At 38.0% G+C, this 576,716-nt stretch overlaps 7 protein-coding genes, 3 long non-coding RNA genes and 2 pseudogenes across 11 annotated transcripts; 8 read left to right on the top strand and 4 right to left on the bottom strand.

The window, feature by feature from the left end:
- Nucleotides 1-9,141: 9,141 nt before the first annotated feature.
- LOC124172509 lies at nt 9,142-9,978 on the bottom strand. Its single transcript, XM_046551949.1, has one exon. It carries the CDS (start codon nt 9,976-9,978, stop codon nt 9,142-9,144), a length of 837 nt encoding a protein of 278 aa, XP_046407905.1.
- Nucleotides 9,979-21,231: 11,253 nt separating this feature from the next.
- On the bottom strand, nt 21,232-43,071 carry LOC124172004 (gastrula zinc finger protein xFG20-1-like). The gene is made up of 8 exons (XM_046551401.1): nt 42,984-43,071; nt 42,627-42,893; nt 42,374-42,511; nt 40,042-40,209; nt 32,041-32,160; nt 31,754-31,879; nt 29,340-29,412; nt 21,232-24,001 (listed from the first exon to the last, which is right to left on the bottom strand). Exons 2-8 carry the CDS (start codon nt 42,792-42,794, stop codon nt 22,740-22,742), a joined length of 2,055 nt encoding a protein of 684 aa, XP_046407357.1. The 5' UTR covers nt 42,795-42,893; nt 42,984-43,071; the 3' UTR covers nt 21,232-22,739.
- A 671-nt stretch (nt 43,072-43,742) lies between these two features.
- Nucleotides 43,743-62,871, top strand: LOC124172003 (oocyte zinc finger protein XlCOF22-like). Its single transcript, XM_046551400.1, has 7 exons — nt 43,743-44,158; nt 44,268-44,405; nt 46,123-46,290; nt 47,483-47,602; nt 50,551-50,682; nt 51,927-51,999; nt 60,993-62,871. Exons 1-7 carry the CDS (start codon nt 44,018-44,020, stop codon nt 62,282-62,284), a joined length of 2,064 nt encoding a protein of 687 aa, XP_046407356.1. The 5' UTR covers nt 43,743-44,017; the 3' UTR covers nt 62,285-62,871.
- A 2,805-nt stretch (nt 62,872-65,676) lies between these two features.
- Nucleotides 65,677-67,873, top strand: LOC124172510. Its single transcript, XM_046551950.1, has 6 exons — nt 65,677-65,851; nt 65,979-66,200; nt 66,284-66,848; nt 67,140-67,371; nt 67,458-67,694; nt 67,770-67,873. The coding sequence occupies exons 1-6, from the start codon at nt 65,715-65,717 to the stop codon at nt 67,871-67,873; spliced, it is 1,497 nt and encodes a 498-aa protein (XP_046407906.1). The 5' UTR covers nt 65,677-65,714.
- Nucleotides 67,873-69,729, top strand: LOC124172009. 2 transcript variants are annotated; one of them, XM_046551406.1, is made up of 5 exons: nt 67,873-68,180; nt 68,315-68,839; nt 68,937-69,035; nt 69,348-69,550; nt 69,627-69,729. In XM_046551406.1, the coding sequence occupies exons 1-4, from the start codon at nt 67,931-67,933 to the stop codon at nt 69,386-69,388; spliced, it is 915 nt and encodes a 304-aa protein (XP_046407362.1). In that variant the 5' UTR covers nt 67,873-67,930; the 3' UTR covers nt 69,389-69,550; nt 69,627-69,729. The 2 variants fall into 2 exon arrangements, with proteins under 2 accessions (XP_046407362.1, XP_046407363.1); XM_046551407.1 differs by lacking the exon at nt 68,937-69,035.
- A 5,914-nt stretch (nt 69,730-75,643) lies between these two features.
- Nucleotides 75,644-76,801, bottom strand: LOC124172511. Its single transcript, XM_046551951.1, has one exon. The coding sequence runs from the start codon at nt 76,799-76,801 to the stop codon at nt 75,644-75,646; it is 1,158 nt and encodes a 385-aa protein (XP_046407907.1).
- Nucleotides 76,802-91,418: 14,617 nt separating this feature from the next.
- LOC124172007 lies at nt 91,419-451,593 on the bottom strand. The gene is made up of 10 exons (XM_046551405.1): nt 451,561-451,593; nt 451,304-451,441; nt 449,056-449,223; nt 104,190-104,309; nt 102,199-102,327; nt 100,332-100,463; nt 97,807-97,879; nt 94,417-94,646; nt 94,048-94,252; nt 91,419-93,955 (listed from the first exon to the last, which is right to left on the bottom strand). The coding sequence occupies exons 2-10, from the start codon at nt 451,409-451,411 to the stop codon at nt 93,771-93,773; spliced, it is 1,350 nt and encodes a 449-aa protein (XP_046407361.1). The 5' UTR covers nt 451,412-451,441; nt 451,561-451,593; the 3' UTR covers nt 91,419-93,770.
- Nucleotides 177,070-178,103, top strand: LOC124172010 (annotated as a pseudogene).
- LOC124172012 lies at nt 236,297-239,457 on the top strand. The gene is made up of 3 exons (XR_006868044.1): nt 236,297-236,695; nt 236,795-236,962; nt 239,368-239,457. It is a non-coding gene; the product is annotated as an uncharacterized LOC124172012 (long non-coding RNA).
- LOC124172011 lies at nt 251,116-260,503 on the top strand. The gene is made up of 4 exons (XR_006868043.1): nt 251,116-251,261; nt 257,737-257,868; nt 260,140-260,212; nt 260,424-260,503. It is a non-coding gene; the product is annotated as an uncharacterized LOC124172011 (long non-coding RNA).
- LOC124172005 lies at nt 332,062-350,397 on the top strand (annotated as a pseudogene).
- Nucleotides 451,594-537,915: 86,322 nt separating the features above from the next.
- On the top strand, nt 537,916-540,294 carry LOC124172417. Its single transcript, XR_006868157.1, has 2 exons — nt 537,916-540,136; nt 540,229-540,294. It is a non-coding gene; the product is annotated as an uncharacterized LOC124172417 (long non-coding RNA).
- The last annotated feature ends 36,422 nt before the right edge of the window (nt 540,295-576,716 follow it).

Here is a 576,716-nt window from a genome sequence, read left to right on the forward strand (position 1 = left end):
AATTACTGTATTAGTTTACTTCAACTTTTATCTTTCTTTTTGCCTTATTTTTACCTTTCAGCAAGATTTTCAGTCTCTTGCTTTAATAAATAAAAAATGCATGTGGGAAAAATCGAAGTTCAGAATTTTCGATACGATTTTTCTAGCTGGTTAATAGTTGGATAGCGGAATTTCGGTCATCTCTAATTGTGACCTCTGTGATAAGGATTATATCCTTAAAATTTTGTTTATCTCGCAAAAGAGATACTCAAATCGTATATAGAACGATTTGAGTATATCCCCATCTACTTTACATTGAAATTAATTATCGTCATAATACAAAATCTATGGTTGCCATGGAGCCCTTATTATAAGGAAACATTTATGTTGCCAATCAGGTACTACCCCGAAAATTTTGGACAGGTACGGTCGATAGCAAAGGGGAAAATGACTCCTATCAATATAAATTCATATCGATATATTTTCATTAGGAATCGTTGCCCATTAAAATTATTTACTTGTGTGCATAGAACTTTTCTTTCTAACCAAATTATTAAAAATTTTATTCTCGTAACAATATAAATAAGTCTCCAAAAGGGCTATGTCGAGTGAAAACTTGGATCGATAAAAACATCGGCTCTAATCATTCGATCTGCTTGATTTAACTATTGTCGGATAAAACACATTAGCAGCTTTAATATATGTGGCTTTCATATTCTTACCTTGATTTTCAACAAAGTTATTAGCGAATAAAGCGTTTCCATGGATATTGATATCAATATAACTCGCACGTGAATCAATCGAGTGAAATGGCCATCATTGCAAAAGTTGTCCATTTTGATAAAAGTAGTACCCTGAAAATTTCATTCGTCTAGCTTGAACGGTTGCTAAGATATTCAAGATCGTAAGTTGCACAAAAACATGGCGACAATGATTTTTCGCGTGCTGGATATTTTTCGGAATTTAATTATGAATTAACCAAGAGGATTACGGGGAAAGTAGGCCGAAACGTTAGGGTGCCAAGCACCCTAAACGGTTTTTCTAGGAGATTCCAAATTTTCATATGGCACATGTCTCAAGGCCGAAATCCGAGTTTAAAAATTCGCCCTTCACGACAATGTAAAATCGAAATTGTTTATTCCTCGGAATTGTTTCGACACATGAAAATTCCAAGATAGCCAAAAAATTAACCAAAAAATCCTACACCTTATATTTCAAGGAATTTGTCGTACGATTATTGAAAGTTGTTCAAAAAATTCCTAAACTTTTTCTGTAAGAAAAGCATAGACAACGTTCAAAAAATAATAAAAAATACTAAATATGAATTCGTCGCTATGGCAACCACACTAAAAAATCGACCAAAAAATCTAGTTTATGTCCAGTGTATATCATGTTCCTCAAACGTTGAAAAGCACATAAAAAAGCGAAAACGTTTTAGTCCCATAAGGCTCCCATGTTAATTCAAGTCGATATATCTCGAAAACTAATCGACTTTTTCAAGTTTTCAGAATTTTTCTCCCGATGAATTTTTTTTAACTTTTGCGTCCAATAAGCCAAATACCCACGCCTATCACAGTTTGGGCTGCGAATTTGTATCAATGAGTCAGTCAGTCAATCGATTTGCCATTTTATATTAGCTTAATGAACTATTATATATAATGTATGAAGATAGTCCCTCACCTTTCCTACTATTTGCAGGCCTGTTTAAATGTTGCTTTCCACATATTCCTCTAAAATGATATCAGTATGTTGCAATGTACTCCCTTACTATCACCATGCAACCATCTAATATATTTTAAAGGCAAAAAATGAATTGCCTAGGAAAATATGAAGGAACAACGTTTTGGGCTTAAAATTGGTTCCACTGAAAAAAGAAGGGAATTTCATTTTCAAATGAATTTCCAACAATGACAATGTAATTGTCTCCTATTGATTGGCAGTCAACCCTTTGGCTCATCTTATGGTAAATGGACCATAATTTTAAAGACAAATGCGTTATTTCACTTTCCTTAAGGAAGAACTACAATTGAACAAGGGCACTCACAATATTCCCGATTCTCCGCAGGGTTCTATCCTTAGAATAAGCGCATAATATATAAAACACTGGGCTAAAGTCAAATATGCGATCTCGTCAACTTTGAATAGAGACATCCTAAGATCGATTCATTAGAAAAATCGTCGCACTTAATTCTGTCTAATCTCATGTTTAGTGTCTGTAATTTCACTCTTTTGTCACTCGGAATACTTCACTTATTCAATTCGCGTAAAACTCCGACGTCTTTCACTGGTTGTCTCAGAAATGTCACTATGTACAGTGGCGAAAAAATGTCGTTTTCCGTTTTACTCTCTCATTCAACTGGAAATTATCGGGTAATTATTATGTAATAATTATATACATTAACAATTGTTATGGTTTCAGCTATTATTTTGCGTCATTAGCGTGAACCAAAGGACACGCAGGATAGCCGCAACGGAAAAAATGCCGATTGTATGGGGAACAATATTCGCCATTGAAATTCTGTCATTGCGGAGTGACGTCGGTTGAACAAGAGTTGTCCGAATAAGACACGTTTTCATGCACGCGTGTCAGCAGAAGCGACGCGAAAGCGAGATCGTCAGCCAATCAGAAGCCCAGATTTCCTGTGATTTCGCGAAAGTTCGCCTAGCTTCGTGTCACCCGAGGTGAAATATGTTCAACGTTCGACGCGTAGAATCTCAAATATGACCGACCAGCGAGGTTGCATGGATGGAGTAATTATTTCGGAAATTCAAGGTAATAAGTGTACATGCGTATGCAACTACTAATATTATAGCTCCCACGATAAAAATCTGAGAGAGAAGACGTGGAGGGAGATAGGACTTTCTGCTGGAGAGAAAGATAATTTTTACTTCCGATTATGATATGATACATGTATTACTGGTAACATATTGCATGTAAGTTCTCTGATACGGGATGAAAATATCTAATGGGGAGATTCTGTTGTTTTATTGTCATTATTGCTCATGAATGTTACAATCCAAATAACTTCTTACATAACATACCCTATATTTTCGGATTTATTCATTTTCCCCCAAGTACTTACTAATACGCCGGTATTCTAAGGTGATTTAACTCTTATATCCAACTTCGTACCTGCGTTGTATGCCCCATTGTTAGCTACTCATTTTGGTGCTTGACGATGTGTCGGGTAAACTACGCGGAAAAACCAAACCTTCCACTCTCACGATGATATAGCACGTGCATTCATACACTCCAGGTGTTGGGCGCTAATGGCATTTTCGCCGAATTTTTCGATGGCCCTCTACGATTCTTAGGAAAGAGATCCTCAATGTACTATTGAGATAGTTCTTTTATGGGTTTTCAGGCTTGCATTCCTTTTTCCCTACCCTTTTCCCTTCATCGCTGAATGCATCCTCAACTTCTAAGAAAATGTTATCACTAAAACCCATTTCTTAGTACTTATGCCTATCCATGCGAGAATGCATTCCCTCTCTAATTTCACTTTCACATCATCTTTGGCTCCCAAGCAAGCAGTGTTCTCTCAGTGCTCCAATATTTTGCTTCGGAGAAAGGAATTTTTTGATTCTCATTCACGTTTCCCTGTGTAGGGCGCTTGTGGTCGGTTTTCTGTCCCAATTGCATCTGTTTTAGACAAGGCATGTCTAAAAATTCTATAGTTGAGGACTCCATTTTGGAGTTGCTCACAAAAAGTGACAGCGAGGATGGAGATTTATATCCTGATTCAGAAGAGGAGACATCGGAATCTGAGCTAGAGACTTCGGTTGTAACGGCAACGTCAACGAGTAAGCAGGAACCATCGGGTGCATCGGATGATTCATCAGATGAAGGAAAAAGTGTCACTGCAAAAAAGAGAAAGATCATCCCAAGGTATTAAATAGTTTTCCGGCTATTTTTCTCCAATCATTCATGATTTTGACGCCACATCTTCCGGTTGTAAGGCTGCAGTAACTGAAAATTCCCCGATTAGATCATTTTTTAAACTTTTTTCTCCAACGACTTGGTTGTTGTGATTTCCGAAGAAACCAACCGTTTTTATAAGTACGCCATTGAACATTCTCCGGAAATTGTAGTGTCACGTCTGAAAAATTGGAACGACATCTGTTGAAGAAATATATACCTTTCTAGCAATTGATTGATTGAAACAGGAAAAAAGGACAGGATAACGGGTTAAATGGCAAGAAAGCCAAAGTGCGTTTCCGATTATAATTGCTACATGGGTGCTGTAGACAAAACAGACATGATGCTGAGTTCTATAGAGTCGGTTGGCAAATCTGTTAAATGGTACAAGAAGTTTTTCTTCCACATGATCGATCTTTGTCTGTTAACGCCCATTTGCTTTACAAACTGGTAAAAAAGGAGAAAATACCATTGGAAAAGTTCCACCTCGCTTTAGTTCGTGAGCTTCTGGAAACGTTCCACAAAAAATAATGCAAAAAAGTTGTGGAAGGAGATCAAATGAGAACATTATTAGATTAAGTGAAAAACATTTCCCTACTTCGGTCTCTGTCCATCATGTGACTAAAACATTGCTCTGTAGAAGATGTGTGGTGTGCAGTAAGAATGCAAAAAGACAAGGTACATTTGCTGAGAGTGCGATGTGGGACTTAATGTGGACCCATGCTTTAGGATTTTTCACACACAACAAAATTACTAGTTTAATTTATTGCAGATTAAAGAATATATATATATGTATCGAAACAAAAAAATTAAAAAAATAAATATAAATAAAAGCCAAAAAAACACTTTTAACTTCGCCACTGTCGGTCCAAAGCCCGATTTAAAAAGAAGGATGGGAAGTATTATATCTAGGTTTATTTACAGAATAATTTTGACACCTCACCTTCTGAAAAATAAAAAGGTGCTAACTAGGTTATTATCAACGCTAGAAACCCGTTTAAAATTTCACAATGCTTAAAAATATGTAAGTTATTATTATGTAAGTGTAAATTCTCTGAAATCGTAATCAATAATTATTTATAAAAAACATCGGTAAACATCGGTAAAATAATAAGTTGACCACGGACTCCCGCTAAAAGGGTTCGAGGGTCGGGTGAGAGGCAGGGATAATGGCCGGGCAGCAAAAACAGAAGCCCGCCAAGTATCCTCCTCGCAACCTATCCCACAAACTCATACACCCCAACCATCTATACCAGTCACGCCAACTACCTCACAACCCGCCAATACCCTTCCGCAACCATCAACCCTGCAACCAAGCCAGCCTAATCAGGCCCCACAAAATCAAATCGCCACCACGGTGTTGTGGAAAACTCAGCTGAAAGCCTGGCTAACAGGACTTATCTGGAAATTAATAAACCCTGCCGACGGCAAACCCAGGATGGACATCCTTATCGAGGAGGTCATTACAGGCGCCATGCTCCTCGTTTATGGATTCTAAAAACTCAAAGATACTAAAACACCTTAAATTGCTCTCCTGGAATGCGGGCAGCATCAAACCTGAAAAAGGCGAATTTCTACACATTCTTCATTCCCATCAACCAGACATAGCACTGTTCCAAGAAGTTGGCTGCGACATCATGACACATTCAGCATTCCCAATAACTCCCTATCAAGAAAAGACCGGAAAGACGGAAATGGCGGCGGAGTGAATTTTCTGTTCAAAAACATCTAATCGAAACCCCACTGAAAGCACCACCAACTGAATCACTGGAAATCATAAGATCAACATTTTGCCACTGTGAATAGTGATATTAAAGTTTGGAGCGCATACCTGCCTCCAAAAGGACACGGTATTAAGAAAAAAGACCTGGAAGCCTTCAAAACCATTCTCACCTCTACTGCGGTACTGAGCGGAGATCTAAACTACAAACACGTTGCTTGGGGCTGCAAAATAACCAACCCAAGAGGAAGAGACTTGCATCACGCTGAACTCACCTTCCCCTTTACAGTTCTACCACCACCCTCCCCTACTCACTATACAGCGAACCCTAATCACTCAGCCAATATCCTTGACCTATTCCTGACCGCTAATCTTTCCCCATTCCTCCTACCATCGACCTTGCCGCAAACAGCATCAGGCCATGTCCCAATGGTACTCAACCTCCCACTTTCATACCCAACCATTACACCACCTCCAGCAGTCAACTGGAAAAATTCAATGAAGCAGCCCCTTTAATCAGCCTCCCGGACCCACGCTCCAGCACAACTACCAAAGACATTGAAATGCAAGTCTCTTTACTCAACGCTAGTCCAAACCACTGCAAGAAGTAGGCATCATTTACTCCAAAACCTACGCTGCTAATAGACACATCACTCCCGGCGTCCATTCTTCCGCTTATTCAACGAAGAAACCAAGCTCTCAAACAGTGGCGCCGCACCCAAAACCCAACCATCCGGAACCTCTACAAAGCACTTAGAAATCGATTAACATCAGCCATACGTGCCCACCGGCAAAAATTACGGGATGAGAAAATCACTTCTTGATCCCATGAAGACAACTCAGTATGGCAACTAGCCAGATCACTCCGTTGCCGCAAAACTCCCCCCCCCCCCCTCTCCTCCGGTGGACTTTTACGACGCGCAGGCAAACACCGATGCTCAAAAAGCCAAAATGTTCGCCGAACAGCTGGCGGAGACTTTCCGCGACGCAGGAATATCCGACGCCGCTGAAGATTGCTAAGTCACGAACCAAGCCATCACCTTCTACCCAAGTCCATCATTCCCTTCAGTTTCCCCAACTGAACTCCAACCACTAATTCAACAGTTGCCCAAGAAGAAAGCCCCTGGACCGGACAACTTCACAAGCCACCTCACCAAACAGCTTCCTCCGAATTTCCTGCTATTCATACGGCATCTACTCAATACCTGTCTCAAGATGTCTTACTTCCCAAGGGATTGGAAGACTGCCAAAGTCATCCATATCCCGAATCCAGGAAAATCACAAACAGACCCCAAATAACTATTGACCAATCAGCCTTCTTTCCGTCTTTGGCAAACTACTAGAGGAAACCATTCTAAAGAGATAACTTCCAGAACTAGAAAAATTCCAACTTATCAGAGACGAGCAGTCTGGGTTCAGATCCAGTCACTCCACAACTCATCAGATCACAAGGCTCTTCGAGACCATACAGTTCAGCTTTAGCATCAACAAATCCGTCGTGGGTGTCTTCCTGGATCAGTCCAAGGTCTTCGACCGTGTCTGGCATCAAGGCCTCGTCCACAAACTCCACTCCCATTTCCATACACCTTATTAAAATCATTCAATCTTACCCATCTGACCGCACCTTCTATACCTCCGTCAATCAAGCACGATCCCCGTTTCATCCAATCACCTTTGGAGTCTCACAAGGCTCCATCGTATCCCCATTCCTTTTTAATGTATACATCAATGACCTACCTTCTCACCCGAACACCGAAACCTTCCTATACGCCGACGAACTCGCCATAATCTCTAAATAATTCGACACGGCCGCGGACCGGATCCAGGAGCACCTAGACGACAACTAAGACTGGATGTCAAAATGGAAATTAAAACTGAACCCGGCCAAAAGCCAGGTCATACAGTTTGCCAGGAAGACGAAAAAATCCCATATATTACGGAAAGAGCCGAATATCCAGAAAAAAACCACGAAATTCCTGGGCGTAATATTAGACGAGAAGCTGACATGGAGCGCAAACACGACAGCGGCGGTAGAAAAGGCGAAAAGTCCGTCTGCAGCCACTTTTCCCCACCTGGGACTACACACAGAAAATATTTTGTACACGGCCATGATACGGCCACTACGCACATATGGTTACCCGGCATGGGGATCCATAGCTATCACACGCCTACATAAACTCACAGTACTACAAAATAAAACACTAAGGACAATCACAGGAGCCCCCTTGTTTGTTCGTAACACTTACATACACGAAAACTTAAAAATAAAAACAATTACACAATACCTTAATGACAGCAAATTCATTCCAACATTCACTAAACAAAACCGAAAACACTGCTGACACCGCTATGGAACTACTCAGACCACCCACACTTCAAATACACAATATCCCAAAAAGCAATTACACGTCCAAAATAATAAAACAAAGTATAGCCGCGTAACACAATAACGCCACACACAACAAAAACGCCAATACGTCGATTACCAGCAACGGGTGAACATCGAATGAATAACTGTCAGCAGTTACCGAAACCAGCGTCAGCAGCCTTGTTTATGCATAGCCAGCATCAAGTCCACCACTGCAAGGAGCGGCCCTGACTACCACATGTGTAAACGTACAATTGTGATGTATTATTATTATTGCGTATTTTGCACCAAGTCCTTCACTGTTATTTCTAATCTCAACTTCCACATGCGCTCAAAAGTGAGATACTCTATTCATGTTGTGTGCTTTCACTCAGAAAAGTCACCTTTGCGCATGCAACATTTTCTCGCGGACAGGATAATTCATATAAATGTTACAAATATTCCAATTAGACCTCATGCAAAGCTGCACTGAGGACTGTAATAGTTAATTTTCGTCTGCACAACGAGAAACGAATGATGATATTATGTCAATAGGGATGATTGGCCATCTACATGGTTCTATGAAATGCGTGGCAAGTAATGTTCTTTTTGGATTTTCGTAATAAATATAAAAGGAGAGCAGTTGCAGAAAAGGGCACGCCCAAGCTATCAGGTTAGGATGAAGCAGCCTACACTACACATTTTTGATTAAAGACGTCCACAATATTCACTCCGTTTCACAATGTTTTTCGCTTAACCCTTCAGTGGGCGCACGGAATTTTGTTACACGTTTAGGCGCGCGGGCCACAATCGTGGCACAAAATGATTTTTTTTCGGTTTATTCAATATTTTTTTCCAACTAAATTTCAAGGTATTAATTTAATTTTACTGTTAATAATCTCTGATAAAAATGTTGTCTCGGAGTCTTCCGTGGCGTACAGAATTTGTGGATTTCTCCATTTTCCGGGTTTCCGCCGCGTTTTGTGGTCAGAGGCGCCGACAGTTTTGCCAGGATTCCACCAGGCGTCTTCAGGTCGAAGTGGTGCTTTCTGTGTTTTTGCCGCGAGTATATAGCTCTTCCTCCTGGCGGCCGCGGTGTTGTTGGCCGGTTACCCTTGCTGCTGCGCCGTGATTGGTTGAATTTCTAAACACTCTCTTCCGGGCGTTGGTTATATTTTATCCGTCTTCTCTATTGATTTTTTTGGGCGTTTTGATGATCTCTATTGGCTCCCTTATCCGCCTGGGGTAATACCTCTTTTCTTTTGCGATGATTTTCGCTTCGTCAAATATTATATTATGCCCAGGCTCACTCCATTCATGCTCGGCAACTGCTGAGAGGTCGAATTTCTTGTTCTGTGTGGCCCCCTTGTGCTCCTGCAGGCGGATCTTTATGGATCTGCATGTTTCACCGATGTATGATTTACCGCATGAGCATGGTATGCGGTATACCCCTTCGTTGAGATTATTTGGAATCTTGTGTTTCGGTTTTGGAATAATCTGGTTTATTTTAGTCACGCATTTGAATCTCGTGACGATGTTCTTCTTTAGGATTCTTGAGATCTTTTCACTTGTGGCGGCGACGTACGGGATGTGAGCGTATGTTTCTGGCTTCTCACTTGGCTGCTTCTCCTTGCCTCGTGTCCTGTGGCGTTTCTCTACTTGCGCAGTCCTTTTCAGGATCATTTTTCTGTTGTATCCATTCCTCTTGAGGGTCGTTATCAGGTGCTCCTTTTCTTTTGCCAGTGATTCTGCATCCAAGAGTTTGTAAGCGCGGTGCAATAGTGTTGCCACCAGTGAAGCCTTCTGGGATGGATGATGGCGTGAGTGAGCGATCAGATAGCGGTCAGTGTGGGTGGGCTTTCTGTATATTTCGTGGCCGAGACTCCCGTCGATCCTCCTGTTCACAATCACATCCAAAAATGGGATTCTCCGATCTTTTTCCATCTCCATTGTGAACTGTATTGTTGGATGCTGGGAGTTGATGTGCTTCAGGAAGCTGCAGTTCTTCGACATCAAGCGGCCAAATTACGAATGTATCGTCCACGTATCTTAGCCATAATTTGGGTTTCTTGTCGTAGGATCCGATCGCCATTTGTTCGAATCGAAAATGTAGATGTCTGCTATCACCGTGGATAGGGGGGACCCCATTGCCGCTCCTTCGCATTGTTCAAAGAAACTTCCATTCCAAAGGAAGTATGAGTTTCGTAGGAAGTGTTCTATCAGTTGGGACTAATCCTCAGTGATTCCGGAGGTTGTGAGTTTTTTTTATGATATCCAGTGATTCTTGAATTGGGACGTTGGTGAAAGCACAATGCAATATTTTGTAAAAATTCGCCCCTTACTTGAGTAGATTTTGTATTAGCCTAGAACACGTTCAGAGCATTGATAGCGGCTATGTTTAACAAATCATAAATAATTACCTTAGGCCACCGCCTTGTAATACGTGCGGCATTGTATTTTGCACAGAGTTGGTCAAGTAGATCTACACTTATTTTGGTTCTATTGTAAAACGTATTGATTTCTGGTTTCTTTTGATTGCCACTGTCTGGATCAATCGCATGATCATTGTGCATTGTTGATAGAAGCAAAACTGTTTTATCTTTTTCGGACAGTATGACACTAGGGTGCATCCTCATGAAAGCCAAAGAGTGAAGAATTCATAGGTGTTTTCTTGCTTGGCAGAAATTCCGTCGGAATCTCTGTCTTATTTTTTCAGGGTTACAACACAAGTAAAATTTTTTCTTTTATTAGTTTTTTAGCTAGAGAAACATTTGAAAACCAATTATCCGGAGTGATATTTCGATTCGTTCCCACTACCGGTTCAACAAATTGGACAACAATATCCTCCGCAGAATCGCTTTATCAGTATGGACCTACGGGCTGTGTACCGGCATAAATTTCAAGATTTAATGTATAGGCATTTTTACGTGTGCTAACGTAAACATCTTCACGCCATATTTCGCCGGTTTACTTTGGCAGGTACTGCCTGAGGCTACATCGCCCACGAAATGCCAGAAGTTGCTCATCCACGGTCAAAAACTCACTCGCACGGAAAATCCTCTTGAAGTTACGGACAAATAATTCAAGAACTTCGGGAAATACTGCAGTGTTGTCAATTTCTTTCCGCTGACTTCTGCATCGGACATCGTCAAATCTCAATCATCTCAACAAAAACCGAAATCTCTTCTCACTCATCGTAAGGTGGCAAGCTTCAATTCCACTTCCTTTTGAATTGTCCCATAACTGAGAAACGTTTTGCCTTGAGCTTCTCAAGACCCCTATCAAGTAAAACTACCCAAAAAGTGCTTTTATTTCAATGTCGTCAGTAGGTCATGCATCTCTGTCTCGTTGAAATGTATTAATGATTTTCTCAATGTATATATTTGTATATTTTGTGATGACCTGAATTACTTTATGGTCGAGAAAAAGCTGCATAGCCTCTAACTCTGACTTGACTGCACTAGCAATCCCAATTGGCCCAGAGGATTGAGTAATTATGTTGTGCTTACGACACCTGACTTTGAGGTTTGGTGCAGATTTATTCCATTTTGTAACTGCGTCCTTTACGAAATAATTTTTTTAACCCTATTCTCACCATCGCCTGCTCCTTCATCAGCGTGTGATTCTTCATTGGCCTCGTAGTCTTCTTATTGGATTGTTCTCCTTCGCTGGCTTCTTGCTCTGTGGAAGAGTCGTGTTCATTTTCGTGAATTTTGTCTTCTTTACATTCCTCGTCTGGGTCTTCTTCCCCTTCGGAATCCGATCCTAAATACTCTGACTTCTCATCAAGCCACCTCCGAATATCGTTATCAAGGCTATAGTGTAGCCGAAGTCTTCTCCTCGAGGACATTTCAGAATGCCGCTGGACGGGCAGAAGTAGTTGGTGACTTAACACGAAAAACAATTATTATTTTCCCAATTTTACACCACTGGACTTAACTCAAGCGAAAGTGGAAGACCATTCTTCTGAATCACAAAATGATCAGCAAAAAGAATTAAAATACGAAAAAAGTTCTATGGAACAATTGCTCACCTTGAACAAACTAAAATGCTTTTGATCAAAGCTATTCTTTCCAAGTCAAAAGAAAAAATGAGGGTGGAACACATCAACTCTCCGCGACTAACTTCACCTGCCTGTAAAAAGGACGAATAGAGCACACGTTGTAGATGGCAGATGCAGTCCACACACTCCAAGCTATCACACTCTAGGTTACTATCTGGAAATTTCTGCACGGCACTCACGAGGGCTTCCTAGCATAAGGTTATTTTAGGCTCTAAAATAACTCCAACAATCTAACAAAAGAGGGATTAGCTGGGAACACCTGGCTCTTTGGGCGATAGATGCCGGAGCAACATTGTTGCCGATCGTGGAATAAAGGCTGAGGCAGACGTGTACTTGCAAACCCCACCACTTCCATCCCCGGGCAGCAGGGGCGGGTGGAGGAGGGGTGGCAAGTAACACACACGATTCCTTTATTTCTTAGTCAGTAACAATGTTGCATCCCCACCTAAGAGCCCGGTATTCCCAGAGATAGCATTCATAGCGTCACTCACCACCCCTACTTCCCTCCACCCTGAAGTCCGGGTAAGGGAAAGGAGCTCTAGCGTGAATGGTCAAAATTTTGAACGGAGTGTCATGAAAATTGTTTGGCACGACCAGGCACACAAATTTAATACAAAGTTATGGGTATATGCTGGTGACACGAGCAGAAAATTATCAGCTCGCGCCATTGGGCGCGTGGGCCGCATATGTGGCCCACTGAGACCGGCTTCTAATTCTGTTAGTTTCGATTAGTATCGAACCGACGGCAATATTCAAAGTGTGCTTAGCTGAGGTGTTAGAGGACGAAAAAAGGTGAAGCTACTGGAAATCACGAGCATGAAAAGTAATATTATAAAAATTGGCGCGATAAAGAAACTCAATGTGCCACCGTTGTGGCCCGCGCGCCCATTGAAAGGTTGAAGTCCAATCTTAATTGCCATCTCCTAAATGGTTCTGAATTTTCCTGCAATTAAACATGTGTCCTTTGAATATTCTTTGTTGAAATAGTTAATATTGTGTCCGCATGTTGTAAATGATGTGATACTAGTGCATAATACAAGGCTTATGGCCGAGTTTGATAATTTAATGAATTCATTACGTTATTTATTTTCATTGTTGAAATTTGTGCAATTTTATTCCTATTCTCTCTCGCAGCTGAGCCATTCCTCACGATTTGTCGGAATGCACGGTTAATAGAACAGCAAGGATAATCGTGGACCATTTACCTCAGAACGGTGAAGTTGCGAGAAAAGGCAGTAATGGAACTGGAATGTATACTAACATTGGCAGAGTGAATGGGGATGTTATCGGAGGGTGGGAGAGTAAGCAGAGGATGGGGAGTGGATGCTAGGTGGCGCTGAGCGCACTTGCAGGGGTTGGCAATGAAAAAATGAGTCAGATGACACGTCTGACGCAACCAAAAGTAGTACTACGGAGTGAGTGAGCAAGGGATTCATTTATGCACTAACTTTGGCCGCAATCAGTTCAACCGTCTGGAAACACATAGCGGACAGTGAAACATATATTGAAGATTACATATAAAAAAGATTAAGCGTATCCTGACATTACCTTATCACCGAGGAATGTCATAAGTTCCTCCTCCATAGCTAGAATCACATTTTTATAGTTAGAATTTATGATACTTCCTATGCAAATATATCTGAGAAAAATAATATATCTGAGAAAAATAAAGGAAAAGTCTTGTCGATTTACACATTTCAATACCTTTTCAGAATGAAGATATGCATTTCAAGCTAATCAGAGGATTCCCCTTTCTTCACTCATATAGTTCATATAGTTACATCTGAGGGTGACCTTGCATAATTTGTCAACTCGAGTTGCCATTGGATGTTTATATTTATTTATTGCCAAGGAAAAAAATCTTTTTGTTATGCATACAATCCACCGTTAAATGAAATTAACTTAATTTTAAAATTAAACATATTATACTTACATAAAAATTTGTGGATAAAATATAACAGCAGCCATCATTAGATTAGCAACGAGAACTGACCCCCGTGCATTGCACCCGATAAATCGGACGACCAGTGTTATCAGTTAGTAATATCAGTGTCAGTAATGTTACTGATATCAGTGTTGGTAATAGATAAAGAATAGTAAAGAGCAACTTGAGAAAATAAGAAGGAGTTAAATCAACCTTACCGACAAAAACGAGATAAAGGTTATTAACATATTGAGAAAAATTCAATAAAAAATAATTTGATTACCCTGTGGGGCGACTGAAAATTCTTTGAATGCCATATCTTACATAAATCCTTCTCAAGTCGATACATTCAAGCAGTTAACTAAAATATTAGTAGAGAGCTAAAGACAGACATCCATGTCAACTTAATATAGTATTACTATGTAGCGCATGTAATTTGGAGCCCAGAAAAAATTATATATGCACGTCCAATGAGTCGGACGCTATGCACTAATGGGTTATCCCTTAGGCTGCGGAGACGTTTTTTAATAGTCTGCATGGTGAGCGCGGGGAGAACGTGTTTCAACATTTGACCAATTTTCCCGCCACTGGCAGCCTTATCTTAAGATTTTATTGCCGTCCTTTCGGCGGTGGCTTGAACTCGGCCAAACCTATACCCTTTTTCTGAACTGACGGCGGCTGACTGTGCGCTTGCTGGAAACCCACCCACTCTTCTAGCCAATTACAGAAGAGCGACAGTAGAAAGTGTGTAGGAGCCCGCAGTCTCTCTCCGAACTCCGTGCAGTGCTAATCACTCTCCAGCTCGCAGTGTTGCCAAATCGAATGTGTGGAAACCGCACAGCGTTCGTCCGAGAACCTCCCGCCGCGCCCGAAAGTACCGTTATTCCCAAGGCTGGTGTTGCAGATTTTTTTGATTTTCAAATGTGCGCCCTTGCGGGCTTTTTATTCCCTGCTCTCGCCGCTAGGGGAACACTACGGCGCAGCCTGTCCGCGCACCTGCTGTAGATGCGGTGAAGGCCTGTTCGCCTGCTCTCTCTCTCTCTCCTGAACCGTAGAGCAGAAAAGAAGACTTCTTCTCTCCCTAACTTTACTTTGTTCACCGCGACGTCTCGTCCGCCTTGCTTTACTATTTCCAGTATTAAATCTGTCTTAAAAGGAGCTAACGTGCCTTTATTTTTTGTAATACGCAACATTTTGGTCCTTCGGGCTGGATTGAGATCGCGGTTGGAGAGAAGTTTAACTTGTCGATTAATAATTTCTATTGAATTATTTCGCCAAACGAAAGTGAACTTTAATAACGTCGACTTTCAAGAGACCACGTGGTTCCTGATCCACCATTGCTGGATCCTGTCTTCTGCTTCCTGAATTTACGAAGAAAAGAAATCATCTTTCCTCCTCTTCAGCAGTGTGCCTGCCTTCATTTAGAGTGAAATTTTTCGGTAAGAACTTTCTTTTACGTGAACTTTAGTGAACTTTCATTAATAACTCAACGTGGATATTGCTCCCATTGAGTCACGTGTGAACTTTTGCGTCAAGTATTATTCTTTGAATTGAAGTGCTTCATTCTCAACACTAACTCTGAGTCACTTTTTTGGCGAAGGGAGTTGTGATACAAACGTCCACGGCCACTTTCATGCCGACCTTGAAAACTTGACTGAGAACATTTTCTGAACTCGATGACTGAATTGTGCCTTCCAATGGGACCTCATGTGCTTTCTATTCACTTCAGTCTTCTTCCTAAGTTCATTTCATATGAATGACCGTGTTCAATTTTGCTTAGCGCTATGTCTTAGGAACTTGAAAAACTTATTCAATCTCAACTAAAGAGTTAATTTCAAGATTTTGGTCCAATACTAAAAAACGTGGGCTAGATAATCTCTCGTGCATTGTCCTAGAAGAGCGAAAAATATTAATTACTTCGTACTGGGATGATTTTTTGTCAAAGCATTACGCACTGCTAGAGAAACCTGAGGTAGCCAAGACGAGCTACGTTTCTGAAGATATTTTCTCTAAAATAGAGGAGCATTACATTGACGCGCGTTCTAATATAGCCTCTTGTTTGAATTCCTTATGTGCTCCAACCAACGTCAAGCATGACGCATCGGGTGATATATCGCGTGTCAATATTCATTCGCAACTTCCGAAAATTGAACTGCCTACTTTTTCGGGTAATGTGTTGGAGTGGGAGTTTTCGCGATCAATTTAAAAAACAAGTGCATGAAGTGCCAGAACCTTCTCATGCGCACATATTACTTTATTTGAAAACTCATTTGCGTGGTAGCGCCGCAGAAGTGATTGAAAATACACCTGTTACCAGTGCTAATTATCAGGGCGCATGGAATGATCTTGAGCAACGCTATGGTAGTAAAAGGATTCTTTCTAATATTCATATGAAGAATTTATTCGAACTCTCACCTGTGCAAAAGCCTACCTCCGCTGAACTAAAAAGGGTGTTAGATGAGTTTCGTCAGACTGCAAGAGCTTTTCAAAATCTTGGCAAACCGGTTGAACAATGAAACGGATGGTTTGTGTTTCTTCTAACAAGAAAATTAGATTCGTCTACTCGTCTGATGTGGGAATTGTCACAGACAGACATGAATGCGGTTCCTAAATTCGAGGGATTTTCTAATTTTTTGGGGACTAGAATTCATGCCCTGGACGCGTCGAAGGAGTTGGACTCTGCAAGTACTTTTGCATCTCAGAGCGAAGCCAGACGTGATTTTTCTAGTAACCAAAGATCTAAAACACGATCGTTAGTTCATATGTCATCCACTAAGCGATCGCAAAAGAGCACCTTACGATGTCACTTATGCTCCAATGGGCATCCTTTGAGCTACTGCTCTGTGTTTAAAAGCACGAAGCCAAATGAACGCAAAGAACAGGTTCATAAACATTCACTTTGCTTTAACTGCCTATCTAAACAGCATGTGACAAGACTTTGCAAATCTGTTGGCCGATGTTTGGTGTGTAATCAGAAACATCAAACCTTACTTCATCAGTGCTTTCCCCCTAGGACACAAGAAACAACTCAATTTCCTACGAACAGTTATTTTGTTTCCGAGTCACCGGCCTTCGTTCCTCCAGCTTCCGTACCCACGGAACCAGCAGGAGCATGTAGTTGCTCGGTGGTTACAAAAAGAGTTATTCTTTTAGCCACAGTTCGCGTTAAAATTGAAGCCCCGTCTGGAAAATTGCTTACAGTTCGAGCTTTGATAGACACTGCTTCTGATTCCTCTTTTGTCTCCGAGTGGGTCGTTCAAACTTTACAGCTCAGAAAGACAAATATAAATGTTCCGGTTACGGGTGTTCAAGGGTGTGAAACTGGTGTTTCAACCAGTGCAGTGAACTTACGTATTCTTTCGAGTTTTGATCCTCGATATGAACTCAAAGTACAAGCTTTAGTTCTTAAAAAGTTAACCTCTTTGATTCCGTCTAATTATGTTCAACGTGAACATTGGCCTCACTTAACTGACATAACGCTTGCTGACCCTGACTTTGCAATCCCGTCAAAAATTGACCTCATACTGGGAGGAGATGTCTGCGGACCCCTATTTTTAGATGGTTTCCGCCAAGGGCCCGCTGGCTGTCCTTACGCTGGGCTAACACCGTTTGGATGGGTATTGTTAGGCCCAGCGGAATGCTCTTCTGAGGACTGTCTGGTGAAAAATTGGCAGGTGGAGGAGGTTCCTTCAGAATCTCCAATGTCAGAAGATGACATTCGCTGTGAAAATCATTTCAAGGAAACGCATACAAGAAATTCAGATGGACGTTATGTTGTGCGTTTTCCTCTAAAAGCGGATGCTTCTAATTTAGCTTCATCACGATCATCCGTATTAAGATTATTTCAAATGTCTGAGAGGCGCTTAGCAACTCAATCTTCAATCAAGCAGAATTGTATTGAATTTTTGTCCGAATACTTTGATATGAATCATGTGTGGTCATTAAGGATTAAAATGAAATGTAAAATAAGAATGTCATAGGGCCGTTAAAAGTTTGAAGGCAATGCACCGAGGGAAGTGAAAAAAAATTGATCAAATTTCTCGTATGGATTTCATTACATTTTATTGACATCTGATGCTAAAGTTACAGAAACTATTCTTTCGTAGTTAGCAGGATAACAAATGAATTTCATGGAGATAAAGGCAAACTTTCAGCAAATAAAAAGAAGTGGTAATTACAGGGGAAGAAATTATTCTGTAAAATATAGCAATTATAACTCACATCAGAGTCAAGATACATTCCCGGTCATTAGTAATATTAATTAGTTGGTTAACTTACCTACGGTATTCTTCCATTAAAATTAGCATTCACACTGTAGTTCATTTAATTAATTAAACAGTGTAATTTCAATTTCTTAGGCTTATTAGAATTAGCTAATTACGGTGATAGTTTAAATATAGGTAGATTGTCATTCGTTCACTCGTAGTAAGTCTCTTCTCAACCCTTTGGAGACGGCGGAGTTTTCGTCTTAGTATGACTGCTGTACTGAGCCCCAAGACACTTTTCTCGTGGTACGGAGCATTTTTGGAGGGCATTCGTTAAGAATCATCTCGCTGAACCTTTTTTGACCCCTCCATGCAGGGACTACGTATGATCTTGGACTGCGAGAGTAGTTGTGCTCCTTCCTTTCCGGGTTTACGACCATACCTGCAGCATTGGTTCGCGGTCAACTTATATGTATTAAGCACATGAATAATTGTTGCTTGCACGTCATTGCAGACTTTAAATTGAATTCTACATTTTTTCTGAACACTGTCTAATTTTAAACGAAGTTCTAAAGTCAATATTAACGCATTTAAAGTTAATATTTATCGTAGAATTTCGTTGAAAAATTGTAAACGCAGCTCAAAAGACAAAGAATTCAATTCTTAGTTGATATTTCTTGAGAAAAGAACAAATATTTGTTTCGAAAACTGGCTGGAGAAACAATTGCATGACCGCTATGGTCCCTCACCGCTAAGAGGGGCAATAAAAGACGAGGGGTGAGGGCATCTACTCCCGGATTCTGAGGGTAAATCCTAAACCCCGCCGTGTTGGGTCACGAAACAAAGACGTCGTACACCCGCGACCGTCTTAAAGGGGGGAGGTAGAAAACGTATATATACGGCTTTTGCTCTATTAGTCAGGAAATTCTCAGACGGAAGTATACGGCTTTCGAATCCCGGGTCAGGAAAAGTCCACACGTATATGCACGTCTTTAGTAGGGAAAAGCTTAATATCAGAATGAATGGCATGTGACATAAACAATTTATATTTGTACAGGAAGTATTTTCTGACATGGAAAATTTGTATTTTCACCCTTCAATGACAACGTAGTGCAGCCCTTCTCTGAATCTTGGAATCAACCTTGCCCCAAGATGGAGAGTCAATCGTCCCCTACCATTTGGTTCATACGTTGTAGTTGGAACTGCTTCTCCATGATATCAACGCATATGGATTTCAAATATCAACTTATTTATTCTCAAATAAAAGAACATTAAAAATGTGATCATTACAATTATTTTGATTAAAATGTATTTCATTTCATCACAGTGCTGACTGTTTGGTACATTTTTAAGATTCGTCACGAGGAAGTGGCTGCTCCTAATATAATGTAGCCCAAATAACTGGAAGACACTGTTAAGTAGACCTTTGCTTCAGGGTATTCATTCATACCAGAGGACCAATCATAACGCTAATTTGATGGTAAAGAATTTGTATCCTTTCTGGTCAAGAAATCAGTTAAAGCAGCCGATGTAACCGTTTCTAAACTTTACATCCCACACAGCACAAGAACTCGCGTACATAATGCATTTTACAAGGAAATTGATTTATACTATGCATCATGTATTTTGTAAATTATTAATGCTGTATTACAGCGCTATGGTGTAGGGATTTACATTATGTATATTGGTGAATCCATACCGGTATATTGCATTAACCTGTGCGCTCATATTAGCGACCAAAATATTAATTATAACGTGGAATAGTACACTGCCGAGGAAAATTATATTCGTGGATTTACATACACACTCAAAACTAACAATTGCCTAGTCGCGCATTATCGTTTTTAATGTATCCATTCATAAGATCATCTTTGAGCAAAGTAGTATTTCCTCTGAATCTGTGTTGTGGCGGCTGCCGTTGGAGACTACGTTATTTACGAGTGAATTACGTAATGTTCTACCACTTTTCAGGGAATTTTGTGGTGTAAGTTGGTGAAATTGAAGTTTCTGAGGATAGTGAATTTTCCTTTATTCTAAAATTTCGTTCGCTGGGCTTAAGAAACGTGTGTTTGTGAGGCATTTTTGTTAAAATGCCTTTCACATGTTCAGTGCCAGGATGCGAAGAAAACTCCAGGACTGGACCCAAACTTCAAGTTTTTAGCTTTCCAAAATATCATGAGATCGAGACCAAGTGGATTCTGGTGATGAGAAGAAACAATTTCACCTCCACGAAAAACAGATATGTACCCTTTCACGCTGTAATTATTTGGATGTAATTTCTAGCTAGATGTGGCTAGGGAATGTTGATGAATGTCTCCAATACTAGAAGTGGTGAAAATATTGTAGCGGCAATTCAATAGAAAATACTTTTACTTGAGTTGTCTTTTTTGTATTATTTCGTTCAGTAAACGTGTGGTTGAAGGAGCTACTTGATAAATTGCATGGAAAGCACTCAATGATGAGAAATTCATTGAGTCTCGTCAGAAACTTATATATGCTATTTGTGTATTAACTTCCGTGAATGGAAATATGCGTTTTTCTCTTACTATCGTGAGTGGAGCAATGAACCGGAATTTAACTGTTTCCAGCTTTCATCATCTCAAATTATCTTATGCTCTAGTTTTAAATAAAAATCATTGAGGAATATAATTATTCCGTTTTTTCCAGCCAAGTCATTAGATATATTTCTCGTGCAGAATTGATTTAAATTGGAAATAAAATGTCAAAGTAATTCATGTGGTATTTTTTTATTTATTAATTTTAGGTTTGTGAGCTTCACTTCTCATCGAGTGATGTCTAAAAAGAATGTGGCATTGCAAGAAAAGATTGGGAGATAATTCCTATTGAATTAAAGGTGCTCAGACTGGAGGGAGGTGCCATTTCTTCAGTTACCAAACTATCATCCAGGAGACAGAAAGACTTAGAGGTATAGGTGACATATAGAACTATGGTGGATGTGGATTTGTTTTTTTTTTAAGTGGATGATGTTACAATGGGCATTCGTTGGAGGAACTATTGAAGATAGTTGGTATGGCTTCTGCCAATGCACTTTGAAATAATTTTTCTTCAAAAGAGAATGACAGTATTTGTTTCACCGAAGTAGTTCATGGTAAGAAGAAAGAATTGCAGGTATTATTGTGATTGACTAATGAAAGTATAAAATATCTGTATTTTATTTGTTTTTTTTTTCTTTCCTGCCACTAAAATTCCTTGTAGTGATGTCTTCGTGCATGGTAAGAGCTGATATGTGATGTAAGAGATATCATGTTCTTTATGCTTATTTTTATGCTAGTGATTTGGCAGGACTTTCAAATGTTTATTAGATAGATACATCAATGAAGTGACATTGAAACCTTTGCTTATCCCAAACAATATATCAAATACCTAAGCGCCCGGGACGGGTACGTTTTAGTAGCTGAGGCTGGACTTTGCATAAATTTTGGCTCGCATTTAGATTAGTTCGAGCAGAATAATAGCAGATGTGTCAACGATCTTATATTTCACTGGCAATTATCACTGAAAATTCTTATTTAATCAGGCTCTAGGGTAAGATTTCCATAGCCCATCGGCTATGCAATGTCTAATTCAGTGTCAAAATAAAGAAGAATTTTCTCGTAATTAACAAAACCATTTGGGACTTTATGTGAACACCTTTTACCCTGCCAGAAATAAATTATCCTCCAAGGAAAATATATGGAATACAACCAGGTTTAATCAAATGCTTGACATCACCAAAATGTTATTGAATTTCGAGACGCTTTTGTGTTGAAGAATGAATTCTCTTTGGATGCAAAAATCCTTTTCTAGAAAGTTATTTCAGATTTTGTTTCTTGATTTTATTCCTGCTAAGTAATACTTCTAGATCACAACAATTTATGAGTCAGTTATAAAATATTTTTTTTTCTTGAGAGTGGCGAGTTAAATGGTACGTAGATTAGATGCAATATTAACGAATTGTTTCAGATTGAAAAATATTTATACTTATTTATGCCTATTTTCTCGGAACCCACTGACTGGTTTCTTATTGACTGAGTATATTATGTACCAATTATCAGTTCCCACGGCGGTTAAACCAGCATCGCAGACAGCACCACGACTACTTCAGTTCTGACATGCACCGGCGGTGGCACTACAATGAGTGACGTCTCTCTCCTACAAGCGTTCGATTGAATCCGATCAGAAAGCTGCTTGCAAGAAAAGAAATTTCGCATATTCTGCACGAATAAGGTTTCTCTCCCGAGTGGGTACGAAAATGAGTCACATATTCGAGTTAAAGTCGCACATTCTCGAGAAAGACATTTCACACTTGTTTAAGGTATCTCTCCCGTGTGCGAACGCTTGTGGGAAAGAAAGATGCCCCCCCAATTGAAGGATTTGCTTCCCGTGTAATTTCAGGTATATGGCTTCTCTCTTGTGTATGTTCGCATGTGGTTCTTTAGATAACATCTCTCAGTGAAATATTTTTTGCTGTTGCTGAAAAAGGCCTCCCTTGTATGTGTACGTGTGTGTGTGTTGAGGTGGTTTCTCCTAGACTCTTGGACTTGCTGCAGCTTCTCTCCCGTGTGCATGCGTACATGTTTAACTAAGTCGCTCTTCGTTGGGAAAGACTTTTCACACTCGTAGCATGAATAACGCCTCTCCCTTGTGTGTGTGTACGTGTATGGGAAACAAGGCTGGTCCTCCTAGTGAAGGACTTGCCACACACTTTGCAGATATGGGGCTTATCTCCCGTGTGTGTTTGTACGTGAAGATTGAGGGAACTCTTCCGAGTGAAATATTTTTTGCAGATTCTGCATGAAAAAGGTTTCTCTCCCGTGTGTGTTCGCATGTGACTGTCAAGATTACCACTCTGAGCGAAAGACTTCTCACACACGTTACAAGAATAAGGTCGCTCTCCTGTGTGTACACGGATGTGTCTCATGAGGTCACCATTCTGAGTGAAGCACTTAGCGCACACGCTACATGAATATGGTCTCCCTTTCTCTCTCATAGCCACGTGATTGCGCAGGTTTCTAACGCAAGATGACTTAGATGACAAACTATGCAAAGTTGATTTCTCGTCTGGAGTGAAACTTCTCAACACTCGTCTCATATTTTTCTTGTCCCCTTTTCCTCCACTGGTTTTCTTGAGAAGCCCATTTCTTTTTCGCCCTGGCTCCAGTCTTTTCCTCTGCAGCACACTTAAAGCCTTGGGGGTGGTAGGCTCGAAAGAACTGCTATTTCTGCATGATGGAAGGGTTTTGAGAGACACATCTCCGATTGATGATTCTGCTAAAGCATCAAAATTACGAGCAACAAAATGAATTTTCATGTGTTGGACTAGCTCATTTTTGTTGTTGAATCTGTCTCTGCAGTTGAAGCAATGATATGAATCTTCTTTAGATCTGTAACTATTCCCTGTATTTTTTATCAAGCAATTATCTATCTCAACATTGTCTCTCACGACGGTTTCATAGCCACTTCTGTAACTTTCACTGATTCTGATAAGCTTAAGGTAATCTGTGGTATTTGGTTCATCACAACATTTCTCCCGATCAACAGTCATTGCCGCTCCACCAGCGCTGCCTTTTAAAGATTCATTGTATTTTGTATTACATTGTCTATCGTCCGGAATTGAGCCACATGTCATCTTTTCAGTATGAAGAGCATCACATTTTTCCAAGACTTTATCCATCAGATTTCTTCCTATCCCTACATGAGATGCTCGATTCCTGGAACCAATTTCTGTCACCAACGATGTAGGACCAATGCATTCATCGATTGAATGATCGCTTACACTCTCTTCCGCAGGCAGATATGAAGTTGATGTTGTTTGAATGGTCATGCACTCGGCTGTCTGGATCCCTAGAAAAGAATTTCAAATTACAACTATCACAGTCCAACATGAAATCTTTGACTCTTTAACCTAACATTTGAAATTGAATGGATGGAAGAAGCCAGAAATCAGGGCCTAAAATGCGGCCTTACTTGAAATTGCACCCAAAAACTATCGATATAAATGAATGGCGGGGAAAATAAACTGTATAGAACACAACATAGAAACAACACGGACAAAAACGCTATAGTAGAATGTTAAGGACAGAAATCAATGGGTGAAATGGTATATTTATAACTACATAAGCATACATACGTACTATCGTTTTCAAAAGTATGTAGACACCCACGAGCCCCACTTAACTGATGTGGCAGGGTCGGTAAAAACTTGGAAGGTTGGCACATGAGGTAGCCTGCATCCCTCACCAGTACGCCGCAAGAGCCGACGAGGACGAACGCGGGGGCGACCGGGCTATCGAGACAGGAGTCAAAATATAGGCTCAAATGCCCTAGTAGATAGGAAACTCACGTCCACGCTCGTGTTGGGCTTTCGGTGCGTTTTCTTGCGAGCTCCGTGGCGAGGATTTCCTCTCTTCAGATTCATATTTGGACTCACCGTGAACACGGAATGTGCATGTGGCCACGTAGCTGAGTAGGATTACTTCACGCGCATTTGATGCACCGGTCATACATTTATAATTATTTATTGTTGTCCAATCGGTGCGGTCTGGTCAGGTTGGTTGGTCGGATATCTCCGAGGCCCCCGAGGTTATAGGGCCCCCACAACGCTCGCGTCTATCTCAAAGTGTATATGAAAGGTGTAATAAAAAACTGAGATTACTTGAACCAAATTATTTTTAACAATAATAAAATTCTAAGCTCTGATTATTTGATTTATTTACAGCTTAATCAGCATACAAAGTTTGTAAAAAATAATTAAATAAAGGTTTTAGAAGATAAAAGAGAACCTTATGCTTTTTGAAAGGGTTATTTGAAAGTTATTTTGGAGGGTTTTTAGATTTCAGTGCGGTTTTAAGGTAGGTACAAATATACTAAATAGATAATAGAACTGTCACACCCATCTAAATGTTTAAGCTATGAAATTTTAATTTTTCTTAGTTTTTTTATTTACGAAATTGCTACCTTTAATTAACTTTAATCTACATTTTAAGAGCCAAAATAGCGTCAAAATCCATTTCTGGGCATGCGATTTCCCAAAATTTTCCCAAGGGCCCCAGCCGAGGTCACACAATCACCCCAGGCCGCCCCTTCGTCCGTTTTTAAGGGTGAAAGATTTCATGTACCAATTTACTTCAACTGAATCCTTGGAGATATTTGTATTTCGCACTCCTATAGGAAGCAAAGAGTTGGTGCTTTTACTTACATAACTTCCAACACTGGTGAACAAAGATGTTGTCCTGGGGACGTCGTTGGATGATGTTAGACGTATTTTTTGCTGAATCGGAATCTGGGCTTAAATTATTTCCATCACGTCTAGTTTCATTGGGACAGCTGAATGTATGTTTTTTTTCTTTTACAAAAGTATTCATTTATTTCATTTGTATATCATAATAGCATGAACAGGTAAAAATAATAATTTCCTCTCATAAAATGTTGTCCTACGATGGTATGCCTTCCTATCCCAACAAAATATATCATTAAACTTGCTGTAACCTATCTTTTTTTCGATGGAATGCATAATCAGGTTCCACTCCAAATAAGTATGTGACTGTAAGCGCGTAAAGACGTGTGTTTTTCATCTGCTGGTGGTTTGAAAATTTTGTTGCTCACAGGAAATGTCAGCTTATTACATTGTAATCGTTGTGAAGTGTCTTAGCTTTCATCGTGGAGTTCAATCCATTTCAAATCACCGAGGTAATGTTGCTCAGTATTTTTAATTATCCAGAATTTTTTATCCTTGGTTCCCTACAAGTAGACAATCAGAAAACACGATTTGAAAAAATTTACAAGACATTCTTTTTTTGGCAGACGTTTTTAAAAGGGCGAATGGGCCTAAACAGAGCGTGAACTACCACGATGACTTCTGTTACGTGTGCGATGAAACTACTTTCAAGGCTAACAGGAGGAATATTACCTTTTTGAGACAGTGTTTTAGACTTTATTTTGACTGTCCGTTGGGAGACCTGGATATAGGATCGAAGTCTTTTGTGAAAGGCTTCTCACTGGTTGGACTGATGTAAAACGTCTTATGAATTTTTCCGTCCTCATGATTTGGCGGGAAGCTAAGGATCATATTTCTGACTACTATTTTTGTGAAACAGGAATTAAAGAAATAACACCGAAATCAAAACACACAGTAAAAGATCCAAACAGCCTAGAATCAGCCCCACACGTGAAAAATTTACCAGTAGTGGAACCACACAAAATGTTAATCTTAGCGAATATTCAGAACGTATCTGGGAATGATGGATTCAAAAACTCGAAAGACCCAATTTTCGGACCAAAAATACCTGATAGACCTCATTTTAGGAGATTTAAGAGGATTTAAGTGATTTATTGCGCAATTTAAATTTGTCTAAAAAGCAGAGTGAAGTCTTAGAATCACAGTTGAAGGGTTGGATTTTGCTAAATCGAAATACAAAAAAATCACAACTGTACATTTTCATGAAAACAATCTTAATTTTTGCAATGATGTTCTCTCTGTTATGGATACTCTTAGTTTTCATTACATCACAAATGACTAGGTTCATTGATTCCTTTAACGTCAGTTTAAAGGCTGTTTTCTAACATAATGGAATTGAACTCCCCTCGAAAGCATTAACCCATGGAACTGACATGAAAGAATCTTACCAGAATATGCAGTAAATTTTTCTCTACGAAAAATTTGTGGAAAATTAAAAGTAGCTGCATTTTTACTTGGCGTACAGTTGGTCAACACGAAATATTACTGCTTCTTCTGCGATTGGGATTGGATAGACAGAAAAAATCATTACTTGAAAAAAGATTGGCTATAACGTAAGCACTCGTTCCTGGATACCAAAATGTCCCTTTCAACTTTATTACGATTCGAACTAAAAATACGATACGATCTAAAAATATTATTTTGCCACCTCTAAGTATTAAATTAGGGGTTTTTAAAATTGTGTAAAACGTATGTGCAAAAATGGTGCAGGTTTTACTTATTTGAAACAAATGTCCTAAAAATCAATGAAAACAGATAATAGAAGCATTTTTTATTGGATCACAGATTTATTTAGAAAGCGCTTAAGAATTCGGAATTCTGAGAGCAATATTTCAACAAAAAAAGCGCAAGGAAGGCATTCAAAAATGCATTTGAATGTTTTCTAGGAAAGAGAATGGCTAAATATCATCACGATCTGGTGGTTAGTGTAATTAAATTGCACAAAAAATTGGCTGCTCTACGTATTCAAAAGAAATAACTTCATCGGCTCACACCTGGACTTTATTCCTACAAACCTTGGCGCCGTTAGTGATCAACACGATAGGTGTTTCCACCAGAATATTTTACTAATGCACGAACGGCACCAAGAAAAGTTCAGCAACATGTTATCAGATTAGTGGTGGTCACAGAAAAGGGATTCGTCAGAAGCTAAATATACGAGAGAATTCCGAGTGAGTACCATTTTTTCCCATTATTTTAACTAACAATTTATTTAGTTGAACTCCCTTGAATCCGATTGTCCTAAAAATACATTAACGTGATAGAAAACATCTGGTCCCAGATTCGGAATCAGCCCGAAAAATACCAGAGGATCACTCAAAAACATGGCTAGAACAGAAATAATTATTTTTTGGTTGATCAGTGTTATCGATTGAGTTGCAAACATTGTGATCTACGGCTATCATTTTGATTTCAACAACGAGTGTATCTGGCTATTTATTGAGTATTGTCCATAATATGAGTAGAGATTTTTATCAACGGAAATTTGAAAGCAGCAAGGATAATATACAACCTCTGCCACTTTCCCTGCTTATATCCACTCTTTGAATAAACTTGCTTTGAAATCAATGTGTTAAGGCAGATTGGGTCATATATATTAAAAAATTAGTCGCTGAAAAAATTCGGTGTTAACTTTTTTATCAAGTAAACTGTATCTATTATGTTGATGTTTTCAATTGACCTTTAAAAAAAATACAATTGGACCAGTTTCGAATCCCCCTCATAACTTCAGTGCATCAAATGCGCGTGAATTACACCTACTCAGCTTCGGGGCTACATACACATTCCGTGTACACGGTGAGTCCAAATATGAATCTGAAGAGAGGAAATCCTCGCCACGGAGCTCGCAAGAAAACACACCGAAAGCCCAACACGAGCGTGGACGTGAGTTTCCTATCTACTAGGGCATTCGAGCCTATATTTTGACTCCTGTCTCGCTAGCCCGGTCGCCCCCGCGTTCGTCCTCGTCGGCTCTTGCGGCGTACTGGTGAGGGATGCAGGCTACCTCATGTGCCAACCTTCCAAGTTTTTACCGACCCTACCACATCAGTTAAGTGGGGCTCGTGGGTGTCTACATACTTTTGAAAACGATAGTACATTCACCACAAATCTTGCTTACAATTGATGAAGAAGAATTAAATCAGGCCCCTTTAAGAATTACTCCTTTGCACGACAAAGTGTTTTAAACAATTTTGTTTTATCTTGCATTCTCCTAAACTTGATATTTTAAAAATAGCAAATAATTTTCTTTTCAATTGCAAATCTTATGACGCCCATATTTTGTGAATAAAAAAAGGTTTTTAACAATGACAATCGTAAACGTTGCGGCACTACAGATGAGTATCTAGATATATAGATTTTTAATGCATGTAAGCGTTTTTTAAACTAAACTACAAAAAATATGGGCGGACGACTAATTTAGGTTCTTCATCCTTTACAATCAGTTACAACAAAGGCCACTTTCAGAAATGATGCCTACAATGTTCCCTCCGCTGTTCACGGCACGGCACTGTGAAATCCAGAGAGCCATCTCGCCTGAAACTGGCCTCAATATAGCTATGCCTGTATTTCATGCTGTAGACAGTGCAGTGTCAGACAAGATTAAAATGGGCGCTGTGGACACTACGACACGATTTAAGTCATTTGAAGGCATCCATAAAGACCTATGGTTATTTGAAAGCAAGGTGCAGTGCTGAGGATGGTGGCTGGTGAAAAGTCGTCCCTTCTGAATGCAGCCTAAGCCTTATCTGTATACAGCTATTTGTAGCCCTTGAGGGTAGTTAGCCAATCCTTCAATTGTGGACTCATGAGCCATTGTCAAATTATCAACCATTTCTCTAGTCATAGTAAAAGTTAGCTAAATAAAATCATTAGAATGCACATTATCCACATTAGCATCAATTCCTCCATGCATAGAGTTCTTTATCAACCAACAAGAGTACTCACCAAATGCCCCTGTAGTGGACTCATGGGCTATAGTCGATCTGTCAATTGGGTCCCAATCCTCACCTGAAGTAGGCTGTAAGTAATCAAGGCGTAAATTATGCATGCACTGGGGATTCAGGACATTTTTTAAAGATTGACTAAAACTTATTCATAACCCACAATACTTCAAAATTTGGAATTCCTCACAAACATTTTTCTCATAAAATAAAAAAAAAATATTTTCCCATTTTTTCAACATGGATACGGTCTTTGATTCATGATACGCCTGCACTGTAATATTATTTTTATTAGATAACTCTGCTGTAGATGTCATGTAATTTTTTTCATGTGATATCATACATGTATTATGGTTTCTATGGCAATAAAAGAACTAAAATAACATAATTGAAACAAGGCATCCCTGTGAAAAAAGGGATAAAATCTGATGCTACTGCACTGCAAAAAATGATTTCCACACATTAAACTAAATTTTTCAGTGAAAAAAATGGAATAAAATGTTGATCTGTTCAGAGGAAATAAAAAACTCTCAGCGTTTTTTTTCTCCTCCAACATGTGCCAAGGGGTGAATCAAAAGGCTGTCCTCCGAAAAGAGTTTCCTCCCAAAAGAGCTAGAGCAGTACAAAAAGTATCTGCAGCACACATGGGAGAGCTCTAGACAGAGTGAGGCCTCTCATTAAGAGAATGAAAAAAGTTGAAAAAATTTCATGTCATAATTAAACAATTCAATTATGCTATTATTTCAGCCAATACCTCTACTTTACAGGATACATATCATACATATGTTGTAAACTTAGAAAAATCATACCTTATGGTTGTTAGTATCGGTGTAAAAATTATAATTGTTGCTAAACTGTTAACACATAAAAGATAATCAGAACCTATTTAAAGCACCACAACATACCTCATTTTCTATACTTTACACTGTAACACATTGTTCCTTTAAAAATGTTATAAATGTGGCTAATTATTTTTAAACTTAAGAAATTATTATGAACAATATAGAGTTCCACTAAACCATTCTTTTGTTGTAGGTTAACCTGATAAAAAATTAAGAAATTATGAGATATTGAAAATGTTTCAAATACTGTTGCTAACTTTGTTTAAACATAATTAATTATTATAAACATAATAGAGTAAGATTAAACTGTTCATTCCACGTTTCTCAACCGTATAAAATTCAGGAATTGTTAATTTATGTAAAAGTTTCTAAATTTGTTTAAACTTTAAAAATTGTTATAAACAATGTAGAGTCATACAAATTGCAAATAATTGAAAATTTCTTGTGAAGGGAAGATCTGAAAAAAACAGGTGAAATGCACGAATATTGTAATCCATTCCACTCGAGTGTTCAAAAATACCTTAGGCCATACGATTACATACTATCAGGCAAATAGAATAAGAATGTACTTTAACTTAGCAACATGATCTCAGACAATACTATTTCTGAAACGAGTAAAAGAAAACCATAGACCATCCCATTTCATAATAAAAACAAAGCTGGAGTAAACATGTATAGCATGTATCCATCTATCTACACATCTTCAAATCCAACAACCACATCCAGAGGCACAAAAAATGTACCAAACCACCGAATTGTACCAATAAATCGTCCAATGTATGCATTCAATGCAAAAAATATTTTGTGGAGAGGGCGCAGAAAAAATAAAAAACTGTCTAAGATTTCCAACAAAGTAATAATGTTTAAAAAATTATGCAAATTTTGTAAACCCGGTATACCTATTGTTTAAATATTAAATTATGCTCATGCAATATATGCTCAGCAGTCCAGCAACATTTTGTCCGGTAGTGTCCGAAAATATCCACATGGAAGAATGACACCTCGGTAGCTTAACTGGCTAAAGCACTCGCCCGGAAATCGGGGGATCCGGGTTCGAATCCAGGTCAAGGCAAATGATTTTTTCTCTGTGGATCTTACGCATGATTGTGCATTGCGGGTGACTCCTGTAAAAGTTATCACCGCGGCTAGTCCTGGTATACTTTAAATTAAATATTAAACACGAATTTTGTATTGAGTGCATGCATTTTCATTATTAGATTTGCAATCGACTACTAAATATGGTTTATTTCATGATTTTTTTAAATAATTGTTATCATCTTTTGACATTTGAAATAATATTTAATGAAGTTAAAAGGTGTTTTCAATGAACTGTTTCAAAAATTAATGTATTATAATACTGAAATTGGATGAAAATGATGTCTATTACTCCAAAATACATTTTTGGGGTCAATTGGCCTGGCCTTCTAGGTAGCATGGAACTCCCATCCTCCAAGTGTTAAAGCTGCGTAGAAAGCAAGATATACATACTACCATTTACATTGACTAACTTATAGATTTATACCTACTATCCCCTACATCAAAAAATTACATTCCATAACAAGGATTCTGTACATACATGGGCATCCTCCTCTGGTGATGGTTCCTTCTTTGCCCCCATCAGTGTCCACTCCAGGTCTGCCATGGTTGCTCCTGTGCTCTGAGCTTCCACCTTTTCACTTTGGGAAGCAGTTAAGGTTATGGGCTGCAACAGAATCCCCGATCATCAGTATTAACGATCGAGATACAGGAACAGAGAAATGCTTTTAACTAACATGAATGGGAACTGTGATATTGAATTATTCCATGGAGGACGGAATTTGTGTAGTAGCAAAACTATGCTTAACAAAGCAAACGTGAACTTACTAAGTCATCAGTTGCCAATGGGTCAAAAGTATTACTTGAAATTGCAGCTGGATCCGGTGTGTACATCTCAGGATAATTACCTTCACTGAGAGGGTCTTTGTTCTCTTCTTTCACAGTTACCTAGAAGATAATGCTGGGTGCCAATCAATGGGGGCAAAATAAAAATGTAAATAATAATAAATAATAACAACAAAACCTCCTCTTTCACCTGTGACCACTCAAGCTGGCTGAAATCATGTTTGCATAAGATTTTAGAGACAACCTAAAATGAAATGGTAGACATGACCAGTTTACTCTGCACACCTTGGTGTGGTATGCTTCTCAATGTGCTTGCCACAATAAAAGAGGGTAAATTCTTCTCCTTCCTACTCAGATGTTACAGGTTCGAATTCCAAATGGGTGGCATTCCCCCATCCAGGCCTTGGAATATTTGCATGTCCTCAGCTTGAATGTAGGAGAGGACTTCAAAGTCCTGAATTCCATCAATCAATAAAGATGAGCTATTATCATCATTTGTTCATATTAATTTACAATAAGGGCCATTTGTTTCATCCACATTGCAGGGCCACCTGACCCTTTGAACATCATAAGCCCCAGAATAAGCTAATCTTGCCCTACATGTGCATATTCAAGCCGAAAAATTGCCGTTTTTTTTATCTAAACAGCTCCTAAAGCTTGCATGCCTTACAACCTAAAAAAAACACGGTGGCTAGTTGTCATCTACTTATCATTTCAATTAAAGAATCTATGTTATACTGCATATAAAGAGAGAAAATCTCACATAAATTATATTAAAATGTACAGCAACACAGTAGAATAGTAATAATACAACAACATCATATTCATAAAGTAAAAAAAATAATAACATTGGTTGAAATAAAATGCATAAACAATAGTGGCATGCATGCTTCTTATTTAAGCTAATATATAACAATATTTACATATTTAGCACTAGGTAAGCTTTTGAGAAACCAGTATTTCCCACATTTTAAGTCACAGAAAACATATTTTTACAATAGTATTGGACAAGTAATTTCCTAAACAGCAGAAGGTAAAAGCAAAAAACCTTGAAAAATGACGAACTTTGTTTCTGCAACGTAAGTCCCTACGTCAATGATCGCATTTGCCTTGTGCCTACCACTAACTTGAACAGACCACTTTTGAAGTTATTATATACAATATGGCTCTACTTTAGGCTGTATATAAAAGTATTTGTGGCGATTAGTAATGTACCGACACAACCTGGCTGACAATAACAATTGTTTGTTTCACTGGAGTCATTGCCCTGACAACATGCCCACAAGTTATTAGATGTCATTCCTTAGTTTTATAGTTAGGTCCCATTATGCAACCAGGGCGGAAAATCAGCGCCGACCATCTTTTAAGTCATTCCAGAAAACTTGACAATAGAATCATCCCCACCAATCAAGTAGGTAGGACTGAGGTCATGTTATGAAATGACAAATGTGTACTATCAACTGAACGGTCAGTCATGTGACTGTTGAAAGCGGGCCTAAAAGATTTTTTTCATAATACCACATGCTAGGCAATAGCAGAGCGTTAATAGTTCTGTGACTACTGTTAACCAAGACATGTTCTGACATCTTTGTATACCTTAGATGCATTGCAGTCACATCATTTTCCACTTTTTTTTAAGATAAATAATTATAATGAAGAGGATAGCATAAGTGGCCAATTACATTGGTGCATGCATGCAGCCGGCTAGAATGGCCTCTGGTAAAAGAAAATTCTCAGGGGTACTTTCAGCTAGAGCAGCTATCATAGCTGTTAAGTTGCTGCTGTGGATGATGTAGCAGGCTGTATGCATGTTACAAACATAATAATGATCATATATTTTGACAGAACTTTTTTGCACACAAATATGCAGCACATAAAGACAATGTTGGTATACATAATGTAACGTACCGTTTGTATATTTCCATTTCTATTTACCTACTGGTTGTTATCCCCATGTATTGTTTTCGCCAATAAATTGTCGGAGAGACGACTCACTACTTTGTTTTTGAACTACCACCATTGTACTAGTGTATGTCATTTGTTAATGGATATGCTCGCGTAAAGGTGGCATTGGGGGTTTACTTCAGAAACCCATAAATACCGGTGTCACGGTAGTAAGCGCTCTCTCGTCTCTCTGCTATCTGACCGTGAGAAGGAAAGTTGTTGGAGAACGCTGTGACGACTGGAGAGGAAGGTCGGTGGGCATACCGACGGAACAACACGTAATTCAAAAGCAAGCGGCCGAACGACTTGGCGTACGGGGGCGTACACAGATATCAGCCATTGTGGAAACGAGTATCCTGCGCTGAGTGTTGGCATCTGTAACGACCCATCCGTGAAGCGAGGTCTACTAGTTGCCGAGCCGACGTGCATAAAAAAGAATTAAGTATTACGGCCACGTTCCCATTCCCTCCATCATCTCAATAGTAATCGTTGATTGTTTGTCTTCTGTCACATCTGCCCCGTCACAAATTAATCCATTTGTCTCCATCAAAAGGTGAAGTGATTTTGATTTCAAAGTAATCGTAATAATCGCCACCTGGTGTCGAGCAGGGCAGCGTGATTTCTCGTTCTCAATGCTCAAATCTAAGAGCAAATAACTTCTCACGAGTCGAAAGAAACTGAATCCTGTGATAGAAAATTCCGTCATGACATATTTCTTATGCGGAGTTCATACTCCCCATTGTATCACTAATCTCCCGTCATTTGTCCAGTTTAAAGACAGTTACTTTGAACGACGAGGAGCTAGTAAATAGTGTTTTTAAGGGTTAATATTTCTTTAATTGTTGTATTTTGTCTATAAGGGTTAATATTGCTTTAATTGTTGTGTTTTGTTTAAAAGGGTTATTACTTAGTGCTACATTTTTATTCATTTTTGACTCATGTATTATAAATCATTTCATCCCTCAGTAGTTTTTAGAAGGTTATTTTTGAATTGAGAAATATTCTTGCTACGTGTGTAAAATGTTATCCAATTTCTTTTTTATTTTTGTGAGTAAACTGTTCATGACATGTAAAGTAATTCAGAGTCTTCTCTCAATACGCCCTCCCCACTATTCAAAATTCAAATCCCGTTTATATGACCATCACCGCGAATGCAAAAAGTTCCTAAAGGTCCCTCCATTTGAAGATATTATCTCAGTAGTCTACACACTGGTAGCTAGGTCACGGTTTTGTGTTGGAGCCCTTAGTCGCTCTGATTATTCGGGGTGTGTCACTTTCCTTTCTCGTCTCTCTTTGTTCGGCATTATTTTTCTCGAGGTGGCCGTAAGGGAGCGGGGAGGAACATGGGGGTTGAGTCCCGGCCATAGGATCTGTTTTGCGAAGCAACCGAGGCGGCTATACACAGGTAAGCCGCACTCAACGCATACTGTCACAATACTTATTGGCAGCATGAATTCGCCATTAGAGTAGGAAGCATTCCTTTTTAAATACTGAGTCAGTTCACTTTTGAATTCATTGATTGATTCATATATCTTTATTACTTTCATTATTACTTGAATATTTGTACTTCCACTGCTCAGAATAACATCAGCTGAGGGTTAAAGCAGACAGAAATTAAGTTGAGTCAACTGCATTCTGGATTCCCACCAGGTGAACCTTTTCCTGCGCCTACAGTAGAAAAATGTTTTCGTGCTACGAGTAGCATAAAAATATGTTAAACCTCTCTGTACAGAGATCGTTTTTGGGGGTGAGTTGCCTGGGTATTTTCGTCCCTCATATTTGGAGCCCAGCTCAATGGGGCACCCGTCCCTTACCCGGAACACTGGACTTCACCCTCTAACCCTATCATAGCACGAATCCACGGTCAACTTATTGCGTTACCACTGTTTTTTTCAACCAAACATGGTAATTGATTTTAAATGATTTACTCTTCTAAAAGATTTACTAACGTTTTTTTAAGTGCTGTGGAATTTTAAATGGGTTTCTAGCGTTAATAACAACAAAGTTAGTAAATATAAGGTAATTAGACTACAAGTCGGAAATCCGTAATTTTTAATGCTAAAATTCCGTTAAAAATTGCTTGGGCACAAAACAAAACGAAGAATTCGTTGAAAAGCATGAAAACATAGTAGTATGCAATAAAAAATATCTCTGAAAAAAACTATTGAAAACGTTCCTACTATGCAACGGTTTCCTGCGGAGAGGACGGTCATAAATGAGTGGGAGGGTCGGGCTTTATAGCTTGGGAGTGGCCCTAAGGACTCGCTAAGCTGGGTCTCAGGCCGGACCTCAATCCATCGGACAATTGCTACCTCTCCGGTCACTTCCCTTCCCTCGCATCGGCCAGAGCCGACGTCCGGTCGACTGTGTTTAAAAATCCGTGAGAGCTATACCCGACAAAAGGTTATCTGCGTATTAAAATGCCCGTAGGCTCCACCCGACGTCTAGCGCGAAAGGGTTAATTTGTCCATGTTGGCCAACATTTCAGGCTTCGACTTGGGGCTTATCCTCAGGGATGCTGAATATTGTTTTATCACAAACAAATAACACAAACCTTTATCCCAGAGAATGAGCCCAATGTTGGAGCTTGAAACATAGACTAACATGGATAAATTATCCTGATTAGAGTCCTGAGAAGAGTTTGCCCACATTATCTTCTGGGAAAGCATGAAATGATATTTCCAAAAATTAAATTACTAACGTCAGTTTAATCCGTGTAATGGACAATAATTTTGGAATATGAAATGAGAAAAAAGACACATTATGTGTTCAAAGTGGAATGACTAGTAAAATACTTAAGAATAAGTATATAATGGATGACACTAGTAGCAAAATGCAATTCCATTAAAAAATAACAATTGGAAAATTTCTGGCTAAAACTTTGAATGCAATCGAAGTCTAAGCAGCATCATCTTCAAAAGCAGTGAAAATTTCCAGTTCCAGACTAGAGAGATCAACTGCAGATGACCACTGTGCAGACCAGTCTATATGTGTTCACTTCATTTACACTGGTATGAGTAAAACACTGAGCAATACAAAATCATAGAGCACATCTCCCATTAATTAAAATGGAAAAAACACACCCCAATTTTTAATGTTGATTTAGCCAAGTTCAGACCTTACTCTCCATATTGATAACAACAATGACCAGCATGGGTGCATGAATCTCATGCTAATTACCATCCAAAATTACTTTGATGCTTTATTTTTCAGTAAACTGGCTTTTTTGGACCAAGGTGATATTGAATGTGAGTCAGAATTTAAAATCTAATCAGTAAACATAAGTGCAACAAAAATATTATCATGATATGCATAATTATTTAAAAGTTTTTATTGAATGAAATAAGAAGCAAATTAAGTTATGTCATAGACCAAAAATTAAGTTATTCCCTAATTATAGGGTTTATTTCTTGCTCTTCATGAATTTGACAGATATTTCCGATTTTTTAAAAATGATGAATAAATTACGGCTCAATATGCCTTTCTGGAGGAAGGGGTAATAAGTGCAGAGCCTTTACTTTTTTCCCGAATTATGCAATAGGGTATTTAGGATCACAATAATTAGCATTAACATCGTTTGAATTACATGGATTTTATCACCCCATACACAATTTTCGATGAAATGCCTATTCATTGATCAATATCCAATGAAACTTGTGTTTGTCTACCATCACCGACCCGAGTAGAAAATTTTAAAAACCCTTGTCACACCCTTTGCATGAAGCGACGACATCTGGATTCTAACTAAGCATTCCCAAGTTTCTTGCTTTGTTAACGTGGACAGCTTTGTTTTCCCAGACACAAAACGTCATCATTGCCATCAAAAAGTGATGATTGCAATGCTATTACTAAAAATAGTAACTTCGATTTACCAAAGGCTACTGCCATGAAGGGAGTTGTAAGAACAAGGGAGGCATCAATAATGACCACTTAGAGCAAATACCAGGGCAGGTAGCTAGCAGGGTCTTTTTTATCACACGTAACCATTACATGTATGTAGTAAGCTGGAGAATTTATACATCAGTGAGCCTAGGAAGAAAAGTTTGCCATACTTTAAAATGATATAAAATGTATCATAATAATTTTAACTTTTGGCACCTCTGAGAGGTCATGGGAAGAGATACCCTTGAATGATTTATGGCATATAAATATATACACAGTAATAATGTCTGACCACAAACAAGTCACATAACAAATTACCATGCTATCATCGAGACACTAGATGTACTATCATTTGCAAAAGTCTTGCAACAAATTGAGGGGCACCACTGATGTCACCTGACCTATTCCACGGGTTATTTAATCTTACTTGAGACTAGAGTACTAGGAATTTTGATACTGTAGTCTTGGCTGATATTTGATGTTTCGATGCAGCTGTAAAAATTCCACTCAGCTACTGCACTTATGATTATGACAAACACTTTTTACACCAGAAAATGGGCATTAAACTTGAAAAATTATGCCTGAAATGAATTTTAAATTTCAGGCTGGAGAAAATTTTCATGAATAATTTATGCATAATTCCAGACACATAAAATTCAATCACAATTCCCGATTTTCCCAGTCGCTGGACACTCAGAATCACATGAATTCTAGATAATTTGGACTTGATATTCACTTGCTTCATTACGAACCATTTAAAGAACAAAGTCACTGCCTCTAATAAAATCCTCTCTGAATTCACACAATGAACAGAAATTTCTACCTCTAGCGGTCGTAGTCAAAGTGTTGAGCAAGTAAGGGTGAATCCTCACCTTCCCTCTTGCTCTTCGACTGTGTGCTATTCAGATCAGGACTGGAGTTCACTGGAATCGCACTCTGACGTCACTTCCCAAATGTGAGCATCAAAAAGTGCAGGTTAGAGCACAAGAGTGTATTCACAGTGGATTTGAACATGGCCTCAGCAAAAATTAAAAACTTAGCACTATCAAAAATGCAAAAAGTTGCTTGAAAAGTTAGATCCACAAACAAAAAACGAAACCACAGAGCTAATTAATTTCTTAAGTTCCAAATTATGAATTTGCAATTACGTTTCAAGTGTCCTGCTTTTCCTCCATGCATCCTTTCATTTTAACCCTTTCTCACCAGATGTCGGGCGGAGCCAACAGGCATTTTTATTCATATAACTCCTACCATTGGGTACAGTTGGGATGTTCATCTGGTATCGGGTTGGATTTTTTAAGAATGGGACATTTTGCTCCTAATTGAAAATCATGATTTTGTGTACAGTTAGTCTGTTACCAGCTACCTAGCTGGCTGAAAAATGCAAACATTGCTTGAGAAAATTATGTCCACAAAATATTACAAAATCATAGGTCTAATTAATTTACATTCTTCTAAATTGTGAAATTGCCATTATTTTTCAAGTTGCTGACTTCTTCTTATCTCATTTTTAACACATTCAGTGTGGAACATGTCAATTGACTTAGTACTGTCCAAGACAATATATGGAGCTAGTCAATACAAGTGCTCTGTCAGTAAGGCCAGGAGACCATTCTCCGCCTCCGTAAGTAACTAATATCCATTCCCAAGTTTTTCCATCCTGCGTATGACCTCCAGCAACCATTACCTCTTTCCAACTGTGTGCACCATTTGTAAATAGCAGTGTTTGAATGGAAAGTACATTGTGGAAAACACCCACTCTTTTTCTTTCTTATTTTATCAACGATTCTGACAACTTTAGTGAAAATCGCATCTGCATTGAATGTGTTAATAGGTAGCTAGCTTATACAAATACATAAATTGCTTAAGAAAAACATATAAAAACATACTGCAAATTAATTTTATTGTTTCAAACTATAAAATTGTCATTATTTTTCAATTGGCCTATTTTTCCTCTCATTGCTAATTTGACAGGGAGCTGTCCTGCATTTTTCACCTCATGGCATCTGGTCTCCCTATTCACACAAGCGAAGGTGACTTCCTGTAGAAAGGCATTCATTTACACTACACAATGCCCCTTAAGTTACCCCACCAATTAATGTCAACAACTAAGGGTCATTTAACTCAGGTTTCACTGTGGATGAGAATAAAACTTACCAACATATTAGATTGGAGTTGTTGGGAGTCTTCAACAGGAATGTATATTTCAGTCCTTTGGACTGAGGAAGTGAGATGTGGGGTGCCTTCAATCACATCTCTAATGCAGCCATTTGTCTCAGCAGGAGTCCCCAACTTGTCATCAGCTGCCTCCTCTCCTTGGATACTCTATGAAGAGAGTAACAGTGATTAAGAATCCATCCACTCGAAAGTCAACAAATGAAGCATACTCCTAATAATAATGAAATGGGATTTTCAATGTGATATCTAAGCTATTGTGTAAAAATTGAGATGTGTCTCTGAATCCATAACTCAAAAGCCAAATAGCTGCTGAAACCAAATTGAAAGAAAAAAAAACTTGGAATAATCAGGTCACATAGACAACATACTTTGGGCAATGACAGATAGAAAATAAATATTTTCAACATTAGTGTCTTATAATGTGAATCTTTGATGTGGAATGTTTTTTATTCATTTCTTGTAATTGAACTCCTGTTTCTATGTACCTAAATACCAACCCAGGGAGAGAATGGATAGATCTCATATTTTGGCCATTATCAGAGGCAGAAAGGTATGAAATCATCAGCCTGATATTGGATGGGAGACTTAAGAAATGCAGTAAAGAGGAGAAAAAATTGTTCTAGGTCACAAAACATAATAGAAGAGACAGCAATTAGAGACATATGGGACCAATTCCAATGGGCAAGACAGCAATGCCTGAACAGCCAATGCACTGAAGTGTACGGCATAGCAAAGAAGACAAACAAGAATCTAGGAAATTCTGACAATTCCACTTCAATAATCTGGTGGACGGAACCTTACTAATTTAGGGAGATTTTTATATTTTTAAATCTCATCACTTAGTAAAGTAAAAAGTAAATACAGCTAACAAGTTTTTTTCAGCTCTAGATCCAGGTGAAAAAGTTCTTCCCCAAAGAAACCTGTACACAGAGTAAAAAAATTCTAAAACAAGGAATTCATTAAACAAAATTTTCTTAGAAAAAGGAACAACAATCCATTCCCTGAACAGAGAATCACTAAAAAAAACTTTTCTGAAAAGTTAAATTTCTAACAAAATTGCTCATTTGAAAAAATATTGAAGTTAAAAAAAAACAGACCTCAAAATTTATCATAATTACCAAAATACCCAGAGTAATTTTAACACAAAAAAATTTCCTCAACAACCCCAAAAAATGGGGAATATCATAAGGCAAGTCACGATTGTGGAAACTGTTACATAGGTTAACCATATCAATTAATATAAAAAATGGTATTTCACCACATAAGCCATCTTCAAATTCAAATAAACAGAGCACGTGAGGTTCAGTGATCATCTTAAATGGTATTCATAGAAAAAAAACCTAAGAATTTTAAAACACCAAAATTTAAAATGCAGAATGCAATTTCAACTAATATATTATTCAAAGAAACTTTATTTTTTCTAAAAAACGATATTATTCGTGATAGCTGAAGTGACTTAGATTGTTCTAGCAAATATAATGTACTCTTATCAATGTACATTTTTGCAAAAATAAAAATGTTAACATTATCCTGTAACAAAGCAATTATCCAACAAACTAAACATATTGATACTTAAAAGATATATCACATCCATTTTCTCAACGTGTTTTATTTTACGTACATAGTTTAAAACGTTAGTTATGACATTTTTTGCAACTATCAACTTCAAAGCTTAGACTCTATTTGAAATACTGGGCCAGCTATGCATTTACTGTTCCTCTCATCTTTTCGCATAACAAGCCGTGAAAATTGAGGAAGCTTTTGAAATATCAGCAGGTATGTTTTCTTATAAATAAAGAAAACCTCAAGAATTCACATTATGTGTGTGTGCTCTTTAGACTATGATTGGACACTAACTTACAGCTCAATTTAAGTTCAAATTACAATTAGCAGGAACCAGTAGGAGATATTTTTGTTCGTTTTAACATGCTTCGGTTACCCAAGTGAGTAAATATATTAAAAGGTATTGTTTCATAGCGTAGTAAGTTCATTGCCTTTTATGAGTTGGCGAACTTGAATGCCCCACTTTGTTAGCTATGATTGTTTTACAAACACATATTTGAATGAGACAACAAAACCTAAATGCGGATCACCACTGAAACATCAACTGCAAGGTAAAAATCACTTTGCATGGAGATTGAGAAACAAAGCTTGCGGGAAACTGGGCTAGTTTCACTACTCCGTCAACCATGTACGACGGCCTTTAAAATTCTCCAAAATTATCAATTAACAAAAATAATGATTTATTTATTTTTATTCTCGAAACATACCATGCACCAGTCTTCAAAAGAGAATAAACGAAAGTACTCACCCTAAAGCATTTCACCGCAGAAAATTTTCTCAGCTTTGCGTCCGCTTCTAAACAAGTCATTTTGAAAACTCGGAATTCCTTGAGCATTTTCAAGCATAGTGGACACAGAGTGGTGGGCAAGCCATCTCCCACAGCAACCTAAGATAGCAATCAACACGATTTCCATTGAAAGAATCTGAATTTATACTCATAACACAGAATAAAGAAATGAATATGAAAAATAAATATCGATAAGATGTATCGTGCTACTTACTTCCAAACCGAGTAAACCATGCATGGCATCCTTCACAGTTACTCTGCAAGCTACGTTTGAAGTGAATATGTTGTAATAAAAATCGTAATTCTTCATGCATAGCCTGCACAAGGTACCCTCAGAATCCCTTTCTGATGAAGCGGTGCAAATCCCGGCGGTACGATTCATGTTTTAATTTCAATCACTCATTCAATCTTTAAATATGTTTAATCGTCGATGAAATCATCAACACAAAACAGAATGAGATCTCCAGATTCGTCGTGGGAACTACATATATTCCGATGATACAACATATATATTTTGAATGCTTACGGTGAAAGACCATTAAATATTAATATTTAAATAACTTATAATCACCTCAACAAAAAATGCACCACAGCAAAATGGATAATCTTGTTGACCTTGCAGTTCACTGTAATAATCAACGTTAGTAAATGATCATGCAATAAAGATTGACTTGCTTTCGCTGAGTGTTAGTTTTCACTTCTACCGCTAGAGGCCCATCTAATCAAGGCGCGTTTCGGCGGAAGTGAATTTAAGTAAGACTGAGTTTGCCAATAAAATGAATGTCGTATGTATTTTTATATTCTTGATATTTAAATTTTCCTACTTCTCTCTTAAAAAAAATTCCATTAAAAAACATCACTCATATAATTCAAATGAAAAATTGTTTTTTACGGCCTTCTTTCAAAGTTAATTTTGTGTCATTAACGTATTTTCTGAATATACAATATCTATCAATTTAAATATATTTATGATTTAAAGAGAAAGGTAGTCACCTTATCTACACCTTGGAGACCTGTTTTAATGCTAATTTACCTATATGCCTGTATAAATTTTATCATTGTATAGTCGTTTAATGTGTCTCACTATCACCGTTCAACATAGTGCTTTATTCCATTATCATTAATATTGCTTGCATAGTCTTAAATGAAACTTACGGTATATATACTCTTCGTCGACCTACACAATAGGAAGACGGCGGGGATCACAATTGAAATTAACACATTTTTTCTTCCGTTAGTAATCAGAACGCGCACTGATTGTAAGCCTGCTATGTGCTCGTGCCTCTAGCGGTATCAATTAAAACTAGCCGTCAGCGAATGCAAGCCAATCTTTGCTTGCATGATTTTATAATAATATTTTTCATGAATATTCTCGTTAAACTTCTCTATCCATTTTGCTGTGGCGTATTTATTTTCTTGAGGTTATTGTGAGTTATTTTAAGTTTAAAATTTAAACTAGTCTTTCTCCGTGAGCATTCAAAATATATACTGTATTCATGAAGGTGGTTTCCGCGACGAATTTGGAGATCTTCGTGTGTCATGTGTAGATGATTTCATCGAGGATTTAACTTATTTAAAGGTTGAACTAGTGATTGAAATTAGAACATGAATTGTACTGCCAGGATTGTCACGGACTTTTGCAGACTATGCATGAAGAATAATGATTATTATTACAACATATTCACTTCAAACGTAGCTTGCAGAGTAACTGTGAAGGATGCCATGCATGGTTTACTCGGTTTGGAAGTAAGTAGCAGGATACATCTTATCGACTTTTCATATTGATTTCTTTATTCTGTGTAATGAGCATAATTTCAGATTCTTTCAATGTATAGCGTGTTGATTGCTATCTTAGGTTGCTGTGGGAGATGGCCTGCCTACCACCCTGTGTCCATTATGTTTGAATAAGCTCACGGAATTCAGTGTTTTCAAAAAGATATGTTTAGAATCTGACGCAAACCTGAGAAAATTTTGTGGGAGTAATTACTCTAGGGTGAGTACCTACGTGTTTTCTTACTTGAAGAGTGGTGCATGTATTGTTTCCCAGAACGTAAAGTTGGAGTCTTTGCTTTGTGCCGACAGCAATGAGAAATCGAGGTAGATAATTATTTGCGGACTCATCTTATTATAGCAGTAATTTGATAAAACTCAAAATTGTGGTTGATTATTCCCTTGATGTCACTACTTGAGATATAGAATGTTGTATGACTGCTTGAAGGTAGTAAATTCGTCTTATTTTTAAAAATACTCGGATCAGAGATCAAAAGTAAATGGAGTATAATTTTTGTAAATTGATAATATTAGAGAATTTTAAAGGCCGTCGTACATGGTTGACGGAAGAGTGAATGTGGCCCAGTTCCCGGAACCTGTGTTTCTGAATCAGTGACTCTGTGCAAAGTGCATGTTAACATGTAGTTGGTGTTTCAGAAGTGATATGTGAAGTTATTTTGTTGTCTGATTAAACTAATTCTTTATAAAACAATCAGTGTATTGGGACATTCAATTTCGCAAATGACAAATTTTCCTGTTATGGAATTCCTAGGTCGTGTTTTTATGAGTGCTTGGCTAAGATGTGCACTGGACTGTTTTATTTCATTTAAAGATGGCTTATGTAATGAATTACTTTTTTTTATTAATTGAGATGGCTATCTTACATAACAGTCTTCACATCCTTGGCTTGCCATGAGATATGCTGCATTTTTTGGGGTTGATAACAAAAGTGTTTTGAGTAAAATTTGCACTGGGTATTTTCATTATAATTTTGATTTGTAAGTAATTCCATAGTGTGGGAAATGGAATGGTTTTGCATTTTTTAAATAAATTAAGATTATTCAATTTTGAGGTTTAGGTCAGAAATTGCCTTTTCTGGGAATTCGATGACATATTTATTTGAGATTTTTTTCTGAAATATTTTCAACTCTATACAGATTCTTTGGTAAAGTACTTTTTCACCAAAATTTAGAGAGCAAAAAGATAGCTGTATTATTAACTATTTATTTCACCAAGTGTTGAGGTTTAATAATTGAAAAATCTACTAAATGAAAAGGGTTTCATCCACCCGACTATTGATGTGGAGCTGACAGAATTTCTTAGGTTCTTATTTATCTCTTTTTGTCGTGCCGAACAATATCCACTGCATTGGCTGCTCAGGCAATACTCTCTTGACCATTGTAATTGGTCCCAAATATCTCTAACTGCTGCGCCATCTATGAAGTTTTGTGCCCATGGACATTTTTTTCTCCTCGTGGGCGTTTCCCTACAACTCTCTCTTCCAAGATCAGTCTGAGGATTTCATACTTTTCTGCCTTAGAAAGTGGCTAACATGTGAGATTTACCTCTTTTCTCCTAGATTTCATATTTGGGTACGTATAACCAAGAGGTCAATAACAATGGATATGAATCAAAAACATATTCTGCATCAAAAATTCATATTTTTGACACCACGGCTGAAAACATTTATTTTCTGATTCCATGGCCCCAAGGATGTTGTAATATGGCCAAGATGTGAGTCAGCATACCAAGTGTCATCCTTCATAATTTGGTTTCCGTACCTGTTTGGCTTTTGAGTTATTGATTAACAGACACCTCTCAATTTTTACGTAATAGTTTAAATGACACATTATAAATCCGGTGTTAACAAGATTAGAAATATGCTTCATTTTTTGACACTGAAGGAGGTGAGTTGTTTGTCACAGTTACTTTCCTCACAGAGTATCCAAGAGGAGGAGGCAGCTGATGACGAACTGGGGTCTTCCGCTGACACAAAAGACCTCATTCATGATGTGATACAAGGCAACTCACATCTCACTCGCTCAGTCCAAACGACTGAAATATACATTCCTGTGTCAGACCCCCATCAATCCAGAGCTAATATGTTGGTAAGTTATAATCTCATCTGCAGTGATAAATGAGTTAAATGAGCTTAATTTGTAGATATTTACTAGGTTGCATGACGAAATTGCTTTAGCCCAGTGTAACTGAATGCATTTCTATGGTAAGTCACCCTTGCTTGTGTGACTAGGGAGACCAGATTCCATGAGGTGAAAAAAGAGGACAGCACCCTATTAAAAAATATGTAAGAGTAAAAGTAGGACACTTGAAAAACAATGTCAATTTTATAAGTTGGATCAATAAATTTATTTCCTGTATGTATTTAGGTATATACTATTCTAGATATTTACTAGGTTATATGATGAAATATCTTTTGCCCAGTGTAACTGTAGTAATTTCTACGGAAAGTCACCATTAAATTACGAACTTTTGAGGGGGCCCGAGCCCCCTCAAAACTCCATTATGGGTGTGAGGAAAAATGTTTCAGGCTTGTCGATTTTCCCTGAGGTGCCCTGATATCGAGATTTAATATGACTCTTCAAAAATGCTTTAATTACTTTAAACTCACTACTCATAAAATTTCCTGGGGCAAGATCCCAGGTTCCCCCCCCCCCTCGCCCCGAATAATTTTTGTAAGTCTGCATCCCTAGTTGTAGGGGTTGGTTCCGGTATCCTAGAACATGTTGAGGCCATTTATTTCAAAATTTACCATGTGTACGGCTTGTTATAGCACATTTAGGGCGTGATTGATTTAACTTGGGGCTGATGAGGTATTGAAGGGTTGGTTGACCCTATGGTGTCGACTGAGCTAAGGGCCCTTATTCTAAGATAAACTTAAACACTGTTGAGAATGTTTCCATCTGTATTGATTGATAAAATTCAGCTTTTTTAAGTCCTCTCTTACGATCAAGTTGAAGGAGAGCCATATATCTGGAGCCTTATGCGAAACCTGGATGGGTAAAGCCACCCAGTTGGGATGCAAACCTGCAACCTCTGGGTTGGAAGGTGAAGACTTTAACTGCTTATACTGTGGCAGGCAAATGCAGAAGCATTGTACACCAATGTGAGCAGAATTAACTAGTCATTCAATGGTAGTAGTCACTAAAATCTCACACAAAAATTCTTTTGGCTTTCAAGTAAAAGGGAGGTTTTATTGTTATCACTTATAACCATTTGCATTATCATAGTAATGTGTTATTATTTTGCCTTTTTTGATTGACACTCAGCATTGTCTTCTAGTTTAATCTGAAAGAGGAGAGCGAAGACCCTCTCAGTGAAGGTAATTATTCTGTGATGCACACAAGAGATCCAGCCATAATTTCGACTGATGTCCCAGACCCATTGGCGATGGATGACTGGGTGAGTGCAATTTTCCTTTGTTCAGCGCAGTTTTGCTACTACATAACTTCAGTCTTCCGTTGTATATTCCAATATCGCTGAAGACTCATTCATAAGTTCATTATTTGTCATTTGCAAATTATCACTTCAGCGATCACTCTTGTTAGTTTAATCGAGTGATTACTCTGAATTTAGCATCAAGCGCAATTGTTTTTTACGATCACAAGGATGCTGAGGATTCCTATAGCTTTTTCCATCACTCGTCTGGTCACTTTTTCTGTTGCTGAAACCTCATATCAGCCGATCGGAATGCTTATTCGTATGGAGAGATTTCAGCACAGCATTTGACAATAATGGAAAGATCATAGAGCTGTGATATCGGAAATAATAGGAGAAGTGACAGTGGGAGGGACCGTGTGATTCAGAAAACTGATATTTCAAGCTGATACTTATCCGGTCCGGAAAAGCGATCACTCAAGTGATCAGAGAAGGACAAAACAAATGATACTATGATGCTTTACCAGAAAAACAAAAGCTTTATGCTTACTTTCGAAAATTTGAATGAGTAAACTTGAAGTGTGTCATAATTCTTCATTAGAACTTTCATTGGAACTTGTCATGTAAATTACAGAAAAAAATTTTGGGCTGTATTGCTATTCATATTTTGAAGTTTACTCGTACATTTCCAAACAGATTCCAACCACTTTTGTAAGGGAGATCAAGGGAATTGAATTCCCAAAGTTTTTTTATTTCTGACAAAAAAAGAGGTTTTTACGGGGCTCCCGCATAGCCATTAAATCCTTAACACCATAAATATGCCATTAATTTAGTCATTTAACCGGAAAAATTTCTGAAATATTATTGTAAAATTATGATTTGATGGACCAAAAAGAATCAATACGACTATCATATTTCAAGGTCAATCGCTCATTTATCTGCAAACATATGTACAAAGCGCATGTATTGGTTCGTGTTCCATGAAAACACATTGGCCATCAGACTTCACCAAATCTGGATAACCACTAACTTAGATGTTCATTAACCCTGGTGAAATTTCAGACACTACCTAACTTCCGTGCGACCCTTCTCCCTCTATTTTCCCACTCACAACCTAAAGCCAGCACTGAATTTTTCCAATCATACGTGAAGTCATAAGAGGTAGAACTTTTATTGCAGTGTTTGCATTTACTGAATATGTCATTCATTACATTTTTAATTGCTGTAAGGCCTGTGATTGTTACTTGATCAATGATTCATCGTAAAATGGTGTATCAGCTGACCATGAATTTGACAACATTATGACCATGAATGCCTGGAAAAAACTGTGAATTTTATTACTAGGTTAAAGTGGGAACCCTTTGTGTCGTTCTTGAAAAAAATCTTTCAAATTGAGTGACTCACTGCACTGAACAGGTTGGGGGCATACAGCTGCTATGATCACTCACCTTTTTCTTGCTGAGCAAGTGAGGGCTCTGACGTCACGGCACTTCCCACCTTTGTGAGCATAGATATATGTACTATGCTCACTTCTGATGGCCACAAAGCAGAAGGAAGGATCATCATCACTAGTAAACAATCGTAAGATTGGTTTGATGCAGCTCTCCTATCTGCTGGACATTTTTAGCCAACATATTTCATCTCTTTTACATCCTTAAAGACCTGTGCTATGAAACTTATTCAAGGCCGTTCCTTGCCCTTATTTCCTTCCACATGTCCATTTACAATTGTGCTCATTGCACCATCATGTCTCATAATGTGGTCAACTGCACAATTCCATATTCTGCTTAGGGTTTTTAGAAGACTTATCTTTTCTCCCACCCTTCTTAGCACTTCCTTGTTACCTACATGGTCGATACCCTTAATCTTCATCATTATTTGGTAGTACTACATTTGATATGCTTCCTCCTCTCGACATCTCTGCTGCTGTCAACGTCCAAGCCTCACTTCCATAAAGAGACATACTCCATTTGGAAGGAAAGCAAGTGAAATTCATTACATTCATTACACTCACACTCAGTATTGCATTTGGTACACTCACACTCAGTGATCGTGTTGTGATTATCAACCAATCACCAAGTATAGTGCGGCTGAATACACCAAATGATTTGAGTAATTCCTTGGTAAATCGTTGAGAATGAAAAAAAAATCATTTGTGATGAATGATAAATTTGAAATGAAATTGGGTTACATTGGTTGTGATTGGTTGCCTTTCCCCAAAATCAGTTGATGATGCAGTTTCTAGCCGTTCCTGCCAAAGAAAACTTGTTCCCAAAAAAGAATTTATGTAAGGCGTATTCTTACTATACCATATTTGGATATTTTGTGAACTGTAAAGGGGAAATTATGATGGGGACTCAGGATTTGTCGTTTACCATCGTGAGGTGATTTTGATGGAGTACACAACTCAAGCATGAGGGGAAATGAAAAACTTGTTATACCTCACCACCGAACAGTGACATTCAATAAATCAATCATCGTTGCTGCATGCTGCAAATGGAACAACGTTGACTTACCGTTATGTAAATCATCATCACTCACCTCCTTCACCTAGCAAATGTAATTTATAGAATACAACCACTTTTTGCATGAGCACAAGTCAAAATAAACAGTGACAACAGTATTTTGAAGAAATTCAAGTTAGACTCAAGTCTCAGTCACACATTCAAGCATTGGACAAATATTCATTCACACATTAGAAGTGATTTCTTACTTGATAATTATTCTACCTTTTCTTGAGAAAATTAATGTTTTTTTTTTCAAAAAGTATGATAGATTATTGTACAATTAAGTGCATATAATTGTGACGCACAAGCTGTTAACAAATTACACTGGTGAATTTTTTGGGGTGATGTGTACATATATAATAATGCTGTTAAGTATTGGGAATCATTTTTTTGCGAACTTACTATGCTATTTCTATATTTCCATATCCCTGTCTTTAATGATGCTGATTGTGGACTTGTATGCAGGCACAGGCGTCAATATCTACCCAAGGAGAAGAGTCGGATGTTAAATGCACAGGAGCCAATGTGATAGAACTTGGCTCTATGCTGGTTTTGGCCAAAAAAGAACTATCTCCCAATGAGACTGATGCCACTGAGGTATGTATGAAATTCAATTAAATTAATGGATAAAAGATATGTTTGGGGGTAATCTTGTGTTTGAAGTTCTGTAAACATGGGCTACTTGATCCCAGATTTTGAAACCTTCTTCATTATTTTCAAAATTGGGCACAAGGTATTGTAACTGATGCCACTTGGCATGGTTTATGGGTAACCTTATATTGGTGTTCACGAGAGAAAGGTAGCTGATGCAATATCGTGACTGAGTATGTTTGTGTGCATAGTGAAGCATGAATGGGCTCGATTGTAAAGTGTTTCACCCTCCCCCCACGATTAACCGCTTTTCTGATATTGTGGTTTTTCCATGTTGTGTATGACACCGGTAAAATGTCACCATTTTTTCCCACCCCTCCATCCAAACAGCACCTATGAGCAGGGAATAGAGGGTGACATAATTTTTAACCCCCTCTCTCTACAAAGTGAGGACATGCTTTGACAAACCCCCCTTCCCATAGTGGGGATTCTAAGAAAACTTGCTTCTTTCCGGGTTTCCCCCCACCTGCCCCAGAAAGCTAAGCCTCGGTGGGTGATAACATCTGGACGAATTTCAGCTCATGGTGACACAGTGACCCTGGCTTCATTTTATTGCCAAAGGCTATGCCGGTCAGCTGAAGGTGTCATGCCTGTCATGTGAAGGAGAGGTAGAGAGAGAAGAGAATCTTGGAGGATGGACTGAGACGTGAAGAGTGGTGAAGAAGAGGAAATAGGAGAACAGAATGGTAGATTACCCATGCCAAGAGGAATAACATAAACCCACGATGCCTCAAATTAAATATTTTCTCAGTTCACAATTAAGGAAAACACAACGACCCCGACAGCAGCCAGCCGAGGAGGTCATCTGCATCCATGACTGAGAATCAATAAATAAAACATCCCCCAATACATCCCCCCACGTTATGAAGATTCACAAAGAAGTCCTCTATATCCCCCAATCAAGAATGGAAGAACTAGCTGTGAAGAAGACCTGTTGCCCCATATTAATTGTCCCTTGCCTTTTTTTTTATTCTTTTGGTCTCCTGTTTTCCCCATGAAGGACTGTATATTTCAGTATTTAGGACAGAGTGTATTATTGGATAGTGTTTAGGTTAATTGTTGGTGTTGTCACCTCATTTGTGTTTGTATTTGTGCCAGAGATTCACTCGAAGTTAATATTGTTTCATTAAAAAAAATTATTATAGAGATATCACTTGTTTATGGTAAACTTGAAAAATGCTTACTTTCAGCCAACTGATAAGGGGAATGGAGAGCTGGTTCAGAATGGGACAATGGCCATGGAGTCTATGACAGAGGCTGTGGGTGAGTGCTCTTCAGTGCTTGAAATTGACTCTTCACAGAAAAGACTTGTATCTAATTCTGACAAGGGAATATTAAAACACCAAATTTCAGTATTCAATCAAATTTTGCCAACCTCCCATGAAATGTTTTCATACATTGTTCATACTGTCTATTTTACAGAGGAGTTCATCAATATTTCAATAAATTTCACCAATATTTTTTATGTTTGTCTCGACCCTAAATCCTTTGAGTGGCAACTGGGCACCTTAACCATTGCTCGTTTTCTGCAGAGTGACTCTTATGCTTGAATACAATTGACCTGTAAATGTTTATCTGCATTTCGGTTTAAACAATTTGGTTATATAACCCCAAATGGTGGCTGATTCAAGGACAGCTTCCATTGGACTATATATAACAGTAAAATGTGATTGAATTCTGAGATTCGGTTTTTGGACACTCCCCTTTGAAGGATGTAGCATCTGATTTGTCTTCCATATATACTCTCTTTAGTTTATGTTAATAGTTCTTCTGGAGAACAATATCAGGTCGGCAAATGTCTAGTAAAATTTTCATCATGCTTCGGTGATATAAACCAATATTTGCAGTCATGTGCATTCATACGGGGATTCCAGCATACTTTACTTAACAATTTTGCCATTAAGACTGGTTAATTGAAAATAATTCCCAATTAATTACTTGTGAAGAATACTTAGCATATGATTCCTGTTCCCATGTCAATTGCTGTGTCCATAGACAAAATTAACAGGGAACTTGTTGAAATTAGTGAAAATGGTTTGGTTTAGTTATGAGGTAATGGGAAAATTCTTCTTTGGTACACAACCCATCCAATTCACTATTTTGTGCTTTTGGCAAGTGTGCTTTATTAGGTGAAACAGGTAATCATGGAAGAAGTGAAATATGGAAAAATCTGATTTGTTATAACTGGGCTAAGCTTAATTTTATCACCTCACGGCTTCATCCAAATTTTTTAAAAGCAGTACAGGGAAGTACAGGGCATCACCCTCATTGAGGGTGAATATGAGAAGTTTGAATTATTAGGATGGTAATTTAACTTATTATTGCTAGGTTTATTTTTTTCACTGGGATTCTCTAGTGCATTTTGTTCATTGCTTCATATTTTAAGTACTTAAAGTTTTGTGATACAGTAAACTCTTGATTTTACGGAGTCAGTCGGACCGGAAAATTGGCACTTCGTAAAATCGAGTTTCGTAAATTCAAACCTTTTTCATAAGTCATGAAAAAAATGTTCGCTTTTGTTTCTTCCGCCGTTTTTTGTCTTTAGTGGTCTTATTTAAACGTTTTCGGTGGTTATTCTCGGTATAATTAATAGAAAAGGCTTTTTGCTATCGATTTATGATGTGAAAAATCGTTAAATAATTATACCACCATAAAATTCCCATTTCTTGTTCATACTTCAACATCAACGATCGCTTAAGAAATTCCCGACCAGTTTAGAAAACGTAGTCAAATAATGAATTGCAATGTTTATTATAAGAATTAACAGTAATAAATTTGTGGTTAGGAGCCAATAGCTACTATTAAGTATGCAAAAGATAGATATTTGTTTCTGACACCCACGGAATTTTAGCGGCAGCCGGCCTAACCGCCATTTATGTCGCCCTCTATCGCTCAGTGACGAGAAAAAAAGAAAAACAAAGGTCTTAGCCCGTTTCCAAAATAACCTTCGTAAGTTAATATTTCGAGTTACTTCGTATTTTCAGCAGAATGCGCTCTATTTTCACTGAGATTCAATTACGATCATAAATAACGTAGGATGTGATTATCTTCTGGCGAATATTTGAAGTAAATTCTGTTTGAGTTCTCCGTCCGACTACTGTGTTCCATCATCTTCGCAGACGTTGCCATAAAAGACTTAATTCTTCATCAGGACTGTATTCTTCATACCGGGTGTGAGGTGACCTGTTCATATAGTATGTTTCTCTCCTTTTATGCCGACAGGAGCAAGGTTCCAACCGGAAAACGATAGGAGAAACATCTTACAGTATCGGAGAAATATAGATAGAAACGTTATTATCCACATTGATTGTTTTCCTACTAGAGACGTTTTATCATTTCTCAACGTGGTTAAGTATTGGTTCGCTAGCGTGAATTCCCAAAAAATTACACGCAAAAACCTGTACCGTCACCTCATTTAGTTTTCGTGTTCCTTTCTCCGCCGTATTGAAAGTTAGGCAAAGGATCATTGACATAGAGAAAAGATTTTCTTAGTTTTATCACTAAAAAATAGTCGCGCCATAATCGTAAATAAATATAGTGTGGAAAGAGCAAAGAAATTAATTTCAATTGAAAAGTCAGCTGAGAAGAAGAGAGACAATTATAAGCGCGGCACCATTTTCCCGATAGTGGAAGATACTTCTTCCGCCTCTCTCCGGTTAATAACTTCCCCCCGTTGCAGGTAAAGATGAACCATGCCCTTCTCCACAATCGGAGAACGTTCCCAGTGGGTGGGGTGAATAAGAGTGGGATGGGGATTGCCTGAGGGAAGAAGTGTGGTCAGCACAAGGACTGGTGAAGGGGGCAGGACAAAGAAGGGTGGGGAAATGGCCTTCAGCTCTGCCTCAGTCTACTTTTGGGGGCCGTATTTTTTTTCGACGCACACAAGCTCAGTCTCCTTAGGGAGGGTGTGAATGGGAAATGCTGGGGAAGGAGGGGTTTGGGATGCGTAAGGGGGTGTCAGCAAGATCAGCCAAAGGCGGCAGGAGGGAAGGGACGGCTTTGGAAAGACAGAACCCCAGCATGGGAGAACGGGGAAGCGCGTGAGAAGAAAGTTCATGGTTAGACTTGGAAGTGCGTCTTCATTACGAGAAGCCTGAAATATAAATTGGCGGTAAATAGAGCCCAGTACTTAAGATATTTAAGTTGTTCATTCACAAAGGCCAATATACACAACCGTTACCTGTATATAACCGTTTGCTGGAAAATTTCTCGGGTCATCCAGCTGTTTTTATTTGCATGGTAAAAAACGGGGAGGGCTTCCAATTTTACATGTTTTAAGCACCGTGGCCTTTCAAATTTCCCAATGACAACGGGCTTATTTTGTCCGTGCCCGTTTGGTTGACGCACAGCCCCACAGTAACACGCACTTTACTCTTTTTCCCCCCATGGCACCTTTGCCCTTTGAAACCCAGGGTTGCGTCAGGTAATGCATTAAAAAATAGCCCAGTTTCAGGGGCCAGCGAGGGTGAGCTCGTCGAGGAAAGGGTCCCGGATTAGGGACCCTTCGAAGTTCTTCGGCGAAAAGTAGTCAATAGTCTTCGAAGTACGTTCACAGCAGTGCAAAGGGTTAATTAGGGGTGTACGAAATACTCCGCGCGACCTTCCTGACATGTTAAACTACGAATTATTGTCGATGAGCATGTTGTTTACGAACAGGCACGTAAATAGGGGCATAATGTCAGCCGCGATATTTTAACTTAACTCCTACTCCCCCTAAATTCCCACAGTGAGGATTTTGGCGACCCATTTCTCTCCAAAGTTGCATTATCATTTACGATTTCGCACTTTTGATGGACCACAGTTGGAAGCGCTGATTTTTTAGCTACTTACGCCGGCGTAACTAGTTTTGTTGACAAATTTTTCGCCGTAGTTCGTATAAACGAATGCCATTTGCTCCTAGGGACCGAGCCGAGGTTCGTAAATTCAAAAAATTTCGTATAATCGAAACTTCGTATAATCGAATAGCGCCATGTATTTAGCATAGGCTTTTCACTGGGACCGCAATATCACTTCGTATAATCGAAAACTTCGTAAAATCCTGCTTCGTAAAATCAAGAGTTTACTGTAATTCATTCTGGGCATATTCTAAATGAGAATAATATTGTGAATTGTGGTCATTGCTTCAGAAAATAGGTAAACTATAAGGTTCAAGTTAGGTATTTGCAAATTGGATGCATGTGGACAACCTGGGGTTCAGGTATCATTGCCATTTTTAGCTTTTTCAAATGAAGTCTACAAATCGACAAAATGATGAATTGAAATAGACATTAATATAGACTTACTCATGAACCAGGCTTAATGGCGATTGCTTACTAGACTTAATTTATGGAGAATTCAATCCTGAATGCAGGGTCCGCCCGTGAAACCGGACGATTTTCGGTGGCACTAAGATGGAGATGGGAAGTAGTGTGGGGGAAGGCTACTGAGGAGTTACGAGTTGTGTAGTCTGCCAATGCAGTTTGTCTTTGTATGCAAAGCCTTTTATTAAAATGGTGGATGCGTTGTGCATTATGTAATTTTAACATTCTGTGTAGCTGGTCTGTTCTGATTGCATTTAAAGCCAATCAATTGTAAACCATGCTTGCTCTCAAACAAATACTTGCTGAAAGAGATAGTGGTGGTACTACAAGGGCACATTCGATGAGAGAATCAGAACTCTTTCCCCTCTTCTCTTACGGGGTGTGCATTCAATGGAGCTACAATTTAAAATTTCAGATCCAGATCCAATGCCTTCTACGGCTTAAGATCCGATGAATCCGCTGAAGGGTAACATAGCCGGATATTTTGATATGAGGCATCCAATCTCACCATCCTTAATGTTAGCATAGGTATATGATCATTAATACACCATGCCTTTGTACTGAAAATTATGTTATAAATATTGCAAGGTAGAGTGGTTCCAAAAGTTTCATCTGGCATAGAGCGATCTGCCCCTCAGAGAAAGTGATCTTCACTTAATGCCATTGTTGTCCTTGGTTACCCACTACAAATACTTTTTTTTTAAATAAAGTAAAACCCCTTATTTACACTTTTCAAGGGACCCCAGGAAAAAATGCAAATTGCAGGAAAATGCAAATACAGATATTCTTATTCTTACTTATAAATTACTTACTAGACTTAATCTATGGAGAATTCAATCCTGAATACAGGGTCCGCCAGTGAAAGCGGACGATTTTAGGTGGAATTAAGATGGATTAGGGAAGTGGTGTTGGGGAAGGCTAGTTATGTGTTACAAATTTTACAGTCTGCCAATTCCGTTCGTCTTTGCATGCAAAGCCTTTTATTAAAATGGTGGAAGCATTATGCATTTCGTCATTTTAACATTCTGTGTAACTGGTCTGTTTTAATTGCTTTTGAAACGAATCCATCCTGAACCATCCATGCTCTCAAAAAGACTTGCAGAAAGTGATGGCGGCGGCACTGCAAGGGCACATTCAAAGAGAGAACCAGAACTCTTTCGACTCTTCTCTTATTCCTAATGCATTCACTGAAGCTATAATTTAAAAACTCGGATCTAGATCTAATGTCTTCTGTGGCTTTGGATCCCATGTATCTGCTAAAGGGCAATATCCGCGGATATTTTGATATGAGGCATCGGATCTGACCATCCTGAATGTTAACCTAGGTATGAGATCATTAACCCTTTCAAGGCGGCGGAGTTTTCGTCTTAGCCTGACTGCGGTACTGAGTCCCAAGAGACTCTTCTTTCTCATGGTAGGGAGCATTTTTGGAGGACATTCGTTAAGAAGGGTCTCGCAGAACCTTTTTCGACCCTTCCCCACTGGGACTTCACATTATCTCCGACTCCGAGGGTAGTTGTGATCCCTCCTTTCCGGGTTAACGACCATACCTGCGGCATTGGTTTGCGGTCAACTTATGTATTGCTTATTTGTATTTAGCACGTGGATAATTGTCGCCTGCACGTAAATTGCAGACTTTGAATTGAATTCCTCATTTTTTCTGAGCATTGTCAAAGGGTCTGGCAGGTTAAGATTGTGAAAAGTGTCCCCCAATATTTTGAGGAAATAAAAAATATACACTGACAGCGCATCCAAAATTATGCGTTTACCCAAAGTTTCAGGCCTCAACAATGGAAAACAATCCCAGAAAAAAATTGAAATACGATTTTTAGTTTTTTAACCACATATCTAGTTTTTATTTTGGTAAAATCGCTTTTTTGATTTAACAATGTGTATGCTATTATGGTCTACCATTCTTTTTTTTTTAATTTTGAACCGAAAACAACTTTTACATACGTTTGAAATTATGAAAATTAAATAAAAATTTGATATGTTATTTACAAAAACAGGAATAACTGCTTTCTGCCATTTGCATCTATGTATTCCAGAAGAATATTTGATTTTATTGTCGAGAGCAACGATTGTTGATCAATTTCTTATATTATTGATTAAGAAGTAACATGAAAAATGCCCAACACTCTTAGATTATTCGTAATTATTAGACCCTTTTAAACGAAGTTCTAAGGTCAATTTTAATGCATTTAATGGAGCGACAATTTCCATGTCGATTTTGATACAGAATTTGAGGTATATAAGTTGATATTTATCGTAGAATTTCATTTAAAAATTGTAAACGCTGCTCAAAAGACAAAGAATTCAATTCTTATTTTATATTTCTTGAGAAATGAACTAATATTTATTTCCATAACTGACTGTATAAACAATGGTATGACCGCTGTCCCTTACCGCTAATAGCTGTTATAAAACAGGAGGGGTCCGGGTAACTGCTCCCAGATACCGAGGGTAAATCCTAAACCCCGAAGCGTTGGGTCCCGAGACAAAGACGACGTAAACCCACGACCGTCCTAAAAGGGGAGAGCTAGAAAACGTATATATGCGGCTTCCGCTGTCGCGGCCAGGAAAATCTCACACGTAAGTATATGGCCGTCGTCTTCCGGGTAAGGAAAAGGTTAATAAAATATTTGGAGAAAGATAAATGGGCAATAATGAGGTAAATTTTAAGAAATTACCTTCTAGGACAGCAAATACAAAACAAAATATTTGTAGTGGGTAACCAAGGACAACAATAGCAGCAAGTGAGGATCACATTCCCTGAGAGCAGACCGCTCTATGTCAAGAAACTTTTGTAACCACTCTACCTTGCAATATTTTTTTAAATATTTCAAGTACAAGTATTAACCTTTTCCCTACTAAATACTTAAATGTACGTGTGGACGTTTCTTTTCCCGGGAGGCGGAAGTCGTGTATTTTTGTCTGAGATTTACGTGACCAAGACTACGAAAGCCGTATATATACACTGTCTACCTCTCTCCCTTTTATGACGGTCGCGGGTGTACGACGTCTTTGTTTCAAACCAAACACTGCGGGGTTTAGGCTGTACCCTCGGAATCCGGGAGCAGGTGCCCTCCTCTTTTATTCCTCTCAGGTCCTCTCCTCGTACGTTAAAAAGTTCATGCAATTGGTTATCCAGTCAGATTTTAAAATAAATATTTGTTCTTTTCTCAAGAAATAAAAACTAAGAATTGATTTTTTTGTATTTTGAGCAGCGTTTAAAATTTTCAAACGGAATTCTACGATAAATGTTAAGTAATATCTCGATTTCAGTGTAATTATCATATTACGATTGATAATGCTTACCCGAAATTGTTTATTAATATTTTTTGCATCATTTTGCACTGTTCCTTTTCCATTCATCTTCCTTTTCTTGGGAATATTTTCCTCCGCATCGGACGACGAATCGTCTGACGTAGCCGCGGAGAAGCGCAGCTCCCGCGATATCCTGGATGTCGAGGGCAGCGATATAGATGTCAATTCACCGTTCCCAGATCATCGTCCTCGGAATAGAAGCACAGGTCTCCATCCTCACTACCACTGCGGGTCAAAATTTTCAAAATCTGTTGATTCGTTTTCAATCTCTTCGCCGTGATTCCAGCCGCAGCAAAGAGAGATTTAAAAACATTGGCGGTACACTGCCAATTTCTCACGACGAATACAGTAAAGTTATCACTCGCAGAATGAGAACGTCAAACGTCTGAACCCAAGAACGACTGACACAGAAGTGAAGGGAAACTTAATAATCAAAAAGAATTGTGGATATTGTAATTGTAGAACGAGAATGAACTTATCCCATTCTGAGAAATACGTTTCTATACTGATGGATGCAATTCCAGAGAAGCTCCACAGGTGTTCTGAATGCCCATGTGGAACGTACTTTCCAAGGGATGGGTACCCAAGTTGACCTGTGACAGACAAAGAGCTTTTATTGCGAGGATTTTTTACCTAGAGTAATGGATTTCGAACGAATAGTTAATGAGATTTTTGGAAGGTTTTGAATTCGATATTAAAAATTTTAGGAGCATATATTTGGCATAGAAATGGTTGATGCATTAAATCCGTTAATATGGACCTTACAACTTCGTTTAAAATTTGAAAATGCTCAGAACTAAATGAGGAATTCAATTAAAAGTCTGCAATTTACGTGCAAGCAACAATTATCCATGTGCCAAATACATATGAGCAATCCATTAGTTGACCGCGAACCAATGCCACAGGTATGGTCGTAAACCCGGAAAGGAGGGAGCACATCAACCCTCGAAGTCTGAGATAATGCGGAGCCCCACTGCGAGGGGGCGAAAAAGGTTGGAGCTCAGAGGGTGTAATGATCCGCTAGACCCTTCTTAACGAATGCCCTCCAAAAATGCTCCATACCACGAGAAGGAAGAGTCTCTTGCGGCTCAGTACAGCAGTCATGCTAAGACGAAAATTCCGCCGTCTCGAAAGGGTTAACGCCTTAATTGGCTTATTATTGGATTGTGTTTGTGAGCTTTTATTACCTCCTTTCCCCCATAGTTCCTGTGTACTTGTATATTTCATATTTTAAGCCTTGCAAATCAAGGATGTATTTGTGCTGTAATAATAATGATAATTTTTCAATTCGATGGTATGTGTATAAATGCCATTGGTAAATATAGTTTATGATTACTTCTGTTCATGAAAAAGTGTACTGAGTAGTTTTCTGGAGTAGATACTTAGGGTTAGTATGCAATACTAGGCTCCATTTCTCGGAGGAGCAGTGCCACTCAATTTGTGAAAAAACATTTGGAAACCACAGTAAAAAATTAAATGACACCTTGTTTTGAGTGTACAGGTAGCATTTAAACGAAAGACAGATTGAAGTGGCTTTCTTGATATCTTTGTTATGGCAGTAAATTAGGGCAGCAAGTCGCAGATTTCATATCTTGCTTTACTAATCTTTAATGTGAAATTCTTTTCTAGAGCTCCCTGCTCCTGAAAGAGCCTCAGCCTCTTTTGCACTCCTTGAACCAAAGATTATAGAATCACATTCGAAGAAAGGAAAGAAGGTGAAAAAAGAAAATTTGTCAATTGGAAAAGATTTGTCCCTCAAAATTCTTGTTTCTAGAAGGGAAACTGTTAGATCTTTTCAGCCCTCCTCCTCCAACAGTTTAAATCAGCTGATATTTAAAAGACATGGGGCGAGGCAAAAGGGAAATGAGCTACTTAAGGAAAACTTTGAAGAAACAAGGGAGACGAGAAATGTGAGGCAAGCGAGGACAAGCTTCATTATAGATGGGAAATCATGCACAGGTAATCATCACACAGCAATGAAGCCCTATTCCTGCAAAGGATGTGAAAAGTCTTTCTCTCAAAAGAGCAACCTTTTCGATCACATTCGGACTCACACGAAGGAAAAACCTTATTCCTGCGGTGAATGTGAAAAATCTTTCTCTCAAAAGAGCAACCTTGTCGCTCACATTCGGACTCACACGAAGGAGAAACCTTATTCGTGCAATGAATGTGATAAGACTTTCTCTCTAAAGGGCAACCTTGTCCATCACATTCGGACTCATACGAATGAGAAACCTTATCCATGCATTGAATGTGATAAATCTTTCTCCCTAAAGGGCAGCCTTGTCCGTCACTTTCGGACTCATACGAAGGAAAAACCTTATTCGTGCAATGAATGTAATAAGACTTTCTCTAAAAAAAGTGACCTTGTCTATCACATTCGGACTCAAACGAAGGAAAAACCTTATTCTTGCAATGAATGTGACAAGTCTTTCTCTCAAAAGATCAACCTTGTCTATCACATTCGGACTCACACGAAGGAAAAACCTTATTCCTGCGATGAATGTGAAAAATCTTTCTCTCAAAAGAGCAACCTTGTCGCTCACATTCGGACTCACACGAAGGAGAAACCTTATTCGTGCAATGAATGTGATAAGACTTTCTCTCTAAAGGGCAACCTTGTCCATCACATTCGGACTCATACGAAGGAAAAACCTTTTCCATGCTATGAATGTGATAAATCTTTCTCCCAAAAGGGCAGCCTTGTCCGTCACACTCGGACTCATACGAACGAAAAACCCTTTCCATGCTATGAAGGTAATAAATCTTTCTCTCAAAAAAGTGACCTTGTCTATAACATTCGGACTCACCGGAAGGAAAAACCTTATTCTTGCAATGAATGTGATAAGTCTTATACTTCCAAACATAACCTTTTCTTACACATGCGGGTACACAGGAAAGAAGCCTTATTCTCACAATGAATTTAAAAAGACTTTCTCTCAATAGATCCACCTTTTATTTCATTGGTTAACACTGTGTTAGGTCTTAGTAGTCTTATTAATTGGTATTCAATAGTCTCCAAGGTAAATAATTCTTGTTACTAGGAATACTGCTTGTTTTAACGAAGAAAAAATTGTCTCATACTCTTAAAAATAATATAACTATGTTCAGTTGGGTCTGTGACCTTATTTCATAAATGTTCGAGTAAATTTACTTTACTGTATTGTCAAGGATTATATAATTAATTTATATATTTTTAAATGCAAATTTATTTTATTAGCAAATTGTTGGCACAAATGTAAGCCATACATTTCTATACTTTCGATAATAGTTTGTGGCAGTTTTTCCCAAGAATAAATTATTATATAATATCAATGCTAATTGTGTTGCTAATACAAAAGGTAATTTGTCTGATCCATGTTATTTGATGTAGTTCCTGTATGTAATTTATATGAAAATATTAAGTTGATGATAATGTACTATTGAAGAGAGAGTGGTACACTGAGTGTCTCATCTGTTTTAATTTTTGCTGTACCCACATTCCTATTAATCATTACATCAACATTGAGTTGTAGTTTGAATGCGTGCATCACAATCACTATGCAATTTTTTGTTCAAATGGTAATAAAATTCGTCCTCTAGAATACATTGCCATCCATGGTTAAGGCTCAAATGATGAATGCAGGGAATTTCTTTCTCAAATGAATCACCATAAATTTCCTGGTAACTGTATTCCTTTGATAGGCATCAACCAATTAACTTCCCAGCTGTGCATTTATAGATTATGTTTTTATATAGGATATTGGTCGTATTTCACGTGTGGTTTTGCGTGTCATGATACGGGAATTAAGTTGATTTTTTCATTGACAAAATATTTTACGTAAAAAGATTGAGCAATGAACATATTTTTATCGTAAGGAATTAAAAGCCCCGGTTTTCCAAGTCCGCAAAGGCGTTGCTATCCTGTAGATATTTTGGAAGCGAATTCATACAAATTGAATCATACAACTTTTCTCCGACTATTTAGTGTTACACATTCGTAAATTTATGTCAACTTTATTAAGATTGGAAAGATTTTCTTTGACATTTACAATCGCTGATCGACATATTCAAGAGCTCTGTTTACATATCTCATTACAGTCACTACATCTTTAAATAGATACTGATATGAGAACATGTATTCCGCATCAATACTTAAGTTTTATATAATATTTATAATTACTTACACTTACCCCTCACTCCGCAACATGAAAATATGAAACTTGAGTTAAGCTTGTCGAGCGTGAAGGACCTTCGCTTATGACTAATGCTTTGAAAAGCAATGGAATTATTGCAGGATGATGACACTGCCGCACTTCACTTCGCAGTATTCATCTTGCCTAAATTTTCGAAAAAGACTAAAATGAAATTTCAAGGAAATTGAATACGCCAACTTGAACTACTACAAGGTAGGTGGCAGTAACTGTTCGCTTCTTGAATGTACAACCCTGATATTGATTACCGTCGTCAATAAAAACTTGTATTGAGGAGAGGAGGCGAGGTAATCAGCAAAAAGAATCAAGTACCCAGTCCTCCAACCTCTCGCTCCCCTCCCCCCACCACCTGAGGCGGATACCTATATATATGAATTTAAATTACCATCTCTTCATAATCCCTCGAGAAAGCGACCAGCATCATTCGGGAAACGTTGGGGCCACCTAAGAATTGACGCGGCGATTAGCCCAAAAGCTTTTATTCAACATGACGAGTACCCGCGAAAGTTTTAACGAAGAATTACATAGGCACGTGTCCTATATTCTCCTCATACTATTTTAGAGGATGATTTCGCTGTCGCCATCAGATCTAAAACTGAATGCGTCATCTTCTGATGAAGGGTCTTTCAATCTTTTTGTTCCTTTGTCGGATTTTGGTCTAGGTTTTTTCATGGCGCCTTCACTTTCGCACCTTTTTCCTGACGGGTGCTGATTTCCACAGAGGCATTGGAAGAGAAGAAGTCGGGCACTCTTACACTTTATCCAGGTGACACTTGGAGTTCTTTTCTTCTAAGTAGGGTGAGGTGGAACAAACTCACCTCTCTTCTCTTTCAGTCATTGAAGAAATGCATTCTCAGTCATAGAAAATTCTGCATTTTCTCTAGATTTTTATTGATTTGACAAATGGCTCGTAATCTGAATTTCGTCTACAGGCACTACTCCAGCTTTCTTTAGGCCTGCCTATGGGTTGCTTTATATATTTGCACCAATTTGATCTAAAACAAAGGGAAACAGCGTCGGGAACTGATTCTTTGGAAGCTTACCAGCACCTTATTCTTTCCATCGGTCAAGAACGCCCTTCCACTTCATTTTGAGTGGCGAAAAATACACTACATCCAGTAGTTGAGTGAGGTAGGATGACTTAAGGGGGAGACAAACGAAGTATGCATCACAAAAATGAATAAAATTGATACTGAGGTGTGAAGTAAGATTGTATCCTGTTACCACCTTCTTCCCTTCCTGTTTCTTAAAGAAGCTGGTAATTGGTGGCACAGTTCTTAAACATTAAAAGAGTGACTAAATTGTTGTGGGGAACTTGAGCCCAAACTCTGTATACACTCAAGAGCAAGAAAAGTAGCAGTGGGTTAGCAGGCTGGGCTCAAGTAGCCCGAATTTTTCGAACATGTGTACTAGTTGTACTTAACAACATACTGTACAGTTAATAGCTATTCAGGATATAAAAAGGTCTCGATTTGCTTTAGCAATACACCTGGTATGAAATATAAGCACTTGTCTCCAGTTTTAGTTATTCCTAATGTCTATACAGACGAAAGTTTGCAGAGTGAAATAATTAAAAACACGAGTGTAAGTTATATAACCAGTACTGCTCTCGGTGGTGACTTCCCTAACCTCCTAGACTCGATGTATTGTCTACCTTCTGCCTAAACATACCAGCAAATCACTGAATTGCGGTGCTATACTGATGTTGAGAGCACGCAAAGAACCAAACTTCATTTTTCAGTTTTGGGCTCAAGTTAGCCCGCAGGGCTCAATTAGCCCGTTTTTACAGCATGCAAAGTTGCTTTCCACATCAATTCAATGCATGTAACAAAAATTTATCGATGATAAATTTTCGTATTATCAATAAATCAATGTAAAATTAACTATGCCCACCCAATCATCTGGTGTAAACAAAAACCGCTATATTTGTTCCGCGAAGGGGTCCCTCCGGTTTTTCACCCCACTTCATCTAACAAATATCTAATGTCTTCACTGACAGACTGACTTTTTGCTGGCCAAATGATCTTAATGATAGAAAAGCAATAAGAACATTGAAGAAATTCTGTGTTCCGAAAGGAGGATGAAAGAACAATTTAAAATGCAAAGAATAAAGGAAGACTATTTTTATGTATTTAGTGTGAGACTGACACCATTTCAAATGTTATTTATTGATTCTAGCTTGTGGCATGCTAATCATCGTAAAGTACAACAAGACAGAAATATTCCAAGAAACTGTCCTGTTCTGGCAAAGGACAGTGATGCTTCTGCTTCGGATTGTATTGAAATATCCACAAGGTAGGTTGAGAATATATATAGCGGTGGCCGGATGCGGCATTTATATCTCCTGTGAAAAGAATACTACTAGTAATTGCCATGTTAGGGCAACATGTTCTTATTTATTGAATATCGTTACATTTTTAAGCGTATCCAAGGATGAGGGACGAATAGAAACAGGAGGCAAGGGGTTAATTCAAGCAGAAGATACCATCTTTCTTGCGAAGGCAAACTGCACCCCACGCCGCAAGACGTTTGAAATGGGAGAAGCTTCCACTCCTCGTCTAGGGAGACAATCCAACGTCGACGAATATGATATGGGCATGCCGATGGACGTATCTCCTATCAAACCGTTTGAATCGCACCAAAGGTGATTATACTAGTACCATGAATAGTTGTTGGATACCTGCGTGAAGGAGGCGTTAACATTTTTTGTTTAAAATGTTTCTGCAGGTCTCAAGCGTCAATCATTGAGAGTGAAGAATCAGGGCTGAATCCTCTTCATGACAGGAGCCGTAGTATAGTCCAGCATTTCTATATGCTTTCCCAGATATTTTCAGATAAACACCAGTTAGGATGCTCATTTATGGACTGTGAATACGTAGGCGAATGGATGACTGGTCTCCTCTGTCACTGGAAGTTTAAGTGTAAAATGTGCGGGAAGGAGACAGTGATCCACAGTCAGGATGATTCTGGCACTGTGATGGACGTGAACGATGCTGCAGTAACAGGGACAATTGCTGGTGGCGGCGGCTACTCAAATCTAAGCCCCCTTTGTGCAGCACTCAACATGCATTGCATGACCGCCAAAACATATGCAAAATATGAAGATAAGCTGGGAGAAATAATATATAGTGTTGCATCGCAGGAGATGGCCACAGCAGGGCAGGAGGAAAGAAGAATTGCCTTAGAGGAGGGGTCATTTGACAAAGATGGTAGACCTGTAATCACGGTCATCGCTGATGGTATGTGGGGCAAGCGAAGTTATAAAACGAAGTATGACTCACTATCGGGGCAGGTAAGGAGTCAATATTAGGTACCTATAAATTATTTAATAAGTATGGGTTCTCAAATAGGTTAACCTATTTTTAATAAATTATAATTAGTTACGCCTCGTGCAATTTTTAATCACTATGAAAAATATTTCCGAGGTTGGCTACATAGCCAGATGATTTTCATGTTGCTTATAAATTAGTGCACTTACATTTTATATATAACGCGCAGGCAAAAATTCCCTGCTGGAAAAAAATTAATCAGTAGAAAAGAGTAATGGTATTAATATCATTTTAAGATGAATGTTTCATTTTAGGCAGCCATAGTTGGTGCACGAACAAAAAAGGTGTTATTTCTGGCAGTAAGGAATAAGTACTGCAGTTATTGCGCTTTGAGGGAGGCACGAAGCGAACCTATAGACCCAGCTCACAAGGTTAAATGTGCTAAAAATTGGGATGGAAGCTCGACCAGCATGGAAGCTGACATAATTGCAGAAGGTTTCGCAAAGAGTGAATCGATGCATAATCTTATATTCCACCAATTAGTAGGTTCGCTCCCTGTATTTGAATTCAATTGCTCAAAGGGAACGAGAGAATATTCCAAACAGTTCAAACACTTATCTTGTTTATAATAGGTGACGGAGACAGTAGTGTCCACAGACGCTTACTAGAGACCAGCCCATACGGAATTACAACGCCCGTGAAAAAAACTGAATGCATAAGCCACCTTCTACGAAAATTCTGCAACAATATGCGCAAAATTAAGGATGACACGCAATACCCAGCCCACCTTCGTCATAAACTGGATGCAAACGTCATGAAGATTCGCACAGCTATTTCCTGTGCTAGTATACACTGGAAAAATCAGAAAGGTATTAAAATTAGAGGTTATTCATGGCATATGAGACGAGAAAATTCGTGTGATTAACCTTAATTTATTTTAACAGGTATCACCATGCAAAACCGAATAATGGCACTTCGTAACGACATCATCAATTGTCCTAGCCATGTGTTCGGGCAGCATGATCGATGCGCCGATTTCTTTTGTTAAGGGCCAGACGGGAAGGAGGATGAGGTTAACTTAGTGCCAGACTTCATAGCTGCTAATATGTGGACTCCAATACAGAAATTAGTTGAGAAGATGGCAAATAATTCAAGAAGTTTGATTTTTCGCGCTACTAATAGTATGTGCGAAACCTTGAACAGCGTAGCTGCGAAATATCTGAACGGAAAACGCATTTACTATGCTAAAAGTAAATCATTTGGAACCCGGTGTCATTCTGCAGTCGTATCCCTGAATTCCTCTTGCCATTTTCAAGGAAAGATTCACAAGGCAACAACGGGTGGTTACAGTCCTGGTAAGTAATTATCATAACCATCAAAATAATTTATGAATAGAGAGGAATGAAGGCATAGAAAAGCAGATTTAATTTTTTTGGAATGTTGACTGGGGATTTATTGTGAAATAAGTGTCAAGACGTTTTTATCTCAGGAAAATACACCAAAACATTTGAAGATAACAATATGAGGCAGACCAAGAGAATGAGGGAACGAAGAGCGCAGGGGCTGCAAAGTAAAAAGAAATTGAAAACAGGAGCAAAAAGAGCTGGGCCTGATAAAGATTACGGGATGGTGGATGATGATGCACCAGAGTCACTAGAATTATTGGAACGCATGAAAGCCGATTTCATTGAAAAATTAAGCAGAATGACCGCAGAGGATAGATTTCAACTGCAGAAGTCTACAACGCTTCAAGTATACAGAAGTATTTGGATGACAGAGCGTCGGAAAAGATTGTCCGCTTCCAATCACGGGGAGGTTTGCCATATGCGACCATACACCTCCTGTAAAAGGCTTGTGCATTCCATTTTATACGGATCCGTATGCACTCCGGACATGGTGAATGGAAAAAACATGGAGGAGATAGCGAAAGACCACTTGCGAAGCATGGGATACAAGGTTGAACCCAGCGGCTTATATGTTGATGAGGAGTTTCCATATCTTTCGGCTAGTCCAGGTAATATCAATGCTGTCTGTAAATCATTCAGATAAACCTCTTATATTAAAATTTACCTAATGTAAACTCATTCTATCAATTTAATTTTCCCTATTAGACGGTCTGATTGGAAGCGATACTGTCTTAGAAGTGAAGTGTCCTGGTGTCACCGCTGCCTCCTTTCCAACATTTGAAGAAGCTTTTAATGCAAAAAAAGGTTATAAATAGTAGCATATGCAGCTAAATATATAAAATTTGGTCGTTTTTTCATTTATTAATTTAACTCATTTATGCATTTAACTAATTTCCATTTATAGATTTGTAATTTAACTCATATTTTTTTATTTAATACTAGTCTACTTGCTTACCTAAAACTTATTTCGAAGGCCCCTTAATTTTTCGATTTTCTGCTGTTGATACTGCCAAATTTATCGAGAAAATATCATAACACGACACAGCGTTTTGAATACAACCATGTCATATATGCAGTGAACAGATTCGCCCTAATTATTTATCATTATCATTACAGCTTCCCTATGTGCAGCTAAAAGATGGAAAATATATCCTTAAAGAGACGCACAATTATTTTTATCAGGTGCAAAGTCAACTAAGGATGACTAAAAGGGCCAGATGTTTATTTTTTGTGTATACGAAAGGTTGGAGCCACGAATTAGAAATAATTCCGCCCAACAATGAATGGTGGATGGAGGAAGTGGAGCCAAAGCTCACAAAGTAATTTTTTTAAACTTTTACTGAATATCCAATAGAATTGAAATGTGGAACAATTACCTCTAATTTTCTGTTATAGATTCTTCATGGAATGCTTGTTGCCGGAAATAGTCCTACCTAGGTACGGCAAAAGGCTTTGCATTGAAGATATAAGAGAAGCTGCTCATATCAGCAAGGCAATAGTGGAAGAGAGAGCGAAGATATAATTTCTCCAAAATGTAATTTAATAAAATATTTCACGCAGCTATTTACGTCGTAATATGTCTAATTATTTGGATTTCTGCTTCTCAATTTAAGATGTTTTATCCTATAGTATGTAAGAAAATATTTTTGAAAAGTTCCTCTTCTCAACTGTATTTCCTCACTTCACTCTTTCTAATTGTATCTCAACTTCCAAAATTAGTAAAAAAAAGAATTACTTAAATACTGTAATGTGAATAAAAGAGTAAGACAGTGAGTGCGAATCATGATAAAAAACGAAGTTTTGTATTTGATAAAGTATTTTAGGAAATAGATGGAGTGATAGACATTTCAATAGACTTACTTACTAAAAATCTACTTGCCATCCAGATGCATGAACACGCCAGGTAGTGTCAGTAGAGGAGAAGAAGTGGAGGAAATGTTCGATAAATAGAAAGTTTATCAAAGAACAAAAGATAGGGATGTGGCCATTTTGGGATGAGTCATTGAAATAAGTGAGCAGAATTAGTTTTCGGCGGCTTCCGAACGATGATAGATTTAGTGATTATGTGTTATTATTTGAAGATTAAGGAGAATTAAGAGCCATACCATGGTGAAGATGAGCTTTTAAGCTAAAGGTTTGACTAACAGTAAGTAGAAGTTGTAAATAAATGGAGACAGGAAATGAAAGATGTATTTACCGCATCAATGTGAACGGGCACTGGAAAAAAAAACAAAGGGAGACGCTGGGTATCGGAGTGGAAGACGAGAGAAGCAACCACGGATTTAACTAGACATGATGGCTAAAATGCGATGAAGAAGAAAATGTAACAAAATAAAAGAGAGAGAGAGAGGTAAAAAGACATGTAATAAACTAAACATTGAATTTTGAAGAGAAACGTATAAGACCAGGAAATAATGGTATGAGGGAATGTAAAAAATCGAGCGATTAAAACGTAGGAAAAGATGACTAAGTATTCTATAAATTTAAAAAATAGCCGGGATGGTTACAAATCACCTGAGTATTGTTTAGCCCTAATAGATAAAAAATTAAGAAGGCATTTGTGGGTTTTGTAGGTGTGGAGCAGATACTTATATTTCAGTTGGGAAGACGAGAGATATATTAAGCGATACTGCAGGGGTAAAACAGATGACTGATGAATACAACCAAAACAAGGAAGTAAAGCTGGCTGGAGCATGTGGAAATAACTGAGATAGAAAACGAAAGAAAAGGACGGTTGATTTAGAAGAGGAGACAATGGTAAGTGGGGATGAAGGGAATGCACAAGACAGGATTATCAGGAGGTTATTCAACGAAACCTGACCTGCTAAACAGCTAACTATTAGGTTGATAAGATTGTATCAGGGCCGCCCCTAGCAGGTGCGGGGCTAGGGGCGAACCCTCATGCGGGGCCCTTACAATACAGTAATAGTTGAAATTGCGTTTTCAAAACTATAGTATATTTTAATTTTTTCACGAACGCGGGCCCCAGGGCGGTCGCCCCGCCCTAAGGCCGGCCCTGGATTGTATAATGATAAATTATTGCCTATTTGAACAAATTCAGCAATTAATTAGCAGCATTTTCCACAAAAAAATGTTACCGTCTCTAAGCTTCATTTTTGTTAAGGAGAAAATTGTGCAGGGAATGAGGATGCAGAATAATACGGTGACTTACTTCCGTATTCCGATATTCCTTTTCTTTTTCCTGCGACGCTTATCCTTTCCTTTCGCCATATCTTCAGCTCCTTTCGCCATACCTTCAGCTCACTTTCAGACACACACAACCTCTGAAATAGCAGATATTCAACTGACAGACGCGACTGCTCTCTCTTACCGGGTCCTCACGATAGGTGGAGAAAAGCGAAGAGGCTGAGGAGTCACGGCAGTCAGACATAAAACATGGGTGGGAGGGCGGGCCAGACAGCCTCTCATGCAGAAGCAATTACACCCCACAAATCGAGAAAGGCCAAGCGAATTTCATTCGCTTCTCTTCGACCTCACCACCTCACCTTAAAACAATAGGTAACCTGATACTTGCTTCGTCTCCACGCGTCGGCGAGACGGGCGGAAGCGAGACCTTAGTCTGAGGGTATCACTCCCCATTCCACTTTCTGCGACGTTGCCGTTTTTGGGAGGGCGGAGCGGGGCGAGGGGAGGTAAGAAATTCGAATTGGCCCGAATCACGTCCTTCGTCACCGTTTTGGGCCTGCAGTACTCCACGGTGTACCCATTTTAGGCCACGCGAATTGACATAGAACTGTGGGTCTCATGGTGATTGTGGAAGAAAGGTGAAGCCACAGAATACTCGTTTTAGAAATTTCATGTTTTAGCTTGGAGTCCAGTTATAATTAGCCAAAGTCCAACTTGATTTTCTCGATCACCTGAGGACATATTACTATTTATTTCCTCCCTGTATGTGAATACACGTCTCCTTAATACAATAAAGAAAACAGCAAGTCTCTATATCTTCTAGTTTTTCCGCAATTGAGTGGTATGTGAACTCCGGCAGAGGAAAAAACGATCGGTATCGGTGGCCCAGAGCGGCTCCCAGCCGTCACTACCATAACGCCTTAAGTTCTTATTATCATCACCTGCAGTTATGGAAAGTGACCACAGGGGTTCCGCGTTTGAAAAGACCACATTAATTATCAGACGTTTTGAACGGGGGGGGCGGTAGACTAGTGGTTAGCGTGTTGGATTCCCACGCGGGGGTCCCGGGTTCGATTCCCGGCCGCGGCCGTCGGAAAAAATGCGAAAAATTAGGGCGTTAAGATTGGGTTCGTTAGAGTCAGGTCGATTAGAACGTATGTCGGTTAGGTAATCTCAGGTGCCTCCAGTGTTCAGTGGCCGGGTGCGAACCCGGGTCCCTGAGTTGACACCTTTTCCCCTCGGGGCCCCGGGTTCTCATCCCGGCCACTGAACACTGGAGGAGAGGAGGCTGGAGGCATTTTGTTGCATTTTTTTACGCAGGCTCGGTGGCAAAGAACGTACGTATCGATGAGCGACGATGCCACCACGGCATTACAAAGATCGCGGAAGTGACAAGTGACAGTGATTTTACGGGAAATTTCCTTTTCCTTTCCCTACGGCGCTTGATATTCGTAGGTCTCATTCATAGCGTGATCGTACTGGTACCGATGTCCCACCCAGTCTCGACTTTTTTTGCGATCCTAAATTCAGTCCTTCCAGGTCTGGACTTTGAAATTTACAATAAATACTTAATCAACCATCTTGAGTTCAAAAAGTATTTCTCGTCTGATTTTGGTCTAAATACTTTTAAACCGTTCGAAAAATATCCTAATAACTACTAAAGTAGAGTTTCTGTGTGATTAAATTTCAAGTTTCGAGAATATTTCATGATTTTTTTTCGCAATACACTCAGGACACACATTGAAAAAGATCCATCTTAAGTAAAGTAAATATTTCGCGTCGGATTTTAATCAGAATACTTTGAAAACGTTTGCAATATCCTAATAATTATTAAAGTAGGGTTTCAGTGCGATTAATTTTCAAGTTTCGAAAATATTTTATGATTTTTGTTTACCATACACCAAGGACACCCATTCAAAAAGAATCATCTTGAGTTTAAAAAGTATTTATCGTCGGATTTTGGTCAGAATACTTTTAAAACGTTTGCAATATTACAATAATTATTTAAGTAGAGTTTAAGTGTGATTCAGGTTCAAGTTTCGAAAATATTTCGTGATTTGTGGTTGCCATACACCCAGGACACACATTCAAAAGGAACCATCTTGAGTTAAAGAAGTATTTTCCCCTCGGATTTTGATCAGAATACTTTTAAAACATTTGCAGTATCCTAGTCATTATGTAAGAGGAGTTTCAATGTGATTTAATATTAAGTTTCGAAAATATTTCATGATTTGTTTTTACCATACACCCAGGACACATATTCAAAAAGAACCATCCTGCGAAAAAAAGGTATTTCCTGTTGGATTTTGATCAGAATGCTTTCAAAACGTACGAAATATCCTAATAATTATTTAAGTACAGTTTCATTGTGAATGATTTTCAAGTTTCAAGAAAATATGTCATGATTTGTTGTTGTCATGCACCCAAGATAGAATTCAAAATCAGCCAACCGGTGTTAAATATTATTTCTCAAGTATCAGTTCTCAAACCCCCATATGACCCTCGTGAGCTAATACCATTGCATGCTCCTGGAGAGCTTTTGGTAATACTATTCTTGTCCCCCTAATTAACATTTGATTTATTTCACACAATTCATGTTTGATAAGCTCATAAAATCTTAATTCTTTAGGCCAATTGTCGCTTTGAAGACAATTTTTTATCAGTTTCAATTCGCTGTCCTGTTCAGAAGCCTTTTGAATTTGTTGTAAGGACATAGCATTTGGGATTGATGCCTCTACTAAGCACATCACCACCCTTTCGTCACTATCTGTTTTAGACTTTGGCTCATCTCGTATGCGTAATAATCTTGACAAACAGTCAGCGATATTACTTTTTCCCGGCCTATATTTTACTTTGTAATTGTAAGCCTGTAGCCGCAAAACCCATCTTTCTATTCGGGCACTAAGTCTTGACTTTGGTCCATAAATAATTTCCAGGGGTCGGTGATCCGTTATTAGCTCAAACTCCCTACCATACAGATAGAGGTGAAGTTTTTCACATGCCCACACTATTGCAAGAGCTTCCTTCTCCGTTTAAGAGTACCTTCTCTCTACGTCTGTTAGCGCTCTACTTATATATTTGACCACTCTAGGGCCTTCTGGTTTCAATTGCACCATGACTGCTCCCAATCCCACTGGGCTAGCATCAACAATTACCTGCAAAGGTGCTGTCTTATCATAGAAGTCTAATACCAGATTGCCACTGATTAATTCTTTTAATTTTTCAAAAGCTTCAGCTTGTTCCTTTCCCCATGTGAAATAAACACCCTTTTTAGTGAGATATCGGAGAGGTTCTGTCACCGAAGAATAGTTATTAATGAACTTTGACACAAAATTTGTTAATCCTAAAAAGCTTCTTACTTCCGATACATTTTCAGGGGCTCTAAATTCTTTGACAGCTTGAACATTACTCTCTGTGGGGCTAAACCCATCTGCAGATATTTTATGTCCCAAAAATCTATTTCTTTTGCATTGAACTTGCATTTTCTTTTATTCAATGTCAATCCCTTTTCCTTAAAAGTTTGTAAAACCTTTTCTAGTCTGCAATCATGTTCAGCTTGAGATTTCCCAAATACTACCATATCATCTAAAAAATGACATACCCCTTCACATTTATGCAACACTTGTGACATAATTTTGTGGTACAATTCAGGAGCGCAATTCAGACCAAACATTAATCTTTTATATCTAAACAGACCAATACTGGTACAAAATGTAGTGATTGCCCGAGAGCTTTCATCTAGCATAATTTGGTGATATCCCCATGTGAGGTCCAACTTTGAAAAGACAACTCCTTCTCTTAACTCATTAAGTAATCCCTCAATCGTAGGCATTGGCTGACGTTCTCTTGTAATTGCCTCATTTACCCGGCGTATATCTACCACCAGGCGCCATTCATTTGATTTCTTCGGCACTATTTGGATTGGGGATACCCAAGGTGTGGGACCATCTACCTCTTCTATAATGTCCTTATCTAACAAATCTTGAATTAATTCCCTTTCGACTTCTCTCAGCTGATACGGCATTCTCCGTACCGGCTGCGCTACTGGGTTAACTTTAGTGTTTATTGGGATTTTAATGCTGTAATCTTTCAATTTCCCAATGCCCGTAAAGACACTTTCATCTTTTTTTCCAAAAAATGACCCCACTGACCTGACTTGGGCGTCTATTCCCACCTTCAAAAGTCCTAGATCAATAGAAGTATTTTTACTCAAAATTGAAACTGCTTTACCATCCATAACCAGGAATTCAACGTTAGGCACTATTCTATCCAGCACCAGCCTTAAAAGCACCCACCACAGTCACAGGTTTATCAGAACCATACACATACAATCTTTGATTAGTTAAATATGAAATACACTTTACTTTCTCAGATTTCAGTCTTTCCCATTCCTCTTTGTCAATCACATTAACAGTAGCTCCTGAATCAATTAGGACGTCAGATGGCACTGACCCAATTTTAACTTTTAACAAATCATGATTAACTTTAGAACCACCTTTAGCACTAAACGTATAACCACCCTTTACTCCACTACCAGAGCTTTCACAATCACTTTCGTTGTCACAACTTACATTCCTCACTTTTCTCTTTGAGGGACTCGCTGCCCTAGACTTTATTTTGCTTGCTTTTGTTTTGCAACACTTTGAGAAATGTCCAATAAGACCACATTTATTACATTCCTTTTCCTTCGCTGGACACTCTTTGTCACTTGCGTAATGTCCCGTCAAACCACAACGATAACACTCGCCTTTCTTTGGCGTTTTACGTTTACCTGAGTTGCGTGACCACTGTTTATTCGCCGTGTGCATTGCATTCACCGCCACTTCTGAAGACATTTGTCTCGATTGCCTAGTAGTCAGCTCCCACCGGCGTGCGATGTCCAATGCTTTGGTCAACGTCAAATCTGAGGCTTCCGTGAGAAGTTTAACCCGAAGTTCACTGGAACAACACTTTGCAACGAGCTTGTCCCGGACAGCTTCCTCTGCTTGCTTCCCCTGCCAACCCGTATTTTGTATCTGCTGTCTCAGCCTAATCACGAATTCATCTACTGTCTCAGTATCACCTTGGCTTATTTGAGCAAATTTGTAACGTTCGTAGGGCGTGTTTACTTCTGCATCAAAATGTCTGTTCAGGATTTTGACCGCTTTGGCATACTCATCCTCCGGTCTTCCCGGTGATGCAACCGTTCCCACGACACCGTCAGGAGAAGACTCGGCATAGTCCGCTGGGAGTGCAAAATAAATATCTTGCACCTCCGGTCCCGCATAATGTAACAGCATAGCCCGTTTTCTCGCCGCAGCGGAAACATTCTTCGACTCTGCCATCAGCTCGAATCCCCTTAACCACCTTCTCCAACGAACGCCTAATGTCGAAACGTCGCCGAAGGGATTAAACTTTTCGTATTCAGGGCCGCTGGCTGCCATTTCCAATCCGGACTCCCGTTGACGGAACGCGTGCTAAAGTTTTTGAATATCGCGACAAACCCACAGTTTACGCGAAACTAATAAGTCTTTCCATTGAACGGAAATTTATCCTCGTCGCCAAATGTACTGTCCTAACTTGGACAAAGAATCATTAAAACAAGCACGCCTTACTTATCGCCATCTTTATTGTCTCCCTCTCATACAACAACTCCGTACCCAGCAACCCAACAACTGACTAACATCATGGCTGCCAACCTTAGGACACTACAGTCCACTGATTCATAAAATATTTGTTGATCTCATTTCCAAGATTTACATCTACTTATGTTCACAGGTTTTCATAGTTCACTGATCACAACAAGAAGTTCTACCTGCAAGGGAAAGATGAATTAGTTCAAAATACCACTTATATGTGGTGTATTGGTATTTCGACAGTCTATTGTCTTTTGAGTGATGTGGCATCCCCTGGTGGGAGTGATGGGGAAGCGTAGTGTGGCCACATGGGCCGGTTGTATGTGATAGTGTGCTGTAGAATAAATAGTTAAATCCCGAGACATCTGAGTGTTTATTTTAATGCTCCCACCGTGGGTGGAAACGTAACAAGTGGCGACGAGCGATGAGTCATTAAACACCCAGTGCGTGTGTTGCGGAGTAATTACTGTGTATCGGATAAGATGGCGAACCCTCTGGTAAAAACTGCCCTAATCGGGCGCATGGACCCTTTTAGCCCGGACGAGGAAGATTTTGTATCATACGCTGAACGTTTTGAGCAGTATTTTCTGCTAAACGGGATAACGCAAGAGGAAGTGAAGGTCCCGATGTTTATTACGTTTTGTGGGGCATCAACATATACGCTGTTGAAAAACATGTTGTTCCCAAAAAAAGCCTACGGAACAGACATTTGCGGAATTGGTTGGTGTTCTTACGACGCATTATGCCCCAAAACGACTGACTATTGCGGAACGGTACAACTTTCATACCCGTTCAAAACAGACGGGTGAAAACGTGAAAGAGTTTATCATTGCCCTAAAGAAACTTGCAGAGTTTTGTGAGTTCGGAGATTTTTTGAACGATGCTTTGAGGGATAGGTTTGTTTGTGGTATAGAATCAGCGGTGATCAGACAGAGACTACTTCTGGAAAGTAAATTAACGTTTGAGCAGGCGTGCATCATCGCCACCGATTTGGAGTTGGCACAGAAGAATTCGATTATTGACGGGGTTACCAAGTTCTCGAATCTGGAAGTTGGGGCAGTTTATAGGAGAGCCCCAAACGCTAAGCAGAACTTCCACCGCCAACCAGATGCTGGTTCGAGCCGCAGGAGAGAGGACATTCCAGCACAACCGGGACAACGTCAAGAGAACGGACGACGGACCAATTGGCATCAGAGGAATGCTGTGTGTCAACGGTGCGGAAGATTCCACAGAGAGGATTCCTGCCCCGCCCGGGATTGGGAGTGCTTTAGGTGCCATGGAAGGGGGCACGCTTCCAGAATGTGTCGAAGCAGGGAAGTGCGTGAGGTGTACTCAGACGATTGGGAGATCGGTCCGTCAGATGACATTTCCCACTCGCAAAATACCCATCCCGTCAAACCAAGGTTAGAGTCGCAATGCATTTACTTGCCTGCTGTTAAATCGGTATCTGGTACTTCACCACTTTTTGTAAATATGTATGTGAATGGAGTTTTATTAGCTTTTGAGGTAGATAGTGGTGCTAGTGTGTCTTTAGTATCTGAGGAGACATATCACCGGTATCTCAACGGTGCAAAACTCCAAAAGTGTACCCTATCCTTGAAATCAGTCACTGGTGACCAAATTAAGGTCAAAGGAAAAATTGAAGTTGGGGTATCTTGGTCCAGTGGAAATGCTAGTAAGAGCCACACATTAGAATTAGTTGTTGTGTCTTCCACTGCGCGAGTAAGGCCTCTCATGGGTCGTCCCTGGTTGGATATTTTGTCCCCAGAATGGAGAAAGAGGCTACTTTCTTGTTGTGTTTCAAATGAGGGGTACCTTGATGTAGATGATAACAATATTTTCAAGTTTGAGTCAAACACAACGTTGGAAGACAATTGTTATAAATCGCTGTTGAAGGACAGCAAATTGCTATCCAGTTATGCCTGCAAATATCCAAATGTTTTCAGCAGGAAAAATTCAAACATGATCAAGCAGTTTAAGGCAAATCTTGTGATTAGGGAGAATGCTATCCCAATTTTTCATAGGCCATACTCAGTACCTTTTGCCTTAAAAGGAGAAGTTCGTAAGCAATTGGAAGAAATGGTAACCAGTGGGGTTCTAAGACCTGTGAGACACTCTGAATGGGCATCCCCAATAGTGTGTGTTCCAAAAGCAGACGGAGGTGTTAGGATTTGTGTGGACTTTAAGGTGACCTTAAATAGGGTTTTGGTCACAGATTTCTATCCCTTGCCCAAATTAGATGATGTGTTTGGATTATTGGCCGGGGGGACTGTATTTTGTACGCTAGACCTCCAAAATGCATATTTGCAGTTAGGTGTTGGACTAGAATCTCAGAAGTACCTTACCGTCAATACTGATGATGGACTTTATCAATTTACCCGCCTACCTTATGGCATCTCTAGTGCTCCAGGTATTTTTCAGTCTGTAATGCAGGAAATTGTCAAGGGTTTGCCCATGGTTACATGCTATTTGGATGACTTATTAACACTAGGAGGACGGGAGTTTCGCGCTACCTAGAAGGACGGCTAGGGGTCATTTGACCCCTAAAATGTATTTTGGAACAAAACGCCTAATTGTCAACCAATATTCAGTTTAATCGTATTAATTGTTGAATCAGTTCATTAAAAACACTATTTAACATTATTAAATATTATTTCCATCGTCAAAAGTTAATAGCAATTATTTTAAAGAATCATGAATTAAACCGTATGTAGTAGTCGATTGCAAATCAAATAATGAAAATACATACACTCAATACAAAAGTTTTGTTACATGTTTAAACAATAGGGGTACTGTGTTTACAAAATTTGCATTAAAATTTTTAAAACTTATTACTTTGTTGTAAATCTCAGACAGACAGTATTTTTTCAGCGCTGTTTCCACAAAATATTTTTCGCGCTGAATGCGTTCATTGAACGATTTATTCATCTACATCTATATCTACACACTTACCCGTAAGCCGCTTAAAAGCGAGTGGCAAGGGGTGTTAGGACACCAGCCATTTGCACATGAAAAGGAATTTGGAAAATGGAAAGGAAATTGGTGCAATGATTCAATTTGATGGTATTTGGCACCTTTTTCTTTTTTGTGCCCGTGGAGATATGGCTGTTGGATTTGAGAATGTGTAAATAAATTGATACATGCTATCCATCATATCTACTCCTGCTTTGTTTTTATTATGAAATAGGATGGTCACTCGTATTCTTTTATTCGTTTCGGAAATAGTGTCGTCTGAGATCACGCTGCTGAATGAAAGTACATTATTGTTCTAGTTTGCCTGAACCTACGTAAGAGTATGGCCTAAGGTATTTTTGAACACTCGCGTTGAATGCATTACATATCTATTTTAGGGGTCATGGATATTTGTGCTTCACGCCTGTTTTTTTCAGATCGTCCATGCAAGAGAAGTTTTCCATTTTTTAACACTTCCTGCCAGCTGGATGGATGGAAAATAATTGTTACAAGTTACATTTATTCCTGAATTCTTGTATGTTACGGTCGCTTTCGTAACTAATTATTTCCCCAACGCTTGATTTGATGGCCAATCATCATCTTTGCCACAATATGGAAATTCATTTAGGCTGTATTTTCATTTCACATCTGTCAAAACCCAGTACTTGATTCCAAATTTGTCTGGTTTATTTGGAATTTACCTCATAAAAGGACAGCTGCATTTTGTTGGATAGAGCTGTGCATTTGCTATCACGCCAAAGTCGCCATTGGATTCACTATCTTGGACTTTATCGCTTCCATCACACGCAGATGTTGATGGATTGGTCAGAATGTCCTTGACTAATGTTAACGTTTCACTTTCAGACTGATCTTCAATATTCCCTACAGCTATTTGAATCGCGACGATTCTCTTCTCTTGAAATATTTCTCGAATTCTTACTTTCTTCCTCAACTCGCTACTAATATGCATGCAAAAAAATCTACAAACGAAAGCGCATTATGGTAGAATCTTCTCTAGTTGCATTGAAGGTATAGAGAGGTGGAGAGCATTAGAAAGCCATACAAAAGGACAAAACTTTCAGAAGCAACGCTAATTGCCGTTCGAAAGGCAGGGACTCAAACGCCAACCGTATCCTGATTCGTATCTTCCAGGAACTTGCAGTAATGCTTCTTCTCCGACCTACGTGTGGATTCCAAGGGTAGGATTTACAGTAGAATTTAACAGTCCACCCAATTCATCCGCTCTCTCAAAAAGAGACAGGATTTTTCCCCAGGACGCAGTGTGCAGTCAACCCGCCCCAAACCCCGACGGGGTCAGGCGGCACTAATGCTGGACACACGGCAAAGGGACTAGGTCAAGTGACAGTGCCGTCAGGCCAGAAAAATTAAAGTTATTCGTAAACCTGATGAATCTATATTGAAAATAATGTCTCTAAGAGCTATGAATCTTGGACGACGGAAAACAATTCTTGGGATACGTGGCGATTTTCCGGTGTGGGTAATACAATAATCATCGAACAATAAAAAAAAAAAAAACAAAATTAAAATACCATAATTACATGAATTTACGCAAATCAAGGATTGAAAAGGTTTTATTTCCCTTTGCTGCCCAAAAAAAAAACGAAAGATTGTGCACAACAAGTCGCTATGCCTAGGTTTTCGAATACAGATAGGAGCCCTTGGGACGAAACTGGCATTGAACCGGGTACTTCCAGATTCAAAATGAAGCAAATAATTTACCACACTAGCCTCTTGCTGATTATATGATATACGTGGCACTAAAGTGTCCACGGGCAATAAAATAGCGCAAAAACCATTTGTGGGTCAAATGACCCCAAGCCGTCCTTCTAGGTATAACACGTCATAAAAATTTAAAACAAAACATAATTGTTGAATTTTCACTAATTCATCAAAATATAGACCAAAATGAACAAAGTCAAAAAGTTTCAATATTTAAAAAAATATTTTAATAAGAGAAAAATAAATTTGATTTCTGAAAATGGGTCAAATGACCCCTGCCGTCCTTCTAGTGTTAATTTCAGGGAAAGATTTAAAAGATTGCCAAGAAAGGGTGGAAATGGTGCTGAACAGGCTAAATGAATATAATGTGAGGGTTAATATGAATAAATGTAAATGGTTTTGTGAGTCTGTGGATTATTTAGGTCATACAATAAGTGCGAAAGGTGTTTGTCCAATATCACACAAAATGAAGGCCATACTGGAGGCTAAGGTTCCCCAAGATGTATCACAAGTGAGATCCTTTGTGGGAATGTTAAATTTTTATCATCGCTTCCTGCCTAACCTTTCAATCCTACTAAAACCTCTGTATGATCTTGTAAAAAAAGATGCAACTTGGGAGTGGACTTTTGAATGTAACCAAGCCTTTGGTAAATGTAAAGAGCTCTTATTGGGCCATCCATTGTTGGTGCATTACAACCCTAAGTATCCCATAGTGGTATCAGCTGATGCATCACCATATGGTGTTGGTGCCGTGCTGAGTCATCTGATTGATGGTGTTGAGAAACCAGTGATTTTTGCATCCAGTACATTATCCAGTGCTCAACAAAATTACTCCCAGTTAGACAGAGAGGCATTGGCATTGATTTTTGCTGTGAAGCGGTTCCATAAATATTTGTATGGGCAACACTTCACCCTAGTGAGTGACCACCAACCCCTACGGCACATTTTTGCACCAGACAAAGGGGTGCCTACTGTTGCTGCGGCTAGGTTGCAGAGATGGTTCATTGTACTATAAGCATATATGTATAAAACTCGCACGCTCCGCGCGCTCGTTAAGGGGCTACGCCCCTTAAAAACCCCGGTTCCGGCTTCGCCGTCTACATTTGTGGTCGTTCGAAAAATTTTAGTTCGAATAATCTCACCTCGGCTAGGGGCCGGCTTCGCCGGCCGGGGAGTAGAGAAGCGCGCCAATCATTCCTCGGAACGGCTTCGCCGTTCCTCGTTTGGGGTCGGCATAGCCGCCCAGAGGGCGAGGGCATTTCAGAACTGTTTCACCGTTATACCGTTCAAGGGGCGGCTTCGCCACCCAGGGGTGGGAGGAGCCCACAGCGGCTGCGCCGCTTGAACATCGGGGCGACTTCGCCGCCCGAGGGTTACTGAAGGTCCCCCTCGCCTGCGCCAGTTACTCCTCAGAACGTCATCGCCGTTACTCGATGTGGGGCGGCTACGCCACCATTGGCTTGAGAAGCCCCCCCGCGGCTGCTCCGCTTATACTTCATAAATGGTCTTCTCCACCGAAAGGGGTACTCAGGGCGATTTGGGGGTTCTAATGTGTGGCGGAATTCTGACGATTCTTTTACCCGGAGAGGCGATTTATAAGGAATTTTTTGGGGAGATTTCACGGGGTTATCGGGGGTTTTAATAAACAGTAGGGGCTAAATTGTGACGAAAAGTACTCGGAGAGGCGACTTAAATTTTTTAAATTTTTTTCGGCGAGGTTCCAGGAGGTCATCCGGGGTTTTCTTGTATTTTTTCCCGTATACTTTACGGTGGCCCGCCCTCGCCAAATATTCCGGGACGAGATGTGCGGCGTATTGTTTGCGAGAAGTTCCCAAATAGGAGACTTAAATACACATTTTACACTTGGGGGGGGTTCAGGGGGATACCGGGGGTTTATATGCTTGTACACCTGGCGGTTACCATCCGTTTACATAAATTTCATGGCAATGAGTCGTTGGGGGCGGTGAAATAGTCACGAAAAGTACCCAAAAAGTAGACTTATATGCAAACTTTTATTTTTTGGGGGGTATATGTGGGTTTACCGGGGGTTTATAGGTTTTTACTGCCAGGGGTCATCAATCGTCCACATCAATTCCGTAGCGATGAGTGATAAGGCTTGGGAAAGCGGCGGAATTGTGACGAAAAATACCCGAAAAGGCTACTTATATGCAAATTTTAATTTTTTAGGGGGTTTCGGGGGGTTTAAAGATGACGATACTATATGGTCACATTCATTTACTGTCATATCTAACAGAAATGTGCCCTATGACATCCATATTTCGAGAGTAATACAATAAAAAGCAAACCAGTCCCTTAAAAAAGTGAGTAGTGCCCGCCATTTTTATTTTTTCGCGGTTAAATCCATTAAATTATTTATCAAATGTTTATGTTTTCTGAAAGAAAATGCATAGTTGTATGTAACTACAAAGTTTGAAAGAAATCGGTTAGGTTGAAATAGACAAAATCTTGTGTTGATCTTTTAGAAATCGTAATTTTCGGTGATTTTCGGAATATTTTAATTTCTTTCTCAGTAACCAAGGACGATGAAAAAGAATTGTTACCATAATTTCGTTAACGATGTTATGAGCATATATAATAATCATTTTCGTTATCTTACACCTGAAATTCAGTCGAGGGGAGAGGAAGTTATGAAAATATTTTCGAAAAACCACTTTTTGGACGCCATTTTGGCTGCAATTTTCTTAAAATGAAACTATGGGCATTACACACTTACATGGCCACGTTTATCAGCTTTAAAAAAATGCATTAACGATTCATGTAACACGCATGGTTCGCGCGCAGTAAAATAAAAACAGAAAGAATGTCCCCGGAAAAGGCGCGATTTCGGCCATTTTGTCGTCCTAGCGACGACACGTGGCGGAAACTTCCGGTTTTCGGATTTTTCCTCCGGATCATTTCGGGTTCTCCGCACGCGTGCCAAATTTCAGCTCTCCAGCACTTCTGGAAGTGGTCGGGAATTTGTATCCATGAGTCAGTCACCACAAGGGCTGTATATAGATGGGATTAAATACCGTAAGTCAACCCTGTTATGTCCTGCAGATGCATTATCGCGATTGCCAGTACCTGAGGAGAATGTAGTGGAAAATGTATTTAGTGTTTTGAGTGTTTTGCCGGCAAATTTTCCCTTGACTTATGTGGAGGTGGCCAAGGAAACTGAAAAGGATGTGGTATTGTCTAAGGTAATGGATTATACAAAGCACGGATGGCCAAATTTTGTCAGAGAGCCAGCAATTGTCCCATTTTTCAGGCAAAGGTATGGTATCTCCCTGGAAAATGGATGTTTGTTAATGGGGTCAAAGGTGATCATACCTCTCAAATTGCAGAACGACATGCTGAATTTATTGCATGGGTCACACCCAGGAATTGTGAGAATGAAGTCCCTTGCTCGTTCATTATGCTGGTGGCCAAATGTTAACAGGGATATTGAGGAGAAGGTGAAAAATTGTGAAGCATGCCAAATTGTAAATTTTCAACCAGACTGTTCGCAAAAGGCATCATGGCCCAGGGTTGATAATTGGGGCAGATTGCATGTTGATTTTTTTGTTATGCAAAAGAAATATTTCCTGGTTATTGTTGATAGTGAGAGTAAGTGGATTAAAGTATACCCTATGGCAAATGGAACTGATGCTAGGAAAGTATGTGAAAACCTGAGTACATTATTTAGCACTTTTGGTTATCCATCACAGATAGTCTCTGATAATGGCCCCCCATTCAACTCAAAGCTGTTTGTTGATTTCTGCTCCCATAGAGGCATTGAGGTATTAAAGTCCCCAGCGTACCATCCCCAATCAAATGGTATTGCAGAGAGAGCTGTTCAAACCATTAAAAGGTTACTTGCCAAGGAGTTGAATACAACACCAGGTGCCCTTAGTGACAAAAACATTCACTCAGTCCTTGGCAAAATTTTACTTGCCTATCGTACTACACCTTTGGCAACAGGTGAGATAAGCCCTTCGGAAAAGATGTTCAAGTATAAACCTCGCACCCTCTTGTCATTAATTAAACCACCCCCTAATAGTCTCACCTTTCCAAGCTCTAGATACCCAGAATACAAGGTGGGGGAAGTTGTTTTGGTAAAAATTAGACCAGGCATGGTGCCTGTAAAAGGTGTAATTGGGAAGAGGGTCAGTGTGGTTACTCACAGGGTGTACATTGGAAGCCAATGTCGGTATGTGCACATGAACCAATTGAAACGCTTGCCACCTACAAAAATTATCCCTAAGCCAAAAGTTTTCCCTTTCCACTTGTTAGCAGATCCTGATGACTCGGCTGTGGATGCAGCACCTCTATGGTCAATGGTGCAGAATCCCTTGACCATTTCCCCTCGGTCCAGCCCATCCTATCCTGCCTCTGTCCCAACTGCTGAAATGGTGATACCCACTGCTAACCAATCCTCTAGGAATACAGGTCCAGAACTTCGCCGCTCCAACAGACCATCCAAGGCACCTCAGCGGCTTGACTTGTGATGCAAGAGGGATTTGGATTCTAGTAGGGGAGGAGATGTGGTGTATTGGTATTTCGACAGTCTATTGTCTTTTGAGTGATGTGGCATCCCCTGGTGGGAGTGATGGGGAAGCGTAGTGTGGCCACATGGGCCGGTTGTATGTGATAGTGTGCTGTAGAATAAATAGTTAAATCCCGAGACATCTGAGTGTTTATTTTAATGCTCCCACCGTGGGTGGAAACGTAACATTATATATTCCGTATCACTTAGTAGCAATTGATTTTCCAATGTACCTTCAGTAGTAGAAGGCGGCCAGATGTCAAATTAGCATGTATTTCGGAAATAATGATAAATATTATCATTTCATCAGCAGTCTTTTCCTGTTTCACTGATTCATACAATATTTCCTGATTTAATTTCTTAGAAGTACAACTCATCTACTTATTTTCACAGATTTTCATGGTTCACTGATCACAATAAGAAATTTTAAGAAGAGGAGAGGGCCTGAAACACTGTGGGAGTAGCACCAGGGGACAACTTTAGGCGATCTAACTTGTAACTTTTCACTTCAACGTTCTTATTCATGTAAGTTACACGGTGTAGGATATCCTGCTCAGCAAAATGCTTGACGCAAACTATTGCGCTTGAAGAAAGATTCCAATCCTTCCGAGGGATATTCCTCAGCCACTTCTGTCTACTGCGTTCATCTTTGGTGAACTGGAACACAGTCACATACCCCTTGTTCTTGGTGGATAGGTAGTTGCTTCTGCAATATGGCACACGATAACGTTTGGGCACCTTTAATGAAAACAATGGAAAGTTGCATGAATAAAAATAGTTTCGCTGATCACAGAAAAAAAGGAGTGCATTCATGATTATTTTGGAAAATATGAATGACATTAGTACCTAGAAACATTAATAGGGTTAATGAGTAGCCATTCTTCCTTCAATAATATACGACGTTATTATAGATACAGCTACACATAGTTATTCATTAGGCAAACAAATATAGCAATCACTGTTAACCCAAGAATAATAATATTATAAAAAACAACGCAGCATTTAAATACCCGACAAATACACTTCGTTTCATTTGTGTTCTCTTAACGTTCCTTCGTGGCCGGCCGCCAAGAGACGCAATGCTTTGGATGAAATACTGCTGAATATCCACTCACAATACACTGAGAATATCTTTTAACTATTTTACTTGCCGTCAGGCAAAACACACAGTACAGAAAAATTATTCTTTTTCCCCATTTAAAACCAGTATTGTTGCACTCTCAATTCCCCTCCATTAATGGCCGGCCGGCATGTGATCACAACACTTTTGAAGTAATAAACGTGATTTTCCTCCTTCAGCTCCCAAAAATTATCTTTAAAAAATTGTACGTACCTTTAGCCAATGGGATATCCACAAAATAAGTCCAGTTCTGCCTTTTTAACAAGAGATTTAATGCTTCTTTGGTCACACGGACACTCTTCTCGCATAAGTCGCCATGCTCTTAAGCAAACACAATCGCACCCCGGCACAGCGTTGCCAAAATTCCATGTTCCGGCCTGTATTTAAGGAGGCCATGCTTCAACAGATCTCCGTTGCATGAACAAATGAAACGCGAAATGCGTGGGCGTCCAAAATTTCGCGCCAGTGTTTACATCTTCTTACACAACGCTTTTCTGAAGTCTATGACGGTTATCGGTGCTCGTGTGCTTGCCATTACTTTGCCACATTTGCCTTTTTCATTTAAGTTGGGTTGGGAGTAGGTTTATCTAGTTAATTAATTAAAATTTCGTTCAATTATAGGGTAGTGATTGCATTATTTTATAGACTTTAGTAACGTATATATTTCGTTGTAATTGTTTGTACTCTAAGGTAGGAGTAAAGTTAATCTAGTTCTTTAATTAAAATTTCGTTCAATTATAGGGTAGTTAGTTATTGCATTATTTTATAGAATTTAGTAACGTAAATATTTCGTTGTGATTAGTTGTACGCTAAGGTAGGAGTAAGTTGGTGCATTATTTTACAGTATTTAGTAACGTAGAAATTCCGTCCTGGTTAGTTGTACGGTGAGGTAGGAGCAAGTTTATCTAGTTCATTATATTATAATTGTGTTCAGTTGGTAGCTGTTTCTTGTTATCTCCTATTAAATTTCTTAGCGAATAAATTAACGTAGTAATAATTATTTATAGTAGGTTCGTAGTATTCTAGATTAGTGTCCATACTTGCAATAGCTTAGTTATTACATTTATTCAAATTAGAGTAGTAGGTTATTGCATTTTTTTATTGAAGGGAAATGGATTACAAATGAGAGATGTAGCGTAGGCGCGTGGGGATTGTAGCGTTGCTTATGGAGGGACGGGAAGGCAGGAGGTTGAGGCGATGGTAGGTGCACCCTTTTGTGTTGGGAGCGGTCGCGCCAGGGAGACTATTGCAATCTCATTCGAGAGATGAGATTAGGTGACGAGGTGAAGTATCTCATCTTCCTGCGAATGCGACCGTGGATGTTCCAGCGGTTGCTGGAGAAGGTGGGGCCTTAGCCGCAGAAAGCAGTACTCCGAAGGGATTACCTTTCTCCTCCCCATCGCTTGGCTCCCACATTAAGGTAATACCCTTAATGTGGGAGTAAAAAAAATACTTCTAAAATAAGCTCCCACATAAATACTATAAATATAAAATAAACATAAATACATACACCAAGACTCACCTAAAATACTATCTTTATGAAGGCATCTTCATTTGTAGCCTCACAACACATATCATTCCTTTTTCCAGGTACCTTGCGTCAGGAGACTCAATGACGTCCATACACTATAGTTTCCGTGTAGGCCTGTCCACGGTGTCCAGTGTAATCTGGGAGACTTGCTTGGCATTATGGGAGGTCTGCAGAGGGGATTTCCTAGCTCCGACAGAGGATAATTGGAAGAGATTGGCCCGTGAGTTTGAGGAGAGGTGGAAGTTTCCCCACTGCATTGGGGCTATAGATGGATAGCATGTCATTATTCACGCAAATAATATGGACGTAGGAATAAGGGAAAACAATGCATCAATAAAAACTTCCTCATTTCTATTTCCAACCTACAGGCTTTCCAAAACTCAGGATCGGAGTACTTTAACTACAAAAGCCAGCATAGCTTAGTGCTCCTGAGAGTGTGTGATGCCCAGAATAGATTCACAATAGTTGATATAGGGGCACAAGGGCACCACAGCGATGGAGGCATCTTTGCAAACTCGATTATGGGGCAGAATTTTCAGGCGGGAAGAATGAATCTGCCGCCCCCTGATAAATTCCACCAAAACTATGAAGAATGCCCATATTTTATGGTGGGTGATGAGGCATTTGGCTTGTCAGAGTATTTGTCGAGGCCTTATCCGGGCAGAAAAAGGGGACCATTGACGTACAGGCAGCAGGGTTTTAATTATCGGTAAGTATCTATTCACACACTCAAGTGCCTCAAATTGAATTAAAGAAATGGATGTGTGATGAAACTTGTCATTCCAGGCTGTCATTGGCAAGAAAGGCCATAGAATGTACTTTCGGAATGCTGGCGCAGAGGTGGAGGATCCTTAGGAAGCCAATAATAGCAGCGGAAGAGGGAATTGTGAAGGCTGCAGTAGTATTGCATAATTTCCTGAGGGATTTAGAAGAGGAAAGGGGTGAGCAAAATTATCTAGCTGTCGGTGGTGAAGATGGGGAGGGATTGCCAGATGTGGCAAATGCAGGGACACCAGGAGGGCGGCAAAGGATAGGGATATTATGAAAAGTTACTTTTGCAATGAACGTGCAGTACCGTGGCAACCGCAATAAACTGCTTGGAAAGTTTACATTGAGTTTCCATGAATTCCTTTATTCCAGGTTAACTAACTATGATATAGTACTCGGAGTCTCATTCGGAGTTAAAACTCGTTTGTTAGCAAGGTGTATTCTTTCTTTATTGCAAATAATGTGATGAAATTAATGCATGGGCAATGCGTTTACATTGGTACGATCCTATAGTGACTACTGCACGTTCAAGAACATTAACATTGGCAATTCCATATAAATAGGAAATCTGTAGTTCCACTTGTACTATAAAATTTAAATGTTTCAAAGACAGTAATCAAAATAAAAGGCCAATGAAGTAATGTAATTACTCTAAGGGCATCACAGCACTTAATTAAGAATAGATATACATACAGTAAAACCCCGTATTTGCGTTATCGGAATCTTTAAAAAATACACAAAATTTGAATACGGTTATCATAGGAGGATCTAGAAGGGGCATGTGCCCCCCCAGACCCTTTAAAAATATGCAAGAATTTTAATAAGGTCCTGTTATCATTGCGTTCGTTTTGTCTTACATGGTATCCTTGTGCCCCCCCCCAGAACAAAATCCTGGATACGGCCTTGCTTGTGCCCCACCAGAAAGAAATCCCAGATCCACCCCTGACAGTCATCATTGTGTTCGCTTTGTTTTGTGTTTTACGGAGGCTCAATCATTTAAATCAATAATAATAACTTTGACATAAAAATAAAGAGATTTCGTGCAATCATAGTTGTATCTTGTTTTTAATCCCAATTAAGACAAGATCGTTTGCCTCTCAGGCCCTCTGTGCCCTTCCTAGAAAAAGTCCTGGATCTGCCCCTGCAAGCATTCGTACATGTCCCGATCTGGTCCACAAAAATCATTCATGCAAGCAGACATTAACTCGTATGTGTTGATGTATCATATAAACAGGCCCAAAGGCCCTTGAGAAAAAGTATTTTCTCACACGATTGGGAATCGAAGATTGCACGGTATCTATAATGGTTGGTTGGATAGATTAAAAAATAGGTACAGTCTTGTATACAAGACGGTAAATGGTGAAAGCAAAGATGTTAACATAGAGACAGCAGCTCAGTGGAAATAATCTGAATATATTAGACTTTTGGAAGTTACGACCCAAAAGATGTTTTCAATGCAGACAAAATAGGATTATTTTTTAATTTTTGCTGCCAGCAAAAAAACTGTGCTTCAGAGGGGAAGAATGTTATGGAATAATGCTTTGAACAATTACAAAATTAACATTTCCAAAGCCAGTATGTGAATAAAAGTGAAAATTCTCCATTTCCCACTATTTGCACTTTCCCGCAATTCACACTTTTTTTCTTGGGTCTCTAGAAAAGTGTAAATAAGGGGTTTTACTGTATTTACAGAAATTACAAAGTTATACACAGGAAAGCAATTCAAATAATTTTATAAGATCATCATCAAATTCAGATTTAAAAGGTAAGTGTATAAAATATCTAGGTGTTCAGAGGAGTTTTTATTTATTATAACATATTATGGTATCACATTGTTACTTTATTTAATGCGCATTTTTTAACTTGAGGAAAAAGAATGACAAAAATCAAAGTCAAAACACTAGAAGCTACAATCAGTTATTGTTCTATAAGTAATCACGTTTTTGGTGTAGTTAGGTGGCTGGTAAGGAAAATAGCAAGGGGTCGAATTTCTCGTACGGATGTTTAGAATTCAGAAATTTTTGTAAACTTAAAAGTTATTAAGGTCAATAAATCAGGGGATTTAACCTTATTATCTTACCTTATCATTAATGAAGAGCATTCCAATATGCCTTCTACGAATTGAAAGTGTACAAATGCAAATAATGTTCAGAAATATTGAGTCCTGTGGCATTTTCTTAAGATTTATGGTCAAGTAATTTAAGAAATTTCATGCTCTCACTTTCCAAAGCATGGATGTGGGTATCATAATATGGGTTCTAAATAACCGTACCATGGAAGGAGGACACCGTACCATATTCCAAAACGTATGTTACCAAGGTAGCATAGAGAAGTGATCAACAATTCAAACTTCTTTAATCTGCACATTCCCTTAATTAACCCCAACATTTTGTATGCTTTAATTGTAATTCATGATATTTATGAGTTCTTATGTGCTCACCTTCAACTTCCTTTCTCAGTTGAAGTCCAAGCGATAGATGAATGTAGCCAGGGTGTTCAGAGTTATCACTTCTTTTTCAATATAGCAGTCTGCTTTTTTCATTGGCAGTGACATATGCATGATACACTTTCTTTTACTTCAATCTGGTTCCTTTAAGTATGGCTTTTTAACTTTCCTATTAGTACATCTGTGGCCACTGCTGGGGCAAGGTGCCTCGGGATGCTATTGGCAACCATGAATGCTTCATGAATCACACCCATGTGGATCAATGGCAGGGAAGGATATATCGATCGGGAGAGAGTAAGTTTTGTCCTGATCAGGCATTAATATCATTTTTGTGATTGATTGCAAGGGTTCTTGAAAAGTAACTCATCAGCGGTACCTAATATCAGTCCTTTCTTTCAGTTATCATCACCGATCAAATATACACTGACCAAGTGTGGCACAAGGGCAATTTGGTAGAACCTGGTGAGTGACTATATTTACAAGTGTCTATAGTTTTCATACAAATGTTGGGTAACGTAGTTTGTAGCAGCTTAAGTTGAGAGTGAGCAGTGTCATTCCTTGCATTATCATTAGCTGGTATTAACTGTAAGTGAAACCTTTGGATATGTAGAGCCTTGATTCACATACAATGTCAAAATGGTGATGAGAGTATCAGTTTTCTAAAATAATGTAGTGTGAGTAATGTAAGAACACTCATAAACAAAATGTAAAATGCAAGTATTATTTTCTTAAGTATTGGTCCCTTTGTGTTCAACCTGGAAGTATTTCATATGGCTTTAAGTAAGAATTCTAGTCATTCTACAGTGCGGTTGGTTGCTGTGATGAATGGAAACAGCTTTCTTGTATTACTTGTAGGGCCCTCAACAAGCAGCAGTGGGGAGACTATTGGTGAGGTATTCCACTGAGAAACTATTTCCTCGCACATTATGTTTAAGTATGCAACAAATGACTATGTATCAATTCAATTTTCAGAGGACGACTGCCTCATTAAAGCCCTCATTATGGAGGTGTGGCAGCGACCACCACTACTCGACATTTGCCTTCCTCTCAAGGAGAGGACTCCGGAGAGGAAGGCAATGTTGTGGAGGGAGGTACACTTGGCCTTAGATGGTATGCATTGACAAACTTTCCCGAGTGTTTCTCTAGTTATTACTCTGCCAGCTTCAGTTAAAGTTCTATACATAACCAATCATTGCACGAAATATCCCGGAGGCAGAGCTCCCCTCGAAATTCAAAAGCCTGAGGGACAAGTATGTCAGGGAGAAGAATGTGCACCCACCCAGTGGATCAGAGGCAGTGAAGAGGAAGAAGTGGGTGCACTTCGACTCTCTGACATACCTTAACAGTTGTATAAAATACAAAAAGTAAGTGTCGTCTGTCCTTGGGTTTTTCATATGAGCTTCACGAATAATTACCTGAACATTTTATTGAGATGACTGATGATGTGCTTTAATTAATATCTGTTCTTATAGGACATCATGCAGCCTGAATGAGGGGAATGGAGCACGTTTCACTCCAACTGTTGGCTCGGGAGCAGTTCCTTTACCATCCCTAACCTCCAAGTCTTGTAAGTCTTGCCGCCATGGTCTTCTTTTGTTACTTTTCTTCCTACAATTTGCTCCTTAGAAATGTTGGAAGGCATGGTGGTATCACTTCATGCAAAAAAGCCACAGAAAACTCCGGGCGTTTCCGAGGTTAATATGTATCAAGGTTTGATTCATCAAGGATTTCAAAAATTGCCATGTCTTCATTCTGAGATGCTGCCACTGCTGCCTTGGAGCGCCCTCTCACCCTTGACAGGCGGAACCATTCCCCTATACTCCTCTTCACCACCACCATGTCTAATGGTACGCCGTTAACATTCTTCTGCTTCACAGCATCTGAAGGAGATATTAGAAATGTTGAGCAGATTATAATTAAAAATATGCAGTACACCCCAAGCGTCTCAACAGATGACAATGGCATTACATACCAAATATTAGGTCAATGATGTGAGGATACTCAGCCTCAAAAGGTATTTTTTGTGATGCTCGCCCTGTCATGCAAAATAAACGACTTAGGTCATTGCACATAATTGTGGCACACACAACGTTTACAGTTTTGTTTAGGGAAGTTGTAAATGTTTTCCCTGTACTTTGGAAGAGGGCATTGGAGCATCTGCTCTGCAAGTATTTCACCTGAAAGGAATAATTAACTTCATTAATGGTTCATACGATGTTACAGGTTATCATCAAGTCTCCCATGAAAAATGCCATGGACAGTAAATTCAGAGGAATATTGATGTAATGGTGATTGCAAAGAAATAATAGGTATTATGTGAATAATTAATAAAAACACACACCATAAATGCTCTGTACTTTGAATTGGAGCGAACTGTCTCCTGAAACTCAGTCAAATCCTCCAACTTCTTCAAGGGAAGGTCATGGAGAACCTGCACTTCCTCCTCATGTTCTTCCCCTGCAGGCAAACTATCCATTTTTAGTGACAGCGCCTGAATACTTTCTTTTATCTCCTTCAGCTCAGTCATTATCCTGGCTTCAAATATTTGGAAGTTGTAGTCATCACCCCCAACTGAAAGCAAGAGAAAGTAAATATGAAAGCAATAATTCAAGGGACAGTGAAGAGCTTCATTCATTTAGTAGGACCATTTCTGGACCACAAAGACATGCAAAGTGAGTAAATGGCTGTGACTTTAGCACTTTCACATTCATGAGGCATTACTTGCTTAGATTTTCCTGCATCACTTCTTGCATCACTACCCATGTCCTCAGAAAAACTTTGCAAGGTAGAGGAAAACTGTGTGTGTGTGTGTGTGTAAGGAAGTGTATGTAATGAAAATTGGTACATGGAAATGGGACATGTATTGGGAATGGCTGACTTCTGATACAGCAACTGTGAATCTATTCCTTTTTTGTCGATACCACTCCCCCATTTGGGGCACCCCACTGCTAGGTGTTGAGGGTGTTGGAGCTTCTATTGGGCTAACCCAAGGGTTTTTGGAAATTTGCATCTCTGGTAGCATATTTCCTTTTCCTGCCTTCTGGTTCAGCCCAGAGTTCTTGGTGACGGATGGCTTAGGTAGCATACTCCTTTTTCCTGCATTCAACAAATTTCTCCTTGATTGTTGAACTTTGAGTTGCCTCATTTAAAACCTCAACATCTTCACTTTCAGTTTCAACAGGGTTAACATGCTGCCTTTTTAACCTTTTCCCTACTGTACACACACACATATATATATATATATATATACATACATATGGACATTTCCTGACCCGGGAGACGACGGCCGTATATTTACATGTGATTTTCCTGGCCAGGATAATGAAAGCCGTATGTATACGTTTCCTAGCTCCCCCCTTTTAGGATAGTCGGGGGTTTACGTTGTCTTTGTCTCAGGATCCAACCCTGCCGGGTTTAGGATTTACCCTCCGAATCCGGGAGCAGGTATAACCACACTTAGCGGTAAGGGACAGCAGTCATACAATTGTTTATCCAGTCAGTTTTTGAAATAAATATTTGTTCATTTTTCATAAAAATAAATCAAGAACTGAATTATTTGTCTTTTGAGCAGCTTTTACAATTTTTAAACGAATTTCTACGATAAATATTAACTTGTATCTCGAGTTATGTATAGACATCAACATGGAAATTGCTGCTGCATTAAATGCATTTATAATGACCTTTGAACTTCGTTTTAAATTTGACAATGCTCTGAAAAAAATGTGAAATTCAATTCTAAGTCTGCAATTTAAGTACAAGCAACAATTATCCATTTGCTAATTACATATAAGCTATCCATAAGCTGACCGCAAACCGATGCTGCAGGTCTGGTCGTAAACTCAGAAAGGAGGGAGCACAACTACTCTCGGAGTCCGAGAAAATGCTGAGTCCCAGCGTAAAGGGGTCGAAAAAGGTTCAGCAAGACCCTTCTTAATGAATGTCTTCCAAAAATGCTCTGTACCACGAGAGGGAAGTCTCTCTTGGGGCTCAGTACAGCAGTCATGCTAAGACGAAAACTCCACCATCTCGAAAGGGTTTAAGTGCAATTTTGCTTTTCAATCCTATTGATCAGTTTTATTGTCATTTTTGATCTAAAGGGCTAATTAAAACTTCACAAAAATTATCCTCAAGTAATTATTACAAAACTAAAAAATGGGCTAAATTGCAAATTTATACATTTTTAATGATCTTGTGCAATCAGTAATAACAGTTAAAAACCATAAATATGCATATATTAATAAAAACCTATGCTATTTGTAAACTTTTTTGCTATAACGTTAAAAGATATTTATTTTATTTTTTTTACAATGAAAAAATTTTTTTTTTTCATTTTAGTCATTTTTTTAGGTGCTTTGCAGGATCCGAAGATGGCGTCTGATTTTAATAATCCTTTTTGTTTTCTTGTGCAAACGTATTGCAATTTTTCCGCGCTATAGCGGCACGAAATTTGTAACTTGAGTTTTTTCGCACCACTCTACTGGTCACCCGCTGTCATTACTCTGCAGAACTACAACTGCTGCACACAAGGTATTTAAATCGAGTTAAGCCTATTTTCAGCCAAAAAGATTTTTTTTCTAATCACACTTTATCCATATCTGTTAGGCCTATTTAAGCACAGTAGCCAAGAGCACAAAACAGTGAATTGATTGGGGTGTCTATCAAAGCAAAATTTTACCATCATTTCTAAACTGAAAAAAAAAACACTCGATCTCAAATCAACAAGTTCCATGTTCATTTTTTCTTATGATGCCACAACTGACATGGTACATAACTGGAATCTCATGCTTATTATTCTTAACAAGTTATTTAATTAGTTTTTTTACTATGATCCAGTAGTAAAGACAAAATTGTTACCCAAAGTACACTGGAATTCCCATATGAATACAATGAAATAAATCATCATTACACCCACAAGCAAACCGTAACTAAGGATATTTTTCAGAAACACATTTTCAAAGATCCACTACAAGAAATAATGGAATTGAGAATTGCTTAAGCATCATGGGACGATAGTCTGAAACTGGCAGAACAAGACTGCATATATTGCTGAATGTGAAGCATGTTGAAAATTTTACTAGACATTTGCCGACCTCATTACATTCTCAAGCAGAACTATAAATCATAAACTTAAGATGTATAGATGGATGACGAATATAAGTGCTACATCCTTCACAAGGGGGCTGTCCAAAAACCGGGTCTCACAATTCAATCAAATTTTCTTGTGTTATACATAGTCCATTGGGAGCTGTCCTTGAATCAGACCCCATATGGGGTTATATAACATAGTAGTTTAAACTGAAATGCATTTAAACATTTACATGTCAAATATATTCATGTACAAGAGCCACTCTGCAAAGGGTGAGCATCAGTCCAGTGGTTAAAGCGCCCAGTGGTCATGCCGAGGACTCTGGGTTGAGCCACATTTAAAAATAAAATTTTCAGTAGACGTAATGGAAATATTGACAAAAAACAAGCTTTTGTAAAATAAGAGTGTAGAAAGAAAGTATGAAAGAAACCTAATTCAATATTACATTGAATATGAGATCCACTTTTTGGACACCATCTAGTAGGAATTAGTTAAAATCTTTTCTCTGAAGAGTCATTTTCAAAGCACTGAAGAGTAAAATTCTTGTAAAAGCACTTTAAAGCTCTAAGTATTCTTGTAAAGCACTTTCTTGTAAAATCTCCAGCTATATACAAAAACAAATGAAGTGACAACGCCAACACTCACCCATAGCCTCCATGATAGACTCCATGGCCATTGTTCGATTATGAATCACCCCTCCATTCTCCATAATAGTAGGCTGAAAGCAACCAGATTTCAGATTTACAAATGACATCTTTAAAAAAATGAAACAAAAATTTTCCTTTCTTGTAAAATCTCCTGCTAAATACAAAAAAAATGAAGTGACAACACCAACACTTATCCTATACACTCTCCAATAATACACTGTCCTAAATACTAAAATATACACTCCTTTCTGGGGAAAAAGTGTGGGCCAGGAGAATAAACAAAAGGCAAGGTACAAATATTGTGGGGCAACCGGTCTTCTTCAGAGTTAGTTCTTCTATTCTTGCTTATATAGTGGTTTTATTCGTGAATCTTCATAAATCGGGGAATTCATGTGGGAACAGTTTTACTTATTGGCTCTTCGTCATGGATGGGGATGACCTCCTTGGCTGGCTCCTGCAGCGTCTTCATTCACCATGGGCTGAGAGAATATTTAATTCAAGGCGTCGTGGGTTGACCTTATTCCTCTTGGCACGGGAAATCTACCATTGTATTCTCCTGGTTCCTCATCTTCGCCACTCTTCACCTCACAGTCTAACCTCCATGATTCTCTTCTCTTTCTACCTCTTCTCCACCTGACATGCAAGACACTATCAGTTGTCGGGCATGACCTTTGGCTGCAACATGAAGCCATGGTGGATATGTCTCCCCAAGCTGAAATTTGCCCATATTTTATTAACAAGAGCGCGTTATTTTCTGAGGTTGGGGCAGCTGGGGGAAACTTAGGAAGCCGGTTTTCATAGAATCCTTACCACGGTGAGGGGAGATTGCCTAAACATGTTCTCCTTTTGTAGAGAAAAGGGGTACAGATTCTGTCACCCTACATTCGATGCTCACAGGTATTGTTTGGAGGGAGGGCATTGGGAAAAATGTGGACCTTCAACCGATCGCGTACCCATCACAGAAAAAGCACAAAATTGGGAAAGCAGGGAATCATGGGGGGAGGGGGAAACACTCAACACTCCATTCAATCATCACTCTACACCCTCACACATCTTTACACACGATATAGAAGCAGTTCTCATTACCTTGTGAATGGTGATTTAAAGTTACCAAAGAAAAATTTTAAGCGGCTATGGTTGCAATAAGTTGTGCCCATTTTTGAAAATATTGATAAAGATCTCACAATTTGGGCTCAAGTGCCCATGTTTGTAGTACTTAAAATTCAAAATTTCCCACAAACATCACTTTCATCCATTAATTTAACCCCTTAATCCCCAGCATTGCATAAACGCAATTTTATTGAATCGTAATTATTGGAAAAAACCTTTCCGCAGGATAATTTTTTCTCAGGTTTTCTGAATTTCTGAAATGTCTTTCTTTTTTATTCAGTTACTTTTGTAAAAATTTAAACTAAAATAATAATTTTAATCTTCAGAATTTGCCCATTTCGAAGCATTGAAATACCACAAATTGTAAATGATATTTTACAAATATTTACAGAGTAATGCCACTAAAAGTAATTTTTCCTCTACGTTCTAAGTTTCTTTATTGATCATGTTTATTTTTGTCACGAACTTTTCCCATTCCTGGTAGAAATATGGTTGTTCCAAATAGTGTTGCGTTCACACAACAATGAGAATTCTCTGGTAGAGCAGGGGGCTTTTCTAAAAGCATAACAAAACTTGTCAGTATGGCTTTTTATCAACAATGTAGTCTTTCGGAGGCAGGTCAGCTGCATTTTTTGGCACACACAGGTTGTGAGTTTAAGAAGTAAAGCGTGAATAGCATTTTGAATTCCAAGTTGGCCATCTGTATGAATTTCACATCAAACACTCTGGTACTTCTTAGAGTCTAACTGTTACAAGCACACATGGAACCGATACAGGGCAATGTCATTCCCATGTCATTGAGTGGAAGTATTTCTTTGTGGACATTGAATTCAGCTTAAGATGCATTCTGTTTCAGAGACGGTAGAATGAGAGGGTGAGAAACGTATTAGTTGAAGCAGGATTGTGATGGAAGGTGGAGTGTTCCTCTAGTCGCTCTCTGGAATTTTCTCCGTGCAATCCTGAGTTACCTCTCTTTTTCTATCGCTTAGGTGTTGTAAGGCTAATAGCTTCAATTTTAGCTAGATCTAGCTTCAGTAGGGTCCATATCAGTTAAATATTCCTCTGAAATGCATCTGTAACTCTCATCCGGTAGTTATATCAATAATACTGCAGTAGTTTATGCTCAGCCTTTAGCAAAACAATTCATCCAGGTGTTTCATTCAAATTAAAATAAGAAGAAGAAAATTTTACCTGTTATTTCTACGTCTCGTATACTTTAGAAGAAGCATCAAGGAGGTAAGTGAAGAATATAAATTAACAGGATAGGCGATGTATGATATTTTCTAAACTTTGGAACCACAATGGGGATTAATTAGGTCAAAAGAAACCGTATAATACAAAGTAACCAAAGGTAAAAGCCATACATGCAATTTGGGGAATAATGGGTTAATTGAATGTGGATTTCATGCATACCTCAGTGGCATCAGTCTCCTTGGGAGATAGTTCTTTCTTGGCTAAAACCTGCATAGAGTCAAGGTCTATCTCCATGGCTCCAGTACCTTTAGCATCCACCTCTTCACTTTGGGATGATGTTGACGCCTCTGCCTGCACATGAGTTCACAATCAGCATCATTAAAAACAGGGAGATGGAAACATAGAATGAGCTTGGTGAGTTTGCCAAAAAATAATGATTCTCATATACACAATTGATAAAAATCTATACACCACCCCAAAACATTCACTTGTTTATATTCACAGTTACAGCTTGTGTGTCACATTTATATGCACTAAATTGTACAATAACTATAATGTATCACAGTGCTCAAAAAGGGAAATAACTCCTGCTATCAAGAAAATGCAGGATTAGTATCAAGTAAGAAAAAAACTACTACATAATGTGCGAATGATTATTTGTCTAATGCTTGAATGAGTGACTGAGATTTGAGTTTAATTATTTAAATTTCTTGAAATATTGTTGCCCTAATAATTCTTTACTTTGACCTATCTTCCACACATGCTAAAAGCGTTTCTATTCTGTGGATTCTATCTGCTAGATGCTTTATATCATGATAAAAATTCTTATTAATCTTTCAAAATATAGATATAAAATTCAATTCTGGGCAAATCACTTACAAGAGCACGGAAAATATACAAAGCATGCTGTGTTGAGAGATACATGAGATGTGTTTACTCACTTGCCAAGAGTGCATCATATTGTTAGCTCATCCTACTGCAATGCCTGGACCTATTACCAACCTTTTAATCCCATGGTAGCCTTTACAAATTCTTCTGAGTTTTGAAAGTGATAATCATAGTCCCTGCTTTTTTTAAGCATTACCCTACCATTCTTTCCTCTACCAAGATTACTACGATGATCCGAGGGGTTGTAATTCCATGCGTCGGTATAGCACAGTTTTTTATTCTGTAGTGAGCCAGGCAATAAATAGCTAAGGAGTATAAAGGAGCAACTCATAGCTTGCAAATAATAATGCAGAGTTTTACTCATTCCACTGTCTATCTAACCTTAAGTCCAGAGGGTAAGTTACCTCCCTCTTTACATACAAGAAGTAAGCCCAAAACGATTGTTGGCATGCTATTATCACAACATTTTTTTAAGGGTGCTTCATAGGTAGAAACTGTATTCAATGTGTATTACTTTAAGCAAACGAATTTAACATTTAAGGTAAAAATCTGAACATGTATAAAAATTTTAAGGTTTACCAATGCATGTGACTCTACAGTTTATTCAACCAGCTCCACACTAACTGATCTCTGTAAAAATTTATGCACATTCCACAAAATTTCAGTTCTCCTTATTTGGGTGTAAAACTTGATAATGCAGTCTCCTTGGAGGAACATATTCAGAAGATCCGCAGAAAAATGACATCTACTTGTTTTTTTATTCTCTCAGATAAATTTTAGTTACTGATGCATTAATGCCATTTTATTATGGTGAATTCTACCTGAATATGATGTTTAGTATCCTCATCTGGGGCCGTAGACCCAATAATAAAATAATCTGCAAAATTCAAAAGAGGCTACTGCAACTCTCAGGTAAAATTTCTCCTGCAGCTCTTACGTACTCTCTCTCCATCCACAGCCAGTCACCCTCTACTTTAAAAGTTAACTATATTATATCAACCCTCTGTGTTCATGTATACTGCAATTGTTTGTGCAAAAAACTATATATGTACATAATTATGACAAATTTCTTCATAAAAAATTCATTCATTTCTTCATTAGTACTGTTTTTGCACCTTATATACTCTTTAACATGTCTTATGTTTGTCCAAAGAAATCACTGGACCAATTAAAATATTATTATTATTATTATTATTACCTGATCAGAGGCTTGGAACATGAGGTCATTTGTGGCCCCATTAGTGCTTGCATTGAGTGCACATCTTCCTACATCATCACTGAACTGATCTGCTTTTACAGAAGGAGACCCACATGTTCCCATGCCACTCTGAGGAAAAAGGGATTTAACACTTCATAAAGGTTTTCACCGATTGCTATTAGAAACAAAAAGATCACAACCTATACATTAAATGTATGGCATATGCATTACTGGAAAATTCCCTGATTAGCTATTCTGACCTAAGAGAGGAAGGCAGGATAAATTTATTGACTAACAAAATATGGTCCATTAAGTTAATCTGCCTTTTCAATTAGCCATAGGAAAACCTTCCTAAAAAGGAACAACAAATTTATCAGCAATAATTTGAGACATCATGGTCTCATGACATCATTATTGACAACCAAGAATCATTATCTACATGTGCAGATGTAGTACAAAAAAGTTGATTTAATCCATAATAGGTAATCATTATATTTTATTTCAATCAAAGTTGAATATATAACAGGTGCCATTAAAATCAGCTCACAGAAAGAAATTGATGCCTCTCAACAATCACCCTGGTTTGCCAACATCTAATACCCTTTCAAAATATGGTGAAAAACAAATCCTGAGTCCGCCACATAATTTACTCCATACAGTTCTCACCACATCCACATCTGCTACAGTTAGAATATGCCCTCTTTTTTTGGGAACAATTCATGTTTGGTAGATTTGACTAGAAACTGCATCACCTAATTACATGGCAATACAGCCAGCCAGAACCAACACAAAAGGATTTATCATTCACCATGAAAGGTGTTTCTCATTTGGAAGGATTTCACCAGGGAATCATGTATCAAATCATTAGGGGTAGCCAGCCACACTATGATCAGTGATCTGTTGATCATGATATCACAATAACTCAGGGTGAGAGTACACAGTGCTACAACAGGTAGCATGAATATCACCTGTTTTCCTTCCATATTGTTTGAACAATATCGAAGGAGGAGAATTTCAACTTGTCTCTTCATGAATGCAAGGCTTGGATGTTGACAGCAGCAGAGAACTGTAGACTAGAAGCATTTGAAACATGGTGCAGCCGAAGAATGATGAAGATAAAATGCATCGACCATGTAAGTAACAAGGACGTGCTCAGAAGAGAGGCAGAAAAGAGAATTCTTCTGAAAACCCTTAGCAGAAGGCAGAACTACTTAGTTGACCACACAATGAGACATGATGGCCTGATAAAAACAGTCGTTGAAGGACCGGTGGAAGAATAGTAAAGGTTACAAAATATGTAAAAGAGAAGAAATACGTCACAATGAAAAGATTAGCAGACAGGAGAGTTGCCTCTAAGATATCTTAGGACTTATGAAGATGATCCGTCCTTCTATTCTGTGGTGATTGGAAGAGAGCATGGTGTTTCTATGCCGACAAAAATGGGAAATTCCATGACGACAGTCCTCAATTGCTCAGTGATCAAAGGTGAGTGATCAGAGTAGCTCCAGCCCTCATTCTGTTGAGAACAATGAAACATTCATTTTGAATTAGAGCTATGCATCTCTACATTAGTTAAAAGAAACCTTTTGGGCCCATGGGCCTAAATTTTTGGGACTTTGATTCCCTTAATCTCCCTTGAAAAAGAAACCAGAATCGGTCGGGAACCATTAAGGCCACCCAAAAATTTACAAAGGCAACATAGCGCAGAAGCTTTTCTTTAACTAACATGGCTAACTGTGAAAGTTCTAATGAAGGCACATCTCAAGTTTACTTATTCACATTTGACGAAGTTAGGGAAAGGTGATGCTTTTCCAGCAATTGATACAGAAATATTACACGGAGGAAATATTCCTGTGAGCATATTCCTACTCCATATTTGATAAAGGAAGGAAAAAGGTATTGTTATTATGGTAAATGATATTGGAATAATACATGGAGGACTGAATTTGTGAAGTAGCAAAAATGTGCTAAAAAAGCAAACGTGAACTTACCAAGTCGTCAGTTTCCAATGGGTCTAAAGCATTACTTGGAATTCCAGCTGGATCTGGTGTGTTCATCTCAGGATAATTACCTTCACTGAGAGGGTCTTTGTTCTCGTCTTTCACAGTTACCTAGAAGATAATGCTGGGTGCCAATCAATGGGGGCAAAATAAAAATGTGAATAATTATAAATAATAACAATAAAACCTCCTCTTTCACCTGAGACCACTCAAGCTGGTTGAAATCAGTTTGCACAAGACTTTAGTGGCAACCAAAAACGAAATGGCAGACATGACCAGTTCACTCGGCACACCTTGGTGTAGAATGCATCTCAATGTGCTACCCACAGTAAAAGAGGGTAAATTCTTTACCTTCCAACTCAGACATTTTGCCATCCTATAGAACCTTCATTTATATTGCCATTTATAATTAATTATATGTTATAATTAAAATGTCCGCAGCATAACAATAGGGACAAAGGGATTAGTGTTTTCTCATTATTTGCAAAGCAGTGAAGTAAAACCCTCATTATCAGTGAATCCATTTCGAAACCGAATTTCAAGAAGTATATAATCACATTGTCTCCTTAATAGCTTACTAGCTGATACAAATACATAAATTGATTTAGAAAATTAGATCCACAGAAAAATATATCGGTAAATTCATACACCAAATAAATTTATTGATCCAAATTATAAAATTGATGTTATTTTCCAAGCAGCCTACTTTTCCTCTTATATCTTTTTTAATAGGGTGCTGTCCTGTTTTTTCACCTCATGGCATCTGGTCTCCCTAGTCACACAAGCAAGGGTGACTGCCCGTACAAATTCATTCAGTTACACAGGGCAAAAGCAATTTCGTCATGCAACCTAGTAAATACCTACAAATTAAGATCATATAACCAGGGTTTCACTTTGGATGAGGATAAAACTTACCAACATATTAGCTCTGGATTGATGGGGGTCTGGCACAGGAATGTATATTTCAGTCCTTTGGACTGAGCAAGTGAGATGTGAGGTGCTTTCTATCTCATCTTGAATACAGTCTTTTGTGTCAGCAGAAGACCCCCACTCATCATCAGCTACCTGATCTCCTTGGATACTCTATGGAGAAAATAACAGTGATAAACTCACCTCCTACAATGACAACAAATGAAGCATACTCCTTATATCGATAAAATAGGATTTTTAATGTGATATCCAAGCATTTATATAAAGATTGACATGTGTCTCTTAATCAATAACTCAAAAGCTAAATAGCTGCTGAAACCAAATTACGCAGGAAGATACTTGGTATTGAGTTCACATAGTGGCCGTATTACAGCATCATTGGGGCAACAGAAGCAGAACATAAATGTTTTCAACGATGTTGTCCTCAAATGTGAACCCTTCATGAAGTATATATTTTTGATTCAATTTTATTCTAATTGACATCTTGTTTATATGTACCTACTCAAATATGAACTCTGGGATAGAATAGGTATATCTCATACGTTGGCCACTTTCTGAGGAGGAAAAGTATGAAATTAGCAGCCTGATCCTGGATGGGAGAGTTTTAGAAAAGCGTTAAAGAGAAGGAAAAAATATTCGAAGTCAAAAAACATCATAGAAGAGAAGGAAGTAAGAGATATTTTGGACCAATTTTAACGGGTAAGAGAGCTATGCCTGAACAGTCTGTGCACGAAATAGTGAACGGCTTAACAAATATGATACACACGAATCTAAGAAATTCTGACAGCTACTCATCAATAGTCTGGTGGATGAAATGTTAATAATTTAGAACATTTCTTCAAATTTTCAAATCACATAACTCAGAAAAGTAAATAAGTTAGAATACTATTTGAGCTCTAGATTTATGTAAAAAAGTTCTTTGCCTAGGAATTCTTCATTTATTTGAAAGTAAAACTAAAAATTATAAAACATCAAATTCATTCCATTCAATGCTCAAAAGATAATTTCTGACTAAATATTAAAAATCCATTTTAAGAAATTTACTTAGAAAGTGGAATACCAATCCATTCTCTGTACAAAGAAACACTTAAAAAAACCTTTCCTGCAAAGGTAAACACCCAACAAAATTACTTATCTAAAAAAATATATAGGTTAAAAAAAAACAGACCTCAAAATGCATCATAATTATCAAAATACCCAGTATCACTTTTACACAAAAAAACTTCCCTGAACAACCCCTAAAAATGCAAGATATGATATGGCACGCCACGATTGCGAAGACTGTAACATAAATTTATCATCTCAATTAATAAAATATGGTATTTCACCACCTAAGCCATCTTTAAAATCAAATAAACAGGGAACATCACATTCAGTGCATATCTTAGCCGGTATCCATTAAAAAGAACCTAGCAATTTCATAACACCGAAATTTGAAACACAGATTGCAAATTTTAACTAACAGATTATACAAAGAAACATTACTTTTACTGAAAAACATAAGTTGTAAAAACGGAAGTGACATAAAATTCACTAATTCTTGGTTAACTTTGTGGTATTCCATTATTTCCTGGATATAGACAGTTACTTATACCACTTATTTTATAAGAGCACGACCCGGGTTTCAATGAGTAATCATCATCATCAGGCGCTAATTATAATTATTAAATTATAATTAGCGCTTGATAATGATGATTACTCATTGAAACCCGGGTCACGCTCTTATAAAATAAGTGGTATAAGTAACTGTCTATATCCAGAAAAAGGAAGTGACATACATTCTTCTAGCAAATATAACATACTCATATTAATAAAAATTCATGCAAAAATGAAAATGTAAATATAATCTTGTAACAATGTAACTAACATGCATACTAAACATATTGATACTTAAGAGATACATCACAACCATTTTCTCATAGTGTTTAATTTTATGTATATAGCTTAAAACGTTAGAAATGACATTTTTTGCAGCTATCATCTTCAAAGCTTAAACGTAATTTTAAATACTGGGCCTTTTATGCATGAAAACCCCAAGAATCCACATTTTGTGTGTGTGCAGTTGAGCCTATGATTGGACACTTAATAACAGCTCAATTTCAGTTCAAACTGACAATTACCAGGAAACGGCAGGAGATTTTTTGTTCATTTTTACATGCTTCGGTGAACCAAGTGAGTAAATATATTAAAAGGGATTGTTTCATAGCGTAATGGGTGCATCGCCTATAACGAGTTGCTCCACTATGTTAGCTATGATTGTTTTACAAACACATAATTAAATAAAACAACAAAACGTCTTTACTTACCACCACTGAAACATCAACTGCAAGGTAACAAGCACTTTTCATGGAGATTGAGAGAAATAGCTTGCGGAGAAACTGGGCGAGTTTCACTAATCCTTAAACCATGTACGACGGCCTTTAAAGTTCTCCAACATTATCAATTAACAAAAATAATGCTCTTTTTATTTTTAATCTCTCACCCAAGTACTTTTTGAAATAGAGTTGGATTTACCACCTTCAAAAAGTCATACAACAGCCTATTATACTTAAGTTGTGGCGTGAAGTGAATAATCAATCTAACTTTTGAGTTAATCCAATCAAATAACTGCTATAACTTGTTCAATCCACACATAATACTCTACCTGGATTTCTCATTGCTGTCGACACAAACCAAAGATTCTCACTTAACATTTTCCGAAACATACCATGTCTTTAAAAGATAATAAACGAAAGTACTCACCCTAAAGCAACTAATCCCAGAAAATTTTCTCAGCTGTACGTCCGATTCTAAACAAGTCCTTTTGAAAGCACTTAATTCCGTGAGCTTTTTCAAACATCGTGGACACAGGGTGGTGGGCAGGCCATCACCCACAGCAACCTAAGATAGCAATCAACACGCTATACATTGGAGAAGTGCGAAATGATGCTCATAACACGGAATAATGAAAGCAATATCAAAAGGATGAACCAAAAAAAAATGTAGGCAACGTGCCACTTACTACTAAACCGAGTAAACCATTTAGGGCATCCTTCACAGTTATTCTGCGAGCTACGTTGGAAGTGAATATGTTGTAATAATAATCATCATCCTTCATGCATAGTCTGCACAAGGTTTTCTCAGATTTCCTTTCTGATGAAGCGGTGAAAATCCCGGCGGTACTATTCATGTTTTAATTTCTATCACTCATTCAATCTTTAAATATGTTAAATCGTCGATGAAATCATCAACACATAACAGACTTCAGATCTCCAGATTGGTCACTGAAATTACATACATTTCGATGATACAACAATTATTTAGAATGCACACGGTGAAAGACAAGTTTAAATTTTTATATTAAATAACTTATAATCACCTCAACCAAAAAAATACACCACAGCAAAATATTACGGTTGACCTTGCAGTTCACAGTAACCAATGTTAATGTAAGATCAAGCAAGAAAGATTGGTTTGCTGTCGCTGAGTGTTAGTTTTCTTTTCTACTGCTAGAGGCTCAACTACATAGCAGGCCTTCAATCAACGCGCGTTCCGAAATTTACCGGCAGAAGTACTAACTGTTTGCTTTTAATTTAGCATAATGTCGCGTAGTAGGCCTACAATAGATAAATAAGGTATTTGCAACGATGAGTGATATTGTATTATTTTAAACATAAATATTGTAAAAAAATTTAATTCAACTTTCAAGATATTTTGGTAACGTTTTTCAGGACCGTAAATGAACTGTAACCGTGAGGAAGATGAAGGCGGGCTTAAATTCCGTTTCTGGCCTAAGTATTGAATAATATTCAACCATAAATTATTATACTACCATAAATTGAAAGAAGATTGACGAATCAAAATAAATGTCCCTTTATTTTGTCAAATGGAAAGAAAATAATCATCGAACGCGGATGTTTGCCCTGTTCTATAGGTGTGCTGTTTGCGGATAAAATGACAACTAGATATCTTCGATTCTATGTTGAGGCTTGATTGCATAGTCTTGCATTAACAAATAAGCGTGGCGGATCAGTGTTGTGTTCCTGGGATTAGCCGTAGCCTACGTAGGCTACGGATTAGCAATCGTCGTCATCGTGCATGTTTTCTTCGTGGGATTTACGATTGTGTTATAAATTGTTGAAAACATTCTCAGTCCATGCTATTGAGTCGCGATATGTCTCTCAGGCGATTGCTGTTTGTTGTTGGCGTTGTTGGTCCTTTCGTTGGGCATTATTAAGTACTTTAATTTTCAAACATCAACTTAGTTAATGTGCGTGTAGTTCCCTTGTGAGATTTTGTGATGTTTGTCACTGAGGAGATAATGTCTTCGACGATAGACCTGATTTAAATAGTGAATGAGATATTGAAGTGAAAACATGTGTCGCACCAGCGACTAGATATTCCAGATATTCACGGAATCCTTAGGAATTAATTGCAGACTTTGCAGGAAGAATTATGATTATTAATACAACATATTCACCTGGAATGTAGCATGCAATATAACTGTGAAGGATGCCATACGTGATTTAGTCGGCTTACATGGGAGTGGCGCATTAAATGCTATCAATTTTCTTTACATTGGTGCTTACTTCGTTTTGTTTTTTTCCAATATAATTACGACTTCTGTTGACGTGTAATTTGTTTATTAATATCTCAGATTGCTGTGGGAGATGGCCTGCCCACTACCATGTGCCCAATGTGTTTGAAGAAACTTACGGAATTCAATGTCTTCAAAAAGATTTGTTAAGAATCAGACGCAGTTCTTAGAAAAAGTTTGCAGAGTAATTGTTGCAGGGTGAGTACTTTTCCTTTTTTCTTATTTGATGACTGGCGTAGTATAGGTATGGCCGAGTTAAAGGTGACACTCTTCGGTTTTTGTCGACAATAGTAGGAATCTGAAGTATAAATTTTGCGGACGGAAATAGTTATGGTATAAAGTTGTGAGGATTAACACTGTTGTAATCGATTAATCTCTTGGTGACACAATTGGAGAAATATAATGTTGTAGAACTACCGGTGGCCATTAATGCGAATACTAACTAAAAAAGCACTTCGATTAACGGTCAAAAGATAATTTAGCATACATTTTGTTAATCTACAATAAAAGGGTACATGAAAGGCCCTCGTCCATGGTACACGGAAAAGTGCAATAAGTCCAACATCCCATAAACGGTTTTTCCGAATCGGTGAGCCCTTGGCAAGAAGCTAGCTATGTTGCAGTGGGTTTTTCAGCGGCAAAGGCTGAAGACATTTAGTCTTCTGGTAAAACTTAGTGTTTACTAGTCAATGATATTCAGGAAAGTATGGGATTCAAATTCACCATTTATCAACTTTAAAAAAATTCTTTTTCTGTGACCTCTCCTTTAGCTTTAACTATGACCTCATCAGGCTAAGATTATGTGTAACTAAAAACATCGAAGCGACATTTCGGAAATTGATTTTTTATTTTCAAGGCATCTTCGATGAATAGATGGTGAGTACAATGAAGGTGTAGCGATTTACTACGCTGAATAATACCTTTGTACGCTAAATAACACACTTGTGTCGTTTCTGTTATGAAGTGAATGTTCTTACATCGAAGTACAGATTCAACTGACTGAATCATTGTTGGCCGAGATCACTTGTTTATACAGTAACGGCGAACGCCGCGCTGGAAATTCCTGGAACGTTCCCGATTTTCTGTTCTGCGTTTTGTGGCGGATATTGTGCCACAATGGCAAGATTGGAAATGTATTAGAAATTAATTTTAGCGCGCAAAAATTACCCTAGAAAACATCTTCATGAAAAATGTAAAATAAGAAAAAATTAGGAATTTGGATGTGATATATCCTTTCTGTAGCTTTTCAGTTTATTTTTATATACTTTTTTTCAATATTTAAATATAATTTTAATATTAGCATCAATTTTGCTTAGTTAGATCACAAAATACATGGCTAAAATCATTCCTGATAGTGCCTTTTTTGAAATTGTTTGTGTTTGTAAAACTGTTTCTTTAAATAATCTTATAGATAAACACTCTTTTGTTTTAAAAAATGCATTATACAATTTTCTATGAATATTGTGATTAACAAGTTAAAATTATTAATTATATTGAAATACATTGTGGTTTAAGTTTAAACATGACCTTATTACAAATAAGTTACCTGTACCTTTATTGTTACCATTCTTGAGGAATACATTTTTTAAGTACTGACCCAGGTAAAAATATTTGTTCTGTAACTGAGCTGGAACAGGTCTGGAACAGGGGTGGAGCTAAAGGTCTGTAGCTGGTCTGGAACTGGGAAGAAATTGAAACATTGCTCCAGACCAGTTTGGTCTGCAACTGGTCTGGACAACGGGTGGGTAAACTGGTCTGGACCCAGGTCTGTACTGCTCTGGAACTGGTCTGTTCTCAGGGGGACTGTGGTCTGGAACTAATCTGTTCTAGTGACTAGTTGCTTTATACTACCTACTTAACCTGAGACTCAGGATAACTAAAAGATCAGTCAATCTCATTGATCTGACTGGTTCAGTTCAGCTAGTAAGGAAAAGGGAACAGCCTAAACAAATAAATCTGAGAAGCATACTGAAGGTATTTCCCAGCCAGCCAAATATGACAGAGATAAAGGCATACTGGATAGCAGTAATCTTCAATTGTTACAATAGCATTCTTACATAATCAATTTAATACATTGTAAAATTTGAAAAGCGACGATACATCTCTATGGATGTCTTCAGCAGTAAGGGGCAAGAAAGTTAAGTAATTCTTACTACAATCAAAAGCTCAGAGTTGATGTATCTCCAGAGTATACCAGTATGAGTGCAAATGGAATTCAGAATTTAACAAATGTCAACCCGATCGTAAGATATTCATTGTACTCACACATGGCAACTGCATTTCAGCTGTGAACTCCCATCTAAGTTCTAAGTTGATAAAACATGTTAGCATATGACTTTTGACAAACCATCAATAACATATCCCCTGCAACGGGAAATTTTGGATTCGTATGGAGGTGGATGATTTTCATGCAATAAAATAAATCCATACAGGCAATTTAACATTTATTGATGTACTCAAAACATTCTCTAATACTAGTAACACAGTTAACATGTATTGTAGTAGAGAAAACGTCTAGTGTCCATCGCCATCAATCCTGGAAAATGAGAATTGTAACATTTAATAACCAGCTAAGTAATAAGTACTTAAAGTAACTTAAAATTGTTCCACATATTCTCTAATATGGTTATTCAATTTCAAGAAAAACACTTCATGGACGAATGAATTTATAGTGAGACTAATTATACTTTTATGCCATGAAAAACTACTAACAATGTGGTTTCTAACGCGAGAACGCTAACTTGAAATATTTCAACTTAATCGATCTAAATGAATTGTATTTTAAAAATACAAGTTAAGCCAAAGATCAACCTAAATTGTAATCACAGTGAGAACGTAGTAATAAATAATCTTATATAACTATTGGGTTGAAAGAAGTAGTTCATTAATTGCATTAGTCCTAAAAATTGTTGATACTAAAGTTCGTTGATTTACTATCGATTGTAAAAATATGTTCCATGTACTTAAATTGAAATAGTCAGCGCAGCAGAGATGGGTTGATGCTGACAAGGTATCTTCTTCAAATCTCTATGTGCTGCAAGGAGCCACTTTTTCCGCAAACCCGGTGAATAAAAACTTTATCCGGCGTTGATTGCATTGTGATAGTATGCAATTGGCATGAAACAGTACTTTTTTCGATTCCTTTTTGGAGGTTTTCACTTAGAAAAACGTTATATTTTCCTCATCCATACGTTCTTAAACATACAGCTGCTTGTAAAATACTGTTTTAAGGCACAGATTAATTCACAAAGTCGGAAACTACTGTATCTACGAGTGTAAACATCATTCATGGTAAACATAATTCCAGTGCCAATGGCTGTTAGGTCACGTAGTATAGAAGATGGCCGCCAGTTGTTTTGGCGCAAGTTTCAAAATACGATTTTTAATACGTTATAAGTACGTTATACAATGGGAAAAAATTGTAACTCAAATTTTTAATTCGCAAAATATGTATTTACCGCAGTTACTACATTCTTTTACAGAACTAAATTTCTCTGGAGCAGGTGCACCTGCTTCTTAGAGGTGCGAGGTGTACCTTCTCGAAGGTACCTGGGGGACTTATCAGATATTTTCCTCTTCAACAAATGCTTTAATTTTAATGGGTTACTGAAATGATGCATTACGTTCACCTTATAACCATTTTATACACGGTGTTCTGAATTGAGATCCATTAGCATTTGAGGGGGCAAATAGATACATAAGTATATTATTTTATGCTTCCATAGCGCAAATAAAGTGTGTAAGCACTACTAGCTGGAAGATATTAAATTTTTCTTAAAATCAGCTCATTAACTGCACCCCTTCCCTACAGAAATGCAATGCAATTTTTTAAAGATGTAGGTATGATAGTATGTAACATGTAAGTGTAGATGTTTGGTGAGTGAAGGAGATCTAAGGAAAAGTAGTGCCATGGGTGGAAGTTGCGGGCAAAAAGTTTTGCCTGAAATTGGTAAATACATTGGAATTAGAATAAACCATTGCAAATTATTTTATTGGCTGCTAACTACTTTGAAAAACTCTATTTGATATTTCAACTTTCATTGCTTGTGCAATCATTTAGAAGTACTTATTATTTATTTTTACCTCGTATATTCATTTTTTACTATCTTACCAAGCTTACTTAAATGCTTAAAGTTTGTATCATAAATTGAGACTAATATCAGAAGTACTTCTGATATTAGTCTCAATTTATGATGCAAGTACTTCTGATATTAGTCTCAATTTATGATGCAGCCCTTTCTAATGCCATCCAAGTAACGCAACTCTCCACAAGCCATGATTGTGGGCAGTGGGTACCTTTGAACCCATGTGAAATTCATCTATGAAATAACAAATAAAAAATTGTAACCCTTCTTGAAAAAAAATTAATGGACATTAAAAATTGACCACTCCATAGCCCAGGATTCCTAATTCCATCAAGTATCAATGGCTGATAAACATTATAATAATTTCACTGTTACAAATAAATTTAAGAACAATTGCAGATGAGCAAATAAAATATCCGATCTCATGTCACATTAGAATCCAGACCAGTTGACTCACTTGGAATTTTTCCAGAATAGTTCCAGACCAGTTGAAACTCATAGAATATTTCAGCATAGTTACAGAATAGATCCAGACTAGATGCAGACCATCGAAAATTACAGTACAGTTACAGACCAGAATTCCAGACTAGTTACAGACCATTTTCCTTTGCCTCTCTGAAATCCAGACCAGTCCAGTTCTGTTACAGACCAGTTACAGAACAAAATTTAGCCTTTCAGACCAGTTACAGACCAGATCCAGATTAGTTACAGACCAAATATTTTTACCTGGGGAGTGCGTATCCTACATAACATCCTTCAAAATCTTGGCTAAGGATATATTATGCTGAAGGTTACCCAAGAATTACTCGGGGTCAGATTCTTCAACTTCATCTTGGCTGACGTTTCTATGTACCAGATGCCCTGATGACGATGGGCAACTTGAACATCGAAACTTCGGCTGATTGCGAGATGGAGTTGGAGGACCTGACCCAGTGGAATTCTTGATTGATCTTCCACAATTATGTATGCCTGGCTAACCTGTGATAATTCTTAATATTATATGCATGCCTGGCAAGGTTATTGCATTCTTAATTTTTTTGGGGCTACCTTCTCAAATTAGGTGTAATAATGCTTGTTCAGAGTATTTAAATTCCTAAAAGCTATTATTAGGTCTATTTTCTTAAAACCTTTTTTAATAACATTTTGGGTAGTAATTGCTTGAAATTTATTGCGTAATTGCATGACTGATGTTAAACGAGATTCCATGGGAGATGGCGTGATCAGCAACAGCACTAGTTCTTTTACCTAAAATAATTGAGGGTTACGGTTGATTGATTCTCTCTTTTATAAACTCTTACCAGCTGCATTGAAGACATTATGCATTGCATAACAGTACCAGTAGGTATTCAATTGAGCCATTGGTTTTAAAATTAGCAGATATTTGCATCGTTTAAACACCTTCTTCAACTTTCATCGTTTTTAAAATTTGTCACTCTCAAACAGTTGGGAATACTTTTAGTTTCCTTGCATCCAAACTGTGAGTCATTAAAATGAAAAATAAGGGATCAAAAGGCACTCAAACTTGGGGAACATATATAATCTCTTTAATATCTCTTAACAAGATAATAATGTCTCCACGGGTTTCAATTACAACATTGAGGCCATGTTTTTTTCTGTTGTGAATTTCTTTGATCTTAACATATATAATAATGTTTATTTTTTCAGGGTTTGTTCGCCTACTGATATTAAAACATCAGCCATGGACATTTAATGATACTCTTCCTGGGAAATGATGTACAGTTGTAGATGTTCATATTTTACATCGCAAGTTGATCGCATCGCAAGAGAGTTCTGTTGGATTCATTTGTAGTGACTTTATAAATTGTATTAGGATATCATGAGATATAAATGTAAATCATCATTACACACCAAAACTGTTAATGTGGTGGTGCGTCTGGGAAGACTTCCTGAATGGATCAGTGAACAAAAAACAGTGAAAGTGTGTATAAAATCTCAGGAATATGTAATTACCTCTCTACAATCTTCTCTACCATGGAAGGAGTATCGAATTATGAACAGCTTTTGTGGGAAAAACTTGTTGCCGTCACAAAACCAAGATTTGGTGAATGGTCAGAGGTTAACTCACTCTACTGGTGGGAATGTGACAGTGAATTTCATGGGCAAGTTACCTGATGAGATAAATTATTGCTGTAAAATAATAGGGGCTTGCATTAACCCTTTCCTTGGATTCGATTTGTGTCATCATGCAATCTACTTACTGAACAATGAGGCCTTCCAGTGTCTTAGAAAAGTACAGGACAACATGGATTTTGTGCTTAGTATGGTCATCACTGAAGCTCTGTGCTCTGATGAAAATTGCGAAGAATGTTCATTACCATTGGATGCACCGTGGCTAGCAGCATCGAGTCCTGGAGGCAGCCTGGTAAGTTGTTGAGAGCACCAGGGAAAAGGTGGGAGTGAAGTTAAGTGGAATACATGTGGTCAAGTTATTAAAGAGTGAGGAGACGTAATTTTGTTCTGGTAATGGTCCAATGAGTAGTAGGAAAGCAGAATTTGGTGAAGACTTTTGTGGTCTGGGATGCATAGTTTGCAGATAGATAGCTAAGAGGAAGTGTGTGCATTGTGGCCATGCTGATTGCATGTTTTCAAAGCCTTCTTTAACATGTTCTAATTTTACCTTAAGAGACCTCATTTTGTTGACTCATTTTAGTGCTGAGAGGTCATCTGAGGGAGAAGGGGTCAGTTTGATGGCAGTCAGTAGTGCACAGTATTGGGGAAACATTAAGATTCTTTTTAGCTAACCTATTTAGTGTTTGGGGAGAGTGTGTTGTTCTCCAATATTTATTCAGTTACCTGGTCAGTGGGAAGAGCGGGTTCGCATAAATGATGTTCAATATCTTTCTCTCTCCCAGTGTTTTAAATTTCCTTTGCTGCTTGCTAATTCATTGAAGAGACGTAGGTATTCAGCCAAAATGACTCTCCTCTGCTTCATGTCTCTCTTTTCCAGCAGTTATTTGGGGAGAATTAATTCTTAAATTTAAACCAAAGAATAAAATTTTAGCTGAATAATATACCTTAATGACCATACCTCTGTACGTGTACTATTGTCATCCTGAAATATCCTCACCAGTTTCTCATGGCAATGTTTTCCATGTCTTTTGTCCTTAAATTTAGATCAAGTGGAGTGGCTTAGCAATGTATGCTTGGCCCTTCAATCTCACAGAATCTTTTCTAGTATTAGAGTTAAAATTTCAATAATCCTGTTTCATTGCAACTAGGTGTGCCCCTAATTTGTTGACTTTGAAGGAGGTGAGTTGTTCATCTCATTGTTACTTTCACTGCAGGGTATCAAAGAAGAGGAGGCAGCTGACGACAATTTTGGGTCTTCTGCTGAGAGATACAACTGCTTGCAATTTGCCAACGAAGGCACTTCAGAGCTCCCATGTGCAGTCCAAACTACTGATTTATACATTCCTGTGTCAGACTGCCAAGAAACGAGACCAGATGCTTTGGTAAGTTTTATTCTCATCTACTGTAACACCTGACTTGGGTAAATTTCTTATATGTAGTATGAAAGTGGATGTGCATGGCATGAATAGATACAACTCTCAATTCTATTACTTTCAGTTGTACGATGCAACACATCAATGTCACTCAAATAGCCAAATCACGGATATCTATTTATATGTGTGGGAATTTTTGTTGTAGAACAGTATTAATCTAATGGCAGAAATTTTGCTTATCCCATGTAGTAGGGCTGAAATTGAGGTGGCTCAATTCTGTTTGCAAGGTAATAAATATTCTTATGTATAACACTGATTGGTCTCAAGGCTGTTCCCAGCTTGTTCAATCTTCCCCCTTCACCTTGCTTAAGATCTTGTCTGAACTCTCATATTACCCCTGTATAGGCTAAGGAAAAGCAAAGTAGAACACAGTTCTATTTATACCTGTAGCTATGAAGTAATTAGTTCCACAAAGGTCGATCATGATTTTAATTTAGCTAATCTTCAAGCTGAAATATCATGAATCCTCTGGAGAAGGTCTATTTGAAACTGTCTCAAGTCCACTTTCCAGCCAATAAATGTTCTTCCCAATAACACGACACTCTCAAGATTGATCAGTTGTGAGTCATCTTCCTGCTTTACCTCAACTACTGGCAAAAACTATCATGGAACTTCTTTTTAAGCAGGAAAAAGATAAGAAGAACTCAATTTAATATATTTATGAAGTGATGTGTGCTAAACATGTTATGATCACTTGGATTTGGAATAACTTTTCCGTAACAACTGTATTGATGGCTGTGGATGTGAAATAGCCCCTAGAAAAGCTAGCCAATTGCACAATAAATTTTAATCATACTGCTTGAACAAGACCTGTTTTATGAGTGGGGTGCCTGTATTTGGTACACTATGTAATTTGAAGCTATTTTTTTCATGGGTATCTCCTCATTTGCTCGTAAATGGAAAAAATAACATGCGAGTACATGTGTGTAAATTTTTCATTTACTATCACTGTAGATGACAGTTTCTTGGTAGATTGTTTGAAACTCGATTCATCAGCAGCTTCAAAAATGTGCACGGATAATTCATGGTTTCCTGTCCTTTGCAAATGATTAGAATGAAACGATCTTATGTAATTATTGCCATGCTGCACACATGTTGAAAACCCTTTATAATGCAACCTTAATGTTAACATAAATTAAGGTTTCACAGGATGGAATGGGGCCTTTCTTTATGCTTTCCTAATGACTATCTACGGAAAATTCTAGGTTTTTTCTTCCTCATTGGAAAATATTTCCTTCCTGTAGAAACAGCTAAGTATGGTTTTCCTTATAGTGGCCCTTATTGCCCTTAAGATGGGTTTCTTTCCACATCCCCTCCCTTCCATTCCTATCCTCTCCCTAGAGGCATTGTCATGCTCTTATCGAGGTGGCTCCTCCTATTCTTTTTCCTTCACTGGCCTGCTCCCGAGTTGGGCAGGTGAAAAGGAAAGACACACAGACCTGGCCTTTGGAGGAGTAACCACGCAAGCCTATCCTGGGTCCTCATTTCAATTGTCCGTATGTCCATCTTACTCTAAATCCCCCTTCATTGCTACCATCCAACCCTTAAAAATATTATTAAGCGTAAGGATAGAAGTATATGGCAGGTGACAATACTACCTTGATCCCAGCAAAACTGGAGCATCTCAATCGTAATGTTGTATTGTTTCACATGACATCTGTGAGATTAGCTAACAATACACTATTGGTGTGCTCTGTGAGTGGCAAGTATAATCATCTAAGGGAAGCTAAGTGGCCATTCATAAGTGATTTAAGTTAAAAATATTTTTAGTGCTAATATCAAGTAAAATATTTAATTCGTTGATTTTCATTTTGACATTTGCCTAATATTTCCTCCTGGGCTCAATGATGCTTACATATCTCACATCATGAGATGAATATGATCAGGAAATCTCTTTAACTCTTATATAGATTTACGAATTTAGTTACGTCGTTGGATTTACCGTGCTGCAGCAGCACTGCACTTTTTTGTTATTATAGTGTCTATCAAAGGTAACCTTAATTTATATGTTGTCTGATAGATAATGGTAGTTACATCTAATATTTTCATTTCTCACTTTGCTTTGCTAGCTAGATTTAAACTTGTATTGTGGTAGTTGTAGCAAAAAATCTTGAACACTGCATTCTCTTCCATATGCTGCCATAATGCTCTCTATTTTTGTTCCCTTTGTCTGGTATTTTCAAATGAAAGCCTTAATTTTGTGTGCAATTTTTGCTTGGAATACTTTTTCTGATACACAGTAGTGGAAAAACTCTGCTTTTTAATGTTTACTTTCTCTTATTTTTTATGCTAAAAAAGAGGACCGAATAAGTTTTAGGTGACCATGTGATATATAATTTTGCTTCACTGTGTCCCCTTATATGTTATATCTTTGCAGAGTACATAAAAGGCTAAGTTCTTAAACATTAATAATCGAACAGGTGTAGGTGAAATGAGGAAGAGACAAGTGTTACTTTTGTGATTTTTACAATGATTCTGGCAATCAAGACAAATCTTATGAATATTCTGGGAGCTTATATCCTGAAATTTAAAAAATAAAGTCTCATGGGTTTTCAAATGTAAAGAATATGGGATAATAAGCAACGTGTCAAAGAACCCTATGACGCTGTGGAGTGGAGCTAGCAGAGCCGGTATTTTTTTCCAACGGCGGAGCCCCTCACAAAGACGTTTCCTTAGAGATGGACTGGTAAATATGATGCGGTGGAGTGCGACAGATGAGGTTTCACTCCTGGACTGGGCTGAACATGTTCTAATTTTACCTTAAGAGACCTCATTTTGTTGACTCATTTTAGTGCTGAGAGGTCATCTGAGGGAGAAGGGGTCAATTTGATGGCAGTCAGTAGTGCACAGTATTGGGGAAATATTAAGATTCTTTTTAGCTAACCTATTAAGTGTTTGGGGAGAGTGTGTTGTTCTCCAATATTTATTCAGTTACCTGGTCAGTGGGAAGAGCGGGTTCGCATAAATGATGTTCAATATCTTTCTCTCTCCCAGTGTTTTAAATTTCCTTTGCTGCTTGCTTATTCATTGAAGAGACGCAGGTATTCAGCCAAAATGACTCTCCTCTGCTTCATTTCTCTCTTTTCCAGCAGTTATTTGGGGAGAATTAATTCTTAAATATAAACCAAAGAATAAAATGTTAGCTGAATAATACACCTTAATGACCATACCTCTGTAAGTGTACTATTGTCATCCTGAAATATCCTCACCAGTTTCTCATGGCAATGTTTTCCATGTCTTTTGTCCTTAAATTTAGATCAAGTGGAGTGGCTTAGCAATGTATGCTTGGCCCTTCAATCTCACAGAATATTTTCTAGTATTAGAGTTAAAATTTCAATAATCCTGTTTCATTGCAACTAGGTGTGCCCCTAATTTGTTGACTTTGAAGGAGGTGAGTTGTTCATCTCATTGTTACTTTCACTGCAGGGTATCAAAGAAGAGGAGGCAGCTGACGACAATTTTGGGTCTTCTGCTGAGAGATACAACTGCTTGCAATTTGCCAACGAAGGCACTTCAGAGCTCCCATGTGCAGTCCAAACTACTGATTTATACATTCCTGTGTCAGACTGCCAAGAAACGAGACCAGATGCTTTGGTAAATTTTTATTGGTTTTGATTGCAAATTGATGCAATAATTATCATTGAATATTAATGGTTATGGTCAAATATCTTAAAATTCCAATATCCTGGTTCCACAAAGTAGAGCAAGAGACTTGAGACTGAATTTGTCACACCTATCGCATACCATGAATGTTGATGAAACTCATTACCCTGAACAGTAAAAAGTATTTAATTGCTTTAAAAAATGTTGAATTTGGCACTTTTTCTGTTTTTCAAACAAATGAGCATATATATTTCCCAACCAATTGAAGTTTAAACTTCTTTAATATTATTTCCTGAAAGTAACAACAAATTGATCTCTTACAAGAAACTTTCAACATGATAATGTAACTATTGCAAAAATTATAAACATGTGAAAACTGACTGTTTTCCCTTGGATCAAAAAATAGGCCATGTTTAGAATTTTATTAAATGACCATTGTAAAATGATGACTTAGAATGATGAAAATTAGTATTATTTTTATTTGCCAAATTGCTGTTAATAAAATGAAGCATAACCCAAAATGCACGAAATCTCTAACTAAATTCTCTGATATAGAATATATTTGTTTTCTGTTGAAATGTTTTAATGCATTGGTACTGAAATCATATTCCAGGTACTCCCTGCAGATTAGTATTCATTACAGATAAGATGGTATCAGGAGGTTGACATCTCCAGAATATTGCTCTGAGGATCATTTTTTGGCTTTTTTTACAAATTTTGAAATGCAGAAAAGAGGCGTTATGAGTATGGCAAAAGATAATCAAATGGCAAACATACAAACCAATTTTCAAGCAGTTAAATTCCTTACATTTACTTCCTTGAGGCAGCTTGTATAGTAGACTGTAGATTTAGACAAACACTATACATAAAAATCAACCTCTAATTTTATTTCTGTGACAGATATAACAACGTGTTTCCTCATTTTTGTAACTCTCTCATTATTTGTGTACTCATTATATAATGTGGATTCTTGTGCAGCCTTTGGCCTCTACCCCTTCCCAAGGAGAAGGGTTGGAATGTATGGCTGAAAGCACAGGAGCCATCGTGACAGACTTTGACTTGAAGCTAGTTGGGGCTAAGGAAGAACCATCCCCAGAGGAGAAAGATGCTGCCAAGGTATGCAAGATATTCATATAATCTAATGATATTTAGGTGTAGGTGATACTTACAAGGAGACATGGTGAGTGATGTTCATTACCTGAATGCCAATCAGAGGTGATAACTTTTAAGGTAGTAAACCATAACGCACAAACTGTGCTAATATTTTCTCTGTGGATTTTTGCACAATTTTTGCATTCTGGGTGACTCCTGCTAAAGTTATTGCGGTGGCTAGTCCCAGTATACTTAAGCTTGGTCAAGAGCGAACACCTCTTTGTTCAAAGTTCGGGTTTTTCTCTCCAGCTTTGGTGCCATGTGCACAACTTGGAGTGCTTGTGGCATCATATGCTCAGCAGTCCATATCATCTTGTCCAGTATAGTTCACAAATTTCCACAGGGAAGGATGATGGCCTGGTAGATTCACTAGCTAAAACACTGGGGTGGAAATCGAGGGATTGGAGTTCGAATCCAGGTGTAGGCGAATGACTTTTTCCCTCTGTGGATTTTTTTGTGCAATTTACAACTTTCATTCAATTGAAAGCCAATTGTGGTGTTACAATCACTGTTAGAGGCTGTGCATTCTGATTGACTGAAAGCAAATGCAAAAGAGATGGGATTTCCATCCCTTGAGCTGTCGTCGAAAACAATCGTGTGAAACTGATTTTTCCCATTATTGTTGGAGCGATTGTTGGAGATTTCATTCGAAAGGGGTGGTAAAAATAATGCTGTGATTCAGGCTTCAAACTCACTATAGAATTTTGAGGGCAGACATAAACCATCAGTTGTATCCATTGTGAGTTGAAGCACCATTTCCTGCACATCCTCATCCCTGCCACTCCAGAGTTTAGACCCTAACTTTCCAACCCAGTGGCATAGCGAGTGGTGGGGTCTCTGTTCCCCCTGAAATGCAAAAACACCATTACTTTGCTCTACAAAAGGGACCAAAATATTGAAAAAATCATGAATTTACAAAATTTTGAATAATTAATCTTTTTGGATGATGAAAAGTGTAAAGATGAGTTGAACCTTTTCCCTGCTGGTGCCTACTTTTGGAAAAAAATATCCGTGCTACAAGTAGCATGAGAATATTTTTAACCTATTTACTATGTACGCCAACTCTGTTCCTTTTAGTCACCTTTGTAGAAAAAAGGCGTGGAGATTCAGTGTCCAACAACTGCAACGTGAGTAAACTCTCCATTGCCTCAGTGCATTCCATTTCAATTTCCGCCAAAAAATGACTCACTCCTCTGCAGACCTAAGTTTTCACAGGCGCGTCTGGAGGAAGGCGGGAAATGGGTGTATGGCATTTGCCGTGACGTCACACCTTAATCTGTAGCGCTCAGTAGCGAATAATGGACTGCTTGGGAACTAGTCAGTGGCACTCCAAAGCAATCGTAGCGCTCAAGGGACCGCACCCCTATGCCTCACCCTTCCTCTTACAGCTTCCTCTTACAGCCATCCTTTATTAGCAGCACATAGTTCTCAGCAGAACTGGGGTAAATATGATGCTCTTGAAAGTGCTGTCATAAATATAAAATTTATCTTGCAAAAATTAATTCCTTGGAGATATTACGAAGTCTTGTTAGTTTTATGTGGCATTCATTAGATTATTTGTCAATCTCATGAATTCTTGCCCCTTTTATTGTATTAGGGTGACAATGTGGCAAGAACCCAAAAAATGGAGATATCATCCAAATGTAAGGGCTTATTTAACTAATATTTATAACAAAGATGAGTCGGTTCTTAATTTTTTTTTTCTCTGTACTGGTCTGGTTCTTGCCCATCAGTTCTTGTTTATTGATTCTAAGGATGAACGCTTTTTGCCTGAATTAATGGCAAATTTATGAACAACCACAAGAACTGAATGAAAATAATTTCACCAAAGATGTATATTAGCCAGAAATCCATGTAAGAAAAACTTAAGATGGTCTCCATTACTATGTTTGCCAAGTTATAAGGAAGTTCAAATAACATGTAGTTAAGGAATACATGATCGACGAATACTTCAATTACATCAGGCAGCCACTGGTTCTGTCCTTCTGTTTTGATTTAAAAAATTCAGCATTTTTACCCCATCTAGGTCCAATCTGTTCTTTTTTGGCAGAAATATTACCTGCATCACTGAACAGACATTCACTGAAAACTGTAGTGGTCGATGTTGATTTAGAAGGGCACACTATAATGCGTTGGGCACAGTTAACTTAGTACTGCATGGAATCAGGATAAATATGAAACTCCCCTAAAATCTGACGACATCATCTGTCAATTTGTTGTAACTAGTGAGTCAGCTCAAAATACATTATGTATTCTGTAATATGGCTTAAATTGTTACTTAAATTGGCAACTCAGTCGCATGCTTCACTGTTACAGTTCTTATGACCTCAACTATAAACTGCTCAACACACTGGTACAGCGGCTCCATGGATAAACTGAGTGGCTGTGAGCTAAGGCAAAATTGTAATGCAGTGTTGCATTCTGCAGGATAGCGGCGCTTTTTGATGCCTCGCATAGGTTTATCAACTTATGAATTACTTATCGGTACTTATCATGCTCATATGTTGAAGAATTACTGTATATGCACATGATTCAATTGTAAGACCACGTTCTCACAAAGCGATTTTCCACCAGCTGCAGTTCACGGCACAGCACACAACATTACAGAGTCATCTCATCTGAAAGCCACCTGAATTTCAGGTGAAGGGCGCCCAGCAAATAGTCGTTCCTTCTGAAAGCAGTCTCAATGTAGCATTGAGTGTATTTCATGCCATAAACGGCCCATCGCGGGGCTGGTTTAAAATTGGTGACATGCCGTCAATGGTGTGATTTGAGTCGTTTGAAGACATACAAAGAGACCAATGGTAAGCCGAAATGGTGCTGTGCCATGAGTGGTGGCAGGTGAATATTCATCTCATTTGTAAGCCGCTACAGAAATGTTACAATGTAGGCGAGAGCGACAAACTGACAAGCCCTTAAATGTGAGTGTTAGCCAGCAACTCTCAAAAGAAAAAAAATACGATCTCAATGCAATCGGAAAGTTATGTACGCATCTAAATTTATATTCAACTTTGGGCACCAAATTTAAATCCTCGTGACTGTTCTGAGCTGATTCCAAAGTACCAACTTTGTGATATGTTCTCAACACCAGTTTCACAGGGCAAGAACCAGGTACCGGAACCGACTCATCTCTAATCAATAACTTCCACCACATCATCATCAGCTGGTTTTCTGTCTTCCATTGGCAGGTGTCCCAAACACCAAAGAGGTCTCCTCCTTATTCCATCGAAGGCCTCCGTTTTGGTTCCCCTTTTTCTTCATTCTAATCTCACCTTGTCCATCATCTTCGGTTCCTATTCTGCAGGCAGGGTACTCTGCTACTTGCTAGCATCCTGCATTGTAGAGGCATTCATAGTCTTGCACCAAGGTGGCCTCACAGAGCTGAGACGAGAATGACGTCGCACAGGCTTTTCTCAGCATTCATACTTAGCCGTCGCGATTTCGGGTGCTTGAAAATTTTTACTTTTCATTTAGTCACGAAAATTAAATATCGTCATTAAAAAATCTAAAGGAGTGTAATACATACTCCAGGAGTAAATAATCTTTTGATTTAAGCAATTTAAAAAATAGAAAACCACCCTTTTGTCAAAAAGCACCCCTAGCGATCTGCACACCAAAATGGAATTTATTTACAGGATATCCCTCGTATTTTATAAAAATTGCTATTTTCAATGTTTATTTTTTATTTCAAAACTTCTGTTACTATCTGGACAGTCCTTGTATGTATCTCATATGAGGCCCTTATGCCATTATTCCCTTCCACAAGGCCTTCAATGATAATTTTAACTCAATACTGTACATTGTTTACCTAGCATGTTTGGAACATAATATAATCACTTACTTCTTTATGCCCCCTTGAAGGAAGAGTATGCGAGGGAATTGGGTGCAGAGGGGCCGTTTGAAGGGGCGGTGGGTAAGGAAGAGTCCTATGACGAGCATTACGAAGGGGTTTATGTGGAAATGATGGAAGAGGACACTGCTGAGGAGGGCCAACTAGAGGAAGTAATAGATGTGAGAGCCGCTCCTGCAGATGGCGGTGCGGTTGCTGTTGCACTGGTGAGTTCCAAGCATAAAGCGTGAAGATATCAGTTATAAAATTAATACTACTGACAAGGGGAGACCACGAAAGTTGCTCCGCCTTTTTCAATGCCGTATTTTTTATGGCCTTCGGAATGGTGAACACATCCCTGAACTAGTAGTGGTTCCGTTGAATGGGCCTTAGTTTGGCTGTAATTAATTAATTTTCATGCGGTACTTTTCACAATCCGCATATAGTCCCATGATATCACGTACATCCAAAGAGGGTCGGGGTGGGTAGTGGTTAGCGTTTACGGCTGCCACCCGGGGGACCAGGGTTCAAGGCTCTGTGATGGCTTTTTATTTTCTTGCCTCCATTGTGATCATACGGCGTCAACTTTTTTATTAATTTTAATTGCGACAAGCATAGACATGATACTATTTTTTTATCACCATAATGACGTTTAGGTATTTAAGCAGTGTCATTTTCAACGCGGAGAAGTGAGGCTCCACTCTCTACTCAAAAACATAACGAAAGATTAACGGGGGGCTAAAACAGTGGCTTTTTTTTTGGTAGAAATGACATTTGTTGGTGCATATCTTGTTATTACATTAGAAGGGCTACGGAAGATTTTGGGAAGCGGCGAGCACAAGACACATTTGGTGTAATTGTTGCTTTTAACCCTCTAGCGGGCGCGATTGTTATTGCTTCACAACCGGGCGAATGGCGTACTTTGCCTATGTTATGTGCATATATGATAATACTCGATTTTTGTTAAAAATAATCTTTACTTGTAGAAATTAGTAAAATCTTGTACATTTATAGGTGATGCAGATATAAAGGTACAGAGGTGGTATACGGCCGGTCTCCCGGCGTAATTTATACTCCACGTGTGACGGGTTCCTCTTGCTGATCTAAAAAAAATTAGCTACAATACCTCGAACATTGAAAACTCACAATATAGACAGTCAAAGTTCATTGTAGGAATACACGAGACCATTGTAGCCCAGAATGTACGTACGATGTTGAAATCCTTGGCTTTCGAAGATTGACGTATTTTATACGCTACCACGTCCGGTCCAGGGTCATAAACTTTTATTTCATCCTATTTATTAATGGAAATTATATTTCGGAATGGTTATTTTAGCACATAGGTACTGTGTAAGTAAACTCCCTTTGGAGTAAAGTGAATTACAAGTGTTCGAGAAATACGGCATTTTATAATCGTTTTTTGTTCTTATTAATTATGTCTGTACGCATGTTGTTGGTCGCCGCGAGCCTTTAATGGCATGTGCTCTAGCAAGAGTGGTTTCCATTTTTAATGTGGAAGTTGATCAGTATAAGCAATGAAAAAATTAACAATTTGGCGCACACCAACACCATGCTAGTGTAGTCGTTGTATCTCCGTGTTTGAAATGACACTGCTTAAATACCTAAACGTCATTATGGTGATAAAAAAATAGTCTCATGTCTATGCTTGTCGCAATTAAAATTAATAAAAAAGTTGACGCCGTATGATCACAATGGAGGCAAGAAAATAAAAAGCCATCACAGAGCCTTGAACCCTGGTCCCCCGGGTGGCAGCCGTAAACGCTAACCACTACCCACCCCGACCCTCTTTGGATGTACGTAATATCATGGGACAATATGCGGATTGTGAAAAGTACCTCATGAAAATTAATTAATTACAGCCAAACTAAGGCCCATTCAACGGAACCACTACTAGTTCAGGGATGTGTTCACCATTCCGAAGGCCATAAAAAATACGGCATTGAAAAAGGCGGAGCAACTTTCGTGGTCTCCCCTTGTGAGTCAGATTTTGATTTAACCCCTCAACGCTGTCATGCGTACCCAGTATGCGCCCTTTAAATTTCGTATGCCGCTGTCATGCGTACCCAGTACGCTTCCTGACCTACTGTATATAATATTTTTTCTCCACCAGACATTGCATGTTAAATTAAAACTAATTTCTCTATCATTTGAAGAAATGTTTTTTCTCTCAAATAAAATATCCATAACGGCTTTATGCTTTCAAAATGTTTTTAAAATGCTTCGATAAAATTCCGTTTTAAACCAGCGCGTTGACAACTTCGGTCCAAAAACTCAACGCCTTCCTTAAACTGTCCTATCATGAAAACTTCCTCCTATTCTGCTTGAGAGACATCAACAAGGGTCAGCTACTTTAGCTTGAGATACGGTATCATCAGAACTGAATGCCTTCTCTCCATCTTTTGCTTGTTTGTCGTCACCTCGAGCCCCAAGTGTGTTTGGCCCGCCTCGTTAGTCCTTAGCGTCCTAGGCGAAGGGGCCATGTGCCTCGCTCTGCATTTATTTTTTAATATTTTTTCTGGACTGTAATCAACGAAGATAAGATTCCATCTAAACAGTCAGCATATACCAGGGCCCCTTCGAGATATTTTCTCGTCTCTTGAGGGAGCTTCTAAACCACGAGCTTCAGTCCACTAGAGTCAGTCATGCTGTGTGGTGTTCTTTTAGGCAGTGTGTTAAAATTCTCATCGGGTGTACTTACTATGAGTAGTATTTTTTTACAATTGGGGATTCTACGAAATGGGAATAGTATTGAAAGGCAAAAAAGAGACTCGGAAGTCTGTTAGTGTGTTAGGTTATAGTAAATTCATTGGTGGGGTAAATTTCAAGGACCTGTTATTGCATTCGTAACTAATGGAAAGAAAACGCCATTACAAGTGGTGTATGAAGTTATTTAGGAGACAATTGAATGCGGCAGTCCTAAATTCATATGTTGTTCATAGGAAAAACACGTATAAAAATTTGACTTATCATTTCGCGTGCCATTGGTCGAGGTAATATTTTTGAAATATCCGAAGTAATGCGAACTGTTTGGACATGGCTGTCACTCATTGAACAATTTAGTACCAAGACTCACAGAAAAACATTTCCTAAAGAAAATTCCTGCAGCTGGGAAGAAATCAAAGTTTCAAAGGAGGTGTGCAGTTTGTGCCTAATATGGGAAATGAAGAGACTGCGTGTACTGGTGTGAAAAATGTGCAGTGGGATATGTTTGGATTGCTTCAAATCATGTCACACAAAGCAGATTTTCTATGGTAAATCATTTGAATATTCACATATTGAGGTTTGAAACATTAGCACGTGATTACCTAAATGAAATGATACGGTAATAATGGAACAAAGTCAGAAGTGGGCGGAGTGGTAAATTTCAATTAGGCGGAACGGGTAATCCTATCGGAAGTATCCAATCTGTTATGACATTTTCAGCCCCAAATAACTAAATTACATCATGTAATTGTATTTTTTAATGCATGGAATGTTAGACATCTCGTAGCTTATTCGAAACCAAATTAAAATCTTTCGAAATAGAGTATGTGCACATTTTTGGGAAGTGATCTTAAAAAAGAATTTACACCTCAATTAGGCTAAATTCCGAGTCTGAGAATAGAGAGGCACTTTTTAAGCAAGATATTAATTATTAAAATTTGCAAAATTAATGATGCGCTGAAACACCAGTCGGCCATATTTTCAAGGCTGTGACGTCATTTTGTTCGACGTGTTCTCAGGCATTCCTTGTTCTTTAGGGTGAGCCCCTCTACAGCGAATACAGAGTTTTGAAAGAAGCCATGGAATGCCTTATGAACTAGATTTAAAGTGTGTACATGCCATCATCTACATCTTTTAATTCATTGGTTTCTCGGTTACGCTGATGACAAGACTCTTATCAACTTTTCTACCTCGAACTACCTAATCGTATTTCTTACTCCTCGGTTCTCGCATTTGCGTTCGTTTGAAGATTTATAGTGACATCGAAATTAAGAGACACTTAAACAGTGATGATCCTTGAAATAGTACGACTTAATTCGTGAAAACTAAGTCACTAATTAGTAACTAACTTAGTAACTGTACCCGTACAACTTTACAAGTTACTAACTAAAAAACGGGAATTTAATTTTCGATAAAAAGTGATAGTTTGGGTATTCAAAATGTTTGTAATTTAGTTCCAAACACAGTGATGCTAATATTTTCTAAATCGGGTGTGAAATAAGCTCATTATTACGTATCACAAGTCGGGACTACTTTTTGGAAATGCACCGCGCGCAGGGATTCCTCGCTTAATGGGTAGTCATAACAAGACACTTGTACCTTGAAAACCAATAAACTTATGCTGTGAAGAAATATAAAATGAACCAATTATTAAATTGTGCTAACAAATGCTTCGAGAAGCATATTGAAACCGAATGAATGAAAAGTAATCGTCGCATCTAACTATCAAACATTTGATTTCCAGCCCGAGAGATTTCCGTCATTCATCCGGACCAAGTTTTCAATAACCAATTTTTAGATATACCTCACAAATGCTATTCATAAACCTCAACCAAACAAATGTACATCTGACTGACATATCTATGTTAGCGAACTGAAAATAACTTGTAGAAACATTGAGATAATAAGAACTCTGCTTTTGAATACATTAATTCTACGAAAGAACAAATACGTCGACTAAAAGTGCGTTTTTTTTTTTAAGAAATTAAGATCAAATTACTGCTTAAACTGGACCAAAATGTAACTTCAGTTATTTGTGCTTACGTTTAAAACCTTAAAAAGCCCAGAAGAAGAAGAACCCAGCTCAGTAACGGCAATTTAATAATTAACTATGGATATTCATCCAGTCACCACGGGCCATAACTGAATATGAAAAATTATTTTTCGCGAGTCAGTAGGTTAAATAATAATAGAATAGAAAATAGTTAAATAGGTAAATTAAATTATGATCGGTATTTGAACTGACAATAATACAAATATCGATAGATATCTACCTACCGGCACTTTTACTTCCGTAAACCTTCGAATCGTGCTAACAAAGTTTTGGCCAATTACCTACTGTAAACAACCTTACTTAATTCACTTATGTTAGACCTAATTTCCGATGAGGTTTCCCGTCCATTTCTCTTTATTATGAATGAGACAAGACAACAAAAAAGCTCCAGTTCAACATTTTAACTTCGTGCCGAGGCATGTAGGTATAGTCCAACATAATCAGCACGGCCAATCATTGAAGCATCCACCTTCAGGATATTATCTGAAGAAACCCTCACGAAACCTGATTCCATGATAAGCACTTAAACGTATTTCCCTTTACACAGATCAGATCCACCAACGTTTTCCAATGCACACGTAGTTTATTGAATCATAAACACGATCATAACACGATAAACACATTGCACGCTGATGAGATAGACCAGAATGACGTCACATACCGAGGAGCCAATAGATGAGCGTTTTCGTCTGCCTAATATCGTTGCGAAAACAATGCATATTAAATAGGAATCGTTCCGAACGGAGGCTTGGTATACATGTGGACGTACATCAAAATTCAAGATGGCCGAAAGCGAAATATTATTGAAAAATGTAAACAAATGCGAATTTTAAGGCTCGAGGGGCAGAGAAAAGTACAAATCAATTGGAAACCGTTATTATATTAATATTTGATGTACAATTAGGCCCCGGGAGTGATTTTGGTTTCAGATCGTTTGGGTTAACATTTTTGGTGAACATCTTCACGTCGGTATTTATTGGGTTATTGGCCTTTTACATTATTTCGTGACTAGAATATGTCTCAAAATTATAATGTGGTTTGGTTTTGAAGTCATCTAGCTATGGGCAATCATGTTGGAAGATTGTATCACTGTAAATATTCGATGTGAACTTGTGGTAACATTTCTGATGAACATATTGCTTACGAGGCATTTATCTTTATTTTCATCATTGCGTAGTAAAAATTTAATAGTGAATAATAAATAGGTAAACATTTCTTGTTATTATACAACTAGAACGCTTATTTGACGCAAATTAAAGCAATGGGAGTTATTTTGGTTTCAGAGAGTTTGGGTTAACATTTTTGGTGAACATCTTCATGTCGATATTAATTGGCCTTTTACATCATTTAATGACGAGAATATGTACCAAAATGATAAAGTGGTTTGTATTTTATGTCATCTAACTATGTGTAAACATGATTGACGAATATATCAGTGTAAATATTTGATGAGAACTTGGGGTAACATTTCTGATGAACATTTTGCTTACGAGGCTTTGATTTATCTCTATTTTCATCATTGTGAGGTAAAAATTCAATAGTGAATAATAAATACGTAAACATTTCTTGTTGTAATTCAACTAGAACGCTGATTTGATGTAAATTTAAGCAATGGGAGTTATTTTGGTTTCATAAAGTTTGGGTTAACATTTTTGGTGAACATCTTCATGTCGATATTAATTGGCATTTTACATCATTAAATGGCTAGAATGTGTCTCGTAATGATAAAGTGGCTTAGTTTTGATGTCATCTAACGATGTGTAAACATGATTGAGGAATATATGAGTGTAAATATTTGATGAGAACTTGGGGTAACATTTCTGATGAACATTTTGCTTACGAGGCTTTGATTTATCTCTATTTTCATCATTGTGAGGTAAAAATTCAATAGTGAATAATAAATACGTAAACATTTCTTGTTGTAATTCAACTAGAACGCTGATTTGATGTAAATTTAAGCAATGGGAGTTATTTTGGTTTCATAAAGTTTGGGTTAACATTTTTGGTGTACATCCTCATGTCGGTACTTATTGGCATTTTACATCATTAAATGGCTAGAATGTGTCTCGTAATGATAAAGTGGCTTAGTTTTGATGTCATCTAAGGATGTGTTAACATGATTGAGGAATATATCAGTGTAAATATTTGATGAGAACTTGGGGTAACATTTCTGATGAACATTTTGCTTAGGAGGCATTTATCTCTATTTTCATCATTGTGGGGTAAAAATTCAATAGTGAATAATAAATACGTAAACATTTCTTGTTACATTTCAACTAGAACGCTGATTTGATGTAAATGAAAGCAATGGCAGTTATTTTGGTTTCATAAAGTTTGGGTTAACATTTTTGGTGTACATCCTCATGTCGGTACTTATTGGCATTTTACATCATTAAATGGCTAGAATGTGTCTCGTAATGATAAAGTGGCTTAGTTTTGATGTCATCTAAGGATGTGTAAACATGATTGAGGAATATATCAGTGTAAATATTTGATGAGAACTTGGGGTAACATTTCTGATGAACATTTTGCTTAGGAGGCATTTATCTCTATTTTCATCATTGTGGGGTAAAAATTCAATAGTGAATAATAAATAGGCAAAAATTAAGGGGACTGCCATCAATCATTCGGGCCAGGTGATGGACATATGTTTTTGCTGACAAAGAAATGTTTAGTTAAAAAGAATAATAGCTGTTTTTCTTTTGGCATTGAATTGAGGCAAGAATACTTTCACAGAATAATTTTCATTTCAAAAAATTATTTTCAGAGACACTTTCCAAAAATACATAGACTATTTTCAGAAAAAAATCTGTATGTACCTTAAATATTATTTATGTACATGAAAGTAACACTCAACAGCTATCCATTTTGGTATTGTTGATAAGACTGCTTTTGATATCACCTTTGCCGATTTATCTGGATTTTACTACCTTTAGTCTGGTTCCTACCCTTGTAAATTATTGGTGTGAATTTACATGACAGTGAGAAAAATGTATCATTTGCCAATATTGTGCAGATTTCACGGAACACACAAGCCCTTCCACCGCGACAAGGTAGTAGTCCTTGGAAAGGGACATGCAAACTGCTTATCTACATATTTACAATAAAGGTGTTACTATCACGTAAAAAATAATGTAACTGAAGATAAATAAATTCCTTGCACATTCTCTTCACATGCTGAGCCTTCAAGACTTAGGAAAATAGAAAGATATGTACATATGTTATTTATCAAGGATATTAAGAGCCAGTTGTTATTGAATGATTATAGACATGCTGCATATGATTAGAAATGGCTATGCAACTCAGCTTGACGTATTCATTTCTTAGCTTGCTGTTTACAAAACGACTGGACAAAAATTTGCTCTCTAAGCAAGCTGTAATGTACATGACATCAAATTTCAGGACAAAAAATATTGCACAGTTTTATAGAAAGCACCTTAGCACTTCCTTATAGATAAAGCTAAATAAATGTCATGACCTTGTGGAAGACTCAAGGTGTTATGTATGGCAATGACTAGAATAATCAAATAAAAATATGTATGCTATCTTGGCATACCTTCCAATACAAAAAATAAAATATGACTAGCACATAAAATGATACAAATGCTATAATTCTGAACTAGGAAGTATGCTCTATCAAATTTGATAAGATAGTAGGAAGAAGTAAGTAGAAGATGCATGTGATGCAAGTCATCTCAAGATCTGAAAAAATGTCATGCAAAATATTTAAGGCACACAGGAAAATGAAATAGGAAAGAAGAATGAAAAGGTGCAGCTATTGAAGACACAAACATTGCTTTAACCTCTGGCAATTGGGTAGCCTGTGAGCATGGTTTTCAGTGGCTTCTCCCAGTGATTGTGTTGAACATTAACTTCCTGTAGGCAACTGGATCGAAAGGATGATCGACTGGTTGTCCTTTCAGATCTTGCTCAGCAAACCTTGATATGTAAACCCCACAGTTAAGGCCATCAATTTGCAACAGATGCTTTGGGTGAAATGTCTTCCAGTCTGCAATCTCACCACTACATTTATGACCAAGGAATATAACCCACTGAGCAATACCGTATTTATACATAGGCTTAATGCTATCACTGGAAGGGTCATAAAAATCAATTTCTTTTTCATTAAGCCTAACTACTAGGAGAAGCCAATGTGAATTCAATGGATTAAATGGAATAATTAGCTTAGTTACATCTTTGAAGGTGATTTTCTGAAAAAGGGATAATACCTTCTCTAATTTCATATTGCTAACTACAAACTGCCGTATCTATAATTCTAGCAGTAGATATAGATGAGCTTACAATTGTTAGAAAAACTGCGATTACAGTATCGTACAGCCAGCCTCTTTGAAAATCTGGTGATACACACTAGGCTAATTGCTCAACTTCTAAATGACTTATAAAACAATCAAGTGATTTAGATGCACAGAATTGACTGTATATTGGCCACTCCTGCAAACAGTTTTCAGAAGATTACTGTTCGAAGAAATTCGATCTGTGAAAGAGCAACACTCATTATTCATTAATGAATCTTTAATGGACTCTAGTTGATCTCGGCTAGGGCTCTGGAAGTAGTGCTTGGTGGGTTTGCGATCCTTTGAGGTTTGGTGCAACCTGTACTGAGTTGCTTATAGTTTAGAGGTAGGGGGTACTCTTGCATGCTGCAGTTTAGGAGGTTCTGTGGTATGCTCAATTGCATCGAATTTCTCGAGCAGTAATTTTAAAGTGTTAAGAACATGGAGAAGGAGAGGCTGTGACTTTTTTGATTGATGAATGATTTTATTTGATTCAAACTCTTTTCTATAGAATGGAGTAACTGTTCTTTAGATTAATCATTATTGGAAAATGATGATGAGCAAAGGTCCAATTTTGCTGTACTTTCAACTTCAAAGGCAGGGGCTGATGAAGTATGATGATTTCGAACTTGAAAAGAGTGAACTTTATGAACGTGCTTCCATATTGAATGTTTGTCACTGTATGAGCAAATATACATGTGTGAACAAAGACCCGTACAAGATAACCTACAGCATTTTACGAAGCACATGTACTCTGGAAGGCTACAATCACCATTGGCCAACTTGACAAAGTACAAAGACGAAGGATCAGACTGGGCTCTGACATTCCAACACTAGCCTTTTGTCACTACCATTACATTTTCATCAAGGATTTTGATGCCTTTGTAATGGTGTAAACAATTTACGCTTGCAAATCCAAGAGGTGGCTATTCAATAATCCTATTGTACTTTAGAGACAGGTAAGCTGTTTTTTGCATTCTGAAAATAATTGTTACAAAATCATATAATATCCTGTTAACTTTCCAGTTAAGGTAATGGGTTTTCAGAGTGTTGTGAAATGTTTCCACGAACATATTGGTATTAGTGTTGGCATGCAGAATATTTCTAAAGCACATAGCCCATTTATTACACTTACTTGATAACTTTAACTTCAACTTACTCAATTGATCATAGGAAGTCATCAGTATGAGCTTTTTTTTACCATTTTACTAAATTTTCTATGCATAGAAAAATAAGTTTTTCTATAAATTCCTTGTATGGAATACAATTGTGGTTGGAGAACTGTGGTATATAACAGTAGACTCTCGTTAATACGAACAACGTTATTACGAAGTTCTCGCTTTTACGAAGCAAATCGTTGGTCCCGACGAAAAGCTATCCAAGAAACGAAAAAGAAACGTTATTACAAAATTTTCGTTTTTACGAAATTACGAACCTCAGTCCCGGTCCTGGTAGTTACAAAATGAACTTTATTACGAAGTTCCACGCATAAGCTATGGCATTTAGATGGATATTCACTACGCTTAGTTTTAATTCTCACGCCACGTTTAAGTTGTCCTCATGTACTGTGACCGAGAGCGTCAATTATGGTTATTTCTTCACCATTCGCGCAGCGTCATATAACGAACTTCATTCCTTGGGAATCACGGTGACAGACTCACAGCTCGTAAATTTGATGTACAGTTAGTTCTCTTCCTTCGCACATTCGATTTACGAACTTGCAGAGATGACAGCATTAAAAAATTTCGAATTTGGTGCCTTTTGATTTAGCCGTTGCTAAGCCGTGCGGCGTAGAGGAAATCGTACTCTGGGCATAATCTGAACAAAGTATCATTCATTCCGGTGTGAAGTTAGGAACTGTTCAACGTTTCGCCCGTTGTTCCTTGCCGCGGAGAGCGATTTTTTCGGCTGCGTTGCACGCCCAGCTAGATCAATTCGTCACAATCGTGAGTTAGCGCAGTGTTGCATTCTGCATCATAACCGTACTCCTCGATGCCTTGCATGCAGTACGACCGGTCCGATGACGGCAGAATAGGAGGTGCGGATAACCCTTCGCCAGCACGGATTGCAGGCAATCGCTGTCCCCCAAACGCACCTCACACATGCCTAGTCATACAACGTTGTCAAATGCATACAGAGCAGCGAAATAAGCCTGATAAACTAAAACATGCCCTTTCTTCGAATCCCCAAAACAAGTGGTTCTTCCACTGGGTCCTTCACGCTCGTCGTCCTTTCCGTCTCCATTCTTCACGGAGGCCCTTTTAGGCGTTTCACTTTCTCACCTGGCAACGCTGCCCCGACGTAGACTATCCTGCATGTCATCGGACAACTCTCGGCGGCCGGACCGTAGGTTTATCAACTTAGGAACAAGGTCTTGGAACGCATCTAGTTCGTAAATCGGACTTACTGTACTCGGGAGGATATCAAACCTCGATAACGTCATGCCGCATACCGAAACTGAAACGATTTTTCCTGTTTATATTTATTTCCGCGTAATTTAATCGCATTTATCACGTACGGTTTTTTCGACGATTCCCAAGAGAAACGTTCATACGAACTTCGTTATTACATACCTCCGGGCTATCGGTCCGATGAACTTCGTAATAACGAGAGTCTACTGTAACTGAATTTTTCCTGCTTCTAGGAAATTATATTGGTAGGTATCTGTTCTTGTTTATTTAGATCAGTAGAACACCAAGAAGTTAGGTGTTTGGGTTTCATGTTCACGTGGAAAGGTACATGATAGAGTAAATGTATTTCGGATGTATTTCAGGGCTTCAGTTCTTCCTATGCATATGACATTAGCAGAGCTCTCTGGTGTTCTTTCCATTTAGGTCAGACTTGGACCATTACTAATATCTCGAAACATTGCTTAAGAAACAATTCTACTTTAACATGCTATAAACAGTAAACCACCTCTTTCATAATAAATTAATCCATATTTAAATCTTTGCGACCCATTGTATTTAAATGAGTACCACTTGCTAGTTTAGTCAGTACATGAGAATTATTAGCCCATGCATAAAAAGAAAATGACTTCATATACAGTACACTCCCGATTATCCGGGCTAATGATGGGGAGAGACGGCACGAATAATCGTAAAACACGGATAACCTAAACTTTTACTTAAATGTCTGGTAATGTTCATAATTTACGTAAAAAACAATATAATATTATTTATTCAGGTATTCTGTTATTTAAGAGTGCTTCCCGGACTCAATGAGAGCTTTCTTCGCCAGTTCTCGATCTTTTTAGCGGCGATAAGATTGTTGTGCTTGTATTATTAATGCTCTGTATAAGGCCTGGTTTCGAAAACCACACATCCGTGGCTGTGTGATCACGGATGCAGTAAAGTGGTTTGAAAGAATGCTTCAAAACCACTACTCGACGTCGGAAATTACTTTCAGGCACCGCGCCATTTATGTTAGTTGCGTCTCGCACAAGTTGCCCAGATTGCAACTGCTGCGGGGCGTGTATCCCAAGGTCGGTAAAGGAGTATCCGTGATCACGGAGCGCGGTCGTGCATTGCGAGGCTTGGAAAATAGGAACACGGTGATCCCGTCAATGCAGCTAGCGCGCGATCGCTTCCGTTATACGTAGGGAATTTTAACGGAAATAATAAGCCTGGTGTATCCTCGCATTAATGCAGTAATTCCGATGATTTTGCGTCCGATTGTATTTTTTAAAAAATATATAGCAGAAAAAAAAGAGCAAGAGTGACAATCATGCACGGATAATCCGCAACCCAAATAAACCGTAGCCGGATAATCGGGAGTGTGCTGTACTAACAGTACAAATAAAGGTTTGCCCAGAAAAAGACTGGAACTCTTAAAAGCACATTGAAACACAGTATAATTCTATCAATGATGTCAGTGTATGAGGAAAATATTTGCCATTAAGCTTGTGGTATTTATCACACTGTTGTATGACTTTCAAAACTGATTTTATTGGTTTGAATTTACAAATTTTAAAATACTTGGGAATAGTTTTAGATGAAAAGTTTAGTTTTAAATACCATATTAGTCATGTATGCAATAAACTTAGGTGTATTTTGTTCCAGCTGTCGAGCCTAAAGTATTCTCTGCCTAACAATGTTAAAAGATTAATGTATGTAAGCTTAGCGGAGGCGGTAATACGATATGGCTTAACAATTTGGGGCTGCACGAATCTAACCTGGTTAAATAAAGTTATTAGTCTTCAAAATAAAATTGTTGCGCTGTTTATGGTCAAGGAAAAAAATGTGAGTGATGTTTACAAAAAACAAAATGTATTACCTTTACAAGAACTGTATAAATATGTGCTCATATGTGATCACTATTTTGTAAGCAAATACACAAAGAATCGCCAGGTTACTTCTGTGCTCCAACTACGAAAAAAAATAGGCTGTACGTACCAAGGTATTACAACCTCCATGGCAGAAGGTTATTGGCGCATGCAGTCCCTAGGTTATTGAACACATTGCCCATATCAATGTTGGAGCTTAAAAGCATGAATGTGCTAAAAAAATCTCTAAAAAATTGGTTGTTAGAGTAATATTATTAAGAAATTATATATTTGTCCGCAAAGTTGTACGGCATAATAATAAAATTAAACTAAGGCACCTGCTGACAAGCCGTTTGGCTTAGCAGGACCTAAACGGTATTATGTATGTATTGATGTATTAATTATTGATCCTCTTTTGGTATCTACTTTTCTGTTGTTTATAATTTTTTATATTATTTTTTTATATTTTGTTTGTATATCATTAAAAGGAATTTAATTTTGTTTCCATTACTTCTGATTGTGATAGCATAATGTATCTCATTATCTCATGTAATGTAATAATTATTATTTCAGTTATATTTACTGGTCCGACAATAAGATTTTATGAAACCAAAATCGCTATATGATGCTATGAATAGTTTTTATGCAGTACTTAAGATGCTGTTTGCATTTTCACTCCTGTAAATTTCTTTAGTAAGAGTAATTATCCTAAATGATTCATCCCTGCTCTCAAAATTTGGATCACTCAAAATAAAATTACCATTTAACCTTTAAAAAATGGTGATCGGACTGAGTACATGAAATTCAATCACCTCATCAAGAGATGTTAATAGGTGATCATTAGACCATTAGGTAATTCTTTTGGCCTCATGTTACCAGGGGTGTAGCTAGGACAGGCGCAGCAAGGAGGGGTTTTGGGGATAAACCCCTCCCCCAGATTTCAGAGAAATTTTTAAATTTAATCCATTTTACTTAATTGCATTAATATTACTAATAGAATAGTGTAAGGATTAATAAAAATATCCATCCGAAAGTGGTAAAACTCACCATTTATCTGAAAAATTTTCTAGGGGAGGGCCCCCGCACCTCCCTCTTATCCTAGTGGGTATTCCATACCCTCAGATCCCCCAGTGTTAGTTGCGCCTAAAACCTCCCCTTGCCTAATTCCTAGCTGCGCACCTGAGCTAGAATGGTGTTGGGGGTACAGTGGTGGAATCCTCTGGGGAGAATGTGAACATTTTTATCTGTAAAATTGACATGTTATGCTATTTTGCTTCACAAAAATAATAGCCAATATTAGTTTTGCTTCCTAGTATCGGTGGAATAGAATTAATTTGTTTTATAGGTTAATATTTTTCTGCTAAAACTAATGCTTTTGGGGGAGAGAGGGCAAGAGACCTTCCTGGCTATGCCACTGCATGTAACTCATGATAAAATTAGTATTATTCGTTCAAGAATGCAGTTGAATTTGTGTCCCCACTTCTTAACAAAACATTTAAAATAGCTCTCCATATTATCTTTAACAAGTCTCTAGATGCTGGCATAATTCCTAGCTCCTCCAAAAAAGCAATTGTGATACCTGTGTGTAAAAACGTTAACACTATTTAAAAAATGAAAAAGTGGAAAGTCACTGCACAATCAGACTTATGTACAAAGGCACAGTCAAAATTGTGTCCTGTAAAGCAGTGAATTCCTAGGACGCATTCGATAATGCATGGACACGAGATGACAAAATAGCCCCTCTTCTAATCCCAAGCTCACATTCTCGTAATTTTATGCCGTATTGAAAATTAATGCGTTCTAACCTGCGCAATTACATGCCCCATGTAAAGCAGCCTTTAGTGATTATAGACCATTATTCAGCCAGTTTTTGCCAAAGTGTTTGAAAACCTGATTACTGATTAAGGGCAAGGATTTAGGTGCGTTACTAGGTACAAACCTTTTTGCTTTTTCAGCCATTAGTAGCTACAGATCCTACTGATCATTTTCAGGTAGTGTATTGTGATTTTTCCAAATGCATTCAATTAAGTTTATCATTTTTCTATCAGCAGCAAAACTGAAAGCCAATGGAATATGTGGTCCCATGCTATAAGTCAAAGAGAGGACTAGCAAATAAAATCCAGAATGCAGAACCATCACAATTTTATGCAACATCTGCTGTTCCACAGGGCTCCCACCTGGGACCACTTCCTTTATTACTGTTTGTGAATGATAATTATCATGGATTTTCCCTAGAGTCCATTAATGGAGAATGGTCTTTAAATCTGAGAAAGCACTCAATCTCCGCTGTTGACTTTAAAATCTTCTATTCCATTGATTCACATACTGCAGTGTCAGCAGTAATACTACATGATGTCATTGACCTTCAGCAACGGTTAGCTTCTCTTTCTGCTTTGTAGTACAAGAATAATTTATTGCAGATAAGCATCATTAAAGGTAGTGTACTTACCTTTTGTAAATGGAAACCCTTTTTTTTAATATACTAATTATCTGAAAACATATTACATAGGTTCCACTAAATATAGGACCAATGTGTACTGTTGGACTACAAACTAACATTAGATACAGATATTGATTCAACCGTAAGCAAATAAATATTCGAGTCCCTTGGTTTCACATGAAAGCATTGTAAAGATTACAACAAAAATGCTCAGTTACCCTTTCCTGAATGTCAACATAGACAGATCTGCAAACTGAATACTTTACATTGGTATGAGGTCCTTGATATCTCAAATGTGTAGCCAATATTGAAAAGGTACTGAACAATTCTTAAAACAGTTGCATTAGTATAAATGATAAACAGCAAGAAATAATTATTTACTGGTTCAGATTTATTATCAGAAATATTACAAAGATGAAAATAAAGATAAATGCCTCGTGAGCAAAATGTTCATCAGGGATGTTACCCCAAGTTCACATGAAATATTTAAACTGATATATTCCTCAAACATGTTTACACATAGTCAAATAATATAAAAACCATACCACTTTATGATTTTGAGACATAATCTAGTCACGAAATAATGTAAAAAGTCAATAATTACCGACATGAAGATGTTCACCAAAAATGTTAACCCAAACGTTCTGAAACCAAAATACCTCCCAGTGCTTAGGTTTGCATCAAACAAGCATTCTACTTGTGATATAACAAGAAATGTTAACCTGCTTATTATTCAAAATTGAATTTTTTCCCTACAATGTTGAAAATCTAGATGACTGCCTTGTAAGGTTGGTTCAACAGAAATGTTACCCCAAGTTCACATAAAATATTTACACTGACATATTCCTCAAACATGTTTACACATAGTTAGGTAATATAAAAAACAAACCACTGTATGATTTAGAGACACATTCTACTAACGAAATAATGTAAAAGGTCAAAAATACCGGCATGAAGATGTTCATCAAAAATGTTAACCTAAACTTTCTGAAACCAAAATAACTCCCATTGCTTTAATTTGCATCAAATAAGCGTTCTAGTTGTATAATAACACGATATGTTTACCTATTTATTATTCACTATTGAATTTTTACTCCACAACGATGAAATTAAGGATAAATGCCGCATGAGAAAATTGTTCATCAGAAATGTTACCCCAAGTTCACATCGAATATTTACACTGAGAAGTTGCTCAAATATGTTTGCCGATAGTTAGATGACATCTAAACCACACCACGTTATCATTTTCGTACATATTCTAGTCATTAAATGATGTCAAATGCCAATAAATACCGACATGAGGATGTACACCAAAAATGTTAACCCAAACTTTCTGAAATAAAAATAACTCCCATTGCTTTAATTTGCATCAAATAAGCGTTCTAGTTGTATAATAACACGATATGTTCACCTATTTATTATTCACTATTGAATTTTTACTCCACAACGATGAAAATAAGGATAAATGCCGCACAAGAAAATTGTTCATCGGAAATGTTACCCCAAGTACACATCGAATATTTACACTGATACATTACTCAAACATGATTGCCAATAGTTAGATGACATCAAAACAAAACCACTGTATGATTTAGAGACACATTCTATTCACGAAATAATGTAAAAGGTCAAAAATACCGGCATGAAGATGTCCATCAAAAATGTTAACCAAAACTGTCTGAATCCAAAATCACTCCCAATGCTTTTATTTGCATCAAATAAGCGTTCTAGGTGCATAATAACACGACATGTTTACCTACTTATTATTCACTATTGAATTTTTACTCCACAACGATGAAATTAAGGATAAATGCCGCATGAGAAACTTGTTCATCAGAAATGTTACCCCAAGTTCACATCGAATATTTACACTGATATATTCCTCAAACATGATTGCCCATAGATATATGACATCAAAACAAAACCACGTTATCATTTTCGTACATATTCTAGTCATTAAATGATGTCAAATGCCAATAAATACCGACATGAGGATGTACACCAAAAATGTTAACCCAAACTTTCTTACCGCTTGTAGTTACTCATTTGTTTTTTGATTCCAAATATCGGCACAGGGGCGCTGTCTCCGATGTACGTGAAAAATGTATACCATACCTCCGTTCTCTAAAATTCATTAAATAGTAATTATTAAACAAACTAAGCAACAATTAATGCTGTTAATCGAAAGTAATGATATTTACGATACACTTTATCGAATAAACTGCATTTCAATCGTATTCCTCCCGAGTGCACATACTCTATTGAAAATTTATTCATTAGTTCATAAAAGGAGATACATAAAACGATAAATATTCTTTCAAATCACTCAAAAAATTATTATGTAGTAGCTTATTATATTACGCAAGTTTACTCAAATTTTCAACGATACTGATCGTATATTATGAAAGATTTAAATTATTGAATGATAGTATGCCAAAAAGGCGAAGTCATTTAAATCTCATCCGGCCGCTGAGATGGGATTTAATTAAATGCCCGCCGCGCTTGAGGGGTTAACATATTTCCTTTTTAAGGTTTTTTTTGCATTTAATACTTATTTTCTGTGGTCTTGATTCATTCCATTAAAGAACAATGTACAAATTATCCTCATTTAGCATTTCCGCATTGCACATTAATTACCGTAAAAATGTTTACCCCTTAAACAACCCACCATTTTGTTGTTTAAATGAATAAATTAAAATTAACAATGGTAGTGAGGGATCCAGAAAGAAAAATAAGGGAGTCGTGTATGGAGAGGAGGAAGAGATAGACGTGTTATAAAAAGATCGGGAGAAAAGCTAACGTAGTGTTGTATTGAGAGACCGGAGGAAGAGATACGGCAGAACTTAAGATCCCCACTGGTGCAGTTCATGGCAGTGGCTCAGTGAGTGGTAGTACAAAAGGGATTGTAATAGTCATGACAGGTGGATGTGTATTTTTTGCTCCCGAATTTTAAATTATAAAAGTTGTTTATAAAGTGTAGTTAAATTATTTGTTAAGTTAGAGAAGGAAAATTAATGACAACGTTACAAGCTCTAGTCTATTGAAAAAAGGAATTACATGTCATGAAAAAGTATTATATTTACCCAAAAAATTCAGTACAATCGAAAGGATGACTGTATCTGACTCTGTGACACAGATCCTATTTTCTGGTGACATATATATTATATACAGTTACATACAGTCATGTATGTTTTACCAATTCAGAAAGTACCTCACTCAAAAATTTTATAACAACATATTTAATTTCTAATTCTATTTACAACATACAATACTAAAATATACGATACCATTTATGCCTTATTATGAAAGGGAGAAAAGCACTCGGGACAGAGTGGAGGAGAATCCTAACAGCCAGTGTGGATATATGCTGTCTCTTTCCTACGCGGAAGAGTGCTTGCACCGCAATAGTGCAATAATTGCACCGTCAATACTTCTTTCTGCCACCTTCCTCTTGGATGAGTTCAGAGAAGTGAGATTGGGATATTGATAGTAAAAGCAGTTTGGAATAATGAATGTAGGATGCAAGGATAAAGGATCTAATAACAGAAAGACGGAATTAATGAAGGGAAATCTTTTCGCTGAGTTCACGATAAATGAAAAAGCGTGCGTAGCTTTTGGGAAGGATTTATTAGGAATCAATGGGGATGTAAAATGAACCTAAAAGGGATGGATTTTTTAGAGGAACTCTGGCACTGAATCGTTTGGGCTGGTTTTCGGTGAAAAATGAGGGCTTGAAGAATGCTACAGAATCAGTCATGCATTATATATTTCTGAAAGCAAGGCAGGTCAAACAAGATATCAATGCTCCATTAGTCGGATATATTGTTTAAAGGAATACTTCCCTTGTGAAATAAAAGGCCTATGAAGGTAAAAAAAAAACTCTTCATGCGTCAATTGTTTTAAATTCCTAACCTTTCCTTTCAAAGACAATAAGAAAGTATGTCTGTATACGAAAGAGGAGATGCAAAAACAAGTAGGTCGTTGGAAGGGGGTGGAGTGATGAGAGCTGGGTTTTCTATGAAAGTGAAAGGAGAAAGATGCTGCCAAGGTATGCAAGACTTTCATCTAATATAATGAAATTTAGGTGTATGTGATACTTACAAGGAGAAATGGTGAGTGAAGTTCATTACCTGAATGCCAATCAGAGGAACATTTCAGGTAGTAAGCCATAATGCACAAACTGTGCGAATATTTTCTCTGTGGATTTTTCGCACAATTTTTGCATTCTGGTTGACTCCTGCTTAGGTTATTGCGGTGGGTAGTCCCGGCATACTTAAATTTGGTCAAGAGCGAACACCTCTATGTGTTCAAAGTTCGGGCTTTGTTCTCTGGCTTTGGTGTCATGTGCACGACTTGGAGAGCTTGTGGCATAATATGCTCAGTAGTCCATATCACCTTGTCCAGTATAGTCCACAAATTTCCATAGGGGAGGATGACGGCCTGGTAGATTCACTAGCTAAAACACTCGGGTGGAAATTGAGGGATTGGGGAGACATTACTTTGCTCTACAAAAGGGACCAAAATATTGAAAAATCATGAATTTACAACATTTTGAATAATTAGTCTTTTTGGATGATGAAAAGTGTAAAGATGAGTTGAACCTTTTCCCTGCTGGTGCCTACTTTTGGAAAAAAAATTCCGTGCTACAAGTAGCATGAGAATATTTTTAACCTCTCTGTATCTGTATTTTCGTCCCTACAATTTGAGACCCAGCTCAATTTAGGTGCCTGTCTCTTATGCCAGCCATTGGACTACACCCTCAAACCCAATCATACCACAAATCCACGGTCACCTTATTGTGTTACCTGTGTTTTTTCAACCAAACATTGTATTTGATTTTTGATAATTTACTTTACTGAAAGAATTAGTGACTTTATTTGAGCATTGTGGAATTTTAAACTGATATCTAGAATTAAATACAACCAAGTTAGTAAATAAAAGGTTATGAGGCTATAGCTATGGAAGTCCGTTGTTTTCAATGCTGAAATTTCATTGAAAAAGTTGCTAATTCTCAAATCCAAAAGAAATATTAATTTCAAAGAATAAAAAAATGTAGTATGCAACAAAATACATAATTGAAAAAAGTATTGACTGTATTACTGCTTTGGAACATATTCCTGTGGTGGGGATGATCCTAAATGAGTGGGAGGGTCAGGGTTTATTGCTTGGGGAGTGGCCCTAAGGACTTGCTTGGCTGGGTCTCAGGCCGGGCCTGAATGCATTTGGCCTTAGGGTAGTTTCCTTCATCGAAGGAAATGAAAGGCATTGGTTGCGAATTATTACCCACCATTAGTGTATTCATAATAAAAAATTGTTTGGTTTCATAAATCCCAATTGATATAAATATTAATTGTAAATTTAACCTCATTTGAAAAAGGCCAGTGCGATGCCACTCCACGTTACGTCACAGGAACTTACATTCTTTGCTAGCAGTCATGAGTTTTACATTGTCTGAGATTACCAATGCATGTATGTGTCACAGAGCTTAGGGAAACCTCTCATAATAATCACCTATTAAAATTGCCTATGATCGGAAAGTTTCCTTTGTTTGATAACGTTTGGCCCTTGGCTTAAATAATACTTATAAGCCAAACACTACCTTTTAGCAGGGTACTCTACGCTACCTCCATGCTCGACAGCAAGCAGCCTGCATCGTAGCGGCGTTCATAGCCTCGCACCCAAATGGCCTTACACAGCAGCAGCCAAACACCAATGGGCTATTCCCAGCATTCATACTCAGCTATCACGTTTTTGCACGCTTTAAATTTTTCACTTTTCTATTTTTGAAAAAAGATATCGTCATTCAAAAACTAAAAGCATGAAATACAGACACCAGGAGTAATAATCTTTTGATTTTTTTAATAAAAAATAATAGAAAACCACTAATTTTATTACTAATAGTAAAAAAAGCAGGGACCATGATTATCACCTGCAAAACGCAGAAGAATTTGAAAAGGCTACCATGGGAATACAAGGTTCGTAATAAGTGCAGGCATTTCAGTAGGATGAGCTAACGATATGATGCACTGTTGGAAAGTGAGTGAAAACATCTCATCCATTTCACATCACAGCATGCTTTGCATTTTTCTGTACTCTAGTGAGTGATTTGCCCAAAATATAATCTTATATCTATATTTTCAAAAACTAATAAGTATTTTTAATCATGATATAAAACATCTAGCAGATAAAATTCATGGAATAAAACACTTTTTGCATGTGTGCAATATAATTCAAAGTGAAGAATAATGAGGGCATGAATATTTGGAAGCAATTCAAATTGAATCCAAGTCTCAGTCACACATTCAAGCATTAGAAAAATAATTATGCACGCATCAATAGTTTTTTGCTTGATACTAATCCTGCATTTTCTTGATGGGTTATTTCCTTTTTTGAGCACTGTGATACATAAAAATTATTGTACAATTTATTGCATATAAATGTGACACACAAGCTGTACATGTTATTATTACACAAATGAATGTTTTCGGGTGGTGTGTACATATATATCAATGCTATTAATAGGAATCATTATTTTTTTGTGAACTCACGAAGCTTTTTCTATATTTCTGTATCTCTGTATTTCACGATGCTGATTTTGGACTCGTATGCAGGCACAGGCCTCAATGTCTTCCCAAGGCGAAGAGGTGGATGCTGAAGGCACTGGAGCCATCGAAATAGACGTTGACTCTATGCTGGTTTTGGCCAAAGAAGAACCGTCTCCCAAGGAGACTGATACCACTGAGGTATGCATGAAATTCACAGTCAATTAACCCCTCAACGCTGTCATGTGTACCCAGTACGCGCCCTTTAAATTTCGTTTAAAAAGTTAATTCAAGTAATTTTCCACTGGGAAATAAGTGACAGATCTCAATTGGTGAGTGGCCTCCATGCTGAGTAATAATTGTTTCTAATGCTTTTTTTTGCACGCAGAAATTTGGGACTACTTCGGGAGTAGATTAAATATTTTCAAGTTTAGATGAACCTGTTTGTCCTGTGCCTCTTTTACTTGAACGATTTTTTTTAGATACTGCATGAGTAAACTGATTTGCCTTGCAGCACCTCCTGGAACCATTCATATTTGAAATACTGATAAGAGGTAATCCCCATTGTGGTTCCAAAGCTTAGAAAATATCATACATCGCCTATGCTGTTAATTTATATTCTTCAGTTACCTCCTTGATGCTTCTTCTAATGAATACGTTTGAGGCATAGGAATAGCAGGTAAATTGTTCTTCCTTTATTTAATTTGAATGAAACCACCAGATGAATGTTTTGCAAAAACGCTGAGTAAAAACTACTGCGGTGTTATTGATATAATTACTGGATGATGGATAGAAATGCATTTCAGAGGAATATTTAACTGATATGGACCCAACTGAAACTAGATTATTAGCCTCACAACACCTAAGCCATAGAAGAAAAGAGAGTTACTCAGGATTGCACGGAGAAATTCCAAAGAGTGACTAGAGGAACACTCCACCTTCCATCACAATCCTGCTTCAACTAATCCGTTTCTCACCCTCTCATTCTACCATCTCTGAAACAGAATGCATCTTAAGCTGAATTTAATGTCCACAAAGAAATACTTCCACTCAATGACATGGGAATGACATTGCCCTGTATCGGTTCCATGTGTGCTTGTAACAGACTCTACTAAGTACCAGTGTTTTTGTTATGTAAAATTCGTACAGATGGCCATCTTGGAATTCAAAATGCTATTCTCGCTTTACTTTATAAACTCACAACCTGTGAGTGCCAAAATTGTAGCTGAACTGCCTCCAAAAGACTACATTGTCGATTGAATGCCATACTGATAGGTTTTGTAATGGTTTGAGAACAGCCCTCTGGTCTGCCAGAGAATTCCCATTGTTGTATAAACGCAACACTATTAGCAACAACCATATTTATACCAGGAATGGCGAAATTTCGTGACAAAAATAAATATGATGAATTAAGAAACTTAGAACTTAGAAAAAAATACTTCTAGTGGGCTTACTCAATAACTCCTTGTAAAATATCATTTTTTGTAGTACTTCAAGGCTTCGGAAATGGGCGCATTTTGAAGTAAGATAAAAATTATTATTTTATTGAAAATTTTTACAAAATTAACTGAATAAAAACGAAATATATTTCATAAATTCAGAAAACCTGAGAACAAATCATCCTTCAGAAAGGTATTTTTCTAATAATTACGATTCAATAATATTGCGTTTATGCAATGCTGGGGATTAATGGATTAAATTAATGGATTAAAGTGATGTTTGGGGGAAATCCTGAATTTGAATGATTGTAAACACGGGCACTTCTAGCCCAAATTTTGAGATCTATATCATTATTTTTAAATATGTGCACGACATATTGTAACCGTTGCCGCTTGGCATTTTTTATGGGTAACTTTAAATCAGTGCTCACAACGAAAGGAGAACTGCTTCAATATCGTGCGTGAATGTGTGTGTATACAGTGAAAATTGAATGGAGTGTTGAGTGTTTCCCCCTCCCCCCAAGATTCACCACTTTCCCAATTTTGTGGTTTTTTCCATTATGTGTACGTAACCAGTGAAAGGTTCACATTTTTCCCAATCCCCTCCCTGAAAATACCTGTGAGCAGGAAATGGAGAGTGACGGATTCGGCACCCCTTCCTTCTACAAAATGAGAACATGCTTTGGCTATCCCCCTGCCCCATGGTGAGGATTCTATGAAGACCCGCTTTTTCCTGAGTTTCCTCCAGTTGTCCCTACCTCAGAAAATACCAATCTTTGTTAATTAAGTGTGGATGAATTCCAGCTTGAGGAAACATATCGACCCCAGCTTTGTGTTACAGCAAAAGGCTATGCCCGACAGGTGGAGGTGTGTAGCCTGTCAGTTGGAGGAGAGGCAGAATAAGCAGAGAATAGTGGAGGTTAGCCTGTGAGGTGAAGAGTGGCAAAGAAGAGGAAATAGGAGAACTGATCAGTGGATTTGCCGTGCCAAGAGGAATGAGGTCAACCCACGACACCTTGAATTAAATATTTTCTCAGCCCATGGTGAATGAAGATGCTGCTGGAGCCAGCTGAGGAGGTCATCCCCATCCATGATGGAGACCTGATAAGTAAAACTGTTATCCCGCTTGACTTCCCCTCAGTTAAGAAGATTCACAAAGAAATCCCCTATGTAATCAAGAATAGAAGAACTAACTCTGATGAAGACCTGTTGTCCCGCAATATTTGTACCTTCCCTTTTGTTTATTCTTTTGGCCCACCCTTTTTTGCTGGAAAAGAATTAATATTTTAGTATTTATGACAGCGTATTATTGGGGAGTGCTTAGGATTAGTTTTGGCCTTGTCACTTTCATTTCTTTTATATTTAGCAGAAGATTCACAAGAAGGGAAGATTCTTTTGTTTCTTGTGATTTTAGAGATGTCATTTGTATTTGATAAGTATGAAATCTGCTTACTTTTAGCCTACTGATACAGAGGATGGAGAACTGGTTCTGAATCCCACATTGGCCATAGAGTCTATGACAGAGACAGAGGGTGAGTGATCTTCAGTGTTTGAAAATGACGCTTTACTGAAATGACTTATAACTGAGTCCAACTAGGCGAATGTCCAAAAACTGAATTTCAAAATTCAATTAAATTTTGCAAACATTACATTAAATTTTTTAAATATAGTTTTTTTTTCTATTTTACAAATGAATTCGTCAATATGTCTCTCAGAATTCAATGGGGCCCACGATGCCCACGATGGGCAATGTATTACACAAGAAAATTTGATTGAATTGTGATACCCGGTTTTTGGACATTTCCCTTGTGATAGATGTAGCATCTATATTTTTAATCCATCTATACTTTCTATAGTGTATGATTTATAGTTCTGCTTGAGATTGTAATCAGGTCGGCAAATATCTAATAAAATTTTCGTCATGCTTCAGTGGCATTAACCAATATATGCAGTCATTTGCATTCATATGGGAATTTCGGTGTACTCTACCCAACAATTTAGTCTTTCAGACTTGGTAATAGAAAAAATACCAATGAATAACTTGTGAAGAATAATAAGCATGAGATTCCAATTATGTACCATGTCAACTGTGCCGTCCATAGACAAAATGAAATTTTTTGTGCTCTAGGCAACTGCTTTAATAGGCCTAACAGTTGTTCATGGATAAAGTGTGATGAGGTAAAAACTGATTTGGCTAAAAATAGGCTAAACTCAATTTCAAAACCTTGTGTGAAGCAGTTGTAGTTCTGCAGAGTAGTGACAGTGGGTAACCAGGCCCTGCTAACTTATTCTCGTTAGCTAAGATTTCAAGGCTATAGCTTCTTCCAAATTGTTAAAGGTGGTACAGCGATGTACAAGGCATCACCCTTTTTGAGGGTGGATATGAGAAGTTTGAATTAATTATTTAACTGCTGCTGCTAAGTTTATTTTTTATTAGGATGTTTCAGTGGTATTTTCTACATTGCTTCACATTTAAATACTTTGAGTTTTATGAAAATCACTCTGGACTTTTTCAAAATCGTAATATTAATGTGGTCATTGCTTCTGAAAATAGATAAATTATAAGGGAAGAGTTAGGGAATTGGAAAATGGATACATGTTCGCAACCTGTAAATCAGGTATCATTGCCAATTTTCAGCCTTTTCATGTGAAGTCTATGAGTCGACAAAGTGAGGAAATGAAATAGATATTCTTGAAGACTTACTCATGAATCAGGCTTCATGGTAGCTTGCTAGACTTAATCCATGATGAATTCAACCCTGAATACTGGGTCAGCAAGTGAAACCAGACGATTGTAGATTGCCCTAAGACGGAGTCAGGAAGTAGTATGTGGGAAGGCCTACTGATACATCACAAAATGTACTGTGTGCTTTTTCAGTGCGTCTTTGCATTCAAAGCCTTTTATCACAATGTTGGATGCATTTTGCAAACACGCAAGCTTTTTGCCATTTTAACATTCTGTGTTACTGGTCTGTTCTGATGGCTTTTGAAACTAATCCGTTCTGAACCATCCAGACTCAAACTAAAACTTTCAGAAAGACATATCAGAGGAACTGTGAGAGCATATTCAAAGAGATCGTTAGAACCCTTTCCACTCTTCTCATATGGGGTGTGCATTAGGGCGGATCGGAAAATCGATTTTTTCGAATCCATCTGGCCCAGTGAAAAAAGTTGTGGGACCGATTAAAAATAAGGCCTGAAAAATTTGAGACCTCTAGGTGAACCCCTGACCCTCGCTCAAATGCAATTTAGAGGGGGAGGGAAAAATTCTAAATATGTAATATTTTATGGTCATTCCCTATAGATTTTGCCGAGTTACTGCCCTTTTAGGGCAAGCGTTTCGTGCATTTTGACGTATCTGCCACCGTTTAGCCACAAAATGCCTAATTTGAGTCCGCGTCCGCGAAGAAAATAATCCAACGCCCACGCAGCGTCGCGGATACAAGAACGGCAGGCCGATCCCGTCCCCTCCCCGCTTGCTTCTTCCCCTCCCACGCCACAAATACTGCAAAATTCATCCCGTGTGTGCTGCTAGGAGGGCGTTTTCTTTGATAATATAAATCGGAGGATGGTAGAAGATAAAAAAGGATGCTTAGTGAGACGACCTGTCTCTTATTTGGCGCCTCGTTGGCGTTAAACAAATCGATGTTACCAACATTTACAGAAGTGATGAAATATTTTTCAATCCAAGAATGCAGGAAAGGAGTCTACGGTCTATGAAAAAGCCTCTGGAGTGGCTATAAAGGTGTGCGAACTTTGGATATGCGCTTCTGTTCTGGTATTGTCCGACAGCTGCGACTAAATGTATTTTGGTTGAAGGCCGCTCGCATCCTTCCCGCTCGCCTCTCCCAATGTTTATGTCGCAATTCTAAGTCAACTTTGTGCAATTAGAAAATATACCATTGCAAGGATGAAATATGATTTTATACTTTCCCCGCGAATGACGTGGGTAAACTCTTCTCGGGAGACAAAACATTTACCCCTGAGGATGAGCCCCAATTCGGAGCTTGAAACTTAGGTCATTATGGAAAAATTAACACGGTGGGAATCCCGAGAAGAGTTCACCCACGCTGCAAGGGATGTTGGAATTATGCTTGCAGCATAGGGATGATGCCTCCTTTTTAGGCGGTTTTCTCTTGGTACCATCGCATTCACATCCTTTTTAATTTTGTTTATCTACTTTTCACTCGGAAAGGATTCGAGAATCGCAGATTTTATAACTTTTGCTAATCCTCCGACGGGGGAGGCAAACCCCCAAAAGTGGTACCCTGTTTCTTCAAGTAACACCACACACTTGGATTGATAAGTCGTCTTGTCTTTTTTTATCAGACAAGAGTATAGTCTTTCATTCCATCAAAATGGAGCCCTTTGATAACATCCTTTGATACGCCTCTTTTCGTATTCTCGGTAATTAGCATCTTTTTCTGTCTAGTAATTCCGGTACACTACCTTGGATATATCTTGCAAAGTTATAATTTTTGCGTAAGCTAAAGTTGCGAGAGCGATCATTGCTGCTGATTGGTTTTTGCATATACCTCTATCACAGTTGGCAGACTTATTTTCCCCGCAGAAGTTCCAGTTTGACTTTAGTCCTTAACGTTTATTTCGTGAGGAACGTAGAGATATAAATCGGCAGATTTCTCGTCAGTTTAATTTTCTTCGGATGAATTGATAAAGAAAATTTTTGATGCTATTTTTCCGTTCAAGAATTGAGGATGTTAACTCAACGCTCTCTTTCGATTCCCTTTTTTCCTCAGTTGTCGCGTTTCTTTAGGATTCAATCCAGCAGCCATCGTCTTTCGTTTCGTCTGCTTGTCTCTAAAAATACTTCTTCATTAGGGGGAACCTTATGCTCCTTCTTGCACACACACGCAAAAAAATCGCATAATTTCTCATTTTCCTTTAAAATGTTTTCAGTTTTGTACTTCAATAAAACCCTAATTTTGGTCTACTCGCATTTTCCGTAAGTTTTAGCACTTCCTGTTGTACCGCTATATCCATTAAATCACACACATAATGGAAGAGAAGTGCGTCAGCATAGTTCGAACGCCTTTATAGCCACTCGAGAGGCCTTTTCATAGACCGTAGACTCCTTTCCTGCGTTCTCGGATTGAAAAATATTTCATCACTTCTGTAAATGTTGGTAACATCGATTTATTTAACGCCGACGAGGCGCCAAATAAGAGACAAGTCGTCTCACTAAGCATCCTTTTTTATCTTCTACCATCTTCCGATTTATATTATCAAAGATGAACGCCCTCCTAGCAGCACACACGGGATAAATTTTGCTGTATTTGTGGCGTGGGAGGGGAAGAAGCAAGCGGGGAGGGAACGGGATCGGCCTGCCGTTCTTGTATACGCGACGCTGCGTGGGCGTAGGATTATTTTCTTCGCGGACGCGGACTCAAATTAGGCATTTTGTGGCTAAACGATGGCAGATACGTCAAAATGCACGAAAATTTTGCCCTAAAAGGGCAGTAACTCGGCAAAAACTATAGGTAATGACCATCTATAGTTACATTTTTAGAATTTTTACCTACCGCTCTAAATTGCATTTGAGCGAGGGTCAGGGGTTCACCTAGGGGTCTCAAATTTTTCAGGCCTTATTTTTAATCGGTCCCACAACTTTTTTTCACTGGGCCAGATGGATTTGAAAAAAATCGATTTTTGCGATCCGCACTAATGTGCAATCCCTGAAGCCATAATATAAAATTCCGGATCCGATGCCCTCGCTACTATGGATCCAATGTATCTGGTGAAGGGCAATGAGCGGATATTGGGATATGATGCATCCCATCTGACCATCCCTATAAAATACATAATGACCTAAAGTATGAGATCATTCCCTGCGTTTATACTTGGAATAATTTTGTAAATAATGCAAGGTGTAGTGGCTATGAGAGTTTCGTTAGAAATAGAGAATAGTGCCCCTTACAGAAGGTGTTCTTCATTTACTGCTAATGTTGTTCTTACAAATATTTCTTTTTTTAATATATGTTGTCCTTGAAGGTAAGTTCTTAGGATATCATTATAGTAGTTCATATTATTACCCCTCCATCTTCCTCTCTATTATTAATTATGCTGACAATGATGGTTTTGTGAGCCATAATTTCCTTCTGGCCCCCATAGTTTATTGTCAATTTTTACTGCATACTTTAAGTCTTACATTACAAGAAAGTATTTGCATTTAATAATCCCTGACTTTACTTATTTTTATGTGAATTTCTTTTCTAGAGTCCCTATTTCCTGAAAGAGCCTCAGCCTTGTTTGCAGGGAATAATAATGTGAGGGAAGTGAGGAGACGCTTCATGGTAGATGGGAAATCGTGCACAGGTAGTCCTCACACAGCAAAGAAGCCTTACTCATGCGGTGAAAGTGATAAGTCTTTCTCTCGAAAGAGCAACCTTGTCCGTCACATTGGAACTCATACGAAGGAGAAACCTTATTCTTGCGATGAATGTGAAAAGTCTTTCTCTCAAGAGAGTCACCTAATCTATCACATTCGGACTCATACGAAGGAGAAACCTTATTCCTGCGGTGAATGTGAAAAGTCTTTCTCTCAAAAGAATAACCTTGTCCGTCACATTCGGACTCATACGAAGGAGAAACCTTTTTCTTGCTATGAATGTGATAAGTCCTTCTCTCAGAAGGGTACTCTTGTCAGTCACATTCGGACTCATACGAAGGAGAAACTTTATTCTTGCAATAAATGTGATAAGTCTTTCTCACAAAAGAGCATCCTTGTCCGTCACATTCGGACTCATACGAAGGAAAAACCTTATCCGTGCAATGAATGTGATAAGTCTTTCTCTCAAGAGAGTCACCTAATCTATCACATTCGGACTCATACGAAGGAGAAACCTTATTCCTGCGGTGAATGTGAAAAGTCTTTCTCTCAAAAGAATAACCTTGTCCGTCACATTCGGACTCATACGAAGGAGAAACCTTTTTCTTGCTATGAATGTGATAAGTCCTTCTCTCAGAAGGGTACTCTTGTCAGTCACATTCGGACTCATACGAAGGAGAAACTTTATTCTTGCAATAAATATGATAAGTCTTTCTCACAAAAGAGCATCCTTGTCCGTCACATTCGGACTCATACGAAGGAGAAACTTTATTCATGCAATGAATGTGGTAAGTCTTTTTCTGAAAGAAGCCGCCTTAACAGCCACATGCGGATTCATACCATTTAGAATCCTTATTCGTGCAATGAATGTGAAGTCTTATACTACCAAACAAAGCCTTGTCTTACACATGCGGGTACACCGGAAAGAAGATTATTCTAACAATGAATGTGAAAAGACTTTCTCCTGATAGATCCACCTTTTCTTACGTTTGGAAACACACAGGGTTATGTCTTGGTCGTCTTATTAATTCGTATTCATTAGCAATGAAGGTAAATAATTCTTAATATTATGAGTTCCGCATGAATGAAATAATAAAATGTACCATAATGTTTAAAAATGGTAAAAAATATTCAGTTACTCCTGTGACCGTATTTCATTTATGTTTAAGTATATTTATTCTTCTAAATGTTAAGGACTAAAAAATTTATTCCTTTATATGTAACTGCTACTTTTTTAATGATAGAAAATTATTTACATTTAAATGTAAGACGTGCGTAATTATTTTTTATTATTACGTGTACTGCTTGTATGAAATGAAATATATGTTTCATAATTTTGAAATTGATATAATAATATTTAGTTAGGCCTGTGACCTAATTTGATAGATGTTCAAGTAAATTTTATCTGCTATAATTTCAAGGATTAAATAATTTATGCCTGTTTCTTTATCCGGTTATTTATTTGCTGTTAGAAAACTATTTAGGTTTAAAGGTAAGTTATGCATTTCAACACCTTCGGTAAAAACTTGAGGCACTTTGTCTCAAGAGTAATTTTCAATGTAATGTCAATGTTTATTGTGTGATTAATCAATGTTTAATTTTCTAATGAATGTTAGTTCATGTAGTGCTTTTATGTAATTTATATGTTCAAATAACTATAGTATGTCCTCTTGAAAGCACATCTAGCCATGGTTAATGCTTAAATGATATATACCAGGTATTTTTTTCTCAGGTGAATGGCCATATATTTGATGGTAACTGTGTCCCGTTTATAGACATGAAACAAATAACTTCCGTGCTATGTACAAATGCATTTTTAGGTAGTTGGCTGTATTACACGCGTGGTTTTGCGTGTCGAGATATATCAATTGAGATGATTATATCATGGACAAAATATTTCACGTAAAAATGTGGTCAATATACGTATATTTATCGCAGGTAATGAAAAGCATGGTTTTCTAAGTCCGCAAAGGCATTGCTATAATGTATGTATTTATGGAGCGAAGTTTGTATGCGCTACATTGTGATACTGTATTATGTTCAAGTGATTGTCTGTATACACCGCTTTGCAAATGTCTTACCGCCGGCGTCAAAATGATTTGCCACTTTAATTTGCAAATTTATATCTGGATCTTTGTGAATGCAGTAATAATGAATAAAAGGATATTTTGAAGGAAATTTTATCATAAATCCTTATTTTTGTTATGAAAATTTCAAAATTGAAGACGCGAGTGCGAGTTTTGTTGTAAAATTACGAAAATATTTGCACACTATCAAGTCCTATATTACTTAACTCGCTGCGCTGCGCGCGCTCGATAAGGGGCTCCGCCCCTTAACAACCCCGGTTCCGGCTTCGCCGTCTACTTTTGAGGTCATTCGAAGACTTATGAAATTCGAATAATTACACCTCAGCTAGGGGCCGGCTTCGCCGGCCAGGGGGTAGGGATGCGCTCCACTCATTCCTCGGAACGGCTTCGCCGTTCCTCGTCTAAGGTCGCCATAGCCGCCCAGAGGGCGAAGGCATTTCGGAACTGTTTCACCGTTATTCGTTTGAGGGGCGGCTTCGCCGCCTAGAGATGGGGGAGTCCACAGCGGCTGCGCCGCTTGAACATCGGGGCGGCTTCGCCGCCCGAGGGTTACTGAAGCTCCTTCTCGCCTACGCCAGTTACTCCTCAGAACGCCTTCGCCGCCCGAGGGGTACTGAAGCTCCTCCTCGCCTACGCCAGTCACTCCTCGGAACGCCTTCGCCTTTCCTCATTCTGAGGCGGCTTCGCCGCCTTGGGATTGAGGAGCCCCCCGCGGCTGCTCCGCTTAGTCCTCCGTAATGCTCTTCTCCACCGAGAGGGGTGCCCTGGGGGATTCGTGGGTTTTAATGTGTTATGCATGCGGTCACCAATCGTCCACAGTGATCACGTAGCGATGATTGTAATGGGTACTGCAATGCGGAGTAATAGTGGCGACAAGTACCCATAAAAGAAGACTTAATGGCAAGTTTTTCATTTTTTTGCCGGGGGTTCCAACGGAATACCGGGGGTTTTATACTTGTGTTAAACCAGTGGTCACAAATCGTTCTCATAATTTCCGTGCCGATAAGTCCTAGGGGTTCGGAACAGTGGTCTGACGATTCTTTTACCGGAGAGGCGATTTATTAGCAAATGGTTTTGGAAGGTTTCACGGGCTTATCAGGGGTTTTAATAAGTGGTGGGGCACTGGTTAAATTGTGACGAAAACTACTCGGAAAGGCGACTTTAAATTTTCAATTTTTTTTGGCAATGTTCCAGGAGGTGATCGGGGGTTTTCTGGTATTTTTCCCGTATGGTTTACGGTGGCTCGCCTACACCAAATATTCCGGATCTAGAGCTCAGAGGGGACGGGAAGTGCGGCGTAACGTTTGTGAGAAGTTCCCAAATAGGAAACTTAATGGCACATTTTAAATTTGGGGGGTATTTCAGGGGGATTCCGGGGGTTTATATGTGTGTATTCCAGGTGGTCACCATCCGTTCAAATAATTTCCGTGGGGATGAGTCGTTGGGGGCGGTTGTATAGTCACGAAAAGTACCCAAAAAGTAGACTAATATGTAAAATTTTATTTTTACGGGGGTGTATGTGGGTTTACCGGGGGTTTATAGGTTTGTCCTACCAGGGGTCATCAGTCGTCCACATCAATACCGTAGTGATGAGTGGCAAGGCTTGGGAAAGTGGCAGAATCGTGACCAAAGCACCCGAAAATGCTAATTATATGCAACTTTTAATTTTTAGGGGGTTTGGGGGGGTTTAAAGATGACGATACCATATGGTCACATTCATTTACTGTCATATCTAACAGTAGTGTGCCCTATGACATCCATATTTCAGGAGTAATACAAAAAAAGGAAACCAGTCCCCGAAAAAAGTTAGTAGTGCCCGCCATTTTAATTTTTTGCGGTTATATCCATTATATCATTTATTAGATGTTTATGTTTTCTGAAAGAAAATGCATAGTTGTATGTAACTACAAAGTTTAAAAGAAATCAGTCGGGTTAAAATTGACTAAACCTTGTGTTAATCTTTTGGAAATCGTAATTTTCGGTGATTTTCGGAATACTTTATTTTTTTCTGAGTAACCAAGCACGATGAAAGAAAATTGTTACCTACATTTCGTATACGGTGTTATGAGCATATATAATAATCATTTTCGTTATCATACACCTTAAATTAAGTCGAGGGGAGCGGAAGCTATGAAATGTTTTTCGAAAAACAATTTTTGGACGCCATTTTGGCTGCACATTTCTTAAAAACAAACTAATAACATTACATTACTGCGTGCCCACGTTTACAGGCTTTCAAAAAATGCATTAAGCATCCAAGTTGCACGCACAGTTCGCGCGCAGTAAAATTAAAACCGAAAGACGGTCCCCGGAAAAAGCGCGATTTCTGCCATTTTGTCGTCCTAGCGACGACACGTGGCGGAAACTTCCGGTTTTCGGATTTTTCCTCCGGATCATTTCGGGTTCCCCGCACGCGTGCCAAATTTCAGCTCTCCAGCACTTCTATAAGTGGTCGGGAACTTGTATCCATGAGTCAGTCACCGCTTTGCAAATGTCTTACCGTCGGCGTCAAAATGATGTGCCACTTTAGTTTGCAAATTTATATCTGGATCTTTGTGAATGCCGTAATAATGAATAACAGGAAATTTTGAAGGAAATTTTATTATAAATCCTTATTTCTTTGTTATGGAAATTTCAAAATTGAAGACGCGAGTGCGAGTTTTGTTCTAAAATAACGAAAATATTTGCACACTATCTAGTCCTATTTTACTTAATTTGCATTTTGTTTTAATAATTGATGTATGAGTTCCCATGATCAAAAAAAAGAAAAATTAATTATATTTGTCGTTATCATTAAAGATACAAGTATTTCTTCTTAATATATTAACAAGTAATAAATATTTAAAATAGCAAAATCTTATAATCTAAAACGGTTGAAAAAAATTAACATTTCAAAAAGGGATGGTGTTTTAGGCAAAACATGCCCATTTTAACCCATGAGGCCGAGAAAATAAATACCTGAAGTACATAATTTTCTCTCTTTATTTTACTTAATAATATTCTAAACAATTTAAATTGAAAATATGAGCCTTCAAAAAAACTCCTTGTGGTAAAAAATAATTGTTGAGTTTTCGCAACTTGACGGAATTGATATCTGTAGGCAGTTGTGCAACCCGCTTTACCGTTTACTGCTCTTTCGTAGGAATATGCCTTTTTTATTGTCGGACATAATCCTACGCTATTTTATGCCACATATATGGCTTCTGTCGTCATATTTGATAATTAATATTCATATATATCATGTTTTCAATGAGATGTTGTATAGTTTAACCTAAAGTCTCTATAAAATAGGCATGCTTTACGGTTTGAAAGAAATGTGTCTTGGCGAATATTTTCTCAGGAGACCATGCATTTCACATTTTTTAATTGACATTAATTTTATCACTGCAGATTAAGCCATTGCAGATCAACTCTATGGAAAAATTAGTCCTTCCATACTTCACGAATCCGCGGAGAATTACATGACTTTTCAGTTTATGGGCGTAAATTGCATAGAGGTCCGTTATCTATTGACTCCTTCACTTCACTTTTTTAAATTAGTCCCTGCTAGATACCACTTGAAATTTATCAGTGACATCTACTTCTGTTGAAAAAGAAAACAAATTCCTGGTGGTAAAAAATAATTGTTGATTTGTGTACTTGTGAGTTATGTACTATTTCCCGGCGTAAGTGCAAAAGCTGTACAGTAAGGTGATTATCTAGGACCTTTTTTCCCTTAAATTCTTGTGCGGTAAAATGAATCCGCATTTCTTGTAGGTCCATACCTCCAAGGTTTTTACTATACTCCCAAAAACTCGAGGCTGCAGTAAGTATTTAATTTTTTACTTCAACGTTTCTTTGCGCACAATGGAAGCGCAGAACTTTTATTGCTGTGTACAGTAACAACCGAGTTATCATTCCATCGAAGAATACTAAGACTTATAGCTTCATCAAATGCTTATTTTATTTTCCTCTCGGTCTTATACCGAGTGTTTTACTTAATACTATCAGGCATTCTTCCGTTCTATTTTCACGGTGAATTCCATGTATCAGTGTGGAAATTAAATTTGCACTTGGACTCCCTTTCTGTTCCCGAAATGAAATACCATCAACGAAAATTTGAATTTTCTGCCTATAGAAAACTTCAAAAACATTTAGCGTTAATCAAACGTCTCATTTCCATACTTTTATTCTACCATGGATAGGAGGCCAGTTTTACAAGTGTTTCTCTATTGATAAGAAAAGTAGGTAATTGCTCGTGATGGTTAAGAAAGAAAGAAATGAGTTGGCATGGGATCATAGTATCCAACGCTCACGCGACCATCGAGTAGTCAGAAGAACATGCAATATAAGGTGAGTTCACCTGGAAAAGAATCCTTGCCACAAAGTCAGTATACATTAAGACGGACTTCCGACGTTGGGCTGACTGATGCACTCATATGCACTCACACCGATGTTTACGGTGAACGAGACGAGATACGATAAAGAGCCATTGAATCACTCCCCTCAAAACTCGACAGTAGACAATGGGAATATTGTCGCAACGCTTAAGCCTCAGACTGCGGGAAAAAAGGTTTAAGAAGTTTGATCATTGGTGGAATATAAACGTCAGTTTCCCATATTATTTATTGCCTCCCGGGTAGAGTGTATGAGTACTTTTCATCACTGTAGGGATCGCTAATGCGGCTTAAGCCGCTCCGGCCATCCCTCACTGCAATGGATGCTTCACGGTATTTCCTATTGCACTGCCAATTTCTTATTGTTTCTTTCTGGCTCCATGACGTTAATATGCCTGCAAATGAAGGTCTTTCGGTTATTTTTCATCCAAGAGGACAAAAAAAAACATGCAAAAAATCTCAATTTAGGTATAGCATCACTAAAATTACATAATATTTCCGTGTTATGGAAAGTGGAAACTAATGACATTTTCCCCTGTTAGGCAGTTAGTCCTAACCCATTATAATTTCCCATTGTAAGTCCATTTTCCAATCCATGTAGTATGCACTTCGTTCCCTTTCTCCCTTGCACCCTGCTCCCTTACTAATGCTCTACTGGCACCATAAAGTGTGAACGGAAATAATGCGAACTATTGAAAGTAACGAAATTTGAAGCGCAGGGTAATGTTAAGACATCTGGTAGTTGTTTTAAGAATCAATTTTACCCTGCTTTTCGGTTTGTTTACGTTTGTAATTTAGACTGCTGAGTATTTTGACTTTTCTGGCACCGATTGGACGTTCTCATTGCACGTAAACAAAATTACTTACAACTCCAGTTCAAGATTTCTGATTATTCCATTGCAGCCATTTCCACGTCCACTTCCTCCGAGGGCAGTTAAACGAGGGAGCATCCGCGTTCCCTTGCTCACTTACCCTTCGTTCCCTTGCGCGCTAACCGGTTGGATCCACCCTTGCTGTCGTCACAATCGTAAGTCAAGGAATGAAAAATGCACAGAGGGTGAATAATTGCAAATTGGTAAACGGCCAAAGTAATTATTCCCTCCTATTGCGCAAAAAGTGACATTAATTAATTTTTCATTTTATCGTTATTTTCCACTTTGCATTTCCAATTCTACTGTCCGTTTTGTATTATTTTCTTGCCACTCCACGCTGTTAATATGCCTAGGAAAAAGGCTCAAATGTAAGCCCATCTGTTGATGAGAAAGATGGAAGGGTTGCCCCGAATGATATGAGTCCACTCCTTGCGAGGCACTCGGCTGTGGATTTGAAGACGCCCGGCTAGAGGGAAGAATATTTCTTCTCTTCCGCACAGGCTGGTAGCTAAAATCATGAACTCCGGCAGCTGAAGGGTAAATTTTCTCTTTAATACATTGTTTCCATTGACTCTTGCGTAAAAGAAATAATGTGGTTTCCTTTTATATTTTTACTCCCTAAACCGAAAGCTTATTGCTCCTGGAGTACGCATTTCACGCTTTTACATTTTTACATGACGATATCTATTTTTCGCGATTAATTGAAAATTGAAAATTTCCACGCCCGCGAAAACGCGACGGCTAAGTATGAACGCTGGGAAATGCCAGTATGTCGTCATTCTAGCTCCTGCTGCCGCCATGTTAGGTGATCGTCGACCGAGAATATGTACGCCGCAGCGATGTAAGCTGTTAGCAGGTAGCGCTTGGCTTAAGGGTGTTCTATCCTAATTCAAAAATCCAAATTCAACCGTCGCCGGATTTTAGTTGCGAAGTCGGCCGCTACGGCCAGTGGAATGGGAAGCCTCCTTGGGTGGAGGGGTGTAGTCGCTGACCGAAGGAAAAAAAAGGAAAGGGCGTGGGTTCGAGCTTCGATCCGACCGAAAAAAACACCCGGCACTGTATCAAATTTCACTGCGGAGGTGCGATATTGAGAGTGGTCGGGATTCGGAGGTAGATTTTTGCTCTTTTGTGGCATTAGTCCCATCTCAGCCACTCGGTTGACGTTTCTTGGAAGAATCCAAATACGCACGCTATCGACGAGGCTGGGAAGTACGGCCGGCTTCTATGAAGAAAGGCGATTACTTGCATTGTTCTCTCCTTATTCGACTCTCCTCGAAGGGGAGAGCTAGTCAACGTTCACATCACAAAATTGTTAAGTGCTATTCAAAGCATGGTAAAAGTCAATTACGCTAACCGAAATGCGCGTACTTCGTGAAACTTTTTTTTAACGTACAGCTTTACATTTTTACGTTATTCCTCAGTATGAATGAAATAGTAATCACCCACGTCCATTTGAAAACGTGTATTCAATACATTTACTTTCCGAAACATGTTTATTCGGTAATCATAGCGCTACAGGGAGAACACTAATGAGAAATATGACAAATAATGAATGAACGAACATTGATTTTAAATCATCTTTAATATTTATTGATTTATATGGTAAGAAAATCATAAATTGCATATTGCATCAGACATCACATACAGCTTTAATAAACCAATAACCCAGAATATATTGCATCGGGTCATGTTGACTTTTTCTTCGATGTTTTTTAACAAAATGATGCCGTTCGAACTAGAGTTTTTCTGGTCTCTAATTTCATGTAATTCTGACTGAAGTAACGTTTAATATCCAAAGTGTTCCCTAGTTTTGCGGCAACCGACGTTTTGACCCGATGCGACCGAAAGTGTTACAATTTATTATCTCTTCAGACCATCGTGAAGACGATTAAAATTCATTCGCTCGCATTTGGCTTGATGAAATCGCCGTTGACTCATCTTCCTGGAATACACCCATGTGCAAAGTGTGTGTAATGAATCATCAGCATTTCGCCTCTTTTTGCGCAGAATTATTATATATAATTGTGAAAATCACAAATCTCTACTTTAATTCTGTTTCTGGAAATTATTCAAAGGATCGTGATACTAGGCAGTTGAGTGAAGATGAATAACTGGCTCTTATTAGTCTCCTTTTTCTCTCAGGTGCGTATAAAATTTCCCATTTTGATATTAGGGAGATTTGGAGCAAAGAAGTCCACCAATTTTTTTCCCGTACACTGAGCTATTAGATTTTTTCTACGGTCCATTAGTTTTTATGACCTCAGCACTACACTAGAAAGTAAGAAAAGTGACTAGTAAGCCGCAGTTACTGAGTTCATTTATAAAATATCCAACAAATTTGAATTTGCAAATACACCATCAGAGTACATCACGATCCTTGAGCAACTTATACCATTTCGAGGCCGATGTCCTTTAACGCAGTATCTATCCAAAAGCCAAAGAAATATGGTATAGAAGTCATTGCTGTAGTGGATGCTAGGAAATTTTACCTAAAAATTGACATTTATATGGTCACGTAGTCAAATCCCCTTTCAAAGAATCCAATTCACCTCATGAAATTGTCAAACGCTTAGCAGAGCACATTCAATGCAGAGGAAGAAATATTACCATTGACAGTTGGTGTACCAGCATGCCTTTAACAGTAGAACTTCTTCAAAAAAGATTGGCTATAGTAATGACGATGAGTAAGAATAAAGCAGACGTTCCTCCTGAATTTCCCCCAATAAAAATAGAACCTTACATCATGGACGAGGGGCAGGGGGGACAGCTGCCCCCCTCCAGAATCAAAAATCGCAAATGTCTTTAAGAAAAATCAGTACTGAATTAAAACGAAAGTATTCAACTTTTCTTTAAACCCATGGAAAATTATATGCATTAGCATAAGATATGTAATAAAAATAAAAATATTTTTTCTAGGAAATAATATCACAAACGAAAAAAGCACTGCTATAATTTTCTTAAAATATTTGTTTCTTTCACCTTTTCCATGCTAAAATGTCACAACTTGGCTTGCGCTCCCCTCTAGGAGTCTAGACCATGGCTTGCCCCCCTAGTTATGACCCTGGGTACGCCCTTGTCTTAAATCATTCTTTCCTTTTTTGGCTCTACTCCCGACACTTCCGCGTTGTAAGACCTACGTTTCAATAAAATCCATGAAGTACTTATTTCTACCATTATCCATGACGCAAGTATTACTGCCTCAAGTGGTAACAAAATGCCTCCTGACATTATATCATTTTACAATACTATCAAGGGGGTGTGGATTCAAATGATCAGCTTTGCTCAAATTACAGTGTCGGCCGAAGAACGAAAAGGTGTTCCTTTCTGTGGGATATTGTCTCCCTTTTATGACGCAAAGCGACCCTTCGCGTATTATGATTGATTTCTTTGCGATTTCCCTCAGCCTGTTGCAGTAGTTGCACAATAAATGATTTATGCACTCTAACTACTGGGCAGTTGATACCGTAGGGCAGTACTTCAAACAATTTCTTCGTAACGCTGCTGTTCGAACCCTTCGACTAATATATCAGCTTCCATTGCTGTCGAGGATTTGCTCCAATTTTTGTAGCATAGCCCTTTAACCTCTGATTTTGTATCCTTACTTCTCGCACAAATACAGCAGTAGATATCTGTTCCTCACTTCAATAAACAAGGCCTTTTGAGTTCGAAAGGCGACAATACAGACCTGTGAAATGAGAGAGAATTTTAATTGTAATGCTGTGAAATTGTAGTTTAAAATAAAAAATAATTACATGCAATATTGTCCTACAGAAGAATCCCCCTCTTACTCCAATAGTAGATATTAATGCCAATGTGTTGACAAAATTCATACTGCTACGTTTGGGCAATAGTAAACGTTGTTGGACTAGTATGCTTCTGAATATTTCTGCTCTTCTAGGTACCAAGGGATTATAGGAATGAAATCATAATTATTAGTCGACAATCCTAAGACTGATTTGACGCAGCTCTCCAATCTTCTCTCCTATCCGCTAGCCTCTTCATAGCGACATATTACTTCTCTTTTGCATCCTTTATAACCTGTCCAATGTAACTCATTCGGGACCGTCCCTTGCCATTCTTCCCTTCCACCTGTACTTCTAAGATGGTTTTCATCAGGCCATCATGTCTCATAATGTGGACAAGTAAGTTGTCCCGTCTTCTGCTCAAGGTTTTTAAAAGACTTATTTTTTCTCCCACTTTCTTAGCACTCCTTCATTACTTACACGTATGATCAATTTTATCTTCACCATTCTTCGGTAGAACCACATTTCGAATGCTTCCACTCTTTGACTTCTTTGCTGAGCATATGATGAATTTTTTCCTTACTTCTATTCTTGTAATCTCAGATGTAAGAACAGTCATCTTTTTGTAGTAAACCCTCTTCGCCAGCGCTATTCTATTGATTATTCCTTTCTTCCTTCGTCCATCGTTGGTGATTCGGCTTCCCAGGTAAGAAAACGCTTTCACCTCTTCTAGCATTTGATTTCCTAGCCTAATGTTTGTCCTAGCCTCCTCTCTTTTGCTGCATACTAATATCGTAGTCTTCCTTTTGTTAATTTTCAAACGATATCTGGCCAAATTCCTTTCTATATTCGTCAAAGCTTCTTAAAATTCTTCTCTCTCTCTCGGATATGACTGCTATGTCGTCAGAGAATAGTAGAATACTAATTTTTCTCCGTTTATATTGACACCCAAAGCCTTCTCCTTGATTCCAATCACCTAATATTATAAGGTTTTCTTCACCTCTTACCTATTTGATTACTGCTGTGATATCTTCGTAGACGCCTTTGACTTCTTCATCCTAGTAGTCCGTCATAGTTATGTACTTGTACCACTACGGTATCTACCGGCTTTGTCTCTAGCTTTACCATAATTATCCATTTATTTAGGGCGGAACCTTTTCCACTGTTTTTCAATCGTATGCTCCTTATCTTTTACATAATTAACGGAGGGAGGAATATTTCTCGCAGTTTTTCAAAGTAAATTAGTATAGGCATTAGAAATAATTTATCCCCTACGAAATTAAAGCGGGCCAAATGTTGGCAAAGTCGAATCCATTAGTTCGTAATCAGACATGGCTTAGTCCCAAGAAGATACATTGAATGAATTACACACCATTTGTACGCTGAAGATGTTGTTATAACATTGAAATCTAGGCCACAATAACTTTTCTTATAATCGTGGAAAATTGCAAGTGTTGATTTCAATATTGAAAAATTCCGCTCCATCACGTTCGAATCTTCGGATTTTATTTGTAAATTGAAGTAAGTATATGTTTTAATGTAGAGCGTTTGAAAACCATTAATCATTCTACCAAATAAAGTTGTTAAGCATGGAACGGCAACTAAATATTATCTTCCGTACAGTGGTTAGAGTTATTTATGAAAGAGGATATTCCAGCGTCACATGCAAAAGGTTTTGTGCTCTCACTCATACAAAGTACTGCATCGAACAAGCAGCTTTGTACGCAGTCACGCGCGCGATTGCATACTTAAATACACCAAGTATGATATTCGACATGAAAAAATCATTTGGCTAACCTGGGATTCGATCCCGGATATCCCCGATGGCCGGTCAAATATGCTAACAATTATACAGCGAAGCAACCTTTTTACTTGAATATGAGATTCTCTTTTTCCTTGTGTCTAAGATTCGCCTAGAAAAAAATTACTTGGTAATGTAACTGACCGGAAATCGGGAGGATCTTGCTTCGAATCCCGGCCTAGCGAAATGTTTTTTTCGTGGCAAATAACAGTCATGGTATATATGTATTCTCATTTATGTTTAATAATAGTGGAGTATAAGAACAAAAATTCCCTTCGAAATTAAAAAATGGGAAACAACAAGACCTAACTTCAGTGCAGGGTGCCATTCCGGAAGGGTCATACAGTGTACTGAGGGGTAGAGAAAAATTGATCTGGTAATGCTCGTGAGAAATTTTAGTTTCTTCCCAATGACTACAACCGCTCTGCGGTGATGTTAGTATCATTTTAAACTGAAGAATTTATAATGCAATTACATTTAGTTGCCATAAATTTCTAGACGTATTATTATGCCGAAGAATTTCAACAGTTAAATTAAATGAGTCTACCTAATCCGGCGCACTAGTATTTTACATGAAGTCTCGCATATTTATATCGCAATGTGGTCGTTTACTCTGACACGAAATCGTAATTTTAGTTAATAATTCGGTCGATGGATGGGTAAAAAAACTAACTATTTCGTTCAGTCATTCTCACAAAAATTAGAATTGAAAAATCGCGGAAGTTGCCGCCCACTTCCGAGAAATGTTGCATTCATCATCAGAGTTTCGGTTCATTACGACCTGTAGTGAGAACCATTCATTGAGAGAATCAGTCGCTCAGAAGAGTGTAAGCAGCACGTGAAACAGGTTGTTGGTGAGAAATATAACGCGAAGTTAGTTTGCATAACTTCACTCGGGCGAAATAAATATCCCACATTCGAGTTTTATCCGTGTGTATTGTTTGTTTTCTCGTCACTCCCGCTACACCAGTAAAATTATTGTCTTATACTTGTAAAACTGGTTCGCAGGTTTATTGGATCTCATGTATCTATTTTTGCTTACAAAAAGCATATTTACGCAAATAGGAGATAGTTTACGATTAAATTTGGTCATCTAGACGTCATCGCTGTATTACATCGACCAAATATCAACCCCTGCTTAGTGATACGTTGGTTCAAGTTTAAATTATTTCTTTTCGGCGACTCACGTAATAATTAATAATAGTAATTTTAATAATAAGAATATTTTTATAAGAAAATAACTTATCGAAGTTTTCTCCCCCGGTTGCAAGTTATCGAGAAACATATACGTCGGAAATGCGAGACAAATAAACCAACGTGATACTTGTCATATCGTGTTTTGATGACATAACGGTTACTTTTGAAAATATTTAGACACGAAATGAAGGTATGCACAATGGTGAAATATTTATTCTTGGTTAGCGTCGGCAAGAACTTAAAAGGTAGTGGTGTAACCTAGAACCTAACTGATAATGTGCAGTATATTTTCTATATTCATCTTATTTTCAATGCTTGGTTACAAAAAATTAATATATTATAGTCATAGCCAATACATTATTGAGAAGTAATTAATTTAAAGCAGTTTCTCCTTCTACTGTGTAAATAGCATCTTTTGTTGTAGGTTTGGAATGCCAGAAATAGTTCAAATAATTTGATAGACGATTTATTAGCTGCATCACGTTTCTACAGATTTTACGTGGATGAAAATACGTGTCTAAAGATATAAAAACTGTTAATAATGTAGCACACTTAAAAAGGATTATTCCTAGTACTCCTTTTCTACCTTCTCACAAATATATGCTTCCTCTTTCCTCCTCAATTGGTCTTCATATTCTTCTTCCTCTTAGATGTCCTTTCACTTTCCTTGCATGAGAACAGAAAACTTGAAAAACTCGCGCTCCCCCCGTTTCAAACGCACCGCTCGCAACACAACACAGGGCTTCGGATGATAAAAAAAAACTGTTGGCCTGCTGGGGTCCGACGATGGGTGAGAGAGGAGAAAGGAGGGGACACAAGAGACGTTGGAGGGGAAGTAGTGAGAGAGACTGCTGTGGGGTGGGAGGCTCTTTCCTCGAGATTGGGGGATCACACAGCAGCGCCATGGAAGAAAAGATAGTAAGCGCTTGACGTTGAGAAAACATTCTCTGGAATTTGAGCTACAGCGTTGTTATTACAAAGATGAGATTCATGAAACGTATCTTATTTCCAAGAAGAAGGATGAATGTTTTCATCTACCGAAAACAAATTCAAATCGCGTTGTAAACGTGGTAGAATTACATCCAGAAAACAGGCGTTTTATGGTGTTTTTGAGCGCCAAAAACTAAATAACAAATGCTTTTCAAAATTTTCTTTTTCACTAGCCGAGAACAATAATCTTAGATTAAACCATATCCAAAACAAGTTCTCTCGAGAGAGTATAATAAGCGAGCAAATGGCGAGCAAACTGAAGTCTGCAGAGCCGCTTTTCGCGGAGGTATAGAACACCCTTAAATAAGGATTTTTAACACCTTATCAAGCGAAGGAAACTTTCCGACCGTAGGCAGTTTTAATAGGAGATGATTAAGAGATATTCCCGTGATCTCTGTGCCTTATGCATGCATTGGTAATCACGGACGATGTAAAACTCCTATCTGCTAGTGTAGAAACTAGGTCCCTGTGACGTCACGTGGCGTGGAATCGCATGGGCGCCAATCTGGCCGTTTTCAAATGCGGTTAAAATTACCATTGCGATGCGTCGAAGCCAGGATTTCTTAAACTAAGTAATTTGTATATTATGAATACACTAATGGTGGGTAACGAATCGTAATCAATTCCTTTCGTTTCCTTGATGAAGGAAACCACTCCATTTGAGGTGTAAATAGTCTTTGCTTCGAATACGTCATTTTTGGAAGCTAGTCCACGTGATGATGTAACGGTTGTGCCGCGGGTTAACCCGAGGGTCTAGGTTCGTTTGAGTAATTGGGCGCCAGTACGGGGTGCTGAAAATACGAGGGATAAATGATTCCACTCGTGCTGGGAATTGAAGCAACTCCCCTATTGGAGAAAGTAATTCCCGTAGTAAGTTGGGAGGATCGCGCTAGCGACAAAAGCACTCCCTGTTCATCACCGGGAATGTGGTAAAGGAATTGGGATTAAAAAGTAATAATCTGGACTTACTTAACTAACAAAACTTCTGGCACTAAAAACAACGCTGGACACTAAACAAATAAACAACGCTGTCATAAATAAATATCTCGCTGTCTATGGCAGTCCTCGGCCTCACGGCTCCTCAGAACGACTCCTCTCACTTCTGCCTCACGGGCTAACCTTCCGTCCACCGTTCGATGCGCCCTCCGCGTTCGGGGGTGGGATCCAATGAGGACAAAAGAAAAGCGGCGAGCGCATTAGCGTTTGGACAGGCAGCCGTCACAATGTGTCGAGACCATTTTTTAAATTTTGCCTCATCCTAGTTAATTCTCTATTCATTAATTAATATCTCAACAACGACGGGAAATATTGTGTTCGGTCATGGGGACAACAGTAAGCCGTGCGCCTTTTTCATAGGAATCTGGAGGCGGAAGGAGGCACAGCCCCCTCGTCGAGTGTTAGAGAATCGCATTTTAACCCTCATCGAAATTCGCTTTCACCGTTACGAGAGACCCTCATTTTTCAACTGGCCTTCCAATTTTCATATTTTCTGGAGTTCTCCATTAGAATATATTTCTACCTCGCTCACTGCATGAATTACTAGTTAACTGGTGAAGTTGTGACACCAGAAATAGCTGTTCGCCTGTTAATGTTTTCAAAAACACTCTTCGGCCCCATTTGAATGCATATAATGGAAAAAAGTCGCAATTCCTAACTTATTGACGAAATTCTTAACAATACGGTTGCCTGAAACCGTATCATGAAAGAATCATTAAGTATTTATAATTTTCAAGCATTTTATGTCACTACTGCTCTTTAACTTGTAAGTCATTCTCTTATTTTCAACTTACAATTTTTTGCAGCGATGTAACTATGGGGGGAAGTGAGGGGAAGCATCCCCCCGAAAGCCTCAGAAAAATCAAAAATTTATTTAAATTTTTTGTTTGGATGCATACTAATTGGGTCAGCTTCAACTTAAATTTAAAGGGCAAAAATGATGTAAAAACATTTTCAGGCAAGTTATTTTTTAATTTTCCTTAAATCTCCATTTCCGCTTTTTGGTACTGATATATTGTAATTAATCACTAATCCCAGGAGTTTACAAACATTGTAAAACAGTTTCATCTGATATTAATTTAATTAAACCGGAAGCCCGATTGTTTGATGACCCAGTTTTTTCGGGTGGGTTATTTGAATCACTAATTAATTGTGTCTTTTGTTCACTTTGTTTGAATCAATCGCAAACGCTCCGTTATTAGTGTGAATTTGAAGCGACCCTTGTACCTATATCCCTTAGACCCTAATTGTAATAGTTCAACTTTTGTTATTATGTTGGGAGTAATTGAAGCGGCTTTTATCCCAACGATCAGTGTAGATCTATACTCATGGCTGGGATCGATTGATCCAATTATTCACATTTTATTTGCATGTAATACGACATTTTGCGTTAAATTCTGCAATTCAAGTCTATTTCGGATCGTGGTGCATTCATAGTTGAAATTCTACTCAAAATTGAAGTCCTCTTGATTATTCTATATTCCTCACCCTTAAGAATTTACGATTTCTATGGTTAAGTTAATAAAATCAAAACTCGCCTACAAAACGCTTCTCAGGAGCCTGATGTTTTAGATAGCTCGTATTCAAGTAAGTCATCGTTAGCTTGAAAGATTGTTAATCAATGGCGGATCCAGAATTTATTTCCATGGCGTGAGTTACGAGGGTTTTACAGGTAAGCGGTCTTCTCATACTTTATCTTAAAAACAATGTTTGTCCACTGCGGAATATACCACTTGTTTTAATACTAAAGTTTATTTTATGAAAACATTAGCACCTTAAATGTATGATAACGGCATTTTCCCCAAATTTTTCTATTACACAACTTATATTTATATTATTATTATCTCGTGATCAATGTCAACTAAACCGGTATGGATTACTTCTATCTTTTCATGTTATGCTCTTTATCGCCTAAAAGATTTTCTTAATTTCGCGTCTGACCATCTCCGTTCGCGGCCTTTTTTTCATTTTAATTCGGAATCAACTTTTTATCCCTGAATTTATGTGCGAAAGAAAAGCTTATGAAGTACCTCTGCCTGCAACTATGTTTGTGATAAACGAAGCATAACGAACTAAATTATAACGGAAACGAATTAAAGGTCTAATCATTTTTATCTCTTCGCGCCGGACGTGGGGTGAAGCCCTTTTTCCTTCTTTCCGCTCCATCAGTATCCTCAATTTCATCGTAAAAAGGCTGTCGTTCGTCAATTTCATAGCGATCAATGATATAATTTTCTCCATCACTTTCCGAACTTAGACTTTCATCTGAATCACTAGCAAGTAATTCTTCAATTATTTCTTCGTTACTTGGAATTGTTTTTGTACTACTTTAAATATAATAGGAATCCTTAATTGTAAATATAGCCACTCATTGGAACTACACACGAGGGGGAATTCTGACACACTGGTTGAAAGAACACCACGCAGCAAGAATGGTTCTATTGGACTGAAACGTGTGGTTTCGGAACACCTTCACGAGTTCAGAAAATATCGAAAGTAGTCCCAGTATATGCTGACTGTTCAGAGGTTCTCTTATCAGCGTTGATTGCTGAAATAATAAACAAAGAAACGCAGGGTGAAGCACCTGGCCTCTTCGCTTAGGACGGACGCGGTGGACCAAACACACTTGGGGCACGAGGTGTTGACACACAAGGAGAAGACAGATAGAAGGCAGTGAGCTATTTAGGAAGATACGAGCGTGTTGCGTCCGCTCCCCGCGGGCTTCCCCCGCTCTTTTCAATGCTGGTCCACAGAGGGATAGGCGCGTTTCTAATTTTAAAATGTAGAGAAAAGGCAGGGTCTTATGTACAAATTTAGTTGCAATTTACATGCAAATAAAATGTTCATGTACAAATTGAGGTCAGAGGACCTTTTTAAACACAACATTGGAAGTAATTACACTATAGAGCGTTCCACATTTAGTTGACAGTATGGGCTCTTATGGAGAATCGTTTCCCATGTTAATCTCCATTAGGCCAGGAGCGCGGTGTTGTCAATAACAGCACGAATGCGTTATTCACTGATGAAAAATTGCATTCTAATGTAGAAAGAGACGCTGCATTCATTGGTGCCAATAGTTTTTCGATAAAAATTATTACAAAAGCTATAAAAAACATCTCCGTAAATTTCCGTCAGAAACGTGTATTTTTTACTTTATGTTCTTCTCACAATTTCTGCCTACCGTTGTCTGTATTGAATTGGATCTTCTACAAAAAATTCTTCACACTATTTTTTCCTTGAAGGTCTTCACCAGTTGTACAAATATTAAGTTAAAATGTTGTTATGCCGACGTAACACCTTTTAGGACAAGAACATTTTGATTTTTCAAGGTAAAAAGTAGTCGCTTACTTAGGTTTCTTACGTCGTAGGTCTGTAACGCCGTCATATTTGTGTTTATTTATTTGATGTTATTGATAAAATTGTTGCTATATTTGTGTTTATTTACTTGATGTTATTGATAAAGTTGTTGCTACGGGGATGTTGGGAGGAGTGGTTGTTGACTGTAAAAAGAGAGAGATTGTGTGGCGTTAAAAGATATATGAAATAAAAGAGCGATATTAGCAAAGGTGGCGTTACAGACATTTAATTGGTGGCTTAACGGTGGGATACGACGTACCTTTTTTCGGCAAATCGGCATTAGAAGTCTCCTGAAGGAAAATCGGAACGGTGGAAGGAGATATACTTCGGCTGCAGGGAAGGAAAAACCGGAACGGTGGAAGGAGATATACTTCAGCTGCAGGGATTTAAAAAAAAATATAAAAAAAGAAGAGTCAAGACTGAAGTAACCACGCAGAATTTCAGAGGTAAGTGCCTGGGTTGGCAAAGTGTTTTATCTCAGTGACGAAAAAAAATTTTTTTCGGGCGTAGTGCTAGTCAGATATTGAAATATTACGATGAGCTATTTAGCTCGATATTTAAAGAAAGATTTGTTGTTGTTGGCGGAAGAGTTGGGAGAAACAGTTCCCGAAGATGCAAAGATTTTTTCCATAAAAAAATTGATAACTAATAGCTGCAATTATGAAGAAGAATTCTGTAAAGAATGGCTTCAATTTCGAGAAAGATTGCGCAAAGAAGAAATTGAAGAGCAGGAACGGTTACGAAAAGAAGAAATTGAAGAGCGGGAACGGTTACGAAAAGAAGAAATTGAAGAAAAAAGACGAAGAGAGGAGACGCAGTTTGAGTTAGAAAGGCTAAAAATTCAAAATAATGGACTACGCGATGGTGTGTCAGATCAAAACATGCCAGTTAGACCAAAGTTTAAATTATCAGATGTCATGCCATGCTTTGACTCCAAGGAAAATGACATTAGTCTGTATTTGGTCACTTTCGAAAGGCAGGCAAAAAGGGCGCAAGTTCCCGTAGAGGACTGGGTTGTGCATCTCATAGGGCTTATGCCGCGTGACATTGCGGAATTAATTGCCAGGGAACCAGAAGAAGCAGCGAACAATTTTGATTACGTAAAAACACTGTTGCTGGAGAGGTTCAACTTAAGTTCAGAAAAATTAAGACAGCTATTTTTCAACAATTTGAAGACAGCTGAAACATCGTGGAAGGAATTTACGTATAAGTTGAGGAATTATTGGAATGGTTGGATTTCTGGTTTGGGAATAAAGACATTCGAGCAACGTAGTGATTTAATGCTGACGGAACAAATAAAAAGGAAGGTTTCAGCAGAAGTGAGAGACTATTTCCTTGATGAATGGTCTTCGTTTAAAGACGCTGATATTTTGGCAAAGAAGCTGGATGATTATGCTTACGTACGTGAATTATTCAGCAGGAAGACAATTATAGAAGATCAGAAAGAAAAGTTTAAGTATAGTGAGAACCGCTGGTTTCCCCGACAGAAAGATAATTGGAATAGAGAAGATAACTCACCGAATATCAAAGAATACTCCAAAGAAATTGAAAATGCTTTTGAACAAAGAGCTCTTCATAAGTGTTATATCTGTCGGTCGACTGATCACCTAAAAGCTGAATGCCCTAAGCTAAGGCCCCCAACGCAGAGAACGAAAGAGGTGGTGGGACGCGTAATGACATTCGAAAGTGATGAGTTAATGAAAGATTTTATATCTGAAGGTTTGGTAAATGGATACAAAATGCCGATTTTACGAGATACTGGCTCGTCAATAGACATCATATCTCAAGATTTTGTAGCCCCGGAAATGCTGACTGGCGAGACAATATGTGAAATTGATCCGGAATTGGAAGCAATTAAAGCTCGAGCAAGAGAAATGGAGGAAGAAGCCAAAAAATTGAAGCAACTGCAGTCAGAAGTGGACAAGCAAATGAATCTGGGAAGCCCATCTGGCTTAACTAGTCCTTTGAATATGTCAATTGAGGAGAAAATGGAGGTAGACAATCGTTCAATTTATGTTGGAAATGTTGACTATGGAGCAAATGCTGAAGAACTAGAACAGCATTTTCATGGCTGTGGTTCAATAAATCGAGTAACCATTCTGTGTAATAAATATGATGGCCATCCAAAAGGTTTTGCTTACATAGAATTTGCTGATAGATAGTCTCTTCAAACTGCTATAGCTATGGATGAGTCTCTGTTTAGAGGACGTCAAATTAAGGTGATGCCCAAGTGAACTAACCGCCCTGGACTAAGCAAGACAGATGGGCACCCCGTGGAAGGTTTCGCACAAGGGCTCGTGGCTCATCCTACTTTGGTTATCGACCAACCGTTTGGAGGCCAAGCAGGATCCGCCGTTCTTCCTACTACCTGCCGTACTGATGGGGAACATCCTAACAAATCTTGGGTTTTCATCAAGTCGTCTCCTCAAAATGCTGATAGCTTAAGTAGATCTATTCAGAGAAACGTCACTGAGGTAGAGACGGTGTCGGGCTTGGGCACTTGCCTTTCAGATTAAATTAAACAGAACTTATTTGAAATAAGTTCGTTCTTAAGGGGGAAGAAGGCTGTAACGCCGTCATATTTGTGTTTATTTACTTGATGTTATTGATAAAATTGTTGCTATATTTGTGTTTATTTACTTGATGTTATTGATAAAGTTGTTGCTACGGGGATGTTGGAAGGAGTGGTTGTTGACTGTAAAAAGAGAGATTGTGTGGCGTTAAAAGATATATGAAATAAAAGAGTGATATTAGCAAAGGTGGCGTTACAGGTCCCTATATGCTGCGTTTCAAATCTGAAGAAAACTACAAGGTTATTTTTGGTGAAAAAATCATTAACTTAAATCAATTTTGAAGCGAGTTACAAGGTTTTGATCTTAAGAAAAAATATTACGGTGCCGCTGGACCGGGCTTCTTGCTTTTGTTGCGCGCAGAGGGAAAATTCTCGGGCGGAAAAGGTGTTTTTTGTCAATGCATACTATGAAATGTATTTATCTATTTGCTTGATATCCTAAAGAGAGAATACCTACCTATACGTCGTAACGGCAGTGTTTTTATCTGAACACATTGATACACGAAAGTAAGCAAGCGGCTTGGAAATAGGACGCTTTCGCCTTGGTTGTTTAGGTCCCATCGCGGAAACCAAGAAAAAGAATATCTCATAATCTGTACGAAGCACTACCCCATCCAGTTACGCATTTACAAAAGGGTGCTTGGTTTTTTCTGAGTTCCTTTCATAGGGTAATATAAAACCTGCCCCAAAAGCGACCCTAGCCGAAGGGGCCGTGGGAAGAATTTACGAAGGCGTTCAGTTTGTCATTGAATTTTTTTGGAGTAAACAAGTGTTGTATGGTCTGCTAAATTTGTGTAGTGAATTGTGAAGTGTGTTTTACAATTATCTACGCTGTAACACGCCCAATCAATATGTCCTATGCAAAGAAGAGGAGAAAAGGCGAGAAGCTCGTAAGCCGCGAAAGACAGTTCGTGCCCAAAGTCTTCTCGTACTTCAGGAAATCTCTCAGCATTAGTGAGGCCTGCCGAGAAAATTTGAAGGCTACTGGGTGCTCGGAGTCTACTGTTTACAGAGTGAGAAAGGAAAGCTCCCGTGGTCCATAGGTAACTCCTTCAAAAATTAATAAATTAGACTGTCTTACGAAAATTCGAGAGCAGTGATTTTCGACTATTTTTTGAGATCGGGTATTAGAAGGAAGGTACATGAATCCTTCGTGAAAAATATTCCTCCGACTTTAAAATCCATCTTAAATTCGGTAAATATGGATAGTATTCTCTCAGATTACAAGAGGACAACATTATATCGTCTTCTTTTGGACATAGGCTTCGTGTACGAACGCAGATATATAGTTAAGAGTCTAAGGAATGTCATAAGTCAGAATACATCTGTAGCTGAGAGTGGGACAATAAGGCTGCAGTGCAATGTGGATGGTCTTCCACTGGCCAAAAGTTCGGGTAGTCAGGTGTGGCCAATTTTAATGAGCCTGCAAGATTTTCCTACAGTAACCCCTTTTATTGTGGGTATATTTCATGGTAATCAGAAACCATTATCATGTTCGGAATACTTTGAAGAGTATGTTCAGGAAATGGTTCGTCTCGGAAGAAAAGGGCTGGTTTACAATGGGGTGCGGCTGGAAATTAAAGTAACTGGCAACATTTGTGATGCTCCAGCTCGTGCATTTGTCAAGCAGATCAAATCACAAAATGGATATTTTGGCTATGGAAAATGCACTGTGCAGGGCGAATACGTGAATGGTCGAGTAATTTTGGATGAAATCAGTGCTACAGTGAGAACTGATGGGGACTTCATTGCAAAAACTGATGAAGACCATCATGTGGGTAATTCTCCCCTAGTAACCATTCCAGGCATCAGAATGGTTACTGACTTTCCTTATGAATACATGCATTTAGTGTGCTTGGGGGTGATGAGGAAATTACTGGCTGCATGGATCAAAGGTAGCTTAAATGTGAGGTTAGAGGCTAGGAAAGTAGCTCTCCTTAATGAGCGTATTAAGCACATTGCCAGGTATGTGCCGTGGGAATTCGTGAGGAAGCCACGTAGCCTGCAGGAACTTCTTCGATGGAAGGCAACCGAATTTAGATTATTTCTATTGTATACTGGCCCCTACATCTTGAAGGGCATACTAACATTTTCACCTTATAAGCATTTTCTCTCACTCCACTATGCTATAAGAGTATTGGTAGCAGAAAATTATCTTGACAATATTAATTATGCAAATGCACTGCTTACGTATTTTGTCAAAAAATTTCCTGAACTCTATGGTAGGGATATGATGTCATATAATGTGCATGGTCTACTCCATTTGGTGCGTGACTGTGAGGTGCATGGCCCCCTGGACAAATTTAGTGCATTCAAATTTGAGGACAAATTGGGCCAAATTAAAAGAATTGTACGGAAACCTAATCTTCCACTCCCCCAGATTGTGAGGCGTGTCCATGAAATGGCTTATTTCCCACAGAAGAGGCAAACTGTACAAAAGGTCAGAGAGCACAAATTCCGTCACGCTCTGCCTTTCGATTTAGAAGAGCCGCATTATGCCACATACACAATTGGTTCGGTGAAAATTTCTGATAAACCCCCAAATAATTGCGTGGTAACCATCAGGGATGAAATTGTTCTTGTGGAAACTATTGCCTGCAGAGGTGGTGAGGTCTTTGTTGTAGGGAAAAGTTTTGAGAATGTGTCCCCTTTTTACGACAGTCCATCACTATCACAGAATGTTGGAATATGTGAAGCAAGTGATTTTTCAAATTTAAATGTATGGTCCATGAAAGATGTGAGGGGAAAGGCTTGCGCTATTCCATATGCTGGGTTGGACCAGAAGTTTAAATTTATGAGCTTCTTCACTGCCATTAAGCTGTGAGTAAGGTTATATAAATTACTGTTGGTCATAATTATCTTCATAAATGTTTATATTATCCAATGCTTGACCACATTCCTTTCATTCCAGAATGCCGTGGGTGGTTGCAGAGTTCCTGCCACACAGGGAGTTTGATGACGTTACTGTCCAAACGATTCCGTATAGATGGGTCAACAGAGTGGGGGGCAAGCTCTTCGCACTTTATCCTTCTGGCAACTGTAAGTCAACCGTTGTCAGGAGGATGATAGTGAAGCAGATGGAGCCTTGTGAGGAGTGGGACGTACTCCCATTGAGATACGTTACAACTCCATTTGGTAAGAAAACTTTGATACTCCATTTTGCCATTCTGGCATGTATTTGCATTTTTCTTGAGGTTGTTTAAGTTCAAACTGCTTAGATTCATTTCTTTTTTTTTTCAAGAAACATTGCATGCTGCCACTCAGCTGGAAATCGAAGTGGTGGGTTGCGAGGAGACGGACCTTGAGGCCTTCCTTTCCTCATCTGAGAGGCTTAGGAGGAAAAGGAAGGTGAAGGATCTGAGGTATCCGGGAGAGAGCAACTCTGACACTGAGTGCTCGGATATTGATTATTTGAGTGACCCACCAGCACCAGGTAATTTGCTTGCCATGTATCTTGGAAGTGTTTAAAGAAGAAATATATGTTGAATAGTAATTATTACAACTGCTCCTTTTAATTGATGAAATAACTAGGACTATCCAGTGGAAGTCATGGACCCTCTGTTGCTTCTACCAGCAAAACTGGGATGGTGTCCGTGACAGGTGAGTCCAGAGCAGGGTTGAAGAAGGCAGTGGAGAAGCGAATGGCATCCTCTAATGGCCTGCCCCAGAATGCAGGGAAAAGGAGTATGCTGCCTAATCCATCCGTCACCAAGAGCTCTGGGCTGAACGGGAAGGCAGGAAAAGGAAATATGCTGCCAGAGATGCGAATGTCCAAAAACCCTGGGGTTGACGCAGTAGAAGCTCCAATGCCCTCAACATGTAGCAGTGGGCTGCCCCGAATGAAAAAAAATGGGGGAGTGCTATTGACAAAGAAAAATATTATTCCCAGTTGCTGCATGAGAAGTCAGCCATGTCCCAATCTTCATTAAGTAAACTACAAACTTGTGCCAACGAGTTTTCCTCTACTATGAAAAGTTCTTCTGAGGAAATGGGTAGTGATGCAAGAAGGGATGCAGGAAAATGTAAGCAAGTAATACCTCATGAATGTGAAAGTGCTAACGTCACAGCCATTTACTCACTATGCATATCTTTGTGTACCAGAAATGGTCCTACTTAATGAATGAACTGTCCCTTGAATAATTGCTTTCATATTCACTTTCTCTTGCTCTCAGTTGGGCGTGATGACAACAACTTCAGAAGATTTGAAGCCAGGATGATGACAGAGCTGCAGGAATTTAAAGAAAGTATACAGGCGCTGTCCCTAAAAATGGATAGTTTGCCTGCAAGGGAAGATAAGGACGAGGAAGTGCAGCTTCTGCATGACCTTCCTTTACAGAGGTTGGAGGATTTGACGGAGTTTCAGGAGGCAGTTCGCTCCAATATTAAGTACAGATCATTTATGATATGTGTTTTATGCATTATTAACATAAAACCTATTATTTATTTGCAATCACCATTACATCAATATTCCTCTGAATTTTCTGTACATGGCATTTTTCATTGGAGACTTGACTATGAACTGTGATCGTGTATTAACCATTAATGAAGTCATTTATTCCTTTCAGGTGCAATACTTGCGTTGCAGATGCTCTAATGCCCTCTACCAAAGTACAGGGAAAACATTTGCGCCCTCCCTAAACAAAACTGTGAATGATGGGTGTGCATCCATTATGTGCAACGACTTAAGTCGTTTATTTTGCATGACAGGGAGGGCATCTCAAAAAATACCGTTTGAGACAGAGTATCCTCAAATCATTGACCTGATATTTGGTATGTAATGCCATTGTCATCTGTTGAGACCCTTGGGTTGTACTGCATATTTTTAATTATAATCTGCTCAACATTTCTAACATCTCCTTCAGATGCTGTGAGGCAGAAAAATGTTAACGGCGTACCGTTAGACATGGTGGTGGTGAAGAGGAGCATAGGTGAATGGTTCCGCCTATCAAGGGTGAGAGGGCGCTCCAAGGCAGCGGTAGCAGTATCTCTAAACGAGGACATAGCATTATTTGTAATCCTTGATGAATCGAACATTTATCCATGTTAACCCCGGAAGCGCCCTATACTAAGTGCATAAGGCCTTCATGAAAGAATAGGCCATTCTTTGTGTTCCCTCTCTAGTAACCTGCATAATGTCTCTGAATTGTTTGTTTGCATACCAAATTCTCTCTTGATATCTTGTGATGGTTTAATTACATCAAATTTCGTGCCTTCAGTAAATAATTCTGTGCCTTAGGGCAGATTTTCGTGATAATTGTCTGCTTTTATAATTAATCTCACCGATGATTATGTTTGGTAAACCGTCTATAGTTCTAGGAGGGTGAAATTGTATTCCCCCTCAAGTAACCTGTACAATATTTCTGATTTTTTGATTTGCATACCAAATTCTCTCTTAATATCTTATGATGGTTTCATTACTTCAAATGTGGTGCCTTCAGTAAATAAGTCTGTTCCTAAGGGCTGATTTTCGTTAGTAATTGTCCGCTCATATAATTTATATCTCTGATTATTGTTTGGTAAACCATCTGTAGTTCTAGGAGGGCTAAATTGTATTCCCTTTCTTGTAACCAGTAAAAAGTTGCCTGCCTTCTTGAATTGTATTTAAATTCTCTCTGGTTTTCATTTAATGGTACATGACTTCAAATTTTGTGCGTTGAGAATATAAACCTCTGTTGTGTATTAAAATTGTCTTCTCTAATGAAATTTTTACAAGTTAATGTGTGAAACGGTTGTTTAAAAAATGTATTTTTACACGTTTTTCATTAAATGAGATTGCAAAAATACATTTATTATCCTCACAGTAGTATGTTATGGTGTTGTATGTACATGAAGTATGTGAAAAGTATAGGTGAATAACATTATCAATTATTTATTCATTTTCTAGGTATTCACAGTGAGGTTAATGTATTTTTAAGTAAGTATTTTAATAAAATCCTGGATGTCAGCCTCAATGTAGCAGTCCAACACAGTCTAGTAGCTTAATTTTGTATATTGTCCAAGGATGAGTGATGCAGTTTATTACATTTCTTAGCCCATGAAGATCGTGGCCAACAATGACGACGTCCCCCAATAAGTGTATGATAAAGCGTATTAAGATTTGAATATGGTAAAAATTTAAATATCCCGGGCCAGCCGTACCGTGAGTTGTACAAGTAGTACGGATTCTGACCAATAGATGGCAGTACTCTAAATAAGTTTAGATTTTGGCCGTCAGGCGGCAGCACATCTCGGTGCATCCTCTCGGCATCTCTCTACAGGCGGTGGTCTTTCTCTTGCGCATTCTCTCGTCAGAGGTCCGGCGTGTGGATGGCACCTGTATGAAAGGATGCACTCATACTCTCTGAATCTGGATGACATCCAGCTGCCAAAAGGAAATTTGATGGTTTGTGCCGGCTGGGTATCCTTTTTAAAGGACCTCAAATGAGATTGAGGGTTTTAATTTTCAGTTGAGTAAATTCAAAAATTCTTGTTCATTGACTCATTTCACTCATAGAATTATATTTGTATGTAGAGTTGTAATTATGACGTTAGAAAATCACTTAGTTTCCTTTTTTCAATGATAGTATCATTGCGAATAGGATCATTTATGAGGAATATATTTTCTTTACGTTTCATTAACCCTTGAAAATTTAATTGGAACTTTTGAGGTTAAGGGAATTTATTAAAAAAACATTTCCCTACAGAAGTGGTCTGGCATTAAAAATTAAATTTGCAGCTCAAAAAATGTTCAACATAAAATTTTAAGAAATGAATTTACGAATTAAGAAACAAAATAGACAAAATAAGCCTGTAATAAATGAAATCTTACATTGCCTTTTTATGGTTGTTAATTTTCTTAGAGTTGCTTTTATGCTGAGATATGATTATATTTTCTATATTTCCCTCAATTCTGATTCACTAGATTACAATTAAGTTTTGCAAAACTATCCTTGTCAGAACATTATTAAAACTATTGTTTTTACATATAAGTCCTTTCTTTAAATAATGTTTTTGATACAATTTATGCTTTATCTCGAATTTTGGTTTTATCACAATCAAAAGGGTTTTTAATAACTTTTAGAAAACCTATAAAGGTTAAAGTGCTTCTGGTCTTTGTCGGAGCAATTTCTTGTTTTAAAATTTCTTTTATTTACCAATGACCAACATTATACAATTAGGAACCAAACATAAAACATCTTCCATGGCTTAAATATTTCCTAAAACAAAATATTTTTCAAATAACCCTGATATCATTATACTTAAAACTAACGACATCAACAACAGAACTCTAGTGCAAACATAATTATCATATGATAATTATTAATGGCTGCCAATATTTTATAGACCGTGCAGGTTTTTGTCATATGATTAAAACAGGTCACTGCACGGTGATGTTAAAGCACATTTAAACCTACAACATGATAATAATTGAGCTCTTTTAGGGAATCAAGGAGCAAACAACCACCATACAGATCAATTTATCCATTTGTTCTTCATATGTCAATCATATAAAGTTATGAAAATGATAGTGACAGAGAAATGAATTTATGAGGAACAGTGACAAAATGTTGAATGGAATAGTTAAAATAGATGTTTTTGGTTCATGTTTCAAATTTGATTAATGAATTGTAATGTTCTACAATTACAGAAAAGGGAATAGCTTTCACAAGTGAAAAAGTGCCAGAATGTATGGATTAGGTTATAAAACATTGTCATATTTGATATTTGCTTACACTAAAACATAATCAAAGCAAACATACGATTTAAAACAAAAAGTCCTCCAGCCAATAACGAGTAATGATCTTGAGGGCTAATTAGCACCTAAAAATTGAGGGTTAATTAGCACTTATTAATTAGACTGCCACGGGATAAAAATAACTCTGTTCACATTTGACTGTCAAAGCAAAATCTCAGAGAGAAAGCATGAAGCAAATGTACCATGAATAAGGTTGATTTCCTGTATTGTATGCCAGTTCCTGTCAAGGTTGGACTTCTCAGAGAGGAACTCGCAGCAAACATTGCAAGATTAAGGCTTTTCCCTGATATCTGTACGGTCGTGTTGGGTAATGTGAGCACTCTGATAAGAAGACTTACAGCAAATTCTGCATGAAACAGGCTGCAACATATTTTTCACAGTAAAAAGAAATTTATATTACATTTATGGCCGGTTATAATGTCTCATTAAGTTTTTTCGGAGCATTAAAATCAGAGTTAACGATATCTTCCACTTGAAGTAACCTGTTAAACTAACTGTTACCCTGAATTACTTTTCACTACTTCAACTCTGATATACCTATTAGTTAAGATATCGACAGTATTATGTTCCGGTTAATGCTAACTAGACATGATAAAACCGACCCTTAGAGTATTTCAAAGAATTTGAAAATTGGCTGACCAATATATCCGCTAATGTTGTGACTTTTTCGTAGAACTTAACTGGGTGCAAGCAAATTTAAACAATTTTTTGAGGTATATGGGATGTTTAGGTAACGATTGGGAGAGATTTATGAGGTATTTCTGTTAGACAAAAAGTTGACATCTTCGATTTGAAGTTGAGAGGACACGACAGAAAAGGTGAGGAATGGAAAGGGTAAAAAGGGATACTGTTTACAACATATTCATAATTGTATTTTTCAACGTTTATCATTTTCGCCATGGAAATTTTTAAATGCCCACGTTTTTCCCAGTTAAATCAGAAAAAAGACTGATTTTCAACATGAGATTCAAATTTCATTTTCCCACCATAATGTTTTCTAGCTTACCGAGGGTACTTGGTGATATCACGGTCCATTTACCTTACGTCATAACTGTAACACAGTTGACAAATGAACCCTCTCGGGCAGTCTCCTCCTGGAGATCAGAATTGTGGTCCAGCTCACCTCGGTCATGTTTTACCCGAGAGAATTCCATCATGCATGGTTAATTAAAGTTGGAGTTGCAGCGACTCCTCGGGACAATAATGTGGCGGCTTCCCATGCCTTCCATATAGCAGTACTACACAAGGGTTCCGACTTACAAAAGATATTGGGGGGGCCCAAACCGGGAACCTTGCCCCGGTAAATTTTATAAGTAGTGAATATTGAGTTTTTAAGCATTTTAGAAGAGTCATATCATCAACATTAGAACCCTGATCACTCGAATCTCGATATCTGAACACTCCGGGGAAAATCGAAAAGCCATACAAATTTCTTCCTCACATCAGTAACGAATTTTAGGGGGGCTTGGGCCTCCTCAGGCCTTATGTAGTCGGCGCCACTGGTACTACATTTGTTTGTGTACATGCTCTCATGCCTGCAGTGAAATGAGTGTCGCCGTGCAGACCACTGTGGTCTCCACTCTCACTCATACGAAGAATAGCTGCTGCACTCACCCCCAGGTGATGTATGGCACAATAAGGGGAAGCCTCCCATCGCCAAATCACGGCATCTTCACAGGCTTTATGTATCATTTAGATGGCCTATCTTGGCCGGGGATAGACTCAAATCAGCTCGGGGTAATACCGTCTTTTGTCCACAACTAATTATTCGACAATTTAACTTTCTTATATAGCCGCTAAACTTTATATCTTAAGTTTTGCCCAACATCCGCAGCACAGCAGATGTACTCGGTGGCTTACAGCTCAGCCTCGACCGAAAAAAAAACAAGTATGAATAAAATTGCGAGTATTTTATGAATTAAAATAAATAACATACTAAATTCATTAAATTAGCAAACTCGGACACGAGCCTACTTTTTATGAAATACTATCACACGATTTATAACATTTGGACACAATACTGATTATTTCAACCAAACATTATCAACGGACACATGATATATCACATGAAAATTCAGAACCAATTATGAAATGACTTTAGAGGCTGGGCTTTGAGCAATACACGTTGGAGTGAATATAAATGTCGTCTTCAATCAAAAATTTGGAATGCAGGCTGCTTTGTCCCAATCTGCCAGACTGGCTGTACCCTTTCCTGCAACTGCTTTCTTCCAATATTCACAGTGAAAATCTAAAAATACATTACTTGGTACAAACTTCATGCATTCAATAAATTTGCCAATAATCCCTGTTGGCACCAAAATATCATTCATTCCTCGATGTGCAGGCAAGAATTAACTATCTGGCTCTTAGGTGCATATTTGCATGAGATTGAATTAGAAACATTTGTAACATTTATATGAATCATCCTCTCCCCGAGCAAACATGTTGCATACAAAAAGGTTACTTATCTGAGTGAAATCATCAAAGCATACACAACATGAATAATGTCTCTCACTTTTGTACCAATGTGGCAGTAGAGGTTGAGAAAAAAATGAAATACATAGCACAAACTCAGCATGAATAACGTTTCAAATCTTTTCATGTACATATGTGGTGGTCAAGGCCTTTCCTTGCAGTGACGGATTGATGCAGGCAATGCATAAAAATACTTGCTCTCACATGTGAGCATGCATGTGACTGTGAGGTAAGCACTCACATCAAAATACATACAACAAATGTTAGATTGATAAGTTTTATCTTCTCTTTGTGTACGTAGGTGTAACTAGGTCGTACTAATGGGTGAAATGAATGCTGCAGCTGTTGCAGAAATAAATATCCTATTGGGTGTGCACACATTACATTTTAAAAGGCTCTTTGGCGCTGCACGAATAACGTTTCTCCTCCGTGTTGTTTCGCATGTGACTGTTGAGAGATCACCTCTGAGTGAAAGATGTTTTTGCAAATTCCGCATGAAGAAAGTCTCTCTCCTGCGTCCGCTCGAATGTGTCCGACCAGAAAGTTGCTTACAGGAAAACAATTATCGCACCTTCTGTACCAATAAGGATTCTCTCCAGGGTGTGTACGAAAAAATGTCGCTACGTCTCCCATTCTCGAGAAAGACTTTTCGCACTCGTTTCATGAAAAAGGTTTCTTTCCCGAATGCATACGTACATGTCTAACTAAGTGGCTCTTATTAGAGTAACATTTTTCACAATTGTTGCAAGAATAAGGTCTCTCTCCTGTGTGTGAACGGATATGTATATTGAGGCTTCTTCTCAGAGCAAAAGACTTGGAGCAAAAGCTACAAGAATGAGGTTTCTCTCCCGTGTGTGTACGAATATGCGCAACTAAGTTGTGCTTGTCCGAGAAAGACTTTTGACACTCGTTACATGAAAAAGGTCTCTCTCCCGTGTGTGTACGGATGTGTCTATTGAGGCTGCCACTATGAGTAAAATACTTGGAGCAAATGCTACAAGAATAAAGCTTCACTCCCGTGTGCATGCATACATGTTTAACCAAGGCGCTCTCATCTGAGATACACTTTTGACATTCCTTACATGAAAACTGTCTCTCTCCCCCGTGTGCACAGATGTGTGCATTGAGACTGCCTCTCTGAGTAAAAGACTTGGAACAAATTGTACAAGAATAAGGTTTCTCTCCCGTGTGTGTACGAATGTGTGTAACTAAGTTGTGCTTAGTCGAGAAAGACTTTTGACACTCGTTACATGAAAAAGGTCTCTCCCCCGTGTGTGTACGGATGTGTCTATTGAGGCTGCCTCTCTGAGTAAAAGACTTGGAGCAAATGCTACACGAATAAGGTTTCTCTCCCGTGTGGATACGTAGATGTTTAACTAAGTGGGACTTAAGCGAGAAATATTTTTCACACTCCTTACATGAAAACTGTTTCTCTCCCGCGTGTGTACGGATGTGTGCATTGAGGCTGCCTCTCTGAGTAAAGGACTTGGAGCAAATTGTACAAGAATAAGGTTTCTCTCCCATGTGCATGCGTAGATGTTTAACTAAGGCGGTATCATTCGAGAAACATTTTTCACACTCGTTACATGCAAAACGTCTCTCTCTCGCGTGTGTACGGATGTGTTTCTTGAGGTTGCCTCTCTGAGTAAAAGACTTGGAGCAAATGCTACAAGAATAAGGTTTCTCTCCCATGTGGGTGCGAATATGTGTAACTAAGTGGCTCTTATTCGAGAAAGACTTTTCACACTCGCTACAAGAATAAGGCTTCTCTACCGCATGTGTTCGCATGTGACAGTGAAGATTACCACTCTGAGTGAAAGACTTTTTACACACGTTACAAGAATAAGGTCTGTCTCCTGTATGTATACGCTTGTGTTTGATGAGGTCACCTTTCCGAGTGAAGCACTTACCGCACACGCTACATGAATATGGTCTCTCTTTCTCTCCCGCACCCACGTGATTGCATTGGTTCCCAAAGCAAGGTAACATTGAGGATAAACTTCGTGAAGTCGATTCCTCTTCTACAGTGAAACTTCTCGTCATTCGTCTCATATTTTTCTTGTCCCCTTTTCCTCCAGTGGTTTCCTTGATAGGCACATTTCCTTTCTGCGTCGGCTCTAATCTTGTCCTCTCCAACCCATATGGAGTACTGGAGGTGTTAAGCTCAAAAGAACTGCTATTTCCACACGACGGAAGGGTTTTGAGAGACACATCTGCGATTGATTCTGCTACAGCATCAAAATTATGAGCAAAAAAATGAATTTTCATGTGTTTGATTAGCTCATTTTTGTCGTTGAATGCGTCTCTGCAGTTGAAGCAGTGAAATAAATTTTGGTTTGATCTGTAACTGTTCCCAGGATTTTTGATTGAGCAATTAGGCATCTCCTTATTATTTCCCATGACGGTCTCACAGCCACTTCTTTCATCTCTCTTAATTCTGATATTCCTAAGGTTATTCGTAGTATTTGGTGCATCAAAACCACCTTTCTCCCCAAAATAAGTCTTTTCGCCTCCAGTTCCACTGATTTTATGTGATTTGTTGTTTCTCGCATTGCATTGTCTATCATCAGGAATTGAGCTATTTGTTTTCATATCAGTATCTGGAGCACCACATTTTTCCAAGTCTTCACCCATCAGGTTTCCTTCCGTCTTTACTAGGGATGCTCCAGCGTTGGAATCAATTTGTGTCACAAAAGCTGTGGGACCAGTGCATTCATCAATTGAATAATTCCTTACATTTCCTTCTGCAGGCAGATATGAAGTTGATGTTGTTTGAATGGGCATTCCATCGGCTGTTTGGACCCCTAGAAAAGAATTTCAAATGACAACTATCACAGTTAACCATAAAAACTAAGATTCCTAATCCTACTGCTCAAAAGCGATGTTAAGGAATTAAAGTTATTAAATGGATGAAAAAAGCCAAAATTCACGAGTTAATATGTAGCCTGGCTTACACTTGAACCTAGAAACCCAAGAAAAAATCAGGAAATCAATAGAGGAGAAAAGATTGGGAAAGAAACGCAAAACACAAAAACGTCTAGGGCAACAGGAACCATTATATCCCATCGTATAAATACATATGAGCCAACAGCCAAAACACATGCACAACACACATCTTACTTAAAATTAATGAAGATGAATGAAATCAGGCCACTTTAAGAATAGGTCCTTCCCATGGCAGACTGTGATTTAATCCTTTTTTCTTTATCATGAATTGTCCTAAGGTAGATATTTTTAAAAAATAAATTAATTTACTATTCTATTCAATATCTTATGATTGGCAAATATTTTGTAAATTAAAAAATCACTCAATCAACCAATTAAAAACTAAAAAAATTAAAATCGTAAATTTTGTGGAACTACACATGAACATTTTTATAATATGTTTTTAATTATTCCTGAATAAGTTTTCATAAAACTATTTAACATGTAAAGCTAAAAGCAATAAAATAACCATAATAACTATCTGGTGACCAAATATCCTTAACTGTTATGAGATAAACAATCGTTTGGAGGCGCATCGGGGTTACATATTCCAGGATTGCACACACGCTTCAGCTTTTATTTGCGTTGGGATAGTAGTGATTCCACTCTTTTTCATAGTTAGCGTATTTATTGATATCTATGCTGTCTTCTGCAGAAAATCACTTCACAATCACTGAGCCTTATTACATTTTGCACACAGTTGGTCCACTTGATTGATTTTTGATTGAATTTTAGTTCTGTTGTAGGATCTACCCACATCAGATTTCTTTTGGCTACCACTTTTAACATCAATGGCAGCATCGTGAAGCATTGTGAAAAGAACAAGAACTGATATATGGTCTTGGGGCAGTATGACATGAACATAAAATTCTTTTGGAAATTAAAGAGAGATGAATTTAATGCTCTGCTCTTGCTGGGTAAAAATCCTTTCTTAATTTACATTTAACTACTTTTGATCGTACCAACGTATGAAAGCCTTTTTCTTCAGCAAATATTTGGGCCAGGGAAACAATAGTGAACAAGTTATCACATGTACCTTTTGGCACCCAAAAATCGTTCAACCAATAGAATAACAATATCAACAGCTGAATTACTACTTCAATACGGTCCTTTAGGCTGTAAAAATATGTAAAATAAGTTCAGTAAAAGAAAGTTACCATAAAAAACTGTTGCAAAAACATGACGGCTAATTCACAGTTAATAAAAGAAAATGAACAGAAAACACTTCCTATTCAGTTGACTATTTAGCAATTCCGCTAAGAAGAAGATATCTAAACGTGACAGGGGAGTGACACCCACAATAAATACTCCCATATAAGCTAAGATAAGGGATAAAGAACCAAGAAGAAAGGTACCTTTAATAAATCGTACGGCTGCTAATCACTGCTTTGTATTCTAGGAGTGCAGATTTCTGTAACTCACTGCACGGAAAACGGTTAAACTTTGTCCCTTGTAAATCACCAGCTTAAGGTCGCTTGCACCCCCACTACCCTTCCCTGCAGAGGAGGCACTAAAGAAGGCCATTTGCCAAGGTACCCATAACAGTAACTTAGATGTGTGAAACACTGTGCCCTCGTCAATGCAGAGAAATATCATACAAAATTGTTGCATACTTATAATAATGCTGAAAAAAAATGTTACACTGGCATGAGGCAAAGTCATGTGGCCAAGTCACACCGGCATCCTTTCTTGCTCTATTTATGCTAACCATGTGCCAATTCCTAAAATACAACTGTGTGAGGCTTTTGAGGACTAAATGATGTACAGCTACTAATATCAGGTGCATAATATGCCATCATATTATAAATGGCACATGGATGAAACACAATCGCCCACCTTTGTGCCCCATGTGCCTACTGAAGAGTTAAATGATTGGGATGCAACATTATGGGCAGTCACAAGAACCCTCTCCTGCCAGCACCTACACTAGGAATACATTTTCCACACTAATAGCCGCATAAGAATGTTTGGAGTCTATCTGTGTGTAGCTTTATTTCAGAGTAGAGTCACACCGGTTTTTTCATTACTCAGATTTGGGAGACAACTCAACTGTGTGCCCTTCCTTTGCACCTGATAATGCACTTGAGCCTCTATCTCTACCTTAACACATGTCCATGGAAAACTTATTGTGTTACCATTATTTTTAAAATCAAATGTAGCACTTTTTTCTATAATTCAACCTTCTAAAATTACTAACCTCTTGAGCATTTTGGAATTTTAAACGGATTTGTAGTGCTAATGACAACAACGTTAGTGAACACAAGGTACTAAGAATATAACTTCAGAAATTCGTTATTTTTAATGCCACAATTTCGTTTTAAAAATTGCTTATGCACAGAGAAAAAATGGAGAATTCATTTCAAAGTATAAATATTTCAACAGTATGTAGTATGCAACAAAATATATCATCGCAAAACCATTGACAGTGAAACAACTTCACGACCGAGTACTGGGGTGAGGATATAAATGAGTGGGTGGGTCAGGCTGAACCCTTTTGTGCCAGACGTCGCCTGGAGGCAACGAACATTTTCATACGTAGAAAACCAGAACCCTTCCACTCATTTATGATCATCCTCACCGCAGGAATTCTTTTAAAAGAGTAAATTATTGAAAATAAAATACAATGTTTGGTTTAAAAACACTGGTAATGCAATAAGTTGGCTGTGGATTAATGCTATGACTGGGATAGTGACTGGGGTGAGGGATGGACACCCAGATGAGCTGGGTTCCAATTCTAAGGGACTAAAATAGCCACACAACTCGCCTCCAAAAAATAGCTCCGTACAGAAATGTTTAAAATGTCCTAATGCCTCTCATAGCACAAAAACATTTTCCAACCATACGTGCTGGCAGGAAAGGGTATAGGTGACAGCCCATAACTTTACACCCTAATACTAAATATATTTAAAACACAGAATATGGCCACTGAATGCACCCGACGATTTGTAACCAGGGGTATCTTCCCTTCCCTTGCGTTGGCAGGAGCAGATGTCTAATCGTTTGCGTTGAAAAATCCACGACAGCTATACCTGACGTTAGGTGTAAGACATGAAAATGCCCGTGGGCTCCGACCCATGTTCGGCGCTTAAGTGTAGAAAGGGGAAAGTGACTGCCCCTGAGTTTACATCCTGCAATGAGATGGATAAAACTTACAGCTAGAATCTACACCTTACTAACGAAAGTTAGCATGACACCCACTATCAATACTACACTGTTTTATAACACCAAAATCCTACAATTAAGGGATTGAAATAAAGTTTGGTTGTTCTTAGCTATACTGATTTCACTACTGGCGTATTACTATCGATTTTATATTATGTCAACAGTATTTTCTCCACCAAGGAAGCTTCATGCTTGGCTCTCCGTTTAACCTAAAAAGTACCATAGCCTATTATAGAGAAAGAAGGGCGAAAAGGAATGCACTCTTTTAAAATATTTTCCATAATTTTTCCACTAACTTAAAATGGGCCATAAGCAAAGATAATTTTTCCATTAACATAGCCAGTTCCTTTATTCACATTTTCTATTAAGACTTTTCGATACTCGAATCTCAGACCAAGTGCTTCTTACTGTTGATGTGTTACTATTTTTTCAATTGTCTGGTCTCAAAACATGGCTAGTTAAATATTAAAACTTTAATACAACTAACATTTTTGTAAGGCATTAAAAATTATACAGATAACCACAAAAAAGCAAGTAAATATAACTCTTCTCTCTTATCCATTTGGCACTAAAGAAAACAGAAAATATGGATGGATGACTAATCAGTCACAATAAGGCCACTTTCAGAAGAGCTGACTTCACAGTACCATCCACCATTCATGACATGGCATCATGAAATCTAGTAAGTCGTCTCATCTGAAATTGGCCTGAATTTTATGGCCCATTGATGGTGTCGATGGCACCGCTCAAGTCTGGAATGAAATGGGTGCTGCGGAGACCATGGTGTGATTAGACTCATCTGAAGGCATCCATAAAGACGTACGGTTATTTGAAAGCATGCCAGCACGCTGGGGATGGTGGCCTGTAAAAAGGCATCCCATCAGAAAGCAGCCTATATGCCTTATCTATATACCGCTATTTGTAGCCCTTGAGAGCAATAACCCACTGATTCTATTGCGGACTCATAGGCCACTGTCGTATTCTCAACTATGTCCCTTGTAACAGTAAAAGTTGGCTAAATAAAAGCATTAACTCCACATTATGGATCCACATCCTCCACATTAGCATCATTTCCTCCGTGTATAGAGTTAGTTTCAACCATTAAGAGTACTCACCAAATGCCTCAGTAGTGGACTTCTGTGCAATCGTCAAACTCTCCACTGGCTCCCCATCCTTGCCTAACGTAAGCTGTAAGTAATAATCAACATATGAATCATATATGCACAAAGGATTCAGGAATTTTTTAATGGATTGCCTAGAACTACTTCATACACCACATTGCATCAAAAGTTGGTATTCCTAACAAATATTTTCTACTCAATATAAATCCTTTTTCAACACTCTCAGCGAATGGAATAGTTTTGCATTTCTTTCAACATTAAAGCGGTCTTTGATTTATGTTACACCCGCATTGTAATATTATCTTTATTAGTTAACTCTGCAATGGATGTCATTTTATTTTCATAGGATAACATAAAAGAATGAAGGTTTCTTTGGTAATGACAGAACCAAAATAACATATTTGAAATTAGGCATCCATGTCAAAAAATGGGATATAACCTGACGCAGCCACATTGCAGAAGAAGATATCGACACTGAAAACTAAATTTTTCAGTGAAAATCATGAAAACAATGATGAACAGCTGGCATTTGTAAAATGAAAAGTAGAAACTAATTATGAAAAGAGCTTCATGCAAAAATTGTGCTTAGAAGTTCCAGGTAGTAGCCACACACCATAACCACCAGGCTATCGCTCCTACATGAAGGCAGACCATTTATAAGGGAGTAAAATATACCTGTAAATGTTGACCCACTTTTCTTGTTTTAACCATTGGTTATGTAAAACTACATTTGGGTGATTTGTGGATAGCTTCCGACATATTATATCACTAAAAAGTTTGATTTGAATGTAAGACCTGATATATTTAATGAGACGATTTATTACGACCAGCATTAACTTTCGCTAAATATAAGGAAAGCATACTATAACACATAAATAAAACATAAAGAGGAATTAAAACGGCTTCTTTTCAGATATGAATACTACTTTAGGAATAAGAAACTTTGAATCTAACCTTAACAGCTGTGCAGAAAGCAAAACATCCTACCATTGAGAATGATAAATGTTTACATTTTTAGCTACTACATACATATCGCCATCATCAATTAATTAAATTCCATAACAAGAATTCCTTACATACCTGGGCATTCTCTTCCAGAGATGGTTCCTTCTTTGCCCCAATCAGCGTCCACTCCAGGTCTTCTACCATGGCTCCTGTGCCCTGAGTTTCTACCTTTTCACCATGGGAAGCAGTTAAGGTTATGGGCTGCAACATAATGCCAAATCATCATCATACATGATTGAGATACAAAAAAAGAAATTTTGTTGAGAATTTGTCACGAATAAAATTAAAGTTCATTCAAGATGGATACATTCTTCATGCTACCCTGCAAGCATCCTCAAAGTAAATACTGTCAGAATTTTATAATGTTTATGCTTATGTTTATTAAATTTACCACTTTAATACAGACTTAAAACCTCTTTTTTGCATTGCAAAATCCCTTCTTAAGCCACATAATGATCCTCAGGGCAATGGTTTCTGGAAATGTAAAACTCCAGATGTAATCCTATTCTTATTAGAAACCTATTTTATGGGAGAAATTTCCATGAGAGTCCAAAGCACAAATGTAACAACACACATTCATGGAAAATCAATAGGGTCAATAAAGGAGTATAATTTATTGTGCTTTGCTTTATAAGTCAGTTTGTCACACATTTTGATTAATAAAAATAAGTTACTCAGTCCAGATATAACAGGAGGCAATTCCAAGTTGATGGAAAAAGTTATCCATGTGAACCTGAACTCCTTATAGGACAAGAGATGCTTAACTTTAATGGGAAAATATGAAGGTTTATTTTACCCTGCACAAACAATTGATGAGTGGTGTGTATTGAGCTGTTCTAGGGACTAAATAAAAATTTTATGATGTATATTGAAATGGAATGTCATTAGTTTTCACAGAAATAACTAAATCCTTAACAACTTATTTGCTCAAAAGGTATACGACTGCTTTCAAGGATGTGAAATTTTTTTCTGGTGTAAATGCAATATATCCGTGATAAATATAAACAACAAATGACAACTGGAAATGTATATCTTCACTACTGACCATGGTTTCATTACTATCTCAGTTTCACTTCACATAACCTTAAAAACTGACTGACATGTAATACTAATGGAAGCAGAATAACCAGTGATAGATGAAGTGGGCAAGAAATAGTAAGTAGAATAGCACAGGTACAGAGAGCATTCTACAAAAAAGAATATTCTACTCACAGCTGAGAATTAAAATACAGACGTCAGGAAACAATTCATCAAACACTACATATGGAACATATTTATAAATGGTATTAAGGTTTCAAAATTGACAGCTGCAGAAAAGTCAAAAGAAGAGTGGGAGATAAGATGTTTTCTAAAAATCTTAACTTAATCGGCTACATCATGAGATATGATGGCCTTGTAATGAGAAAATTGACAGACGAAGAGAAGGACAGGTGGACTGAAAGTAGAGAAAAAATGGCTCAATATGTTTTAACAAGTCAGATTATTAAGGATATACAAAAAGAAAAGCAATAACTTGGAAAGATAAGCAGATGTTAGTTAAGATTTGAGGACTCTATGAAATGAATTTAAGGAACGTGGGTGTATGATGGCAACATAGTTCATATGCAATTCAAGTTCAATGGAAAATAAATAGTTGATAAATAGTAATACCTGATTAGAAGAGTCTTGATGCACCTGATTGCTTGTGAAACCATCAGAGCAATCATTCACCACATTTTCTTCTTCATCATCGCTAATCTGATCATTTTTAACAGAAGAGCAGTCGTACGTTACCGGATCACTCTATTGGAAAGAGGAACACACTTTGATGAACATTTTAATCAATTGGGGCACAAGCAAAAGTGATCATGAACGAAGCTTCAATTACAGGGTGTCTGTAGTAAACAACTAATCCCTGATGAAGTATTCTGGCCTATTTGTAAAAAACAGAGTAACTTAATTGACTAACAAGATTCAGCCAGTTAACTTATTCTTCCTTCTCATACAATCTAATAAAAGCCTTGAGAAAAGGGAGGAACAACTTTATTGGGCACATCATGAGAATGAATAGATTTTAAAATTGTGGACTTCCCCTATCATTGTAGTTAACTTCCAAAAAGGAGCAAAGCAAAGAGCACTGAGCTTTAAAGAAGAATGTCATTATCTTGTACAAAAATAACTGAAACCTTTACATACTTATTTGCTCAAAAGCTATACAACAGTGCTTTCAACCGTATGAAATTGCTTCAGGTGTAAATGCAATTATCATCTATGATAAAATACAAACAACAAATGACAACTTCCACACTTTTACATAAATCTCCACTCCTGACCATGGTTTCAATACTATGTCATTTTCATGCCTCATAACCTTAAAAGCAGACAAGCTACATGAGGCCTAGTTATCAGTGATGGACGAAGCAAGAAAGAAATAGTGAATAGAATAGTTTTACCACAAAGAGAACTCAAAAGAAAACAGGAATCTTCATACAGCTGAGATTACTATTACATAAATATGGAAATAATACATCTGACACTACATTTTGAGCATATTTAAAAATAATAGCAAGGTTTTAATATCGATGGCTGCATAAAAGGCATAAGGGGAAGCGTTGGAAAAACATTGCCAGTGAAGAATATAGAAGATATAAGGGATCGAATGAGGAAGTTCCAATAAGTACAGAAAATAGATGGAGAAGTCTTCTAATAAACAAAACTTGATCGGCCACAGCATGAGATATGACGGACTTATAAAGACAATTGCCAAATAAAAGAAAAGGAGAGATGGATAGAAAGAAGAAGGGAAAAGATTGCTTCTAGATGTACATATATCATTAATTATATTAATAAGGATTTAAAACAGAAAAAGAAAGTAAATATTTAAAGATAAGAAAAATCAATTTTAGGAAGATGCTGATACAGTTTATATGTAACTCAAGGTCAACAGACAATACATAGTTCATAAATAGTATTACCTGACCAGAAATGTCTTGATGTATCAGTTTGCTTGAGGCACCATCAGTGCAATCATTGAGTCTATATCCATCTTCATCATCGCTGATATGATCTTCTTTAACAGAAGGGCACTTATAGGTTACCGGATTACTCTATTGGAAAGAGGAACCTCCATTGATACATATTATAATCAATTGGTACAAGAAGCAAAGCAAGTGATCATGAAGAATGATTTAATTACAGGATGTCAGTACAAAATAAATTATTCCCAATGAACGATTCTTGCCTCTAAGTAGAAATAGATTTACCTAATCAACCAGCAACATTTGGCCAATATAGTTCTTATTGTTTCAATATAATCTAATGAAATTCTTGGTAAGAAGAAGGAACCCCTTTATTGGGAAAATCTTGAGAGTAAATAGCTCTTAAAATTGTGGATTTCCCCTTGTTATATAATTAATTTTCAAAAATGAGCAAGACATAAGCACTGATTTCTAAGAAAATAATAAAAATCCAAGAATAAGCAAAATATTAATATTACATTAATAATGGAAGGTTTTCAAGACTATGAACAACAACAGCAGAAAATTGAGTCAAAGTAAATAAAAATCAGTTCACTTCACTAAAATTTCACGTCTTTTGGTAATCGATTTGCATTGCCAACGTGCAACACCTCATTCAAAAATGTTAAAGGACAAATCCCTAGTCCTTGTCATAAATTTCTGTTCACTTTCATCACAAAATCCATATCTGATCTGATTCCTGTGAATATCAATCTCTCATAAGGAACGAGCTATGCTGTTCGACCGGGCTTGCAGCTGCATCATGATGTCATGGTCATTCTTTAAACTGTTGCAAACTCAACAGTACTCATCTTAACTCTCAATTCCTAATCACCCTTCTACTACTCAGTCATGTGATTACAGTGCTCTCACTTGCTCAGTAAACAAATTTTAGCAGTCAGTTTTGCATTAAAAAAGCAAAAAAAAGGTTCATTACAATAAATAATTCATTCAAAATTATTCATTCATGAAATGTATTCTGTAGCTGGTCATTATTGATCAGGAGTAGGAGAATGCTTTACGTTTGTTCTAAGAGGTGTTGGGAATAATCCACTAAGGAATGATATTGTGCCGTAGAAAATTAGAACTATACAAGGCAAAAGTCAACTCACCAATTCATCAGTGGCCAATGGGTCTGACACATAAGTTGAAATTCCTGCTGGATCATATGTGTACAGCATAGGATGAATCCCTTCACTGAGGTTACCTTCATCCTCGTCTTTCACTTGAAACTGGAAGATAGTAATGGGCTTCACTCAATTAAAGAAAAAACAATACTAAGCCCATTCGATGATAAAAAATCCTCATTTCATTGAGATCACTCCAGCTGGCCAATGTACTCATGATATTTTTGCGACTCCCAGATCAAACTCCAGAATATCAATGTACAACTAGGGAGGGAGAGTTATGTCACAAAGGGCGTGTGATTTGAATGAGAGTTTTGGCCACTTACAGCAGAGGCAAAACAGTGGGAACGACAGATTGAGGTTCAAATGTACATAGAATTGTCCTAATATTTTCTTTACCCATGCTTGTAATGAGGTGTCAAAACAGTTATAGCTGGATCCTTCATTGAAATTAAGGAGAAAGATGGCTTAAAACAAAGAGAAGGCAATATTGAGACACAGCCCAGTTAAAGCCAAGACAAATGGCTCAAACAGACATTTCACATCGTTATCTACAAGCCTACTCCATCGGATAAAAGTAATTTCTATCAGAAGATTTCCAGTGTTGTAAAAGTGATATTGACTGAAAAATATTAGTGTGGTTCAGTTTTCTGCCTCATATGTTACAACTACAAAATCCCTAAACTGACGGTGGCATTACTTTGAGTGACTTCCCATAAATATACTTATATTTATGACAGACACACCGTCTTCCTTATTGCTACCGAGAAATTTGTATAACTGAAGGTGGTTCAAATCAGTTTTCCCTGTGTACTAGAACATAACTTACCAACTCATTGTCCCTGGGCAGTACCAAGTCTGGCACAGGAAGGTATATTTCAGTGGTTTGGGCTGAGCATGCGGGCTGTGAATTCTTTTCAATGACATCTTGAATGCAGCCCTTAGTCTCCACAGAAGGCCCCAAGTGGTCATCAGCTGCCCCTCCTCCTTCAAAAAACTGCAGAAAAAGTAAGAGAGAAAAAACACTCTTCTCCTTAAAAATACATTCATGGGATGCTCTAAAGCAATACGAAAAAGGATATTCAACATATCGTCCATGATTTCATACACAAATGGAGTGGTGTCAGCATACCTGTTAATCAAGTTTTGGGTCTGGTAAATATGGATCTCTGTGGTCGAATAAGTGATGTCTCAGTTGGCGGGGCAAAAAACATGTTTGTGCTTGTTGATGATTATTCCAGGAAGCCATTTTGCTATTTTTTTGAAATCCAGAAGTGAAACATTTGATAGATTCAATGAATTTAAAGCTTGGGCTGAGACCAGGACAGATAAAAGGATTAAGGTTGTAAGATCTGACAATGGTCTTGAATTACCTAATCAAAAGTTTGATTCTTTTTAAGGGTACATGGAATAGAGCATCATACTTGCACCCCATATACCCCTGAACAGAATGGTGTGCCAGAATGTGCTAGTCGCACAATATGTGTAATGGCTAGATGCACGTTGTTTGATACACTTACCAAAGGGTTATTGGGTGGAGACCTGTAACACTGCAGTCTACATTAACCCATTAGTGCCCATAATTCCCTAGTTGTTATATTTGAACAATATTTTCAAAAAATGGTCTTAGGAGTATTTTAAACAACATATGTTAAATTTAGCACTCAATAATAATTTTTTCATTGTTTTCTGAAGTGGCAACTTTAGTTGCCGACGGGCACTAGCATAGTCAAAATATGCAAATTTCATTCCATCTTCGCTATTTTTCAGTTTACCAGTGGTTTTTTGAGGTTAACTTCTTCAAAATAAATGCTGTGCTCCTATTGTAATGCATTAGAGGAGATTATGAAATATTTGCATTCGGGCACTGCTATTTTATAATATTCTTACCATTTCCTCACACAAGAATGGGATGTTATTCTGATTAGATGGATAATGATTTTCTGTGAATTCAATAACCTATCACGACACTTTTAAAATGTTCTTTTGAACTTTATTAGCTTAAAACAATTGTTAATATTGCACATATATTTTTCAAATAAATCACATTTACAATAATGACAACACTTGATATGTTTCATTTTTACTAACAAATCAAACTTATTAACACGGACTGGCAGAAAAAACTCAAGATCATATACATTTTCAGAAAAAAATGAAGCACAGTAATTTTAAAATGTAGTTTGTGCAAGAAATTATAGAATGAATATATTGAAAATTTGAACAAAATGTATTACTTTCATTTCTTTCACAACAATGCGCCCAAAGGAGCAATAGGAAATTAAAGAAACATATATTACACACTACGAATGAAAATCTCCGAAACATTTGTTAGCATGCAGTGGTGCATCACATTTTGTGCAAAGATACTGTGTTCTTTTTTTACAAACACGGCATCGCCGATACTTTGAATTCCCCCTCCCAATTATGTGATCTTTGTGATCTCGGCGAAAATTATTTCTCGGAGAAGACGAAAATGGTGACCGCACTCCTGGTGACAACGGGGCAACAGCAAAAGATTTGAGGAGAAAAATTGCACACTGGCGCCTGAATTCAAGTTGAGGCATTTCATTACCAAATAATCTTCTATAAAGAAGCCATCCTTGGACCACTGAAATGTCTACCGCCCAGGCAAAGAATGGCCACCACCATTTCTTTGTCCTAATTGCTGTGCGATAGGTTGCAACAAATTGGTCGCAAATATCCACCCCGCCCATATTTGCATTGTACCTAGCGATTGTACCTGGAACATCAACAAACTGAATCTTTTTTTCTGCCCTGGAATACCGAGTTGATTTTTTCATAGGCTCCACGGGATCACAATTTGAGAGAACGGTGACAACGGCGTTATCATTCCACCGTACCGCAATTAGATCAGAAGAAGCGGAAAAACCGGTAGAACCCCTGTTCGTCTTTTTCCAAGCCCTCTTGTCAGGTAGCTTCATGTTTGATCCGACTCGATTTTCTCGCAATGTCCCTGTTCCTCCCAATCCCTTTTTTGTCAACTCAGTTAAAAGTTCAACTGACGTAAATAGGTTGTCGAAATATAGTTTAATTCCTTTTTCAAGTCCAATATGCTCTGCTAAACCTAACACAACGTCCCCCCCTTGGCCCAACCCAGTGTCAGGAAGACGAGTGGATGAACCGCAGTAAGGCTCAGCATGGTGTATGTAGCCTGTTGGATCAGCAGCAACCCACAGCTTGAATCCAAAGCGAATGGGTTTTCCTCTAATAAACTGTTTGCTCCCATGCCGGCCGTAATAGGGAATCATGCTCTCATCGATGCTCAAACTGTTCCCCGGTTCTATCTGTTTGAATGCCTGGTTGAGGAAATCAAACAAAGGACGTACCTTGTACATTCGGTCACTCCCATTGTTAGCATCATTATCTGCCAGGTGAAGGTAGCGAAGTAAATTTTCAAACCTGTTTCGCCTTATTGCATCCGCAACTATTTTCACGTGGCAATCCGGGTCCACCTTCCAATACATTCTCTTTTGAGAGAGGCGGTGGTATCCTGACAAAAGCATTACCCCTATTAATGAATGTATTTCGTCACTTGTTGCCTCTAAACCATGAACAAGATGTTGGGCGGCATACCGATTGGTTTCTATGACTATATGATTCACTAAACATTCCGAAAAAATTGCTTTGAAGGCATCAAATGGGGAGTTCACAGTTTCGCGCAAATAGTCTTCCGCATTGGGGAGATATTTTGGCGATACATTTTCAATTTTGGAAGTAAAGTCCTGACAGTTTTCCTCCCAACATCGCACGGGGTAACAACGCTTTCGCTTCTTGGGCTTCTTCACGGTTAGCGTTACCGAGGTTTCACACATTTCACTGAAATGACCCCGTCCATTCTGGACCAATCTCTCCTCAGCCTCCTCGGAGAAGTCAGCAAGAACCTCTGACTGTAGAATACGAGCCGGAAGATGGCTGAAGTCTCCTTCCACCTCCTCGTCAGAAAGATCGGAATCCTGATCGCTTATCATTCCCTTCTCTTCAACGGGAGGGCAAATGGCAATGCTTTCGGTGAAAACATCGTCCTCCAATAGGGCATCTAGAATTTCATTCAGGCGCAAGCCTCGTTTAATACAATTCCTCTGGGCCCTAAAAGCGAATTAATAAACATTTAATGGTGTGTAACATAGCAAATGAAACCGACATTGAGTGTTACAAAAGATGATAATAAAGAATTACTAATCAGTATCACGGAAGCATCGCCTCGAGTAATGAATTTTACCACGGTTCGTGATATTCTCAAGCAAATAAATCAGAATTATGAAGATAGAATACCAAAAATAGCTCTCCAGAGGTGACTTTAGATGTAACATATTAATTATTTCGCCTTATTTCGATAGAATTTGCAAATAATAGTGCTTTTTCCCAATGCTAAAAAATAGGCAACCTGCTATTTAATCAAAAATATATCGATAATTTAGGAAAATTAAAAGAACAAAACACCGAATGATGCATGAAAAGTACAAAAGTGCTCAATAAAGTTTTAATAGCTACTGTTTAAGTACTTATACTACTTTGAATCTGAATTAAATAAAAAAAATACGAATGTTTGCAATTTTTGACTACGCTAGTGCCCGTCGGCAACTTAAGTTGCCATCACTTTTTACATTGGCATAGAAAAACAACAAAACCATATTTCTACGTAATAATTTGGATAGTAATTCATTAAAGCTTTCACTATAAGTTGAAAAATAAATATTAGTGAATATAACACGGAAAAAGACCTCAACTTACATGATAAAGAAGATCAGTCACCAGTCGTCGGCTGAACACCTGGAGGAGCTGCAGTAATCTGACCAGTACGCGAAACACAATCGAACTGACGAGGAACGAGCAACGCTGGCCAACAATGTAAGGTCTAGTAAAAACACACATGAAGAATCATATGAATTGACTACTTAGTAAACGCTGTATGAGACAAAATGTAGCATGGCAACGAAAGTTGCCGACGGGCACTAATGGGTTAAAAACCGTGTATCACATAGAGCTATTCAAGGTAAGGCTCCACAAGAGTTGTGGGGAGGAAAAATGTCATCATTCAAACATTTAAGGGTTTTTTGGTGTCCTGCATATGATCATGTTCCTGATCAGAAAAGAAATAAGTGGGATGCTAAGGGGAAAAGGTTAATTTTGTTGGGTATTGTGAAACAAGAAAAGGTTATATAGACAAATTGATCCAAATAATCCCTCCGAGTCATTAAGGCAAGAAATGACTTCTTAGAAAATTATGCGAGGCCTAATGTAAGGGATGAAAGTGTACCCAATAAGGGTAAGAATGATGCAGTGTACCATTTTTTATCATTTTTTCCAAGGAGTGAATCTAGTTTTCCTTTAAATAATGTTAAGTCAATTGGGTTTGATGAGAGTAGAATGCAAGGACCAATGACAGAAAGTCAAGGTTGTGTTTTGGATGGGGAAGTAGACTCCAATAACGATGTCCTTGGTATTGAAAATTGTGGTGAATCTATTGAAGTCAGAGAATCCAGTATTGAGAGGGAGAGAAAATGCCCTTCACAAAATAGGACCCCTAAACTTTACCCTGAATTTGTAACTTCATTTTAGCTTCGAGTAGTTTTTTTAGTGGCAAGGATCCTATTTCAGTCGATGAGGCCTTGGCTGGCCGAGAAAGGTCATATTGGAAAAGGGCACTGCATCAGGAAATGCAGTCCTTTAAGTGTAACAAAGTGTGGGACCTGGTGACCTTGCCAGATGGAGCTTAAGCTATAGCTTGTTGAAACTCAGTTCAAATTATGTCTTTATCACAAAATTCTTGGAGCCAGGAGAAGGCCTTCAAATCGTCCCATTCGCAGAAAATTCACGTTACCCCTGGAATATTATGTTCATGTGAAGTATCCTAACTTCCTTTTTTTTAGTTACAAGCTTGTACTTAAAATAGAGACAAAGGGTAACAATATTCATTGTTAAATGAACAAAAAAAACTAAATTTTTTAATGCTGAATTCGCTTCTGCAATAATAGTCAGAGAAGTTGCGTTTATAAAGATTAAATCACTACCTAATAATTTTACACAGTGGTGTCTCAGAAACTGAAGAGGAATGTATTTATTTTGTTGATGACCTCTTAATATATCTAAACATGTCATACTGAAGAAAATATGGGGTCCAATATGAAGACATGTAGCTTCTTAATAGAATAGTCTCCGATTACCATATTCTTACTCCATGTGGCATGTGATATTTCTGACAGAAGACAAGCAGTTTTGTGAAGCTAGGATTTTCTTACATGAAAATAGATCAGCATGGATATGCTTTTTGCCTAGTATTGTACAATTAATTAAGTTGCCCAGCTGAAGGATATACTATTTAGAGAGACTACCCATAAGAACACATATATTTACACTTTCACAACTGAAGGTTATTCACCTCTGTTTTTAATGTCGAAGAGCAAATAACTTACCAAGATATGGGCTTTTGGTAGTTTGCAGTCTGTCACAGGAATGTACGCTTTAGTAATTAGTACACAGCCTGCAAGCTGCAAAGATCTCTTGCGTCAAAACCACCAAATTCTCAATTTTCAACTATGGTGTCTTTGAATAGGATCATTGATGTGGAATAAGTTTTCCTTACATTTCATTAACTCTTGCATATAGTTATATGGGAACTAAAAATTAGGGTCCTTTAGTTTGTTAGTTACTTGATTATATGTTGTAATATTATAATAACATGTCTTATATTTGCTTCACTTTTGATGAATTTGACTGGTATAAAGTTTAGTAAAACTACTTTTGTCTAACCAATTATTACAATTTTTTGTTTACATGTAAAATACATATATTAATAATGATTTTGATAGATTTTATTCAGCATCTAAAATACTACCTACAACTTAAGAGTACTACTTTTTTAGGTCAGTGCACCTTATGTTCTAACCTCTATTGATTTTATTTACCAATGACCAAATTAATACAATTTAAAAGCAAAAAATAATCCTCTCCTATGCCTAAACTATTTAAAAAAAAACAGGATATTTTTCAAATAACCACTTTACTATTATTATACTTAAATCAGACATCGCGTGAAAATGGCACTTTCATTTTTATTTTATTGCACTCTCAATAACAGTTTATCGCATTTTGTAGCGTCTATTTTTTATTTTCATAATGAGGTAGATGATGATAAAATGTAGTGAAACACAGTCATATGACAAAATACAGAATATGTTAAATAATTATGTAGTATAACAATAGTAAATTAAGGATTCCTTATGCAGGCTTCTGCGGGTCGATGAGTATGAAGATACGTCTCTTTCGGGTAATACACCGCGTGGGTCCCTTGTTCTCGGACGACAGTTTCGCCGGCGTTACAGTCGGCTTCCTCAGGTCAGTGAAGTAATGATGCAGTGAATTGGCCGCCTTATATATCTGTCCGTAGAGGCTAGGTCATCTGTGATTGGCTGTCGCTGCTGTGTCTTTTTCCACGCAAAACTCGTTTCCAGGCATGCGGAAGGGGATAGCCGTCTTCCCTATTGAAATTATCTTGAGTCTTGCTTATTTCGATGGCTTCCCGTATCAGGCGTGGAAAATATCTCCTTTCTTCGGAAATAAGCTTCGTTTCATCAAAATCGATGTTATGGGTAGGGCCTGTCCATATGTGCTCTGCTATGGCAAAAAGTCGAAATTGTCTGTTTTTAGTTGCCCTTTGATGCTCCATTAGGCGGCACTTGAGGGATCTGGAGGTCTGGCTTATGTAGCTACTCCCACAGCTGCACTTGACTTCATACACTCCGCTCTTCGACTACGTAGGAACTCCGTCTTTTACTCTGACGAGAAGGCTTCTGGTCTTGGAGACGCAATTGAACCTTGTGATTACATTGCGTTTGCCGAGAACGCGTGAAATCTTCTCTGTGGTTCCTGCAACATAGAAGTCCGAACCGACGTCAAGTATACAGCGAAAAACGAAAGATATCATGTACCAATCATCAATCCCAGTGGAAGAGAGGAAATGACTCATTGAACCGGCTCCCAAACCACCTCGGCTGTACGGGCTCCCCAAGATCCACAAAGCGGGCGTCCCTCTTCGCCCCATTGTTAGTGCCGTGGACTCACCCACACACAAATTGGCAAGATACCTCGCGAGTCTCCTGAAACCCTTCACCGGTACGACGTCGACCTTCGTAAGGAACTCATCGCATTTCGTGCAGATCTGCAAGGACACGGAGACCACAGAGACTGATCTCCTAGTGAGTTTCAACGTGGAGTCCCTTTTTACAAGCATACCAGTGGAAAAGGCGGTGCAGGCTGGGCGAGCACTCGTATCGGAAGGATTACCGCACGACATCCCGAAGATGGTGGAGTTATGTTTAAAGAACTCATATTTCCTTTGGAATGGGAAATTTTATGAACAAAAGAAAGGTGCGGCCATGAAATCTCCTCTCTCGCCAGTCATCGCCAACCTCTATATGGAAAAGTTCGAGGAGCAGGCGCTGAGTACCTCTAGGGTTGTACCTAAACTCTTCCTAAGATACGTAGACGACACTTTCGTCATTTGGCAGCACGGAGAGAAAGAGCTGTATCTATTCCTACAGCATTTTAACCAGGAAGACGACTCCATCAAGTTTACGATGGAGATAGAAAAAGACAAATGCCTACCATTCTTAGACGTTCTCGTGAAGAAGAAGACCGACGGGACACTAGGCCATGAGGTCTACAGGAAAAAGACCCACACGGAGCGGTACCTACAATATTCTTCACACCACCATCCACTGCAGAAGAGCTCTGTAATCAGGACCCTATTCCACCGAGCCCTAACTATTTGCGACGACAATTCCCTAGATAAGGAGAAAAAACACCTGAGGAAAGTAATGGAGAAAAATGGATACCACCCAGACATCATCCGGAGGGAAGAAAGGAAAGCGAATATGGCCCTTTTAAAGACCGATGACCAACCTGCAGAAGAAAAATCGAAACCTGCCGCTTTCGCAATGATCCCCTATGTTGCAGGAACCACAGAGAGGATTTCACGCGTTCTCGGCAAACGCAATGTAATCACAAGGTTCAATTGCGTCTCCAAGACCAGAAGCCTTCTCGTCAGAGTAAAAGACCGAGTTCCTACGCAGTCGAAGAGCGGAGTGTATGAAGTCAAGTGCAGCTGTGGGAGTAGCTACATAGGCCAGACCTCCAGATCCCTCAAGTGCCGCCTAATGGAGCATCAAAGGGCAACTAAAAACAGACAATTTCGACTTTCTGCCATAACAGAGCACATATGGACAGGTCCTACCCATAACATCAATTTTGACGAAACGAAGCTTATTTCCGAAGAAAGGAGATATTTTCCACGCCTGGTACGGGAAGCCATCGAAATAAGCAAGACTCAAGATAATTTCAATAGGGAAGACGGCTATCCCCTTCTGCATGCCTGGAAACGAGTTTTGCGTGGAAAAAGACACAGCAGCGACAGCCAATCTCAGATGACCTAGCCTCTACGGACAGATATATAAGGCGGCCAATTCACTGCATCATTACTTCACTGACCTGAGGAAGCCGACTGTAACGCCGGCGAAACTGTCGTCCGAGAACAATGGACCCACGCGGTGTATTACCCGAAAGAGACGTATCTTCAATAAATTAAGGAACAAGACATATAGTGGCGGAGGTGTAGCTTGCCCATGCCCACTTGTAGCTCGTGGCCATGTAGAGTCCCAGCCAACTAGCAGCTGGCAAGTGGCTCACATGTTTTAAGCAGTGAGTGTCGGCAGAGCATTCAAACTGTGCTTGGCACATAAGGTATGAATTTTGCGATCTAAACAGCAAATTTGCGTAAAATATCATGAATTTCCAGTCACCGCATCTATCTCGCATTTATTTGCGCACATCGCATCCATATCGCTTTTGCGATATTCACGTGTCTCAAGCGATGGTTACGGTAAACAAATATTAAGAAACTCAAATTTTGAAAAATAGTTGTACTGACATTGTTTAACTTAAGAACCTGACAACATAACATTGATCAACGGTAAGTTCCATTATTAAAAAAACTTTTCAAAAGAAAGAAAATTGATTATTAACAACAATAACTCCTTCCGTGAACAATGAAACTACCAAAAAACATAATGATTTGGATAGAGACCATAAACCAGTTCTTAGTTTCATACACAGATCTACCTACTCATGAGAGCGTTTAATTCATTAAAAAAATCGTTACCAATGTATCCTTAAATGAATACAACATTACGTATCCTTAAAATTCTCTAATGAAATTAATCAAGTAAGAGTTCCTTTACATTACTCAAATACACTTTGCTCAATTGAAGTTATATCACTTCTTATAACTGTATAAAACTGAAGTTAATCATTAAATTCCGTTGAGATAAATAGGAGATAACAATGCAGATTACAATTTTGAGGAAGGAAGATTTGTAAAAATTATTTTATGTTAATGTCTACTATGGCTGTTTAATGAAAGCATAGATAATTGATTTCAAATAAAAATGGGATCCCCTAAGGCAACCTGATATCACCATGAAGTATCTCTTACAGCCTCATGGAGACTTTGTGCAAGTTATTTCAAGAAAGAAGATGTAACCTTTTTTATTTGAAAGTAGACAATTAGATATGAATACTGTTGAAGGGTTTTGTCCATATACGCCCGGGTTTGAGGGAAAAAAGCATTTAAATTAAAAAATAATGACATTGAATTTCATTAAATTAATTTGGCTAATTGTTTCAATGCCAGTTTGGCCTAGTGGTAGCGTACTGCACTATCATTTCGAAAGACCAGGGTTCGAGACTCGGAGAGAGTAAATTTTTTCCAGTCACCCAACAACCTTTTTTCTAATCTGTTCCATCTTCTTCAGATTAGTTGATTTCATACATATCACATTTTTTTACTTGTAATGTCAAGAAAGAAGATGAAACCTTCTTTATTTGAAAGTAGACAATTAGATATGAATACTGTTGAAGGGTTTTGTCCATATAAGCCCGGGTTTGACTGCTTTTTGAGAATAAGCCCTATATTGACATTTATGCCGCCAAGATTCATCCAAACAGGAGTGGTAAAACTGTGGTGCTGGCATCAAAATGAAGGGAACTTATTTTCAGAGCAAAAGATTTTAAATGTACTATCTCTAAAGAGTTACCCAGGTTCCATGTGGGAGAAAATCAGGGAGAATGAAAATTGACAAGCTTGAAATGATCGACAGATGGGTATACGATCGCTTTGTGGAAGCCAGGAACAGGAATGAACAGGTGATGATGCGGACTTTACAAGAAAAGGCTATTTCAGGGTGATTTCAGCACATATCTCCAGGATTTGAATTCTAAGCCAGTGCTTCATGGGTTGTACATTTCAAGAAGAGACAACGAATCGTGCAATGCAAAAATACATGCCAACGAGCGAGCGTCTGCTGGAGAAATATTGCACAAAGCAAAGTAACACACTCATACACAACAGAGTATGATGTTATGGCCTCAGGAAAGCTGCTTTCTACAGTTTTTATTGTGCGTGTCATAACCTGGTGGGGTCATTCCACGTCAAATCACCCAGAAATTTTCAAAATGACACCCACCGACTCGGATTTTAATGAAATTTTTGTCACTAGCTGCTATCACCTATCTAATGACCCATCTAAAATATTTCCTCTCTCACTCTTATAGTTTGCAAGATATGAGGAGTCAAAGTTTGAGATGTTGGCTCAGAAGTGGTGCTCGTGGGAGTCAAATTCCAGAGTGCAGGGCACAGGGTAAAAATTCATAACTCAGAAACCACATAATATATTTGAATGAAATTTTGACCCCTTGTCTATCCAAGTACATAGCTTCCATAGTAATGTCATTTATTCCCCTTGCATCGTTATGTTAGCCAAAATGATGTCAACAGTTGTTAATTAGCCGATTTTTTTAGCTCAAAAACATTACTTCATATTTTCAGAATTATCACCAAAAGGCAGAGCAGTTAACTCATCCAATTTTCTTTTTAAATTGAAGGTTAATATGTGCTCCAATATACTGTGAAATAAAAATGGTGGTGTTTTGACTGCCACCATGAGTATTTCAGGTTTTACTTTTTTTTCTGCCCCCGTGAGAGGGATTTTGGACACGTACTGTAAGATAATAAGTATAAGTGTATCCATACCTTCATGAGGATATATTTGAAATATTGGTCAGTAAATCTAAGACCAAACATGTAGTCTAGTGAATGTGGCTCTTGTTCATACAGTTGTTTTTAATAACAATACTTGGCTTGTGGCAGCTGAGGGGAAAAGAGTCCAAATGGCTCAGAAATGTGAAATGATGCTCTTTTCCTGGAATTTACCCATTTTTCAAGTGTTTAGTTTATGGAAAAATTGGTATCAAAATACATTAGACTCTTACTGTGCATTAGAGGATAAATGGAAATACTAATTTAAATAAAATTATTTAAATAATACACTTCAATGTGTTTAAGGCATCTCCTGAACATCTCTGGAGGCTCTCACGGGCAACTAAACGCTTAATAATACCGCCAATTCCATCACATGGGGATTTTCCATATGGGTGCATACATTTCACTTTCACATCATGTTCTTCCTCGTGTTTAGAAATCACTAATCCAAAAAACCAGTGGTCATCATAAGCACATGCAATGTACAAGTTTGTTAAGATCTGTGAAAAAGTGGTTAAATGAGTCCCGCTGAACTGGTGTTGTACAAAGTTAGCCTCACTTTCACAGAAGAAATACGGTCTTCCAGACCCTTGGTGATGGAAGAGCTGGCAGAGCAAATGGTATTACTTATAGATATGCAGTAAGTTGTCACCAATATCCACATTCCTTGATGGCAACTGGAGTATTAAATTTCTATTTCACTGGGAGAGATAATGCTGACATTATGTGCCCTTCTCCCCTGCCTCACATATGATTGTATTACATGACAAACTTGAGAAGGTAATACAATCCCACCTATTCAGCCTCACTTTCCAGTGTTATTCCATCTCCCCAAGGAATAAGAGAATTAAGTGCAACCTCTACATTAGGAAGAATAAAATGTTTCAATGTATCACAGTGAGGGCATGATAAATCAAAATAAATAGATTCTAGGGTACCACTTTTAGTCTTCTGCCAAGTCTTCTTGTGTGAAGATGCTCCTTGGGTGTCCAAGCTTATAGTGTGTGTACGATCAGTGTATATTTACCAGTACATTAATTGTGTGTGCTATGAGTTAGGCGAAGCTGCTCATCGTGAACTTCGACATTAAAAAGGTTAGTGTCTCCACTATGCTTCAAAATGAGCAAATTGTTGAACTGTGCAGCATTGGAAAAGTAACTGCATCTGATTGCCTCAAAAAAAGCTACACACCAGTGGTGCAACTGAACAAAATTGAGATCATGAGTATGCTTCAAAAACAGCTGTTATCTCTCAGAAGTGGTGTACCTGGGGAAGTCCTATCCAATGTCAGCGAACATCACAGAATATACTAATTGAAAAAGTATTAAACCTACCAAATATATTGTCTTGATCCTTTTAAGAGCCACAAGAAGAAAATATCAAAATCACTGAGAAATGCAAGTCTTGAATTTGCAAAAAAGACCTGTAAAATCCCAACTCTTCGGAAATTAGTGCCAGGAATAAAAACATGCCAGCCATGTAGGGAGGAAGTACAGAAACAATCCAGGTTTGGAAATGAGCTTGCTGATGTTGAAGAAGTAGATAAAGACAGCAATGATTGTATTTTGAATTTTCAAACAACAGTATCCCAAGAAAAATCAATTGAGCTACTTAACAGAACGCTGCAAGATATAGAGGAGTCACCTTTAAAATTTCATGGCATATCATCTCACAGAAGGTCAACCTACGCTAAAAGGAAAGTAGAGTCAGCATGCAGTAATTTTAAAAGGAAAGTTAAAAGAGTTCTTGAAAAAGAGTTATACCCAGAAAAGGATGACCCAAAACTCCCAAAAGAACAACTTCAGAAAGTTCATGATATGGATGTGCTCATAGACTTAATCAAACAAAAAGTTGACACATCAAGCACTCATCAAGGAAAGTTACATCTGTTATCATTGGTACCAACATCATGGAGCAGGAAGAAAGTAATGGAAGAGTTTCATGTGAGTGAGTACACTGCCTGCCAAGCAAGAGAACTTTTCAGAGACAATGGAAAATTAGCTGCACCTGAATTGAGAAAAGGGAAGGCAAAAATAAAACATTACAATTAGTTAGGACTTTCTATGAAAGTGATGAGTACTCCAGAATGATGCCTGGAAAGAAAGATTCCATTAGTATCTCCAAAAATGTACATGTTCAGAAGAGATTATTACTTGCTAACTTGAAGGAATTGTATTCCACTTTTAAATTTGACTTCCCCAGATTTAAAATTGGCTTTTCTAAATTCTGCAACCTAGGCCCAAAATGGTTTGAGGTAGCAGGATCTCCTGGAAGGCATTCAGTGTGTGTTTGCACAATTCATTAAAATGTCAACCTACTGCTTAATGCCTATAATATAGAGGAAACAAGCCAGGACCTAATTGGTTATTTCGAGTGCTCTAGAAATAATAGGGACTGTATACTGCAACATTGCTCTAAGAGTCCTTCACGTGAAAAATTGAAAAGCTTACTGCTGAAAAAGTTTGAACAATGTGACCCCAGAGATGAAGTTACATACAGTCAGTGGGTTTCCAAGGACAGATATCAACTGGTGAACTTCACTGCGACATTTGATGAGTACCGATTAACTTTAATTGAAAGAGTGGAAAAACTGGTGCCCCGTTCATTTATTACAAAGGTACAGGCAAACTACCTTAAGCAAATGAAAGAAAATCTTGGACCCCATGAAGCAGCTGTTCTCTTTGACTTCAGTGAGAACTACTCATATGTTATCCAGGATGAGGCACAAGGGTATCACTGGACAAGTGATAGTTGTACGGTACACCCTGTTGTGATTTATACTCAAGATCACCTGACTAAACAGCTTATTATTTCCAGTTTATGCATCTTGTCAGATGATTTGGAGAATGATGTAGCTTTTGTTTATGAAACCCAAAGAATAATATTTTGCTTTGTTAAGGAAAAATTTACTTTAGTCAAAAAATTGAGTTACTTTAGTGATGGTTGTGCAGGACGGTACAAGAAATGCAAAAAATTTCTCAATCTTTGCAAGCATTACCAGGATTTCTCCTTAATGTCATCATGGACATTCTTTGCTACAAGCCATGGAAAATCCCCATGTGATGGAATTGGCGGTATTCTTAAGCGTTTAGTTGCCCGTGAGAGCCTCCACAGATTTTCAGGAGATGCCTAAAACACATTGAAGTGTATTATTTAAATAATTTTATTTAAATTAGTATTTCCATTTATCCTCTAATGCACAGTAAGAGTCTAATGTATTTTGATACCAATTTTTCCATAAACTAAACACTTGAAAAATGGGTAAATTCCAGGAAAAGAGCATCATTTCACATTTCTGAGCCATTTGGACTCTTTTCCCCTCAGCTGCCACAAGCCAAGTATAGTTATTAAAAACAACTGTATGAACAAGAGCCACATTCACTAGACTACATGTTTGGTCTTAGATTTACTGACCAATATTTCAAATATATCCTCATGAAGGTATGGATACACTTATACTTATTATCTTACAGTACGTGTCCTAAATCCCTCTCACGGGGGCAGAAAAAAAAGTAAAACCTGAAATACTCATGGTGGCAGTCAAAACACCACCATTTTTATTTCACAGTATATTGGAGCACATATTAACCTTCAATTTAAAAAAAAATTGGATGAGTTAACTGCTCTGCCTTTAGGTGATAATTCTGAAAATATGAAGTAATGTTTTTGAGCTAAAAAAATCGGCTAATTAACAACTGTTGACATCATTTTGGCTAACATAACGATGCAAGGGGAATAAATGACATTACTATGGAACCTACGTACTTGGATAGACAAAGGGTCAAAATTTCATTCAAATATATTAAGTGGTTTCTGAGTTATGAATTTTTACCCTGTGCCCTGCACTCTGGAATTTGACTCCCACGAGCACCACTTCTGAGCCAACATCTCAAACTTTGACTCCTCATATCTTGCAAACTATGAGAGTGAGAGAGGAAATATTTTAGATGGGTCATTAGATAGGTGATAGCAGCTAGTGACAAAAATTTCATTAAAATCCGAGTCGGTGGGTGCCATGCCTTGGTGAACTGACATGGAATGACCCCGTGGTGATTTTGGAAAGACAGCGATTAAAATTAAAATGCAAGATATCCCAAAAATATACAAGAAAAGAAGACCTTCCCATTCAAGTAGTTCATTCCAATCTCTACTCCAACAATTTTTCCATGCACTTCAAATTCATAGAACAAAATAGATCTATAAAATGAAATACATCCCATTCCCTATGCCATGAAGCTATTTGCAAAAAAAATATCTGTACAAATAATAAGCATTTTCAAAAAAGTTGACCGAAAAAATATATCATGAGAATCAAAATCATCACCTCATACTTTTAAGGCCTGTTTACACCAAACAATAACATATGCAACTTAATGTGTGAATGCATGAATAATGAATGCAAGAACCAAATCAGACAGGTTCAATTTTCTATTCATGCATTCACACAAGTTGGGTGCGTTACACAATGCATTCTTGTGTACATTTCTGGACTCATTTATTTAGACAATAACTAGCACAGGTAAATTCATGGAGTAAACAGACCTTTAACCATGAACCGTATTGTAATAACCCCTACCGATTTAAAAAGCAATACAGTGTTTAATATCCCCAGCCACAATTATTACAATTCTTACATGGGAAAAACATCTCAATACATAAAAAATAGTATTTTACAACGAAAAACATCTCTTAAAATTAGGATACCTATAGAAATGTACCCATTTTTACAGTGTAATAACTAAAAACCAAACTGTCACTAAATAAAAAACACACTTTTGTGTACATGATTTTTGATAGCACCAAAATCATGTACACAAAATATTATTATTGAAGAATTGTATGAATTAACGGTTTATATGAGCGAAGACATAAAAAATTTCATAAACAGCTGACAAAGATAATTTTAGCAAATAATATTGTTATCAAATCAATCAGATATGTTACAAATATAAAATAATGCATATGCCTAATATTGTAACATTGCAACGAACAAGCACATTAAATAGCCAGGTATGTACAATAAATTTTCTTAACCTGTTATAAACATTTTAGATCGATTTGTTAAAATATTTCATTGGATATATCTTCGTGCATTTCAACTTCAAAATGGCAAATAAACTTCTAAAAGTCGGCAAGTACGATTCTATAAATTACCTAAACTGTAAGTGCTGGAATTTAAAACCAAACAGGAGGTAAAAAGCAAAAGAAATACATCGAAAACATATTCCACAAAATGTTCATGATCATTGATATCTATTTTGAGTTGGGTATTCATGAACTCAAATGATTCACTTTTTCGGCTATGATTGAATTGTAAACACTTAGTTATACCAAAATAAAAAAACGACTTCACCCTTCACCATTGAGTAACCAGATGCGAGTTAACTAATGCCTCGTCAGGATTAACTAATTCGAAAACACTATGTGGGACATTGGACTCTTTTCACTGTTCAGTCGATCATGCACAAGGGCCTTTAGTACCATCTTATGTTGTTCATTAACAAATTTAATACCCCATTAACTTTTGATGCCTAATCAAAGCGATTTTTAACAAACGTTGCACGTACCAGTTTGCTGCAGTCATAAAGCATTATACCCACACAGCACATCGTTGCCAGAGGACGTCCGCTGCGCGTCCGTCGCGTCCTCTCAGTGTCCGCGGATTTTCAGGACAGCCAGAGGACATCCGCCGGCTGTCCTGGCCATCCGTCCGCACACTGTCCTATCTCGGATGTCCAGCGGACGTCCAGCTAGTGTCCCATTACGCAGGGTTTGGGAGTTTTGGTTTCCTCTTAAAACACTCACCTCCTCAAGGAGGAACTCCGAGAGAAAGTCTCGTGATCCTCCTCCGAGTAGGGAGTATAGGAGAAGGGAGAAAGAAAAAAAACTCTCTCTCGTTTCTGAAGCCAGAATACTTCCTCCCGATCGAGGAAGAGGAAATTTTTCGTGGAGGAAGAGATATTTTGAGGATTATTTTAGGTAACCAAATGTAATCCTCTTGTTGGAGTGTGGACTCGGAGGAAATTATAAACTATTTAACAAAAAAAAAATTGACATTTTTACCGCTTCTATAGTTTAAGAACAACAAATGTACGCTATTTTTTAGTTTTATATTGTTTATAACAATTAATTAAGTTTAAACAAAGTTAGCAACAATTTAAGTAACATTTACGAGCGTTAAAAATTTCTACATGCCTCACGGGTTAAACAACAACAATTGAACGAACTTATGACTCTCTACATTAGTTATAACAATTTTTAAAGTTTAAATAAATTTAGCAACAATTTTAGAAACTTTCAAAAAATAAAAAATTTCCGCATGTTGTACGGTTGAGAAGCGTTGGATGAACAATAAACCCGTACTTTTCATGATTATAAAAATTACTTAAATTTAAACAAATTTAGCAACTTTTACAAAAATTAACAACAGGAATAATGGAATTTATCGATTTTTACTGAAATTTTATATTATGTACCAATGTCCTGCGGACGTCGCGTAGCCGTCTCGGGGACATTCCATTCCTACAGGTTAAATGAACTCTTTCAACTTATTGATTAATTAATATTTACTCTCTAGGGATTAAAAAATCTCAGAGGCGATTGATTGGAAAGTATTTTAATGAAACATAACGCTTTAAATTCATTTTAATTTTTAATGGTAAGAATTCTCCTAAAATTATCACGGCATCGATGGCCTCATTCCCAGATTAGAAATTGTAATTGTCCAATTTAAGGATAGGCAAGTAGAAGAAGTAGTAGAAGATAGAAGGTAAGTACTGCCGTACCTTTACTTTATATCGAAATTCTAGTTTTTTTGGTGGCGAACGAATTTTGAATCTACCGCTACTCCGCGATTCAGGTGTTCTACCATGGTTCTCCACATTCCTCCGTTCCTCCTTTCCAACAGAGGAACCGGAACGGAACACCGGAGACAGCATGGTGGTTTGGCGGTTACAAAGATGCTGCTGCAAGTAAGTTTTATGTGACTTCTAAATAATTTTTTCTTGGCGTTCACTGGCGGCAGTATAGTGTTTCCGCATGCTCCTTATATTTCTTATAACTCAGCCTGTAACATCTCGAGGAAAAATATGGCTCTGCTTGGAACAACATTACCGTCTTGGTAAAACCGTTACTTGGCAACTAAAGGTAGCGTCTTTTTCCGTTGTTCATGGTGAAATTTTCGCTTTTGTTCCTTGTTTACATGATATAATTTAAAGTGGAAGTTCTTGTACTATAGTCTCTGTACGCGAGAACTTATAGGAAATAATGTAAGTGCTAGCGCATAAAATAGAACCTGTTGTTTTGATAGCGTAGGCTACGGCTGAATTTGTTGGAAGTCCCGACGGTCCGTTTGGTTCCGTTCCTAAATCAAATCAAGTAGGGTTCTTGGCAATAAATATAACTAGGAATTGTACTTACGTGTAACCGGGGGATTTTGCAACACGCATGTATGATTAATAGGTTTCACGTAAATTATTAATTCTTTGAAATCGGACTACACCGTGTGATTTCTTTCGATATGTATAGTTACGCACGCATCGAAAAAGAACAATAATGTTATGATAGGATAACCACCAATGTTTAGCCTTTTTACACTTTGCTAACCTAATAAAATATAAACTAATTTAACTACAAACTAAGTAACTGTGCTATTAGTCATCCATGCATTTAATTTAGTGGAAACTATAGGACGACTGTAAGAAACTCGGGATGAATCTAAACAAGGTCTAATTGTAAGTGATATATTGTGTAAACAAACCTTAAGGCTATGTTTCATGGTTCATTTATTTGCTCAAACTGCTGCATGAAATCTTATACCCAGAAAATAGAACTTGTGCATCTTTTCGTACAGCCATCGGTACACATTTTGGTGTAGAGTATCGTGAACCTGATATATTTACCTGGAGGCATTTACTGACTATAGCTTTCATGTAGTGGAGTTGAATAAAAATAGTTCATCTGTATTTTTATTTATTTCCTATCTCTATTTATAAGTTTGTATGTCTCTCTTCTTATAATTGTCTGTATACTTATTTGTCTTCATTCTTTACAGATGTTGCATTTAACCAGGACGATACAGCCACCAATTCTAGTGTGGAAGTTACAGTGAAGAGTTGGCTGGAACATGCTAAAGCGAGGCATGTGAGAGAGGTGTAAGTATTCGTTTGATTATTATATAGGTTTGAGCAAGGAGGAATAATTTTGGTCTGGATACTTTTTTGGCAAGTTGCTCCTGTAAAGGGAGCTCATATAAAGTAAATTTAAATAATTATTAAACATCTTGTAATACAAGGTTCACCCTTCCATGCTAAAGGTAGAGAAAATAGTATTGTTATGTATTATTTTCAGATGCAGATTCCACTACCAAGTAATTCAAACATTTGAAAACAATTTTTGTTCTGCATATGGGAGGTATAATTACCAAAAACGTGGTTGAAAAGGATCTCATGCTCTATAAAAGTTCGATGTATAGCACCTGTAGAACTTAAGAATGGGATAACTTATTCAACAGGGATGGTAGTTGCACAGTACTACAGAAGCTACTATTTTCTAGTAGCTCTAGCTAACTAAGATGTTTTGAAGTAGGTGTTTTTGTAGGAGCTATAGAAATTTCAGTAGCTCACAGCAGGCCTTAGCTGCTATTCCCCTGTTATGTCTCTGTCGAAATGTGAATATTGCCAGTGAGCTAGGTTGTCACTTTTGCCTTGATACCAGACTACATTAGAAGATCTATTTTAATTATTAAGATTGGAAGAATTTGGAGATCTAAATCATGGAATGGCCTTCACTACAGCAAGTTTTTGCTAGTTTTCTATTTTTTTAAGTTGCATCTCGGCCAATGCAGCTAAGTGGTTTGTGTGCCAAATCAGTGTGGCTGTTTTCACACTAATCCCAAGAGATCTAGTTCACTTAAACTTCCTCCTTTAAATTTTCTAGTTTCCTTTACTCCTATCCCAGCCAGCACAGATTTGAACTTATCCTTGGAGAAATCAGATATTGTGGGGATAAGCTTATCCTCCATGTGTAATATCCCTTTTTTCCACGATTTCAAGCGTTTGGGGAGGGGATGTCATGGTACCATATTGCCAAAATTGGCCGCATAGCAGCGCTGAAGTCCTCCATTACCGTTAAAGCCATTATAGTGGCTTCGTGTTTACATTTTTGGTGTTGTGTATAGTGGTGTTTGTGAGTAAAAATCGTTGATTATTTTGTGAATACAATAATAGTTAAAGTGATAATGCGACCTAAGCATCATTTTTGTGTGCCTGAGTTCGATGTAGGCTACGACGGTACGTACAGTTGTGGCGACACATCAAAACATCCCGTATTGTCGTGGATATTAATGAAGGAATCATCGACAGTGCTGTGATTTGTTAACAAATGCGAGGTATTAGTGATCGTAATTGCCAAATTCTTGGGTATAACGGTAATGGATTTCGAATTTGTGCTTTTAGAAACCATACGTAAGGTAATTCACCAGTCTCCTCTATAATGTGATGTAAGGAATTGAACAGTAAGATTTATGGTTTACCGATGAAGGTATAAGGACTGCTCCGTGTTCTAGTGTATTGTATATCGTTTCAAGATGAATCATTCTTTAAATATATCGTTTTTAGAGCAATAATTTTTTTATTTTCCACCTTCTTCTAACGGATTTTTTGGTATGTTCCTAAACTTGCACGAATGTGTAACATAGTGAAAAAAAACCTCATTGTGGAGACTAATGCGGTATTGGCTTTCGATGGTGAATGATTCAGTGCATTATATTTCATCGTGTATGTTATTATACAGTATTGTATTGCAGTATCCCATGTAGCATCAAATATCTCAGAGGCATCTCACGAGATATGATCTCATAGGCATACAGACCTCATAGACAGAGTGGTCATATATGCCTCGTGAGATGTCTCTGGCATATTTGATGCTATAAGGGATACCATAATATAATAAAATACAATGATGAAAAGTAATGCATTGAATCTTTCCTCATCGAAAGCCAATTTATGTTATTACGGTTATTACATTATTTTCACGTAGTTCTCATGAATCTCGCGTGGCAGCGCAGCGATCGTACGCGAAACAGCTGCCACCTAGCGGCAATTATACGGCGTAAGGATAGGCATATCTCCAAAAATGCGGAAGTGCATCTCCGATTTATCCCAAAAAACGGCGTGGATTATTCATACTTTATCTCTGCTTTCAGATAGGTTTCGTCACGGTATATATGTATAATATCCTCGTATTTAGGGATAAGGCAAAATCTGTGCTAGTTGGGATATCATATTCAGCTCTTCTGCATTAGTCTTCCTTAGCTCCAGCTTATGTAACACTTTTCTTCACCTCCACAATTCACTCTAGTGTAGTCATAATCTTCAAGGGGAGACCAATTGTTCAGAAATATTATCCTCCATTTGAATGCTTTTTCCAATATCTTTTTCGAGACCTCTACTAAGCTGTCTGGCATGGATGGATCAAAGAATTTTTTTCTAGATGGTGCACCAGGGTCTAACAGGCAACAGTCTTCTCATATTTGGGATTAAAATCTAGTTCAACAATTGTTCTATGAAAAATGTTCTTAATCATAATATATACATTACTAACACATTAATAATTTTACTCAAAATCTTTTCTTATTTAAGAACAAGAAAAAGTCGAAGAAAAGTTTGTAAAATGTATTCAGCCTGTAATGGACAGGTTTCCTAATTTTGAAACCTTAAGAATGTTAAACATGTGACTAATAAGACTGTAGCGTCCTGTCTTATGTAATCTGCTTGTTACGTACAAGATACAATTTCTTGCTACAATGAAATGTTTATATACTTCATTATTACAGGAGCAGTGCAGGAGAGCAAGACAGCCCCTGAAAAGGATGTGGAGGTTGCCATCCAAAGCTGGCTAAGGCACGCCAAGGAGAGGTTACAGGGGAAGAAGAAAGTTAAATAAATCGTATGTAGTTTCTGGCATTGTACTGTTTTAAGAAGCCAAATAAATATTGTGCATGAAATTGATGCCTTATTTATTTAAATTCTTGTCTGGACCTATTATTTATTAGTATCGAACAAAATGCAATCCTAACCTAAACGTGTCCTGAAGGTGTCCAGAGCGGACAATTTCAGGTCGTCCATAGGCCACCTTTTTTACTGACATGCGGACTTGCAGCGGACATCATTTTGTATGAATTCGGCTGTCCGTAGGATGTCCATAGGCCACTTGGCGGACAATCACCGGATGTCCGAAAGGTGTCCGTGTGCTGTGTGGGTACTTACCCCGTCGTAGAAAGTGCTTCATCAAATACACAATCAATTTACTTTTTAAAGTAACTGTTATAACCAGTTCAACCAACAAATACAAACATCTTGCTACATTTTTCATTCTCGTTGATATAAACTTAAAACTACTAATACCGGGCTACACGGTACATAATCACGAAGAAGTTAATATCTGTTTGCGAGAACGATTTAACATCATGTGGAAGTTACACGAGGCATCCAATGAAAAAAATAATAAGCACTCACCCTGAAGTAATTTCTGGACGAAAATTTTCTCAGTTCTGCGTCCGATTCATGACAAATATTTTTGAAATCGTAGAATTTGATGATCTTTTTCAAGCACAATGGACATAAAGTGGCAGGCAGGCCATCTCCCACAGCAACCTAAGAAAGGAATGAAAACATATGCAAGAGATTTCAGACGTACCAAGGAAAATATGTACTCATAGAACGGAATAAAACAAGAGGTGAGGAAATCGATAACATGTAACCCGCCACTTACTTTTAAGTCGACTAAATCATATAAGGCATCCTCTACAGTTATCTGGCTTGCTAAAATTGAAGCGAATATGTTATAATAATAATCATTTTTCTTCAAGCAAAGTCTGCACGGGGTGTCCTTGGAAATCCTGTCTAAAGACTCTAAGTAATTCCCAGTGGTAGCACTCATGGTTACACAGCTATAACTAATTCAGTCTCTAAACCAGTTCACTTCTCAAGCTAAGCATCCACACAGCACTCAGTGATTACTAAATTCCTAATAAATTACGATCATTTCAATTGCGTACACCAATGCAAAAACATTGGAATTATTAAGATAAAGGGCGTGTTAAGCTCACATTTAAATATGACCTCAAAAAGATATCACATCGCAGCAGAGTAATCAGCAAATACTTCAACAAATTCCATGTTTATTGACGTTCTACGATATAACAGACCAAGGTAGAAACGTTTAGTTCAGATAACAGACTTTATTTGCCTTTCTGGCCACTAGAGGGTTACGTACGCAATAGGCCTACATCGATAAATGATGTATTTGCAAGGATGAGATATATCTAATTGAGCTTACTTGAATTTTTTTAAACAAAAATATTTAAAACTCTTTAAATTCAGCGTTCAAGATATTTTGTAACCTTTTTCATATTTAAAGATCGTAAATGAAATGTGACCGTGTGGAAGCTTAAGTCGGCCTTAAATTCAGTTTCTGTCCTAAGCATAGAATAATAATTAAACATAAATTATAATACTACCAAAAATTGAAAGAAAATTGACGAATATATATTAAATGTCCCTTTATTTTTTCAAATGGAAAGAAATTTGTCTTGAAACGCGGATGTTTGGCCTGTTCTATAGCTGTGCTATTTGCGGATAAAATGGGTACTAGATATCATCGACTCTAATCTGAGGCTTGATTGCATGTTCTTGTATTAACAAGTAAACGTTGCGGTCGTGCATGATGTATTCGTAAGATTTACAACCATGTCATAAATTGTTGAAAATATTCTCAGCCCTCTCTATTGAGTCGTGAAATGTCTCTCAGGCGATTGTTGTTCCTTGTCGGCGTCGCTGGTCCTTTCGTTGAGCATAATAATCATAAGTATTTTCATTTTCAAACATCAACGTACTGAATGTAGTTTCCTTGTGTGATTTTGAGATCTTTGTCAGTGAGTGGATGATGTCTTTGACGATGTACCTGATTAAAACAGTGAATGAGATTTTGAAGTGAAAACATAAGTCGCACCAGCGGGATTTTCACGGAATCTTCAGGAAGGAATTGCTGACTTAGTAGGAAAAATCATGATTATTATTACAATATATTCACTTCGGATGTAGCATGCAATAGTAACTGTGAAGGATGCCCTACATGATTTAGTCGGCTTACATGTGAGTGGCACATAAAGTGCTATCGATTTTCTTTACAATGGTGCTTCATTTATTTTGTTTTTTCCAAGATAATTACGAGATCTGTTGATGTATAATGATGCATGTGCCTTTATGACCAAAATCACTTTTGTAAATGTTTAGTTTATTTTCTGTTTTTAAGTTCATTTGTTGTTTTTTTAATTTGTGAGCATGTTTGTTTTTATTTTTATTTATTTGTTTGAGACCATGCTATGGTGATAAAAGATAAAAAATAAATTGTTAATGAGAGAGCCATCTTGAAGTGGGTGTAAATAAAGTGTATTGAGAATAAAACAGAGTGTCTAGTGATATTTACATGAATTTTATCGCTATGATACGTTAATAATTTGTTCATTAATATCTCAGATCTGTGGGAGATGGCCTGCCCACTACCAGACAAGTGTGCTTGAAGAAACTTACGGAATGCAGTGTTTTCAAAAAGATTTTATCATCAGCAGACGCAGTTCAGACAGAAAGTTTGCCGAGTAGTTGCTGCAGGGTGAGTACTTTTCCTTTTATCTTATTTGATGACTGACGTGGTGTAAGTATGGCAGAGTTAAAGGTGACACTCTTCAGTTTTTGTCGACAACAGGAGGAATCTTGAAAGATAAATTTTGCGGACTGAAAAATTTGTTGTATAAAGTTGTGAGGATAAACTCTATATTGTAATCGATTAAATTCTTGGTGACACAATTGGAGAAATATAATGTTGTAGTACTACCGGTGGCCATTAATTGGAATGCTATCTAAAAAGGCGCTTCGATTAACGGTCAAAAGATAATTTAGCATACCTTTTGGTAATCTACAATAATAGGGCACATGAAAGGTCCTCGTCCATGGTCTACGGAAAAAATGTAACAAGTCCAAATTCCCATAAACGGTTTTTCCTTATCTCTGAGCACTTGGCAGGATGCTATTTATGTTGCAGTTGGTTTTTCAGTGCCAAAGACTGAAGACATTTCATCTTCTGGTAAAACTTAGTGTTTAATAGACAAATGATATTCAGGAAAGTATGGGATTCGATTTCACCCTTTATCAACTTAGCAAGGCAATTCACACACATGGCTCTTCCATACTTGATCGGTTGTCAATTTTAGTTCCAAGTGCATGTAAACATATTATATTTCTTTTTTCTGTGTAAGAAAAGTTTAGAGGGTAATGCAAAATTGTTGCATGATTGGTTTTGCAAGTTTTAAGGATATGAATATCAGGGTTTTTTTAAAATATTTTTCATGAAATAATTTTGTAAGAGAAGATGACTTTGAGGTTTCTTTTTTCTAAAATAATGTTCTTGGTGCAACGGTAAAGGCCTGTTTACATGGTACCTACCTGTACTAGTTAATGTCTTCGTGTAGGAATGAACAAATGGACACGAAAATGCACAGTTTGACAACCCAAGTCGTATAAGTGCATGAAGAAAAAATAGAACCTGTTCTAATATGGTTCATACATTTGTACTTGTTCCATTCTGGTGTACTATAATCGCCCACACATTATCTTGTTCAAGTGTATGCATGGTGTGCACAGGCCAGAAAAGAACGGTGGTTATTTGTTTGCTCATGATGACTGTGTTATTGTTTTTTTTTCTGTTATAAGGGGGTCATTCCACGTCAAATCAACCAATATTTTGACCAAATGACACCCACCGACTCGGATTTTCATGAAACTTACCATGGTCATACATTTAAGTATGATTAGAAATTGTGTGCAATTTTAGCCTCCAATTATCATTTCTAAATGAAATATGAGCAATTGAAATTTGGGCGTGACCCCTAAAGTGCCGCAACGTGCAACACATGGTGATTTTTATTTTCATCCATAACTCCATTCCTGTGAGATGAAAAGTCATGATTTTTTTTCTGATGCTAAGTGGTCCATAATGATCCACCATTATCATTAGATATTCACTGCATGAAGTAATTCAGCTGCAAAATAATTAAGTTTACAAAAAAATCTCCCTTGCACTATTTTCCATTATCAGCATCCACAGGGAAAGGCCATGCGAGTACAGACTCTTGGTTTAATTTAAAGTAATCACTAATGTATGAGCAAAGATCCTGATGAAAAAAAATCGTGAGTCTGGCGTTCCTTTTAGTAAAAAAAAATACTCGTTCATGTTCACGGGAAAAAAATGGCTCTTTTTCAAGGCACCAAGAAATTACACAATTTAGAGGAGATATAAGCTCAATGATTAAACAACTATCATGGTTATACAATATTGGATCATGCATTGTCTCACTATATTGTATGCTACTGGTTCTTAGAGTAGGAAACACAAAGGCAATCATGTGAATGTACTCCCCCACTTACTGCTAATTTTGTGCTATCAGAACTATTCGAGCAGAGGGAGTTTTAATAAAAAAACTGCATGATCCATTGTACTCTATTACATTCTACATACCTTTTAATCTGTGTCCAAAGACCAAATACATTTCATATCCAGATGTATTTACATCACAGGAATGTACATTATCTAATGTCAAAGGGAAACATCATCAAATTGTTGGAATTGAGAAATTTCTCCGGTACTTCATCCTAATGCTTATTTTCAATGTTTCATTTAGTCATTCTATATCATTGGAAATTTAGGCAAAAAGAGAAAAATTAAATCAATGACCTTACCAATTGATTTGAAAGTGAGCCTTCTCTTTTTAACTGGCTGTCCACATTCTAAGATGTCTCATTGTTTTTCACAAAGTCAAAATATTTTTTTCTTATGTTGTCCACTTCCTCCCTCAAGAAGTAGTATGACCTCCTAGAGCTTGTGGTTGCATGAGAATTAAGCACACACAATAGGTGCCCTTGTGGCACACGACCAACATCATATCTCTCTGGCCAAGAGAATGAAGGTGAGGGCCCTTTATGTGTCATGAATTTAACTGAAATATCACCATCTTCATGGTTGAAAGCTTTCATTGCTCCAATGTACCACGGCTTGCTATAAATACACACTGCATATGAACCAACAGCCAAATTATCTGGGAAATCCACTGTTTCAGAACAAAAAACAAATATAATGCTGTACACATCATCCAGGCCAGTGAACTTTGCAGTGACTTTTCTATCTGATAAAGGCACAAAATGATGGAAATTTCTTGTTCCTGGAATTGTTTTTGCCTTGGTGGATCTTTCAAGAAGTTTACTACGTGACCAAGCCACATCCCTAAACTTAATGTAATATATGGATTTTGATGTTTTTCATATTATCTCTACAGAATTCATGTATCCCGGTGCTGTTTGTTATTTGCTGTGCCAGTCGTTTAATGGTACCTCCTATACCATCACAAGAGGACTTTCCATGGCTTGTGGAAAAATAGACTGGGTTGCATTCATTCCATAGTCATTATAATAATGGCACAAATTTATAAAAGATTTGCAGTTTTTATATTGTCCAGCACATCCATCTGTGAAGTACTGAACCTCTTGGATCATAGGCGAAGTTCCCTTTAAAAATTTTATCAGGTGACGTTGCACTTCCATAACCAAGGCCACATTATAGTTAAGGTCATCAGATATGAAACAATGAGATGAGGTAGTGAGTGCACCATCTTTCTTCTGGTAAATCAAGCAAGGGTGTATGATGCATGATAGAATGGCCCATTGATATTTTTGAACTTCATCCTGAATTAAAAATGAAAATTTTTCACTAAATTCCATTGTGATAACTGCCTTTTCATGACTGAGGGTTTCTTTTCTTATTTAAAAAAACGAGGATTTTGACGTTATAATGTGGTATCAGTTTATTCATTTTGAGGCATAGAATGTCCAAGAGTTCATCAATGGATGATATATACAACTGAAGTTCTGTTCTATCAGTGGAAACCCACTGCCTATATTTCACTGTATCAGAAGGGTCATATTCACAAAACTTAGAAATGATGATATCCTTTAGCCTGGAAGGATCTGGATAGTAAAAACATTTTCTGAGCATACACTCTGCATTGTTTTTGTCACAGATGATGATAGCGATCAACTTCTTATGCTTTCTTCAATTGCAAGGCATTAATTAGCAGTTTCACATGTTGATGTATGACACAAACACAAACTGAATGAATTCTAGAAGCACCAGCCATCACACACCATTTTGGCTGAAGTGAACAAAATCTGGAGAACCCAATTTTTTCTTGTGGATATTGCTCTTTGAAGAGCACTTAAAGTTTCTTGAGGTTATATAAAATCAACCTCTACTCCATATACTTACTCATTCTTACTCACACTGACTTTATCTTTGACTCCAGGAATCTGTCTAGGATTCTTGTCAAGCTGTTAAAATATTTTCTCCAGCTCTACTGGGGAGTTTAAACGTGGTTTCCCAGCACATGGTGATGGCATAGCAGGAATTCCCTTCTCATCAAGTAACTTTTTTGACTGTCTCACAGTGTAGTCTGAAACATGAAATTCACTTATAATCCTTTTCCTAGACCAAGATAAAGGGGCCAGGGTCAGCATTTTAATTTTACCCTGCCAACTAACTGTTGGCAATTAGTCTTAATTTTAGTCAGCAGGCCATCCAAGTTGACTGCCTTTCGCTTGATGAGTCGACTGTCACTCCCATCTTTATTGCTACTTATATTTTCCAGGGATGGATTCACTAATTTCAATGCACCAGACACTCTAGAAACAAGGTCATGCTTAGCCTGTGTTATCTTTCCTTTTCCATGTGAGCGTCTACTGTTAGAAGACAAAGAATGTAATTTCAAAGGAGAGCAGTCTAAAGCCTCCAAGCTGCAGTTGGCTTCTTCTTATTTTCTATCACTTTCCAACACAGTCTTAACTGATGTAAGTTCTCTCTCGCTTTCCTCACTGCCATTGGAAACAACTTCACTTTTACAAATTTTGGAAATCCTCTTGTCACACCTACAGGAAAATTTTTCTCCAGGCTTCACCAGGATGCCCGCTGCTCTCATAGACTTCGACTTTTTTTAGTGGTATGGTCGTCACAGGACCTTTATGTTTAGCAAAGGAGTACAGCATTTAAGCTGATAACACTCGCATTTCTTTAAGTAGCAAAGAAGACGATGAGAGCACACAAGTCAATATAATCTGAGGTTTCAGGAGAGTTTGAGTGGAAACGTGACATAATGAAGAAGGAGCAATTTCCACAATTTTAAATTTATTGGTACTACCGGTTTCGCTTTACAGCATCATCAGTTACCTGATAGGTAGCTGATGCATGGTCCAATGTTGTTTAATCATGAGTATTAGCTTATATCTCCTCCAAATTGTGTAATTTCTAGGTGCCTTGAAAAAGAGCCATTTTTTCCCGTGAACATGAACGAGTATTTTTTTTTACTGAAAGGAACGCCGGACTCACGATTTTTTTCATCAGGATCTTTGCTCATACATTAGTGATTACTTTAAATTAAACCAGGAGTCTGTACTCGCATGGCCTTTCCCTGTGGATGCTGATAATGGAAAATAGTGCAAGGGAGATTTTTTTGTAAACTTAATTTTTTTGCAGCTGAATGACTTCATGCTGTGAATATCTAATGATAATGGTGGGATCATTATGGACCACTTAGCATTAGAAAAAAAAATCATGACTTTTCATCTCACAGGAATGGAGTTATGGATGAAAATAAAAATCACCATGTGTTGCACGTTGCGGCACTTTAGGGGTCACGCCCAAATTTCAATTGCTCATATTTCATTAACAAATGACAATTGGAGGCTAAAATTGCACACAATTTCCAATCATACCTAAATGTATGACCATGGTAAGTTTCATGAAAATCCGAGTCGGTGGGTGTCATGGCCTGGTTGATTTGAAATGGAATGACCCAAGGGTTATTTGAAAAAAATCGTGATAAAAAAATATTTTTACCTTAGAAGATGATTTTCTGTGTTGTTTTTGCAATTGTATTAAGATGGTAATTAATGGTAATATTACCACTCATTTCTATGGTTTGGTTGAAGAAAAGTGGACACCATACCTTTGGTCATGAAATCTCTAAAATTTTCTATCCTGGATGTAGTGTATCACAACTGTTTAAAAAAAGGGTTGTTTACATGCAGGCATACTAAAATTGTAATGATAGAACTCACAATGCTGGTTTAAGTAAAATCTATGGTAATCTGGATGGTCGAAGTTGATATAAATATAATAAACGTGATTATATGATGTCACAAATTAGCAACTTGCATACAAATGGAACAAGTACATGAAGGTATGTCAGATATATTTTGTTAATTTGCTTATAGAATTTTAATTTCAATTTTTAGAATTCAATATTGGACATTTTTTACTACGTAAAATAAGTTTTTAGTGCTTTACCACTTTTAATTTTTTTATGCTCTAATCAATTCACATGCATAATATAAAGTAGAAAATAAATTTATGTAAGCCAGCAAGTATGTTTTTCATAATGATGTAAGCCCCAGAGATAATCTCTAAACATAAAGAAGACATCAAGAATGAAAGAAGTATATCTAAAGCATATGCTATGTCAATGGTTTCTATGGTAAGACTTGGGCTTAAATAAAATATATTAAGTGATATTGATAGTTTATAACTCTTTACTCAGACATTCCTGATTTTCTAATTGAGTGCAGGAATAAAAAATGTTTCTTTTCATTCACTTAAATGTGAAAATGAAAACCTTCATCAAAATTGTTGTTAAGAATATAATTACAATTAAATTAAGGGAATAAAACCACATCTGCATGACGTCTAATACTCTAATCCATATGCACAATATATTTTTCTGTGAAAGGGCCCACTTTAAGGCCTTTGAAGGCTCAAAGGTCGTTGCATTGCCTGAATTAGAATCAAGTTTACCGAGTTTCTTCCTGCCAAAATTAATTTCATTTGGTTCGGTAGTTTTCAAGCCATTTAGCAACAGATGGACAATAATCAATATTTAGTTGACTGTGTATAAAGAATATTTAAAAATCCTGTTTCATCAAGATTAGGAGCATCTCTTCCTTTTTTACGTTGATGGAGGTGAGTTGCTTATCACAGGTACTTTCTCAGAAAAGAAATGAGGCGGCTGGTGACGAGTTGGATTTTTCTTCAGAGACAAAGGACTGCATGGGGGCTGTGAAGTGCCTTCAATCGCATCTGCATTCGAAATGCGGTTGGAGGCACTTCACAGCTCACATGCTTTGTCCTTACAACTGTGACACACATTCCTGTACCGGACTGTAATCTACTGAGAGCCAATGTGTTGGTTAGTTTCTTTCTCATCTATTGTGAAACCTGAGATAAAAAACCTCCAGATGCACTGAGTTCTTGGTGAAAGAAAGGAAGTGGGTTCGCCTAGTGGAAATATTTCTGCGGGAAGTCACTGTCAATTCTGCGAACTTCAGGGGTATGACTTGTATGATATGAGGCAAAAAGCGTAACCATAATTATTTTCATTTAAGTCACTCTTAGTTTTAAATCACTAAAACACTGCTAATCTCCTAGAAGAAATGTCTTGTATCTAATGCAGTAGGCCAATGGTAAACAATCTCAATTCTATTTTCAAGGCAATAGTATTTGGTAAAACATGGCTGGAATGAGAGGTTGCTCTGTAAATGTTCAAGCAATCTTCCTGCTATACATCAGCTAAAGCACTAGCTATAAACCTACTGTCACCTCTTAATTAGAATGGGAAAAGCGAAGGAGAACACAATCCAATGTATTAATGAAGTAAATGGTTCTACAAAAGATAATAATTACCTGGATTTTGTTATCACTGTGCATTAGCAACTTTGCTCTAAAATCTAAATTAGCCACAGAAAAGGCATCTTGTGGTGCACAGGATATAAGTTGTATTGTTATGCTTTAAAAACACCTCACTTAGCATGAAATGTGCTAGTATGACACTCTTTAGGAACATGTTTATTGTTAAGTGAGGGGTACCTGAAATAGAAACAAAAATATTATGGGAGGAATTTTTTCATTTGCATGTTCTGATATACTCACGAGAAGGCAATAAATTAAAACGAGAATACGGACTTAGTTGTAAATGTTTCATTTTTTGCTATGAAATTTGAAGACTAATTCATGATAGAGTTTTTTTAAATTCCTTTCATTTACAGCTCAAATCCACACTCAGATATTTGGGAGATTACTCGGTTGCAAATACTTTGGGTACTGGTTGTTAGAAAACTTGTTTGTTTCCTCAGTTTGGCCCTATGGTGTGCCGTCTATGGCGTGAAATGCAGCCAGTGCTACATTAAAGCAACTTTCAGACAAAACAACTTTTCACCAGCCACCATTCGCAGCATGGTATGCTCAGTGGTACGAAATGGTGACAAGCTAAGTTCCAGTTTTGATTGACCAAATGCTTAAGTCTGCTCCTGAATCATTGAAATTAAGCCAAATGAGTTAGGCTTAATTTTTCAGCATTCTTTCTGTAGCAGGCATTGGGGTTTATTTTTGGTCTCTCTGTTTATGCCTCAGCATGCCTGATGTTAAAGGAGATTCCATGCGTGATGGTGTGATCAGCAACAGCACTAGTTTTTTTTACCTAAAATAATTGAAGGTTAAGGTTGACTGATTCTCTCTTTTATAAACTCTTACCAGCTGCATTGAAGACATTATGCATTGCATAACAGTACCAATAGGTATTCAATTGAGAAATTGGTTCTAAAACTAGCAGACATTTGCATCGTTAAAGCATCATCTTCAATTTTCATGGTTTTTAAAATTTGTCACTCTCAAACAGATGGGAATAATTTTAGCGTCCTTGCATCCAAACTGTGAGTCATTGGAATGAAAAATAAGGGATATTAAGGCTCGCAAACTTGGGAAACATGAATTTAAGTGCAAAAATTATAATGAGAATAAACTAACATGTAATGAATGAAGCACTATGGAACAGAGGATTTTTATGACCTATCGCAACTGTGTACTCTCTCTCATGCTTCTGGTGGCAATGAAATTGATTGCTTCGTTCAGGCAAAAGAGCTCCTCAGAATTGGTTTTCTTGTTTAGTTATACACTTTGAATTAAATTTATCACATTGGTATGCACAATATAATCGTGAATTCTTTGAATGAGGACCTTTTTCCTAGTGACCTTTGGTCATTAACCTCGTCGTTTGATATCCACTCATTGCATTGGAAGGTTTCCCACTTCTTAATTTATTAGTTGTTCGCAATGGATAAGCAAGATATAATAACATGTATCATAATAAGATAACAGTGTCTCTATGGGTTTCCATTACTATGTTGGGCAGTGTCTTTTACTGTTGTGAATTTAGTTTATCTAAATGTCTATAATAACATTTATTTTTTCAGGGTTTGTTGGCCTCCTGCTATTAAAATACAAGCCATGGACATTTAATGATACCCTTCCTGGGAACTGATGCACAGCTGTTGATGTTCATATTTTACATTGCAACTAGTGGAAGATTGATCTCAAACATCATCCCAAATTTTATGCAAATTATTTGTTGACTAAAAAGCAGATATTTCTGTTTGATTTGTCTGTAGTGTTTATAAATTTGTATTAGGATATCATGAATCAATGTAAATCGCCATTACACTCCAAAACTGATAATGTGGTAGTGCATCTGGGAAGACTTCCTGAATGGATTAGTGAACAAAAAACGGTGAAAGTGTTGATAAAATCTCAGGAATGTGTAATTACCTCTCTACCATCTTCTATAACATGGAAGGAGTATCGATTTATGAACAGCTTTTGTGGGAAAAACTTGTTGCCGTCACAAAACCAAGATTTGGTCAATGGTCAGAGGTTAACTCACTCTACTGTTGGGAACGTGATAGTGAATTTCATGGCCAAGTTACCCGATGACATAAATTATTGTTGTAAAATAATAGGGGCTTGCATTAACCCTTTCCTTGGATTTGATTGGTGTCATCATGCAATCGACTTACTGAACAATGAGGCCTTCCAGTGTCTTAGAAAAGTACAGGAGAACATGGATTTTGTGCTTAGTATGGCCATCACTGAAGCTCAGTGTTCTGATGTAGAGTGCAAAGAATGTTCATTGCTGATGGATGCACCGTGGCTAGCAGCATCGAATCCTGGAGGCAGCCTGGTAAGTTGTTGAGAGCACCAGGGAAAAGGTGGGAGTAAAGTTAAGTGGAATACATGTGGTCAAGTTATTAAAGAGTGAGGAGACATAATTTAGTTCTGGTAATGGTCCACTGAGTAATAGGAAAGCAGAATGTGGTAAAGACTTATGTGGTATGGGATGCATGGGTTGCAGATAGAAAGGTAAGGGGAAGTGCGTGCATTGTGGCCATGCTGATTGCATGTTTTCAAAACCTTCTTTAACTGTTTCTAATTTTACCGCAAGAGACTCCATTTTGTTAACAGATTTTAGTGCTGAGAGGTCATCTGAGTAGGGAGGGATCATTTTGATGGCAGTCAATAGTGCCTAGTATTGGGGAAATATTATGATTATTTATTGCTAGCCTATTAAGTGTTCAGGGAGTGTTGTTCTCCAATATGTATCCTGTTACCTGGTCGGTGGGAAAAGCTGGTTTGCTAAAATAGTGTACAATCTCTTTCTCTCTCTCCCAATGTTGAAATTCCCTTTGCTGCTTGGCAATTCATGGAAGAGGCTCAGGTATTCAGCCAAAATGACCCTTCTCTACTTCACGTCCCTCTTTTCCAGCAGTTATTTGGGGAGAATTGATTCTTAAATAAACCAAAGAAAAAAGTGTTAGCTGAAGAGTACACCTTAATAACCATACCTCTGTACGTGTACTATTGTCACCCTGAAATATCCTCACCAACGCCTCGTGACAGTGTTTTCTAGATCTTTCGTCCTTAAATGCAGTTCAAGTGGAGTGGCTTAGCGATGCATGCTTGGCCCTTCAATCTAACGTAATCTTTTCTCGTATTAGAGGTAAGATTTCAATAATCCTTTTTCATTATATATAGGTGTGCCCCTAATTTGTTGACTTTGAAGAAGGTGAGTTGTTTATCTCCATTACTTTCTCTGCAGAGTATCAAAGAAGAGTGGACAGGTGATGACAATTTAGAGTCTTCTACTGACTCAAAGGGCTGCTTGCAAAGTGCAAATGAAGGCACTTCACAGCTCCCATGTGCATTCCAAACTACTGAAATATACATTCCTGTGTCAGACTGCCAAGAAATGAGACCAGATGCTTTGGTAAGTTTTATTCTCACCTGCAGTAACACCTGAGTTGGACGACCTTGTGTTGTGTAAATTTCTCATCTGTATAATGAAAATGGATGTGCCTGACATGAATAGATGCTATTCTCAATTCTATTCTACAACTCTCAGTTGTACGGAACAGCAAGTTTATGCGAGTCAAATAGCCTAATCACTATTATCTATTTACACTTGTGGCGATGTTTGTTGTGGAACAGTCTTAATCTTATGGCAGAAATTTGCATGGCAAATGAATTGAGATAGCTTGAGTTTGCTTGCAAGCTAATAAATATTCTTATCTATAACACTGATTGGTTTCAAGATACTTCCCTGTTTGTTCAATCTTCCCGCTTCACCTTGATTATGAAACGTGCCTAAACTCTCATGTTACCTCTTTATATAACGAATGAGGACCGAATAAGTCTTAGGTAACCATGTGATATATAATTTTGGTTCACTGTGTCCCCTTATATGTTATATCTTTGCAGTGTACATAGAAGGCTAAGTTCTTAAACGTTAATAATCGAACAGGTGTAGGTGAAGTGAGAAGAGACAAGTGTTACTTTTGTAATTTTTACAGTGATTCTGGCAATCAAGACAAATCTTATGAATATTCTGGGAGCTTATATCCTGCAATTTAAAAAAATTAGGTCTTATGGGTTTTGAAATGTAAAGAATATGGGATAATAAGCAACGTGTCAAATAACCCAATGCCGCTGTGGAGTGGAGCTAGAAGAGCTGGTATTTTTTTTAGTACCGCAGAGACCCATTCCCTCACTGAGGACGTTTCCTTAGAGATGGACGGGTAAATGTGATGTGGTGTAGTGCGGCAGATAAGGTTTCACTCCTGGATTGGTGAGAGATAAAAAAAGTATGGGTTATAGATGGTGAGAAAGAAGGAAAACTATGAGCTCTTCTAAGGTGCAGAGAATCCATATGAGGGTTAAGGAAGATTGTTAGGTTCTTGCCCTCTATAAATACTACAGGGTGCATTTCAAAGGTAATTCAATTCATAGCTTTTCTATGCTTTCTCTAGCAACCTTAAACACTCTATTGCCAGTGTTGAGTAGAAATTTTACAATCTACACTTACTGCAGTGTTACCTAAAATGCAGTTCTCAGAGTTGGCGGCAGAATAAAGTACTTGCCTGACTAACTGAAGGTCGTGGGTTCGTGTGATCGTTGTTAAGTTGTTAATATCCGGGATATTGGTGATTATGATCATCTTTCCTTAACATTTGATAGATTTCCCTCCTTTAAAGGCACTGTTTTTGGGGTGGTGAAGATAAATATATGGGTTATTCACCCTTAATTCATTCATTATTGTAAGAAAGCTCAAATTTACACATAGCATGGAATGAAGTTTTGTGTTTCAAGAGGCAGGTGTAAAACTGTGATTGAAGATGGATATCATTATATTAAGTATCTACTGTCACTTGTAAGAAGTAGCATTTAAGCACTTAAGAATTTGGTGGATTTTGCCCGCCGGAATATAAACCTCATTTTGCAGATCTAAGTACATATTTGGATCAACTCGTAAGATATATCATAGAAAACTTAAGCATTTGGTGGAATATGCCATCAGAAATTTTAACTTCATTTTACAGATCTATTGGCAGCTTGGATCAAACACTAATTAATATTCAGTATGTGTTTTTAACGCCTAAATACCGAAAAATGCACTGGTTAGAGCCTGAATTGAATATTTTGCTTTGTTATGGAATTCCAATAAAAAACTCTTCTTAAAATAATTGGAAACAATTCTTGAGCTCCTCCTTAAGGTCATGCTCTAAATAAAAAAAGTGTATCAAAAGTTCAAAAGTATTAACTCATTCTCTAATCCATTGAATTTTTATGGTCTCATGATTTTGATCAAAAAAATAAATGACATTGGGCATAATTATTTATATGAAATTACAAATAATGGAAAGGATCGTAAAATTATTGTGGAGGTTGAACTAAATGTTCCTAACTTTGAAGTGGGAGTGAAAAGAATCTCATGATTACATGCATTTGGTCAGCTTGAGTGGTCTTGAGGTGAAAGAGAAAGTTTTATAGTTATCATTCAACACATTCAGTGCGGAGCACCTCAATTGACGTGCTCTGCTAGTAGGGTTGGGAGCCCTTTCTCCGCCTCCATATGCAACTAATATCCACTTCCGAGTCTTCCGATGGTGTGTATGGCCTTCAACAAGCTGCTCTCTTTCGAACCATGTGCGCCGTTTGTAAAAGCAGTATTTGAACGGAAATTATGTTGCAGAAACCTCCTGATTTTGTTCTCTCTTATTATATCGGCCAATTATGATGACTTTAATGAAAATCAGGCCTACATTGAATGTGTTAAATAGGGTCTTAGTACTATTATTTTGCCTTTATTTAGTGGCACCTAGCATTCTATTCTAGTTTCATGTGAAAAAGGAGAACGAGGACCCTCTCAGTGAAGGGAATTATCCTGTGATGTACACTCCAAATCCACTGGAAATTTCAAGAGATGTAACAGATCCATTGGCAACTGAATAACTGGTGAGTGTACTCTTGCATGGGTCAGTGAAGTTGCACTATCATACAAATTCACTCCATGGTTGAATATTCCCAATGCCCCTCAGCAGGAAACCAACATTTTCCCTAAGTTGATGGAAGTTGAATCATAGAGTACAGAGGTATCATTAGTGACTGCATTCTTCAAAACAAACTGTGCATTTTAATGAAAAGAATAGGTTTGTACTGCCGCTCAACTTTGCTCATTGCTGGGGCGATCCAATGAATGCCACATTCACTCCAAGATACTTTGGACAGAAGTGTTGCAGAGCAGCACGCAGTGGCTATCTTCGCTACAAGAATTTCTTTTCAGATGGGTCAAGAGCAAAGTCAAAATGTAGGATGAATGAGGGGGGCTTAACATATTAAGAGATGCAAAGTGAGGCAATAATTGTCACTGAATATTAATAATTATGGTCGAATATCTTTAAAATGAGATTTTATACAATATTCTGGTTCCACAAAGGTAAGGTTGAATTTGTCACACCTACCCCACATACCATGAATTTTGATGAAACTCATTACCCTGAACAGTAAAAAGTATTTTATTGCTTTAAAAAATGTTGAAGTTGGCACTTTTTTCTGGTTTTCAAACAATTGGAGCGAATATATTTCCCAACTAATTGAAGTTTCAACTTCTTTAATAATATTTCCTGAAAGTAACAACAAATTGATCTCTTACAAGAATCTTCCAACATTATGGTGTAACTTTTGCAAAATTTATAAACAAGTGAAAACTGACTGTTTCCCCTGGGATCAGAAAATAGGCCATTTTTATAATTTTACTAAATGGCCATTGTGAAATATCGACTTAGATTGATGAAAATGAGTATTATTTTTATTTGCCAAAATTGATGGTAATTAAATGAAGTATAACCTGATATGCTCTAAATCTCTAACTAAATTCTCTGATATTGAATATATTTGTTTTCTGTAAATATGTTTAAATGCATGGGTACTGAAATCATATGCCAGGTACTCCCTGGAGCAGCTCTCAAAATAAAAGAATATGATCTCCACGCAATCAGAAAGTAATGCATGCATCTAAATTTTTTTCCACTCTCAGCACCAAATTCAAATACTCTTGACCGTTCTAAGCTGATTCCAAAGTACCGACACTGTGTGATTGTTTATCGATACCAGTTCCACAGGGCAAAAACCAGGTACCAGAACTTATCTCTAATTAATAACTTCCACCACATCATCATCAGCTGGTTTTCTGTCTTTCATTGGTAGTTGTCCCAAACACCAAAGAGGTCTCCACCTCATTCTGTCCAAGGCCTCCGTTTTGGTTCCCCTTCCGCTTCATCCTAATCTCACCTTGTCCATCATCTTCAGTCCTATTCTTCTTCTTCTCTTTTCTCCTTCCACTGTTCCCTAACTGCTGTATTTAAAATCCCCATCCCTCTTAAAACATGCCTCATCCAAATCTTATTCCACCACATAGTGACACATAATTCTAAGATTGGGTTGACAGAGCTCTGCTATTAGTTGTTCTTGTATCACCTAGCCTTTTAACACTAACATAATTCTTCTACTTTACATCCTTGGACTCGTTTCTGTACTATGCCTTTCCAGAAAATAACACTTTTAGACATGGCACATCAGTGGGTGGGCTTAGTGCCACTTTCTTGGCGTACAAGTGCTCCTACACTCCATATGCGACCAGCCGTGGTATCCAGCCAGTTGTGAATTGAGAGTTGTGAAAAGGTTTTCGTCAGCAAAAATCACTAACCTATGGGGTGATTTCCTTTATCAAAGAAAGCAGAAGGCATTGGTTGCGATTTTTTACCCACCGTTAGTGCATTCATAGTATACAAATTGTTTGATTTTAGAAATCCCAGCTTAGATCAATGTTAATGATCAATTTTAACCTCACATGAAAAAGGCCAGATTGGCACCCATGCAATGCCAATCCACGTAACGTCACAGGGACCTAGATGCTATGCGAGTGTCAGAAGTTTTACATCGTCTGAGATTAGCAATGCATGCATGAGGCACAGAGCTCAGGGAAACATCTCTTAATAATCACCTTATAAAATTGCCTATGGTCAGAAAGTATCCTCCTTTGATAGGGTATAGGATAGGGTAGGGTAACTCATTAAATCCCAAGCATGTTAACAATTTAAAAATTCCAAATATTTTGATGAATTAGCAATAAAACACTCAAATAAGGCAAATTATCCATTAATATATTTTTATTGTTTTTAGTTTGCCGTTAGTGAAACGTTGCGCATGTGCAACATTGGGATTTCCCGTGTCAAATGAGCCGTGTTGCACTTTTTTCAGAACTCTATTATTTTTGCAAATAATTCTTTTTTTTTATAACCTAAATATATAATTAACCTAAAATATTTATTAAATTTTGTATTGTTCTTGAAATTTAGGAGAGCAATCAGCATGTTGATGAATATTGCACTTTTGGTAATCACTTATCCTCTGGCTGCTAGGAACTCGGCATCTTTGTTGTTAATTTTCGTCACGATTGTGGCCAACCTGTCTTTCCTGCATTTTGAAAATTATTTAATCTATTATGTCCTATATTATGGCAATTTTAGTGACTACGAGGGTAGTTGTTCAAATCAAAACTTGAAGCTTGTACGTGGTGGAAGTCTCCATGTTATCAATAAGAGACACTTTGTGACTTCCACTAAGTATTTGTAAAAAATTAAACTAATTGACCCGTTTCGACTATTACACCATTATAAAGTACAGAAAATATAAAGCAACCGATCTAATAATGTAAATTTTATATCGTGGAAGTAACTTAGTGTCTGCTATTGATAAAGTGTTATTGCTCCTTCACTTTTTTCTTGAGGTAACATAACACTATTTCTTAACAAAAATGTGTAACTGATGGTTAATCCAATCACAACTTCAAATTTACAAATGTATCCAGTGTACCAAAATGTGGTAATACGTTCAGTTACATATCATGACAACTCAAAGAATAATGCATTCTTTTTACCGATCATATGATCAAAAGATCCTTACTTTCACTTGGACAGTTCCTTTTGAGTGCGAAGAGGGCACCTGATGACTCTTTTCTCTCGCACTACAAGGGATTCTATAGTCATAATTTTGAAAAATCCCATTAGAGACAAAATACTGCAATTTGGAGCCTTACCAGCTCATTATCATCAGTGGCCAGTGGGCATGAATTTCTCAGAAAATACTGTGATAATGTGATCCCTCCTGACTCTGCCTTCTTTTTGCTCACTCGCCAACCCCCACTGTGCACGGAGATGCACGGGTGCCGGGATGTCCCCGCCCAGCCTAGCTTTTTTCCCTCCCACTGCCTTCTCTTTGAATCCTAATCAACAATACCACGTAAATACGACTTTAGGATCTATTTCCTAACCCTCATATACTCACTTGCTTTTAGCATTATTGTCAACTGTGGTGAAAAGATCGTTCTTACCTTAGGATGCCTGCATATCTTGGAATTGCAGACGCTCACAGAGTTCATTATATTTTCTGGACAACTCTATAGCAAAGTTTTTATGCTTCTTTTATGTTTAAGTCACAGTGAATTCCCACTATAGCGTAAGTAAAGGCTGATTTAATCTTGCTCGATACGTGATGTTAAAAATATCGAAGTCACAACTCTGTGAAAACCCACCACCTGCCAAACATTCTATTAAAGACCCTTCAAAACGTATGAAGATGTATATGTAGGACTAAAATATTGATCAATTGCCTGAAGCTATAGTGTAACCATAAAAATGTAACGTTTTCTTGATAACTTTTTCATTTTTCAGTTCAAAAAGAAAAACTCTAAACGACTACTGCCAAGGCTCACCCTTTCCCTGGATTACCGGGGTCCTTCCAATTTTGCATGAACGCAACACTTCCTTTATTCTTTAATAATTTGAAAACCACTAAGTCAAATTCACTCAATTAGTTGTAATGGCCTAAAATACAAATTCATCATTATATTTGCAGAGAGATATAATCATCAAGAGCATCAGAATTTACATAATACGTTAACTTAGAAGATAATGTAAAATAATTACTTGCATATAAATGAAAAGGTCAATCTAAAAACAAAAGTTATAAACTTTATTCAGTAGAAAAATTCATAGCATTTTAGGAAGCATTGAACTACCTATGTTAAAAATTTTAACTACTTATCAACGACAAATACGGAGAAAAAAAATTGCAAAGTCTGCGTTGCGTTCACGCAACATTGGGAAGAAAAGGGTTAATAACCTTTATTTAACCCAAGTGCTACCTGCAGGCAGGGCACTCTGCTACCTGCTAGCATCCTGCATTGTAGAAGCATTTATAGCCTTGCACCAAGGTGGCCTCTCACAGCTGAGACCAGAATGACGTCGCACGGGCTTTTCTCAGCATTCATACTTAGCTGTCGCGATTTCAGGTGCTTGAAAATTTTCACTTTTCATTTAGTCGTGAAAATTAAATATTGTCATTAAAAAATCTAAAAGAGTGTAATACATACTCCAGGAGTAAATAATCTTTTGATTTAAGCAATTTCTAAAAATTGAAAACCACCCTTTTGTCAATAAGCACCCCTAGCGATCTACACACCAAAATGGAATTTATTTACAGGATATCCCTCGTATTTTATAAAAATTGTTATTTTCAATGTATATTTTTTGTTTCAAAATTTCTGTTAGTATCTGGACAATCCTTGTATGTATCTCATATGAGGCCCACATTTGCCATTCTTCCCTTCCACAAGCTCCTCAATCATAATTTTCACTTAACTTTACTGTACATTGTTTATCTAGCATGTTTGGAACATAATATAATCGCTTACCTATTTATGCCTCCTTGAAGGAAGAATATGTGGAGGAATTGGGTGCAGAGGAGGGGCCGTTTGAAGGGACAGTGGGTAAGGAAGAGTGGTATGACGAGTATTATGAAGGGGGTTATGAGGAAATGATGGAAGAGGACACTGCTGAGGAGGGGCAACTAGATGAAGTAATGGATGTGAGAGCAGTTCCTGCAGATGGCAGTGCGGTTGCTTTTGCACTGGTGAGTTCCAAATATAAAGCCTGAAGTTATCAGTTATAAAATTAATACTACTCAGGCGGATTTTGATTTAACATCTTCAAATTTAATGTTTTTCTGCATTTAATACTTATTTTCGGTGGTCTTCATTCATTCCATGAGAGAACAATGTAAAAATTATCCTCATTTAGCATTTCCGCATTGCACATTAAATACCGTAAAAATGTTTACCCCGTAAACAACCCGCCATGTTGTTGTTTAAATGAATAAATTAAAATTAACAATGCTAGTGAGGGACGCAGAAGTAAAAATAAGGGAGTCGTGTATGGAGAGAAGGAAGAGATAGACGTGTTATAAAAAGATCGGGAGAAAAGCAAGCGTAGTGTTGTATTGAGAGACCGGAGGAAGAGATACGGCAGAACTCAAGATCCCCACTGGTGCAGTTCATGGCAGTGGCTCAGTGAGTGATAGTACAAAAGGTATTGTAATTGTCATGGCAGGAGGATGTGTATTTTTTGCTCCAGTGTTTTAAATTATAAAAGTTGTTCATAAACTGTAATTAAATTATTTGTTAAGTTAGAGAAAAAATACTAAACAAAACGTTACAAGCTCTAGTCTATTGAAAAAAGGAATCATATGTCATGAAAAAGTATTATATTTACCCAAAAAATTCAGTACAATGGAACGGATGAATGTGTCTCACTTTGTGACACAGATCCTATTTTCAAGTTACATATATATTATATGCAATTGCATACAATCATGTATGTTTTACCAATTCAGAAAGTACCTCACTCAAAAATTTTATAACAACATATTTAATTTCTAATACTATTTCCCAGTGGGAAAAAGTTAGTTCAAAAGATATGCAAAGAATATTCTCCTGCGAAGCAACTTTAGCGCAAAGAATGTTCTTCATGAACGACCAAAGAATGAACAAATGGCGCACTATCCGAGTTCAAAGAACATTCTCCTGCTGTAGTTCAAAGGATGTTCTTTGGTTATTCATCTTGCACTACCTATGGCCAGATCATGCGATAAGAAGGTTCAATGTTGCATTTTAGGATATGTATCATGAACTACCTCTTGCCAGAGGGTTAAAAGTTGCTTCATAGAACATGCATTTTGCATAACCTCTGGCTAGATGCTTCATTGGGAAGGTTCAAAGTTGCTTCATAGAGATATGAATTGTGCACTACCCCTAGCTAGATGCTACATAGAGAAGGTTCAAAGCTACTTCATAGGACATGCATTTTGCACAACCCCTGGCGAGATGATTCATTGGGAAGGTTCAAAGTTGCGTCATAGGACATGCATTTTGCACCACCCCTGGCTAGATGCTACATTGAGGAGGTTCAAAATTGCTTCATAGGATATGCATCGTGCTCTACTCCTGGCTAGAAACTACATTGAGAAGGTTCAAAGCTACTGCATAGGACATGCATTTTGCACAACCCCTGGCTAGATGATTCATTGGGAAGGTTCAAAGTTGCTTCATTGGATATGCATCGTGTACTACCCCTAGCTTGATGCTACATAGAGAAGGTTCAAAGCTACTTCATAGGACATGCATTTTGCACAACCCCTGGCTAAATGATTCATTGGGAAGGTTCAAAGCTACTTCATAGGACATGCATTTTGCACAACCCCTGGCTAGATGCTTCATTGGGAAGGTTCAAAGTTGCTTCATAGGATATGAATTGTGCAATGCCCCTAGCTAGATGCTACATAGAGAAGGTTCAAAGCTACTTCATAGGACATGCATTTTGCACAACCCCTGGCTAGATGCTACATAAGAAGGTTGAAATTTGCTTGATAGGACATGCATTTTGCACTACCCCTGGCTAGCTGCTACATTGAGGAGGTTTAAAATTGCTTCATAGGATCGTCGTTTGCATCGTGCTCTACTCCTGGCTAGAAACTACATTGAGAAGGGTCAAAGGTGAAGACTTAACCCGCTTATTTTGTGGCAGGTAAATGGAGAAGCAGTCCACACCAATATGTGCAGAACAAACTTGTCATGTCAGCCATAATATGGTAGGAAAATGGCACATATAGATTTAACTTCATATCGACATATCTTGATAGGGGGATGTAGTTTTGCAAAATAAGTTATATGTATGAATAGTACATTGCCTTCTAGCATACTGTTAAAAGCCCTATCCCAGCAACTACAGTAACAGGTCTGCAAAAGATATCTATAAAATGCACAATTTTATCGATCATAATTTCAACTGTAACAACTGCATTAGTTTTCTTTAACTTATATTTTGTTTTGTAACTTATTTTTATTTACCAGTTAGAGTTTCAGTCCCTCACCTAAATAAATAAAAAAGATATAAGGAAAAAACCGAATTCCAGCATTTTTGATTCGATTTTTTTTTTCAGGAAAATGTGTCAAGCGGAATGTGCATCATTGCTAAATGTGACCTATATGTCAAAGATTATGTCTTTATATTTTTATTAATATCGCAGAAGAGGAAACTTGTATAAAACGATTTTAGTATGTTCCCATTTACTTTACATTGGAAATATATTTCGGCATAAATTTAAAACTATGGTTGCCATGGAGACCAAAAGATAACAGAAATCTAAAGTCACCAATCACGTACTATCCTGAAAATTTCGGTCGGGCTTTGTGAACTCCCATGTTAAAACGAGGTAGCCTCCCCTCACCTCCCCCCACTTTTTCCTTAGACGTCGTAGTAATGGTAACTTTCATAGATGGCAGAACTAGCAATTAGCGGAAAAACTGGTTATTCAATTATGTCATCCAGTGTCCACAGTAATAGTAATACTCGCATTTCCTGAAACACAAGACTTTTTGTTTCTTTTCAATAAAAACCAATATTAATTAAACTTTAAGTCATTTTTATTGATAAAAACAGTATTATATAAAATCACGGCAACATTAACATTTGAAAAAGATCACTGAAAAACAATAGATCACCACTTCAACGCCTAACGTTCGAAACAGTTTTATTAAAAATGAAAATATACTAAGGCAATTAAACAGCGTCACATTCAGGGATAAGGAAAGAAATATCGCTAAATCTAACAGATTGAGCTAAAGACAGTTGTGAATGCAATGCATTAATAGGTGCATGAACAACGAATAGCAATCAGACAACTTGCTTAAACACTTGCATATGAAGCAAAAGGCAGTACACTCCAGCATAACCATGCAAGACAATTAAACCAACAGGCAGTCAGAGGCACTTCAACACAATCAGCAAAGGACAGTTGTGAATGCAATGCATTAATAGTCACATGAACACTGAATTGTTATCAGGAAACTCGCTTAAACACTTGGATATGAAGCAAATGGCAGTAGGTACATCCCAGCATAACCATGCAAGACAATTAAACCAACTGACAGTCAGGGGCACTTCAACACAATCAACATAAATGACAGTTGTGAATGCAATGCATTAATAGGCGCGTGAGCAATGAATAGCAATCTGACAGTTAGCTGAAACACTAGCATATGAAGTAAAAGTCAGGTCAACGCAGCATAACCATGCAAGACAATTAAATCGACAAGCAGTCGGAGGCACTTCGACACAATCAAGAAAGGGCATTTGAGAATGCAATGTATTAAAATAGGTGCATGAACAATGAATAGCAATCAGACAACTCGCTTAAACACTTGCATATGAAGCAAATGGCAGTACACCACAGCATAACCATGCAGGACAATTAAACCAACAGTCGGAGGCACTTCAACGCAATCAGCAAATGACAGTTGTAAATGCAATGCACTGAAAGGCGCGTGAGCACTGAATATAAATCAGACAACTGGCTTTAGCACTGACATACGAAGCAAAAGACAGTACACCACCTCCCATCCGAAATATGGGCACCACTACCCGAAACACTACGGTAGTGCTTCATTTTCACTTTATAAAATAAAGACTTATCACACGGATCACGAGAGCCCCCCCCCACGATCGGCGGGACATCTTCCGCCCGGGGGCCCGTCAAAACCGGGTCGGTCCTTAAAACATCTGTCTCTTTCTCATTCAATAGCTAGGCCCTGCTGTTCCGAATACGATGCGGGGCGAAACCCCGACGTTCCTAAGGCCTGCGTGCTTCGTTGGGTTAAAGGGTATCTCGAGTCGCTTTGCCCAAATGGCCAAAATTCAATTTTGCCGACCGGCGCCGAGGCACGGAGACTCTCGCGCGATCCGTCTCGCCACTTCCCCATCGATCTTCGTTAGCCGGTGAGAGTCGAGTGACTCCACATAGCAGTCAAAACGCCAATACAAGGGGAATTCCACTCACGACAACACCGACGTCGAATTCCCTTAAGAAGAATAGATTATTGAGGACAGATGGCTTATGTGACTAGATGCCTATCATATTGTTTGATGATTTTAATAATGATAGCTATTGTGATAGATGGTTGATAAAATTGGCAAACAATACACACGAAAACGGAAAAAAGCGCCAATTTTCTTCTGAAAAGCTTGTATCTCGTGTGACATTCCATTAATAACGCTTATGTGTATGAAAAAGCCCATTACAAGAACCAAATACTCCAGTGCTTCAATCACGACAACTTCCATATGTGATTATAGCATTCTACTTCATAGCCCTCAACGGAGGACCTCTTGAAGTCTCTATTGAACTCCAGAACGTCAGATGTGGTGAAAATTACTTAATCCATTATTCACAACTGAGATATACATCAGTATTCGCTTCACAAAATTGCTGAAAATACACCCGTTTCGCTCACCGCTAGACTGTAGCGTCAGCATCAGTAAACAAGCCGGCCGATCATCTACGTCTCATTTCTGACATTGGCCACCAGATGTGAGCTACTTTGATTCCTGTTGCGAATAAGCCTTCGCACAGGCTGGGTACGGTCAATAGCAAATGAGAAAATAAGACATATCGATATTATTTCATTTAGATGTATCTTTATATAGAAACGTTGCTTATCAAAATAGTTCATATGCATGTAGAGAACATTGCTGTTTAAGCAATCTGTTAGAACTTTTATCCCCGTGACTATGTAAATAAGTCTGAAAAAAGCATCTATCGAATGCACACTTGGATCGATAATATCTTCCACTCTAATCATTCGATCCGCTAGATTTTACTTTTGTCTGATTAACACGTTAGCAGTAATATTATATTTGAATATTATATTCATACTTTGAATAACAAAAAAGTTATTAGCGAATAAAGCGTATCTAAAGAGATTTGTATCGATTTAACTCTCACATGAATCAATCAGGTGGAATGGCCAGCATTTTAAAAGTTGACTTTTTTCATAACAGTTTTACCCTGAGAATTTCATTCGTCTAGCTTGAACGGTTGCCAAGTTATTCAAGATCGTGTACTTCACAAAATAATGGCGACTGTGATTTTTCATGTGCAGGATATTTTTTGGAATTTTATTATGAATCAACCAAGAGGTTTACGGGAAAATCAGGGTAAATCGTGAGGATATGAAGTACCCTCAACGGTTTTTCCAGAAGATTCCAAATTTTCATATGGCACATGTCTCAAATCCAAGTTCGAAAATTCGTCATCTCAACAATGGAAAATTGAAAATCGTTTATTCCTCGGAATTCTTTCTACTTATGAATATTCCAAGATAGGCCCGAAAGAAAAGCATAGGAAATTTTCAAAAAATCATAAAAAATACTTTTTGACAAAATATCGCAATGACAACCACATGAAAAAATCAACCAAAAAATCTAGTTTTCGTCATAGGAATTTCATTTTCCTCAGACATTCGTAAATACGCAATATAAGGAAAAAATTCTTAGTCCCATAAGGCTCCCATCTTAGTTCAAGTTGATATATCTCGAAAACTAATCGACTTTTTCGTATTTTTGGAATTTTCCGCTGGATCACATCCGGTCCCCCTCCTTTGTATTAAATTTCAGCTCTCCAGCTCATCTGGAAGTGAGTGAGTGAGTGGTTAGACATGCGATTGTATATATAAGGAGAAGATTCTGCTGTGTTGCTGTACATTTTAAAATTATTTATCTGAGCTTTTCTCCCTTTATATGCAGTATAATGTAGATTCTTTAATTGAAATGATAAGTAGTAGACGATTCGCGGCAGTGTATTTTAAGGTGTAAGGCATTCAAGCCTTAGGACCTGTTTAGTTAGAAAAAATGGCTATTTATAAGCTTGATAATGCACATGTAGGGCAAGATCAGTTTATGCTGGGGCTGATGGTGTTCCAAGGGTCAGGTGGCCCTGCAATGTCGATGAAACAAATGGCCCTTATTCTAAATAAATGTGAACAAATGGTGATAATAGCTTTATCTTTATTGGTTGATGGAATTCAAGACTTTGAAGTCCTCTCCTACAATCAAGTTGAGAACATGCAAATATACCAAGGCCTGGACGGGGGAAGGCCACCAATTTGGGATTCGAACCTGTAATACCAGAGTCGAAAGGTGAAGATTTTACCCACTTCTACTGTGACTAGCACATTGAGAAGCATTCCACACCAAGGCGTGCAGAGTAAACTGGTCATGTCAGCCATTTCATTTTAGATTGTCTCTAAAATCTTATGCAAACATGATTTCAGCCAGCTCGAGTAGTCTCAGGTGAAAGAGAAGGTTTTATTGTTATTTTTTATAATTATTTACATTTTTATTTTTCCCCATTGATTGGCACCCAGCATTATCTTCTAGGTATCTGTGAAAGAGGAGAACAAAGACCCTCTCAGATATGATAATTATCCTGAGATATACACACCGTATCTAGCTGCAATTTCAAGTAATGCTTTGGATCCATTGGCAACTGACGACTTGGTAAGTTCATCTTTGCTTTGTTAAGCATAGCTTTGCTACTACACAAATTTAGTCCTCCATGGATAAATTCAATATCATTTGCCATACTAAAAATGCCTTTTCCATTCCTTCATCAAATGATATAGTAAATGTTAGATGTTTCGTAAGTCTTAATTAGAACTTTCAGTGTTACTCATCATGTTGGTTAAAGAAAAGCTCCTCCACTATGTTGACATGCTAATTTTTTGCTAACCCCTACGTTTCCAGACCTATTTTGGTTGCTTTTTCAAGGAAGATTAAGGGAATCACAGTTCCTTAAGTTTTGGAAAATTGGACCAAATGTTTTTTTAAGTAACAAAGAGATGTGTCATTCTTGACGAAATCATTCAAAATGAATGGGTCATTGCACTGAACAGAATGGGGGCATACAGCTGCTCTGATCACACACCTTTGCTCACTTAGCAAGTGATACCATCTTTGGAGAGGGTATTGGATATTGGCAAACCAGGTTGGTTGTTGACAGGCATCAATTATTTTCTGTAAGCTGATTTTGATGGAGCATGCTATATGTTCAACTTTGATTGAAATAAAATGTAATGGTTTCCTTAAATGGATGAAATCAACATTTTTGTCTGGACATGTAGACAAAAATTCTTGGTTGCCAATGAATGATGTCATGAGACAATCATTTCTCAAAATATTGCTGATAAATTTGTTCTTCATTCTTGGGAAGGTTCTATGGCTAATTGGAAAGGCAGAGTAACTTAACGGACCATATCTTTTTGGTCAATAAATTTATCCTGCTTTCCTCTCTGAGGTCAGAATAGCAATTCAGGGAATTTTTCATTTGATTATACATTTGATGTTTTGGTTGTGAACTTTTACTTCTCGTGCCGATTTGTGAAAACCCATAGCAATTTAGTGTTAATTCTCTTTTTATCAGAGTGGAATGGGAACATGTGGGTTCCCTTGTGTAAAAGTAGATCAGATCAGTGATGATGGAGGAGGATTTGTGCACAATGATAGCACAGATGGGACCACAAATTGCCTTGTGGCCCAAGCCTCTGTTCAGGTAAACATAATAATAATAATAATATTTAAATTGGTCCAGTGATTTGTTTGGACAAATATAGGGCATGTCAGTGAGTATGTAAGACACAAAAACAGTACTAATGAAAAAAGAAAAAAAAATATTTATGAAGAAATTCATAACAATTATAAATATAATTTTTTGCACAAACATTAGTAGAAGACATAAATCACATGTATGAGGTAATATAGTCAATTTTTGAAGTAGAGTGAGTCATGCTGTTTAAGCAGACATTTTACGTATAACCTATAATATCCTCGGATGAATTTTGAAGATTATTTTATAATTGGTTCTAGAGCCCCAGATGAGGATACTAGACATCACATTTAGGTAGAATTCACTATAATAAATTGACAATAATGCATCAATAACTAGTTTCTCTGATAGAATAAAAAAAACAAGTACATAGAAGTTATTTTCCTGTATAGCTTCTGAATTTATTGCTCCAAGAAGATTTGATTATTATGTTTTACACCCAGATAAGGAGAACTGTGATTATGTGGATTTCATATCAGTTTTTACAGAGATAATTTTGTGTAGAGCTGGTTGCATACACTGTTGAGTCCCATGAATTGGTAAACCTTAAAATTAAGTAAAATTAGTAAGATTAGTATTTTAAAAAGTTATATTCGTGTGCTTTAAGTTATACACCAGGGTTCCCACGCAACCGTGAAAGCCTTAAAACCGTGAATAAGCGGTGAATTTCGTGTACCGTGAAAAAACCTGGCGAAAGCCGTGAATTTTATAATGTAGTTAGACTGGGACCCCTGTACGCATTTAATACAGTTACTACTACCCCGATGCACCCCTAAAAAAGCACCAAAAAAATATTTCGCCATGAAATCTTAGAAATCTCTCAAACCTGAATGTAGAACTACCATTGGCAGATTGGCATACGTAAGTATGATATAATTGGAATATAAAACCGTCAATAACTTCAAATATAAAAGTTGTCATGGGAATAAAACAATATTGGGTTGTTGATTTTCACGAGAGAGAGAGAGCATGGAAGTTTTCATAATTTTTTAACGTCAAAAGATTAAGAGGAAGAATGAAAAAGTGAAAAAAACTATTAGTTGTGATAAGAAAATTAATTCTATCGCTGCATTACGACAATATTAAAAGAAAAATCGATATTTCGATCATGTTTTTAGGCCGAGTCATGTGCAGACCCTGCCCAGGCACTTATCTGCGCACGTGTATTCGAAGCACAATTACTAATTGGTCCGTGTGCCATGACAGCACATTGACCTTAAACCTGTGTTTGGAAGACATTAACCCTGGCAAAAAAATTAGGTACTTCTTCACTTCCATGCCACCCTGCTCCCTCCATTTTTGCAACCACACCCTTTAGCCGGACCTGAATTTCGCTAACGATAGGAGACGTCATGAGAAGTAGCACTTTGATTGTGCGTTTGCATTCAAGGTATCTGTCGTGTTTGTTACATATTTAGTTTACGTGCGACGGATGATTGTTACGTGATCAATATTTCTGCCTAAAATGCCTAATGTACAAACTGTGAATTTTATGACATTTAAACCGTGAAAACCTGGAAAAAACCGTGAATTTTATATTGTAGTTAGAGTGGGAACCCTGTACGCATTTAATACAGTTACTACCCACGATGCACCCCTAAAAAAGCATCAAAAATTTAAATGTTATAATAATAGTAATTTCACGATCGTTTGAGGCTTACTTCTTGTACGTAAAGAATTCCGCTTAATGGGTCCACCGGTTACTTGGGGCGGACGCTTAATTGGGGCAAATCTTGAAGAACCGAATCCAATTGAAGAATATCCCAGAGTTTTCTCCGCTTAATTGGGACAGCATGCCGCTTTATTGGGCCGTGAGTCGGCGACATTGACTCTATGCTCGCGACGAAATTAAAATTTTTTCGTATCAGAATACTGTTTATTAAATTTTCCTTCAAAAATTTAGTCTTATTTTTCTCAAGTGTACCTATTCTTGCCTTAATCTTAAAACTCTTGTTCTTATATCATCCGTGTGAGGAATCGGATGCTGTTTCCCGACCATGAGACCTCATTCAACGTAGTGATGTGTTCAAGAGGAGAGGACTCCTGTGGCAGGCTATAGGTGATAGAATGAGCCCGGGATAATTAGAAAGTGCTGATGACACCCGTGGTGAGGGTGTAAGAGCGAGTACGGGCCAATTTCTAGGAATTACAGGCTGATTTTGAGCAGAGGAGACAGTACGAGGCGAACAATTTCGCTAACAAAGAGCTTTTTGTTCGCAGCATCTTGAACAAAATTCAACTTACTCATGAAATCTATCCTTTCAATTCCTTTCCCTCTGTACAACCGAGTAGTCACTATCGGAAAATTACGTTTCTTCGTTCCTTTCTCTTTTTCCCCATCACTCTCCCAGTAGTCTATGCATGCACAAAAGACATTTTTTTCTTCACTTGTACCTAGTCATCTGTGAACTAACAGTCTAAAACCAGTTTAAATGGTGCGCACATTTGGTGGGATTTATCTCGTGCTCTACGATCTAAGTGAACCTAGGATAGGTGATATTGTTTTAATTCTGAGATTCAGTGACGCTCCATTTCTTGAATAATATGTCACGTTAAGACCTTTTACTCGCTGAAATTTGCTATACTCGACAAAAATAAAGATTATCCTCAATCCAGTCATCTCCGTTTGGCTGAGATTACCGGGATGCCGAAATTGACGATAGCTCAGATGGAGTCAAAAAGGAAAGCAGGCATCGTCTATGAAACGCAAGCGTCAAGGTAAGGATCCAGATGTTGAGGACGCTTTAAATCAATGGTATTCCATTGTAAGCGATCGAGGGATTTGTGTAAGCGGTCCAATGTTAAATAAGAAGTCGGAGGAACTAGCTTTGAAACTTGGTCATGACCATTTTAAGGCAACAGATGGTTGGTATCTCGATGGAAGACCAGAAACAAAATAAAATTCAAGAGAGCTAACGGAGAAAAAAGTGCTAATGTTGTGAGTGCCGAGGAGTGGCCATTGAACAAACTGCCCAACTCACTCCTGAATTTTTGCGCTGATGGCATTTACAATGCCAATGAAACGGGACTGTAATATCGAGCAACACCAAATGGCTCTTCTTATTACAGTCTTGTAGGACCAACGGGCTTCAAAAAATCGATGGATCGCATCACTGTTTAGTATTGTTTAAATGTTTCGGGAACTGACAAAAAACTCTTCTGGCAATTCTGGAAAGTGCTGAGCCTCAATGCTTTAAAGGGTTAAGAATAAGCAGTTTACCATCAATGCACGAAGCCAATAGCAAGGTAGCGATGACAGTGAGTCTCTTTACGCAATGATTGACCAGTGGGGATATAGAATTAGCATGGGAATCAAGAAAGGTTCTTCTTGTACTTGACAATTGTACGGCACATGCTAATTGCAAAATTGTGTGTTAAAAAATTATCAGTTGGAATTTCTGCTTGGAAACGTAACGTCCTTGGAGCAACCAATGGATATGGGGATCATTAAAAATTTGAGAACACTTTACCGTGCGAAATAAGTAGATAATATTCTATAATCTATAGAAGATAACCTTCTGATATCATCATCCACCGCCAACGCGCTAAGCTCAAAGGTGAACATTCAGCAAGTAATATTGTTTCTGGCTAAAGGCTGGCCCGATGTCAAATGTCAAAAAATTCAAAATTGTTTTTTCATTGCGATTTCTAAAGTTTCAGTGCAGTGTACAACATTACAGCAGAATCTGAAAATGTATTCAACTCCAAACTGTGCCACATAACAAGCCATGAAGAGCTCGATAATATTCACTGCAATTTGGACCAATGAAAACTGTAAACTTGATATTGCTGAAACCATATTACACAGGCAACAGTGAAGCTGAAGGTGATGATGGTGATGGAGATGAAATCGCACCTGACCGTAGCAAAGTGATAACTCTGGATGCAAGGAGGTTCATTTAGGGTTTACGACTCTTCTTCATGTAAAAGGCAATGAAGATAGCCCAAAGTCGTCATTGGATTTCTGTGCCGACTTGGGTCGTACGACGAGGATGACGAGAATGCTGCAGAGAACATTAACAAATTCCTTGGACGAGGAGATACGATTTGAAATGAAAGTACTTGCATGTTTAGGAATTTAAGGAATCACATATTATTAACTAATTAACCGTGAATGTTTCTTCAATAGGAGTTAGTAAATGACATTCATCCAGAATCCCGTGAGACTGTGAAAATTATTTTCAACTAATATTACTATCATTCTTAAAAATTTTAATAAATTAACTAATCTCGCTGATTTATTAAACAAATTAATAGTTTAATAAACGTTGTTTGCATTATAACCATTCTTTAGTCTTCTTTCTATCATTTCAAAGTTTGTTAATGTTCATGTATGGGATAATTCGTCGTTAAAACTTTCGCGGGTGCTCGTCATGTTGAATGAAAACTTTTGGGCTATGTCGCCGCGTCAGATTTTGGGTGGCCCCAACGTTTCCCGACCGATGCTGGTCGCTTTCTCAAGGGAATCTGAAGAGGTGGGATTTAAAATTGGTATATATAGGTATACGTGTCAGGTGGTGGGAGGAGGGGAGTGAGAGGTTGGAGGAGTAGGTTGTCGATTATTTTTGCCGATTACGGGTTGCCAAGTACGGCTGATTTTAAGGCCAGTGTCTCTGTTGAAGTTGTTTTTCTCCTCTTTAGATATTTCTATTGATTCTCTTACGAGTCTCTGTTTAAAGCCTTTCACTCTCTCAACAAGTTTTGCTTCCTTAAGGTCGATTGTGTGGCCCAGCGCTGCGTGTTCGGCTACCGCGGACTTCGTTGACTGCCCCAGTCGAATTGCTCTCTCGTGCTCCTCTAGACGTGTTTTAACCGATCTGCCTGTTTCGCCGATGTAGTTCTTCCCACAGGTCTGGCAAGGAATTCGATATACCCCTTCGACTTGTAGTGGAGTTCTATCCTTGACGGTTTTCAATAGATGTTTTATCTGTACGTGAGGCGAGAATATTTTCCTTATCTGGAACACTTTTTGCTTGCATAGAATATTAGTCAAAATAAACAATAATAAGGGCAACAATATCCTGAAGCAATTCAAATTACACCTAAATCTCAGTCACATTGAAGCATTGGACAAATATTCGTTCACACGGTAGTATTGATCTTTTACTTGTGACTAATCCTGCATTTTCTTGATGAGATGAGTTTTTTCTTTTTCGGGTACTATGATAGATATTTGTACAATTTATTGCATGTCAATGTATAACACAAGCTGTTAAGATTTGAATATTACAGAAGTGTATGTGTTGAGGAGGTGTGTAGATATTTATCAATGCTATAAATAGGAATCATTATTTTTTGTGTACCCACAAAGCTTTTTCTATATTTCTGTATCTATGTCTTTAATGATGCTGATTTTGGACTCATATGCAGGTACAGGCCTCAACATCTTCCCAAGGCGATGAGGTGGATGCTGAAGGCACAAGAGCCGTTGTGATAGACCGTGATACTCTGCTGGTTTTGGCCAAGATCGAACTGTCTCCCAAGGAGACTGATGCCACTGAGGTATGAATGAAATTCACATTCAATTAAATTAATGGATTTGAGTGACATTTGGGAGAAATCCTCAATTTCAAGTACTGTAAACTCGGGCACTTGAGCCCAGATTTTGAAACCTTTATCATTCTTTTCAAAAATGGTCACAACGTATTGTAAACGATGCCCCTTGGCATGGTTCATGGGTACCTTTAAATCAGCATTCACAAGGTAAGGAGAACTGATTCATAAGCGTGTGTGATTGCTTGTGCTAAGAGGAATAAGGTCAATCCACGACGCCGTGAATTAAATATTCACTCAGCCAATGGTGAATGAAGACGCTGCAGGAGCCAGCCGAGGAAATCATCCCCATCCATGACGGAGAGCTGATAAGTAAAACTGTTATCCAATATGGCTTCCCCCAGTTATGAAGATTCACGAAGAAATCCCCTATATAATCAATAATAGAAGAACTAACTATGCAGAAGACCTGTTGAAAGGAGTGTATATATTAGTTACTCGCTTAGCTCGCTGGGGGGGCTCTGCCCCCCCTAGGCCCCCCCGAAAAAGGCCTGCGGCCTGTTATGCTCGCTGTGGGAGGTCTTACACTTTTTGTTTGCTACTTGTTACTTAAGGATTGTTTACTTTAAAGCTGGCTAGCTTAGGTATAAGAAATATTTCCACTTTCACGTAAAATGAGCGTGTGGTACGTAGGCTTCATTATGAATGTAAATATTTATAAAGAGAAACGTTTTTCTGAGGGGCTAAAAAAGTAAAATAAATTTCTACGAGTTTCTTTAACTTATTCAATTCAAATACAAAAAAACGTGGAGACCACGTTCCACTGTAACACCCAATGCATACGTAATATCATAACATAACGAATTTACGAATTACAATGAAAAACACGTTTATTAATTATTTTCCACAAAACTCAACCAAATTCTTGATATACGAATAAGATGTTACAGCTGTTCCCCTTCGTAAACGAATTACGAAGGGACTGAATATCAATATCTAGAAACAAATGCGCCTTAGCAGGAATTGGGGCTAGTATGACGAATTTTATCGAAATATTATTTATCGTGATCGCGAATTATTTCACTTCAGAAATACCTCAATGTAAAATTTTAATAAATCGGGATACAGAAATATCTCAGCTTTAATATCCCACGCAATACGCAATAAATCTGGTGAGTAACGGATCACTGCCTTTGGTGTACAAGACATTGTGAATGTCAAGATTTCGATAATTTTCACAGTTGAATAACTTACTCACTCAAGGAAACGTGATTTTCGCAAGACAAATAATTGAATAAGAAATACCTTTATTTGCACTTATCTGCCATATTGTATTATTCACTGCCTATTCACTCCTGCAGCTCACGGATAACATTGTACATTAAAAAGGACATTAACGGAAAGTAGAACGTAAACAAAAATAAAAAGTTATCACCATCACAAAAAATGAAAAGAAAATCATTTTTACCGACCTATATTATGTAAGACTTGTTTAAAAGTCTTTCTACTACAATCGTCTATCGCCAACAAGATACGAACTACAGTCAACAGCACGAATCATATTTCTAAATTGGCATTTAGTGCACTTGTTAACTTTGAAATTCATAACCACCACACTTTCGATGTAATATACCAAAAACAACAACTAATTTCCTACCTTATACTTCTCCGCTTTTAATTTGAATGCGCTTTGATTTAAACAGACGTTTGTTCCTGCGAAAAGAAAGACGCAAATAAATAGACACTTCAACAATTACTTTCTTGATTTCCTTCCTTATATTTATCAGAGTTTCGTTTTAATTCCTTTATCTTCTTTCCCAATTTAGCTCCTCTTGTTTGCATAAACAAATATGTTGCTATGATTGTTCGTTTGTATGACTGCCGCGCCGCCATTGGAATTTGGTGGCCATTTTTTAAACTAATCCCTATACACACTTTTAATTGAATAGACGGATAAATAATTGTAAATTTAGTGTTTTCATAATTTTTCCTGGGGTTTCAGACAATTTTAGAGGGGGTCTTCATTAGACTTTTTGCCGTATCTCGTCTCGTTCACCCCAAACATTTGTATAGGTGAGTGAATGAATGAGTGGTCGTTAAGGTCGTTAGATTAGGACAGTATATTATTGGAGAGTGTTTAGGATTAATGTTGGTGTTGTAACTTCATATGTTATTCTTTTCAAGCCAGAGATTAACGAGAATTTAAGATTTTTGTTTCATTATTTTATGATTTTTGAGATGTATTTGTATTTAGTAAATCTGAAATCTGCTTGCTTTCAGCCTACTGATACAGAGAATGGAGAGCTGATTCAGAATCACTCAATGGCCATGGAGTTTATGACAGAGGCGGAAGGTGAGTGATCTTCAGTGTTTGAAAATTACACTTCACAGAAAAGACTTGTAACTAATTCTGATTAGGCCGAGTCCAAAAACGGGGTATCAGAATTCAATCAAATTTTGAATTTGATTTTTTTTGTGTTTTATTTCTACACCCTATTTTACAAAAGCTTGTTTTTCCTCAATATTATCTTTAAGTTCACTGAAAATTTTATTTTTTCATGAAGCCCGACCCCGGGTCCTCGGTGTGACAACTGAGCACTTTAACCACTGGACTAATGCTCGCCCTTTGCAGAGTGGCTCTTATGCATTAATGTATTTGAACTTTAAATGTTTAACTCCATTACAGTGCAAACTATTTGGTTATAAATCCCCATATGGGGGCTATTTCAAGAATAGTTCCCAATGGACTATGTATAACACAAGAAAATTTAATTGAAATCTGAGACCCTGTTTTTAGACACTTCCCTTGTGAAGGATGTAGTATCTGTATTTGTCATCCATGTATACATTCTTTAGTTTATGATTTTTAGTTCTGCTTGAGAATGTAATCAGGTCGGCAAATATCTAGTAAAATTTTTGTCATGCTTCAATGACATTAACCAATATATGCAGTCATGTGCATTCATAAGGGAATTCCAGTGTACTCCACGTAAAAATTTTATCTTTAAGACTGGGTAATAGAAAAAAATTCCCAATATATCATTTGTGAAGAATACTAAGAATAAGATTCCAGTTATGTACCATATCAATTGAAGCCTCCTTAGACAAAATGAACATGGAACTTGTTGAAATGAGCTGAACTGGTTTTTTTCAGTTTTAAAATGATGGTAAAATTTTGCTTTGATACAACTCCAATCAATTCACTGTTTTTTGCAACTGTCCTTCAATAAGCCTAACGGTTATTCATAGAAAAAGTGGGATGTGGAAAACAAATAGTTCGGCTACAAATAGGATTAACTCATTTTCAATACCTTATGTGCCGTAGTTGTAGTTCTGCAGAGTAATGAAAGTGGGTTACCAGGCCTTGCTTACTTATTCTCTTTAGCTAAGATTTAAAGGTTATTGCTTCATCCAAATTGTAAAAGGTAGAGCAGTGAAATACAAGGCATCGCCATCTTTAAGGGTGGATATGAGAAGTTTGAATAATTTCGATGTTAATTTAACTTATAACTGTTAAGTTTATCTTTTATTAGGATGTTCTTGTGGTATTTTGTACATTGCTTCGCATTCTAAGTACTTTGAGTTTTGTGAAAATTCAGTCTGGACGTATACAAAATTAAAATATCATTGTGATGATTGCTTATGAAAATCGATAAATTATAAGGGAAATATTAGGAAATGTGGACAACCTGGAAATCAGATATCTTAACCGATTAAAAGCTTTTTCATCTGAAGTCTGTGAATTGACGAAGTGAGGAAATTAAATAGGTATTCTTACAGACTTGCTCATGAATCAGGCTTCATGGTGATTGCTTGCTAGGCCAAATCTATGGTGAATTCAACCCTTATACTGGGTCAGCAAGTGAAATCAGACGATTGTATATGGCCCTCTTACGGCGTCGGGAAGTAGTGTGGGGGAAAGGCTACTGATATGTTACAAAATGTACTGTCTACCATTTCAGTGCGCCTTTGCATGCAAAGCCTTTTATCAAAATGTTGGACGCATTGTGCAAACATAACAAGTTTTTTGTGATGTTAACATTCTGCATACTTCGTCTGTTCTGATGGTTTTTTTAAACAAATCCATCCTAAACCGTCCATGCTCTCAAACTAAGACTGGCAGAAAGATATATCAGCGGCACTGTGAGGGCGCATTCAAGGAGAGAGTTAGAACCATTTCCACTCTTCTCAGATAGGGTGTGCTTTCACTGAGCAATTATATAAAATTTCGGATCCAGATCCGATGCCTTCCGCAACTTTGGATCCAATGTATCCAATGACGGGCAATTACCATGGATATTTGGATATGCGGCATCCCATCTACCATGCCTAATGTTAATCTAGGTATGAGATCATTAATATCCCATCCCTTTATACTTGAAATAATTTGATAAATAATGCAAGGCGAAGTGGTTATGAAAATTTCGTTAGAAATATAAAGGTGTGCCACTCAGAGAATTTGATCTTCATTTACTGCTATTGTTGTTCATACAGAAATTTAATACATGTTGTTCTTGGAGGTAGGTTCTTATAATATGCCATTTTTGCACCTCCATCTTCATCTCTATGATTTTTTAAGCTGGCAATGATTTTTTGTGAGCTTTAATTACCCTCTAGCCCCTCTGCTACCTTTGCATTTCTATATTACATATTTTAAGGTTTGTAATGTAATGTAATGAAGTATTTGTTTTTTTATAATAATGATCATTGTTTCAATTCAATGTTACATGTATGTTTGCGATTTGTAAATTGAGTTTATGATTACCTCTGTGCATAAAAAAAGCATTGAGGTGTTTCGTGGCGTAGATACTTGAGGTTAGTATGCAACATTTTGCTAATTTTCTCTAGCAGTGCCGCTTCATTTGTGAAGAAATATATGGAGACCACCGTATAAAATTAATTGACACCTTGATATAAGTATAGCATCTAACCGAAGGATCGGTTAAACTAGCTACCTTGATATCTGTCTAATGGCTGTTATAAATTAGTTCAAAGAATCATAGATTTCTTGCCTGACTTTACTTATTTTTAATATGAAATTCTTTTCTAGAGTCCCCAGCTCCTCAAAGAGCCTCAGCCTTGTTTGCAGTCCTTGAACCAAAGATTAGAGCATCACATTCAAAGAAAGGAAAAAAGGTGATGGATAAAGACACTAAGAAATGTGATACCTTGCTTGCTGATAAAATAACAGTGTGCTCAAATCCTATTGATGGACGGTTACATTCGAAATCTAGACATGCGTCTAAAATCAGAGGGGATAGAGCAACAATGACTATTGCTGAGAAGAGAGGTGGTTGTGATAATGCAGAGACAATTAAGTTTTTCAGGAGCACTGAGAATGGGAAGAATGCCCCCAAGACAGCCGTAAGGGAAAACAAAGTGAAAAGTACTTGCATGATCAAAAATCTTGGGAAGCGTGCCAGTTCCAGGGAAAAATCTTATCATTGCTTCAACTGCAGAGATGCTTTCAATGCCAAATCTGATCTCATTAAGCACCTCGAGATTCATTTCGGTTCCGGATTTTTGGTTATTGATTCAAATTTGTCAATCGGAAAAGATTCGTCCCACAAAACCGTTGTTTCTATAAGAGAAACTAATACTTCTTGTCAGCCCATCTCTTCCAAGAGTTTAAATCATCTGATGTGTAAAAGCCAAGGAGTGAGACGAAAAGAAAACGGGCTTCTTAAGGTTAACTTTGGAGGATCAAGGGAGAATAAAAATGTGTACGAGGAGAGGAGAAGCTTTATTGTAGATGGGAAATCAAGCACAGTTGTTCCACACACAGCAAAGACCTCTTATTCCTGCAGTGAATGTGAAAATTCTTTCTCTGGAAAAGGCAGCCTTGTACGTCACATTCGGACTCATACGAAGGAGAAACCTTATTCCTGCGGTGAATGTGATAAGTCTTTCTCTCGAAAGGACATCCTTATCAGTCACATTCGGACTCATACGAAGGAGAAACCTTATTCTTGCAATGAATGTGATAAGTCCTTCACTCAAAGGAGCACCCTTGACAGTCACATTCGGACTCATACGAAGGAGAAACCTTATACTTGCAATGAATGTGGTAAGTCTTTCTCTTTAAAGAGTTACCTTGTCAGTCACATTCGCACTCATACGAAGGAGAAACATTATCCTTGCAATGAATGTGATAAGTCTTTCTCTCAAAACGGACACTTTGTCCGTCACATTCAGACTCACACGAAGGAGAGACCTTATTTTTGCAATGAATATGACAAGTGTTTCTCTCATAAGAATACCCTTGTCAGTCACATGCGGACTCATACGAAGGAGAAACCCTATTTGTGCAATGAATGTGATAAGTCTTTCTCTTATAAGAGTCAACTTGTCCGTCACATTCGGACTCATACGAAAGAGAAACCTTACTCATGCAGTGAATGTGATAAGTCTTTCTCTGAAAAGAATAACCTTCTCTTTCACGTGCGGACTCACATGAATGAGAAACCTTATTCTTGCAATGTATGTGATAAGTCTTTCTCTGTAAAGGGAAACCTTGTCGACCACATTCGGACTCATACGAAGGAGAAACCTTATTCTTGCAATGGATGTGAAAAGTCTTTCACTCAAAGGAGCACCCTTGTCAGTCACATGCGGACTCATACGAAGGAGAAACCTTATTCCTGCTGTGAATGTGAGAAGGCTTTCTCTCGAAAGAACGCCCTTGTGTGTCACATGAGGATTCACACGAAGGAGAAACCTTATTCGTGCAATGAATGTGATAAGTCTTTCTCTCGAAAGGACATCCTTATCAGTCACATTCGGACTCATACAAAGGAGAAACCTTACACTTGCAATGGATGTGAAAAGTCTTTCACTCATAAGAGCACACTTGTCAATCACATGCGGACTCATACGAAGGAGAAACCTTATTCTTGCAATGAATGTGATAAGTCATTCTCTCGTAAGAGTCACCTTGTCAGTCACATTCGGACTCATACGAAGGAGAAACCTTATTCTTGCAATGAATGTGATAAGTCTTTCTCTCAAAACAGCCTCCTTGTACGACACATTTGGTTTCATACTAAGGAAAAACCTTATTCGTGCAATGAATGAGAAAAGTCTTACACTACCAAACAAAACCTTGTCTTGCGCATGCGAGTACATCGGAAAGAAGCTTTTTTCTTTAAATGAATGTGATAAGACTTGCTCCTGATAGATCCACCTTTTTTTTCATTTGGAAATACACAGGATTACGTCTTAGTGGTCTAATTAATTGGTATTCCTTATCAATGTCAATCAATATTTGTCAAGGGTAATAATTCTTATTATTACGAGTACTGCTTGTATGAAAAGCAAAAACCTCCCATAATGTTGAAAATTATAAAAAATATTCAGTTAGGCCTGTGATCTTATTTCATTAATGTTCAAGTATATTTATTATCCTATATTTTCAAGGACTAAATAATTTATTACTGTGTATTAACCACTAATTTTTTAACTTGTTGAAAATTATTTACATTTAAATGTAAGCCATGCATTTCAAAACTATCGATACGAACTCTAGGCACTTAGTGGCGAAGATAATTTTCAATGTAATGTCAATTTTAATTGTGTGATTGATCGATGTTTAATCGCCTGATCAATGTGAGGATGCAGTGCTTGTATTTAATTTACTCGCAAATATCAAGTTAACCCATTACCGGCTGAGTAAAGAAATACTTGAAAAAATATATTTTTTCTCTCATTTCACCTAATTACATGATAAATTAGGTAAAGTGAAAATATGGGCCTTCAAAAAAATTTACTTATGGTAAAAAAAATGGTGAGTTTCCGCAACGTTGGCCGAATCCGGTATCTGTATGCAATTATGTAATCCGCATCCCAATACATTGCCGTCTCGTAGGAATATGTTGTTTTTACTGTCGTATATAATCCTTTACCTTTTTATGTCACGTATATGACAAATAGCGTCATATTGGATTAATAAAAATCCTTAGATATTATGTTTCCAATGAGATGTTGTTATTTGACCTAAATCCAGTATAAAAGAGACATGATTTACGATTTGAAAGAATTAAGTCAAAGCGAAAATTTTCTCAGAAGAGCTCAGAAGATGTATTTCACATATTTTCATTGACTTAAATTTTATCATTGCAGATTGTATTACAGCAATAAATGGCTAGTTATGAAATACTCAAGCATTTTGGGTGTAATGGAACATAAACTATCGTACATTCATCCCTGGTTGGGCTTTTACACTGTTTCGGCAACTACTGAATTGTTTTTAACTCTATGGTCAAATTCGTCCTTTCATGCTTCACGAATCCGCGATGAACTACATGACCTAACTTTTTCTATGTTTAAGGACGCGAATTGTATAGGGGTACGTCATCTACCGACTGATTCACTTCACTTTTTAGATGCGTCCCTGCTAGATACGATTTGAAGTCCACCAGTGAAATTTACTTCCGTTGCATAACCTGTACAATCTCCTGGCGTTAGTGCAAACGCTGTCCAGTAAGTTGATAAGCTAGGACCTTTTTTTCCCCTAAATTCTAGTTCGGTAATTTGTATTACCTAGTAGGTCCACACCACCCATGTATTTACTATACTTCCCAATAACACGAATAGTATTTTCTTTTATTAACATAAAGTAGTATGTGAAATAGTATTTTCTTTTTTCTGCTGAAACTTTTCCCTGTGCCCAATGGAAGCATAAAACTTGTATTGCTGTCAACAGGGACAATCTATTTATCATTCCATCGAACAATACTAAGACCTTCGGCTCTATCAAATGTTTGTTTTCATGTTCCTCTCGGTTTCACGTCGATGATTTTATTATATTCTATCAGGCACTCCTGTTATATTTTCATAGGTGGCTCCAGTTACAAATAATCCTTTTTCTTTCAAAACAATAAATTATGTTCAAGATGAAAAGAAGTTATCGAAAAACATACGTTGATTCAAGGGATCAGGGATAACCTTGACAATTTCTAGAATAACGCTTGCTTCAAAGCCTAAATTTCGATGGAAATAATTTTCTATCGCCTGGTTGAACCCTATAACCGTCTGAATAACATAAGCACCAAAGTTAAAAGCAAAATCTTAAAGGCTTGTTTTAAAAGAACATATGCACTGTAGTGACCAAAGTAAGGTGCTATGTGGTCATTATTTCAAAATCTATGCGCAAATATTCCGAATTGTAATAATTTTTAATTCTTGCCGTCAAATTGAGGTCATAATTTAGAACTTTGTCATTTTTGTCCAGACAGGAATTGTCTGAAAAGTGTAGATTATTTTTTTATTTATCTAAATATGTTTTCTTTCAATCATTTCCAAACCAAATATACGCCTTATCGTCTTATTTCACCCAATATCTTGCTGTGGAAGTTAGTGATATCGCTGAATCGTGAAGTAAGGAAGGACTAATTCGGATTGAATGTACAAAGTTTTGTGTTCCATTGCACCCGAAATGCTTTCATGTAATTAATAAATATTCATTATTTGTTGTAATTCATTCTGTTGCGATGAAAATGACAATTAAAAACTGGAAAATGCGTTATCTTCTGTAAAAATATTCACTTTGACTTCAAGCCGTAATAATGCATCTCTAATTTATATTGGATTTAGGTAAAATAATGCGGCACCTCATTGGAAATATAATATCTAAGAATTTTAATAATCAAATTTGACGATATCTGTCAAATACGAGGCAAAAAAGACGTAGGATTATATCTGACAGTAAAAACGGCGGAATCCTACGAGACGGAAATATGTGGCGATGCGGGTTGCATAACTTCCTATAGATACCGTATTCGGCCAACGTTGCGATAACGCAACATTATTTTCAGGATCTGATTTTGGCTTAATGTTGACTGGCTGACGAAATATAAGCTTTAATATCTATTAATTGAAGTTTCTACGTTCACATGCACGAATAAAAAACTTAATAAAGGGAATAGTTACTCTTAGGAAAAATTATTTATCTTGCTTAACAGGAGACTAGAAAATTGACACATTTTGAGTATTTTTATAAATAACGAAATACTTATTAAATGTCATTATAATCTCACTAAAAATCAGTTTAAAACTTATTTTTATCGAATAAAGCGAATTCAACATGAATAAAATTCAATTAAACATTTATTTTTCATTTCTCAATAATGTTGCGTTTTCGCAACGTTGGCCGTAAATGGGTTAATAATAATATACGATTGATGAAGAGAATGCTGCACTGAGTGACTGGTCTTTTGTAATTGTTGATGTACCCTCATGCCTTTCAATGATTATATCACTATTGGGTTGTACATAGTTTGAATGCCCGCTCCAAAATCATGCTATTATTTGTTCAAATTACAATGTATGTCCTCTTGAATACATTGCTAGCCATGGTTAAGGCTCAAAATTATCGATGCAAGGAATTTCTTTCTAAGGTGAATTTCCGTATATTTACTGGTAGCTGTGTCGCGTTTTTAGGTATGAATCAAATAACTTCCCTGCTGTGTATAATTACATTTTTAGTTAATTGGTATCGTTACACGCGTGGTTTTGCTTGTTGAGATATATCAATTGAGATAATTTTATCATGGTCAAAATATTTTACGTAGAAATGTGGTCAATACACATATTTCTATCGCAGGGAATGAAAAGCCCCGGTTTTCGAAGTCCGCGAAGGCATTGCTATCATGTAGATATTTTGGAAGCAAAGTCATAAAAATTTAATCATACAACTTGTCTATCTCACATTTTGGTGTTACTCTTTCATAAACTTATGTCAACTCCATCAAAACATAGGTAGGTTAAAGGATAAGAATTTCTTTGGAATTTACTAGTGTGTTTTATAATTTACAATTCTAGAGCTTTGTTCACATTAATAATTTTAGTCACTACAGTTAATATCTCATTTTTTATCGTAATTAAGTTTTATTTAGTATTTATAATTTGCTTTGAGTGAATTATTTAGATAAATTATTAATTCAACGCTGCATTAATAATTCTATGCACTTGTAGGGCAGTTAGTCTATGCCCATGAAGTGCATGAAAGAAATTTGGTTGCTGTGGATTTTGCGTTGTAAATGATGAGATTTCATGTTGACTCGATTTTTGGTGAATTTGTGCCGTGTGAATGAAAAATTGAAATAAAGACACGAAACGCCAAGGTAGCTCTGATCTCCAGCTTTTGTTGACAGTAATTTTGAAAAAAATTCCTGGCAAAAAGCAAAATAATGGTTATATATACGATTTAGCAACAGCTTTGGGCTGATAACCTTCTCCCATTTCAGTCCACATATTAACCGGGAGCACTTGAGTATTGGCTGGACCTTAACTATTTAAAAAATTTCTCAGTGCTATTGCTGGTGATGCACCTTACGCCTTTTTGATTGGTGCTGTGTTGATTGCGCTGCGAGTCATGTTTTCATTCACAGTACCTCCTAGAAATTTCACTGTGTTTTGCCTCGCCTGTTTTTATAGGTGCCCTAGTAAATCAATATGCATGTGGAGCGTTTTTTCTTTCTTGTGAACTGTATCACCTGATTTTTTAAGGGTTAGTTGAAGGTTCCTGGTGGTAATCCAGTCTTCGACTTAGTCCAGGTGTTGTGGGATGCAGTCCACATCCGTGATTTGGTTGAAGGAGGTGCGACAATGGCGAAGTATTCAATGTGGGGGATGAATGTTCATCCGAGTGGATATATCACAATTGAAGACGTTTGGATTACATATCCGCAGATGTGGATTTGGGGCTGGATTTATCGTTGTGGAGCATTGCATGTGATAGGGTGAACGTAAAAACGCAAATGGCTTTCGTGGAAAAATAGCGTTCGATCTGAAGGTCAACATTGGGTGAATCTGATGAAAGGAATGGGAATAGAAGAGGCGTTCACAAATGAATCCCTTAGGCAGACACTCCTTTGGACTGGTCCAGAAACACCCCAGTCAAACATTTCCTGATATTGAAGACATACTGTGTTTGTTTCATGGACCGGGTTATTTGGTGTAATATGGATTGGCCGGCTCTGATGCTTGCATTCCCACACAAAAAAATCTGCGCTCTGACGGCACTAAATCTGCACATCCATTGCTGGATTAACTGCAAAGTGTGTCCAACAAAATATTTAAATTTCCATGGCTTATTAACTAAGGAGTTTCGACCTCATATTTATTGGATGTTTTTTATTTTTCCTCAAATTTGCATGCGCTATATTGTGTTACTATATTACGTTCATGTAGTTGTCAGTGTGCACTGCTTTGCAAATATCTTACTGTCGGCGTCAAAATGATGTGCCGCTGCAATTTGCAAATTTATATCTGGACCTTTGTGCATGCCATAATAATGAATTAATCGTCATTTTAAAGGAAATTTTATTCTAAATCCCGATTAATTTTGTATGAAAATTTCAAAATTCAAGACACGCGAGTGCGAGTTTTGTTGTAATAAAACGAAAATGTTTGTACACTATCTAGTCTTATGTTACTTATTTTGCATTTTGTTTTAGCACTAGCTGACCCGGCGAACTTCGTACCGCCTAACAATCAATGAACTTAGTGTTTAGTTACACCATTTATAAGTCAAGAACGACTGTATCGTTTTTAATCATGTTTAATTTATTATAATAAAATAAGGATACAAATTCAATGAAAATACGTAAATGAGTATCAAAATTGTTTGTCAGAAAGACATTTTCTTCATTGAATCTAAAAAGGGTGGATCAGAGCTCGTGTACGCGGAATTTTTTCACTTAATTTTCTTACAATATAGCTGGAGAAATGTTGGGAATTGTGGTTTTATGAAGCAGTTAATGAAGTAAAAACTAAACACGGATTCAGTTGTTGGCTATATGTGTTATTAACAGCAAAAATTGTTTCAGGCCCAAGTCCGTTGCGTAAACTTGGCCCGTTCACGGGGCAGGTTAACACAACGCCAGACCGACGCTTTCTGATGCTCAAAATCGTGTAAGAAAAGCCCCTATTAAGCCGCATTCGTGTCAAATGAATTTAGGCGCGCCAGTTATAGTATCTCTGTTTGGAAAAAATGCACTGCATAAATGTGCTCCATTCGTAAACGCGCCACGGTGTGCCCTATACATTCGGGTTTAATATCTAGCGTCTAGCACCTTTTGATAAACAACTGTTTTTGTTTTGTTATCGGGTGCAAGATAAAGCGGACGAAGCTAAAAAATATAGCGAAGCGAAGCAGTGACGCAGCTAGGGGATTTTTGGGGGCTAAAATCCCCCTAAGAGCTTAGAGAACTTTTTATAAAAACTTTTGTTACTGCGTCTGCTCGTTTCCTTGACAGGAACACGGACATTACCGTTTATCAACAATTGCTTGGAGATTTGTTTACAAAGACGGTAGTGAAGAGTCAAATGGAGCAGGGAGTACAATCAGCTGAAATTAAATTTTTTAAATGCAATTTCATTATTTTGAATATATTTAGTAATTAAAATGTTATTTCAGTTATAAAATTGGTAAAAACAAAACAAATGATTTAATTTGTAGTTTTGACCGGCTTATCAATTGTTGTTGCGTTACTAACTCCTAAAAACATATAACATAGAAAGAGATGAATTTTTGCGTAAAATTATCCTTTTTTAATTTCCTATATGTTATCTGGGGCTGAAATGAATCCAAGGAATCTAATATCATAAAAAAAGTGCAGTCGTTCTCGAGTTATAAGTGCTCTAACTAAACGATTTTCGACTTTCTTTTATGTATATAGATTTGGAGTATGACTTCCCAGGATCAGAATGAAGAGAAAATTTAATATGGTTTAACATTTTAAGTATAAAAACGTATTTTTTCTAAAAAAAATGAAGAAGTATTAATATTTAAAATATCAAAATCTAATAATCTACAACTGTAGGAAAAACATTAAAATTTCAAAAATTACATAATATTTGTTAAGGAATGTGGAAGTAAATGACAGTTTGCCCCGTAAGGTAGGGAGCCCTATCCCATTATACTTTCCCATGCTAAGTAATTGTTCCCTCCTCTTCGCAAAACGTGACATTCCATGATTTCGTCATTTTCCGCTGTGCATTTCGTACCCTACTGTCCATTTTGTATTGTTTTCTTGCCGCTCCACGCTGTTAATATGCCTAGGAAAATTGCCCAAATGTAGGCCCATCTGTTGATACGGAAGGAAGAAGGATTCCCCCGGATTAAATGGGTCCACTCCTTGCGAGGAACTCGGCTGTGGATTTGGAGACACCAGGCTAGAGGGAAGAATATTTCATGCTCCTCTTCCGCACAGGCTGGTAGTTAAAATCATCAGGTCCCGCAGCTGAAGGATTAATTTTCTCTTAGATACGGTGTTGCCATTGACTCTTACCTACTGCAATAGGGTGGTTTCCTTTTACATTTTTACTGCCTAAATCGAAAGATTATTATTCCTGGAGTACGCATGTCACGCTTTTACATTTTTCAATTACGATATCTATTTTCCACGATTAAATTTCCACGAAAACGCGACGGCTAAGTATGAACGCTGGGAAAAGCCAATATGTCGTCATTATACCTCCCGCTACCGCCATGTTAGGTGACCGCGGAGCGAGAATATGTACGCCGCTGCGATTCAAGCTGCTAGCAGGTAGCGCTTTGCTTAAATAAGGATTATTAACACCTTATCAAACGAAGGAAACTTTCCGACCATAGGCAGTTTTAATAGGCGATTATTAAGAGATGTTTCCCTGATCTCTGTGCCTCATGCATGCATTGGGAATCGTAAACGATGTAAAACTGCTATCTACTCGTATAGAAACTAGGTCCGTGTAACGTCACGTGGAGTGGCATTGCATGGATGCCAATCTGGCCAATGCGGTTTTCAAATGCGGTTAACATGACCGTTGCCATTCGTCTAAACTGGGATTTCTAAAATCAAATAATTTGTATATTATGAATACACTAATGGTGGCTAACGAATCGTAATCAGTGCTTTTCCTTTCTTTGTTGAAGGAAACTACCCCATTTAGGGCGTTAATAAAATCCTTGCTTCGAAAACGTCATTTATGAAATGCAGTCCACATGATATGTCGAGACCATTTTAAATTTTGCCACATCCCAGTTAATTCTCTATTCATTAATTAATATCTCAACAACGACGGGAGATATTTTGTTCGGTCATAGGGACAACAGTAAACCGTGCGCCTTTTCCATAGGAATCTGGAGGCGGAAGGGAGGCACAGCCACCTCGTCGAGTGTTAGAGAATTGCTTTTTAATCCTCATCGAAATTCGCTTTCACCGTTGCGTCAGACCTTCATTTTTCGAATGGCCTTCCAATTATCATATTTTCTGGAGTTCTCCATTAGAATATATTTCTACCTCGTTCACTGCATGAATTACTAGTTAACTGGTGAAGTTGTGACATCAGAAATAGCTGTTCATCTGTTAATGTTTTCAAGAACACTCTTCGGCCCCATCTGAATGCATATAATGGAAAAAATCGCAATTCCTAACTCATTGACAAAATTCTTAACAATATGGTTTCCAAAAACTGTATCATTAAAGAAGCATCAATTATTTATAATTTTCCAGTATTTTATGTCCCTGCTTCTTAACTTGCAAGCCACTCAATTACTATTAACTTCAATCTACTTGGCAGTGGCGTAACTATGGGGGGAGTGAGGGGATCTATCCAGCCGAAAGCCTCAGAAATATATATATAAAAAAAGAATTTAAATTTCTTGTCTGGATTTGATATATACTAACTGCGTCTGCTTCAATTTAAAATTCAAGGGCAACAATGATGTAAAATGAATTTTCAAACATGTTATTTTTTTTAATTTTTCCTTAAATCTCCGTTTCCAAAGCATATTCCCCCAAGCATATTCCTCCGCTTTTTGGTACTGATATATTGTAATTAATCAGCCAGCCGAGGAGTTTACCAGCATTTTATCACCGTTTGATCATAGATTGATATGATTAAACCGAGAGCCTGAGTGATTCTTGACCCACTGTTTTTTGCAATGAATAATGGGTTATTTGAATCACTAAGTATTTTATTCACTTTGTTTGAATCAATTGCGAATGCCCCATTATTAGTGAGAATTTGAAGAGACCCTAGTACATATATATCCTTTAAACGCGAATTGCAATAGTTATTTTTTGTCGTTCTGTTGGGATTAATTGAAAAGTCTTTTATCCTTGGATTCGAGTGATTCAATTATTCACATTTATTTGCGTATAATACGATATTTTGTGTTCATTATTGCATTTCAAGCCTATTTCGGATCACAGTGGATTGGTAAGTGAAGTTTTGGCTCTGCAGAGGAGAGAAATTAAAGTTGCGTAAATTAAATATTTTACTATACTTAATTACTCTATATCCTTTAACCGTAAGAATTTACGATTTCGTTGGTGAAGTTAACAAGATCAAAATTTACCTACAAAACGCTTCTACGAAGCCTTTTGTTTCAGATGGCTCATATTCAGGTGAGTAACCGTTATGTAGCTGAAAATCTGGTTGATCGATGGCGGATCCAGAATTTATTTCTATGGCGGAGTTATAATGGTCTGTCAGGTAAGCGGTCATCTCATACTTGAGCTTTAGAACAATGTATATCCATTACGAAATATACTTCTATTATTAATATTAAAGTTATTTTTATGAAAAAATTAGTACCTTAAATGTATGATAACGACAGTTTTCCAAAATGTATCTTTTCACAACTCATATTTATTATTATTAAGTCGTGATAAATGTCATATAAACCGGTATGGATTACTTTCATCTTTGCATGGCAGGCTCTGTATCGCCCAAAATATTTTCTGAATTTCGCGTCTCACCATCTCCGTTCGCGGCCTTTTTTTCATTTTAATTAACCCTTTCCTACCGGAAACTACGAAAGCAAAACTTTACCACGCTACGAGTAGCATAAGAACATTTTAAAACTCCTTACGGAGCTCTTTTTTGGGGGTGAGTATCCCGGGTACACTCGTCCCTCGGATTTGGGACCCAACTCATTGGGGCGCCCGGCCATTATCCCTGCCTCTCACCCGACCCTCTGACCCTTTCTTAGCGGGAGTCCGTGGTCAACTTATTATTTTACCGGTGTTTTTATAAATAATTATTGATAACGATTTCTGAAAAATTACACTCACATAATAATAACCAACATAATTTAAAGCATTGTGAAATTTTAAACGGGTTTCTAGCGTTGATAATAACCTAATTAGGACCTTTTCATTTTTCAGAAAGTTAGATGTTTGAAGTTTTTTAGAAGGTAGGGTGAGAAATTGGAGAGGGAATGCATTCTCGTATGGGCAGGCATAAGTACTAAGAAATGGGTTTTAGTGATAACGTTTTCATAGAAGTTGAGGATGCATTCAGCAATAAAGAAAAAAGGGTAGGGAAAAAGGAATTCAAGCCTGAAAACCCATGAAAGAACTAGCAAAATAGTATACTGAGGATCGCTTTTCTTAGAATCGGAGAGGGCCGTCGAAAAATTCGGCGAAAATGTCATTAGCGCTCAACACCTGGACTGTATGAATGCACGTGCGATATCATTGTGAGAGTGGAAGGTTTGGTTTTTCCGCGTAGTTTACCCGAGACATCGTCCGGCAGCTGATCACATGTTCCACCCAAAATGAGTAGCTAACAATAGGGCATACAACGCAGGTACGAAGTTAGATGTACAAGTTACATTACTTTAGAATACCGGCGTATTAGTATTTACTAGGGGGAAAATGAATGGATCAGAAAATAAAAGGGTATGTAATGTAGATTGTTATTTGGATTGTAACATTCATGAGCGATAAAACAATAAAACAACAGCATCTCCCCATTACATATTTTTCATCCCGTAAGGTGAAAGAACAAGGTATTAAAGCATTCACATGAGAAATTCGTTAAAAATGATACTAAAATTTCATTTAAAATTTGCCTACACAGAGCAAAACGAAGAATTCATTACAATAAATAAAAATTTGAGTTTGCAACAAATTATTCTTTGCAAAAACCATTTTCGTTTCAACCACTTCACCGCAAGTTCCTGCTGTGTGAAGGATCATAAATGAGTGGGAGGGCCGGGATTAATTGCCTAAGGGGAGGCACAAGGGTCTCGCTAAGCTGGGTCTCGGGCCAGGCCTGAATACCACCGACCATAGCTACCGCTGCGGTTGGTTCCCATCCCCCGCGACATCCATACCCGACATCAGGTCGTCTGTGTAGAAAAGTTTGTGACAGCTATATCTGACGTCAGGTCTTCTGCGTATAAAATTCCCGTCGGCTCCACCCGACGTCCGGCGCGAAAGGGTTAAGAAATAACTTTTAATCCCTGAATTTATGTGCGAAGGAAAAGCTTATGAAGTACCTCTACCTTCAACTCTGTTTCTGATTATGCTAAGCATAACCAACGTAATGGTGACGGAACCGAATTAAAGATCTAGTCATTTTTTTCCTATTCGCGCCAAACCCGGGGTGGAGCCAACAGGCAGCTTCAAACGCAGAGCACCAGATGTCGGGTATAGCTGTAGCTGATTTTTCAACACGGACGACGGCTCCGTCCGACGTGCCCTAATTGTCGGATACATTTAGGCCCAACCTTAGACACAGGTTATCGAGTCCTTAGAGCAACTCCTCTGTGGTTAAACCCGGTCCTCCCACTCAATTATGAGCATCCTCACCGCAGGAATCCGATGCAAAGTGGTTATATTGCCATTAGTTCGTTATACGATATATATTGCTGTATACTACTAATTTTTATTTTGAAATGAATTTTTCGTATTTTTCTATAATGTAAGCAATTTTTAAGATAAATGTTAGCGTTAAAAATAACCGACTTCCGTATCAAAAGCCTTTTTACTTTATATTTACTATATTTGAAGTAATTAACGGTAGAAATCAGTTTAAAATTCCAGTGCTTAAAAATATAGTAATTCTTTCAGAAGAGTAAAGTATAGAAAATCAAAGGCAATGTATATTTGAAAAAAGATACCAATGACGCAGGAACGTAATTGTGGATTTTGGCTTTGATAGGTTAATGGGGTTGTCCAGAGGCTGGAGTAAGGGACGGAATCTGAGGACGTTAATATTAGGGTAACTCCTGAACAAATGGGTCCGCACAAGGATATAAAATATGCTAATGTTACTCGTAAAACATTTTCCAATACGGTGGTTACCTATCACTTTTTATTGCATAATTCGAAAGATTATTAGTCCTGGAGTATGTATTTCCGATGCACAATGTCTTATTTTTTACATAACAAAAGTCGGTATGAACTCTTTCCCACTTAGATTTTGGCCGTGTCCAAGGAGAAAATGGTATTTGAGGAAGTGAGTTTTGAACCTATGGACATGACTCACAAGAAACTACCATAATTTCAATGTCCTGGTCAAGAGTGGGCCAATAGACATAATGACGAGCAAGTGCTTTCATTTTACTCATTCCTGGGTGTTGATCATGCAACAAATTTAAGACATGTTGTAGAGCTTTTGGGATACAAACTTTCGAACCATAGGTGACACACTGGTTATTAACCTTTTCGAGCCGAGCTCCTTCGCGGGAAGTTGCTTTTGGCTCTACGAAGGGTTTGAGATTTTCTTTTTCGCCCAGTGCGGAGTTTTTTTTTCGGCTCGGGACTGACCAGGTAGTCGCTTCCTCCCCTTAATGACCTTTCCTAGTGGGGATAATCCTCGACCCTTTTCCCCGAGAGCAGCCCTTTTGCGGTCGTACTTTTGCGGTCAGTTAATTGTTACCAGTGCAATTTTAATTTTTTTTAAATTGTTACTGTTGTATTAAATGTCAGTTTATCAATGTATTCCTTTCATTTTGCAATGCCTGTAGAACTTTTAAACGAAGTTCTACGGTTATTTTTAGGGTTTTCAGCAAAACGGCATTATATCATAGACCAACAAATACTTTAAGTCCAGGAAATTTGCCTAACGCTCCTCTCGACCAAGCAACTCCGAACAGGTCGAAAACGTAAGCAAAACTAACGAAAGCGAAACGAAAGGCACTTCAAGAAAAAAATCCTGGCTGTATAATTCCAAGAAAAAATGTAATTCCACCGAAACATCATTTGAAAAAGATCCTTGCAGGAAGAGGAAGGGATGTGCATACAGAACATTTACGGTTAAATTTGAATACACGCCAAGAAAATATTGGAAAGGAAATGAGCTTTTCCGAGAAGAGTGAGGTTATCATCTTCCACGTACATATTTCCGTAGGAGAATACTTACACCAATATACTCTTGGGTCTTCCAGTTGGAGGATGATAAGTTTTTCCTAGAAAACATTAATGCGCTAATGTATCCCGAAATAAGCCCGTGAGGGGCACAAAGCAGACCACCTGGATCCTGACCAGAGAAGCAAGATATGAGAGTAATTACCTGGGTGGTGCAGTTCTCTTTCATTCATGGTATGGGCTGCATCGCACAGCAGGGTTCCACAGAAACCATCCCTGGTATTGGTAGCGGAATGCGTACAGATAGTTAACGGCTTTTGAATACACGCCAAGAAAATTTTGAAAAGAAAATGAGCTATTCCGAGAAGAGCGAGGTTATCACCTTCCACGTACATACTTCATTAGGAGAATACTTACACCAATATACTCTTGGGTCTTCCAGTTGGAGGATAATAAGTTTTTCCAAGAAAACATTAATGCGCTAATGTGTCCCGAACCAACTCTGTGAGGTGCAACCTGACCAGAGATCCAAGATATAAGAGTAACTACCTGGGTAGAGCAGTTTTCTTTCCTGCAAAGGTATGGAATGCTTCTCACAACATGTGTCTACGTAAAACATTCCTTGTCATACATTATCGTACATTAAATTTACGAATTTTTAGGATATGCATTAATCAGTATTTATAGCGAAATTCGTTGATGATACCTTTGTATTCAAAGGTTGGTAAGACGTTATTAAAAATAGTCGCTGTAATTTTGGCTCACGACAAAGAACTGAGAGAATCATATTTTATTACATTACGAGGGCTTTTTTTCATAGAAGTTAAATCGAATATTCTATCGAATTTCACCGAAAATGTACATCTAGAATGTAGCTAACAAAATAACGTATATTTTTAGATGTAAATCATTACAATATCGCTCCTACAAACTTGCTAGTGAGTTATAAAAATAACAATTAAACATCTAACCTTAGCGTCTCCAAAAATTGTTCTAGGTGATGATCAACTCCGTTAATATGAACGCTAGAATTCCGTTTAAAATTTGGAACCAATCAGCAGAACATACAGAATGTAATTCCTCGCGTTGATTTTCAATAAATGCAACATGAACGTTTTTAGTTATTTTAACTTATAAACAAATAAGTGACCACGAGCACCTTCCTTGAGTTGGACACTGACAGCCGGAATTGGCCGAGTTAATCCCCTTACGGACAATAAGAAAGGGTCGGACCTCTCGTGCCGAGGGACCCTAATGGCGGTTGGGACCCACTTGGCATTCTTGACCGCGAAATCGTGAAAACACGGCCTTTGGCGATTTGCTTCGAAAAATTCAAGCCGTGAAAAGCCGGCCTTCCTTCTTAAGCGTCAGAAAATTCAGGCCGTGAAATCACGCCCTGCGTAGGGAAGAGGTTAACAGAGAGTTCTGGTGTATCATATGCCAAACACTGGTGTATCATATGCCAAAGGAAGTCTCTTAAAGTAAGGTTGTAACCGCAGATCATCACACTTAGAGGGCCAGCCATGCTGGATGTATATTCGTACTTTTAATAAATTAGTATCTCTTTCTGTGGCTAGCAAAATCGTCTGAGCATTCAAAGGTGCACCTAATGTCTTAACTAAACATATTACATTTTCAGGAGACTCCACTGGTGTATCATATGCCAAAGGAAGTCTGCTTAGAACATCAGCATGGGGGATATTTATCCCTTTCACTTCCAGACATGCTGGTGAGCTGAAATTTGGAACGCGTGCGGGAAACCCGAAATTATCCGGAGGAAAAATCCGAAAACAGGAAGTTTCCGCCAGGTGTCGTCACTAGGACGGCAAAACGGCCGAAATCGCGATTTTCTCGGGGACCGTCTTTCGGTTTTTATTTTACTGCGCGCGAACCTTGCGTGCCATACGGATCGTTAATGAATTTTTTGAAACCTAATGAAAGTGGGCACGTAGTTATGTACTGTTATCAGTTTCTTTTTAAGAAATTTGCAGCCAAATTGGCGTCCAAAAATTGGTTTTTTGAAAATACTTTCATCCCTTCTGCTCCCCTCGACTTAACTTAAGGTGTATGATAACGAAAATGATTATTATATATATGCTCATAACATTGTCTGCGAAATGTAGATAACGATTTTCTTTTGTCGTCCTTGGTTACTCCGAAAAAAATAAAATATTCTGAAAATCACCGAAAATTACGATTTCCAAAAGATTAACACAGGATTTTGTCAATTTTAACCGACCGATTTCTTTGTTACTTTATAGTTATATACAGCTATGCATTATCTTATAGAAAACATAAAAATTAAATAAATGATATAATCAATATAACCGCGAAAAAATAAAAATGGCGGGCACTACGAATTTTTTCCGGGGAGGGATTTACTTTTTATTGTATAACTCTCTAAATATGGATGTCATAGGGACAACTTCTCTTAGATATGATAGTAAATGGATGTGACCATATAACATCGTCATCTTTAAACCCCCTGAAACCCCCTCAAAAATAAAAATTTGCTATAAGTGGCTATGAGTGTCGATGCGATAAAGGCTGCTAGCAGGTACCAAGATAGGCTGAAGCTCCGGGCTTCCGTTACACATCATTTTTAAATTTTTCTTATGCTAAAGTACAGATATAAGTTGATGATGTCAGAAGTTCAAACACTAGAGGTTACCAGTTTAAAGCGCAATGGCAGTTCCTACAATTTTAAACAGCATAAAACAATATATAAATATTTGCACTTCAAGCATGTGCGACATTATGAAGTTATGCCTTCGTTATTTTTGGCCAGGGGCTTCCCATGCTTTGCGACAATATCAGTCAAATTCTTCATGCAGTATATTATATTTTAGATAAAATCATCACAAGACATAGTCCTTGCATTGCATAAGCATATATTTAAAATAGTAATTTTTCATATCAATTATCCTTCACATATAGAAGGGACAACTGAACAACCGGTTGACCACCAACGGATGTGAGACAGTTACCCTGGCATTGTTGGAAATTCATTTGAAAATAAAATTCCCTATGATAGAGAAATGCACATTTTTAAGACAGTCTTAGAAAACATTGCTTTCATTTGAATTAATGTAATAATATTTGTACGTATATTTAAAAAAAGACAATTTGGAATAGAATTGCTAATAATTAGAAACTAATGAAATAACAAAATAAATTAATTTAATTGGCAAACTCAATCTCATACTTATAATTATACAAAAATGGTACATTATTACGATGAAACACAATAATTTGTTTATTTCAAGGTAGGATGCTGCAAGCATCATGGCCATTTTCAGAGTAAATCAGAACCATTAAGTACATGACAAATGAGAATGGAGTTTGAGAAAGACACCTTATACTGAGATTTATGAGCATACCTTCACCTGCTAGCGAGGACATGTGTCCTTTTCTGCCACCGCTCTCCTCAAATATTCATTTCGAAATCCAAAAATACATGAAGCTTGGTATAAGGACACAAACATTCCGCATGAGATTCAGTAGGAAGCACTCCAGATAGGCCACAAACGACGACCTATTCAAAAGACTGCTCTTAACGTCTGATCCATTTCTTTTCTCTACACTGACATCAACTCGGAGAAGTCCAAAGGAAATGCCAAAAGATTTAAGAGATCTGCTGATTTTGGATGATGTTGAAGAAATGGACTCAGATATCAGTGACGACATTTCATTCGGATAGTGAAAGTTGAATTACCGTCATTGAAAAAAGACAATCTAAAAATTTAAAAAAAGCGAAGGAAAATGTGAATTCCGAAGTATTTATCCGTTTTACATTCTCATATAATTCTTCACATTAAATTAAGTTGTAAGTTTTTGAGCTAATGATTAGTAATCCATCAATGCTGCATTGTTTTTTATTGAAATATTCCATGACGAATTAAAAAAAACTGTTTTCAAAGTTTATAAAACGCAAATGTTGGATTTCATAATGATTTTTGCATTTATCAAACGTGTTTCTTGTTTGTTGTATAACGATGGATGGAAAGTGAAATTTGACTAAATCAAGTTAACTCTTTATTTACCATTTTAATATAATATTTAATTATGAATTCAAGGATAAAAGATTATCTTTTCTTCTTCCTTCAAAATTAATAATTCTAAATTAGTTCCCTATAGGGATCTATTTTTCGTTATAGGGAATTGAGGTTCCCTATGGGGAATTATGATTCCCTGCAGGGAATATCGATTCCCTGTATGATATAGTGGAATCCCTACAGGGAATTAGAATTCCCTACAGGGAATTAGATTTACCTGCAGGGAATTAGAATTCCCTACAGGGAATTAGAAATCCCTGCAGGGAATTATAATTCCTTACTGCCCAGACAACACTCGTTCATTGAATCCATGGTGGAAAATTGATGGATGTATCCATGATGGATATAAGGAATGGAATCCACATGGATAATAGATGGATTTCATGTAGAAGTTTCCATCATAACTACCAAGGAAATGTACCATGGTATTCATTTGGATTCAATCCATATTCCATGATGCAATGTTACCAATGTCAAAGGAGTTTTTCGTTTAAATTTTAACGATGGGTAATTTATGTATAATTTTTATATTATTGAATTAAATTACTCGAAAAATGGTATGTATCGTATGTATGATATAATTATCTTCATACGTGGTCACCCATATAGTATCCTAGGCAACAAAATGTGCAAACAGGGACAACCAAGTATTTGCACAACTTTTGATATCTACGGAAAATATATATTTGGCATATAATATACCTAATTTACAAATTTTTGCCCATTATATCACGTACTTATTTAAATATGACGGATTAAAATTCGTATTTCGAAACTTCCGCCAGAACGGCCGGCGGCCATCTTACTAGCCATCGCTATCGAAACAAAATCGAAACTATCGAAACTGTGTTTACATTCGTTGTTACTGTATTTTGTGACTTTGTGAAACTATCTGTGCTGGAAAATCTTGTTTTTTACAAGCAAATTTACATCGAATTACGCTATGGAAGAGGAAAATAATACGTGTTTCGCAGTGGAGACTAGGAAAAGGGATTGGAAGATTACTGTCTCGTTCACCATGAAATCAACGCCGGAAAAAGTTCTTGTATGCCAGTTTCCCGGAAAAAGTGGCTCTAAGAAGCACGATGAGATTTGAGAAAGATGCCTTTTTCAGCATCAACCCGTCTCTGTAGTGCTGACCGTTTAAATGTAAGTAAATGGAACATTTTCTTTATTCGATAGAAATCACCAAATTTGTGTGTCTACTCTTTCACGAATAATACGATTAATGAATCCCTAATTTCAATCCAATAATTATTTAAGATTACGTATTGATTATTACGTTCTCACTGTAATTACAATTGAGCGTTATCATTGCTTTCGCTAGCATAGTAAAAGTACAATCAATTCAGGCCAATTGAGTTGAAATAGCAGGGTTCTCGCAGTAGAATCCTCTTTGTTAGCAGTTCTTTATGACATTAAAGAATTAGTCTCAACTCGAAGTCGAAGGGTTTTCTTGAAAATGAATAGCCATGGAGAATATGTCGAAGCCTTATAGTTAATAATAAGCAGTTCAAACCATAGCCATGTATTATTCTCACTGATCATTATCATTTAGGTATTGATTTGTGTCTTTAGTAAAATTTTCACTAATGCCTTACAGTTGGAAGAGAATGCAGAAAACTACATGCACTGGAAAATGATGTAAGGTCCTTTGATGATAAAGAAAACAGTGACGCCTCATGCATAAGATTGCCCGGATGAGAGCATCCCAGTCTCTCCAGACTGCCCCGTAATTAGGAAGAGAAAAATTCTCCTGTTGGAGCATGAAGAGCCCAAGGAGGTGCAAAAGGTCCATGCTTTCCCCGGAAATGGTAACGAGAAGGCTGATGAAGAAAATTCGTATCCATTGATGCTAAAGGACCACATTATTCCTAACACAAGTGAGGCTCCCACTTTTACAGAAAAGAGGGTACAAACTTAGATGAAGTATAAGATCAAACACGAACAAAGAAGTGGTTGTTCTCGATCAATTGCAACTTCTCCAATAAAAGTTGAAAATAAGTGTTTTGCTTTACCCATCCTTGCCAATAATTTTGAATGTGACGTTTGTGATAGTACCTCCAGTGAAAACTTGGATTTATCATTTTGAGAGAGTGCCTGTAGTTATTCCTCAGACTGTTCAGAGCATTAAGAAAATGGAGTGAAGGAAATCTGTGTAAAGCTCACAATATTTTACATGATAATAAATCCTACTCTGTTTTTGAGGATTCCATGTTTAGGTTACAGTATAATTTCCTCATTATTTGATTGTATTTTTGTATTTACTAGGCATCTAATGATATGCCTAAAATTAATAAAATTCAATGATTCCCTGCAGGTTCTGGCCCATTAATTTTAGAGTAATTATGCCACTATTAGTCGTACTTTAGGTATGTGTTGCCTCTAATGTAAAAAAGCTTGAGAGATTGAATGTTAAGGGAAATTAACTTCCAATGAAGTCAGTGAAATGTTATACTTGTATTGGGTATTTATCCATTGCTCTCGGTTATATCTGCAATGAAAATTTAGAATACAATTTGTACACAATGTACCCAGGATTTCCTATTCCCTATGGGGAATGATTCCCTGCGGGGATTGATTCCCTGCGGGGAATGATTCCCTGCGGGGAATGATTCCCTGCGGGGAAAATCCCCATTGCCAATTCCCTGTAGGGAATTTCCCTGTAGGGATTTACAATAGGGTAGACTGAAACTCCCTTGGCTACCAGCTAGACTGAAACTCCCTTGGCTACCAGCTAGACTGAAACTCCCTTGGCTACCAGCTAGACTGAAACTCCCTTGGCCAGCTAGACTGAAACTCCCTTGTATGCCAGGCTGAAACTCCCTTGTTTGGCTGAATACGTTTCCCCTACCCAATCCATTAAAATTCCCCTGTCAAATCATATGAAACACAGTAAATTAACAACTTGCGCAACCCAGCCAACAGTGGATGATCACATAACAGATTTCTCCCACAATTTTGCATGCATGATAAGAGATAAAGGGTGGATAGGTGATTGCGATCAACAATAGTTATTATAACTGCAATGACCACAACATTTTTCAAGACACAATTTATTAGAACATGAAAATACATCAATAAATTAATAACTGTTAAAAGCACATACAAAAATATTCCAAATGAAAGAAGTCATGGAAGTTAGATGCTCCTGAAAAAGAGAAGAAACATGACAGATGAGAGTCACAAACGACTTAACTCAAAATCAAATTAGCAAAATTGCACATGAAAAACTCTCCTTTACTTGGCTTATTAGTTATATGGTGCATTAATGTGAACCATTCAAATTATAGAAAGCAAAACTTAAATTATCACTGAGGAAGCATGCGCTTTGCATCATAGTTAAATGAAAAACGAAGCGATGACTCGTTACTTAGGCTATGTGTGCACTCCAAACGAAAATCACGTAAGATTCCAAAACATTCAGCAGTAACTAATAAGTATAAGCAGTAAATGTACATTGCACTATAGCGAAACCCACCCGCATTCCTTATTTCTTCGTAAGCCCGCTCGAGCTCACCGTGTCCGGTCCGGTCCTCCGCAGGATGACTAACGGACGGCGCGGCATCCGCGGCATTGATGACCGGTCGGTGTATTATCCTCCTCGTCCGGGGAATCCATGAGGCAGGAAAAGTGGACGGCAGTCGCCAACGCGTTGAAAGAAGAATTCGTTATTGGCTGCATAACCCCCGAAAAGGATCTTGAAATCCTTAGACGTGCCTGGATTAAAAAACGAATTCAATGTCAACGTTCTCATGGCTAAACATGGAAGGAATAAACATGCCATCAGAGAAGTTAAAACGCTTACCTCCAATTATGACTGCAGCCACCACCACCGACCTCGTTCTCCGCTTCACCTTAATTTCGATTTATTCTTGCCGTTAACAACTGTCGAAGTACCGGGAAAATATTTATGCCATCAATCTTTGCATGCCAAAACCCACGCTCACCACTCGTCTTTCGCTCCTAGCAACTTGAGAGAAATAACGGCAACCGAAAACTTGACAAGCGGGAAAAGAAATACGTGTTGCCAAAAGCTAAATTAAAAAAATACATTTCCGCTGAAAACAGGGGTCGCGTATATGTCCGGTAGAAGGGTTCCGTATGTTGGCAAAACTTACGGTGGGTAGCACACGCGCAGCCAAGGGGAAGCAGTTCAAATTCATGAGGGAGAGGGGATACCCAAATGCTGCAGCAGCTCAGTGGCAGGGCACTAAAGGCATACGGCAAGAGAGATTCAGTGGAGTTATTAAGTTGGCCTGGCCTATGAACCTACCGTCCAGTTCAGTGTCAGTAGAACTCATGTGCAGCAAGGGAGAAGCAGTTCAAAATCTGAGGGTGAGGGGATACCCAAATGCTGCAGCAGCTCTGTGGCAGGGCAGTAAAGACATTCGGCAAGAGAGATGCAGTGGAGCCATAAATTCGACCTGGCCTGAGGCTATTGTCCAGTTCAGTATCAGTGGAGCACACATACAGCAAGGGAGAAGCAGTTCAAATTCAATGGACTTGCAAGGGAGAATGGCATCAGAGTTTCAGTTGAGTGCTCTTTTTCTTGTTGAGGACAAGGCAGTGCAGTGCAGTGACAAGGTTGTTTCAAGGCAGTTTGAGCGCATTCAGTGGAGTTTCAGCCCAGAATCAGCTCTGTTTCAAAGGAGAAATTTTTACTTGAGATATGAAAGTAAACGGATGAAAACATCAATTGGGTCCACAAAGCAAAACAGACATATTTTCACACCAAGAGTAGAAACTTAGAATCAATCACTGAATAAATAGGAAGTCTGTCCGATTAATGATTGATCCAAATACCGAAAAAAACGGAAGTCGGGCCGATTGACGACAGACCATGGAGCCGTAAGTCGGGCTGATTGATGAACGACTTTACTTAGCGCAATGAATAATGAGTCATTTGAATCACTGGGTGATTAAATAATTTTGAACGAATCGATCAAGAACGACCCATCACTTGTGGCTTTGTTTGTAAACAAAATGGAAACGAGTTGTAAGTAGAATTTCGGCGTAGGAGAAGATTTTGATTTTAAAATAAATTATTGATCGGAAGATTGTATTGGAGTGAAATAAAACCGATGCTGTGGGTCTTTCATGAAAGAAGGTAGAGGTCGAATTTAATCAACACCACGGCGTGACGAATGTAAGCACAATGTAGGTAAGGTAGATTTGTAAAATTTCTGCAAAAAAGTTTTTTTTTTTTATTCTTCAAATCTGAATGGAAATTATTGATAAAATTCTCTTTTCCATGATTTTTTAGAAATCTTCATGATAGAAATGCCTTTTCGGGCTTAAAAAACCTGAGATTTTATTTCCTTACGATAAAATTGTTTACTGCTCACATTGTTTATGTAAAATACTCCGTCCGTAATAAAATGATCTCAATTGATGTATCTCGACACGCAAAACCAAGCGTGTAATATGATGGTTTCCTAAAATATAATCTATTTGTACACAGCAGGGAAGTTAATTTGTTCATGCCTATAGATGGGACACAGTTACCAGTAAATTTATGGCCACTTACATGAGAAGGAAATTCCCTGCATTCATCATTTATGCCTTAACCATGGCTGGCAATGTTTTCAAGAGGACGACTTTTATTGTCATTTAAGCAAATAATTGCTTTGTGATTGTGGCTGGCGAATAAAAAAACGACCCAATATTGATGTAATAATTGACAGGAAAGGGCGTACAGGAACAAGTAAAAGAGACGAGTCACTCAGTTTAACACTCTTTTTATCAATCGTAAAATATCACCAACTTAATATTTTCATAGAAATTACATAGAGGCACTACATTAGTTAGCGTCAATAAGACAAATTAACATTGATTAATAACACATTGAACATAGATATTACACAAAAAGTTATTATTAGGACAAGATGCCTCAAACTTTTGTCGAAAGTGTTGAAATACATGGGCTACATTTAAGTGTAAATAATTTTCTACCAGTAAAAAATTAGCAGTAAAAACACAAAAATAAATTATTAAATCCTTGAAAATATGGGGTAGAGGAAATTTACTCAAACATATATGAAATTAGGTCGCAGACCCAACTGAACATTGTTATATTATTTTCAACATCATGGGACAATTTTTTCATTAAAAAAGCCAATTAGATTACTAAGACCTAACACTGAGGGCTTGCAAATAAAGAAAAGTTGGATCTACGGAGTCTTTATACATTCATTGCAAGAATGAGGCTTCTTTCCTGCGTTCCCTCATGTGTAAAAGAAGGCCTTTTTGGAAGAAGTAGACTTCACATTCCATGAATGTGTAAGGTTTTACCTTTTTATGAGTACGGATATGAACGAAAAGGTTTCTGTTTTGAGAAAGAGACTGCTTATTCACGGCAGGAATGAGGTTTCTCCTTTGCATGAGTCCGAATGTGGATGACAAGGCTGCTCTTTCGAGAGAAATACTTTTCACATTCACCGCAGGAATAGGATTTCTCCTTCGTGTGAGTCCGAATGTGATACACAAGGTCACACTTTCGGGAGAAAGACTTTTCACATTCATTGCATGGATAAGGTCTTTCTTTCATATGAGTCCGAATGTGGATGACAAGGCTGCTCTTTCGAGAGAAAGACTTTTCACATTCACCGCAGGAATAAGATTTCTCCTTCGTGTGAGTCGACATGTGATTTACAAGGGTGCTCTTTTGAGAGAAAGACTTATCACATTCATTGCATGAATAAGGTTTCTCCTTCGTGTGAGTCCGAATGTGACGGACAAGGTTGCCTTTTAGAGAGAAAGACATTCCACATTCATTGCATGGAAAAGGTTTCTCATTTGTATGGGTCCGAATATGATAGACAAGGTTGCACCTTAGAGAGAAAGACTTTTCGCATTCATTGCATGAATACGGTTTTTCTTTCGAATGACTCCGAATGTGATTGACGAGGTCATTCTTTTGAGAAAAAGACTTATCACATTCATTGCATGGATAAGTTCTTTCTTTCGTATGAGTCCGAATGTGACGGACAAGGTTGCCCTTAATAGAGAAAGACTTTCCACATTCATTGCATGGAAATGGTGTTTCCTTCGAATGAGTCCGAATGTGGATGACAAGGCTGCCCTTTGTAGAGAAAGACTTGCCACATTCATTGCATGGATAAGGTTTCCCCTTCGCATGAGTCCGAATGTGACATACTAAGTTGTCCTTTCGAGAGAAAGACTTGTCACATTCATTGCACGAATAAGTTTTCTCCTTCGTATGACACCGAATGTGACGGACGAGGTCACTCTTTTGAGAGAAAGACTTGTCACAATCATTGCACGAATAATGTTTTTCCTTTGTATTAGTCCGAATGTGACGGACAAGGTCACTCTTTTGAGAGAAAGACTTTTCATATCCATGGCAGGAATAAGACTTCTTAGCTATGTTTCGACTACCTGTGCATGATTTCCCATCTAAAATGAACCTTGTCCTCGCTTGCCTCACATTTTTCTTCTGCCTAGTTACTCTTAAGTTTTCCTTAAGAAGCCTATTTCCCTTTTCCCCCACCACTTGTCTTTTACATAAAAGCTGATTTAAACTCTTGGAGGAGGTGGGCTGGCTAGAACTAACAGTCTCCTTTTTTGAAGCAAGACTTTTGAGGGGCAAATCTTTTCCGATTGACAAAGTTTCTTTCTTCACCTTCTTTCCTTTCCTTGAACGTGATGCTCCAATTTTTGGTTCAAGGAGTGCAAAAAAGGCTGAGGCTCTTACAGGAGCAGGGAGCTCTAGAAAAGAATTTCACATTAAAAATAAGTAAGAGATGAAATCTGTAACTCTTTACCCTTATTTATAACAGCCATTAGACAGATATCAAGGTAGCCTCTTTGACTGACCTTTAGGTTAGATGCTTTCAAAGCGTTAGTTTATTTTTAAGGTGGTTTTCAAATGATTCTTCACAAATTGAGTGGTACTTCTCCTCAGAGAAAATGTGGCAAGTTTGGCATGTTAACCACAAGTATCTACTCCAGAAAATAACTCAGTGTAAATTTACATCAACAGAAGTAATCATAAACTCGATTCACCAATGGCATGCACACACATAAAATTGAATTGAAAAATTGTCATTATTATCAAACACAAAAACTTCCGCGAATTGCAAGGCTTAAAATATCCAAAATACAAAGTCACAGAAACAACAGAGGCCAGAAGATAATTGAAGCTCACAAACAAATCATTTCCAGCTTAATTAATATTTGGGGGAAAATAAATAGCCACGAATATATGGTTTACTATATGAAATTATCTTCAAGAACAACAATTACTAAAAAAAGAAATTTTTGTATTGGATAACCAACGACAAAAAAGCATTAAGTGAACAGCACATTTTCTTAGGGGCGGATCGCACTATGTCAGAAGAAACTTTTGTAACCACTATACCTTGCAATATTATTAAAAACATTTCAAGTACAAAGGCATGGTGTATTAATGATCTCATACATAGGTTAACATTAAGGATGGTAAGCTCCGATGCCTCATATCAAAATATCCGCGGACATTGCCCTTCATCAGATATAAAGCAATAAGAACAGACTAGTTACATAGAATGTTAACACAAAATGCACAATACTACCACAATTTTAATAAAAGGCTTTCCATGGAAAGAGGAACTGCATTGGAAAAACTAAACAATTCGTAACTCATCAGTAGCCTTCCCCCACACTACCTCCTAACTCCATCCTAGGGCCACCTAACATCTTCCAGTTTCACTAGTGGAGCATGTATTCCAGATGGAATTGACTATAGATTAAGTCTTGTAAGCAATCACAGTAAAGCCTGATTTGTGAGTGACTCTGTAAGAATGTCTATTACAATTCCTCACTTTCAATTCTTGTCCAGAATGAATTTTCATAACACTCAAAGTATGTCAAATGTGAATCAATGTACAAAGTGCCACTAGAGCATCTTATTGAAAAAAAAACCTAGCAGTTATACGTTATATTACCATACAAATAATTCAAACTTTTCCTATCCACCCTGAATGATGGTGATGCCCTCTACTTCACTGTACCACCTTTAAAAATTTTGGGTGAAGTTAAGTGTTGAAGTCTTAGCTAACGAGAATAAGTAAGCATAGTGTGGTCACCCTCTGTCATTACTCTGCAAAAGAAAACCTTCTGCACACAAGGTATTGATAATGGGTTGAGTCTTTTTTAAACAAATCAGATTTTCTCCAAATTTCCCTTCTTCCATGATCAACTGTTAGGCCTAATAAAGCACAGTTGCCAAGAGCACAAAACAGTGAATTGGATGGGGTGTGTATCAAAGCCAAATTGTACCACTAAGCCATAACTGGACTACACTATTTTCACTCATTTCAACAAATTACATGTTTATTATGTCTATGTACGCAATAATTGAAATAGGAATTGGATTCATATGCTAAGTATTCTTCACCAGTGATTTATTGGGAATTGTTTTCAATTAATGAGTCTCAAAGGCTAAATTGTTAGGTTAGGTATGCTGGCATTCCCATATGAATGCACATGGCTACAAATATTGGTTTATATCATTCAAGCATGATGAAAATTTTGCCAGACATTTGCCGACCTGATTAAATTCTTCAGTAGAACTATTTACATAAACTAAAGAAAGGTTACATGGTTGACAAATTAAGATGCAACATCCTTCAAAGGGGAGTGTCAACCAATCGGGTGTCAGAATTCAATAGAATTTTCTTGCGTTATACAGTCCAATTGGGAGCTGTCCTTGAATGAGCCCCCATTGGGTTTTATAATCAAATAGTTAAATCTGAAATGCAGTTAAACATTAACAGGTCAAATGTATTCATGCATAGGAGCCACTCTGCAGAAAATGAGCGTTAGTACAGCGGTAAACCCATTACCAAGCGGTTAACTCAATGTTGCGTATATGCAAAATTATGGAATTTTAGTTCTTAGAAATATCCTACACTTCAGGATAATATTTTCTTCGGTTTACTGACATTTTGAAATATCCTAAAATTTACTGTTTTTCGTCAAAAGTTTCATTAAAATTATTTATATTTTTTTAAATGTGAAAATAACCTTTTTCAAAGCATTGATGTACTACAAATTTTAAATGATATTTTCTTAAGATTAGCTGTGGAATCATACTGCAGACAACTTTTTCTCTCACAAGGGAAATACACGATCTTCGGGTGGCCGACTAAGCTCAAATTTTCTGATTTGACAGATCATGGCTATCAATTCAAGATGCCGAAGGAAAACAGCGCACCTCTCGTAATTTTTCATGAAAAAAGCCATTGAAAATCGTAAAAAGATGGGTCTACGTCGCATATACGCATTTCCTATCACTTTCTTCTGGAAAGTGGTGGCTGGGTGGTCGAATGCTAAAGTAGGAACTTGGAGTTCGATCCTGTTCTTTTGTTTTCTTCTCTTCTTTACCTCAATAAAAATATTTTTTATTAATTTTTCTCAATAATAATGTGCTGAAAAGGGTAGGAAATGAAGCAAGGGCTATATAATAACGTTTCTAAGGGCGATTTTGTTTTTATTTGTTCCCTCTAGGTATATTAGGATATTCCGAGTGTAAATTGACTTCTGTAGGGGTGGGGACGGAATAATGACATTTAAGTTAATAATTGGGAAGGAAATCCACCCCATAGACGGATTATGATTTCAATGGGAAACGGAAATGGATCAGCTTGGGGTAATTAACAGAATGAAAAGTGGACAGAAACCTGGCGTCGGCATTATGCAACTCTTACCGAATTGCGCCAAGGGGGCAAAAGTATAATGTCCCATCCGACGGACGGTGCACTGCACTGCTGGTTTAAGCCACATTACATGCATGGATTGAATGCAACGACTGCCCTGTATTTTTGACGGAATACACGCATCATTCACGGCGGGGTACGGCAGCGGAAGGAATGTGTTCTCCGCTTGTTCGAGTACTATCCTGAACTTAGCAAACAAAGAATTTCCTGGAGTGGTCAGGTAGTGTACTGGTCATCCACGGCCAAATCTCAGTAAATAATTTAAGAGCATTTCGGAATTCAATCCCTGTATTCTGTGTGGTATTCAGAGGTTGTGAGTAAACAAAGTAATGGGTGAATGGCATTGGGAATTCCATATGGTCATCTCTACGCATTTTAGATTCAACACTTCATCACTTAGTTCAGGAAAATTGTTGCGCGCCTACGTGGAACCGGTACATGGCAAGATCATTTGCTGGAAATGTTACTTAGTAGACGTTCAATTCAGCTTTTCATGCATTCAATTTTAGAGACGATAGAATGACAGGTTTATAAACGTATAGCAGGAGTATGACAGAAGGTGTAGTGTTGCTGTGGTCGCACCTTGGATTTTTCTCAGTGCCTTCTTCTCGCGCTTAGATGGTTAAGGCTTAGAATCTGCGTTCAATTGGGTAGATATCAGTTAAGTAGTCCTTTGAATTCCTTCTTTATCACTCTCTCAATTACCATATTAGTAATATTTCAATATTTTTTGGTCGGCTTGTTGTCACAAAATTCATCCAGACGAAAAAGTGAGGAAAATTTTACGCCTCAGAAGTAAACCTTGAAAGAAATGTCAAGATGGTAACTGAAGAATATTAATTAACATGACAAGTAGGGTATAATATTTTCTAAGCTTAGTAAGTCCAATAAAGATTACAGTATTAAAGATATAGATGATTTCAAGGGTACATCATGGCTGATGTAATAGTGGCTGCACTGCTAGTACTTAGAGAGGGAAGTAATGCGGTGGTACCAATCTAAAAATATGTGAACTCACCGAAGAAGGATAAAGTCATAAATGATGGTGATATTACTCTGCCTTAGGATATTACAGATGCTTTTAAAACGCATTCAAACCTGCTTCAAGGCAAGCCACAGTTGAAACCAGTAGAATCTATTTATCAATCATCAAGTTAACGCAAACATCCAGATAAAAGATACAGAAAGCAAACCGGTAACCTAAATCAAAAAAATGAGAGTAACTTCCATTCGAGCCCCAAATGTCTTTAAGAGTGAAGCAACAGAAACACTCATTACTCAGTAAAAGTATTAATTTTTATTAATTAATTAATTCAGAAATTGAAATCATTCACTTATTTATCAGTGAAGAATCAGTTGAATTAATTTTGAAACATTCAAATGAGTATGCTAGAGAGAAAAATAACCACATTTTTACTCTGAGAATGGCAGATTTAAAATAAATTCATTGGGATACTAATACTGTCGAGGTACAATCCATTACTGCTCACTAACTAGTACATGAAAAATCAAGAGGGTATGTCTGTCCTAATAGTGAGGTGATGTATGATACGGAAAAGATTTCATAACATTCAAAAGTATCTGCATCTCTCCGATGATTCTCAAATTGACAAAAGTGAAAAATTCAGGCCTTTTCTCAGTAACTAAATTAAAATTGCATTCAGTGTGGAATTTTTCGAACAAATTTTTCCACTGATGAGCAAATGGTTCCACATTTTGGGCAACACTAAGCTAAAATGCTCATCTGCAGGAAACCAATTAGATTTGGTGGTAAATTGTGGTGTCTAGCCTCATCTACAGGCCATTTCTATCAGTTTTTTGCCATATCACGGTTCTATATTTGTTGAATTTTTGTAAGTCTCCAAAACATCTAACCATGTATTTTTATAGTTTCTTCACCCATTACATTCTGTTGGCAACTCAAAGTGATAAGGGTAATTTTGCAGTAAGAACAGAAGGAGAAAATAGAATGGGAAACTGTGCTGTTATGTCTTCGAGAGATTTGGCAAAAAACCAAAAAGGGATTTGACGGTTTTCATTCGACAAGTGAAAAGATATTCTCTTAGTTTCATGGCATGATAATTTTGTCATCACCATTGCATCAAACTACTGGAATATTGAACCTATAGTAAGGACGAAAAGGTATAACCGGAGGCAGAAGAAAAGAGAACAAATTCCACAACCAAATGTCATTAATGATTACAACCAGGAAATGGGAGGGGTAGAAATATATGATAATTCTACAGCACGTTACCCTATCCAGATTAGGGGAAAAAATGGGGGTAGCCTCTATTAATAAATGGGCTCTCTTGTGCAATGGTGAATGTGTGGCGATTTTACATCACGGTCATGGGAAAAGCAATCCTCAGTTAAGACTTCCAGTCTGAGATCAAAAAATTGTATTGAGGCAAGAAGTACTTTCCAAAACAAAGACTGGTAACAATTGGCATAAAAAGCGGTGCGCATATGTGGGATGCCCTAGGAAAAATGGCATGTCCGTCAATATAGAATAGGGCATTTCATCCAAATGAATACTGATAAGTCCCAGTGGAAACCTCAATTGTGCAAATAATGGACAACTTTTGGGAGTTATTAGTACAATGTTTATCTTCACGCAGAATGTTTTCACACATTTAATCATGAGTGAAGGCAAAAAAGAAAAGAAGCAACCTCAGTTAGAATATTTGATTTTTCATTTATATTTACCGTAGTTTTCCCAGTGTTGCATAAACGCAACATTATGCAAATCAATTATCATGATGAATATAATAATGTTTCATGCGAATTCATCTTAATTAGGCCTAAATAAACTGGGAAATATAAAAATATTTAAGTTGAAAGTTCTACATACAGTCTGGGAGGTAATGGGTTAAGGAGCCTGGTTGTAACGCCAAGGATTTGGGGTCCAGGAACACACAAAAACATTTCTGTGAACTTTATCGTAATATTGAAGAATAACAGGCCTATATAACATAAACAATAGAAAAAATGCATAAAAAATTCCATGCGAGATTTGCAAAATTTGATTGAATTCTGAAATTCGGTTTTTTAATATTCCCTTATCAGAGTTAGTTACAAGTCTTTTCAGTGAATAGTCATTTTTAACACTGAAGAGCACTCACCCACAGCCTCCGTCATAGACTCCATGGCCATTGTGCGATTTTGAATCAGCGCCTCACTCTCCATACCAGTAGGCTGAAAGTAAGCAGATTTCAGATTTACCAACAACAACTGACATCTCTAAAATTATTTAAAATAATGAAACAATAATCTTCACTTCTTATGAATCTCTGGCATGAATACAAAAAAATATGAAGTGACAACACCAACATTAATCCCAAACAGTATCTAATTATTCCCTTCTCCCCTAAATATTAAAATATGCACCCCTCACAGGGAAAACAAGAGGGTAAAAAGAATAAATTAGGCGAGGGACAATTATTGTGGAGCAACAGGATTTCTTCACCGTTAGTACTTCTATTCTTGATTGGGGGATATAGAGTACTTCTTGGTGAATCTTCTTAACTTGGGGGGGATCAGAGATGCAGACTTACAAAAAATATTGGGGGGGGCCCAAACCAGGGATCTTGCCCCAGGAAATTTTCTAAGTAGTGAGTTTTATGTTTTTTAAGGATTATAAAGAGTCATATGATCAACATTAGAATCCTTATAACTCGAATCTTGATACCTGGACATTCCAGATAAAATCGACAAGCCTGACACATTTTTTCCTCACACCCATTATGGATTTTTGAGGGGGCTCGGGCCCTCTCAATCCCCATGGAGTCGGCGCCTATGGGAGGGATGTAATGTGGGAAAGCTGTTTAACTTATTGGCTCTCAGTCATTCATGGGGATGACCTCCTTCGCTGGCTGCTGTCGGGGTCGCTGCATCTTCTTTCATCATGGGCTGAGAGAATATTTAATTCAAGGCATTGTGGGTTGATCTTATTCCTCTTGGCATGGGAAATCTACTGTTCTGTTCACCTATTTCCTCTACTTTGCCACTCATCACCTCTCAGTCTAACCTCCAAGATTCTCTTCTCTCTCTAACTCTCCTCCACATGACAGGCATGACACCTTCAGCTGACCAGCATAGCCTTTGGCAATAAAATGAAGCCAGGGTCCATGTGTCTCCATGAGCTGAAATTCGTCCATATGTTATAACCCAGAAAGGTTAAGGTTTCTGGGGATGAGGCAGGTGGGGGAAACCAGGAATGAAGCAGGCTTTCTTAGAAACCTCACTACGGGGAGGGGGGTTTGCCAAAGCATGTCCTCATTTTGTAGAGTGAGGGGGTATAGATTCTGTCACCCTCTATCCCCTGCTCATAGGTGCTGTTTGGAGGGAGGGGTTGGGGAAAATGTGGACATTTCACTGGTCACGTACAAAACACAAAAAAAAACCAGGAATCAGGAAAGCAGGGAGTCGTGGGGGGAGGGTGAAACACTTCATAATCGAGCCCATTGATGCTTCACTATGCCCACAAACATACTCAGTCACCACATTGCATCAACTTTTTCCCTCGTCAACACCGATTTTAAGTTACCCATAAACCATGCCGAGTGGCATCGGTTACAATACCTTGTGCCCAACTTTGAAAATAATGATCAAGGTTTCAAAATCTGGAATCAAGTAGCCCATGTTTACAGAACTTGAATTTCAGCATTACCCCCAAATATCACTTTCATCCATTAATTTAATTGAATGTGAATTCCATGCATACCTCAGTGGCATCAGTCTCATTGGAAGATAGTTCTCTCTTGGCTAAAACCAGCAAAGAGTCAAGGCCTATCACAATGGTTTCTTTGCCATTAGAATCCACCACTTCACCTTGGGAAGATGTTGACGCCTGTGTCTGCATTTGAGTCCATAATCAGCATCATTAAAGACAGGGACACAGAAATATAGAAACAGCTTCGTGAGTTTGCCAAAAAAATTATGGTTCTTATTAATAGCATACATATGTACATACCAACCAAAATAATTCACTTTTGTAGCATTAACATGTAAACAGCTTAAGTGTAACATTTTTATGCACTAAATTGTACAACAATCTACCATAGTTTTTGAAAAAAAACACTCATCTTATCAAAAAAATGGTAGGATTAGTATCAAGTAAGAAATCACTACTTACATGTGAATGAATATTAGTCTAATGCTGGAATGTGTGACTGAAACTTGGGTGTAATTTGAATTGATTTAAGATGTTTTTGCCACTGATTACATTGACTTAACTTCTGCTCATGCAAAAACTATTTGTATTCTGTGAATTTCATTAGCTAGATGAAGAGTGATGATGATTTACATATCGGTAGGTCAATGTTGTTCCATTTGCAGCATGCTGCAACAATGAATGAATTATTGAATCAGACTGTCCTGTTGTGAGATGCAACGAGTTTTTCATTTCCCCTCATATTTGAGTTGTATACTGTAATAAATGTATACATACAACAAGCTTCATCAAAATCAGCAGATGGAAAAAATAATTATCCATCTCAACAACCAACCTGGTCTACCAACATCCAATACTCTTTTCAAAAATGGTAAAGGACAAATCCTGAGTCCCCTTCATAATTTCCTCTACACAGTTCACACAATATCCAAATCTGATATAATAAAAATATGCCTTACATTAATTCTTTTTTGGGAATAAATTTTCTTTGGAAGATACGACTAGAAACTGCATGATCAATTGATTTTGTAGAAATGCAACCAACCACAGCCAACACAAGCAAATTTCATTTCAAATTTATCATTCATAATGAATGCTTTTGTTCATTTTGTACGATTTCACCAAAGAATCATGACTCAAATCATTTGGTGTAGTTAGCCACACTATACTCGGTGATCAGTTGATCATCACTTCACGAGCACTGAGTGTGAGAGTACCAATTACTACAATAAGTAACATGAATGTCACTTGCTTTTCTACCATATGGAGTATGTCTCTTTATGGAAGCGAAGCTTGGACATTGACAGCAGCAGAGAAGTCTAAAGGAGAAAGCATTTCAAATGCATTACTACCAAAGAATGACTACGTCAAAGGGGATCGACCATGTACACGTAACAAGGAAAAGCTAGGAGAGAGAGAGAGAAAAGATGATTTTTCCAAAAACCCTTAAAAAAAAGATGGAACGGCTTAGTTGGCCACATTATGACACATAACAGTGAGATGAAAACAATTGTAAAATGATAGGTGGAAGGAAAGAAGGGCAAGGAGCGGCATTGAATGAGTTTCATAGCCCAGGTCTTCAAGGATGTAAAAGAGAAGAAATATGTGGGTTAAAAAATGTCTAGCAGATAGGAGAGCTGCATCAAACCAATCTTACGATTGTTTACTAGCAATGATGCTCCTTCCTTCTGATTTGTGTTGATCAGAAGTGAGCATCGTACATATATCTATGTTCACAAGAGTGGGAAGAGTCAGAGCCCTCACCTGTTCAGTGATCAAAGGTAAGTAATCAGAGAAGCTGCGTGCCCCCAACCTGTTCAGCACAATTAATAACTCATTTTGAATATCTTCTTCAAGAACGACACACAGGGTTCCCACTCTAACTAGATAATAAAATTCAGTTTTTTCATGACATTCATGGTCTAAATGTTGTCAAATTCATGGTCAGTTGATTCACCATTTTAGGCGGGAACACTGATCAAGTGAAAATCACGGGCCTCACAGTAACTAAAAGTTTAAGAAACGCAAGATTCAGTGAATGCAAATGCAGCAATATCAGTGTTATCTCTTACGACATGACCTAAAGTTAGAAAAATACAGTGCTTGCTTAAGATTGTGAGTGAGAAAATAGAGAGAGCAGCATAGCAGGGAAGTTAAGAAGTGTCTGAAATTTCACCAGGATTAATGAACACCTTCGTTACTGGCCTTCCAGATTCGGTGAAGCCTTGTGATTTCATGGCACATGGGCCATTACTTCTACTTCGAATATGAGTGCAGATAAATGCATGACTGACCTTGAAATAAAATCCACGCATAGATTCTTCTTTTGATCCCCCAATTGTAGCTCTACAAACAAGTTTGTGAGATTTTTCAGGTTTCAAGGCAAAATTCACGGTTTTATGGTCTATGACGTACCAATGATTGTCAAACGCAGTGCTGCAATCTCTCCATACGAGTATGTGTTCCGAATGGCTGATATGAGGTTTAAGCAACAGAAAAAGCAACTGAGTGATGGAAAAAGTGATGGGAATCCACAGCATTAAGGTTATCGAAAAAAAAATTTTGCTCGACACTCACTTCGGAGTCATCACTGTATTCAACAAACAAGAGTGATCGCTGATAAGATCAATGGAAAATGATGAATAATGATTGCTTGAATCAGTCTTCAGTGATATTGGAATATTCCATGGAGGACTGAGGTTATGTAGTAGCAAAACTGCACTTAACAAAGGAAAAGTACACTCACCCAGTCATCCGTTGCCAATGGGTCTGAGACATCAGTTGATGTTATGGCTGGATCTGTTGTGTGCATCACAGAATAATTACCTCCACTGAGAGGGTCTTCGTCCTCCTCTTTTAGATTAAACTAGAAAAAAATGCTGAGTGTCAATCAAAGAAGGCAAAAGGATAATACATGACAATAATAATGCTGATGTTAATTAGTAATAACAATAAAATCTCATTTACATGAAAGCCAAAAGCATGTTTGTGTAAGATTTTAGTGACCTACTACTATTAAATGGTTCACATGACTAGTTTATTCAGCACACCTTGGTGTGGAATGCTTCAGCATTTGCTAACCACAGCAGAAGCGGTAAAAGTCTTCACCTTCCAACCCAGAGGTTTCAGGTTTGCATCCCAACTGGGTGGCTTTCCCCCATCTAGGTCTTGTATTAGGCTCTAGATATATGCCTCCCCTTCAACTTGATCGTTTCAGTGGAGAGGACTTTAAAGTCCTGAATTTTATTGATCAACAAAGATGAAACTATTCTTACCATTCCTTTAAGTTTATCTTAGAATAAGGCCATATGCTCAGTCGACATTAAAGGATCAACTGACCATTGATACGTCATCAGCACCAACATAAATCTATCTTGCCAAAAATGTGCCATAAAAAACCATACATACGGTCAATTTTTAACTAAATGGACCCAACATGAACTAGGGCTCCTGAACAAGCCCTACATCCTACATAACATGGCAGCAAAATTTTTTCTGCTGATCATTACCAATTAATTTACATTTTAATGCATATTAAGGGAGACTAGCTCATATGAACAACTTTAAAATGTTTGGAAACACAGCAGAAAGGCAATAGGTATTACTACCACATCATACCATTGAATGGAATAAATAATAAAATTTTCTGAAATGTAATATGTAAAATGGCAGAAAGTATTAACCCACAGCTCATTGGTGTCTGAAAGCGGACAATTGAGGATCTACATGTCTTCCCAAATTTTGCCCAAATAATACTCTCACACAACTGGAAATTTTAAAAGGTCTATGCCCCTTAAGCCAGGGAAATAATCACATTCATTGCATTGAGGACGAGCAGAAGATACAGCTGCGCATATTCTCTGAAGTGTGATTTGTCCACGACTCACCTTTGATGGAGTTCACTCTAGTCGGGAAATCTGCAAACACAGTGAACATAATGGGCAGTGAGACTCCTTCAGGATATTATCTTTTCAGTGGTATAATGGGTAAAGTATTAAGAAACGTATCAGAGGTTCCACATATCAAGCCTCACATGAATTTTCCCTTGAAATGATGGAGGAAGACTAGCCCATGACACATTGCACCTGCAGCTAATGTTCGGAGCCTTGAAGCGAGGCTATATAAACTAAAGCACTTTAACATCGAAATATACCCTCACAAAATGCTTGACTCATTATCACTTCTTCAGGATCCAGCCACCAATATTTCTGACACGTATCCTCCATGATAGGTTTGAGGTTATCATAAAGTCAGACCCTCCCCATTATCTGTCACTTTTTTGTTGAAACTATCCACTGCCCATTCATGGGGAAGTGGGACAACCTCATCAAGAAATAAAGTGCCATATATCAATTATGTATATGATGAACAATTTTGCCTAGTTCATCCATAATAGTTAAATAGGACCTTTTCAGTAGGTTGTACAATTTCCTCTGATTCTTAAGGACCCACATAACATCGTTGTTCAACCAGTGAAATTTTTACAATCAATTTTAGTTTTTACAGAATATGCCAGGAATTTGGCAGGAGGCATCAAACATTTGGGCTTATAAAAATAAGTTACTCAGAGTAGATATAACGGGAGGCAATTCCAAGGTAATGAAAAAGTTATCCATACATGAACTCCTTATAGGACAAAAGATGCTTAACTTCAATGGGAAAATATGAATGTTTATTTTACTCTGCACAAACAACTGATGAGTGGTGTGTACTTGAGGTGTTTTTACTTCCAGGGACTAAATAAAAATTTAACAATGTACAGTGGCGGAAAAAATTAACGCAAAGCTCGTTGGCGTCTGAGAGCGGCCAGTTCAGGAACTACTTGTCTTCCAAAATTTTGCCCTCGTAATGCTCTCATACAACCGGGAGTTTTAAAAGCAATATATCCCTTATACCGGGGAAATAATCATAACCGTCGCATTTTGGCAAGGCGCAAAAGATCCAGCTACGAATGCTCCGCCATATTCTCCGAAGTATGCTTCGCCCCCGATTCACCTAGAATGGAATCTACTCTCGTCGGGACATCATGGGCCTCAGCCGAAATATTGGGCATTGAGACTGCCTTATATCCCAATCATTCCCGTGGTGTAGTGGGTAAACTATCATGCTTCGAATCAGAGGTTCCGCGGATCAAGTCCCACGGACGGATGACTTGATGCTGCACACACACACAAACACTGTAAACATTTTTCTGATCTTAAAACTTCACCATACCTATCAATAGGTCCATAGGATGTTGCATGTCTATTGATTTCTTACTCGCTTATTAATTTGTTGAAATTCAACCACCATATTGCATAGCCATTTGGGCAGTTGACTGTGGAGTGAATTTTGACTACCATTTCCGCGTCGTCCACCCCAGCTTCAAGGCCCCTTACATTAGCTGTATGTACAATGTGTCACGGCCTACTACTCCTCCCTCATTTCAAGGGAAAATTCCCCAGAAGTTCTGCAGAGCTGACCGAAGGCAGAACATCAAGCCGCCCAAACTCCGTAATTCTCAATCGGGTAATTTTGGGCGTCTGCGTATGTATTTCATCAGAAACATTGAACAAATGGTTAAGTTAACAGAGGTTAGACTTACCCTTAAATTTTCCAACAAAATGAGCATCACGCATACATTTAAAAAATATTTCATCATTATTATGGAACTAATGTTGTTTCGAAGTCATAGAAATACTGGACTGTTCGCGTTTTCCGCTATTTATTTAATCCCTACTTCGAACTTCTGATTACTTTTAGCACTCAACATAGGTTAAGGAATAGAATAAATCTCACAATCAATTATTCGAGGTAATTTCGCGTCAGAAATGCGGTTGTAAGACATTTATGTTAATTAACAAACTAACTTTTTCATAAATAAAAATGATTTTTCATTACCTTTACCTATGAATGAAGAAATTTTATTCTTGTAATTACATGAATTACCATTCATTGCGACATCTTCATTTTATGGACGAATTTCCAGTATTCTCTATTTATTGAGGAGGAGCTATAGAGTTTTTTCGACCATCCCGTGAATTATAGTGTGTGGTCGAATTTTCCCATTGTCTTAGAAAAAAATATATATTTCCAGTAAGCCACGTAATGCTTACAAAAAATTTACCTCATATAGAGCAGACATTTTCTTTTCACTTTCTTACGAAGGATTTACTCCTATGATTGTTGCATAATTGAAATGTGCATCAAAGATGGACTTCTGAAGCAGTCTACGTAGAAAAATAAAAGTAGGTAAATGACTGCAAGATACAGCATGTGTGTTTCAGAAAAAAGGAGAATTATGCAGGAATTGATAAAGAAAGCTAGCACCAAAGATTGTATTTGAACAAAAGAAATATTCACTAGAATTAGAAGAAATAAATTCGAGAATCAATTGATTGATTATACCTGAACGAGAAATTCACGAGGAAAAATATATCAGTCCATGAGATGTATCAACTTGTAGCAAGGAAATATTAATAATAATTCGATTACCACGGAAACAAATTCTAGATAAAATTCATTCACTTCTATAAACTCAAAAATAGAGTCGAATTCCATTAAGTTCCTTTCCACCCATTCAAATTTCAGTAATCTTTCCAGTTTCCTAAATAACTTTTCAACAAGTGAAAATTATGATACTTTTCTGATTCTCATTTTATGTCAGTATATAAAATTGAAAAACATTTAACGCTTAGTTCAGATACATCTATTTTAATAAAGATTCAATTTTTTATTGACGTTTTTAATCAACTATGCGTTCATATCCATCATCTTTGTGAATGTAAATCAAGTTTTAAAGACATTATGAAGTTCAAAAAAATCGAAAGAAATCGTTTACGGACCAAATTAATCAATTTCTTCGGATAACTAGATGAAAGAAATTATTGAACCTTAAAATGGCCATTACATATTCCGTTACCTAAATCAATTCGTCTTCGCATTTCTTTTCAATTGCAGTATGTTACAAGTTGTTTCAATATAATCCTTGAGAATCTATTATTGGGCGTAGAATATTGAGCAAAGCATTGAAATACTGAACCGAAAACAAACAACTAATTTCTCGGAGGTGGCTCAAAAAGTGCTTTCCTTCTGCTTTGAGGAACTCTATAGGAGTTTTCCCTTGAAGGGGAGAAGCCTAGGCCGTGACACATTGCACATACAGCTAATGTTAGGGGCCTTGAAGCTGGGTTGGACGACGCGGAAATGGTAGTCAAAATTCACCCCACAGTCAACTGCCCAAATGGCTATGCAATATGGTGGTTGAATTTCAACAAATAAATAAGCGAGTAAGAAATCAATAGACATGCAACATCCTATGGACCTATTGATAGGTATGGTGAAGTTTTAAGATCAGAAAAATGTTTACAGTGTTTGTGTGTGTGTGCAGCATCAAGTCATCCGTCCGAGGGACTTGATCCGCGGAACCTCTGATTCGAAGCATGATAGTTTACCCACTACACCACGGGAACGATTGGGATATAAGGCAGTCTCAATACCCAATATGTCGGCTGTGTCCAATGGTGTCCCGACGAGAGTAGATTCCATTCTAGGTGAATCGGGGGCGAAGCATACTTCGGAGAATATGGCGGAGCATTCGTAGCTGGATCTTTTGCGCCTTGCCAAAATGCGACGGTTATGATTATTTCCCCGGTATAAGGGATATATTGCTTTTAAAACTCCCGGTTGTATGAGAGCATTACGAGGGCAAAATTTTGGAAGACAAGTAGTTCCTGAACTGGCCACTCTCAGACGCCAACGAGCTTTGCGTTAATTTTTTCCGCCACTGTACATTGAAGTGGAACGTCATAAGTTTTCCCAGAAATAACTGACTACTTAACAACATATTCGCTCAAAAGGTATACAACAGTGCTTTGAAGCATGTGACATTGTTTCAGGTGTAAATGCAATATATCTGAGATAAATATAAACAACAAATGATAACTTCACCACTTTAAAGTATACCTCCACTACTGACCATGGTTTTATAACCATGTCATTTTCACTTCTGATAACCTTAAAAACTGACTGACATGTGATACTACAGGAAGCAGAATAACCAGTGATGGATGAAGCAGGAAAGAAATAGTCGGTGGAATAGTACAGGTACAGAGAGCGTTCTACAAAAAAGAATAATCTACTCACAGCTGAGAATTAAAATACAGACGTAAGGAGACAATTAAAAAACACTACATTTGGAACATATTCACAAATGGTAGTAAGGTTTCATATATGCCAGCTGCAGAAAAGTCAAAAGAAGAGTGGGGGATAAGATGTCTTCTAAAAATGGTAACTTAATCGGCTACATCATGAGATATGATGGCCTTGTTAGAAGAATAGACTGACAAAGAGGAGGACAGGTGAACTGAAAGTAGGGAAAAAATGGCACAGAATGTTTTAATAAGTCAGGTTATTAAGGATATACAAAAAGAAGAACAAACACATAAAAAGGTAAGCAGATGTTAGACAAGAACTGAGGACTCTATGAAATGAATTTTAGGAATGTGGATTTATGATGGCAACATAGTTCATATGAAATTCAAGTTCAATGGAAAATATATAGTTCATTAATAGTAATACCTGATTAGAAGAGTCTTGATGCACCTGTTTGCTAGTAGCACCATCAGAGCAATCATTCACTACATGTCCTTCATCATCGCTAATCTGATCATTTTCAACAGAAGAGCACTTGTATGTTGCCAGATCACTCTATTGGAAAGAGGAACACACTTTGAAACACATTTTAATCTACAGGTGCACTAGTAAATGTGATCATGAACGAAACTTGAATTACAGGGTGTCTGTAGTAAACAAGTAATCCCTGATGAACTATTCTGGCCTCTTTGTAAAAAAAAGAGTAACTTAACTGATGAATAAGATTCAGCCATTTAAGTTATTAAGTTATTTTTCCTTCTATTATAATCTAAGAAAAGCCTTGGGAAAAAAGGAGGAACCACTTCATTGGGCACATCATGAGAATGTTTAAAAGTGTGGACTTCCTGTATCATTGTAATTAATTTCCGAAAAGGAGCAAAGCAAAGAGTTCTGAGCTTTTAAAAAGAACGTCATTATCTTGTCCAGAAATAACTGAAACCATTACATACGTATTTGCTCAAAAGGTATACACCAGTGCTTTCACGCGTATGACATTGTTTCAGATGTAAATGCAATTATTATCTGTGATAAAATATAAACAACAAATGATAACTTCCACACTTTAACATATATCTCCACTCCTTAACATGGTTTCAACACTATGTCATTTTCACATCTCATAACCTTACAATCAGACAAGCTGAAGGAGGCCTATTTAACAGTGAAAGCATTGGAAATGTGTTGCTCTTGAGTAATGTAGAAGGTAAAAGGGATCGAATGAGGAAGTACCAAGGAAGTACAGAGAATAGTGGGAGAAGTCTTCGAAAAGCAAAACATAATCGGCCACAGCATGAGATATGATAGACTTATAAAGGCATTTGTCAAAAAGAGAAATGGAGAGATGGATGGGAAGGAGGGAAAAGATTGCTTCTAGATTTACGTGCATCATTAGACAGAATATTAAGGATTTAAAACAGAAAAAGAAAGTAAATGTTTAAAGATATGATAAACCAAATTTAGAATGATGGCGATACAGCTCTTACATAACTCAAGTTCAATGGATAATAAATAGTTTGTAAATAGTATTACCTGACCAGAAATATCTTAATGAATCAGTTTGATTGAGGCGCCATCAGTGCAATCACTGAGTCTATTTCCTTCTTTATCATCGCTAATATGATCTTCTTTAACAGGGGGCACTTGTATGTTACCGGATTACTTTATTGGAAAGTGGAACTTCCATTAATACATATTTTTCGCAATTGCTACAATAAGCAAAAGTGATCATGAAGAAAATTTTAATAGGGTAGTGTCCTTCATCAAAAAAACAAAAGGCATTGATTGCAATTCCTGACCCACCATTAGTGTATTCATAATATATAAATTATTTGGTTTTAGAAATTCCAATTTAGACCAATTGCAATGTTCAATTTTAACCGCATTTGAAAAAGGCCGATTAGCACCCATACGATGCCACTCCACGTGACGTCACAGGGACCTAGTTTCTATATCACTTGATAGGAGTTTTACATTGTCTGAGTTTACCAATTCATGCATGAGACACAGAGCTCAGGGGAACAACGGTTAATAATCACCGATTAAAATTGCCTAGGCTCGAAAAGTTTCCTTAATTTCATAGGGTATTAATAATCCTTATTTAAGCCAAGCATTACCTGCTAGCAGGGTACTCTGCTACCTGAGAGCAGCCTGCATCTCAGCGGTGCTTACATCCTAAGCCGATGGTCACCTCACTTTGCAAGAACGGGAACCAGAATGACGTCACACAGGAATTTCCCGGGATTCATACTCAGCCATCGCATTTTCGCGCGCTTGAAATTTTCACTGTTCATTTTATCGCAAAAAGTAGATATCCTCATTTAAAAATATAAAAGTGTGAAATTCGTACTTCAGGAGTAATAATCTTTTGGTTTAGGCAATAAAAAAATAATGGGAAACCACCTCCTTACAGGATGTAAGTATAGAATAAATTATTCTTGATGAACGATTCCGGCCTTTTCATAGAAAATAGATTAACTTAATCAACCAACAACATTCGGCCAATAAAGTTCTTATTCCTTAAATATAATCTAATAATATCCTTGTTAAGAAGAAGGAAACACTTTATTGGGAAAATATAGAGGGTGATTTGCTCTTAAAACTGTGGACTCCCCCTTTCATTATAATCTAATTTCAAAAACAAGCTAGGCTAAGAGCACTGATTTCTGAGAAAATGATAAAAATCTAAAAATAAGAAAAATATTAGTATTACATTAATAATGTAAGAGTTTCAAGATTATGAACAACAGCAGCAGAAAATTGAGTCAAAGTAAATAAAAATCAGTTCATGTCACTAACAATTGATGTCCTTTGGTAATCAATTTGCATTGCCAACGTGCAACACCCCATTCGAAAGTAATAAAGGACAAATCCCTAGTCCTTGTTGAAAATTCCTGTTCACTTTCATCACGAAATCCAAATCTGATCTGATTCCTGTGAATATCAATCTCCCATAAAGATCGAGCTCTGTTGATAGATCCGGCTAGCAGCTACGTCATGATGTCATGGTCATTTTTTAAACTGTTCCAAACTCAACAGTACTCAGCTTAACTCTCATTTCCTAATAACCCTTCCACTGTGTAGTGAACAGATTTGAGAACTCTTTGCATTATAAAAAAAATAATGACTGCTGAGTGATGTGATGACAGTGCGCTCACTTGTTCAGTAAACAAATTTGACTTGTTAGTTTAGCAAAAAAACAAAAAAACTGCTTATTACAATGAATCAGTCATTTTAAATGATTTATTCACGAAATCTTATCTGTAGCTGATAATTATTGATCAGGTGAGGGAGAATGCTTTACTTTTCTGCTGAGAAGTGTTGGGAATACTCCGCAACCGAATGATATTAGGCCATAGCAAAAGAGTGCTATAGAAGGCAACAGTAAACTCACCAATCCATCGGTGGCCAATGGGTCTGACACATCAGTTGAAATTCCTGCTGGATCTGAGGTGTACAGCACAGGATAAATCCCTTCACTGAGATTACCTTCGTCCTCGTCTTTCACATGCAACTAGGAGAGAATAATGGGCTTCACTCAATAAAAGAAAAACAATAATAACCTAATTGGGTAATAAAAAATCCTGCTTTGCTTGAGACCTCTCCAGCTGGCCAATGTAATCATGAGATTCTTGCCACTCACAGATCAAACTCCAGAATATCAACGTTCAACTAGGGAGGGGGGAGTTATATCACAAAGGGCATGCGGTTTGAAAGAGAGTTTTGGCCACTTACAGCAGAGGCAAAACAGCTGGAACGATAGATCGAGGTTCCACTGTACATTGAATTGTCTTCATATTTTCTGTACCCAGGATTTTAATGAGGTGCCTCAACAGTTATTGCTGGATCCTTCATTGAAATTAAGGAGAAGATGGCTTAAAACGAAGAGAGGGCAATAATGAGACAGTCCAGTTATAGCTAAGACAAACGGCTTGAACAGACATTTCACACAGTTATCCACAAGTCCAATCCATCAGTTACATGCGATTTCTATAAGAAGATTTCTAGTGTTGTACAAGTGATATTAACTGAAAAAGTTAAGTGTGGTTCAGCTTTCTGCCTCATACATTACAACTGAAAAAGCCCTTAACTGACGGTTGCATAACTGTGAGTGACTTCCCGTAAATATATTTAAGACAGACACACTCTCTTTCTTTTAGAACCAATAAATTTGTACAAATGAAGGTGGTTCAAATCAGGTTTCACTGTGTGTGAGAACACAACTTACCAACTCATTGTCCCTGGGCACTACCAAGTCTGGCACAGGAAGGTATATTTCAGTGGTTTGGGCTGAGCATGTGAGCTGTGAATTGTTTTCAATCACATCTTGAATGCGGCCCTTAGTCTCCACAGAAGGCCCCGAATTGTCTTCAGCTGCCCCTCCTCCTTCAAAACTCTGCAGAAAAAGTAATAGCGAAAAAACACTTATCTCCTTAAAAATACATACATGGGATGCTCTTAAGCAATATGAAAAAGGATGTTCAACATACTGTCCACGCTTTCATATAAAAATAGTGATGTCTGCATGCCTATTAATCAATCACTGAAAATCTATCATGCCGAATGAAAAATTCTCGCAGGTAGATCCATAATACTCTGAGTTACTACAGTGTCTTTTATAATTTATTTGGGACCAAAGTAGCTGGCCCTTCACTGCAAAATATACGATAGAGAATGGGGATTATCCAGCCGTATCATTTTCAGTTTTTTTATTCATATTACACGAAATTAAAGTAAAGAATGAGGATTTAAAATTTTTGCAGTTCAGAAAATTAAATGACAGAGTTTCTGATTCTTATACTTCTGATTCTTTCTTCTTAAGTCATAATTTTGGTATAAGTGGCTTCTAAATGGCCGAAACGTTCAGTTATTCTTTTCTCGAAAGAGAAGTAGAGGAAAAAACATGTTGAACATATTTTCAATGTATTTATTACGTTCTAGACCTTCTGCTAACATTCAAATATTAACTCTGGAAGGGAATACTCGTTGCAACACTGGGTTAGGCAGAAAGAAGAGAAACCTGAAAATCATGTTCTCTTACAAAATCATTTCATTAAACTGTTTTTAATAACCCTGATATTATTATCCTTAAAACTTGCAAAAACAATCATGCAACAATAATGTATTACGCTCTAAACAAAGTTCCTGCTGTTAGTTAATAGATGGATGGTCTGACACTGATGGGCACTGACAGATGGTCGATTTTGAAATATCAGTAACATCGTTACTCAAGCCTTCAAATTTGGTAAACAAGCTGCTCGACGACCATGATGAATTTGTCTTGGCAATGGATACTTAGTGTTGTGAGAAAATTTCTGGGTTTGAGCCAACTAACCATCATTTGCATGAGCAGTTGATTGCCTTCTGTCATTAAAATAAAACGGGGTAAAGTGCATCAAGAGCCCTATAACTTTAACCGAGATGCTGCTCTAAGAGAGACAATGTGACATGATTGGTATCACTGCTTCAACGACGGTCATTTCAATGACAACAACTGTCCATGTGAAGGAAGACCAAACACCTTCCAAGAAACAATTGGAGACATTGCTTGAGGAAGATCAACGCCAAACTCAAGAAGAGTTTGCTTCGTAGTTGGAGTTACCCACCATCCATTTCCTAGTGATTGCATGTGTTGGGAATTTGATACATATTAAGCAATAAACTTGGGTTCCCAATGATTCAACAGTGATTCCACAGCATAAAATGCTTGACCTAATGACACAAAACCTAGAACATTGTAAACAAAGGCTGAACGCACCAGTCAAATTCCACAGACATTGTACCATCTGATTATTATTTGTTCCGTTCCGTACACCTCCTTCAAATTGGTAGCCCCAAAAAATTAAGAATGCAATAAACTTGCCAGGCATACATAGCATATAAAGAATTATCGCAGGTTTTCCCATTTTATAATATCATGTAACGTTACTCGGGAATTCCACTGGGTCAGGTTCTCCTACTCCATCTAACAATCAGCCAAAGTTTCGATGAACAAGTAGTCAGTCGTCATCAGGGCACCTGGGCAACTGGTAAACAGAAAATTGAGCCAAGATAGAATTGAAGAATCGGACCCAGTGTAATTCCTGGGTAACCTTCTGCACACCATATCCTTAGCCAAGACTTTTAAGGCTGTTATGTAGGTTAAGCATCTCAGTACCTAAAAAATGTATTTCTCAACAATGGTAACAACCAAGGTACAGGTAACTTATTAATACTTAGGTCATATTTAAACTTAAACCACAATATAATTTAATATAATATATAAATAAAGCTCGATAACCACAATATTAATAGAATATTTCAAAAGTTATAATGCATTTTTAAAAACAGAATAGTGTTCATCTATAAAATTATTTCAAGAAACAAATAATTTCACAAAAGGCACGAACAGGAATGATTTTAGCCATATATTTTGTGATCTAGTTAATCAAAATTGATGTATATATTAAAATTATATTCAAATATTGGAAAATAGTATTTACAAATTAACTGAAGACCTACAGAAAAGATATCACATCCAAATTCCTGATTTCTTTCTAATTTTACATTTTTGATGAAAATATTTTCATGGATAATTTTTGTGCACTGAAACTTATTTCTAATACTTAGCCAATCTTGCCTTTGTGGCGCAATATCTGCCACAACACGCAGTAGAGAAAATCTAAATAATCCAGGAACGCCCAAAGCAGCATTCCGCGTTCGCCGTCATATATAAGCAAGCGATTTCCGCCAACAATCATTTAGTCTGTACTAGGGAGTAAGAATAATCGCTTCATAATAGAAATGACACAAGTGCATCATTTAGCGTATGAAAGTATTATTCAGCATAGTAAATCGCTACACCTTCATTGTACCCACCATCCATTCATATAAGACGCCTTCAAAATAAACAACCAATTTCTGAAATTTTGCTAAGATGTTTTCAGTTGCACATAACCTTAGCCTCATGAGATCATAGTTAAACCCAAAGGAGAGGTCACCGAAAAGAAATATAATATGTTTGCATGCACTCCGTACTATATTTAACAACCGATCCACAAACTATTTTCAAGTTCTCTCACCTTTTATTATTTAGCAGCATATGGTCAGAGAATTCTTCGTTCTTAAAAAAAAGGAGTATTGTAGAGGAGTCATTCCATGTCAAATCAACCAATATTTTGACCAAATGACACCCAATGACTCAGATTTTCCAGATGCTTTCCATACATCCTGGTATAATTAGAAATTGTGTACAATATTTGCCTCCAATTTTCAAATATTAATGAAATATGAGCAATCCGAATTTGGGAGTGACCCCTTGGGTACCGCAACGTGCAACACATGGTGATTTTTATTTTCATCCATAACTCCATTCCTGTGAGATGACAAGACATTTTTTTTTTCTAAAGCTAAGTGGTCCATAATGATCCCACGATAATCGTTAAATATTCACTGCATGAAGTCATTCATGCAGTGAATATTTCATCAACAATAGACACCTGGAGGCTAAAATTGTACACAATTTCTAATTATATCAACCAGAATGTATGGCCATGGCAAGTTTCAAGAAAATCCGAATCGGTGGGTGTCATGGCCTGGTAGATTTGAAATGGAATGACCCAGAGCCAAGTGTGTGGATTGCCTTTCTACGTTGATAAATGGTACATTTAAATCCCATTCTTCCCGAATATTATTGTATAGTAAACACTACGTTTTGCCAGAAGACGACATGTCTTCAGTCTTTGACACTGAAAAACCAACTGCAACATAAATAGCATCTTGCCAAGGGCTCACATATAGGGAGAAACCGCTTATGGACCGTTGGACTTATTACACTTTTCCGTGTACCATGGACGAGGGCCTTTCATGTAACCTTTTACTGTAGATTAACAAAATGTATGCTAAATTATCATTCGACCGTTAATCGAAGTACCTTTTTAGTTAGTGTTCGATTAAATGGCCACCGGTAGTTCTACAACATTATATTTCTCCAATTGTGCCACCAAGAAGTTAATCGATTACAATATAGTTTATCCTCAAAACTTCATACCATAACTATTTCAGTCCGCAAAATTTATCTTTCTACATTCCTACTGTAGTCGACAAATACCGAAGAGTGTTACCTCTAACTCTGCAATGCCTATACTACGCCAGCCATCAAAGAAGAAAAAAGGATAAGTACTCACCCTACAACAATTACTCTGCAAACTTTTTCTAAGAACTGCGTCTGATTCTAAACAAATCTTTTTGAAGACGCTGAATTCCGTAAGTTTCTTCAAACACAGAGGACACATGGTAGTGGGCAGGCCATCTCCCACAGCAATCTGAGACATTAATAAACAAATTATACGTCAACAGAAGTCGTAATTATCTTGGAAAAAACAAAATGAAGTAAGCACCAAAGAAGATCGATTGCATTTGATATGCCACTCACACGTAAGCCGACTAAATCATGTATGGCATCCTTTACAGCTATATTGCATGCCACATTCGAAGTGAATATGTTATAATAATATTCATGATTTTTCATACAAAGTCTGCAATTCCTTCCTGAAGATTCCGTGAAAATCCCGCTGGTGCGACTCATGTTTTCACTTCAAAATCTCATTCACTGTTTAAATCAGTTATATCGTCAAAGACATCATCTACTCACTGACAAAGATCTCAAAATCTCACAAGGAAACTACATTCACTACGTTGATGTTTGAAATTGAAAATGCCTATGATTATTATGCTCAACGAAAGGACCAACGACGCCAACAACAAACAACAGTCGCCTGTGAGACATTTCACCACTCAATAGCATGGGCTGAGAATATTTTCAACAATTTCTGACATGATTATAAATCTTACGAACACAACATGCACGACAAAGATCGATCCGCAACGTTTATTTGTTAATACAAGAACATGCAATCAAGCCTCAACATAGAATCGATGATACCTAGTTGCTATTTTATCCGCAAACAGCACACCTATAGAACAGGCCTGACATCCGAGTTTCAAGACAATTTTCTTTCCATTTGAAAAAATAAAAGGACATTTAATTTATATTCGTCAATTTTCTTTCAATTAATGGTAGTGTTATAGTTTAAATTTCATTATTATTCAATGCTTAGGCAAAAAACTGAATTTAAGGCCGATTTCAGCTTCCACTCGGTCACAGTTCATTTGCGGTCTTTACATATGATAAAGGGTACAAAATATCTTGAAAGTTGTATTATAAAAATTAATAAAACATTCATGTCTAAAACAATGCTGTAAAGCTCAATAATTTATCAATCATCGTTGCAAATACCTCATCTATCGATTGTAGGCCTACTGCGTACGTTATCCTCTAGCGCTAAAATATGCAACTTAAGTTCGGTATCTGAGCTAAATCTTGCTTATTTGGTCTATTATAATGTAGTGCGTCAATAAACATGGAATTCGTTGAAATATTTGCTGAATACTCTGCTGCGATGTGATTTCTTTTTGAGGTCATATTTAAATGTGAGCTGAACACGCCCTTTTTCTTAATAATTAAAATGTTTTTGCAATGGTGTACTTCATGGAATTGATCGTAATTTATTTGGAATTTAGTAATCACTGAGTGCTGTGTGGATGCTTTTCTTGAGGAGTGAACTGGTTTAGAGACTGAATTAGTTATTGCTGTGAAAACATGAGTGCTACCACTGGGAATTACTTAGTGTCTTTAGACAGGAATTCCGAGGGCACCCCGTGCAGACTTTGCATGAAGAAGAATGACTACTATTATAACATATTCACTTCTATCGTAGCAAGCCAGACAACTGTAGAGGATGCCTTATACGATTTAGTCGACTTGAAAGTAAGTGGCTGGTTACATGTTATCGATTTCCTTGCCTCTTGTTTTATACCGTTCCATGAACATATTTTCCACGGTACGTCTGAAATCTCTTGCAAATGTTTTCATTCCTTTCTTAGGTTGCTGTGGGAGATGGCCTGCCTGCAACTTTATGTCCACTGTGCTTAAAAAAGCTCATCAAATTCTACGATTTCAGGAATATTTGTCATGAATCGGACGCAGAACTGAGAAATATTTCGTCCAGAAATAACTTCAGAGTGAGTGCTTCTTATTTTTTTTTTCATTGGAAGCCTCGTGTAAAATCCACATGATGTTAAATCATTCTCGCAAACTGATATTAACTTGTTCGTGATTATATACGGTGCTGCCCGGTATTAGTAGTTTTAAGTTTATATCAACGGGAATGAAAAATATATCAAGATGTTTGTATTTGTTGGTAGAACTGAGTTATAACAGTAACTTGAAAAAGTAACTTCATTGTGTATTTGATGAATCACTGGCCACGACGGGCAAAGTATAATGCTTTATGACTGTAACAAACTGGTACGTGCAACATTTGTTAAAAATCGCTTTGATTAGGCATCAAAAGTTAATGGGGTATTAAATTTATTAATGAACCACAGTAGATGGTGCTAAAGGCCCTTGTGCATGATCAACTGAGCAGTGAAAAGAGTGCAATGTCCCACATAGTGTTTCCGAATTAGTTAATCCTGACGAGGTATTAGTTAACTCGCAGTTTTTGTATTGTGAATGTGCATGACCAACTCAAAAAAGATATCAATGAACATGAAAATTTTTGTGGAATATGTTTTCGATGTATTTCTTTTGCTTTTTACCTCCAGTTTGGTTTTAAATTCCAACACTTACAGTTAAGATAATTTATAGAATCGTACTAGCGGACTTAAAGAAGTTTATTTATCATATTAAAGTTGTAATACACGAAGATATATCGAATGAAATATTTCAACAAATCGATCGAAAATGTTTAGAACAGGTTAAGAAAATTTATTGTACATACCTATTTAGTCTAATTGTTCGTTGCAATGTTACAATATTAAGCCTATGCATTTTTTAAATTTGTAACATATCTGATTGATTTGATAACAAAATTATTTTCTAAAATTATCTTTGCCAGCTGTTTATCAAATGTTTTATGTCTTTGCTTATATAAACCATTAATGAAACGATTCTTCAATAATAATATTTTGTGTATGATTTTGGTGCTACCAAAAATCATGTACACTAAAGTGTGTTTTTTATTTATCGAGAGTGCGATTTTTATTTATTGAGAGTTTGAATTTTAGTTATTACACTGCAACAATGGGTACATTTTTTTAGGTACATTTTTAATAGATATTTTTCAATTTGAAATACTATTTTTTATGTATTGAGATGTTTTTCCCATGTAAGAATCGTCATAATTGTGGATGGGGATATTGAACACTGTATTGCTTTTTACATCGGTAGGGGTTGTTGCATTACGGTTCATGGATAAAGGTCTGTTTACTCCATGAATTTACCTAGTTATTGTCTTAATAAATGCTAGTTATTGTCTAAATAAATGAATCCAGAAATTTACACAAGAATGCATTGGGTAACACACCCAACATGTGTGAATGCATGAATAGAAAATAGAACCTGTCTGATTTGGTCCTTGCATTCATTATTCATGCATTCACACATTAACTTACATATGATATTGTGTGGTGTAAACAGGCCTTAAAAATATGAGGTGATGATTTTGATTCATCATGTATTTTTGCTGTTAACTTTTTTGAAAATTCTTATTCTTTGTAGACATAAGTTTTTTTGTAAATAGCTTCATGGCATAGGGAATGGGATGTATTTCATTTTGCAGATCTATTTTGTTTAATGAATTTAAAGTGCATGGAAAAATTGTTGGAGTAGAAATTGGAATGTACTACTTGAATGGGAAGGTCTTCTTTCCTTGTATATTTTTGGGATAGCTGGCATTATAATTTTAATGGCTGTCTTTCCGAAATCACCACCAGGTTATAACACACACAATAAAAACTTTAGAAAGCAGTTTTTCTGAGGCCAAAATATCATACTGTGTTGTGTATGAGTGTGTTACTTTGCTTTGTGCAATATTTCTTCAGCAGACGCTTGCTCGTTGACATGTAATTTAGCATTGCACGTTTCGGTGTCTCTTCTTGAAAGATGCAACCCATTAAGCACTGGCTGAGAATTCTAATCCTGGAGATATGTGCTGAAATCACCCTGAAATAGCCTATTCTTGTGAACGTAGGTTTTCGCAGCGAGGGGCATCGTTGATAATGGCTTCCGGGTGCAGCTGCGTGTTGCGCTTTGTCGTGCGAGCTTTCGCGACCGTTGCAGGACGCATCATCAGGCGATGAATGAAATAACGGAATTCGGTGGTCAATTAATATACTCGTCCACCTCCCCCATCCACCGGAGTAGTGGGGGGAGGGGGGCGGAGTTGACGTCAGCAGAACTCTCACCCCTGTCCTTGAGCGACGAGCGGACTCTTCTTGTCTAGCGAATAACCTTGCTGGTAACATATTTGTCGTCTTCTCTTTCGGAAAATCGTTTTCCACGTCTGGCTGAGTTTAACGCCGTCCACTCTGTTGAAATTTTGGGGGCATTTTTCAATTTCAATAGCCTCCCGAATTAGTCGTCGATGATAAAATTTTTCTTGGGCTAATACCTGCGTCTCGTCGATTAAAATTCGATGTCCATCTTCTGAGTAGGCATGTTCCGCTATCGCCGACTTCTCCGTGTCACGATGTAATATCGCCCGGCTGTGTTCTTTGAGACGAGAAGTCACGGAGCGCCCTGTCTGCCCGACGTAAGATTTCCCGCATGAGCAAGGGATTGTATAAACGCCTTCCACGTTGAGGGGATGTAGTCGGTCCTTGGCAGATGGAAACAAGTCGCTCATCTTCTTTAATGCTCTGTGGCGCGTCACGATGCCGGCTTTTCTCAGAACACGCGAAATTCTCTCAGACGTTCCAGCGACGTATGGGATGGTGGCATAGGCCACTGGCTTGTTTTTCTCTTTTCTCTCCGCGCAATCTTCAGGTAGGCGTTTATTCGGAATTCTTGCCTGGCGATGGATGAAGGCTTCCGAATATCCATTCTGTCTGAAGGTTTCTTTCACGCGATCCTCTTCTTTCTTCAGAGCGACATCGTCAGAAACCACTCTGGCCCTATGAAGGAGTGTTTTCATGACCGATGCTTTCTGTTGAGGATGATGGAGGTAACGGTCCGTGTGTGTTGCTTTCCTGTACACCGCGTGTCTCAGCGATCCGTTCATGCCTCTCTGCACCAGTACGTCTAAAAAGGGTAGTTCTCCATTCATCTCTATCTCCATGGTGAATTGGAAAAGAGTCTGTTGACATCATAAAAAGGCTCACCAAATTCGGGCTTCCGACGGATTTTCCGAAACTCGCTGATTTCTGCCTGAGGAGCAACTACTTTCTTTGGGACGGAGAATTTTACAAACAAAAGGATGGAGCAGCTATGGGGAGCCCCCTCTCGCCTGTTGTTGCCAACTTATACATGGAGCATTTTGAAGAAGACGCCTTGGCCTCGAGCAAGCTTCGACCATCTTGCTGGATTAGATATGTCGACGACACTTTTGTCATATGGCCACATGGAAAAGACACGCTAAAAGAATTCGCCGATCATCTAAACAGTATCCACCCATCCATCCAATTCACCATGGAGATAGAGATGAATGGAGAACTACCCTTTTTAGACGTACTGGTGCAGAGAGGCATGAACGGATCGCTGAGACACGCGGTGTACAGGAAAGCAACACACACGGACCGTTACCTCCACGCGCACTCCCACCATCATCCTCAACAGAAAGCATCGGTCATGAAAACACTCCTTCATAGGGCCAGAGTGGTTTCTGACGATGTCGCTCTGAAGAAAGAAGAGGATCGCGTGAAAGAAACCTTCAGACAGAATGGATATTCGGAAGCCTTCATCCATCGCCAGGCAAGAATTCCGAATAAACGCCTACCTGAAGATTGCGCGGAGAGAAAAGAGAAAAACAAGCCAGTGGCCTATGCCACCATCCCATACGTCGCTGGAACGTCTGAGAGAATTTCGCGTGTTCTGAGAAAAGCCGGCATCGTGACGCGCCACAGAGCATTAAAGAAGATGAGCGACTTGTTTCCATCTGCCAAGGACCGACTACATCCCCTCAACGTGGAAGGCGTTTATAAAATCCCTTGCTCATGCGGGAAATCTTACGTCGGGCAGACAGGGCGCTCCGTGACTTCTCGTCTCAAAGAACACAGCCGGGCGATATTACATCGTGACACGGAGAAGTCGGCGATAGCGGAACATGCCTACTCAGAAGATGGACATCGAATTTTAATCGACGAGACGCAGGTATTAGCCCAAGAAAAATTTTATCATCGACGACTAATTCGGGAGGCTATTGAAATTGAAAAATGCCCCCAAAATTTCAACAGAGTGGACGGCGTTAAACTCAGCCAGACGTGGAAAACGATTTTCCGAAAGAGAAGACGACAAATATGTTACCAGCAAGGTTATTCGCTAGACAAGAAGAGTCCGCTCGTCGCTCAAGGACAGGGGTGAGAGTTCTGCTGACGTCAACTCCGCCCCCCTCCCCCCACTACTCCGGTGGATGGGGGAGGTGGACGAGTATATTAATTGACCACCGAATTCCGTAATTTCATTCATCGCCCGATGATGCGTCCTGCAACGGTCGCGAAAGCTCGCACGACAAAGCGCAACACGCAGCTGCACCCGGAAGCCATTATCAACTATTCTTGTGAAGTCCGCATCATCACCAGTTCATTCCTGTTCCTGGCTTCCACAAAGCGATCGTATACCCATCTGTCGATCATTTCAAGCTTGTCAATTTTCATTCTCCCTGATCTTATATCTCTCTCCCACATGGAACCTGGGCAACTACTTAAAGACAGTATGTTTAAAATCTTTGGCTCTGAAAATAAGTTCCCTTCACTTTGGTGCCAGCACCACAGGTTAGCCAGTCCTGCTTGGATGAAACTTGGCGACATCAGTGTAAATATAGGGCTTATTCTCAAGAAGCAGTCAAGTAAAAAAATGTAAAACATCTGAAATCAACTAATCTGATGAAGATGGGACAGATTACAAAAATGAAGGTGGCAGACTGGAAAAAATTTACTCTCTCCAAGTCTCGAACCCTGGTCTTTCAAAATGAAAGTGCAGTACGCTACCCCTAGGCCAAACTGGCATTGAAACAATGATCCAAATTATTTAATGACATTCAATGTGATAATTTTTTAATTTTAAATGCGTATTTCCTTCAAACCCGGGCGTATATGGACAAAACCCTTCAATAGTATTCATATCTAATTGCCTACTTTCAAATAAAAAAGGTTTCATCTTCTTTCCTGACATCACTTGCACAAAGTCTCCATGAGACTGTAAGAGATACTTCATGGTGATATCAGGTTGCCTCAGGGGATCCCATTTTTTTAAAATCAATTATCTATGCTTTTATTAAACAGCCATAGTCGACATTAACATAAAATAATTTTTACAAATCTTCTTTTCTCAAAATTGTAATCTGCATTGGTATTTCCTATGTATCTCAGCGGATATTTATGATTAACTTCAGTTTTATACAGTTACTAGAAGTGATTTAACTTCAATAGAGCAAAGTGTATTTGAGTAATGTAAAGGAACTCTTACTTGCTTCATTTCATCAGAGAATCTAAGAAAACCTGATGTTGTGTTCTTATAAGGATACGTTAGTAACAATTTTTTAAATGAATTAAACGCTCTCATGAGTAGGTAGATCTGTGTATGAAATTAAGAACTGGTTCATGGTCTCTATCCAAATCATTATGGTTTTTGGTAGTTTCATTGTTAATGGAAGGAGTTATTGTTGTTTATAATCAATTTCCTTTGCTTTGAAAAGTTTTTTTATAATGGAATTTACCCTTGATCAATGTCAGGTTTTTAAGTTTAACAATGTCATTACAATTTTTTTTCAAAATTTGAGTTTTTTAATATTTTTTTACTGTAACCATCGCTTGAGACGCGTGAATATCGCAAAAGCGATATGGATGTAATGTGTGCAAATAATTGCGAGATAGATGTGGTGACTGGACTTTAACACTAGAAGGACGGCAGGGGTCATTTGACCCATTTTCAGAATTCAAATTTATTTTTCTCTTATTAAAATATTTTTTTTAATTTTGAAACTTTTTGACTTTGTTCATTTTGGTCTATATTTTGATAAATTAGTGAAAATTAAGCAATAATGTTTTGTTTTAAATTTTTATGACGTGTTATACCTAGAAGGACGGCTAGGGGTCATTTGACCCACAACTGGTTTTCGCGCTATCTTCTTGCCCGTGGGCACTTTAGTGCCATGTATATATCATATAATCAGCAAGAGGGTATTGTGGTAGATGATTTGCTTCATTTTGAATCTGGAAGTACCCGGTTCAATGCCAGTTTCGTCCCAAGGGCTCCAATCTGTACTCGAAAACCTAGGCATAGCGACTTGTTGTGCACAATCTTTCGATATTTTTTGGACAGCAAACGGAAATAAAACCTTTTCAATCCCTGATTTGCATAAATTCATGTAATTATGATATTTTAATTTTGTTTTATTTAATTGTTCAATGATTATTGTATTACTCACACCGGAAAATCGTCACATATCCCAAGAATTGTTTTCCGTCGTCCAAGATTCAGAGCTCTTAGAGACAATATTTTCAATATCGACTCATCAGGTTTACGAATAACTTTCATTTTTCTGGCCTGACGGCACTGTCACTTGACCTAGCCCTTTTGTCGTGTGTCCAGCATTAGTGCCGCCTGACCCCGTTGCGGTTTGGGGCGGGTTGACTGCACGCTGCGTCCTGAGGAAAAATCCTGTCTCTTTTTGAGAGAGCGGAGGAATTGGGTGGACTGTAAAATTCTACTGTAAATCCTACCCTTGGAATCCGCACGTAGGTCGGAGAAGAAGCATTACTGCATGTTCCTGGAAGATACGAATCAGGATACGGTTGGCGGTTGAGTCCCTGCCTTTCGAACGGCAATTAGCGTTACTTCTGAAAATTTTGTCCTTTTGTGTGAATTTCTAACGCTCTCCAGCTCTCTCTACCTCCAATGAAACCAGAGAAGATTCTACCATAATGCGCTTTTGTTTGCAGATTTTTTTGCATGCATATCAGTAGCGAGTTGAGGAAGAAAGTAAGAAGTCGAGAAATATATCAAGAAATGAGAATCGTCACAATTCAAATAATTGTAGGGAATTTGAAGATCAGTCTGGAAGTGAATCGTAAACATCAGTTCAAGGACATTCTGACCAATCCATCAACATCTGCGTGTGATGGAAGCGACGAAGTCTAAGATAGTGAATCCGATGGCGACTTTGGCGTGATAGCAAATGCACAGCTCTATCCAACAAAATGCAGCTGCCCTTTTATGAGGTAAATTCCAAATAAACCAGACAAATTTGGAATCGGGTACTGGGTTTTGACAGATGTGAAATGAAAATACAGCCTAAATGAATTTCCATATTGTGGCAAAGATGATAATTGGCCATCAAATCAAGCGTTGGGAAAATAAATATTTACTAAAGTGACCGTAGCATACAAGAATTCAGGAATAAATGTAACTTGTAACAATTATTTTCCATCTATCCAGCTGGCAGGAAGTCATAAAAAAATGGAAAACTTCTCTTGCATGGACGATCTGAAAAAAACAGGCGTGAAGCACAAATATCCATGACCCCTAAAATAGCCATGTAATCCATTCAACACGAGTGTTCAAAAATACCTTAGGCCATACTCTTACGTTGAATCAGGCAAACCAGAACAATAATGTACTTTCACTCAGCAGCATGATCTCATACGACACTATTTCCGAAACGAATAAAAGAATACCAGAGACCATCCAATTTCATAATAAAAACAAAGCGGGAGTAGATATGATGGATAGCATGCATCAATTTATTTACACGTCTCCAGATCTAACAGCCATATCTCCACGGGCACAAAAAAGAGAATAGTGCCAAAAATATTGCATCAATTTTCTTTCCATGTTCAAAATTCCTTTTCATATGCAAATGGCTGGTGTCCTAACACCCCCTGCCACACGCTTTTAAGTGGCTTGCGGGTTAGTGTGTAGATTTAGATGTAGATGAATAAATCGTTCAATGAACGCATTCAGCGCAAAAAAAATATTTTGTGGAAACAGCGCTGAAAAAATACTGTCTGTCTGAGATTTACAACAAAGTAATAAGTTTTAAAATTTTTAATGCAAATTTTGTAAACCCAGTACCCCTCTTGTTTAAACATGCAACAAAACTTTTGTATTGAGTGTATGTATTTTCATAATTTGATTTGCAATCGACTACTACATACGGTTTAATTCATGATTCTTTAAAATAATTGTTATTAACTTTTGACGATGGAAATAATATTTAATAATGTTAAATAGTGTTTCTAATGAACTGATTCAACAATCAATGCGATTAAACTGAATATTGGTTGAAAATTAGGCGTTTTATTCCAAAATACATTTTAGGGGTCAAATGACCCCTAGCCGTCCTTCTAGGTAGCGCGAAACTCCCGTCCTCCTAGTGTTAATGATATTTATACACAAATTTGCCTTTTAGACAGCAAAATTCATACATTATGTGCCAAGCGCAGTTTGAATGCTCTGCCGACACTCGACGCTTAAAACATGTGAGTCACTTGCCAGCCATGCTAATCTATTTTCATGTAAGAAAATCCTAGCTTCACAAAACTGCTTATCCTCTGTCAGAAATATCACATGCCACATGGAGTAAGCCTATGGTAATGGGAGACTATTCTGTTTAGAAGCTTAATGTCTTCATGTTGTACCCCATATTTTCTTCAGTATGACATGTTTAGATATATAAAGAGGTCATCAACAAAATAAATACATTCCTCTTCAGTTTCTGAGACACCACTGTGTAAAATTATTAGTTAGTGATTTCATCCTTATAAACGCAACTTCTCTGACTATTATTGCAGATGAAAATTCAGCAATAAAAAATTTAGTTTTTTTGTTCATTTAACAATGATAATTGTTACCCTAAATCTCTATTTTAAGTACAAGCTTGTAACTTAAAGAAAAGGAAGTTAGGATACTTTGCACGAACATGATATTCCAGGGGTAACATGAATTTTCTGTGAATGGGGCGATTTGAAGGCCTACTCCAGGCTCCAAGGATTTGGTGATAAAGCCATAATATGAACTGAATTTCAACAAGCTTTAGCTTTAGCTCCATCTGGCAAGGCCACCAGGTCCCACACTTTGTTACACTTAAAGGACTGCATTTCCTGATGCAGTGCCCTTTTCCAATATGACCTATCTTGGCCAGCCAAGGCCTGATCAACTGAAATAGGGTCCCTGCCACTTTCAGAAGTACTCGAAGCTAAAAATGAAGGTACTAAGTCAGGGTAAAGTTTAGGGGTCCTATTTAGTAAAGGGTATTTTCTCTACCTCTCAATACTGGATTCCCTGACTTCAATATATTCACAATTTTCAATACCAAGGACATAGTTGTTGGAGTCTACTTCCCCATCCAAAACACAACCTTGACTTTCTGTCTTTGGTCCTTCCATTCCACTCTCATTAAACCCAATTGACTTAACATTATTGAAAGGCAAACTAGATTCATTACTAGGAAAAAATGCTAAAAAATGGTACTCTGCATCATTCTTTCCCTTATTGGGTACACTTTCATCCCTTACATTAGACCTCGCATCATTTTCTAACAAAACATGTCTAGCCTTAATGACTCTGGAGGGATTATTTGGATCAATTTGTCTATAACCTTTTCTTGTTTCACAATACCCAACAAAATTAACCTTTTCCCCTTAGCATCCCACTTACTTCTTTTCTGATTGGGAACATGATCATATGTAGGACACCGAAAAACCCTTAAATGTTTCAATTATGACATTTTTCCTCCCCACAAGTCTTGTGGAGTCTTACCTTGAATAGCTCTATGTGGTACACCGTTTTTAATGTAGACTGCAGTGTTACAGGTCTCCGCCCAATAACCCTTTGGTAAGCCTTAATCAAACAATGTGCATCTAGTCATTACACATGTTGTGCGATTAGCACGTTCTGCCATACCATTCTGTTCAGGGGTATATGGGGTGCTAGTCTGATGCTCTATTCCATGTACCCTTAAAAATAATCAAACTTTTCATTAGGTTATTCAAGACCATTGCCTGATCTTACAACCTTAATCCTTTTATCAGTCCTGTTCTCAACCCAAGCTTTAAATTCATTGAATCTATCAAATGTTTCACTTTTGGATTTCAAAAAAATAGCAAAATGGCTTCCTGGAATAATCATCAAGCACAAACATGAATTTTGCCCCAGCAGCTGAGACATCACTTATTCGACCACAGAGACCCATATTTACCAGACCGAAAACTTGATTAACAGGCATGCTGACACCAATCCATTTTTATATGAAAGCATAGACAGTATGTTGAACATCCTTTTTCATATTACTTTAGAGCATCCCATGTATGTATTTGTAAGGAGATATGTGTTTTTTCACTGTTACTTTTTCTGCAGTGTTTTGAAGGAGAAGGGGGAGCTGATGACATTTCGGGGCCTTCTGTGGAGACTAAGGGCTTCACTCATAATGTGATTGAAAACAATTCACAGCTCACATGCTCAGCCCAAACCACTGAAATATTCCTTCCTGTGCCAGACTGCTTGGTACTGCCCAGGGACAATGAGTTGGTAAGTTATGTTCTCGTACACAGTGAAACCTGATTTGAACCACCTTCATTTGTACAAATTTCTCAGATGCTATAAGAAAGAGGGTGTGTCTGTCATACATATAAGTATATTTATGGGAAGTCACTCACAGTTATGCAACCGTCAGTTGAGGGCTTTTTCAGTTTTAAGCAGAAAGCAAAACCACACTAATATTTTTCAGTCAATATCACTTGTACAACACTGGAAATATTCTGATAGAAATTGCATGTATCCGATGGAGTAGACTTGTTGACAACTGGGTGAAATCTCTGTTCAACCCATTTGCCTTGGTTATAACTGGGCTGTGTCTTATTATTGCCCTTTCTTTGTTTAAGCCATCTTCCTCCTTCATTTCGATGAAGGATCCAGCTTGTTGTGGCACTTCTTTATTAGCCTGGGTAAAGAAAAGATGAAGACAATTCAATGTACAGCGGAACCTCGATCTATCGTTCTGTGGCGTTACGTTGTTAAATCTGGTCGATTGTTCATGTAAGCCCAGATGGGAAAACTCCAACCGTCGGTCACAAGCTGGATCAGGGAAAGACTCTACAAACAAGAGAGCAGCTCACAAGAAAAAAATTGCCAAAAATAATTTATGAGTATTTTCGTTCAATACCTATTCGAAGTAGAGTATTCAAAATCAGAATTATTACAGAAAACAACGATGATAACTAATGATCCCATAGGAAACATTACCAAACGAAATACCAGCAGTATAATTTTTCTAAAATCGGCCACGTCCCACTAGCCGTGCGTCCAACATGAAGGCCCAAGCAGAAGAGAGCTTGGCTATTCCACCACGAGACAGGATTGAGGGGAGGGGTTTTTCCAAGGAGCAGAGGGGTAGTCAGGCCGATGTTCTATCCGCTGCGTCACTGCCCCTCTTGACAGGCTGCTCCGCAAAACATCATCCCTGGGTTGGAGTGAACAGCATACCAGCCAGAATTTTCCCCTCAAACTTCTGTGTTGGAGACATCAGTCGAATCAGAGGGATATTCATTGGAACACAAGGAGGGGAGAGACATAGTGGGGAGAGGTGTTGGAGGGAGACAGATATGTGATAGGACTATGGTAATACTTCTCACTCCAAACTGCATGCTAGAGACTCATCACCCATTTTCCCTTGATTGCCAAGGAGTAAGAATTCCTCCGCAGTAGTCCTATATAAGTCTTGCAGTGCAGGTAGGCTGGTTTTGGATGCTGGCTTCGAATGCTGGTTTCCGGATGCAGGTTTTCTGGAGGCAGGATTTTTCGGAGACAGGATTTTCCGAGACAGGGCCTTTGCACGAAAAACCTTAGCGCGAAAAGTCCTTAGCAGGAGAAGTTCTGCGGATAAGTTTGGAGGAATTTCTGGGGGGGTACCAGAAAGTTTTGGGGGCGGGAACACTAAAAAATGCCACAGTTCCAGCTGTTTCGCCTCTGCTCTAAGTGGCCAAAACTCTCATTCAAACCACGCGCTCTTTGTGACATTACTCCCCCTTCCTAGTTGAACATTAATATTCTGGAGTTTGATCTGTGAGTGGCAAGAATCTCATTAGTACATTGGCCAGCTGGAGTGGTCTGAAGGAAACACGTTTCCTTTATGTAGAGTGAATGTGTCTCTCTCAACCAAAGGAAGTTTTGCAAGGTCCCTTCAATTGTCACAGTTCCCTTTGCATTGTGTGAGTGCACATTCGGGCGGATCGGAAAAATCGATTTTTTTCAAATCCATCTGGCCCAATGAAAAAAAGTTGTGGGACCGATCAAAAATAAGGCCTGAAAAATTTGAGACCTCTAGGTGAACCCCTGACCCTCGCTCAAATGCGATTTAGGGGGGGAGGGTCGAAATTCTAAAAATGTAATATTTAATGGTCATTTCCTATAGATTTTGCCGAGTTACTGCCCTTCTAGGGCAAAAATTTCGTGCATTTTGACGTATCTGCCACCGTTTAGCCACAAAATGCCTAATTTGAGTCCGCGCCCGCGAAGAAAATATTCCAACGCCCACGCAGCGTCGCGGATACAAGAGCCGCAGGCCGATCCCCTCCCCTCCCCGCTCGCTTCTACCCCTCCCACGCCTCCAATACAGCAAAATTCATCCCGCGTATGCTGCTAGGAGGTCGTTTATCTTTGTTAATATAAATCGGAAGATGGTAGAAGGTAATAAAGGAAGCTTAGTGAGACGACTTGTGCCTTATTAGGCACCTCGTCGGGTTAAATAAATCGATGTTACCAACTTTTAGTGAAGTGATGAAATATTTTTAGATCCGAGAACGCAGGAAAGGAGCCTACGGTCCATGAAAAGGCCTCTCGAGTGGCTATAAAGGTGTGCGAACTATGGTGACGCTTCCCTTCCATTATGTGTGTGACTAAAAGGATTTAGCGGTACAACAGGAAGTACTAAAACTTACGGAAAATGCGAATAGGCCAAAAGTAGGGTTTTTGCTTAAGTACAAACCTGGAGCACTTTTGAAAGAACATTTGAAATTATGCGATATTTTGCGTGCAAGAAGGAGCATAATGTTCCCCCAAATCAAGAAGTATGTTGAGAGACCAGCGGACGAAACTAAAGAAGATGGCTGCTGGGTTGAGTCCTAAAGAAACTCGACAACTGAGGAAAAAAAGAGAATCGTCGGAGTGTTGAGTCGACATCGTCAATTCTTGTATGGGAAAATAGTATCAAAAATTTTCTTCATCAATTCATTCGAAGAAAATCAAACTGAAGAGAAATCATCCGATTTTTATCTCTACGTTCCTCATCAAATAAAAATTCAGGACTTAACTCAAACTGGAACTTCTGCGTCGAAAATGCGTCTGCCAAATGTGATAGAGGAATATGCAAGAACCAAGAAACAGCAATGATCGTCCCCGCAACTTTAGTTGACGCAAAAATCATAACTTCGTAAGAAACATCCAAGGTAGTTTGCAAGATTACTTACGTAGACAGAAAAAGATGCTAATTATTGTGAATACGAAATGAGAGGTATCAAAGGGTGTCATCAAAGGGCTAAATTTTTATGGAGTGAAACACTATACTTTTGTCTGATGAAAAAAGGCAAGAGCACTTATCAATCCAAGTTTAGAGGGGAATGTGTGATGTTAGTTGAAGAAACAGGGTCCCACTTTTGGGTTTGCCTCCCCCGTTGGAGGATTAGCAAAAGTTATAAAATCTGCGATTCTGGATTCCTTTCCGAGTGAAAATTAGATACACAAAAATAAAAAGGATTTGAATGCGATGGTGAATACCGCCCAAAAAGGAGGCATCATCCCTATGCTACAAGCATAATTCCAACATCCCTTGCTATGTGAGTAAACTCTTCTCGGGATTCCCACCGGGTTAATTTTTCCATAATGGCAAACGTTTCAAGCTCCGACTCGGGGCTCATCATCAGGGATAAATTTCGTTGAATCCCTAGAAGAGTTTATCCACATCATTCGCCGGGAAAGCATCAAATCATATTTCATCCCTTACAGAGGTCTATTTGCTAATTGCACTAAGTTGACTTAGATTTGCGGCATAAACATTAGGAGGGCAATCTAAGGACCGAATTTGCGTTGTTGCAAGTATGCGTTTGGCGGCCGATCCGAGATTTTTTAAAGTGCTGGATTTTAATATCAACTTTAAGGACTACTCGCTGATGACATATTGGAGAGAGACCACAGTACCTCCGGCTACATCTGACCATAGTGCTGTGGATTTTCAAAAATCTATTGATGAACTTTCAAATTTAAAGTTAAATATTTCTTTTTATCATAGATACGGACGAGAGATTCGTGAAGAAATTCACCAAAACTTTGTTGACAACAGCGAAAGACGAGGAATGACACTGACATAAGAAATACAGATTGAAATGCAGGTAATTGAAAAATTCTTTTGTGATAGTTCCTCCACAGACGATATTGAAACATTAAATATTTAGAATAACGAAGTAAGACGCACTTGGTCTGAATTTTGGTGCATTTGGCGCGTGGGAGAAGCTTGCGGGAAGGGGACGCGAGCGGCTTTCGCCCAAAATCCATTTAATCACATCTGTCGGACAAAGCCGAAATTGGAGCGCATATCCGAAGTTAGCACACTCGCATAGCCACTCGAGAGGCCTTTTCATGGACCGTAGGCTCCTTTCCTGCATTCTCGGATCTAAAAATATTTCATCACTTCACTAAAAGTTGGTAACATCGATTTATTTAACCCGACGAGGTGCCTAATAAGGCACAAGTCGTCTCACTAAGCTTCCTTTATTACCTTCTACCATCGTCCGATTTATATTAACAAAGATAAACGACCTCCTAGCAGCATACGCGGGATGAATTTTGCTGTATTGGAGGCGTGGGAGGGGTAGAAGCGAGCGGGGAGGGGAGGGGATCGGCCTGCGGCTCTTGTATCCGCGACGCTGCGTGGGCGTTGGAATATTTTCTTCGCGGGCGCGGACTCAAATTAGGCATTTTGTGGCTAAACGGTGGCAGATACGTCAAAATGCACGAAATTTTTGCCCTAGAAGGGCAGTAACTCGGCAAAATCTATAGGAAATGACCATTAAATATTACATTTTTAGAATTTCGACCCTCCCCCCCTAAATCGCATTTGAGCGAGGGTCAGGGGTTCACCTAGAGGTCTCAAAATTTTCAGGCCTTATTTTTGATCGGTCCCACAACTTTTTTTCATTGGGCCAGATGGATTTGAAAAAAATCGATTTTTCCGATCCGCCCTAGTGCACATGCCTCAACCGAGGAAACCCTCGTAAAGTACCTTCATCCATTGCAATAACTTCCTCTTAGCTGGGTGCTTATAATGAGTTTCCGGTGTGGATGCTGGGGTTGGTCACTACTATGAATGCTTCCGTTCCAGTAAAACAACACAGTATTTGTTTTTTTTCCTGCCTCCTGATCCATACGTTACAGCCAAAGGTGACTTTTTTCATGTTTCAGGATTGAAGCTGTAAGGCTCCCTTTACCGTTCTATAGCAGAATTTGACATGTGAGCGAAGGTGCAGTCAAAATTGCATCGTGCATAAGAGTGAAATGCTAGAACACATGCCAAAATGAGTGAATGTGAGATGGTAAAATAGCCCCTGTTCTAATTTTGTTCATGCTTTTGTGCAATTCAAGCCATTTAAGAAATAAATGCCGTTCTAATCTGAGAAACTCCATGCCCCGTGTAAAACGGCCTTATCAAAGATTTTGGGTGTTTGCAATCTTGAATCACTTGGATTTTTTGTCATTTTGTCATGTCAACTACATAGATGCCCATAGATGTAAAACAGCTCCCAAAAAAATCAGTCAATGATCCAGAATGTGGAAATTTTACTGCTGGAATCGTATATGCTTCTTTCCTGTCACTAAATTTCCTTAGCAAGACGTTTTTTGTAACATATCTATGGTTTTTGGTGAGGGATACCTGTAGTAGATTCAAATATTTGATGAAAAGAATTTTTCTTCTGTGGAACGTGTTGGTGTGCTCATAAAAAGGAAAAAAATATTAGAGTTATTGAATAGAATTTTTTTAATAACTGACTTAAGGAGACAATGTCATCACAGACTTCTTGAAATTCTGTCTCAAAATGGATTCACAGATAATGAGGGTTTTACTTATCTCCTTTGCAAATAATGAGAAAACACTAATCTCTCTGTCGCTATTATTGTGCTGTGGTCATTTTTAATACAACATATTATGCATTATAAATGGAAATATAAATCAAAGATCTACTGGGTGGAATAATTTCTGAGTTTGAAGGTGAAGAATTTACCCTCTTTTACTGTGGATAGCACATTGAGAAGCATTCCACACCAAGGTGTGCAGGGTGAACTGGTCATGTCAGCCATTTCATTTTAGGTTGTCACTAAAATCTTATGCAAACATGATTTCAGCCAGCTTGAGTGGTCCTAGGTGAGAGAGGAGGTTTTATTGTTGTTACATATAATTATTTACATTTTTATTTTGCCCTCATTGATTCGCACCCAGCATTATCTTCTAGGTAACTGTGAAAGATGAGAATAAAGACCCTCTCAGGGAAGATAATTATCCTGTGATGAACACACCGGATGCAGATGGAATATCAAGTAATACTTTTGACCCATTGGCAACTGACGACTTGGTAAGTTCACGTTTGATTTGTTAAGCACATTTTTGCTACTACACAAATTCAGTCCTCCATGAAGTATTCCAATATCATTTACCATAATAACAGTACCTTTTCCCTTCCTTTATCAAATATGGAATAGGAATATGATCACAGAAATATTTCCTCCAGGGAACATTCCTGTATCAATGGCCAGAAAAGTAAAACCTTAACCCTAACTTTGTCAAATGTGAATAAGTAAACTTGAGATGTATCATAAGTATTCATTAGAACTTTCACAGTTAATCATGTTGGATAAAGAAAAGCTTCCGGGCTATGTGTCCTTTGCAAATTTTTGGATGGCACCAATGTTTCCTGACTGATTATGGTTTCTTTTTCAAGGGGGATTAAGGGAATCAAAATCCCAAAAGTTTAGGGCCCAAAAGTTTTTTTTTACATAGTGATGTGTAGTTCTTGAAGAAATTATTCAAAATGAATGGTTCATTGTTCTGAACAGAATGGGGGCATAGAGCTGCTCTGATCACTCACCTTTGCTCACTGAGCAATTGAGGGCTCTGATGTTAAGGCATTTCCCATTTTTATCAGCATAGAAACACCATGCTCTCTTCCAATCACCACAAAACAGAAGGGCGGATCAACTTCATAAGTCCTAAGATATCTTTGAGGCAACTCTCCTGTCTGCTAACCTTTTCATTGGTACATATTTCTTCTCTTTTACATCATTTATAATCTTTACTATTCTTCCACCAGTCCTTCTACGACTTTTTATCAGGCCATCAGTCTCATTATGTGGTATAACTAACTATATGTGCCCCCATTCTGTTCTGTGGTATGACATCAGTCTCACATAACTAAGTATTACTGCTTACTGTCAAGGGTTTTCAGAAAAATTCTCTTTTCTGCCACTCTTTGTAGCACTTCCCCATTACTTACATGGCCGATGCATTTCATCTTCATCATTCATTGGCTGCACCATATTTTGAACGCTTCTACTCTAGACTTTTCTGCTGCTGTCAACATCCAAGCCTCGCCTCCGTGAAGAGACATGTTGAAATGTTGTGACATGTTGCAAACAATATGGAAGGAAAGCAAGTGAAATTCATGATACCTATTGTAGCATTTGGTACTCTCACGCTGAGTTATTGTGATGTCATGATCAACAGATCACCGATCATAGTGTGGCTGGGTACCCCTAATGATTTGATACATGATTCCCTGGTGAAATCCTTCCAAATGAGAAAAACCTTTCATGTAGAATGATGAATCCTATTGTGTTGGTTCTGGCTGGCTGTATTGCCACATAATCAGGTGATGCAGTTTCTAGGCAAATCTACCGAACATGAATTGCTCCCAAAAAAAAGGCGTATTCTAATTGTAGCAAATGAGGATGTGGTGAGAACTGTATGGAGTAAATTATATGGGGGACTCAGGATTTGTCCTTCACCATATTTTGAAAGGGTATTAGGTAGATGTTGGCAAACCAGGGTGGCTGTTGAGAGGCATCAATTTCTTTCCGTGAGCTGATTTTAATGGCGCATGTTATGTATTCAACTTCGATTGAAATAAAATATAACGATTTCTTATAATGGATGAAATCAACTTTTTTGTACTCAATCTGCACATGTAGACAAAGAATCTTGGTTGTCGATAATGATGTCATGAGACTTTGATGTCTCAAATTATTGCTGATAAATTTGTTGTTCCTTTTTAGGAAGGTTTCCTATGGTTATTTGAAAAGGCAGAGTAATAAATTGGCCATATTTTGCCCGCCTTCTCTGAGGTCAGAATAGCTAATCAGGGAATTTTCCAGTTATGCATATGCCCTTTATTTGATGTGTTGGTTGTGATCTTTTTGCTTCTAATAGCAATTGGTGAAAACCTGTATCAATGAAGTGTTAATTCTCTTTTTTCCTCAGAGTGGCATGGGAACATGTGGGTCCACTTCTGTCAAAGCGCAGCAGTTCAGTGATGATGGAGGAGGATATGCACTCAATGCAAGCACTAATGACCTTGTGTTCCAAGCTTCTGATCAGGTAGTCATAATAATAATATTAATAAAAATATTTTAATTGGTCCAGTGATTTGTTTAGACAAACATAAGACATGTAAAGGAGTGCATAAGATACAAAAACAGTACTAATGAAGAAAGAAAGAAAATTTTATATGAATAAATTCATTGTAACTATGTATATAGTTTTTTGCTCAAAAAGTTGCAGTTAACATGAACACAATGGTGTGATATAATATAGTTATTTTTGAAGTAGGGGGTGACTGGCTGTGGAAGGAGAGATTTTACCTAAGAGCTGCAGCATCCTCTTTTGAATTTTGAAGATTATTTTATATTTGGGTCTACGGCCCCAGATAAGGATACTAAACATCACATTCAGGTAGAATTCACCGTAATAAAATGGGATTAATACATGAGTAACTACAATTCATCTGATAGAATAAAAAAGCAAGTAGACCTCATTTTTCTGCAGATCTTCTGAATGTGTTCTTCCAAGGAGACTTTATTATCAAGTTTTACACCCAAATAAGGAGAACTAAGATTTTGTGGAATACACATAAATTTTTACAGAGATCAGTTAGTGTGGAGCTGGTTGCATACACTGTAGAGTCACATGTATTGGTAAACCTTAAAATATAAAAAAGATATTATATTCAGATTATTACCTTAAATGCTATATTCGTTTGCTTAAAGTAACACACTTCTTAAACAGTTGCTACCTGTGAAGCACCCGTAAAAAAGCACCAAATATCAAAATGTTATGATAATAGCATGCCAACGATCATTTTAGGCTTACTTCTTGCATGTAAAGAGGGAGGTAATTTTCCCACTGTACTTTAGGTTAGATAGGCAGTGGAATGAGTGAAACTCTCCGTTATTGTTTTCAAGCTATGAATTGCTCCTTTACACTGCGAAGCTATTTATTGCCTGGCTCACTACAGAAATAAAAACTGCTATGCCAACGTATGGAATAACACCCCCTTGCATTTTCATAGTAACCTTTGTTAGATGAAAGAATGGAATGGTAATAGTAAAAAAAACAGGGATTATGGTTATCATCCACAAAACGCAGAAGAATTTGTAAAGGCTACCATGGGAATTAAAGGTTGGTAATAGGTCCAGGCATTGTAGTAGGATGAGCTAATGATTTGATGCAGTCTTGGCTAGTGAGTTAACTCATCTATCTCTCAACCCAGCATGCTTTGTATTTTTTCCGTATTCTTGCAAGTGATTTGCCCAAATTGAATTTCATATCTATATTTTGAAAGATTAATAAGAATTTTGATCATGATATAAAACACCTAGCAGATAAAATCCACAGAATATAAACACTTTTAGCATGTGTGGAAGATGAGTCAAAGTAAAGAATAATGAGGGCAACAATATTTTGAAGCAATTTAAAAAAGAATTAAACTCAAGTCCCAGTCATTCATTCAAACATAAGACAAAAAATCATTCACATTATGTAGTAGTTTATACACTATACACATTATGTAGTAGTTTTTTTTACTTGATACTAATTCTGCATTTTCGTGATAGTATGAGTTATTTCCCTTATTGAGCACTCTGATACATTATTGTTATTGTACAATTTAGTGCATGTAAATGTGACACGCAAGCTGTAACTGTGAATATAAACGAGTGAATTTTTGGGGTAGTGTATAGACATTTATCAATGCAATATATGATAATCATTTTTTTTTGGCAAACTCACCAAGCTCATTATATATTTCCATCTCCCTGTCTTTAATGATGCTGATTGTAAACTAATATGCAGGCAAAGGCGTCAACATCTTCCCAAGGTGAAGAGGTGGATGCTAAAGGTACTGGAGGCATCGTGACAGGCCTTGACTGTATGCAGGTTTTAGCCAAGAAAGAACTATCTCCCAAGGAGACTGATGCCATGGAGGTATGCATGAAATCCACATTCATTTAACCCATTATTCCCCAGATTCCATGTTGGGCTTTTACCTTTGGTTAATTTTTTATGTTACGGTTTCTATTGACCTAGTTAAGATTAATTTTTTGAAAAAAATTATCATATTTATCATAATATATGATTTTCATTATGTTGTGTTTACGCAATGCTGGGCAAACTCCGGAAAATAAAAACAAAAAAGAACTTTTCAAAACTTAGGTTGCATATTTTATTTTTCATCATCTTTTCTGATTCAATGTTCAATAATCTGTGTGGAATTAACCTGGATCCGCCCAAAATATTTTTTTTGAGATTAATAATTCATATTCTAGAAGAATGGTAAGGGTCTCATTTTTACTACATTCTGAAAATATTTCGTTGATCGGTTGTGTAGTTTCCGAGATACAGGCTGTGACATAAATGTCACATTGGGCGGATCTGTTGTCTTTTGGTGCAAGGTAATATTTCCCCAGAAAAAGCAAATATTTTTCGCATTTGAGCTGCACTGTTCATTTAAATGATAAAAAACACTAGAAAAACATATTATTAATTACGTACACTATTTTCAAGCTTTTGTTTAAATTTAAAGTAAATTGTTTAAAAATTTAGCAATAATTTTCAGAGTTCCATTGCCCGCGATTCATAAATTTTTCGATGTAAATTGTGATTTTTTAAGATGTAGAAGTGTTTTGGATTTTTTCAATGCTATTTCACAAGTTTGGGGTATATTTAAATTTATAATTTTTATATTATAAACTTGTCAAATACACATCAAGAAAAATTATTTTAAATTTATGTATAAATTTAAGTTTTCGGCAGTAGTGTTATGAAATTACAGAACCTTGAATTGACACTATCAATGGATTTGTTGAAGGTACATTTAAATAATATTTTTACATGGCTAATAAGTAAAATAGTTGAAATTGCATTTCCCAATTTTGGAAAATACATAGAATAAATATACATGCTTGAAAAATATTCTCACAACATATAAGGGTGTAATACCTTATAAAATTGAATTAAATTTGAATCAATTTGTTTCATATAAACTAAAGATTGCTTTAGAGTTCAATGCCGGTGTATACGTACCATTTTGAGTGGTAAGTAGTAAAGCAATATTTGTCCATATTTCATGCATCGCATGCAGTGCATTTGACGGAAGCGCAATGTTCTCCAGCACGGCGACGCAATCTTTTGAGACTAATTGATCATTAGCATCGTAACATATTTCACTGTCTGCCTCTGTTGAAAAGGAAATAGTACGGCGGCTATACTTGCCTTTGCATCGATGTATGGTCAGTAATGTTTGCATTATTACACGCCTGATCTCTAATTGTGACATGCAATGACCAGATTTCGCTCATGAACAGATTGTGAACAGCTTCAGATTGTGAACAGCTACATCCAAAAGTCAAGGAAAATATTCCACCATTACCACCAAAACTGATTGTCCTCCGCCGAATGAATTACATGCAAGGATGGATACCAAAATACTCCACAATCATACTCCTGCCAAAAGAGAGTTTTTTCAGTGGGAAAAATCCCTCTGAAACGTTCTTTCAATTTAGTGATCTACAGTGAAGCTACCACAATTTGTCTATTATGTCGGGCATCGTATTGTCTGCACAGTGAAGGTATCTACTCATCACAAAGAACCTATTCCTTCGCTAGGCTACGGTAACCATTGAGTTGTGAGCACCCCCAGAATCTTCCCAGGAGCATCGCTTGGATGGAAACCAGTTACAACCTCATAACAGTAAAATCCCAATGAAAATTTTCATCTCGTCTTTACTGATGCTAGAAGATGAAAAAAACAATAGAAGTAGTATAATTATCTAATTCTGCCATGAGAAAAAAGAATGTCATCCAAAAAAACTATTTAAAAAATTTCTACACCTAATTTTTCCCTCTATTCAGGAAGATCTGTTTCGGGGAATAACCTATTTCTTACAAAATGACCTTCTTGTCGCAAATTGGCAGCTTCTTTTTTCTTTTTACTATTGGAGAAGTGATGTAAGCTTCGTTGACTTCGAATCCTTTTCCTTACATCTAACTGGTACCGAAATACTTCTGGACTTCTCTTGAAATTCATTAGTGTTATCATTATCATGCTGAAAAACAAGCTCCACTCTTGCCCGAAGTTGTCTTCCCGTTAAATTTTCCACAAGTCCACCAGCCTGGTCATCTGCAATGTCCTCATCAGTGACAATTGCTGCTTCTGGTAGCTCAAGGTATATTGTACATCGTCAAAGTCTTCGTTTTCCGGAAGCTATTTGGCTTCACACAGTGTAATATCTATGAGCTATCGATATCCCTAATATTAAAAAATTTAATTCAAAAGTAATTACCGAAATAAAAGTTAATAAATGCAAATTTATCGACTAATTGATAAGTAATAAGTCTTTTTGCGGGAATACGAAGGAAAAAACGTTGAAAATGGAATAAATTCTAACTAGAGCATAAAATTCGAAACTTTGAAGATTTGCATAGGGATCCGCCCAATGTGACATTTATGTCACAGTAACATTTATCAGAGTATATTACAGAAATGGAAAGCAATACCAAACATATTAATGTATTATTAATACTTTTGTATCATTATGTTGATACATACCAAAAATTGTCGCTGTAGCGCATATAGTTTATGAAAAAATTAAATATTTACACAAAGCGAACGTCCATTTTTAGTGTCTAGGGAAGGCGCATAAGTACCAGGGGTACTCAAAGGATAGGTCTTCACTCTCACTTGACAATTCTTACATTGAATTGAAGAACTTAGCTTCCTCTTTCTTATAAGGTATAAAACACAACAATATACCGTGCCCGAACGATGCAAGAGCCATTACAGTGGAGCGATACAGGGTGTGACATTTATGTTACATTGGGCGGATCCAGGTTAAACAGCTCATTTCACAACAGAACTTATCTCTGATTTGCACACTCGACATCTTGGCTGGGAATTATAAGTATGCCTGAAAATTAAATGCCCTATTCTCCCTTGACGAGCATGCTGGGGTTTGTAATTTTTCCTAAGGTTTCCCGCCATTGGGCACCGATTTTCATGCCAAATGTCATCAGCAATTGTATTGGAAACAATTTCTTGCCTCAGTAGAATTTTACGATCTCAGACCGAAATTCTAACAAAGGAATGCCTTTGCCCATGACCTTGGCATAAAATCACAACGGATTCACTGCTGCACTATCGACCTCTTTTAAGAATTAAGGTTGTTACCCTTAATCTGAATAGGATAACATTCAACATAAATATCGAGCAAATCTAGCCTCCCATTTCCTAATTTAAATCTTTGATGAAATTTCCATTTTCTTCAGGAATCTTCATAAATACCTTAATGTCTATACTATAGATTCCATATTCCGGTAAAATGGAGCAACATTGATGACAGAGTTATCATGCATTTGCACTAAGAGAATATGTTTGGACTTGTCAAACAAATAGTAGAAATCCCTGTTAGTTTTTTGTCAGATCTCTCGAAGACATGAGTGGGCAGTTTTCCGTTCGATTTTCTCTTACTGTTCCTGTTGCAAAATATCAATTGTCACTTAAAAGCTGCTGATAGATTGTAACCGCTGAAGAAATTATGATAATTCTTGGTAAGTTATTTTGGAGACTTTCTGAATATCCAGCAAATTTAGAACAAACCTTTCTCTTGTTGAACTTAGAAATCCTAGAAATATCACTTTCAAGTTTAACCTCTCTATATGGGAAAAACTGATAGCCTGTAGATGAGGTACACTACAGTATATAACCTACTCTAAATTGTTCTCCACGAATGAACATTTTAGCTGTGTGCCACCTGAAATATGGAACCATATGTTGGGAAATTTCTTAACTTAATCAAATTTTAGTTTAGTCTTTTGAGGAAAGGTCCGACTGTCAAAAATGTATTACTTTTATGCAGTGTAGAATTATTGGAAAGCTGTCGATATTTATTTAATTCATGGAACGGAATCTGCATCATACGTTGCCTTACAATTTTGACCGGCATCTCCTTTTGCCTTGTCCAGTACTACATAGTGTGCAGTAATATATGTTACCCGTATAACATTATCAGTCCAATTATTTTTTTAAAATCTGCCTTACTCTGAGTAAATTTGTGGTTATATATCTCCTCAGCGCAGTTATTTGAGTAGCTCAAAATTAATTCAAGTAATTACCCACTGATAAATAAGTGACAGATCTCAATTGGTGAGTGGCCTCCATACTGAGTAATAATTATTAGTTAATTGTTTCTAATGCTTTTTTTGCACGCAAAAATTTGGGACTACTTCGGGAGTAGATTCAATATTTTCAAGTTTAGATGAACCTGTTTGTCCTGTGCCTCTTTTACTTGGACGATCTTTTTTAGATACTGCATGAGTAAACTGATTTGCCTCGCAGCACGTCCTGGCATATTTCATATGCCAGGACGTCCCGTTCATATTTGAAATACTGATAAAATGTAATCCCCATTGTAGTTCCAAAGCTTAGAAAATATCATACATCACCTCTTATGTTAATTTATATTCTTCAGTTACCTCATTGATGCTTCTTCTAATGAATACGTTTGAGGCATTGGAATAATGGGTAAAATGTTCTTCCTTTATTTAATTTGAATGAAACCACCAGATGAATGTTTTGCAAAAACGCTGAGCAAAAACTACTGCGGTGTTAATGATATAATTACTGGATGATGGATAGATATGCATTTCAGAGGAATATTTAACTGATATGGACCCAACTGAAGCTAGATTATTAGCCTCACAACACCTAAGCCATTGAAGAAAAGAGAGGTAACTCAGGATTGCACGGAGAAATTCCAAAGAGTGACTAGAGGAACACTCCACCTTCCATCACAATCCTGCTTCAACTAATACGTTTCTCACCCTCTCATTCTACCGTCTCTGAAACAGAATGCATCTTAAGCTGAATTCAATATCCACAAAGAAATACTTCCACTCAATGACATGGGAATGACATTGCCCTGTATCGGTTCCATGTGTGCTTGTAACAGTTAGACTCTACTAAGTACCAGTGTTTTTTTTATGTAAAATTCGTACAGATGGCCATCTTGGAATTCAAAATGCTATTCTTGCTTTACTTTATAAACTCACAACCTGTGAGTGCCAAAATTGCAGCTGAACTGCCTCAAAAGACTACATTGTCGATTAAATGCCATACTGATAAGTTTTGTTATGCTTTTAGAACAGCCCTCTGGTCTGCCAGAGAATTCCCATTGTTGTGTAAACGCAACACTATTAGCAACAACCATATTTATACCAGGAATGGCGAAATTTCGTGACAAAAATAAACATGATGGATTGAGAAACTTAGAACTTAGAAAAAAATACTTCTAGTGGGCTTACTCAATAACTCTTTGTAAAATATCATTTTTTGTAGTACTTCAAGGCTTCGGAAATGGGCACATTTTGAAGTAAGATAAAAATTATTATTTTAGTGAAAATTTTTACAAAAGTAACTGAATAAAAATGAAATATATTTCAGAAATTCAGAAAACCTGAGAAAAAATTATCCTTCAGAAAGGTATTTTTCTAATAATTATGATTCAATAATATTGCGTTTATGCAATGCTTGGGATTAATGGATTAAAGTAACAGAGAAAAGTGATGTTTTAGGGGAAATCCTGAATTTGAATGATTGTAAACACAGGCACTTGAGCCCAAATTTTGAGATCTATATCATTTTTTTTAAAGATGTGCACGACATATTGTAACCGTTGCCGCTTGGCATTTTTTATGGGTAACTTTAAATCAGTGCTCGCAATGGAAGGAGAACTGCTTCAATATCGTGCGTGATTATGTTTGTGTGTATACAGTGGAAATTGAATGGAGTGTTGAGTGTTTCCCCCTCCCCCCAAGATTCCCCACTTTCCCAATTTTGTGGTTTTTTCCATTATGTGTACGTAACCAGTGAAAGGTTCACATTTTTCCCAATCCCCTCCCTGAAAATACCTGTGAGCAGGAAATGGAGAGTGACGGATTCGGCACCCCTTCCTTCTTCAAAATGAGAACATGCTTTGGCTATCCCCCTGCCCCATGGTGAGGATTCTATGAAGACCCGCTTTTTCCTGAGTTTCCTCCAGTTGTCCCAACCTCAGAAAATACCAATCTTTGTTAATTAAGCACGGACGAATTCCAGCTTAAGGAGACATATCGACCCCAGCTTTGTGTTACAGCAAAAGGCTATGCCCGACAGGTGGAGGTGTGTAGCCTGTCAGTTGGAGGAGAGGCAGAATGAGCAGAGAATAGTGGAGGTTAGCCTGTGAGGTGAAGAGTGGCAAAGAAGAGGAAATAGGAGAACTGATCAGTGGATTTGCCGTGCCAAGAGGAATGAGGTCAACCCACGACACCTTGAAATAAATATTTTCTCAGCCCATGGTGAATGAAGACGCTGTTGGAGCCAGCCAAGGAGGTCATCCCCATCCATGATGGAGAGCTGAGAAGTAAAACTGTTATCCCGGTTGACTTCCCCTCAGTTAAGAAGATTCACAAAGAAATCCCGTATGTAATCAAGAATAGAAGAACTAACTCTGATGGAGACCTGTTGTCCCGCAATATTTGTACCTTCCCTTTTGTTTATTCTTTTGGCCCACCCTCTTTTGCCGGAAAAGAATAAATATTTTAGTATTTATGACAGCGTATTATTGGGGAGTGCTTAGGATTAGTGTTGGCATTGTCACTTTCATTTCTTTTATATTAAGCAGAAGATTCACAAGAAGGGAAGATTCTTTTGTTTCTTGTGATTTTAGAGATGTCATTTGTATTTGATAAGTATGAAATCTGCTTACTTTCAGCCTACTGATACAGAGGATGGAGAACTGGTTCTGAATCCCACAATGGCCATAGAGTCTATGACAGAGACGGAGGGTGAGTGATCTTCAGTGTTTGAAAATGACGCTTCACCTAAATGACTTATAACTGAGTCCAACTAGGCAAATGTCCAAAAACTGAATTTCAAAATTCAATTAAATTTTGCAAACATTACATTAAATTTTTTAAATATAGTTTTTTTTTCTATTTTACACATGAATTCGTCAATATATCTCTGAGACTCAGAATTCAATAAAATTTTGAATTTAATTTTTTTTGTACTTTCTTTCTACTCTATATTTTAGAAAAGCTAGTTCTTCATCAATATTTTCATTAAGTACACTGAAGATTTTATTTTTACATGTGGCTTGACCTCGGGTCCTCAATGTAACAGCTGGGCACTTTAACCACTGCACTAATGCTCACCCTTTGCAGAGTGGCTCTTATGCATGGATATATTTGACCTGTAAATTTTAAACTGCATTTCAGTTTAAATAATTTGGTTTCATAACCCCATATGGGGCTGATTCAAGGACTGCCCCCGATGGGCAATGTATTACACAAGAAAATTTGATTGAATTGTGAGACCCGGTTTTTGGACATTTCCCTTGTGATAGATGTAGCATCTATATTTTTAATCCATCTATACATTCTATAGTTTATGATTTATAGTTCTGCTTGAGATTGTAATCATGTCTGCAAATATCTAATAAAATTTTCGTCATGCTTCAGTGACATTAACCAATATATGCAGTCATTTGCTTTCATATGGGAATTCCAGTGTACTCTACCCAACAATTTAGTCTTTCAGACTTGGTAATAGAAAAAATACCAATGAATAACTTGTGAAGAATAATAAGCATGAGATTCCAATTATGTACCATGTCAACTGTGCCGTCCATAGACAAAATGAACTTTTTTTGTGCTCTAGGCAACTGCTTTAATAGGCCTAACAGTTGTTCATGGATAAAGTGTGATGAGGTAAAAACTGATTTGGCTAAAAATAGGCTAAACTCAATTTCAAAACCTTGTGTGAAGCAGTTGTAGTTCTGCAGAGTAGGGACAGTGGGTAACCAGGCCCTGCTAACTTATTCTCGTTAGCTAAGATTTCAAGGCTATAGCTTCTTCCAAATTGTTAAAGGTGGTACAGCGATGTACAAGGCATCACCCTTTTTGAGGGTGGATATGAGAAGTTTGAATTAATTATTTAACTTCTGCAGCTAAGTTTATTTTTTATTAGGATGTTTTAGTGGTATTTTCTACATTGCTTCACATTTAAATACTTTGAGTTTTATGAAAATCACTGTGGACTTTTCAAAATCGTAATATCATTGTGGTCATTGCTTCTGAAAATAGATAAATTATAATGGAAGAGTTAGGGAATTGGAAAATGGATACATGTTCGCAACCTATAAATCAGGTATCATTGCCAATTTTCAGTCTTTTCATGTGAAGTCTATGAGTCGACAAAGTGAGGAAATGAAACAGATATTCTTTAAGACTTACTCATGAATCAGGCTTCATGGTGATTGCTTGCTAGACTTAATCCATGATGAATTCAACCCTGAATACTGGGTCAGCAAGTGAAACCAGACGATTGAAGATTGCCCGAAGACGGAGTCAGGAAGTAGTATGTGGGAAGTCCTACTGATATATCACAAAATGTACTGTGTGCTTTTTCAGTGCGTCTTTGCATTCAAAGCCTTTTATCAAAATTTTGGATGCATTTTGCAAACACGCAAGCTTTTTGCCATTTTAACATTCTGTGTTACTGGTCTGTTCTGATAGCTTTTGAAACTAATCCGTTCTGAACCATCCAGACTCTCAAACTAAGACTGTCAGAAAGACATATCAGAGGAACTGTGAGAGCATATTCGAAGAGAGCGTTAGAACCCTTTCCACTCTTCTCATATGGGGTGTGCATTAGGGCGGATCGGAAAATCGATTTTTTCGAATCCATCTGGCCCAGTGAAAAAAGTTGTGGGACCGATCAAAAATAAGGCCTGAAAAATTTGAGACCTCTAGGTGAACCCCTGACCCACGCTCAAATGCAATTTAGAGGGGGAGGGAAAAAATTCTATACATGTAATATTTTATGGTCATTCCCTATAGATTTTGCCGAGTTACTGCCCTTTTAGGGCAAACATTTCGTGCATTTTGACGTATCTGCCATCGTTTAGCCACAAAATGCCTAATTTGAGTCCGCGTCCGCGAAGAAAATAATCCAACGCCCACGCAGCGTCGCGGATACAAGAACGGCAGGCCGATCCCGTCCCCTCCCCGCTTGCTTCTTCCCCTCCCACGCCACAAATACAGCAAAATTCATCCCGTGTGTGCTGCTAGGAGGGCGTTAATCTTTGATAATATAAATCGGAGGATGGTAGAAGATAAAAAAGGATGCTTAGTGAGACGACTTGTCTCTTATTTGGCGCTTCGTTGGCGTTAAACAAATCGATGTTACCAACATTTACAGAAGTGATGAAATATTTTTCAATCCGAGAACGCAGGAAAGGAGTCTAGGGTCTATGAAAAGGCCTCTCGAGTGGCTATAAAGGTGTGCGAACTTTGGATATGCGCTTCTATTCTGGTATTGTCCGACCGCTGCGACTAAATGGATTTTGGTTGAAGGCCGCTCGCGCCTTCCCCGCTCGCCTCACACGCCCAAAATGCACCAAAATTCACACCAAGTGCGTCTTTCTTCGTTAGTCTAACTAATATTTGATGTTTCAGCATCGTCGGTGGAGGAACAATCACGAAAGAATTACTCAATTATCTCCTTTCCAGTCTGTTTTTCTTATTTCACTGTCATTCCTAGTCTCTCGCTGCTGTCAACAAGTTTTGGAGAATTCTTTCACGAATCTCTCATCCGTATGTTTAATAAAAGGAATATTTAACTTCAAATTTGAACGTTAATCAATAGATTTTTGAATTTCCACAGCGATAAGGTCAGATATAACCGGAGATGCCGTGGTCTCTCTCCAATATATCATCAGCGGGTAGTCCTTTACATCGATATTCTTATACAGCAATTAAAAAATCTCGGATTGGTCGCCAAACGCATCCTTGCAACAACGCAAATTGGGTCCCTAGATTGCCCTCCCAATGTTTATGTCGCAATTCTAAGTCAACTTAGTGCAATTAGCAAATATACCACTGCAAGGATGAAATATGATTTTATGCTTTCCCCGCGAATGACGTGGGTAAACTCTTCTCGGGAGAAAAAACATTTACCCCTGAGGATGAGCCCCAATTCGGAGCTTGAAACTTAGGTCATTATGAAAAAATTAACACGGTGGGAATCCCGAGAAGAGTTCACCCACGCTGCAAGGGATGTTGGAATTATGCTCTCAGCAGAGGGATGATGCCTCCTTTTTATGCGGTTTTCTCTTGGTACTATCGCATTCACATCCTTTTTAATTTTGTTTATCTACTTTTCACTCGGAAAGGATTCGAGAATCGCAGATTTTATAACTTTTGCTATTCCTCCGACGGGGGAGGCAAACCCCCAAAAGTGGTACCCTGTTTCTTCAAGTAACACCACACACTTGGATTGATAAGTCGTCTTGTATTTTTTTATCAGACAAGAGTATAGTCTTTCATTCCATCAAAATGGAGCCCTTTGATAACATCCTTTGATACGTCTCTTTTCGTATTCTCGGTAATTAGCATCTTATTCTGTCTAGTAATTCTGGTACACTACGTTGGATATATCTTGCAAAGTTATGATTTTTGCGTCAGCTAAAGTTGCGAGAGCGATCATTGCTGCTGATTGGTTTTTGCATATACCTCTATCACAGTTGGCAGACTTATTTTCCCCGCAGAAGTTCCAGTTTGACTTAAGTCCTTAACGTTTATTTCGTGAGGAACGTAGAGATATAAATCGGCAGATTTCTCGTTAGTTTAATTTTCTTCGGATGAATTGATGAAGAAAATTTTTGATGCTATTTTTCCGTTCAAGAATTGAGGATGTTAACTCAACGCTCTCTTTCGATTCCCTTTTTTCCTCAGTTGTCGCGTTTCTTTAGGATTCAATCCAGCAGCCATCGTCTTTCGTTTCGTCCGCTTGCCTCTCAAAATACTTCTTCATTAAGGGGAACCTTATGCTCCTTCTTGCACACACACGCAAAAAAATCGCATAATTTCTAATTTTCCTTTAAATTTTTTTCAGTTTTGTACTTAAATAAAACCCTAATTTTGGTCTACTCGCATTTTCCGTAAGTTTTAGCACTTCCTGTTGTACCGCTATATCCATTTAATCACACACATACTGGAAGAGAAGTGCGTCAGCATATTCCGAACGCCTTTATAGCCACTCGAGAGGCCTTTTCATAGACCGTAGACTCCTTTCCCGCGTTCTCGGATTGAAAAATATTTCATCACTTCTGTAAATGTTGGTAACATCGATTTGTTTAACGCCGACGAGGCGCCAAATAAGAGACAAGTCGTCTCACTAAGCATCCTTTTTTATCTTCTACCATCCTCCGATTTATATTATCAAAGATTAACGCCCTCCTAGCAGCACACACGGGATGAATTTTGCTGTATTTGTGGCGTGGGAGGGGAAGAAGCAAGCGGGGATGGGACGGGATCGGCCTGCCGTTCTTCTATCCTGCGTGGGCATAGGATTATTTTCTTCGCGGACGCGGACTCAAATTAGGCATTTTGTGGCTAAACGATGGCAGATACGTCAAAATGCACGAAAATTTTGCCCCAGAGGTCAGTAACTCGGCAAAATCCATAGGGAATGACCATAAAATATTACATGTATAGAATTTTTTCCCTCCCCCTCTAAATTGCATTTGAGCGAGGGTCAGGGGTTCACCTAGAGGTCTGAAATTTTTCAGGCCTTATTTTTGATCGGTCCCACAACTTTTTTTCACTGGGCCAAATGGATTTGAAAAAATCGATTTTTGCGATCCGCCCTAATGTGCATTCCCTGAAGCCATAATATAAAATTCCGGAACCGATGCCCTCGCTACTATGGATCCAATGTACAATGTATCTGGTGAAGGCCAATGAGCGGATATTGGGATATGATGCATCCCATCTGACCATCCCTATAAAATACGTAATGACCTAAAGTATGAGATCATTAATTCTTCCCTGCCTTTATACTTGGAATAATTTTGTAAATAATGCAAGGTGTAGTGGCTATGAGAGTTTCGTTAGAAATAGAGAATAGTGCCCCTTACAGAAGGTGTTCTTCATTTACTGCTAATGTTGTTCTTACAAATATTTCTTTTTTAAAAATATGTTGTCCTTGAAGGTAAGTTCTTAGGATATCATTATAGTAGTTCATATTATTACCCCTCCATCTTCCTCTCTATTATTTATTATGCTGACAATGATGGTTTTGTGAGCTATAATTTCCTTCTGGCCCCCAAAGTTACTGCCAATTTCTACTGAATGGTTTCAGTCTTACATTACAAGAAAGTATTTGCATTTAATAATCCCTGACTTTACTTATTTTTATGTGAATTTCTTTTCTAGAGTCCCCATTTCCTGAAAGAGCCTCAGCCTTGTTTGCAGGGAATAATAATGTGAGGGAAGTGAGGAGACGCTTCATTGTAGATGGGAAATCGTGCACAGGTAGTCCTCACATAGCAAAGAAGCCTTATTCCTGCGGTGAATGTGATAAGTCTTTCTCTCGTAAGGACAGCCTTATCCGTCACACTCGGACTCATAGGAAGGGGAAACCTTATTCGTGCAATGAATGTGATAAGTCTTTCTTTAAAAACAGCAACCTTGTCAGTCACATTCGGACTCATACGAAGGAGAAACCTTTTTCTTGCTATGAATGTGATAAGTCTTTCTCTCAGAAGGGTAATCTTGTCAGTCACATTCGGACTCATACGAAGGAGAAACCTTATTTTTGCAATGAATGTGATAAGTATTTCTCTGAAAAGAGTCACCTTGTCTGTCACATTCGGACTCATACGAAGGAGAAACCTTATTCCTGCAGTGAATGTGATAAGTCTTTCTCTCGGAAGGGTAGTCTTGTCAGTCATATTCGGACTCATACGAAGGAGAAACCTTATTCTTGCAGTCAATGTGATAAGTCTTTCTCTCATAAGAATACACTTGTCATTCACATTCGCACTCATACGAAGGAGAAACCTTATTCGTGCAATGAATGTGATAAGTCTTTCTCTGAAAACAGCCACCTTGTCCGTCACATTCGGACTCATACGAAGGAGAAACCTTTTTCTTGCTATGAATGTGATAAGTCATTCTCTCAGAAGGGTAATCTTGTCAGTCACATTCGGACTCATACGAAGGAGAAACCTTATTTTTGCAATGAATGTGATAAGTATTTCTCTGAAAAGAGTCACCTTGTCTGTCACATTCGGACTCATACGAAGGAGAAACCTTATTCCTGCAGTGAATGTGATAAGTCTTTCTCTCGGAAGGGTAGTCTTGTCAGTCACATTCGGACTCATACGAAGGAGAAACCTTATTCTTGCAGTCAATGTGATAAGTCTTTCTCTCATAAGAATACACTTGTCATTCACATTCGGACTCATACGAAGGAGAAACCTTATTCGTGTAATGAATATGATAAGTCTTTCTCTGAAAACAGCCGCCTTGTCCGTCACATTCGGACTCATACGAAGGAGAAACCTTATTGTTGCTATGAATGTGATAAGTCTTTCTCTCAGAAGGGTAATCTTGTCAGTCACATTCGGACTCATACGAAGGAGAAACCTTATTTTTGCAATGAATGTGATAAGTCTTTCTCTGAAAAGAGTCACCTTGTCAGTCACATTCGGACTCATACGAAGGAGAAACCTTTTCTTGTTATGAATGTGATAAGTCTTTCACTCAAAAGATTACCCTTGTCTGTCATATGCGGATTCATACAAAGGAGAAACCTTACTCTTGCAATGAATGTGATAAGTCTTTCTCTGAAAACAGCCACCTTAGCCGTCATATTCGGACTCATACAAAGGAGAAACCTTATTCGTGCCATAAATGTGATAAGTCTTTCTCTTTAAAGTTTAACCTTGTCCGTCACATTCGGACTCATACGAAGGAGAAACCTTATTCATGCAATGAATGTAGTAAGTCTTTTTCTGAAAGAAGCCGCCTTAACAGCCACATGCGGATTCATACCATTTAGAATCCTTATTCGTGCAATGAATGTGAAAAGTCTTATACTACCATACAAAGCCTTGTCTTACACATGCGGGTACACCGGAAAGAAGATTATTCTAACAATGAATGTGAAAATACTTTCTCCTGATAGATCCACCTTTTCTTATGTTTGGAAACACACAGGGTTATGTCTGGGTCGTGTTATTAATTGGTTTTCATTAGCAATGAAGGTAAATAATTCTTAATGTTATGAGTTCCGCATGAATGAAATAATAAAATGTACCATAATGTTTAAAATGGTAAAAAATATTCAGTTAGTCCTGTGACCGTATTTCATTTATGTTTAAGTATATTTATTATTTTAAATAATAAGGACTAAATAATATATTCCTTTATATTTAACTGCTACTTTTTTAATGATAGAAAATTATTTACATTTAAATTTAAGACGTGGGTAAATTGTTTTTTATTATTACGTGAACTGCTTGTATGAAATGAAATATATGTCTCATAATTTTGAAATTCATATAATAATATTCAGTTAGGTCTGTGACCTAATTTGATAGATGTTCAAGTAAATTTATCTCCTATATTTTCAAGGATTAAATAATTTATGCCTGTTTATTTATCTGTTTTTTTTTACTGTTAGAAAACTATTTAGGTTTAAAGGTACGTTATGTATTTCAACACTTTCGATAAAAACTTGAGGCACTTTGTCTCAAGAGTATTTTTCAATGTAATGTCAATGTTTATTGTGTGCTTAATCAATGTTTAATTTTCTAATGAATGTTAGTTCATGTAGTGCTTTTATGTAATTTATATGTTCAAATGACTATAGTATGTCCTCTTGAAAGCACATCTAGCCATGGTTAATGCTTAAATGATATATGCCAGGTATTTTTTCTCAGGTGAATGGCCATATATTTGATGGTAACTGTGTCCCGTTTATAGACACGAAACAAATAACTTCCGTGCTGTGTACAAATACATTTGTTAGGTAGTTGGCCGTATTACACGCGTGGTTTTGCGTGTCGAGATATATCAATTGAGATGATTATATCATGGACAAATTATTTCACGTAAAAAATGTGGTCAATATACATATATTTATCGCAGTTAATGGAAAGCATGGTTTTCTAAGTCCGCAAAGGCATTGCTATAATGTATTTATTTATGAAGCGAAGTTTGCATGCGCTACATTGTAATAATGTATTATGTTCAAGTGATTGTCTGTATACACCGCTTTGCAAATGTCTTACCGTCGGCGTCAAAATGATGTGCCACTTTAATTTGCAAATTTATATCTGGATCTTTGTGAATGCCGTAATAATGAATAAAAGGATATTTTGAAGGAAATTTTATTATAAATCCTTATTTCTTTGTTATGAAATTTTCAAAATTGAAGACGCGAGTGCGAGTTTTGTTGTAAAATAACGAAAATATTTACACACTATCAAGTCCTATATTACTTAATTTGCATTTTGTTTTAATAATTGATGTTTGAGTTCCCAGGATCAAAATACAGAGAAAAATTAATTATATTTAACGTTATCATTGAAAATACAAGTATTTCTTCTTAACCCTCCAGCAGGCGCGCCATATTCTCTGACACCAGCGGGTGCGCGTGGCACTCAGTGCCACACTTGGTTTTCCGCTGACATTAATTACAAAAAATCGAATTAAGAAGCGAACATTCATTATCTTGTTTTTTCATCGAACTTTACATAGTTTTGACATACAGTACAGATTTTTAAACACTTAAAATTCCAAATTTTTTATCACATTTTTTTAAAGCAATGCCTAAAACTCAGTTTTTATGCCTTAAGGTTTTTCACGTCATTTATGTACACTTTTTTCAGGTAGTTACTGTTTCACAGTGCTTTCGGCAAGGAAAGTTATTACACCTCCCATATTTGATTGTCGTTGATATGTTCTTTGCACGGCCACACAATACGCACTTTCCGCGTTTCTTACTTGCTGTCTCGCTCACCTCTTCAACTTGCAAGTCTTCATTTTGATAACTTGACTAGAATATTTTAATGTCAGCTGGTAGAGATAATATGTTTGATCTGTTTTTCAAGTGTGCGTTCATCAATGTGTACGATAAGGTTTTCAGGAATGTCCTCCTGCAATGTTCATTTGTGGGATTTTTTGCCCCATATAATATGTGAGAATTGATTCCTGCGATGTCCAAAAATCTATAAAATAAAACTAATGGCCACCTTTTATGTCCTTATATGGGTAATGTCTTTCTGAAACCCGTAGAGAGATGACCTTACAGCGCGCGTATTGTTTGGCAAAAATTCAGGCAGAAAATTCTTTTTTTTTTCAGCGTGCCAATGGTTGTACTATTTTTTGTGAGGAGATGCTTGGCAAGCGGATAACTAGTATACCAGTTATCTGTGGTAAGATTATGATTAGTTGCCTCAATTGATCTTACAAGCCTCTTGACAACGTCTACTGGTCAGTTTGACACTAAATATGGACCGTTCATCTGCTTCCCGCAATACACTTCGAGATTTCTGGTGAGGAATGTTTTGGCATCACACATAGCATAAAACTATATTAGCCCAGGAAATGAAGCATTTTGGCTTGCAATTTTTTCAAACTGAATCGATTTTCTTGAAATTTTCACAATAAGTAGGGTATATACCAAGAATCAAAATCTATATCATGCCGACGGGCGCTTTTACCCTGGGGGTGGTTTCCACCCCATCTCGGGGGTGGAAAATTTTAATTATATTTTGACCACAGGAATCGATAGAAAAATAAAGTTTAAGAATAAAATGTTCTTTCCATTTTTTGCGTAAAATTAATATTTTTCGAGTTATTTGCGATTGAAAGTAACAGTTTTTTGACGAAAAAATCAACGATTTTAATCGATTATAGGCAAATAACTTGAAAAGTATTAATGTTATTAGGAAATTGTGGGTTACAAAACTGTAGCTTATAAAAAATTAAATAAAAATCTTATTTTATATTTTCTTTATGACCAATTCGGACCGAGCTACAACTTGTTTATGGTTATCTATTGTTTGTCATACGCTAAATTTGAAAGATTCAATACCAAATAGCGGGAATAATGTAATTACCGAGGAAAAATTATGCAATCTGTTTAAAAGTGTTTTTAAAAAACTTTCTTATAATGAGAAAAAATATTTTTTATCATGAAATTTGAGCGAGATATGATTAAAAATAAGATCAATCCCTACTTTTTTGTACGAAAAAAACAGTGAAAACAACTCCTTATTACCACACTAGACAAAATTAATCAATGCCCTTCAGTATTTCTCTTTATTTAAGTATTGTTAATTGATCCTAGAAGTTTTTTTAATTTACAACCCTAAATTTTGAAAAAAATGGAGGAAAAAGTGAAAAGTCATTTTCTACAATTTCGTTAAAATGCTCTTTTTTTCAAAATAACTCCAAAAAAACTGGAGATAAGAAAAAAATGCAAGAGTAATAAATTATACCTTCTTTATTTTCAAATATTTTGGTGTGATTTAATTTTCTATACAATAAATATTTGGTGAGATATTGATAATTAAAACTTCTATTTCCAAGGGAGCTCCACCTTATTTAAACCCTTAAATCCCTCCCCTTTCAAAATTAATGACTCGAAAAAAATTTTATTCACATGACCTTGTAGTCATTAAAAACCCTACAAAATAAAATTTAAATGGACTTTCTATCATAAAAAATATAGGAGCTATGTTTGAAATACCAATCAAATTTATTATCGAAAAATTCGAAATCCACAATTCAGAGCATAATATTCCTCATAATCAGCATATACTTTGTGTACTTTACGTTAGAAGCTAACGATGCACTCAAATTTGCTACAAAATAAACACACATACCAATAAGATGTATATATACATACACATATGTGAGTATGTGTGCTCTCGCTCACAGTGACCTGTGAGCATGCATGTGGTGGGAAGACTGAAAGCCATACAGTCTCCGTTTGATTGTGTTTCATGTAATGTCTACATAAATGTACATTTATTTGTTTATGTTACCATGACGAAGTTTGTTCTGTTTATCAAATTGTTATATCTTTTCTGTGCTGTGATTAAAATCATGAGAGAAAAAAGTGAATACATAATAAAAAGAGTAAGAAAGTGAATAAGAAGATACAATGTGAAAAATAATTTTTATTTTTAGGGTAAATTATTTTTTTTATATTGACCCCCAATAATGGTTGATTATTATGGGTTGAAACACCTTAAAATTATTTTCCAAACAAAAAACTATAATTATAATTAAATATAAATACATATAATTTAAACTAAAGTTTACTCGTATTTAGCTTTAAAAAATAATTTTTTAAGTTTTAGGTTTTAGGGGTAGTTTTCACCCCTAAAAAATAAAAGGCGCCCTTCGGCATAGTATAGATTTTGAAGAAGGGGGAATGATTAGTCTAATCCCAAATATTTATGCAAATCGATTCGGTTTGAAAAAAATTTTTAAAGGAGGTATGATTAGTATAAACACATATTTTTATGCAAATCGATTCAGTTTGAAAATTCTTTTTTACATTAACCCCCAATAAGGGTTGTTTATTATGGGTTGAAACACCATAAAATTATTTTCCAAATATAAAAAAATAATTATACATATAATTTAAACTAAATTTTACTCGTATTTAGCTTTAAAAAATAATTTTTTAAGTTTTAGCTTTTAGGGGTAGTTTTCACCCCTAAAAAATAAAAGCCACCCTTCGACATAGTATAGATTTTGAAGAAGGGGGAATGATTAGTCTAATCCCAAATATTTATGCATATCGATTCGGTTTGAAAAAAATTTTTAAAGGAGGTATGATTAGTATAAACACAAATTTTTATGCAAATCGATTCCGTTTGAAAATTCTTTTTTCATTAACCCCCAATGAGGGTTGTTTATTATGGGTTGAAACACCATAAAATTATTTTCCAAACATAAAAAAATAATTATACATATAATTTAAACTAAATTTTACTCGTATTTAGCTTTAAAAAATAATTTTTTAAGTTCCAGCTTTTAGGGGTAGTTTTCACCCCTAAAAAATAAAAAGCGCCCTTCGGCATAATATAGATTTTGAAGTAGGGGGTATAATTAGTCTAATCCCAAATTTTGGTGCAAATCGATTCAGTTTGAAAAAATTGCAAGGTTTTACACTTTTTTGAGCTTCATTTCCTGGACTAATCCCGTATTTCGCGGGTTTGCTCAATATATATTGAATGAAACTTCAACGGAATCTAAATGGTTGCAGCATTTCGTCAATTGTCACAAATTCACTCATTTTATATGTTTTTTGACAATTTCCTATGAACGAGTTTATTATTGTTCGGATTCCAGCTAATTTATCTGTTTGTTTTCGGAAATCCCTACTTGCCCTGTCGTCAAATCTTACTGATCGCAAAATAAACAAAAATCGCTTGTAACTCATAGCTGCCCTTATAATTTGCATTCCTGATCCATCTTCACTCCACAAGTCTAAATAATTTGCATGAAAACCTTTTTTCATGCCAATTAGAAAAAGTATACTCAGCACAGCCATAAATTCTGTTCTTGTCGTTTCCTTACAATCCCTATCCCATGAATAGTGGACAAGAGCAATTTTAGTTTGAATATACTCGTTTGTTTGCATCATAATTTCATCAATCATGTCTATATCTATATATTTTCGAAAAGCCGCAGCCTTATCAGGTGTATTTCTTGCACAGAGTTTTGTCCTTGGTAGGGTTTTCATAATGTTTTTGCGCTTGATCTTTGTAGCACCGCAAGAAGAAGTTTTTTCCACTTGCAAGATTTATCAACTTTTCCAAAAAAAATAATAATTCTCACCATCAATATCACAATCTTCAGCAGTTGCAGGCTCTTCCACGTCACCATCAGACGTAGCTTCATCAGAGTCTCTGCCGTTATCACCAGGGGAAATATTTTCCTCCTCATCTGTGTCATCGCTTTCCTCAATTCCGACTTCCTGTTCCTCGTCTGACAGCTCTTGTAGTGCACTCAGATAGTCTTCTTCTGTAATGAATCTTCGTGCCCTAAGCAGTGTGATAATTAGCTTTTGAATTTTTCTACATCGAAATCCCATAAAAGGACAACAAAATATCCTATGGAAATTATTCCTAAAAATGTACTCACATCATAGGGCTCAAGTTGGAGAAAATGCCACAGGTCAATTTCTCTCCACAAACAGCTGCATCTACACACCATACACTTAGCTGTTAGCTCAACCTGATTCAGAGAGGGAATGGTGAAAACTCGTGTGTTCCCACCAACTAACCTCACGCTACATCGTACAGAAATAAACAGTGTTGATCAATAATTGCCACTACGGGATAGTATTACATCACCAGGCGCGCGTTGCACAGAGTGCAACAAAGACGACCAGTTCATCTACTTATTCGTTTTATTTCGAAATTCGAGAAGCCACGCGCTTGAATCAATAACAGAAATCTTCATAGTGATCCACAGAAGGAATAATTGGTGCGTTTGGTTCACTGACTAACTACTATTAATAACGTGAGACCGAAACGGCACAATGTTGCACTTTGTGCCACAGCGCGCCCGCTGGAGGGTTAATATATTAACAAGTAATAAATATTTAAAATAGCAAAATCTTATAATCTAAAACGGTTCAAAAAAAAATTAACATATCAAAAAGGTATGGTGTTTTTGGCAAAACACCAGTAGTTTTTAACCCATGAGGCCGAGAAAATAAATACCTGAAGTACATAATTTTCTCTCTTTATTTTACATAATAATATTCTAAACAATTTAAATTGAAAATATGAGACTTCAAAAAAATTCCTTGTAAAAAATAATTGTTGAGTTTTCGCAACTTGACGGAATTGATATCTGTAGGCAGTTGTGCAACCCGCATTACCGTATATTGCTCTTTCGTAGGAATACGCCTTTTTTATTGTCGGACATAATCCTACGCTATTTTATGCCACATATATGGCTTATATCGTCATATTTGATAATTAATATTTATATATATCATGTTTTCAATGAGATACTGTATAGTTTAACCTAAAGTCTCTATAAAATAGGCATGCTTTACGGTTGGAAAGAAATGTGTCTTGGCGAAATTTTCACAGGAGACCATGCATTTCACTTTTTTTAATTGACATTAATTTTATCACTTCATATTAAGCCATTGCAGATCAACTCTATGGCAAAATTAGTCCTTCCGTACTTCACGAATCCGCGGAGAATTACATGGCTTTTCAGTTTATGGACGTAAATTGCATAGTGGTCCGTTATCTACTGACTCCATCACTTCACTTTTTTAGATTAGTCCCTGCTAGATACCACTTGAAATTTATCCGTGACATCTACTTCTGTTGAAAAAGAAAACAAATTCCTTGCGGTAAAAAATAATTGTTGATTTGTGTACTTTTGAGTAATGTACTATTTCCCGGCGTGAGTGCAAAAGCTGTCCAGTAAGGTGATTAACTAGGACCTTTTTTCCCTTAAATTCTTGTGCGGTAAAATGAATCCGCATTTCTTGTAGGTCCATACCTCCAAGGTTTTTACTACACTCCCAAAAACTCGAGGCTGTAGTAAGTATTTAATTTTTTTACTTCAACGTTTCCTTGCGCACAATGGAAGCGCAGAACTGGTATTGCTGTCTACAGTAACAACCGAGTTATCATTCCATCGAAGAATACTAAGACTTATACCTTCATCAAATGCTTATTTTTATGTTCCTCTCGGTCTTATACCGATGGTATTACTTAATACTATCAGACATTCTTCCGTTCTATTTTAACGGTGAATTCCATGCATCAGTGTGGAAGTTAAATTTGCACTTGGATTCCCTTTCTGTTCCCGAAATGAAATACCATCAACGAAAATTAGAATTTTCTGCCTATAGTGAACTTCAAAAACATTTAGCGTTAATTAAACGTCTCATTTCCGTTGTAAGATGTATTTCAGATACTTTTATTCTGCCACGGATAGGAGGCCAGTTTTACAAGTGTTTCTCTGTTGATAAGAAAAGTAGGTAATTACTCGTGATGGTTAAGAAATAAAGAAAGAAATGAGTTGGCATGGGATCATAGTATCCAACGCTCACGCGACCATCGAGTAGTTAGAAGAACATGCAATATAAGGTGAGTTCACCTGGAAAAGAATCCTTGCCACAAAGTCAGTATACATTAAGACGGACTTCCGACGTTGGGCTGACTGATGCACTCACTCACACCGATGTTTACGGTGAACGAGACGAGATACGATAAAGAGCCATTGAATCACTCCTCTCAAAACTCGACAGTAGACAATGGGAATATTGTCGCAACGCTTAAGCCTCAGACTGCGGGAAAAAAGGTTTAAGAAGTTTGATCATCGGTGGAATATAAACGTCAGTTTCCCATAGTATTTATTGCCTCCCGCGTAGAGTGTATGAGTACTTTTCATCACTGCAGGGATCGCTAATGCGGCTTAAGCCGCTCCGGCCATCCCTCACTGCAATGGATGCTTCACGGTATTTCCTATTGCACTGCCAATTTCTTGTTGTTTCTTTCTGGCTCCATGACGTTAATATGCCTGCAAATGAAGGTCTTTCGGTTATTTTACATCCAAGAGGACAAAAAAAACATGCAAAAAATCTCAATTTAGGTATTGCATCAGTAAAATTATATAATATTTCCGTGTTATGGAAAGTGGAAACTAATGACATTTTCCCTTGTTAGGCAGTTAGTCCTAACCCATTATAATTTCCCATGCTAAGTCCGTTTTCCAATCCACATAGTATACACTCTGTTCCCTCTCTCCCTTGCACCCTGCTCCCTTACTAATGCTCTACTGGCATCATAAAGTGTGAACGGAAATAATGCGAGCTATTGAAAGTAACGAAATTTGAAGCGCAGGGTAATGTTAAGACATCTGGTAGTTGTTTTAAGAATCAATTTTACCCTGCTTCTCGGTTTGTTTACGTTTGTAATTTAGACTGCTGAGTATTTTGACTTTTCTGGCACCGATTGGACGTTCTCATTGCACATAATTAACACAAAATTACTTTCAACTCCAGTTCAAGATTTCTGATTTTTCCATCGCAGCCATTTCCACGTCCACTTCCTCCGAGGGCAGTTAAACGAGGGAGCATCCGCGTTCCCTTGCTCACTTACCCTTCGTTCCCTTGCGCGCTAACCGGTTGGATCCACCCTTGCTGTCGTCACAATCGTAAGTTAAGGAATGAAAAATGCACGGAGGGTGAATAATTGCGAAATGGTAAACGGCCAAAATAATTATTCCCTCCTATTGCGCAAAAAGTGACATTCATTAATTTTTCATTTTATCGTTATTTTCCACTTTGCATTTCCTATTCTACTTTCCGTTTTGTATTGTTTTCTTGCCACTCCACGCTGTTAATGTGCTTAGGAAAAAGGCTAAAATGTAAACCCATCTGTTGATGAGAAAGATGGAAGGGTTGCCCCGAATGATATGAGCCCACTCCTTGCGAGGCACTCGGCTGTGGATTTGAAGACGCCCGGCTAGAGGGAAGAATATTTCTTCTCTTCCGCACACGCTGGTAGCTAAAATCATGAACTCCGGTAGCTGAAGGGTTAATTTTCTCTTTAACACTTTCGCGCCGGACCTTGGTTGAGGGAAATTCTTCCTCAATACGAGTCTCTTGAAAGTTTTCTTTACTCCCCTGTACGAAGCTTTTTCGCGTCGACTGAAGGCAGTGGTTCCATCCCTAACCATTTTTGGACCCAACTCAGTGGGGCGCCGATCCCTTTCCTCGGCCTCTGTCCCAGACCCTAGAGGGAATAAAAGCCCCTTCCTAGGACGAGTCCGCGGTCAGCTGGCTAAAATATTAGTGCAAAATATATGCAAATATTTGTTGTTCGCATCGATGTTTTACATTCAAAATGAATTTTGTGTTTCTTTTCTGAGCGTGTAGAAATTTTAAAGGAAGTTCTAACGTTGATATAGACGGATTTAGTATATTTACTAGTTAGTCTATAACTCCGTTCATATTAACGTTAGAATTTTGTTTGAAATTTCCATGTGGTCAGCAAAAAAAGATGATTTCATTTATAGCGATAGATATGAAAAGTAAGTAACAAATATAGTTTTGGAAAACACACTGCAAATAACAGTAGTTGACCGCATGCAGAGGATAAGAAAGGGTCGACCTGAGCGGCCGAAGATGGGACTGGGCTCGCGCTAAGGCGGATCACGAGGGTCGACCGCGTCCGTGGGTCTATTGTGTCCGCCACGGTCACTTTTTTCGACTTGTGCCGCACAGGCGTGGCATTCCTTGCTAAGGTTAGGAAAATTAACGCCGCACTGGTGTGGCATTCGTTGTTTATGGAAAAAAAATCCTCGCCGCACAGGTGTGGCATTCGGCGCGAAAGGGTTAATACATTGTTTCCATTGACTCTTACGTAAAAGAAATAATGTGGTTTCCTTTTATATTTTTACTGCCTAAACCGAAATGCTTATTGCTCCTGGAGTACGTATTTCACGCTTTTACATGTTTACATGACGATATCTATTTTTCACGATAAATTGAAAAGTGAAAATTTCCACGCCCGCGAAAACGCGACGGCTAAGTATGAACGCTGGGAAATGCCAGTATGTCGTCATTGTAGCTCCTGCTACCGCCATGTTAGGTGACCGTCGAGCGAGAATATGTACGCCACTGCGATTTAAGCTGTTAGCAGGTAGCGCTTGGCTTAAATAAGGATTATAACACCTTATCAAGCGAAGGAAACTTTCCGACCGTAGGCAGTTTTAATAGGTGATTATTAAGAGATATTCCCCTGATCTCTGTGCCTTATGCATGTATTGGTAATCACGGACGATGTAAAACTCCTATCTGCTAGTGTAGAAACTAGGTCCCTGTGACGTCACGTGGCGTGGAATCGCATGGGCGCCAATCTGGCCGTTTTCAAATGCGGTTAAAATTACCATTGCCATGCGTCGAAGCCAGGATTTCTTAAACTAAATAATTTGTATATGATGAATACACTAATGGTGCGTAACGAATCGTAATCAATTCCTTTCGTTTCCTTGATGAAGGAAACCACTCCATTTGAGGTGTCAATAGTCTTTGCTTCGAATACGTCATTTTTGGAAGCTAGTCCACGTGATGATGTAACGGTTGTGCCGCGGGTTAACCCGAGGGTCTAGGTTCGTTTGAGTAATTGGGCGCCAGTACGGGGTGCTGAAAATACGAGGGATAAATGATTCCACTCGTGCTGGGAATTGAAGCAACTCCCCTATTGGAGAAAGTAATTCCCGTAGTAAGTTGGGAGGATCGCGCTAGCGACAAAAGCACTCCCTTTTCATCACCGGGAATGTGGTAAAGGAATTGGGATTAAAAAAGTAATAATCTGGACTTACTAAACTAACAAAACTTCTGGCACTAAAAACAACGCTGGACACTAAACAAAAAAACAACGCTGTCATAAATAAATATCTCGCTGTCTATGGCAATCCTCGGCCTCACGGCTCCTCAGAACGACTCCTCTCACTTCTGCCTCACGGGTTAACCTTCCGTCCACCGTTCGGTGCGCCCTCCCTGTTCGGGGGTGGGATCCAATGAAGACAAAACAAAAGCGGCGAGCGCATTAGCGTTTGGACAGGTAGCCGTCACAATGTGTCGAGACCATTTTTTAAATTTTGCCTCATCCTAGTTAATTCTCTATTCATTAATTAATATCTCAACAACGACCGGAAATATTGTGTTCGGTCATGGGGACAACAGTAAACCGTGCGCCTTTTCCATAGGAATCTGGAGGCGGAAGGAGGCACAGCCCCCTCGTCGAGTGTTAGAGAATCGCATTTTAATCCTCACCGAAATTCGCTTTCACCGTTACGTGAGACCCTCATTTTTCAACTGGCCTTCCAATATTCATATTTTCTGGAGTTATCCATTAGAATATATTTCTACCTCGGTCAATGCATGAATTACTAGTTAACTGGTGAAGTTGTGACATCAGAAATAGCTGTTCACCTGTTAATGTTTTCAAAAACACTCTTCGGCCCCATCTGAATGCGTGTAATGGAAAAAAGTCGCAATTCCTAACTCATTGGCGATATTCTTAACTATACGGTTGCCTGAAACCATATCATGAAAGAATCATTAAGAATTTATAATTTTAAAGTATTTTATGTCACTACTGCTCTTTAACTTGTAAGTCATTCTCTTATTTTCAACTTACAATTTTTTGCAGCGGCGTAACTATGGGAGAAAGTGAGGGGAGGCATCCCCCGAAAGCCTCAGAAAAATCAAAAATTTATTTAAATTTTTTGTTTGGATGTGTTACATACTAACTGGGTCTGCTTCAACTTAAATTTAAAGGGCAAAAATGATGTAAAATACATTTTCAGGCAAGTTATTTTTTCATTTTCCTTAAATCTCCATTTCCGCTTTTTGGTACTGATATATTGTAATTAATCACTAATCCCAGGAGTTTACAAACATTGTAAAACCGTTTCATCTGATATTGATTTGATTAAACCGGAAGCCTGATTGTTTGATGACCCAGTTTTTTCGGGTAGGTTATTTGAATCACTAATTAATTGTGTCTTTTGTTCACTTTGTTTGAATCAATCGCAAACGCTCCGTTATTAGTGTGAATTTGAAGCGACCCTAGTACCTATATCCCTTAGACCCTAATTGTAATAGTTTAACTTTTGTTATTATGTTGGGAGTAATTGAAACGGCTTTTATCCCAACGATCAGTGTAGATCTACACTCATGGCTGGGATCGATTGATCCATTTATTCACATTTTATTTGCGTGTAATACGATATTTTGCGTTAAATTCTGCAATTCAAGTCTATTTCGGATCGTAGTGCATTCATAGTTGAAATTATACTCAGAATTGAAGTCCTCTAAATTATTCTATATTCCTCACCCTTAAGAATTTACGATTTCTATGGTTAAGTTAGTGAAATCACAATTCACCTACAAAACGCTTCTCAGGAGCCTGATGTTTCAGATAGCTCGTATTCAAGTGAGTCATCGTTCGCTTGAAAGATTGTTAATCAATGGCGGATCCAGAATTTATTTCAATGGCGTGAGTTACGAGGGTTTTACAGGTAAGCGGTCTTCTCATACTTTAGCTTAAAAACAATGTGTGTCCATTGCGGAATACACCATTTGTTTTAATACTAAAGTTTATTCTATGAAAACATTAGCACCTTAAATGTATGGTAACGGCATTTTCCCCAAAATTTTTCTATTACACAACTTATATTTATATTATTATTATCTCGTGATCAATGTCAAATAAACCGGTATGGATTACTTCTATCATTTCATGTTATGCTCTTTATCGCCTAAAAGATTTTCTTAATTTCGCGTCTGACCATCTCCGTGCGCGGCCATTAGTTCATTTTAATTCGGAATCAACTTTTAATCCCTGAATTTACGAGCGAAAGAAAAGCTTATGAAGTACCTATGCCTTCAACTATGTGTGTGATAACACGAAGCATAACGAACTAAATGATAACGGAAACGAATTAAAGATCTAATCTCTATTATATACAGCCCTTGAGGTAACTGACTCACTGATGGATACAAATTCCCGACCACTTCCAGAAGTGCTGGAGAGCTGAAATTCGGCACGCGTGCGGGGAACCCGAAATGATCCGGAGGAAAAATCCGAAAACCGGAGGTTTCCGCCACGTGTCGTCGCCAGGACGACAAAATGGCCGAAATCGGGCTTTTTCCGGGGACCGTCTTTCGGTTTTTATTTTACTGCGCGTGAACCGTTCGTGCCACATGGATGTTTAATGCATTTTTTGAAAGCTGATTAACGTAGGCACGTAAATATGTAATTTTGTTAGTTTCAATTTAAGAAAATTGCAGCCAAAATGGCGCCCAAAAATTGGTTTTTCGAAAATAATTTCATCCCTTCTGCTCCCCTCGACTTAATTTCAAGGGTATGATAACAAAAATGATTATTATATATGCTCACTTGATTCTCCATTTAATTTAGGCAGCAATATTTTTTGTCACCATTGGCTGCCGAGGAAAAAATTAAAATATGCCGAAAATCGCCAAAAAGTACAATTTCCAAAAGATTAACACGACATTTCGTCCAGTTTTGCACGACCGATATTTGGATAGACTTAGTATATGCATAAAAATATTCAATTTGTATTAGAAAATTTAAACATTTTTACAATTTTGCCATCGATAAACCAGCAAAAAATTAAAAATGGCGGACACTTCCCATTTTTTCCCGGGAGTCCGTTTACTATTTATCGTTATACAGGCGATACATTTCTGTTACACGAACCGTTGATGCATATTATGAAAGCCAATAAATGTTGCCTCCTACTTATGTAATTTTTTAAGTTAATTTCCAAGTTAAACGCTTTCAAAATGGCGTCAAAAAATTGATTTCTCGGAAAATATTTCATACTTTCCACTGCCGTCGGCCTTATTTTGTGAGTTGGGCAACGAAAATGATTATTATATATGTTCATTACATCCTATACGAAATATAGGTAACAATTTTCTTTCGTCGTTCTTGGTTACTCGGAAAAAAATTCAAAGATTCCGAAAATCACCAAAAATTACGATTTCCAAAAGATGAACACAGGATTTGTCAACTTTTACATCTCCGATTTCTTTGAAATTTAATAGTTAGATACACCTATGCATTATCTTTTAGAAAGCATAAATATTTAATAAATGATTTAATTAATATAACCGCGAAAAGATAGAAATGGCGGGCACTACTAATTTTTTCCGGGGAGAGATTTACTTTTTATTGTATTACTCTCGAAGTATGGATGTCATAGGGGCAACTTCTCTTAGATATGATAGTAAATGAATGTGACCATATAATGTTGTCATCTTTAAACCCCATGAAAACCCCTAAAAAATTAAAATTTGCATATATGTAGCCTTTTCGGGTACTTTTCGTCAGAATTCCGCCGCATTTCCAAGCCTTACCACTCATCGCTACGGAATTCATGTAGACGATTGATGACCCCTGGCTGTACAAACCTATAAACCCCCGGTAAACCCACATACACCCCCCAAAAATTAAAATCTTTCATATAAGTCTACTTTTTGTGTACTTTCCGTGACTATTCCACCGCTGGTTCTTACCCCAACGACTAATACCTTCGGAATTTATGTGAACGGATGGTGACCGCCAGGAGTACACTCATATAAACCCCCGTAATCCCCCTAAAATCCCCCCAAATGTAAAATGTGCCATTAAATCTCCTATTTGGGAACTTCTCGCAAAGATTACGTCGCACTACCCGTCCCCTCTGAGCTCTAGATCCAGAATGTTTGGTGAAGGCGGGTCACCGTAAACCATACGGGAAAAAATACCAGAAAACCCCCGATCACCTCCTGGAACCTCGCCGAAAAAAATAAAATTTTTAAAGTCGCCATTCCGAATAGTTTTCCTCCCATTTTAGCCGGTGCCACTACTACTTATTAGAACCCCCGATAACCCCGTGAAACCTCCCAAAATTTTAATATCCCCTCTCCAAGTAAAAGAATCGTCAGAATTCCGCCTCTATTTTAGACCCCTAGGACTTATCGGCACAGAATTTATGAGAACAATTTGTGACCATTGGTTTAACACCAGTATAAAACCCCCGGTATTCCGTTGGAACCCCCCGCAAAAAAATGAAAAAGTTGCCATTAAGTCTTCATTTATGGGTACTTGTCACCAATATTACGCCGCATTGCCCTACCCTTTACAATCATCTTTACCTTCATAATCACTGTGGAGGATTGGTGACCGCATGCATAACACATTAAAACCCCGAATCCCCCGGGGCACCCCTCTCGGTGGAGAAGAACATTTATGAGGACTAAGCGGAGCAGCCGCGGGGGGCTCTTCATCCCCAAGGCGGCGAAACCATTCCGAGGAGTAACTGCCGTAGGCGAGGGGAAGCTTCAGTAACCCCCGGGCGGCGAAGCCGCCCCGATGTTTAAAGCGGCGCAGCCGCTGTGGGCTCCCTCCGCCCTTTGGCGGCGAAGCCGCCCCTTAATCGAATACCGGTGAAACAGTTCCGAAATGCCCTTGCCCTCTGGGCGGCTATGCAGACGCCAGACGATGAACGGCGAAGTACTTTTTGGGTAATTTTCGTGACTATTCCACTGCTGGTTCTTACCCCAACGACTCATCCCCACGGAGTTTATGTGAACGAATGGTGAGCGCCAGGAGTACACACATATAAACCCCCGGTATCCCCCTGAAATCCCATCCCTGAAATGCCATTAAGTCTACTATTTGAGAACTTAAAACGAGCATTACGCCGCACTACCCGTCCCCTCTGAGATCTTGATCCGGAATATTTGGTGAGGGGGAGCCACCGTAAACCATACGGGAAAAATACCAGAAAAATTATGAAACCTACTTGAACATCGCCGAAAATAAAATTATAGTCGCCTTTCCGAGTAGTTTTCGTCATAATTTAACCGATGCCCCTACCACTTATTAAAACCTCGGTAACCCCGTGAAACCTCCCAAAAACATTTCTAATAAATCGCCTCTCCAGGTAAAAGAATCGTCAGACCACTGTTCCGGACCCCTAGGACTTGTCGTCACAGAATTTATGAGAACGATTTGTGACCACTGGTTTGACACAATTAAAAAACCCCGGTATTCCGGTGTGAACCTCCCGCAAAAAAATGAAAAACATGCCATTAAGTCCTCTTTTATGGGTTCTTGTAGCTACTATTATTCCGCATTGCACTACCCTTTACAATCATCGCTACGTAATCACTGTGGACGATTGGTGATCGCATGCATAACACATTAAAACCCCCGAATCCCCCTGGGCACCCCTCTCGGTGGATAAGACCATTTATGAGGAATAAGCGGAGCAGCCGCGGGGGGGCTCCTCAACCCCAAGGCGGCGAAGCCGCCCCACAACGAGAAACTGCGAAGCCGTTCCGAGGAGTAACTGGCGTAGGCGAGGTGGAGCTTCAATAACCCCCGGGCGGCGATGCCGCCCCGACGTTCAAGCGGCGCAGCCGCTGTGGGCTCCCCCCACCTCTTGGCAGCGAAGCCGCCCCTTAAACGAATAACGGTGAAACAGTTCCGAAATGCCCTCGCCCTCTGGACGGCTATGCCGACCCCAGACGAGGAACGGCGAAGCCGTTCCGAGGAAGGAGTGCGGCGCTTTCCTACCCCCTGGCCGGCGAAGCCGGCCCCTAGCTTAGGTGAGATTATTTGAAATAAAATTATTCGAACGACCACAAATGTAGACGGCGAAGCCGGAACCGGGGTTTTAAGGGGCGGAGCCCCTTAACGAGCGCGCGCAGCGCAGCGAGTCATTTTTATCTATTCGCGCCGGACGTGGGGTGAAGCCCTTTTTCTTTCTTTCCGCTCCATCAGTATCCTCAATTTCATCGTAAAAAGGCTGTCGTTCGTCAATTTCATAGCGATCAATGATATAATTTTCTCCATCACTTTTCGAACTTAGACTTTCATCTGAATCACTAGCAAGTAATTCTTCAATTATTTCTTCGTTACTTGGAATTGTTTTTCTACTACTTTAAGCTATATTAGGAATCCTTTATTGTAAAAATAGCCACTCACTGGAACTACACACGAGGGGGAATTCTGACACACTGGTTGAAAGAACACCACGCAGCACGAATGGTTCTATTGGACTGAAACGTGTGGTTTCGGCACACCTTCACGAGTTCAGAAAATATCGAAAGTAGTCCCAGTATATGCTGACTGTTCAGAGGTTCTCTTATCAGCGCTGATTGCTGAAATAATAAACAAAGAAACGCAGGGTGAAGCACCTGGCCCCTTCGCTTAGGACGGACGCGGAGGACCAAACACATTTGGGGCACGAGGTGTTGACACACAAGGAGAAGACAGATAGAAGGCAGTGAGCTATTTAGGAAGATACGAGCATGTTGCGCCCGCTCCCAGCGGGCTTCCCCCGCTCTTTTCAATGCTGGTCCACAGAGGGATAGGCGCGTTTCTAATTTTAAAATGTAGAGAAAAGGCAGGGTCTTATGTACAAATTTAGTTGCAATTTACATGCAAATAAAATGTTCATGTACAAATTGAGGTCAGAGGACCTTTTTAAACACAACATTGTAAGTAATTACACTATAGGGCGTTCCAAATTTAGTTGACAGTATGGGCTCTTATGGAGAATCGTTTCCCATGTTAATCTCCATTAGGCCAGGAGCGCGGTGTTGTCAATAACAGCACGAATGCGTTATGCACTGATTATAAATTGCATTCTAATGTAGAAAGAGACGCTGCATTCATTGGTGCCAATAGTTTTTCGATAAAAATTATTACAAAAGCTATAAAAAATATTTCCATAAATTTCTGTCAGAAACGTGTATTTTTTTACTTTATGTTCTTCTCACAATTTCTGCCTAACCGTTGTCTGAATTGAATTGAATCTTCTGCAAAAAATTCTTCACACTATTTGTGCCTTGAAAGTCTTCACCAAAGGTACAAATATTGAATTAAAATGGTGTTTTGCCGACGTAACACCCTTTAGGACAAGAACATTTTGATTTTTGCAAGGTAAAAAGTAGTCGCTTACTAACTTACGTTTCTTACGTCGTAGGTCCCTATATGCTGCGTTTCAAATCTGAAGAAAACTACAAGGTATTTTTGGTGAAAAAATCAATAACTTAAATCAATTTTGAAGCGAGTTACAAGGTTTTGATCTTAAGAAAAAATATTACGGTGCCGCTGGGCCGGGCTTCTTGCTTTTGTTGCGCGCAGAGGGAAAATTCTCGGGCAGAAAAGGAGTTTTTTTTTCAATGCATACTATGAAATGTATTTATCTATTTGCTTGATATCCTAAACAGAGAATACTTACCTATACGTCGTAACGGCAGTGTTTTTATCTGAACACATTGATACACGAAAGTAAGCAAGCGGCCTGGAAATAAGACGCTTTCGCCTTGGGTGTTTAGGTCCCATCGCGGAAACCAAGAAAAAGAATATCTAATAATCTGTACGAAACACTACCCCATCCCGTGCACGCATTTACAAAAGGGTGCTTGGTTTTTTTCTGAGTTCCTTTCATAGGGTACTATAAAACCTGCCCCAAAAGCGATCCTAGCCGAAGGGGCCATGTGAAGAATTTACGAAGGCGTTCAGTTTGTCATTGCATTTTTTTGGAGTAAACAAGTGTTGTATGGTCTGCTAAATTTGTGTAGTGAATTGTGAAGTGTGTTGTACACTTATCTACGCTGTAACATGCCCAATCAATATGTCCTTTACAAAGAAGAGGAGAAAAGGTGAGAAGCTCGTAAGCCGCGAAAGACAGTTGGTGTCCAAAGTCTTCTCGTACTTCAGGAAATCTCTCAGCAGTAGTGAGGCCTGCCGAGAAAATTCGAAGGCTACTGCCCAGATAACACGGCATTTGTATTACATCTGTATCACATCAATAATACACAAAACATACGTGAACAAATACATATGTATAAGATGGAATACGATCGTATTACATCAGTATATTTCACGTAAAAGTGGTTCAAAAGTCCCTATGGATGTATGTATACATGCGTATTACAAATTTGAAATCTGAATACCCATACATGAAATATACATATGCATACGATGGAATACAATCGTATTACGTCTGTATATTTCACGTAAAAGTGGCTCAAAAGTCCTTCCGGATGTATGTATACGTGCGTATTACAAATTGGAAATCTGAATACCCTTACATGTAATATACACATGTATCTGCAGACCCTCGTACATGAATTATACATATTTATTTTCTGATCCACATCCACTCAATATCAATATGGATCAAATGGATGAATAAATATAAGGAAATCAGAACATACAGATAACAAAACATTTATTCAAAGAGAAAAAATAAAATAATTCATGCAAAGAGCAAGTGTGGCCATGAATATTGCTAACAAGCATTAAGGGCCAGCAAACAGGAGGTGAAACTTAGATTAAAAAATGGCACAAAGATAAATAAAGTACACACAATGGTTTGAGTTGGAAAATAGAAAAAATGTTGAACACGGAACAAGCGTTGTAACCCATTCCACAAGATGAAACCTGAATTCAGGAAACCAACTCTGCACCATCAGCCACTTCCTGAAAGGAGAAAAGAAGAAGTCAAGGTTAAAAGTCATGCAAAAATATATCTTTTTGTAACATCTGAATGGGAGCTCAAGGTCTTTCAATTTTTTTTTCAATTCATATAGGCAGTCAGTATTCTCTGAAGTCTGTAATTTTAGTACTAATTCTGTATTCTGAATGCAAATGAAAGTTTGACTTCTCTGCTAGATTCCAGACATGAGTTTTAAAATTTTTCATTTACCAATTATGTCGAGGTCCCAGCTAGCACAGATTTGACCTTGTCCTTCGAGAAATCAGATATTTTGGAGATGTGCATTCATTTTACAAAATTAATAGCCTTTCTCTAAAGAAGAATGAGAAATATGAGAAAAGATCATATGACTACTTTTAAATAAATTAACTAGGAAAAAGTGTATCCATTGGTATGCTTATTTAGTACATGAAACTAATATATTAGTACCATGATTTAGTAGCCGATGATTTACACAGAAAAAAAATAAACTTGTGATATCAAATTTTCAAACAATAAGTTTCATATAACCGGTAATTTCAGGCTTAACTTTAAGAAACCTCTCCATTATGGATAACACTAATTTTTCCCTAAAACATTACCTCGGTATTAACAATTCCACCCGGTCTTCTGGATTTGCTTCGTCGTTTTTTTCCGTAATCCATTCTCCTTTTGTCCAGGCCAAGCTATTTAAATCGTCGCCTGCCGGGTATGCGCGAAAGAGCATGAAAAGAAAATTATAATTCATTAATTTCGCCCGTACGCACCTTTTTCTTACATATAATGACAAACTTTCGCATGAAATTTACGTATTTATCTTGTGTTAATAATAATGACGACATGCACCTTGATTGACTGCATTTCAAGATGAAAGAAATATTACATTTTGCTTTCAGGGAACCGATATTACACGACCAATACTTCTTGTTCGTTAAATAATTAGAAGTAGTGGGAAAAACGGTTCGGAACTTCGGGGAATCTATTAGTGACAAGGCTGCGCTGATAAGTCTACGGTCAAAGATGTTATGACTAAAGCATAGGATTACTAGGAATGCTAGAACTACAATACCGTAGGTTGTGGTAATAAACAGCGATAAAACAACTCAGACGTGAACGAAAACATTCCTTTAATCATTTTTTCTGCTCTTAATTAAGAGCAGACAAAATTGTAACCCATTGCGCCCGTGGTCAACACATTGCGCCAATAGTTGTATCCAAATATACTCAAATAACATAATTAATGTAGTCTATGTAGGCATACAATATAATTTCGACGTAATTCAGCCAAATTACTAATAAAAAGAAGATTTTAATCGTGTAGTAGCACATCTTTAGTCAAAATATTGAAGAATACGCGTACGAAAATACTCTCGTGAAACACTGGAGAACTACTTGCATGGTTTACAGTGATATCAATCATTTCATCCACAATAAAAGATAAATCATACCTTATCTTAATTATCCAGTGAAAGGAAACTGTTGGAGTTGGCTTGCACGAATCGCAATAGCGTGCGGGATTGAAGCAGATTTCCAGCAAAACATAGCTTCGGTTTGAGCACATAATCCACACGCACCGGTTATCGAGGATTAAAACACTATGTCAATTCTTCCAATACGTATAATAATACAAACAAATATAAAATTAACTTTACATCAGTTGCTAGTTAAGTACGGATTTCCTTTTGGTTATTAGCATAGATGCCGGAGTTCCTCCTACAGCACGTTCTTGTAGTCTCTGATAGTCTCGAACGAAATGCCGAGCTTAACTGTTAACGATATTACAACTGTATCACTCTCACTCACTTCCCTAGCTTATTGCGGCAGTGGAGGCGCAGAATTGAGAATTAATTTTTTTTTGTTTAAACAGTCATATTAAAATATTGCTTAAAAAGTTATACTTCGCTTTTACTTTTGCTCTGTGCAAGAACTATTTTTTGTATTTTTCATGTATTGTGACCCATTTTTCCATGTGTATATTTAGCGGATGGAAACTAAATTTTACATGTGTAATACGTCTGTATTTCACGTGCATTTACAAATAAACATAAATATGGCCGCCATCTGTACTACCCTTGCTCACATCGACCAGTATATGATTTATTTATAAGTTTTCTGGGTATAAATTCGAATGGATGAATGATCATTAACATAAGGAAATCTGGCATTTGCTGTGAACATATTATTTCTGGAATAAATGTTTATGAACATTTCACCAGACGCCACGAAAATCCACCTCCCAAAAATTACAGGAAATATACATAATGTATATTTTGTGTATTTTTGACAACATTTACAAATCTATATCCTTTGTATTCATACATATGTAAAAGTGGTACGTGTTACACGATAAATATATTTGTATTTTTTGTATAATTTTGACCACATTTACATAAGTATTCAAATTTAAAAATAAACGAAAATACAAATGCATTTATCGTGTAACACGTACCACTTTTACATATGTATGAATTCAAAAGAAATACATTCAATAATACATATGTACTACAGATGTAATACATAACAAAAATACATATGTATGTGACCCATGAAAATACAAGGTAAATACATATGTATATCCAAATGTGTGTTGTTGGGGTGGGTGCTCGGAGTCTACTGTTTACAGAGTGAGAAAGGAAAGCTCCCGTGGTCCATTGGTAACTCCGTCAAAAATTAATAAATTAGACTGTCTTACGAAAATTCGAGAGCAGTGATTTTCGACGATTTTTTGAGATCGGGAATTAGAAGGAAGATACATGAATCCTTCGTGAACAATATTCCTCCGACTTTAAAATCCATCTTAAATTCGGTAAATATGGATAGTATTCTCCCAGATTACAAAAGGACAACACTATATCGTCTTCTTTTGGACATAGGCTTCGTGTACGAACGCAGAGGGAAAAGAATCATCCTCATCGAAAGGGATGATATTATTCGTTGGTGGGACAATTAATTATTTAAGGTAGCCAAACAATATCGTCGCGAGCACAGGACTAGTGTATTCACAGGCGAAAGTTGGATTAATGTTGGACAAATAGTGAACATCAGTTTGCGAAACAAATAATTAGAAAATCCGCGTCAAGCTTTCCTGGCTGGACTAAATACTGGGCTTGGCCCCCACTTCCCGAGGAGGACGATTTGCAATTATACACGCAGGAACGTAAAATGGGTTCATAAAAGGAGCATCGCATGTGTTTCTGTACAAAAAGAACTCAATTCATGAGCATGAAGAAGTGGGTGGCGAGTGTTACGAGAGATGGTTTGAGCACTCACTTCTTGCAAACTTACCCGAAGGATCAATAGGGAACTTGCATATATTTCAGATATAATCAATAGCCCCAAAATTATATAAAAAAATATGTTTGCATACCTCGGTGAAAGTTTTTTTATTATTTTATGACGTGGTTTGCGATATTTAATGCATCAAAGTTCACGAGAATTTTCAAATGCAAGTGAGAATCGAAAACGCCCGATGATTGGCTGGTAGAAAAATGACGTCATAGTTCAGTACGAGGAGGCATGGCGGCACGGCCATAGTAGAGGTTGCGTACTTGAATACAAGCGACGGCGTGGTTATGATTCATTTATTGAAGTGCAGACGTATCGGAGTTGTTCATTGTGACTTCAGGTCTATTATTTGATCTATTTCTCCTCCATTGAAAGCGATAGATTGCGTAAAGATGAAGGAATATGGTTATTCTTAGGCTGATCCTAGCAAGCTTCCTGTTACTGATTCCATCATGATAACAGGGTATTTAAGTGAAACTGTACACTTCGTCGGCGCCGAAAGACGATGCCGAGAAATGGAAAGGTAGCTGATGTGCATCTGAAATGTTTTATAGTTCATAACAAAGTGAGACTTGCGTATAATATTGACGAAAGCGTATACTCATGTCAAATGTGTATTCTTTTGGCAGTCCGGTAGAGGGTCTTATGGTGAACTTATTTCCACCTCGAATCTGTCGATGATACTTTCAACTTAAAAATACCTTGCCTGGAGGGCGACGGGAAGCTCTGAGGAAGCCAGACTATTAATGTTTCAATTTAGTAGCGATAATATAGACGAACTTCCAACACAATCTACCATCTTGTGACTCAAAAACCCCGAAGCCACTTCCTATTCTGCAGAAAGAATCGGTCAATCGCTCTTCGATCAATATAATAAACACAACGTCTTTAGGTGTTAATATATTATATAAGTTACTTTTGTAAAATGTAAATCCTTCCTAATTTAGCATTACAATGTGAATGTTTTCCAAACAGAGTCTAATACATTTTGGGAGCTTTTCTCACGATTTATCTGAAACTCTAAAGGCGAGCTCATCGTCATTGCGATCGGTTGTCACTTAAAAATTCCGAATCGGAAATCCTAGAGGGATGATCTTCGACGATGACCATGATCACCTGCACTCTCACTATCACTGGAACCCGTGGTGAAAATATCATCCCAATCCAATTTTTATTTGGTTTTAACTAGGGAAAGAGCAACATAGAACCATAGAGTAAGTTACTCTATGATAGAACTGCGCATTCTTTGGGCAACTTTGGGTTTGACTTTCCCTCAAACACCCCATTTCCCCTGTGGTGCATCAGTCCTATCTTTTTACGATGGCCTGACAACCTTTAAATTGATCCTTGGTTTATCCTGACAACCAACTAAATGGAAATTGCTGATCCACACGTCTTCCTCTATCTTCACAGTTTCCAAATCAAGGGCCGCGGAACATTCCTCTTGTGACTCAACTTTTTCTTAAAAGCAAGCCAGCGTAAAATAAAATCAAAGAATGCTGCGATTCATTTTTTGTGACCACCTCTGGATTCCATTCTTTTTCCAACTACAACTTCCTTTATCTTTCGGGGTAAACTATGGGACAAGAGTTTAAATAATATCATTAATTTATAACAAAATATAAGTTCTAAATATACCCAAAAGCCATTTTATTAATCCGCACTAATTGGTGTAAATTAATGTGGAAGATGAATGCTGTAGACGTAGTAGTTTTCCTTAGGTTGAGTTGCAAAGTTCATGAAGTTCACAAAACGGCTAATTTTTCGGTGCGCGGAGTCATTTATTGCACTGGCCGTGTCTACAGTTTTCAATTTTTTTGTAATAAAATAGAGCAGAATTTAGGATAAAATTTCCTTTAAAATGACGTATAGTTCATTATTATAGCATGCAGTGAAGCCAGGATATAAATTTGCAAAGTACAGCGGCACATTATTTTGACGCCGACAGTAGAAGAAAACGCCGCGGCGCGCCGTCTTCTTGGCTGGCACTCGAATGCATGAGGATCAACGAGCGTACAAAATATTAAAATATAGAGAAACGTTGCTCTATATTTTCATATTTCCTCCCTTGATTTTAAACATCATGGAATTTTCTATGTCCTTCCGTAACTGAAATTGAACAAGTGCCGTAAATAATTTGAGTCCATCGTAACCATCGAGAAACACCTATCTCGATTTTTGTTGTGAAGTTGAGTTTTTATTCTACGACGGCCGAATGATAGAAAAATCTCAGTTTCAAGTTATGCAGTCAATGAAATATGGAAATATTATTTATATTAAAGTTATCTTCGCTCACATAGCACACGGGTTTATCATTTCGTTTATTATACTCTTAATTTTCCGTAACGCTCATCCCGACAGACGGCATGCATCGAGGCTTTTCTTCTAATTTCCTCCGTGGGAACGCAGACGAAAATTTTTTCTGGGGTGTTATTGCACAGAGGAACAATGCACCACTCGTAATTTTTCCTTATTTCACCCATGTTCTCCTTTAAACGCAACGTGGCTCTTCCAAACCTGCAGTTACTGGGCTTGAATCTTGGACTCCTACTGAACTATGACGTCACGGCCAAAGATTAGTGGGGGCGGTATTTTTTAGCGCGCGAAACTCGGGAGACTTTTGGGAGTCATTTTCTAGTGTATAAACTGAATTTTAAGCGGAAAAAAGTATATTGCGGTAGTAAGTGTTTATTGTAGTATATCAGCATACTGTTTATAAAAAGTATGCAATTTCCCTATTATAGTGGTAGATAATGCCTCTTGTTACTCAAGGAAATTGGAATCCTTGCCTACAACAAGGTGGAGGAATGAGAACATTAAGAAAATTATCTTTGAAGATGTCCGCTTGAAAAGAGATCTTTAATTTACAATAAACCAAGTACGGGAAAATTTTTAAAAATTTAAGATTGATGATGTCCTATACAACATCGCCTTTCATGTAATATTAGCCGAAGCCAAAAAATATTGCATAATATGGAAGGAATAGAAATTTTGTCTCATTCAGGAGTGGCGATATTCCGGATTATTCCGAAGTGTATGTGGCTGGGCGGTAGAGAGTTATTACCCAATCAGGGGCCTTATTCACGAAGGCCTCGATTTTGTCGAATCCTCGACAATGTCGAGACGGCGACGTTCAAGCCTCGACGTTTTCGTAAGTTGCAATTCACGAAGCTTATTGTCGCCGTTTCGAGGCCGCGCCAGACGGAAAAAATATCGAGGCGACGTAGGCCTCGACAATTATTTCGAGTCTTGTTGATCCTCGATTTACAAGGAGTGCAACTGCAGCTGGCATATTAAGAAGTTCATAGTTCAATAGTTGACGTACGTACGACGGTGATCGCGGTCTTATTTCATATATTTAAGAAGGCAAAATAGGTATAATGATACATATAGTTGTATAATTTTATAATATGATTATTTCAAAAACCGAAGTTTCATACCGATACCTCCACTGCAAATACGCTCACCAATCGCCCACCGAATCAAATCCGCTCATCTAGTAGCCCAACAATACGAATCCGCTCAGCTGGCAGTGTCCGGAGCATAAACGCTCACCTCCGAAGCTCTCCACCAAATCCGCTCAGCTCCGTGGCCTGATTTGAAACCCGCTCAATTGTCAATTTTGGACAAAATATTTTCATCGTCGAACCAGAGAGAGACGTTTTTCCGATAGCGATACATCATCATTTTGTCACGCAACTTAGCTTTAGAGCGGAGTAATTGAGATATGAAATTTGGAAATGGACACACCCTTCCCGTGCACAACCGCTCATCTCGTCATCTCGGATCGCCGTCCTCGACTTGCACTTGGTCTGCGTGTTCATCTAAGGTCGACAGGAAAAAGTAAAGTTGAATGCATGGAAAATTATGAAGATTATGAGAATGTCACAGGGGGATGCACAAGAACTCATTGTACCGCTGAAAACCCGTGGTTGTATATTATAAACAAGCGAGAGTGAAGCGTCGCGAGTCGTAAGACAAGAATAGAATATAATTATATTTTTATTATGCTAAGGGAATGTCTAAGTAGGCTACAAACTAGAACTCTTAGCTAAAATCCCAAATTAAATACTGAATGAAAGCCTAAATTTAAAAAATCAATATTTTTCTGCGTAACTAGGGGCAGCTGAATGTGTTACTTGTGTACGCTGTAAATCGCTTTACAAGGCTAGTTATAGTCGTGGTGCTCAGGTTAATAACCGTAATTGAATACGAACGAATTTGTTCATAAATATGAGTAGAAGCAAGAGATTAGTGGAACTTGCTCTTCAGAGTAGTAGAATAAACGCAGGTAGATATAACTTTTAATGTTTTTTAATTAAAATTTTGCATGCATACCGGAGCGTAGGATATATACAACTATTAACATTCCCTTTCAAATCTTCAGCGTATCATTTAATGTAGTACGTACAGCTTATGACGTATTACAGCTAAACTGACATCTGTGCGGATTAAATCCACCTGAATTAAGTACCCTGTTATTTGTATCATTTGAATTCCTTTAGAAAGAAAATCTGAATGTTTTGCTTGTTATATATACCTAAAGTAATACCTAATTAAATATACCTAAAGTAATGCCGCATTGCTATGATTTTTATATTTCGTGAGCAATCTTCAATAGTTTCATTTAATGTTTAATTAAAATGGCATCCAAGATTCAGGGAATTCGATGTTTTACATGACTTAAGTCACACAATTTCACTTAATACCTTAGGCTATGAAAGGTTACGCATGGTAAAAACATACTTTTGTGCGTAATTATCAGGTGAATTGGACAATAAAGGCTAACCTTAAACCATATCCAAAGCATTAAGTCTCTTCCACACCCACATTTTTCCTAGCTAAGAGTATTAACTTACTTAGTTTCAGCCAATTTCCTTGAACTTGTAATGACCGAGGGTGAAACTGCATTGGTACCCGCATGGTGTACGATATTCACAGGTCGAGTTTAAATTCCCCAGCCGTCAATTCTTTTACTGCATAGTGGAGCAAAGGATTTTTAGCATTTAATTGCAATGGAGCATTTAATTCTTACCTACTCTGCTAAAATTTCTAGGAAAAGTAAAATTAACTTCGCAAAGTTCACATACGTTCTATGAATTGAAATACGCTTTCTAAAGCAATTCACCAAGTTCATTTCACGAAACACTTTCCCCTAATAATGCTGCATTAACTATTGATATTTTTAATTATCTAATTTTTTATTTGGGAAATAGTATTTGCAAGCCGAGTTTTAGAGCATATTGTGGCACAAAACTTTAATCGAGATGTTAATTGGGTTTTTAAATAAGAGATCTTTGTAGCCTACTTAGACCTTCCCATTGTATATACTGTAAGACTCGCTGCGCTGCGCGCGCTCGTTAAGGGGCTCCGCCCCTTAAAACCCCGGTTCCGGCTTCGCCGTCTACATTTGTGGTCGTTCGAAGAATTTTATTTCAAATAATCTCACCTAAGCTAGGGGCCGGCTTCGCCGGCCAGGGGGTAGGAAAGCGCCGCACTCCTTCCTCGGAACGGCTTCGCCGTTCCTCGTCTGGGGTCGGCATAGCCGTCCAGAGGGCGAGGGCATTTCGGAACTGTTTCACCGTTATTCGTTTAAGGGGCGGCTTCGCTGCCAAGAGGTGGGGGGAACCCACAGCGGCTGCGCCGCTTGAACGTCGGGGCGGCATCGCCGCCCGGGGGTTATTGAAGCTCCACCTCGCCTACGCCAGTTACTCCTCGGAAAGGCTTCGCCGTTTCTCGTTGTGGGGCGGCTTCGCCGCCTTGGGGTTGAGGAGCCCCCCCGCGGCTGCTCCGCTTATTCCTCATAAATGGTCTTATCCACCGAGAGGGGTGCCCAGGGGGATTCGGGGGTTTTAATGTGTTATGCATGCGATCACCAATCGTCCACAGTGATTACGTAGCGATGATTGTAAAGGGTAGTGCAATGCGGAATAATAGTAGCTACAAGAACCCATAAAAGAGGACTTAATGGCATGTTTTTCATTTTTTTGCGGGAGGTTCCCACCGGAATACCGGGGTTTTTTACTTGTGTCAAACCAGTGGTCACAAATCGTTCTCATAAATTCTGTGACGACAAGTCCTAGGGGTCCGGAACAGTGGTCTGACGATTCTTTTACCTGGAGAGGCGATTTATTAGAAATGTTTTTGGGAGGTTTCACGGGGTTACCGAGGTTTTAATAAGTGGTAGGGGCATCGGTTAAATTATGACGAAAACTACTCGGAAAGGCGACTATAATTTTATTTTCGGCGATGTTCAAGTAGGTTTCATAAGTTTTCTGGTATTTTTCCCGTATGGTTTACGGTGGCTCGCCCTCACCAAATATTCCGGATCAAGATCTCAGAGGGGACGGGTAGTGCGGCGTAATGCTCGTTTTAAGTTCTCAAATAGTAGACTTAATGGCATTTCAGGGATGGGATTTCAGGGGGATACCGGGGATACCGGGATACTCCTGGCGCTCACCATTCGTTCACATAAACTCCGTGGGGATGAGTCGTTGGGGTAAGAACCAGCAGTGGAATAGTCATGAAAATTACCCAAAAAGTACTTCGCCGTTCATCGTCTGGCGTCTGCATAGCCGCCCAGAGGGCAAGGGCATTTCGGAACTGTTTCACCGGTATTCGATTAAGGGGCGGCTTCGCCGCCAAAGGGCGGAGGGAGCCCACAGCGGCTGCGCCGCTTTAAACATCGGGGCGGCTTCGCCGCCCGGGGGTTACTGAAGCTTCCCCTCGCCTACGGCAGTTACTCCTCGGAATGGTTTCGCCGCCTTGGGGATGAAGAGCCCCCCGCGGCTGCTCCGCTTAGTCCTCATAAATGGTCTTCTCCACCGAGAGGGGTGCCCCGGGGGATTCGGGGTTTTAATGTGTTATGCATGCGGTCACCAATCCTCCACAGTGATTATGAAGGTAAAGATGATTGTAAAGGGTAGGGCAATGCGGCATAATAGTGGTGACAAGTACCCATAAATGAAGACTTAATGGCAACTTTTTCATTTTTTTGCGGGGGGTTCCAACGGAATACCGGGGGTTTTATACTGGTGTTAAACCAATGGTCACAAATTGTTCTCATAAATTCTGTGCCGATAAGTCCTAGGGGTCTAAAAAAGAGGCGGAATTCTGACGATTCTTTTACTTGGAGAGGGGATATTAAAATTTTGGGAGGTTTCACGGGGTTATCGGGGGTTTTAATAAGTTGTAGTGGCACCGGCTAAAATGGGAGGAAAACTATTCGGAATGGCGACTTTAAAAATTTTATTTTTTTCGGCGAGGTTCCAGGAGGTGATCGGGGGTTTTCTGGTATTTTTTCCCGTATGGTTTACGGTGGCCCGCCCTCATCAAATATTACGGATCTAGAGCTCAGAGGGGACGGGTAGTGCGGCGTAATGTTTGCGAGAAGTTCCCAAATAGGAGATTTAATGGCACATTTTACATTTGGGGGGATTTTAGGGGGATACCGGGGGTTTATATGAGTGTACTCCTGGCGGTCACCATCCGTTCACATAAATTCCGTAGGTATTAGTCGTTGGGGTAAGAACCAGCGGTGGAATAGTCACGGAAAGTACACAAAAAGTAGACTTATATGAAAGATTTTATTTTTTGGGGGGTGTATGTGGGTTTACCGGGGGTTTATAGGTTTGTACAGCCAGGGGTCATCAATCGTCTACATCAATTCCGTAGCGATGAGTGGTAAGGCTTGGAAATGCGGCGGAATTCTGACGAAAAGTACCCGAAAAGGCTACATATATGCAAATTTTAATTTTTTAGGGGTTTTCAGGGGGTTTAAAGATGACAACATTATATGGTCACATTCATTTACTATCATATCTAAGAGAAGTTGCCCCTATGACATCCATACTTCGAGAGTAATACAATAAAAAGTAAATCTCTCCCCGGAAAAAATTAGTAGTGCCCGCCATTTCTATCTTTTCGCGGTTATATTAATTAAATCATTTATTAAATATTTATGCTTTCTAAAAGATAATGCATAGGTGTATATAACTATTAAATTTCAAAGAAATCGGAGATGTAAAAGTTGACAAATCCTGTGTTCATCTTTTGGAAATCGTAATTTTTGGTGATTTTCGGAATCTTTGAATTTTTTTCCGAGTAACCAAGAACGACGAAAGAAAATTGTTACCTATATTTCGTAGAGGATGTAATGAACATATATAATAATCATTTTCGTTGCCCAACTCACAAAATAAGGCCGACGGCAGTGGAAAGTATGAAATATTTTCCGAGAAATCAATTTTTTGACGCCATTTTGAAAGCGTTTTACTTGGAAATTAACTTAAAAAATTACATAAGTAGGAGGCAACATTTATTGGCTTTCATAATATGCATCAACGGTTCGTGTAACAGAAATGTATCGCCTGTATAACGATAAATAGTAAACGGACTCCCGGGAAAAAATGGGAAGTGTCCGCCATTTTTAATTTTTTGCTGGTTTATCGATGGCAAAATTGTAAAAATGTTTAAATTTTCTAATACAAAATGAATATTTTTATGCATATACTAAGTCTAAACGATATCGGTCGTGCAAAACTGGACGAAATGTCGTGTTAATCTTTTGGAAATTGTACTTTTTGGCGATTTTCGGCATATTTTAATTTTTTCCTCGGCAGCCAATGGTGACAAAAAATATTGCTGCCTAAATTAAATGGAGAATCAAGTGAGCATATATAATAATCATTTTTGTTATCATACCCTTGAAATTAAGTCGAGGGGAGCAGAAGGGATGAAATTATTTTCGAAAAACCAATTTTTGGGCGCCATTTTGGCTGCAATTTTCTTGAATTGAAACTAACAAAATTACATATTTACGTGCCTACGTTTATCAGCTTTCAAAAAATGCATTAAACATCCATGTGGCACGAACGGTTCACGCGCAGTAAAATAAAAACCGAAAGACGGTCCCCGGAAAAAGCCCGATTTCGGCCATTTTGTCGTCCTGGCGACGACACGTGGCGGAAACTTCCGGTTTTCGGATTTTTCCTCCGGATCATTTCGGGTTCCCCGCACGCGTGCCAAATTTCAGCTCTCCAGCACTTCTGGAAGTGGTCGGGAATTTGTATCCATCAGTGAGTCAGTTACCTCAAGGGCTGTATATAATAGAGATACAGCCATATGTTTTCAGCCTCATAGTGATTTCTCGAGTATCCCATTGTATATACCATAATTGATCATGCATTCAACTCTATATGTCATTCCTCTTACCAGTTACTTTGTTAGATTTAAGTGAAATAATCCAAAAAAGTCATTCTGTTGAAGGCCTAGATGAGTGTTTAAGCAATCAAGTTTTATAAATTACAAAGGTTTCAATATCTTATGCTTAAAGCAAAGATTCCATGTAGCCATTACGAATGACAATTAGGAACATGACAAACTTTCAGCCAAACAAGCTCAATTTCCAAATTATGTTAAGTAGTACTTATGTATTCTAATATGCCAAGCACTCTGCAAAACATGAATAAATTATAACTATGTTAATGGAATTTACCTTCCTTAGGAGAAAATTGGATGATACAATCAGGAAATGAAGAATCTGATAGCCTTTACCCACCTCCAACCAAGCGTAAAGTCTTTCATGAAAATTATTTCGAGCCTCTTGCTGAAGAATTCTTGATAAGTGGCTCTGAAATTGATATTTTGCCACCAATTTCACCAGGTAAAAATAAAAAATCTAATATTTTTAAAGGCAACATGCATAATTATTATGACTTAACATATAAGCTTTAATTCCAGCTTCCCTTCCATTGAATCTATCTATATCCTCATCACTTGTATCAGCTGAATATAATTCTTCAGAAGATGAAGCCTCTAATGTGAATGGTGAGTTATATTTATTCTATTTACTTTCTCAAGCCTGTACATATAAAATACATGTGTAAAAGTATAATATAATACATAAGTATTAAATATATGATCTGGCAGTAGCAGCACCAAACTTAATTAGGATGTGAGATGTTCTGGCTGGTCGGCCTTATATGTAACAATTTTTGTTTAGTAAAATCAAACTTAATGTGATAATAAACAATTTCTTTTGTTTGAAGACTCTGCTGAGGTGGTGGTACCTGGTGTATATGTACTGTCAGAAAGTATAGTTAATGAAGACAACCAAACACCTTTCACTTCTTCTGCAAAAAGACAGCAAGGTGAGACCTGATGACATTCATGTAGGTTGTCAGTGAATCTTGTAGAAGTCTTGATGAGTAGCTATACCCACTAACATATATATGTATATATATGTTTAATTTCACCACATTTTCTTTACACTTGCATTAAATTTGGCACACCAGTGATGACCATGTTGTTCTTGTTTCTTCCCTAGTAGAAAAAATTGTGTTCTTTTGGTGTTCTTTATATGTTCATTCAGTGTTCAAGTGTTCTTTTGATGTTCTTTTGGTGTTCTTTTATGTTCACCAATTTCTTGGTGTGTTCTTTTGATGTTCAATTTATGTTCTTTTTATGTTCATCTCAGTGAACACAAAATGAACATTTTTCTTTATGTTCATTTTGTGTTCCCTTTGAGTTCATTTTATGTTCACCATGGTGAACACAATATGAACATTTTTTTATGCGTTCATTTTATGTTCACTTTGTGTTCATTTTATGTTCACCATGGTGAACACAAATTGAACATTTTTTTATATGTTCATTTTATGTTCACTATGTTGAACACAAAATGAACATTTTTCTTTATGTTCATTTTGTGTTCCCTTTGAGTTCATTTTATGTTCACCATGGTGAACACAATATGAACATTTTTCTATGCGTTCATTTTATGTTCACTTTGTGTTCATTTTATGTTCACCATGGTGAACACAAATTGAACATTTTTTTATATGTTCATTTTATGTTCACTATGTTGAACACAAAATGAACATTTTTCTTTGTTGTTCTTTAAAATAAACCAGTATAAAAATTCTCATTCCGTGGAGGTGATTGTGGATAACTGCAGTTCATGTGTCATGACAAGTAGCTTTACATAAAACAAGTAATACAGATGATTTTGGAGACTTTGTCTACCAAAAATGAGTTTGAATTTCGCCATCTTGAAATCCACAAAACTGTATTTTTTAGCAGTTTTCCATAATATTTCTAGAAATTTAAAATAATGAATTTCCGGGAAAAATAATACCAAAATGAAGGCATATCATCAAAAAATGGACATTGAACAATCCGAGAATGCAATCAAGGAACACCTGAAAACACTCTCAATATGTACTTTATTGCATACTAAACAGGGATAAGGCCTGAGCATTTGGCTTCTATGAATAAGTTCGTTTCTAATAAAAAAAGCTGGAAATAAAGTGATTTGAAACTTATCCAAACACTTTCATCTGATTCACAAAGATGTGAAAGTGTTCATGGTAACGATGGGGCTTCCGTGAAAGCTTTTTCTTTGTTGTTCAACAAAATGTTCTTTTTATGTTCATTTTGTGTTCTTTTGATGTTCAAAAAAGTGTTCATTTTGTGTTCAAATTATGTTCTTTTTATGTTCACAGACGAGTGTTCATTTTGTGTTCTTTTTATGTTCTTTCTGTCACAAAACACATAAAAAGAACATAAAGTGAACATTCGGTGAGCATAGAAGGAACACAATTTGAACATTAAATGAACATAAAAAGAACACTGAATGAACACACTTTTTTTCTACTAGGGTTACTAATAGAGATTAGCTCTGTATGTAACAATTTTCATTCAGTTCCACATGATCTGGTGGAAGAAGATACTGACTCAAGTTATGAAATTAAATTTGAAACATTAATTAATATCCCTATCTTTCAGGAGTGATTCTGCACTCTGAGCCAGCTCCACATCCACAAGATTCTAATTTTCTGACCAATCCTAGCCTCTTGATTGATGCTCAATTTACTGCTGGGGAACACAGGGAAAAGGTCTCAGTCTCAACCAGTCCCGTCAGGAAGCGTCCAAGGAATGAAGTATTGTGGAAGAGAAATGTAAACAAGACTTTAAAAAACTTAGGACAGCCTTACAAATCATGTAAAGGCAAAGAGTGTGAAGGGACTAAGATGCGTGACCCTTGCGCATGTAGGATGTGTCCATAAAATAACTGAAGAAGAAAGACATCAAATTCACAACATCTTTTGGCAGCTGGGTGTGCATACTAGACAGTGGGAATTCATTAGAGTGAATTCACTATGCACTCCCACAAAACATCAGCCTGGCAAAGTAAATGCGGTGAGAAAGGTTAGCCGCACTTATTTTTTTAATGTCAAAGGAAATAATATTGTAGTTTGTAAGCAAATGTTTATGCGTACACTTGGAATTTGTGACAGCTGGATTGATTCAGCCTATAATCACATAAATCCTGAGAAAGGCTTTACTTTATCACCAGATAAAAGAGGGGGACAAAAGAAAGGTGGAATGGTAACCTTAACACTGGAAAAAATTGATAGTGTAAGGGACCATGTCAATAAATTTCCTCGCATCCCTTCCCACTACTGCAGGAAGAGGACCAAGCGAGAATACCTTCAAAAGGGGCTAAGCATCAGCAAGATGTCAAGACTATATGCTCAATGGGCAGAAGAAATTGAGTTGCCGAAATCATCAATTGCAAGCCAGAGGCAGTATCGTGACATTGTAAATAAAAATTTCAATATTGGATTTTATATGCCAAAGAAAGATCAATGCAGTTTATGCTCCATTATGAGGAATATAAATAATAGTGATCAAGCTGGAGAGGATAGAATGGCAAAATGGACTACTCACCTTAACAACAAGAAAAGAGCCCGACAGTTGAAAGAAAAAGATAAGGCAGATGGCATAAAAGAATAGACTATAGCTGTATGCTCTTTTGATCTACAGAAGCAACTACCCTGTCCTAAGTCAGAAAACTCAGTCCTTTACTACAGAAATAAATTAAATATTTTCAATTTTACCATCTTCAACATGGTCAAGAGAGTTGGTGACTGCTATTTATGGCATGAAGGTATTGGCAAAAAGGGCTCAAACGAGATTTCAAGTTCTCTCCTAAATTTTTTGGAGTGCCTAGTCAAGAAAGGATACAGAGATATCAGACTTTGGTCTGATAACTGTGCAGGCCAAAATAAAAATCGTTTTTTATTTGCCATGTACGAGTATGTTGCTATAAAATACTCAATAAAAATTACCCACAGGTATTTGGAGCCTGGCCATACGCAAATGGAAGTTGACTCTATTCATACTCGAATAGAAAAAGAAACAGAAAAAATGGAAATATTTGACTTCAATGGCTGGGTTGAGGCTATTGAAGAGGCAAAACAGGCATTTCCAAAGTACAGAGTGAAACAGATGGATAAGAACTGCATCTTTACTTTCAAATCTCTTGTCTCAAAACAAAATTGGGACGTTGACACCAACAAAGTTCGCATTCAATGGAAGAAAGTGAAGGAAGTTACTGTCAATGGTAATGAAGGTAACCTTGTAAAGATCAAGTATGATTTTGACAGTGACCAATATGTGACATTGTGCCCCAATAAAAAGGGTCATCCAATCAACCTTAAATCTTATGTACCCCCTGTTGCCTATGAATCAAACATTCCATTGTCACAGAACACGGTCAAGGATCTTACATGGTTATGTGATAACTTGCATGTTCCTGTTCACAAACAGGCATTCATAAGGAGTGTGTTGGCCCATGTAAATCCTGTAACAGAAGACAGCATATCGGATATGGAATTTGACTCAGATGAAGAACTCTGCCTTGGTAATCTAGAAGAGGCAAAGGACAACAGTGACCGACAACTAGGCAAGGGAGTTGTAAACGACAATGGGAATCTGTCTGATTAAATTGATTAGCCTGTGGACACTCGTATTTCATTAAAATTTACCTATTTGAAATTGAGGTGCAGGAAGAAATAAATTACTTGCTAATTTTTCTCTGAACTAATTCATTAGAGCTCAATCAGTCTCAACACTGCCACATCATTTTAAAGGGATCAAATTTCATTTTATTTAATCCTCTATATTAATCCTCTTAATTAATCTCACCTCATCTTCCTATTTGTGAACAAGAACTAGCAAATGAGCACTTACCAAGTCAAATCCTTGGTCTTACTGTCTGCAGGTACAATGTGTGATTCTAAGGTTTTAAGACTGACTGCATACTCAATGAAAGCTACTTTCCTTACCCTCAGGCATTGACTGTCAACCTGTTTCAAGTCAAAATCCCAATCCTGCATTTTAAAGTGATTTGATTCAATATATGCACTTTTTGTTCATTTGCTTCATTCTTTTCTTTGACTAAGCCTCTTTTCCCTGAAAGTGGCATGTAGGTCCGGCACTTTGATTCTGTATCCCTCTTGTAGAGCCAAAGTATAAATCAAAGAAAAAGTGATTACACTCAGGTGTCCAAGTAAATAAAAATCCCACTAGGCACCTGGCTTGAACTTAAAAATGCTTCTTTCAAATGACAAACGTGCGAGAAAGCAAACGATTCTCACTTGTAATAAGATCTATACATACATCATTAAATAGTAGACCTATGGAATAAAAGAAATTGATGCAGCAAAATGCATTCGAAATTTTTACTTTGTAATGCATAAATCCATCTCATTGTCAGATAAATTTGTTGATTATTACACACACAATTATATATTATACTATTAAAAAAGGAGAGATTAATGCGTACTAACTAAGCATTTGTATGTTTGAGATGGAGTTATTCTTGTACAAACGGCCGTGTATTCATTGTTGATATATTTATTGCATTTTTTTGCACAACTTTCTTTAGGATACGAACTTTCATTGGTGTATGCGTGATAAGTATGGAAAAGCACGTATTTAGAAAAGTCAGTATTCTATACATTTATACCCAAAAAGCAATAAATACACTCAATGTCAGAGTAGAATCGAAAAATTTTGCAATGTTGAATAGAATTGTAAAGAAAATAATGTTAAGTTAACGCGTGATTAATACACCTTTACTACGCAACATATACCTAAGTGAGAGAAATTAGTAACACCTGCTTGCAACTCCTATTATATTATATTTTAGGAAACATAACAATCTGCCTCGCCAATTTACATTTTTCAAATATTGACAGCGTAGACATAGGTAATATAGTTTGCTAAAGGGTTATATATATAAAAAACAAAGCAAAATTAACCTAAATTGTTTCACATATTTATTGCTGATCACATCACAAGTAGCACTACTACGCACGCAACTTTTCGCTGTATATGACACAAACTGTCTTTTTGAAACTTGTAATCAGAGTATTCCGAATCAACTGATTCAATGAAGAACTTTGCCCACAAACAGTATAAATTAGTAAAGTGCCCACAAACACTATATATTAATTTAAAACACTATAATGTAACACTAATGAAACATGATAATCAGTTTTCCAATCACTCTGCACAAACTAAAAGGCTTTGCACTCGATGGAGTTAGAAAGGATTCTTCACATATCACTACCCACTCGTCACTTACGATTTAGAATCAGTTAACGTTATTTCACATTATCATTACGAAGACAGTGAAATAAATAAGCTGAAACAGATTGCTAAACGGTTATTGTAACATCAACAGACTTCGAATTACACCTGCGGTAATGAAAAAACAACAGCGCAACGAAATGCGTGAAATGATGTATACACTGGCGAAAGTGGGCGAAAGCTCACAATGAATAATTGGCAATAGGCGCAACACGTAATAAAATCAAACAGAGCTTAGAACCGAAAAAACGAATGAAAATTTATATGCGTTCGATGTATCCCTAACGTACAACTAGCTCAAATACGAAACATGTCCCCATCGCAATAGTTAGATACCTCGAAATGTATACGGTTGATGAACCAGCATGGAAGAAATTAATGATTTCGTCGAAGATGTTACATTCACAACTCACTTCACTCTTTACTTCATCGTCTATATGCAATCAATTCACTTAGGGGTACATTAATGGCACAAATTGTGTTCACTTACACTAGAGGCACAATGAAAGTTCACTGCACGTCGTAGTTTCCTTGCAAATGCGGCTACATAAAACGTCGAATTACCGTCAACAATTACACTGTATACGTTGCCTACCTTACTTGAAGAATGGATTTCACTGATAAATGATTAAATGCATCACTTATATCGCGAAACTCGTGGTTTAAAGTTAGCAAGTCACCAATGAATCTTGTGGTACGTCTTCAGTTTTTGCCCAATGGCACTTTTAAAATACATCAAAGCCTTAACAAATGGACATTTTTTGGATGAATAAAACCTCAAAGATCCTCAAAAGTCAAAAAAATCAAATTTAAAACTTAAACGTGAATTGTGGAGATGTAAAATCCTCTTCCTGCGTTTTCTGGAAATCTGACGGTGTGTCTGTTGAGCGGATTTCAAATCAAGCTGCGCAGCTGAGCGGATTTGGTGGAGAGCTTCGGAGGTGAGCGTTTATGCTCCGGACACTGCCAGCTGAGCGGATTCTTATCGTTGGGCTACTAGATGAGCGGATTTGATTCGGTGGGCGATTGGTGAGCGTTTTTGCAGTGGAGGTATCGATAAGGTATGTTTTACGTAGACACATGTTGTGAGAAGCATTCCATACCATTGCAGGAAAGACAACTGCTCTACCCAGGTAGTTACTCTCATATCTTGGATCTCTGGTCAGGTTGCACCTCACAGAGTTAGTTCAGGACACATTAGCGCATTAATGTTTTCTTGGAAAAACTTATTATCCTCCAACTGGAAGACCCAAGAGTATATTGGTGTAAGTATTCTCCTACTGAAATATGTACGTGGAAGGTGATAACCTCACTCTTCTCGGAATAGCTCATTTTCTTTTCAAAATTTTCTTGGCGTGTATTCAAATTTAGCCGTTAACTATCTGTACGCATTCCGCTACCTATACCAGGGATGGTTTCTGTGGAACCCTGCTGTGCGATGCAGCCCATACCATGAATGAAAGAGAACTGCACCACCCAGGTAATTACTCTCATATCTTGCTTCTCTGGTCAGGATTCTGGTGGTCTGCTTTGTGCCACTCACGGGCTTATTTCGGGACACATTAGCGCATTAATGTTTTCTAGGAAAAACTTATCATCCTCCAACTGGAAGACCCAAGAGTATATTGGTGTAAGTATTCTCCTACGGAAATATGTACGTGGAAGATGATAACCTCACACTTCTCGGAAAAGCTCATTTTCTTTTCAAAATTTTCATGGCGTGTATTCAAATTTAACCGTAAATGTTCTGTATGCATTTGTATGATTCAAATAGTTTTAGGAGAATTTTTCGGGAAAATATTCTTCTAAAAAAATTCTAAATGTATCATTCTCATGTTTTCAGAGAACTGGAGAGCAGACGCAAATGAGGAGTGTGGATTTTGGCATCATGGATCTAAATTATGTTAATATCATAAATCGTAAATACCTAGAAGTAGGCTAGGAACATTGAAAGATTTCATTCCCTTTAAAGTATTTGTTGGTCTATGATATAATGCCGTTGTGCTGAAAACCCTAAAAATAACCGTAGAACTTCGTTTAAAAGTTCTACAGGCATTGCAAAATGAAAGGAATACATTGATGAACTGACATTTAATGCAACAGTAACAATTAAAAAAAATTAAAATTGCACTGGTAACAATTAACTGACCGCAAAAGTACGCCGGGATGGGCTGCTCTCGGGGAAAAGGGTCGAGGATTATCCCCACTAGGAAAGGTCATTAAGGGGAGGAAGCGTCTACCTGGTCAGTCCCGAACCGAAAAAAAACTCCGTACGGGGCGAAAAAGAAAATCTCAAACCCTTCGTAGAGCCAAAAGCAACTTCCTGCGAGGAAGATCGGCGCGAAAAGGTTAAGGGTTTGTGTTATATGTAGCACATAAGCGGTTTATCTTTTACAGGCATGACGAGAAAAATGCTACAAAAATTACAAAATACCGCTTCAAATGTATTTTAAATGGAAAATACCTAATACCTTTGACTTGGCGGTCAGAAAAACAATCTAAGAATTACTATTTAAATACCTTTTAAATATAAAATACATTTATATGGAAACTAAAGAATCTAAAAAAAATTTAACCTCCGTTGCAAGTTATGGATGGTTGGAAACATGAAGAAAACTATTATTACAAAAAAAGTAATCTTTGAATCCTACTGTTACAGTAGTGTTTTCAGAGCTACTCCAAAAGTATTTTAAAGATGTATTTTTTCATTTTAGAATGGGAAAATACCGAAAATCTGTACATATTTGAAATACAAAATAAAATATACACTGCAAGCGCTAAGCTTTATAGGACGGGCCAGGTTCGTAGAGGGCAGAATGAGATGACAAGTCAGATGTCTGGTTCCACACGTTTAATTCACAGAGCAAAGGTACAATCTTCCCCTCCGACATCCGGCGTAAGACTCTCTTTGCCTATTCCCTCCAAGAGGCTGCCTCCCGTGTCGCGTCCGTCTCGTGACCCTCTCGGCGTCTTCCTGTTGGCCGGAAAAGGCCGTATGGCCATGCATCTCCTACGCCTTCCCCCGCCAAGATACTGAAACGCGTTAAACGGCATGGAGTGCTAGAGAAACACGCGGAGACCAATTCCCACGCGAGAGGATGCAAGGTGTTAATCGGGGTAGGGTTTTAGAGACATGCACGAGGACGGATCCCAAGCCAGAGGTTGCAAGGTGTTGTGAGTTTCAGGTACTAGACCCATCACTCGAACGTGACTCTGCGTCCTAATTCTTCCGTTACCCGGAGAGCGAAACTGAGCTGACACGAGACGACAAGCAACACCCTTACAACACTCAGGTTGTGTATTTGAAATACAAAAACCAAATCACATACTTATTTCAAATATGAATAAGAAATACTAGTCAGCACTGATCATACGTTATACATTTTCGCTGAGTAGCAATAAGACAAGGACGATTCATCTCCATTGCTGGCGAGAAGTACTTGCAAAGTTTCCTCCCAAATGCTCCCCTTTCCTTCTGCTATGGTTGATAACACTGTTCTGCTAAAAATAGTTTAAAAAATGCATGACTACAACTTAGGGTGTTTCTGGCTAATTTTGGGTCGCTGAATCCGAAAATGATCACAATTTTTTCTATCACCCTCCATTTTTATGAGCAACCCCTAAATTTGGGAAAACAACCCCGTATCTAAACTTATCGCTTCTTAAGGGACATCTACTAATGTAATCTGCTTCTGATTGAAAAAAATGACGTTTAAAGGCTATCTGGGTCACGAGAGAGAAAAACATGATTGGGATTGAAAGTATTAAGGGGGTGAAAACAGCATATGTGCATATTTATATACTTGGTGTAAGATGAAAATTTATTTTATTTTAATTTTATTAAAATTTATTTTTAATAAAATTGCACATTTAAATGTATAAATATAACAAAATCACAAAATCAAGATCAGTTGCTCCAAAAAAACTTCACAACCTGGCTGCTATTACCTAAAGGAAATAAGAATAGTTCAAAACTTATCGAATACATAATGCAAAAACATGATGCAGAAATAAACTTCAAATAATACAACGCGGGAAAATGCAATTTAAAACCATCTGATGCAATAAAATATATCAATATATGTCATTGTAAGCTTTACATAATTGATACTCCCTCTTGGTTTAAAAAAAGTGCATATGTATTATATTTTTTGAAATTTTCCAAACAAAAATGTTAAAACATCTAAGACTAGATGAAAGAAATTCTCCTTTCTAACAGCAATGATATAATCATTATGAGATAGAGGAGCTAGTAATATGGAAAAAAGTATTATTATTACATAAACATGCGAGTTAAACTTTCATGAATTTCTTCCATGTGTTCTAAACATGTCAATGGATGTAAATTGAAGAAATCTCATCAACAAAAAGAAAACCACGTCAAGAATGGAAATAATAATTGAAAGGCAATGATTTAAAGTACAGATCAGTCATATGAACAAGATAATCATTTTCAAACAGATTTTGCAACGAAATTTTTGTTGAACTCTATCAAAAACGTCTAGCAAATTGCGTGCAATTATAGAGGCCAAGCAAAACCACGGAAACCAATTCTCACCATTTGTCTTGACAAAGATAAGAGATTCAGGCAAAAATCAATTACAGCAACATAAAAAGAGCAGCAAATTTTGGAAATGGATCCATGAATAAAACACTTCTCAGTTGTGCATACTATAACGGATAGCCACTACCCGCTTAGAGCACAAGTACATTATGTTTTTTCATCCGCGGGCACTGTCGAATTCCGATGAGTCGGAATTTGCATCGATTTTTGAGTTCAGCGCGCTGCCGCACCCTAGGGAGGGTATAAAAGGGACGGATGTGTGAGTGAAGGGGAGAGACCGAAATGAAGAGGAAGTAACAAGTGTACAAAAGGGACAGTGTGGTGGAAGAAGGTGGCAGTAGAGGAGAGAGAAGGAGACCAGAGGAGGAGGAATCGGCACCACGGAGCTGTGATCAACCGTGTTAATACGAAAGAAGAAATGTGATATACCCCAGAAGTGAAATACCACCGTCCCCTACTGTCTCCCTCGGAAGTGAAATTCCCCATTCCGGTGAATGTGCTCTAGGCGCGTGTGTAGTATTGGGTGTGGTTTTTATACTTTTCTCTGCTCTAGACGGTTTACTCATTGAATTTGTTTCGTTTTCAAGCCATGTTTTTTTTCCAGCCCAACTGCCTGATCTTGTTGATTCAATAAATTGTTTTGTGATAATGTAAGGTGGCTATCCGCCTATTGCTAATCGACACACACAATGAATTGAAAAATACATCAATTTAGAGCTGTACTGGTGGGTGTTTACTCACCCCAACCAGGCAGTTAACATAAAAATTACTAAATGGCGTGCGTGTGTCGTTGTCAGTGCCGTATTATCTACGAAAAATCGTAGGATTTTCCTTCCTCGCAGGAAAATCTTTCTTTTCTGTAGAAACATTAAGTTATGGTTTCGCTAGGAAGTAGGACCTGCCCGCCTTTGTGACGGTGCGGGATTCCTCGTCCCTTCCCTTTCATTACTTTCCTTCCCCTGGAGGTATCGTCGGGCTCGGGCCCGAACCCTGTGTTAGTCTAGTGTTATGTTAGTGAGAGAGTGAAACTTAAAATTAAACTTAAAATTAAGATTGCACTACAAACTATACCGTGAACATGGCATTAAAATTTGAAGTAGACGATGAATACAATAGAAGCATACAACTATTTGTGGCTCTGTAATTGCCCGAAAGAGAGATATTTAAATAACAATTCAAAAATCAATTTGTGATAAACATACAAAGATAGTGCATAATATATGGGAATAAATACTTTTTTCCTTTGCAGTGGTTTTTTCCTTTGAATATTTTTTCAATTTTTTGTGTACAAGTTTGTACTATTTTTTGTCATTTTTTTGTTAGATTTTTTATATATTATTTTGTTATGTTTTGGTATTATAGCTAGTGTCTTTTGATTTTTTTATCACTGCTCTTGTTATTGTATTTTTTCAGACATATGCATGCAAAGAATTTTTTACAGAGAGCCAGATATTATATTGGCAAAGTATCAAACATAGCTATGTGACGTCATTGAAATAATTTTTAATATTTCAAGTACAAAAAAAGAAAAAATGGATACTGGACTTAAACTAGAAGAAGTGAAAGAAAACAGGAAAACTCATAGAAGAGTGATTTGATGAGGCAGAGTATATTTTGACGGGATACTTGGGTCGTAATCCCATATGTCTGTAAGAAGTGTGTTTTTCGTGCCTGGACTTGAAATTATTTATAAGGGTGGAAACGAAGTGGTTGGAATTGTTGAAAAATTGAAAAAACATTGTTGGAATATTGTGAGCGGAGAGAACGCTGGAAATACGGATGAGTTTGCTGACACGGAGAAGGCAGCAGATAGACTTTTCTTTGGAAAATTTCCAATTTTTTGCGGATACTATTATCCTTCGCGTAAATTTTGCATGCGTACAGTACTATTGGGCGAACGATTGATTTACATAATCGGGCTCTTGACTGCTGGGAAAGGGGAGAGGTTGGAGAACGGAGGCAAGAGATTGCCTGCCAGACTCCGATGGCTTCAGAGGTAACGGATTTGAGATGCTGGGTAAAGGTTTATTTGTTGTCAAGAATGACGCCGAGAAATTTGTGCGTGGGAGCTCTTGGAAACTTTTGTTTGTTAACGTGTGGGACTGTTTGTGGAGAGTATTTATGTCGTCGTGAGAAGTGTAAATGTGTTCTTTTGGTTGCGTTTATTCCTATTTTCATGTTTGTGTCCATGCGTGAAGAATTTTTAAATGTCTGTTGGTTTTGCGTATGTTTGCGTCTCCTGTACGTGACGTGGCTGCGATTGCAGTGTCGTCGGCGTACATGTGTAATGTTGTTTTAGGTGTACTTGGCATGTCGTTGACGTAAGGTGTGAACAGCAGCGGACTCAGCAAAGAGCCCTGTGGAACGCCGGCCTCCGTAGGCCGGAGAGAAGAATTGACCATGCGTTCGGCGACAAATAATTTCCTATTTTCAAGGTGGTTGGCGAGGAAGTGATTATCAGAGGGAGGGGATTTGAGTTGATGTAATTTATAAAGGAGTCCCTTGTGCCATACTCGATCAAACACACGCGCGACGTCGAGAAAAACCACGTCCGTCGTGTATCCGCGTTTGAAACCATGGCTGATTTTCTCGATCAAACGCAGAATTTGGTGAGTGGCAGACATTTCCCGTCGAAAACCACAAGTTGGTCGGGGCGAATTTATTTATTTTCCGTGGCTAAAGTATTCTAGACGTGAGAGAATAAGGGATTCAAGGACTTTCGATAAATTTTATAGCAGAGATATTGGACGAGAATTGCCCGGAATTTTAGGATCTTTCCCTGGTTTCGGAAACAATATGACTTTTGCATGTTTGCATTTCGGAGGGAAATGGGAGAGGGAATAGATATTATTGAATAGATCGGAGAGGAGAATATTAAACTGTTTGCAACGGCTAGCAAATTGCAACTGAATGTTGTTAATTTGATCCAGGCCGGGGGCTTTTTTGGCAGTGAGGCCGCAAGAATTGTTCGAACAGATGAATGACTCAAAATAGTATGATTAATTGCAGGGAGCCGATCATAAAACCAATTGACTTTAAATTCATTAGGGGAACGGAAAAGATCAGGGGAAGTGCCGTTTTGCAAGTGGTCAGCTTGGATTTCGACTTTCAATGCCGGATCAAATATTAGTCCGCGATCCGTCGAGATCGGCGCGTGCGAGTTTTTTTGTTTACTTTTTAAACCATTGATGGTTTTCCAAATTGGAATGGTATCATTGAGGGAATTGTCAGAATTGTCGGATTTTTTAATATCAAAAGTTAATTTGCTTATATGTTTTTCCCAACTTTGCTGGCTCAGTTTGGCAATGGATGATTTTACAGAATTGTCCAGTTTATTGTAAATTGTTTTATCAGATTTCAATCGGGATAATTGCAAAACACGACGTGCCGCGTTGCGGCACTTGATGAGTGACACAAGGTACTCGGAGAATTTAACCCTTTCGCGTCGAATGCCACACCTGTGCGGCGAGGATTTTTTCCCATGAACAATGAATGCCACACATGTGCGGCGTTAATTTTCTTAACCAAAGCAACGAATGACATGCCTGTGCGGCACAGGTCGAAAAAAGTGACCGTGGTGGACACAATAGACCCACGGACGCGGTCGCCCCTCGTTATCCGCCTTAGCGCGTTATCGCTATCGCCCAGTCCCATCTTCGGCCGCTCAGGTCGACCCTTTCTTATCCTCTCCATGCGGTCAACTACTGCTATTTGCAGTGTGTTTTCCAAAACTATATTTGTTGCTTACTTTTCATATCTATTGCTATAAATGAATTCATCTTTTTTTGCTGACCACATAGAAATTTCAAGCAAAATTCCTACGTTAAAATCAACGGAGTTTTAGACCAACTAGTAAATATACTAAATCCGTCCATATAAACGTTAGAACTTCGTTTAAAATTTCTGCACGCTCAGAAAAGAAACACAAAATTCATTTTGAATGTAAAAAATCGATGCGAACAACAAATATTTGCATATATTTCGCACTAATATTTTAGCCAGTTCACCGCGGACTCGTCCTAGGAAGAGGTTTTTAATCCCTCTAGGGTCTGGGACAGAGGCCGAGGAAAGGGATCGGCGCCCCACTGAGTTGGGTCCAAAAATGGTTAGTAAGGGAACCACTGCCTTCAGTCGAAGCGAAAAAGCTTCGTACAGGGGAGTAAAGAAAACTTTCAAGATACTCGTATTGAGGAATAATTTCCCACAACGAAGGTCCGGCGCGAAAGGGTTAAGTGCTTTAGTTATTCTGGCTGGGAGGGAGTTGGTGGCACGCTCTTTAGCAGAGGTGGGAGCAGAAGTAATTAAGTCGGTTTGTGTCTCGATTGTTTCCGGGGAGGGATCGGTAATAACTACTTGATTTTCGAGAGATTGTTCAAGGAAAGAAAGGAATTTATCCCAGTCGGTAACAACAAGAGAACGAGGCGGAGAATTTAATTTTGAGAGAGTGAGTGAAAATAATAATGGCATGTGATCTGAAGTGAATGAATAAACAATTGACGGATGGAAAACAAAAGGAAGATTGAATGAAATACCGAAATATATCACGTCGCACGAGCGTGGGGCATAATGAGATGGCTGTAAAGGTGCGATAATAGCGAAATCCTTTTTTTCGAATGAATGAGTACAGTTTTACCGTTCGCGTTCGTTTAAATTGCTGTTCCAACTGGGATGTTTACAATTCCAGTCGCCGAAAAATAGTCCATTTGGACTATTGAAGAACAGGCGTTCAAGAGACTCGGTGCTGATTCGTTTGCAGAGCATGTGATAAACAGAGTAAATGTTTACGGGACCGTCTTTATTGTTGATTGTGACTCCAAGAGCTTCGAAGACGTCAGGATTGGGGGAGTTCAGGAAGGAATGGGAGAGTTTTTTACTGACAAGAACTGACACTCCACTGCCCCTGGTCATGCAGTCCAATCTGTAAATATGGTAATGTGGTGAATAGAAAGAATGGTGCGGTTTCTAGTGAGTTTCTTGCCAAAGAGTTATGACGATGTTGTTTTCGACGGCATATTGTAAGAGTTCGTGTTCTTCTTATTCAATATGCCGTTGCAGTTCCATGAGATGACCTTAAGCTCGTTAGTGTGCGTTCATTGAGTGGTCTGGAGAAATCTGTTACCTTACGACGAACCAAGAACCACGACTTAACCCACAGCTTAACCACTTCAAAGTGCGAACTACTCTCAGTCACTCGATATAAGATTTTCCCGATTGACATTCATCCCTAGTTGATGGTAGGGTACGGTGAGTAGTGAATAGACATAAAAAATGTGAGGAAATGCTGCCAGGAGATTCCTATTGGATGGAAAAACGTCCGTGGTGAGCAGCAGTCAGGCCGGGGAATCAACAGCAGCTTAAATTGACGATTTGGAATGCAATAACCAGAGAATTACTCTTCATGAGATAAAGAAATATCTTGATGAAGGCTGTAGCTACATCTCTGTGCGACACACTAACTAAAAAACGGAATAGTGCGAAAAATTGTGCATTGCGGATGACTCCGTAAAAAGTTATCACCGTGGCTAGTCCCGGTATACTTAAATAAGTCCAGAGCGAACACCTCTAGTGTTCAAAGTTCGGGCTTTGCTCTCCGGCTGTGGGGCCATGCGCACGACCTGGACTGCTAGTCGCATAATATGCTTAGCAGTCCATGCCACCTTGTCCGGTAAAGTCCACAAATTTCCACAGGGGAGAATGACGCCTCGGTAGCTTAACTGGCTAAAGCACTCGGCCGGAAATCGAGGGATCCGGGTTCGAATTCCGGTCAAGGCGAATGATTTTTCCTGTGGATTTTTCGCACTATTTGTGCATTGCGGGTGACTCCGTAAAAAGTTATCACCGTGGCTAGTCCCGGTATACTTAAATAATGATTTTTTTAGGATTAAACGAATAGGAGACCTTACAATTATTACGGAGGCTTATGCGGTGAGTTATTTGGTGATTGTTTTTCGGGTTCCTTACGCTTTGAATCATATTCCATTGTCTGCCTCTCGAACCTCTCAACTCTTCACCTTCCTCTAATGGTCGATTGAGAAGTTATGCAATAATTAATCCTAGCTGTCTCGATAGTCTAAGATTTGATATTCTCCTTCCCATATGGGCTCTAACAAGATCTGCAGCTATCGATTTAATGGAAATAAATTGTGTTTTCTTATGCAGAATGCTGAAGCACAAAAGAGTTGAGGAAGTATATATATATATATATATATATATATATATATATATAATGTAACCCCCACCGCGCGGGGCACATTCGGGGAGGGGGGAGATTGGAGGGCAAAAGGGGAGGTCAGAGGTGTAGCGGGGATATTCCGTGCACCTGGGCGAGGGAATGGGATTTTGGGAAAGGGTAGGAGGGGAAGTTTAGGGGTGATGAGACCTGAGACAGGAGCGTTTGGATAAAGAATGCCGTTCGACTGCGTAGTTCGCTCAACATAAATTTAATGAGTTTAAATGTGATCATTTACAAATACAAGCAAATCAATGGCAAAAGTAACAATTAACTTCTTCTCCTTGAATTCAATGAAATACAACGCATAATTCACTATGCTGCACAACAGAAAACTTTCAGTCCTTAACCTAAACCCAAAAAAAATCACGCTACACGTTTTCACATTCATAACCCATACAAAAACCACAAGAAAAGGGGACAAATAAAAAAAAACAAGAAACGGGGGGGAAGGAAATATGAAACAACGAAATAGATATTGCACAGAAATTCACACGGTAATAGGGGAAGTACTGTCCTCTTCTCTATTTGCGCGGGGGGGGGAAATTTTACAAACGTTTTTTAATGAATTCTCTTCTTGACTTGGTGAAGTGGGAATTTTCTTCTGTCCCTTGAGGGGGGAATTTCGTGGCTTTTTCTCTTACAGTTTGTTGAATTTTCGGGGCTCTCGATCTGCTGATCGTGGCGATTCCGTTCCGCGGCGTATGCTGCTCTGCGTCAACTCCGGCAGGTTCACGAGTGGGAGATGGCCTCTCTGCGACAGTTGGGAGATCCTTTCATCGGCACCACGAGTCTACCTTGCAACTCCGACTCGCGTTGGGCACCCTCTCTCTCCCTCTCTCGGGATCTCTCCACCAACTTTTTTCTCTGCCTCCCCAAACTCCGCCTACTCTTGGGAGCGTTTTTTTTTTGCTCGGAATCGCCAAAAAAGAAAATCATGTAAGCCTCTTTTCCTCCGGTGCACCACGTTATATAGCCATTGAGGGGAGGAAACACCGGGGAGGGGGGGTCAGGGGAAATAAAGGGATGATGCACTTGGGGCCGGACGGTCACTTCACCAAGGACACGGGGGGGGGAAACCACGCTCTTCTTCGTCTTAAGAATTCGACTTGCACACATATGGAGGGGGGGGGGGAAGGGAGAGCATTACAAATTGTGGGGAGGAAAATAGGGAAACATCAAATGGGGACTCAATGATTCATGACACTCACGCACACATTCACACGAACACATATCAAAAGAAAAAAAAACGGCCTTCCTTTACCTCGCACTCCCGTCTCATGCGCCACTATGTAAGCGGGCAGAATGCACCGGTTACACTATCGAGGATCAAACCGCAGAAACAGTTGCGTCGACACTGGTAAAGGAATGGATTCTCAAGTTCGGTATCCCTCAAAAGTTGTTAACAGATCAGGGGAGTAATTTCACGTCGGAACTATTCATTCAGGTGGCCAAACTATTGAAAATCGAAAAACTCCGAACATCTCCTTTCCATTCAAAATGTAACAGTAGAGTGGAGATGGTTCATAGGACAATCGCGCAAATGATAAGTCATTATATAAACAGTGCAAACACGAATTGGGATTCAATCCTCCCGTATGTCACGGCCGGGTACAATATGAGTATTCATAGGAGTACAAAGTGTGCTCCACACGAAGTTGTGTTCGGTTACGCAATGAACTCACCTTGCTAATGTATGGAGAGGAAAATAAAAGGGCTGGATTGGACATATGTGTCTACCTTGAGGCGCCGACTTAAAATGATAAGGGACAAATGTAGGAAGAATAATAAAAAAGCAGCGGAAAACCAAGTGCGAGCATCTTTAGCGAAGTCAACGAGTCGGCGCTCATACTCAGAGGGTGATTTAGTATACTTGAGCGACTTAAGTTTGCGACCGGGACAAGTGAAAAAATTTCACGAGCCGTGGAAGGGGCCGTTCTGCGTTGTCAGTGTCATTCCACCTTGCAACCTTAAATTGCAACTTGCGCACCGCACGGTCATTGTGCAGGAAAACCGAGTGAAACCTCATCACTTCTCCTCCGCCTCCCCTCCCCCCCCCCCTCCCCCAGCCGGCGCAAAAAGAGGGAGGCCAAAAAAAGTGACATCGGCACCCCTAATAAAAGAGGTGGCAGTCGAGTGGGAAATACACGGCAATCGCAGTGCTTCACTCAACGGAGATAGTCGCGAAGAATCCACATATCCCCTGGAGGAACGGCCATCCCTCAACGACGCGCAACCCCCGGCGGATAACGCACCAGACGGCTTGGCAACGCCAGAGAAAGATAAAGAAGAGGAGGAGTGTCCACCTGCCCCGCCGCAGCCCCCCCCCCCCCGCGCCGGCCCAACGTATGCTCTGCGATCCCTTGGACCACCCCCGACGCTGAGTGAGTCCACCTGCCTCTCAAGTGAAGAATCCCCTCCCATCCAAGGCAGTGAAAGCCCCCCCCTCACGTGTGGAGACGAAAGCGTAGCTCAGACGCACCAATACAACCTCCCTCCTAGACCAAGGTCGAAAAATGGAGGTAATTAATCTGTGTTGGTGTATGATACTACTGCTTGTACTGCCGAAGAGCGGTGGGCAAGTGAGAGTGACCCCTCTGATGAAGAGGTGGTTTTTAAGAAATTCTGGAAACAGAAAATGTGAGATATAAAAATAAAAAATGAGTCTTTATGTTTTAGGCATTAGGGTTGTATTATTAATTACTTGTTAATCGTCTGTTTTATAGTGACATTTAATTTTTGATTGTGTAGTTAAAAAAAATATATATCTTTCTTTTCTGTTGAGGGAGGGTGATTGTAAGTACCCATGTCAGCATTCGCGCCTCGTCACCTCCTTTCCTTCTTGCCCCATCTACTTTTTCCTTTCCTCACACTAGAGGAATGTTCTATGAAGTCTGATTGCCAACTTGCAGCAACGGCTTCCCCTCCCTCGCAGAGACGCCCCCTCCCCACCCTTTGTGCCATCCACCTTTCCCGGAGGAATGCGAATGCAACGCCGTTTGCCGAATTACGACAAACGGCTGACTGGGGAATAAAATCAGGTTGAAGGAGGAGCAGAGGGGGGACTCGGGTGGGCGGTCACGATGAAAGTACAGTTTGACAAGGAATAAACTACTTTTCCACCATCTCTGGACTTTCCTTTCTCAAATCCCTGCCAAATTTGCCCGATCGAGCCCGAGGGGGCTAACACAAGTACGCTTTTTATAGTATATGCATTTTTTTTACGGATAATTGTGCATTTCCTATATTTTTATTTGTAATTTGTAGAATTTTGTGCCCGTTAAAATAAATGTATTATTATTAATTACAAATATTAGATGGAAAGATTTTTTTGGCAAACCCTGATTTCCTTTTAAGAACAAAACTATTTTATATGGCTTTCAACCGGTTGTGGCTTCATTGGAGTCATTTGTCCCTCATATTGCCATCCTTGATTAACCGTGGGGGCCTGTATCCTAGTACCATGAGCGTTGGTGCAATTGCCATGGAAATGTGCATTGGGATCTTCACCGTCACCTGGTGAGCCATTGTTCCATTTGCAGTACATGAGGAATTTTTTCTCATGGCAATCCCAGCGTATTTCATACGCAATAGGATTCAAACACGACAAGAAAAATGTTATGGTGAGAATTAACTGATTTGCTCATGGGAAGGAGAAAAATTAACATTAGGGTACTTTAGTGTTAAAATTACATTTAGCTTCACTGAAGACGACATTTTAATATTTGTAAAGAAATAATGAAGGATAAATAAAATGGATGTTAGGGCTAACTAGAAATTTGGAAATGAGTGAAGGGAAATTCCTGTAGGTAAGGACAGAACTCCCGAGATAGGAAAATGTTTATGTTTATGCAGGATACGTGGATTGTAAAATGCAACAAAGGACCAAAACAGAACTCCTTTTCTAGGAGTGTCTACCTGTCATTGGGTGGCAACCTTGCAAGCATTAGTCTCCAACTTGTTAGAGGCGGCTGCAAATAAACCTGATTTTAACACAGTACAACTTTTTGCTACGTCCACAATAGTAATCCAATGCCAATAACAGCTCCAGCAGATGGATGTGCATCTGAGAATCCTCCGTCACTGGTGACCTGTGAAGCCGGGTGGAAGCATGCACACATAATGGCTGCTATTATGGATGGAATAGCATCATGCTATTCTTCGATATTGCAACCGATGTTGCTATAATATAGCGTATTGCAACGCCTATGCTATTTGGTATTACGAACGGTTGCAATTCGTGTTTTTACTACACCGGAAGACGTAATTCTCAGAATAGCATAGGCCCGTTGCTATTTACTATTATGAACGGCGAATTGCAACCGGCAGGCTTGCTATAATATTACGCGGTCTTCGAGGCCGAGCTATTCGGTATTGCAACCCAGAAAACGTGCGCATTGCGATGTCGAATTGTTTTTCTGAGGTTAAAGTAACCTAATCAAGCATTGAAAAATGGAATATTAGTCAAAAATAAAATGATATCAGCTTTATTTTAATTAAATAATAGTAGCATAAGTGATGAATATTTAACTAGTTAAGTGATTTGGTTAGGAATTAACATTCGAGCTTAATATATGAAGCACAAGCTTGCTTCATCGACAGTACGAAAACAATAAAAATTAATGCAAAGAATTACTACCATTAGCCCAAATTTTACGTGTTTTATTCATATTTACAATTCATAATTTTATTTCATCACTTGACTTGCTACTTAAAATATCCTCAATGTAGGCTATCAGGTCGATTCTTGAAAAGTTTCAAGCTTGTGTTAACACACTAACACGCCAAATATATTAATAGTTATAGCTTTCAATTAAAACCATATATTACCATAGTAATACCATATACTTTGATCAGCCGTTCATTTCCTCAATTGGACAGTATATACAAATACATGCAACGAGTCGAAATTGTTTTCCCCACTATTCGCTACCTTCTACAATTAATACTAAAAATTTACTAAATTATAAACACGGGCAGTCGACTTGAATTACTTGCTTGAAAACAAAGGATTTCTCCGAACACCAATAAAGTTTCCGAACAAATATGATTCACCACAAACTTTTAATGGAATATCCATGCACTACATCATTAATGCAATATATATCATGTGGAATTGAATACAAATTGTTTCCTCTATAGACAAGTAAGTTATTCACACAATTAAGTTTCAGTTTATCGGCACAGTTCAGGGTCTATCAAAAATTTCAGTGAGCAAATTAAAATCAGCTGATACGAAAACAATGATAACTGACACAACAGCACTTTCCACACGATTCACTATTGCTAGATTCACTTTTTCACAGCTGTTCCATCCATCCTCAAATTCACCATCACCTCCCTCTACTTTTTCCAAATATGCAGCTGAAATATCGATACTATTCCATCATAATACATGAAAGCACAGCTGTGACGTTGCCACCTACTTCATTTCCTAAACAGAGAATGAATACTGAAATTAGGGAGTCATATAATATATAGATAACATTAGAAACGAAAGCTTCTAGTTCATACAGTAAAACGATATCGTCACGAGCAATACAATAAAAGTTGATACATATTAATTCTGATATGCAACAAACAGACTTCGAAGCCTAACACATTTACGAAGAAAATCAAACATATTTAGCTTTCAATGATTATTTCGCATAGCATATATCTCACGGTAAAGGACCGATCGGATATAGGTAAATCATTGAATATTTATGTCCGATAAATCATCATTATAACAACGAAATTATGACCTAACCCACCTGTCTGAAGCCATTGGGAAATTATCACAACCACAACAAACAGCTGATTTCTTAAATGAGATTTTCAAAGCGTATTATATATTTCCAAGGTTTAATATAATTTTTAAATGTAAATAAAGCAATTATTTATAATTTCAAGTCAATATTCCGTAAAATACAGAAAAATATATAAAATATCTTCTCCCTCATTGGTTACGCAAACTGTTCAGAAAGTTTCTCATACGGGAAGAGGCGGAGCTTCCAAATAGCTCGCGCAAGAAATAGCATGCTGCTATTCCGAACAAAATTATTACTACGCTTCATTCATAATACGGGGTCGTTGCTATAATGACCCGCAGAATAGCGTATTCTATTTTTTGCAACGCTTATCCATAATAGCAGCCAATATGGAACCAAGGACTTCTTCAAGGACTGCTTCATCATACGTATGTAATACCAAATCAAAATAATGTATGTGACATGCCTTTATATTTTTCAAGACATGCAGCATTTTTTGATAATTTTACAGTCCACCTTACTAGCAAAATTCAATATGTACTTGCAAGTGCTCATCATGATGGATTATATCAGTCGTAATAATTTTGTTTAGAGATACAAATGGCAAAAATGATCTCGTCTTAATTTATCTACCAATTTCAGCAGCATGAAGTGATTCTGATGAAGTTGGTGGACTCGCGTATATTTATCCACACACTGTAACCCACCCAGGTGGGCTTCAAACATTTAAACCCTGGATTAATGACAATTACTCAGTGTACTACAACTTACTTACTCCCATGTCCATTTATATCATAAATTGTATCTGGCCTCGCCGTCAGTCTGCCACTAACTCTTTTACACTTCAGCATCCGCCTTGCTGACACCCATTCTCCCGATACCAATCAACACCTCATCCTTCCACCTTTTTCTCGGTCTTCCTGGAGGTCGTCTTCCATGAGGGTTTTCTGCCCAGACCTGTTTTACTTGGGCCTCTAGCCCTCTTCATATTATGTTTTGCCCATCGCATTCTGCAGCTCTAGTTTTAGCTATTACTTTTTCAAGTTGAAATGGTCCCTGAATATTATTTCCCAGTTTTCATTTTTTCTTGCAGGTCCAAAACTTCCTAAAAACTTCATTTTAAAAGATACATACTAAACTTTTCTGTTTTATTGTCGATTAATATTGCTCCGTACAGAAGGATAGGTCTTATAATGGTTTCATAAATTTAAAGTTTGGTTCTGATGGGTAAAATATTTTTAATGTTAGGACTTTGTTGAGGGCATACATTCTCTTACTGCATTAAATATAATAATTAAAAATATGTTATTATTATTAGAACTTTATTCCAGGTATGACTCAGCAGAAACGCATAAACATTTCCCTAACTTAATCAAATGTCAACAAGTACTCTTGGGCTTTGCATTCCACGAAGAAATTTTCCAAAAAGGGCGATTAATTATTATTAACAGAATGGGTCATTCAACCACTCAAGGAGCTCTCAATTGCTCAGTTGGACAGGAGAGAAATGTCCTGTCAGCAATTTTATTTAAGTTGGTCACATAAATCTCACGCATAGGTGCATTTGACCAGCAAGTGTACTCTCCATTAAAATAGTAAGTTTTAATGGTATCATTATTATTTGGATTTTAGTTGGTGACACCCAGTATTCTCTTCTATTTCAAGTAAAAGAGGGGACCAAAGACCCACATAGAGAAGAAAGTAATGAAATTTTGTATGAAACAGCTCCAGGTGGATCTGAAATTGATGCCATAGACCCCATGGCTAATGATAACGTGGTGAATGAACAAACTTTCATTGTTTTGCAATTTTGTTAGAATGCATTCCTCAGTGAAACACTGCAACATTCCCAGCCTAACGTGGTAGAAACAAGCAACCTTTCCCTCACTTGATAAACAGTGGACAAGTACAGAATAACTGTATTGTGGATTAATGCAACGTTAAAAATGAACCACTAATTGTGATGAGCAAAATGCGTGCATTCAACTGCACTAGGTGCTCACGTTTGCTCACTGAGTGAGTAAGCGGACTCACTTCACGGCACTGAGAAATTGACACTTTAATGAGAGTAGAATCAGCTTGAATTTATATTTAGCCATCGCGTTTTCGTGCTCTTAAAATTTTCACTTTACATATAATTTCAAAAAATAGATATTATCATTTAAAAATCTTCTAGGGCAAAATACGTATATGGAAGTAATAATCTTTTGATTTAAGCAATAAAAAATATTAGGTTAATATGGGTGCACCTTCAAATGTGCCTGAGTTGAGTAGCTTTCTAGGTGCTTTCAAATTCTATTATATATTTCTCCCAGATGCAACTACTTTTATGGAACCCTTTAATAAACTATTGAAGAAAGATTTCCTAGGTCTTGGGGTAAGGAACAAAAGGAAACCGTAGGGAAATGTAAGACAGCCCTTAGTATTAGCCAGGTGCTTATTCCTTATTCACTTAAGTTACCTATTAGACTAACTAGTGATGCCTCTCAAGTTGGGGCTGGGGCAGTTCTATCCCACATTCCCTTTTCAGGGGAAGAGCGCCCAGTGGGCTTCGCCTCAAAAACTTTTACCACCACCGAACGCAATTATGCTTAAGTGGAGAGAGAGGCTGCAGCAGTAATTTTGGTTTCACCCATTTTAACAAATTTCTTTGGGGGAGAGAATTTGAACTGGTTACTGACCACAGATCTCTCACAATAATTTTCGGGTCAAATACTGGTGTCCAGCCCCTCGCTGCTACACGTCTTCAGCGTTGGGCAGTACTACTGCATGGCTACAGATTTAACATTGTGTATAAAAAAGGGATAAATATCCCTCATGCTAATGTTCTAAGCAGACTTCCATTGGCAGATGATGCACCAGTGGAGTATCCTGAAAATGTAATATGTTTAGTTAAGACATTAGGTGCACCTTTGAATGCCGAGTCAATTGTACTAGCCACAGAAAAAGATCCTGATTTATTAAAAGTACGGATGTACATCCAGCATGGCTGGCCCTCTAACTGTGATGATCTGCGGTAACAACCTTACCTTAAGAACCAGTTAGAACTCTCTGTTAATAACCAGTGTGTCACCTATGGTTCGAAAGTTTGTATCCCAAAAACTCTACGCCATGATGTTTTAAATTTGTTGCATGATCAACACACAGGAATGTGTAAAATGAATGCACTTGCTCGTGGTTATGTCTATTGGCCCACTCTTGACCAGGACACTGAAATTAGGGAGGCTTCATGTGAGCCATGTCAACAGGTTCAAAACTCTATTCCTCAAATACCATTTTCTTCTTTGACACGGCCAAAATCTAAGTGGGAAAGAGTTCATACCGACTCTTGTTATGTAGAAAATAAGACATTGCTTATTGTGGTAGATGCTTATTCTAAGTGGCCGATTGTTGCAATTATGAAGGAAACAAGTGCTTCTGCAGTCATTGAAAAACTTGAGTATATGACAGCTGCATATGGGTTGTCTAAGGTGTTTGTCTCCGATAATGGCCCACCTTTTCAGGTGGAGGAGAGCTGTATCCAGGGTGGTAGCCCTGTCCCAAGGATAAGACATGTGAGGACGGGGCACGTCCGGCAGTTGTTGGTGGAACTACGCCACGCCTTGCATCGTGCATAGCCCAGAATTAAAGTTAAATGGTCTTGTGTTTTCCTGCCATAGAACACCTGCAATGCACTTTCGCAAAAGCACTTAAAAGGGTCCCTAATGCGGGACCCTTTCTTCGACGAGCTCACCCACGCAGGACCGTCTCATCCACCCTGCCAGCAGGGGGCCTACCTCCCGAAAAGTGAAAATCAACCAATCATTCCGATCATCAAAAAATGATTGTTTTCATTTCACTCCTGCCGATCAAGCAATCAAGTGTGTCCTTGATCTGCGTTTCTGCGATGAAAAATAACGATTTTGATAACTTTGCTAAAATGGCCATTTTCCGGTGGTCCGCAGCCACGCCCGTCGCACCGAAGCATTGGAGTAGCGTTCAACGGACCGCACCCTGTGAAGGTGTGGATCGAATTACTTTATGGCGGAAATTCGAAAGGTGCGCAATGAGGCAAAGGACAGGTCATTCATGTTGCATTCGTTGGAAGCTCGCGATAATAATTTCAAGCAGACATAATTTCTGTTTTAGGGGACGATATTTTCTTCAAATTAAACAATTGAACTTCTTCGTATATCATTGAATATTTAGAAATTTGAATGAATATTTGAAAAATCAATGTAGTATTGGAAAATTCGATAAAACATTTGGAAATACATTGAATATTGGGACACTCCGTTGCAATTTTCAATTTTTTCGTTAGGGGAGATCCTGCGGACTGTTGATAGTTGATTCCGTGTATGAGGAGGCACACAACCAACCTACCACCGCCTTTTTAAGAGCCTCATCACTGTTTTCTGTTCGTACCCTTACCAGTGAAATACACAGCCAACCTACCCCTGCCTGTTAAGAGCCTGCTCAAAATTACTCCCAAAATGCTTGCTGTCTGCCGGTTCAGCAACAAGAATTGAACTGTGTACATACCCAGATGGCACAAGATTTATTCAAATCATATTACAGTGTCAAATGTCCTCTAATAAAATAGTGTAGTTTCATTCATCAAAAAAAGGAAAAGTATTGATTGCGACTCGTTACCCATAGTTAGTACATTCATATAATACAAATCATTTGGTTTTAGATATTCCTGTTTAGACGAATGTCAATGGTCAATTTAAATCTCATTTGAAAAAGGCCTGATTGGCGCCCATGAGATGCCACTCCACCCGACGTCACAGGGACCTAGATGCTATACGAGTAGTCAGGTGCTTAATAATCGTCTGAGATTACCAATGCATGCATGAAGCAAAGAGCTCAGAGTAATATTTCTTGATAATCACATATTAAAATTGTTTATGGTCGGAAAGTTTCCTTGGTTTGATAGGGTAATAATAATCCTTAATTCAGCCAAGCGCTACCTACTAGCAGCATGGATTGTATTGGTGCTAACAGCCTCGCACCAAAGCGGCCGGAACAAAGCCGCAACCGGAATCAGAATGATGTCAGACGTCCTTTTCCCAGCATTCATATTTAGCCGTCACATTTTGCGTGCTTCAAAATTTTCATTTAATCGCAAAATATTCTTTTCATCGTTTAAAAATCTCAAAGCGTGAAATACATACTCCAGGATTAATAATCTTTCGAATTATGGAATAAAAATTGATAGGAAACCACCGTATTGGAAATCGTTTTACGAGTAGCATTAGAATATTTTATATCATTGTGCGGACACATTCTTTTAGGAGTTACCCTAATATTAACGTTCCTCATATTCCGTCCCTTACTCCAGCCTCTGGACAACCCCATTACCCTATCAAAGCCAAAATCCACAACCTTCCTGCGTTATTAGTATCTTTTTTCAAATAAACATTGATTTTGATTTTCTATAATTTACTCTTCTAAAAGAATGACTTAATATTTCAAGGACTTCGAAATTTTTAACGTATTTTTACCGTTAATTACATAAAATATAAAGTAAAATCTCTGTAAGTCCGGAAGTCCGTTATTTTTTAACGCGGAAATTTATCTTAAAAATTGATGACGTATAGAATAAGACGAAAATTTCATTTAAAAGGATAAAAATTAGTAGTATGCAGCAAAATATTTTGTAGAACGAACTATTAGCAATGTAACAACTTTGCATCGGATTCCTGCGGCAAGGATGGCCATTAATGAGTGGGAGGATCGGGTTTAATCGCAGAGGATTTGCCCTAAGGGCTCGATAACCTGGGTCTCAGGCCGTGCCTAAATGTATCCGACAATTAAGGCACGTTGGACGGAGCCGTCCTCCGTGTTGAAAAATCAGCTACAGCTATACCCGACGTCTGGTGCTCTGCGTTTGAAGCTGCCCGTCGGCTTTAACCCGGGTTTGGCACGAGTAAGAAAAAAATGATTAGATCTTTAATTCAGTTCCGCTATCATTACGTTCGTTATGCTCCGTGTAATCAGAAACATAGTTGAAGGTAGAGGTACTTCATAAGCTTTTCTCTCGCACATAAATTCAGGTATTAAAAGTTAAATCCCAATTAAAATGAAAAAAGGCCGCGAACGGAGACGGTGAGACGCGAAATTCAGAAAAACTTTTAGGCGATAGAGAGCATACGATGCAAAGATGAAAGTAATCCATACCGGATTATCTGACATTGATCACGACTCAATAATAATAATAAGTTGTGCAAAAGAAACATTTTGGAAAACTGTCGTCATCATACATTTAAGGTACTAATTTTTTCATAAAAATAACTTTAAGATTAATACAAGAAGTATATTTCGTAATGGATATACATTGTTCTTAAGCGCAAGTATGAGAAGACCGCTTACCTGTCAGACACTTAATGTTACTCCCGCCATAGAAATACATTCTGGATTCGCCATCGATCAACCAGCTTTTCAGCTACATAACGGTTACTCACCTGAATACGAGGCATCTGAAACAAAAGGCTTCGTAGAAGCGTTTTGTAGGTAAATTTTGATCTTATTAACTTCAACGAAATCGTAAATTCTTACGGTTAAAGAATGTAGAGCAATGTAGTAGAGTAAAATACGTCGTTTACGCAACTGTTATTTTTCTCCTCTGCAGAGCCGAAACTTCAACTACCAATGCACTACGGTCCGAAATAGGCTTGAATTGAAAGAATGAACGCAAAACATCGTATTACACGCAAATATATGTGAATATATGTTTCACTCGAATCCAAGGATAAAAGCCTTTTCAATTACTCCCAACAGAGCGACAAAAGTTAAACTATAACAATCAGTGGCGCCGACTCCATGGGGCCTGAGGGTGCCCAAGCCCCCTCAAAGATTCGTTTGGGGGGGCCGAGCCCCCTAAAAGATTCGTTTGGGGGGGCCGAGCCCCCTCAATAATTCAAGAAAATAATTAAGTTACATTATGCTTTGTGAAATCACAAAAATATATTGGTAATTTTTATTTCCCATGTTTGACAATAGTTACCTTTTAAAAACAATTCAACAATGTATTAAAACAAATAATTATAAGCTGAAGCAGGTTAACTGAATCAAGTAGTGTGAATCATGATAGTGTTTCGGTGCTGCGACACACTTTGAATTTAACCTCTTCCCGGGGCAAGACCTCCGATATATTTTATAAGACCCCCCAATATTTTTTTTAAGTCGGCGCCCCTGATAACAATTACCGACTAAGGGATAGAGGTACTAGGGTTTCTTCAAATTCATACTAATAATGGGGCATTCGCGATTGATTCATACAAAGTGAATAAAAAACATAATTACTTATTGTTAGTGATTCAAATAACCTATTATTCATTGCAAAAAAAACAATGGGTCAACATTCACTAAGGCTCCCGGTTTAATCATATCAATATTTCATCAAACGGTTATAAAATGCTGGTAAACTCCTCGGCTGGCTGATAAATTGCAATATATCAGTTCCAAAAGCGGAAAAATATGCTTGGGGAATATGCTTTGGAAACGGAGATTCAAGGAAAAAAATTAAAAAATAACATGTTTGAAAATGCATTTTACATCATTGTTGCCCTTGAATTTTAAATTGAAGCAGACGCAGTTAGTATACATCAAATCCAGACAAGAAATTTAAATTATTTTTTGATATTTCTGTGGCTTTCGGCGGGAAACATCCCCTCACTCCCCCCATTGTTACGCCACTGCCTAAAAGATTGAAGTTAAAATAATTAATTCACTTGCAAGTTATGAAGCAGCAGTGACACAAAATACTTGAAATGTATAAATACTTAATGATTCTTTAATGATACGGTTTCAGGAAACCATATTGTCAAGAAATTCGTCATATTAGTTAGGAAATGCGACTTGTTTACATTATATGCTTTAAGATGGGGCCGAAGAGTTTTTGAAAACATTATCAGGTGAAGAGATATTTCTGATGTCAAAACGTAACCATTTAACTAGTAATTGGTGCAGTGTACGAGGTAGAAATTTATTGTCATGGAGAAGTCCAGAAAAAATGAACATAGAAAAGCAAATTGAAAAATGAGGGTGTGGCATAACGGTGAAAGTTAATTTCGATGAGGATTTAAAAGCGATTCTCTAACACTTGATGGGGGGACGGTGCCTCCCTTCCGCCTCCAGATTCCTATGGAAAAGGCGCACGGTTTATTGTCGTCTCTATGACAGAATGCAATATCTCCCCTCATTGTTTGGATAATAATTAACGAAATAGAGAATAAACTAGGATTTGGCCAAATTAAAAATGGTCTCGACGTATCACGTGAGCTACATTTCAAAAATGACGTTTTCAAAGCAAGAATTTTTTGATACACCAAATGGGGTATTTTCCTTCATTAAAGAAAACGAAAGGCATTGATTACGTTTCGTTACCCTCCATTAGTGTATTCATAATACACAAATTATTTGGTTTTAGAAATCCCAGTTTAGACGAATGGCAAAGGTCATTTTTACCGTTTTGGCCAGATTGGCTTCCATGCAATGCCACTCGACGTGACGTTACAGGGACCTAGTTTCTATTCCAGTGGATAGCAGTTTTACATCGTTAAAATTCACAATGCATGCATGAGGCACAGAGCTCATAGGGAAACATCTCTTAATTATCACCTATTAAAATTGCCTATGTTCGGAAAGTTTCCTTCGTTTGGTAACGTGTTAATAATCCTTATTTTAGCCAAGCGCTACCTGCTAGCAGCATGCATCGCAGCGGCGTATATATAATCTCGCTCCACAGTCACCTCACATGGCGGTAGCGGGAACCAGAATGACGACATGTGGGCTTTTCCCAGCATTCATGTTGACGTCTGGTGCTCTGCGTTTGAAGTTGCTTATTGGCTCCATCCCGGGTTTGACGCGAATAGGAAAAAAATGACTAGATCATTAATTCGGTTCCGTTAGCATTACGTGCGTTATGCTTCGAGTAGTCAGAAGCAGAGTTGAAGTTAAAGGTACTTCATAAGCTTTTCTTTCGCACATAAGTTAAAGGATTAAAAGGCATTTCTTAATTAAAATAAAAAATGGGCGATCGTAGATGGTGAGCCGTGAAATTCAGAAAATCTTTTAGGCGATAGTGAGCATACAATGCAAAGGTGAAAGTAATCCATACCGGATTATCTGATGTTGATCACGACTTAATAATAATAATAATAATAATAATAATAATAATAATAAATATAAGTTGTGTAAAGAAACATTTTGTCTTTATCATAGATTTAAGGTGCTAATGTTTTCATAAAAATAACTTTAATATTAATATTAGAAGTATATTTCGTAATGGACGTACATTGTCCTCAAGCTCAAGTATGAGAAGACCGCTTACCTGTCAGACACTTAATGTTACTCCCGCCATAGAAATACATTCTGGATTCGCCATCGATCAACCAGCTTTTCAGCTACATAACGGTTACTCACCTAAATACGAGCCATCTGAAACAAGAGGCTCCTTTGAAGCGTACTGTAGGTAAATTTTTGATATTATTTACTTCACCAAAGAAATCTTTACCAAGTAAATTCTTACGGGTAAGGAACATAGACTAATTTAATAGAGTAAAATCGTTTACGAAACTGTTATTTTTCTACTATGTAGAGCTGAAATTTCCACTAATAATGCATTACGTTTCGAAATAGTCTTGAATCGCAAGAATGAGCGCAAAATATCGTATTGCATGCAAATAAAATGTGAGTAATTGGATCACTCGATCCCAGCGTTGAGTGTAGATCTACACTCATCGCGTGGATAAAAGCCTCCTCAATTACTCCCAACAGAAAAACAAAAATTAAACTATAACAATTGGCGTCTTAGGGATACAAGTACTAGCGTCTCTTATAATTCACACTAATAATGGGGCATTCGCGATCGATTCATACAAAGTGAATAAAAGACACGATTATTTAGTGATTAAAAAAAAACCATTATTCATTGCGAGAAAACAGTGGGTCAACAATCACTCAGGCTACCGGTTTGATCATATCAATAGTAGATCAAACGGTCATACAGTGCTCCTGGGCATCTCTCCTGGGTAAACTCCGGGGCTTGGTGACTAATTACAATATATCAGTACCAAAAAGCGGAGAAATATTCTAGGGGGAATACGCTTTCGAAACGGAGATTTAACGAAAAAATAAAAAGAAAGCTTTACTGAAAATGCATTTTACATAATTTTTTCCCTTGAAATTTCACTCGAAGCAGACGCAGTAAGTATATATCAAATCCAGACAAGATATAAAAATTATTTTTTTACTTGTCTGAGTCTTTGGGGGGATACATCCCCTCATCACCCCATAGTTATGCCACTGCAAAAAAGTTTGAAGTTGGAAATAAGAGAGTGACTTTCAAGTTAAAGAGCAGCAGTGACATAAAATAATTGAAAATTGAGTGGTTTGGTCGCTAGCGCGATCCTCCCAACTTACTGAGGGAATTACTTTCTCCAACAGGGGAGTTGGTTCAATTCCGAGTACGGGCGGAATTATTTTTCCCGCTTATTCAGCACCCCGTACTGGCGCCAAATTATTCCGACGAACCTAGACCCTCGGGTTAACCCGCGGCACAACCGTTACCTCATCACGTGAACTACAATCCAAAAATGACGTATTCGAAGCAAAGACTTTATCGACAACCCAAATGGGGTGGTTTCCTTCATCAAAGAAAATGAAAGGCTTTGATTGCGATTCGTTACACACCATTAGCGTATTCATAATATACAAATTATTTGGTTTCAGTAATCCAAGTTTGGATGAATGGGAATGGTCATTTTAACCGCATTTAAAAACGGCCATATTGGCGCCCATGCGATGCCACGCCACGTGACGTCACAGGGACTTAGTTTTTATACAAGTAGACAGAAGTTTCACATCGTTTGATTCCCAATGCATGGAAGCACAGAGCTAAGGGAAACATTTCTTAATAATCACCTCTTAAAACTGCCTATGGTCGGATAGTTTCCTTCGTTTGATAAGGTGTAAATAATCCTTATTTAAGCCAAGCACTACCTGCTAGCAGCCAGCATCGCAGAAGCGTACGTATTCTCGCTTCCAAGGTAAACTCTTATGGCGGCAGCGGGAACCGAACTGACGACATACGGGCTTTTCCCAGCTTTCATACTTAGCTGTCCCGTTAAATTAACCTTTCAGCAGCGGGAGTGCATGATTTTAGCCACCAGTCTGTGCGGAAGAGAAGCAAAAAATATTCTTCCCTCTAGCCGGGCGCCTTCAATTCCACAGCCGAGTGCCTCGCAAGGAGTGGACTCATATAATCCGTGGAAAACCGTCTTCCTTACTCATCAACAGATGGGCCTACATTTGGGCAATTTTAATAGGCATATTAACAGCGTGGAGCGGCAAGAAAGCAATACAAAATGAACAGTAGGATACGAAATTAAAAGTGGAAAATAAGACATAAATGACGACGTCATAGAATGCCACTGTTTGCGCAAAAGGAGGGAATAATTACTTAGCATGGGAAAGTATAATTGGATAGGGCTAACTACCTAACAGGGGAAATTGCCATTACTTTCTATATTCCATAACACGTAAATATTATGTAATGTTAGTAATGCAATACCTAAATTGAGATTTTTTCATGTTTTTTTTTCTCCACTGGCATGGAAAATAACCGAAAGACTTTCAATTTCGGACTTGTTGCAGGCATATGAACGTCGTGGATCCAGAAAGAAACAATACGAAATGGGCATTGCGATAGGAAATACCGTGAAGCATCCAATGCAGTGAGGGATGGCCGAGGAAGCCTAAGCCGCATTTGCGATCCCTACAGTGACGAAAAGTACACTTAGGCTCTACCCGGGAGGCACTAGAAATTACGGGAAGCTGACGTATATAGTCCAGCAATGGTGAAACTTCTGAAATATTTTTTCCCGCAGTCTGAGGCTTACGCGTTGCGACAATATTTCCATTGTCTTCAGTCGATTTTTGAGAGGAGTCATTCTATGGCTCTTTGTCGTATCTCATCTCGTTCACCGTAAACATCGGTATGAGTGAGTGCGTCAGTCAGTGAAACGTCGGAAGTCCATCTTCATGTACTTACTTTGAAACAAGGATTCTTTTCCAGGTGAACTCAACTTATATTGCATGTTCTTCTAACTACTCGATGGTCGCGTGAGCGTTGGATACTATGATCCCATACCAAGTCATTTCTTTCATTCTGAACCATCACGAGTAATTACCTACTTTTCTTATCAATAGAGGAACACTTGTATAACTGGCCTCCTATCTGTGGTAGAATAAAAGTATCTGAAATACAATCTTACAACGGAAATGAGATGTTTCAAATTTTCGTTGATGGTATTTCATTTCGGGAACAGAAAGGGAATCGAAGTGCAAATTTAATTTCCATACGGATTCATCGAATTCACCGTGAAAATAGAACGGAGGAATGTCTGATAGCATTAAGTAAAACCATTGGCATAAGACCGAGAGGAACACAAAAATAAGCATTTGATGTAGCTATAAATCTTAGTATTCTTCGACGGAATAACTCGGTTGTCAATGTAGACAGCGATACAAGTTCTGCGCTTCCATTGGCCGCAAGGAAACATTTAAGTAAAAATTTAAATAATTTCCACAGCCTCGAGTTCATGGGGAGTACAGTAGATAACTTGGATCTGTGGACCCACAAGAAATACGAATGCAAATTACAGCACAAGAATTCGAGGGGAAAAAGGTCCTAGTTAACCACCTTAATAGACAGCTTTTGCACTAACGCCTGGAAAGAGTACACGCTATGCAACGGAAGTAAATGTCACGGTAGACTTCAAGTCGTATCTAGCAGGGACGCATCTAATAAGTGAAGGAGAGAGTAGATGACGTACCCCTATGCAATTTACGTCCATAAACAGAAAGGCCATGTAATTCTTCGCGGATTCAAGAAGTAAGAAATGACGAATTTTGCCATAGACTTAATCTGCAGTGGTAAAATTAATGTAAATTAAAAAATGTGAAATGCATGTCTCCTGTGAAAATATTCGCTATGACTCATTCTTTCAAACCGTAAAGCAAGCCTATTTTATGGAGAATTTAGGTTATATTGTACAACACATCATTAAAAACACGATATATAACAATATAGGTTATCAAATATGACGATATAAGCCATAACCGTGCCATAAAATAGCGTAGGATTATATCCGTCAATGAAAACGGCATATTCCTACGAGAGAGCAATGCGGGTTGCCGAACTGCCTATAGATACCAATTTCGCCAAAGTTTCGAGAACTCGAAATTTTTTCTTTACCATAAGCAATTTTTTTGAAGGCCCATATTTTCAATTCACATTATTTAACGTATTTTTAAGTTAAATAAGGAGAGAAAATTACATATATTTTAGGTATTTATTTACTCTGCCTGATGGGTTAGTAAGTACTGAGATATTTTGTCATAAACACCATGCATTTTCGTATTTTTTTACAGTTTTAGATTATTAAATTCTGATATTATCGAAATGGCTTACTAGGGAGTTTACACAACTTCAATTTCATAGTAATTCCAACTTGAAAAACACGTATGATTTCATCTCAAAAATCCAAAACACGACCTTAAAAAGATCCGAAATATTAGTTTCCTTTGATGTAGAATCTCTCTTCCCAAGTGTGTCCATACCAGATACTTTGAATTTCCTAAAACAATGGTTAACATCCAAAGGCCTCACAGATGACATAATCAACGAATACATCAGTCTCACCAACCTTGTAATGAGTCAAAACTACTTCATTTACAACCAGACTTGTTACAAACAAGATTTCGGCACCACAATGGGTAATTCTCTATCCCCCTTCCTGGCTAACGTTTTCATGTCCTTCTTTGAAGAACACTGCCGGGAAAAATTCTCCTACTTCCCGAGGATATGGTATAGGTACGTTGATGACATCTTTGCAGTATTTGACTCTGAAGCTTGCCCTATCGAACACTTCCTAGGGCAACTCAACGATCAGTACCCTTCCATAAACTTCACGTGTGAGGTTGAAAAGGATCGCTCCCTCCTATTCTTAGACATTGAAATATTCCGACATAAAGAAAACAAAGTGTCTTTCAGCATTTACCGTAAACCCACTCACACTAACAACTATATCCATAACACCTCCTTCGACCACAGCAGTCACAAACACGCAGCCTTCCGCTCCCTTATTCACCGTTTACTCAACGTACCGATGAACAAAACTAATTTTCAAAAGGAACTCGAATACATTAAACACACCGCCACATCGAATGGCTATTCAGAACGGCTCATCGATAAGATCCTCAAAAAACAGAAACACAAGAAACGTATTCAAGACAGCACGACACTTATCTCATCCAAAGACCAAAAATACGTAAAACTTCCATTTGACCCCACGTCCACTAAAGGACTCGAAGGTGTTTTCAGAAAACACAACATTAAACCGTGTTATGTGTCGAACAATAAACTCAGAACCCTCCTTGGCAACCCTAAAGACCCGATTGAACCCCTACAGAAGTCCGGAATATACAAAGTCACATGTCCGGAGTGCAATATAGCCTACATAGGGCAGACACGGAGAAACTTAAACACTCGCTTCAAGGAGCACATTGCGTGCTTTAGACTCGGTCACTTCAATAAATCATCCGTAGCACATCATATGGCCTCAAATTCTCATTCTATCACCATCAATGACATCAGCCTTGTAAAACACGCCCCAGACCATTTATTAGACTATTATGAATCTATCCACATACAAAAACACAAAGGCATAACTATGAGCAGTGACCAAGGTCCAAAAACATCTTGCCTTTTTTCCCTGATTTCAAAACACAAAACATCTAATAACGGCTTTCTTCCAACCGCTCCGTAATTTTCCATTCCCCCCCCCCTTTCCATATCCCAACGACTTCCTTACCCCCACTCCTTCCCCCACACCCGCAATTCTTGACCCACCTCAGTATTGGCTCCTTACCTCCCCCAACCCCTGACGTTCGACCAATTACATCAACCTCTCCATCAACTACGCTCAATATTGCAATATTTTGAACATTCTCCTTTGAGGAGGCCTGCTTGGCAGGAGAAACACCTGGTGTCAGGAGATACTTCTTGGGCACTTTTACCTTTCTACCTTCCCAACTCCCGTGTGTGTGACGGTCACTGTCGTAAGCGAGAGCTTCACAAACCTGAGTGAGTGAGTGCGTGTGTCCTACGCGGCAATTTGTTTCTTGGAGCAAACCCGCGAGGTGCGTGAGAGAGTGCGTGTTTTATTTTTTATTTATTTTATCATTTGTCCTTTTCATTTCTGTGAGTGGGTCACTGTCGTGAGCGAGGGCTCCACAAACCTGAGTGCGTGAGTGCGTGTGTCCCACACGGTAATTTGTTCCCTTGAGCAAATCCGCGAGGTGCGTGACTGAGAGCGTGTTTTTATTTTGTCTTTTTCTTTTGTGTGAGTGGGTTACTGTCGTGAGCGAGGGCTCCACAAACCTGAGTGCGTGGGTCCATCGCGGTCATTTGTTCCCTTGAGCAAATCCGCGAGGTGCGTGAGTGAGAGCGTGTTTTTATTTTGTCTTTTGTGTGAGTGGGTCACTGTCGTGAGCGAGGTCTCCACAAACCTGAGTGCGTGTGTCCCACGCGGTCATTTGTTCCCTTGAGCAAATCCGCGAGGTGCGTGACTGAGAGCGTGTTTTTTATTTTTTTATTTATTTTATTTTGTCTTTTCTTTCGTGTGAGTGGGTCACTGTCGTGAGCGAGGGCTCCACAAACCTGAGTGAGTGAGTGCGTGTGTCCCACGCGGTCATTTGTTCCCTTGAGCAAATCCGCGAGGTGCGTGACTGAGAGCGTGTTTTTATTTTGTCTTTTTCTTTTGTGTGATTGGGTCACTGTCGTGAGCGAGGGCTCCGCAAACCTGAGTGCGTGAGTGCGTGTGTCCCACGCGGTCATTTGTTCCCTTGAGCAAATCCGCGAGGTGCGTGTGTGAGTTTCACGTTTGTATTTTCAGTTAGTGTCTTATCTTGCCATTACCTCCCGTGTTAGCATTATTACTACTCACTCCCATCTGCCCATCAAAGAGTACGGCCTTGGGGAATTAATTTTCTCTAAAATACTTGTATTTTTATGAAAAAGTTAAATCACATTAAATTTTCTCTCCGCTCTGATCCTATGAACTCATTCTTCAATTATTAAAACAAAATGCAAAATAAATAGCATAGGACTAGATAGCATGTAAACATTTTTTTCAACCCTTTCACTGTTGTGGACGGACCTAGTACGTCCACACGGCAGACTGCTATGGACGTACTTTTTCTTCGTCCCTGCCATGCGGTCAGCACTTTCGCCGAAGCACTTCGAAGGGTCCCTAATGTAGGACCCTTTCCTCAACGAGCTCATCCACGCAGGACCGTCTCCTCGACCCTACAAGCGGGGGGCCTACCTCCCGAAAAGTGGCCGCACTGACTGCAATTTGAATATCAATAAATCATTCTGATCATCAAAAAATGATTGTTTTCATCGCACTCCTGACAATGAATCAATCAAGCACGTCTTTAAACCGTGTTTCTGTGATGATAAATGACGATTTTGTTAACTTTGCTGAAATGGCCATTTACCTTTGTCCGAAGCCACGTTTTTAGCGAAGTTAATTATTTGTTATTTTTCACCGCAGAAACACGTTCTTGATTGCCTGATTGGCAGGAATGCGCTGAAAACAATCATTTTTCGATGATCGGATTGATTGATAGAATTTCAAATTGCAGTCACTTTTCGGAAGGTAGGCCCCCCTGGTAGGGTCGAGGAGACGGTCCTGCGTGGGTGAGCTTGTCGAGGAAAGGGTCGCGGATTAGCGACCCTTCGGAGGGTGTACCAAACCCATCCCGGAAGGACCTGCACCATGGGCATACGAAACGCATTTATACATTTTCGCCGCATGTAAGGTGAAGGTTTTCGGAGATTTAACAGCAGCGAAAGGGTTAATTTTCAACAAAACTCGCACCCGCGTGTCTTGAATTTTGAAATTTTCATAAAAAATAAACCAGGATTCAGAAAAAAATTTCCTTAAAAATGACTTTTAATTCATTATTATGGCGTGCACAAAGATGCAGATATAAATTTGCAAATTACAGCGGTACATCATTTTGACGACAGTAAGATATGCAAAGCGGTGAATTCAGACAATCACTTGAACGTAATACAGTTTCACAATGTAGCGCATGCAAACTTCGTTTCCAAAATATCCACATGATAGCAATGCTATTGCGAACTTATAAAAGCGGGGCTTTTAATTCCCTGCAATAGATATATGTATATAGACCACATTTTTTACGTGAAATATTTTGTCCATAACAAAGTCATCTCTATTGATATATATCGACACAAAACCACGCGTGTAATACGACCAATTATGCAAAAAATGTATTTATACACAGCAGGGAAGTTATTTGTTTCATGCCTATAAACCGGACACAGTTCCAAGGTAATATATGGCCATCAACCTGAGAAAGAAATTCCTTGCATTCCTTTCTTCCATTTAAGCATTACCCAGGGCCAGCAATGTTTTCACGAGGACATATTATTGTCATTTGAACAAATAATTGCATGGTGATTGTGATGCAGGCATTCAAACTACAACTCAATAATGATGTAATCACTAAAAGGCATGTGGGTACATGAACAACTAAAACAGACCAGTCACTCAGTGCGGCACTCTCTTCATCAATCGTATATTGTTATTAAGTTCTTATTTGCAAATAAATTGCATGTAAGCACTACATCAACTAACATCGATCAGACAATTAAACGTTGATAAATCACACAAGTAACATTGAAATTATATTGAAAATTATTCTTGAGACAAAGTGCCTCCAGTTTTTGTTGAAAGTGTTTAATTTTGCATTGCTTACATTTAAATAAAAATAATTTTCTACCAGTAAAAACAATTAGAAGTTAAATACCCAGGAATAAATTAGTCCTTGAAAATGTAGCAACATAAATTTACTTGAACATATATGAAATTACGTCACAGCGTAATGGAATATTTTTTTTTCATTTTCATCATCATCGGACATTTTTTTTATTTCATAAAAGCAGAATTCGTAATAGTAGGTATAATTTAACCTTGATTGCTAATGAATACCAATTAAGTAGACAAATAAGATCTGTGTGTTTGCAAATAAAAGAAAAGGTGGACATATTAAAAGAAACTCTTATCACATTCATTGCAATAATAAGGCAATAATTCTTTGCAATGTACCCACATGTGTAAGACACGATTTTGCTTGGAAGTATAAGACTTTTAACATTCATTTCACGAAAAGGGTTACTCCTTCATATGAGTCGGAATGTGACGGACAAGGTAACTCTTTTGTGAGACATATTTATCACATTCATTGCACGAATAGGTTTTGTCCTTCGTATGATTCAAATTCACCGGAAAGGTGACTCTTGCGAGAGAAAGACCTTTCACTTTCATCACCGGAAAAAGGTTTCCCCTTCACATGAGTCTGAATGTGACGAACAAGGCCACTTCTTTCACAAAAAGACTTATCACATTCATTGCATGAATAGGGTTTCATCCTCGTATGAGTCGAAATGTGACTGACAAGGTGACTCTTTTGAGAGAAAGACTTTTCAAATTAACTGCATGAATCAAGTTTTGTCTTCGTATGAGTCCGAATGTGATCGACAAGGTAGTTCTTTTCAGAGAAAGATTCGTCACATTCACTGCAAGAATAAGGTTTCTCCTTCGTATGAGTTCGCGTGTGTCGGAAAAGGGTGATCTTTTGAGAAAAAGACTTATCACATTCATTGCAAGAATACGGTTTCTCCTTCGTGTGTGTCCGCGTGTGACGGACAAAGTTACTCCTTGCAGAGAAAGATTTATTACATTCACCGCAGGAATAAGGTTTCTCCTTTGTATGAATCCGCATGTGACAAACAAGACTGCTTCTTGCAGAGAAAGACTTATCACATTCATTGCACGAATAGGGTTTCACCTTCGTATGAGTCGAAATGTGACTGACAAGGTGACTCTTTAGAGAGAAAGACTTATCACATTCACCGCAGGAATAAGGTTTCATCTTCGTATGAGTCAAAATGTGACGGACTAGGTTACTCTTTTCAGAGAAAGACTTGTCACATTCAGTGCATGAATACGGTTTCTCCTTTGTATGAGTCCGAATGTGACTGACAAGTGTAGTCTTATGAGAGAAAGACTTATCACATTTATTGCATGAATACGGTTTCTCTTTCGTATGAGTCCGAATGTGACTGACAAGGTTACACTTATCAGAGAAAGACTTATCACATTCACTGCAAGGATAAGGTTTCTCCTTCGTATGAGTCCTAATGTGACGGACAAGGTTGCTTTTTCCAGAGAAAGACTTTTCACATTCACTACAGGAATAAGACTTCTTTGCTGTGTGTGGACTAACTGTACATGATTTCTTTTCTACAATAAAGCTTCTCGTCACTTCCCTCAAATTTTTATTCTGCCTTGCTCCTCCGAAGTTATCCGTAAGAAGCCCTTTTCCTTTTCTTCTCACACCTTGGCTTTTACACATGAGCCTTAAATTTAAACTTTTGGAGGAAATGGGCGTGCAAGAACTATTTAATTCTCCTCTAGACACAAAGGTTTGGAGGGACAAATCTTTTTCGATTGACAAATTTGAATCAATATCCAAATTTTTAGATCCGAAATGATTCTTGAGGTGCTTACTGAGATCATATTTTGCATTGAATTCATCTCTGCAGTGGAAGCAATGATAAGATTTTTTCGTTGAACTGTCACGCTTCCCAGAATTTTTGATCATGCAAGTACTTTTCACTTTGTTTTCCCGTATGGGCGCCTCTGGGCCATTCTCCTCATTCTCAGTGCTCCTGATAATCTTTATGGTTTCTGTATTATCACAACCACCTCTCTTTCCAGCAATGGCCATTGTTGGTCTATCCCCTCTGATTTTAGACACACATCTAGATTTCGAATGTAACTGTATATCATTAGGAATTGAGCACGACGTTATTTTATCAACAAGCAAGGTATCACATTTTTTAATGTCTTTACCCATCACCTTCTTTCCTTTCCTTGCTTTAGATTCTCTAATCTTTGGTGCACGGACTGCAAACAACTCTGAGGCTCTTTCAGGAGCTGGGGACTCTAGAAGAGAATTTCACATTAAAAATAAGTAAATTCAGGCACGAAATCTATGATTCGCTGAAGTAATTTATGACAGATAGACAGCCTTTAGACAGATATCAAGGTAGCTGCTTAAACAGATCCTTCGGCTTGTTTTATACACATAACAAGGTGTCAGTTAATTTTTTAAGGTGGTTTTCATACATTTCTTCAAAAATTGAGTGGCACTGCTGTTAAGAGATATTGAGCAAATATTGCATGTATCCTCAAGTATCTTCTCCAGGAAAACACCTGAAAGCACTTTTTCATTCATAGAAGTAATCATAACCTTCATTTACAAATGGCATGAATACACATAATGTTAAATCATTATTGTAAGAAACAAAAATTTTTACATATTACAAAGCTTAAAATATGCAATATAGAAATTTAAAGGAAGTGGAGGTGCCAGAAGGGAATTGAAGTTCACAAAAAAATCATTGCCAGCTTAAAATATCAAAGAGAGGAAGATGGTAGGGCATTAATATCGCATATTATGAGAACTTAGCGTCAGGGACAACATATATTTTAAAAATAAATGATTGTAAGAATAACAGTTGCAGTAAATGAAGATCACATTTCTCTCAATTTCTAATGAAACTTTAATAACCACTACACCTTGCATTATTTATAAAATTATTTAGTGTAAAGGCATGGTGTTTTTATGATCTCATGCCTAGATTAACATTAGGGATGTTAAGATGGGATACTTCATATCCAAATATCCACGGTTATTGCCTTCATCAGATACATCGGGTCCAAAGGTGTGGAGGGCATCAGATCGGGATCTGAAATTTTATATTATGGCTTCAATCAATGCACTCCCTTACGAGAAGAGTGGAAAGGGTTCTAACTTTGAATGTGCCCTCACAGTGTCGCTGATATCTCTTTCTGCCAGTATTAGTTTGAAAGCCTCGATGGTTCAGGATGGATTGGTTTCAGAAACCATGAGAACAGATCAGTTATGCAGAATGTTAAAATGAAAAAAGTGTCTTGTTTGCCCAATGCATCCAACATTTTGATGAAAGGCTTTGCATGCAAAGATGCACTGAAATGGCTGTCAGCACATTTTGTAACATATCAGTAGCCTCCCCCACACTACTTCCCAACTCCATCTTACGACCATCTATAATCATCTGGTTTCAGTGGCTGACCCTGTATTCAAGGTTGAATTCACCATGGATTAAGTCTAGCAATCAATCACCATGAAGCAAGATTCATGATTCTTGAGTAAGTCTTTAAGAATATTTATTTCATTTTCTCACTTTGTGGATACATAGACTTCACATGAAAAACCTGAAAATTGGCAAAGCTACCTATCACCCAAGTTGTCCACATGTATCCATATTCCAAGTTCCTCACTCTTCCCTTAAACTCTTTAATAATTTATCTATTTTTAGAAGCAATCATCACAATAATATTTGAATTAGGAAATGACCACAGTGAATTTTCACAAAACTCAAAGAAATTAAAATGTACAGAAATGTATAAAATACCACTAAAACATCATATAAAAAATAAACTTCACAGTTATAAGTTAAATTAACAACCAAATAATTCAAACTTCTCATATCGACCATCAAAGAGGTTGATGTCTTGTACTTCGCTGTGCCACCTTTTACAATTTGGATGAAGCTATAACCTTGAAATACTAGCTAACGAGAATAAGTAAGCATGGCCTGGTCACACACTGTCATTACTCGGCAGAACTACGGCTGCCGCACACAAGATATAGAAATTGAATTTAGAAATTTTTTAGCAACATCAGTTTTTTCCATATCTTCCTCTTCCATGAATAACTGTTAAGCCTATTAAAGCACAGTTGCCAAGAGCACAAAACAATGAATTGGTTGGGGGGGTGTCTATCAAATCAAAATTTTGCCATCATTTCAAAACTGAAAAATATAACAAATTAGCTCATTTCACCAAGTTCCATGTTAATTTTGTCTATGGACGCCACAATTGACATGGTGCATAACTGGAATCTTATGCTCAGTATTCTCCACAAGTGACTCATTGGGAATTTTTTCCTACTACCCAGTCTTAAAGACAAAATTGCTAGGTTAAGTACACTGGAATTCCTATATGAATGCACATGACTGCATATATTGGTTAATTTCACAGAACAATGACCAAAATTTTATTAGACATTTGCCGACCTGATAACATTCTCAAAAAGAACTATAAATCATAAACTAAGGAATATATAGATGGATGAAAAATACATATGCTGCATCCTTCACAAGGTGTAGGTGAAAAGTGTCCAAAAACCGTGTCTCACAATATTATTAAATTTTTCTGTGTTATACATAGTCAATTGGGAACTCTCCTTGAATCATCCCCCATACGGGATTACATAACCAAAAATTTTAAACTGAAATGCAGTTAAACTTTCACAGGTCAAATATATTCATGTATAAGAGCAACTCTGCAAAGAGTGAGCATGAATACAGTGGTTCAAGTGCCCAGTTGTAACGCCAAGGATTTGCAGTCGAGACAGAAAATAAAAATTATCAGTGAAATTTATGGATATATTGATGAATTCATTTGTAAAATAGACAACAAAAACAATATATAAAATATTTCATGCAATGTTTGAAAAATTTAATTGAATTTTGAGATCAAATTTTTGGACATTCGCCCAGTTAGAATTAGTTATAAGTAATTTCAGTGAAGTAATTTTCAAACACTGAAGATCACTCACCCTCCGTCTCTGTCATAGACTCAATGGCCATTGTGGGATTCTGAACCAGTTCTCCATTCTCCGTAACAGTAAGCTGAAAGTAAGCAGATTTCAGATTTACCAAACACAAATGATATCTCTAAAATAATAAAAAAATGAAACTAAAATCTTAAATTCTTGTTAATCTCTGGCATGAATACAAAAACATATGAAGTGACAACACCAACATTAATCCTTAACACTCTCCGATAATACGCTGTCTTATATACTAAAATATATACTCATTTCCAGGGAAAAAGGGTGGGCAAAAAGAATAAACAAAGGCAGGGTATAAATATTGCAGTGCAACAGATCTTCTTCAAAGTTAGTTCTTCTATTCTTGGTTATATAGGGGATTTCTTTGTGAATCTTGTTAACTGGGGGGGAGGGAATTCATACGATATAACAGTTTTACTTATCGGCTCTCTATCATGGATGGGGATGATCTCCTCAGCTGGCTCCTGTAGCTTCTACATTGACCATGGGCTGAGAGAATATTTAATTAAAGTCGTTGTGGGTTGACCTTATTCCTCTTGGCACAGGAAATCTACTTTTCAGTTCTCCTATTTCCGCTTCTCCGCTACTCTTCACCTCACAGTCTAACCTCCACGATTCTCTTCTCTTTCTACCTCGCCTCCACCTGACAGGAAAGACACCATCAGCTGTTGGGCATAGCCTTTGTCTGCAACATGACGCCAGGGTTGATATGTCTCAAGCTGAAATTCATCCATATTTTACTAACTACAGAGTGTTAGTTTTCTGAGGTTGGGGCAACTGGAGGAAACTCAGGAAGAAGCGGGTTTTCATAGAATCCTCAAAACGGGGAGGGGGATTGCCAAAGCATGTTCTTACTTTGTAGAAGGAAGGGGTGCAGGTACCATCAGCCTCTATTCCCTGATCACAGCTGGTGTTTGGAGGGAGGAGATTGGGATAAATATGGACCTTTCACTGGTCATGTACACATCACGGAAAAACTCCAAAATTGGGTAAGTGGGCAACCATGGTGGGAGGTGGAAACTCTCAACACTCCATTCAATATTCACTCCACACAAACATACACACATAATAACACACGATATTGAATCAATTCTCCTTACCTTGTGAATGCATATTTTAAGTTACCCATGAACCATGCCAAGGGGCATGGTTTACAACACATTTAACCTATTTTTGAAAATATTGATAAATATCTCACAATTTGGGCTCAAGTCCCCGAGTTTACAGTACTTCAAACTCAGGATTTCCCCCAAACATCACTTTCATCCATTAATTTAACCAATAAATCCCCAGAATCGCATAAACGAAAAATTATTGAATCGTAATTTATAGAAAAACCTGTGTGGAGTTGCAAGTCTCCCATCGAGTGCCTCCCCAGGTGGCGGATAGGGGAATGCTCACCAGATATGGTGGGTACCGAGGAAATAAAATACTCAGGGTGGACCAAAACTAGCACTACTGCCTTGTAGTGAGGTGTTGGATCACCAAAGGCTAGAGAACGTAAAACCATGATAAAAAAAACCCAGGTCCTCCAGGTTGGGGGTTGGTCATAGGGCTAACAACCCTGCACAGGAAAAAGACCTTAGTTCATGAAAACAAAAATCAGCCTCGGAGGGATGGATATAATGGCCGAAGACCTACGCGAGAATGGAAACACAAGTTACGGATTGCAACATGGAATGTAAGAACAATGTTGAAGCCAGGAAAGATGAAAGAAATAGCAGATGAGATGCAGAAGTACAGAATCGATGTCATTGGGTTACAAGAGATAAGATGGCAAGGACAAGGCAGAATTAATAAGAAGGAATACACCTTACTCTACAGTGGTCCAGTGAATAGGACAGGAAGATATAGTACAGGATTCATTACTTCGAGTAAGATAAGGAAGAGCCTCTTATTATTTGAACCAATAAATAAGAGAATTTGCAAGATAAAAATAAAAGGAAAGTTTAGAAATATGACTTTCATTACAGCTCATGCACCTACGGAGGACAAGACGGAACAGGAGAAGGAAGAGTTCTATGAATGCCTGGACGATGTGTTAAACCTATGTCAAAAATATGATATGGTTACAATTTTAGGCGACTTTTAATGCAAAAATTGGGAGGGAAGACAAAATGAAAGGAGTAGTAGGATGATACTCAATACATGAGAAAAGTAGTGAAAATGGTGATATGCTCGTGCAATTTGCAGCCAGAAACAACTTCATCATAAAAAGTACATGTTTCTCTCACAAAAGAATACACTTAGGGACTTGGAAAGTCCCAGGTACAAATATTGTTAATCAAATAGATCACTTGCTGACTAAGAAAAGGCACTCATCATCAGTTATTGATGTCAGAGCCTGCAGGGGTCCCAACTGCGACAGTGATCACTACTTAGTAAGGGCAATCAGTAAGCAAAAATTGGCAAAAACCAAAGTAACATAAAAATCAACCAGAAAACATTGGAATGCTGGAAAACTGAACATCCAACAGAACTTAGAGAAGTACCAAAGAGGTATGGAGAGAAAACTTTTCGAGTAACAGGCAGATAAGAATATCAATGAAAAATGGAATGATTTAGTAACAATCATTAAAGAAATAGCAGCAGAAGAAATCGGTGAAAGATAGAAGGAAAGTAATAGTGACTGGTTTGATGCAGAATGTATGGATGCCATTAGAATTAAAAACAAAGCTCGGGAAATAATGATTGCTAGGGATACAAGAGGTCATAGAAGAGAATATAAAAGGTTAAGAATGGTAGCAAATAAGGTGTGCAGAAAAAAGAAATCAGAAGCAATTAAAAAGCAGTTACAACAAATAGAAGTATTAAGTGATCAAACAAGTGAAGTAAGAAAATTTTACAAAGCTGTCAAAATAATGACAAAAGAGGGGTACACTGCGCAATTGGGCATGTATAGGGACAAGGAGGGAAAGATACTGGGAGATTATGACAAAATACTAGAGAGATGGACAGAACATTTCTGCGACCTGTTGAATGATGAAGGGTTTGAGGAAGAGAGCGAGGCACATGAATATCAAGAGGGAAATGGTGAGGACGTTATTGAAGAGCCTACGATGGAGGAAGTGGAAGCGGTTGTCGGGAAATTAAAAAATAATCGGTCACCTGGTGAAGATGAATAGAAGCCCCATAACTTATTAAGAAAGGCGGAAATACACTCATGAGATGCATGCATGAATTGATCAGAGACATTTTGAGACAGGAAATAATGCCTGTAAAATGGAGAACTGGCATTATATGTCCCATACACAAGAAAGGCGACAAAACGCTCTGCAACAATTACAGAGGAATTATGCTGTTGAGCATTGCATATAAAGTACTCTCAGGAATTATACAAATGAGAGTTAGCAAAAGAGCTGAAAGCATTATTTCAGAATATCAGGGTGGATTTCGATCAGATAGGGGCACAACAGACCAAATATTTACTTTGCGTCAAATAATGGAGAAGCACTTCAAGCACAACCAAGATTTACACTTACTGTTTGTAGATTTTAAGCAAGCGTTTGATAGTGTGAAGAGAAGCACACTGTATGCAGCATTAAACAAATTAGGCTTGCCTAAGAAGTTAATCAGACTGGTAAGAATGACAATGCAGGAAACCATAGCTAAGGTCAAAGTCGGCAATAAAATGGGTAGTGCTTTTCCATTTAATATGGGAGTAAAGCAAGGAGATGGTTTGTCTGCAACATTGTTCATATTGGCCTTGCACTGGACAGTAAGGGGAGTTGACACTGGTGGAACAATATTCTATCGGAGCAGTCAAATACTGGCATATGCAGATGATATAGTCATTGTAGCCAGATCTGCAAGGAAGTTGAAAGAAATATTTGGCTCACTAAAGGAAAGTGCAGGAAGTATTGGACTGAAAGTTAACTGTGGCAAAACAAAATACATGTGTATGTCCACATCTGAAGCTTGTAGACGACCTCAGACATTAGATATCGACAGAGATAAATTTGAGGGTGTCTCATCCTATAAATATCTTGGGGCATTGGTGACATCATATAACTTAATAAGTGCTTGCATAAAAGACAGAATCACCGCTGGTAACAGAGCGTACTTCGCAAATCATAAATTGTTGAAAAGTAGACTGATAAGAAGAAATACTAAATATAAAATATAAAAAACTTTAATAAGACCTGTTGTCACTTATGGATGTGAATGCTGGACGTTATCAACAGCAGAGGCGCACGCACTTAGATGTTTCGAGAGAAGGATCCTGAGGAAAATTTAAGGACCCATACAAGTAATTGGAGTTTTTCAAAGACGATGGAATGATAAACTTGACGAGCTCATAGAGGGCCAAGACATTGTGAGGTTTGTCAAGTCACAGAGACTGAGATGGATGGGACATTTGATAAGAATGTTAGAGGAGAGAGTGGCCAAAAGAGTTTGGGAGGGAAATTATTCAGCGTAAAAAGAAGAGGACGTCCACACCTAAAATGGCAAGATGGAGTGGAAGCAGACCTGGCTGCTTTGGGGATAAGAGGATGGAGAAATGAGGCCATTAAGAGGGAGGAATGGAGGAAGATTGTATTGAAGGCCAAAGCTGACAAAAAGCTGTAGTGCCAAGGAAGAAGAATTTATAGAAAAAAACCCTTGTGCAGGATAATTTCTTCTAGGGTTTTCTGAAATATCTTTCATTCCGATTTAGTTAGTTTTGTTAAAAATTTCATTGAAATTAAAATTTTTATTTTATCTCTCCAATTCTTCAGGGTTTTCTTCCGCATCAGCTGTTTGGTGGACAACAGTTTCGCTGGCTATCCTGCCAATGTCTCCAGATCTTCAGGCCCTTCGACCCTGAAGAAATGCAGAGATAAAACCATTGCCACGGAAACCTACGTTCTATATTTTGATTTTACTTTACAATTTGCCTATTACGAAGCGTTGAAGTACTACAATTTGTTAAGGTTTCAAAATCTGGGCTCAGGAGCCCCAGTTTAAAGTACTTGAAATTGAGGGTTTCTCCCAAACATTAATCCATTAATTTAATGGAATGTGGATTTCATGCATACCTCAGAGGCATCAGTCTCCTCGGGAGATAGTTCTTCTTTGGCCAAAACCAGCAGAGTGTCAAGGTCTATCACAACGGCTGTTGTGCCTTCAGCATCCACCTCTTCGCCTTGGGAATATGTTGAGGCCTGTGCCTGCATATGAGTCCAAAATCAGCATCATTATAAAACAGGGATACAGGTATATAGAAATAGCGTCGTGAGTTCACAAAAAAAATTGATTCCTATTTATACTATTGATAAATATCTACACACCAACTCAAAACGTACACTTCTGTACTATTCACATCTTAACAGTTTGCGTTATATATTTACATGCAATATTTGTACAATAATCTATCACAGAACTCGAAAAAGAAACTCATCTTATCAAGAAAATGTAGGATTAGTCACAAGTGAAAGATCTATACTACTGTGTGAACCTAAATTTGCCTAATGTCTCAACGTGACTGAGATTCACGTGTAATTTGAAATGCTTCAAGATATTGTTGCCTTTATTATTGTTTACTTCGACTAATTTTTGATGCAAGTAAAGAGGGTTTGTATTCGGAGGATTTTTCCAATAGATGTTTTTATCACTCTCAAAATTCTTATTAATCTTTGAAAATATAGATACAAGATTCAATTTTGGACAAATCATTTACAAGAGTACAGAAAATGCAAAGCATGCCTTGCTGAGACATGGATGAGAAGTGGTCACTCACTTGACTATAGTGCATCATATGGTTACCTCATCCTACAGAAATGCCTGGACTTATTTCCAATCTTGGATTCCCATGGTAGCCTTTTCAAATTCTCTGCATTTTGCAGGTGATAATCATAGTACCTGCTTTTTTTACATTTACCCTGCCATTCATTCATCTACCAAGCCTACTACACTGATCCAAGCGGTTGTAATTCCATATGTCGGTATAGCACCTTATTTATTTTGTAGTGAGCCAGGCAATAAATAGCTTAGGAGGATAAAGGAGCATTCATTGCATGCGAACAGTAACTGCGACTTTTACTCATTTCACTTCCTATCTAGCGTAAAGTACAGTGGATATAAAACCCCACTTAACCTACAAGAAGTAAGCCTACAAATATCGTGAACATACTATTATCATAACATGTTGATTTTTGGTGCTTATTAGGGGTGCATCATGTGTAGTAACTGTATTAAATGTGTATCACTTTATTTAAATATTATTATGATGATTACCTGAATAGAGGCTTGGGGCACAAGGTCATTTGTGGCCCCATCAGTGCTGTCATCAGTGCTATCATTGTGCACATATCCTCCTTCATCATCACTGGTCTGATCTGCTTTCAGACAAGGGGACCCACATGCTCCCAAGCCACTCTGATAGAAAGAGAATCAACACTTTATTAGTATGGGTTTTCACCAATTTGTAGGAGAAGCAAAAGATCACAACCAAAACATCAAATGTGTGCACAAATGAAAAATTCCCTGAATTGCTATCCTGACGTCAGAGAGGAAGGCAGGATAAATTTATTGACCAACAATAAATGGGCCACCAAGTTGCTCCACCTTTTCAATTAGCCATAGGAAAATCTTCTGAAGAAGGAAGAACAAATTTATCACCAATATTTTGAGACATGATGGTCTCATGACATCATTCATCAACAACTAAGAATCATTTTCTACATGAGCAGACAGAGTACAAGAATATTAATTTCATTATCCATTAAAGGTAATCAATACGTTTTATTTCAATCAGAGTTGAATATACAACATGCTCCATCAAAATCAGCTCACGGAGAATAATTGATGCCTCTAACAACCAACCTGGTTTGAAACATTCAATACTCTCTCCAAGATGGTTTCAGTTGCTCAGTGAGCAAAGGTGTGTGATCAGAGCAGCTTTATACCCCTATTCTGTTCAGTACAATGACCCATTCATTTTGAATGATTTCCTCAATAATAACATCTCTTTGTTAGTACAAAAAAAAAACTTTGGGCCTATGGGCTAAAACTTAAGGAACGGTGATTCCCTTGATCTTCCTTGAAAAAAAAGCCAAAATAGGTGAGGAAACGTAGGGGCTAGCCAAAAATTTGCATGTCAACATAGCGGAGAAGTTTTTCTTAAACCAACACGATGAGAAACAGTGAAAGTTCTAATTAAGACTCATGACACATCTAACATTTACTTATTCACATTTGATGAGGGTAGGGAAAAGGTATTATTACTATGGTAAATGATAATGCATTATTCCATGGAGGACTGGATTTGTGTAGTAGCAAAACTATGCTTAACAAAGCAAACGTGAACTTACCAAGTCGTCAGTTGCCAATGGGTCCAAGGCATTACTTGAAATTGCAGCTGGATCCTGTGTGTACATCACAGGATAATTAGCTTCACTGAGAGGGTATTCGTTCTCCTCTTTCATAGTTACCTAGAAGATAATGCTGGGTGCCAATCAATGGGGGCAAAATAAAAATGTAAATAATTACATATAAAAACAATAAAACCTCCTCTTTCACTTGAGACCACTCAACCTAGCTGAAATCATGTTTGCACAAGATTTTAGTGTCAACTTAACATGAAATGGCAGACATGACCAGTTTACTCTGCACACCTTGGTGTGGAATGCTTCTCAATGTGATAGCCAAAGTAGAAGTGGGTAAATTCTTCACCTTTCTACTCAGAGGTTACAGGTTCGAATTCCAAATGGGTGGCCTTCCCCATCCAGGCCTTGGAATATTTGCGTGTCCTCAACTTGATTGTAGGAGAGGACTTTGAAGTCCTGAATTCCATCAGTCAATAAAGATAGAGCCATTGTCATCATTTGTTCATATTAATTTGTTTCAATGACATTGCAGGTCCACCTGACCCTTGGAACATCATCAGCCTCAGCATAAACTGATCTTACCCTACATGTGCCTTATCAAGCCTACACATGGCCATTTTTTAAACTAAACAGCTCATAAGGCTTGCATGCCTTACACCCTAAAAACACGGCTGCTAATTGTCATTGTCATGACATTAATAGCACATCGGAAATTCCAGTAATAAATACCATTCTGAAAAATTCTGGTTACATGAATGCAATGGAAGTTTAAGCAACATGATCTTAAAAAGCAGTGAAAATTTCCAGACAAGAGAGATCAACTGCAGATAAACACTGTGTAGACCAGTCTATATGTGTTCACTTCATTGACACTGGTATGACTAAAACACTGAGCAATACAAAATCATACAGCACATCTCCCAAAAATTGAAATGGAGAAAAACACACCCTAATTTTTACGTTGATTTAGCCAAGTTCAAACCTTAAACTTCAAATTGATAACTACAATGACCGACGTTGGCGAATCGCACGCTAAGTACCATCCAAAATTACTTTGATGCTTTATTTTTCAGTAAATTGGCTTTTTGTGGCCCTAGGTGATATTGAGTGTGAGTCAGACATTAAAAACTAATCAGTAAACATAAGTACAACAAAAATAGGATGATGAAATGCATAATTATTAAAAGTGTTTTTAGAATGAAACAAGCAGCAAATTAAGTTATGTTATAGACCAAAAATTAGGTTATTCCCTATTTATTGGCAACAGGAATCAAAGTAGCTGGCATCTGGTGGCCAATTTCAGAAATGAGACATGGAGGATCGGCCGGTTTGTTTACTAATGCAACAGCCTAGCGGTGTGCGAAACGGATGTGTTTTCAGCAATTTTGTGAAACGAATACTGATGTATATGGTAAATCTCAGTTGTGAATAATGGATGAAGTAATTTTCTCCACATCTGACGTTTTGGAGTTCAATAGAGACATCAAGAGGTCCCTCGTTGAGGGCTATGAGGTGGAATGCTGTAACCTGTCATGGTTGAAGCACTGTTGGAGTATTTGGTTCTTGCAATGGGCTTTAGCATACAAACAAGCGTTATTAATGGCATGTCACACGAGATACAAGCTTTTCAGAAGAAAATTGGTGCTTCTTTTTCCGTTTTCGTGTGTATTGTTTGACGATTTTATCCACCATCATTACAAGAGATATATCATTATTAAAATCATCAAACAATATGATAGGCATCTACTCACATAAGCCATCCGTCCTCAATAATCTATTCTTCTTAAGGGAATTCGACGTCGGTGTGGTCGTGAGTGGAATTCCCCTTGCATTGGCGTTTTGACTGCTATGTGGAGTCACTCGACTCTCACCGGCTAGCGAAGATCGATGGGGAAGTGGCGAGACGGGTCGCGCGAGGGTCTCCGTGCCTCGGCCCCGGAATTTTGGCCATTTGGGCAAAGCGACTCGAGAAATCCTTTAACCCAACGAAGCACGCAGGCCTTAGAAACTTCGGGGTTTCGCACCGCATCGTATTCGGAAGAGCAGGGCCTAGTTATTGAATGAGAAAGAGACAGATGTTTTAAGGGCCGACCCGGTTTTGACGGGCCCCCGGGCGGAAGATGTCCCGGCGATCGTGGGGGGGATCGCCTTGGAAAAGTTTGTGCGACTTTGGGAGAAATTACTTGTCTCAAGCAGACTTAGTCCCGGCAATTGGTGGGTAGTCGGCCGGGAATATTCATATAATTCTCAGTTGTCGCGATTCGAATCATTTCCCCAACCTTAACTTTCCTGGCTTATTGGATATCTGAAAATTCATTGATAGTTATTGCAAGTTTGTTCAACCTTCTTTCCGTCTGCATCTCATCCTCTGACACCTCCATACTTACGCGAACAATTTTTAAGTAGGCATTAAATGATACAATGAAGGTGTCATGCCTTAATATGTTTCTCTATGACCCATTCTTGTTTTTTTCTTAAATAAAACTAGCATGCTAGCTCACTCTTGCCCATTCTCATGACGTGCTCCCACTTCTTTCCCAAACTAGGGGTGTTGCGGAATCTATGTAGAGAGATAGCTTTTGTCTCACACTGGTCGGTGCAATCATAAACACCGCACATTTTGTTGCTCATGAACTTTTCCTTCTAAGTTTTTCATCATAATGGCCATTGATATTCGGCTAAACGGTATAGTGCTGGCCGGCTAACGTTTCACACGAACAAGCGTACTAATGCATCCGATCCTCCATATTCGGCCATGACACCTAATTTAGTGCTGTCACCTGGATTCCCTTCCAGATGCAATTGTCAATAAGAACAATGACGCTTTCAATAAGAACATAAAACTCGGGTATTCGCACGTTATCGTTCCACACAAACAAACGTACTAAAGTGGGCGACCCTCCCTATTCGGCCATGACACCTAACTTAGTGCTGCCACCTGGATTTCCTTCCATTTGCCAATAGGCTTTATTTCTTGCTCTTCATGAATTTCGACAGATATTTCCGATTTTTATTAAGCTATGAATAAATTACGGCTCAATATGTCTTTCTGGATAAAGGGGTGATAAGTGCAGAGCCTTTATTTTTTCCCGAATTGTGCAATAAGGTATTTAGGATCACAATAATTAGCATTAACATGGTGTGAATTAAATGGATTTTATTACCCCATCTAAAATTTTAGATGAAATGTCTCTTCATTGATCATTTTCCCATGAAACTTGAGTTTCTCTATCACCACTGGCCCGAGTAGCAAATTTTGTGCAGCCATATCACAGACTTCGCCTGAAGCGACAACATCTGGATTTTAACAAGACATTCTAAAGTTTATTGCTTCATTAACGTGGACAGCTTTGTTTCCCCAAGCACAATATGTCATCATTGCCATCAAAAAGTGATGATCGCAATGCAATTACTAAAAATAGCAACTTCGATTTACCAAAAGCTACTGCCATGAAGGAAGTTGTAAGTACAAGGTAGGCATCAATAATGACCACTTAGAGCAAATTCCAGGGCAGGTAGCTGGCAAGGTTTTTCTTAGGCACACGTAACCATAACATGTATGTAGTTACCTGGAAAATTTATACATCAGTGAGCCTAGGAAGAAAAGTTTACCACACCTTAAAATGATAAAAAAGTATCTAAATATTTTTAACTTTTGGCACCTATGAGAGGTCATGGGAAGAGCTACCCTTCATTGATTTATGGCATGTAAATATATACACAGTAATAATGTCTGATCACATACAAGTCACATTAAAAATTACCATGCTATCATCGAGACACTAGATGTACGTTGGAATCAAGGCAGTGATGACGTCTGCCTTGAACTTTCATTCCTACTCAAGTAATGAGAATGCGGCTTGGATGCTACCAATGGAGAGTGAAAACAGCATAATAGTCAACATGATAACATTGAGAAGACACGATTCCATCCCACTGAAGTTTAATTCATATTGTCATTTGTAGTGCATTATTGTTTGTTAAAAAAATGTCGACAGCACAACAAAAGGTGTAGAGAGATTAGTGTTTTCTCATTATTTGCAATGGGGTGAAGTGAAATCCTCATTATCAGTGAATCCATCTTAAGATAGACAGAATTGCAAGAAGTCTACCATTTCATTGTCACCTTAAGTCAGTTACTAAACAATTTCTAAACAATTACTTTAGTAATTTTTTTCCTTATTATGAGCAAATCAAGACATTCCATGAAAGAAAAAATTATTTTCATCAAATATTTGTATATACTACAGGTATTTCTCACCAAAACCTATAGATATATAACAAAAAAAGTGATGTTACAGAAATTTTATGACAGGATAGAAGAATATTCGAGGCAGTTGAATTTCCATATTCTGGATCATAGACTGATTTTTCTCTGGGCTGTATACATCTATGGGCATCAATGCAGTTGGCATGGCACAATGATGGAAAAATACAAGTGATGCAAGATTGCAAACATATAAAATCTTTGATAAGGCCGTTTTACTCTAGGCACGGAATTGCTCAGGTTAGAATGGCATTTATTTCTAAAATGGCGTGTATCTGCACGGATGCATGAACGGAATTAGAATAGGGACTATTTTGCCATCTCACATGCACACATTCTCACATGTGTTCTAGCATTTCCATCCTACACACGACACAATTTTGCCTGCACCTTCGTACACACGTCAGATTGTGCTTGAGACAGGTAAAGCGAGATCTACAGCTTCAATCATGAAACATGAAAATAGCCGCCTATGGCCGTAAGGTAAGGATCAAGTAGCATGTCAAAACAAATACTTTGTTGGTTTGGTGGAATTGAAGAATCCATTGTAGTGACCAACCCGAGCCTCTATACCGGAAACCATAAGCACTCAGCTCAGAGGAAGCCTTTGCAGTGGATGAAGGTGCTTTGCTAGGGTTTCTTCGGTAGAGTCACAAGCACTCATACAACGCATATACATTTTGTGATAGTTAAAGGGACGTTGCAACAGTTTCTTTGGTTGAGAGACACACACTCACTCAACATAAAGGAAACCAGCTTCCTTCATTTTTACATTACTATTGAAGGCTATTTTAATGTTTTATCTATCTATCTTTTGTAGATTCATTTACGAAATGAATAAGATGAATTTGGTCATTTATTGTAATTCCCTTACTTATTACAAATCTCCATGAGGGTTCTGGCTATTTCCTATGATAAGGTCAAGCTGACAGATTGATTGAAGAAAAATATAGTATTCTTGATATTTAGCTATGCTGAAGCAAAGACAATACGCTAGAAAGGAGAATTGACACAAACCATCAATGGACTCCTCCATGGGATGTGTGACATTTCTTCTACAAGAATGGTGGTGTAATAAACCTCAGATAGACGTATATACCTAAGTAGATTAAGGCCTTAATCTATTTAGGTATATACGTCTATAGATTAAGGTAGTCAGCCTTTTTGCCTCATGTTGTGCAACTGATGGTCACACATAGGGTGACCAGACATTCAGATTGATCTGACATGTCAATTCAGACATGATCTCCATTTAAAACATTTTTCTACGAGAACACTTTTATATCTTAACATTTTTTATTGTTGAATCTGCCTAAATATTTTGTTCATTGATAAGCAATTCTTTATAGATTTTTTAATTTATTATGTAATGGCTTGATTAAATGTGTTATCTTTTTTCTATGTTCTTTCATCTGTGATGTTACACATAAGAATATCGTTTATGGGTTATCCTGTAAATAAATGAAATGAAATAATGTATTGATGATGCCTTCATATAGGGGGACCATACATTCGGTGCTGGTCCAGACTGATATCCTTTATAGATAGTCTTCCCAGATTTTTTAAGAATAGGAAAAGTCCTCCTTTTTGAAAATCATGATTATAAATATATAAATCTTTTAATAGCCACTCAGAACTTTCAACAAAATTTCTGAATATTTCTCAAGCCAACCATGGGAAAATACAACTGCAGAAAGGGTACTTTCTCTTATTTCAAACCCGTGGACCACCAAGAGAAACAAACTAAACAGTGCCTCAGGCCGTGTTCCAATCCGTCGGGTGCACCCTACCCTCTTGTGCTCTTACACTCTTGCGGACTCTTTTGCTCTTTCCTGCTCGGATTGCAAGTGGTGCCACCACTGTGGAGTGGCGATTTTCAAACTGATAAAAGTTGACTACTGAATATTCGCGGTAAGAGAATGTCATTGCTGTTGTTCATTAATTATCGCAATATTTTACTGCACTAAATGGAATTGTGGAAGTGATAATGTATAAATGCGGCAGAGGCAATGGGGAGTGGCACCAATTTTAACCATTACACTTTACAATAAATTTCTTCAATTTGGACAGCAAATATCGTACAGGGTAATGTTCAGACAAATTGAAGAGGTTTTAAATCAAAACACAATTTAATAAATGTCATTAAAATTAAAAGTATTAACTACTGTGAAAAGATACCATCATAAAAATTTAAATGCAGTAAGTTGAAAGATTAAGTGTGTCTAGCAAACCAAAGCAGAACAATTTCCACCATTCGTGATTTTTCAAGGGAAAGTTTTCAGGTTGATGTTACGTGATTACTGTGATAGATAAGAAATTTATAAGGCCAAGGAATGAATCAGTTAACACACACATCATCATCAAATTTAATTTAATCATTTAAATTTATTCTATGCAAGCCAAGAAGCTACTTCAACCTCATAAGTATATAAGCTCATATGCTGATGTCATCTGTCCTATTCTTTGAATTTTTTGAATCTTACTTGAAACAAGAGTTAAAGGAATTTCGATTCCGTACTCTGGTCTGACATTCCACGTTTCGATGCAGCTGTAAAAATTCCACTCAGCTACTGCATTTATGATTACGACAAACACATTTTACACCAGAAAATGGCCATTGAACTTGAAAAATTACGCCTGAAATGAATTTTAAATTTCAGGCTGGATAAAATTTTCATGATATTTAATGCATAATTCTAGACACTTAAAATTCTTGCATAAATCCCAATTTTCCTTTTGCTTTTTTGGTTGCTGCACACACTGAGATTCACATTTATTCTAGATTAATTTGGATTTGATATTCACTCGATTCATCATGAACAATTTAAATAACCAATTCACTGCCTCAAATCATTTCTTATCGGTATTCACATAATGAACAGAAATTTCTACCTGTGTTGAACAAGTAAAGGTGAATCCTCACCTTTCCTCTTGCTCTTTGACTATGCGCTCTTCAGAGGAGGACCGGAGTTGACTGGAATCGCACCATCTGACATCACTTCCCAAATGTGACCATCAAAAAGTGCTGGTTAGAGCACAAGGGAGCATTCATGGTGGATTTGAACATGGCCTCAGTAAAAATTAAAAACTTATCACTGTCTAAAAAGCTAAAAATTGCTTGAAAAAGTTAGATCCACAATCAAAAAACAAAACCACTGTGCTAATTAATTTCTTTAGTTCTAAATTATGAATTTGCAATTACGTTTCTAGTGTCCTGCTTTTCCTCCATGCATACTTTTATTTTAACCCTTTCTCACCAGATGTCGGGCGGAGCCAACAGGCTTTTTATTCATACAACTCCTGCCATTGGGTACAGTTGGGATGTTTGTCTGGTATTGGGTTGGATTCTTTATGAATGTGACATTTTCCACCTCATTGAAAATCATGATTTTGTGTACAGTTAATTTGTTACCAGCTATCTAGCTAGCTGTAAAAATGAAAACATTGCTTGAGAAAAATAAGTCCACAAAATATTACAAAATCATAGGTCTAATTAATTTATATTGTTCCAAATAGTGAAATTGCCATTATTTTTCAAGTTGCTGACTTTCTTCTTATCTCATTTTTAAAACATTCAGTGTGGAACATGTCAATTGACATAGTCCCGTCCAAGTCAATTTATGGAGCTGGTCAATACAAGTGCACTGCCAGTCGGGCCAGGAGGCCATTCTCCACCTCCATAAGTAACTAATATCCATTCCCAAGTGTTTTGATTGTGCGTATGACCTCCAGCAAGGAACCCTTGTTCAAACCATGCACGCCTTATGTAAATAGCCTTGTTTGAACTGAAGGTATGTTGTGGAAAACTCCCTCTTTCTCTTTCTTATTTTATCGACCGATTCTGACGACCTTCATGAAAATCGCATCCGCATTGAATGTGTTAATAGCTAGCTAGATTATACAAATACATAAATTACTCAAGAAAAATAGATACACAGAAAAATATATAAAATCATACAGCAAATTTATTTTATTGTTACAAACTATAAAATTGTCATTATTTTTCAATTGGCCTACTTTTCCTCTAATTGCTTATTTAATAGGGAGCTGCCCTGCATTTTTCACCTCATAGTATCTGGGGCAGAATTCTGTACACCGTTCCGACGATTGCCAGTGTCGGTAAGCCGGTCCTACCGATAAGTCTCGGTACTAGCGATTCAGGTGACACGTTTTACCGACGATTGTCCTAATCCCACCGACAGTTGTCAGTAAAACCGTCGCACAGTGGTCCCAAATCGAAAAAAGCTGGCCAAAATTAATTACGCCGTTGTTATTATGTATATATTTGACCTAAAGGTCTATTCTTATTGTTTTTGACCCACTTATTCTGAATTTATAACTATTTTTTATGTATTTGCAATAATTTTATTGCTATTTCACATTTTGTTTAAACAATTTATTTTTTTAACATTGGAATTTGAGATTATACTGGTGATAGTAAATTAAAATTATGCATATCATAAAACTGAATTAGTTATTTAAAACATACATAAATGCATATAAAATGACTGCATTGTTTATTTTTGGACAAATTTTGAACAACTTATTTTGAATGAACCAAGAGAACATTTTCTTCTTTCTTATATGTTTGATCGTATTTGATACGAAAAATAAGTTAATATTAATTGGAAATTTTTATTATAAGTATATTATAAATATTATTGTACTGCATTAATTGTTTAAAAATTATAATATCTAATTCTAATTAAGCAGACAATTTTATAGCTCCTTGTAACGTGCCAATGGATTTGGAAGCAATTTTAAATGGGGTTCCGTATTTTACAAGTTTCAACGGAGGCATTATTACAATCATTGAAATGTTATAAACAATATTTCATAACTCCTATAACTCAAGTTAAACGCCAAATTTATTGATACGCTTGCAACAAGCTCTTTACGCAGTGAGGCATCAATTTAACGAGCACATGATTTGGTACAGAAAATTAAATGAGATTTTCCATTAATTTGGGCTTTTTTAATTATAAAAAAAATAAGTTAACATTTCTGCTTATCTTTCTCAGTCATTGTTACGAAAAATATTTAAATACATTCATGATCACTATCCGACAAATCCTCATCACAGTCGTCATCCACTCAATTCTTCCACGGTTAATAAACTCTTTACCTCGAGTGGTAATTGAAGTAATTTCCTTCTTTGAGCCTTAGAAATACTTGATATCATTGCATCTGAAGTTAGGAGTAATCTTTTAAACAGGTCTTCAATCGTTGCTATCCAGGAAAATTTCCTTGCATGGTGCTCCCTGAATCTTCTTATGTCCTTATTCCTCGCCTCCATTGCCTCCTCGGACAAGTGGACAATAGGAAGGGCAGCTTCTTTAGATGTCCGTCGGAGGAGCAAGTACTGATGTTTCGTGAAATTACCAGAAACGATCATGGAAAGGGCTTCTTCGTGGGAGATTTTACTTTGCCTCACATCCTTGGCTCTCCATTTTGTTAACACTCGCCGCGCTCTTGAGAGAGTGGTTGTTGTCATCTCATTTGTTATTTTCGCCACGAACTCATCACCTTTGCTTCGATAACTCATGGATGCTCTACTGGCGATGTAGTAGCTCTAAGATCCTCCGTTTTCCATCTCTAGGCCCTTTCACTGGGCTTCTCAAATTGTTTAAATAAAGGCGGAGGAAATTTCAACTTCTCATTTAGGCAGTCAGCGAACTTTCTTCTAAAAAACCTGTCATTTCTTTTTCTTTCCTTCCACCGGCGAAGATAATTTGAGAGAAAAAACACTTCTCCGCAATTTTTTTAGGATAACTTTTGAATTAACGTCCTCATCTAACTTTAACTTGTTGCTCCAGCAATCCAATAAGTATTGGTTTTTAAACGATACGGACCCTTTTCCACTTTCAAGAAATTTTTCATGCATCTCAAGACGCGTGAAATTTTTCAGAGTTATCGAACTAAAACACTATGGGCACTCTTCTTCAACCCCACAAGTCTTCTTTAAAAAGTTCGAGGATACTCGACTTTTTCAAGACTCGATCTTCACGCTTGAGGAAACTAACTTTCACGTCTTTCGTTTGGCAAAATCTGAGTAAAACTGAGTTTTGGCGAGAAAATTTCGGGCAAGCGATGTCTAGAAGTATTTGTCTAGTAGAATTTGGGGGTTCCACAGTGTGAGGTTTGCGATGCTATTATCTCCATTTTCTAGGAAATATCACATGTGAAAGGTGAAAAGGCTTACTCCGTTCATCCCCGGTGGCCAAAGTGCAATTCATAACAAGTGTACAGAGAGCGGTGGTTGTGTTTTCCCGATGGGCGCAATCAATAGCCTAGGCCTTTTCGGCCGTCGTTTGCCCTGCATGTGGTTGAGGAGGCCGCTAAGGAGGCGACAGAGGGACAATGTGCCGCGTGAGGGCGAAAACTAACCCGTCTAACGGAAGGAAAGGGTGGAATAGCATTTGAGGGATTATTTTTTGTTTTGAATGCATTCATGTTTTTGAGGATTACTATAAGCACAGCTGCGAATTTTCGTTCCATAAATACGTATATCCTTCCGCTCGAGTCCATAAGCAATTTTTATGAGAGCATGGGCTCGCGTAAATAAAAGGTAAGGTCAAGTGGAAACTATTAATGATAAAACGTTCTACGTATGACAAGAGATGTTTATTCATAGGGTAAATACTTTTTGTAGAAATAAAATATCTAACAATGTTGAATAACACCCATAAATACTGGATTTCCTCGAGCCCTACCACGCGCCAGCCAGGCCGCCGCCCGCGTCAGCGCATTGCATCATTATAGTTAAATCAATGCTGAGGTCGGAGTAGCAACTAGTAGCAAAAATTTTCTTCACTACTGCGTTGCATATACTTTTCCCTTTGTATTGGTGCAAAAGACACCGTGCATTCACGTGCCTCTCTAAACGATATTGTACATTTTATTTGAAAATTCGGGTAAGAAACACTAAAAGTTACAAAATATATATAAAATAGTAAACATTGTAAAATCCGAATAAAATTTATGTCCCACTATGTAATAATGTTTATATTTGTAGTTAAAAATGTTTTTGGCCAAATATATCGCGTAAAGGTTGTCCTGCATGACGCTGAACTTCCTCAAAATCGACCGATTTCACGCAACTGTGATTTTTACGGTGAATGCTCCATGTTTGACGGATCACTGCAGCCGCTTTGATGAACAAAAATACTAACTTAGTAGTGTATTTTGTAGACCATATCCTGTAGAATCCGAAAATAAGGTTCAAAAATTCCTTGAAAATTTTCGAAAAAACGACTTTTGGCCAGCTTTTTTCGATTTGGGACCACTGTGCGTCGGTACATACCGACGATTTCAAAATGCTCGGTAGGACCTACCGACACTTTTTAAGCAATATGGCGGACTTTTGTTTACACTTTTCGGCCTAAGCTGACAATTTGAAATCATAATCTACGATGCTAGATCCGTGGAAGCGCTCTAATTGTATGATATTTATAATAAAAATGATTGATTAAACACTTGAAACGTAAAATTTATGTAGTGGGAGCAGTAGTTGACTTTTCCAATGTTACACGTTATTACATATTATGCGTTCCAATAGCGTAAGGTATTTTACATTATACATATTCCATCATTTTAAGTATGTAACGTATTGCTTTGCTTTTAAATTACTCACAACAAGACATGATAGGTATCTATTGTTGATTCGTAAATTTTGGACCTGAAATTAATTTACATTTTCAATAAAATTGAATGGGCTACTATACGGTATTGATGCACTTTCAATGAAATATGTATATCCGTGGACATTTCCTTCACTTTCATATTAACTTCAATACCCTATGTGAGCATCTGAGAATGAGGTTTATAGTGAAAAAAACTCTCCTACCTTCGTAAGTACCCTTGAGAGCATCGGACAGCAACGACGAAATAGAAAAAGCATATTGCTACCATATTTTAGAAGAATGCAAATGACATCACTTAAATCCTCTCACTCTTTGACGTCGTTACCGGTGCACAAAACTTCCGTTCAAATTACTGAATTTACTTCACCATACTAACCAAACACCGTCTGGGACTTTAATATAGGTTTTTATTATTATTGTAAGAGCACAGAGTAGGTACATACCGTGTATTCCATCGGAAGAAAGGGGCAAATAAAAAGAATGATTGCACGAAACAAGGAAACATGAATTATTCATCATAAAACTACAAACATTTCATTTAAACACGAGAAAACCTTCATACCTTCAAGCAAAAATTAACACTGATCCAGTATATTAAGTCCAACTCATATCAACGCAAAGTTGTTTGAAATAACACACAAATGGTATCAAAATGCAAACGTTAACACTTCCAAATAGATAGCGTCAAGTATGTCACTCAAGTTCACAATCACAACACTTGACGCAATGATACATTCCGTGACATCCGCGCAATCTCGGTGTTTTTCTCAAGGAATGTATTTTAAATAGCCCAAAATGTGATTTCAAGCGACAAAAATGTTTTCTAATTAAATAATTACCCTTGTGGAAGTATCGGACTTACGACGAACAATGAGGCAAACGATGTAAACAAGCCGTGGCTGAAGATGAAGGTTACATTGTTACAATATTAATAAAAATAATTTCGTCACTGCTAATCCCAGGAATACAATTATAATAAGTGTGGGTGAACAATTATGTAGCAGACAAAGTCCTCTTCAAGACAATTATACTTGAAAATTCCGATACATTGAGCATCAAATGTTGCCGATATTCTTCTATCAACGACCGTTGAATCCTTGAATATAAAGGCTTTTTTACTTGGGCTAGAAAAAATCCGATGGTAAATACAGCAAAATCTCCAAATACAAGCCACATCGCACCAACGGGAGTAAGAAATTGTGTTTGCAGAGTAATTAAAAATCGTAAATATCTCACAAAGCAGTGATCAACTCTTTTAAACTTCTTCGCGGGCTACCGAATAACAGATGGCGTTTTCGGAGCCTCATTTGTTTAATGCAAAGAAAGAAGAAATATGATTGGTCGAGGCGCCTAGCCTCGCCTGCGGGTGCCACTTTCGTACTGACAAAAGCACTATGTCACGAATTTGTCGGTTGCACCGACGATTGTCGGTAGCATCGTTTTGAGAATCGCATTTCTATCCGTGCAACCGACCATCGTCGATAGCTACCGACACCGATGATCGTCGGTATCCATGTACAGAATTCCGCCCCTGGTCTCCCTATTCCCACAAGCGAAGGTGACTTTCTGTACAAATGCATCCATTTACACTGCACAAAGCCACTTACGTCAAACAACCGAGTAAATGTCAACAACTTAGGGTCATTAAACTCAGGTATCACTGTGGATGAGAATAAAACTTACCAACATATTAGATCCGAGTTGTTGGGAGTCTAGCACAGGAATGTATATTTCAGTCCTTTGGGCTGAGCAAGTGAGATGTGAGGTGCCTTCAATCACATCTCCAATGCAGCCATTTGTCTCAGGAGGAGTCCCCAACTTGTCATCAGCTGCCTCCTCTCCTTGGATACTCTATGAAGAGAGTAACAGTGATTAAGAATCCATCCACTCGAAAGCCAACAAATGAAGCATACTCCTAATAATAATGAAATGGGATTTTCAATGTGATATCTAAGCTATTGTGTAAAAATTGAGATGTGTCTCTTAATCCATAACTCAAAAGCTAAATAGCTGCTGAAACCAAATTGAAAAAAAAAAACTTGGAATAATTAGTTCACATAGACAACATACTTTGGGCAATGGCAGATAGAAAATAAATATTTTCAACAGAAGTGTCTTATAATGTGAATCTTTGATGTGGAATATGTTTTTGATTTATTTCTATTGGAATTGTACTCCTGTACTCAAATACCAACTCAGGGAGAGAAGATATATATCTCATATTTTGGCCACTATCTTAGGCAGAAGGGTATGAAATCATCAGCCTGTTATTGATGGGAGACTTAAGAAAAGTGGTAAAGAGGAGAAAAAATTGTTCTGGGACTCAAAACATCACAGAAGAGACAGCAATTAGAGATAAATGGGACAAATTTCAACGGGCAAGAGAGCAATGCCTGAATAGCCAATGCACTGAATAGTGTACGGCATAGCGAAGAAGACAAATGAGAATCTAGGAAAAAATTCTAAAACAACTAATTCATTAAACAAAATTTACTTACAAAGTGGAACACCAATCCATTCCCTGTACAGAGAATCACTAACATAAAACTTTTCTGAAAAGGTAAATTTCTAACAAAATTACTTATCTGAAAAAATATTGAAGTTAAAAAAAACAGACCTCAAAATTTATCATAATTATCAAAATACCTAGTGTAAATTTAACACAAAAAATTTTTCCTTAACAACCCCAAAAAATGCAGAATATCAGATTCAGTGATCATCTTAGTTGGTACTCAAAGAAAAAAACGTAGGGATTTTAAAACACCAAAATTTCAAACGCAGAATGAAATTTTAACTAATATATTATTCAAAGAAACTTTAGTTTTACTCAAAACGAAATTATTTGTAATAGCTGAAGTGACATAGATTGTTTTAGCAAATATAATGTTCTCATATCAATATACAATTTTGCTAAAATAAAAATGTAAACATTATCCTGTAACAAAATAACTGTCCAACAAACTAAACAAATTCATACTTAAAAGATACATCACGTCCATTTTCTCATTGTGTTTAATTTTATTTATATAGTTTAAAACGTTAGTAATGACATTTTTTGCAACTATCAAGTTCACAGCTGAAACTTTATTTCAAATACTGGGACACTTATATATACATTGCACCTCTCGTATAACAAGCCGTGAAAATTGAGAGAAGTTTTTGAACTGACTGCAGGTATGTTTTATTATAAATAAATAAAACCTCAAGAATGCACATTTTGTGTGTGTGTGTATTTGAGCCTATGATTGGACACTAACTTTCAGCTCAATTTAAGTTCACAATTACGATTAGCAGGAACCAGTAGGAGATTTTTTCGTTCGTTTTAACATGCTTCGGTTACCCAAATGAGTACATTTATTAAAAGGGATTGTTTCATTGCGTTGTGGGTGCATTGCCATTTATGAGTTGACGACTTTGAATGCCCCACTTTGATAGCCATAATTATTTTACAAACACACGGCTGAATCAGACAGCAAAACGTCTTTACTTATCACCACCAAAAACACCAACTGCAAGGTAAAAATCACTTTGCATGGAGATTGAGAAACAAAGCTTGCGGGAAACTGGGCTAGTTTCACTACTCCGTCAACCATGTACGACGGCCTTGAAAGTACTCCAGTATTATCAATTAACAAAAATAATGATCTATTTATTTTTAATCTCTACTGAAAGCACTTTTTAAAATAAAGTTGGATTTACCACCTTCAAGACGTCATACGACATTCTATTTCTCAAGTTGTGGCATCAAGTGAATAATCAATCACAATTTTGAGTTAATCCAATCGAACAAGTGCCATAACAATTTGAATCCACAAATTATGATTCACCTGGATTTCTCACTGCTGTCGACACAAAACAAAGACTCTCACTTAACATTTTCCGAAACATACCATTAACCAGTCTTCAAAAGAGAATAAACGAAAGTACTCACCCTAAAGCAATTAATGCCAGAAAAATTTCTCAGCTTTGCGTCCGATTCTAAACAAGTCATTTTGAAAACACTTAATTCCGTGAGCTTTCTCAAACATAGTGGACACATCGTGGTGGGCAGGCCATCTCCCACAGCAACCTAAGATAGCAATCAACACGTTATACATTGAAGAAGTGCGAAATGATGCTCTTCACATGGAATAACTCAAGCAATATGACAAAGAAAAATAAATAAGTTGTAGGTATCGAACCACTTACTTCTAACCCGAGTAAACCATTTATAGCATCCTTCACAGTCATTCTGCAAGCTACGTTGGAAGTGAATATGTTGTAAAAATAATCATTATTCTTCATGCATAGTCTGCACAAGGTATCATCAGAATTCCTTTCTGATGAAGTAGTGAAAATCCCTGCGGTACGATTCATGTTTCAACTTCAATCACTCATTCAATCTTAAAATATGTTAAATCGTCGATGAAATTATCAACACACGACAGAATGAGATCTTCAGGTTCGTCACGGGAAATGCATACAATTCTATGATATAACCTATACTTAGAATGCTCACGGTGAAAGACAAGTTTAAATTTTTAAATTTAAATAACTCTTAAGCACGTCAACGGAAAAATACACCACAGCAAAATTGATAATACGGTTGACCTTGCAGTTCTCTGTAACAACGATTATATTAGATCGTGCAAGCAAAGATTTATTTCCTTCACCGGAGTTTTAGTTTACATTTTGGTCGCTAGAGGCTCACATACATAGCAGGCCTATAATCAACGCACGTTCAGAAAATTCAACGGCAGTAGCATGGAAGAAGGAGGAGATTTTTCATTTAAAGGCCTGTTTACGCGATACATTAACACGTACGAGTTAATTTACGTTTGCGTGAATGATTTTTTTTGGACTGGATCGGAACATGGACGAATGCATGAACCTAATTAGAACAGGTTCTATTTTCTGTGCATGCATTCGCACAAGTTGGGTGGTTACACGGTGTATTTTAGCGTTCATTCTCGCGTTCATACATTTATACATAAACCCGTACGTGTTAATGCACCGTGTAAACAGGCCTTTAGACTATGCAAGCAATATTAATGCTATCGTGACAAAGCACAGGGTTGCACGGTGTTGATGAGACACATTAAACGACTATACAATGGTAGAATTTTTAGAGGTGTATGGCTAAAGCAACATTGAAACAAGTCTGCAAAGAGTAGATAAGGTGAAAAAATATCTCTGTAAGTGATACATTACATTTCAATTGATATTTCTTCAGAAAAATACGTTAATGACACAAAATTAACTTTGAAAGAAAGCCTTAGAAATCAACTTTTTCATTTGAATTTTATAAGTGATGTTTTTGAGTGGAATATTTTATAAAGAGAGAAGGGAGAATAACACTTTAAGTACCAAGAATATAAAAATACAAACCATATTCCATTTATTGGCAAACTCAGGCTCATACTTAATATGCTTAACTTACACTTCTGCCGGAACGCGCCTTGATTAAAGGCCTTCTATGTATATCTGTCTCTAGCGGTAGAAATGAAAACTAACACTCAGCGAAAGCAAACCTATCTTTATTGCATGATCTTATATTAACATTGATTATTACAGTGAAGTAGAAGGTCAACAATAATATCAATTTTGCTGTGTATTTTTTCGTTGAGGTGCTTAAGAGTTATTTAAATTTAAAAATTTAAACTTGTCTTTCACCGTGAGCATTCTAAGTATAGGTTATGCATTCGTCCATGTTCCGATCCAGTCCAAAAAAAATCATTCACGCAAACGTAAATTAACTCGTACGTGTTAATGTATCGCGTAAACAGGCCTTTAAATGAAAAATCTCCTCCTTCTTCCATGCTACTGCCGTTGAATTTTCTGAACGTGCGTTGATTATAGGCCTGCTATGTATGTGAGCCTCTAGCGACCAAAATGTAAACTAAAACTCCGGTGAAGGAAATAAATCTTTGCTTGCACGATCTAATATAATCGTTGTTACAGAGAACTGCAAGGTCAACCGTATTATCAATTTTGCTGTGGTGTATTTTTCCGTTGACGTGCTTAAGAGTTATTTAAATTTAAAAATTTAAACTTGTCTTTCACCGTGAGCATTCTAAGTATAGGTTATATCATAGAATTGTATGCATTTCCCGTGACGAACCTGAAGATCTCATTCTGTCGTGTGTTGATAATTTCATCGACGATTTAACATATTTTAAGATTGAATGAGTGATTGAAGTTGAAACATGAATCGTACCGCAGGGATTTTCACTACTTCATCAGAAAGGAATTCTGATGATACCTTGTGCAGACTATGCATGAAGAATAATGATTATTTTTACAACATATTCACTTCCAACGTAGCTTGCAGAATGACTGTGAAGGATGCTATAAATGGTTTACTCGGGTTAGAAGTAAGTGGTTCGATACCTACAACTTATTTATTTTTCTTTGTCATATTGCTTGAGTTATTCCATGTGACGAGCATCATTTCGCACTTCTTCAATGTATAACGTGTTGATTGCTATCTTAGGTTGCTGTGGGAGATGGCCTGCCCACCACGATGTGTCCACTATGTTTGAGAAAGCTCACGGAATTAAGTGTTTTCAAAATGACTTGTTTAGAATCGGACGCAAAGCTGAGAAATTTTTCTGGCATTAATTGCTTTAGGGTGAGTACTTTCGTTTATTCTCTTTTGAAGACTGGTTAATGGTATGTTTCGGAAAATGTTAAGTGAGAGTCTTTGTTTTGTGTCGACAGCAGTGAGAAATCCAGGTGAATCATAATTTGTGGATTCAAATTGTTATGGCACTTGTTCGATTGAATTTTCTCAAAGTTGTGATTGATTATTCCCTTGATGCCACGACTTGAGAAATAGAATATTGTATGGCTTCTTGAAAGTGGTAAATCCAGCTTCATTTTAAAAAGTACTTGGATTAGAGATTAAAATTAAATAGAACATTTTTTGTTAATTGATAATATTGGAGAACTTTAAAGGCAGTCGTACATGGTTGACGGAATAGTGAAACTAGCCCAGTTTCCCGCAAGCTTTGTTTCTCAATCTCCATGCAAAGTGCTTGTTACCTTGCAGTTGATGTTTCAGTGGTGATACGCAAAGAGGTTTTGTTGTCTCATTCGAATATGCGTTTGTAAATGAATCATAGCTAACAAAGTGGGGCATTCAAGTTCGCCAACTCATAAAAGGCAATGAACCCACTACGCTATGAAAAAATACCTTTTAATATATTTACTCACTTTGGTAGCCGAAGCATTTTAAAATAACAAAAAATCTCTTACCATTTCCTGCTAATTGTAAGGGTGAACTGAAATGGATCTGTAAGTTGGTGTCCATTCATAGGCTCAACTGCACACGCACAAAACGTGAATTCTTGATGTTTTCTCTATTTTATAACAATATATTCCTGCTGATGGTTCAAAAACTTCTCCCAATTTACACGCCTTATAATGCGAAAAGAGGAGAGGTACAATGAATGCATAAGTGTTTATAATTACGTTTGAGCTTAGGAGATGATTGTTGCAAAAATGTCATTACTAACGTTGTAAACAATCGACGTAAAATAAAGAACGATCAGAAGGTAGATGTGACGTATCTTTTAAGTATCAATATGTTTAGTATGTTTGTTAGTTACTTTGATACAAGATTGTATTTGCATTTTTATTTTTGCATAAATATTTTATTAATATGAGTATGTTGAGCTAGAACAATGTATGTAACTTCAGCTATTACTACTAATTTTCTTTATGAGTGAAAATAAAGTTTATTTGAATAATCTATTAGTCAAAATTGCATTCTCTGTTTCAAATTTTCGTGTTATCAAATTCTTAAGTTCTATTTCTATGAATACCAACTAAGATATGCACCGAATGTTATGTGCTCTGTTTATTTGATTTTAAAGATGGCTTATTTGGTGAAATACCATATTTTATTAATTGATATGGTTAACCTATGTAACAGTCTTCACAATCGTGGCTTGCCATATCATATCCTTCATTTCTAGGGGTTGTTCAGGAAAGTTTTTGTGTGTAAAATTGGCCCTGGGTATTTAGATAATTATGATAAATTTTGAGGTATGCTTTCTTTAACCGAAAGATGTTTTAAATAGGTTATTTTGTTAGATGTTTACCTTTCCAGGAAAATGTTTTTGTAAGTGTTTCTTTGAACAGGGAATGGATTGTTATTCCACTTTGTTTGTAAATTTTGTTGAATGAATTATGATTATATTGTCAGAAATTAACTCTTGAGCACAGAATGGAAGGAATATGATGTTTTGTATTTTTTCTGTTTTGCTTTCAAATTTATGCAGATTACTTTGGCCAAGAACTTTTCACATATATCTAGAACTCAAAAAGCATGTTAACTGTATATAATTTTATAAGTGAAGTGATTTGAAAATTAGAAATCTCCTAAATTATTAAAGGTTTCATCCACCAGACTATTCATGTGGAGCTGTCAGAATTCCTTAGATTCCTGTTTATGTTCTTTGATGTGCCGTACACTATTCAGTACATTGGCTGTTCAGACATTGGTCTCTCGCCCATTGAAATTGGTCCAAAGTATCTCTAACTGCTGCCCCATCTTTGATGTTTTGTGACTTTTCCTATAACTCTTCCATCCAGGATCAGACCGATGATTTCATACTTTTCCCCCTAAGAAAGTAGCCACCATATGAGATATACCTCTTTTATCCCAGAGGTCATTTTTGAGCACATAAAAACAAGAGGTCCATCACTATAGAAATGAATAAAAAACATATACTACATGAAAGGTTCACAATTTAAGACACCATTGTTGAAAACATTTATTTTCTGCTTCCGTTGCCCCAAGGATGTTATACAGGCACTATGTAAAATGAGAATACGAAGAATCTTCTAGCCTAATTTGGATTAGCAGCTATTGAGCTTTTGAGTTATTGATTAAGAGACGCATGTCAATTTTATGCAAATTCTGGGATATCAGATTAAAAATCCTATTTCATGAGCACGCTTCATTTGTTAACTTTGAAGGAGGTGAGTTTATCACAGTTACTTTCTCCACAGAGTATCCAAGGGGATGAGGCAGCTGATGACGAATTGGGGTCTTCTGCAGACACAAAAGACTTCATTCAAGATGAGATACAAGGCACCTCACATCTCACTCATTCAGTCCAAAGGACTGAAATATACATTCCTGTGCCAGACTCCCATCAATTCAAAGATAATATGTTGGTAAGTTTTATTCTCATCCAAAGTGAAACCCTTGCTATACGACCTTAATTTATAGATATTTACTATGTTGCTAGACAAAATTGCTGTAGCCCAGTGTAACTGAATGCATTTCTACGGGAAGTCACCGTTGCTAGTGTGACTAGGGAGACCTGGGGGGCCATGCTCAAAATTTTAGTCGTGCACGACTTCATTGTGGTGTGCGAGTCACGTGGTATGGAGCCGAGTGCTCTGGCCATTTGGTATGCTTCAGCTCCTTGGAAACAAATGCAACTGTCCCGTGCACGACTGCAGCCGAGTGCAACAGAAAAACAGAAAAATCTCCTAACAGGAACCTCATCGCACCAACTGGATATAAGAAATTGAGTCCACAGTTTAATTAAACATCGTAAATATCTTACACAACTGTGATCAACTCTTTTTAACTTCTTCCCGGGCTGCCTAGTATTCTATGGCGTTTTCAGTCTCATTTGTCGCACACATTTGCTGTTGCTATTTGAAATTAGCTGTTGTTTACTTCTCGAGCGCTCGTTTCTGCGATGTTGCCACTCACCCTTCATGTCACTCGAGCGACCTATGTCGCATTCGGTCGACTTCGTCTCTAGCATACCGATCTCAGCTCGACTCGGGATACCACTCGACATCACCACTGGCTTCGTTGCCGAGCGCTCGGATAAGTTGAGCGGTTTTGAGCATAGACCCCCAGATGCTACGAGGTGAAAAAGGAGGACAGCTCCATATTAAAAAAGAGATGAAAGGAAAAGTAGGCCACTTGGAAAATAACGTCAATTTTATAAGTTTGATCAATAAAATTAATTTTCTGTATGAATTTATATATTTTTCTGTGGATCTAATTTTCTTAAGCATTTTATTTATTGGTATCATCTTGTTAGCTATTAACATGTTGCACATTCAATGTGGATGTAATTTTCATGAAAGTCATCAGAATTGGTCAATGATATAAGAAAGAAAATTAGAGGGAGTTTTCCATAACATACCTTCCGTTCAAACACTGCTTTTTACAAATGGTGCACACCGTTCATAAGAGGGATCCTTGTTGAAGGTCATTCACATGGTGGAAGAACTTGCATTGGATATTAACGACGTACCGAAGCGGAGAGAGGACCCCTGGCCTGACTGGCAGAGCCTGTCAATTGACTGCTCCGCACTTAATGTTTTTAAAAAAAGATAAGAAGAAATATAGCGTCAATTTTATAATGTAGATAAGTAAAAATTGATTAGATCTATGATGATATATTTATTTCGTGGATCTAATTTTCCCAAGCATTTTTACATTTTTTACACCTAGCAAGGTAGCTGTTAACAGATTTTCATTACATGTAATCAATATTTTCAATGAAAAGTACAATTTCCCACTTTTCAAAAATCCACGTGGCTATTGGTGAAACATCTGCACTGTACCCACTGGCAGGTGTTCTATGAATAAAAATATCCGCCGGCTCCTCCCGACATCAAGGTGAGAAAGGGTTAAAAAGAAAGGATGAATGGAGGAAAAGCAGGACACTTGAAACGTAATTGCAAATTCACAATATAGAATAAGGAAATTATCAGCATTGTGATTTTCTGTTTTGTTTGTGTGTATTACTTTTTCAAGCAATTTTTTCATTTTTAAAAGTGTTCTGTTTTTAAATTTTTACTGAGGAAATGTTTATTTTGTTTCTCTCAGTGGTCCACATGGATGAAATCTGGGAAAATACCCTTTCTGCAGTTGTATTTTGCCATGGTAGGCTGAAGAAATATTTAGAAATTTTGAGAAGTTCTGAGTTTCTATTATCAGATTAGTGTACTTAATATAACATAATTTTTGAAAAGGAGGACAATTCTCCATTCTTAAAAGATCTGCCCAAGCACTGGACGTACATGTACAAAGGATGAAATGGCTAGACCAACCCGGATGTCTGGTCACCCTTTATGAAGGCGTAATCAATACATTATTACATTTAATTTATTTACGGGATAACTCAATTATGATATTCTTATGTGTAACATCACGGATGATAGACCATAGAAAAGAGTAAACACTCATTTAATGAAACCATTAAATTAAAAAAATCTGTAAAGAATTGCTCATTAATGAACAAAACATATTGGAAGATACAATAATATAAATGTTTAGTTGTAAAAGTATTCTCGTTGTAAAATTTTTAACATGGAGGTCACATCCGAAATAACATGGGGTAATTCCATTTTAAATCAACCAGGCCATGACACCCACCGACTCGGATTTTCATGAAACTTGCCAAGATCATACATCCTGCTATAATTAGATATTGTACGCAATTTTAGCCTCCAATTGTCAATTTTAATGAAATGTGAGCAATTGAACCTTTGGCGTGACCCCTAAAGTGCCGCAACGTGCAACGCATGGTGATTTTTATTTTCATCCATAATTCCATTCCTGTGAGATGAAAAGCCATTATTATTTTCTATAGCTAAGTGGTCCATAATGATCCCTCGACTATCTTTAATATTCAGTGCATGAGGTAATTCAGCTACAAAAAACAGTGTACAAAAAAATCTCGCTTGTAACATTTTTCATTGTCAGCATCCACAGGAAAAGGCCATGCGAATACAGACTCATGGTTCAGTTAAAATAATAAAATTAATGTATGAGCAAAGATCCTGATGAAAAAAAATCGTGAGTCAGATGTTCCTTTGAGTAAAAAAAATACTCATTCATGGTCACGATAAAAAAATGGCTCTTTTTCAAGTCACTTAGAATTTACACAATTTAGAGGAGAAATAAGCTTAAATTCATGGTTAAACAATATTGGAGCTTGCATTATCTAACTATAGCATATGCTACTGGCTCTTAGAGTAGGAAACACATGAGCAATCATGTGAATGTACTACCCAACGTACTGCTAATTTTGGGCTTTCAGGACTATTCCTAACAAGCTTTCTCTTACAAGGGTATTGGGTAACTGAATAGTATGGTATAAAATGCAAAGGCAGAGGATAGCTATCAGAAAGTTTTCTCCAATTTCAGTCCAAGTGGAGTTAATTCAATTCTCATTCATATGGTGCTGCCTTAGTGATATTGTGTGTTGAATTTCAGACTAAGCAACTCGTGTGTGTGATTGATAGTCAGGCTTACATTGTAACATGTCTTATTCGTATTGAGGTATGTCTTGCCATGTCAGAGATAGCATTGTGCAGTGTTGGCAAAGAACTCAGTTCTGAATTTCACAAAAAGAGCTACACAAACACAGCCCAAACTTTTTATTTCAAATAACTTTTTATTTCCAGCAGACTTAGCCCAAACTTTTTATTTCAAACAGAAGTGTTCATTGCCCTGCGGAGCAATATTCTTATTTCATCACTATTGACAGTGTGCTCTCATCATCTTCATTGCTTCTTAAAGAAATACAAGTGTTATAAGCCTTAATGCTGTACCCTTTTGCCATACATAAAGCTCCTGCGAGGAAATTTCTGAGGACCATACCTCTAAAAAGTGTAAGTCCGTGAGAGCAGCAGGCATGATGGTGAAGCCTGGAGAAAATTTGCTGTATGTGTGACATGAGGATTTCCAAAATTTGTAAAAGTGAAATTGTTTCCAATGGCATTGACGAAAGCGATAAAGAACTTTCATCAGGTAAGTCTGGGTAGAAAGTCATAGAAAATAAGATGAAGGAAACTGCAGCTTGGAGGCTTTAAACTGCTCTCCTTTGAAATTACATTCTTTGTCATTTCATAGTAGACACTCATATGGGAAAGGATGTATAACATATGCTAAGCATTATCTTGTTTATAAAGTGCCTGGTGCATTGAAATTAGTGAAGCCATCCTGGAAAATCTAAGTAGTGATGAAGATGAGAGTGACAGTCGACTCGTCAAGCAAATGGCAGCCAACCTGGATGGCCTTCTGACTAAAATAAAGAATATATTGCCAACAGTTAGCTGGCAGGGTAAAATTCAAATGTTGACCCTGGCCCCTTTATCTTGGTCTAGGAAAAGGATTGTGAGTGAGTTTCATGTTTCAGGCTACACTAAGAGACAAGTAAAAAAGTTAATTAATGATAAGGGAATATCTGCTGTGCCATCATCATGTGCTGGGAAACCACTTCCAAACTCCACGGTAGAGCTGGTGAAAATTTTTTTACGGGCTTGACAAGAATTCTATACTGATTCCTGGATCCCAAGATAAAGTTAATGTGGGTAAGAATGAGTATATGCAGAAGAGGTTGATTTTATATAACCTCAAGGAACTTCAAGTGCTCTTCAAAGAGCAGTACCCACAAGGAAAAATTGGGTTCTCCAAATTTTGTTCACTTCATTCAAAATGGTGTGTGATGGCTGGTGCTTCTGGGACTCATTCAGTTTGTGTTTGTGTCATATATCAAAATGTGAAACTGCAATTGAAGGGAACATATAAGGAGTGGATGGATATCATCGTATGTGACTAAACAATCCAGATTTTATGCTAAGAAAATGTTCTTATTGTCAAGATAAAGGCTAAAGCCCAAGATAAAGGCTAAAAGGCCCAGGCTGTAGGATATCATCATTTCTGTATTTAGTGAATATACCCCTACTGATAGAGTGAAATATAGTCAGTGGGTTTCCTCTGATAGAATAGAACTTCAGTTGTTCACATCATCCATTGATAAACTCTTGGAAATTCTATGCCTCAAAATGAATAAACCGATATCACATTGTTACGTCTCTAAAGAACAATCCTCGTTTTTCAAAATAAGCAAAGAAACCCTCACTCATTAAAAGACAGTTATCGTAATAGATTTTAGTGAAAACTTTTCATTTTTAATTCAGGATGAAGTTCAAAGTTATCACTGGACCACTCTATCATCCACCATACACCCTTGCTTGATTTACCTGAAGAAAGATGGTACTCTCATTACCTCATCTCATTGTATCATATCCGATGACCTTAACCATGATGTAGTCTTTGTTTTGGAAGAGCAACGTCACCTTATAGAATTTTTAAAGAGAACTTCGCCTATGATCCAAGAGGTTCAGTACTTTACAGATGGATGTGCTGGGCAATATAAAAACTACAAGTCTTTTATAAATTTGTGCCATCATTATAATTACTATGGAATGAATGCAACCCGGTCTTTTTCCCGCAAGCCATGGAAAGTCCTCCTGTGATGGTATAGGTGGTACCAAGAAACAAATGACATAGCAAATAGCAAACAGTAGTGGGATGTAAGAATTTTGTAGAGATAATACGAAAAACACGAAAATCCATTACATTAAGTCTAGTGATGTGGCTTAGACGCATAGTAAATTTCTTGAAAGATCCACCAAGGCAAAAACAATTCCAGGCACAAGAAATATGCATCATTTTGTGCCTTTACCGGATGGAGAAGTCACTCAAATTTCACTGGCCTGGATCATGAGTACAGCACGATATTTTATTTTTGTTCTGAAACGGTGGATTTCCCCAGATAATTTGGCTGTTTGTTCATATGCAGCTTGTATTTACAGCAAGCAGTGTGGTACATTGGACTAGTGGAAGCTCTCAACCATGAAGAAGGTAATATTTCAGTTAAATTCATGACACCTTAAGGGCCCTCATCATCATTATTCTCTTGGCCAGAGAGATATGTTTGCTGTGTGCCACTAGGACACAAATTCTGGCTGCTTAATTCTCCTGCAACCAAAACCTCTGGGTGTCATACTACTTATTGAGGGAGGAAGTGGCCAACATTGAAAAAATGTTTAGACTTTGTGGAAAACACTAAGACATCTTAGAATGTGGTCAGCCAGTTAGATAGAGGAGTTTCACTTTCAAATCAATTGATAAGGTTGTTAATTTAATTTTACAGTATTTACCAAAATTTCTAATGATGTAGAATGACTAGATGAAACATGGAAAGGGTGAAGTACCTGAGAAATTTCTCAATTCAAAGGATTTGATGACGGTTCCTTTTTACATTTGATAATGTACATTCCTGTGATATCAATACATCTGGATATGAAATATGTATCTGGTCTTTGGAAACAGATTAGAAGGAATGTAGAATGTTAAAGTGTACCATGGATCATGAAGGTTTTTTAAATTAAAACTCCTTCTGCTCGAATAGTTCAGATAGCACAAAGTTATGAGTACATTGGGAAGTACATTCACATGATTGCATATGTTTTTCCTACTCTAAGAGCCGGTAGCATACGCTATAATGAGTTAATGCATGCTCCGATATTGTTTAAACATTAGTATTAGCTCATATCTCCTCTAAATTGTGTTATTTCTTTGTGCCTTGAAAAAGAGCAATTTTTTCCTTTGACCACGGATGACCTTTTTTTTTTAACAAAAGGAATGTCGGACTCATGATTTTTTCATCAGGATCTTTGGTCATACATTAATGATTACTTAACTGAACCATGAGTCTGTATTCGCATGGTCCTTTCCTGTGAATGCTGACCAAAAAAATGGTACAAGCGAGATTTTTTTGTAAACTTTATTTTTTGCAGCTGAATTACTTAATGCAGTAAATATTTGATGATAATCGTGGGATCATTATGGACCACTTAGCTTTAGAAAAAAAATCTTGCCTTTACATGTCACAGGAATTGAGTTATGGATAAAAAAAAAATCACAATGTGCTGCACGTTGCGGCACTTTAGGGGTCAAGCCCAAATTTTAATTGCTCATTTTTCATTAACAATTGACAATTGGAGACTAAAATTGTACACAATCTCTAGTTATACCAGGATGTATGACCATGGAATGTTTCCTGAAAATCCGAGTCGTTGAGTGTCATTTGATCAAAATATTGGTTGAATTTATGTGGAATGATCCCATGTCCATATTAATCCAAACGTCTGTTCACTGTATGTGTGACAGTCACAGTTGCACAACATGAGGCAAAAAGTCTGACCGCCCTCATCTACTTAGGAAGGTAGGTCAATATTAGCTTAATTACACCACCATTCTTGTGAAAGGAGGAGTCCAATGGTGGACTGCCTCAATTCTCCTTTCTAGCCTATTGTCTTTCCTACAGCATAGCTGAATCTCAAGATTGCTCTCTTTTTCTTCAGTCAATCTTCCTGCTTGATCTCAACGTAAGAAGAAGCCAAAACCCTCATATACCATTTTTACAAGCAAGGGAAGTACAATAAAGAACCGAATTCAACTTATTCATTTAGTTATTGAATCTAAAAAAGATAACAATACAAATAATGTAAACATGAAGGAAACATGTTTCCCCTATGTTGAATGAATGTGTCTCTCTCAACCAAAGGAAATTTTGCAAGGTCCCTTCATCTCTCACAGTTTCCTTTGCGTTGTGTGAGTGCACATGTCTCAACCAAAGAAACCCAAGCAAAGTACCTTCATCCAATGCAAAGGCTACGTCTGAGCTGAGTGCTTGTAATGGGTTTCCATTTACGTTTCACTACTGTGAGAGGTTGACTTCTATGAATTCTTCGGTTCCAGTTAACAAACACAGTATTTGTTTTGCCCTGCCTCTTGATCCTTACGTTACGGCCATAGGAGACTATTTTCATGTTTTATGATCGAAGCTGTATGGCTCGCTTTACCGTTCTGTAGCAGAATCTGACGTGTGTGCGAAGGTGCAGTCATAAAATTCGTTGTGTATAGCAGGGAAATGCTGGAACACGTACAACAATTGGTTGGTGTGAGATGGCAAAATAGCCCCTGTTCTAATTTCGTTCATGCATTTGTGCAATTCCAAGCCATTTTAGACATAAATGCCGTTCTAATCTGAGCAATTCCGTGACCCGTGTAAAATGGCTATCAAAGATTTTGGATGTTTGCAATCTTGAATCACTTGCATTTTTCTGTCTCTTTGTCATGTCAACTACATAGATGCCCATAGATGTAAAACAGCCCACAAAAAATCAGTCAATAATCCAGAATATGGAAAGTGTACTACTGAAGTGTAATATGCTTCTTTCCTGTCTCTAAATTTCCTTAACATGACGTTTTTTGTAACATATCTATAGTTTTTGTTGAGGGATTCCGGTAGTAGATCGAAATAATTGATGAAAAGAATTTTTTCTTACATGGAACGCCTTGATGTGCTCATAAAAAGAATAAAAATTATTAGATTTATTGTTTAGAAATTGTTTAATAAACCACATAAGGAGACAATGTCATCATAGACTTCTAGAACTTCTGTCTCGAAATGGATTCACAGAAAATAAGGGTTTTACTTCAGTCCTTTGCTAACAATGAGAAAACACTAAACCCTCTGCCCCCATGTTGTGCCCTGGACCATATCAATACAACATATAATGCATTATAAATGGCAATATAAATCAAGTTTCTAGAGGATAGAATAATGTCTGAGTTGGAAGGGGATGAATTTTCCCACTTATACTGTGGATAGCACATTGAGAAGCATTCCACACTAAGGTGTGCAGAGTAAACCGGTCATGTCTGCCATTTCATTTTAGGTTGTCACTTAAATCTTGTGCAAACATGATTTCAGCCAGTTTGAGTGGTCTCAGGTGAAAGAGGTTTTATTGTTATTATTTACATTTTTATTTTGCCCCCATTGATTGGCACCCAGCATTATCTTCTAGGTAACTGTCAAAGATGAGAATGAAGACCCTCTCAGTGAAGGTAATTATCCTGTGACGTACTCCCAGGATCCAGCTGGATATTCAAGTAATGCTTTAGACCCTTTGGCGATTGACGACTTGGTAAGTTCACGTTTGCTTTGTTAAGCACAGTTTTGCTACTACACATATTCAGTCCTTTATGTATTAATCGAATATCATTTACCATAATAACAATACCTTTTCCCTTTCTTTATCAAATATGGAATAGGAATATGATCACAGGAATATTTCCTCCATGGAATATTCCTGTAGCAGTTACCAGAAAAGCAAAAACTTTACCCTAACTTTGTCAAAAGTGAATAAATTAACTTGAGTTGTGTCATAAGTCTTCTTTCATAAGTCTTTCACAGTTAGTCATGTTAGTTGAAGAAAAGATTCTGTTGCCTTGTAAATTTTTGGGTGGCCCCAACGTTTCCTGACTGATTCTGGTTTCTTTTTCAAGGGAGATCATGGGAATCAAAATTCTGAAAAATTTTGGTCTATTGGCCCAAAAGTTTTTTCGACTAACATAGAGATGTGTTGTTCTTGAAGAAATCATTCAAAATGTATGGTTCATTGATCTGAACAGAATGGGAGCATACAGCTGCTCTGATCACTCAACTTTGCTCACTGAGCAAGTGAGGGCTCTGACGTCATGGCATTTCCCATTTATGTGAGCAAGGAAACACCATTCTCACTTCCAATCACCACAAAACAGAAGGGATCATTATCATAAGTCCTAAGATATCTTTGAGGCAACTCTCCAGTCTGCTAACTTTTTCATTGGGACGTATTTCTTCTCTTTTACATCTTTTATAACTTTTACTATTCTTCCAGCAGTGCGTCTACAGCTGTTTATATCAGGCCATCATGTCTCATTATGTGGTCAACTACTGGTGAAGTCATTCCAAATGTGAGAAACCTTTCATGGTGACTGATAAATCCTGTTGTGTTAGTTCTGGCTGGCTGTATTGCCACGTAATCAGGTGATGCAGTTTCTAGCCAATCCTACCAAACATGTATTGCTCCCAAAAAAGAATTTATATTAGGCATATTGTAACTGTTGCAGATGTGGATGTAGTGAGAACTATATGGAGTATATGATAAGGGGGACTCAGGATTTGTCCTTCACCATCTTTGGAAAGGGTATTAGATGTTGGCAAACCAGGGTGGTTTTCAAGAGGCATCAATTTCTTTCCATGAGGTGATTTAAAATGGAACTTGTTATGTATTCATCTTTGATTGAAATAAAATATAATGATCACCTTTAATGGATGAAATCAACTTTTTTGTTCTTCGTCTGCACAAGTAGACAAAAAATCTTGGTTGCCAATGAATATGTCATGAGACCATGATTTCACAAATAATTGCTGATAAATTTGTTGTTCCTTCTTAGGAAGGGTTTCCTATGGCTAATTGAAAAGAGAGAGTAACTTAATGGGCCATATTTTGTTAGTCGATGAATTTCTCCCATCTTCCTATCTGAGGTCAGAATAGCTTTTCAGGGAATTTTTCAATTATGTATACACCCTATATTTGTTGTTTTGGTTGTGATCTTTTTGCTTCTAATACCAATTGGTGCAAACCTGTATCAATGAAGTGTTAATTCTCTTTTTTCTCAGAGTGGCATGGGAACATGTGGGTCTCCTTCTGTAAAAGCAGATCAGTTCAGTGATGATGGAGGTGGATATGCACACAATAATAGCACTAATGGGGCCACAAATGACCTCGTGTCCCAAGCCTCTGATCAGGTAATCATAATAATAATAACAATAATAATTAGAATATTTTAATTGGTCCAGTGATCTGTTTGGACAAACATAAGACATGTCAAGGAGTAAATAAGATACAAAAACAGTACTAATGAAGAAAGAAAAAAATTTTTATATGAAGAAATCGTCATAATTATGAATATAGTTTTTTGCACAAACAGTCGCAGTATACATGAACACAAAGGGGTGATGTAATATAGTTAATTTTTTGAATTGGAGCGTGGCATGCTGTGTAAGGAGACATTTTACCGAAGAGCTGCAGTATCCTTTTTTGAATTTTGAATATTATTTTAGAATTGGGTCTAGGGCCCCAGATGAGGATACTAAACATCATATTTTGGTAGAATTCACCATAATAAATTGACAATAATGCATCAATGTCTAATAGCCGTACCTTGCAACTCGTGTTTACTTAAAATAGTGATAGACTGAACGAATTGACGGGAATTTGTGCAGCTAACTCGAAAAACGGTCAACAAGGAAGCGTAGTGTATTGTATATACATATATATATATATATTGTGATAGATCACGGGTCTATACAATAATATCGTGGAAGTTCTGCGGCGCGCGTTCGCGATAAAGGTATCGAAATACTGGGGATGGATTGACCTCAGTGCAGAGCACAGCACAAGATAGAAACGACCTCTTACAAAATGATCGGGTTTACACATTTATTTGCAAAAATTGACCGTACAAAAAAACAAAAATCAGAGAAATACCCTTTCCTAGTTCTAATGAGGGATGAATGATTTGCTTTTGTGATGAAACATAAATGAAAAATAAATGAATCAAAAGACGAAGAACACTACCCCACCAAAGTTACTTAATTCTAATACAAGAAAAATAATAGGATGAATGGATGAATGATGAATTTACAAATGCCAAAGAATGTACAGGCTCCTCGTCCAGTTCTGCGAAATGTCCAGCACTATCGCTTTGAATATGCAAATCTCGTGGACGGGAGATTAGTGATACAACTTTTCTCTTTGAATGTTGAAAAAGCTTGGCAAAGGGTTGCGTGATATCGTTCCACAAATCACTAATTTCGAGTGAACAGCACTCGGGGTCTCTTCTTGAGGAATTATGTTGGATCGAGCAGGGAGAGTGGATAATGCACTATCCGGGGAGATGGGTCTGAGTATTTTACCGCGTCAATGGTGTGGTTCTCTGTCGAATCACCGTCTCGGCTGGTTGAGCCCAACAGGCTACTCTCCGCCTGCGGCTTCGAAGCACAGCGGGCGGTTCCCACGTTGAGTCGTGAACTCCGACTGACTCCTTATCTCCCGTTGACTCTCGTTCTCTGTGCGCTGGCCTTATCTCGGCTCGGAAGGTCTCTCTGCTTCCGCGCACTTCCAAACACAAATGTCCTCCCGTCTCCTCGTGAACACCCGTTATATAGCGGCGTTCACGTGACATAACAAAAAAAATGACACTCGAAAAACCCTTGTACTTGATGGGGACGCCGCTCTAACAGTGCTGTGCCCGCTAAATTTAAATGAGCGATGGCTCACACCTGGAATTGGCCGCGATGAAATCATTGAAAAAAACGACGGTGCTAGTCGTACCGTCACATCGCCCCCCAGCACGAACGAATTTTTCCTTTTTCTTGCTGGGTGAAAGATGAATGCAAGAAAAATGAAAAATGAGTTCGAGCTTATGCACGAAAAAAAAAATCAAGAAACAATTTACTTTAGTGATTCCTTATCCCCTATAAGGAACCAAGGAAAATGCATTATAAATGCCTAATTCGGATCCATCCTCCCTTGACAACAAGTAAGCATTAGGACCAACCCTCTTTCCATCTGTCTCGGCTGGGGACTGGAGGTGAGTCACACAGCCGACGCGAGTTTAACGCGAAGTCTTGACCTTCTACTCGAGGTGCGCTGGGAGGAGGCGGACTGGGGGATTTCTCCTTGTGTCGCTCCTTCCCAACCTTGCGTCCTCGCTCAAACGTGACGGAATTTATACGATAACCCTTATCAGCTGCTCGCGGCCTCGTATTTTCGGAACCTTGCAATGCACCTGGATGGAACGAATTTTGAGTAGCCAGCGTGCCTGTCTGATAAGACTGGTCATACAATCGTAGTAATACAATCAGTCGTTCAACCGTTAAATGATCAATTGACTTTAACATATTCTGAATCTGAATGGAAAACTGTCTAATTAGGACCTGAATAATTTCTTCTTCACTCATCGGTGGGGAACACAATCGCGCTTGCGCTACTTTTTCAATCGCAAACTGTTTCATCGTGTTCGACTTTCCCCTCACATACCTGTCTGTAATGATTTGCATGCGGAAATTATACTGGGTGTCAGTGTCCCAAAAGTTAGCCAAAAATTTTTCCTTAAATTCCGCAAGTGTTGACGGAACTGGCCATAGCGAGTTACTCCATATCTTGGCATCACCGCTCAACATTTGAAAAAACACTTGTGGTTGCAACGCCTCTGGCACAGAGACTATGGAAAAATAATTATTAACTTCCTTTAGGAAGGCAATAGGGTGCTCGTTGCTAAGGGCAGAAAAGGTGGGTTTTGTGAGAGAGTGGGTTGATACGGCCGCTGATTGCGTGGTCGTGCCCCTATCTTTTAAAGCGGTCACTTCAGACTCAAGGGAGTTGATTCTAACGTCGCAGTGTACTTTCACTTCCTTCTGCGTCGCGATCACTGCATCGTAAGCCTGTTCCAACGCACTGGTACGAACCTTTACATCGCCAATCTCCGCACTTACCATTCCTCTACATTCTTCGCGAACGGCCCTTCCTATCGTTTTTACACCGTCTGCACACCGTGTTTCTACCTCATTAATTTTCCTTTTTACTTGGGAAATCTCCTGCGAAAAACCTTCGTTCCACCTATTCATCTCAGCTTTGATTTCAAGAAACATGGCTTGATTACTATCTTTTATTTCCTGACTCATGAGTTCCTTACTCTCTCTTATCTCCTGTCGCATGGTATCATTACTACTTTTTATTTCCTGACGCGTGATTTCATGACTCTCATTACATTTATCTATACCTTTTATCACCTCCTGTCTCATGAGTTCCTTACTCTCTTTTATCTCCTGTCGCATTGAATGCATTAAGGAAAGGAGGGTATTAAGCGGGTCTTCGCGGGACTCCGTTTGACTGACATTGAGACTACCGGGTTCGCCGGGTTGCACGGATAAAGATCCAACCTCCTTCCTTTCGGGGGTCTCTAACGCCATACCCGCTAGTCCGAGCGCCAACCCATCGGTATCTGAATGAACGCTCTGGTCGTCCGTATCGACCTCGTCATCCTTTTTCTCCCGATACTGTCTAAACGCTGCCATCTGATCCTCCTTGTCTGCCATTATTTAAATTTAACTTGCAAAACCCAGTGATACGGAATCTGAAAATTTTGATTCGACGTAACCCTTTTGACAAAATGAATCGCGTATTCATACGAAATATGACCGCGCGTTAATGGGCGTCAATTGCGACCATTGGTCATTAAATTCAATCTCAAGAAAGTGGTGCTGACTGAAGGTCACTTTCAACTGAAAGGAATTTTCCATGCCAGTACGAACTATTCGAGCGGCCCCGCACGTTGGTGCGCCAATTGTGATAGATCACGGGTCTATACAATAATATCGTGGAAGTTCTGCGGCGCGCGTTCGCGATAAAGGTATCGAAATACTGGGGATGGATTGACCTCAGTGCAGAGCACAGCACAAGATAGAAACGACCTCTTACAAAATGATCGGGTTTACACATTTATTTGCAAAAATTGACCGTACAAAAAAACAAAAATCAGAGAAATACCCTTTCCTAGTTCTAATGAGGGATGAATGATTTGCTTTTGTGATGAAACATAAATGAAAAATAAATGAATCAAAAGACGAAGAACACTACCCCACCAAAATTACTTAATTCTAATACAAGAAAAATAATAGGATGAATGGATGAATGATGAATTTACAAATGCCAAAGAATGTACAGGCTCCTCGTCCAGTTCTGCGAAATGTCCAGCACTATCGCTTTGAATATGCAAACCTCGTGGACGGGAGATTAGTGATACAACTTTTCTCTTTGAATGTTGAAAAAGCTTGGCAAAGGGTTGCGTGATATCGTTCCACAAATCACTAATTTCGAGTGAACAGCACTCGGGGTCTCTTCTTGAGGAATTATGTTGGATCGAGCAGGGAGAGTGGATAATGCACTATCCGGGGAGATGGGTCTGAGTATTTTACCGCGTCAATGGTGTGGTTCTCTGTCGAATCACCGTCTCGGCTGGTTGAGCCCAACAGGCTACTCTCCGCCTGCGGCTTCGAAGCACAGCGGGCGGTTCCCACGTTGAGTCGTGAACTCCGACTGACTCCTTATCTCCCGTTGACTCTCGTTCTCTGTGCGCTGGCCTTATCTCGGCTCGGAAGGTCTCTCTGCTTCCGCGCACTTCCAAACACAAATGTCCTCCCGTCTCCTCGTGAACACCCGTTATATAGCGGCGTTCACGTGACATAACAAAAAAAATGACACTCGAAAAACCCTTGTACTTGATGGGGACGCCGCTCTAACAGTGCTGTGCCCGCTAAATTTAAATGAGCGATGGCTCACACCTGGAATTGGCCGCGATGAAATCATTGAAAAAAACGACGGTGCTAGTCGTACCGTCACAATATATATATATATACATGTATGTATATACAATATATATATATACATATATATATATAATATATATATATATATAATATACAATATATATATATATATATATATAAATCCCGCTATCATTTTGGCACCCGTTAATGAGCAAGTTGCATTCAAACTGGCGTCCGAGTGTAATTTGGCGGCCGTATACCGGACGCCGGATTACAAACGTGTAAAAACAGCTGGAATTGGCAAATTACATCATGTAGACCCTATTTCCGAAAATTAGTATGGACGCCAATTTGTTAGCAATATGTGCAAATTTCATATATTATTAGTTCGGTATAATTCCGGGCCGAGCGGCGCTGACCGCGGTGAATACCGTGCCCCCGAATATCTCCGTACAGTCTAAGCAGCAAGTAGCGTCCACTGCTTGGCAACACCGCTCTGCCTGGTTCTGCTATGAATTTCTCTTGCCCAAGCCTCTTCGAGGAGTTCTGATCCCTCGGCTGACTGCGCGTAAGCCGAGTGTGCGTCATCCCGCGCTACCGCTCCAGTATTTACTTGGTCCAAAGTCAGTTAAAAGGACTTGCGCTGTGGTAACTTCAATAACAACATTACTGCTATCACGGTATTTTAATTGGCACTTAAATAATTCTTTGGGGGGATTTGAGTAAAATAAATAAAGATTAGTGTATGAGGATAAACGTCTTTTCAGTATTAATATTTTGCACAGAAAATCAAGAGAAATAACGAACGCGACTGATTTTACTATCCCCTGAGAGTATAATTGGATACCTATGTTCTTAAACATATAACCACTCGCATATTTTCTTGATTACAATAAAATAAAAGAAGGCCTAATGGCTGAGGGAGGAGGCAGGGAAGGAGAGATTCACGATCTGCAGGTCCCCGCATGTCGTATGAATCGAAGAACTAACGCTATATTCTTGGGAACGCAAAATAAGAGCGATTATCAGACGAATTGAAGGCAGGAAGCTTGAAAAAATAAATAAAAGTCAAAGAGCAAAGGAAGGGGACAGGGGAGGAGTGACTCATGATTTTGAGGTTCCCGTTTGTCGTATGCATCGAAAAAGCAACGCTATATTCGTGGGAACGTGAAATATGAGCGGTTCGCAGACTAAGGGAAGGCAGGACGATTGAAAAATAAAAGAAGGCCTAAGAGCAGAGAGAGGGGGCAGTAGAGGAGAGACTCCAGAGCTCGAGGTTTCAGTAGGTCATATGCGTCGAAAAACAAACGCTATATTCGTGGGAACGTGAAATATGAGCGCTTCCCAGACGAAAGGAAAGCAGGACGATAGAAAAAAAATAAAGCCAAAAAGCGAGGGAAGGTGGCAGAGGAGGAGTGACTCGGGATCTCAAATCTATTTTTATTTCGATGGAAGGGGGCAGAGCGGGAGGACGTAGGAGAAAATGTGGGCGCGTGGAAGGGGTTCCCCTAGACTGGTACAAAATATTTATTTTATTTTATGCAATGGTTTTGAGGTTTATTGGGTAATTCATGTCCATTTTGTACAAGTACCTACGCATTATACTCATGTGTTTTTAGTGAGAAGCAAATTGGGTGAATTTCAATTTAAAAATTAATGAGATACGAGAACACATTTAACACGTAGATCTTAAAAAACATTAGTGATTCATTTTATTTATATGTCAGCGTCAGTAACATGGTCAGACTATGTAGCAATTCCATATGGCGCATCTACAGTTTTATCTACCACTCTACAGGTTTGGGTGTTCGACGAGTTTTGTCAGATATTCTGGAATTATGCTCCAACGTAACCACTTGTAAGAGCTGTTGGTTCCTTAACTTACGTAGAAAAACCCACGAAACTTGAAATTACAATCCATTAATCATAGAAACTTGTCCCGCTGTTATTTTTGCTCCTGATACTCTGTAGGAATAATGATCTCGTCACTAACGTCAGATTTTCTCTGTTAGCATTTGTATTTCGATATAAAATAATTGGCGAGAATTACAAACATTCGCTTTTGTCATTGTTACAATGGTAGTAGATCTACAAGCCAAAGTAATTCCGGGGTGGCTGTGAACGGAAGTGCTTTCTTCGTGATGCATTGGTTCTTAGTCCTTTTACTAACTCATTCTTTGGAATAGTTAAACATTTCTTCCCACGGCTCCGCAACCCTTTGACCAAGACTAACGCATCATATACATAAGAGAACGAAATTTATTCAGCTGGAAATAAAAATATATTTTGAAAAATAAGAGCCTCATTCCCTGAGGATCTCATCCGCATTTGATGATGCATCTTATTTTATTATTAGAAAATGGATTATTTGGAAAATCAAGCTGGTTTTTTCTAGAACATGGTACCCCAAAGGTACTATTAATCTCACTTATAGCGGATTCAATTTATAGGCGAATTTAATGAATTTGTCGTGCACAAAAATAGCAAATTAGCAACATTTCACTCGTAATAATGAAAGTACTCTCGAAGATGGAACTTAAATTAGTTTTTAATTGGTTTAAGATTCCAAAGGTATAATTCTACATGGGCCTGAAAAACTCGGAAAGAATAATTTTATTACGCACGTACGGCAAATTTGATTCATTTATTTCATTTTCCCGCAGAATGTCAGTTGCAACATTCATAAGAAACATACGCAAATAATATCAAGTAGACCTCACTATTCACCATCAGGTATTATCACCAAAACTTAAAAATAATGTATTTTTAAGACCTCGTGATTTTAATTACAATCATTGTTGAAATATTCATACAAAATAAGATAAAGGGATAAGTTAAACAATAGGTTGAACTGGGGGAAAATAGGGTAAAATTGTCACTTTAATCCTGCTAATAGTTCCAGTTTCAAAAATTCTTATTGACCAGGTTCTACGATTGAAGTTTCGATGGCATTTAAAATGCAACTTTTGTAATCCTAGCCGGCCTACCGAACTAATTTATCTCGTCACCTTAGCAGAATAACAATAGTTAATTTACTTAGATCATCAATTAAGCGAAGAGCTAGTGGAAATAAGTTTTTAGAAAGAAATACGGATTGAGACGTAATTTTTTCCGTCATAGGTTATCGGGCGATTGACTTCCAGGTATAGGTTCTAAGCTTAAGCCTTCAAGGTCATCGGTATTCACGGGGGAGAAATGGAGCGGTGCCCTCGTTCCGTATGAATAGCATCAAAACTTAGAGGGGTCCGCTAGTGGGTCTCAAACACAATGGCTTCATTCCCTTCCAGCAGTCGTAGGCTCTCGGCGTCTCAGGAATACAGTGCAGCAGTAGAAGGTGATTTTGATAGAGCCATATGGAGTAAAAACCAAGAGAACAATGGCAAAAAAAATTGGAATTCGGGTAGAAAAATCAAGAAGATATCAAGGAAAACCATAAACCTAGAAGATAAATTGAAAGAGGTAAATTGCTTTGAAAATTGAGAGCGTCAAAGCGATATTGCGCGGAAGGTTAAACTCCCGATGCCTTATTCTGAAAAAAGACGAAGTTAAAACATCAGTGACCTCAGCCCCACCCACTTTAACCAAGCGCTCAGTACATATGGAAAGTTCATTTTGAATTAGTACGAAAAGGCAAGGTTGGTAATCGCTCCGAGACATTTAGTGAAAACTCCGGCTGGTTTCAGTGTTTTACGCGGCAAGTAGGTATTTTCAGTGCGGCGATATCAGGTGAATCTGCGAGTGTTGATTGCGGAGTCGCCGCAACATTTTCTGATTAACTCCAAGCTGTGATTGAAAGTGGCTTCTTTCTTCCTAAATAAGTTTTTAGTGCTGGCGAGATTGTTGGCGTAGCGTTGGCGTTGGCATGCTGGCGTATTGTTTCGGAAAAAAATGCAATCTCGTTCATTCATTTTCAGGGAAGGACAACTTGGTCAGATTTCAAGGCATTTAAAGACAATTTCACGTTGCTGCTAATGCCTAATGGGACTTCAAATTAAAGTCAGCTCTGATTTTACATTCACAAACTCCGCGAGCAATGAAATGGTAATCAACTTAGCAATAGCCTGGTATTTGGATGAGCGAAAAAGGGGCCTTGATAAGGCATTAATTGTTTCTAGGTTGGTTTGAAAATTTGTCTACTGCCGCCAATGTGTTATGAACCCATGAGATAGCAGAGGTTAGCCCACCCGAACAACAGGAGGGAATTTCTAAAGCTCGTACGGATTTTTTTTACCCGAACAAAAGTCTTTGAATGCATGCCTACTATCTTAAAAGCTATTTTAAATTATAAATGTGTTTATGAAAAAGGTTTTCTAAGTCTGTTAATAGGAATATATATGGTTTAGAGGAAATTCAATACCCAACGCCTATGCCACCAGGAACGCATCTCTATCTTCCCATTGTTAAAACGCTCTCATATAACGCAATTTCGTATAGCGCAAAGATCCCAAGGAACGCATCCCTTGCGCTATACGAGGCATGGGTGTAATGAAGGTTATTTTCGTTTCCTTCGCAGGTAAGGTTTAAAAGTCACTGCAACACAATAATCTGTTTTGCACAAATTTTAAAAATATCACTCAGCCACTTCCTTACCGAAAGAAATGCTCTCACAAGCAGTTGATGATCTGTACCCCTTTTCCCTCTCCTTTCTCAACGATTTTCGCCAATATATTAGGTGAACGCGATTTGTTCAATATTTTTGCTAATGACGTCCAAAGCCATTTTTTCCATAACGTTTATTGCATTGACAAATTCCTTTTCCTCAGCAGCAGAGAAATAGGAAGTCAAAACCCATCACCCTTACTTGGGCGGTGAGATGTGTCTCATTTCCCAGGGTTCCAGAGACATGTCGTTGTACAGTACTCCTAGGAATTCGGTAAAACAAGGCTGCCCACGAGTAGTTTTGTTCCCGATTTTACATCGTTTAAAGAATTTTCAAGACCTTCAATCGAGTAGGTTAGTTCAGCGCCCTCCTGAGTTTTCCTTGTACTTACCGCCATTATCTACAGTTGAGCAAAAAGATTACGTCGAAAGAATATTTAAGCTATTGATTAGTGAGGTTAATTTATATAATAAGTATTTCCATGTCATTTTCATTCATATTAACTATTGAAGTAACTTGGTCCATGAAGCACCAGTTACTCCAGCAATTAAAAACTTTTGAGGTAACTGGAACACCCCTATTACAAAACCCACAGAAAGTATAAGGGTGAGAACAACGTATTCGTGAACGGAATCAACCTTCACGTTTATCCTAAAGTTGTTAATAGTTTGGAATTACACACAACATTAAAAAGAAATCCAGAAAATCTAACAGAGACAACAGGTTGTTGCTATGAAAAATCTCCACACTAAAACTCCACAGCAGCCCAAAATCACAAAATAGCTGCAAATGAGGTAAGGCATTTTTTTCAAGGATCCAAAGAACAAGTAGGTGAGCCAACCTGATAAACTTAAAATTACCATAATTACGCAAATAATCAACCCATGCCCAGTTACCCCGAAGCACCTTATATCCTGAACAATGCATAACATTTTTGGCGTTTCGTTACTTTCTTTTTTTCCTACATAGGAGGCCGTCTGCTTCCTGCCTTCTTAAATGGTTATATCTGATATAACCATTGATATAAAACGATACATGTGGCAAATTAATTTTTAGGAAAATACGTAGTAAAGTCAAAAAGTCGTTTAATGTAATGAAAGAGTAATTTTAAAAAGCGCTGGATACTGTCGAAAGTATTAAATAATTACTAGCAAGACCCCTATAGGAGTTGCAAATTACAGCTGGAGCCAGTAAAAAGTAAATAAAATGAGTAAAATACAGCTTATGAAAGGCGTTAAATCACTCTATCTATAGCGGAATATAAATAAAAAGTTGTTTTTTCATATAAAAGAATTATTTTAACTCGTCCTACTGAATGGATAACCATGAAGGCAATATCGCAAAACAAAATCAAAGGCACCACGCTAAAATACAAAAGAACTTTCATAAGATAGAAGCAGAATCATCATTTACACGTGAATAGAATCGCTTTAAATATTGTCGCCACAAAAACGTTCTTTGGATACGTCTGGGACATTTCCCAACGCCCAGGATACGATAAATTCCATCTTTACGAAAGGAGCAAACGTGGTAAAATGCCGTCGACGCTGATATGCCAACGAACGTACCCATTGGAATAGCTATCCGTGCACATGAAATTATTGGAATCAGCCAGCAAAATGAGCAATTTGTGAAATTTGCTTTCATTTAAATGTAATAGGATATTTAAGGCCGTTTTATAGGAGGTACTTCCTCGTGACTCCAATGGATTAATATAAGAACGGGACATCAACGAGCCGCAACATACCTTTTTTGATATACACTTGAACCTTGTAAATGGGAGATGGAGTTTTTTCTAGCCTCTATGCTAGCGAATACGTATCGTTCAAGATGGTGAAGCCATTATTTTTCTCGGGGTATAATCGTACGACCTGTCAGAAGGATGCTATCAAAATTTTCTTTCGTAATAGCTTTCACTTACACCGATGACTTTCCAAAAATTGAAATTCAACACTCAGTATGAACACAGGTAATAATATATCGGAGACCAAGTGAAAACGAACAAATCCGAATTTAAAACTATTCCTTATTAAAAATACTCCTCCAAGCATTCCAAAACCGAAGATTTGACTCCATTACTTTCCTAGAGGGAAATGACGAAACACTTCCACTATATAATTTCCATCCAAGAGAGAGGCATGAAATGGTCAGAGAATGGGAAAGAGGTTGCAACAAAACAAAGAAGGAAAGGAAGGGAAAACCTCTGGAGACTAACGTAGCATTGCTGAAGGATAATCTGACAGAAGGGGGGACAACATCTGGAGAAATTGATCTAGCCTTAAATTATCGTGAGAAATCATGGAATCTTTTGAAAGAACTTTGCATAAGTACACTCATTTATATAATAATTCCATTTAAATTGACGTTCAATCGACACTGCACTCATTTTAGCCTCACGTATTCACTCTTCACTCATTATCTGGGGTTCCTCTCGCAATTTCCTCAGATTTCCTTATTTAATCGTTCAAATGGAATTATTGTTGAGTTGGTCAATAATTAGTAATCCACAATACTAACACAGAGTTACGTAAAATCCCTTTTCAGGAATTTCTGAGGACCTAATTACCCCCCTTTTCTGTAATTTTGAGGGCCGTATCGAGTGGACTTAAAGTAAATGATACGGTTTTCTCAGCTTGTTGTCTGAAAACAGCTACATTATTAGCTAAAATTCTATTTTTCCCTTGATATTTCCGTACCAGAAGGTCTATGTGCCCCTGGCGAGTTTGCTTCCCGCATCACTTTTGCCTATTTTTAATTGATATTGTCATCCTAAGCAAGATTGTGGCATACATCATCCAATATAAGTTTGATTGCATCTTCACAACACACCGTTGACAAAAACCTTCCTTAATTTAATAATACTTAAGACTGCCGATTTTTGGCCAGCCTTTTTCGATTTTAGCCCACTGTGCGCCGTGTCCTCGGCTTTATAAAAACCAAGGGCTTTGAAATGCTTCTTCCTAGATGGAGTTTAATTAACTCATTTAATGCCTAATTTTGGCTAACTTTTAGAATCCTAGTTTCACAAAGTTCACTCCTATGATGACTTTAATCTATTTTAACAGTGATATTACGTTTAGTTAACGGTAGTTGATTGTTAATTGGAATTAATTCACCCATTTAATGCAATAACAGCTATATACTACAAAAATAACAAGCAAGAGCGAGGTTTCTAAGATAGACATATTTGGCAACAGCGCAGGAAGCCAAAAAGGTACCGCGGTGGTGGTAAATATACAAAATGGATTTCAAAATGATGATCAAATGTAAAAAATATACTCCGGACGCCATAATGATTGGATATGAAATGATGCCAAAATGTAACCTGTCTGTATGGATTCAAGATGCACGTATATCTCCTGCAAATATATAATTTTCGTAAAACAAAATAGTACACGAGGTAGGAAATCACTCGGTTGTTCAACATACGCGATAATATAGCAATATATATAACTATTACTGGTGGACGCCAAAACGTTGCAGAGTGTAAGGAAGGCAAAATGATAGCGGGATGTATATATATATATATATAATATACAATATATATATATATATATATATACGTATAAATATATATCTCATTGTCAGCCATCAGTGAGTTTTACTGGTCAAATGGTTTTGAAGAGACGATTTTTACGATCAATAGTACGTAGATTTAGCTGCTAGACATCAATTAATGGTTTTCCGATAGGATATACGACTTGAAAACAATTTTTTTTTCATAAAAATCGGGAAGAAATACTTAAAACCTCGATAAAAGTTTCATAAGGTTTTTTCATACTGCATATATAATGCTTAAAAATAAACTCCAAGACATTTTTATTAAAGCACTCTACCGCTTGGTGTTAAGGTAGGTTTGCATGGAGCATTCACAAAGCATTCCAAAAGTCCCCCTTCCCTCCTAAATTCACAACTTCACCCTTTCCATGCTATCTAAAAATCCTATTCTCTCCTTTGTTTACCCAACATTCTATCCTCTAATAATATTTAGGTAGAATTCACCATAATAAATTGACAATAATACATCAATGTCTACAGTTTATCTGATAGAATCAAAACACTTGTAGAGATCATATTTCTGCAGAGCTTTTGAATGTGTTCCTCCAAGGAGACTTTACTATCAAGTTTTACACCCAGGTATGGAGAACTAAGATTTTGTTGAATACACATAAATTTTTAGAGAGATCAGTTTGTGTGGAGCTAGTTGCATTCACTGTTGAGTCACATGCATTGGTAAACCTTAATTTTTTTTAAATTACATAATAATATAAGTACCTTAAGGCTCCCGGATACCTAGTCCAAAAACTACGCTGCAGACGTCTGGGCAGATTCGTCTGACGCCTCTGTTATTCTATGCACATAACATTTGAATGCATATTTACGAAGAAGAAAGATCGATATTTAAAAAGATTATCGTCATTTTTCATTTCTCGTTTTTCACGCTGCAATATTGACCACGGAAAAACACGAAATTCGGTAAAATTGGCTGCCTGCTACGGCGTGTATAATGACGGAACCCAAAATTTTTTACAGTCTTTATAAACTATAATCCTTTATCTTCATATTAATCCATACCATTTTAATGTAGTCCTCATAGAAGCGGCACTAAATCAATCTATGCGAACCTTTGCACGCTATTTTTGCGCTCTCCACGGCGGCGACATTCTCCCGTTCACATCGCCGTCAGCCACTGAGCGAGTCTCATCGTGGCAGTGGAAGGGGACAACGCTTGCATGGAGTCTCTTTCCTTCAGTTCGCCGGCAGCTGCCGAGCTGCCGGGTATGGCGGGAGAGAATTCTGTGTCATTGCTCTTTGCCGCGTGAGGGTCGCTCTTGTATGTGTGATGCGTGCTTCGGAGCCGAATTTTGATCTTGTCCAACAACACGCTCAAGGACATGAATTGTTTCACGGTAGGAGCGCAGAACGCCACGTACTATTTAACAGTACATGACCCTATTGCCAAAATACTGTCTTACCATGATGATTTTTCCCTGAATCTTTTGTCCCGATGTAATTACAAAAAAAACGTATCAATACAACCAAGATGCATTTCCCACATTGCATGCGAGGAGATATACTTCGTACATTTGCTATCGGTAATGCCGGTTTATTCTCAGCGAGGAGGATTGCTACAAATGACCCTGGTCAGTTTATATCCACTTCAGTACTGCATTTTACGCTGATACATCAGTTCATTTCGAGATTAAAAGTTTCCTCTCATCGGTGCAATCTTCCTTGCCATAATTTTATACGAAAAATAAGATCAATTACATTAATTCTGCTAAAAATGAAAGATTAGCTTTATATTTATGAGTCTCGAATGTTTATTTTTAAGAAATTCATTAGTTTAAATGCCTAAAATTATGTAACAAATATAATTCTTGATAGCTCGAGTCACGTCATAGATTACGCACCGTGTACCAGCGTGCAGATTTACATCCGTGTGTTCTATCACCGAAATTTTCAATTTTTTGTAATTGAAGTTTTTTATAACGTGCAAGTCAAGAACTCATGGACAACTTGTACTATGCATGATGCATGGAAACATGTTTGCTTAATTCATAGAAAAACTTGCTAATTCTAAATTGGTAATTGTAATAGAAAATGCTAATTCTGCGGTGAATGCATTTGTCAATTGCCAGGAAAATATTTAAGACATCGGTCTCTTACAACCCACGCTTGCACTCTACGGTCCCTAAAATAGAATTTTTCTTGGCTTCTTTTTTGTCTATTTGATCAATTGAGACGGAAACTTAGATGAGTAAGTTATAATGCAAAAGATAATGCAGCATTTTCGAATTCGTAATTCCTACATACAGGGTAATGGTCTAATTTTTCTGTGGAATGAGTGTCGTTTTTTGGAAACTTAAAAATAGATAAAATATTTTAGGACTAGTTTTGTGTCTCTCATTATTTTAAACTTAAACAGAATATCATATCGCACCCTATTTAATTGATTCAGGGATCCATAATTTTTTAAAGAGGTAACAGGATGCACGAGTGAGGAAAGGATTCCGCACTCGCGTCATCGCAATCCACGCAACACCGCATATTTGGATATTTTGCAGCATAAAAATGCGATAATTTGATTCTCATCTTCCCACTGTCCTATTCGTCTCTCGTCAATCCTTAGACCCTTGGTTTTTACTACTAGTTCGCTCGCAGTTTCATCATTATCAACTAAGCCTTATAAACCGAAAAAATAGGCATTAGTTTCAAATAATGTTACATTTTCATGGGTATCGAGTGAAGGACCTCTGGTTAAATTAGAATGAAATCACCTTGGCAAATTCTTATTTCTTTTATCGGAATAATCTTATATTTCCCTTGGATTGGAACTGCCCGAAGATGATTTTAATCTGGGACAGAAGTCATTGGAATATATGGTTGCACTGGACGCTTCCTCCGAGACGATACAAGTTCAAATCACGCAAGTCCTAAAACAGAGTAGCTATTATGGGCTTATCTTGAACTGTTCGTGATATTTGGTGATTTTTCCGGGTATTCTTCCGCGTTTATCCATTTTTAGGACGATATTTCGCCAAGGTTCCAGTTGGTTTCCTCAGGTCCATTGAAGTGTTGATGAAGAACAAAGAAGGCCGCTACTACCCGAGAATAATCAGGGAGGCAATTGAAATCGCCACCACAACAAAGAACATCAACCTTGAAGACGGCTACACTCTCTCCAGCGCGAGGAAACGGGTCTTCAAAGATCGCGACCAATCAAGGCACACCTCCACTAAAAAGGCGATAAACGGGGTGTATATAAGATGAACAACTTTATGCATCTTGTCAGTGACATCAAAACTATCGAAAAACTTGCCCAACATCCTTGCATCTGGGCGGAGACCTCAATGGCAAAAATACCGACTGGGGCTGCCGTACCACCAACCTGCACGGTGAGCTCCTGAAGAAAATAGCTGCTTCCCACACAATTCAAATTTCCGCTCCTGATTCACCGACTCACTTTCCCCCTTTCCCACACCTTCCGGACATCCTAGACTTAGTCCTAACCGATAACCTTCCCACCACCATCGCGCCGAGCACCATTGATAATGCTGCCTCGGACCACTGTCCAATAACATTTACCATACCACTCTCCCACGAAATCCTGCCTCCTCCTAACCCCCGAATAAACTGGAAGCAATTTACAGAACTTATTTTATGTAAATAAAAAATCTAGCACATTCTCCCTAAGGTGAACGAAACGAAACGTAATATTCAAAAGACTTGTGAAAAAATGAAGGTGAGGAAATACAATGTTAAAACTTTAATGGGAATATGAGGAGAGATTACTAACTTCTGGAGATTCGAATGGCAAAGAAAACTTGGATAACGAAGGAAACTAAAAAAGATATGGCGGTAATAAGGAAGTGGAAGACTGTAGACACAGTACAGGGAGAATTCTAAGTAAAATTTATCATCTATTACGGTGAGAAACCAAGAAGTAAGACAGAATTGGTGGAAAACAAGGAGAGACATTGAGAGGAAATGGAAAAGATTCAGAAGTAACGAGAGGTAGACGCGTTGTACATCAAGGTTAAGTTGCTATCTGGCGGCAAAAGAGGACAAGCCATGTCAAAAATTAATGCTAAAAATGGAAGGATGCTAATTGAGCAAATCGAGGTTCAGAGTAGATGGATGGGGAGAGAGGAGGATCTGCATGACAGCGGAAACAGGCAGGAAAGGTTTAACATGTAGAAGGGGCAGTGGTGTAGCATAATCTTGGGCCGAGGAAGAGGCCGCTTCTAAGACAGAAATCGAGGGAGCTCTCCCTGATATGAAACCTAGGAAAGTGGTGGGGGTGGATAATGTCCCATGTAAGCTGCAGAATAATCTACGTTAGAATGGTATGAGAAGGTTATTCGAACTAGTACGCAAGATGTATGAGGAAGGGTCTTGGCGGGAGGATTTTGCGACATTGGGCAATAAGGCTAAAGTGGTACTGAGGATATTAAAAAGAAGAATAGAGAAAAGGACTATCGATTGCTTGGGCGAAGATCAGATTGGATTCAGAAAAGGTAAGTGAAAAGGCAATTGCGGTAATGAGGTCGCTGGTGAAGAGGAACCTAGACTATAATCAGGTTGTGTTTGCCTTCTTCGTGGATTTTGAAAAAGTATTTCATAGAGTGGACTGGACAAAATTATGGATATTTTCAAGAAAATAGGCGTCAATTGGAGGGATAGTCGACTCATTTGTAATCTTCATATGGCCCAGCTGCGCAAGTGAAGGTAGCGGACAGAGAAACTGGGAGGGCAAGCTTTGGCCAAGTAGTAAGGCAAGACTGTTCACTATCTCCATTGCATTCTAGAGTATATGCTGAGGTGATGGTAAGAAAAGCGTGGGATGAGTTGGGAACTGGAGTAGAAGTGGGAGAAAAGATGTAAAATCAGTAAGGTTCACGGACGATCAGGCGTTGATTAGCCAGTCAGCGAGAGGGCTGAAGGCTATAGTGGATGCATTGGACAAGAGATGCGATGAATATGGCATGAGGATTACTCACAAGAAGACTAAAAGTCATAATTAAGTTAACCAAATTTCTAGGAAATTTAAATTTATCCACGCGACGTTTTACTCCCTTCGCAATAACTGTTACCCACAATTTATTAAAACTATTCATAATTTGTTAGTGCAATCATAATTAAACCACTTGATAACCTGCTGGGGAGGGGTATTAAAATCTGAGCAATCGGATGTTCTCCAAAAAGCAATAGAATGATTGCTATAAAATATAATTTGAACCGTCTTTCCCTATATTTATAGATTTACAGTTCTCCATTTACGTCATCATTACCTTTTCAAAGTATTCAAAATTTTCCACCCCATAAGTGGATATAAACCTAAAGAACCTGAAACCAATTTATTAAACTTCAGATCTACAAATTTTATATTTTGCCGACGCCAAATTTTACCGTTCAAACGCTCATTTATCTACGTAAGACAAAATTATTTTCTTGATGGTTAGAAAGTATAAGAGGATCAAATAATTTGACATATTTTTTTTGAAAATATTAAATAAATGGTAACTTAATGTAAAAGTCCAAATAAAATAATTTGCTAATAGTGCGTTTAATGCTCAAACTATTTTTTTGCACTACAGGTTGAGATTTAATAAAAAAATTATATTTGTTCAAGCATTTATTTTGTTTCGTATCTGGTCTCAGATTACTAATTTTTTCAATTCGTATTGTCATTTGTGTTGAGGTATCCTACAGGCAAGGCCTAAATGGGATTCCTACTTTATCCTTATTTATTTGAAATGTTGAATGTACTTTTAATGATGATTCCACGGATAAATAGAAATAAATTGGTTAATTTATTATTTATACGGTTCGTAAAGATTCACGAACTACGCTAGAGACAAAAGATAAAAGTAGGTGGACAAGAACGGAGAAAGTGAAGCGTACGGAGAAGAGGAAGAACGACGAAGTGTAGGACACAGTAAAGTAAGAGAAAAAACTGTGTTACAGGAAAGAATGTCGGGTAAACGAGAGATAGGAAGGAAATAAGAGATTTGATGGAAAGGAATTTCATAGTGAATTGAAGAGGAAATCCATGAAAGGAGGAAGTACAGCCAGAATGTTTCGTAAATAGTCATTACAAACCTACCTTGATCGGTAGGTTACTTTAGTAATAATTAGTGATGGGTCGGTTCGATTCCTCGATTCTTCGATTCTCGGTCAAGAATCGGAATCGAAAATGAGTACTTGCCAATGTGAAAAATCGATTCCGATTCCAGTAGTACTTCAAACCACAAATTTAAATATGACCGCGTTTCCAATAGTCATTTGACTTTTCGCGCCGCGTTGTCGTAACAACAAAACACATTATCTTCTAGGGATTTGCGAGTACTCGAAAGATTGAGTCGAGTCGAGTAGTTGGTACTCAACTCCAGTGTTTCGAGTAGCATTACAAATGTGGAGTCGAGTCAGTTACGGTTACAGGGCTTTCGAGGCTAGTACGTCCAGCAATCTGCCGACAGGAAGCGCTATCATGAAACTCATGTAGTAATGCAGTTTTCAAAGCCGATAAATCATTCTAATGCCTTGGCTTGGTAGTTTTAGCTTGCTGTACACTCTATAGTTGTCGACGTGGGCGCCGAATACATTTACGCCAGCCGCGGCGGCCGATCGTCTTCCGACCCGGCGCACACCGATCCGACATCGGAAAAGGCTGGAATGAAGTCCAAAATCACCTTTTTGAGGATAGAGGCATGAAACTTAGCGTAAATACTCATAAATCATTACCAAATATATACTTATATGCCATTTTACATAAATACGACGCTTTAGTGATGATACAGTGGCCCAAACATGACCAACTTTTCAAAACCACGCGCGATCTCGTTAATCCTCGAAAATTTTTAAATTTATCCAGGTGGTGTTGCGTTGGTATGATTTTTATGGAATAAAAAACGCAATATTCCTTTCACTTCGTGCTTTGTCCATACTTCCAATGACTTTTGGAGATTTTGGCTTTCATCTGTCTGGTTTACAACGCGAAATGGTCGACCCGTTTTTCACTTGAAATTTGACATAAAGTAAAAACTATCTTTCGTTTACGAAAAATATAACTCGGAAAATTTGAACCACAATATAAAGTAGAGAGTTCTAAAGAGTACTAAGCAGAAATCATAGGGAAAAAAAACGTTTGCGAAGAATAAGAGCGATTTTTCAATCGCGCGCCCAGGCTGAGCTATACGCCGCGGAACTCGGTAACTGAGGCCAATTTTTCAAGTTTTTTAAAACTTTAGTCTTGAAAATTGTCATTTAAAGCATGGATAATCGCCTTCATTGACTTAAAACACTAAACTGAGGGTGTTAAAAAGGGTTATGTATAAATCGACTTGACCATTTAACGCATTACTCGAGTGAAAATACTAAGGATTGTATATTTTTCGGAACCATCCCATGCATAAGAAATATGGCTCGGGTATTGAATTAAAGTGAAGAGATTAAGTCGACATGCTTAAGAGAGTGGAAAATGAACTGTTTCCTCGAAAGGCAACAACCGATACCCTTTTTCCCTCTCCACCTTCGCAGTGGTGAGCCGCGCAGAAAGCAGAGTTTTCACATCACAAGGCATCTTTTAGCCTTTTTTGTTACTGCGTCCGTCGAATGTGATATTCATTTGTAGCTTTTAGTTTCTTTCTTGAACTTAAAAAAACAAGAGTTTTTAAGGTTGATTAAACGACGTGAGAAGTATAGATATTTTTGGCTCCACAAAACTAAAGCTAAGTTCTTTAGTTCATTTGCTTAGGCAACTTGAGTTCCAGGAGGATTCAAGATCCTTTGGTTTACAAGACCAATGTTTTAATAAACTACTGTAACTAATGTTAATTCTTTATAAGATTATTTTTTTCTTCTTTTTTTCTGTGGTTTATTTTCTTTTGTAAGTAAGCGTAAACACCTATTGTCTACTTTACTGTCTACTTTACGATGATGTACTTCAAGTTTCTAAAATATTCCAATTTTGGGAAGAAAGTACTTGCCCAGCCACACAATTATGTAGCAAAAGGCAATTTTCTGCAGGCAGTAATACTCTAACATGGAGACATCAAAACCTGCTGGCTGAACATGAACATGTTGGTTTTTCTGCTTGAGAATTTGAAAGGGCCAAATATTACCCAATTCATATAAGTATTATTTAATCTTAATTATAACTGTGAATATGACTTTACTCAGGGCTCTCCCATGTAGCTATAAGTGGTCTTTTTCTTGGAGCCTATGGCGTCAGAATCGATGGAATCGGTATCGGTAGAATCGGAATCGAAAAGTCAGAATCGGAATCGGGATCGGAATCAATAAAATTTTGGAATCGACCCATCACTAGTAATAATACATACATTTTGACGCATATTTTTGTACGAAATATTTTTATGAAAATTGTAAAAGTGCCTAAAATACCACAACACGCGTCTTCGTCATCCCTAACGTCCAGTTGCAGCCTCTAGGTAGAAGAAATTTCCTCCCGAGATTCTCCACTTGATGATTACTGTGAAATCCGGGAAGGAAATATTTATCTGAAGCGAAGATCACAGGTTTGTATGAAATACAGAGGAAACAGAATATTTCTTTTGTATTCCACGTGGATTTATTTAAGAAAGAAATTAGAGGGACAAGGTTTTATGGGAAAACCTCATGGCGGAGAAGTTAAAAACATTTTACCTTCTTCCATAAATATTTTAATTGGAAAAAGTGGGAAATTAATTTTTTATGTATCGGGAGTTAAGTTTTTGATTGAAAACGAAATCTCTAAGATATTTTGACGGGTTGAAATACCATGAAGAACAAACGATATTCTGAAAATGTCAAGGAATAATAAAATTGTACCTTTCAATTCTTACTTGCCGAATTATATCGCTACTACAGGAGATTGCTTTAATTAGTAACCAAATCAATTTTTTTTATATTTGAATACTTCCGGATTTTTGGAGACGAAATCTCACTAATCTCTGTGCTCTACACTTCCGTAAATAATATCCATTTCCCAATCTCGAAGACCGCCGTGATGCCTTGAGATACATCTACTTCCATGCGGCGGAGAGACTAAGCGCGGTGACACTCGGCTACCTAGGTGTTCAACAGTCACAAACCCAAGTCCCAAGTTGGCGAGAGGGTTCCCAAAATTTCAGTCATCTAAACCCCATCCCCTCCACACCGCCTCCCCTCCCTTCCCTAAACACTGCCCCCTATGTACCCTCCCTCTACTCCAAGGCCACTCGCTAGTCGGCTAGGCTCGTTAGCCACGAGGCCGAGTTTTTGAGGAGTGGGGGGAAGAGTCCACATCTCAGAAGTGCCTGATGTACCCGGCAGCCTTAAAAAGTTATATTCATTTGCTTAAAGTAATACACATTTAACCTTTTCGAGCCGAGCTCCTTCTGGGGAAATTGCTTTTGGTTCTACGAAGGGTTTGAGATTTTCTTTTTCGCCCCGTACGGAGTTTTCTTTCGGCTCGGGACTGACCAGGTAGTCACTTCCTCCCCTTAATGACCTTTTCTTGTGGGGATAATCCTCGACCCTTTTCCCCGAGAGCAGCCCATCCCGGCATACTTTTGCGGTCTGTTAATTGTTACCAGTGCAATTTTAATTTTTTTTAAATTGTAACTGTGGCATTAAATGTCAGTTCATCAATGTATTCCTTTCATTTTGCAATGCCTGTAGAACTTTTAAACGAAGTTCTACGGTTATTTTTTGGGTTTTCAGCAAAACGGCATTATATCATAGACCAACAAATACTTTAAAGGGAATGAAATCTTTCAATGTTCCTAGCCTACTTCTAGGTATTTACGATTTATGATATTATCATAATTTAGATCCATGATGCCAAAATCCACACTCCTCATTTGCGTCTGCTCTCCAGTTCTCTGAAAACATGAGAATGATACATTTAGAATTTTTAGAAGAATATTTTCCCGAAAAATTCTCATAAAACTACTTGAATCATACAAATTTGTTGTTTGAAATGGCTAAATATTATTTTAAAGCAAATTTGCTGTTATAAATATAAATTCATATAACGCACGAAATAAAAAAATACAAAACACTGTTTCTAGAATAAATTTCCCATCCTTCTTTTGCATCCGGGCTTTGGACCGGCAACGGCGAAGTTAGCCTAGTCGGTAGATCTTGCTGTGATCTTCTTCCTTTAGCCATTCTGTTTTGCCTGAGGTATGTTTCCAAAATCTCCCGAATAAGGTTGAGCTGGAACTTTTCTATCGGTATCCTTTTTTTCGTGACAGCCATATAAAGACAATGCGCATTCAGCACTGACACATCCAGCATGTGAAAAAAATGTTTTTTATACCACTTGACTGTCGAGAACGTAAGCAAAACTAACTAAAGCAAAACGAAAGGCACTTCAAGAAAAAAATCCTGGCTGTATAATTCCAAGAAAAAATGTCATTCCACCGAAACATCATTTGAAAAAAAATCCTTGCAGGAGGAGGAAGGGGAATGCATACAGAACATTTACGGTTAAATTTGAATGTACGCCAAGAAAATTTTGAAAAGAAAATGAGCTTTTCCGAGAAGAGAGAGTTCTTCCACGTACATATTTCCGTAGGAGAATACTTACACCAATATACTCATGGGTCTTCCAGTTGGAGGATGATAAGTTTTTCCTAGAAAACATAATGCGCTAATGTGTCCCGAAATAAGCCCGTGAGGGGCACAAAGCAGACCACCTGGATCCTGACCAGAGAAGCAAGATATGAGAGTAATTACCTAGGTGGTGCAGTTCTCTTTCATTCATGGTATGGGTTGCATCGCACAGCAGGGTTCCACAGAAATCATCCCTGGTATAGGTTGCGGAATGCGTACAGATAATTAACGGCTAAATTTGAATACACGGCAAGAAAATTTTGAAAAGAAAATGAGCTACTCCGAGAAGAGTGAGGTTATCACCTTCCAAGTACATATTTCAGTAGGAGAATACTTACACCAATATACTCTTGGGTCTTCCAGTTGGAGGATAATAAGTTTCCCCAAGAAAACATTAATGCGCTAATGTGTCCCGAACTAACTCTGTGAGGTGCAACCTGACCAGAGATCCAAGATATGAGAGTAACTACCTGGGTAGAGCAGTTGTCTTTCCTGCAATGGTATGGAATGCTTCTCACAACATGTGTCTACGTAAAACATTCCTTATCATACATTATCGTACATAAAATTTACGAATTTTTAGGATATGCATTAATCAGTATTTATAGCAAAATTCGTTTATAATACCATTGTATTCAAGGGTTGGTAAGAGGTTATTAAAAATAATCGCTGTAATTTTGGCTCACGACAAAGAAATGAGAGAATCATATTTTATTACATTACGAGGGCTTTTTTTCATAGAAGTTAAATCGAATATTCTATTGAATTTCACCGCAAATGTACATCTAGAATGTTTCTAACAAAATAACGTATATTTTTAGATGTAAATCATTACAATATCGCTCCTACAAACTTGCTAGTGAGTTATAAAAATAACAATTAAACATCTAACCTCTCATCTCTTGCTCTACACCCTAAACATCTAAACATAACTTAGCATGCTTGACCGCGAAATCGTGAAAACACGGCCTTTGGCCTTTTGCTTCGAAAACGTCAGGCTATGATAATCCGGCCTTCCTTCTTTAGCATCAGAAAATTCAGGCCGTGAAATCAGGCCCTGCGTAGGGAAGAGGTTAATACAGTTACTCCCTGTGAAGCACCATTAAAAAAGCACCAAATATCGAAATGTAATGAATATAGCATGTTTATGATCGTTTAAGGCTTACTTTTTGTATGTTAAGAGGGAGGTATGATACCCACTATACTTAAGGTTAGATTGGCAGTGGAATGAGCTAAAATTGCCATTATTGTTTGCATGCTATGAATTGCTCCTTTATACTCCGAAGCTATTTATTGCCTGGCTCACTACAGAATTAAAAACTGCTTTACCGACACAGGGAATTACAACCCCTTGGATTATTATAGTAACCTTTGTTAGATGAAAGAATGCTAGGGTAATAGTCATATAAAGCAGGGACTATGATTATCATCCGCAAAATGCAGAATAATTTTAAAAGGCTTCTATGCGAATTCAAGGTTGGTAATAAGTCCAGGCATTGCAGTAGGATGAGCTAGCAGTATGATGGACTCTTGGCATGTGAGTAAACACATCTCATCCATCTCTCAGCAAAGCATGCTTTGTATTTTTTTCTGTACTCTTTTGAGCGATTTGCCCATAATTGAATTTTATGTGATTCTGTATTTTAAAAGACTATTAAGAATCTTCATCATGATGTAAAACATCTAGGAGATACAATCCACGGAATACAAATGCATTTTGCAAGTGTGTAAGATAACTCAAAGTGAAGGGCAACAGTATTTTGAAGCATTTAAAATTAAACCAAAGTCTCAGTCACACTTTCAAGTGTTAGAAAAATTATTATTCACACATGAGTTGCATTTTTTTACCGGATACTAATCCTGCATTTTCTTGAGAAGATGAGTTATTTCCTTTTTTTAGCATTGTGGTACATTATAATTATAGTAAAATTTAGTGCACATAAATGTAACATACAAGGTGTACATGTGAATATTAACAGGTGAATTTTTTGAGATGGTGTCTAGGTTGTTATCAATGCTATATATGGAAATCATTTTTTTTATGAACTTATAAAGCTATTTCTATATGTATATCTGCATCTCTGTTGATAATGATGCTGACTTTGGACTCATATGCAGGCACAGACCTCAATATCTTCCCATGGTGAGGAGGTGGATGCTGAAGGCACTGGAGCCATCGAGATAGACCTTGACTCTGTGCTGGTTTTGGCCAAAGAAGAACTATCTACCAAGGAGACTGATGCCACTGAGGTATGTATGAAATTCACATTCAAATAAATTAATGGATGAAAGTGATGTTTGGGATAAATCCTGAATTTTAAATGCTGTAAATATGGGCTTCTTGAGTCCAGATATTGAAACCATTGAAAATCATTATTTTCAAAAATGGCCAAACGTATTTTAACATATATGCCGCTTGGCATGTTTCATGGGTAACTTTAAATTGGTGTGCACAAGGAAGGAGAGCTGATTGCAATATCATGTGTGTGTATGTGTGTGAGAGCCTGAATGGAGTGTAAAGTGTTTCCCCCTTCCCCCACGATTCCCCGCCTTCCCGATTTTGTGGTCATTTCATGTTGTGTGCGTGGCATGTGAAAGGTCCTCACTTTTCCCCATCCTCATCCTCCACACAACACCGATGAGAAGCAAATGGAGAGTAACAGAATCTGTACCCTCTCCCTCTACGAAATGAGAACATGTTTCGGCAACACCCCCTGCCCATGGTGAGGATTATAAGAAGACCCGCTTCTTCCACGGTTTCCCCCACCTGCTAAAATCCCAGAATATTAACCCTCTCTAGGTTGTTAAACCCAGACAAATATCAGCTGGAGAAGACACATTTACGCCAGCTTCGTACTGTAGCCAAATGCTATGCTGGAGAGCTGAAGGCATCTTGTCGGTCGTGTGGGGGTGAAGTAGAGAGGGAAGAGAATCGTGGAGGTTAGATCAAGAAGAGAGTAATGGTGAAGAAGAGGAAATAGAAGAACAGAAGGGTAGATTTCCTGCGCCAAGAGGAATAAAGTCAACCCACGACACCCATAAATAAATATTCTCTCAGCTCACGGTGAATGAAGATTAAGCGACCCTGACAGGAGCCAGCCGAGAAGGTCTACCCATCTATGACCAAGAGTGGATAAGTAGAACTGTTATCCCATATTATATCCCCCTTAAGGTAAAAACATTCACGAAGAATTCCCCAATCAAGAATAGAAGGAAGTTCCCATTGCCCTGCAAAATTTTTCCCTTGTAATTTTTTTATTCTTTTGGCCCTCCTGTTTTCCCCGTGACTGAGAGTATATTTTAGTATTTCGGACAGAATGTATTATTGGATAGTTTTTGGATTAATGTTGGTGTGGTCACTTCATTTGTTTTTGTATTCTCACCAGAGAAACACAAGTGAAGATTCTTGTTTCATTTTTTAATTATTTTCTGGATGTCATTTGTTTTGGGTAAATTTGATTGATTTTGGTTCCTTTTCACGTGCCAGTATTGTGTTTAAAGTTAAGGTGAATGGGTAATAATTTCATGCATTTGTGTGTATTTTTCCTTGTTTTAATGCATTTAATTTTTTGTTGAATTCATAATCTGTGTAGTAAGCACTCGTTCTTTTGTGCACACCAGCAAGTCATCAGCAAAGAGCCCTCCCGCAAGAGGACGATCCCCTTCCCCCCCTTTCTTCCCATCCCCCTTTTCCCCAATCCAGGGTACATGACCATATCCTCCCAAAGGAATCATCCCACTCCCTTTTCTTCCCCCCACGTCACGTCCTCATGTGAATGGTGGTGTTATGGTATTGTTTTCTTTAAAATTCTCATTTTATATGTTTAAATTTTGGTTTAAAACGAATCTATACTTAAACATATAATTTTTTTACAAAATAACTACTTGAATGTTTTATTTTATTTGGGCTTGAGTTAACCTTATTATTGGATTACTTGACCCCAAACTGTAATTCCCATAATAACTACCATTTGAAGGGAGTTTGGGTTCAAGTAGGGTGACTGTTATTGCAATGAAAACTTTTTTATCATCCTGTAGGTTTCAAAATATAAATTATACAGACAAGTTATTGTACAAACATAATTTAAAAATTTCAATTTCTAAAAAGCACTTGGAACATTACTTCCAGCAAGCATGTTAACATATTGTACAAACGAAATTAGATTTCTGTATGGCAATGTTTAGAGTCCAGCGAAAGAAAATATACTTGTTATTCGTTTAGGGGCTTTATTACTGTCTCCAGAGGGTCTAGCCAGTTTAGATGGTGAAAAGTGCCCCTTGATATTTCGAAAAATAAAAAAATACACTTACATTGCACCCAAAATTATGTGTTTCCCCAAAGTTGCAGGCCTTTACAATGGATAATAATCTCAAAAACATTAAAACACTATTTATTGTTTTTTAACCTTATCTCCAGTTTTTATTTTTGTAAAATCGTTTCCTTGATTTTAAAATGTAAATTCAGTTATGTTCTACCATCCTGTTGTTTTTAAAAAAAATTTGACCGAAAACTAAACTTTTGCATAAGTTTCATTTTTCAAAATTAAATTAAATAAATTTAGGAAAAAATAGACATTGCAGAAAAATACATGCTGTTACCCCAACTTCAAAATATATTCCAAATTTTTTTTCAAATTTTTGGAATCGGCGAAACAGTAAAAAAAACGAATACCTGCTTTGTGCCATTTGCATCTCTGTATTCCACAAGGATATTTGATTTGATTGTTGAGAGCAACTATTGTTGATCAGTTTCTAATTTTGTTGATTATGAATAAAAATTTAAGTAAAAAATGCCTATCACACTATGATTAATCTTAATCATTGTTTATAACCATACTGTTAAGCTTGAATTTCCTAAGTACTGCGTGAATATGACAAAAGTGGTGATAATTGGTATTTCATCTTTTCGAATATGCATAACTGCCGTTTTACATGGAGATAAGCATTGAGCAGGTTATTATTGAAAACATTTGTTGAAATTGCGAGAATCCGAGCCTGCAATTTTTCAAAATATCTGGGGGCACTTTTCACAATCTTAACCTACTAGACACTTAGGACAAGACATCATTGATTTTGGTCCACCTCCGAGCTTTGTTCATTAAGTTTACTTTAACACCTTATCTCTTATATTCTATCTAGGTGACATATGAGTATTTCTTCCACGTAATGGGTAGTGTCACAAACTCTCCTCCCTTATCTTGCAGTCTATGAAGAAATGCATTTCAAATCATACAAAATTCTCAATTGGCTTTGGATTTTTCTTGATTTGGCAAATGGCTTGCAATCTGATTGTCTTCTATATGCACTATTCCAACTTTCTTTCAGCCTGCCTATAGGTGGCTTTCCAACTTCTTCTAAAACAACTTGCTACAGCATTGAGGACTGATTCTTTGGAAGAACCGATCATTTTACCAGAATGAACTTTTTCCAATGATGAATGTTGCCCTTCCACTAAATTTGAGCGCCAAACGTACACCACATCCTGTGCTTGAGTAAGGTGGGATGAATTAATGGGGAAGAAAACTGATGTGTACATTACAGAATTGAATTACATTGATTATGAGGTGTGAAGTAGGATTGTCTCCAATTACCACCCTCTTCCCTTCTTGTTTATTTAGAATTAGAAGCAGGCAATTGTGGCCCAGTCCTTAAAAATTTTAACATAAAAAAAATTGTCCATGGAGAACTTGAGTGCAAACTCGCCGTACACTGAGCAATTTAAGAGTTAGTTAATTACTTCAGCCCAAGGCATAGAGTAAATATATTCCCGCCGCCCACCAAGCGGTTCGTCTAGCTAGTTGGAAGAGTAGGGAGGGCACCGAGGCCCAGCAGCATCACGTTCGTGATTTGATATTCCGGCCTCACCCTATTAGTAACTCTCTATGAGTTATAATTTAAGAAAGCGAGATCCACAGTCGCAAGATCTGTTGGACGAGTCTGAGGAAATTCAAGTTCAGGCTACGTTACAAAGTTTGGAAGAAAACGACGAGGAAAGCGGAACCTAGGAGCAGCAATTATAGCAAATGGCGCAGCAATTGCAGACGCTTACCCAAGCGATAAAAACGATGCAAACGCAGCAGGCGAACCAACCAGAACCCACTACGTGGGAGTCGCTGCGACCGCCTCCACCGCCACAGCATCTGGAGCTACCCGCAGATGAAGAGGTATTGAAATTATTTACCCTTTTAAAAAGTAATTCCAATTCTATCAAATTCAAGGCCAGGGATCACCACGAAGTAGCGTTTCTACTAGGATTGGCTGCAGACTGGGAGTCGCATGCTGAAAGTACAAAGAGACTTGATTACAACAGGGGGAGAATACTCCTGGCTGTGGCTACTATGGGGTGGCCAGAGACCCTGCGAATTGCTCCAAGCATCCCCACAGAAATCCTAAGACTTCCCCCAGGATTCCAACTGACTCAACCCAATCCACCAGCACCGGGGCCGTGGAAAGGCGCACCACTGCGGCAGCAGGAGCAGTACCAACAGCCCTTTCGGGGGCAGGCCCGGGCACGCCGGGGCAGGGGACGACGAGGGACCTACTAATGGCACCCTCCTGCCACAACGCCGCAGCCCTATTACCATGGATGGTCAAGTCCTATTGCAATGGCGAGACTGGGGAACCGGACGACACCGAGACGCTGCCCGACACTGACGATGACACCAGCAGCGACCAGGACAACGACAGAGATCAGAGCAACAATTCATCGGAGGGCGAAGAAGACGAGGAAGGAGATAGTACACCCTTCCGATGGCGTATCGTCCAGCCGGAGCTCTCAGTCCCAGAGGTGCAGGAAGAGGAAATCCTCACGCTCGAGCAACTCGACGCCCCGGAAGCGGAGCTACTAACAGAAGATGAAATCCCAAATGCAAGTCCCATTCTGCCATTCAATTACCCCACACAAATAAACAGTGATATACTCGTCATACACTGAAGAACAATGGAAGAGGTAGTAAATTACTTAAGCCCAAGGCATAGAGTAGATATATCCCTACTCCGTGCCCAATGGGCTCAAGTGACCTAGGTTTTTGGATAATGTGTACCAGTTTTACTTAACAACATACTGCACAGATAATGAGTCAGCGCAGTAAAATGCCTCAATTTTCTTCGGCAACAGACATTATATGAAATATATGCAATCATATCCAGTTTAAGGCTATTCCTGATGTCTCTACTGATGAAATTTTGCCGAATGAAATAAAAAAACAAACTCATGTGATAGTTAATTAACCACTACTGCTCTTGGTGGTGTCTTTCCATACCTCCTAGACTCGATCTATTGTCTATGTACTGCCTATGCCTACCAGCAAAGCACTGAACTAGATTGCTTTGCTGATGTTGAGAGCACAGAGAGAACTAAACTTCATTTTTCAGTTTTTGGACTCAAATTAGACAATAGGGCTCAAGTAGCCCACATTTATGATATCGTAAATGACTGAACTTGCATATACTTTCTGCTAAGGTTTTTTAGTGGCTCAATCGATTCAACCTTGCTACCTTATATTATACCATTTAACTTCTTATGCTATGTACGTAAAAGAATATTCAGAGGAGAATAATGCTGCTGAGGTATGGATGAAATTTACATAACTCAATTTAATTTGTTCATGAAAGTGATGCTTGGGAAAGATCATGAATTTCAAGTATTTGAACTTGTTATATACTTTCTACACAGGTTTTTAAGTAGCCCAATCGATTCGAACTTGCCGACACTGTCCTATACTATTAAACTTCTTATGCTTTGTATCGATTTTCGTATGTCTTCTTCTTCTGCATATGCTCAAAGAATACTTCTTGGGACAGCTCATCACCATTGCCCAAGTGCATGGGCAGCTAACTCGACATGGTGAGGATGTACTCATGTTCTGCGATTACACAGCGGTGTACAACAAGAGACCCTTTCATATGGCCACAAAAGTAAAGAACCTTTTGCCGTTGAGCTTCATATATGCTCCTCTGAGACATGTTTTCAAGTATAAAATGACACTCCTTTGCGTGGTTTAAGTTACCTCAGCCTAAATGAGTTCTTTGAGGTGCATTCATATCACAAGACAAGTTGATTGTCTCCTTTTGTTGTTGCATGCATGCATTTTATTTGACTTATGTTTTACTAAGTAAAATCTTGGGACCTATTAATCATGTGTGATGATAGTATTGAATTAAATCAAGTTAAATATTAATTTAATGAATAGTAGTGGCTTAAATTTGGTGGAAATCCTTTTCTGTGGGAGATAAATAAAAAAACATACGGCCGTATTCATAGATTTCCGCTAAAACACGCTAGTAGGGCGACTAACTTAGTCGGCTACTAAGGCCTTTTAGTCGCCTACTAAGACCTTTTTGTCGCCTACTAAGATATGGTATTAATGGATTGCATTACGTGAGCTACTAAGAGCTACTAACTTAGTATGCTACTAGCCAGCTCGGCAGCCGATACTCGGTAGCGATTTGGATTCAACCCGCTAGGCACGCTTGACAACACTGCATCCGACTCCTCCGCGGCGCGGAAAATTCGTAACACTATCAAACAAAAGAAATTGATTCAGCAAAATGCATTGAAATCTTTACTTCATAATGGAAAATTCGATGTGATATCGCACCGCAGACATATTTTTTGATTGCTGTGCACAAAAATTATGCAATACCATTGGGGAAGGGTAGATTTATGAGTAATACCGAAGCATTTGTATGTAGGAGATGCAGTTATTGTTGTGCAAACGGCCGTGTATTCATTGATTATATACATTGCATATATTTTGCACTTCCGATATTTGTTTCCATTAGTGTATGGGCGATTAGTATGGAAAAACATAACTAGCAACGTCAGTAATATACACATTTGTATTCGGAAAGCAGATATACACCTCAATGTTGGAGTAGAAACGAAAAATTTTGCAGTGTAGAAATGAATCGAAAAGAAAATAACATTAAGATAAATGTGTGAATGATACACATCTATTACGTTACAAACACCTACGTGCAAACAATTAGTAGGTGACATATGTTTGCAACTCCTAAAATGTCAGTCAAGGAAACAACAATCTGCTTCGCTACATTTAAATATTTCAAATATTAACAGCGTGCGGAAATATACGGCATATAGTTTACAAGAGGTGGTTAATGTAAAAAACAAAGCATAATTAACGTAACTTGTATTACTTATTTATTGCTGACCATATCACAAATAGCACTACAACGCACACAACATTTCACTTCACATTTCACGGGCTACGTCTGTATGACACTTATGATCTGTACATTCCGAATCAACTGGTTAAATGAAAAGCTTGACTCACACTTTATTTATGACACTATAACGTAACTCTAGTCAAGCATGATAATCAGTTTTCCGATCACTCTGCAAACACCAAAAGAATTTCCACTCGTGGACGTTCGAATGAATTCTTCACATCTCACGTCCCACTCATCACTAATGATTTAGAAACAATTGATGTAATTTCACATTATCATTACGTAGACAATGAAATAAATAGGCTGAAACAAATTTGTAAACCAGAAATTGTAACATCAACAAACTTCCAATCTCACTCTTCACTATCACTCGTACAGTAACAAAAACAAAAGCGCAACGAAATACGCGAAATGTAAACACTGCCGAAAGCTCACGATAAAGTGACTAGAATAAGTAATATAATCAAACACAAATTATAAGCGTACAAACGAATGAAAATTTATAATCGTTTGCTGTATCCCTAAAGAACAATTGCTTCAAATATGAACCATACCCTCATCGCAAAAGCTAGTAGATACCTTTGATCGATATGATTACCTAAACCAGTATGGAAGAAATAAATTATTTCGTCGAAGCTCATACACTCACAAATCACTTCACTTGTCGCTTCACTCTTTACTTCATCGTCTATATGCAATCAGTTCACTTAGGGGTGCTCTGAATGTACAAATTGTGTTCACTTACACTAGAGGCACAAGTTCTTTGCAAGTCGTAGCTTCCTCGCAGCTACAAAAAACTTTCAATTCCTGTCATCAATTACACTACAGACGTTGCCTACCTTACTTGAAGAATGGATTCTCGTATTCCATTTTGGCACAACTGCGTAAAAACTCTATAACAGTATACAAATAATATCGGAGTTCTATTATCTACAACGGTCCGCCATATTTAGTAGCTCCCTTAAACAAGGCCGGAGGGCGACTAAGAACCGGCTACTAAGATAGTAGCATACTAGGCTTAGTAGCCCTTACTAACGATCTATGAATACCATTTTGCTAATATGCTACTACTTAGAACGCTACTTAGGCGTTAGTAGCTTACTAAGGAAACTATGAATACGGCCGATAGTGTCCCAAGAACGAAAGTAGCACTTTTAGTGAAAATCACCCTCATCAAGTCAGATGCACCACATCCAGTGATAAGTGAATTTTGTTGACTCCTGGAATTTTGCACATATCAAAAGTTTTTTCTTCAGTGGCAAGCACTACAAATAATAAGATAGCCTAGCTATGGGGTCACCTGTCCTAGCCGAAATTTATATGAATAATTTAGCAAAACTTCAGTTCTCTATTATATGTCCTTACGAAAGAAAGCATAAAATGGTATCGATATGTAGACAATGTTTTGTGAGTGACAAGGTATGTCATGATAGTTAAGGCGATTTCTGAGAGTGCTCAATTCACATAATAAATTCATGCATAAATAAATGAAACAATTTTTAGTATTGAAGTCGAGAAGGAAGGCATACTATGGAATGTAACGATTGCCGACCACAGATTCAATTTGCTGTTAATGATTTATTTTGTTTTCAAAGGATGGAAAATCACATTTCCTTACATTTGCTGTCATTAATAGATAATACATATTTTATCATAAATATAATTACTTTACTTCTTGTTCATACGGTAAATATTAGCTAATATGTGAGTTTACATGGTTTAAGAATTGGTTGTCTTCAATCACCTGCTAGGATAGTTCGAATTAACTGTCCATTCATACTTAAATGATTACTTTCAGCCTACTACTACGGCGAATGGAGAGCTGATTCAGGATGAGGCAATGGCCATGGAGTCTATTACGGAGGCAGTGGGTGAGTGCTCTTTAATGCTTGGAAATTACTCTTCACAGAGAAGACTTGTAATTAATTCTGATTATTCAAATGCCCCAAAACTGGATCTCAGATTCAGTTACATTTTGTGATCCTCGTATGAAATTTTCTCATACTTTCAACCTACTTTTTATTTCACAGAAGCCTGTTATTCGTCAATATTTGTATAAATTTCACTTAAAATTTTATTTTTATGCATAGCTCGATCCCCGGTTTGGTTTGGTTGAGTTATGAAATTAAGGGAAAATTTTGCTTTGATACATAGCCCATCCAATTCACTTCGTTGTGCTCATGGAAACGTTTCTTTGTTAGAACGAACACATATTCATCGAAGAAGTAAAATATGGCAAAAAATTAATTTGACTAAAAATAGGCAAAACTCAATGTCATTGCCTTGTGTGCAGAAGTTGTTGTTCTGGAGAATGATGATAGCAAGTGACCAGCCCATGCTCACTTATTCTTGTTAGCTATTTAATTTACATATAACTGCTCGGTATGTATTTTCATTAGGATTCTCTAGTGCCATTTTGCATGAAATTGTGCAGTGGGGTGTTTTCTGGTGTAAATATTTGAGGTTGGTATGTAAAACCTTACTGACTTTCTCTGAGCAGCAAGGCCACTCAATTGTGAAGCAGTATTTGGATACAACTTAAAAATTAATTGCAACATTTGAAATGTGTATGGCATTTAACCATAAGATCGGTTGAAGTTGCAACTTTGATATCTGTCTAATGGTTATTGTAAATTAGGTCAACGAATCATAGATTACACGTCTGACTTAACTTATTTAAAATGTGAAATTCTTTTCTAGATCTCCCAGCTTCTGAAAGAGCATCAGGTTTGTTAATTCCCCGTGAACCAAATATTAGAGCATCAAATTCAAGCAAAGGAAGAAGAAGTGAAATAAGGAAAGGGCCTCTCAAGGCAAACCTCAGAGGAACAAGGGAGAAGAATAATGTGTGCGAAGTGAGGAGAAGCTTCATTGTATATGGGAAAACATGCACAGATATTCCACACACAGCAAAGAAGCCGTATTCCTGCAGTGAATGTGAAAAGTCTTTCTCTGATAGGAGCAGCCTTGTCCGTCACATTAGGACTCATACAAAGGAGAAACCTTATTCCTGCGGTGAATGTGAAAAGTCTTTCTCTCGAAAGAGTCACCTTGTCTGTCACATTCGGACTCATACGAACGAGAAACCATATGCCTGCAGTGATTGTGAAAAGTCTTTCTCTGATAGGAGCAACTTTGTTTGTCACATGAGGATTCATACAAACGAGAGACCTTATTCCTGCGGTGAATGTGAAAAGTCTTTCTCTCGAAAGAGTCACCTTGTCTGTCACATTCGGACTCATACGAACGAGAAACCATATGCCTGCAGTGATTGTGAAATGTCTTTCTCTAATAGGAGTACCCTTGTCTGTCACATGAGGATTCATACAAATGAGAAACCTTATTCCTGCGGTGAATGTGAAAAGTCTTTCTTTCAGAAGAGTCAACTTGTATATCACATTCGGACTCACACGAAGGAGAAACCTTATTCCTGCGGTGAATGTGAAAAGTCTTTCTCTCGAAAGAGTCTGCTTGTCCGTCACATTCGGACTCATACGAAAGCGAAACCTTATTCCTGCGGTGAATGTTAAATGTCTTTCTCTGAAAAGAGTCACTTTGTGCGTCACATTCGGACTCAAACGAAGGAGAAACCTTATTCCTGCGGTAAATCTGAAAAGTCTCTCTGTGTTAGTAGCAACCTTGTCCTCGTGCAGAATCAAAGGGAGGGGAAATCTTATTCATGCAATGAATGTGTAAAGTCTTACACCACCAAACGAAGCCTTGTCTTATACATGCGTGTACATAAGAAAGAAGCCTTATTTTTACATTGATGGCAAATAGACTTTTTCTCAATAGATTCGCGTTTTCTCTCATTTAAAGACACCATGTTAGGTCTTAACAGTATAATTAATTAGTTTTCATTAGTCATCAAGGTAAATAAATCTTATTACTACGATAACAGCATGTTTGAAATGAAAAAAATTGCCTCATAATGTTAAAATAATGCAGGAATATTCAATTAGGTCTGTGACCTAATTTCTAAATGTTCAAGTAAATTTACTCTTCAATATTTACAAGGATCAAATAAATAATTCCTTTATCTTTAACTGCTATTTCTCAATGTAGAAAAGTTTTAAATTTAAATGTAAGCCATGCATTTACACACTTTAGACAAAAGTTTGATGTACTTAGTCTCAAGAATAATTTTCTATGTGCTATCAGCTGTAATTGTATGATCAAATAATGTTAGTGTGTCTGATCGATGTTAGTTCATCAGTGCTTCTATGTATTTTTTATGAAAATGTCAAATTAATGATAATGTACGACTGATTAAGAGAGTTCTAAAGTATGGAGTAATTATTCTAGAGGGCTCATGGCACAGGAGGGAATCGTATTGACTGTTTTAATTATCAAAGAGCCGATAGATGGCCCCGGAGTTGCGAGCAAAAGGCGAGAGTTCCATCGTTCAAGGTCGTTCTAGTTCTCTTTCTTCTCCCCCTTCCTTCCCTCCCTCCCCTCTTCCAAACTATCCGTCGATCTCCATCTCCTCCGGCTGCAGGAAGACGATTTTCGCCTCGGACCGAGAGAATAGTCTAATAGTTTCTCCTACCAGCATGCGGATGGGGACCTTGCGGCAGGGTCCTGTAAGAGGGATTCTTTCACGCTTGGCGAGCTTCGTCTTCCTCGAATCCTTCGATATTCTCTTCTGCTTGGCTTTCCCCATTACATCTAAAACAGTTTTACAACATGCAGCTGTGAACACGTGTTTAAACGGTCTCATGCACTTCAAAGATCAAAGTTCGAAAGCCAGGAAGAAGGAGGGAATGTTCAGGGCGCCTTGGGCCCCATAAATATATATTTATAAAGTAAAGGAATAGGCTTTCAAGTTAATAGCGTCACGAAAATATTCACTCGAACACCACGGATTATGACGAAATTGTGAGAGGAGATATGCTCGAACATCGAATGGAGGTTGGAGGGGTTTTTATATTCAGCTTGCTAATAATATGCGAGACAATGATTCCTTTGACAAAGTACTGCAGCCTTCCTCAATGCGGTACTGGAGCATATGCAAAATTGAGATATCATATAATTGTAATGGTATCATAATGGTGTAATGATATAATAATGGTATTTTGTCGGATGACGTGTTACTGAGCCACTTTATGAAACTTAATGGGCAAAATCAACGAACGCAATGAAATATTATCCGTGGACAGGTTTCTGGACCAAATATTAATATTCCTGAATATGGGAGGGCGGAGAGCTCATAAAAGAGGGCGAGGGTAAGAAAGGGCAGGCAAAAACCTAATTAATTAACAAATAAAAAATGGGAGAGGGCATGAATGGGTTAGAGAGTTTCGGTGTCCCAGTGAATGATTAGCGAGTGTCGGTGGTGAAGGAATGTTCGGGAATTAACACAGGGTAACGACGCGATAGGTGGGGTTGAAAAGGGAGTAGAAGGGAGAGGAATGCAAAACACATCGGGATATTGAAATGGTGGGAGAGAGCGCCGCACAGCGGTGCGGATCCAGAAAAATGTTGACAAAAATAGTTTTGGACTTTTTAAATCCTTGTTTTACAATGAGAGTTATGTTGCAATATGTCTGGGGCACCACACTTCATGCCTACTATTTTATGGAAAAAAAATTTATTTTATGGAAAAAAAATATGGCATCCCACCCCCAACTCGCCCGGATACCACAATAGAACCGGGGGAGACGTCGCACAAAAATAAAAAGAAATATACAAATCCGCGAAGATCCCTCCCACATGGGACCTACGGGACAAAACTATGCCACTCACTTCTCGTAATTCACATAAATGAAAAATATTCCCCTTCTTTGAAGATGATTGCGGGTGGAGGGTTCCCGATCCAAACTGATGGGTGACGTTCGGGCGCTGATGCACTCGTCCAACACGCATTTACGGGAAGGATAACGGACGGGGCGAAAGGAAGGGCGAAGGATATTTTTCTCGAAGTGACCCGTGAAGGAAATCAGAACAAAACACTCACTCAAACACTTTCAATTAAACAAAATATAATTCACACAAATAAGGTTGCATATGACAAAAACAATAGGAACCCTCTTATACGCTAATGAAATATGAATTGATGAAAGCCACTTATGAAACAATGATAAATAAAAAAATAAAAAAAAACATCAACAATATAACTTGGTTTCTAGATGAAAATCAATATAGAAAATGATGATAACAAAGTAAACTTCGGTGGTGAACACGTAAATATGATACAAATTCAATGATTTCTTGACTGGGGAGGTAAATGATAGTCCATCCCGACGAATGTAAATTTGGGTGCGAACGTTAATTGTACTTGGTGATTAATTTCACTTTCACTAATGTAACGGGTGCGTTCCGTGACTGTTTGTCTTAACTTGGCTTGGCAGGAGACACGAGGGGGCTTTGGGGGGGGGGGGGATAGCTGCAATCTTACTTTATCGTAGTCCGAGTTTGGACCAGGTTGGATCCAACAAACTCTCGTTCCATTTACTGCACTCCTTTATCCCTTGTTGGAGGAAGCTGCATCCGGAACGGAGGTAATGCGTCCTCTTCAGCTGGTCCTTTGCTCCTTCGGACAGGGGGGAATTCTTCTTCCAGATCAACCTTTCTGAAATAATGTATGGGCCCCTTGTCTCCTCCTGCCGTGCGTCGCACTGATTTCGGGCATAGGCTCAGCCCGACAGTCACTTAGGAATTCCCTAGGTTCTCTTACGCGCACCAATTTTTATTATGCCTCAACTTGGGGTGGGGGTAACGCACAATGAACAAAAAAAGGGAAGTAACACGCCATTCACTCAGGAAAAACCCGAGCTCCCCTCCATCTACACACACACACTCACACACAATCATACAAAAATCGGCGTAAACACATTCGTCCCCTCTTACTCATCCACACCTTCCTCCACGGGCCATGGTCTGGGGGTGGGGTTTTGGGAAAGGTCGAGGAAAGAGCGGGTAAACTGGTAGGGAAGAAAATGCGCCGTGTAGAAATGCACTGTAATGGGGCTTGAACCATTACAATATATTGCATAACTGTTGCGCTTTTTTAACGGAAACGTGCTTTTTCTGTTTTTTTTTGTTCGAAAATTTTATTTTAAATAAAATTTTGTACCTTACTCCGCCAATTATTTTGGACAAAACAACTTCGTACTATAAGCAAATGGACAATATACTATCATAAAATGTTGATATGAACCTTTTAGGGATGGTAACGACTGCTGCAGGAGTGAGTGAAAGGGAGTAAATATTTTTGAAAAATCGTGTAATTTTGAATTATTGAAAAGTGACGTCGATTTGCGCAAGAAACTAAGTTCGTGACAAAGGAAAATAGTATTGTAAAGACATAAGGTAAAAAAATGAGCTTCAAGTTTTTGCAAGTGAACGAATAACAGCGATTTTCGTGCGTATCCGCCGTACGCACGAGCGTCAACACGCAGGCATCAGCGCAGGGTTGTCTCGTGGTCAAATGCGTCTTCCTATATTTCATTGAAAAGATAAAAAAAGTAAGACGTTAAATTGAAAGAGACCAAATTCCACAAGGCCGTACTCTTTGGTGGGCAAAGTGGGGAGGGGTTTGGGAAGTGAAAAGGCTGACGGGGGGTAAAACTCGGAAATTAAGCTAAAACACTGTGAAACCAAACAATCGCGCAGCTCACACACACACCTCGCAGATTTGCTCTAAGGAACAACTTTCCGCGAATACAAACACACATGCTTCCCAACCCCCACTTTGCCCACCAATATGTACGGCCGTGGGGGAATTTGATCTCTTTCAACTGTTCAACAGTCGTAGATTGTTCATTCACTTATGAAAAGAAGTTAAGCATTTTATGTATTATTTTATATTTTATCACTATCCAAGCTTACTAAATGTAACAATAAAGTATTTGCATTGCTCGATTGATGTTAAGCGCATTTCTGACGCAGGGAGAGGAGGAGGGAAATATTTTCTTTTGCCGCATGCATGCACGACTTCAATGGCATTTTGGTAATATTTTGATGTAAAGGCGACAGGCTGCTTGCACTACTATTGGGAAAACCCACCGTTGGCTTTCCTTCCTTCCAATCCGAAGTTGCAGGAGAGCCGTTACTTGAACACCTGCTGCACCCAAGGGAAGTGGGAAGCTGTCCAAAGTCGGGACATTCTGCTATTTCACAATGGAGCACCACCTAACAGTAGTAGGATTTTAAGGGGTCTGGAGAACCTAGCGCCATTTTTAATTGCTCCACCATCTTTAATTATGCTCCGCCATCTTTAATTACTACGTCACTTCCGGTCACGTGACTCGAAAATCGACTGTCACTTGTTTTTCGATCGTCATTTGTTCCCTTTCCGTCTTCTTTATTGTTATTCACCTATTTTCGCTTATCATTTGCTACCTCTTACGTAATTCACCATTACGATTCTCATTTCATTTCTCCTTCGTCGTTTGTTTTCCCAATATCGAAGGATTTTCGTAATTTTTTTCCCAGGATGCTTCCCCTCCAACCCCGCCACCCTCCCCCTCCCCTTAACCGCTGGAGGTTCTGGGTTCGATAGGAAAGAGTTCGACAAATGAAAGAGAAAGAGGTGGTAAATACTTTTTTTATTTCAAATATGCATTATTACAAAATTAACACTACATCAATTAACCCTCCGGAACTCGCGCTGAGCCTGACAGGCTCACATTGTTGATATTTTATTAATAATTATTGACATTCTCAATAATGCGCTTAGATTTTCCCTACCTTTTCCTTACTGTTTTGGCTACGTTTTCCACGCGCAAAATATCCCGATCAACCTATCATAAGGTTGGAATATGATACTTTTTCTTCGTATGCACGCGGTGTGAGCCCCTCAGGCTCAACGCGAGTGCTCGCGTTACATTTTTGATTCTCACCCTTAGTCTAATCTTTTTCTCGGACTACCTGTATACACACTATGTAGGCTGTTATGGATAACCTCTAACACTATACTCCTAGTACAGGTTCTTTTTCTGCCAAATCGGCTTGATATTTTGAAAGTCAAAACTATTTACATGGGAGTATGTCTGAGAAGCCATTGTTGCTCTTCCTACCGTAATTACAAGCGCGCTATAGTTGACACAAAGTAAGCTACTTGTATTGATTTCACACAATGTTATAAGTTACGGCTCCTTATAATTACACCTCTTTTCGAAAAGTGCATTCTCTTCGCCACTCGGCGGCCATAAAATTCGGAGGACACGGTCATTCTGACTAGAGAGTGCACGGATATTGGAGGTGTTTTTCTCGCTGAAGTTTCAACTGCGCCAGTTCCGCCACAAAACTGTGAGTATTCCTGTTTCAGCATGCTGGCAGTGATATTTTGCTTGCGAAAATTATAGAAAATACAAATAATAACAGCAAAGAAGACAAAAAATGATAGGATAGCTGTATTTCATGAGATATTTGAAAAATTTGACAATCATAAAAGTTCTTACATTATTGGTGAATACACAACCCTTTATGAAAAAAATTATGGATTTTCTCCAGCAATACATGCCAAATATGGCCAACAAATACGGGATAAAAAATTTGCTTTGCTAGGTAGATGCTAGAATATTTTACACTTAGAACTTTGAAGTGTATGCTGGTAAACCACCTGATGGATCGTTTTCGGTCAACAACAGCCCTTCTGATATCGTGAAGAGTTTATGCTCCCCATAAGCAGTACTGGTAGAAATATTTCGATTGACACTTTATTTGCCACTTTTTGTTTAGTAAAAGACCTCTTGAAATTCCGACTTGCCATGATTGGAGCAATTCGGAAAAATAAGCGGGAAGCGTCTTGCCTACTTTTTTCGTTGAAACAAACAAATAAGGAATCGAGTTCATTTGATTTCTGCAAACACTGTTTTTTTGCGTCATACACTCCAAGAAAGAATAAATTTGTGCTTATGATATCAACCATGACTATAACAAAAAATGATGAATGTAATGGAGATGAAAGAAAGCCAGAAATGATACCTTTTTATGGCATGACAAAATCGGGAGTAGATACACTAGATCAGTTATGCACGGCATGCAATGTATCAAGTAATGCACGGCGTTGTCCTATGCCAAATATTTACGTAATGCTAAATATTGCTGTGGTAAATTCCTACATTTTTTACCTCGCAAACAAAAACTTAGAAGTGAAATCTCGGAGAGCGTTATTTAGGCAATTGTCAGCTGGGCTCGTAGATGAACACGCGTGAAGAAGGGGAACCATAAAATCGCTCCCCTAAGAGTTAGGGCTAATAATAAGACGAGCCTATCAAAACTAACAGAATAGATTAACCAAAGGCAACTAAAAAACAGAGAACCCAAAGTTCACTGAAATTTGAAAAATGTGTGCAGACTGCGGATGCGCGAAAAATATATTTACCGGGTATGTCTGCGAAAATAGTGGAAAGTGTATTCGTCTCGAGCATACACATTAATTGTATGGTGCATGCTTGCAGAATAATGATCATAGGTAATTTTGCCTTATAATATTCTTTCTGTCCCAATATTAACACTGTGTAGTGGTTTTACGAGTCAATAAATCAATAACAAGTAATGGTAATCTATTTTATATCACACTCGATGTGAAGAAATAATTACATATTTTATCAGACGTAAATGGACTTGATTTTCATGAAATGGACCATTTAAACATTATTAGTAGTAGGGAGAAAAAAAGAGAATCAGCGCAATCCAAGGTCACTTCCGCGTAGCAACTGCGAGGAGAGGCGTCTCGCTACACAAGCCCCTCCCCTCCCCACCACCAACATTCGAGCGACATTACGTCATTTCAAAAACGTGAATTGCAATAACCAGTCGGCATTGCATCACCCTGTTGGTGTCCCGCGCACGTGTCTCCCCCACCCTTCGCATTTCCTGGAGACGCAATATCCCCCCGACATTGCATCACCCAACACGTGCGGCTGCAACGTGACCTGGCTCTCGCAAAGAATATGACGCAACCCCACCCCTCTTTTTTGTGTTCTGGAGACGCAATTTCCCCCCGAAATTGCATCATCCAACACGTGCGGCTGCAACGTGACATGGCTTTCGCAACCCCCCATACCTCATTTTCATGGATATATAAGCCTCACCAAATCGGAGCGGACTCATTCTCTTGCTTCAAGCAGCCAGCACAGTGATCTTCACCTAAAGAAGTCAGCCAAAATTTCGAGGACCTTCCTAATAGCTATCGTCGATATAAGAAGTCGTCAGAAATCGGGAGGACCACCTCAGACAGTGAATTGGTGAGTGCCAGCCTGATTCCATATTATTTTGGTTATATTTATGATAAGTCCATAGAAATGAAAGGTCATTAAATCCGATAATACTGATCAGAGAGCCTCAAAATTCCTTACGAGTGACTTTCACACAACTAGCATTCATCCGTAATATTTTTCTCGTAAAAACCCTTTTCAGGGTATTAAGGGTATTTAGGGTACGGGAAAATTCTGGTCCTAGTACTGTCATTTTCACCTTAAAAATTCGGGGGGATTAGTATAGAAACAATACCGTTGAAAAATTTTTACAAAGCAAGTAGTTTAGATTTGGTGGGCCAATTTACGAGTGATGGTATTAGGAGAATATAGGTTAGCAGCAGGTAGCTTTGTAAGAAAGTCTTTAATAACTCAGTTGTTTGAAGGAATTTGGGGATAGTTCAAATGCAAAGTTTCTTTGTTTTTCCAATACACATAAGATGCAGCAATCAAATTCTCTATGACCCTTAAGGGTTCTCATTCAGGGTAATCAAGTACCCTTATTTTCCGTATTAGGGTTTTAAGAGTTATTAGAAAACTTGTTCATCTTTCAACTCTATACACGAAGAACCGATTGATTTTTCATAATTACCCCCCAAGGTGTCCAAAAATCGGTTTCAAGTTAAGAGGGAACTTAGAAAATTTCTCTCATCTTGTGGATAATATAAATCTGTTAATATCTTTCTTATTTGAAGTGATAAATGCAAACAGTAAACGGTGTAGGTGATAAGAATTAACTACCCTTCAAATATAACAATCAAATTCTCTACGACTCTTAAGGGTTCCGATTCAGGGTACTCAAGTACCCTTATTTTCCATGTTAGGGTTTTAAGAGTTATTAGAAAACTCGTTCATCTCTCAACTCTATACACGAAGAACCGATTGATTTTTCATAATTACCCCCCAAGGTGTCCAAAAATCGGTTTCAAGTTAAGAGGGAACTTATCTGAAGGGAGAGGGAAAATTTCTCTCATCTTGTGGATAATATAAATCTGTTAATATCTTTCTTATTTGAAGTTATAAATGCAAAGTGTAAACGGTGTAGGTGATAAAATTTAAATTCCCTTAAAATATAACAATCAAAATTTCTACGACCCTTAAGGGTTCCGATTCAGGGTACCGAAGTACCCTTATTTCCCGTGTTGGGGTTTTAAAAGTTATTGGAAAACTTGTTCAACTTTCAACTCTATACACGAAGCATCAATTGATTTTTTCATAATTACGCCCCAAAGAGTCCAAATATCGGTTTTAAGTTAAAAGAGGACTTAAAAAATTTCTCTCGTCTTTGGGAACATAAATCTTCTAATATCTTTTTTATTTGAAGTGATAAATGCAAACTGTAAACGGTATAGGTGATAAGATTTAACTACGCTTCAAATATAACAATCAAAATTTTTCAGACCCTCATGAGGTCAGGGTCAGGGGTATCTTGCACCCTTATTATAGGAGTTAACCTTTCAAAGTTTCTTACAAATATTGTTGCTCCTTAAACGTTATATATGAATTAATAATTTGTTTTTTCAAATTCGCTCCGGTATCCCTTCAAAAATTAACCTAAAAAAATTAGATTTGGACTTAGAATTTTCTCTAGTCTGGTGAAGCATATTTAATCTTTTATATCTTCCCTACTTAAAATCATAAATGTATACGATACAAACAGGAATTTAGATTAATTTTAATTACCGTTATAAATTATCAAAACTTTATGAAACCCTGAATGATTCAGAGTCAGGATACTTAGGTACCTCTAATTAGATTGTAAGACTATTGATATTTATTACAGGAAACATGCTATATTGATAGCTAAATACAATCCAATAACTGAAAAAAATGTTTTAATCCTCGTGCCGAAAAAAATGCATTGACTTACATTTGCATGATTCAATTAATTTTGATTCCACCATCTAAACGAGCTAGTTGTTACCGGTATACCTTCCAAACTCTTTATCGTGTACATTTTAATTATATTTAACCATGTTTCATATATAACTTAACCAATTAATGCAGGTATTTCATTTGATATCGAACTTTTAGCGAGAACACTTATATCCCCAATTAATTAAGTTTATCTCTCCTCTTCATGCAGGATACTGAATCATCAAATATGTCATCCTTCATATCCACCATCCTAAACAATTTTAATGCCGGACGTTATGAGACCCCACAGGAGCTAGAATCAGCGCTCACGGGGATCAATGAACGCATTATTTTTTATAACGAAACGGTAGATGACATGGAAACTTATAATAGAATGACAGAATCGTTAGATAAGGCAAAGGGTAGAAAATTTTGCACTTATTGTGAAATCTTTTACAATATTGATGAGGCTATGCCTCATGAGAACACTAACGCGCACCGGATGAAAATTAATGAGCAAGTTGGTAGAGGGTTTAATGAAATTCAGTCGGCAATTGGTTCGCGGCTAAAGACGTTTTTGATAACTCCAGAGGAGGAGGACGGTGCTCTTGATGTAGTGTCCTTTTTAGATGAGATCAAGACGCGTACAATTGCAAAATTACTGGATTCTGTGATTCAGAACAATTCCATCAAATTTAATCTTGTTCTTATTTGTAAATTTCAAAAGGGTGAGAGAGAGGAAATGGATGCTTCTTTTAAAACTAACAATCGGCGCCTATTCTTAGTAGATAAAATTGGAGAAGTTGTCGACGAAACCTTTTCAAAATTACTGAAGGAAAAATCCGAATTTCACGCTAAAGGATCAGGTTGGACATTAAATCGTGTGATTGGGATGGAATTACGTATTAACAAATGTAAGCCGTTAAGAGGTTCTAGTTTCATCCCACTCCCAGCAAAAATTAAAAATACCCTTTCTGTGATTAACGTTAGAAACAACGACCATTTTTGCTTCAAGTATTCAATTTGGGCAAAAAATATCACTAAAGACCCTCAACGTGTTAGTTTGTACAACACGAACGAATTTTATGACGCCTACGACTGGGATTGCATCACTTATCCCGCCCGACTGAATGAAATCCCTAAATTCGAACGCGTCAATAACATTTCAATCAATGTGTTTGGATTGGATGACAAAAATAACGTTTATCCTTTAAAAATTGTAGATGATGAGCTCGAGGATCATAGAGACTTACTTTACATAACTAACGAGAATACTGCTCACTATTGTTGGATTAAGAACTTAAATAGGCTGATTAAAACTCAATTAACAAGAAATAATAATCCTATATTCATTTGTAAACGTTGCTTTACTCACTATCATGACGAATCAAAACTCAAGGCTCACAAAGAACTATGTAGGGGCACATGTGAACCCAGTAAAATCGTAATGCCCGACGATGACAATAAATTATTGAAATTTACCACCATTAATCGCACTTTCCGTGTACCTTACGTGATATATGCTGATTTTGAATGTCTTCTAAAAAACATCAGTACATGTGAACCTTCTTCTCGGACATCATTTACAAATGCTACTCAGAAACACGTACCATTTAGTTTTTGTTACATGCTAAAAACACCAGACGGATGTGAGGAACCGGTATTGTATCGGGGACCTAATGCAGCACGGGCTTTTATTGAGTGCATGAAACAGGAGGCCCAGAAGGTTTTCAAAATTTACAAGAACCCTATAACGATGACTCCACTCACCGAGGAAAAAGAGAGCGCTTTCCAAAACGCATCGACGTGCCATATTTGCGAAAATGAGTTGGGTACCGATAGAGTTAGAGATCACGATCACCTGACGGGGCAGTATCGAGGCCCAGCTCATTCCTTTTGCAATGTTCAGTACAAGATGCCTAAATTTCTCCCCGTTTTCATTCATAACCTGTCCGCGTATGATGGTCACTTCATTGTTCGTGAATTGGATTACGATGAAAGACAAATATTTGTAATAGCAAACACGGAAGAAAAGTACATTTCTTTTGCAAAATCAGTTGACAACAATTTTGTTGTACGATTCATTGATACTTGTCGATTCATGTCCACCTCATTAGCGTCACTAGTCTCGAACCTAACTGAATTTAAATATACTACAGAAATATTTGGTGATAAGACACGACTAGTTACACGAAAGGGGGTTTATCCCTATGATTACACAGATTCGTTGAATAAACTCGATGAAACCTTGCTCCCGGGAAAGGAAAAATTTTACAATCGTCTAACAGATGACGGAATTTCTGACACTGACTATGCGCATGCATGTAATGTTTGGGAAGCTTTCAACTGCAACACTTTGGGCGATTACAGCGATGTTTATCTAAAAAGTGACGTCACTCTTCTCGTTGATGTTTTTGAGAACTTTCGTGACGTGTGTTTTAGCGCGTACAAACTCGATCCTGCGTGGTACTATACCGCTCCTGGATTGACTTTTGACGCAATGCTAAAACATACTCGTATTGAGCTTGAGCTTTTAACAGACTACGATATGTTACTGATGATAGAGAAAGGTATTCGAGGAGGAATATCTCAATGCTGCAAGCGATATTGTGAAGCTAACAATAAATACATGGAGGTTCATGATACTAAAAAAGAAACTAACTACTTGACATATTTGGACGCAAATAATTTGTATGGCTGGGCCCTCTCAAGACCACTCCCATGTTCAAATTTCAAATGGCTTTCACCTGATGAAATTCAAAACCTAGACGTAAACAATATTTCCGATTTCAGTGAAACGGGATATATTCTTGAGGTTGACCTCGACTATCCGCGAAGCCTTCACGATAAGCATTCAGATTTTCCTCTTTGCTCAGAAAATAAAGTTCCACCTAACGGTAAACATGCCAAGTTGCTAACAACACTCGAAAATAAAACAAAATACGTAATACATTACGTAAATTTGAAGCAGGCTCTTTCTCTAGGTCTAACACTCCAAAAGGTACATCGAGTCATCGAGTTCAGTCAGTCTCAGTGGTTAAAGCCATATATCGACTTGAACACTAACCGTCGGAAAGTTGCCAAAAACGAGTTTGAGAAGGATTTCTATAAACTTATGAATAACGCTGTATTTGGAAAGACAATGGAGAATGTAAGGAAGCGAATTAACCTTGAACTTGTGACCTCTGAAAAAAGGATGCAGAAATTGATCAATAAATCCACTTTTCTCGATAGAACGATATATACCGAGTCTCTAGTTGCCGTTCACATGCGGAAGGCCATCATTAAAATGACGAAGCCAATTTATATAGGTTTCTGTGTGTTGGATCTAAGTAAAACTAATGTATGATTTTCATTACCGAACAATGCTTCCAAAATACGGTGAAAGATTATCACTTGCATACACAGACACGGATAGCCTTATGTATTGTATAAAAACAGATGATATTTACGAAGATATGCTAAAAAACATGGACGTGTTTGATACTTCCAATTATCCAAAAAATCACCCCTGCTTTTCCGAAAAAAACAAGAAAGTAATCGGTAAATTTAAGGACGAATGTGATGGTAAAATTATGACACATTTCGTAGGTTTACGTAGTAAATTGTATTCGTTCAAGATGGAAACAGGGAAAGAGACAAAAAAAGCAAAGGGAATAACTAAATCCGTGAAAGAAAAATGCCTAAAATTTGAAAACTACCTGCATTGTCTCCACGAGAACTCAACAGAGTTCCGAAAAATGACGGTAATTCGAAGCAGAAATCATGACCTATACACAATGAGAATGAATAAAGTAACACTGAATGCGTTCGATGACAAGCGATACATCTGCGAAGATGGTATCAATACCCTTGCTTGGGGGCATTATAAAACACCTCGAAAACGAACACATAATGAGGCATTCGGTAACGATTGAAATAGATAAAAACTAGTTTCCTCGTAATCATAATTCCAGTGTTAATCATGACGTTAGCCTGGAAACATCCTTTTACATGCATCTGCGCGGGCCCGTCAGGTTGTGGAAAAACCACATTTGTCACGCAGTTTTTGGAAAAAGTGGAGTATATGGTAGATACTCCTATAGAGCAAGTGGTTTGGTGCTGTGCCCCAGGAAGTGAGCCTGACATAAGAATACCAGTTCAGTTTTACTCCGAAATACCACCTTTCGAAGGATTTAGTGGTGTTCCCACTTTGTATGTAGATGATGATATTATGAGCGAGGGAGCCTACAGCAAAGATGTGAGCAGATTATTCACCAGAGGTAGCCATCATTTTAACATTTCGGTGTTTTTAATCACGCAGAATATTTTCTATCAGAGCCCGCAATCGAGAAATATATCATTGAATTCAAAGTATATTGTTGCGTAAAAAAACCCCAGAGATAAGTTACAATTTGGTCATTTGGCCAGGCAGGTCTATCCGGAAAAATCGGGGGAATTGGAGAGGGTATATAAACAGGTTACACAAGAACCATTTGGTTATTTAGTTTTGGATCTCGTACAGGACACGGACGAAAGATTCCGCTTCAGAACCAAAATTTTTCCCCAAGACGGGGCTACTGTCATTTACATGCCCCAACGCGATGAATAGATTGAAGAACAATAAACACTTGCTCCACGTCCTAAAATCTGCAAAGCCTAAACTACGTACTGCTATATTGAATAGCTCGGACGAGGAGTTGATTAAAACAATTTGCGATTGTTGTCTGAATACTCTAAACGGAAATCATAAGATCGATGAGCGATTGAAACGAAAATTGTCCAAGCATCGTAAAACACTGAGAACGTTGGCTGAACGAGGAACGAGTGTAAAAAGAAAACGAGCTCTTCTCGTACAAAAAGGTGGCTTCTTACCATTACTACTGGGTTCGATATTAAGCGGTGTGATTGGTAGCCTGCTGGGAAAATGAGTTTGCAGAAAATGCTCGTAGTGAGTCCCGAAGTCTTTGATCGCAGTCATGCAAAGGCTAGGTTGAGTAAGTTGGATAAGGAAATGAAACTTGTGTTAGCGAGTAAAGGGCTCAAGGATATTGACAAGTGGCATTTGTATAAAAGAATACTCGATAAATATCTGGACTCAGTGTCAGACTTTAAATCTCCCGTACACGTTCCGATAGTGAAACACTCACCACCAACACGACTAGAGGAGGGTAGCGATGCAATGAGAAGGCGGTTAGCCGAAATTAAGAGGACAAATTCAGAGTAAGATTCGACATGGGCACGAATAAAGGAACAAATCGAAAGCGATTCTCCACCGAGAAAAATGAAGCGGATAATAGTAACTCCAAGAGAGCCAAGCACACCTCCAAGGGAGCAAAGAACATCTCCAAAGGAGCGATGGACATCTCCGAGACCAATTCCAAGGCGAAGCAAGCGAAAAAGGGTACCAAAACTGTTCGGGGCAGAGTGGGACACGACGTAATAGCTAGCGTGTACAACAATCCCGCACATCCTGCTGGTTTTTCCACAGATAAAAAATTAAATAAAGCGACTGGGATCCCTATAAAAACAATTCGCGAGTGGTTGGAATCTCAAGAAGCGTACACGCGTCATAAGCCGGAGAGAAAAAAGTTTGTTAGAAACCGTTACGAAGTAAACTATATAGATGAGTGTTGGCAAAGTGATTTAAATGATTTGAGAAGTTTGAAAAAATACAACAATGGGTTCTGTTACATTTTAACCGTAATAGACATATTTTCCCGTTATGCGTGGGCTAGTCCTCTCAAGTCAAAAAGACCAGAGGAAATTATAGAAGCATTTAAGGTCATATTTCGCGAGCGCAAACCATTGAAAATTCAGAGCGATAAGGGAGGGGAATTTGTTAATAGCAAGTTTAAAAGTTTTCTCTCGAATCAAGGTGTAAAGTTTTACACTACAAATAATCCATAAATTAAAGCTAGCCTCGTGGAACGCTTTAATCGAACTCTCAAGACAAAAATGTATAAATATTTTACAAAATACGCAACTTACAAATATATCGATGTGCTTCCAAAACTCGTTAGTTCTTATAACCATAGTACGCATTCAAGCATTAGGATCGCTCCCTCTCAAGTAAATGTTAAAAATGCATTTAGCATTGCTAGTCGGAGAAAAGGATTAAAAAAGACGGATGCAAAATTTAATAAAGATGATTATGTGAGGATTAGTATAGAGAGGATTCCATTCGCCAAAGGATACACACCAAATTATACTAAGGAAATATTTCAAGTTACAAACATTGATCAATTGAAACAAATACCAACCTATAAACTGAAGGATTTGAACGGGGAGGATATAAAGGGTAGTTTCTATGCGGAAGAGTTAGTCAAAGTTAGTGTGTCTCCCGACACGGAGTACAAGATCGAGAAAATATTGAGGCGTAGGGGTAGTGGTCCTAATTTGGAGTATTTTATCAAATGGGACGGATACCCATCATCATTTAACTCGTGGATTTCCGCTTCTTCTGTCCGTAAAATATGAATGAATTTTATCTCACACTACCCAGCGATAGCTCGAGGGATTTTTTCCCAAGAAATACAATCGCTCATTATCGTACAAAGTTGAGTCATCGAATCGATTTAGAAAATAACGAGTGGTATGTCGGTCTTGCTGAAATTTCGATTCCTTCCATTGAGGTAAAAAAAGCTCCCGAAGACATACCTGCTGTTATCGATAACTTTACCCCAGCGTCTCGTGGAGCAGATGAGTTACCTCCTAAGGATAATTGGACCCGGACTGAAGAGGGATTAGTTCGAGGGGATAAAGATGTTATAAATGTGAAACTTCAAGATGGTTCATACTTTACAATTCCCATTGACTCTTACGACAGTATTGCGGCGGCATTTGCAAGACCATATATCACCTCCAGCGCACGAAAACAAACTTGCATTTCAAATGAAGTAATGCGCTATATTGATAGACTGAGGGTAAGGATTAATCAGGTTGGAGTTGATGAACGCATATTACCACGGTCTGTACAAATTTCAGCGAACGGAGTAAAATACTCGTTATCTCCAGGAACGTATGATTCGTTTGCTAACTTATTCAATGAAACTATGTCAGGCTTTAGTGGAAAAAGCAAGGAAAAGATAAAAAATGACCTATTATTATTATCGGCTGTTCTCATTAGATTATCATTGAAAGATTCAACGTTGACAGAGGATGAGTTAGCTGAAGTCATCGATGGTGCCAAGGCAGAGATTAACACTGAAGGCGACATAGGAAAAAGAGAAAAAAGAAGCATTGCAGCCTCCTCAACAAATGTTTACGTTTACACAGATATAATAAAACCTCAATTAGTCGGAGACACCTTGAGTCGTTGCATCCGCATCTTGAATTCAAAAATTGGGGAATATCAAACGTTCAACCCTATTTACTATTACCCCGTCGAGAAAAACAATATCGAGAGTGTTGAAATTCTTTTGGTGGATAATTTCGGTGAACCAATATTTTTTCATAGTGGAGAGCAAAGCTCAATTGTGGTGCTACACTTTATAAAAAAGAACTGATTGACTTTAACATCATTTTACGGAGAGATGGCGCCGGTGTCGGATCGATATTATGGTTATTATTCCAAACAGGTGGGAGGAGAGATAGGACCCTTGTATAGGGCTTCTTATAGGGTGCAAAAAGGGCGGGGTATCGGGAGTTTTCTCGCTGGTATATGGCGATTTGCAAAACCTTTGCTATTTAGTGGGCTTAAGACTGTTGGTAAGGAGGCCGCGAGCGCTGGAGCAGCAGCTCTTGGAGACCTTGGTACAAAACCGGTTAAGGAGATACTGCGCAGTAGAATAAACGATGTGGGTCAAAACTTGAAACGCAAGGCTGAGGAAAAGATAAAAGGCATGTCTGGAGGAGGGTTGAGGATCGTGAAACGTCCTAGGTTAAATAAAATAAAACCAAGTTGCGTAAACAAAAACCGACAGTCAATCAGAAGTCAAAGAGGAAAGAAGGTCGTTGGAGGAGATATTTTTTCGCGATAATGGCAGAGCATATGCTATCTTCGTTGGATTTGTTCCAGCCCAATCCACCGGTGCAAACTAACATCTTAGCAAAAAGACTCGTGTCCTACAAACCCATATCTTCGCTAGATAATCGATCGGTAATAGAATTCCTGATCAAAGACTCTGGGGATGCGTACAAGGATTTGAATAGCATATATCTTGGACTTAGAGTGAAACTTTGTAAAAAAGACGGGACTGATTACAATGAATCCGCTACCAATCAACCGGGGGTAGTAAACAATATTCTGCACTCTCTCTTCGAGCAGTGTAACGTTTATTTCAATGGAACGTTGGTCACACCATCAGAGGATAATTACCATGATAGAAGCTACTTGGAAAATGTGTTAAACTATGGTACAGACGCAAGCAAAACACATTTACGAAATGTGGGATGGGAGTTGGACTCGGGAGACGATATTAACATGACAGATGCATCAAATTCCGGTTAAACAAAGCGCAAGGGCTGGTTTAAGAACAGTGCAGAGGTCGAGTTGTATGGTAAACTGCACGTAGATGTTTTCAACCAGATGCAGTTAATGATGGATCGAGTAGATATCGGTATAAGACTATTGCTATCTAATCATGCTTTCTATCTTATGGGAGGGAGTGACGATGGACTATTGAAAATTTTAGACGCAACTTTATACGTTCAACATTTCGATATTAACCCATCCATTTTAGTTGCACATAATAAAATCCTGGAAAACAACAACGCTAAATATCACTACAAACGCACGGAACTGAAAACTTTTACTGTTCCTTCCGGTGGACGAACTTTGAGCCTCGACAATGCGATCGTGGGACGAATACCGAATACAATTATTTTTGCAATGGTTGATAATGAAGCATATGCGGGAAGTTTGAATAAGAATCCATTTGCTCTCTCTCACTATTCGCTCGAGAATTTTTCACTCTTTGTGAACGGTGTGCAAATTCCATCCGAAGGATTACAATGTAATTTTTCAAGTAAAAAGTATTGGGCACGAGCATATGACACGATATTCTCAGGTAGTGGGATAAGGATTACAATAGAGGTAATCAAATCACTTACGACATGTTTGGACACGGTTATTTTATGTAGTCTTCGATCTAACACCCGATGATTCGGGTAATGAGGATTATATAAGTCTAGGTGATAGAGGGGTTGTGAGAATAGAGGTGAAATTTGAAAACGAATTATCGAGAACGGTTACGTGTTTACTTTTCTCGGAGTATGATGTAACATTAGAAATTGATAAAAACAGAAACATTATCACAAACTTTTAGTCATGGATGGGATTCAAATTAATAGTTTACTAAGACCACTCAATATATTTCGCGGAGTTTACGCATCTGATGGGTTACTAAAATCACCACGAAATGGAGTTTACATAATAAATTTAGATCCATCTAAATTACCGGGTTCACACTGGGTGGCGGTATATTTACATAATAATTATGCAGAGTATTTCGATTCTTACGGCTTACCTCCTTTCGTTTCAAATATAAGTAATTTTTTAAAGTCATTCTCAGTTACTCGGAATCACGTTCAAATTCAAAGCTTTCGTTCGGATATTTGCGGTGAATACTGCTGCCTCTATACCGCTAGTAAATCATTAGGTCAAACACTTCACAAATTCCTCACACACTTTCATCACACCATCCCTCATCTCAACGATTGCCGAGCCCTGAAGCTGTTTCATCAGACCTTCAAGCGGGTTCGGCGGGCCAAATGTCATCCCAGAGCTCAGAAGTGCTGTTCCCGAATAAATACGATGAGCAGGAAGAGGAGGTGATTATTTGAGAAGAAACAGCCGCAGAATGCAGATCGTGGTATCTGTGACTTATAGCCAAGGTGGGGTGACGGAGCTTGCAGCCGTCGACGTGGATTCAAATCGTTTATTTTGGGGCAGTTTCAAGAAACATGGGAAGCTCATCGCTGGAGGAAAGAAGCTACGTTTCCCAGACCCCCTGCAACGAGATGAGACATCCTTCAACGAGGGATTCATTTCACACACCGAACTTTCAACTACCCTGGAAGCTATGACTGAGGGTGCAACCGCTCTCTACGCATTCAGCGAAGCAGAGTGTGAGTTCCTGACTGATCTCACGGGACGCACTTTCATCTCTCTTGAAAAAGAGTTAAACTGTCCCCCTCCCGAAAAATGTTCCTTTCTTGCCTTTTCCTGCCTCAATCCCTGTCACAAATTGCGCAACAGCACTTGCGCATTGAGAGATGCACATTCTCTCGCTCAGTGGTTCCAGTATAACCGTCTCAAAACCGAAGTTGATCCTTGCCTGGATGACTGTTCCCCCACCCCTCCTCCTACATCAACCTCTAAATAAGGACGATTACTTCACCATACGCCAGTCGTCATGCAGTCATCGGTGGATGCAGACCATCAGTCTCCTCCGGTGAAGAGAAAGAAACCTGCTGGAAATTTTATTCCTTCTATTGGACAATCGGACAATTTACTTCTTCAAACTGTGTATTATTTGAACAAAGCAAAGACAAAGAGTGTGTGTTTTGGTTACGATCCTGGTAGAGACTTTGAATCAGTTGTGCAATTTAATCAAGTTGGAAAAAAAAGTGCAATTGTTTCACAAAGCGAGTGGGCAAACATCTTGAACTGTGAAAAGGATGTGGATTTGTTCTTTTACAAAGGAGAAAAGCATTTTTTAACTTCCTGTTTGGCTTATGCGAATTACTTTGGGAAGACGCATTTGGTTATTAAAAAGACCTTTAATTTAAAGGAAGAAGAGTGGTTTGCATTGGTTAAACTCTTCAAGCTGATTGATTTATTTCTCCAGAGACTTTCAGCTAGTCGTGACAAAGTGAGACATTTTCTCGCCGTAAAATTAGCAAAGAATATCACAGATTGTGATTTTGAAAGACTTGAATTAGAGATGGTACTCATAGCGTATGGTTCGGCTGATGAATAGCCTGTGTGAGTGAAAGGCTTTCTAACCTCTGACGTGAATGAAAGTTCCGTAAGTTAGAGAGTCTTGATGTAAGTTCAACCCCTGGCATTGGGCGTAAAAACCTTGTAAGTTGGACATACATCACGATGGGTGCCATTATCGAATTTCAAGGATTTACGGGCAGCAATGGAAATTTTATTGTCAAAGAATTGGCAATTATCGCAGTCCAGAATAAATGCTGTAATACGTGGTTATTTAAATCACCACAGAGATTGCTCTTTACAAAAGAGTCTTCTTGGCTGAGAAACAACTATCACGGCTTGTGCGAATACTCTGGAGATGTGGATTATTCAGAACTGGAGAGTATACTTCACAATTATACTAAAAATTTTAAATATCTATTCACAAAGGGTGCTCAAAAAGCTGCCTTTTTAACAAGTCTTCTTCCCAAGGGAATTTGTGTGGCTAATCTAGAACTTTATGGGTGTCCCTCATTCACGAAATTGACCACGAATGAGGGTTGTTTAATTGAAATTCATATGGATGGTAATCTACAATGTGCCAGAAAAAATTGTTTTAAGCTGGCTGATTGGTGTATAAGAAATAAAATTTGTTGAAATAAAAAAATGTTAACCTATACCCTGTGTTATTATTGAATAAAACAACATAAAATCTTTTAAGACATTTTTTTTATTGTCAATAAATATACATATCCTCTTCAATTTTGAGTATAAACTTTATCACTCTCAGACGGGTACCTTTAGTAGCCTCTGTGGTACCGTAATCCACTTTAGATTTTCTATGGTCTGTATAACACACAGGTTTTGGTCCATCAATACAATCACTTTGAGTCCTCGTTCCACTTCCTTTTGCGTAGACTCGGGGTTGGTAGCACTCGTACACATCCAACCAGATGATTGGGTGCTGCTTGTCCGCGAGGCGTCGCTTTTCCGGATCGGTAATGTCATCCTGTTTCGTTATGTTAAATCTCTCCACTACACCATTCTCATTCTCGAAGCCGGAGAAAGTCACCTTCTGTCCGACCACTTCAAATGTCTTTTCCTGGTGTCGGAATACGCAGTAGTAAACTGCGTTAAAATGTACCGAGAGCACAAAATCTGTGCCTCGATGAGGGATGCATATGATGTAAGTATCCGGATCTGGCTGCTTCTCCACCCGGAGATTGATGTACTTCACGGAGGCTTCAGGATATCTTTGCAGCTCAGCGACAGTTCTGGAGGCCATGGTAACGTTGAATGAGGTTATAATCATTCGGGAGTCATTTATATGCGGGAGTGGGAGGAGTCACGTTGCAGCCGCACGTGTTGGATGATGCAATTTCGGGGGGAAATTGCGTCTCCAGAACACAAAAAAGAGGGGTGGGGTTGCGTCATATTCTTTGCGAAAGCCAGGTCACGTTGCAGCCGCACGTGTTGGGTGATGCAATGTCGGGGGGATATTGCGTCTCCAGGAAATGCGAAGGGTGGGGGAGACACGTGCGCGGGACACCAACAGGGTGATGCAATGCCGACTGGTTATTGCAATTCACGTTTTTGAAATGACGTAATGTCGCTCGAATGTTGGTGGCGGGGAGGGGAGGGGAGGGGCTTGTGTAGCGAGACGCCTCTCCTCGCAGTTGCTACGCGGAAGTGACCTTGGATTGCGCTGATTCTCTTTTTTTCTCCCTACTATTAGTTAGATTTAAACAAAAGAAGAGGAAAATAATCGACTTTAATAGGTGAGGACTTGAAAAAGAAAATTGAGCCTGACAGGCTCAGCGCGAGTACTCGCGTTCCAAAAAGGGGCGCGAGTCCTGCAGGGTTAACACCAATCACCGTCGAAAACTAAGTTTCTTTTACAATTTCTCGATGTCACTACATGGTCTATGTTTGTACGCAACAGTTGATTTAGGCATTTAAAACCAATATTTTTCTGGATCCATCTTCGTAGTTTTACACAATTTCTCACTGCACATGCATTTTTCTCCGATTGATGAATATCAAGATTACACTCAATCTCGATTTCTTTTGGAAGTGTTTTAAGACTGGGCACATCGAGAAACCTTTCAAGTTCTATGACCGGACGATTAATTAGCGTGGATATCACAATAGATTTTTCTAAACCTTTGGCAAAAATGTAATTATACGGCATTGTTTCATTCTTGAGAATTTCTTTTAACAGATAATATGGTACGTTTCCCATTTTATAGTCTATTCCGTGGTGGTGATTAACAAGCCATTGATTTTCCCGATTGTTATCCAGTATCGGGGGAATTTGAGAAACACACGACTTTCCTTGACCGGAATCTATGTCATTGATTGCCAATTTTAGTATCACAAACAATTTTTCTTTTCCTTGAACTCACGCTTGGAAGTCGACAATAACTTTGCCCATCCTTCCGCATACATCGGGTCTTGGGGAAAATATGTTGTGGTAATGATTGATTGCTCCACCCCAAATATAATCTTCATCTCCTCTATACCCAACCTCCGCGCTGCATGCTCGAAGGATAGGAAGTACTGCTCCAACTCCGTCTGATTTTGATCCACTGCATCCACCGCAAGAATCACATTCTCTAAAATATTTGCGAGCGCCTGCCATTCGTCTTTATTGAATGCAACTATTTCTTTTCCCTTAGTGGAAAACACAGTGTAATTAACATCAAAATATTTTTTGAATGAGACGGAGAATCTTGGATTGGCTATTCCGTTAGGGATATCTGGATTGACTGCACCAGAATTGAAGTATTCCCTAATATGATGTTCGTTATGTTTAAGGAGATAAAGGTCGTTGGAGAATAGGTCAATTGCACTCAAGTCATGAGTTATTCTCGCAAAGTCCCGTTCACCACTCAGCCCCCAACCAATGCGAAGAACTTTTTTATCTCCCAGTGAAGTTCCAAGGCAGTAAAGTACTTTGAAATCCTCCAAGGGAGAGGGTAATTTCCTTGGGGATGTTGTGGGTTGTATACGACCGGGTTTTTTATCTATCTTACGGATACAGTTTTGCCTTGGAATATTTCCCTTCCTCCGGGATAACACGGGTGACTCTGCGACTGTTGAAAGCACGTCTACTCCAGCAGGCACCTGGATGTAGACTGATTCATCGGGTTTTTTCTCCCCTTCATTCATATTCTTTCGTTTACGGGGTTTACTTCCCTTTCCCGTTTCTCCATTCACCTTCCGCTTTCTCGGAAATTGCTTGCAAGACTTCTCCTCGGCAATGATTTCTTTAGATTGCAAAACGTCATCCACGGATTTCACTCCGCTCGAGGAGTGCGTGAGTTATTCGCTGGAAGACTGCATCATGACTATTTGTTTTCACAATGTACGCAACCTATTTCTCCAAGCACGTGTTTCTGCTAATGCGCAGCAAGCTTGAGACCTTGGATGACATCGGCGATTAATTCGCCCACGTGCAAAGACGCGAAAAAAGAGCAAGGCCACTTTGCAATCATTAAGCTCGGGATGGGGAAATACCCGGGTGAATTGCGTCAGCGTGCGATGGATTGCCTTGAAATATGCATACAAGCGGCAGTACTCCCCACACAAATCGGATTTAAAATTTTGCAACCGCGTACAATTTTTTTCACCGTGGAAAAGCGACGAAGAAAAGCGAGGATGTCGGGTACGAAAGGAGGAATGGCGTATGAGTCGAAATATTCTGCACGTTTGAGATTGATCACATGAACAGCAACCCAATGAATTCCAGGACGTGTAGAAGGATCAAAATTAATGATATATGAACCAGGTTTGATGTTGATTTTCTTAATTACATCAGATGCGAAAACTCCTCGAAAAAAGGCTCGCGTATATCGATTACCCGTGAGAGCTCTTATAATTCCATTTGTATCCATAATGCTCGCAGTCCTGCATTGCTTATGTCCAATTTAAGGTGACTTCCCTGTTTTTATTTATTAATATTTCAGAATCATACTCTGAGTAAGTAAGAACTGTCACAGCGTGCTCGAGGGGTTTTTTTAAATTTACCATGTAATCGTAAATTCCCCATGCGGGATGGTGAAACGTGGTTTTCACTCACGGAAGCATCACGAGTGAGATTCCAGGCCAGCACAAAGTATCCATGTTGAAACATTTCCAACGTTATTTGGTTTCCCCCATCGGCATGATGCAATCCCAGTGCGGAGAAAAGCTGTCGATAAGCACGTGTGCAAAACTTCTTTTGTATTGTATCGAAGTCTGTTTCAATTCCTCCACATGGGTATTCTTGATCATCTACAAAAACAACAGTAATACAGGCTAAAGTGACGAAAATTGAATGGATTTTTATTTCTTTTTCCGAGGAATGCATTATCCTCTATCATAACGGCAAGAAGTAAATTTGGGATTAGACCTAATATTAAATTATCATTGTTAAACATGCTGCTATTTGCAGGAATCGTGAATGATTTCATTTCAACACGTTTATAAGGTAAAATACTAGACATTCGGTCTGAGAGTATTTTTGCATGTGCAACTAGAACGGAATGATCAAGCTCATAATGAGTTGCGTGGAGTGTAGCTTCTTCAATTTTCAGAACCCTTTCTCCGTCTGGTTTATCCATTAGAAAGAATGCAGGTTTTGCAAAAGACAGTTCAATGTCCACGTCAACGTTGTTTAGGAGAAGCCTGGATTGATGCAACACGTCCGCATGTAGTTTTCCTTCGAGTTCTATAAGATTGCTATTTTCAAACAATCCTTTCCTAGCCTTTAATCCTGCATTTGTTTCAAGACTATCTAAATCTTCTCCATTGTCAAGCACCCATCCGATACACTGCAAATGCGTACGTGCCGCATCCGTACCATAATTAAGCAGGTTTTCCAAATAACTACGGTAAGCGTAATGTTCGGACGTTGTCACTCTTCGTCCATTCAGATACACAATGCAATTTTCAAAAAGAGAATGGAGTATGTTATTTACAATTCCTGGCTGCTCTTGACCACTCACGAACGATTTGTTTCCATTCAAGAGTTTGAGTTTAATATTCAGGGATATATCGTTCAAATCGATGTATCTATCACCGTTCCCTTTGATGGAAAATTTCAATTCTGAGTAGGTATCGATAGCAGTAACTGGTTGGTATGCAACGATTCGGTTGCCTAAGATACTAGCTTGGATAGGACGGCGAGTGAATATATCCAAAGACGAGGGAATAACCTGCGTCATCTTCGTTGATGTGCCCTCCACCGTCTCAGTCGAAAGACTAATGTCATGTTTTAATGGATTTGTATTATAATGAAAATATATCCCTTATCCCACCACCTCGCTGTTTCCCTTTTCCACGTCTCTTCCTTCTCATTGTCCTTGTAATTTTCTTCTTCTTTGAGACGGGATTTCGTGCTCGTTTTATTCTATTTACTTTTTTCAGCTTCCTCTTCTGCTTCTTTTTAACAATTGGAATTGCATTCACAGCCGCTTTTTTACGTGGTCTCTTTGCCGTGCGTAGACCAGCCCCCACCATTCTTTCCATTTTGTCTTCGGCACGTCTTTTTAAATTACTTCCCGCCTCCTTAAGACGAGTTTTTAAAATTTCTTTTCCAGGCTTTGTACCGATATCCGTGAGGGCTCCAATTCCTGCTTTCACAGCCTCTTCCCCAACCGCTTTCAAACCGCTAGTGAAAAGAGGTCTCACGTATCGCCAAAGCCCGCTAAAAAAACTCCCTAGTCCGTTCCCTTTCTGTCTATAATGACTGGCTCGGTAAATGGGGCCAATCTCACCTCCTTTTTGTCGTGAAAAGTAATATTTCAAGTATCGATCCACATCCGTGGACATCTTGATGGATACTGATCTTCGTTTATAATATTAATTTTTTTTAAGTGAAGAACCAATGCTGCAGGATCGATGCTGGATACAAATGGAAAAGGTCGACCCATTTTATCTCCGAGAAATATCTCAATACTATCAAATTCTATCCGTTTAACGGGTACATAATACGGTTGCTGGAATATTTTATTCCTACCCCTTCCAGTGTTAATTACTCTTAAACATCTACTCATCTTAATATTAGATTATATAGAATTAAATTTTTTTTATAATTTTAAAAAATAATTTAAATTCGATAGAATTTTATTTTTAAACGATTGTAGTGGTTGAGTGATTATCGAACAATCCATCACAGTGAGCCTAACTTTGTGCATTGATTTCTTAATGAACATAACACATTAAAAATGAAACACGTCCGTTAAATTATTTTCATTTATTAATAGCTTATCTCCAAAATTACAAAAATTATACACAAGATGATGTCATGAAAGCACACTTGAAAAATATACATGCATATCGAAAGAAAACATTTCGTATCGATACCATTTTTTAAAACTGTATATTGTCCTGAATTATTCCTTGTTTAATCACTTTCATCACTATCGCTTGAGATTTCTGGGAATACTTTTAATCTTTTGAATGGGGTGGAACGATCAAAATAATTTTCATACTGGAATCTTTTAACCCTTGATTTGAGTATTTTAACGCCAAAAATGCTAACAACTTCATTGACACTATCCGTACCACATGACCGGTCACAGTAATCTGCCGGATGTACATCTGAAAATAAAGATTTCACAAAACATTTATCGCACCAATTGATAACTCTGGAAATAATTTTTACGGCGTATCTGGTTAGAATACTTTTCTCCACACTAAAAAATGTATCCTTTGAATATTTACAAAAAAGCTCTTTATGTCCCTACATTCATCCATCATTGGATAGAAACAAAATGGACATAATGTTACGCGTCGTCCATCCTTCTTCTCCCGTAAAAAATATCTATACTTTATATGAATCGGAACTGTTCCTCTTAATAATATAACCATTCCCGCATCTATCGGTTGAAGATCTCTCAAGCTGAAATACTCGAAGAGTGTGAAATACCTTCGAAAGATTACATTAGAATGTGTTTTTCCCCTCGAAAGTAAATACGCGAATTCAGCAAGAGCATTCGGAGTAGGCTCACGAAATTCTGAATCGAGATCTATTCGCATGAGCTCCTCAAAAAGATGCGGAAAATATTCTTTCAACAACTCACTGATTCGTATCAATTCGAATTCATTTTCCGTCCCGCTAAAACTTCGGATAGTTCTAAGGCACAGAGTCTGAAGTTTACGCATGGCGTCCGTGGATGGGATTCAATGACTGAAGCAGCGGTTCTCTGGATGCATTTATACAACCCCCCTTCCTCACTTCTCATCCTTCTTTCACTCGTGTTACATCATCAGCATTTAAGTAAGAAGTGGGACGGATGAGCAGGCATCGGAATGACAGGGGTTGACGTCAGCACTCAAAAGGTTGCACCGCATCCACTGAGCGAGAGAGTGACCATTTCTCAAGGCACAATTACTATTACGTAACTTATGGCATGGATTAAGGCAGCAGAGCGATGGGAAAGAGCAAATTTCTGGAGGGGGACAATGCAGTTCTTTTTCCAAACATATGAAAGTGCGTTTTGTTAATTCAGAGAAGAAATTACATTCGGCTTCGCTGAACGCCTAAAGCGCCGTCGCTCCTTCAACGACCGCCTCTAGGATTGGTAACATTTCTGCGTAAGAAATGAGCCCATGCTAGAATGACGTCGGCTCGCATGCAAGCGGATTGTGAAATGCAACTTTTTTCCCGCCGACTGCTAGCTTCGTATTCCGCTGGAAGGTCACCCATAGCATTCGCTCGGAATCGACGTCAAATCCTCCCACCTCTACCACTCCAGCCTTGGAGGATACAGCAGACAAAATGATCATTGTTCCGAGTTTCGCTGACGAGTGAAGTCGGTTTTGCTGAGCAAGTGATCTCTTTTTCAACATCCTCATTATACCAAAAATGGCCCCATTGGATCATTCTAGAATACCTTTCGAAATTCCGGACGGAAGATTTCCGAGTGAGGAAACTCAGCCGGATGTGATGGAGGAGGAACTTATTGGAATGAATATTCCGCCAAAGCCCATCGAGATACCTGCGGAAGATCTGCTCGAGATGGACTTGGCGATTACGGATGAGTTAGGAATTGTCATGGCGGGGGACCCGAAGCAGACGATTGACGAGGCCAGTGCATTCTCTCCACGTGCGTACACTGTGCTACTGTTGCTAGCGGTTTCGGACGAATTGCCACCCATGAGTGCGGAGGAATTGATCGCGACTAGCGAGCAATTCGGTCTTCCCGCGGGAACATATTATGATCCTATGGGAACTGGGCGCTCATGGTGGGTAATATGGACCGTAGCCGACGTGGCTAGTGCGATAGCATTGCACATGGCCTCCCGTCAAGTGTTCGGCTTCGGTGTAGCTTTTATTTACAACGAGAGCGGGGAAATCGTTGACATTTCTTAACCTTTTTTCATTTCATTTCAACGGACATTTCCAACGTCCGGCGGATTTTCCCCCAGTTGGAGAAGAGGGCAAGGAGAGACGGAGCGGACCAACGGGTCTCTTCCTGGTGTATCCCAGGAGGTCTTGTATCCCACACTACGGCGGCGGTAAAAGCAGCGGTGAAGGACACGGGCTGTTCTAGACTGCGGGTGGTGGCCCATGTCGGCACTAATGATGCCTCCGAACGCAGAGCTGATGAGATCTTAAATTCCTTCAGGGATCTAAGCTCGGAAGTGGAACGCGTTCGGAGGGGCACTGGTGTTGATATGCGACTGTCCATCTGTAGCATTGTTCCACGGACGGACTGCGGCCCTCGAGTTTGGGACAGGATATCCTGGATCAACAAGAGGCTGTGGGAACTCTGTGTGAGCATTGGGGCAGAGTTCGTGGATCTTCGGTCGGTGCTTAGATCGTGCCGGGCTCCCCTCAATTCGTCTGGGGTGCATTACTCCAAAGAGGCGTCGGAACGGGTGGCTCGTAGGATTTTTGAGCACTGTAGGTATTTTTTAGACTAGAGGGTAGGTCATCTAGCGGGGTTATCAATGATTTAATTGAACGTAGCCTCCGAGGAAATCCGCAATGCGAAATATACAAGAAAGTAAGCTTAGAAGCGTTAACGCCGGACAATAGCGTCATTATTCCCAAAACGCGTGCTCCAGAGAAAGAAAAAATATCAAATATTATTAGTACTGCCAATAAAATTCTCCCGCTGAGTGTACAAAAGCCTAGAAAAGAACCAACCGAAACTCTAACTACAAAATATGACATTAACCTTGTTGTAGTTAACTGCCGTAGCGTAAAAAACAAGCGCGCCGAAATCGAGCATATTTTTCAGGACGCAGAAGTGGTCATGGGGACAGAGAGCTGGCTTACGGAAGATATAAGCGACAGCGAAGTTTTTCCGCCAGAATATAAAATTTACAGATGCGATCGACGCAATAGAACAGGTGGCGGAGTTTTTATTGCAGTTAAATCCCATTTACAAAGCGCCGCCCACGAAATAATTGACAACGAAATTGAAAGCGTATGGTGTACAATTAGACAGCGAAACAAAAGGAGTATTCATGTTTGCTCTTTTTATAGACCGCCGAACTCCGAAGTCGATGTTATGTACCTTCTAGAAAATCAAATATCCGCATTTACTCAGAGAGACAGTAAAGGTGTAATAGTAATCGGGGGAGATTTTAATCTTCCATCCATTAACTGGGATACTTACACTGTAAAACCGAATTCAAGGAATAAAGAAATCAGCGAGGTATTACTCAACATACTTGCAAATCACTCTCTCGCCCAAGTAGTTGACAAACCTACGAGAGGTAACAAGCTATTAGACCTTTTAGCAGTAAGCGATCCTAAGTTGATAAAACAAGTCGATATTATTGACGGTATAAGCGACCACAGAGTAATCTTTGCAACGTTAAAAGTTGATGTGGTATCAGCCGTAAAACCAAAACGCAATATTTACCTATTCGATAAATGTAACTTCACTAAATTTGGCGAGATGCTTAATGACTCCTACAAAAAATTCGTTGTTACATCAAAGGACCAAAGCACAGATGTAATATGGACACTTTTCTTAGAAATTCTGCGCCAAGGAATCAACGAACATATTCCGCAAAAACTGAAATGTGATAATAAGGAACCTCGCTGGTACAACAACGATGTCAGAAGAGAACTTAGGAAACAGAGAAAACTATACAACTTGTACAGAAAGTCCATTACGTCTCGTAATAAATCGAAGGAACTTGAAGCTAAAGAAAGTTACGCTGCTCAACGCTCAATAACCAAGAAATCAATGCGAACTGCAATGCGAAAGTTTAAGAAAAAAGTACTTGGTGAATTACTCGAAGAAAATCCGAAATCCTTTTGGTCGTACGCGAAAGAGCTTCAGGGAAAACATTCAACCGTAGATTCGCTATTTGATAAAGATGGTAAACTTGTCACCGAAAATATTGACAAAGCTAACACTTTAAATGCCAACTTCGAAAGTGTATACACTGCTGACGATACTCAATTCAATTTAGACATCCCATATACTGAGGATTTGATGGAAGAAATATCTATAAAACGTGATGGGATAACTAAACAACTACAATCGATTAACCTCTTCCCTACGCAGGGCGTGATTTCACGGCCTGAATTTTCTGATGCTAAAGAAGGAAGGCCGGATTATCACGGCTTGACGTTTTCGAAGCAAAAGGCCAAAGGCCGTGTTTCCACGATTTCGCGGTCAAGATGCCAAGTGAGTCCCAACCGCCATTAAGGTCTCTCGGCGTGAGAGGTCCGACCCTTTCCTATTGTCCGCGTGGGGATTATCTCGGCCCATCCCGGCACTTAGTGACCCACTCAAGGAAGGTGCTCATGGTCACTTATTTGTTTATAAGTTAAAATAACTAAAAACGTTCATGTTGCATTTATTGAAAATCAATGCGAGGAATTACATTCTGTATGTTCTGCTGATTGGTTCCAAATTTTAAACGGAATTCTAGCGTTCATATTAACGGAGTTGATCATCACCTAGAACAATTTTTGGAGACGCTAAGGTTAGATGTTTAATTGTTATTTTTATAACTCACTAGCAAGTTTGTAGGAGCGATATTGTAATGATTTACATCTAAAAATATACGTTATTTTGTTAGCTACATTCTTGATGTACATTTGCGGTGAAATTCGATAGAATATTCGATTTAACTTCTATGAAAAAAAGCCCTCGTAATGTAATAAAATATGATTCTCTCAGTTCTTTGTCGTGAGCCAAAATTACAGCGACTATTTTTAATAACCTCTTACCAACCTTTGAATACAAAGGTATTATAATCGAATTTCGCTATAAATACTGATTAATGCATATCCTAAAAATTCGTAAATTTTATGTACGATAATGTATGATAAGGAATGTTTTACGTAGACACATGTTATGAGAAGCATTCCATACCATTGCAGGAAAGACAACTGCTCTACCCAGGTAGTTACTCTCATATCTTGGATCTCTGGTCAGGTTGCACCTCACAGAGTTAGTTCGGGACACATTAGCGCATTAATGTTTTCTTGGAAAAACTTATTATCCTCCAACTGAAAGACCCAAGAGTATATTGGTGTAAGTATTCTCCTACTGAAATATGTACGTGGAAGGTGATAATCTCACTCTTCTCGGAATAGCTCATTTTCTTTTCAAAATTTTCTTGGCGTGTATTCAAATTTAGCCGTTAACTATCTGTACGTATTCCGCTACCTATACCAGGGATGCTTTCTGTGGAACCTTGCTGTGCGATGCAGCCCATACCATGAATGAAAGAGAACTGCACCACCCAGGTAATTACTCTCATATCTTGCTTCTCTGGTCAGGATCCAGGTGGTCTGCTTTGTGCCCCTCACGGGCTTATTTCGGGACACATTAGCGCATTAATGTTTTCTAGGAAAAACTTATCATCCTCCAACTGGAAGACCCAAGAGTATATTGGTGTAAGTATTCTCCTACGGAAATATGTGCGTGGAAGATGATAACCTCACTCTTCTCGGAAAAGCTCATTTTCTTTTCAAAATTTTCTTGGCGTGTATTCAAATTTAACCGTAAATGTTCTGTATGCATTCCCCTTCCTCCTCCTGCAAGGATTTGTTTTCAAATGATGTTTCAGTGCAATTACATTTTTTCTGGGAATTATACAGCCAGGATTTTTTTCTTGAAGTGCCTTTCGTTTCGCTTTCGTTAGTTTTGCTTACGTTCTCGACCTGTTCGGAGTTGCTCGGCCGAGAGGAGCGTTAGGCAAATTTCCTGGACTTAAAGTATTTGTTGGTCTATGATATAATGCCGTTTTGCTGAAAACCCTAAAAATAACCGTAGGACTTCGTTTAAAAGTTCTACAGGCATTGCAAAATGAAAGGAATACATTGATGAGCTGACATTTAATGCAACAGTAACAATTAAAAAATATTAAAATTGCACTGGTAACAATTAACTGACCGCAAAAGTACGCCGGGATGGGCTGCTCTCGGGGAAAAGGGTCGAGGATTATCCCCACTAGGAAAGGTCATTAAGGGGAGGAAGCGACTACCTGGTCAGTCCCGAACCGAAAAAAAACTCCGTACGGGGCGAAAAAGAAAATCTCAAACCCTTCGTAGAGCCAAAAGCAACTTCCCGCGAAGGAGCTCGGCTCGAAAAGGTTAAGAATAGTAAATCTCCCGGTCCGGAGGGAATACCCGCGCGTGTCCTCAAAGAGTTAGCTCCACAGATCGCGCCATACTTAGAGATCATATTCAAGAAGTCACTCTCCGAAGGGAAGTTACCGCCTGACTGGAAAATTGCAAGCGTTACACCCATTTTCAAAAAGGGAAACAGAAATGACCCAGGCAACTACCGTCCAATTTCACTAACATCAATTATAGGCAAGATACTTGAACATATCGTTGTTAGTAATATCATGACTTTCTTGGACAGACGTAACTTCCTCCATGACTGTCAGCACGGATTCCGAAAAAATAGATCCTGCGAAACACAGCTCGCGCTCTTTCTTCACGACGTTATAAAATCTGGTGAATCGAAAAGACAAGTTGACGCTCTATTTCTAGATTTTAAGAAAGCTTTCGACACTGTGCCTCACAAAAAACTTTTATACAAATTACAGTCATGCGGATTAAACGAAACAGTTGTAAACTGGATACGCGACTTCCTCAGAGATCGTAAACAAAAAGTAGTTCTCGACGGAATTAGCTCTGATGTTGTAAAAGTTACATCAGGTGTTCCACAAGGAAGCGTAATCGGCCCCCTGTTGTTCATTATATACATTAACGATCTCTGCTCCCGCATTAGCAGTAAAATACGTTTATTTGCTGACGACGCTGTCATCTATCGCGAAATTAGTGATCACTCTGACTATGAAAATCTATCATCGGACTTAAACAACGTTCATTTGTGGAGTCAAGAGTGGGGACTAAAACTTAATCTGAGCAAATGCATGGCGGTACATTTTTTGCGGAATTCGTCCAACATTAACAGTGTTTATGCAGTGGATGGCATTAACATAAAGGCAACAGACGAAGTGAAGTATGATACGATACGATTACGATAACCTCGAACCTCACGTGGGGAACACATATAAAGAATATTTGCGGCATAGCCCTGAAGAAATTAGGATTCGTCAAGCGTATTGTGGGAAGATTTTCGGATGAGAAAGTAAAAGAAAGGTGCTATTTCGCTCTCGTCCGATAGCACCTTGAATATGCAGCGAGTGTATGGGATCCAATGCAGAAAGACTTAATCCGCGAACTGAATAAGATACAAAGGAAGGCTGCGCGTTTCGTCAAAAACCGCTACGGGCGTACAGACAGTGTTACCCAGATGTTAAGCGAATTAGGCTGGGAGCCGTTGGAGACTCGGAGGCTGCGCGCTAGGCTCAGATTGCTTGAACAATTAAGAATGGATATCTTTAAGAGCGACACAGAGAACATAATCTTAGAGCCACACTATATTTCCAGGTCCGACAGAAGCGATAAATTAAGAGAGATTTTTTGCCGAACGGATAGATATGGGAATTCGTTTTTCCCCCGAACAATAAAGGACTTTAATAAACGCTTGTCCCCACCTCGTTAGAGCACTTCTTTTTTTTAATAACTGTAAACGGCTGGTGTCCTAACACCCCCTGCCACACGCCTTTTAGGCGGCTTGCGGGGTATTATGTAGATGTAGATGAACCTTTTTTCGCATATCATTAAATTCATTTTAGGGTTTTGGGACGTTTTTTTTTAGTACATAACTTTTCATATTATTAATTTTTATTTTCTTATTCCAAATTACAGCAAATTAAATTACTATTGAAAAAATATTCATTCCAATTGTTTCAAATCCATTAGATGCAGCTTCAGTTTACTCCACTTGAACCACATCCCTTCGATCCTCTCTCAGTTTCACTCATACTGTTCACTTTTTCCACCTTGGGATATAAAATCACTTCACAAATCAATTGTGCGACTCGATCACCGGAATTAATTTTAAATTCATCGCAACTGTTATTAAAAATTATAATTCCGAGGTTTCCGCGATAATCCCTATCAATCACGCCACCTGATATGTCTATACCATATTTTAAAGCCAATCCAGATCTCGGGGCAACCCGTCCATAGCATCCGCATGGGAGTTCAATTTGCAGGTCCGTTTTTACTAACAGACGACTTCTCGGTAAAACGGTGTAGTCATATGCACTTCTCAGGTCAAATCCAGCCGCATCCGTTGAACCCTTGTATAAGTCGTAAGCGTTTTCAGTTAATTTCTTGCATTTCAGTATGTTACTGCTTAGCGTACTCATGACGAAAATATTTTGCCATAGGTATTGAAACAGCCGAGAATCGCGCGCGCGTATATTTTCCTTCTGCTAGAAACTCCGCGAATGTAAATTAGTCTCGGCAGCGTGGAGACTATATCGGCGACCGAGTTCGTGGCGTCGGCGAGAGAACAATGGCTCAATTAGTTCCGCGCCGCTGGTCGCGCTCGAGTGAGCACGTGCCCAGCGAGGCATGCGCTCCGACTGGGGGATAATGCTGCTCGCGGTCGAGTGAGTTTGTGCCCAGCGAGGCATGCGCTCCGACTGGGGATAATGCTGAGTGCATTATGTGAGGTAGGTTAGTGGATACGGGTGTTTTTGTTGCCAACGCACTATTGTCACCGGCGCGAAATACCACAAGTCTTTTAATCTTTTATAGGGAAGGATTTTCTGTTTTGCGAGTGAAAAAAGGAATCCCCACGAAGTGTGTATAATAATGATAAATTCTAACGTTGAAAGTAGTAGTGAAATTCCTCCAGCGTAAAAATGATGCAGATTGGGTTTTACTTTAAATTAATGATTTTTTGAATACTAATTTGAGAAAATTTCTTGGGCTTGAGCGTCCGAGGGCCCTAAAGAATTTTTTTTCGATTAAATGCTGAATGATTAGTAGTAATCACACCAATTGTTAATTCTCATATAGTAATCATAATCATCTTTGTTTAGATAATGCAGTCTTTCTATTATTAAAGTCTTTAGTGAATCTTCTGTTAATTTTTTAAATACTTCTCTCATAAAATGCCTCATATTGATCGCAAATATTGTGCATCGCACTCGGGTCTGGATCTGTTTCAGCTTTCTGGAGTATTTTTTTAAATTCTTCGTCCGCCTTTTCTTTTATACTGAATATATACTCCTCCAACTCCTTCCAAAGTGTAATCGAACCCACCGGGTGTGCTAAAAGACTGTCCATGATTTTCAATGTGTAATGCAGAATGACTATTCGAGTTATATACTCTGCTTCATGTGGCCGTGCATCGCTTAAGGACTCGCTATTACCTAGATGTGTTTGCATCATGCTAGGTTTTTCCAAAGTGACGCAGATGATGCTGCAATGTGTTGACTTTCAATATTACTCAGAGGACACTTGTGAAACGTTGCTCATGATTGGGGTGGGGGGTATTGCGAAGACTGTGTTTGCATCATGCCAGGTTTTTCCAAAGTGACGCAGATGGTGCTTCAATGTGTTGACTTTCAATCTTACTCAGAGGACACTTGTGAAACATTTCTCATGCCAAGTGATGTAGCAATATCACAGCTCTTTCCTCACGCTTCGAAGATTTTTTGCGTCACTCGTCTTGCTTCATGCTTCGTCATCCGCGGTGAAAGGTCATCTCACATTAGGTTAGTCATTCTTTCATGAAGAAAAATTACACATGTGCGTCACTTGAGACCAGCTGCAAAACTCTTGCTTCATCCTGTTTCATTAGCCTGTGATTACCATATCCGCCCCACTTTGTGGTTCTCCGCTGTTAAATCCCACGTGGTCTCCTCGAGGACACTTGCATAACTCTTGCATCATGCTGCGTATCATCGGTATTGGAAGGTGATCATCGCCTCACTTAGTGGGGGTTAATTCAAGGGTGATGATGAAAGACAGGAAAATTCTTCGATCATCAACTAACTCCTTCAGTTATTTCCCCTATCTGTTACGAAACTACTACCCCTGCTTGAGCATAAAAGTGCTCCATCTTCCTCCACATTCACCAGTTCAATTTGGACGGCGGCAACGATATCGAGAGAGAGAGAGACAGACATTCACCAGTTCCATTTGGACGGCGGCAACGATATCGAGAGAGACAGAACCACAACAGCATCAAGAGTAAGTGAAACCTAGTTATTTTCCTCACGCGTTAGATATTTAACGCTATATTTTATCCATATATATGATGTCTTGTTTCCTCTTTCCAGATGGAGAATTTAAGACGCAAGCTAAGGAGACTAAATAAGGAGCATACGGTCTATCTGAAAAAAGAAAATCTAGTTGTCGGCTTCAAATATGCAATAATATCTTTAATTAAAGTTGAAACAAAATTTGGGGAGGCGATATCCGCCCTCATTGAGGGCGGATGAGAGCGTGGGAGGATATTCCTCCCCAGAAGATATCGAAACATCTTCACAAAAGAGGATATTGAGGCTGTGAACGCGGAGGGAGATCCATTGTTCCTCGTCTGGGACGGGGAAAAGTTGACAGTCGAAGAAGAATAAGGTATCTATCCCATAATTTTTTAATATTACATTTTAATTTTATTGTTTTGTCTTAATAGTATATACTAATTTTTTCTCTTTCTGTCATTTCAGATTTCACCATTATATATTTATATAAATACGTACATTGTATGAATTGAATAAACTTAGTTGAAGGACCAATGTGTTTTCTTTAAGAGAGAAAAGTAGAATAAAAAACCACTATTCTGGTTTCCTGCTGTTGATATCCTGCCAGTGGAGACTCCGGTTTATATACAGGTGAGTGTTTCACATTTTATACCAGTGCATAAGAAGACTTGAATAGTGCAGAGAATTGGTTTTTCGTTAGATATGGAGAAACTTTGCGAAATTTGTTTCACGTATTTCCATGATAGACTTTCTCACGAAGCAAGTGAAGTACATAGAAGACATGTTCAAAGTGTTAGAGATAGTGCTAGAGAAGATAAACTTTGTGAAATTTGCTATACGTATTTCCGAAACCAAGTCTCTCATGAGGGAACCGAAGTTCATCGGAGACATGTTTTACGACAAGTTGGAGCAGGGAATATAAAAGGAATGGTGGAAATTCAATCGGCCGCGAAAAATAGATTAAAGTTTTACTGGGTTAGTGGCTTAGATGAGGGAAGTGATTTAATTACATTTCTGAACAATATCAAGCCGCTGGTCATAGAAAAAATTAAATCTGAAAGTTACACTTCTCCGGTTAAAATCAATGTTTTGGTGAAGTGTACTTTTTCAAAAGATGAACTTTCGGATGAAAGATGGTTTAAAACAGAAAATGTTCGAATATTGGAGACTGACGATGTAGACGAAATTGTAGATCATCTGTTTGCAAAATTGCTAAAAGAAAAATCTGAACATCAGGCAAAGGGATCAGGGTGGACTTTACATGAAATTTCAGGTTTAGAATTGCGAATTAATAAATATCGTCCTTTGGGTGGATCCACTTTCATCGAGCTTCCAAAGAAAATTTATAATACCAAAACAGTAATTAATGTAAAGAATAATGATATATTCTGCTTTAAATATGCGATCTATTCCAAATTTATTGCAGAATCAGCACCAAGATATTTATGCTCCAGAGTCGCAACATATTTAAAGGATAAAAATTTTGAAATAAAGTATGATTGGGATTGTATTAAATATCCGGTTAATTTGAAAGATATTAGTAAATTTGAAAGGCAAAATAATATTTCAATAAATGTTTTTGGCATCGATGAGAAAAATAATGGGTATCCTTTAAAAGTGGTGGATCAGGAGCAATTCGATCATAGAGATTTACTCTATCTAGTTGAAGAAAATAAATCCCATTACTGTTGGATAAAGTCATTCAATAAACTGGTTCATTCACAAATTACGAAGAATAGGAATGCATTATACGTTTGCAAACGCTGCTTCTGTCATTTTCCAACGCAGGAAAGGCTTGATCTTCATCGTTTAGATTGCATGATAAATGCCCCTTCTAAAATAATTATGCCGAGAGATGATGAAAAATTGCTGAAATTTAAAAATATCGGTCGTGCAATGCGTGTTCCAGCAATAGTTGTAGCCGATTTTGAGTCAATACTTCCGAAGGTTCAACATTGCTGTCCAAGTGACGAGCATTCTTACACCTGTGCAATAGAAAAACATGAAATAATGTCTTTTTGCTTTTTACTAATTTGTACGAATAATTTAACATTTGAATCGATTTCTTATCGGGGGAAAGATACTGCGAAAGTGTTCATGAATTGGATAAGAGAGGTAGCCGATCTTGTACAAAATATGTATCGAAATGCAGCTCCAATGAACGCGTTAACGCAAGAGGAAAGAGAGGTATTTGAATCCGCTACGCATTGCCATCTTTGTGGAGAAGAATTGGGTGCTGATCGCGTTCAAGATCATTGTCACTTGACTGGAAAGCTTAGAGCTGCTTTACATTCACAATGTAATTTAAAGTTTAAAATGCCTAATTTTCTCCCAGTGTTTTTTCATAATCTAAGCGGATACGATGCTCATTTTATTGTACCGAATTTAGCTTACGATAAAAAAAATATTCATTGCATTCCGAATTCCGAGGAAAAGTATGTATCTTTTAGCAAAAGTATTGGTAACAATTTCAGTATTCGATTTGTGGATACCTTTCGATTTATAGCTTCGGCACTATCAAAATTAGCTGACAATCTCCCCCGAGAAAAATTTATTCATACAAAACGTGTTTATGGAGATAGGTTGGACCTTGTTACGAGGAAAGGAATTTTTCCATACGAATATGTTGACAGTTGGGAAAAATTAGAGGAAAAATGTTTACCTCCGAAGGAGAAATTTTACAGTCACATTAGTGGAGAAACAGTAAGCGATGACGATTATGAGTTTGCTCAGAAAATTTGGATTGAATTCAATTGCAAGTCTCTCGGTGAATACTCCGACCTATACCTGAAAACAGATGTTATGATTTTATCCGATGTTTTCGAAAATTTTAGGGATGTTTGCATGGAAACCTATAAACTTGACCCAGCATGGTATTATACGTCTCCGGGCTTAGCGTTCGATGCCATGTTAAAGCATACAGGGGTGAATCTTGAGTTGATGACTGATTACGATATGCTTCTGATGACAGAAAATGGAATACGAGGAGGTATTAGTCAATGTTGTAAGAGGTACAGTAAGGCAAATAATAAATATATGAAGCAATATGATGCTTCAATTCCTAATAGATACCTTTTGTATTTGGACGCAAACAATCTGTATGGGTGGGCAATGTCTCAACCTCTTCCTCTTGGTGGTTTTAGATGGCTTAGCGAAGAGGAAATTCGAGAGTTTAATTTGAACGTTTCAGACGATAATCCTAAAGGATATCTTCTCGAGGTTGATATAGATTTATCCCGATAGTGTACATGAAACTCACTCGGATCTTCCATTTTGTCCAGAAAATAAAGTACCTCCTACTGGTGAATTCAGAAAATTATTGACAACACTTGAGCCAAAAGAAAAATATGTTATTCAATATGTTAATTTAAAACAAGCCCTTAGGTATGGTTTGAAGCTTAATAGAATACGACGAGTGATCGAGTTCGATCAATCGAGATGGTTAGATCCTTACATAAACATTAATACCGAAAAACGAAAGTTGGCGAAAAATGATTTTGACAAGGATTTCTTTAACTTAATGGTAAATAGTGTATTTGGGAAACTGATGGAAACTTTAAGGAAAAGAATTAACCTTGAATTAGTGTGTAACGAAAAAAGACTGAATAAATTGATCTCCAGTTCTACATTTTTAGATAGGACTATATTTTCTGAAAATCTGGTGGCTGTTCACAGTAGAAAGTCGACGATTAAGATGGAGAAGCCAATTTATGCAGGACAAGCAGTTTTGGATTTAAGCAAAACCCTAATGTACGATTTTTTTACGGTCACCTTAACCCTTTCGAGACCGCGGAGTTTTCGTCTTAGCTTGACTGCTGTACCGAGCCCCAAGAGACTCTTCTTTCTCGTGGTACGGAGCATTTTTGGAGGGCATTCGTTAAGAAGGGTCTCGCTGAACCTTTTTCGACCCCTCCACGGAGGGACTCCGTATTATCTCGGACTCCAAGAGTAGTTGTGCTCCCTCCTTTCCGGGTTTACGACCATACCTGCGGCATTGGTTCGCGGTCAACTTATGTATTGCTTATATGTATTTAGCAAATGGATAATTGTTGCTTGCACGTAAATTACAGACATTGAATATAATTCCTCATTTTATCTGAGCATTGTCAAATTTTAAACGAAGTTCTAAGGCCATTATCAAAGCATTTAACGCAGCAACAATTTCAACGTTGATGTTTATACATAACTCAGGATATAAGTTAATATTTGTCGAAGAATTTCGTTTAAAAATTGTAAACGCTGCTCAAAAGACAAACAATTCAATTCTTAGTTTATGTTTCTTGATAAATGAACAAATATTTATTTCGAAAATTGACTATAAACAATTGTATGACCGCTGTCCCTTACCGCTGAGAGGGGTTATAAAAGACGAAGGGTCCGGGTACCTGCTCCCGGATTCGGAGGGTTAATCCTAAACCCCGAAGCGTTGGGTCCCGAGACAAAGGCGACCTAAACCCACGACCGTCCTGAAAGGGGGAGAGCTAGAAAACGTATATATACGGGTTTCGTTTTCTTGACCGGGAAAATCTCACACGTATATATACGCCCGTTGTCTCCCGGGTCAGGAAACGTCCACACGTATATATACGTGTACGGTAGGGAAAAGGTTAAAGTGAAGTATGGTAATAAGATATCGCTCAATCAAATGGATACAGATGGTATGATTATTGATGTTGAGACTAATGACATATACGAAGACGTGAAAGAAAACTTAGAACTCTACGATACATCTGCATATCCCTGTGATCATAAGTGTTTCTCAAATATTAATAAAAAAGTGGTTGGTAAGATGAAGGATGAAAGTAATGGTGACATTATGACGAATTTTGTCGGCTTGAGAAGCAAACTTTACTCCTATCGTATGGATGCAAAAGATGTGAAGAAGGCTAAAGGTATTGCCAAGCCCGTCATTCGAAAATCCATTAATTTCGAACATTTCGAAAAGTGTTTATTCGATAATTCCATAGTGTATCGACAAATGTACATTTTACGATCCAATAAACATGAGATGTATACTCTAAAAATAAACAAAGTAGCCTTGAGTGCAGACGATGATAAACGATACATATGTAGTGATGGCATCACGACATTAGCCTGGGGTGATTATAGGATCAGAGAAGAATCGCGTAAACGGACTTACGATGAGGCCTTCCCCCTCCCTCACCGTTGAAGTGTCTATAAATTCAGTTCGTATTAAAAGGTGAATCTCATTTCTTTCCCTCGCGTCCTACGCTACACACGGTAATGATTGCAATCTATGTGTTTCTGCTCTTAACTGAGCTCGGTGTACAAAAGGTATTATCCAATGAAGATAGCAATACCAATCAAATGTATTGCGTAGCAGAATATCTTCGACGGTATGGATATTTGAACGTTAGTGAAAATGAAATTACTAGCATTGACCATACAGAATTCAAAGAGGCTTTGCAAATTTTTCAAGAATACTATAACATTACAAGAAATGGGGAATTGAATGAAATGACTCTGAATTTCACCAATTGACCACGCTGCGGAGTTGCTGATGATCGTGCGTTTTCAGTATCCCATTACAAATGGAATAAAGATATAATAAAATGGCACTATGGATTTGTGAACACGACCTACATAGAATTAGCTCGGAAAGCGTTTGAAATATGGAGTCAGGCAGCAAATTTAAAGTTCGAGCATGATCCTCTACATCCGGATATCTTTATAATGAATACACGGTATAATCATAAACAATATTTAAATAGAAAATTTTGTTCTACGCCTTTGGATGGGATTGGTGGAAAATTAGCTCATGCACAATTACCATCAAGTCAAGATTTTCCACTTGAAATTCACATCGATCAAGATGAGATGTGGTACTTAGGAATGGATCATCCTGAACTTCCTGAATTTCAAGTCAGTTTGCTCGCCGTTCTTCTCCATGAAATTGGTCATTGGCTGAATTGAAATTGGCTCGGAATTTCACATTCGAATTATGAGAATGCTCTGATGTATGCGTATTATAACCATTATGATTACCGTCTGACACTACATCAAGACGATATACTAGCAGTTCAATTTCTCTATGGACCACCGTTGGAACCTCAGAAGGAAGATGATCTAGTTCAGGAGAATGATGATGATGATGCTGGGGGAGCACCTGAATATCCGGAGGATAATTTCAGAGCAGAGCCGAATGAAGCAAAAAATAATACTCAGCATCCGACTTTGTGTGAACTTGATAATGTACACCAGTTACTCATAATCAATAATTTGCTGTATTTATTTCATGGAAAATGGTTTTGGTATGTGGATATGAAAGTGACTGAAAGAATAGACATGGTTGGCCCTCAGCTAATCAAAGATTGTTACCATTTTTACCTGAGAAAAATTTCAATGGTTTTTGATGCAGTTTATCACAGGCCTAGTGGAGAAATTGCAATATATATCAATAACATGATATACATGGTTAACTATCCAACTATGCAACTAGTTGAAGGTCGTCCTATGAATATTATCACCGCCGGCCTTCCAAGAAACGCTAGAGTACAAGCAGTTGTTAATACATACTCTGGCAGCACACTCATATTTCATAATGGGGAATTCATCATTGAAATTGATGAGTGCACTTTTAGACCGAAGAGTCAAGCTCGTCACACGAAATTCCTGCCACAGATACCTATGTGTATACAATCAGCATATAGACATACGAATGGGATCCTCTACTTTTTTAGAGGGAAAAATGTTTACGAAAACAGTGAATTTAATAACACTCTGGTTAAGGCTGGTAAAAATGATCTCAACCTCTACGGTATCCCTTGTCCTAAGAAATACCCATCAGGTTTATCGAGCATAGCGAATGACTTGAAAACTATAGTTTCCCGAATGGATAATATTATCGATAATTGAAATTTATCGATGTTTGTAAACATGCATATATGAAATAAAATAAAATTATCTACCACCTCTTTCTCTTTCACATGTCGAACTCTTTCCTATCGAACCCAGAACCTCCAGCGGTTAAGGGGAGGGGAGGAGGGAGGGTGGCGGGGTTGGAGGGGAAGCATCCTGGGGAAAAAATGACGATCGAAAATCCTTGAATATTGGGAAAACAAACGACGAAGGAAAAAACAAATGAGAATTGTAATGGAAAATTACGTCATATGTAGCAAATGATAAGTAAAATAAGTGAATAACGATAAAGAAGACAAAAGGGGAACAAATGACGATCGAAAAACAAGTGACAGTCGATTTTCGAGTCACGTGACCGGAAGTGACGTAGTAATTAAAGACAGCGGAGCATAATTAAAGATGGCGGAGCAATTAAAAATGGCGCTGGGTGCTCCAAATCCTACTACTTACATTTCCCTTTGCCAAAGTTGTTATAAAAATATTACGGGAGGTGAAAATCTTGTTCAAATTTCCCTGCAACTCGTACGATAGAAAATGCCGAAACTCGATTTCCAAACTGCGGCGAAAGTGGCGCCGCTGCATTTGTTGCAATACTTTTAAATCCAACTGTACATGCTTCCATTTAGTACGTACCGAGTCATTATTTTTGGATTTTAATGATGCATATTAAAGGAGACCTGTAGCTGCAGAGGATATATTCCTCAGCTCCCAAATGTGGATGAAAAAGCCTGCATGCCAATTTTTGATTGAAGGCAAGCGCTTTTTTCGGCCAAAGGTGTCTTGCTTAAAGTCTATCTCAATTGTCATGTCCTCAATAGTTCAAATTTTTTCTGAAATTAATCATGATTGCTTAAAGCATATTTCGATGTAATAAACGAAAATGTGTCTGTTTATTGGGAATTTTTTTTATTTTTTGTGCATTATAATAAATATGAGACTGAGTTTGACAATTAAATGTATTAAGTTGTTTTTTTTATTTTCTAAGTATTTGCAATTTTATTCCTGCGAAAAATTTCATTTCGAAGACAACTGCATAAATTTAAATGAAAGCGATATTTTTCGATGACTTTCTTTCAAATTTTCAAGCACTGTGTCATAAATGTACTTTTCTCATTATATATCAATTGAACTATTGTGTATGATTTATGGAGATAGCCCCTCACCTCACCCACTATTAACAGGCCTGTTTTAATGTGGCTTTCCACATATTCCTCTAAAAATGCTATCAGTATGTTGCAATTTACTCTCTCACTATCACCATGCTACAATCTAACATATTTTAAAGGCAAAAAATGAATTGACTTGGAAGATATGAAGGAACAATGTTTTGGGCTTAAAATTGGTTCCGCTGAAAAATGTAGGGAATTTAATATTCAAATGAATATCCAACCATGACAATGCAACTATCGATTGGCAGTCAACCCTTTGGCTCACCTTATGGTAAATGGGCCAAAATTTTAGAGCCAAATGGGTTATTTCATTTTCCTAAACGAAAAACTGCAATTGAATGACGGCACATACAATCTTCCCGATTCTCCGTAGGGTTCTATCCTTAGATTACGCGCTTAATATAGAAAACACTATGGGCTTAAGTCAAATATGCAATCGAGTCAACTTCGAATAGAAACATGCTTAGATCAATTCATTGGAAAATTCGTCGCACTTAATTCCTTATATAATCTCATATTTACTGTCATTAATTTCACTTTTTTCACTCAGCATACTTCATTTATTCAATTTGCGTATAACTCCGACGTCTCTCACTGGTTGTCTCAGGAATTTCACTGCAGTGGTGAAATAACGCCGTTTTCCGTTTTACTCTCTTATTCAACTGAAAATTATCGGGTAATTATTATGTAATAAACATTAACAATAATTATGGTTTCAGCTATTATTTTTCGTAATTAGCGTGAACCAGAGACACGCAGGATAGCCGCATCGGAAAATGTGATAAATCTATGGGGAACAATTTTTGCCATTGAAAGTCTGTCATTTCGGAGCGACGTCGGTTCAACTTCGGACGTCCTTCAGTGCTTCTACATTCCATTTCCTCACCCTCCTGCCTTTTATGAGTCATTTGAATCTTAAATTGCATTTCATAAGTACTAGGTTGTGGTCTGAATCCGCATCTGCTGCTGGGAATGTGCGCGAGTTTTTCAAACTATTCCTAAACCTGCCTTACCATAATGTAGTCTATTTGATATCTCCCTACATCCCCTGGACTTTTCCATGGGTACCATTGCCATTTATGATGATTAAACCAAGTGTTTATCATTAATAACTTTTTTCTCCCGCAAAATTCTGTTGCTTTCTCTCCCCTGTCGTTCCGTCTTCATAATCCAAATTCTCCTATTTCGTTCCCATTCCTCCCTTCCCCGACTGAAGCGTTCGAGTCCCCCATCACTACCAGGTTTTTTCTTACCCAGTGTTTCTCTAATTTTTTCCTTGAGCTGTTCATACACCTCATCTACTTCTTCCTCCCTATGATTGCGGGTGGGAATGTAAACTTGGACCACCACAAGGTTGGTGGGCCGCGCCTCAATTTCTACCACCAGAATCCTATCGCTTACCTGGTCTATACCTACCACACGCTTACCCATCTTCCCGTTTAATACTAAAGCTACCCCTCGCTGGCTTTCTTCCCCTCCACTATATATAACCCTATACCCATTACTCCAATAGTCCCCCCATCCCTACACCTCACCTCGCATAATCCTAAGATATCTATCCTCCCTCTATCCATTTCCCTTTTTGATACTTTCTAACTTCCCCGCCCTCATCATAGTCCTCACATTCCACGTCCCTACATTTATAGCCGACTTCTTCTTCTCCATCTTCTTCTTGGTATTCTTTTCTTCTCTTCATTGCTGCTGCTGCTGGTGGTGATGAGGATAAGTTTCTGCAAGGATTTCGCATGTTGACGACCTCGAGGTCCTTGCCGACCTCGCTGCCGTGCCCAACACCCGCCCTTTGCGGACGGGTCCCGGGCGACGAGATTCCGAGGCTCATTTGGCTGTACTCCATGTTTTCAGGGAATAGATATTTGGTAGGGTTTCCCACTTCCATTCAAACAGTGTTTTTCACGTGACACCATCACGTGGACTGCCTTTCGTCTGGCTCCTACCCTTCGACCTTTCTGGCATGGGTGGCCCTACCGGGAATAAATTAGAATTAATCCCACCAGTGCAGCTCTAGGGGTTATTGGAACGCGCAAGCCTTTCCACCACGACAAGGTTGCAGTCCATGGGAAAGGCGGAAATGATTGAAACGGGAAAGAAGAACAGGATAACTGGAGAAGTGGCAAGAAAGCCAAAGAGCGTTTCCGATATAAATTGCTACGTGGGTGCTGTAGACAAAACAGACATGATGCTGAGTTCTATAGAGTCGGTTCGCAAATCTGTTAAATGGTACCAAAAGTTTTTCTTCCACGTGGTCGATCTTTTTCTGATAAACGCCTATTTGCTTTGCAGACTGGTAAAAAAGGAGAAAATGCCATTGGAAAAGTACCACCTCGCCTTAGTTCGTGAGCTTCTGGAAACGTACCGCAAAAAGAATACAAAAAAAGTAGTGGAAGGAGATCAAATGAGAACATTATTAGATTAGATTAATTGAAAAACATTTCCCTACTTCGGTCACTGTCCATCATGTGACTAAAACATTGCTCTGTAGAAGATGTGTGGTGTGCAGTAAGAATGCAAAAAGACAAGGAACATTTGCTTAGAGTGCGATGTGGGACTTTGTGTGGATCCATGCTTCAGGATTATTCACACACAAAAAATTACTAGTTTAATTTGTTGGACATTGAAATATATATAAAATAAAAAATTAAAAAAATATATATATAAATAAAAGCAAAAAAAACATACTTTTAACTTCGCCATTGTCGGTCCACAGCTCTAATGAAAAAGAAGAATGGGAAGTATTATATTTAGGTTTATTCAAGGAATAATTTTGACATCTAGCCTTCTGAAAAATAAAATAGTCCTTACTAGGTTATTATCAACGCTAGAAACCCGTTTAAAATTTCACAATGCTTAAAAATATGCATGTTATTATAATGTAAGTGTAAATTCTCAGAAATCGTTATCAATAATTATTTATAAACAAACACCGGTAAAATAATAAGTTGACCACGGACTCCCGCTAAAAAAGGGTCGGGTGAGAGGCAAGGATAATGGCCGGGCGCCCCGTTGAGTTGGGTCACAAATCCTAGGACGAGAGTAAACCAGGCAACTCACCTCACCAAAAAAGAGCTCCGTACCGAGAGGTTTAAAATGTTCTTATGCTACTCGTAGCGCGGTAAAGTTTTGCTTTCGTAGTCTCCGGCAGGAAAGGGTTAAAATTCGTTCGCCGAGGTTCAAGTCCAAATAACTAGAAATTTAAGTGATGGATGGGAAAATTCTCCTCCACTTAGTAACTTTTTCCTTACCATTTAGCTGTCTCTCAAAATGTGTAAACATGGAATCAGGACGTCAGTTGCAGAATGATCTGGGGTAGAATTCTAATGAAAAATAAAAATAATTTTAAAGCGTTATGTTTCATTAAAAAAACTTTTTAGTCACTCGCCTCTAATATTATTTGATTCCAAAAGAGTAAATATGTATTGCTAAATTAGTATAAAGAGTACATATAACCAGGGGGAAAGGAATGACCCAGAGAAGGACCCGCGAACAAAATGGCACAGGTTTGTATTGCCCTTTTTTATTCATGCTTTGTTATTTTTCTCTCCACAAATTTTAATTTCTTTTTAAAAGACTTCACCCACGTAGGACTTGCTGTGAAGGAAAAAGTTGGGGAAATATGCTGTTTGGCCGCCGAGAGTGCCCACTCCTGCAAAGTTCTCGTCGTCACCGATTCGCCCCTCTGCCTCGCTTCCACGAATCGATCGGTCACCCATTCATCAATCATTCGCAGTTTTTCGAGGCGTGTTCCTCCACTTTCTATGTCTTTCTCCCATTTTTGAAGCATCCCTTTGTGCTTCAAGAGCACCGAACCTTGATTTCGCAGGGTGGCGAGGCTCCAGTTGGGATGCTCCCTAGCCAAGTTGACGACTTTGATTTTCACCCCCAGAGGCACCTCCTCGTACTTCCCTCTCTTTAACCTCGGCACATAATCGCTCCCCTCGCTTTGTGATGCTTCAGATCTGAGGGCCATGGTCCCACCGGAAACCTCTGACGTTTGTTCATTGGCAGAACGAATACCTTCCGCTTCACCTTCTCCATTCATGAAAAGGTCATCAGTTCGTATTTGATCAAGCGAGGGAAATGTTTGCGTGTACATGCCGAGTTGTCCAGGGAATGTTCCACCGAGGAAAGAATTTTTATCACTAAGTGCAGTCACTAAAGCATCAGTTGCCAATGGGTCTGACGCTTCTCTTGAAATTATGGCTGGATCTGGTGTGCACGGTACGGAATAAATACCTTCACCAAGGTGTTCATCGCTCTCCTCTTTCACTTTACACTGGAAGAGAATGCTGGGTGTCAATCAATGATGGCAAGATAATTATGATAATAACTCCTATAAATAATAATCATAATATTGGAACCTACTCCTTCATCTGAGAGCAATGAGACTAGCCGGAAGCATGCACTCATGAGATTCATGACTTTTTGCTCAAACTCCAGAAAATTTAAGTTCAACTTCAGCAGTATTTTATGATTTTCTCCATCATTTATTAGTAATCTAAATACACCCATTCCTCGCTTAGCGCAAGGGATGCGTTCCTTGGGGTCTTTGCGCCAATCGAATTTATGCGTTACATGAGAGCATTTTAACATTGGGAAGATAGGGAGGGATGCATTCTCGGTAGAATAGCTGTTGGGCATCAAATTCCCTGTAATCCATGTTTATTCGTATTAATAGCCGTAGAAAACCTATTTAAATAAGCAATTATATGTTAAAGTATCTTTCAAAATAGTTGGCACGCACTGAAAGAAGTTTTTGTCGTTAAAAAAATCGTAAAGCTTTTGAAATTCTCTCCTTTCGTTTGGATGGGCTAAAGTCTAGGAACAAATGCATGCTAGGGATTCGTAATGCATTGCTGGCAGTCGAAGAATATTCAAAGAATCCTAAAAACCATCCTTGTGTCGCCCAGGCCCATTTTCTGCTCATCTAAATGACAGGAAAATGCTACTACTCACGACATTTCATTGCTCGCGGAGTGTGTGAATGATAAATCATAACTGACTTTAATTTGAAGTCCCACGAGGCATTAGCACGAACCAGCAATGTAAAATGGTCTTTAAATGCCTAGAAACCTGACCCAGGGAATTCTTCCCTGAAAATGAATGCAAAAGATTGTATTCTCTTCTAACGCAATCTCGTCTCTTCAACATAAAAAAGACTAGTTGAAGGGGAAAGGAGCCCCTCCCAATCACAGCTTAAATTTCATTAGAAAATGTTGCGGCGACTGTGGCATCAGCAATTGCAGATTCACCAGATATTGCTGCACTTAAACACCAGGTCGCGGTTTAAATTCTGTAAACTCCCGGAGCTTCCACTTAATTTCTCGGAGCTATCACCACCCTTATCTTCTTTAATAGATTCATTTAAAGCCACAGCTTTTGTACAAATAACTGCCAGAAATAGAGGAACCTCATTTGACCGTTTATGATAAATCCAGGAGATCAGAAGTCTTGCCGTTTTTTCAAAGCAATGAATTGTGTCATTTTCTACTGAACCCCGCTCCCCAAAAAAATTTCTGGAACCCCCTTCCCCAGAAATTCCTCCGAAATCCTCCTAACTTATGTTTACTGAAGAACTTAACGCGAAAAGTCCTAATCGGTTTTTCACGCAAAGGCCCTTCCTCTTAAAGATTCAGAGGCTGTCTCCGAGCTCTGCCCTCCGAACTCTACTCTTCGAACCTGCGATCCGAACTGCTATTCGAACCAGCCAGCCATACCTGAAGAGCAAGACTTAAACCCCAAGGATGGTGGAGGAATACCTGCATCTGGAAACCCAGGGGAGGTTAGTGCTAAGGTATATACTGCATTTTGGAGTGAGAATTACTTAATTCTTCACCAATCATAACTCACTCTCCCTCCAAGATCTCATCCTACTATGTCCTTCCCCTCCTTGATTCCTGATATCCAATGGTTGCCGTGAATGTCTATCACGCCAACCTACTAGTTGTTACCAGAAGAAGAAGTGAGGAGAAGGGCCTCAGGTGTACGCTCTTCCTCCAACCCCCTGCTTGGACGACGAGTAATGTTGAGATCTGTGCTGTCAACAAGGGCCTACTGGAGTGGACATTGGATTGTAGGCTTAGTTTACCTCCTCCACCCCCTCCGACGACATTCAGCCTCCCCTCCATTCTTGCACTCTGCCTCTTCGAATCACCTGGCCTCTCTCCCACCTGCCTGCTGCGTGGTCACTTCGTCCGAAAAAAGACGGCGATTCTCAATCAGTTGCCGGAGCTGGCACACTAACATTTGTACTTAGTTTTTTGTATTGCTTAAGGTTCATTTCTTTGAGCTATTTAGTGATAAATGGTTATTGTTGAAATAGCTCTTATATTTATTATCCACACTTTCATATGCTACTTAATTGAACTATACTTGTAATTTAGATAAAATTGTTTCTCTTGTGGATACTTCTCTTGCTTTTCTGTGGAGTTTTTCTCTCTCCTACTCAGTGTCAGACGAAAGAAGTTCCTTATGTCTGGGCTTACGTTGTGCTATGCCAAGATTCGACGACGTGATGCCACAGAACTTTGCGTACTCGTTGAGTGCTTGGCCGATGTCACTGACGTTTTCATTCCGTCCTTATTCAGAATGATAGCATGGACTCGATGTGGTGAGCTTACACTTTTGTATAATATCGCTATGACGTTCTTCATTTCCAAGCGCACTTTCAATTTTTCCCCGAGGTTTATGCATTTTCTTGATAACTTCTTTATTATTCTATACCCAATCCTATTTTTGCCATGGCTCACTTGGTTTTTACTGTGTATCTCAATCTCTATGACATTCACCTTCTACTGCTGAACAATTGTCACACTGTATTCCTGCGATGCGGAGGGCACATGAATACTGGGAAGGAATGTAGCCAATGTGTATGAGACTCATTGCCAGTCTCGGACCTTTTTACGATTTGATTGTGTTGATGCTCTTCATATGCAACACAGCCTCTGCTCTGTTTCTCCCCTGCGAATACCGATGACCTTGAGGCCTTAAGGGTGGACCCTTCAACTGGAAGTCAGTTTGCCTGATAGCGTATGACAGACACAGTGACATCTTAAACCATATTCCTTTAAAAAAAAACTTTTTCCACTGTCTCTAAACTTAATTAATGATCAGAATTAACAAAAGTCAATCTTTTAAGGAGTCGAGATAAATTGCTTCAGTAGGTCGGCTATCTCAACCGCTTGACAAGGAGGTAATTTTTTTGCCCATTGCACAGTAATGGGTTTTGACGAATATATTTACAAAGAATATGAGTTGAGGCAAGCATTACCAATAATATGCATAAAATGAGAGTAATACTTTGTGTACTTAGTGAAAGTTCCCATATTATCAAGACAGGGTTGAGCCTATTTGATTAGGCTAAGCAGTGTTTCCCCGCCGAACGAACTTGTGCTATATCAAAATTGTGCTAAGGGAGGCATGGGTGTAAATGTTTATGTCCAATGCCTAGCTACCTTCCACTCTAACCAAAAATACCATAAATAATCAACAAATTTTAGCATGAAATTATCATTTTGTAATTCGGACAAACAAATGTACTTTGTAATTTGCAAAGAACATGACTCTGAGGAGTCACTTTTGTATTTTTAATTTTTCTTATTTCTTGGATTTCAACAAGGGACTACCATGCACAGATTTTGAGCTGTTAATGGACATTACTTCAATACATATTCCATGATATTGCCGTCTGCCGTGATGACTAAAAACAACACGTGAGTTCAAGTACAATTGTTTTACTTTTCTTTCCTTCTACTCAGGGAAAAATTTCTGCTAAGTAAACCATTTGGAACTGTCATCTAACTGCTTTTTAACCAATTATTTGTACGTGCTTTTGAACTGATATGGAAACACGGTACACAGCAGTTCATGACATCATACCATCCAACCATGCCAGCAACTCATTTGCACACCTTTTTCACTCATATGCAGAGGTGCCGACTCACAAAAAATTTTAAGGGGGCCCAAACCGGGGATCATGCCCCGGGAAATGTTATAAGTAGTGAGTTTTAAATTTTTTAAGCATTTTAGAAGTCATATGATCAACGTAAGAACCCTAATAACTCGAATCTCGATATCTGAGCTCTCCAGGGAAAATCGACAATTTTTTTTCTCACGCCCATAACGAATTTTTGAGGGGGCTCGGGCCCCCTCAGGCCCCATGGAGTCGGCGCCACTGCTCATATGTAACATTTTGAACTGCTTTGGATTTCCATTGGAAACTGTCATGGAACAAATTTTCAACCTTAGGAACTCATTCAGAATTAACACTGGAACTGATTTGTACGGCTCGTTCATCCGTTTTGGAACTCATAAGTACGCCATGCAAATTGCTTTGTAGCAGTTCAAGATGGCTTCTAGAGATCCCTTGAAATTTGTGGTGGTGGTACACTGAGAAACTAGGCCAGGCAATGATGGAGAATTGAAGTGCGGCAGTAAATTCATCTCATTGTATACTATAATCACTGCTGCATTAATTGACCCATTGTATTTTCAAAATGAGACAGAAGCAAAGGTCCTTCAAACTTTACCCACTAGGCCCAGGTTGTACTCAGTTAACAAAATATGAAGTGACCACTTAGTACTTCTCCATATAAAAAATTATTACCCTAGCATTGAAATATTTTGCTGCACTGCAGCATTATCAAGAAAAACCAAAAATATTAAGCATGCTAGAATAAATACAAGTTTGCACACTCACAAACAAATGACAATGTGGGGGTGGAAGGAGGCACAGTTGGGAATTATAAACTTACTGATAGTAGGAAAAAAAATATTTCTAATCACAATGTTTTTCCATTCCCTTCTTTTCTCCTTGACCTCCCTCAGCTAATCCTAAAAAAACCATCCACACACCTGAAAACAGTCGTCATGCCTACCTCTCCTACCTCACCTCAGACCAACGGTCAGTTTAAAATTCCCAACCCTTCCTCCTTCCACCCCTTTCTTTGGTTACTCTTGATAATGCTGCAGTGCAGCAACACACATTGACTCTAGAGTAATATATGTTCATGTGGAAACGTGCAGAGTGGTTTCACATTATAGCTTATAAAGTATAACCTCAAAGTATCTGCCTCATCCATTCAATTTCTTCCTTAACAAGATGGACATAGTGGGAGGTAAGTGGCTTTGGTGGTCAAGAAAGTCCACATCGAGAGCTTAATTCAGGTCTTACCTAGTTCACCTAAATCTTTCAGTGTCCATTTCTGAGTGAAATATCTTCATTCCTGGATATATTTTCTTCAAAACCGCCATGTTAACTATCCGAAAATCCCATGCAAAATGCAAAAAGTGGCCTTTTTCATGTATCTGAACTTTCCTCAATACAGTTACATCGAAACAGATTTTCTAAAAAGGGATTCATTTTGGGGAGGTACTTAAATACAGAACAAAAGATGGACATAAGTCATTACCTGGGGATTGGGAAGACAATACATCAACTGGCATGTTTTTTGAATGAATAAATCAATGTAAAATACTACATTAACAAAAAGATTGAACAACAAAAGCATTGAAAATTATTTTTGCAAAAAATACCGTAAAATTCACCATTTACCTGCAAAATATACTTTGAAAGCATACAAATTGATGTTTTTACAATATTAATCTACTTGGAAACACCAAAAAATGCCATTACTAATCAGGTTTACCATGAAGTTGCTATTGAATGCCTTACTTTATGCAACCAAGATTCTCGGTATGCCGTGAAGCTAACCATGTCATATTTCAAATTGGTCCCAAAAATATGATTTAAGTAACAAAGAAAATACCTTGAATAATTATTATTTAAACTCATTTGAGTGAACATGTAGAAGTTCCATTTCCATTGACTGACTTTTGATTATTTCTTCAACAGCTTACGCATTTCTATAGCAAATGTTAGAGTTTTTGTTTTCTCAAGCAAACTAATTAGACTGAACATGACCATGGTACATCTGCAGGTAGAAAACAATTAAAAAACAAATGATGATGTCTATAAATAGTATGGAATCGTTCAAGAGGAAAATTTTGCAAATGTATGGAGAGCAGTTACTCATGAATCTTCACAGTACACAGTTAAAATACAAATGACTTCTGGAAATATTGCTGAATCGTTTAAAAGGAGTTAAACATTTGTAGAAAGCAGTTCCAAACAAACACATGCTGTAAAAAGGAGTTCGAAAGGGGATTACAAATGAGTTACAAATTTCTTTGTATTTCCAATTTCTGGTGCAAATGAGTTCCATAGATTTCCATGACAGGTTTTGATGTTTCAAAAGGGTTCAAATGCAGTTTGAAAGAAAAAAAATTCCTTTTGATAAAATGAGGATATGACCACGAGAAAAATTATTTTCATACTTTTTTGTACCTACTGCAGGTATCTCTCGCATTATCCTCCAGATATGTCCCCACAAAATCACCTAATAATCTTATTTTATTTAAAGTGGGATATGTTTTTCACGCCTTGGAATTCACACTTTGTGCATTACAGGGTGAATTTTCTGGGGTTTATTTTACCACCATATGCATCTTTACACTAGATATGTCACAGGCATAGAAATACCAAGCCATTATTATCTTTTGTAGAGCCAATTCCTTCATGAATAAATTGACTTATGCTCTTCCCATGACTATTATTTTTTACAAGTTCCTTGGTTGATATAAAGTACGAAGACTGCTCGAACAAAAAGAGGCCAATCTAGAGACCAAGCCATGATATGGCAAGGACCATTGATTTGACAGAAGACTAGATATGGTTCACTATATGCCAACAAAATGGGAAGAATACCATTTCCAATTTGGTAATGTTGCAATACTAAGATCGACTTAAATGTAAATATTTTGGAGTGGGTAGACTTTTTGCCATGTATCATACAACTAGCAAAGTTGTAAAACTGAAACCCGTAAAATAAGGTGGTTTCCTATTATTTTCCATTGCCTAAATCAAAAGATTATTACTCCTGGAGCATGCATTTCACACTTTTACATTTTTAAATTACAATATCCATTTTTTGCAATTAAATGAAAAGTGAAAATTTTCAAGCATGCAAAAATGTGGAGGCTATGAAAGCTGGGAAAAGCTGGTGTGACGTCATTCTGGTTCCCACTGTAGCCATGCGAGTGACCTTAGGGTGAGGATATGAGCACCGCTGCAACGCAGGCTGCTAGCAGATAGCAGAGTACCAAGCTAGCTGGTAGCACTTGGCTTAAATAAAGATTTTAAATAACATATCAAACAAAGGAAACTTTACGACCATGGGCAGTTTTAACCCCTTAACGTCCAAGGGACATATATGTCCCAAATTTTTGAAATTCTCTCAAATCCAATTGATACGGTCTATTATTGTATGGATTGGAAATATTGAAGAATAGGATCTTGGCTTCAAGTTTTATATTATTTTTTTGAGATCCTTTAGATATTGCACTTTTCACATTGTTATAAACTTTCACTTGAAATGCTGTTTACGAAACGGAAATTTGATATTTTATAAAAAATTAATGATGAGATGAATTGGAAAAGGACTTTCGGTTTATCCTTTATATGTATCTGGTCTGTGGAACTATAGCCAAAAACTTCGCATTTGTGCTTTAGTTTTGACATAATTAGTGTTTTTATGCAATGGGACATATATGTCCCTATGGACCATAAGGGAGCCCCTATGGATTATAAGGGAGCGAGACTTGGTATTCTTTCATGAAAACTAGTATATAGTAACTGAATGGCTAACGATGTTAGCACCCCCTGAACGGTAACTGAGGTTGAACACAATGCTCCACATATGGAGAAGGGTTTTAATTTTTGATTTTTTACTGTTCTGGATATGGAAACTTGTTTGCTGTGTCCCAAATAAGAAGTATTGTTTTCAAGTATTTCGACTGTCGCTGGTATGTATTATTATAAACTCCTCTCGGCATCATATTCGCTGGCAGAAGGGAAATGCCTTGTATTATATATATATATATATATATATATATATATATATATATATATATATATATATATGTTACTTATGAAAGACACCACAGGTGATATGAATATAAATAAATGCCATGATAGGCCACAAAAACACAGACACAAATAAAAGAGGACTCACACGTTAGTTTCTTTCAAATTTTCGACCTCTTAGGGTCTTCGTCGGGATTTATATATATATATATATATATATATGTATATCTATGTTTATAGACAATACATGGATCCTTTATATACAACTTGCACACTATTGTACACAGGAAATCCTGGGCACATTGTGTACAAATTGTATTCTAAATTTTCATTGCAGATACAACCAAGAGCAATGGATAAATATCCAATACAAGTGTAACTCTTTCACTGACTTCATTGGAAGTTTATTTCCCTTAATATTCAATCTTTCAAGCTTTTTTAAATGAGAGGCAACACATACCTTAAAGCAAGACTAACAGTGGAATAATGACTGACAAAATTAATGGGCCAGAACCTGCAGGGAATCATTGAATTTTATTAATTATAGGCATATCATTATAACAGAGTAGGATATATTATAATGTAAAATATTGTGTGCTTTACACTGATTTCCTTCACTTCATTTTCTTAATGCTCTGAACAGTCTGAGGAATAACTACAGGCACTCTCTCAAAATGATAAATCCAACATTTCACTGGAGGCACTATCACAAACATCACATTCAAAATTATTGGCAAGGATGGGCAAAGCAAAACACTAACATTTAACTTTTATTGGAGAAGTTGCAATTGTTTGAGAACAACCACTTCTTTTTTCGTGTTTGATCTTATACTTCATCTTAGTTTGTACCCTCTTTTCTGTAAAAGTGGGAGCCTCACTTGTGTTAGGAATAATGTGGTCCTCTAGCATCAATGGATACGAATTATCTCATCAGCCTTCTCGCTACCATTTCCGAGGATAACATGGTCCATTTGCACCTCCTTGGGCTCTTCATGCTCCAGCAAGAGATTTTTCTCTTCCTAAACATGGGGCAGTCTGGAGAGACTGGGATGTTCTGACCCGGGAAATCTAATGTATGAGGCGTCCCTGTTTCCTTTATTCTCAAAGGGCCTCACATCATTTTCCAGTGCACGCAGTTTTCTGCATCCTCTTCCAACTGTAAAGCATTTGTGAAAAATTTACAGAAGACAAAAAATCAATACCTTAGTGAAAATGAACGGAGAGAGAACTGCTTATTATTAACTATAAGGCTTGGACATTTTAAATAACTATTCATTTTCAAGAAAAACCCTTCATGTACGAGTTGATACTAATTCTTTAATGTCATAAAGAACTGCTAACAAAGAGGACTCTTCTGCGAGAACCCTGCTATTTCAACTCAATCGGTCTGAATGGAATTTACCTTTACTATGCCATCGAAAGCAAAGATCAAAGAAAAAAATGTTCCATTTACTTACATTTAAACGGTCAGCACAACAGAGATGGGTTGATGATGAAAAAGGCATCTTCCTTAAATCTCATCGTGCTTCTAAGAGCCACTTTTTCCGGGAATCCGGAACACAATAACTTTATCCGGTGTCAATCTCGTGGTGGATTAAATAGTATTCTTCCAATCCCTTTTACTAGTCTCCACTGCGAAACACGGATTATTTTCCTCTTCCATAGCGTACTTCGATGTTAATTGGCTTTTAAAACAAGATTTTCCAGCACAGCTAGTTTCAAAGAGTCACACATTACAGTAACATAAGTTGTAAGAATGTAAACAAGTTTCGATCATGTTTTGACAGCGATGGCTAGTAAGATGGCCGCCGGCCGTTTTGGCGCAAGTTTCGAAACACGATTTTTAATCCGTTATATTTAAATAAGTACGTGTAATAATGGGCAAAAATTTGTAAATTAGGAGTATTTTATACCAAATATATATTTTCTGTAGCTACCAAAAGTTGTGCAAATACTTGGTTGTCCCTGTTTCCACATTTTGTTGCCTAGAATAGTTTATGGGTGACCACATACGAAGATAATTATATCATACATACGATACATATCCTTTTTCGAGTAATTTAACTCAATAATATTTATTTAAAAATTTACAAATAAATTGCCCATCGTTAAAATGTTAACGAAAATCTCCTTGGACTTAAGTAACATTGCATCACGGAATGTGGATTGAATTCTAATGGATTCCATGGTACATTTCCATGGTAGTTATGATGGAAATTTCTACATGAAATCCATCTATAACCCATGTGGATTCCATTCCTTATATCCATCATGGATACATCCATCACTTTTCCACCATGGATTCCATGAACGTGTGCTGTCTGGGTACTTATATTAAGGACTTATTTTCACTCGAGTTCTCTCGAAAACCCCGATCAGTGACTGAAATTCAAAGATGGAAAGCCACAGTATTCAGGTTGTTCCTCATTTATTCTGGACCTTTTGTGTTGCAAGGCATTGTATCCTCAAGTGTCTTCAAACATTTCTTGGCATTACATTATGCAATAAGAATATTAGGGTCAAGGAATTATCATTGCAATTTGGACTATTCAGCAACATTGCTGAAGCATTTTGTGAAAAACTTTGGATTGGTGTATGGGAGGGAGAGTGTTTCCTACAATGTGCGTTGTCTTCTTCACTTGGCTGATTACTCGAGAGTCTTTGGGCCATTAGATTCATTTATTGCCTTCACATTTGAAAATAACTTGCAAATAATCAAAAAACTTGTGCGCAAACTATTTAGGCCTCTCCAACAAATAGACCAATTCCAAAATCATCAATCAGGCTTACAGTTCCTACAGATAAAGGACCACCCTTGAAAAAGAGAAGGAATATGGGCCCATTGCCATTTGGGCTAGAAGAGCCATGTTTCAAAGAATTGAAAAATAAATTTTTAAGAGTTACGGATAGAATGTCTAACAATTGCATTATTACACACGATGGAGCAATTGTTGTGATTTATTGTTTTGCAATAAAAGACTCATTGCTTTATTTATGGGAAGGAGTTTCAGCATTGTGCAGGAGTATTATGGTGAACCTGCATCCTCTACATGCATTGGCATAGATAGAGTTAAGAAATTGGGAGAGTGGAGTGTGCGGCCTGTGAGAGACATTAACCCTTTCCTGCCGGAGATTACGAAAGCAAAACTTTACCACGCTACGAGTAGCATAAGAACATTTTAACCCTCATATGGATTCTCTGCGCCTTAGCGGCGCTCGTGGTTTTAAAACTGGTGTAAAAATTTTCCATTCCAATGGATCATTCTGAAATTTTCAGTAGTCTATTTTGTCTGCCTTTTTCGTCTACGTATAAAATTTTGTTAGCATAGTGTCGATAGTTTACATTTTATTGGCCTCTAATGGAAAAAGTTACGTCGTAGGATTTTCGGCGCCGCTGCGGCGCTCAGTATTTCCTCGTCGCTACGTCATTGACTGCACTCCCAATGTTAATGTCAAATCATTTATGTTTCGTATGAAATGCTATAATATATTTATTATCATATAATTTATATTTTTAAACATTATAAACAAAATGAAATTGTTAAACAAAAGGAAAATTTTACCATACCTATTTTGCTTTCTATTACAGCTAAAATTCAAAATATTTGCCTCAATATGATGTTCATTGACAAAACTTCATCTTTTTACAAAATTATTCATAAAAACTTATGGCTAGTCAAAGTTGTTTTCTCATGGGCCGCCGACTTAGTTTTGCTTGGACCGAGAATTTCCTCATCGTTACGTCAGGGTCTGCACTTTCAACGCTAATGTCAAAGCAATAATGTTTCATATGAAATGCTATAATCTATTTGAATCCTATTATTTAATTTTTAACTTATAAACCAAGTGAAATTGTTTAACAAAAGGAAAATATTACAATACCAATTGTGCTTTCTCTTTTAGCTAAGAATCATTACGTTTGCTTCGTTATAATGTTCATTGACAAAACTTCATCTTTTTGCGAGAATTATTCATAGAAACTCATGGCTATTCAAAGTTGTTTTTCCATGGCTTCCGACTTAGTTTTGCTTGGGCACCTTCTTCGCTCCGCGTCCACGTTACTGCCGTGGTGATAGTCAGCTTTGGGTAAATACTAGAGTGACTCTGTTTAGAATTACTCCAAGCAGCAATTCTAAGAAAAATTTAACACAATGCATTATCCGAATTCGTAGAATAATGCTTCCTCACCGTTGTGTGAATATTTCTCGCTGAATGAGTAACTGTAACTTACCAAGAGATTCAGAAGTTTCACCAACTACCGTGAGGAACACATCGCACTGTTATTGTTATATGTCTTGTACTTTTCATTCGAAAAAAATCCCTTTGCGGCTACGATAGTCTATACAAAATTGCTGGCGTTTATATAGCTACTGATGACGTGACAGTTTACCATTGAGGTGAAATCAAGATAACTACCCAACTAATTTCGTGATAGAAAATAATTTCTCTTTCCTGACGATGAGTTTAGACTTTACATGGTAAAAATCGTTTCATTATGAATAGATGAAAAGACAATTTACCATGAGGTGAAAATTTGTAAACACATATCTCGTTTCTATGTGTACTGAAATGTACAGATGTTTTATGCATTGGGGGTGTTACTAACGTAAAGGGATGAGTGAGAAGGAGAAAGGAGAAGGAATGCCAGGAGGTTGTTTTGAGGTGAAGGGGCGGTAGTGTGTAGACTGCCAAGGATCGGGGAATACCCAGATCGTTAGGACAGGTAGGAGTAGAAAATCCTTATCGCAAAAAAGTTTGGGAGTGCAAGGAGGCAATTAGATACAAAAGCCTGCTTTTTCTTCATCCTTCTAACGCTGCATGAAGGACAGGGAACAAAAGCCTTGTCAAAACGCCCCGCGGTGGCCCTCCCTTCATTCCAAGAAGGTCCAGCTCGGTGGGTCATTAGGGTGGAGAGAAGTTCAATCAAGTTTTGTGGGAGGGGGGAGGAAGGTGGTGAATGACGAATAAGGGAGCTTAGTGGGAAGGTATGGACAGTCTCAATGTTTGGGTCAGTGAAACGCTAAGAAAGGAAACGGAAAGAAAATGTAAGGGAAGTCCTTCCAAAGTGAGGGTATTTTTGTCACCCCAGAGCATATTATCATCAGTTTCTCACGCAGATTTGGACGAAAAAAAGGCAGCTGCTCATTCTCCTCTACCACCAATAACACATACTTCTAAGAATTTATTTTTTTTGGACTTCCCACCAATCCAGGAGTAAAACCTAATCTTATGCACTCCCACGCAAAACATTTACCCGTCCATATCTAAGGAAACCTTTCGCTTGGGCTACACGTCCCCAGTGGGGGAATGGGGCTCCGTGGTAGGAAAAGAGTACCGACTCTTCTAGCTCCATCTCCAAAGAAGCGTTGAGTTCTTTGACACGCCGCTTATCATCCCATATTATTTATATTTCAAAAGCCATAAGACTTGATTTTTTTTAATTTCAGGACATAAGCTCCCAGAATATTCGTAAGATTTGTCTTGATCGCCAGAATCTTGTAAAAATCACGAAAGTTACCCTCGTCTCTTCACACTTAACCTACATCTGTTCCATTATTAACGTTTAATAACTTATCCTTCTATATACACTGCAAAGATATAACATATGGGTGGACGCATTGAAGCAAAATTATGTCATATGGGCATAAACGAATTTTATTTGGTCATCATTTTTAGCATTTAGATACATAAAATTATAAACAATATAAACATTAAAAAGCGGAGTTTACCGAGCTCTGCATATCAGAAAAATATTTCAAACAACAATTACTCACGAAATTAAAACTTTCACTCAAAAATAACATACAAAGGGAACTGAAATAAAGAGCATTACGGCAAGAAATGGAAAAGAATGCAACGTTCAATTTTTTTTGTAATTATTTCAACAATAAGGGTTTAAATCTAGCAAAACACGGTAAGAAATAAAGATAATAGATGTATTTACCATTATCAATCAAAAAACTTGTAAATTCAGGCTAACTTTGAAAGATAATAGCAAAAAATGACGCGGCGCCGCTGCAGCGCCGAGAATCCAACGACGTAACTAATTTTGTAAATCCATATGAGGGTTAAAACTCTCCATACAGAGCTCTTTCTTGGGGTTTCCCCGGGTACACTCGTCCCTCCGATTTGGGACCCAACTCAATGGGGCGCACGGCCATTATCCTTGCCTCTCACCCGACCCTCGGACCCTTTCTTGGCGGGAGTCCGTGGTCAAATTATTATATTACCGGCGTTTTTTATAAATAATTATTGATTACGATTTCTGAGAAATTACACTAACATAATAATAGCTGATATATTTTTAAGCATTGTGAAGTTTTAAACGGGTTTCTAGTGTTGATAAAAACCTAGTTAGGACCTTTTTATTTTTTAGTAGGTTAGATGTTTGAAGTTTTTTGGAAGGTAAGTTGAGAAATTAGAGAGGGAATGCATTCTCGTATGGGCAGGCATAAGTACTAAGAAATGGATTTTAGTGATAACGTTTTCATAGAAGTTGAGGATGCATTCAGCAATAAAGGAAAAAGGGTAGGGAAAAAGGAATGCAAGACTGAAAACCTATGAAAGAGCTAGCAAAATAGCATATTGAGGATCGCTTTTCTTAGAATCAGAGAAAGCCATCGAAAAATTCGTCGAAAATGTCACTAGCGCTCAACACCTGGACTGTATGAATGCACGTGCGATATCATTGTGAGAGTGAAAGGTTTGGTTTTTCCGCGTAGTTTACCCGAAACATCGTCAGGCAGCTGAGCACATCTTCCACGCAAAATGAGTAGCTAACAATAGGGCATACAACGCAAGTACGAAGTTGGATATACAAGTTACATTTCTTTAGAAAACCGGCGTATTGTCAATAGTTTCCTAAAAATCACGAATAACATTAGTACAAATAGTATGGAAATGTTTCAAAGGGTCTCCAAAGATGATGCCGACGTACTTGGTGAAGGTAAAGGAGCAGTTGCTTGGTTTAGCATATATTGATAGCTAGGATGCGGAAGTGATTTAGATAGGTACAGATTTTGCACAGGACCTTTTGGAGAAGAGGATGGAATGTATGGTGTTTGCGTAAATTGGGGCTGCTGGGAAGAAATATTTTTAATACGCGTCATAAGTTGTAGTACTTCTGTACGAAACATGAGCTTTTGATCTAGGTTAAAAGTTTTCAATAATGGCATGATTGATGTGAATAACGCTCGATCGTCGTCATCCTCTTTTTCTCGCGAATCTCGTAATGGCTTTGGCCCTTTTTGTGGTCGTTTCCTCCTGAAGTCATCCTTTTTGTGATGATTTTCCAGGGAGCTAAAATTATCTGCATCGTCCGAGGGATTCTCATTAGTAGGCAGCTCCTGTGTTTCATCCGTTTCAAAGGTTTCTTTTTACAAGCTACATTCAGTCGTGCATTCCCGAACAGAATCAAGAAACTGCAACAGATCGTGGCAAATGTATTTGGTGAATTTCGCTGCCGCAGACCCCGACTTTGTAGCTCTTGCCTTATTTCGGCTTTTAAAATAAGCATCTCTCGCAGTTTTCCACCTTTTTGTACTCGGTCAACTGAAATAAAAACAAAAATGTTTCGATGATGTGTGACAAATAAGAATCCATATATTTGTAAAGACAAATGACTAATGTCGTGCGAATTGGACGCAACTAGGTTATGAAATGAATTGAATTTGCGACAATTTACTAAATTCTAATAAAAAAATTCACGCACCCACACCTCACAACGGGTATAAAAATACTTTAAATTATCCTATTATAGATACCTAGCAAGTGGGAATACAATGACGGATTTGCTCTATTCATACTAAATAGGGCTCTCAACTCTTTCGAAGATTGTGGGTGAGGTGTGTGATGATATTTGGACCACAATGAAAGATGAGTGTATGCCTCAGCTAACGGAAGAAAAATGAAAGGAAATAAGTTCAGGATTCAACAGCGTCTCCAACTTTCCTAATTGCATCGAGGCATTGGATGGAAAACATATCCGCCTTGAAAAGCCCACAAGAAGTGGATCTCTCTTCTTAAATTATAAACATTAATTTTCCATTGTTCTAATGGCAATTTTTGATTCTAATTACTGTTTCTCGTATATTGATGTGGGCTCTTTTGGAGGGAACTGTGACAGTAACATCTTCAGAAGATGCCAATTCTGGATGCGAATGACGGAAGGACATTTAGGAATACCAAAAGATGAACCTCTTCCGGGTACTAATGAGCCCCAGTTGCTTTACGTTATTGCTGCCGACGAAGGTATCTCTTTAGCAGATCATATCATGAGACCTTATCCAAGGAAGAACATTAATTACAAAAAAAGAATTTTCAACTACAGATTAACAAGAGACAGAAGGTTTATCGAGTGTAGTTTTGGAATTTTAACTAATAAGTGGAGAATTTTCCACCGTCCTCTCAATATTGACCTTGAAAAGGCTAAAGCAGTAGTTAAAGCATGTTGCCTTTTGCATAATTTTGTCAGAGTAAGGGACGGATATTCTTTCTCTGTTACAGGATTGCAAGATGACCGGAATCAGGTACAATCAGATAGATCGGCCAATGCAATTAGAGATAAGTTTGCAAACTACTTTGTAGGCCCTGGGGCGCTCTCCTGGCAAGAGTCTAAAATTTAATTTGACTCGTTCAAAAGAAAAGACAAACTAATGAGATTTCCTGGTTATGCTAATTCTCCTCTCCTTCATGCATTGACTTGAAAGTGTATAACCAAGAATTATCATTACTTTGTTCCTCACGATGCAGCGTTGAAAACATTATATAAACCATGACATTGTTGGTTTAGTCGAGTCTCCAAAGTCTGCTTATTACGCGCACGCATAAATTCTCCAAGAATATTTTTTTTTAATGCCGGCTTCTTAAGCAGATTTAGCATAAGAAAACTCATAACATAGATTTAACAATTAAAACACGTTATTATTTTTTCACAGCTATAAAAAGAAGAATTTTCCTTCGGTATAACAATTAAAAATAAGTCAAGGGTTGTATAAAAATTGGAACTTGTAACCAACTTCTACTAAGAAAATAAAATATAATCTACTCACCAGTTTTCTTCTTTTCATTCTGTACTGTATCCTGAAGGCGGGGGTAGAATCTTTGGGTAATCTCTTCCCACGCTTTTAGTCGCAGATCACGGTCTTTATACTTATCGTGAGAGACAGCCCACAAGTTAGGCCTTTTTTCCACCTCACCAATCAAAAGCTCAGTGTCAACTACTGAATCCATTGCGAAAACACTTATCACCGCGCTCGCTCAAATACTACTGACTCGCTCGAATTCTACTAGGTCCGCATCAGCCGTCCGCGTTCATGTGCAAGCACAAACCTGTCTCTGTGGCCCGTACGCGCGCAGATGATCCGCGGGGTGGGAGGGGCCACGCGGATGGCTCCTCCGCGTGCGGACGGTCCGCACTCATGTGAACGATTCCATTAAACTCAATGGAATCTTATCCGCCCGCGTAGCGCGGACGGTCCGCGTCCATGTGAAGCGGGCCTTAGTGAATTGATTTCACATAGACGATGAAGTAAAGAGTGAAGTGTGTTGTGAATGTAACATCTTCGACGAAATTATTTCGCACGTATATAACTTAGGCTATGAATCGACTATGTATACATTACGATGAAAGGTATCTAACTATTGCGAAGGGGATATGTTTCATATTTGAACTAGTCTTACTTTAGGGATACATCGAACGCCTGTTAATGTTCATTCGTTTGTTCGCTTCTAAGTTCTGTTTGATTTTATTATATTGCATTTATTACCAATTCCCAATTCGTTGTGAGATGTGAGCTTTTGGCAATGTTTACTTTCACGCATTTCGTTGTGTTGTTGTCTGTTTTTGTTTTGGTCATGTTACGGTGAGAGTGATAGTGAAATTCGAAGTTTGTTAGTGTTACAATAACTGGTTTAGCAATTTGTTTCAACCTATTCATTTAATTGTCTTCGCAATGTTCATGTGAAATAACGTAATCTGATTCTAAGTCGTTAGGGATGAGTAGGAAGTGAGGTGTAAAGAATCCCTTCGAACTTCAAGTAGTGCAAATTCTTTTAGTGTGTGCAAAGTGATTGGAAAACCGATTATCATGTTTTATTAGTGTTATATAATAGTGTTTTATATTTATTGTGAGCCAAGATATTTATTTAAACAGTTGATTCCGAATATAATGATTATAAGCAGTGGCGCCGACTCCATGGGGCCTGAGGGGGCCCGAGCCCCCTCAAAGATTCGTTTGGGGGGCGGAGCCCCCTCAATAATTCAAGAAATAAATAAGTCATATTATGCTTTGTGAAATCACAAAAATACATTGTTAATTTTTATTTCCCATGTTTGACGATAGTTACCTTTTAAAATAAATTCAACCATGTGTTAAAACAAATAATTATAAGGTTAAGCAGGTCAACTGAATCAAGTGGTGTGAATCATGATAGTTTCGGTGCTGCGACACACTTTGAATTTAACCTCTTCCCGGGGCAAGACCTCCGATATGGGCCCCCCCAATATTTTTTATAAGTCGGCGCCCCTGATTATAAGTATTAAAAAGATAGAAATGTGTGCGTTGTAGTGCTGTATATGATATGATGAGCAATAAATATGTACAAGTAAGGGTAATTTTGCTTTGTTTTCTCTATATATACCTCTAGTAAACCATTTTCCCCATGTTTTCGCTATTCTACGCTGTCAGTATTTGAAATTTTTAAAAGTAGCGAGGCAGGTTGTTGTGTTTCCTAAACTATAACATTTTGGGAGATATGTTACTGTTATGATTGTAACATATGTTACTAATTGCTCGCACGTAGGTATTTGCAAGAATAAATATGTACCATTCACACATTTATATTAACGTTATTTTCTTTACGGTTCTTTTCTGCATTGTAAAGTTTTTCAATTTTCTTTTTCCACTCCCACATTGTGCATTTCAGCTTTTCGAGGATAAATGCATGTAATACTGACGTTGATAGTTATGTTTTTCTATACTCATCTTGCATTCACCAATGAAAGTAAGCATCCGAAGTGCAAAAAAATATGCCATATATATCATCAATGAATACAGCGGCCGTTTGTATACAAGATTACCTACATGCAAAACTTAAAAATGCTTTGGTGTTACGCATTAGTCTCTCCTTTTTCAATGGTAAAATATACTCTTTTGTGTGTACTAATGAACAAATATATCTGCGATGGATTTAAATCGATTTATCCACTATCAATTATAATTTCGATGCATCAATTTCTTTTATTTGAAAGTTTAACTTTAAGTATGAACGAGTAACCCTTATAACAAGTTAGAATCGTTTGATTTCCCTCTCGTTTTTTTATTTGAAACAAAGCCATTCTGTTGGTTGTTCACGGTATCGCCGGCTTCGGATTCAATATTTTTCATACCTATCTGCTCTTCCTATCCTATACCGAGAATTAGCGTTTTCTACGGTAGCGGCCAGGAACTGATGTTTTCTCCGCCAAGTTACGGATTACAGTCGGGAGAAAACTACGGGAGAATACACTTTCTCCGGAGAAAGGAGAATTCAAGTTACGGACTTAGGCCCCTGAGAATCTATTAAGGCTCACTAAATATCGCAAAATGGTAGGAACGAATACAGGTATCGCACTGTTGCAGCCGTAGTTTAACAACCACGAAGAGTCCAAAATCACAACGAAGCCGGGGTCAAAATCGTGAGAATAGTCCAAAGCAAATGAAGCAGGGGTCAAAACCCGGAGAAAAAGAATCTAACACGGCGAGGGGTCGAAGTAATCTATAAAGCGAACCAGAAAATATGCGACAGAACTCTATCTACTTTCTCATAACGAGGTACGCGGCATCAGGAAAGTAAGCTGTAATAGAGTTGCATTACAAAAATCGGCACAATTTGTAAGGGTACAAAAGATTTACCATTTGTATACAAATGGTTGTGCTATCTGGGCACTTGTTGTCACTCATTAGTATGGGTGCGAACAGTAGCCACTGACTCAACGCTGCGTGAGCTTTCTCATTGGATTCCCTTATGCAGTTAGGAGCTGGAACCTGAAAAACGCAGATTGAGAAGGCGCCCGCTTCCTTTGAAATGTGTCCCTCACGTTGACCACGTGCCCTACCGTCAAGGCCTCCCTCAAATAAAGAGTCTAGTTATTCCACAGTCCCCATCGCCGGAGATAATATTCCTTTTAGCTTGAAAAATCCCTATCGGTTGCCCCCACCCCGTGGAGTAATGGACAATCGAGCCCTACGCTTGGCATAAGCCGTCCATTTTCCCTCTCTTTCTGTAAGAATTTGCCAACATAGCAATATTTAACGGAGCCATCATCCGAAGTAGGTGAAGGCGCCCAAATTTCCCAAAGTGAATTGATTCAAATATATCCAATCACCTTCAAATAATGTCTTCCATCGCCCTCCGTTTTCTTCTTCAACAGTTTTTCGAGTCCTAAAATATCTTCTGGAAGCCTTAATCTATCCCTAGCACAACTCTTAACCTCTTCCCTACGCAGGGCGTGATTTCACGGCCTGAATTTTCTGATTCTAAAGAAGGAAGGCCGGATTTTCAAGGCTTGAATTTTTCGAAGGAAAAGGCTTAAGGCCGTGTTTTCATGGTTTCGCGGTCAAACATGGCAAGTCGGTCCCAACCGCCATTAGGATCCCTCGGGGTGATAGGTCCGACCCGTTTTTATTGTCCGTGTGTGGATTACCTCGGCCCATTCTGGCTCTCAGTGTCCCACTTAACGAAGGTGCTCATGGTCACTTATTTGTTTATAAGTTAAAATTACTAAAAACGTTCATGTTGCATTTATTGAGAATCAATGCGAGGAATTACATTCTGTATGTTCTGTTGATTGGTTCCAAATTTTAAATGGAATTATAGCGGTCATATTAACGGAGTTTATCATCACCTAGAACAATTTTTGGAGACGCTAAGGTTAGATGTTTAATTGTTATTTTTATAACTCACTAGCAAGTTTGTAGGAGCGATATTGTAATGATTTACATCTAAAAATATACGTTATTTTGTTAGCTACATTCTAGATGTACATTTGCGGTGAAATTCGATAGAATATTCGATTTAACTTCTATGAAAAAAAGCCCTCGTAATGTAATAAAATATGATTCTCTCAGTTCTTTGTCGTGAGCCGAAATTACAGCGACTATTTTTAATAACCTCTTACCAACCTTTGAATACAAAGGTATTATAAACAAATTTCGCTATAAATACTGATTAATGCATATCCTAAAAATTCGTAAATTTAATGTACGATAATGTATGATAAGGAATGTTTTACGTAGACACATGTTGTGAGAAGCATTCCGTGCCATTGCAGGAAAGACAACTGCTCTACCCAGGTAGTTACTCTCATATCTTGGATCTCTGGTCAGGTTGCACCTCACAGAGTTAGTTCGGGACACATTAGCGCATTACTGTTTTATTGGAAAAACTTATTATCCTCCAACTGGAAGACCCAAGAGTATATTGGTGTAAGTATTCTCCTACTGAAATATGTACGTGGAAGGTGATAACCTCACTCTTCTCGGAATAGCTCATTTTCTTTTCAAAACTTTCTTGGTTTTTATTCAAATTTAGCCGTTAACTATCTGTACGCATTCCGCTACCTATACCAGGGATGGTTTCTGTGGAACCCTGCTGTGCGATGCAGCCCATACCATGAATGAACGAGAACTGCACCCACCCAGGTAATTACTCTCATATCTTGCTTCTCTGGTCAGGATCCAGTTGGTCTGCTTTGTGCCCCTCACGGGCTTATTTCGGGACACATTAGCGCATTAATATTTTCTAGGAAAAACTTATCACCCTCCAACTGGAAGACCCAAGAGTATATTGGTGTTAGTATTCTCCTACGGAAATATGAACGTGGAAGATGATAACCTCACTCTTCTCGGAAAAGCTCATTTTCTTTTCAAAATTTTCTTGGCGTGTATTCAAATTCAACCGTAAATGTTCTGTATGCATTCCCCTTCCTCCTCCTGTAAGGATTATTTTTCATTTTTTTCATATATTTATACAAGCAAATTTGCTTTAAAATAACATTTAGCCATTTCAAACAACAAATTTGTATGATTCAAGTAGTTTTATGAGAATTTTTCGGTAAAATATTCTTCTAAAAAAATTCTAAATGTATCATTTTCATGTTTTCAGAGAGCTGGACAGCAGACGCAAATGAGGAGTGTGGATTTTGGCATCATGGATCAAAATTATGTTAATATCATAAATCGTTAATACCTAGAAGTAGGCTAGGAACATTGAAAGATTTCATTCCCCTTTAAGTATTTGTTGGTCTATGATATAATGCCGTTTTGCTGAAAACCCTAAAAATAACCGTAGAACTTCCTTTAAAAGTTCTACAGGCATTGCAAAATGAAAGGAATACATTGAGGTACTCACATTTAATGCAACAGTAACAGTAGTGGGGATTTGGCGAGTCTGGCACATGACGTCACAACGTCGCCTCTCAACCCCCCCGTGAATTCCAGACACGTGCCGAGGCCATAGCTTCTCCCACTCGAGTTGGATATGTTCCCATTGACAGTTAGCAAGATCTCCTCATCCGTGGAGGTAACATGAATCGTATTTCCTTGTCTCCGCATCAGAAATAACCGAAATAATACCTCTAACTACTTTTCTATTGAACATTTTTTAAAATAAATCCTTTTAAGTGAAAGAGCAAATAATTATCAGTAAAAAAGGTCCTCTACACTTTTTCGATACAAGTCATAGTTATGAAGATAATTAGTATCTTGTCTTATAAACAATTGTTGATTATTAAAAATCGCAATAACTTTGTTAATATTTATGCTATGATCACCATTCAAATTCCTATCATCATCAAATTCAATCTTGAATACTTTAGCATTTCCAAAAATTCGTCACCACAGCGATAAATACTCATTTTCAGAACCCTCCTCAAAAACTGCACATATTGTCTATGGGATGAGGCAAGGCTATAAGTGAAAGGCGTTTCCAAGCGATCTAAGTGGGATGGGTAGGTTACGCCTAGGAGGCAAGGCTATAAGTGAAAGTCGTTTCCAAGCGATCCAAGTGGGATGGGTAGGTTACGCCTAGATTTGCCCCTTCCACGGTACCTTCTAAGCAGTATATAAGGCCGTGCAACCACTGAGAGAATCACCAGCGGTCTCAGAACTAGTCTGATTCCATCGGTCCAACTGAATCATCGAGTAGGTCTTCAAGAAGTGAATTCTGATTGAATTCCAGAAGAATCATCAGAGACCCGGACGCCGAAGGAGTTTGCCGCTTTAAGGTAAATATGATCCGTGAAACTGAGTTTTTCGGATTTTTTCCTATTTTTTCTATTGCTTCTGGAACCGAGAAAATTCATGAGCATGTTATGCTCAATACCCCCCTTCGACTCCCGGTCAAAAAACAGGATGAAATTTTTTAAGTATCCTAGGATACTAAGGGTATGGTAGAAATCCTGGTCCTAGTACTCTCGTTTTCTCCTCTAAAATTCGGGGAGATTAGTAAAGGAATAATCCCGTTTGAAAAATTTTGATAGAGCAAATATTTTAGATTCGGTGGGCCAATATATGAATGATGGTATTAGGAGAATATAGGTTAGTAGCAGGTATCTTTGTAAGAAAATCTTTAATAACTCCCTTATTTGAAGAAATAGGACCATAGTTTAAATTTGAATGTTGATGAGTAAGTGACAACTCATCTTTTGTATGCAAAAAAAATCACCTCACTCCAAGGGCGTGGCCCCTATACTCTGGAGATAATTCCTGCGATGGTCTATAACTCCCTTATTTGAAGAAATAGGACCATAGTTTAAATTTGAATGTTGATGAGTAAGTGACAACTCATCTTTTGTATGTAAAAGAAATCATCTCACTCCAAGGGCGTGGCCCCTATACTCGGGAGATAATTCCTGCGATGGTCTATAACTCCCTTATTTGAACAAATAGGACCATAGTTTAAATTTGAATGTTGATGAGTAAGTGACAACTCATCTTTTGTATGTAAAAGAAATCACCTCACTCCAAGGGCGTGGCCCCTATACTCGGGAGATAATTCCTGCTATGGTCTATAACTCCCTTATTTAGAAAAAATAGGACCATAGTTTAAATTTGAATGTTGATGAGTAAGTGACAACTCGTCTTTTGTATGTAAAAGAAATCATCTCACTCCAAGGGCGTGGCCCCTATACTCGGGAGATAATTCCTGCTATGGTCTATAACTCCCTTATTTATAAAAAATAGGACCATAGTTAAAATTTGAATGTTGATGAGTAAGTGACAACTCGTCTTTTGTATGTAAAAGAAATCATCTCACTCCAAGGGCGTGGCCTCTATACTCGGGAGATAATTCCTACGACCATCTATAACTCCCTTATTTGAAGAAATAGGACCATAGTTTAAATTTAAATGTTGATGAGTAAGTGACAACTCATCTTTTGTATGTAAAAGAAATCATCTCACTCCAAGGGCGTGGCCCCTATACTCGGGAGATAATTCCTGCGATGGTCTATAACTCCCTTAATTGAACGAATAGGACCATAGTTTAAATTTGAATGTTGATGAGTAAGTGTCCACTCATTTTTTGTGTGCAAAAGAAATCACCTCACTCCAAGGATGTGACCCCTTTACCCTGGAGATAATTCCTGCGATGGTCTATAACTCCCTTATTTGTGGATTTTTACCTTATTTGGGGTGAAAGGAAATAGAGAACGACTTCGCAATCCACCCGGGGAGAATTGAGCTAGGTATTTTCCACACTACTGGCGTCATTCAGTAGCAGCTTTGCGCATTCCTTACCTTATTTGGGTGTAAGGAAATCCATAACTTTGTCATCTATCCGTGAGGATTGACCACGGTTTCTTTTTCACTTAGTTGGAATACCTCTGAAGCTGACATCATTCAGTCTTCTCAACCCACTTGGCAGCCTTCCGCTGAAGAGTAGGAGAAGATTTCCTTTTATAAATACCGATCTAAGACGGAAGCATT

This window comes from Ischnura elegans (genome assembly GCF_921293095.1).
Source record: "Ischnura elegans chromosome 13 unlocalized genomic scaffold, ioIscEleg1.1 SUPER_13_unloc_1, whole genome shotgun sequence".
NCBI lineage: Eukaryota > Metazoa > Arthropoda > Insecta > Odonata > Coenagrionidae > Ischnura > Ischnura elegans.

Excerpts from the sequence above, each read along its gene's own strand:
- LOC124172007 (XM_046551405.1), bottom strand. The coding sequence starts at position 451,411 with ATGTGTCCACTATGTTTGAGAAAGCTCACGGAATTAAGTGTTTTCAAA. Across the intron at positions 100,464-102,198 it reads TGTTCCAAGCCTCTGATCAG|GCAGAGGCGTCAACATCATC; the intron begins GTAATAATAATA and ends ACTCATGTGCAG. Across the intron at positions 94,253-94,416 it reads CAAAGTACAGAGCATTTATG|GTGAAATACTTGCAGAGCAG; the intron begins GTGTGTGTTTTT and ends TATTCCTTTCAG.
- LOC124172510 (XM_046551950.1), top strand. The coding sequence starts at position 65,715 with ATGTTATTTATTGATTCTAGCTTGTGGCATGCTAATCATCGTAAAGTA. Across the intron at positions 65,852-65,978 it reads TGTATTGAAATATCCACAAG|CGTATCCAAGGATGAGGGAC; the intron begins GTAGGTTGAGAA and ends TACATTTTTAAG. Across the intron at positions 66,849-67,139 it reads ATGACTCACTATCGGGGCAG|GCAGCCATAGTTGGTGCACG; the intron begins GTAAGGAGTCAA and ends GTTTCATTTTAG.
- LOC124172511 (XM_046551951.1), bottom strand. The coding sequence starts at position 76,801 with ATGGCAGCCAGCGGCCCTGAATACGAAAAGTTTAATCCCTTCGGCGAC.
- LOC124172003 (XM_046551400.1), top strand. The coding sequence starts at position 44,018 with ATGAATTGTACTGCCAGGATTGTCACGGACTTTTGCAGACTATGCATG. Across the intron at positions 44,159-44,267 it reads ATGGTTTACTCGGTTTGGAA|GTTGCTGTGGGAGATGGCCT; the intron begins GTAAGTAGCAGG and ends TTGCTATCTTAG. Across the intron at positions 52,000-60,992 it reads GTCTATGACAGAGGCTGTGG|AGCTCCCTGCTCCTGAAAGA; the intron begins GTGAGTGCTCTT and ends ATTCTTTTCTAG.
- LOC124172009 (XM_046551406.1), top strand. The coding sequence starts at position 67,931 with ATGTGGACTCCAATACAGAAATTAGTTGAGAAGATGGCAAATAATTCA. Across the intron at positions 68,840-68,936 it reads ATATCTTTCGGCTAGTCCAG|ACGGTCTGATTGGAAGCGAT; the intron begins GTAATATCAATG and ends TTTCCCTATTAG. Across the intron at positions 69,036-69,347 it reads AGCTTTTAATGCAAAAAAAG|CTTCCCTATGTGCAGCTAAA; the intron begins GTTATAAATAGT and ends TTATCATTACAG.
- LOC124172509 (XM_046551949.1), bottom strand. The coding sequence starts at position 9,978 with ATGTCGAAGAACTGCAGCTTCCTGAAGCACATCAACTCCCAGCATCCA.
- LOC124172004 (XM_046551401.1), bottom strand. The coding sequence starts at position 42,794 with ATGAATCGTACCGCCGGGATTTGCACCGCTTCATCAGAAAGGGATTCT. Across the intron at positions 42,512-42,626 it reads ATGGTTTACTCGGTTTGGAA|GTTGCTGTGGGAGATGGCTT; the intron begins GTAAGTAGCACG and ends TTGCTATCTTAG. Across the intron at positions 31,880-32,040 it reads CATTGGCAACTGATGACTTA|CCCATAACCTTAACTGCTTC; the intron begins GTAAGTTCACGT and ends ATTCTGTTGCAG.